The 527,020-nt window shown below is 38.8% G+C and overlaps 58 protein-coding genes, 1 long non-coding RNA gene, 283 other non-coding genes and 3 pseudogenes across 356 annotated transcripts; 86 read left to right on the top strand and 259 right to left on the bottom strand.

Moving 5' to 3' along the window:
• The first annotated feature begins 3,630 nt into the window (after positions 1-3,630).
• LOC145899859 (uncharacterized) lies at positions 3,631-4,144 on the top strand. Its single transcript, XM_082988785.1, has one exon. The coding sequence runs from the start codon at positions 3,678-3,680 to the stop codon at positions 3,972-3,974; it is 297 nt and encodes a 98-aa protein (XP_082844911.1). The 5' UTR covers positions 3,631-3,677; the 3' UTR covers positions 3,975-4,144.
• A 20-nt stretch (positions 4,145-4,164) lies between these two features.
• Positions 4,165-10,309, top strand: LOC145899858 (protein unc-45 homolog B-like). Its single transcript, XM_082988783.1, has 17 exons — positions 4,165-4,356; positions 4,418-4,454; positions 4,564-4,739; positions 4,869-5,126; positions 5,252-5,426; positions 5,529-5,702; positions 5,868-6,042; positions 6,443-6,605; positions 6,731-6,963; positions 7,212-7,497; positions 7,694-7,821; positions 7,975-8,155; positions 8,242-8,357; positions 8,583-8,700; positions 8,787-8,942; positions 9,180-9,310; positions 9,823-10,309. Exons 1-17 carry the CDS (start codon positions 4,180-4,182, stop codon positions 9,950-9,952), a joined length of 2,814 nt encoding a protein of 937 aa, XP_082844909.1. The 5' UTR covers positions 4,165-4,179; the 3' UTR covers positions 9,953-10,309.
• A 4,413-nt stretch (positions 10,310-14,722) lies between these two features.
• On the bottom strand, positions 14,723-30,138 carry LOC145897178 (nuclear receptor subfamily 2 group F member 1-B-like). The gene is made up of 5 exons (XM_082985364.1): positions 29,932-30,138; positions 29,265-29,687; positions 26,957-27,158; positions 23,074-23,601; positions 14,723-15,991 (listed from the first exon to the last, which is right to left on the bottom strand). The coding sequence occupies exons 2-5, from the start codon at positions 29,652-29,654 to the stop codon at positions 15,714-15,716; spliced, it is 1,398 nt and encodes a 465-aa protein (XP_082841490.1). The 5' UTR covers positions 29,655-29,687; positions 29,932-30,138; the 3' UTR covers positions 14,723-15,713.
• An 18,109-nt stretch (positions 30,139-48,247) lies between these two features.
• LOC145899058 (uncharacterized) lies at positions 48,248-51,012 on the bottom strand. The gene is made up of 4 exons (XM_082987770.1): positions 50,659-51,012; positions 49,720-50,366; positions 49,468-49,586; positions 48,248-49,271 (listed from the first exon to the last, which is right to left on the bottom strand). Exons 1-4 carry the CDS (start codon positions 50,889-50,891, stop codon positions 48,993-48,995), a joined length of 1,278 nt encoding a protein of 425 aa, XP_082843896.1. The 5' UTR covers positions 50,892-51,012; the 3' UTR covers positions 48,248-48,992.
• A 2,824-nt stretch (positions 51,013-53,836) lies between these two features.
• LOC145899492 (WD repeat-containing protein WRAP73-like) lies at positions 53,837-55,344 on the top strand. Its single transcript, XM_082988287.1, has 2 exons — positions 53,837-54,995; positions 55,125-55,344. Exons 1-2 carry the CDS (start codon positions 53,863-53,865, stop codon positions 55,330-55,332), a joined length of 1,341 nt encoding a protein of 446 aa, XP_082844413.1. The 5' UTR covers positions 53,837-53,862; the 3' UTR covers positions 55,333-55,344.
• Positions 55,345-55,514: 170 nt separating this feature from the next.
• Positions 55,515-56,269, bottom strand: LOC145899493 (EEF1A lysine methyltransferase 4-like). The gene is made up of 2 exons (XM_082988289.1): positions 56,106-56,269; positions 55,515-56,023 (listed from the first exon to the last, which is right to left on the bottom strand). The coding sequence occupies exons 1-2, from the start codon at positions 56,118-56,120 to the stop codon at positions 55,529-55,531; spliced, it is 510 nt and encodes a 169-aa protein (XP_082844415.1). The 5' UTR covers positions 56,121-56,269; the 3' UTR covers positions 55,515-55,528.
• Positions 56,270-56,286: 17 nt separating this feature from the next.
• LOC145899491 (arylsulfatase B-like) lies at positions 56,287-59,533 on the bottom strand. The gene is made up of 8 exons (XM_082988286.1): positions 59,258-59,533; positions 59,067-59,156; positions 58,808-58,994; positions 58,501-58,697; positions 57,976-58,183; positions 57,585-57,722; positions 57,064-57,348; positions 56,287-56,985 (listed from the first exon to the last, which is right to left on the bottom strand). The coding sequence occupies exons 1-8, from the start codon at positions 59,414-59,416 to the stop codon at positions 56,672-56,674; spliced, it is 1,578 nt and encodes a 525-aa protein (XP_082844412.1). The 5' UTR covers positions 59,417-59,533; the 3' UTR covers positions 56,287-56,671.
• Positions 59,534-64,026: 4,493 nt separating this feature from the next.
• LOC145897429 (rab GDP dissociation inhibitor alpha-like) lies at positions 64,027-65,928 on the top strand. Its single transcript, XM_082985720.1, has one exon. It carries the CDS (start codon positions 64,070-64,072, stop codon positions 65,393-65,395), a length of 1,326 nt encoding a protein of 441 aa, XP_082841846.1. The 5' UTR covers positions 64,027-64,069; the 3' UTR covers positions 65,396-65,928.
• A 909-nt stretch (positions 65,929-66,837) lies between these two features.
• Positions 66,838-68,538, bottom strand: LOC145898816 (calcium and integrin-binding family member 2-like). Its single transcript, XM_082987444.1, has 7 exons — positions 68,488-68,538; positions 68,389-68,423; positions 68,106-68,223; positions 67,889-68,036; positions 67,721-67,827; positions 67,039-67,127; positions 66,838-66,859 (listed from the first exon to the last, which is right to left on the bottom strand). Exons 1-7 carry the CDS (start codon positions 68,536-68,538, stop codon positions 66,838-66,840), a joined length of 570 nt encoding a protein of 189 aa, XP_082843570.1.
• A 1,973-nt stretch (positions 68,539-70,511) lies between these two features.
• Positions 70,512-84,828, bottom strand: LOC145898725 (uncharacterized). Its single transcript, XM_082987306.1, has 26 exons — positions 84,702-84,828; positions 84,450-84,551; positions 84,151-84,369; positions 83,422-83,574; positions 82,950-83,056; positions 81,642-81,799; positions 81,414-81,576; positions 81,098-81,295; positions 80,731-80,919; positions 80,446-80,580; positions 80,140-80,230; positions 77,725-80,025; positions 77,448-77,541; positions 77,016-77,145; positions 76,611-76,770; positions 76,358-76,420; positions 75,976-76,101; positions 75,406-75,663; positions 73,491-73,583; positions 73,399-73,430; positions 73,036-73,129; positions 72,756-72,941; positions 72,293-72,401; positions 72,000-72,173; positions 71,789-71,925; positions 70,512-71,528 (listed from the first exon to the last, which is right to left on the bottom strand). The coding sequence occupies exons 1-25, from the start codon at positions 84,808-84,810 to the stop codon at positions 71,814-71,816; spliced, it is 5,556 nt and encodes a 1,851-aa protein (XP_082843432.1). The 5' UTR covers positions 84,811-84,828; the 3' UTR covers positions 70,512-71,528; positions 71,789-71,813.
• Positions 84,829-90,865: 6,037 nt separating this feature from the next.
• LOC145898598 (uncharacterized) lies at positions 90,866-92,279 on the bottom strand. Its single transcript, XM_082987114.1, has one exon. The coding sequence runs from the start codon at positions 92,239-92,241 to the stop codon at positions 91,090-91,092; it is 1,152 nt and encodes a 383-aa protein (XP_082843240.1). The 5' UTR covers positions 92,242-92,279; the 3' UTR covers positions 90,866-91,089.
• Positions 92,280-93,223: 944 nt separating this feature from the next.
• Positions 93,224-99,522, bottom strand: LOC145898046 (short transient receptor potential channel 4-like). Its single transcript, XM_082986492.1, has 12 exons — positions 99,201-99,522; positions 98,518-98,835; positions 97,772-97,916; positions 97,389-97,590; positions 97,119-97,328; positions 96,648-96,758; positions 96,448-96,591; positions 95,791-95,979; positions 95,584-95,731; positions 94,657-94,770; positions 94,423-94,591; positions 93,224-94,286 (listed from the first exon to the last, which is right to left on the bottom strand). The coding sequence occupies exons 1-12, from the start codon at positions 99,520-99,522 to the stop codon at positions 93,224-93,226; spliced, it is 3,135 nt and encodes a 1,044-aa protein (XP_082842618.1).
• A 3,634-nt stretch (positions 99,523-103,156) lies between these two features.
• LOC145897431 (uncharacterized) lies at positions 103,157-127,429 on the bottom strand. 4 transcript variants are annotated; one of them, XM_082985722.1, is made up of 31 exons: positions 127,288-127,429; positions 118,977-119,221; positions 118,793-118,924; positions 118,311-118,466; positions 118,191-118,253; positions 115,385-115,619; positions 115,160-115,323; positions 114,996-115,067; positions 114,306-114,458; positions 114,116-114,202; positions 113,669-113,735; positions 111,839-111,915; positions 111,484-111,565; positions 110,954-111,040; positions 110,837-110,895; positions 110,476-110,575; positions 107,076-107,137; positions 106,798-107,004; positions 106,614-106,724; positions 106,460-106,560; positions 106,324-106,383; positions 106,111-106,139; positions 105,913-105,983; positions 105,712-105,855; positions 105,429-105,530; positions 105,274-105,371; positions 104,921-105,118; positions 104,620-104,813; positions 104,368-104,400; positions 104,105-104,281; positions 103,157-103,965 (listed from the first exon to the last, which is right to left on the bottom strand). In XM_082985722.1, the coding sequence occupies exons 1-31, from the start codon at positions 127,331-127,333 to the stop codon at positions 103,865-103,867; spliced, it is 3,513 nt and encodes a 1,170-aa protein (XP_082841848.1). In that variant the 5' UTR covers positions 127,334-127,429; the 3' UTR covers positions 103,157-103,864. The 4 variants fall into 4 exon arrangements, with proteins under 4 accessions (XP_082841848.1, XP_082841850.1, XP_082841849.1 ...); XM_082985724.1 differs by having other exon boundaries at positions 105,913-105,953; XM_082985723.1 differs by having other exon boundaries at positions 111,848-111,915.
• A 4,099-nt stretch (positions 127,430-131,528) lies between these two features.
• LOC145897311 (uncharacterized) lies at positions 131,529-133,749 on the top strand. The gene is made up of 7 exons (XM_082985544.1): positions 131,529-131,661; positions 132,039-132,174; positions 132,292-132,397; positions 132,485-132,581; positions 133,016-133,093; positions 133,240-133,399; positions 133,491-133,749. The coding sequence occupies exons 1-7, from the start codon at positions 131,592-131,594 to the stop codon at positions 133,618-133,620; spliced, it is 777 nt and encodes a 258-aa protein (XP_082841670.1). The 5' UTR covers positions 131,529-131,591; the 3' UTR covers positions 133,621-133,749.
• On the bottom strand, positions 133,675-138,176 carry LOC145897309 (short transient receptor potential channel 4-like). Of its 3 annotated transcripts, XM_082985543.1 has the most exons (12): positions 137,833-138,176; positions 137,534-137,660; positions 137,250-137,469; positions 136,845-137,054; positions 136,450-136,560; positions 136,185-136,331; positions 135,925-136,107; positions 135,594-135,738; positions 135,423-135,536; positions 135,136-135,304; positions 134,199-134,896; positions 133,675-134,155 (listed from the first exon to the last, which is right to left on the bottom strand). In XM_082985543.1, the coding sequence occupies exons 1-12, from the start codon at positions 138,038-138,040 to the stop codon at positions 134,094-134,096; spliced, it is 2,394 nt and encodes a 797-aa protein (XP_082841669.1). In that variant the 5' UTR covers positions 138,041-138,176; the 3' UTR covers positions 133,675-134,093. The 3 variants fall into 3 exon arrangements, with proteins under 3 accessions (XP_082841669.1, XP_082841667.1, XP_082841668.1); XM_082985541.1 differs by having other exon boundaries at positions 133,675-134,896; XM_082985542.1 differs by lacking the exon at positions 135,423-135,536 and having other exon boundaries at positions 133,675-134,896.
• A 456-nt stretch (positions 138,177-138,632) lies between these two features.
• LOC145899208 (cullin-9-like) lies at positions 138,633-156,035 on the bottom strand. The gene is made up of 33 exons (XM_082987943.1): positions 155,844-156,035; positions 155,571-155,696; positions 155,106-155,244; positions 154,829-154,920; positions 154,613-154,766; positions 154,207-154,376; positions 153,534-153,654; positions 153,277-153,387; positions 152,913-153,004; positions 152,163-152,284; positions 151,869-152,028; positions 151,503-151,650; positions 151,246-151,322; positions 151,071-151,169; positions 150,825-150,923; positions 150,487-150,655; positions 149,889-150,094; positions 149,296-149,441; positions 148,841-148,924; positions 148,392-148,575; positions 147,846-147,977; positions 147,696-147,781; positions 147,325-147,457; positions 147,081-147,213; positions 146,577-146,707; positions 146,011-146,238; positions 145,640-145,768; positions 145,306-145,492; positions 144,684-144,855; positions 144,052-144,253; positions 143,595-143,791; positions 143,040-143,158; positions 138,633-142,874 (listed from the first exon to the last, which is right to left on the bottom strand). The coding sequence occupies exons 1-33, from the start codon at positions 155,949-155,951 to the stop codon at positions 139,171-139,173; spliced, it is 8,160 nt and encodes a 2,719-aa protein (XP_082844069.1). The 5' UTR covers positions 155,952-156,035; the 3' UTR covers positions 138,633-139,170.
• A 1,870-nt stretch (positions 156,036-157,905) lies between these two features.
• Positions 157,906-169,446, bottom strand: LOC145899209 (non-lysosomal glucosylceramidase-like). The gene is made up of 20 exons (XM_082987944.1): positions 169,275-169,446; positions 168,989-169,121; positions 168,716-168,804; positions 168,533-168,648; positions 167,988-168,212; positions 167,674-167,773; positions 167,202-167,341; positions 166,856-166,958; positions 166,254-166,375; positions 163,979-164,139; positions 163,502-163,666; positions 163,048-163,122; positions 162,872-162,963; positions 162,082-162,189; positions 161,525-161,676; positions 161,179-161,285; positions 160,486-160,628; positions 160,118-160,224; positions 159,472-159,663; positions 157,906-159,258 (listed from the first exon to the last, which is right to left on the bottom strand). Exons 1-20 carry the CDS (start codon positions 169,369-169,371, stop codon positions 159,061-159,063), a joined length of 2,625 nt encoding a protein of 874 aa, XP_082844070.1. The 5' UTR covers positions 169,372-169,446; the 3' UTR covers positions 157,906-159,060.
• Positions 169,447-170,379: 933 nt separating this feature from the next.
• Positions 170,380-171,701, top strand: LOC145899528 (peptidyl-prolyl cis-trans isomerase B-like). Its single transcript, XM_082988370.1, has 5 exons — positions 170,380-170,533; positions 170,589-170,702; positions 170,769-170,862; positions 170,978-171,162; positions 171,235-171,701. Exons 1-5 carry the CDS (start codon positions 170,411-170,413, stop codon positions 171,370-171,372), a joined length of 654 nt encoding a protein of 217 aa, XP_082844496.1. The 5' UTR covers positions 170,380-170,410; the 3' UTR covers positions 171,373-171,701.
• An 11-nt stretch (positions 171,702-171,712) lies between these two features.
• On the bottom strand, positions 171,713-180,530 carry LOC145899527 (coiled-coil domain-containing protein 87-like). The gene is made up of 22 exons (XM_082988369.1): positions 180,222-180,530; positions 179,882-180,052; positions 179,704-179,814; positions 179,480-179,619; positions 179,308-179,422; positions 179,049-179,180; positions 178,857-178,984; positions 178,426-178,501; positions 178,108-178,231; positions 177,898-178,051; positions 177,609-177,753; positions 177,224-177,353; positions 176,902-177,032; positions 176,574-176,705; positions 175,927-176,109; positions 175,624-175,724; positions 175,122-175,237; positions 174,892-175,021; positions 173,439-173,649; positions 173,093-173,207; positions 172,603-172,780; positions 171,713-172,274 (listed from the first exon to the last, which is right to left on the bottom strand). Exons 1-22 carry the CDS (start codon positions 180,396-180,398, stop codon positions 172,103-172,105), a joined length of 3,072 nt encoding a protein of 1,023 aa, XP_082844495.1. The 5' UTR covers positions 180,399-180,530; the 3' UTR covers positions 171,713-172,102.
• Positions 173,863-174,569, bottom strand: LOC145899530 (uncharacterized). Its single transcript, XR_014402492.1, has 2 exons — positions 174,281-174,569; positions 173,863-174,066 (listed from the first exon to the last, which is right to left on the bottom strand). It is a non-coding gene; the product is annotated as an uncharacterized LOC145899530 (long non-coding RNA).
• Positions 180,531-181,081: 551 nt separating the features above from the next.
• Positions 181,082-182,522, top strand: LOC145898045 (calcium homeostasis modulator protein 4-like). Its single transcript, XM_082986491.1, has 4 exons — positions 181,082-181,410; positions 181,536-181,710; positions 182,005-182,211; positions 182,280-182,522. The coding sequence occupies exons 1-4, from the start codon at positions 181,082-181,084 to the stop codon at positions 182,520-182,522; spliced, it is 954 nt and encodes a 317-aa protein (XP_082842617.1).
• Positions 182,523-182,731: 209 nt separating this feature from the next.
• Positions 182,732-186,907, bottom strand: LOC145897341 (argininosuccinate lyase-like). 3 transcript variants are annotated; one of them, XM_082985591.1, is made up of 11 exons: positions 186,828-186,907; positions 186,688-186,767; positions 186,447-186,633; positions 185,886-186,040; positions 185,668-185,822; positions 185,104-185,318; positions 184,591-184,790; positions 184,318-184,431; positions 184,038-184,148; positions 183,620-183,726; positions 182,732-183,491 (listed from the first exon to the last, which is right to left on the bottom strand). In XM_082985591.1, exons 2-11 carry the CDS (start codon positions 186,700-186,702, stop codon positions 183,350-183,352), a joined length of 1,401 nt encoding a protein of 466 aa, XP_082841717.1. In that variant the 5' UTR covers positions 186,703-186,767; positions 186,828-186,907; the 3' UTR covers positions 182,732-183,349. The 3 variants fall into 3 exon arrangements, with proteins under 3 accessions (XP_082841717.1, XP_082841716.1, XP_082841718.1); XM_082985590.1 differs by lacking the exon at positions 186,828-186,907 and having other exon boundaries at positions 186,688-186,817; XM_082985592.1 differs by lacking the exon at positions 186,828-186,907 and having other exon boundaries at positions 186,447-186,630; positions 186,688-186,816.
• A 907-nt stretch (positions 186,908-187,814) lies between these two features.
• Positions 187,815-192,574, bottom strand: LOC145897598 (arrestin domain-containing protein 3-like). Its single transcript, XM_082985952.1, has 8 exons — positions 191,860-192,574; positions 191,535-191,657; positions 190,786-190,878; positions 190,580-190,716; positions 190,354-190,511; positions 189,388-189,640; positions 189,052-189,196; positions 187,815-188,937 (listed from the first exon to the last, which is right to left on the bottom strand). Exons 1-8 carry the CDS (start codon positions 191,975-191,977, stop codon positions 188,723-188,725), a joined length of 1,242 nt encoding a protein of 413 aa, XP_082842078.1. The 5' UTR covers positions 191,978-192,574; the 3' UTR covers positions 187,815-188,722.
• A 2,679-nt stretch (positions 192,575-195,253) lies between these two features.
• On the bottom strand, positions 195,254-200,868 carry LOC145898593 (NACHT, LRR and PYD domains-containing protein 3-like). Its single transcript, XM_082987108.1, has 10 exons — positions 200,376-200,868; positions 199,520-199,829; positions 197,756-199,410; positions 197,534-197,695; positions 197,302-197,463; positions 197,060-197,221; positions 196,828-196,989; positions 196,399-196,560; positions 196,132-196,293; positions 195,254-195,635 (listed from the first exon to the last, which is right to left on the bottom strand). The coding sequence occupies exons 1-10, from the start codon at positions 200,775-200,777 to the stop codon at positions 195,468-195,470; spliced, it is 3,507 nt and encodes a 1,168-aa protein (XP_082843234.1). The 5' UTR covers positions 200,778-200,868; the 3' UTR covers positions 195,254-195,467.
• Positions 200,869-202,996: 2,128 nt separating this feature from the next.
• Positions 202,997-204,148, top strand: LOC145897750 (uncharacterized). The gene is made up of 3 exons (XM_082986164.1): positions 202,997-203,694; positions 203,759-203,898; positions 203,958-204,148. The coding sequence occupies exons 1-3, from the start codon at positions 203,109-203,111 to the stop codon at positions 204,009-204,011; spliced, it is 780 nt and encodes a 259-aa protein (XP_082842290.1). The 5' UTR covers positions 202,997-203,108; the 3' UTR covers positions 204,012-204,148.
• Positions 204,149-204,780: 632 nt separating this feature from the next.
• On the bottom strand, positions 204,781-210,753 carry LOC145897749 (NACHT, LRR and PYD domains-containing protein 12-like). The gene is made up of 9 exons (XM_082986163.1): positions 210,100-210,753; positions 208,072-209,705; positions 207,847-208,008; positions 207,615-207,776; positions 207,346-207,507; positions 207,097-207,255; positions 206,761-206,922; positions 206,305-206,466; positions 204,781-205,586 (listed from the first exon to the last, which is right to left on the bottom strand). The coding sequence occupies exons 1-9, from the start codon at positions 210,710-210,712 to the stop codon at positions 205,416-205,418; spliced, it is 3,387 nt and encodes a 1,128-aa protein (XP_082842289.1). The 5' UTR covers positions 210,713-210,753; the 3' UTR covers positions 204,781-205,415.
• Positions 210,754-214,641: 3,888 nt separating this feature from the next.
• On the bottom strand, positions 214,642-235,181 carry LOC145899608 (C-myc promoter-binding protein-like). Of its 2 annotated transcripts, XM_082988467.1 has the most exons (40): positions 234,943-235,181; positions 234,714-234,866; positions 234,079-234,173; positions 233,133-233,293; positions 232,829-232,898; positions 232,303-232,472; positions 231,900-232,144; positions 231,623-231,689; positions 230,636-230,694; positions 230,143-230,287; positions 229,513-229,688; positions 228,939-229,110; positions 228,332-228,449; positions 227,852-228,089; positions 226,523-226,748; positions 225,752-226,110; positions 225,287-225,579; positions 224,996-225,130; positions 224,346-224,639; positions 223,614-223,712; positions 222,655-222,728; positions 222,043-222,373; positions 221,780-221,948; positions 221,471-221,580; positions 221,197-221,310; positions 220,916-221,089; positions 220,381-220,520; positions 220,044-220,141; positions 219,546-219,720; positions 219,113-219,293; positions 218,827-218,907; positions 218,488-218,609; positions 218,084-218,205; positions 217,939-217,990; positions 217,322-217,662; positions 217,081-217,132; positions 216,778-217,002; positions 216,330-216,519; positions 215,695-215,904; positions 214,642-215,442 (listed from the first exon to the last, which is right to left on the bottom strand). In XM_082988467.1, exons 1-40 carry the CDS (start codon positions 235,101-235,103, stop codon positions 215,300-215,302), a joined length of 6,540 nt encoding a protein of 2,179 aa, XP_082844593.1. In that variant the 5' UTR covers positions 235,104-235,181; the 3' UTR covers positions 214,642-215,299. The 2 variants fall into 2 exon arrangements, with proteins under 2 accessions (XP_082844593.1, XP_082844594.1); XM_082988468.1 differs by lacking the exon at positions 223,614-223,712.
• Positions 235,182-238,061: 2,880 nt separating this feature from the next.
• LOC145897630 (VWFA and cache domain-containing protein 1-like) lies at positions 238,062-244,905 on the top strand. Its single transcript, XM_082986007.1, has 24 exons — positions 238,062-238,241; positions 238,368-238,430; positions 238,707-238,865; positions 238,936-239,144; positions 239,503-239,665; positions 239,729-239,873; positions 240,025-240,096; positions 240,238-240,372; positions 240,547-240,608; positions 240,670-240,808; positions 240,879-241,028; positions 241,092-241,209; positions 241,818-241,929; positions 241,988-242,153; positions 242,233-242,369; positions 242,439-242,617; positions 242,679-242,789; positions 242,855-242,980; positions 243,099-243,288; positions 243,398-243,565; positions 243,650-243,747; positions 244,002-244,117; positions 244,307-244,428; positions 244,631-244,905. Exons 1-24 carry the CDS (start codon positions 238,098-238,100, stop codon positions 244,778-244,780), a joined length of 3,234 nt encoding a protein of 1,077 aa, XP_082842133.1. The 5' UTR covers positions 238,062-238,097; the 3' UTR covers positions 244,781-244,905.
• A 237-nt stretch (positions 244,906-245,142) lies between these two features.
• Positions 245,143-252,935, bottom strand: LOC145898640 (VWFA and cache domain-containing protein 1-like; annotated as a pseudogene). Its single transcript, XR_014402438.1, has 24 exons — positions 252,745-252,935; positions 252,603-252,665; positions 252,240-252,401; positions 251,826-252,034; positions 251,312-251,477; positions 251,106-251,253; positions 250,963-251,034; positions 250,693-250,827; positions 250,572-250,633; positions 250,030-250,177; positions 249,808-249,957; positions 249,628-249,740; positions 249,424-249,535; positions 249,028-249,193; positions 248,736-248,872; positions 247,571-247,750; positions 247,338-247,448; positions 247,014-247,142; positions 246,723-246,912; positions 246,488-246,667; positions 246,275-246,375; positions 246,004-246,137; positions 245,649-245,779; positions 245,143-245,410 (listed from the first exon to the last, which is right to left on the bottom strand). The product of XR_014402438.1 is annotated as a VWFA and cache domain-containing protein 1-like (transcript).
• A 2,188-nt stretch (positions 252,936-255,123) lies between these two features.
• On the top strand, positions 255,124-257,019 carry LOC145898044 (CDP-diacylglycerol--inositol 3-phosphatidyltransferase-like). Its single transcript, XM_082986490.1, has 6 exons — positions 255,124-255,178; positions 255,739-255,872; positions 256,114-256,226; positions 256,472-256,592; positions 256,647-256,728; positions 256,865-257,019. Exons 1-6 carry the CDS (start codon positions 255,124-255,126, stop codon positions 257,017-257,019), a joined length of 660 nt encoding a protein of 219 aa, XP_082842616.1.
• A 2,726-nt stretch (positions 257,020-259,745) lies between these two features.
• Positions 259,746-266,841, top strand: LOC145898367 (VWFA and cache domain-containing protein 1-like). Of its 3 annotated transcripts, none has more exons than XM_082986800.1 (24): positions 259,746-259,941; positions 260,030-260,092; positions 260,367-260,528; positions 260,753-260,961; positions 261,110-261,269; positions 261,339-261,486; positions 261,621-261,692; positions 261,875-262,009; positions 262,069-262,157; positions 262,277-262,415; positions 262,489-262,638; positions 262,706-262,823; positions 262,905-263,016; positions 263,198-263,363; positions 263,429-263,565; positions 263,884-264,062; positions 264,461-264,571; positions 264,838-264,966; positions 265,089-265,278; positions 265,394-265,576; positions 265,673-265,773; positions 265,920-266,053; positions 266,187-266,338; positions 266,432-266,841. In XM_082986800.1, exons 1-24 carry the CDS (start codon positions 259,795-259,797, stop codon positions 266,591-266,593), a joined length of 3,348 nt encoding a protein of 1,115 aa, XP_082842926.1. In that variant the 5' UTR covers positions 259,746-259,794; the 3' UTR covers positions 266,594-266,841. The 3 variants fall into 3 exon arrangements, with proteins under 3 accessions (XP_082842926.1, XP_082842927.1, XP_082842923.1); XM_082986801.1 differs by having other exon boundaries at positions 261,872-262,009; positions 265,920-266,044; XM_082986797.1 differs by having other exon boundaries at positions 261,872-262,009.
• A 1,485-nt stretch (positions 266,842-268,326) lies between these two features.
• LOC145898728 (ADP-ribosylation factor-like protein 2-binding protein) lies at positions 268,327-269,983 on the bottom strand. Its single transcript, XM_082987311.1, has one exon. The coding sequence runs from the start codon at positions 269,229-269,231 to the stop codon at positions 268,740-268,742; it is 492 nt and encodes a 163-aa protein (XP_082843437.1). The 5' UTR covers positions 269,232-269,983; the 3' UTR covers positions 268,327-268,739.
• A 277-nt stretch (positions 269,984-270,260) lies between these two features.
• On the top strand, positions 270,261-271,365 carry LOC145898368 (large ribosomal subunit protein mL42-like). The gene is made up of 4 exons (XM_082986802.1): positions 270,261-270,426; positions 270,583-270,637; positions 270,700-270,843; positions 270,906-271,365. Exons 1-4 carry the CDS (start codon positions 270,357-270,359, stop codon positions 271,084-271,086), a joined length of 450 nt encoding a protein of 149 aa, XP_082842928.1. The 5' UTR covers positions 270,261-270,356; the 3' UTR covers positions 271,087-271,365.
• Positions 271,366-274,307: 2,942 nt separating this feature from the next.
• Positions 274,308-276,626, bottom strand: LOC145899099 (microfibril-associated glycoprotein 4-like). 2 transcript variants are annotated; one of them, XM_082987816.1, is made up of 6 exons: positions 276,285-276,626; positions 275,868-276,022; positions 275,711-275,807; positions 275,339-275,441; positions 275,180-275,247; positions 274,308-274,582 (listed from the first exon to the last, which is right to left on the bottom strand). In XM_082987816.1, the coding sequence occupies exons 1-6, from the start codon at positions 276,535-276,537 to the stop codon at positions 274,344-274,346; spliced, it is 915 nt and encodes a 304-aa protein (XP_082843942.1). In that variant the 5' UTR covers positions 276,538-276,626; the 3' UTR covers positions 274,308-274,343. The 2 variants fall into 2 exon arrangements, with proteins under 2 accessions (XP_082843942.1, XP_082843943.1); XM_082987817.1 differs by having other exon boundaries at positions 276,378-276,626.
• Positions 276,627-281,625: 4,999 nt separating this feature from the next.
• On the bottom strand, positions 281,626-283,756 carry LOC145898833 (microfibril-associated glycoprotein 4-like). The gene is made up of 6 exons (XM_082987464.1): positions 283,478-283,756; positions 283,062-283,216; positions 282,905-283,001; positions 282,540-282,642; positions 282,381-282,448; positions 281,626-281,984 (listed from the first exon to the last, which is right to left on the bottom strand). The coding sequence occupies exons 1-6, from the start codon at positions 283,728-283,730 to the stop codon at positions 281,746-281,748; spliced, it is 915 nt and encodes a 304-aa protein (XP_082843590.1). The 5' UTR covers positions 283,731-283,756; the 3' UTR covers positions 281,626-281,745.
• Positions 283,757-285,686: 1,930 nt separating this feature from the next.
• On the top strand, positions 285,687-289,516 carry LOC145898043 (uncharacterized). Its single transcript, XM_082986489.1, has 14 exons — positions 285,687-285,744; positions 286,038-286,154; positions 286,376-286,500; positions 286,574-286,693; positions 286,750-286,882; positions 287,295-287,386; positions 287,442-287,604; positions 287,951-288,108; positions 288,496-288,528; positions 288,707-288,828; positions 288,879-288,964; positions 289,039-289,213; positions 289,277-289,365; positions 289,431-289,516. Exons 1-14 carry the CDS (start codon positions 285,687-285,689, stop codon positions 289,514-289,516), a joined length of 1,557 nt encoding a protein of 518 aa, XP_082842615.1.
• Positions 289,517-289,821: 305 nt separating this feature from the next.
• Positions 289,822-289,890, bottom strand: Trnav-uac (transfer RNA valine (anticodon UAC)). The gene has a single exon. It is a non-coding gene; the product is annotated as a tRNA-Val (tRNA).
• A 360-nt stretch (positions 289,891-290,250) lies between these two features.
• On the bottom strand, positions 290,251-290,323 carry Trnav-uac (transfer RNA valine (anticodon UAC)). The gene has a single exon. It is a non-coding gene; the product is annotated as a tRNA-Val (tRNA).
• A 603-nt stretch (positions 290,324-290,926) lies between these two features.
• Positions 290,927-290,999, bottom strand: Trnav-cac (transfer RNA valine (anticodon CAC)). The gene has a single exon. It is a non-coding gene; the product is annotated as a tRNA-Val (tRNA).
• Positions 291,000-291,095: 96 nt separating this feature from the next.
• Trnay-aua (transfer RNA tyrosine (anticodon AUA)) lies at positions 291,096-291,170 on the bottom strand. Its single transcript has one exon. It is a non-coding gene; the product is annotated as a tRNA-Tyr (tRNA).
• A 710-nt stretch (positions 291,171-291,880) lies between these two features.
• On the bottom strand, positions 291,881-292,405 carry LOC145898042 (uncharacterized). The gene has a single exon (XM_082986488.1). It carries the CDS (start codon positions 292,403-292,405, stop codon positions 291,881-291,883), a length of 525 nt encoding a protein of 174 aa, XP_082842614.1.
• Positions 292,406-292,506: 101 nt separating this feature from the next.
• Positions 292,507-293,913, bottom strand: LOC145898041 (uncharacterized). Its single transcript, XM_082986486.1, has one exon. The coding sequence runs from the start codon at positions 293,911-293,913 to the stop codon at positions 292,507-292,509; it is 1,407 nt and encodes a 468-aa protein (XP_082842612.1).
• Positions 293,914-294,252: 339 nt separating this feature from the next.
• LOC145898040 (uncharacterized) lies at positions 294,253-297,046 on the bottom strand (annotated as a pseudogene).
• Positions 297,047-297,784: 738 nt separating this feature from the next.
• Trnav-uac (transfer RNA valine (anticodon UAC)) lies at positions 297,785-297,857 on the bottom strand. The gene has a single exon. It is a non-coding gene; the product is annotated as a tRNA-Val (tRNA).
• A 634-nt stretch (positions 297,858-298,491) lies between these two features.
• On the bottom strand, positions 298,492-298,564 carry Trnav-cac (transfer RNA valine (anticodon CAC)). The gene has a single exon. It is a non-coding gene; the product is annotated as a tRNA-Val (tRNA).
• A 225-nt stretch (positions 298,565-298,789) lies between these two features.
• Trnav-uac (transfer RNA valine (anticodon UAC)) lies at positions 298,790-298,862 on the bottom strand. The gene has a single exon. It is a non-coding gene; the product is annotated as a tRNA-Val (tRNA).
• A 202-nt stretch (positions 298,863-299,064) lies between these two features.
• On the top strand, positions 299,065-299,138 carry Trnar-ucu (transfer RNA arginine (anticodon UCU)). Its single transcript has one exon. It is a non-coding gene; the product is annotated as a tRNA-Arg (tRNA).
• A 528-nt stretch (positions 299,139-299,666) lies between these two features.
• On the bottom strand, positions 299,667-299,745 carry Trnav-aac (transfer RNA valine (anticodon AAC)). The gene has a single exon. It is a non-coding gene; the product is annotated as a tRNA-Val (tRNA).
• A 214-nt stretch (positions 299,746-299,959) lies between these two features.
• Trnav-uac (transfer RNA valine (anticodon UAC)) lies at positions 299,960-300,032 on the bottom strand. The gene has a single exon. It is a non-coding gene; the product is annotated as a tRNA-Val (tRNA).
• A 202-nt stretch (positions 300,033-300,234) lies between these two features.
• Positions 300,235-300,308, top strand: Trnar-ucu (transfer RNA arginine (anticodon UCU)). Its single transcript has one exon. It is a non-coding gene; the product is annotated as a tRNA-Arg (tRNA).
• A 358-nt stretch (positions 300,309-300,666) lies between these two features.
• Trnav-cac (transfer RNA valine (anticodon CAC)) lies at positions 300,667-300,739 on the bottom strand. Its single transcript has one exon. It is a non-coding gene; the product is annotated as a tRNA-Val (tRNA).
• Positions 300,740-300,836: 97 nt separating this feature from the next.
• On the bottom strand, positions 300,837-300,909 carry Trnav-aac (transfer RNA valine (anticodon AAC)). Its single transcript has one exon. It is a non-coding gene; the product is annotated as a tRNA-Val (tRNA).
• Positions 300,910-301,135: 226 nt separating this feature from the next.
• Positions 301,136-301,208, bottom strand: Trnav-uac (transfer RNA valine (anticodon UAC)). The gene has a single exon. It is a non-coding gene; the product is annotated as a tRNA-Val (tRNA).
• Positions 301,209-301,410: 202 nt separating this feature from the next.
• On the top strand, positions 301,411-301,484 carry Trnar-ucu (transfer RNA arginine (anticodon UCU)). The gene has a single exon. It is a non-coding gene; the product is annotated as a tRNA-Arg (tRNA).
• A 358-nt stretch (positions 301,485-301,842) lies between these two features.
• On the bottom strand, positions 301,843-301,915 carry Trnav-cac (transfer RNA valine (anticodon CAC)). Its single transcript has one exon. It is a non-coding gene; the product is annotated as a tRNA-Val (tRNA).
• Positions 301,916-302,011: 96 nt separating this feature from the next.
• Positions 302,012-302,084, bottom strand: Trnav-aac (transfer RNA valine (anticodon AAC)). The gene has a single exon. It is a non-coding gene; the product is annotated as a tRNA-Val (tRNA).
• A 226-nt stretch (positions 302,085-302,310) lies between these two features.
• Positions 302,311-302,383, bottom strand: Trnav-uac (transfer RNA valine (anticodon UAC)). The gene has a single exon. It is a non-coding gene; the product is annotated as a tRNA-Val (tRNA).
• A 389-nt stretch (positions 302,384-302,772) lies between these two features.
• Positions 302,773-302,845, bottom strand: Trnav-cac (transfer RNA valine (anticodon CAC)). Its single transcript has one exon. It is a non-coding gene; the product is annotated as a tRNA-Val (tRNA).
• Positions 302,846-303,479: 634 nt separating this feature from the next.
• On the bottom strand, positions 303,480-303,552 carry Trnav-cac (transfer RNA valine (anticodon CAC)). Its single transcript has one exon. It is a non-coding gene; the product is annotated as a tRNA-Val (tRNA).
• A 96-nt stretch (positions 303,553-303,648) lies between these two features.
• On the bottom strand, positions 303,649-303,721 carry Trnav-aac (transfer RNA valine (anticodon AAC)). The gene has a single exon. It is a non-coding gene; the product is annotated as a tRNA-Val (tRNA).
• A 97-nt stretch (positions 303,722-303,818) lies between these two features.
• Positions 303,819-303,891, bottom strand: Trnav-aac (transfer RNA valine (anticodon AAC)). Its single transcript has one exon. It is a non-coding gene; the product is annotated as a tRNA-Val (tRNA).
• Positions 303,892-304,117: 226 nt separating this feature from the next.
• Positions 304,118-304,190, bottom strand: Trnav-cac (transfer RNA valine (anticodon CAC)). The gene has a single exon. It is a non-coding gene; the product is annotated as a tRNA-Val (tRNA).
• Positions 304,191-304,286: 96 nt separating this feature from the next.
• On the bottom strand, positions 304,287-304,359 carry Trnav-aac (transfer RNA valine (anticodon AAC)). Its single transcript has one exon. It is a non-coding gene; the product is annotated as a tRNA-Val (tRNA).
• A 202-nt stretch (positions 304,360-304,561) lies between these two features.
• Positions 304,562-304,635, top strand: Trnar-ucu (transfer RNA arginine (anticodon UCU)). Its single transcript has one exon. It is a non-coding gene; the product is annotated as a tRNA-Arg (tRNA).
• Positions 304,636-304,993: 358 nt separating this feature from the next.
• Trnav-gac (transfer RNA valine (anticodon GAC)) lies at positions 304,994-305,066 on the bottom strand. Its single transcript has one exon. It is a non-coding gene; the product is annotated as a tRNA-Val (tRNA).
• A 95-nt stretch (positions 305,067-305,161) lies between these two features.
• On the bottom strand, positions 305,162-305,234 carry Trnav-aac (transfer RNA valine (anticodon AAC)). Its single transcript has one exon. It is a non-coding gene; the product is annotated as a tRNA-Val (tRNA).
• A 98-nt stretch (positions 305,235-305,332) lies between these two features.
• Positions 305,333-305,405, bottom strand: Trnav-aac (transfer RNA valine (anticodon AAC)). The gene has a single exon. It is a non-coding gene; the product is annotated as a tRNA-Val (tRNA).
• Positions 305,406-305,631: 226 nt separating this feature from the next.
• Trnav-uac (transfer RNA valine (anticodon UAC)) lies at positions 305,632-305,704 on the bottom strand. Its single transcript has one exon. It is a non-coding gene; the product is annotated as a tRNA-Val (tRNA).
• A 633-nt stretch (positions 305,705-306,337) lies between these two features.
• Positions 306,338-306,410, bottom strand: Trnav-cac (transfer RNA valine (anticodon CAC)). The gene has a single exon. It is a non-coding gene; the product is annotated as a tRNA-Val (tRNA).
• A 97-nt stretch (positions 306,411-306,507) lies between these two features.
• On the bottom strand, positions 306,508-306,580 carry Trnav-aac (transfer RNA valine (anticodon AAC)). The gene has a single exon. It is a non-coding gene; the product is annotated as a tRNA-Val (tRNA).
• A 226-nt stretch (positions 306,581-306,806) lies between these two features.
• On the bottom strand, positions 306,807-306,879 carry Trnav-uac (transfer RNA valine (anticodon UAC)). Its single transcript has one exon. It is a non-coding gene; the product is annotated as a tRNA-Val (tRNA).
• A 202-nt stretch (positions 306,880-307,081) lies between these two features.
• Trnar-ucu (transfer RNA arginine (anticodon UCU)) lies at positions 307,082-307,155 on the top strand. Its single transcript has one exon. It is a non-coding gene; the product is annotated as a tRNA-Arg (tRNA).
• A 358-nt stretch (positions 307,156-307,513) lies between these two features.
• Trnav-cac (transfer RNA valine (anticodon CAC)) lies at positions 307,514-307,586 on the bottom strand. Its single transcript has one exon. It is a non-coding gene; the product is annotated as a tRNA-Val (tRNA).
• Positions 307,587-307,683: 97 nt separating this feature from the next.
• Positions 307,684-307,756, bottom strand: Trnav-aac (transfer RNA valine (anticodon AAC)). The gene has a single exon. It is a non-coding gene; the product is annotated as a tRNA-Val (tRNA).
• Positions 307,757-307,969: 213 nt separating this feature from the next.
• On the bottom strand, positions 307,970-308,042 carry Trnav-uac (transfer RNA valine (anticodon UAC)). Its single transcript has one exon. It is a non-coding gene; the product is annotated as a tRNA-Val (tRNA).
• Positions 308,043-308,244: 202 nt separating this feature from the next.
• Positions 308,245-308,318, top strand: Trnar-ucu (transfer RNA arginine (anticodon UCU)). Its single transcript has one exon. It is a non-coding gene; the product is annotated as a tRNA-Arg (tRNA).
• Positions 308,319-308,677: 359 nt separating this feature from the next.
• Trnav-aac (transfer RNA valine (anticodon AAC)) lies at positions 308,678-308,750 on the bottom strand. The gene has a single exon. It is a non-coding gene; the product is annotated as a tRNA-Val (tRNA).
• Positions 308,751-308,977: 227 nt separating this feature from the next.
• Positions 308,978-309,050, bottom strand: Trnav-uac (transfer RNA valine (anticodon UAC)). The gene has a single exon. It is a non-coding gene; the product is annotated as a tRNA-Val (tRNA).
• A 202-nt stretch (positions 309,051-309,252) lies between these two features.
• Trnar-ucu (transfer RNA arginine (anticodon UCU)) lies at positions 309,253-309,326 on the top strand. Its single transcript has one exon. It is a non-coding gene; the product is annotated as a tRNA-Arg (tRNA).
• Positions 309,327-309,687: 361 nt separating this feature from the next.
• On the bottom strand, positions 309,688-309,760 carry Trnav-cac (transfer RNA valine (anticodon CAC)). The gene has a single exon. It is a non-coding gene; the product is annotated as a tRNA-Val (tRNA).
• A 97-nt stretch (positions 309,761-309,857) lies between these two features.
• On the bottom strand, positions 309,858-309,930 carry Trnav-aac (transfer RNA valine (anticodon AAC)). Its single transcript has one exon. It is a non-coding gene; the product is annotated as a tRNA-Val (tRNA).
• A 226-nt stretch (positions 309,931-310,156) lies between these two features.
• Positions 310,157-310,229, bottom strand: Trnav-uac (transfer RNA valine (anticodon UAC)). The gene has a single exon. It is a non-coding gene; the product is annotated as a tRNA-Val (tRNA).
• Positions 310,230-310,431: 202 nt separating this feature from the next.
• Trnar-ucu (transfer RNA arginine (anticodon UCU)) lies at positions 310,432-310,505 on the top strand. Its single transcript has one exon. It is a non-coding gene; the product is annotated as a tRNA-Arg (tRNA).
• Positions 310,506-310,864: 359 nt separating this feature from the next.
• On the bottom strand, positions 310,865-310,937 carry Trnav-cac (transfer RNA valine (anticodon CAC)). Its single transcript has one exon. It is a non-coding gene; the product is annotated as a tRNA-Val (tRNA).
• Positions 310,938-311,139: 202 nt separating this feature from the next.
• Trnar-ucu (transfer RNA arginine (anticodon UCU)) lies at positions 311,140-311,213 on the top strand. Its single transcript has one exon. It is a non-coding gene; the product is annotated as a tRNA-Arg (tRNA).
• A 359-nt stretch (positions 311,214-311,572) lies between these two features.
• On the bottom strand, positions 311,573-311,645 carry Trnav-cac (transfer RNA valine (anticodon CAC)). The gene has a single exon. It is a non-coding gene; the product is annotated as a tRNA-Val (tRNA).
• Positions 311,646-311,743: 98 nt separating this feature from the next.
• On the bottom strand, positions 311,744-311,816 carry Trnav-aac (transfer RNA valine (anticodon AAC)). Its single transcript has one exon. It is a non-coding gene; the product is annotated as a tRNA-Val (tRNA).
• Positions 311,817-312,042: 226 nt separating this feature from the next.
• Trnav-uac (transfer RNA valine (anticodon UAC)) lies at positions 312,043-312,115 on the bottom strand. Its single transcript has one exon. It is a non-coding gene; the product is annotated as a tRNA-Val (tRNA).
• Positions 312,116-312,504: 389 nt separating this feature from the next.
• Positions 312,505-312,577, bottom strand: Trnav-cac (transfer RNA valine (anticodon CAC)). Its single transcript has one exon. It is a non-coding gene; the product is annotated as a tRNA-Val (tRNA).
• Positions 312,578-312,675: 98 nt separating this feature from the next.
• On the bottom strand, positions 312,676-312,748 carry Trnav-aac (transfer RNA valine (anticodon AAC)). The gene has a single exon. It is a non-coding gene; the product is annotated as a tRNA-Val (tRNA).
• Positions 312,749-312,974: 226 nt separating this feature from the next.
• Trnav-uac (transfer RNA valine (anticodon UAC)) lies at positions 312,975-313,047 on the bottom strand. The gene has a single exon. It is a non-coding gene; the product is annotated as a tRNA-Val (tRNA).
• Positions 313,048-313,249: 202 nt separating this feature from the next.
• Positions 313,250-313,322, top strand: Trnar-ucu (transfer RNA arginine (anticodon UCU)). The gene has a single exon. It is a non-coding gene; the product is annotated as a tRNA-Arg (tRNA).
• Positions 313,323-313,681: 359 nt separating this feature from the next.
• Trnav-cac (transfer RNA valine (anticodon CAC)) lies at positions 313,682-313,754 on the bottom strand. Its single transcript has one exon. It is a non-coding gene; the product is annotated as a tRNA-Val (tRNA).
• Positions 313,755-313,851: 97 nt separating this feature from the next.
• Trnav-aac (transfer RNA valine (anticodon AAC)) lies at positions 313,852-313,924 on the bottom strand. The gene has a single exon. It is a non-coding gene; the product is annotated as a tRNA-Val (tRNA).
• A 226-nt stretch (positions 313,925-314,150) lies between these two features.
• Trnav-uac (transfer RNA valine (anticodon UAC)) lies at positions 314,151-314,223 on the bottom strand. Its single transcript has one exon. It is a non-coding gene; the product is annotated as a tRNA-Val (tRNA).
• A 202-nt stretch (positions 314,224-314,425) lies between these two features.
• Positions 314,426-314,499, top strand: Trnar-ucu (transfer RNA arginine (anticodon UCU)). Its single transcript has one exon. It is a non-coding gene; the product is annotated as a tRNA-Arg (tRNA).
• Positions 314,500-314,861: 362 nt separating this feature from the next.
• Positions 314,862-314,934, bottom strand: Trnav-cac (transfer RNA valine (anticodon CAC)). The gene has a single exon. It is a non-coding gene; the product is annotated as a tRNA-Val (tRNA).
• A 171-nt stretch (positions 314,935-315,105) lies between these two features.
• Trnav-cac (transfer RNA valine (anticodon CAC)) lies at positions 315,106-315,178 on the bottom strand. The gene has a single exon. It is a non-coding gene; the product is annotated as a tRNA-Val (tRNA).
• A 98-nt stretch (positions 315,179-315,276) lies between these two features.
• Trnav-aac (transfer RNA valine (anticodon AAC)) lies at positions 315,277-315,349 on the bottom strand. The gene has a single exon. It is a non-coding gene; the product is annotated as a tRNA-Val (tRNA).
• A 226-nt stretch (positions 315,350-315,575) lies between these two features.
• Positions 315,576-315,648, bottom strand: Trnav-uac (transfer RNA valine (anticodon UAC)). The gene has a single exon. It is a non-coding gene; the product is annotated as a tRNA-Val (tRNA).
• Positions 315,649-315,850: 202 nt separating this feature from the next.
• Positions 315,851-315,924, top strand: Trnar-ucu (transfer RNA arginine (anticodon UCU)). Its single transcript has one exon. It is a non-coding gene; the product is annotated as a tRNA-Arg (tRNA).
• Positions 315,925-316,283: 359 nt separating this feature from the next.
• On the bottom strand, positions 316,284-316,356 carry Trnav-cac (transfer RNA valine (anticodon CAC)). The gene has a single exon. It is a non-coding gene; the product is annotated as a tRNA-Val (tRNA).
• A 98-nt stretch (positions 316,357-316,454) lies between these two features.
• On the bottom strand, positions 316,455-316,527 carry Trnav-aac (transfer RNA valine (anticodon AAC)). The gene has a single exon. It is a non-coding gene; the product is annotated as a tRNA-Val (tRNA).
• A 226-nt stretch (positions 316,528-316,753) lies between these two features.
• Positions 316,754-316,826, bottom strand: Trnav-uac (transfer RNA valine (anticodon UAC)). The gene has a single exon. It is a non-coding gene; the product is annotated as a tRNA-Val (tRNA).
• Positions 316,827-317,028: 202 nt separating this feature from the next.
• On the top strand, positions 317,029-317,102 carry Trnar-ucu (transfer RNA arginine (anticodon UCU)). The gene has a single exon. It is a non-coding gene; the product is annotated as a tRNA-Arg (tRNA).
• Positions 317,103-317,461: 359 nt separating this feature from the next.
• On the bottom strand, positions 317,462-317,534 carry Trnav-cac (transfer RNA valine (anticodon CAC)). Its single transcript has one exon. It is a non-coding gene; the product is annotated as a tRNA-Val (tRNA).
• A 96-nt stretch (positions 317,535-317,630) lies between these two features.
• Trnav-aac (transfer RNA valine (anticodon AAC)) lies at positions 317,631-317,703 on the bottom strand. The gene has a single exon. It is a non-coding gene; the product is annotated as a tRNA-Val (tRNA).
• Positions 317,704-317,929: 226 nt separating this feature from the next.
• Positions 317,930-318,002, bottom strand: Trnav-uac (transfer RNA valine (anticodon UAC)). Its single transcript has one exon. It is a non-coding gene; the product is annotated as a tRNA-Val (tRNA).
• A 202-nt stretch (positions 318,003-318,204) lies between these two features.
• Trnar-ucu (transfer RNA arginine (anticodon UCU)) lies at positions 318,205-318,278 on the top strand. Its single transcript has one exon. It is a non-coding gene; the product is annotated as a tRNA-Arg (tRNA).
• Positions 318,279-318,637: 359 nt separating this feature from the next.
• Trnav-cac (transfer RNA valine (anticodon CAC)) lies at positions 318,638-318,710 on the bottom strand. Its single transcript has one exon. It is a non-coding gene; the product is annotated as a tRNA-Val (tRNA).
• Positions 318,711-318,806: 96 nt separating this feature from the next.
• Positions 318,807-318,879, bottom strand: Trnav-aac (transfer RNA valine (anticodon AAC)). The gene has a single exon. It is a non-coding gene; the product is annotated as a tRNA-Val (tRNA).
• A 226-nt stretch (positions 318,880-319,105) lies between these two features.
• Positions 319,106-319,178, bottom strand: Trnav-uac (transfer RNA valine (anticodon UAC)). The gene has a single exon. It is a non-coding gene; the product is annotated as a tRNA-Val (tRNA).
• Positions 319,179-319,380: 202 nt separating this feature from the next.
• Positions 319,381-319,454, top strand: Trnar-ucu (transfer RNA arginine (anticodon UCU)). The gene has a single exon. It is a non-coding gene; the product is annotated as a tRNA-Arg (tRNA).
• A 357-nt stretch (positions 319,455-319,811) lies between these two features.
• Positions 319,812-319,884, bottom strand: Trnav-cac (transfer RNA valine (anticodon CAC)). Its single transcript has one exon. It is a non-coding gene; the product is annotated as a tRNA-Val (tRNA).
• Positions 319,885-320,256: 372 nt separating this feature from the next.
• On the bottom strand, positions 320,257-320,329 carry Trnav-cac (transfer RNA valine (anticodon CAC)). The gene has a single exon. It is a non-coding gene; the product is annotated as a tRNA-Val (tRNA).
• A 98-nt stretch (positions 320,330-320,427) lies between these two features.
• Positions 320,428-320,500, bottom strand: Trnav-aac (transfer RNA valine (anticodon AAC)). Its single transcript has one exon. It is a non-coding gene; the product is annotated as a tRNA-Val (tRNA).
• Positions 320,501-320,725: 225 nt separating this feature from the next.
• On the bottom strand, positions 320,726-320,798 carry Trnav-cac (transfer RNA valine (anticodon CAC)). The gene has a single exon. It is a non-coding gene; the product is annotated as a tRNA-Val (tRNA).
• A 97-nt stretch (positions 320,799-320,895) lies between these two features.
• On the bottom strand, positions 320,896-320,968 carry Trnav-aac (transfer RNA valine (anticodon AAC)). Its single transcript has one exon. It is a non-coding gene; the product is annotated as a tRNA-Val (tRNA).
• Positions 320,969-321,194: 226 nt separating this feature from the next.
• On the bottom strand, positions 321,195-321,267 carry Trnav-uac (transfer RNA valine (anticodon UAC)). The gene has a single exon. It is a non-coding gene; the product is annotated as a tRNA-Val (tRNA).
• A 202-nt stretch (positions 321,268-321,469) lies between these two features.
• Trnar-ucu (transfer RNA arginine (anticodon UCU)) lies at positions 321,470-321,543 on the top strand. Its single transcript has one exon. It is a non-coding gene; the product is annotated as a tRNA-Arg (tRNA).
• A 357-nt stretch (positions 321,544-321,900) lies between these two features.
• Positions 321,901-321,973, bottom strand: Trnav-uac (transfer RNA valine (anticodon UAC)). Its single transcript has one exon. It is a non-coding gene; the product is annotated as a tRNA-Val (tRNA).
• Positions 321,974-322,071: 98 nt separating this feature from the next.
• On the bottom strand, positions 322,072-322,144 carry Trnav-aac (transfer RNA valine (anticodon AAC)). Its single transcript has one exon. It is a non-coding gene; the product is annotated as a tRNA-Val (tRNA).
• A 226-nt stretch (positions 322,145-322,370) lies between these two features.
• On the bottom strand, positions 322,371-322,443 carry Trnav-cac (transfer RNA valine (anticodon CAC)). Its single transcript has one exon. It is a non-coding gene; the product is annotated as a tRNA-Val (tRNA).
• Positions 322,444-322,541: 98 nt separating this feature from the next.
• Trnav-aac (transfer RNA valine (anticodon AAC)) lies at positions 322,542-322,614 on the bottom strand. Its single transcript has one exon. It is a non-coding gene; the product is annotated as a tRNA-Val (tRNA).
• A 225-nt stretch (positions 322,615-322,839) lies between these two features.
• Positions 322,840-322,912, bottom strand: Trnav-uac (transfer RNA valine (anticodon UAC)). Its single transcript has one exon. It is a non-coding gene; the product is annotated as a tRNA-Val (tRNA).
• A 217-nt stretch (positions 322,913-323,129) lies between these two features.
• Trnav-uac (transfer RNA valine (anticodon UAC)) lies at positions 323,130-323,202 on the bottom strand. Its single transcript has one exon. It is a non-coding gene; the product is annotated as a tRNA-Val (tRNA).
• Positions 323,203-323,300: 98 nt separating this feature from the next.
• Positions 323,301-323,373, bottom strand: Trnav-aac (transfer RNA valine (anticodon AAC)). The gene has a single exon. It is a non-coding gene; the product is annotated as a tRNA-Val (tRNA).
• Positions 323,374-323,598: 225 nt separating this feature from the next.
• Positions 323,599-323,671, bottom strand: Trnav-cac (transfer RNA valine (anticodon CAC)). The gene has a single exon. It is a non-coding gene; the product is annotated as a tRNA-Val (tRNA).
• A 98-nt stretch (positions 323,672-323,769) lies between these two features.
• On the bottom strand, positions 323,770-323,842 carry Trnav-aac (transfer RNA valine (anticodon AAC)). The gene has a single exon. It is a non-coding gene; the product is annotated as a tRNA-Val (tRNA).
• Positions 323,843-324,068: 226 nt separating this feature from the next.
• Positions 324,069-324,141, bottom strand: Trnav-uac (transfer RNA valine (anticodon UAC)). Its single transcript has one exon. It is a non-coding gene; the product is annotated as a tRNA-Val (tRNA).
• A 202-nt stretch (positions 324,142-324,343) lies between these two features.
• Positions 324,344-324,417, top strand: Trnar-ucu (transfer RNA arginine (anticodon UCU)). Its single transcript has one exon. It is a non-coding gene; the product is annotated as a tRNA-Arg (tRNA).
• Positions 324,418-324,775: 358 nt separating this feature from the next.
• Trnav-cac (transfer RNA valine (anticodon CAC)) lies at positions 324,776-324,848 on the bottom strand. The gene has a single exon. It is a non-coding gene; the product is annotated as a tRNA-Val (tRNA).
• A 98-nt stretch (positions 324,849-324,946) lies between these two features.
• Trnav-aac (transfer RNA valine (anticodon AAC)) lies at positions 324,947-325,019 on the bottom strand. The gene has a single exon. It is a non-coding gene; the product is annotated as a tRNA-Val (tRNA).
• A 226-nt stretch (positions 325,020-325,245) lies between these two features.
• On the bottom strand, positions 325,246-325,318 carry Trnav-uac (transfer RNA valine (anticodon UAC)). The gene has a single exon. It is a non-coding gene; the product is annotated as a tRNA-Val (tRNA).
• A 202-nt stretch (positions 325,319-325,520) lies between these two features.
• Positions 325,521-325,594, top strand: Trnar-ucu (transfer RNA arginine (anticodon UCU)). Its single transcript has one exon. It is a non-coding gene; the product is annotated as a tRNA-Arg (tRNA).
• Positions 325,595-325,952: 358 nt separating this feature from the next.
• Trnav-cac (transfer RNA valine (anticodon CAC)) lies at positions 325,953-326,025 on the bottom strand. Its single transcript has one exon. It is a non-coding gene; the product is annotated as a tRNA-Val (tRNA).
• Positions 326,026-326,122: 97 nt separating this feature from the next.
• Positions 326,123-326,195, bottom strand: Trnav-aac (transfer RNA valine (anticodon AAC)). The gene has a single exon. It is a non-coding gene; the product is annotated as a tRNA-Val (tRNA).
• Positions 326,196-326,421: 226 nt separating this feature from the next.
• On the bottom strand, positions 326,422-326,494 carry Trnav-uac (transfer RNA valine (anticodon UAC)). Its single transcript has one exon. It is a non-coding gene; the product is annotated as a tRNA-Val (tRNA).
• A 202-nt stretch (positions 326,495-326,696) lies between these two features.
• Positions 326,697-326,770, top strand: Trnar-ucu (transfer RNA arginine (anticodon UCU)). The gene has a single exon. It is a non-coding gene; the product is annotated as a tRNA-Arg (tRNA).
• Positions 326,771-327,128: 358 nt separating this feature from the next.
• Trnav-cac (transfer RNA valine (anticodon CAC)) lies at positions 327,129-327,201 on the bottom strand. The gene has a single exon. It is a non-coding gene; the product is annotated as a tRNA-Val (tRNA).
• Positions 327,202-327,299: 98 nt separating this feature from the next.
• Positions 327,300-327,372, bottom strand: Trnav-aac (transfer RNA valine (anticodon AAC)). The gene has a single exon. It is a non-coding gene; the product is annotated as a tRNA-Val (tRNA).
• A 202-nt stretch (positions 327,373-327,574) lies between these two features.
• On the top strand, positions 327,575-327,648 carry Trnar-ucu (transfer RNA arginine (anticodon UCU)). The gene has a single exon. It is a non-coding gene; the product is annotated as a tRNA-Arg (tRNA).
• A 358-nt stretch (positions 327,649-328,006) lies between these two features.
• On the bottom strand, positions 328,007-328,079 carry Trnam-cau (transfer RNA methionine (anticodon CAU)). The gene has a single exon. It is a non-coding gene; the product is annotated as a tRNA-Met (tRNA).
• Positions 328,080-328,176: 97 nt separating this feature from the next.
• On the bottom strand, positions 328,177-328,249 carry Trnav-aac (transfer RNA valine (anticodon AAC)). Its single transcript has one exon. It is a non-coding gene; the product is annotated as a tRNA-Val (tRNA).
• Positions 328,250-328,475: 226 nt separating this feature from the next.
• On the bottom strand, positions 328,476-328,548 carry Trnav-cac (transfer RNA valine (anticodon CAC)). The gene has a single exon. It is a non-coding gene; the product is annotated as a tRNA-Val (tRNA).
• A 98-nt stretch (positions 328,549-328,646) lies between these two features.
• On the bottom strand, positions 328,647-328,719 carry Trnav-aac (transfer RNA valine (anticodon AAC)). The gene has a single exon. It is a non-coding gene; the product is annotated as a tRNA-Val (tRNA).
• A 226-nt stretch (positions 328,720-328,945) lies between these two features.
• On the bottom strand, positions 328,946-329,018 carry Trnav-uac (transfer RNA valine (anticodon UAC)). The gene has a single exon. It is a non-coding gene; the product is annotated as a tRNA-Val (tRNA).
• A 202-nt stretch (positions 329,019-329,220) lies between these two features.
• Positions 329,221-329,294, top strand: Trnar-ucu (transfer RNA arginine (anticodon UCU)). The gene has a single exon. It is a non-coding gene; the product is annotated as a tRNA-Arg (tRNA).
• A 358-nt stretch (positions 329,295-329,652) lies between these two features.
• On the bottom strand, positions 329,653-329,725 carry Trnav-cac (transfer RNA valine (anticodon CAC)). The gene has a single exon. It is a non-coding gene; the product is annotated as a tRNA-Val (tRNA).
• A 97-nt stretch (positions 329,726-329,822) lies between these two features.
• On the bottom strand, positions 329,823-329,895 carry Trnav-aac (transfer RNA valine (anticodon AAC)). Its single transcript has one exon. It is a non-coding gene; the product is annotated as a tRNA-Val (tRNA).
• A 226-nt stretch (positions 329,896-330,121) lies between these two features.
• Trnav-cac (transfer RNA valine (anticodon CAC)) lies at positions 330,122-330,194 on the bottom strand. Its single transcript has one exon. It is a non-coding gene; the product is annotated as a tRNA-Val (tRNA).
• Positions 330,195-330,292: 98 nt separating this feature from the next.
• Trnav-aac (transfer RNA valine (anticodon AAC)) lies at positions 330,293-330,365 on the bottom strand. Its single transcript has one exon. It is a non-coding gene; the product is annotated as a tRNA-Val (tRNA).
• Positions 330,366-330,591: 226 nt separating this feature from the next.
• Trnav-uac (transfer RNA valine (anticodon UAC)) lies at positions 330,592-330,664 on the bottom strand. Its single transcript has one exon. It is a non-coding gene; the product is annotated as a tRNA-Val (tRNA).
• Positions 330,665-330,866: 202 nt separating this feature from the next.
• Positions 330,867-330,940, top strand: Trnar-ucu (transfer RNA arginine (anticodon UCU)). Its single transcript has one exon. It is a non-coding gene; the product is annotated as a tRNA-Arg (tRNA).
• Positions 330,941-331,298: 358 nt separating this feature from the next.
• Trnav-cac (transfer RNA valine (anticodon CAC)) lies at positions 331,299-331,371 on the bottom strand. Its single transcript has one exon. It is a non-coding gene; the product is annotated as a tRNA-Val (tRNA).
• Positions 331,372-331,469: 98 nt separating this feature from the next.
• Trnav-aac (transfer RNA valine (anticodon AAC)) lies at positions 331,470-331,542 on the bottom strand. The gene has a single exon. It is a non-coding gene; the product is annotated as a tRNA-Val (tRNA).
• Positions 331,543-331,768: 226 nt separating this feature from the next.
• Positions 331,769-331,841, bottom strand: Trnav-uac (transfer RNA valine (anticodon UAC)). Its single transcript has one exon. It is a non-coding gene; the product is annotated as a tRNA-Val (tRNA).
• Positions 331,842-332,043: 202 nt separating this feature from the next.
• Positions 332,044-332,117, top strand: Trnar-ucu (transfer RNA arginine (anticodon UCU)). Its single transcript has one exon. It is a non-coding gene; the product is annotated as a tRNA-Arg (tRNA).
• Positions 332,118-332,475: 358 nt separating this feature from the next.
• Trnav-cac (transfer RNA valine (anticodon CAC)) lies at positions 332,476-332,548 on the bottom strand. Its single transcript has one exon. It is a non-coding gene; the product is annotated as a tRNA-Val (tRNA).
• A 98-nt stretch (positions 332,549-332,646) lies between these two features.
• Positions 332,647-332,719, bottom strand: Trnav-aac (transfer RNA valine (anticodon AAC)). Its single transcript has one exon. It is a non-coding gene; the product is annotated as a tRNA-Val (tRNA).
• Positions 332,720-332,945: 226 nt separating this feature from the next.
• Positions 332,946-333,018, bottom strand: Trnav-uac (transfer RNA valine (anticodon UAC)). The gene has a single exon. It is a non-coding gene; the product is annotated as a tRNA-Val (tRNA).
• A 202-nt stretch (positions 333,019-333,220) lies between these two features.
• On the top strand, positions 333,221-333,294 carry Trnar-ucu (transfer RNA arginine (anticodon UCU)). Its single transcript has one exon. It is a non-coding gene; the product is annotated as a tRNA-Arg (tRNA).
• A 358-nt stretch (positions 333,295-333,652) lies between these two features.
• On the bottom strand, positions 333,653-333,725 carry Trnav-cac (transfer RNA valine (anticodon CAC)). Its single transcript has one exon. It is a non-coding gene; the product is annotated as a tRNA-Val (tRNA).
• Positions 333,726-333,823: 98 nt separating this feature from the next.
• On the bottom strand, positions 333,824-333,896 carry Trnav-aac (transfer RNA valine (anticodon AAC)). Its single transcript has one exon. It is a non-coding gene; the product is annotated as a tRNA-Val (tRNA).
• Positions 333,897-334,122: 226 nt separating this feature from the next.
• Positions 334,123-334,195, bottom strand: Trnav-uac (transfer RNA valine (anticodon UAC)). The gene has a single exon. It is a non-coding gene; the product is annotated as a tRNA-Val (tRNA).
• A 202-nt stretch (positions 334,196-334,397) lies between these two features.
• On the top strand, positions 334,398-334,471 carry Trnar-ucu (transfer RNA arginine (anticodon UCU)). The gene has a single exon. It is a non-coding gene; the product is annotated as a tRNA-Arg (tRNA).
• A 358-nt stretch (positions 334,472-334,829) lies between these two features.
• Positions 334,830-334,902, bottom strand: Trnav-cac (transfer RNA valine (anticodon CAC)). Its single transcript has one exon. It is a non-coding gene; the product is annotated as a tRNA-Val (tRNA).
• A 98-nt stretch (positions 334,903-335,000) lies between these two features.
• Trnav-aac (transfer RNA valine (anticodon AAC)) lies at positions 335,001-335,073 on the bottom strand. The gene has a single exon. It is a non-coding gene; the product is annotated as a tRNA-Val (tRNA).
• A 226-nt stretch (positions 335,074-335,299) lies between these two features.
• Positions 335,300-335,372, bottom strand: Trnav-uac (transfer RNA valine (anticodon UAC)). Its single transcript has one exon. It is a non-coding gene; the product is annotated as a tRNA-Val (tRNA).
• Positions 335,373-335,574: 202 nt separating this feature from the next.
• Trnar-ucu (transfer RNA arginine (anticodon UCU)) lies at positions 335,575-335,648 on the top strand. The gene has a single exon. It is a non-coding gene; the product is annotated as a tRNA-Arg (tRNA).
• A 358-nt stretch (positions 335,649-336,006) lies between these two features.
• Trnav-cac (transfer RNA valine (anticodon CAC)) lies at positions 336,007-336,079 on the bottom strand. Its single transcript has one exon. It is a non-coding gene; the product is annotated as a tRNA-Val (tRNA).
• Positions 336,080-336,177: 98 nt separating this feature from the next.
• Positions 336,178-336,250, bottom strand: Trnav-aac (transfer RNA valine (anticodon AAC)). Its single transcript has one exon. It is a non-coding gene; the product is annotated as a tRNA-Val (tRNA).
• A 226-nt stretch (positions 336,251-336,476) lies between these two features.
• Trnav-uac (transfer RNA valine (anticodon UAC)) lies at positions 336,477-336,549 on the bottom strand. The gene has a single exon. It is a non-coding gene; the product is annotated as a tRNA-Val (tRNA).
• Positions 336,550-336,751: 202 nt separating this feature from the next.
• Positions 336,752-336,825, top strand: Trnar-ucu (transfer RNA arginine (anticodon UCU)). Its single transcript has one exon. It is a non-coding gene; the product is annotated as a tRNA-Arg (tRNA).
• Positions 336,826-337,183: 358 nt separating this feature from the next.
• On the bottom strand, positions 337,184-337,256 carry Trnav-cac (transfer RNA valine (anticodon CAC)). Its single transcript has one exon. It is a non-coding gene; the product is annotated as a tRNA-Val (tRNA).
• Positions 337,257-337,354: 98 nt separating this feature from the next.
• Trnav-aac (transfer RNA valine (anticodon AAC)) lies at positions 337,355-337,427 on the bottom strand. Its single transcript has one exon. It is a non-coding gene; the product is annotated as a tRNA-Val (tRNA).
• Positions 337,428-337,653: 226 nt separating this feature from the next.
• Trnav-uac (transfer RNA valine (anticodon UAC)) lies at positions 337,654-337,726 on the bottom strand. The gene has a single exon. It is a non-coding gene; the product is annotated as a tRNA-Val (tRNA).
• Positions 337,727-337,928: 202 nt separating this feature from the next.
• Trnar-ucu (transfer RNA arginine (anticodon UCU)) lies at positions 337,929-338,002 on the top strand. The gene has a single exon. It is a non-coding gene; the product is annotated as a tRNA-Arg (tRNA).
• A 358-nt stretch (positions 338,003-338,360) lies between these two features.
• Positions 338,361-338,433, bottom strand: Trnav-cac (transfer RNA valine (anticodon CAC)). The gene has a single exon. It is a non-coding gene; the product is annotated as a tRNA-Val (tRNA).
• Positions 338,434-338,532: 99 nt separating this feature from the next.
• On the bottom strand, positions 338,533-338,605 carry Trnav-aac (transfer RNA valine (anticodon AAC)). Its single transcript has one exon. It is a non-coding gene; the product is annotated as a tRNA-Val (tRNA).
• A 226-nt stretch (positions 338,606-338,831) lies between these two features.
• On the bottom strand, positions 338,832-338,904 carry Trnav-uac (transfer RNA valine (anticodon UAC)). The gene has a single exon. It is a non-coding gene; the product is annotated as a tRNA-Val (tRNA).
• A 202-nt stretch (positions 338,905-339,106) lies between these two features.
• Trnar-ucu (transfer RNA arginine (anticodon UCU)) lies at positions 339,107-339,180 on the top strand. The gene has a single exon. It is a non-coding gene; the product is annotated as a tRNA-Arg (tRNA).
• A 358-nt stretch (positions 339,181-339,538) lies between these two features.
• Positions 339,539-339,611, bottom strand: Trnav-cac (transfer RNA valine (anticodon CAC)). Its single transcript has one exon. It is a non-coding gene; the product is annotated as a tRNA-Val (tRNA).
• A 98-nt stretch (positions 339,612-339,709) lies between these two features.
• Positions 339,710-339,782, bottom strand: Trnav-aac (transfer RNA valine (anticodon AAC)). Its single transcript has one exon. It is a non-coding gene; the product is annotated as a tRNA-Val (tRNA).
• Positions 339,783-340,008: 226 nt separating this feature from the next.
• Positions 340,009-340,081, bottom strand: Trnav-uac (transfer RNA valine (anticodon UAC)). The gene has a single exon. It is a non-coding gene; the product is annotated as a tRNA-Val (tRNA).
• Positions 340,082-340,283: 202 nt separating this feature from the next.
• Trnar-ucu (transfer RNA arginine (anticodon UCU)) lies at positions 340,284-340,357 on the top strand. The gene has a single exon. It is a non-coding gene; the product is annotated as a tRNA-Arg (tRNA).
• A 358-nt stretch (positions 340,358-340,715) lies between these two features.
• On the bottom strand, positions 340,716-340,788 carry Trnav-cac (transfer RNA valine (anticodon CAC)). Its single transcript has one exon. It is a non-coding gene; the product is annotated as a tRNA-Val (tRNA).
• Positions 340,789-340,886: 98 nt separating this feature from the next.
• Positions 340,887-340,959, bottom strand: Trnav-aac (transfer RNA valine (anticodon AAC)). Its single transcript has one exon. It is a non-coding gene; the product is annotated as a tRNA-Val (tRNA).
• A 226-nt stretch (positions 340,960-341,185) lies between these two features.
• On the bottom strand, positions 341,186-341,258 carry Trnav-uac (transfer RNA valine (anticodon UAC)). The gene has a single exon. It is a non-coding gene; the product is annotated as a tRNA-Val (tRNA).
• Positions 341,259-341,460: 202 nt separating this feature from the next.
• Trnar-ucu (transfer RNA arginine (anticodon UCU)) lies at positions 341,461-341,534 on the top strand. Its single transcript has one exon. It is a non-coding gene; the product is annotated as a tRNA-Arg (tRNA).
• A 358-nt stretch (positions 341,535-341,892) lies between these two features.
• On the bottom strand, positions 341,893-341,965 carry Trnav-cac (transfer RNA valine (anticodon CAC)). Its single transcript has one exon. It is a non-coding gene; the product is annotated as a tRNA-Val (tRNA).
• Positions 341,966-342,062: 97 nt separating this feature from the next.
• Trnav-aac (transfer RNA valine (anticodon AAC)) lies at positions 342,063-342,135 on the bottom strand. The gene has a single exon. It is a non-coding gene; the product is annotated as a tRNA-Val (tRNA).
• A 226-nt stretch (positions 342,136-342,361) lies between these two features.
• On the bottom strand, positions 342,362-342,434 carry Trnav-uac (transfer RNA valine (anticodon UAC)). Its single transcript has one exon. It is a non-coding gene; the product is annotated as a tRNA-Val (tRNA).
• Positions 342,435-342,636: 202 nt separating this feature from the next.
• On the top strand, positions 342,637-342,710 carry Trnar-ucu (transfer RNA arginine (anticodon UCU)). Its single transcript has one exon. It is a non-coding gene; the product is annotated as a tRNA-Arg (tRNA).
• A 358-nt stretch (positions 342,711-343,068) lies between these two features.
• Trnav-cac (transfer RNA valine (anticodon CAC)) lies at positions 343,069-343,141 on the bottom strand. Its single transcript has one exon. It is a non-coding gene; the product is annotated as a tRNA-Val (tRNA).
• Positions 343,142-343,237: 96 nt separating this feature from the next.
• Positions 343,238-343,310, bottom strand: Trnav-aac (transfer RNA valine (anticodon AAC)). The gene has a single exon. It is a non-coding gene; the product is annotated as a tRNA-Val (tRNA).
• A 226-nt stretch (positions 343,311-343,536) lies between these two features.
• Positions 343,537-343,609, bottom strand: Trnav-uac (transfer RNA valine (anticodon UAC)). The gene has a single exon. It is a non-coding gene; the product is annotated as a tRNA-Val (tRNA).
• Positions 343,610-343,811: 202 nt separating this feature from the next.
• Trnar-ucu (transfer RNA arginine (anticodon UCU)) lies at positions 343,812-343,885 on the top strand. The gene has a single exon. It is a non-coding gene; the product is annotated as a tRNA-Arg (tRNA).
• A 358-nt stretch (positions 343,886-344,243) lies between these two features.
• Positions 344,244-344,316, bottom strand: Trnav-cac (transfer RNA valine (anticodon CAC)). Its single transcript has one exon. It is a non-coding gene; the product is annotated as a tRNA-Val (tRNA).
• Positions 344,317-344,413: 97 nt separating this feature from the next.
• Positions 344,414-344,486, bottom strand: Trnav-cac (transfer RNA valine (anticodon CAC)). The gene has a single exon. It is a non-coding gene; the product is annotated as a tRNA-Val (tRNA).
• A 97-nt stretch (positions 344,487-344,583) lies between these two features.
• On the bottom strand, positions 344,584-344,656 carry Trnav-aac (transfer RNA valine (anticodon AAC)). Its single transcript has one exon. It is a non-coding gene; the product is annotated as a tRNA-Val (tRNA).
• Positions 344,657-344,881: 225 nt separating this feature from the next.
• Trnav-uac (transfer RNA valine (anticodon UAC)) lies at positions 344,882-344,954 on the bottom strand. The gene has a single exon. It is a non-coding gene; the product is annotated as a tRNA-Val (tRNA).
• A 202-nt stretch (positions 344,955-345,156) lies between these two features.
• Trnar-ucu (transfer RNA arginine (anticodon UCU)) lies at positions 345,157-345,230 on the top strand. Its single transcript has one exon. It is a non-coding gene; the product is annotated as a tRNA-Arg (tRNA).
• Positions 345,231-345,588: 358 nt separating this feature from the next.
• Positions 345,589-345,661, bottom strand: Trnav-cac (transfer RNA valine (anticodon CAC)). The gene has a single exon. It is a non-coding gene; the product is annotated as a tRNA-Val (tRNA).
• Positions 345,662-345,758: 97 nt separating this feature from the next.
• Trnav-aac (transfer RNA valine (anticodon AAC)) lies at positions 345,759-345,831 on the bottom strand. Its single transcript has one exon. It is a non-coding gene; the product is annotated as a tRNA-Val (tRNA).
• Positions 345,832-346,057: 226 nt separating this feature from the next.
• Trnav-uac (transfer RNA valine (anticodon UAC)) lies at positions 346,058-346,130 on the bottom strand. Its single transcript has one exon. It is a non-coding gene; the product is annotated as a tRNA-Val (tRNA).
• A 202-nt stretch (positions 346,131-346,332) lies between these two features.
• On the top strand, positions 346,333-346,406 carry Trnar-ucu (transfer RNA arginine (anticodon UCU)). The gene has a single exon. It is a non-coding gene; the product is annotated as a tRNA-Arg (tRNA).
• A 358-nt stretch (positions 346,407-346,764) lies between these two features.
• Positions 346,765-346,837, bottom strand: Trnav-cac (transfer RNA valine (anticodon CAC)). The gene has a single exon. It is a non-coding gene; the product is annotated as a tRNA-Val (tRNA).
• A 97-nt stretch (positions 346,838-346,934) lies between these two features.
• Positions 346,935-347,007, bottom strand: Trnav-aac (transfer RNA valine (anticodon AAC)). The gene has a single exon. It is a non-coding gene; the product is annotated as a tRNA-Val (tRNA).
• A 224-nt stretch (positions 347,008-347,231) lies between these two features.
• On the bottom strand, positions 347,232-347,304 carry Trnav-uac (transfer RNA valine (anticodon UAC)). The gene has a single exon. It is a non-coding gene; the product is annotated as a tRNA-Val (tRNA).
• A 202-nt stretch (positions 347,305-347,506) lies between these two features.
• Positions 347,507-347,580, top strand: Trnar-ucu (transfer RNA arginine (anticodon UCU)). Its single transcript has one exon. It is a non-coding gene; the product is annotated as a tRNA-Arg (tRNA).
• A 358-nt stretch (positions 347,581-347,938) lies between these two features.
• On the bottom strand, positions 347,939-348,011 carry Trnav-cac (transfer RNA valine (anticodon CAC)). Its single transcript has one exon. It is a non-coding gene; the product is annotated as a tRNA-Val (tRNA).
• Positions 348,012-348,108: 97 nt separating this feature from the next.
• Trnav-cac (transfer RNA valine (anticodon CAC)) lies at positions 348,109-348,181 on the bottom strand. Its single transcript has one exon. It is a non-coding gene; the product is annotated as a tRNA-Val (tRNA).
• A 97-nt stretch (positions 348,182-348,278) lies between these two features.
• Positions 348,279-348,351, bottom strand: Trnav-aac (transfer RNA valine (anticodon AAC)). The gene has a single exon. It is a non-coding gene; the product is annotated as a tRNA-Val (tRNA).
• A 225-nt stretch (positions 348,352-348,576) lies between these two features.
• On the bottom strand, positions 348,577-348,649 carry Trnav-uac (transfer RNA valine (anticodon UAC)). Its single transcript has one exon. It is a non-coding gene; the product is annotated as a tRNA-Val (tRNA).
• A 202-nt stretch (positions 348,650-348,851) lies between these two features.
• Positions 348,852-348,925, top strand: Trnar-ucu (transfer RNA arginine (anticodon UCU)). The gene has a single exon. It is a non-coding gene; the product is annotated as a tRNA-Arg (tRNA).
• Positions 348,926-349,283: 358 nt separating this feature from the next.
• On the bottom strand, positions 349,284-349,356 carry Trnav-cac (transfer RNA valine (anticodon CAC)). Its single transcript has one exon. It is a non-coding gene; the product is annotated as a tRNA-Val (tRNA).
• A 98-nt stretch (positions 349,357-349,454) lies between these two features.
• On the bottom strand, positions 349,455-349,527 carry Trnav-cac (transfer RNA valine (anticodon CAC)). The gene has a single exon. It is a non-coding gene; the product is annotated as a tRNA-Val (tRNA).
• Positions 349,528-349,625: 98 nt separating this feature from the next.
• On the bottom strand, positions 349,626-349,698 carry Trnav-aac (transfer RNA valine (anticodon AAC)). The gene has a single exon. It is a non-coding gene; the product is annotated as a tRNA-Val (tRNA).
• A 220-nt stretch (positions 349,699-349,918) lies between these two features.
• Trnav-uac (transfer RNA valine (anticodon UAC)) lies at positions 349,919-349,991 on the bottom strand. Its single transcript has one exon. It is a non-coding gene; the product is annotated as a tRNA-Val (tRNA).
• A 201-nt stretch (positions 349,992-350,192) lies between these two features.
• Positions 350,193-350,266, top strand: Trnar-ucu (transfer RNA arginine (anticodon UCU)). The gene has a single exon. It is a non-coding gene; the product is annotated as a tRNA-Arg (tRNA).
• Positions 350,267-350,624: 358 nt separating this feature from the next.
• Positions 350,625-350,697, bottom strand: Trnav-cac (transfer RNA valine (anticodon CAC)). Its single transcript has one exon. It is a non-coding gene; the product is annotated as a tRNA-Val (tRNA).
• A 98-nt stretch (positions 350,698-350,795) lies between these two features.
• Positions 350,796-350,868, bottom strand: Trnav-aac (transfer RNA valine (anticodon AAC)). The gene has a single exon. It is a non-coding gene; the product is annotated as a tRNA-Val (tRNA).
• A 226-nt stretch (positions 350,869-351,094) lies between these two features.
• Trnav-uac (transfer RNA valine (anticodon UAC)) lies at positions 351,095-351,167 on the bottom strand. Its single transcript has one exon. It is a non-coding gene; the product is annotated as a tRNA-Val (tRNA).
• Positions 351,168-351,368: 201 nt separating this feature from the next.
• On the top strand, positions 351,369-351,442 carry Trnas-gcu (transfer RNA serine (anticodon GCU)). Its single transcript has one exon. It is a non-coding gene; the product is annotated as a tRNA-Ser (tRNA).
• A 358-nt stretch (positions 351,443-351,800) lies between these two features.
• On the bottom strand, positions 351,801-351,873 carry Trnav-cac (transfer RNA valine (anticodon CAC)). The gene has a single exon. It is a non-coding gene; the product is annotated as a tRNA-Val (tRNA).
• A 97-nt stretch (positions 351,874-351,970) lies between these two features.
• Trnav-cac (transfer RNA valine (anticodon CAC)) lies at positions 351,971-352,043 on the bottom strand. The gene has a single exon. It is a non-coding gene; the product is annotated as a tRNA-Val (tRNA).
• A 97-nt stretch (positions 352,044-352,140) lies between these two features.
• Trnav-aac (transfer RNA valine (anticodon AAC)) lies at positions 352,141-352,213 on the bottom strand. Its single transcript has one exon. It is a non-coding gene; the product is annotated as a tRNA-Val (tRNA).
• A 96-nt stretch (positions 352,214-352,309) lies between these two features.
• Positions 352,310-352,382, bottom strand: Trnav-aac (transfer RNA valine (anticodon AAC)). The gene has a single exon. It is a non-coding gene; the product is annotated as a tRNA-Val (tRNA).
• Positions 352,383-352,598: 216 nt separating this feature from the next.
• Positions 352,599-352,671, bottom strand: Trnav-uac (transfer RNA valine (anticodon UAC)). The gene has a single exon. It is a non-coding gene; the product is annotated as a tRNA-Val (tRNA).
• A 202-nt stretch (positions 352,672-352,873) lies between these two features.
• Trnar-ucu (transfer RNA arginine (anticodon UCU)) lies at positions 352,874-352,947 on the top strand. Its single transcript has one exon. It is a non-coding gene; the product is annotated as a tRNA-Arg (tRNA).
• A 358-nt stretch (positions 352,948-353,305) lies between these two features.
• On the bottom strand, positions 353,306-353,378 carry Trnam-cau (transfer RNA methionine (anticodon CAU)). Its single transcript has one exon. It is a non-coding gene; the product is annotated as a tRNA-Met (tRNA).
• Positions 353,379-353,476: 98 nt separating this feature from the next.
• Trnav-aac (transfer RNA valine (anticodon AAC)) lies at positions 353,477-353,549 on the bottom strand. Its single transcript has one exon. It is a non-coding gene; the product is annotated as a tRNA-Val (tRNA).
• Positions 353,550-353,776: 227 nt separating this feature from the next.
• Trnav-uac (transfer RNA valine (anticodon UAC)) lies at positions 353,777-353,849 on the bottom strand. Its single transcript has one exon. It is a non-coding gene; the product is annotated as a tRNA-Val (tRNA).
• Positions 353,850-354,051: 202 nt separating this feature from the next.
• On the top strand, positions 354,052-354,125 carry Trnar-ucu (transfer RNA arginine (anticodon UCU)). The gene has a single exon. It is a non-coding gene; the product is annotated as a tRNA-Arg (tRNA).
• Positions 354,126-354,483: 358 nt separating this feature from the next.
• Positions 354,484-354,556, bottom strand: Trnav-cac (transfer RNA valine (anticodon CAC)). Its single transcript has one exon. It is a non-coding gene; the product is annotated as a tRNA-Val (tRNA).
• A 98-nt stretch (positions 354,557-354,654) lies between these two features.
• Trnav-aac (transfer RNA valine (anticodon AAC)) lies at positions 354,655-354,727 on the bottom strand. The gene has a single exon. It is a non-coding gene; the product is annotated as a tRNA-Val (tRNA).
• A 220-nt stretch (positions 354,728-354,947) lies between these two features.
• Positions 354,948-355,020, bottom strand: Trnav-uac (transfer RNA valine (anticodon UAC)). Its single transcript has one exon. It is a non-coding gene; the product is annotated as a tRNA-Val (tRNA).
• Positions 355,021-355,221: 201 nt separating this feature from the next.
• Trnar-ucu (transfer RNA arginine (anticodon UCU)) lies at positions 355,222-355,295 on the top strand. The gene has a single exon. It is a non-coding gene; the product is annotated as a tRNA-Arg (tRNA).
• A 358-nt stretch (positions 355,296-355,653) lies between these two features.
• Trnav-cac (transfer RNA valine (anticodon CAC)) lies at positions 355,654-355,726 on the bottom strand. Its single transcript has one exon. It is a non-coding gene; the product is annotated as a tRNA-Val (tRNA).
• A 98-nt stretch (positions 355,727-355,824) lies between these two features.
• Positions 355,825-355,897, bottom strand: Trnav-aac (transfer RNA valine (anticodon AAC)). Its single transcript has one exon. It is a non-coding gene; the product is annotated as a tRNA-Val (tRNA).
• A 226-nt stretch (positions 355,898-356,123) lies between these two features.
• Positions 356,124-356,196, bottom strand: Trnav-uac (transfer RNA valine (anticodon UAC)). Its single transcript has one exon. It is a non-coding gene; the product is annotated as a tRNA-Val (tRNA).
• Positions 356,197-356,397: 201 nt separating this feature from the next.
• On the top strand, positions 356,398-356,471 carry Trnas-gcu (transfer RNA serine (anticodon GCU)). The gene has a single exon. It is a non-coding gene; the product is annotated as a tRNA-Ser (tRNA).
• A 358-nt stretch (positions 356,472-356,829) lies between these two features.
• Trnav-cac (transfer RNA valine (anticodon CAC)) lies at positions 356,830-356,902 on the bottom strand. Its single transcript has one exon. It is a non-coding gene; the product is annotated as a tRNA-Val (tRNA).
• Positions 356,903-356,999: 97 nt separating this feature from the next.
• Positions 357,000-357,072, bottom strand: Trnav-cac (transfer RNA valine (anticodon CAC)). Its single transcript has one exon. It is a non-coding gene; the product is annotated as a tRNA-Val (tRNA).
• A 97-nt stretch (positions 357,073-357,169) lies between these two features.
• Trnav-aac (transfer RNA valine (anticodon AAC)) lies at positions 357,170-357,242 on the bottom strand. Its single transcript has one exon. It is a non-coding gene; the product is annotated as a tRNA-Val (tRNA).
• Positions 357,243-357,338: 96 nt separating this feature from the next.
• Positions 357,339-357,411, bottom strand: Trnav-aac (transfer RNA valine (anticodon AAC)). Its single transcript has one exon. It is a non-coding gene; the product is annotated as a tRNA-Val (tRNA).
• Positions 357,412-357,627: 216 nt separating this feature from the next.
• Trnav-uac (transfer RNA valine (anticodon UAC)) lies at positions 357,628-357,700 on the bottom strand. Its single transcript has one exon. It is a non-coding gene; the product is annotated as a tRNA-Val (tRNA).
• Positions 357,701-357,902: 202 nt separating this feature from the next.
• Positions 357,903-357,976, top strand: Trnar-ucu (transfer RNA arginine (anticodon UCU)). The gene has a single exon. It is a non-coding gene; the product is annotated as a tRNA-Arg (tRNA).
• Positions 357,977-358,334: 358 nt separating this feature from the next.
• Trnam-cau (transfer RNA methionine (anticodon CAU)) lies at positions 358,335-358,407 on the bottom strand. The gene has a single exon. It is a non-coding gene; the product is annotated as a tRNA-Met (tRNA).
• Positions 358,408-358,505: 98 nt separating this feature from the next.
• Positions 358,506-358,578, bottom strand: Trnav-aac (transfer RNA valine (anticodon AAC)). Its single transcript has one exon. It is a non-coding gene; the product is annotated as a tRNA-Val (tRNA).
• Positions 358,579-358,805: 227 nt separating this feature from the next.
• Trnav-uac (transfer RNA valine (anticodon UAC)) lies at positions 358,806-358,878 on the bottom strand. The gene has a single exon. It is a non-coding gene; the product is annotated as a tRNA-Val (tRNA).
• Positions 358,879-359,080: 202 nt separating this feature from the next.
• Positions 359,081-359,154, top strand: Trnar-ucu (transfer RNA arginine (anticodon UCU)). Its single transcript has one exon. It is a non-coding gene; the product is annotated as a tRNA-Arg (tRNA).
• A 358-nt stretch (positions 359,155-359,512) lies between these two features.
• Positions 359,513-359,585, bottom strand: Trnav-cac (transfer RNA valine (anticodon CAC)). The gene has a single exon. It is a non-coding gene; the product is annotated as a tRNA-Val (tRNA).
• A 98-nt stretch (positions 359,586-359,683) lies between these two features.
• Trnav-aac (transfer RNA valine (anticodon AAC)) lies at positions 359,684-359,756 on the bottom strand. Its single transcript has one exon. It is a non-coding gene; the product is annotated as a tRNA-Val (tRNA).
• A 228-nt stretch (positions 359,757-359,984) lies between these two features.
• On the bottom strand, positions 359,985-360,057 carry Trnav-uac (transfer RNA valine (anticodon UAC)). Its single transcript has one exon. It is a non-coding gene; the product is annotated as a tRNA-Val (tRNA).
• Positions 360,058-360,259: 202 nt separating this feature from the next.
• On the top strand, positions 360,260-360,333 carry Trnar-ucu (transfer RNA arginine (anticodon UCU)). The gene has a single exon. It is a non-coding gene; the product is annotated as a tRNA-Arg (tRNA).
• Positions 360,334-360,691: 358 nt separating this feature from the next.
• On the bottom strand, positions 360,692-360,764 carry Trnav-cac (transfer RNA valine (anticodon CAC)). The gene has a single exon. It is a non-coding gene; the product is annotated as a tRNA-Val (tRNA).
• Positions 360,765-360,862: 98 nt separating this feature from the next.
• Trnav-aac (transfer RNA valine (anticodon AAC)) lies at positions 360,863-360,935 on the bottom strand. Its single transcript has one exon. It is a non-coding gene; the product is annotated as a tRNA-Val (tRNA).
• A 220-nt stretch (positions 360,936-361,155) lies between these two features.
• Trnav-uac (transfer RNA valine (anticodon UAC)) lies at positions 361,156-361,228 on the bottom strand. Its single transcript has one exon. It is a non-coding gene; the product is annotated as a tRNA-Val (tRNA).
• A 201-nt stretch (positions 361,229-361,429) lies between these two features.
• Trnar-ucu (transfer RNA arginine (anticodon UCU)) lies at positions 361,430-361,503 on the top strand. The gene has a single exon. It is a non-coding gene; the product is annotated as a tRNA-Arg (tRNA).
• A 358-nt stretch (positions 361,504-361,861) lies between these two features.
• Positions 361,862-361,934, bottom strand: Trnav-cac (transfer RNA valine (anticodon CAC)). Its single transcript has one exon. It is a non-coding gene; the product is annotated as a tRNA-Val (tRNA).
• A 98-nt stretch (positions 361,935-362,032) lies between these two features.
• Positions 362,033-362,105, bottom strand: Trnav-aac (transfer RNA valine (anticodon AAC)). Its single transcript has one exon. It is a non-coding gene; the product is annotated as a tRNA-Val (tRNA).
• A 226-nt stretch (positions 362,106-362,331) lies between these two features.
• Trnav-uac (transfer RNA valine (anticodon UAC)) lies at positions 362,332-362,404 on the bottom strand. The gene has a single exon. It is a non-coding gene; the product is annotated as a tRNA-Val (tRNA).
• A 201-nt stretch (positions 362,405-362,605) lies between these two features.
• On the top strand, positions 362,606-362,679 carry Trnas-gcu (transfer RNA serine (anticodon GCU)). Its single transcript has one exon. It is a non-coding gene; the product is annotated as a tRNA-Ser (tRNA).
• Positions 362,680-363,037: 358 nt separating this feature from the next.
• Trnav-cac (transfer RNA valine (anticodon CAC)) lies at positions 363,038-363,110 on the bottom strand. Its single transcript has one exon. It is a non-coding gene; the product is annotated as a tRNA-Val (tRNA).
• Positions 363,111-363,207: 97 nt separating this feature from the next.
• On the bottom strand, positions 363,208-363,280 carry Trnav-cac (transfer RNA valine (anticodon CAC)). The gene has a single exon. It is a non-coding gene; the product is annotated as a tRNA-Val (tRNA).
• Positions 363,281-363,377: 97 nt separating this feature from the next.
• Positions 363,378-363,450, bottom strand: Trnav-aac (transfer RNA valine (anticodon AAC)). The gene has a single exon. It is a non-coding gene; the product is annotated as a tRNA-Val (tRNA).
• A 96-nt stretch (positions 363,451-363,546) lies between these two features.
• Positions 363,547-363,619, bottom strand: Trnav-aac (transfer RNA valine (anticodon AAC)). Its single transcript has one exon. It is a non-coding gene; the product is annotated as a tRNA-Val (tRNA).
• A 216-nt stretch (positions 363,620-363,835) lies between these two features.
• Positions 363,836-363,908, bottom strand: Trnav-uac (transfer RNA valine (anticodon UAC)). Its single transcript has one exon. It is a non-coding gene; the product is annotated as a tRNA-Val (tRNA).
• Positions 363,909-364,110: 202 nt separating this feature from the next.
• Trnar-ucu (transfer RNA arginine (anticodon UCU)) lies at positions 364,111-364,184 on the top strand. Its single transcript has one exon. It is a non-coding gene; the product is annotated as a tRNA-Arg (tRNA).
• Positions 364,185-364,542: 358 nt separating this feature from the next.
• Positions 364,543-364,615, bottom strand: Trnam-cau (transfer RNA methionine (anticodon CAU)). The gene has a single exon. It is a non-coding gene; the product is annotated as a tRNA-Met (tRNA).
• A 98-nt stretch (positions 364,616-364,713) lies between these two features.
• On the bottom strand, positions 364,714-364,786 carry Trnav-aac (transfer RNA valine (anticodon AAC)). The gene has a single exon. It is a non-coding gene; the product is annotated as a tRNA-Val (tRNA).
• A 227-nt stretch (positions 364,787-365,013) lies between these two features.
• Trnav-uac (transfer RNA valine (anticodon UAC)) lies at positions 365,014-365,086 on the bottom strand. Its single transcript has one exon. It is a non-coding gene; the product is annotated as a tRNA-Val (tRNA).
• Positions 365,087-365,288: 202 nt separating this feature from the next.
• Positions 365,289-365,362, top strand: Trnar-ucu (transfer RNA arginine (anticodon UCU)). Its single transcript has one exon. It is a non-coding gene; the product is annotated as a tRNA-Arg (tRNA).
• Positions 365,363-365,720: 358 nt separating this feature from the next.
• Trnav-cac (transfer RNA valine (anticodon CAC)) lies at positions 365,721-365,793 on the bottom strand. Its single transcript has one exon. It is a non-coding gene; the product is annotated as a tRNA-Val (tRNA).
• Positions 365,794-365,891: 98 nt separating this feature from the next.
• Positions 365,892-365,964, bottom strand: Trnav-aac (transfer RNA valine (anticodon AAC)). The gene has a single exon. It is a non-coding gene; the product is annotated as a tRNA-Val (tRNA).
• A 228-nt stretch (positions 365,965-366,192) lies between these two features.
• Trnav-uac (transfer RNA valine (anticodon UAC)) lies at positions 366,193-366,265 on the bottom strand. The gene has a single exon. It is a non-coding gene; the product is annotated as a tRNA-Val (tRNA).
• Positions 366,266-366,467: 202 nt separating this feature from the next.
• On the top strand, positions 366,468-366,541 carry Trnar-ucu (transfer RNA arginine (anticodon UCU)). Its single transcript has one exon. It is a non-coding gene; the product is annotated as a tRNA-Arg (tRNA).
• A 358-nt stretch (positions 366,542-366,899) lies between these two features.
• Trnav-cac (transfer RNA valine (anticodon CAC)) lies at positions 366,900-366,972 on the bottom strand. The gene has a single exon. It is a non-coding gene; the product is annotated as a tRNA-Val (tRNA).
• A 96-nt stretch (positions 366,973-367,068) lies between these two features.
• Positions 367,069-367,141, bottom strand: Trnav-aac (transfer RNA valine (anticodon AAC)). The gene has a single exon. It is a non-coding gene; the product is annotated as a tRNA-Val (tRNA).
• Positions 367,142-367,367: 226 nt separating this feature from the next.
• Positions 367,368-367,440, bottom strand: Trnav-uac (transfer RNA valine (anticodon UAC)). Its single transcript has one exon. It is a non-coding gene; the product is annotated as a tRNA-Val (tRNA).
• Positions 367,441-367,642: 202 nt separating this feature from the next.
• Trnar-ucu (transfer RNA arginine (anticodon UCU)) lies at positions 367,643-367,716 on the top strand. Its single transcript has one exon. It is a non-coding gene; the product is annotated as a tRNA-Arg (tRNA).
• A 358-nt stretch (positions 367,717-368,074) lies between these two features.
• Positions 368,075-368,147, bottom strand: Trnav-cac (transfer RNA valine (anticodon CAC)). The gene has a single exon. It is a non-coding gene; the product is annotated as a tRNA-Val (tRNA).
• A 97-nt stretch (positions 368,148-368,244) lies between these two features.
• Trnav-cac (transfer RNA valine (anticodon CAC)) lies at positions 368,245-368,317 on the bottom strand. Its single transcript has one exon. It is a non-coding gene; the product is annotated as a tRNA-Val (tRNA).
• Positions 368,318-368,414: 97 nt separating this feature from the next.
• Positions 368,415-368,487, bottom strand: Trnav-aac (transfer RNA valine (anticodon AAC)). The gene has a single exon. It is a non-coding gene; the product is annotated as a tRNA-Val (tRNA).
• Positions 368,488-368,712: 225 nt separating this feature from the next.
• Trnav-uac (transfer RNA valine (anticodon UAC)) lies at positions 368,713-368,785 on the bottom strand. The gene has a single exon. It is a non-coding gene; the product is annotated as a tRNA-Val (tRNA).
• Positions 368,786-368,987: 202 nt separating this feature from the next.
• Positions 368,988-369,061, top strand: Trnar-ucu (transfer RNA arginine (anticodon UCU)). Its single transcript has one exon. It is a non-coding gene; the product is annotated as a tRNA-Arg (tRNA).
• A 358-nt stretch (positions 369,062-369,419) lies between these two features.
• Trnav-cac (transfer RNA valine (anticodon CAC)) lies at positions 369,420-369,492 on the bottom strand. Its single transcript has one exon. It is a non-coding gene; the product is annotated as a tRNA-Val (tRNA).
• A 98-nt stretch (positions 369,493-369,590) lies between these two features.
• Trnav-aac (transfer RNA valine (anticodon AAC)) lies at positions 369,591-369,663 on the bottom strand. Its single transcript has one exon. It is a non-coding gene; the product is annotated as a tRNA-Val (tRNA).
• A 226-nt stretch (positions 369,664-369,889) lies between these two features.
• On the bottom strand, positions 369,890-369,962 carry Trnav-uac (transfer RNA valine (anticodon UAC)). The gene has a single exon. It is a non-coding gene; the product is annotated as a tRNA-Val (tRNA).
• A 201-nt stretch (positions 369,963-370,163) lies between these two features.
• Positions 370,164-370,237, top strand: Trnar-ucu (transfer RNA arginine (anticodon UCU)). The gene has a single exon. It is a non-coding gene; the product is annotated as a tRNA-Arg (tRNA).
• Positions 370,238-370,595: 358 nt separating this feature from the next.
• Trnav-cac (transfer RNA valine (anticodon CAC)) lies at positions 370,596-370,668 on the bottom strand. The gene has a single exon. It is a non-coding gene; the product is annotated as a tRNA-Val (tRNA).
• A 97-nt stretch (positions 370,669-370,765) lies between these two features.
• Positions 370,766-370,838, bottom strand: Trnav-aac (transfer RNA valine (anticodon AAC)). Its single transcript has one exon. It is a non-coding gene; the product is annotated as a tRNA-Val (tRNA).
• Positions 370,839-371,064: 226 nt separating this feature from the next.
• On the bottom strand, positions 371,065-371,137 carry Trnav-uac (transfer RNA valine (anticodon UAC)). The gene has a single exon. It is a non-coding gene; the product is annotated as a tRNA-Val (tRNA).
• A 202-nt stretch (positions 371,138-371,339) lies between these two features.
• On the top strand, positions 371,340-371,413 carry Trnar-ucu (transfer RNA arginine (anticodon UCU)). Its single transcript has one exon. It is a non-coding gene; the product is annotated as a tRNA-Arg (tRNA).
• A 358-nt stretch (positions 371,414-371,771) lies between these two features.
• On the bottom strand, positions 371,772-371,844 carry Trnav-aac (transfer RNA valine (anticodon AAC)). The gene has a single exon. It is a non-coding gene; the product is annotated as a tRNA-Val (tRNA).
• A 96-nt stretch (positions 371,845-371,940) lies between these two features.
• Positions 371,941-372,013, bottom strand: Trnav-cac (transfer RNA valine (anticodon CAC)). Its single transcript has one exon. It is a non-coding gene; the product is annotated as a tRNA-Val (tRNA).
• A 97-nt stretch (positions 372,014-372,110) lies between these two features.
• On the bottom strand, positions 372,111-372,183 carry Trnav-aac (transfer RNA valine (anticodon AAC)). Its single transcript has one exon. It is a non-coding gene; the product is annotated as a tRNA-Val (tRNA).
• Positions 372,184-372,409: 226 nt separating this feature from the next.
• Trnav-uac (transfer RNA valine (anticodon UAC)) lies at positions 372,410-372,482 on the bottom strand. The gene has a single exon. It is a non-coding gene; the product is annotated as a tRNA-Val (tRNA).
• A 201-nt stretch (positions 372,483-372,683) lies between these two features.
• Trnas-gcu (transfer RNA serine (anticodon GCU)) lies at positions 372,684-372,757 on the top strand. The gene has a single exon. It is a non-coding gene; the product is annotated as a tRNA-Ser (tRNA).
• A 358-nt stretch (positions 372,758-373,115) lies between these two features.
• Trnav-cac (transfer RNA valine (anticodon CAC)) lies at positions 373,116-373,188 on the bottom strand. The gene has a single exon. It is a non-coding gene; the product is annotated as a tRNA-Val (tRNA).
• A 98-nt stretch (positions 373,189-373,286) lies between these two features.
• Trnav-aac (transfer RNA valine (anticodon AAC)) lies at positions 373,287-373,359 on the bottom strand. Its single transcript has one exon. It is a non-coding gene; the product is annotated as a tRNA-Val (tRNA).
• A 227-nt stretch (positions 373,360-373,586) lies between these two features.
• Trnav-uac (transfer RNA valine (anticodon UAC)) lies at positions 373,587-373,659 on the bottom strand. Its single transcript has one exon. It is a non-coding gene; the product is annotated as a tRNA-Val (tRNA).
• Positions 373,660-373,861: 202 nt separating this feature from the next.
• Positions 373,862-373,935, top strand: Trnar-ucu (transfer RNA arginine (anticodon UCU)). The gene has a single exon. It is a non-coding gene; the product is annotated as a tRNA-Arg (tRNA).
• Positions 373,936-374,293: 358 nt separating this feature from the next.
• Trnav-cac (transfer RNA valine (anticodon CAC)) lies at positions 374,294-374,366 on the bottom strand. The gene has a single exon. It is a non-coding gene; the product is annotated as a tRNA-Val (tRNA).
• A 98-nt stretch (positions 374,367-374,464) lies between these two features.
• Trnav-uac (transfer RNA valine (anticodon UAC)) lies at positions 374,465-374,537 on the bottom strand. The gene has a single exon. It is a non-coding gene; the product is annotated as a tRNA-Val (tRNA).
• A 225-nt stretch (positions 374,538-374,762) lies between these two features.
• On the bottom strand, positions 374,763-374,835 carry Trnav-uac (transfer RNA valine (anticodon UAC)). The gene has a single exon. It is a non-coding gene; the product is annotated as a tRNA-Val (tRNA).
• Positions 374,836-375,037: 202 nt separating this feature from the next.
• Trnar-ucu (transfer RNA arginine (anticodon UCU)) lies at positions 375,038-375,111 on the top strand. Its single transcript has one exon. It is a non-coding gene; the product is annotated as a tRNA-Arg (tRNA).
• A 358-nt stretch (positions 375,112-375,469) lies between these two features.
• On the bottom strand, positions 375,470-375,542 carry Trnav-cac (transfer RNA valine (anticodon CAC)). The gene has a single exon. It is a non-coding gene; the product is annotated as a tRNA-Val (tRNA).
• A 98-nt stretch (positions 375,543-375,640) lies between these two features.
• Positions 375,641-375,713, bottom strand: Trnav-uac (transfer RNA valine (anticodon UAC)). The gene has a single exon. It is a non-coding gene; the product is annotated as a tRNA-Val (tRNA).
• A 226-nt stretch (positions 375,714-375,939) lies between these two features.
• Trnav-uac (transfer RNA valine (anticodon UAC)) lies at positions 375,940-376,012 on the bottom strand. The gene has a single exon. It is a non-coding gene; the product is annotated as a tRNA-Val (tRNA).
• A 202-nt stretch (positions 376,013-376,214) lies between these two features.
• Positions 376,215-376,288, top strand: Trnar-ucu (transfer RNA arginine (anticodon UCU)). The gene has a single exon. It is a non-coding gene; the product is annotated as a tRNA-Arg (tRNA).
• Positions 376,289-376,646: 358 nt separating this feature from the next.
• Trnav-cac (transfer RNA valine (anticodon CAC)) lies at positions 376,647-376,719 on the bottom strand. The gene has a single exon. It is a non-coding gene; the product is annotated as a tRNA-Val (tRNA).
• A 98-nt stretch (positions 376,720-376,817) lies between these two features.
• Positions 376,818-376,890, bottom strand: Trnav-uac (transfer RNA valine (anticodon UAC)). The gene has a single exon. It is a non-coding gene; the product is annotated as a tRNA-Val (tRNA).
• A 226-nt stretch (positions 376,891-377,116) lies between these two features.
• Trnav-uac (transfer RNA valine (anticodon UAC)) lies at positions 377,117-377,191 on the bottom strand. The gene has a single exon. It is a non-coding gene; the product is annotated as a tRNA-Val (tRNA).
• A 202-nt stretch (positions 377,192-377,393) lies between these two features.
• Positions 377,394-377,467, top strand: Trnar-ucu (transfer RNA arginine (anticodon UCU)). The gene has a single exon. It is a non-coding gene; the product is annotated as a tRNA-Arg (tRNA).
• Positions 377,468-377,725: 258 nt separating this feature from the next.
• LOC145898039 (uncharacterized) lies at positions 377,726-378,850 on the bottom strand. Its single transcript, XM_082986485.1, has one exon. The coding sequence runs from the start codon at positions 378,848-378,850 to the stop codon at positions 377,726-377,728; it is 1,125 nt and encodes a 374-aa protein (XP_082842611.1).
• A 494-nt stretch (positions 378,851-379,344) lies between these two features.
• LOC145898037 (uncharacterized) lies at positions 379,345-383,389 on the bottom strand (annotated as a pseudogene).
• Positions 383,390-386,147: 2,758 nt separating this feature from the next.
• Trnav-cac (transfer RNA valine (anticodon CAC)) lies at positions 386,148-386,220 on the top strand. The gene has a single exon. It is a non-coding gene; the product is annotated as a tRNA-Val (tRNA).
• A 226-nt stretch (positions 386,221-386,446) lies between these two features.
• Trnav-aac (transfer RNA valine (anticodon AAC)) lies at positions 386,447-386,519 on the top strand. The gene has a single exon. It is a non-coding gene; the product is annotated as a tRNA-Val (tRNA).
• A 99-nt stretch (positions 386,520-386,618) lies between these two features.
• Positions 386,619-386,691, top strand: Trnav-cac (transfer RNA valine (anticodon CAC)). The gene has a single exon. It is a non-coding gene; the product is annotated as a tRNA-Val (tRNA).
• A 358-nt stretch (positions 386,692-387,049) lies between these two features.
• Trnar-ucu (transfer RNA arginine (anticodon UCU)) lies at positions 387,050-387,123 on the bottom strand. Its single transcript has one exon. It is a non-coding gene; the product is annotated as a tRNA-Arg (tRNA).
• A 202-nt stretch (positions 387,124-387,325) lies between these two features.
• Positions 387,326-387,398, top strand: Trnav-uac (transfer RNA valine (anticodon UAC)). The gene has a single exon. It is a non-coding gene; the product is annotated as a tRNA-Val (tRNA).
• A 5,736-nt stretch (positions 387,399-393,134) lies between these two features.
• Positions 393,135-399,801, top strand: LOC145898549 (kelch-like protein 12). The gene is made up of 12 exons (XM_082987053.1): positions 393,135-393,325; positions 393,381-393,504; positions 394,700-394,853; positions 395,150-395,367; positions 395,759-395,902; positions 396,092-396,197; positions 396,678-396,760; positions 396,988-397,177; positions 397,324-397,467; positions 398,565-398,726; positions 398,856-399,003; positions 399,205-399,801. The coding sequence occupies exons 1-12, from the start codon at positions 393,264-393,266 to the stop codon at positions 399,317-399,319; spliced, it is 1,650 nt and encodes a 549-aa protein (XP_082843179.1). The 5' UTR covers positions 393,135-393,263; the 3' UTR covers positions 399,320-399,801.
• Positions 399,802-401,388: 1,587 nt separating this feature from the next.
• LOC145898872 (uncharacterized) lies at positions 401,389-406,998 on the bottom strand. The gene is made up of 14 exons (XM_082987516.1): positions 406,899-406,998; positions 406,431-406,778; positions 406,077-406,277; positions 404,492-404,643; positions 404,207-404,336; positions 403,887-404,009; positions 403,653-403,732; positions 403,138-403,385; positions 403,050-403,069; positions 402,933-402,971; positions 402,596-402,642; positions 402,458-402,521; positions 402,099-402,139; positions 401,389-401,859 (listed from the first exon to the last, which is right to left on the bottom strand). Exons 1-14 carry the CDS (start codon positions 406,951-406,953, stop codon positions 401,776-401,778), a joined length of 1,632 nt encoding a protein of 543 aa, XP_082843642.1. The 5' UTR covers positions 406,954-406,998; the 3' UTR covers positions 401,389-401,775.
• Positions 406,999-410,397: 3,399 nt separating this feature from the next.
• Positions 410,398-416,867, bottom strand: LOC145899220 (dual specificity tyrosine-phosphorylation-regulated kinase 1B-like). Its single transcript, XM_082987953.1, has 14 exons — positions 415,605-416,867; positions 415,197-415,256; positions 414,972-415,084; positions 414,470-414,571; positions 413,922-414,107; positions 413,669-413,816; positions 413,464-413,603; positions 413,103-413,249; positions 412,652-412,798; positions 412,381-412,524; positions 412,053-412,170; positions 411,685-411,828; positions 411,240-411,356; positions 410,398-411,115 (listed from the first exon to the last, which is right to left on the bottom strand). The coding sequence occupies exons 1-14, from the start codon at positions 415,942-415,944 to the stop codon at positions 410,658-410,660; spliced, it is 2,364 nt and encodes a 787-aa protein (XP_082844079.1). The 5' UTR covers positions 415,945-416,867; the 3' UTR covers positions 410,398-410,657.
• A 4,169-nt stretch (positions 416,868-421,036) lies between these two features.
• LOC145897723 (N-acetylneuraminate lyase-like) lies at positions 421,037-425,823 on the bottom strand. Its single transcript, XM_082986130.1, has 8 exons — positions 424,192-425,823; positions 424,057-424,127; positions 423,766-423,853; positions 423,647-423,704; positions 423,221-423,389; positions 422,123-422,268; positions 421,572-421,743; positions 421,037-421,253 (listed from the first exon to the last, which is right to left on the bottom strand). The coding sequence occupies exons 1-8, from the start codon at positions 424,251-424,253 to the stop codon at positions 421,099-421,101; spliced, it is 921 nt and encodes a 306-aa protein (XP_082842256.1). The 5' UTR covers positions 424,254-425,823; the 3' UTR covers positions 421,037-421,098.
• A 1,446-nt stretch (positions 425,824-427,269) lies between these two features.
• Positions 427,270-429,156, bottom strand: LOC145898604 (large ribosomal subunit protein eL34-like). The gene is made up of 2 exons (XM_082987119.1): positions 429,016-429,156; positions 427,270-427,542 (listed from the first exon to the last, which is right to left on the bottom strand). Exons 1-2 carry the CDS (start codon positions 429,092-429,094, stop codon positions 427,286-427,288), a joined length of 336 nt encoding a protein of 111 aa, XP_082843245.1. The 5' UTR covers positions 429,095-429,156; the 3' UTR covers positions 427,270-427,285.
• A 728-nt stretch (positions 429,157-429,884) lies between these two features.
• Positions 429,885-434,405, top strand: LOC145898918 (clathrin heavy chain linker domain-containing protein 1-like). Its single transcript, XM_082987588.1, has 12 exons — positions 429,885-430,156; positions 430,254-430,457; positions 430,519-430,664; positions 430,887-431,014; positions 431,254-431,407; positions 431,474-431,556; positions 431,838-432,004; positions 432,190-432,318; positions 432,452-432,553; positions 432,828-432,985; positions 433,743-433,857; positions 434,025-434,405. Exons 1-12 carry the CDS (start codon positions 429,948-429,950, stop codon positions 434,371-434,373), a joined length of 1,944 nt encoding a protein of 647 aa, XP_082843714.1. The 5' UTR covers positions 429,885-429,947; the 3' UTR covers positions 434,374-434,405.
• Positions 434,406-435,341: 936 nt separating this feature from the next.
• LOC145897092 (WD repeat-containing protein 43-like) lies at positions 435,342-440,421 on the bottom strand. Its single transcript, XM_082985264.1, has 15 exons — positions 440,214-440,421; positions 439,948-440,082; positions 439,735-439,856; positions 439,505-439,625; positions 439,183-439,328; positions 438,900-439,067; positions 438,471-438,636; positions 438,167-438,256; positions 437,827-437,949; positions 437,209-437,349; positions 436,835-436,953; positions 436,580-436,643; positions 436,124-436,307; positions 435,937-435,995; positions 435,342-435,680 (listed from the first exon to the last, which is right to left on the bottom strand). Exons 1-15 carry the CDS (start codon positions 440,397-440,399, stop codon positions 435,597-435,599), a joined length of 1,908 nt encoding a protein of 635 aa, XP_082841390.1. The 5' UTR covers positions 440,400-440,421; the 3' UTR covers positions 435,342-435,596.
• Positions 440,422-441,113: 692 nt separating this feature from the next.
• Positions 441,114-442,622, top strand: LOC145897094 (mitochondrial import receptor subunit TOM20 homolog). The gene is made up of 4 exons (XM_082985267.1): positions 441,114-441,279; positions 441,389-441,438; positions 441,499-441,723; positions 442,483-442,622. Exons 1-4 carry the CDS (start codon positions 441,150-441,152, stop codon positions 442,573-442,575), a joined length of 498 nt encoding a protein of 165 aa, XP_082841393.1. The 5' UTR covers positions 441,114-441,149; the 3' UTR covers positions 442,576-442,622.
• Positions 442,623-442,750: 128 nt separating this feature from the next.
• On the bottom strand, positions 442,751-444,276 carry LOC145897093 (endoplasmic reticulum membrane protein complex subunit 7-like). Its single transcript, XM_082985266.1, has 3 exons — positions 444,053-444,276; positions 443,455-443,713; positions 442,751-443,304 (listed from the first exon to the last, which is right to left on the bottom strand). The coding sequence occupies exons 1-3, from the start codon at positions 444,244-444,246 to the stop codon at positions 443,077-443,079; spliced, it is 681 nt and encodes a 226-aa protein (XP_082841392.1). The 5' UTR covers positions 444,247-444,276; the 3' UTR covers positions 442,751-443,076.
• Positions 444,277-446,047: 1,771 nt separating this feature from the next.
• Positions 446,048-447,220, top strand: LOC145898797 (uncharacterized). The gene is made up of 4 exons (XM_082987416.1): positions 446,048-446,184; positions 446,651-446,761; positions 446,827-446,883; positions 446,941-447,220. The coding sequence occupies exons 1-4, from the start codon at positions 446,114-446,116 to the stop codon at positions 447,218-447,220; spliced, it is 519 nt and encodes a 172-aa protein (XP_082843542.1). The 5' UTR covers positions 446,048-446,113.
• A 44-nt stretch (positions 447,221-447,264) lies between these two features.
• LOC145898796 (uncharacterized) lies at positions 447,265-449,836 on the bottom strand. Of its 2 annotated transcripts, none has more exons than XM_082987414.1 (9): positions 449,661-449,836; positions 449,454-449,532; positions 449,234-449,338; positions 448,920-449,072; positions 448,705-448,812; positions 448,528-448,598; positions 447,743-447,875; positions 447,480-447,557; positions 447,265-447,402 (listed from the first exon to the last, which is right to left on the bottom strand). In XM_082987414.1, exons 1-9 carry the CDS (start codon positions 449,726-449,728, stop codon positions 447,292-447,294), a joined length of 906 nt encoding a protein of 301 aa, XP_082843540.1. In that variant the 5' UTR covers positions 449,729-449,836; the 3' UTR covers positions 447,265-447,291. The 2 variants fall into 2 exon arrangements, with proteins under 2 accessions (XP_082843540.1, XP_082843541.1); XM_082987415.1 differs by having other exon boundaries at positions 448,528-448,607; positions 448,708-448,812.
• Positions 449,837-454,378: 4,542 nt separating this feature from the next.
• LOC145897357 (uncharacterized) lies at positions 454,379-458,304 on the top strand. Its single transcript, XM_082985611.1, has 7 exons — positions 454,379-454,508; positions 455,521-455,625; positions 455,791-455,861; positions 456,028-456,115; positions 456,536-456,625; positions 457,336-457,409; positions 457,498-458,304. The coding sequence occupies exons 2-7, from the start codon at positions 455,535-455,537 to the stop codon at positions 458,293-458,295; spliced, it is 1,212 nt and encodes a 403-aa protein (XP_082841737.1). The 5' UTR covers positions 454,379-454,508; positions 455,521-455,534; the 3' UTR covers positions 458,296-458,304.
• A 392-nt stretch (positions 458,305-458,696) lies between these two features.
• Positions 458,697-459,964, bottom strand: LOC145897358 (28S rRNA (uridine-N(3))-methyltransferase-like). The gene is made up of 2 exons (XM_082985612.1): positions 459,636-459,964; positions 458,697-459,498 (listed from the first exon to the last, which is right to left on the bottom strand). The coding sequence occupies exons 1-2, from the start codon at positions 459,894-459,896 to the stop codon at positions 458,698-458,700; spliced, it is 1,062 nt and encodes a 353-aa protein (XP_082841738.1). The 5' UTR covers positions 459,897-459,964; the 3' UTR covers position 458,697.
• On the bottom strand, positions 459,937-462,136 carry LOC145897359 (uncharacterized). Its single transcript, XM_082985613.1, has 5 exons — positions 461,792-462,136; positions 461,282-461,467; positions 461,120-461,220; positions 460,683-460,817; positions 459,937-460,222 (listed from the first exon to the last, which is right to left on the bottom strand). Exons 1-5 carry the CDS (start codon positions 462,039-462,041, stop codon positions 460,025-460,027), a joined length of 870 nt encoding a protein of 289 aa, XP_082841739.1. The 5' UTR covers positions 462,042-462,136; the 3' UTR covers positions 459,937-460,024.
• A 4,565-nt stretch (positions 462,137-466,701) lies between these two features.
• Positions 466,702-478,129, top strand: LOC145899887 (structural maintenance of chromosomes protein 1A-like). The gene is made up of 26 exons (XM_082988820.1): positions 466,702-466,931; positions 467,278-467,455; positions 467,529-467,652; positions 468,591-468,750; positions 468,824-468,981; positions 469,192-469,362; positions 469,471-469,629; positions 469,757-469,914; positions 470,154-470,322; positions 470,536-470,691; positions 470,917-471,137; positions 471,439-471,592; positions 471,933-471,974; positions 472,526-472,676; positions 473,164-473,297; positions 473,702-473,818; positions 473,944-474,050; positions 474,272-474,428; positions 474,623-474,748; positions 475,012-475,161; positions 475,760-475,879; positions 476,168-476,362; positions 476,663-476,819; positions 477,391-477,549; positions 477,695-477,822; positions 477,901-478,129. Exons 1-26 carry the CDS (start codon positions 466,823-466,825, stop codon positions 477,976-477,978), a joined length of 3,738 nt encoding a protein of 1,245 aa, XP_082844946.1. The 5' UTR covers positions 466,702-466,822; the 3' UTR covers positions 477,979-478,129.
• Positions 478,130-478,429: 300 nt separating this feature from the next.
• On the bottom strand, positions 478,430-482,095 carry LOC145898458 (adenylate kinase 8-like). Of its 2 annotated transcripts, XM_082986915.1 has the most exons (13): positions 481,939-482,095; positions 481,768-481,852; positions 481,651-481,700; positions 481,317-481,451; positions 481,028-481,157; positions 480,578-480,750; positions 480,219-480,317; positions 479,953-480,085; positions 479,633-479,832; positions 479,312-479,424; positions 478,896-479,046; positions 478,520-478,641; positions 478,430-478,449 (listed from the first exon to the last, which is right to left on the bottom strand). In XM_082986915.1, the coding sequence occupies exons 1-12, from the start codon at positions 482,020-482,022 to the stop codon at positions 478,543-478,545; spliced, it is 1,452 nt and encodes a 483-aa protein (XP_082843041.1). In that variant the 5' UTR covers positions 482,023-482,095; the 3' UTR covers positions 478,430-478,449; positions 478,520-478,542. The 2 variants fall into 2 exon arrangements, with proteins under 2 accessions (XP_082843041.1, XP_082843040.1); XM_082986914.1 differs by lacking the exon at positions 478,430-478,449 and having other exon boundaries at positions 478,480-478,641.
• Positions 482,096-482,530: 435 nt separating this feature from the next.
• On the bottom strand, positions 482,531-486,381 carry LOC145897055 (speckle-type POZ protein-like). Its single transcript, XM_082985212.1, has 8 exons — positions 486,215-486,381; positions 485,877-485,998; positions 485,668-485,819; positions 485,119-485,246; positions 484,738-484,915; positions 484,140-484,318; positions 483,687-483,829; positions 482,531-483,483 (listed from the first exon to the last, which is right to left on the bottom strand). Exons 1-8 carry the CDS (start codon positions 486,326-486,328, stop codon positions 483,336-483,338), a joined length of 1,164 nt encoding a protein of 387 aa, XP_082841338.1. The 5' UTR covers positions 486,329-486,381; the 3' UTR covers positions 482,531-483,335.
• A 1,303-nt stretch (positions 486,382-487,684) lies between these two features.
• Positions 487,685-488,437, top strand: LOC145897130 (uncharacterized). The gene has a single exon (XM_082985308.1). It carries the CDS (start codon positions 487,700-487,702, stop codon positions 488,432-488,434), a length of 735 nt encoding a protein of 244 aa, XP_082841434.1. The 5' UTR covers positions 487,685-487,699; the 3' UTR covers positions 488,435-488,437.
• A 174-nt stretch (positions 488,438-488,611) lies between these two features.
• LOC145897127 (putative acyl-CoA dehydrogenase 6) lies at positions 488,612-492,067 on the top strand. Its single transcript, XM_082985306.1, has 11 exons — positions 488,612-488,745; positions 488,896-489,016; positions 489,113-489,233; positions 489,309-489,438; positions 489,669-489,775; positions 490,014-490,093; positions 490,257-490,403; positions 490,643-490,757; positions 491,214-491,375; positions 491,580-491,730; positions 491,927-492,067. The coding sequence occupies exons 1-11, from the start codon at positions 488,678-488,680 to the stop codon at positions 492,024-492,026; spliced, it is 1,302 nt and encodes a 433-aa protein (XP_082841432.1). The 5' UTR covers positions 488,612-488,677; the 3' UTR covers positions 492,027-492,067.
• Positions 492,068-492,124: 57 nt separating this feature from the next.
• Positions 492,125-494,696, bottom strand: LOC145897128 (tartrate-resistant acid phosphatase type 5-like). Its single transcript, XM_082985307.1, has 6 exons — positions 494,450-494,696; positions 493,879-494,075; positions 493,454-493,599; positions 493,099-493,275; positions 492,785-492,932; positions 492,125-492,569 (listed from the first exon to the last, which is right to left on the bottom strand). Exons 1-6 carry the CDS (start codon positions 494,553-494,555, stop codon positions 492,330-492,332), a joined length of 1,014 nt encoding a protein of 337 aa, XP_082841433.1. The 5' UTR covers positions 494,556-494,696; the 3' UTR covers positions 492,125-492,329.
• Positions 494,697-502,552: 7,856 nt separating this feature from the next.
• LOC145897596 (uncharacterized) lies at positions 502,553-507,531 on the top strand. Its single transcript, XM_082985950.1, has 2 exons — positions 502,553-503,339; positions 504,747-507,531. Exons 1-2 carry the CDS (start codon positions 502,877-502,879, stop codon positions 506,831-506,833), a joined length of 2,550 nt encoding a protein of 849 aa, XP_082842076.1. The 5' UTR covers positions 502,553-502,876; the 3' UTR covers positions 506,834-507,531.
• The last annotated feature ends 19,489 nt before the right edge of the window (positions 507,532-527,020 follow it).

Below are 527,020 nucleotides of genomic sequence, written 5' to 3'. Positions count from 1 at the left end.
CTCCGACTTGTCGGGAAAAGTGGCTGATCCAGCTTGGCTGCAAAGCCTGCGAACCGTATGATCAAAATACTTGAGCTAATGTCGCCAAATTTTTAAAAGGGCCTGCGCAGTGGGGCGATTCTGCCTTGCTATGCGAAAGCATGGTAATACTTCTACACCAATGATTTATCACATTTGATTTACGAAGAAATGTGTGTTGGTTTACCACACATACATATATATATATGTAACTTATAATAGCAATGCGAAATTTGAATAATTGTAAGTCCATTTAGAGTGCAACTTGTTTGTTCGTAAAAGCTTGATAGAACCAGTGATGTGCAGCCAATAAAACATTGTCTGGGCACTTCCACTTGACGTTAATTCATTGCATCCCCGCTTTTAAGACCAGCAAACGAATTGGCGCACTTGAAAATCGGACAAAAATCTTGTAAAAATTTTGTCGTAGCATCATTAATATGTTTATTGGGCATTTTTTTCAGTTGCCAATGGGCCACCTTTCATGTGTTATCTTCTGTGGTTCACAACATCATTACAAAGTTCACATAACAGGAATATTTCAACTGTGGGTCTATTTGCACATGCTTCGTTTCTTGTCATACAAATGACCACGACAATTTTTGAAGTTGATGCCCTAATTAGCAAACTGTGTGCAACATTTTTGATTGACATCGTCTGTGTTGTATTACCGTACGTTGTGCTCTTGTTTGTTTCCAATAATAATATTAGCACAAAAAAAGCCTGACCGGGATCGGTTTGTAACAAACTATTATTGTACAATAAACAAGTAAAGACAAAAGGAAAACCGTGTACTTTTGATAAATTCATACGAAACGGCATATTAGAATACCACAAAATCATTAAGGACTCCCTGCAATATTGCTATTTCAAAGAACTACAGAGTAGAGGGCTTGAAGGTTCGAACAAAAATTATACAGACTACCTTAAGTTAGTAAATGCCATTCCAAAATGAGAAACGAGTTTCGACATAGAACTCGATAGATCAACGATATTAACCCGCCCTAGGGACTATGTTAATGACAAGTTTTATACTATAAAACATGTTTACGATTATTATGCGTCAAAATTAGAAAACCCTCAAAAACAAAAATGGGCAATCTATATACAATCGACCCTATAACAGAAGACCAATCGCAGTAGTTCTTTCAAGTTAAATTATATTTGCGAGCTTTGATAAATGAATGACGTTCTATTTGACTTCGATCTGGGTAGATACGGGTGAATCTGTTTTTAGCGGATACGAAATGGAAACAATGCATCATGTATTTTGTGTGAGTGTCATAACGTTGCAATATTCTGGGAAGATGTCCATGGTTAGATACCAAATTAATGGAAAGAAATTGTACTCACTGACCAACTTAGGTACATTTCAACCCTGTTTGGGAATATTTTATAGACAAATTCAGAAGGTTAGGGCAGCAAAACAAAAAACTGCACTACGAACTAATAAAGGCAACGAATTGAAACAAAAATGGATTACGTTATAATTTAACCGCGGTTGTTGAAACGTTCTATATATTGACGCTAAATATGTAGTGTTTTGATTTGGAATGATTTGGAAATGAACCGAAGTTCAATGTTATCGTTCGTGTTGTATTAGCGTACGTTGTGCTATTGCTTGGTTCTGTTTTTTATCGTTGTGCTAATTGATAATCCTTACTTGAAAAAAAAGGCATAATCCAGGCCATCTAAATAACTTTGTGACAAAGATAATGTTGCTGTTGTTGCCAGGCATGTTATATTTTAATAGTCTGTTCTTCTGGCACATTACAACGTAACTTGTATTTACCGACGTTTCGCCCGACCAGCTAGGCTTATCAGTTTTGTGACAAAGGTTCACAACTAAAATGGTCAAACGGTCTGCATCGCATAAAAATATTCCCTCACAAGCTTGACTTCTAAGAATAGATTGGTTAGTTTGTCGCTGTGTTCCAGCAGTAAAGAGGCCCTTAAAGTGCATATGACACGTAAAAATAAACCATGTCAATAATTAAATTAAGAGATGTTCTTAACTTTAGAACATTTTGGCGAAAAAAGTATAGCTTGATACGGCGACTGGTTTCTGAGATACAGCTGATCAAAGTCGCACTTTTGCCGCTGCGAACGAAATCGTGCGAAAGCGAGATATTGTTGCGTGACGTCATGGAAGGCGCTTCGGTCGTGCGCGAGTGCTGGCAGCAAGCCTTGTGCGTAGAAATGGAAAACATTGTAAAACTGGTTTAAGCATAATATTGCATTAAACAGGGGACAAAAAGTGAACAAGTGCAATAAACGGATTTTGATGTTAATTTAAGCTGAAGACAGATGGCCGCTGTTCGACCTATTGTGTCTTATTTAGTTGTGTAATAATAAAACAGTTACTGGAAGAGGGTGTTTTTGTTGTTACAGCATTTAGGATCGCTAACGTGATACATGAACTTTCGAAAACACGACAGAGACAAATCTTTAGTTTAGCATTGTCGTTTTGTCCACTCACAGTTATGTCGTTTCTGCTATACCCTATGGTCTTCCGCTAATTAGGGACAAACAAGCCATTGATTCGTGACGTCACAATGACAATTTTTGTGTGATGCAAAAGCCTGTCCTGTAATCTGGGGATTCTCCTATGTTTGAAACTATTCGATATATGCAAAAAAAGACGCCTTTTTCTATCTAAACAATACATTTTTTCGACGCAAGCGCCTTATGTGATGTCCTTTTCTCCTCAGCGCAAAAGGTTTCGATTTTTGGTCGCCGTTACTTTTCGTGCAGTTTTCTACAGTTTTTAGTTGACGTAGAACCGTAAAACTTTGGATATATGTTTGTTGTAGATGTACCTTTAGTTTTACGCAAAGTTGTTATGGCCATGTCAAATGCACTTTAATCTAAACCTTTGATCGCCATGAGCGTTAATTTGGTTGAACCGGAACTGAATCCGTACCCCTTGCGTATAAATTTTACAATGCTAACCAGAACAGGACCGGATGAAAAAACTTTTGAAACCCGAACCGGAGTTAAAGGGGAAAACAAACAAATTAGAAACCCGAACCGGAACTGTATCCGTATGATGAGCGGTTCGACTCCCTGCGTTTTACTCGTATTCTTCGTGAGCGTGAAGGAACGCAGAGATTTAAGCGCAATATATGTGTATTTTCATGCCACTTAACATTTGCCTTTGGGAAAACGGAGCACTTGCAGCACTTGTTCCACCCCCGCACTCCAGGTTTCATACGTTTGTTCAACCATAACTGACCAACTCAAAGTTTTTCTTTGAAAAGTGTTTCTTTTTTATAACAAAAGACTGTTGGTGACATCTCATACATATGAAAATAACGATTGTCGTTACATTACAGTAATCACACAGTTGTAGAAAGAAGGTTGTACGCCTGCGGATAAAATACCCCTGTTTGACATTGCACGACTTCTGTCTCTGTGAATTCCCGCACGTAACCACCATCGCTGCAGCTGTTTGGAACAGTCCAGAAACTTTATCACCGTTTGTTGTCGCCCCTTGTTTTTTCCTCTGTGCTATAAAACTTCGTTTTCACATGTGCCGACATTCATTTCACTATGTCGATGAACCCTAATAGTTGTTTTGCCATATGAGCTCGGGCGTGGTGCAGATTATATTAAAGCCACGTTTTTATTTTTCAGTCCATATATAGGAAACTGCTGAAATGTTGCGTGCGTTTTCCAAATCTCTTTCAGTGGGTCGTTCGTTTACTGCACCATTGATGTCAAGGGCTATGGCTTACGATGGCTCCATTAAGGACGAAGGTGGCAAACTTGCAAAGAAGGCTGCAGCTGATGAGAGCCAGTACATCCGACAGATCGAGAGGGAGCAGTGGAAAGCTCTGAAACAGCATCATACTGATGAGATTGAAGAACATAAGGAGGACATTAAACGGTTACAGCAAAGAATCAAAGACCATGAGCAGAGATTGAAGAAAATAACACATCATGACGAAAAATAAGAACTGCTGAAAACATTCTTGTGTATTTCCTAAGTGGTGTCACAGATTTAAAAAAAAACTGTTTTGAAATATAAGTAATTAAAATTGTTAACTAATGTACCAACAAATATGAAACAGTCTATCTTTTAAGTTCATTGTGTTTAATGTACATGGTTCCTTTTTTGCATTAGGTCATAGACAACCGAACGACTTTAATTTAATTATAATGACAAATCAAAGTTTGATGTCACCTGGTGAGTTGAAGGAGGAAGGCAATAAACATTTCAAAGCTGGCGAGTTCATAGAAGCTGCAAAATGCTATACTGACGCCCTCTCACTAAGTGAAGACCGAAATGAGAAGTTGGTATATTATAAGAATCGAGCAGCTTGTTATCTCAAACTGGTAAGATTATGAAGTATTTCATATTTTTTTACAATCTGTTTGACCTATAGTTTGTTTCTAGGATCGATTTCAAGATGCTGCAGATGACTCCACAAAAGGTATGACTGACAATAGAAACTTTTACATTAGTGGTAGTTTAATTTTTGTAATACAGTGACTGGGTTATTTCTTAAATTTGTTTCTTTAAATAATTTCTATTTTATGTAGCTTTAGGCATTTCTGGCTCCGACACCAAAGCACTTTTCCGTCGTGTTCAGTCACTGGAGAAGCTTGGACAATTCAATGCAGCTTATGTTGATGCTAGGAGGTTATACCAGATGGAACCAAAAAACAAAGCAGTTCAGGAGACTTGCTTTAGACTTCGTAACATTATGGAAGTAAAGGTAATTCAAGATGTTGGACATTTTGATTTTATTTATATTGTAGTGTCAGAGAAAATTTATGATAATTGTAAAAGTTTGATGTGGATGAAGTATCATTTACAGATACTGTTAAATGCAAATTTTAATTAGATGTTCGAAGAGAATTCAACTGAAAACAGAGTAAACTCGATGCTGAAGATTCTGTTCGACAAAAGCAGTGATATGGACAAGTGTCATAAAGCAGCAGACAACTTGGTTGTTTTGTCACGAGATGAAGCTGGTGCTGAAAGGATATTTAGGGAAGGTGGTCCAACTGCTTTAACAGAGCTACTGGAACAACCAGATCCATACGTTCGGTTGTCTGCAGTTCGTACATTGTCTGCACTCTGCTCTGGCCATCAAGCGAGGGTAGGTTACAAATATTTTTCACCAAATCTCTTGTTGGCATTTTTACCATAGTTTTGATGTTTGTTTCTCATATTGTTTTGAAGTGTTGAACTTGGATGTAATGTTGAAACTTGTTACTTTGGCAGGCTACCGTCCTCCTTCGAGAGGTCACTGTAGAGCGAATGTGTTCTTGTATGGGGTCCAAGGAATCCACAGATGAGATGTCAATGGCAACCCTTCACTTATTTCAGTCAATTGTTGATTCATTGCAGGGTGAAGACAAAATTAACCTCCGAGGCAAAGAAACTGCAATGAAACCTGGTAAAAAGTCAAAACATAAAAATCTGTATAATGTTCATGACAAAGCATTTTGTTTGGAATTTTTCAGGGGACAATTTGTTTTCATCTTTAAACTTTTTTTAGACTACACAAAAGATTTAATGGGCATAATGATATGTCTGAAGAACATGCTTGCTGACAAAGAGGTTTCTGCCCAGGGAAGAGATAATGCTGTATCCCTTATTGCCAAAAATATTCCTCGTCATGATATAAGACGTGGAAGCAATTCACGTACAAAGGCATTCTTAGAAATAGGAGGTTTGCAAGTTGTTTGTTTTGCTAATAAAAAAAAGACGTTGTATAAATTAATGAGGTGATTACTGTTTTATCAGTAAGTAAGGTTTGTTAAATAATTCAAAACAACTCAATTTTTTGTTTATATGCATGTATATACTTACATACAATGTTGATTTGGTTGTTTAGGAGTACATTCTCTGCTTGAAATTGCAAGTTTTGGTTTTAAACCTGATGTTGCCCCTGTTGCCATCACTCCCAATACCAGACTTAACTGTGCTGTTGCACTGACAAAACTATATGATGATTTGGGTGGTGATGCTGCCCGTGGAGCTTGGGATGAGAAGATAAGACAGTACTTGCAGTAAGTGAAAATTATATCTTACTTTGATTCTTTTTAAAGTTTAGGCATTACATGAGCTGCAGATAATGCTCTGTTTCAAACTACCATGTCTATCAGTGCAGTTGAATTAGCAGCAACTTCAAAGTAGAATAAAGTAATATTCCCTGACTGGCCAGCTGATTGGACTTCCCTCAGATTTGCAACTGCACTAGTGCGGTCTGATAAGTCAAAACACTGTTCAGTGTTCACTCTCTGCAGATAATTGTGCACAAAATTTCCGTATTACAATTTGTTTGTACAATTGTACATTAATTGTCACAAAAATCGTTTTCCTCCCAATTAACAACCTCACAAGAAGAATATGCTGAAAACATCCCTGTAACAAGGGTTAGAAAAATCGTTTTTATTATTTCTTCTGTAGATCATTGTTTGCAAGTGGCTCAATGACTGGGAACATGCAGGCCATGTCTGTCATGACTTGTTTATTACAAGGGCCATTTGACAGTGGGCAAAAGGCATTGGGTATGAAAGGTGTTCTTGAAACAATGGTTGCCATGACAGGAGCTGAGGAAGAAATTGTTCAGGTAATTTTCCCTGAATTTCCTTTTTTAATGCAACCATGTTTAAAATATGTTTGCGACAACTTAAAATTGGGTAAATACTTATTTATAAAACAACGAGTCTAAACATTCTTATTCATGTATGTCAGATTGCAGCTATTGAGGCCATCATTACCTCAACATCGAAACAAAACAAAGCAACATTTGTTGTTGAAAATGGCGCAACGTTGTTGAAAGAACTGTATAAAAAAACACAGTCTGATGGTGTAAAAATCCGTGCCCTTGTTGGACTTTGTAAACTAGGATCCTCTCATGGCACAGATGTAAGCATGAGAGCTTTTGCTGATGGATCTTCATTGAAACTTGCAAAGCAGTGCAGAAAGTAAGTTTCTAACACCTATTTGCTGTACAGCTTTAGGTCAATATATATGCATACTCATCTCATATGCAGTCTAACCTGTGTTCTCAAACATGATACAATAGTATAATTATAACAACTGTGGAAATAACTTAGTTACTTAAGCATCCCTTGAGTAAACTTTTCTAATAACTTAGTTACTTAAGCATGAGTAAACTTTTCTTTTTTTTTAAAAAATGAAAAAAAATCACCATAGCTTGATATATCTACAGGTACCTTGCCAACCCTGCCAAAGATTTTGATTTGCGTAAGTGGGCAGCTGAGGGCCTCTCCTATCTTACCCTGGATGCAGATGTCAAGGAAGAACTTTGTCGTGACCAGGAAGCCCTGGATGCCCTTTTCCAACTTGCTAAGTCTTCGGACAAGACTGTGATGTATGGTGTGGTTAGCTGCTTGGTGAATTGCACCAACACCTACGACAAGAACGATGAGGCAGTTCCAGAAATGATTGAACTTGCGAAGTATGCCAAACATCACATACCAGAGGAACATGAAAAGGTGCATGCTTTACTCACTGCTTGAGACATGTCCATGAATAACTTATACACCAACCTGGGCTAGGCAACCTTGGCCATTAAGCAGTAATGAACACCAAAATTTCTCTGTGGCTAATTTCCAGTCACAGAAAAAAAATATGATATCAGATGCCCAGATAGTTCACCAAATATGTTTTAAACGTTTTATTTTTATACAGGACAAGCCAACGTACGTCAAGTACCGTGTAAAGCTACTTGTCGAGGCTGGAATGATTAACGCTGTTGTTGCCCTTGCCAACACCGACGCCGCACTCCTCACAGATACATCCAAGGAACTCCTTTGCAGGTTTGCCGTTATGAGAAACACTCCTCCCCTCTCCTCACATAATATTAAAAGTTTATTTATCCATCATAACACCACGTCCCTAAATAAAAGAGTTAGTGCTTTGTCTGTTAAATTGCTTCTTATATTTTGTCGTAATTATTAATTGTCTCGCAGAGTTTTTCTGGTTAGTGTCGAAAACGAAGAAAACCGGGGTTACGTTGTGGCGGCTGGAGGTGGAAAATGCCTCGTACCACTTTGTTCAAGTGGAACGCAGAAAGGGAAACGATGTGCCGCGCAAGCTGTTGCGAGGATCGCAATTACATCTAATCCAGCCATGGCCTTCCCTGGACAAAGAGTAGGTTTTGCCCTTGTCTAAGTCATAGTTTTTTTTGGCGTATTCACGTCAGATTTAATTCAAATGCTTCACTTTTCACTGTCTAGTCGCTGGAGTGCGTTCGTGTTTTGAAACAACTCCTTCATCCCGAGTGCGATGCACTCCAAAACTTTGAAGCCATTATGGCTCTTACCAACTTGGCCGGTATGGACGACACGCACAGGTGAGCTTACGAGTGAAAATGCTTGATCACTTTGGTAAATATATATTAATGGAGCTACACCAACCGCGTCATTCAAACTGATGATGGCATAAGTTCTTGCCGAAACGTATTTCGTACACGCATCATGACAATGTTGACAACAATATGGGCCAGTTTTTTTATCCTCATACTTTGGTAAAATTCTGTGATTTCTTCAGCCATAACAAAAATAAATAATACTCGTAGACGTCGAATCATCCGAGAGAAGATGTTGAGTGATGTTGAGAGCTACATGTTGGAAGAGCACGAGATGTTGAGGAGGGCTGCAACTGAACTCTTCTGCAACCTCTGCATGTGTCCAGAGGTTAATAAAATTTGCTTTCTTGAAATTCTTGCATTATCTGGGATGTTTGTTTTCCATTTGTGACGTGATTTTTGTCGACATTCTAGATGGTGGAAATCATGGAGCAGGATAGCCATGAGAGGGTGAAGATCTTTGTCCTCTTGTGTAGTGAAGATGATGATGCGACCAGGAGAGCTGCTGCTGGAGGACTCGCGATGCTTACTGCAAGAAGTGAGAAAATCTGCAGAAAAATCCGTGAAACTGTGAGTATTATGCTTGTTCTTCACATCTCTAGACAACTATTTCGATGAGGTTTCGAATTTGGATATCGCGATTGTCTTTATGGGCCACCGTAATTTCGACGTTAAGTGTTAAACTCGTATTTAAGGTGGTCAACGAGCGTATTGTGAAATTTCCCGTCACCAATTAGTTTGTATTAGAACTATTCGAAGACAAACGTCGCCTGTAAAACTTGTTAATGGTTGTTTGTGACATCACAGACGAAGTCGTGGTTGGAAAACCTTTCCATTATTTCGTTGGACGAAAACTTGGAGATTCAACACCGAGGGTTGGTTGTACTTTACAACATCGTCAGCAACTGCAAGTTTTCGGCTGAAGATATTGTTGCCAGGTATGCCAACATTTTACTGCGTTAACGTCTTAAGAGTGGTTGTAATGCAGTGCTAGTTTGTACCCCTTAAGCCAATACTCCAAAACCATCTGGCACTTTAAAATATATATTTCCACCTACTGTAATATCAGACTGGTCCTGTTTTTAATACTTTGTGTTATATTTTTTATTAAGCAGGGGTCCTCAACCTTTTAGCACTTGCGGGCTTATAAAATTTCAAATACTACTATAACGACCCACCGATTTTAAAAACCGAAAAATATTAATGAAAAAAATATTGAATCAGGCAGAATTACGCACTTTGCACCAGAAGAAATCCATTTCATGTAAAAAGAATATATAGCGGAGGGATTGGTTAAAAAGCTACACGTGAACGGGCTGCTGAGAAACAACTTTTTAATGGACCACGTGTCATGCTGATTTGTGGGGGTGTTTCACAATATTACTTGCACGTCAAGACTTTTTTTGTGAGAAATGTGTGTTTAAGTCCGTGTTTCTTTAACTTTTTGTAGTAACATCCTGGAAATTCTTATCGCAACTTCAAAAGACGCAACTCCAGCAAAGGCGAAAGCGCGCGAGACGGCCATCGCCACCTTGCGGAAGCTGGAAGACGACAACTTTATCCAAGCCACCGGGTTATGATGCGAAGTCTCATTTTCTCGTTCACGCATGACTACACGTCACCCAATCATACAACGTACAATGCTGCTCCAACCTCATCATACAGCCCCAATATTGCAATGTACCTTCTGACTCGTGCTATGTTGCCAAGCAAAGTGTGGCGTTACAAGTAAGGCCTGCAACTCACCAGTACTTCGATTCTATGTGAACGGGATTCATTTTTTCTTCACAAAATTCGGAATTTTTCTACTGTTATCGCGTCATTTTTGCGTGGGTTCGTGTGCCTTCAGTTAACAAGAATGCAGTATTACCTAATTATTTATTTGTACCACACGCTGTGCTGCATGTCTGTGCACTTCAAAATAAACGTGAAGATTATCCATCAAAAAAATCCATCAAGGAAATTAACGTTAAATATAATAGTGGGAGGTGGAAGATCTATTCCCTGGACATGCAGTGTTTAAAGGCATATAAATGCAAAATCTAGGCCGTCGATCTTTTGGTTTGGATCGCAGAAGTTTGAAAACGTAGTCGACGTTTTTTTGCTTTTGGGTTGCAACTTTTAAACATTAATTATTGCCAATTGGTTACTTTGTACAAACTGTGAATCGGAACGTTTGCCCACCCCTGGTTTAAAATCTGGCATATAAAAGAAAAACGTCTAAACGTACCAAGACCCAAGTGAACGTGATATGGGTACCTGTATCTTTTAAATAAGGAACCGATAACGAATCTCTCCCGCTCCCACTTGTGCGGGCTGATAGACTAAGGGCGAAAAGAGTTCAAGTTACCAAAAAAACATCACGGCCCAATTAGTTGTGTGGTCGCAACTCAGTGTCGGTTTACGAATGTAGATTACCTCGGGCGTGTTGAGGCAACATCGGCTTTTAACCGTCGCAAGAAGTTACCGCTTTGGTCTTTACCTCCACATCACGCATCGATGATTTTTTCCGCTTAAACCGATGCGCTACCTCAGACTGCAGTGACCCAACCCTTAGTTTGTGGTGGATTGAACTCCGTAACCAAAGAGCGATGTGTTTAAGCTCATGTTCGGTAAGTTCTGTTTTATAAACTCTAACGGTAAGAAACCCTGTTTTCAGCTAGCTGTAAACATTTACACGTCTGTCGCGCACTATCCTTCAAAACTTCAGGGTCAATCCAATAACCTTTTCTCGTTTATGTTCATTTTAACCAAACAACAGATTTAAAAAAAAACGATTTACGATTGCTTATTACTTCATCAGTTGATATCAACGCATGGTTATAGCGTTAACGCGGAGACAACAAATTTGTTTTCTCACTGATTTCAAAACATTAAAATGTTAGAATTTTGGCCGCAGAACCAAACTCAAACTGAACTTTAGCGCGATGGGGAATGTGTCAGATAGAAGGCTGTTATCGTGTGTTTGTTGTGCCCACACCCAGGCACCACTTCACAGCCACAAGGAGCATCCTCGCTTCACGGTTTTGCGAGATCTGTGCGACCCCATCGACATTTCGCCATCTTTAACTTGACCCCTCGCCTCTCGTCGCCCGGGGCTTAGCCCTTGTTAGTGGGGTCTTAACATCGAGAGGGCGACATTCCTCGACACCCAGTGCCAGGCGCTCAAGTTTGTTTTCTCGACCGTGACACTGCTGGGCCACAAGCGGGTCAAATTGCCGTCTGTGTTTGTTGAGGAACACTCGTTGAAACGCCGGTCGCCAGATTTCGCAGATCGGTAAATTAAAGTAGTTTCGCTCACAACGAGAAAACAGGTCATTGAGTTACGAATTAGAAGACATATTTGTAGAGTTTTATAAAATCTGTTTACGGATTGTATGGCATGGGCTCATCTCTAGAGCCCAACTTTGTTCTTGATTTTGACCGGAGGCAAAACAGTTGATAATTACATAGTTACAAATAGCAGTCATTTACATAGTTACGAAAAAAGAAGTTATGTAAATCCTGAATAACAGGAATTTCGATGCTGACCAAGTAAACCAAGCTGCCCGCAAATGGAAACACTCGTGATTTATTTAGCCCGAGTCTTGCGCGACCCGTCCGTTGATTGAAAGTGCTCGTTGACCTCGTATTTCTCGCAAGCTCTAAGCTCCGTCCTCAGTCCCTAAAGCGACCGTGACCCCCGACGAAAAGTCTTTCCACCCGTTCTCGACTTCCACCCTCGCACTTGAACCTCTCTCCAACCGAAGGTTAGCCGCGCCAAACTAAAGCTCTCGACTGCCGGGTCGAATTACAACCGCGAAGTTGCTTTTGCGTCTCCTTCGTCGGCCCAGGCACGGCCGTGCGTGCGAAGTGCAGCGTTCCGTTTGTTTCTTACTCCCATCAGTCATCGGAAGCACGTGACGTTCGCACGAGGCGCCCGGGCGTTGCTTTGCAAGGATCTATCGACGCCTCAAACTGGCCGCAACAAACCGTTTGGTGGCGCTATTGTAAAAGATAGAGGTTGGGTAAATTTTGCAGTGCGCAAACTTGATTTATGTATTGTGTAAGCTGCATACAGATTTATATAGTCTTTACATTCATGCAACAACGGCAAACCATCTAATTCTTTACAATTAGCCAACTGAACAGACCTAAACATGAACAAACTTTCCTCATGTGGTTTGCACCTGAAATGTTATTGGACTTTGTAGAAAATGGGCATCAAGATTCAAGAGGAACCAAGACGTGCACAAAATGTCGAACAAACTAATTAAACTACGACACTTCACAAAACGCTTGGTGGTCTTCGTATCTTTTGGCAGGGTTAACTGATATTTTGTTTCTCCGTGAACACTCATAATAACAGTGGCATATGGATGCCGAGTCAAACAACGCAACAGTGTAGCCTCAAGATAATTGGAAAGTCGAAAATACACTTTTTCCTGCCAAAGGTTATCGCTAAAGTCAAACAAAACTTCAGTAATCGAAACTAGAGTCGGTTTGGGAATAATTAAAATGGAAGGCAAAAAATACGGAAAAAAATAGCAGCCCGAAAACAATCTTCAGAATGGAGCCTGGTGTCACATCACGCTAATTTATTCGTGGATCTTCGCCCGGCGGAAAAGGCACATGCGCACATCTGTTATGACAAACAAAGGTCGGGGAGAAGGGTATACGGGGGCCTTTTGGGCATAGCAACGTTATGAGGTTAGTTAGTCCCTGTACTAATCCAGAGTCGCCGCGTGACCTTGCACCTGCTCACAGTCGTGCGAGATATTGCATTTGGGAATAGATGGGTGCGCAAATTAAATTGCCATTCGCAGCGAGGGCCTGGGCGTCAGTTTTGGTGCCTCCGACGCGCGACTCGCAAAAGCTTCACAGATCTCTGGTATACTTGGTTTTTAAAAAAAACATGTTTTTTTTCTTTTAAACATGGCAATGTTTTTATCTAAATAATATGGCACTTTTTGTTCCCATAAACCGCCGTTATTTTTTTATTACATAGAATATTTGTGCAGAATACAAAGATTATGAAAAAGCGTTCAGCGCCTGTTTCCTGTTTTAAAAATTAACCATAAAAGCATTTTTCCCACAGCAAAATAGTTGCACGAATACGCCAGAAGTTTCGGAGGCTATTACAGATATAATACCATGTATCGTGTGTGGTTTATTTAAGAACACTTAACTGGTCACCTGCACACTTCCAAACCTTGTGATTGTAATCTTTGTACGTTTTTTTTAAGAGACCTTATCACGACAGGCATTGTTAATCATTGTTTGCTTGACACTTGGCTGAAACATGAATATTTGATTACTTAAGTGTTGATGCTTAATTAAAACTATTGAAGTAATTAAACATTTGAAATTCGCGACACTTCTTCCTGTTAATTAATAAGACCTCCAGTGAGTTTCTGAAATAAAAGCGTCACATCGACCACCAAGTCAGTGTTTGCTGGCCAAACTTTGACCGTTCCGTAACAAAGCTGATATGATTGGGCAGCTGGAGGACGACCATTGTTTACAACGACCTTGTCTGCCCGACGGCGTGACCTTGACCAAGCACTGATCGGATTTGCCGACCGCGTATCCGGTGTCACCGGACTCCAAGGGTTTTTCACACGCCATGCCTTTGTTTGTCGCTTCTAATGGACCCCAGGCTTTACCGACTGCTGGTCAATGGTCGGGTCAGTTGTTGTGTGTCGGGCGATCGAATTTCCCCTCTTTAATTATCACATGCTGACGATGGTGGCCGTGTGGGTCCCATTAGGTAGCTTGCCTTTTTTGTGAACTATTTTTCTAATTTTATATTTGACATGTTTAAATTGCCTTATATGCTTGCAAACTTGTTGCTTAGATTGCTGCAGATTTCTACGCAAACGCCACCAAACTTTTTTTTACAATATATATTTTAAAAAAAATATTTTTGCTTTGGTTATTATGTAAATATCGGTAAAGTGTGGTGACAACTTGCAACGTAATCGAGCGATCAAATAACTATGTTTGAAGTCAACCCCATTCACCCGAAACAAAGCAGTATCATATTTTCCATTCCTGTTCTCGCCAGTGCTGCTCATCTGCAGTAAAAATATCTCCGCACGCTAATTGGTTGCCAAAAGTTTTCCTCGTTCGTTTTTGAGCCCACAAATATTTTACTTCACCACATTTTTGCCACCATTGGATTTTTCAATTATGTGCCTAACATATATAGGTTTAAACGTAACTCGGAGATTTGCTGTTCAAAATCTACAACCCGGCCTTCGTCATTAATCCCTACAAATCCGTTCAACGGCCAAGCAAAGTTAAATCAACACGCTAAATAAATAATTTTACCGTTAACTGAACATCAAACAAGTGGTAAGAGATGGGAGATTTTATTATGCAACATGTTTTGAGCGTCTTGGACACCTTTCCTATAAAAACTTCGCACTCATGTTGTATAAACATCGGGGGCAAAAAAGTAGAAACCGACATTCTGGCGCGAATCTCCAAATTCAACCCAAATTCTCGAATAACAAAATGTTTAAACAAACTTAGAAAATTGGCGCTGGACTGATCTTATCACACCAACATGCTCTTTTGCTTTACCAGGTGGAATTTAATTGTAGTTTTAAAACAGTAATGGTTTTGGTTTAAAGAATGGTACCAAGCATTGACATGCATGTAACGCCACAAAGTGCACTTCACATCTGCGATGGGCAATCATTAGAATAATTGACAAATAGAAACACACGCGCGGTACCACACTCAACACAACACCTGAAAATGGTGCAGTGATGGTGAAATCTGCACGTTTTTTAGCCAAGTCAACACTTACAGGAGAACAACGTAAAAACTACACGACGTATAGAAACAAAATCGCGCGGGGTAAAGCACACAGTAGAATAAATAGGCGTTTGCACAGGTCGGGCAGTGACCGTAAACGGGGGTTTGTTGACGTCGGGGCAATGTGACGCAAATATTAGAGAGATCTGATTGGGTTGCAGAGTGATAGGTACGATTGCGGAACAACGATGTTCGTCCAAAAAAATTTGCCAAAATGTATAGAGTCCACACCTTTTGACTATACGGGAACACTCGCACAGCAGTGCTGTATGCTGGGACTCACGAAGTAACTTCGTCCGGCAACACCCACACGCACACAGTTAACAGAACCGTTTCTTATTGCTGTCATCCCTTGGTATGATAAACTATAAATTCTTCGCGGAGACGTACAAATCTTACAGCGCGGGCAAGAAATTTGGTTTGTGCAAAGAAATGCCTTGAAAATAATCTGCGCCGCGTTACACGCTCGTTGTTACTCTGGGGATGACGTCGCCTTCATTTTGCGTCGAGTCGTGTGATTTCCGGACAGCGACGCGGTCATTGCAAAGCCATGGGGTAGGGCCAACCGTACGAACTCCCGGAAAGAAGCATGTCGCGAATAAGTGTCTCGATCGGAGTTTTTCCCACCAAGCGGACAAAGAAGAGTTGTTCGATGGCGCTCGCGCTCACCGTGCGCAAAGATGGAAGTCGGAGGAGGAGTTTGCCGAAGCGAGATGGTTGGTTCGGATACTGGTGGCGTACATACTCCTCCAGAGCACATTGTGACCTTTCCTGCACGCTTTCAATGTGACTGGAATCGCTGATTCCGTGCGAGTCTGGAAACAAAATTGTCACATGAAGTATCACTATCAACTTTACGGCATATTTAGTGCTATAAAGACCGTGTTAATGCAATGAGAACATCACTGTCAAACTTTTTTATTATTGGTATAAGAGTTACAACTCAAATTGAGTAAATTCAATTATAAACAGATTTTTGTGCAGGTTTAATTTATTGTGGTTAATTTATTGTGTATTGTATTGTGTTTAATGATTAGTGGTAAATCTCAACTAGCAACCTACTTAGGATCTACGCATTCTTTTGCTTTAAAAACGCAGCGTACCATTGCATAACAGCTTGTATAACGCTTGTTTACAACCCTGGAACTCGCGCGTTAGTTGTGACTTGCGCGCAAAGTGATCCACGCCGGCTAACGAGAATCGCGCAATTGCCAACGTGTCCGTGTCATGTTTACATCCCACTCCCCAAAGATATGCGACCAGTGGCTGGCCTGTTGCACGTTTGGTGCTTCCCCTTGACCTCAATTACATTTTGCTGTTTTAGTGAAATCAGATAATATACGCTTGTACATGGCTGTAGAATGTAGTGTGCGAAAACAAGGTTACGGCGCATTTAAGCGGACCTGTAAAAATGTACAATGACCTTTTTAATATGTTTTAATACAGTTTTGCCAAAACCTTCTTAACGAGGCCAGACGAGCAAAATCGACCAATATGAACTTTGAATTTGGACGAATTTGCATCAAAGCAAAACGGAACAAGGGTGGGATATGTGTACATGTCATTATCCCAGTATATTCGACTGTTAGCTTTAAAGGAGTACGAAAGTAATACACTACAATGGCGGTGATGCATGTGATTCACCGATTCTGGAAACAAAACGCATTCCGACCCTCCCACGTTTATTGCTGCGACGATGACGTCGCAACACAATAATCAAGTTCTTATTTCCATCTACTTGCGCGCGCGAGGTCGTGGCCAAATTCGCTTAGCGCTTAATCGCCGTCGGGCGGCCTAGCCGACAATCAAGTTAACGTCGATCGGGTACGCGCACACTTATTGACTCGCACCCGCTCGTGCGAACATGATTGCCAACTTTTATTAAACTTGTTGCTCTTGGCTGGGTCGCCTGGATTCGATTTCGGGGGAAAAGTCGACCCCACCTCATCAGCTGTCCGTCAGACGGTGGTTTTTATTAAAGCCAAGTTTATTGTTTCACCGAATGAAAACAGGTCTTGGGCATACGGATAAAATGAAAGTTACACGCCGCGCGCTGGCGCTAAAGGCTATCGTGTGGTAGTTTTTCATTTTGTCAGTCTGATGAATGAACATTTCTATCAGGGAAAAATCCGTGTGCTATTGGGCTATCCCATTAGATGCTGGACGTGAATAGTTTGATAAAAAGATCTCAAAAACCACTACAAAAGTTTGCTTTGACATCCGGATTGTTGTCAGTGAGGAATCGGAAAACCCACTTTCAACGAAGTTCCGGCAAAAGACCTCCTTAACGATTGCGACAAAGGTCTGCAAATGGCAAATCAGAGTTTGTTTGTAGTGGAAGGCGCACTCGGTCGACTGGTTTTAACTCACTGTCAGTGATTCGTGCTGTGGACCCAACAAAGCGCGCCGGTCACGTTCAATCGTGTGAACTGTAAACAGTAAACTTTGTGCCATTCGAGCAGCTTTAAAACGCTCCAACGAGCTCAACACAATCAAATAAAGTAAAAATTTTTTTTGCACAGTAAAAACAAGGCTAAAGGTAAGTGACGGCAATTTAACAGCGGCACCGCATGTCATAGGCACGTTGGTTTGCTTGGGCATGCTGTTCTCTCGCTACTTCACAAAGTGTCATAAGCAATTACCTTCACTGCTCTAGCTGACGCGGGGGAAGTCGAGTGCGCCTAAACAGAAGCTTGCATGTGCGCAGGAGCACGTAAAACGCGAAAACTAATAAGTCTGGCGGGCAATCAAAACACCCATGGCGTTGGACGGATCGAGGCAGTGTATTAAATCGCTCCGGCCCCGGGGGAGGCCTCTGGACGCCCCCGGGCTGGTCTCAGGCCCGCTTTAAGACGCGCGCGAACGAAGTAAGCAGGAACACGCGCAGATCAATCTCGTTCCCACGCGGGCTCACAGTGCCATGCCATCCCTGCGGTCAATTTGCAGGCTAAACTAATTTGCTCCACGAATGATATCTCTCTTCTCTCCCAACGCTGGCGTGAGTGACACTCGCAGGGCAAGCGAAGGCCCGGTGGTGATTTAATGACTGCAATAGCGATAAGAAAAGGGTCGTCGACCCTTGCAACCAGTTGTCCATACAGGGCGTCACAATATCCTTTTATGTTCCCCCTGCGCCACTGTCTGCGGCACAAAATGGCGTGTAGGGTCAGTGCGAGGTGTTAAACAGACGAAGCGGCAAGCAGGGGTGGCGAAAAATCTGGCGACAAAGGCACTCCAACCATCAAGTGATTCGATGCCAACTTGCGTGGGTTCGAAACCGCATCCGGCTAAACTATGACCCTATCAGAAGTTTCAATAGGTGTCGAATTGCCTTAAGCGATTTGGGGAGCATCTTTTTATAGGCAACCCTGTGTGGGATCATATAAGTCGATTTTTTCGCATGCATTAGTTTGGTGCAAAAACAAGATCAAATTTAAACTCAACATTTTTTGTCAAGCGTCCAAAACTGCTGCGGAAGCAAGTAGCTGACCCTTTCGAGTGCAGAGGGCAAATTTACTTTCAACCTGTCACAGATGTTAACTTATCGACCTAATTCTCCCAAGTTTTACTTAGGCTTTCCTCGGAGAGAAAACGAAAAGCATAGAAGCAAAATGGGCTTCGGGGACCCAGGCGTATTTTTTGTCACGATGAAAAATTAAAAGCGGACAGTTCGAGGCTGGCGCTCATGCGCATAATTTGGCGGATTATGAGTATTCGGTTTCGGGAAAAAAAATCAACCAGGCTTCTCATCGCCGCGAATCTGCCCGAAGCAATCAAGCACCGACGTAGACCCTTATCTTACCGGGCAATTTTGGCCACTTTTTAGGGGTTTAAAATCAACGCGGAGGCCAGATAACTTCAACGTGTTTTGGCTAATCAACATCGCTGATGGATGGATGTGGGTTGGAGGGGTGGATATATTCGCACCACTCGGAAGATGCCCCGCAACGATTAAACTTTCATTAATATTTAATCATTACTGTTAGGTGGGTTTAGTCCTGGCTCGCTCAATGCCCTCAGTCGTATCGGGTTTCACCTTAGCCTATGTTGCGCACGTACGCTGTGCTCCTAATTATACACTTTCTGAAAAAAGGTTAAAAGCAAAATCACTCAAAGCCACTCAGCCCATCTTTAAACGTTTTCTCGACGACGCAACGCAGCCTACACGTGGAAATTCCTCAAAAGGCTCCTCCACAAATATCCTGCGTCGCATTTCATATTTCTCTTCGCGGATAGGGGTGCATGAATTTTTAATAGTGTTATTACAGCATTGCATATGTACTTCTCAATTACGGGCATCGCGAGGTGGGCGCGACAACATGTTCGACCACAATTCAATCATAGCGCAAGTGTGCGTTTGCTTGAATAATTGATACCGACCGAAGGGCGACTCGTAGCCTCGTTTCATCCCGAATTAACGACCTAAAAGAACTTTTGCCTGGTGGCGACAAATGTTTGAAGCGGTAACGAATATAGCATGATCTACTTCAGACTCGGCGCACCGATTCATATAACGGTGAATATGCATCGTTCCTTTGATGTGATTCAAGAATAACGTTAATGTTCAAGGAATTTTTATGTCTACTTCGGTAAGTTCAACTCGGTAGAACTTGTTTGCGAATTCCCAGTGTTGCCACGACACTGTTAAAAACCAAAAACATGGTAAAGTTATTTGGCGGAATTCACACTTTTTTTTATGCTGTATATGACAGGTTTGTTGCAATGGTGTTTGTCCGAACAACCGAAACCGACCTTGTAACACATTCCAACCAAGCAAATGGTTTCGAGTATCTTGTTTCGTCAACAAAAGTGAGAATGGATTGTTTGTTCATAGTCAATTAAACACCTCACACACAGCGAGGTGCCTTTTTGTTACGTATAACAACAGCGATTCCCTGTGGGGTGTGAGAGTTAACAATTGAGATCGGAAAGACTCATATTTTATAGGAAATGGTTTAGTTATTACAAGTCTGGAAACATAGTGTTTTACTTGCTTAAAAAGGATTTGCCAGCAAAGCGTTTAATATTTTGTTTGGATCGTTGCATTTTGCATTTTATAAAACCAATAGCGTATGTGATAATTTCAATAGTTTAGATTCAGTTACGCTAAAATTACAAACTAAAAATACGTATTTAAAAAAGTGTTCATGGCAATTAAATCGCTGATTGTCCGTAAGCTAATGTGACGAGGGCCTCACCAACAAAACTTCATGGAAAATACAACGTTATAAAACGACAAAAAGTGGATTTTGCACAGAAGTGCATCAAGCACTTTGGCATCGTCTTTGAACTGTTATAATCTATTACTGCCCGCTTGCGCCAAGCTCAGTCCCAGCAAAATAAAATTTCTGCCTTTGATCGGGCGCGCGGGCAATTTTCAGACAGCATTAGAACAAAAGTGAGTCCTAAGAAGCTCCTTAGAGTCTGGCGGCAGCGCGCATAATGCCCACCATATCGCCACCCGCTGTCGAATAATCCCATTGTAGGGGCTTACGGCGGTACGTATGGGTACAGCAGGCCGCGTATGTTGTGGGAGAAGTCGGTTTCATCTCGGCTGGTGACATGGCATCAGCATTTTGCACCGCCCACTCTCGCGCAACGGGAAGTTTTATTTAGCGCAGGAGCAAGAATAAGAACGGGTGTCGCTGGATATTGGCACACCCGCGAGCTTTCTTCGGCGAAATTGTATTTATTTAAATTAAATGACAAATTTAAAGCACTTTAAGAAATATTAGTAAATCTAAAAATGGACGCCTGACATGCGTTTTTGCATCGCTACCACAGAAACAAAAGTATCGATAAACCTTTCCCGTAAATTGCGCATCAGTTAAGAAAATGCAATCTTTAGCATGAGAATATTACAAAGCTCGGAAAGTACCAAACTTTAATTGACTTTTATTCCGTCAGTCATTGCATAAACCTACTGACACAACATGTAACAAGCCCGGGCTTAACAGTTAACCTTTGTCGATCGAATCTCGCCGTGTGTTATGCGCCGCGCACACACAGTGATCCAAAGAAAGTTACATTATATTAAAAAAGAAGCATGATATATCGCGTCGCAACGCATTACAATCGCGCTCACCAAGCGTAAATCTCGGCGTATCACCCTCGAAATCCGAGCCAAACTGGTAAAACAAGAGATATCGACCCACAAACGCTCCAAGCAACGTGTTATTCCCACTTGACCGACGGCGGCTCGAGGTTTCTCCTCGTATTAGAGATGTTGATCGTGGTGACCCGCGGGTGAAGTCGACGGGCGCGCACTCCCGGCCTTCACGAATGCAAATGTGGCTTTGCGATTTAAACAAATTTGCATATTCCGCTTTTGATTGATTACTTTGCCATTATGTTTTGCGTTCACACCAATGGCCATTTTTGGGGGTTGTGTCACGTGGTGCGTGGAAATTTTTGTTATCAAAATTCCCACGAGATTTGGATCTGTAACTTGGAGGGAAAACGTTCAGGTTTATTTCAACAAAACGTGATGTTGCTGACTGATATCTGCTCAAATGTGCGAAGATGTATTCCAAGGGATTGAAATTAAATGTTATATAGAGCAGAAAGCGTACAGTTTGTTATTGCTACCAACTTTTACTGGTAAGAAGAAAGTCCCGATAGTCGTGCGAATTAACTGAATAAGGATCTGCGGACACGTAAAAATTTAAAAGTCATTGAAAACGTGTGCACGCCGCCACCTTCCCAAACGATAGCGGCAGCCCCGGCGTTTCCTATTATAGCGCTCGGTTGGCGAAACGTAGTCTTGTCGATCGGTATCAAGGTCGAAACTGGTTTGCCCGCGGCTCTGCAACTATGCCATGGGAGGAGTTTCTCTCCACTGAATCAAAATATCCACGGAACGTCGTGGCTTCGATTTTACAGGCAGCAAATATGCTGACGATTCGGCGAGTGACTGGAAAGAGAGCATATGGAGCAAAATTTTAGTGAAGATTGGTCAGGTGGTTTTTTGCATGACTATTTAAACATTGTAAAGCATACAAGCCTAACAATATTGTATTTTTTGCATATTTCATTAAGTAGCTCAACGCAACCAATTTTGGCAATATGCTCCAAAACCATTTTTTTGATTTCTCACTTCGCGGAAAAGCCAATATCCTGCAGTGTTGACAACCTATACCCAAATAGTTGCGTACATCTGCTCATTTGAATGTCACATGGCGCTGTATTTAGAAACACAGAGATCTTAGGGCTTCCATAGTGATGGCGCGATTCTAGCGGATCAGCGGATCAAATCCGCGAAAACGATCAACCGATAATCACGCTTGGTGCTTTTCCTTCGCTCTCGCGCCAAATGCCGGGAACGAAATCGAGCTGACGTGCATTGGTGACGTATTTGGAGCCCACGTCGGAATATTGAACGATGTTGACGTCATGATCTAGCTTTGGCACGTGATTGCGGAAAGGTCACGACGTCGCCGCTTAGTTACGGTGTATCACACCTGTTTAAGCGCCTTATTCTCGTGATGTCTATTCGGGGTGAGTCTATTTTAGTTTGCTGCCACTTAGTCTGTGTTAATGTTGGGTATTTCGTTGACACCCATGAACCTATAAATACCCCCGCAAAAAGGTGGTAATATAGGAAAAGCGTATTGGTCTAAAAGTGAATATATTTTTGGTTTGAATTATGTCCTTCATCAGTTCTGTTTACCGTTTCAAAAACTAATTGTTTCACGTTCGTTTACAATTATTGTGCAAATATACTATAATTTATACCCAATGGCAAGAAAATATACCAGTTGATCCTATTCTTTACATGGAAACATTTTCAAAGGCAGAGGTTTTTTTTGTCGCCTATTTTAATATATAACCGTATCCGAACGAACACGCATGGAATTTTTAAATAATTGCCAACAGACAACGACTCGTATTTTCTTACCCGAAGTGAAAAGCACGATCGCCTTGAGGCAGGAATACTCGGCTGAATCGACATGAAGCGCTTTGAGCCGCTCAACTTGATCCTGGAAGATGCGGATGTGGTCCATGAACGACATGACCCGGTCAGCTGACATGGACGTGTTCAGGCCGGCGGCGGCCAGTAGAGGAGCCACATGTAGTGGCATGTGACTCTGAGCCGCGTTAAGCACAAACAACTCGCTCCACACCCACTTGAGCATCGCGACTTGGTCGGTTACCTGAAGTTCGGGGAAGAAAGGAATGTTGCGCGCCCACTCGACGGCGGAAAAGAGCAGACGCGCCGCCAGCTCGCATATGTTTTCTATGCCCATTATTTGGTTGGGCACTGGGCACTGAAGGGCAAAGCGGGACGTGGGGTAGGGCTCGGCTCGCAAGAGCATGGAGATGTAGCCCGACGGGTAACCGGGTCCGAACCCCATGTCGATGCCGTTGGTGATCGCGTACTGTCCCGGATGTGGCTGCGTGGCAGGAACTCTTCCACGTTGCACAGCTGCATGTACAAAATACTGACATGTTACATTACGCTTTTCAAGTATGACTAATTTAATTTATGCTGCAAACCTACGTACATAAAAGGCCATTATGGGATGTTGGCAAAACTTTTAGAGGATTAATGAATGCCGCGCGCTGTTGAAAGTAATAATTTGGATAGAGATTGTAGGTCAAATAACATCAGCTAACGCATCTCCACAAATGGCTAATATGACACATGCCACATTGTAAAGCGTTTATGACGTTTGATTCCCCTTTTCCAACTGGTACCACCCATTTTGGCATCGACTTTCTGTCACAGGTATAAAAAATTCTCTCTGGCGACAGTTGGTGCAACAAAAAGGCCAAGGCAATGTTGTCGATGAATGGCTGACGTGCGTGCTTCATAATAGTGAACATATTAACTTGTATTTGTTCTTGTCAACGAGCGAAAATATCAATTAAATTCTGAATTCATCATTGGTCGTTTGTCTTGTGTTTGGTGCTACTTATTTGCTGCATCAAGCTTAATCGTTTTTAAAATATCAAATTTTTTGAAGGAATTTTCGCACGTCTGTATTTGTTCTGTTTGAGTTTTCTGGTCTTGATCGCTAAACAAATCGGAATATGGAATGAAGTGTTTTGCTATAAGTAAAACTTTCCGCTGAACCTTGAAAACAGAGCGAGACATTAAAACTATAAAGCGCACGCGCGAGACCCCCTTTGAATCCGCGATGGCCGCAATTCACAAAAATAACACCCAAGTTACAACATGACGTTGTCGGATCGATATGTCACGATAATAGCTTGTGTAGTGAAAGCACTTGCCAGCCCGCGTGGGCTTGAGCGCGTGGTTAAGAGCACTTGGCAAGTTGCGAATGAGCGGGATCTACCGACAATGAGCTATCGCCGGCTATTGGTTCATGACTCGATCTGCAATGAGGGCAAATGCTTGTGGTCAAAGGAAAGTGAGTTTGGAGATACGTGCACTATTAATAAGCGCTAACCACTTTTTCTCCAAACTTAGCCAACAAACATTCATCCTTGCGGTATTATAGATGAAGTAAATATGTTTTTGTTACTTTCACAATTACTTTTGTTTCTTATCACATTCTTAAAATTGGCAAATATCGCAATAAAAAAATATACCAAGATAAGACAGAAAATTTGCACAACAACTGAGCTACGTGCGTTAATCAAGCACCAACTTGCTTCTGGAAACGGTAGTGGCCAACAGTCCAATTGTGACGAATTAAACGCCGGATTTCACGTGACCCCGGGTTAATCTGATTGGCCGATCGATCTAGGCGACGTATCGCAATCGAAATCAAACCAGCATGGTGCATGCGCATCCAACTGCACTTAAACAAAGTGACTTCTCGGGCGTCGCATTGTGACGCAACAATGTGCATTGTTTCACGCTTCAGCGCGCCGGATTTCTTTAGTTGGTGTCGGTCGGGTGTTTGCAAAGACATGTCCACACTGGGAACATCAATCAACTTAAACTTAACACCAGGCGCCGCAGGGGTCACTCGGTGACTTGGGCCAAATTAATTGCACAAAAAACTAACCCGTAATTTTTTTCAAAGAATCCGCAAATAGCAGGCGATTTGTTGGAGCTTTTTGCATGATCTGATCACGAAATATTACAAAAATGCGCTCGTTTTTGTATATTTTCATTTAACATTAGCTATAGCAACTATGCAGCGCAGCAATACCCCTACTTCAAAAGACATAATCGTCTATGCTATTTTAATAATATTCAATCATAAGTTTACCATGTCAAAGTGCGCTTATTTGTTTGTGCCATCACACCAACTGTATGTAAGAAACAAAAGATATCGCCAACTCAAAGTGTGCGGGGTTGTTGTTGTATTTTGGGGTTGTTTTGCGAGCGTGGAATGCGCTGGTTTTTCTCCTTTCAGGTTTTGGGAGAAAGCTGCGAACTAATTTTCCACCTGGTCAATCTCGCAGGATGCCAGACGCCAGTGAGTGATTTTGCTCGTTCGAATGGGAAATGTTGTAGTGTCAGTTTCTTCCAACTGACCTTGTCGCGAGATCGGCAAAAAGATAAATTAGTTCGAAATCAAGAGTTCTTCAAACGATATTTCGGAGGAAACGAACTAAATCGCGCGTATGCTCGTTTAAGAAAACCCGATAAGTCATGTCATCTATACTGACGTCAGATGTCAAGAAAAGAGACAGAACGAGACAACGGCGGAATCGCCAGTCGCCGAATCCGAAAATTAGCGGATCACTTCTAAAACCGGCTTCGCCGAAACGTGCAGGGCATTTGTGACATCACAAGCGCTTCGCGCGACCTTGCGGCGCGCTAATATTGTGACCGCGGCCAAGTGCGTGTCCTGGAGGGCATGCCAGTTCACCGCAAGTCGCTTTGTTTAGAGTAAGATCGGTGCGCGGATGGCTAACGAGCTCACTGTGCGTTGGCGTCGCGCGGTTTTATGAAAATTGATAGTGGTCATTTTGCGCTGTCCAGTTGATGCAGTCGCCATTCGCGGAACGCGACGGAGCCGTAACCACCAAACAGAAGCCAGCGTTGACGTTTCTCTTGTGCGATCAAAGAAGATTCCGGTAATTTACATGGGATTGTCCCCAAACCAGTTTATTTTAGTTAGCGTTTTGTTTGCATCGCGGATACAAACGCATCAATTCTTTCACTAATATGTTTAAATTCAGTATCTGTTTTTTTAAACTGGTTTTAAGTAAAATTTTATACCCACGGTCATGGTGTCTCTTAAATAGAAAATGCACCATTTTCCAGGCTAGTTTTGCAAAAATTATCCGGTAGCAACGAAGTGAGTTATGTTTCATTCAACACGTTCTATCCACTTTGCACCTAACATTTCATTTACATTAGGGATGAATTTCTGAACAAATAAAAGGTAACACAAAAGTCAACATATTTTGCTAAAAAAGGTTGATCTAATAAATTAGAACAAAATTTTCCTGATTTAATGCGTCTAAAATACATTGCTTTTTTACATTTGTCCTCATATTTACGACCTCTGCATAACCAATAACATTTCCGAGTTTCCGCTTAAAATTCACTTGGTCGTCACGTTAATAGAGCAACAATAACAGTAAAGGGCAACTCATTGCACAAGACACGTTCCTCTCCTATGTGTATACACAAGAATTCCCTGAAACCTTGTTTACCGATGGTGCAGTGCAAGTGTTTACAGTTTCAAATATTTTAAGCACAACCCCTATGTGGACCAACAAATTTGTCATTGACTATAATAAGCAACAACAAATATCTATGCTTGTCGCTTAAACATGGCTTATGGTACAACAAGAAAACAACAACAAAATGGGCGATTTCAACCCGACGTTAAAAGCATCCACTTTCTCACCTTCTCGCCGCATCCCGATTTTCACACATTTGTTCAGGCGACAATATTGGCACTGATTTCTATGGTGCTGGTCAATTGGACAATTCCGATTTCCCCGGCAAGTATAGGAAAGATTACGACGCACGCTCCTCTTGAAGAAGCTCTTGCACCCTTCGCACGTGTACTGACCATAGTGTTTGCCGCTTGATTTGTCACCACACACCTAAAGATGGAATCATTTTATATATTGTCGAAATGTCATTGGAGTTAGTGTAATGTAGGGCTTCAGTTCAGCCGCTATGACCAAATTTGACGGGAAAGCTATAATAATGACAAATAATATATGAAGAACAGTAGTCTGTATATTTTAAGTTGTTGGAAACTTTAAAATCTCGTACTTTTAGCTACGTAATTCGAAATCTGTTTGATTCGGTGAGCAACTGATAAAAATCCTTGCCAGAATGATTTTACCCAAAAAACTAGTATCTAGGCAGTTCCGTCGTTGGGTAAACACTTCTTATATTTCTTTTAATTTCCCGGTTTTACCCGAATAATAGCTGATGAAACATAACACACGGAAATCACGTTTTGATAAACGTCGTTATCGAATCTCGGCGAATCGGACCGTAAGCGAGTCCGGGCCCTCACATCAGGGATCACCTTCCCGCCTTGACCCTAACACAAAACACCGCACTTAACCGTCGCTTGAAACACGTAACCTTATAGGTGGTTGCAGCGTCGATCGCTGGTTGTGCTGACTGCAAAAATGGCGCGTTTGATCGTCGTTAAATCGTTAGTGTGTATCGCGCGGTTGATGCGTAATCCGCGTAAGTCGTAACAAGATGAATTCCAAATCGTACCGAGTTACCGGATTAGTAGCGTCGTACATATGTTGCCGCTGCTAATTTCAACCGCTTGCGTTAATGGATGGAGGATTTGGGTGTCATGTGCTGCTGGTGAAACACTGCGTTTGATACAGGTATTGCATACGGTCAAGTGACGCGTTAGCTTGGGTGCGGATTCAAAAGCTGTTGCTTAACTACCGTTGAAACGTACAAAAAGGAAAAAAAATATATTTAGAAATTATAAATAAATTAACTCAGCACTTCTGCAGCGAAAAGATGCAAAAACTGGTTCTCTAATTTCAGGTTATTGTAAACGACATCCAAGACCACAATACGTTTTAACATTTGACAATGTCCAGCACCATGAGAAACAACGTTTATAACAACGCTTGCTAATACTATTTTTGCTTGACATATATACGTTTACAAGGTCTATTAACACAGGCAATAATGTCGAAAAATCGATTTGTCCTTGGTCAGTCCGATTAATTACCTATTAGTATAGTCATGGGTCAGCGAGGCGTTTGCATCGACGCTTTCCTTCATTCGATTCCTATATTTCTGCGACGTGTTGAAATTAGATATCGACCTGTCAGTGCGTTCCGCAAGTATCGCCGTAACTTTATTTATCTTAATATGACATGTAGGATCAAATAGATGGAAGTTTAAACGGTTTATACGCGCACTCATTTCGTTTAAAATGTCAATGATTTAGTCTTAAAACTGCAAAGTGTCCGCATATTGACAAATTATTAATTCTCAATTCGCGAAACCTTCAGATGCGCACCGTTGTGGAGCGAAGGTTTCTTACCATGCATCACACCAAACACCAGACCACATAGACCAAAATATTCCTTCTATAGTCAACACGCTTCAGCATGCGCATCGCTTTAAAGTTTATTGCCACTTCTTCATAAGAGTGACCGGATATTTAGCGCAGTTCAAGCGGCAATAATTCATCTCCCCATTAACACAAGTAGGTCCTGGTCCTTGTCGCGCGGAAACCGGCGAGTAACATTGCAAGGGTCATAAAGCAACCAGTTTTTAATAGACTTTAAGACGAGAATGCAAAACATCAAGTCGAACGCAGCAAGGGGCTTCGGTTCGCACGCCTTAGTTAGAGGAACACAACGCTGGTAAACGCGGGCTGTTGTGCGCGCGCTCCGTGAGGTCGGGACATTTGAGTCGAAAAAACCAAAAATGGCGACCGACGGAATCGTGCGCGTGCGAATAATTTCTTCCACAGTATAGTTGTTATAAGTTGCTTTTAGTCGTTATTAAAACAACGGATCCCATTCACAGGTAAATAGGAACACGATTATTTATAAATATGGGTTAATGAACATTGAAATCTGGAAAAATCTTTAACTTTGGCCAGCATCAAACAAAATACAAACTGAGAAAATGCGTTATTAAAAAAAACAACTGGATGTTGCTCAAGTTTATCAACAAGTGTTAATTATTTTTATACATAAACCACTTACCACACATTCAATATGTGGCTTCTCGTTGCTTGTACCGGAGCTACCGGAACTGTGGTGTTGCTGTTGTGACTGACTCGTTGGACAGGGATCGCTTCCACCAATTGTCGTAACATTGCTTCCATCGCTGACGGACCCAGTTCCGGGGGTCGTTGGGGTCTGAGGAGGAACTGAGAGTCCAGGTTCCGTTATCTGGGGCGGTGGTGGTCCCGTTGGGTGGGGCGTGGTGGGTAAATGCGAGTGGATTTGTGGCGGCAGGGAACCGGGCGGTTGGGTAAAACTGGATAGTTGCGTCGGACTTGTGACCGAGTCGTGGTTGGAGGGTAAAACCGTGACATCATCGGGGGTGTGGTGGGTGGGGTCCTGCCATGGAGTAGTTTCGACCATAGCCATAGTAGCCAGGGTACTTGCTTGGTTGGTTTTCTGCTGCGGCGAATCGGGCCGTTGACGAAACGTCGGCGGGAAATCGAAGTCGAAATGTCGGTGGATGACCGGAGATGAGAACAGGCGAAAGACAGCCGAAAAAAGATCAACAGGCAAATAAGCAAAAGCAAAATTACACAAACATTTGCACAAATTATCATGGTTTAATTTATGTACAAAAATACAATTAATTCAGTGCAATGTGGAAGATAAAAGGTAAATATTTAAGGTAAAGTTTGCAACATACCTTATACGAAAAAAATCAACTCCCATCAGACGATAAAGAAATATTCCAGCGTTACATCCGTCGGTATTCGTTTTCTTCAGCAAACAGTTGCTTTTTACACGCAGAAACTTACGCTATTTCCAACAGAAAGACTACAAATTCTGTCAAGTTGGCGCTTCGCAATATTGCCCAGTGGCCTGCGAAATTTGCGCTCCGACTCAACCTAAACCGTCTGCAAATCAAAACAGGTGCGATGTGACCGTCATGTTGCAGTTGCGGAGACCAGAGATCGTGGCCGTCAAGTTCGACCCGTAACACCGCTCTAACCAATCGCGAAGCTGTTGCCGCGACACGAAGCGCTTTCGCACGAAGAAGTGGCGGCCGAGGCGGGTGAGAGAATGCAAGAGAAAGGCAGTGGCAGCAGAAAGGGGAAAAAGCGAAAGGCGCCCTTACGGTAGAGAAACCCTCGCACACAGCGGTCAGTTTGGATGAACATAAACAAATCGCCGTGCATGGTGTGTACATGGATGCGAGGGAAGACAACGAGCGAGTAAGGGGTTGGTCGCGTCTGTAATCCCAACGCCTTTGTGCCGTGGGACCTTTAAAAAGTTACGCCGCGCCTATTAACAGAGCCTGATGACGGTTTAGAAGGGACTCCCGGTATCATAACGCACAGCGTTGACCGCTTCGACGCGCGATATCTGTCAAGTTGTTTGTATCGCAGACTTAAAGTGCCACCAAAGCCGCTTTGGCGTACAACTGTTTCATCCCAGCTTATAATTTGGTGGAAAGTCCTCTATAATTGTTTTCCGTAAACGACTCTAGTCCAAAAATACCAATAATTCACAAATAATGTTGTTAAAGGCTTCAGGTGGACGAATTACATCAGGGTATATTTTGCCGAAACATTTTGCTTCCATCACATGTTTTGTTTGGTTCCACTCGAGGTTTTGGTGTGTCGCATAACTTTCCAACACAGATAAAACGTGAGATAAACTTGCAATGCTCCGAGCCGTCTATGGTGGTTATCTCAAAAACTATTAATATCATGTCACATCGAAGCAATTTATCACCCCAGTCGTCCCTTTACGCCGAATCACGCAATTAACGAAACAAGGCAGGAGGACTGAAATGAGACGCCCTTGCCAATCATCGACCCTAAGGCAACCGCAACTTTTCATAATCTCGCGTTTAAAAGGTCGCGACTGCCTGGCTTTAACCATTGCGATATGGCGAGGTGGGAGAGCACAGCAATAACCGGCAAGCTCAGCCTTATTTGAATGCACCATACTGACCCGGGGGACAAGGCACAGCGATAGCAAAACATTATAACAGCCGCTGTGGTGGTTTAATTGGTCGGCGCGTCCACTGACAAAAGAGAGATCGCTACCGCTGCAGGGTTGCCCGATCCATAATCGCATCATTGGAAACTGGCGCATGGGAAAAGTCTGAAAAGTTTTAATACACATAGCATAATTCGCTGACAATCCACAACATTGCTCTTAGATGTTGCAATTACTAACTTTCATATCAACAGTTGTCGGGTGTTTTAATGACAGCTGTGATTTTTTTGTCAAGTGGTATACAAAATATGTTTGCTTATTTACTTTTAAGTTCTTACCCTAAAACCTTTGGCAGAATGCACTAATGCAGTAAAATGCATAATCTGACCGGGAAACCCCAGTTCAAAATACCCAATTCACGAGTCCCCGGTCTTCTGGCTACATAACACAAAAATTCTCATACTTCAAACCACAACAACACGTTGCGCATCTAAAACGAAACGGGGGTTTGTCCCATGATCGGATCACGGCGGTCGGTCCGTATTCAGCATCCAAAAAATCCGCAACAAAACAACGACAGATTTGGAAACAACAGGATGCCGATATTCCTCATAAGCATACAAATTTGATCGACATATACGGGAATGAACTGCGATGGGGTCATTGCGAATAGAAATGAATGTAACTCCCAGTGTGCACCATTCTAACAAGGGCGTTGACATTTGGCATGGCTCCTGAATGCAAATTCAATGCCACCTACACCAGCTGAATTTGTAATCCAACCATTAAGGTTTGTTCTTCAATAAGGTTACCCAACCTGGCTTTATGACAGTTCAGTAAGTGGAAAAATCTTCGTGTTATAGCCTATTATGTAACCGATATATTTAACTATATTGAGTCATAAAAAATATGATTCGTTGGGACTTGGAAAATAAAATTCAATTTCTATGGTTGTATTGATAACGTTCAATTGATGCTCCAAGTGGCAAAACTATGAATAAACACGTTGTCTATAAGCTCAGTACATTATAGCGGCATATATTACTTTTTCCTGGTGTGTAGCTTTCTGTAATGTTAACACCGGGTTTGTGAAACACAACTAATATTTTGATTACCTGGAAGCCTTCATCTGAGACTTTGGCTTTCCGACACCTTTGCTTTAGCGGGTGGTTACCTGTCGAGGTCTTTGCGAAACACACTCCTGGCTTACTTGGCGAAGTTTGGGGCTGTTTTAAGTGGGTCTCAGCGATCAAACTCGTTAATCCGACGGGGCTCAGTCCGGACGCGGCCTACATATGGATAAAAAGCTTCTTGGCGCATATGGCGAAAACTTCGCAGGTTAGGGGTTGCGGATTTGTTCGCACGTGCAGAAGAGATCGACGCGCAGATGGCGAAGATACAATAATTACTGAGTTGCTCGAGAAAATCACACGACGAATTTGACCGCCAATAACACAACAACAAATCAGACTATGAATTCTGTACACTTAAAACTGAAAATAGGTTTTGACCACCAGCTAACATAATGAATACTAATCTGTTCGTACTTCCACAACAAATATACATAGCCGTTCGTATAGACGATATGTCAGAAAAAGACAATCTTTTTAAATAAAACGTATATTTGTTGTTTCTTCACCGAAGGAACGAACAGTTTAGTATTCATTTTGTACACTTAACACAGTCGCGCCACATAGATGTCAAAAGTAGTTACTTTTTCGTAAGTCCAATTTGAAGTAAACGACCTTCTCGGACTCCGCACAAGCCCCAGGCTTTGTTATTGATTGGTCGAGTGACATTTTTTCGAGTACGATTCTTTGCGTCGCATCACAGTGAGTCACATTTTCGCGCGACGCCGATTTCTTGTTTACCGAATTCACGCTCGGCTTGGCAAAACTTGAGTCTGAATCTCCATTTTTCGGCTTTGTTTTGCAAAATTTCCGGCGCCATTTTTGCAAACCAACTTGCATCCGCATGAGGTTAAATGAAACAGTAGAACCAATTCCGAAGGGTTCAAAATGCTGCAGAGTCGTTACGCAGAATATAGTTGCAGTAAAATGTTGTGCGATATTTGTGGACAACCTTCAACAACAAACGGTGCTTAGCTACTAAATTTAATCACATTTATGCAAAAATTGACATTATTGCAAATTATGCCGACGGCCATTTTCTATTACAGTAAATTATCACACGGTGCATACGTGAAATATCTCCTGTATATCTCGACATATAGCAGTGTGTAGCTATGCAATCATTTGATGCTAATTTTATACACTCACTGCAAGATTGTTTGACAACCTCGAAATTGTAATCATCACAAAAAAGCTATCTAAGGCTATGACACAAAATATTTCAATTCTAAACACCTCGAAGTTTAGCCATCCACAAACCAAGGTCAGTAAAAAACTTTATCAAAACGATTAAACCACAAACACCGCCTTAAATGCCATACATTCCAGTTGGAAGAATTTGCCCATATGTACCAAAATAATTAGTGTAGTAGGAATGTGAGCCACGGGTGGTTTTCTATTCCCCAAGCTTGATTGAGCGCATGTGCGTTTATTCCGCTACAAGCGCTGCTGTTCCGCTGAGGCAAAAAGCAGCCGGTCAGCGGATCCGCCCGATTCCCAGCAGAGTCCATGAGAGATGTGCTAAGTGGCTGTTGTTGGATGCTGAGATTTTTTACCGATAATGAAAAATCGACAATTCTGCCTTGTTCTTCAGCCATGACTTAAATACTATTTATCGAGTGTTTATCAGACTGAAAATTTTTTACATGCTAGAGACTTTAAATGTATAAGTAATCCTTTGCAGCAGGAAAAATTATCACGTCATATTCTGTCAGAACAAATATACCATGTGCTTATATTATCTCAACAACCTAACATTGTCCGTTAAAAGCAGCAAATGAAATAAAAATGGTTGCCCAACGAAGTGCATTAGACAACACGCTGAACGGATGAAGTTAATATTTTATGGTACATTAGCAAAATTGCTTTTGTTTGCCTGATAAACACGGACGTAGTGTCTAAGTACCCAGCATAGTATCGTGATCACTGAACAAATGCGACAACCCGCCTTGTAACACCTGACCATATTTTTTAAAACCAGCCAGTTTCCGCCAACTCTTCTGACACAGATATCAATTTCATTTACTTTTACAACAATTCAATTTTTTCGAAGTTACCGCAATCTAAACTGCACGCAAAAAACTGCTTTGTCCGAGAAACCACCTTTGCGAACAGACCTTAGCAGACGGTCACGTACGACCCACGACCTATCCCCAGTCACGGTTCGCCTGGTCAGTCGGGGGTGGACGATGACGTGAGAGAATTCTGAACTTAAACCCTCCTCTAAATGGCCCCCACTTTGCGCCCCGGTCGCAGGGCGGCGAGACGTCACGCAACATTTGAAACGAGCCCGACCAATAGCGGCTGCGCTCTTATCTGTGATGCAACACTGGGTTATCTGTTGTTTCAGGCGCATCACAGAAACACAACACCCCTTACCAAGTTTATGGCGAATGGACTTATTTTTTCTGATAACTCACACATGTCCACTTACCCGTTTAGTAAACTGATTTGCTACAACAATGCGAGCATGTGCGCAAGTGTATAAACCATCGTTGACTGAATCAGAAATTACCTCTCGTCTATAACACTTCCAAATTTCCTCATTGAACACTTCACATTGCGATTTTGTGCGCAATAAGGAATAAACTGTCTTTGCGTGATCACTTTAAGCCTCAAAGTCAAGTATAATCCCGGAATTCGTGAAATATTTACCGTGACTTCGAGGCAACTAATCAGCATCAAGCTGCTTCACGCCTTGCAAACGTTCCCGCAGTTTTGACCCCCGAAAATGGGGCCTGAAATGGGGTTCGCTGCGCGTTGTTTCACAACGAGTCAAAGTCAAGGGACAAACAAGGACCGGTGCTGTACAAAACGGTGCATTGTCGTCGCCGGGTGGATTGTTTTGTAACTCAACAAGCCCTTGAACACGGCACGGCTCCTTGGGTGCGCGGAGCCTGGCCACAGGTAAAGTGACACCGCATGCCGAGGTGAAGATGCTCCTGTTTTCAACACAAGCGAACCAACGCTGTTTTGACAATGCGGCAAAGGCGCAGATTTTGCTGAATTTTCATAACACACAAAAATGGCACTAAACACACATCGCACCATGTTCAACCCCGTGGTTCGTCCATAAGCTACTCAAACTATGACGTTTCAAAATTTCATAATTCTCATGAGGCTGGAAACGAGGTGTAAAAATAGCAAAAAGCAATAATATTTAGGCAAAGTAATAAACAACAAGAGAATCTTTCTTTACAACATTACTTGTTTGACAAAACTGCAATCCAGTGCTTTCTACTAGCGCATTATAAAACGTATGGCAATGTCGACATCAACTTCCAAACAAGCCTCGTTGACAGCTTACTTTTCGCTACCTGCCTAAAAATACCGTAATTTACTCTGTGTCGCAGCGTAATCTGTTACTGATGTACACGACACATAAAATCGACAGGCAATCCGAAGGAGAGACTCGCTCGCTCTGTTCAAACAAGTTCAAAGGGCGAATGTATTTTTGCACGCCTTGTGCTTCCCGCCTTGATATGGCGAGCGGCGAATGCGCCGACAACGGTGTTGTTTTTGGAGTTGCGCCATTTACAAAATCCCTATCGACGGAAGCATTCACGATTCTGCCGTGGCCAATGACAAACAACTTTGGGGCTGTTGGTTTTTAAATCTATTTCCTGCTTTATAAGAAATAGACACAATTATTTGCATACCTTAAAAATCACACCAACTAATATCTCGGCACTTATCCAATTTCAAATCAATGTAGTGTTGGGCCACTACGGAATTTGAGAAAATGCTGCATCTCAAATACACAAACATCAAAAACCTGAAAATGAAACACTAAAAATGCGGAAAAAGTTTTCGCGATGCTTTACGCTCTGGGGGCGTACGCTGTATAGGTCGCAAGTTTCCGCATACCATGCCCTCCATCCACTGAAACCTGTCTTTTCAGGAATGACCCCGCCCGGCGAAATTCGGCGCATCTTCGACACCGTCGCTCTCTATGCGACCTATGCAGCGACACGACGACCGGACGAAAAACATCGCTTATTAATAACCGGGACAAGGGGAGTTATGACGGAACAATATACCTTCGGGTGAGCGAATTTCATCTGCCTACGACCCCCCCACCTAACGGCCACAAAGGATTCTGTCGTAGGCGCGACGAAATGCGTTTTTGGAGGCCACTCGGGTTACCGGTGGATCAGGTATCGGCCGATACAAGGGCGACAATGTTCGGGCTCGTGTCGCACAATGCCAGCAACACGACGTCGGCATCTCGGCGATTGTTCGAGGCCACGTGGGATTTCATCGCGCCCCAAAAACTTCGCGAGGGCGGGGAAAGGTTATTCATGTGTGATCTATTGATCTGAGAGGCTAAAAAACATCGGATGTTTCCGGTTTCACAAAATCAGTTTTTCATTGCGGTTCGCAACTAAGTTATTCTTCACGGTTATACGTTGTTATCTCAAATAATTTGATCTACAACACATTTAAAGTCACCAACAAATTCTACTTGTTTCAAATATTAGGACTGCAGCAAAACGCATGAACGATTCTGAAATAAGATGTGACAACGATACAAGCAAACGCTTTAAAAGTACAGCATGTACATCAGGCAACGAAACACCTGGTTCTAGAAAGGATTGCCGTGGTTAATAAAAATTACTTAATCCTAATTCCTTAAATCCAAAGCTTCCGAAAATGGTTATTTTTCCCATCAAGCGAAAGCCGCAGATCCGCCGCACGTTGTGTTTTGCTATCACCTAATATGTATTGATGAGCACGCGTGCGCTATACCGGCACATGATGTTTGTTTACAGTCCATTCAGTTGACTAGCGGAAAAAATCTGGCCTCGCCTAGGTGCGCAAAGTTGTGAAAAGGCGAAGATAAGCGCGCTAATCAGTTGCGTTCATTAACTTGGGCCGGAGCGCGAGTGCTCAGTGCCGGCAAGAGAACGTGTGAACGAAAGTCGTGTAGCAACAGGATTTTGTCGGCTTAGCGCGCGGTTAAATGTGCATGGCACTTGTGGCGCATATCGCTGGATGGAAAAACGCATTCCCATTCTTGGTCATGATGGAAATTGCCCTTCCGGAAGGGATTGGGATAGGTTGCGTTAAATCGCTTAAACATGGTCGTGTGATTGGTGGTAGCGGATAGAGAATCCAGCTGACCAAGCCTATACACACGGCATGCATATATACGTGACATTAAACTCCGCCATTTTTAGCACGCTGTGTTGAACAACCGGGTTGTTGGCATTTAATCGAAAACCATCATCGAAGGCACATGTGGTTTGTCACTACATTAACACCAAGACCCTTGGCATTCGAGGCATGCATGGATTAGCCAGATATCCATAACGGGTTAATCGTTAATTGGGATGCGGTGCACGGTTAAAATAAGCGACCGCGAGTCCTTATTGTTTGACTTTTGACGACCTTTGGACGTCCATTACTCTACAGTCATACATTGCCTTCTTACAACATCGGCGTATAATCGCACTGAAAATTCGAAAAAATCCTGGAAATCACAAAGAGTAACTATGCTATAACATCACATAGCTGAAGTTTAGCCACACAAGACTGTTAGTTAGTGCAACATTTGACACTCACTTTCTGGTGTAAAAAAACACCACAGATGAACATTTTGCCAAGTTGCACGTTGCTCTGATGTTTGTTTGTTCTGTACAAAGATCTTATAGCATTTATTCAGTGCGAGAAGAAGAGCGGTGTCTGCATACTCGAGTGAAAAAATTGCAAAGCCTGGCGCTTTCGATTGGACAGTCTGGTCACGTGACGCTGGGCAGTTTGTTGGTGTATTTTTCGAAATTTTCAAGTGTCATCAGCCAATTTGTCTATGCCTTATTGCACATTCAATTTTGTTGGAGAGTTTAGCCCTCACTAACGTGGAAAATTAAGTATCACCAAAACTCTAAAACGACGAATATACCACGAGAATTTATCGATCTGGAAATCACTCTATTTGTATCTATCTATGTATGGCAATGTTCGGTGATTAGCCTGCGTTAAACAGACGTTATTGCAATCGCAGAGCGCAGCAAGCAGAATAGGAGCGATAAGCATCTGATTGCAAGTTGCAAAAAATGTGAACAGGCGCCCACAAAGCCGCGGTTAAGTGGAGAAGGGGATATAAAAACCACGAGTCAAAAACCCGCACCAAATCCCAGACACAACGCACCAGACCGATGCAGTCTGACATTGGATGGACTGCTCCTGTTCTGGTTGCCGACCGTTTGCGGCCTATCGCCACGTTCAGTGGTATTGTGACGTAAAAGGAGCCCCGCAAACCAATAAAACGACGTGTTCTTGTTTTAAACCCACACAAAAACAATGTGTTCGGGAAAGGCTGCAAACCGACGACTGTTGCTGATCTAACAATGCCATGTGGTTTAACAAGAAAGAAGCGAGGCAGCTTATTGCACAACCACTGAGCATGACTTCGTCAGGTGCATTTATTTCTTGCTAATTCCATTCCTCATAGCACAACCTTTCAACAAGTTCAACTAAGTTTGCCAGGATGTCGTTCAAACTAGCATTTTAGCGAGGATATTGAAGACACAAGCTGGAACAAAGCCACTTTTTTTCGACAATTCGGTGCCAAATATAAAAAATCAACATCACACTCTGTTTAATTGTTGATAAACGTTTTATTTTGACAATTTAGAAACTGACAACTTCAGCTTACTTTCCTTTCGTTTGCAGAAAAAAAAATACTTTTTTTTCAAACAAACTTCCGAAAAAACAAAAGAGCGGTCTCCTAAACTTCTACATGCAAACGTCCTACGCTGCACCTGTTTTAAAGTAGTTATAGTAGGCCCGGCGACTTGAGAGGAAAGGTCAGCTACTCACTCCGCCGCTATCGGGTAAACGCTGAGAGCGCCGCGTTTGTGTGCGCACAGGCGTCTGGCCAGATTGACGACGCCTGGTCAGTTCCGTACGATTGCCGCTCAAGTGACAAGTGCAATCCTGACAACAGCGTGCGCCCCAAGTTTGTCTGGCCCGCCGTTTGGCCTCTTCTTCGGGCCGAAAGTCCCACGCGCCTGGCCTCTTACTTTTTTTTGCGCAGACGCACACCCTCGCGTGACAAGAGGTGCGCATTGGAGAGGTGGTTCGAGTAGCGCGAGACAGAACGGCTAAAGGGGGAATGCGCCCAGTGGCACTCAGTGCGCGAAGATTTTACTAATGACTGGATGGCATTCGGACACAACTCGCAACATATGGCTGCAACGAATAACTGTCCGGTCACTGTCACCTCATCGGTCTCTACCTTGGAAGAAGAATCGCGAGATAGAAATTGTTTCGGAAGTGACAAGAAAAGGACTGCTCGTTGTCCCATGAATCACTCTCAAAACAAATTGCGTTGACAGTGATTGCAAATCAAAAGGCGTTTAATATGACGAAATTTTTAAAGCATTGAACATTATCAAGCAAAAGTCAATGCGTCATTGCTATGAGCAATGTTTAAAGTCTTCCTGATGATATACATCCGATATAATCCAGAATATAACAAAAATACTCGACTGTTATATCAGGGGTTAACAGATTTACGCATGTAGCAAAGCTAATTGCTAAAGTAAACTACCCTCAGCAATCAACGTCGCACGGTCGTTAGCAAAGCTGGGCTCGCGTGCAATTTATCGCATGAGCAACTTTCCACTCTTATCAGATGAGTAGGACCAGCATCGCCCGTAAGTTCAGTGTGCGCAATAGATTCGTAACTGATCTCACTCGGTTTGGACTGATAGAAATTATAGCATTTGGTCAGTAAAACTGTTGTAAGCACCTCTCAAAACCGCAAGTGACTAATTCGGAACGAAGTTGGTTTGTTTTTTGTATAGTTCGGACCCAACTTACTAAATACATAAATTTAATTCTTTAAGCATGCCCTGGCAACAGTTACTTTAAAATCCATTATGTTTGCGCAGCTGCTTTGTTTGAGTAAACCTTCCCAGGTCATGCCTTAAAGAAGCTACCCTGAAATGGCTGAAATATTCAACAATTATTACACTGCTGTCATTAATCAAACAGCATTATCCAAATGAGCGAGGGACATACCGAAATCCCACCGTCATTGCCAAGTTACATTTGGGGTCTTTCAGCCATCATCAAAGCAGACATTTTATCGATTTATGTCGTGGTGTTTCGCCCATGGAACGTCTAATGTTTGTTTCAAAAAGGATTTTGGTCCGGTTTCGTTTTACAAGGTCGCAGTCACAAGGAAAATGGAAATGTGACGGAAAACGCAACGTCTCAAGTGCCCTGCTTGCGCGCCGAATGTCTTGCGAACACTTGGAGGATCATTAATCAACGTTCTGCGCTCCTGAATTATTAACCCAGGAGACACGTGTAGCGGGCAATGATCGTGACACTCGGGGTAGGGAGTGCGACGTGTTAATGCTGCCGGGTGATCGGGTGACGCGGAAGCCTAAAAATGAAAGTGAAACTGTCTCCCCGGCGTGATTCTAACACCATTATACATCACACAATCGTTGCTATAGCAAGTGCGAGTCGCACTTTATCGACGTAAAGAGTTTTCTTCCAATTCAACGTTTATTGTGGCTTTGCGCTAAGTGCGGATTGCCCATGAAACGTTAAATAGCAAGCCAACTGTTCGTGTTGCCACCCTTCACCCCAACGTCGATTTAAAAAGCATTACTTCTTTGTTCAGTCACCAATTTTTACTTACACAACCCCGATGATCTTTCGACAATTTAGTGTGTTTTGTAACAGCGAAAATCGTCGTTACCGTGCCACCGCGTTGATAAGTAAAAGAAAATACTAATCAGGGTTTAATTTCGTTTCGAAGAAACAATATTGGTTTTTTGTGCCTAGCTGTGCAACTATATTATTTTTTTTATTTATTGCCTTTTCTATAGTAAACATCTTAAAAATATAATAAACAGTTGTACTGGTAATCCAAAATTCTACCGGATTGATTCTTGTGATTTCATTTCACCCAGCAGCAACGAAGCTTTTGCCATGTCACTACTTCTGGGTAACTGTGCCAAGGGTCAGCCACATTATGTCATGTTCCAACACAAATATTTTGATAGTGTGCAACTCAAATGCAATTTTTTTCAATCCAATAAGGGACGTGAACCCTTCACTATTTTGTTGTGATTTATATTGGTGTAGTAACTGTTTTTGATTTGACAGCATATTTCAAGCATTCCAACAAGCGGTTGATATTTTTAAACCGCAGAATATTAAATCACCCGCAAATCTGTAGGCAAAATTAGGAGGTAAACATGTGACCTTTGCCTTTCGAAGCCCAAAGCGTCGCACCTCGACAATGTGCGTGAGAGGGCGGCGTTGTAGCGCAAGGTGAAAAGGTCGCCCAACGGCATGTTTGTAGGGTAACTTCCCGCTGATAAGCCGCAATCAAGTTTGGGCACGCGAGCGTGCACTTTTGTTTATTTGCACGGCACCTAATTTGCCCAACAATAGACGGAAGCGACCGCTCGCCTCTAAAAATACCCCCCTTTGCACGCGCGCAAAATTATGGGCCCTTACAGACAGCAAAATTGTCGCCTGGGAACGAAAGCGATCCGTCGCAAAAACAACCGACCGCCGCCTTGAAAGAACTTCTCTCCCAGGTGTTCTGAGCTTGTCTGCGATTGATCGACTGGACAAATGGTTTGTTGTGGGTTGATGTTTACAAGCAATTATTGCCAGTTAATATGCGCGCCGAAAATTGCGTCTATTTTTGGAGATAGCGAAGTGCCGGAAAAGTGTGCGGTGTTGAGCCATCCCATGAGTGGCGGCCTTGTATATTTGGACACAATTGATAAAATAACATTGAAACGATGTAACGAGCACATAGCATTATTCTAGATGGACACGCTTTTGCAAGTCAAGAAAACAAATTGTTAACTTTTAGAAGACCCAGCACAGAATAATAGCATGCAGTTTAGACGATCGTATATATTCATACAGCACTAAACAAGGTAGTTTCCCCGTGAAATGTAGTTGCTTGATTGTAATCTGAGGTTAATCAAGTTTTTTTACCCAACCATTTGTGCGGCTTGCAATAAAGTCAACATAGTATTCGAATAACTTCAAGGCCAAGTTAACTTTCACAAACCAAACCTTTTTAATGTAATTTGGGAAACAAGGATCTGTTCGTCTTTGCAACAGCGATTTACCAAGCACTTTGGGTAGAATGCCGTGATGTTTCCTGTGTGAAACCAACAATGTCTTTCGAGATTGCATCTAAACACTGTTGGTTACATAAAAAAGGGTAATCCAACCTTTTCTAAACACTGATATCACGAAGGCAATAACATTCATACATCACTGTAAATTTATAATGTATCACAGAACACCAATTCAATGCTATAAAAATAGGATTGCATATTGTAGCTATTATAGTGTCTAGATTATTTATGTTCCAGCATTTTAAGTGTCTTGAAAATCGACCAAAAACAAAAACAATTCTCTTATCGACAGCCTATACTACACAAACTCTGTTACTGAACTGGACAACATAAAAGTAGTCAACTTCTTGGAAATACTGGTACGATTGTTACGTCACACAAGTCTTTCGGGCCTAAAATTTGTGTGTGGCTGTTGCCGAACAAGGGCTAATCCAGTGAGTGGCACGAGCCACGAGTGCGACAGGGCACTCGAAAGGCCCCTCGAGTCAAGTTTCAAGTAGACCCAAGTTCAAAAATTTCATGTCTTCGGCTTGAAGAGACCCACAAGAGCACTGGATTCAACCTTAAAATGTCAAACATGAAAGTAATTTAGCGTGACTTGTGCCAATTTCGATAAATTTATTATACCTCAGTATTTTTCTTTTATGCCCAAAAGAATTTTTTGTGCAGCAAAAAAAATGTAATAAGTGTGCAGAATTTACAAACCTAGACATAGTATTTACTGAATAAGCAAACAAAAGTCGCGTATGTTCGGTGTGACCCAATTTTTAACATCTATGTAGTTAGCTTAACTTCTTCGGTTACCAGTGAATTCGTTTTGTTGTGGCGCCAACAGCGCCTGTTGATAAGGGTTTGGCCATCAGCTGGCCTATAGGATCGAATTGTGTTTCGCCATTGGCGATTTAAATACTTAGATTCAATTACACGGTGTGGTGTATACGGTTTACGCTTAGCGATAGCTGCGGTCGCAACGGTGAAGGAGAAACGCTTTTTCAAAATATCGCTTGTGATTTGTGAACAAATAATGTAGACCAGGATACACTAAGAACGTTACAATGTCGCAAACGAGTGGTGGTTTGAGAAAATTTGCTTTCAGTGCAAAGTGTTTTTCTTGTTTTTGTGAGTTATTAGTTCCGCCCTCTTACGTAAAATCCTATGACAACCAAACCATTTTTATGTATATACTTATTGAAAAAGTAATTCAGTTTATTATAAATTCTTGAAACATATAGGATTAGGGCATTTACCACAGAGTTCCACAGAATTATGTCGAAGAAAACTATGATGCTAAACCATCCGGGTTTCCCAAACTGTGTGCCGTGAGACGGTCTCAGGAGTGCCTCGAAAGTTTTACAATACAAAAATAGATTTTAGATTAGAAACAATATACAAGTAATTTATCCATGTAATTATTTAGGAACAAACAACGTTTTCAACTGAAAGCTGTGGATGAGATAGCGAGTAAAGACATTTTGATGACACCAACATGAATACTTCGCATTAGTTGCTAACGCTTATGTACAATGTAGCTCACTTACTTTAACGTGACTATTTTCTGTCGTGTAGTTTTAATGTAGCTTCATTTAAAACCGACTTAACAGCTTGGTGTGCCGCAAACGAATCCAAAGGATCCAAGTGTGCCGCGGCCCCAAAAAGTTTGCGAACCACAGTCCTAAACCTTAAACTAAAAGGAAATGTGGCATGACGGTTTCGTCCACTTAAACTTGTTGTATTGAAGGATTAAATTAGGGAACTGTTGGTCAAGCAACTACTACATGCCTTTATGCCCGTGGTAAGTACACAGTGTGATGTGCTCGAGACTCTTCGACATTCAACTGTAATTAAATATCTGTGTGTATGTTGTCATGACTTCAACGGTTGCAGGTAATTGGCACGCATTTCCGAAGCGCTGTTGTATAGCATTACAGACAAACGGTGATGTTTCCATGGCTACCTGGCGGTACTGTTGGGTAGACTTGACCTGCGTGCTGCCCCCTGTCACTGTCCAGTTCGTGCAAGAATGCGAAAATGTCCGTCTGGCCTTTAACCTCTTGCTTGTCTGCGACAGTTGTGGCCAGTTTTCTTCGATGGGTCAAAGTCTGGACATAAGTTTAGCAACAATATTTACGTTGGATAAATATACCAAACAACCTGATTTTTATTCCAGTGTCATAATTAAGAAACAAAAGGCGTAAACAAAATATTCCCAGGGAAAAATTGAAAACCGTTTGAATATTACAATTTCAACAGAAAAAACATACATGACACAGAAACTAACGATTGTTAATTCAAAATGCATCGAAATGAACGACCACTGTACCTAGCAGAAGGCGCGTATTTGAACTTGATCCCCTAGAGGCGATCTTGCGATAAATCTCCTGCAGCCACTTGCCACCCCGACCAAGATGACGGCCGCTTTTGTTTTTCCTAGTCCCGAGGTCAAAGGTGATTAGCTCTTCGGAATGCGAGGAGTCCGGTTACAAGTCGGCGCTCCCACCGCGTTTTCTCGAGAACTAGTTGTGCACTCAAACTGCATCTCTATCAGGAAAAGGCCACTGCATGCTTGACTTGTCGTCATAAGGGTTTCAACAAGGCCGAGCTGTAGACACGTCCACACTACAGGGAAGTTTTTGACGTTTTGCACCTACCGTATCCAAAAGTACATGTAGGATAGTTGGTTATGTTTAGCATTAATTAGTAGCCGCTAAGAGTCACATGTAACGAATGAGATGACAAATGGCGGGGTTGAAATCACAAGGTTTACGCTGATCACGGTTTAGCTCGTGTTTCACCCACACAGTAACCACTGCTAAAGTAGAGTTAATGTGGCGTCTCTTGAAGCCATTTACAATCTATAGTTATCACCCCTTGCTCTCATCTCTCTGTTGATTCAATGCCGCTTATTGCCTGCACCTGCGAGAAGGTCGCCTGACCGCTGGAACCTGACACCGATGTGGGCCACACACCGTCAGACCCAACGTCACAAGCGGGTAAGTTCTTGGCCAGCCTCACACGCAAACTTAGAATTCGTAAGATTGCGTTGACAGTTTCTCGAAAATGACCAGCTTATTAATACATTGTGTTTTGGCCTGTGTTATGATAGTTTGAGCAATGGCAGCAACAAAAATAAATATTATAATACGATTAACCATAGCGACTTTGTCAGATACACAAACATAGATGTTGTAGCATCAAAACAACCATTCTTAAAATCACATTACTAATTGCATGGAAAACGTCATGCCTTCTGCGGACGATATATCGGTGAACCCTTAAATGAACAGGACGTTGTTATTCATAAAATCACGTTCAGGAATGCAAAACAAAATGACACAGTTTGGATTTGTAGTAGCGACGTGGTTAGTTGACTCGCTTGTCACTTCCCACTCTTCTGCAAATAAATAATGAGCAGCAAACCCAATTTTAACGTATTTTCCTGATTTGCGTTGTGACATTCAATCTGAAGCTTTATTTTAACTCAGACAGGTGCTCTGACAGCAGAGAACTATTCGCGTGCGAACAATCCCTTTTCAAAGATGCTCCGCCATTTACAATGAAAACAAAACCGATCCAACTAATATAAACGTAAATTTATTCCGCCTTGCATCACCCAGGACCAGTGACGCACAAACGGGGTAGTGTTCGCATGTGCTGGCGCTGATTGGTTAAATCGTCTTCAGACTACTTGGCCGTGACATCAAACGGGATCACTTGTCGATCTAATTTAAGCTTGGAGTGGTTGTTTCCGATCTCTGTTGTTCCGATTAGGTTTGCCCTCGGTGCTCAGCTTCCAAAGTGCAGTGAGCTTTTGAAACAGGCGGCGATTAAAGGTTCGCTTCCGGCAAGGAAGAGAGATAGTTTCGACTTGCAAGTAAACGACCCTTTTAGATAGTATGAGGTCAAGATGACCCCAAACCTTGGTCTCTAGAGATACACCTGTCATCAATGAACTATAATGCAAACAGATACTTTATTTTAAACTCTGGGTGTGTTTATAGAAGCGCATTTGAAGATCTAAAACGCTCTGTGTTGCCGAAACGTGCAGGCATTTCTGCACGTTAGATTATAGCATGCTGATTTGTCTTAAGCGAAGCGTAAAGACACTGAGTTTCAAATTCAATATTTGAACTTCACTGTTTTGGAATCTGTATGTGCGTATCAGAATTGTGGGGCTTCAGGTGCTTTGATGATGCTCGGTTGAATGTTCCCATGGCCTCCTGGCTCAGCTCATTAGTCCTCGTGTCCCACTTTGGGAAGAGTTTTGTTAAAAAACTTACTTGTGTCCGGGTAAGGCGCGAGCGCAAACACCTCGCTATCTTCGGCACTTCTCATCCGACGTTGTTCACGTTTTTGGTGCCTCCCGTTTTTGAACTTGGCGATGAGAGGGACCGCGCGGGTCGCGCTTGGGTTCCACCGTCACGTTCTGGGAGCTTAGACGGCCACTGCGCGCTCACCGCCGCGGCGCTTCGAAATCAATTCCCATGAAAAGTTGATAAGTCATGCAAATAGTGGAGCGTCGGGCGAGGCCAGTGCCAAGGTTGATTGACGTGGTAGTGTTTCGCTTGGAGCTCCGGGACCCAGAACCGCTCCCGGTACAATTTTTTGTTGAGTCGGCACCGGCGGTATGTTGCCATTTTGCGGCTTATCTCCTGCGCTATTGTGTCACCGTCGGTGACCCTTTGCATTTAGAATAATCGCGCTTGTCATAAGCTGACCTATGAATCCGCAGAGAGCACCATTTACCAAAACATTATTTTTAGGCTTACTATTTACACAACGACAAATACACTTGTTTCGAACATTTTTCATTTGTTTGGAAAATGCGAATTAGTAAATGCCGGATATTATGTAACATTTTTAATTTCTCCCTTTTTTAATCTGTTTAAACTATATGTTACACATTATACACATACATGTATGAATTTTCCCAACGCCTTAAAAACTAATCAACGACTGTATGATTTTTTTCAAAATGGCCGATTTACGGCAGGAAACATTGCATGCCTGGAACTGTATCACCCGCACTAGGCGGCAGGGGCCGTCAATCCGGAACCGATCGAGGTATTGTGATGCGTCCAAGCGTTCTGTGATTGACGTCGGGCGCTTTGAATTCGGGACAGAAATCGCGCCCAACAACAGGCGACATGCGACAGTGGCGTTGCTGTCGGGCGTCTACCCTTAACAGCTACACGATGGGGGGCCATTAGTAGCTTGACGCGCCGGGAACTGTTTACTAAGCCATTGATCATAGGTGGATCGAATGTTTTCAGAGTCGCGCGTCCATGTGGAGCGAGGATAGTCGAACGACAGCTTTGTCGCGTTTTATTTTCAGTGCCATGAGCAACCACACCGACCTGTCAGCGCCGTCGCGAAACAGACGGGTCGTCTGCCATTGGAATCGAGCTCTTGTTTTTTTATCACAATAAAAACGCTTTGGAGTTTAGAATTTTGAGACGGCTTACAACACGAAGCCATTTGTTTTTACCTAATAGTGCCCGATTCATGACAACTAAAGCGGGTTGTTGTCATAGTGAAAAAGAAAACATCTGTGGGACGAAGTCAATTCACACAACGACCGTTTAGCGATGGATAGAAAAACAAAATGTTTTTGCTTTTATACTCGATAGTTGACACACCTGATTTACAAAAATGTCATCGTTTGCTCTTGTCGCCTTCCGTTTATTTAACTCTTACTGCAGAATATATACGGCTAATAGTGCAAACGCTTTCACAACAGTTATAACTACCAAGCAGTGAGGGATTCCAATAGCATTGAAGTACCCCAGATCTCGCATTAGAATTTTTCCCGGGAAACTTTTTAGCGATAATATGTATAAGGAAGTAAATTGTGTTGGTCAGCACTTCAAAGGTAGAGTTTGCAGGTGAGCCGAGATCACAAACAACAGTAAAAAGTGGCGTTTTGTTTCAATTAGCACATTTCTGCAGGATTTAGGCAAAGAGACAAGTTCAAGTGGGAAGGACTACCGGCGGTATAGTGTTCTAACCATAACAGCTCCGTAAGGTACTCCGTTTCGACAACGCAAAGCAACTAGTGTTACTAATTATGTTTCGCGTCCCGGGTAGGATACGGTATACCGGCAAAGTGCACAGTCTGCGTTTCTGTTTCGGGGTCACGGATTAGGCGGAACAAATGACACACGGGTTAATTCCGTCTTTCGCCGAAATATGGACTGCCGTTCGACCCTTCGTCACGCCCTTGCCTCTAACTACCCTGGAACGTCACAATATGGTTTAAGCCAAGTGTCCGCTCACGGTGAGCGTTGTTGAAACACTCGAGCATCCAAAGGAAATGCAAGCATGTTTTGGGGGACAACGGAACAATGCGAACATTTTGTTCTAATCAGCCCGTGTTTAAAATATGGTGTGCATGCAGTACAAAACGTCAAGCTAATGAAACGAACGAATTGCAACCTACCTAAAGGATATTAACATCGCAGAAAAGGTGCATTGCAACTTATAACTTTTAATTTATGTAACATCACAGAATCTCTTCAGAGGCGTTTCCGAAATGAACAATGTTATGTGCAGTATCTACGTTTCTGAAAAGGTGTGAGTGTTACTCTGTTCAACATGTTCGTTTTGTGTCTTGTCAAGTCATCAGGACCCAACGCTGAGTAGTCCTGTATTCCATGGTATGTATTTCTCTGGCGAGGAATCTGGGTCGCTGTAGCGGTGCGCGAGCTCCACCTAGCGGGTGGGTGATGTGATTGCAAGTTTCTACGAAACGGGGATAGTTGTCGGGCATCTTTATTCTCGTGAATTTCATACGAGCCATCGTCTTGGGATGCGATTGGTTCCTGTTGGTGCAAAATCTTATGTTACTAATATTCTTTTATTACCCTTTTGTATGAAAAAAATTCTTCATTTCTCACCCCTGGCTAGAAATTTATGTTTGTTGTATTTTTAATTATTAAATTAATTAAAATTTAAAATATATAAAAAAAATTGTTTATTAACAAGACGTAAACATTACGCAGTGTTTTACGCCAGTACCTGCTGGTTAGGGGCCATGAAGCCCTTGACCAGTCCGCGTCGTTTTACGAAAAAGTAAGAAAACTCTTTATCAAATCTGTTTTTGTCTTCCGTGCGATCGGTGGCGCCACTTTCTTCGCCTGAGAATATACAGCTGATTTAAAGAAAAACAATCTAAAAACATCTATTTCCTATAAGTCGCCTTTGATGCAATTAAATAAATAGTCAGAGAGGTGTTGGATGGGAAATCCTTACTTGTTTGTTTCAATATACCTTCATTTTGGCACGATGAATTAAGATTTAACTTTTCAGCAATTACTTCTGATACCAGTCTCTGCTTCGTTGTCTTCGACCCGCGACCGACCATATTTGACGGAACCGCAGGAGGAAAGTCGGAATGGGAAACATGCCAACATTCCTCCGTCGAGTTCGAAACCTTACGAGTTTGCTCGTCCTGCATCGGTCGTCCAGGAAACGTAAAAGTTTTCGTCTTCAGTTGCGTGCGATAACAACCAAGCCTGGTGAAGGGTGTGAGTGGGGGCTTTCCCTTAAAAAATCCAAGCTCGGGTCTGCCAGCATTTTGTAACAAACGACTGCTGTTGGAATTTCGTCGACAGGTAAAGCAATACAGGTTATCCGCGGCTCGACTTCGCTCCGAAAACGGCCGCAATACAACCTTGGATCGGTTCATGTTAGTCCTAGACTGTCGGGTTAATCCCCACACGTAGTTGGGCGGCCTCTTGCTTGATAAAATCCTTGTTTCCGTTTTGTCGGAGGTTTTGCCAAATGGGACTCTTGGTCCTGGAGGTGCGGATTTTGTGGTGACTGATGTCTTTGCGTCCTCTTCAGGTCGTCGATTTGCGACATGACGACAGTCGTTATCTTGCTTTTGGTTTTTAGATAGATCCTCTTTCTGCAATCTTAAACAATAACGCACGATTTTTGCTGTTTTAACTTGGAAACTACACGTTGCTTGTGTGTAAAAATATTCATTAACTTTCCCTTTAACTTTGTAGACGACAAATTCGAATATTTCTTTTTTTACTTTATTTGTGAGCTATAAAATCACTATTCCTATATATAGTGTCTGTTTCGTGCAATCCATCTTACTATTTTGCCGGATTCTAATATTCGTCACTCATAAACACAACTTTGCGGGTATTAAAAACAACTCATATATCGTAACAAGAAGGGTATGTAAAATGGTCTTACTCAGGTACTGGTGGCACTTTTTCGGATGGAGTGCTTGGAGGCGCTATGAGTCCGGGTTCTAACTCAAACGAGGCGCTGGGACATCGGATCACCATCTTGATGTTGATTCTCATTGTTTTTGCTTCTTTGTCATCGATATTTGTGCTGCGAGGTGTTTGGTCGCCCTCGGCTGATATAAGACATTGGTCGCTCTTGTAAACGACTCGACCGTCTTGTCGAAATGTATTTGACATTTGTCTTTCGCCAATGTCAACAGCAATATAAGATGCAATTGTTGGTGGTTCCTTACGGCGTGCGTTTGGAGGTGTAGAAGATGCAACTTCCCGTTACATTATATATTGTGTGTTTGTTAAATTGCCGATAACGGGGCTGGAATTCAATAAAAAAGAAAAAATGAAATTGTAATTAATTGCAAACTAAAAATAAGTTTTCAGGTTTTCCAGCTGTCTTCCAATCGAAATTTAATCAAGCTATCCTTGTCATCCACTCTATTTTGGCCCTGATAATAATAGAGTGCAATAACTTAAACTTCCTCTTAAGGTAAACCTGACCTTGGCCGCCAAGACGATCATTATTCTTTGCGGTGAACATCGACGAACCACTTATAAACTAGAGTAGATAACCACAAGTACCTCTCTTTACCGGACTTGGTAGAAAGATGTGGGTCGTGCTCAGAGATTTTTGGCTTGTTCACGTGTTTGCTCAGTTGCCGTAAGATCAGGGGCGGGCAATGTTGTTTGTTTGCTGATTCCAAAACAGATCAGCAAATTCATGCTAGATCGTGTTCGGCCCTTTTAAAGCTAATCTTTTGTCGTGGACATTGCTTTTTGGGGAGCCATTTATAATGAAATAAAAATTCATTAAGTTAAATATGGAAGTTAAAAATAACGCGTGCAAGTGACCATATAAACAAACAACACTGCCACAAATTCAAGTTGCGACGCCAAACATCTTTAGGAAATTTAGGTAAATACAGGTTAATCACTGATAATTAAACATATTATTTACATACAGTTGACGATGGTTTCTAATAATCGATTTAATCAGTGGCGTCATATTTAGCATACAGTATATACGTCATTCCAAATATGTTAGCCATTATATCCGTAATATTTGTTCCACCCAGTCAGTTAGCAGTTCTATCCAATATGTAATTTAAAAATAAACTTTCATTCGGTACAAACGACGCGCTCCGTTCTATTTACGCTTTGTATTGTAAAGCAAATATGCCCGTGGCCACCGTCTATGCTTCCATATGCGCGAGTCAACAGCAAATGGGCGGTGTCGCTTTGTCCCCAAACACATGAATCAAGGGGGTATGTGCTTTTCCACTTCCACAGTAACCTTGCTGGATATTCCAACAAACCGACAAACGAATAAAAAACTTCAATCACGACATTGTTGGTTGTCTGGTTAGGTTACATATTAACCTTCCTTTCACTGCCACAATAAAACTTCCACGTAAAAAGTCAGACGGGCCAACATATAATAAAAGGAGCCAAAGGCAACCACCGATATGTGTTCAAAATAGGGCAATCTTTGTGTGCAAACTATCCGCGATATCTACGATGAATAACAAACTGGCAAATAAATTTGATATGACTGGCACATCTATGCAGTCTGCACGTGTTACACAACAAATGATTTTCTTCCGTCTGTTGTAAAGGGATAACAAACGAGGTGCTATAGACTGTTGCGCGCCCTTGGATGATTTCGACCGCGTATCGTTTCATTTTCTCTCTCTTCTGGCAATAACTAACAATTTCATCTTTAATAGTACGTAACCTTTTTGCATAATTTACAATCTGGTGATGATCTTAGGCTATACTGCCACTGCGGTTAGTCTTATCTGTGTCTCGGCTTTCTAACAAGATATGCTATCTAGAAACGTACTGCAACTTGGTGCTGCTAAAATGTGGTTGCTAAACGATAAAAAATAGATCGCAAATAGGCTGCCAGGTGAGTTTGCCTCTCTGAACATACAACATTTTTTCTACAAACCGTTTTCTCTTTAGTGGTCACACTTAAGTAAAAGTTTCCCTGTGTGCGTCACCACGATCTGGTCAGAGTGATTCGCATAAGTACAGCGACACGTAACTTTCGCGATTAGTCTGCCCTTAAACAAACCACATAGATGTTGGTATTGCGACGGAGAAAGCCGCTGTTACTACAAATCCCTGTCGTGCAGAGTACAAGTGCCAGATGAGTATAGTGACAGCCAAGCTCGGTTCCCCACTTGAAACTAAATCATTATATCTTCGCGGACGGCAATAATAGAATATTTCAGCGACTCTGCGGGATTCGAGCACAAATGGCTACGGTCAAACTTTTATATTTATGAACACAATTATCTGTTATATGCGTTATTGTCACAGCTCGGGTTCCATTCAACAAGCTGAGAAGCGCACAATAGGCTCAGGTAAGCCACAATCTTCCTGCGCCACGGCCTTTTTTAAATAATAATAATTCGTGTTTATTGACATTAGATTATCTTTATATAAATGAAGTAAACCACACAAAAGTGCCTGCAGTATTAACCCGTTCAAAATACTTCAAAAAATACGCACCATAAACTTGACCATGTTTTGAAATATACTTATTAGGTTGGTGTTGATGTTAAGTTCAATCAAAAAAAAATTTTTTTTATAAAAAATAAAGAATAACAATTCAAATAATAAACGTTTACAAGGTTTGTTTAGTTTACTCGATACACGAGAATTTTTTTGACGAGCATCCCAATACAAGAAAAAAAAACTTTGTTTGGAAGTGAAATCGGCGACCCGTAACGAAGTCAACGGACGGAGGTACAAATATTTTGCTCGCGGGAAATTGACATGTTACAGAAACATGTAGGTTGATTGACATGTGCACAGTGGATTCATTTATGAAAAAGAAAACAATACTATCTGTATGATCGTGTAAATAATATATGTTGGCCGTTTTCAGTTTTCTTTTCATTTAAAATATGTACATAGTAGTATAAAATTTCCGGTGTGACTGTTATTTTCCATTTGTTAAAATAAATGATCGTATGCAATACAAGAACATTATCGTTGTGAAAGCTAATGCGCTACTCATGCAAATGCTTCAAACGCTAATGTGTTCATGATCAGTGCTAGAGAAGTTTATGTAGTTTGCTAGTTTCATAATTGTTTTTTGTTGTTAAGTAAAAAAGCTCACCTGTTTATATTTGAACTAGGCAAAATGAATTTCTCTGAACTGTTTAAGCAGTCGCAGGGCTTGTGCAAGTTTTCACCTGACGGCCAATATTTGGTTAACTGTGTGTCATACAAGGTAATTATTAGAGATGTGGAAACATTGCAGATCATTCGCCTCTACACATGCATTGATGCCATTCAGGCTGTGGAATGGTCCTCAGACTCCCAATTCTTACTGTGTGCAATGAACAAGCGTGGCATGTGTCAGGTATGGTCTATCGACCAACCGGATTGGACTTGTAAAATAGATGAAGGTTCTGTGGGCTTAATACATGCACTGTGGAGCCCTGACGGAAGACATGTTCTGACAGCTGCAAGTTTTAATCTCCGTGTAACTGTTTGGTCTCTGGTAAACAAGTCCATATCGTATATTCGATTTGTAAAAAATGCAAAAGAATGCCTCAGTTTCTCTGCAGATGGAAAGTATTTGGCACTTGCTGAATGCAGAAAGTGCAAAGACTTTATTAGTGTTTTTGCTGTGGATTCATGGCAGCTAATGAACCTTTTTGAGACAAATACAGAAGATTTAAGTGGTTTGAAATGGTCCCCAGATGGAAGAGTAATTTGCGTTTGGGATCACTGTCTGTGGTATAAGATCCTCGTTTACACTATGGATGGCCGCTGTTTAAGTACATACAAGGCCTACGATTGGGCCTTGGGAGTTAAGCGAGCAGTGTGGTCACCAACTAGCCAGTTTTTAGCTGTTGGGAGTTATGATCAGAAGGTCAGAATTTTAAACCACATTACATGGAAAAGTATTTCGGAATTTACTCACTCTTCTACAGTTCTAAGTCCTAATCATGTGGTTGTTTATGGAGAAAAAGAGTCAAAGCCTGAAGTACCTAGAAATGAAAACACAAACCTAACAGCAACACCTGCAATTTTTAGCACTCAAAGCAAATATGAGTTTTTATCGCTACCCGTTGAGTTAAAATATGTGCAACCAGACCCAGAAAAACCTAACCCTAAAATTGGGGTCAGTTGGATGGAATTTAGTCCTGATAATAAATACCTTGCAACCATTGATGACAGCATGCGAACAGCATTGCATATTTGGAGTATGCAGAAACTGACTTTGTTTGTGGTACTAAAGCAAGCTTCTCCCATAAAATGTGCAAGGTATGAGATTATATTGCTTTGTACATCACTGTTGTTTATGTGCTTATGGCTTTATAAGTCTACATTTCACTTCAAAAAAAAATAAATGGGATATACTTGACATGAATACATTTAAAATTATTTTCACAGATGGGATCCACGAAACAGCAGACTGGCACTTTGCACAGGGAATGACAAAATCTATCTCTGGTCACCATCTGGTTCCGTCTCAGTTCAAATTCCTATCAGTGCAACCTTCCACGTTCACTCACTTAAGTGGCATCCAACAGGAAAATCAATTTTGTTGCTTAGCAAAGATCAAACATGCGTTTGCTACCTTGAAAATGCTACTACCTGATTTCTGTGCTGTATATTATTAGAAAGTACTGTATTCTTTTGGTCTTCAAATTTTTTAATGTGGTAGATAATATACATACGCATATGTGTCATATCATTGTTGGAGTCCATGAACTCAAGGTGTAAGAAGGCATGAGATAAGCCAAATCAACTTGTTGTGAGGTTTACAATAAGAAAATACAACAATTTCAGTTATCCTAGGAAAATATTTCACAATTAATTTTGAAAATGTTATTTTCTTCCATACTACAAATTGTTTGTTGCGATTTGTTGGACTTTTCTCTGCGTTGTTTGGATACAAAACATTCAAAGTCTTTATCGTTTTTGGAAAGTGGTTCGCCTTTTACCATGCAATACAAGAAATATTCGAGACACCCAGCATCTCCTATTGCATGGTGAACAACACTCCAGTGAAGACAAGTCCTCGCATAAATGCGCTTTCGAAACAATGGTTGTTCAAAGGTGATGGAAATAAACTTGCCGCCTGATTTTAAGATTTTGCTACATTGAAGCAATATTTTTTCCATAGACATGTAGGCCTCTTCACCAAGTTGCCAGCGGTCATTTTCATCCACCAACAGTGCGTCAAGCGTACCTTTTTCAATAATAACATCAAATTCATCTTCACTAAATTGCAGGTTGTGGATGTCCATTATCTTCCATTCCATGTCTGGAAAGTGCTTGTACTTTTCCTGCATGTTATGTATACAAACTTCAGAATAGTCAATGTTAACAATATTATGGATTCCATCAGCATACATATCTGCACTCAACCTGCTGTTTCCACATCCAAGCATAAGTATTTTATTGCCCGGCTTTACATACTTTTGAAGGAAATGCCTGAATGAAGTGTAGTCTTTAAACCATTCGTAGAATTCTTCACTGGTGTATCGACAATCCCAATATTCCTTTTTCTTATACTTCACATTATTATCCATTCTAACTACTAATGCACCTGCAATGCATAGAATATTTATTGCTACGAAGTTCAATAATCACAAAGAAAATGATCAGACCACAAAATACAAGTGAAAAGTTGCAAGGGAAAAACCCCAAATGTTGATGCTTTAAATTTTAAACAGTGATGAATAAAATAACAAAAATACAAAAAGAAAAACATCATTCATTACTATGTATACCGATCTTGCCTTCTAGTAATTATACTCTAATGGATACATGTGATTCTTCAATTAGTTAAATAGTGGGTATGAGCTGATAACAAACAATTGCACATAAGCTGGTGCAGCAAATACCAGCCTGGTAAAGTTTGCTACAGAAAATGAAATGCAATTAACTTTATCATTTTGTTAGAATAGAACCTAAGTGTCCCTGTTTTTAAGCTATTTCCATGGACCCCAAACACCCCCTCTCAGTGCTGGGTTGCACTGCTCATCACCACCCGGCCACGAAACCGGCAGAGCAGTCTTGTTGTAAGCAGCAATTTTTTCTAGCATTTGATCGACTATCATTGGAAAGTATTTTGCAACATCCACAGTTTCTGTGGGATCTGCAGTTATGTCGTATAAGCGAACGCTCGGCACTGGTTCTTGAGCTCTGGCTGTACAGTTTGGAAGATGACCATTGGAAACCAGGCAAGCTGTTTCAACTGTTTGGCTTCTGTACAGGGTCGGGGGCGGATCCCGTGTGTCATGTCCTAAACAAACACATGTTACATAAACTTATGTAAGGGATTACTGATGACAACCCATACTTCAAAAGGACTTCTACTAACCCGGATCACCAGTGTACAGTTTCCAATTCAACCATCTTAAAGCTGCGTGCCCATGCAAAGTGTCAACACCATACTTATTGGGGTAAGGCGTCATAGGAGGGGTTGGACCATAAGGACGTGTGAACATTGGGTCAATGTTGTGCAACAGCTCAGTTCTTGGGGAAGTTCCACCTTCCTTAGACAAAGCATCCCATACATTGTGACTGTCCAGTGGTTTAGTTCCAGATGTGGTTGTACCAGCAATATGCAGTAGAGTTGGAAACCAGTCAGATACATGCATCAGCTCTGTTAAAATGGCTCATGTTGCATTGGTTCTAAATTTATGCTGAAACAATCTTGCAGTGTTGAGCACTAAGCATAAAATTATAAATACCATAATTTATATCCAATTATCACAGAACAATGAAATTACTTTTTAAATGTTGTATGTTCATAAATAAAATTGTGGCAAAGCTAAACTCCACTAAAACAATTTATTAAATTTTTTGAGATTTGTCTGATTTAAACCGGTAGAGAAATACCTTTGCTGATTCTGCCCTTATCTTCAATACCAGCTCCATGTACCAATCCCACACCCCTCACACCACCTTCCCACAAACTTGCCTTTCTTCCTCGCAATGGCCAGTTATTGCCACCATATAGAGTTTGTCCCCCATTATCTTCACACAAATTTATGTAATTTAGTGATTGTGGGACAAAGTTACTGAGGTTTTGGGACAAAATTATAAATGCCAGTTATTGTTCTTTAGTACTTACTAATATTATTTTTATGTTGCTGTTTAACAAAGAATGGGAAGAAGCACTTTGAATGAAGCAAATAAAAGTTTTTGTTTCACAACAAATTGCTTGTTTCTGTTTGCATTTGTTATTTACAGTGTAATAAAACAGACGCTGTACAATATGGTGCAATACCTGTGCTGAAGACTGTTAATGTGTTGTTCCACATGTTTTGCTTCTGCAACTCTTCAACAACTGCACCAACAACATCATCCATAGCTGTTACCATTGCCGAATAAATTTTACGATTGTGATCAGTAATGTTTTTGTACATATCAACATATTTCTGTGGTGCTTGCAGTGGAAAGTGAACTGATTGGAATGGCAGGTACAAGAATAGTGGCTACAAATGCATATGAACACTGTTAACTAAGAATTGTTTAACCATTTAACTAAAGTAAAAAAATACCCACATGAAAAATATTACTCGAAATCCTGATTATAGTAGATTTCAGTAAAAGACATAGTTTCTCAAAATAAATTGAAACAATGACAAGACCGGGATGAGCCCTTTATAGATTATAATATTCTCTTTGTTGTTTTAGAAACAGTAACAGTGCTGTTAAGTAACAAATATTTGTCTTTTAAGAAACCAGCTGATTGCAACTTTGGAATACCTTTCCATAAATGTAAACAATCAAGGAAAAAAATAAAAGTAACCTTGCTTTTGTCATGTTCTTGTATGATTTGGGTAGCCCTTTGTTGATACAAAAATGTGGAATATGTTCCATTTCCTTCCCACGCTGGTTTAATGTTGTCATGAAAATCATAACCCTTAAACTTTCCACTGTATTTCCAACCTGCCAAAAAGCCACCAACTTCCTTGGTGTAGTAGTCTTGATTTCCGCAATAGTAACCTGAATGAAACTTTACATAAGCCTAAGTTTGTAATAACACAATATGACAATCAACTGCACATGTTCAAAATGTAAAAGTGAAATAATTTCATGTAAATGGCTGGTCTCACCATAATGTGAATCAAAGCCTCTGGATGTAGGCAAGCATTCGTACTTGCAAAAACCTAGATGCCATTTTCCCACTATGTGTGTTGAGTAGCCTGCTTCCTGGAGCTTGGCTGGTAGGAGCGTTTCATCAAGTGGAAGACAATGTGGCTGAGGGGCAAATAAAACACTGTGCTGCAAGCCAAAGTGTATCTGAAATGAAAAATTATCTTTGTCAACTTTAATAACAAAAGTAATTTTGGAGTGACCGGTGCATGAACCTACTTGGTAACGGCCAGTCATTAATTGACTTCTGCTTGGAGTGCAAATTGGTTGCACATAATAGTTTTCCAGAATCACTCCACCTTTTGCCAACTAAAAAATAAACAACTTTCTTCTGGACGTCCATGCAATCATTGGTCCCCAAACAAATATCCACAGGAATTAAAAAAGTTTGTATATATTCAACTAAGTACCTTGTCAATATTTGGAGTAAAAATTTCAGCTCCATGATAACCAACATCATGGTACCCAAGATCATCTGCCACCATCAGTAAAATATGTGGCTGTTGATTTGCACCAACACATGCCTGTTGTAGCAGGACACTCAGAACACATACAAACATATACAACATTTTTAGCAAAAAATATTACAGAACTAAGCATCCACAAAATGAGAATGAGCAATATTAATTTGAAAAATTAACAATAGTGACTAACACAACACAAACTATTACGTAAATTGCAATACACCAGGCATCGGCCAAATAAAACAAAATAAAGGGATGTCAACAACCACAATGATCACGTGCGTCGTGCGTGTTTGCTCAAGCGAAACAAACACAATATAAAAAAGCGGAAAATACTACTACATCTGATCAGGGCGTCGATTTTTTATTGCGTGTCGAACATCTTGAGAAAAATTGTCGTGCGTGTCGAAAAGTATCTGGTAACTAACGCATGAGAACGACCATATTTCGATCGACATAAGTTTAAAATACACTTTGAAATAACCACAAAAGAGTTAAAAACATTGCATGTTGTTGAGGCTGCTATGTCTCTTTTAAGGTTTGATTAAACGAAAAATAGTACTTGTTTTGTAACAATGCCACGTGTTCGGTAACAATGCTGCATGTTTGGAAACAATTGGTTAGTTTAAAGCGCATATTATTCGCTGAACGTTAAAGCAAGTGCTGGCTGGTTTTTGCATGGATTTGTCCAAAAATTTACTTCAGTTGCGTTTATTTAGCCATGTAAACAGTCAAATTTATTGTGTAAGCTGCAGACAAATGGCCACTGTTTCGACCTAAAAGGTCTCATCTGTGCAACTGGTGTGACTATCAGACGACTTTGCTGACCAAACGGCCAAGCAAATTTATCTTATGGGAAGGGATCCCAAACGATGATGCCATTAAGTTTTCAATACTACGTAACCGTTCAGTTAAATGCTGTTGTTTAATAGTGACTCGAAATATAAATTTCTTTCCAAATATTTGTTTGCGGTTTAAAATTCATTAAACGACTTATATTGGTACCAACGTCTGTGAGCCACTTTTGCCACTAGCATCTACAGCAAAAAATTAACAACTGCATGTTAATAAGAAAATCGTTGGCGTCGAATCTCCGAAAAAAGAAAACTAGTAAGATCGATGTGAAAGTTGCCAGATTGGCGTGACCAATATGTTAGGCCCAAATGTCCTCTTTTTTCGCATTTCGAGTTAGTTGCTTATACTTTCAAGAAGACTTTTAGGCGAGACGTTGTATTTATTTCCAAAAAATTACTATAGCCATGAAACGTATGCTGAATTGCTGGTTTAAAAAATGCGTGGATCTGGCGCAAGTTCAAACTTAACAGATCGTAACGAAAGTACCGCTAGTCGTCTCGACAAGTTCGTGGTTTTTACAAGTAGTGTTACGTAACAAGTAGCATTTTTGGTTCAAACGCATCTTAAAAGAGACATAGCAGCCTACGACATGCAAGGTTTTTAGCTGTTTTGTCGTTATTTCAACTTGTGTTCTAAACTTATGTAAGTACAAGAAACCTGTAATCGAAATAAGCTTGGCCATTCTCATGCGTTATAGTTACCAGATACGACATTTTTGCAATTCGACACGCACGACAATTTTTCTCAAGATGTTCGACACGCAATAAAAAGTCGACGCCCTGTTCAAATGTAAAAAGGCTCATTACTAAAGCAATGGTGTGAGTTTTATAGGCCTAGCCAACTATTAGTGTTACTACATGGTAGGCTATGTTCTTATTTCTTACAGAAGCTTGTCTAGCTAGGCTATAGCATACAGGTAGTTCTCAGCAGATGCTTTCATTTTTCTTTGTTACTTTTTAAAGTTAGACAACCATAAAGCAAAATAAGCAATAAATTATAATGCCGAAGAGGAAAACTTAGTTTTAATGATGAGCTACGCCAGAAGTATCCTTGTTTCAGAAAAGGACGTAGTAATTTCGAAGCTGAATGCATTACTTGTGGATATGGCACGTTTATTTCCGTGGCAAACAAAGGTAGTGTTATCCTCGATGACCATATTAAAACAACGAAGCATAAGCAGGCTATTAGAGGTGAAAATGAAGCCTCATCTTCATCTAAAGCAGTGGTTCTCAAACTGTGGTACGCGTACCACTAGTGGTACGCGAGAGCTTTTGAAGTGGTACGCGATTTAGTCTACTCTATACAATTTGCCGCCCTTTGCAGAAGCCAAAACCGATGCAAATACATGATGTCGGTTTTCTTTATTGTGCATTTGTGACGCAATAGTATTAACGTGAAATTGTTGCACTGTTGAAGTAATTCTGACATAGTGTATTCAACTGTGCAACAATTCCACGTTGATACTATTGCGTCACTAATGCACAATAAAGAAATCCAAACAACTGGTGATATTGGCTAAATTGTTATTCATTGGTGTTATGTCATAACAGTTATGGTATAGTAATACGGTGGTACCATAGACAACTTATGGTGGTACGCAGTGTATTAAAAAACAAATAAGCGGTACGTGATTGGAAAAAGTTTGAGAAACACTGATCTAAAGTGACCGACTATTTTAGCAAAGTTGGCACAAAGTCAGGAGACGATGGACCAATTCATTTGCTGAATTCAAATGTTTTGATTGGATGCTTCTGTCCAACACCAAAGAATGGGCTAACGTTGAACCATGTGTAAATTATCTGGCAGAGAAAAACGTTGACATTGATGATGCTAACTGTTCGATCAGTACCAAGGCTAGTGCAAATTTGTAACTGATGCAACTGCATTTCCTAAAATGATGGCACATGAAAAATGGACAGAATATTTCCAGCATTGCAGAACCGAAGAAATGTTTAGTGAACTGTTAAAAATCGCGCAATTTTACTTTAGCATTATGGCCCATAATACAAATGTTGAACGCATTTTTTCTTTGATGCAGCCACAATGGTGCAAAGAAAGTCACAGCCCATTAGTTGGATCAGTTTCGAGCATCTTGACGGTTTGTATATAATTTCAATGATATTTCGTGTAAACAATTTCACGATCTCGTTAAAAATGATCATTCGTTATTGGCAAAAGTTAAGGGAACCGCAAAGTATTCATGGCCTGAATCTGAAAAATATATTTGATTTGTTGTTTTTTTGTCAGTTTTTGTAACTTTTGCCTGCAACTACCAAGTAAAAGTAGTGATGTGTTGCGCCGGATCCGGGTACCCGGACTCGGCCGGATATTGACCAATTTTCAATACCCGGACCCGGCCGGATAATACACTTAATTTTACCGGATAGTTGGGAAAGCATTTTTGTCCCAAAACGGACAAACATTTCGCAAATTACTCGTTTTTGGGACCCAGTCTGTGATACTTGCCGACTTTCGATTTTTCTGTAGTTTGTTATTAGGTTTTTCGTGACGTGTTATACTATATTTATAAATGCCCACGTTTATTTGTTCCATTAATGATAAGCATAGCATTCTGTTTGGCAATTAAACATTTTTGTCATGCCTATAAAATACACGAATCGGTGTTAACAAACTGCCGGATCCAAATTATCTGGCCGATTTGATTAATAACTATCCGGATCCGGCCGGGCCGGATAATTTGGAACTGGGAACATCACTAGGAAAAAGTAAAGCGAGGAATTCTTCGCAAATCAAATCGTGTGTGTTTTACCACAGAATACTAAAACAGTATTCTATGGTTTTACGCAAAATAGTACTACAATGCACAAAAGAAATGATAAAATGGCAAAACCATGCAGGTCATTAAGTCAGGCATCCATGTGAAGGACTGATCACTAACTAACAAAGTCGCGTAATTGTTAAATTGGTAAATATATTGACTCAAGTCAACAGAAAGTATGCTGCAAAAAATGCACAACATTGCAAATGTCCTTGTTTCTCTCATTGGATTTCAACTCCACCCAGTTTTTAATGCGTGTCAAGACAAGCTCAAATATTTGTGCGTTATCCGGTTTGTAAAATTATGTTGAAATGAAAATTAGTCTGGAATATTTTTTTGTATTGTTTACACGTTGAAGAAGTATTACTGCGTTAAGTACTTAGTATGGAGTTGATTTTGAATTAAAAACATTTTTTTTGGATTGTGTAAAAAAACCTTTACTTGTGCTTCCTTTGGCTGGTCCTCCTGGGTGGGTGGTTTGTGGTTATATGCATAGTTTTTATCAGCATAAAATTATAAAGAATGATATTGTGGCTTTGGTATACAATCCTTATTTACTATTGACTTTTGGCACTTGTCTCTTGATGTAATATAATACCAGACTGGAAAAAATGTCGTGCGAAAATTCGCTGATAATCCGCGCAATATTAATTAGCTAATGCATTAACATACAAAAAACGTTGCGATCGTCCGCGCAATTAACGATCATCGAAACGAAATCCTCCGCGCCAAAAACAAACTTTCCAATCTGGATATAATATGGGGATAACATCACTTGACAAATAATAACATATAGGATTCCTGTAAAGCAGTTGGTGCTTTAATGCGATTGTTGCGCAATGGTTGTCTGATGCAAAAACCAGTCATTGGGCAGTCCAAGTTTACACAAATGCAAATCACCACACATAATCTTTATTGGACGGATATACACTTTTACAGTCACAATATATATGTTATATTAAATTAAGTGACTAAAAAGATGGTCATTTCCAACATACCTACAATTAGGTTTTGAGTTATATTAGGTGTCGCACAAACACTCTTTGTATGAAGATGTATCTGCACTTATTTTTTTAGACTGCTTGTTTTTTATAAAATTAGTAGTTTAACCACAACATTACACCATGGATGAAGAATATGATGTCATTTTGTTGGGTACGGGCCTCACTGAATGTATTCTCAGTGGTCTACTTTCTGTAAAGGGCAAAAAGGTTTTGCACATGGACAGAAACGGCTATTATGGGGGTGAGTCTACTTCCATGTGTCCACTTGAGGAAATGTACAAGAAATTTGGCAAAGGATCAGCCCCTGAGTCGATGGGCCGAGGAAGAGATTGGAATGTGGATTTGATTCCAAAGTTTCTCATGGCAAATGGAAAGTTAGTTCAGCTTCTTCTTTACACCAATGTTACTCGTTACTTGGAGTTTAAGTCTGTGGTTGGATGTTATGCAATGCTGGATGGATCGTTGAGAAAGGTTCCTTCCGATTCGACTGAAGCTCTCAAAACCAATCTCCTTGGTTTGTTTGATAAGAATCGTGTGAAGAACTTATTGAAGTTTGCTATGGAATATGATGAGTGTGACCCTAGCAAGCAAAACAGTATTTCACCCAATTGTCCGATGAATCAAGTATTTGACAAATATGGGTGCAAAGGTAACATCAAAAATTTTGTTGGTCATGCAGTTGCTCTTTACTCTTCTGATGAATACTTGGATAAACCATGTGTTGAAACTGTGAAAAGAATTCGTCTTTACTTTGATTCAATTGCTCGTTATGGTGGTAGCCCTTTTCTTTACCCACTCTATGGCCTTGGTGAGCTTCCCCAAGGTTTCGCTCGTCTCAGTGCCATTTATGGAGGCACCTACATGCTCAACAAGCCAATTGATAATATTGAACAGAGACCAGATGGCAAAATTGAAGTTACTTCAGAAGGGGAAACTGTTGTGGGAAAAATGGTTATTGCTGATCCTTCTTACTTTCCAAAGAGGGTGCATAAAGTGGGCCAGGTTGTCAGAGCAATATGTATTTTGTCTCACCCTATTTCAAACACCGGGGATTCTCTGTCTTGTCAGGTCATTATTCCACAGACTGAAGCTGGACGACTTCATGACATCTATATTAGTTGTGTTTCCTACACCCACAATGTGGCTCCCAAGGGGAAGTACCTTGCTATTGTCAGCACAACTGTGGAAACAAATGACCCACATGCAGAAATTCAACGAGGCTTGAGTCTGTTACATCCCATTGAGGAAATGTTTATCAGTGTTTCAGATCTGTTGGAGCCAACTGATGATGGAAGAGAAAGCAAAATGTTTATTTCCAAGAGTTATGATGCTTCTTCTCACTTTGAAACAACCTGTGATGATATTTTAGATATATATGAAAGAGCAATGGGTGAAGCATTTGTGTTTGGCGAACCGCTTTCAGTAGAAACAATCCATGAAAGCTAATGGTTAGCAAATAGTGTTGAAGAAAAATTTAAACAAGAATCGTTATTTCAATTTTTTGTGCACAGCAAGCAAATATATTTCACCATTGATTAGTCTTTGGATTATCTTTTTTTCTGTACATAGTTGTTTTGTCATCTTCTCCATTTTCTATCAAAAGGTAAATCCAGCAAAATAAATTTCCTGCACTTTAGCTGCGAGTGGCAAGCCAATATGTGTGTCAACAACATTAGTTGTACATATGTCAGATAAAAGTTATGTTGAGTGTGTATTAATCACATGATATGTGTAGTAAGGTATGATGCAAGTTCATGGTGTTTGTAGCTATATTTGATAGGCTTGTGTTTGTACAGTTGCTTTTGTCAGTTATACTCATGTGTGTGTGTGCGTTGTTCAATGTGCCACTCAATTGCTAATGTTGCCAGTGCAATTTGTATCAAATTACATTTTCTTGTAACCTTCCACGTTCTAAAATGGCTGACCTAATGTCCTCATGTGCATCTGCTTTGTAATATGGAATAAACATGAAATTGTAGTGTGCACTTTTTAGTTGCAAATGCTACCCATGAGAAAGGCTTAGTTCGATTGTAAATTGGACCCATCACTTTCCTTGCCAGAAGGCAGACTGGGAGAAACGTCAGTATGATCTCGCTTATTAATTATTGATTGCGCGGTTAACACTGTGAGACAGTCCAGCTACTTGCGTCATGATATGGTGGAATAGGATTTTCGATCGATGGTAACCCACTTCACAATGTTCAAAGCCTGGTGGGACCATAAACGTACGAATTTTCGACTACGGCTGGATTGGTGTTGGGCTCCACAACCCGACTTTTCAAATGTTGCGAAAGCTGTCGTATCCAAGCACAGGTTTTTTATGCATTGTAAGTATGTTTGCCTGCAGCAAACACATAATGCAAAATCTGATTGTTCAACCAGTGCCTCCTTTTTTTAAGAACTTTTGCGCAGTAAAGAGTAAAAACAAAAGTTTCGTTGAATTGACTTTCAGGGCAAATTTTTCATTCTCACATTATGTTTATCTTGTTACGAGAATATTAGCGTGGAATCCTGAAAAAAGCCTAAATCTTCTAAATTTTAGAAGTAAAAAGCAAAGACAGGTTTTTCATACCGTGCTTTTTAAGATCTGTGGTTATTTTTGCGAGCAGTTTCCAGAAAATAGAAAAGTCGTGTAATTTGGACCACTTAAATTTGAAAAAATGTACGAGTTAATCAAAAGAGTTATTGACACGATTTCACAAGTTATCACCCAAAGTGTAGAGAATTTGTTTGCAAAAAGGGAATTTGATTTCCATCAATAGCTGTTTCTTCGACCTATTTCTCAAGCAAAATTAGATATAATTATTTTTCACATTGTTTTATTTCTCAAACAACCAAATGACGAAAATTTCTTTTTTCTCTTGTGGTGAATTTCTCACGTGATGTCTTTATAATCGAATGTGAAACGTGCTGTCAAACAACGTACAGTATTAAAAGGAATCCAATCTCTATAAATACCCTACTACCTATAGGTTGCAACTAGTTGTTGGCTATACAGTTCTTGTTCACACAATTTACCCTTTTTAAGGCAATTATTACGTAATTTAGATAGATTCCATATAACTTAGGCATGTCATGTTTGGGCCTACTTTAAAAAATCTGGTGCTCTTGACATGACATGTTCGAACTCCATGAAAGATATTTGCATGTCGTCGTCCATTTCTGCTTCTTCAAGCACCTTTAAATATGTTAATTGATGCTGATATTCATAAATATAACCAAATGTTCTGCACAATGGCCCGAAACTTGGTTTCTTTCCCGAAGTGTATTTAACTCACAAATTATTTCAATTACGAAATTTATAGGGTTATGCAAATATACGAAAAGAAGTAGGCATTTGCAGGAAGCAGTTTTTTAAAAAAATTTTGTCAATTAAATTACGATATCCCATAGCCGTGAAGTTGTTCACAGGGCACTGTTTTTGTTCTTTGTGACATGTTTAGGAGTAGGATAAATTAGCCTAGCCTATCTTAACCATCAGCTTGAAATATATGATAGTAAAAAAGATGCACTAATGTCATTTGTTGCATTAAACAATATAACAACATATTGCATAAATTAAAACAGCAGCGTAGGCTATATCTTAAATAGCGTTTAAACTCCTAGGGAGTCTATTGTACGACAGTCAATTTCTGCCCTGAAAAAACATCTGCAAAATGTTTGGTCACGCCACCTAGTCTTTTTCCAACACATAGCATGTGTATAGCCAAGTTGTACGTATTTGATATTCCGCATATAATTTATATATATTCCATAGGGATTGCCACATACCTTAGCAACCACCAAACAGACTTCGTCGTCATCTAGTTTTTCTCTGGTTAGTCTGCGTACTGTCCAATCTAAGTCATTAGCGTTGATATATTGATCGTCATCTGCATCTACAGGAATGCCACCAATCGTTCGTAACGTTTTCAACGTTGTCTGTTATGAAATTGTTACCGTATATCTTGAAGGCGTAGAATGCTTTTACATCCCGTGGCGCTTGTTCACTGAAGACACTAAACATGTTGAGGAAATTCTGGAAATTCATGAGTCCGCTGCTATTTTGGGAAAATACTTGGATAATACGGTCTGCAAACGGATTGTCCTGGGCAAAAAATACATCCTTAGAACACGCAGCTAACAGCAAAATTCTTTCGCTGTTTAGCAAACGCACCTTCAGTTCCGGCATTCTTTCAATGACTTGAGGCGGAAGCAAGATGTCAGTACTTTGGTTAGCCGTCATATCGTGTGGGACTAGAGGGGGGTTTAACTCACAGAAGCGTTTGTGTAATCTAATATTGACAAGAGAATTGATTGAATATGTGACATTGCCATATGGTGTGTCAAAAATGATGTTTGCTTTGTGTCGTTAATTGAAAAATGGTATGAAAAGTATTCTGTATTAATTGAGCTACTTTTATGGTTCGCACAAATTAAAATTCTATAAACACACTCACCGAAGTATCTCCTTAGTTGTAAAATACGTACAATCCTGAAATAATAAGTAAAACATAGCTCACATAATCTCATTTTTAGCTTTATAGTGCGTTCCGAACCTGGTATCGGTCTAATTGTTCTTGACTAAATGCAGCGGGTTTGTTGCCCATCTCACTTTCGTCATCTCCGACATATCAAAATAGTCAATAAGCTACCGTTCTAAACGGAACAAAACACTGTATAACTAGTTTACAAAACTATTTACTGTTTGAATAGTTGTCGCAACATAAACGGGCTATAATCTTATAGTTAGTAAACTAGGCCCACACAACTTATTTTATACCATTGATGCAATTGCCCGCTTACAATTCATTTGGCCTTGTTTACCTCAACAGTTACTTCTTTTGACTCACCTTTTGACAATACATGACTTTTCGACTGACAAGTCAGCTGTCTGTCTTACTACAAAACGGTGCAGGCAACAGAATTGGCAAGCAAACAATATTGATTTGATTAATTAAACAACCAACAAAATCAATATTAAGGTTGTTGTTGTTGTTCGATACGTTTATCAAAGTATTTGTGACCACATTCTATTTACTTAAAACGATGTTACTTTTGTAAAAACTAAGCTTTTACGGCGACCAAGTTGCATACTCACAGAATACCATTTTATTTCTGATGAATAATTTCGACACGATTTTACACATTCGGCAAAACGTGATTACATTGCTAAATTTAGTTATCCTGGTAATAAACTTCACCGCACCGATCACCTTCATAATTTGGATTATCACTGTTCCATAAAAAATGTATTTTCTCATATCTGTTGGCACTTCAGTTGTAAACAACAATTGTCAACTGTTGTTTCCAATAGTGTAACTATATGTTCTTTTTCTCCATGTGAAGCAGTTGAATAGCGATGTCACGTGAATAAGATTGCCAATCGCCGTCATAATTCATCCTATTGAAGGAGTACCTTAAATAATATACGTGTAGCCAACCTTATAAACGAGGCCTGGCGGATAATGTCATAATCCCCGGAAGAGCGACACCCTGTGGACTAAAAATGAACGGGCATGCTAATAAGTAACACATTCGCGATAGTATAAAATCAATAATCCCTTAATAACAGATCGTTTTATGGCAAGCAAATGTACGTGTGCCGAAATAATGTTATTAGCGAGCACGTAGGCTACGTAAAATTAGCCGATACTGTCAAATCTCTTAGCCATTATTTTAACCCCTCACCATATTAATAAAACTGGTGTTGCATGCCCAAATGTCCAGTTCTGCTTTGGTAACGTAACATTACTTCTATGTAGGCTACTTCTACAAAGCTGCGCAGAAGCTAAAAAACTTTTTTATGACATGTTACAGAGGCAGGAAATTGTATATGTCACAAATTACACATTAACATTGTATTGTGTAAGCGATTGTGACATCATTGTGAAATTGTACTGCGTGCATTGCCGCACTGTGAAAGAGTTTGAAGCCAACAGCGTTTTGTGGCACCAAACAGGGTTTTTAACGCTGATTAAACCAGCCTGACAGCGTCGCCCGAGAAATCACAGTTTAGACGCGACAGTAGTTGCCTTTAAGTGCGTTGACTGCATTATTTTGATGGATCTAATAGTGCAGGGACAGCTTTTGTTAACCAATCTGTAGTTTCATATATGCTATAATATTCTTTTTTTATTTTTTTATGTGTAAATTTTCGCACCCTAATTTCGTGTTGATAGATTGTTAAACATGCCAGTACACATAAACGCTATTACTGCTGAGTTCACCAATCGATTAACACATACTTTCTGGTTCATACAAATTTCTGTTCAAACACAGGGCAATGTGTATAGCGAAATCTTAACGAATAAATATCAAAGTTTGACACTTTATACCGCGATTCACCGGCTAATAACTATTTATGTGTCATGCTGCCTGCCCATGATTTCTGAGTGACATACAATTAGCCAACATCCATTTCTGAGACCCAACGTACAACATGATTTGTTGTGTGGAATGTGGTAGAATCGAACACAAGATTCACTCATTGAACCTAATATTTTGTTTTCGGATCTGACCAAATAGTGAAGGATCAGGCAGACCTGACTTAGCATTGCAAACACAAATCCCTTCGTGCATGTTTTCTTGTATTGGACATCGAGAACAACACGCAACGCATGACTTTTGAAAGGGAACAAAATGACTTGTGATTCTGCACAAAGAAGCAGGAACACAAGGTTACTTAGCGTCGTTTGGTATGGTTGAGCAGCTTCTATCAAAAAAGAGCCAAACAGCAGAACACAGCATCACATCGTCGTTCCAGCACCTCGCATTTTTCTAAATCACTTTTGCAAGCGGGTATCAGAGTCGGCAGACACAGAACCGCAAACCATCAAACAAGCACCTCACTGAATACAAAGCTGGGCAAAACGTCACGTAGGCAGAAATGTACAAGTATTTAAGCGAGCACGACTGCAAGTTGGGGGAAGCAACACTGAATAAACAGAACAAAGTACGACACTGCAAATCGACATAACGGCGTGGGGGAGGGTGCGGGTGATTTTGCATGCACAGTGGAATTCTACTGCAGCGTGTTGTACACGGCGACGACAAGAATATGAAGCGTAACACATTTGATCGGTGATGGGAAAAAAAGCAAGAGAATAGGTCGTTTGGTAAAAAAAAAATTTTAGGAAACACTGTGGTGCAAGTTAATGTGGTCATGGAGATTCTAGGTAAAGAACAGCTCGGGATACTTGATTTGGAAAATCAGTTCGTACGCAGGTATATGACTTAATTGGCGCAAAGATGTATATGAAAGCAGAGAAATGGCAGACATGCCTATTTGCAGAACAGATGATTGTGAAGAAATAGTAGAACTAAGTATGGCGGTCACAAAACAACTTCATCAACCGGCGTGTCTTTGTCGGTCGTTTAATTAATTAGAAACGAAAATTTTGTTGCTGATTGACGAACGGAAGCAGCCACATTTCAAAAGATGAACTACATAGAACTTAACACTTAAACGTCAACATAACGGGTTTATGAAGTGGACAGAAAAAAAACAGCTAAACGGCGATGTTGTTACACAAAGCACAACAACTACTTCCAAAATCTTCAGCGACGGATGAGCGAAACAGTAGTTTCACGGTTGCATCTGAACAAAAGGGATATAGTATGACCAGTCATGGGAAATAAAAAAACTGTGCACTTTTCTATTGACCCATTGCTATGAAAAATTCTATAAATAGTTTGTGAAACAGCTTCAACGATAGACAACGCATATCAACAGTTGAAAGCTATAGTATGACTTAAGCCCGAGGATGATAGGATTACATGCGCTTTAATACATACAAAAACTTCTAGGTGTTTTCAATCCAACTGTTTTATATGAAGTGTTTTTTCACCATGGCTTACCCTCTTACGTCATCATCCAACAACCTCAGAATTCAATCTTGCAAGCATCGACAGTTTCATCGTGCAGAAGCACTTTGTTGCTGCTCGATAACAGGTGGATGTTTTCCGCTTGCATCTCGCGATGTTGCTTGTCGTACCTGGACAAATACGGGATTAATTTGACAGCTACTCGTCACCAATCCGTCATGTTACTCAAGTCAAGTCGTTTTACCATTGAACAAGAGTCGATGAATTGTGGGTCGGAATTACGGTTACGTTCATTCCGTCCTGTCCGGGGGTCTGGGTGCTTGGAATCTCCCAAGTTTTTTTGGCATGCAAAAGTGCGTCCAGTACATCCAAACTCGGTTCATCTTGGCTGGCGTCCATTCCGCTGACAACGTAATATCTGATACAAGAAAACGATTTTTACGTAAACATAAATTTTACCTCTATCCCTGATTTTTCAACTGAATTAAGGACCAACCATGTGGTTCAGAAACTGCAACTGCGACAATATGAACTTACCTGGCTCTGACACGCTTAAAGAACTCGGCGTTGACGAAGTTCTTGTTGCAATGACGGGGAACGTAGGTTAGGTCAACGTAAAAAGGATGGGAGTCACTTTTCTTCGACCCTTAAACACAAAGGTTCATACTTTAAATTTCGAAAGTGACGTTGAAGCAAGAATAAAAAGGTTTTCTTCAAGAAATCAACCTTATTTTAGCGACATTCACAATTAACTTTATAATATTAAAATCCTTGTGTATGAACGAAAAAAAAAGATTTTATTAAAATAAGAATGAACTGCGTACAGACAAGAGATTGTTGATATTATAAAATCTATGTTAAAGCAAAAGCAACAATTGCAATTTGGCGACAAAAACTGGCGCTCAAATAAAATTCAAGCCTTTTCACTTCCAACAGAATTTTCATTATCGTCAGAATGTTGACAACAGCCCACATAACACCAGGTTACTTTAATTGTTACCAGTAGCAGACTTGTTTGGCTTTGCCTTCGTTGGCTTCACAGGGCGGCCCTTATCTTGTGCCATCATTGGTTCATTTTTTCGAACCGGAACAAATTCCTCGTCGAAATCCAACTGACCTTCTCGCACCTGATTGGCGGAGAATTCGCTCGCGAATGGGTTGCCATGGAAACTTGCCTGGTCCACTTCTGGCAACGAAACCAATCAGTTTATAATAGACCAAGTATTTGATAGTTTGACGGAAAATTCGAAGTTAAAAAACACGAAAAGTTTTTTTTTCACCTGGTCGGTCTGTAGAAGAGTGAAGATCGTCCATGCCATGATCTCCAACATCCACCAACAAACTTTCTTCGTCAAAAAGGTTTGGCGAACGATCCTGTGACGCAGGTTAGGTTGTTTATAAAATATGGCAAATTGCAGCCATATTTAAAAAAAACACATTTGCATTATTTTTAGTTTTTGATCCATTTTTTTATTGCCGACCCCTAACCAACACTGAGGCGTCTATTTTGGCAGTCAGACGATGATACTTTGTATCGATTCTTGGTGGCGTAATCTTATCTGTGACGTCGGTTTGTCTGCCCACGAGGGAGCAACCGTGATGAAAGATGACGTAATGCAAGTCGATATCACGTGACCACTTACTTTTGGTTCGGCGACTTGGGGAGATTTACCATCTGCAGTAAAGTAGCACTTTATTATGCTGGTGGTTTATTAAAGTGAAAATAATGACTTACGTTCCAAGAATCGGTCAAAAACCGAATCGGAAAGTGACATTATAGGAGCCCGGTCGAAGTCGGTGGTCAGCAAATCACTCTGGGATTGGGAAGCTGCAAAGTTTTAAAACACGGCGTTTGGTTAACCAAGCAACGGCCATTACAAACCATATAGTATTAGTATAACCATTATTGAGAATTTTAATACTTTTATTAATTGTTCATACGAGACAATGTAAATATATATCTGAAAATAAAACAACTTGTAATTCTATTTTGTGTTTTTTTTGTCGGGTCGTTTTAATTGTAAGGTCACGTGACTGCGAGCAGACTCGTTAAAGCACTCAAGTGCGTTTTGAGGCGCAGTGCCATTTAAAGCCGACCCTGCATTAAAGTTTAATCAGGGGCGTTCAGCGGAATATTCGATAGATAATTTATGAGCGGACGTCGGAGCAGATGTGTCGGAAAAGTTGTTTCGCTTAAAGTGGCGATGTGGCTTTTCGTCTAACAGCTGTGACGTGTGAGGATATTACATAGCTGTATACTGAAAAGTGAATGCGAATTTATAATTCAGCTTATTAGGAAATACCAACACACATCGCATCCTAAAGGATTTTGGTGAGGCATGTAACACTACGCTATTGATCTTTATTAAAAAGATTTTACAAACCAAATTAAATGTAAAAAATGGTCTCCTTACCTTTGTCGGAAAATTATACAAATGCGTTTTATTTGGAGCTTCGACCTTTTTAAACCGAAACTAGCCACAAACTTTTAATTGGAAACTTTACATTTTGTTTCTGACGGTCCTACTGGGTGCACAAATCGTTTTACAGGAAAATCATAATTACACCAAGCAAAATTAGTCAAAACTTTCTGGAAAGTCTGACATTATTCTTCACACTGGAATAAGTTGTTTTAATGATATTTATAAATAAAGTGGTATACTTTTAATGTAAAAGCCAATGATGCCATAACACAGTGCACATTGTTTTAACCTAAACTCTAACCGCTGTTAAAATAATGTGCACGAATATTTTGTTCTTGGACACTTCTGCTATTTAAAAGCTAAACGTGGAGATCGATAAGATGACCGGAGCACAGACAGCGATGTGGCGTATCGACCAGGAGTGAGAAGATATCACTTCGACACACACGTCCCTCACTGCTTATATATCTCACTGCTTATATATGAGTTTGTTGGTTGAGTGGCGGGGTAATGTTTTTTTGATGGCTTAGGATAAAACATAAAGTATGTCGAAGAGAACGAACCAAGTTGTATTATTAGGTAAACACTGTCTGGTGAGAAAGATGACTTGTTTTTTCGTGCAACCCCGGTTTTCCTAACACTTATTTGAGAAACTTATTCTTCATGGGAATATTTTCCAATGGCGATTTTTGCAATCTCACAATCCAAAAGTCACTGATTATTAGGGATGCACCGAAAGTTCGGTTTGCCGAATTTATTCGGCCGAAACTAAGGTTTTCGCAATTATTCGGTTTCGGCCGAATATTTCAGCAAAATTCGGCAGAAACCGAAACTTTTTTACTGCATCTAACGCTGATACGCAAAGTTTAGGAAAGGTTAAAATCATTGTTTAAACTGTACGAATCTGTTCGTTTCATTTGTTGACTTGCACAGAAATGATAAAAATCAACTTTAGGCAGTTGGTACAGAAGACGAGGTTATTCTTCAAGCGCCAAAAAAGGCTGTATGATAGGATAAGATCTAATCCAGTATATGTTTTGTTTAAATTTATTGCGTTTAAAGAGATGGATACCAAAATTAGTTTCGGTTTATTCGGCCGAATTAATCCGGCAACTTTTGCCGAATATTCGGTTTCGGCCGAATATAAAAATAGCTGTTTCGGTGCATCACTACTGATTATGTTCTAAAAATCAAACCATTTAGGAAATAAGAATCCAGAATCTGTACCTTCGGTTGGAGGGATGTTGTCACTGGCGTGAAGTGATCCCATCCCACCGTCAAACTGATCTACGCCAATTTCTGGAAGTTTCGAAGCCCATGTTTCTTGCGCAGGTGCCGAAGTAATTGCCTGAGGCGCTGGTGACTCATGACGTTCAGTTTCTTCCACTTTCTCTTCCGAATGGAAATTCTCTTCACAGTTTCCAACATCTTTGCCATCCGACCAAGCACTCGTCGGAGCCGTGTCTTGGTATTTTCCGGCTAAACCTACACAAAATTTGTTCATTGTTTTTCAAAGTTCAACTATTGAGTGTTTTCGGTATAATCAACAATCCAACAGAAAACGTGGATTTTACCACGCAAAAAACCAAAACACGATTTACATTAGATTCATGGAGCCAGGATCGACTTGTTAACACAACCCCTTAACTGAGCTCAACAGCCATTAAAAGCACTTGGGAGGGCTGAATACACGATGACGAGGCAAGGAATATTTCCACTCGAAGCAAGAAATAACGTGTATATTACGTCAAGAACATCGTCATACATCAAGCGTTACATTACCGCAAGTTACCGCACCTTGCATTTCTTTTTCCCACCCGTCCGTTTCATCAACGAGCTGTGATTGGTTGCCGTTGTCGTCCAACTCACCAATCACAGCGGGCAGTTGTTCTTGGTCGTCAGGCAGGATGATAGATTGGAAATCTAGTGAGAAAACCAATGTTCACTTGTCTAAAAGAACTTCCGTTGCAAATTTAACATTCTGATAAAATATTTATGAGAGAAGGCAGTAATTTTCCCATCAAGAAAGTTTCCTCCTTGAAAGTTTTCCACTGAGAATTAAAGCAAGCATAAAATGGAGGGAGAGTCATACCCAAGTAAATTGTACATGCACATACAACTTTCGGTGATAACGAAAAGGAAGCAATGGACTCTCATACCACATGTTAAAGTACCATACCTGGAATGCTGGACAGGGCGTGTGATTCTGGATGAAGATCTGACGTTTTCATATCATCGGTTTCTACAAATCGTATGAGAAAGAAATGACAAATGCACTTCAAAGAAGCATTTACATTGAAATAATCGTTTTCTGTGTTAGCATTAGTGCTCAAGCTCAACTCATTTTGATCAATTATACACAATTTGGAGTGTATTTCATTAATATTGTCAGTTTTGTAAACGGTTTTGTGGAATTAAGCACACTAATGAACCTGTGATAATTCCGGTGCTAATGCTTCCCCCCATACTGGGGATATTGTAGGCAGAATCAAGCTCAGCTGTACTTAAGGGTGATTCAATGACGGCCGGTTTCGAAGTGCTGGTAGGTGTAAGACTAATTCCAAAATCACTGTCACTTCCCCGAAGTTCATTCTAAATTAAAACACCATTTATACATTACGACTTTTCATATTACATAAACAGTACTTGTGGTATAAATTATACAAAACGTGGAAATTACAAAAGCTAATGCAACAGAATTGGGAATGATTCACAGAATCGAGTAATAACTATTTTAACCTTGTACACTTTTTCTATTTTTTTAACTTATTCACCAAATGTTTGTTTAACAATAACAATGCAATTTTGAAATAGTATAAAACAAACTTTGCACCAACCTCATCTGCAGGCTTTTGTTCAACAACTACATAGTTGGCATTATCCCCCATTGCCATGTTGTCACCACTGTCAATGACCAGGTCTGCATGCTCTGTGGGTGTGGATGGCCCACTTGAGATTGGAGTGTCACTAGAAGTCATTTATGTGCAATTATTTACAAGAAAAGTCAGTAATGTTACAGAAGAACAAGAAATTGAGTGAATCAATGTTTTAAAATCTACGAACACCTCATTGCCTTTACTTTTAATGTTGTGTTTTTAAAAAGTCATCATATGAGTCTGTGTTGTGTTGATGTAGGTGTTTTACAAAGTGTAAAGTCAGAGTCAGGCGAACTGTCTGACTATTTCCTGTGATCAATGATTTCCACAACGCAGGAAAAGGAATAGGAAGAACCACACACTGGCAATTGTAATGAACCATAATGGCCTTACCTCATAGCAATGTCTTCAACTGCCTTGTTTATATCATGTGCTTGTATATCCAGATGGTGGGCAGCATTATCCATGACATCTGACATACCAGCATCTATGACACCATACATATGTCATTTAAGTAAGGATTACTCGTTGGGCAAATAGCTTTGTACCAGCACAAAAAATAAATAACATTTATGCAAAAAATTTCATACAATTTTCAGAAAAAAAATATAAAAAACAGTGAGAAAAAACAATGTAAATTAAAATTATAAAAAAAATAAAAAAGCTTTACCTGTTCCTTGTGCATCATAGCTGCCAAGTTCAGATGTGGGTGAAGTGTCTGTAATCATTGACTGTGGGTCAGATGGATATGGAGTGGGATGCCATTCCTTGTTACCATACTTTCCATTCGACTCATCATCATCATCCGGGTAATAATCCTCATCATAAGCTTCATAATTTTCCTGCTTCATTTCAGGAATCACAACTGGAACATCAGCGTCAAACGTGACTTGGTTTTCGTAGTCACGGGCACACTCAACAGACGATAATGATGCATTTGCCAGGTTCTCACGTTCGTTGAGCTTAAGATCCGGGGAAGATAAACCATTCTGTTCCCCTGAGTCAAAATGCTGTGGTGATTCATCATCCACATTATCACTGTCTTCATCCAACTTTTCGTGGGGATCATCACCAATTTCTGCTTGATGGCTTGCTTTTAAATCTAAGTAACCCTCCAGCAAATCTGGTTGCCCTGGCACTTGTTCTTCCAATTGGAGTCCACTTTCTTCCAAAGCAGGCTGTTCATCATTTTTCTTCTTGATTTCAACATTAACTTGTTCCTCCATTGATTGGAGTATATCCGGCTGAATATCATCTTGCAAAATATCTTCATTATTTACTTTCTGAAAATATTCTCCATCATTCTTTTCACTCTGATCAACATCTTCATTAAATTCTTCTGGTCCGGTAACGTACAAATCATGCTTAGTTGCCAAGGTTTCTTCTTCCAACTGGGTTGCATCTTTCTCATCGTTGAGATCAATTTTTTGTGCATCTTCATTGGTCTCTTGATTTTTGTGTAAATGGTCATCTACTATATTATCCTCATTTTCAGCAACTTCCAGCTCCTTTTCCAATAGATTATCATTTTCACCAGAAAACTGATCCTCATCAGGTTTGTTAGTTTCATTGGCTTGTGTTGCTGCTAAAATGTCAAAACTTTCTGTTTTACTGGCAGTCTGAGGTTCATTTTCATCATTCACTTGGTGCTTAACAAGTAAAACTTCTTCATCTCCTTGACCTTTTATATCTTTTGTTTCCACTTCTTCTTTCAAATCTGGTGCATTTGGCTCCTGTTCATAGCTGACAATCTCAAAATCATCAACGACACTTCCATGCTTGGTTGGATCTTCAATAGGTGGACAAACTTCATCTTTTTCTTTTACAGGGGGAGTGGTTTGATTTTCATCTTGAATGTCTTCTATTAAAGCATATTCTGAGGAAACATCACCTGGCAACTCTGCATCAACAACTGGTATTTCTTGTGAAGGAAGAATATCCACTTTTGGCTCCTCGGTTTTCTTCTCTGATAGTGTTTCACTTTCTTCAGTAGCAATATAATCTGCAGGGTTGTCTGCAACAACATCCTCGTTCGACTTCTCTCCAAAGTGATTATCACGGACAGCCAGGTATTCAGCAACATTATCAGCTTTCTCTTCAGTTAGACTAGTTTCAGTTACTGGGTCCTGCTTGGCATACAGAACAGCTTGTTTCGGAGCATCGATTTCAGCAGAAACATGGGCCACATCAACAAACTGACCTTGGTCCCTTCCATCTTGACCTTCTGGTGATGGCCGCTTGGGTAGATCCTTGCTCTCAATAACACCTTCCACCTTTCCTTCCTCTTTGAGGCTGGTGAAAGCACCAGTCAGATCCTCTGGAGGAGTCAGTGGAGGCTTCTCTGATTCTTCTTCATTTTTCTTTGTATCTTCTTTCTTCTTCTCTTTTGTGGACTTGTCTTTGTTTGATGAAAAGCCACCTTTAATGGAAATTGGGCCAGCTGGCTTTTTGGTACCAGGCTGCTTGGATGCCAATGGTTTTGTGGGTTTGGTGGTATTCTTTGAGCCAGATTTCATCTTGGTGTCTGTAGTCTTTGTTGTGGTAACTTTGCTAGCAGCTTGTTTTGCATGAACACGGGCTTCAGCTTTGGCATGTACAGGACCAGTCTTTGGTTTGGATGTTGTTGGTTTTGGCTTCGCTGCAGCTGAACCAGCTTCAGTTGTCTTCTCCGGCTTTGTGCGCTTTCCAGCAGGTTTCACAAACCCAGTGGCAGCTTCCCGTTTTGCTCGAACAGAATCAGGAGAGGCAGTTTTCTTAGCACCTGGGGTCTTTTTGGGAACAGCAGCACTTGGTTTGGAAGTCTTTGAAGAACTTCCATTTGCAGTGCTTGTAGTTGCAGGTTTAGAGTGGATTGAAGAAGTTTTGTTTGAAGCTTGAGATGTTGATTTAGCTGAGTGACTGGGAGTTTTTGTGTGAACACCTGTTTTTGTTGCAGTAGCTGAACGTGGTGGCTTTACAGGGGAGGGGGCAGCTAAACAAAACAATTCAAAAACACCATAGTTGTAACTTTTTGTTAAGGAGGATAGTCATTAGCATTCTAACATGCAAAATTCTCAAGCACAAATGTCACATAGTAAACAGCCACCTTTTTGTTTATTCAACAAGGCTGGTGTGGGTGCAGGCATAGATAAAAATGAGCAATTCTTCATTTTTTCCAGACCTTGAAGGATTTTGTCCTAGTCACCAAAGAAAACATCGTATAAATGTCACAAAATTAAGGAGCATTGCAACAAACCAGGATGGCAATAATCTGAGTGTTTTACAAAACACATTCTTCTTTAAAATAAAGAGATAAGCAAAGCTTATACGAATACAAGATATATTTAGTGTGTTGCATTTGAATTTGTTGTACTCAATGGCATAACAGGAAAGGAATAAAATAAATAGAAACCTGAGAAGCATTTCCAGGAAAAAGTACACGAACAATTTTCTCATTGGGAGATGCTGGCTGCCACACAAACAAACAACAGATTGATGCAAGATCTGACATCAATGCCTTGCTTTCCTCTTGTGAGCCAACGGTCACCTAAAATGTAACGAATTATCACATAAAACAAAGGTGGCCAATACTTTGTGTTGTATGTATAAAGAGTAATACTACAAGCATTATTGATATTTCCAAAACGTTAAACTAGTGAATTGAGTTGGAGTATTTGGATGCTTGTTGTGAACTTACACCAGTTTTTGCAGTGTCAGAGATCTTCCCATTGTTTCCCCATTTCTCCCGAATGTATTTGATTTCAGGACAATTTTCATCCGGACTGAGCACATAAATATCAAGTTTTCCCAACCAAACTTTGAAATAAACTGTAATTGGTTCAGGAGTTTGGTTTCTTGTCAATGGTGTTATGTTGAGACCAAGTCGCTAAAAAAGTGAAGGAAGGGTCACCAACATATATGTAACATAATATAATAGTTTGGTTGTATTGTCACATGTGTGTCTGTAACAGTGTTAAGGCTTGTAACATCCCTTTTACTGAACATTTTTTAAATATCTTTTATTGCTACAAAAATATCTTTTTTGATAGATTTTCCTAAGATACCTTGCTAAGTCTCAGAGTGTCTTGAACTACGTTGACTGTCTTGATGCTGAGATGTTTGGCAGCATCCTGTTCAGTGTTTGCACCTTCGAGTTCCTCACCATCATTGGAGTGTTTGCGCAATGCAGTCTCTGAATATTTTTCTGGGATGTTCATGTAGAATGATCCCAAATTGGGAGACTCCAGGCAAGCTTCCAATATCTGCCGCACAACAACAACAGCTTGTCATTTTTGTAAGGATCAAGATGCTTTTGTAAGCAACTTTAAAGAATTTGACTTAAAAATAAAACTACAAAATACATGTAAGTGAAAACTACACCTTATGTTCATCTGATGTGTTGTCCATCGGCAGACGAATTTGCTTCTCTTGGAGTTTTCTCAAAAGAAAACTATTGATACCAGCCAAGCAATCAGTGCCAAGGTGTGTCGCGATCATACAGTCAACAGTTTCCAAATGTCGAGTTAAACTCCAAAACCATGGACTGAAATTCAAAGTTTGTTACAATGTATGACAACTAAACCATGTCCATAGTGGCAGATGTGTTACCTTGCTAATGAACCTCCATTAACAAGAACATTAAAGCCGTTTACAGCAAAGAACATGGAATCACCATTGCCAGCAGGGAATATGTATACAGAGGGTTTGCGAATCTTGACATAACCAACATGGGGAGGGGGTTGGAGTTGGGTAAAAATGTTGTCAACCTGCAATTAAACATTCATTTGTAACCAGCAGTAAACTTGAAAAACAGCACTAAGTTGTTTGTGACACACCTGAAAGAACTAAATGGCATTTAGAGACACACACTTTTGGACATTTATTCGTGAAAACTTTTTTTATGTAAGTTGTTAATTAACAACTTGACTTAAAAGTTATTAAAAATGAGTGTTAACAAGTTGGGTGTAATATATTGTCCTCATTTCAACAGAATGGAGATGTATTTCCATAATAGGTCAACTAATCTTCCAATAAATATCAACAAACTTTCTAAACAAAATTTATCTCAAAAGGTTGCCGTTGAAGAAAACCATGTGCTGGCATTTTAGAATAATTCTATAAAGATGAAACAACAGTCAGGGGAATTGGGGAATTCCAAACAGAAGGCACAGTGCACTGGTCCTTGGCAAGCCAACACAGCCCAGTGCCACTCACCATACTGTGGCAACTGTGTCAAAAGAGATGAGATGGGGCCTCCAGGGAGTATAATCATAAGGCCAACAGAAGGCTGTCAGGAGAAATTGATTTACACCATCCCAGCACTATGTAACACTTTGCTGGTGTACCAGTACATTGGCATGTAGTCAATATCAAATTAAGCTATACAAGCAACAGTGTGTGTTGAGATAATCTCAGTTAGGCAAAAACCTGTAATGTTACAAATGGACAAAGAATACCATTTTGCTTTTTACACAAAATAACAACAACAACAACTTTCCATTGTCTACAACAGATTCATTTGCAAGTCACATAAACTTATTACCCAAATAACCACAAAAAATGATGTTTTGGTTTACAGAACCAAAAAAGTACCACACTAAATTGAAATGTAAGTTGTAAATGTAGAAGAAAAAAAGTGAAGGTCAATATTTAATCATTAGTAACAAGCAGAAGATTGATTTATTGGGTCAGAAATAACATCACCATCTAAAGAGTTTAATTTAATCTCAATCAAGGACATGCATCAATAAATCAATGCCAAGTGGATTAATGGTTTGGAAACAGGGTCAGATCATTAGAAACAAAAGACAAACTAGATCGCCAGAAAGACAACAATTACATGATGCCACAATCCAAGAGTACATTGTTGTCTTCCCCTTTTACTGCCATTTTAACATAACATTAATGTTAACTAACCTGGTCATTAATAAAATCTTCGAGGTACTCCCCAAAATGTTGTAGACCTTTTCCAACTGTAGCAGTTTGGCTTGGAGTGGCCCCATTCAATTCCTGACTATGGGCATCTGTAAACATAAATGAATAAGTGCACAAATCGAAAATATAAGATAGCTAACCGATTTAACCTTTTCATAACCATGCTAAAAAACATTAAATTGGGTTTATAACAGGTTTGGGTGAGACCAATAAAATGTTTTTATTAAATGAAATCCACCTAACCAGCAACACTTCTTTCCCGTGACACAAGTTAACCTTCATTTTAGCTACTATGGCCTTTCTGTTTATTTTGTTTGTAGAACTGAAGATACTTAATAAAAAGCGAAACATGTTTTCTAAAACCACAAGAGTTGACACAAAGTTGTTATGGTGATGAGTTTTTTCAAGAACAACATACAACACATTGAGTACAAGTTTACCAAATCATAACTACCTGCCATGTTGGTTTCAAAAGGATCAAGTAATGTGAGATTGAGTGATGAACTTGCAGTTAGATCACTTTTACCTTTCCAGAGCTGTGCACTGACACAACTTATTGTCAAAGTAATGTGTTCAGGTTTGGGGACCCCTATTGATAACTTTTGGTCTGTACACAAAAAAACCATTAGTAATCAAAACAATCTTTAATGCACTTGAGATAACTGCACAAACTTCATACAGAGTAAAGAACAAAATTACTAGTTATAAATACTAAAGTGCCCACTTTAAAAGCCTTATCTTTCATTCTTACTGAGAGTTGCTAACTTGATATCTGCAGCCTGCAGGATATGTCTCCCTCACAGCAATAACCTTTATATATAATTTACTCTTTGCTTGAAACTAAGCAATGCATAAAAGCTTGCGTCATTTGGTCTTTCATAAAATACCACAATCAATTCCTAGTCTGGACCTTGGTGGAATAGTCACGTAGGTAGACAGACAGGCTGCCAGACTGCAATGGAGACAGCCCACATGGGTACATGGTGATTCATTTCGGAGGGCAGCCATAAAAGCACTAATGCATTATTTATTAGACAGAGCCAGCTGAACTGCGGCACACTGTTTGTGAGGCAAAGGCATGCACATAATCCCTTGACGTCATAAACATAACGCAAGGTGTTTGTATGTTCAAATACACGGTTAATAATATGAACAACTTGTTCCATAATGGTTAGGTGCGTACCATTCAAACCGAACTGAAAATCTTCCACAGCATAGATGCCATCTTGTAACCACCAGCCTGCATTAACATCAATAGAATGACCGCCAAAAACAACCAGGCGATTTTTTGCTGGCACCGACATTAATCGCACTACTTCACTTTTCACTGCGTTAAGTGTTGGGTTCACCATAAGAGTCATCTCAACATCAGGTATGCAGTAATAAGATTCATAAAAGGGTGCTAAAAAAAATAATACATTATAAATAAATTGAATTCATCATGAATAGACTCTTCAAGTGTTGAACATGTGAAATGCTTACCTAAACCATCTTTGTTTGGCGCATCAAATTGTAAATCTGCCACCTCAAAAAACTCATTTATTACTTGTGAACAGTCATGTTTGTCAGCCCATTGCTGTATACCTTCATATAAATACAAACACAATGTGTAATACATAATTTTTCTTTGATCAATTTTATGCAGGAAACAAGTACAGTCTACTGTCAGTTGTTCGAAATATAAACTGAAGCAAACATAATTACACATTTTAATCATAATTTTAATTCACATACCTTTTGTTACACACATGACAATATGTTTGACATACTCCACATCATCACATGCACCAACAATAGCAACAATACGAAGCGCTGTGTCTTTGACAAGCCCAGCAGATTCCATTATGTCTTAATGTGTGCTATTACGACATACAAATATTTTTGGAATTACAGAAATGAGATATTCAGCTCCAAAACCACAAATGATAAATGTACTAGTATAAAAAACCTTATGCCAAAATAACAGAAAATTGCTCAAATTTTGTTTTGCAAAAACATTGCATGCAAGCTTACGGCTGTTCATGGGGGGTGCCTCTAAAATACCATTGTAGGCATTTGAGCCCAGTCATTGTAGGCATCGAATCTAGGCATTGTACGCATAGAGTCTAGGCATTGAGCCTAGGCATTGTAGGCATTGTAGCCATCGTAGACATAGTAGGCATTGAGCCAAGGCCGTGTAGACATAATATGCCTTGTAGGCATTAAGTCAATGCCAAGACCCCATGCCTACATTGCCTACAATGCCTATATCAATGCCTACGAGCCTACAGACTCAATGCCTACAATGGGTTTTTAGAGGGACCGTTCATGGGCGCACGAGGAAAGATTTGGTCCTGCACGTCCGAGATCTTGTTGGGAACTGCCCTATTCTGCAGACTGGGCCATGTGTGCAGCGTAAAAACTTAATAATGTGGTTTCAAATTGCTAAATCATTTCCAGGTACACTTTTACTCAAACCACAATCAAAAACATACAATTGACACGATCTTTCAGTCGGCCACAAAGCCAACTGGAGATTCGGCTTAGTTAACAATTAACATAGCAAACATAATTCTTTTAGTGTGTCTTTCAATAATGCAACAGAATTATGCCTGATATTATGTAACAGGCCTTCCTCGAAAAATAGCAAATTTACCGCGAAAATTCATACAACAACATCTCGACACAATCCCTTCTCTTCTCCCCCAAACAATCAACAAGCTAAGCAAGCAAAAAACGAAGAGACCGCTTGGTTACGCATGACCTCACCGACCACCAATCACTAGTGGCCGCTATACTTTCTATCCGAACTGCGGAGATTTCCGAAGTTGTCACAGAGATATTATGACCGATAACCTATTTAAAGTTGATCAGATTGCGAAATTAAATAGGCCACTGAAACGCTGAAGTGGGCTACTTGAGGTATACCAACACGTATTTTTTTATGATTTGCAGATAAGTTTTTGCAGCGGTATGGGTACACTCAAATCTTAAGAATTAAACCAGATTTCTTTATTGAGCTGTAAAAATAATTTTTTCACAGTATAAATGATGTGTTTTCTTGCCCTGAATGATTTTAACGCCGTTGCCGGTTTTTATCTTCCCCGTGTTTTCCTCATCTTTGGTCCGTGTTTCTTAACTCTTCTACCGGTTGTACATTACAGGTTTCCTTTCGTGCAGGGCGTGTTTGAGGAAGTGGTTCACCTTTTCATTTGAATCCTCTTTGTGTTGCTTTATTATAGACACTGACGATGCTTTTCAAAACGAGTAGTCATGTCCTGTTTAAAGATTGAGATAGTACTGGAACAATTTTTGGACCAAAACGAAGACGCAGTGAAAATGCATGGGGGTTGTGCATACGTCTTTGAGCCGTAATGATAAGAATGAGGTGCAATCCCTTTACTATCGCGCCAAATTGCCAACATTGTACGAGAAACTAATTAATGGCGAACAAAGGTTGATGAATAGTTTTTTATCAAAAAATGATACATCGGAAAATAACTTAGTGAACATGTAAAAGTTTTATTGCAAAGCCTTCTCTCTCACAATCATAATGTTACTGCGAAATCTATAAAACTTAGTGCAGCCACAAAATGAATTGATGCAAAGTACTAAAATGTTACTTGTATTTTTTGCCCTGGTTGTCACAAACTGTATATTAGCTTATAAGCAAGATTATTGCAGTGCTGTTGAACCAAATTGTGAAATTCTGCATCATATACATCGTTTTGGTGGAGCTAGAGTAGAGCTTTTCAACCAGAGTTGCGCGTAACCCTAGGGATCCCGGAGCACTCTAATGGGTTCCACACAAGTCATTAGATCATGGCATTAGCAACATTATACTGCGTACTAAAATATCATGTTCAATTGTTTTATTTTGTGTGTGTGACAAAACAATGCGTTGTATTGAAAATCTTGTTTTTTCTTTCTGTGTGACAAAAAATGGATTCCGCAATATTTATTAAACTACGTCAAGGCTTCCATGGCGCCAAACTATCCGCCACACTGTTGCTTTTAAAAAAAGCTCATGTTATTCAAAATAGTCCTCCAGCTCCACTACAATGATGTTATTCAAAATAGTCCTCTAGCTCCACTACACTGATGTTATTCAAAATAGTCCTCTAGCTCCACTACACTGATGTTATTCAAAATAGTCCTCTAGCTCCACCACACTGATGTTATTCAAAATAGTCCTCTAGCTCCACCACACGGATGCTATTTAAAATAGTCCTCTAGCTCCACCACACTGATGTTATTTAAAATAGTCCTCTAGCTCCACCACACTGATGTTATTCAAAATAGTCCTCTAGCTCCACCACACTGATGTTATTTAAAATAGTCCTCTAGCTCCACCACACTGATGTTCTTTCAAATAGTCCTCTAGCTCCACCACACTGATGTTATTTAAAATAGTCCTCTAGCTCCACTACACTGATGTTATTCAAAATAGTCCTCTAGATCCACCACACTGATGTTATTTAAAATAGTCCTCTAGCTCCACCACACTGATGTTATTTAAAATAGTCCTCTAGCTCCACTACACTGATGTTATTTGAAATAGTCCTCTAGCTCCACCACACTGATGTTATTTAAAATAGTCCTCTAGCTCCACCACACTGATGTTATTCAAAATAGTCCTCTAGATCCACCACACTGATGTTATTTAAAATAGTCCTCTAGCTCCACCACACTGATGTTATTCAAAATAGTCCTCTAGATCCACCACACTGATGTTATTTAAAATAGTCCTCTAGCTCCACTACACTGATGTTATTCAAAATAGTCCTCTAGATCCACCACACTGATGATATTTAAAATAGTCCTCTAGCTCCACCACACTGATGTTATTTAAAATAGTCCTCTAGCTCCACTACACTGATGTTATTTAAAATAGTCCTCTAGCTCCACTACACTGATGTTATTCAAAATAGTCCTCTAGCTCCACTACACTGATGTTATTCAAAATAGTCCTCTAGATCCACCACACTGATGTTATTTAAAATAGTCCTCTAGCTCCACCACACTGATGTTATTTAAAATAGTCCTCTAGCTCCACTACACTGATGTTATTTAAAATAGTCCTCTAGCTCCACCACACTGATGTTATTCAAAATAGTCCTCTAGATCCACCACACTGATGTTATTCAAAATAGTCCTCTAGCTCCACTACAATGATGTTATTCAAAATAGTCCTCTAGCTCCACTACAATGATGTTATTCAAAATAGTCCTCTAGCTCCACTACACTGATGTTATTTAAAATAGTCCTCTAGCTCCACTACAATGATGTTATTCAAAATAGTCCTCTAGCTCCACTACAATGATGTTATTCAAAATAGTCCTCTAGCTCCACTACACTGATGTTATTCAAAATAGTCCTCTAGCTCCACCACACTGATGTTATTCAAAATAGTCCTCTAGATCCACCACACTGATGTTATTTTAAATGAATCTCTAGCTCCACCACACTGATGTTATTCAAAATAGTCCTCTAGATCCACCACACTGATGTTATTCAAAATAGTCCTCTAGCTCCACTACAATGATGTTATTCAAAATAGTCCTCTAGCTCCACTACACTGATGTTATTCAAAATAGTCCTCTAGCTCCACTACACTGATGTTATTCAAAATAGTCCTCTAGCTCCACCACACTGATGTTATTCAAAATAGTCCTCTAGCTCCACTACACTGATGTTATTCAAAATAGTCCTCTAGCTCCACCACACTGATGTTATTCAAAATAGTCCTCTAGCTCCACTACACTGATGTTATTCAAAATAGTCCTCTAGCTCCACTACACTGATGTTATTCAAAATAGTCCTCTAGCTCCACTACACTGATGTTATTCAAAATAGTCCTCTAGCTCCACCACACTGATGTTATTCAAAATAGTCCTCTAGCTCCACTACACTGATGTTATTCAAAATAGTCCTCTAGCTCCACTACACTGATGTTATTCAAAATAGTCCTCTAGCTCCACTACACTGATGTTATTCAAAATAGTCCTCTAGCTCCACCACACTGATGTTATTCAAAATAGTCCTCTAGCTCCACTACACTGATGTTATTCAAAATAGTCCTCTAGCTCCACCACACTGATGTTATTCAAAATAGTCCTCTAGCTCCACTACAATGATGTTATTCAAAATAGTCCTCTAGCTCCACTACACTGATGTTATTCAAAATAGTCCTCTAGCTCCACTACACTGATGTTATTCAAAATAGTCCTCTAGCTCCACTACACTGATGTTATTCAAAATAGTCCTCTAGCTCCACCACACTGATGTTATTCAAAATAGTCCTCTAGATCCACCACACTGATGTTATTCAAAATAGTCCTCTAGCTCCACCACACTGATGTTATTCAAAATAGTCCTCTAGCTCCACTACACTGATGTTATTCAAAATAGTCCTCTAGCTCCACTACACTGATGTTATTCAAAATAGTCCTCTAGCTCCACTACACTGATGTTATTCAAAATAGTCCTCTAGCTCCACCACACTGATGTTATTCAAAATAGTCCTCTAGCTCCACTACACTGATGTTATTCAAAATAGTCCTCTAGCTCCACCACACTGATGTTATTCAAAATAGTCCTCTAGCTCCACTACAATGATGTTATTCAAAATAGTCCTCTAGCTCCACTACACTGATGTTATTCAAAATAGTCCTCTAGCTCCACCACACTGATGTTATTCAAAATAGTCCTCTAGCTCCACCACACTGATGTTATTCAAAATAGTCCTCTAGATCCACCACACTGATGTTATTCAAAATAGTCCTCTAGATCCACCACACTGATGTTATTTTAAATGAATCTCTAGCTCCACCACACCGATGTTAAAACGTGATCGATTGTGGTGGTATTTATGTCTGTTTACATTTTACACCTATTTCCGTGTACAGTATGCAGGGTTCGAATTAGCGGAAAAAACGTTTCGCAAAATCGTTACAACTTAAATTCCAATACTTAAATTTTGCTTCGTACGCGATTTATGCTTAAACCTGCTTTTTTAAACTCGTCAACCCAATATTTGTTTCGTCATACATCGCCATCGTTTCATTGACTTGCGCAATAGAGACTTGAAAAAATACGATGATTGAAAGCAAATAGTCGTTGACATTACCAAGAAACGTTAACAACGTTGTTTGCATAAGGGCTTATTGCGTGTACGAACGAATAGATAAAGAAGAATGCGACGCCTTATAATCTGCTGCGTGTTGCATCGCAATAATCTCAAAAACAGGTCGCAACAACTCCAAAAACGGTTCGCATTTTGCGAACTGCTAATTTGAACCTTGGTATGTATTATCGTAAAAAGAACCAGCGGAATTTACACGTTTCTCACAACAGCAGAAACCAGTTGAAACCCATCCGCGTCGAGCGCGAGCGGTGTTCAGGCCTGTCATAGAGGGCGCTATATATCCACGTGATGAAGCTAAACGACTGTTTTAAAAACATTTGTAAAAAAAAATAATGGTTCACAGAACGAATATCAAGGATTAAAATCAAACATGCACATCTAGACAGTTGCAGGTAGAGGTAGGTACTTAATCTCCATCAATTTCTTCCTAAAGAATGGGCGAAAATCTGAAAAAAGACACCATAGTGTTTATGACAACTGTGTTGAGTAACAAATATAAAGGATATTAATATACTAAAATTTAACCAGTTATTCCATCGCATTAGAGAGTGCACAACAAATGCTTACATTTTCTCTCAGGTCACCGAAATATTTGTAAACTTATGTGTATACATATCCTTATACTATATATTAGCCTTCACTTGGGAACATAACTCACGTTTTACAAATCTTCAAAACAAACAGTAAAGTATTGGTAACTGCTGAGAAATTCATTTTTCAGATGTTTCGATTGTAACATTTATTTTCATGTTAAAATGTAAAATTGATGTTGTAAGTAAACCACAAAATACCAACAGCATTTAAATCAAAGCAGTGCACATCATTTCAAACATAAACACAAATAATTGCATGTTATAGGAAATTATGAGTTGGGTTGCAAACAATTTCTGCAATGAAACAGAGAAAAAACTATTATCACACAAATTTGTTTCTTTTTTTTACAAAAATTTCATTTTACAAGCTTTAGATCTTGGTGACCAACAGGTTTGATTACATTTAGAGAGGAGTTTCTTTCTGGACATTGTCTTTTGTTTCAGCCTTACTTGGATCTTCTCTTTCCTCTACTTTAGGACCTCCATCTTTCTTATTTTCATTTTGCTTGGTATTTACTTGTACAGGTTCAGAACTTGCATTTGGATCCTGTGGCTTTGTTTCTGGAAGATTGTTGTTCTGCTGGAAAGACTGCTCATTTTGAACGGAACTAGGTTTATCCACGTCCATGCTTTCAGAAGAATCCCTCTCTTCAGTGATATTGTCTTCTTGTTTTTCACCTATAGAACTGTTTGCTGCAGATGGGTAGGAAGCGGTGTTGTCAACTGATGCATCGGTTTCCATTGGCTCTGTGGTTTGACCAACACTTTCTGCACTTTTTGCTTGTTTGGAGATTTTACTTTGTTCAGATGTTTCTGCCGCACCTGTTGTATCTTTACCATCTTCAGCATGACTGCATTCATCTTGCTGCAATGGATCCTTAAGAGACATATCTTTTGTTTGTTGGGCATTAATGTCTGTGTCTGGTTTAACTTGTTTGTGCATCTTGTTTTGGACATTGGACTTTTTTTCTTCTTTCTTGCCACCCTTGATTCTTTCATCCAGTTTGCCATCTACAGATGATCCCATATAATCGCATCCGAAATGTTGCCTGTATAACTCATAATACAACTTTTCATCGATGTTCATAAACAAGCAAAAAATAACTTTATCAATATTTTTATAATTTTGTTCAACCCAGTCAATGACAGTTTTCATCGCCACTTCTGCTGCTTTTTCATTTGGATATCCATAAATCCCAGTTGATATACACGGAAAAGCAATCGATTTCAGTTTGTATTTTTTCAACAAATCCAAACTGTTTTTATAGCAGGTTTTCAGTAAATTAGGATTTTCTCCAATGGGTCCAACAGTATGGATAACATGTTTAGCTTTAAGCTTGTAACCTTTAGTAATTTTTGCCTCTCCAGTTTTGCAACCCTTCAATTTTCTACATTCTTTTAACAGATCTTTTCCTGCAGCCCTGTGAATGGCACCATCAACTCCACCACCACCAAGAAGACTTTCATTTGCTGCATTTACAATTGCATCCACAGCCAGCTGGGTAATGTCAACCTTTTGAAGGTGAATTATACTCTTTATATTAGGGTTTGACATCTCTATGCAGGAATGCAGCAATAAAGAAAGTTGCCTACAAAAATAAAACTTTAAAAATTTAGCACTTTTTAATGAAAGCAAGGTTGCAACGTTTTAGTCAAAAATATATGATCTTCGGTAATCAAGCCAATGCTCGGTCTATTAAAAAAAAATTATTGATAAAAATGAGACTACTTTCATTTATTCAAGAGTTTGTTGACCAAAACTGTCACTGCGGGGAAAACCCTATTTTATAGCAAATATGAGGGCGCCAGAGTAATTTACTTTTTATTCAAGCGATAGGTGTTTGACAATAAGCGACCAATTATTTGTAACTTCTTCCACCCACTACAATTAAATAGAACTGTCACGATAAATACAAAATTCCGAATAACCAAATACGTTTCAAGGAAAAAGTATTCGTTCGAAAGTTGGCATATGCCAACACTAATATGATTCAAATTGGGATGAATCCGAACGGAATCTAAATATTTCACGATAAATTCATAAATTAGTTTTGTGCACCAGCGTATTTATCGAGGTGCCGTGGGCTCCTTTAAGCCCAGACACAGAACGTCAGGATAAGTTGGATTACGACTTGTTTTGTAAATCTGCACGACTTGGCAAACCGCCAAACTATAACTTTATTCTCATGCAGTTCTAATGTGATGTTGTGGCATATTCCTGAAAAGATTCTCACGCCAGTTGTAACACAGATAATCCTCAATATCGGATTATCTAGTAACTCATAGGAATGCGTAGAAAGATTCTCGAAAGCGACTGAAGCAAACGGCAACTCATCAACCGACTACTGCTGATGATGAACTAAAAGAGACCAGTTCTTTTAACTATCTAATATGTAGGCTATGTTTATTGAACAAGCTGACTTTGTACAGACGTCGGGTTTACCGTTTATTTGTGCAACTATTTAGAAAGTCTCGGTGAAAACTGCATTCAACAAATAACAACGACACGTTTATCACAAAGTGCAATCGGGCGTTGGTCAAAAGTTTATGTCTGCATTGCTTGTTTTAAAGAAGACCTGGTGTTTGTAGCGCTGTACGAGCTTCTTCATCATTCTCTTTGACTTCTGCTTCTTCAAATCGTCGCTTATGACATCTTTAACTGTCGTGAGTACACTTGCGGGTCTCTTACGCACATGAACACCACTATCGTTGCGTTTAACACCCGCGTTAAGATTCGAACCAACACGTTTTAATCCTCTGTTAAACGATGGATTTTGAGCCACGGGCCTCAACCTGCGTATGGGCTCCGCAATTGGCTCTTTTTGTACCGGCTCAGGTACCGACTGGCAACGCTGAGTAACAAGTTCCCAAAAACGTCGCGTATAATGAATTATGCTGCGAGGGTTGGGGATGAGATTCATCGGCGGGGGTCGCACAACCTCGCGTCGAATGAAGCGAATCCACATACCAGTGCGGTGGAACTTCCATTCGTTGATCTCATTGTTACTTATTTCATCGTAGCTTCGAGACATCATAGCAATAAGCATGTTAATGAGGACAATGATTGCAGACACGCAATATACCATTACAAGTGATTTAGCTATGATCTCAGTGAACTCGTGCTTGCCAGCTAACGAGATTTTGTTTAAGTCTAAAGCGCCAAACAAAACCCAAAATAGGTCGTACAACGATTGTGGAATGGTCGTGAAAGAGACAGACAGGGGTTGACAAGATGGATCTACTACGGTAGTGGTGTTTGTAGCACCGGTTGTGGAATTGGTTACATTTGTTTTGCAATTAAGGAGCTTACCTTCTGGCGTACCGTAATACCAAAAAAGTTGGCTAAGACCTAGTGCAAAAGATATGATCAACAGACCAAAAATGATCAAGAACTGACTGATATTTGTCATCATGCGAGCAAGGGAGATCTGTAGAGGACCGAGAATCCGATCCACGCGGGTTAAGCTCAAAATACGAAGAAAAGTCAAGACGTAGGCCCAAGCGAGAAATCCTTCTGACAAGAGTCTTGGTTCAACAGTTGACCACTCGGAACGGGGAATTTGTTTCGTAGAGTTTCCGTAATAGGCGTAGTCAACCACTCTAAAAACATGTGAGTATATTGTATATACTTCGAAAAGAAAATACTTTAGAAAAATTGGCGCAGTTTGTTTCATAAAACTGCGACAAGTTGCGTTGCATACAAATAGCAAAGAATTTTTGGTTTCTTCGGGTTTACCTTAATACTATAGCAACGGTAAAAAGAATCAGTTGCAAGATGTCACTGAAGTTCCACAAGTCAGCGAGATACTTTCTAAAACCTCTTGTTACGCACTCCTCTACCTCTTGCCACCATTTGCCGAGAATCCATGCAAGCATCAGACATTCCGTAACATTCGGTGGAGCTCCTATGAGCAATACGCTTGAGATATTTGTTTTATGCAACACAGTTTACGGCATCTGTATTTCTTACCTAGGTATTCCCACGTCACACTCCTAAATATAACGTTCAGGAAAATGATGAGAACAAAGAGCAGATCGGACATCATGTGACATTGAAAGGAAACAGCCGGAAGAGTTAGTATACCTAAAAGGTTGTAAAGCTTGAGAAAGAAATGAGCTTTTTGTAGGGGGATTTACGTTGTTTTTACAGACATTGACGATACGTTTTAGCGAAAGATATTTGTCTTATGCGAAAGTTGACAGATGTTAACCTCAGAAACATAACTTTCCATAAATGTGGTCAATAACAAAGGGTGGAAGTCGTTGTAGCTAGTGATGCACCGAAACAGCATTTTTTTATTCGGCCGAATAAACCGAAACTAATTTTGGTATCTCTTTAAACGCAAAAAATTTAAACAAAACATGTGCTGGATTGAATCTATTCTTATCATACAGCCTTTATTGGCACTTAGAGAATAACCCCGACTGCCCTGCCAACTGCTTAAAGTTGATTTTCGTCATTTCGGTGACAATACACAAATACAACGAACACATTTGTACAGTTTGAGCAATGATTCTAATCTATACTAAACTTTGCGCATCAGCGTTGCATGCAGTAAAAAAGTTTCGGTTTCGGGCGAACTTTGCAAAAATATTCGGAATAAATTCGGCAAACCGAACTTTCGGTGCATCCCTAGTTGTAGCCTTAGGGCGAGAATGTGAAGTGATTCCCGGAATCGGTCGACAGGAATAATAGAATGTAGCTTAATTAAGAATATTTACTGGATATTTTACAAATTGTATTCGAAAATACTGTGAAAAACGCAAAGTTGATTAATAAATTCTATGGAAATCTAACATTCATTTAGGTTTGCAATTGCTTTCTATTCTGTCGTAAAATGTAAGACTTCTGTGTTTAGGCCTGTTACGTATATTTGCAATCAGTGACATTTCTTACTTCCAAGCTGAGTTTTCGGTGCAATAAGGTAGAGTATTGACAAGATGGGAAATAAAAGTCCGATCAAGCCACGAAGACAAGATCTTTTCCACGAGTTCATGTCGCGAAGAAGAGGAGCAAACCTGTACCTCAAGTACGTAAGCGAAAGCTGCAAACAGAAAACCCAAGGGTGAACAATTTTTTCAAAAGTTATTCTTTCAGTTATACCTGGGAATTGTAGTGAGTGACGAATTTGACCAACTTCTCCTGGCTGGCGATATCCAGCAATTCGAGTCGAGCTTCAATACTCTTTCGGTCGACTGAAGCATCGGCAAACGCTCTTATCGCCGAACGTCTGTTGCGGAAAGTCTGGTGGTCGTATTGAAACAACATGGCCAACTCTTCAGAAGAACGCACCTGTAGTAAAGGAGTGCAAAAACATGTATTCCTACATACATGCTGACTTCAAAAATTGAAATATTGGGATCTACCCAAAACTGCAGATGCAGGCCTAGCGATCACTGCAACTTATTTTATAACACTAAAAAAAGCAGTAGCTTTTTATACAGGGTCAGCCTGGCTTATAAATCAGGAATATATATTTCGCCCCAATGATATTAAAAACGTTTTTCAGACGTTTTTAATATCATTTAATGTGTTTACTGAAGGAACTGAAGATGCCCATGGGGCGAAATATATATTCCTGATTTATAAGCCAGGCTGATCCTGTATAAAAAGCTACTGCTTTTTTTAGTATTAGTTCCTACATACATGAAACAAAATTATGGATGGAATGTGAATATTTTCAAACTGCACATTAATATTCTTTGCCTTTCTTAAACATTATATATGTAGTTTTACCAGTATTAAAATTAGTTTATTTACCTGATCTAAAAGGGCACACATAAAGTTTTCAACCTGGCGCTCAAGCTCCTCATAAAACTCGCTGTATTCTTGTTCGAGCTGTGCATGTTTGCGAATTTCACGGATTCGATTTATGCAATATTCCATTGGGTCATCGCGGTAAACCTGATCATAATGAAAACAAATAGCAGCTTACCTATTTCTCCAACGAAACAACTTACCTCCACCCACATGACAATGTATGCCGGACTACATCTGGCTTTACACAACATTCGTCGCTCATTAGCTGATTCCCAAGCCGACTTTATGCCCTCCGACCAATCAATAGCTTTCTGATAAGAGAAACACAATAAAAACGTAGCTAAAATGTTTGTTTTGCGAAGTCCGAAGCTAAATGCTTTCTGGCAAAATAACACAACGCAGTATGACAGAGGTTCCCAAATGGTGCGTTGGTTTAATGTGGTTGGGGCGTCGCAAGCATACTTGGGAGGTTTTGGAAGAATTTTGTTTCCATAACAAACTGCATTTCAGCAGTTGCAGTGATAAAAAAAAACGAACTACCGTAATACGCAAGCAAATTCGTCCGGTCAACGTTTTTCGTCACAACATTTTGTTAGAGGTGACTGGGTCAACGATACATGAAACCCCAGGGAACCTCTGCAGTAAGACATATAACACTGTGAAACACCTACCGGTAGTTTGTGCCCTTTATTGTACAGCAATTTCAATATATCATAGTTGTTGCAGTAAGCTCCAAATATCATTGGTGTTATACCGACTGGGAAATAATAATTCTCTCCACGGATCTGAAGGTCAAGGCAACAATCCCTTTCAAGTATTGCCTCCAAGCCAGGAACGAAACTACGTTGGATTGCATGCATGATAGAATCCCTAATCAACACCTGAAAATTTTATACAAATTTGCAAAGTTCCGTCAATGTAAAAGAAGAGACACGGCTTACGTTGTGTTTTAATAAAACTTTGCACACTTCAACATTTCGGTTTTCAATCGCAATTCTAAGAGCTGAGCGCTCGTGTTCATCTTGGTAGTCAGGGTAAAATATAATGCTAGGGTTTACTTTGCATATACTGAAAAGTCCTTCCAGATCTTGAATTTCCCCTTTGTTTACCAATTCCATGTAAAAAGTGTTAACATTTTCTGGTCTGAAACACATTGGTTTGATGGTGAATGTTACACACCTTGCTGTTACACGTTAAGTATGCTATACATTGCTTCCAAACATTCAATGTTTACAATTTACATTAAATACAAACATTCAATGTTCCCAACTTATATTAAATATAGAAAAACGGAATGCATATGAAAAACCTAGAGTTAACTTACGGCTTTAAAGAAGCTAGTGCCTTCCTCACTCTCCATCCGCATTTAATGAGACTTTTGTTTAGTTGTCCCCGTTTCATGGACTTTTGCCTCTGTTCCCACATCACTGCTGGACTAGGGTGTATGACTTCGGCAATTCGCAGTGGAGCTATCACAACAAGTAGTTTTGCAAAGGTGTTAACTAACGACTCAACACTTTTACTTACTAGGAGGGCCATTATTTTTTAACTTGCTTAACTTTTGTCGCGGTTTGAAGGCCAAGTTTTGTCATTGGTTACACAGTGTTAAATGTAGTTAAATTTGTCAAAATTCGGTTGGGGAAATTTAGTAAAAGATCTTGTACGATAATTAAAATTAAGTGTAGCTTGCATACCTTGGCAGCATACCTGTGACGATCATTAGGTAATGATCCGTTAATACATAGGGATAGGAAATCGTTCGAAAAAAGTAATTTATGTATGGTGTGGCGGGGTAAAATTCAAAATATAACAGGCCAGGAGTCATATTGAATTAGCTGTAATATGTTGTACAGTAAAATAGAAAATTTTCTTTTGTAATTTCAGTTAGTTTTCCTTATTTCCAACTGTTTGCCATTTTTTTCCAAAATTACCAACGGTTCACGATAACAATACGTTTTGTTTGTAAAGTTTGGGTCAAAAAGTAATTGCCCTACTCATAAATTGTATTGAACATAAAAGAGTAAACACAGAAGTTAGGCGCATTAATAGTATGCATATAAACGCACTTACGACTCATTGACATTCTGTTAAAGGTTACGCTGTCTCCTACAACGCTTAAAGACGTTCGATCTCTTTTCTTCAGACTTGTTCGCACTTTTTCCATAACCTCTTCTCCCATAACTTCCGTTAATGCCGTCATCGAAAGATATTCTTCTTCTTCTTCTTCTTCCTCCGGCACCAACCACCCCGCATCATCGATTGGCTTAAAGTGGACTGAACGCCGCACATCTTCCATACTTCCGGAAGATGATGAACTTGATGATGATGAGGATGTATGTGATGAGCAGGCAGATGGGGTTGGTGTTCCTTTTTCGAAAACATCCAGGGCTGGGCAGAAACAGGTATTTGTTTGAAACAACGACTTTCACGTGACAAAAAATTAAAATTTTATCCAGAGTTAAAAATCCTTGTTAAAGTTAAACAAAACTAGCAAAATAAAGACAAAGACATCAAAGGGCATCCCTTTGAAATTTGTAACTGTCCTGTACAACTGTTGTTACGAACATATCAACACAACGTATTATGTGAGTCATGTTGTTTACTTCCACTCTGTGACTCCTAAAATTGCCGTAAGTTGCACTTAGGTTCAAATAGTGCTTGTAAACACGGTCAGCAACCCACCAATGTCGCGATGCTTTATTCAGGCTTACTGGGCGTTCTTGCATCTAAACTATCATTTATTCGAAACTTACCATCAGGGTTTTTGCCGTTTGGTCGTTCAAGATCAAGTAGCAACGGTTTAGATTCTCCATTATTCGAAGAAAATGCTTTGAAAGAACTTCGATGAAACAAACTGACACCAGCACTTAAAGTTAAATCCGTTTCAGTACCGTGGATGTTTACAACTTCAGGGTTAGATACAGAGTTACTGAACGAATGTGTCTCATCCATTAACGTAAAGGAACTGCTTGTTACATGAATTCCTTCCTCATTTCCATTTATCAACACAGTTTCCTTGTTCTCTTCAGTTTTTGAAACCACTTTCAGGTCAGTTAAATTTATTCCTCGATCCATGTTAGGTTTTAATCCATTAGCTCTTGCATCTGGTGCAGATCTCTAGTTGCACGGGTAAAGCTAGTAATAATGTTAACTGGGTTCGTAAGTTGAGCTCTATTTCAAGTTGCGGAAATCTGCGTTGACAAGTTGATTGGGTTATCTACGCAATAGATTTAATAAATGGCATGATTTTGTTGACAATAATATTTTGGAGGTCTCGGGCGCTTTACCCTGGACAATTTCGCAAAGTTACTCTCAAATATAACATAAATGGTATTTAGTCGATTCTCATATTTGAAGTAGAGGTTCGTACTAACATTGGTGCGAACCCGGTTGAATTCTAACATCACTGGCCGTAAACCCTATAACCTTAACTCTTCTAGATGAATATTCTACTTCAATCCCAACGTTACCGAGTATAAGTGCTCATAATATGCAATGTTTTTAATTTTACTATTTTAGTTGAGCATATTGTTAGTGATAGCTTCAAGTACATCGCATCCAAATATTCAAAGTTTACAGTTTATACTATTAACACACTTTTAATGTTTATAAGTTTTATTAAATATAGAAACACAAGTAACACCGTTTCGAGTAATATCGGTTTAGGTTACGCTGACCCTTAGGGGTTTAGTGCAAGTTTTGTTTCTTCAGAAAACAGCAGCATCCATGACAACGCACTTTCCTTGCACACTACGTGTTCAAAACGTATATGTATTGCCTGTATCGTTGAGACGACAACCCGATTCATGGCGTTACTCATCTAAAATTTTAGATAACGTGCAGGAAACTGCTGCCTTATGCTTCAATTAATAAAACTCTCGCTCCGCAAAGACACATCCTTTACCTCACCTCATTTAACACAACCTGGTTCGGTTGCCAAAACACATAAGTCACGACTTTGTGGCTGCTCGTCATTCGGTGTTTTGTTTACAGTATGATCACAAGCGGTGAGTTGTATCTTTCAGTATGATGCGCTTTTCCTAATAAATCATCTTCAGGAGAAAATAGCCGTAACTGCAAAACTCGCTTAACGCTGAAACACCGATTAATTTATTCAAGAATTGCCAAAACGAGCGACATGTCTTTGCCGATTGATGTAATGCGTCATTTCAAAAATAGCATCGTTCGTACCTTCTAATCTATGCGCCATGGGCGTTGTTATAACTTTTAACAGTTCAATGTTTGTTGCTTACAGTTTAATGTTTTGGTTGATGTGAGGCTGAAAAGTGTGGTTTCGTTTGTTTGTCGTGAAAAGCATTGCGTTGTATGCGTTCTGCGATGGAAAGGAAAAACTTACACCTGGCAAGTAGTGCGCTTGCGCACTAGCGTACCTTGACCACAATATACCCCACAAAACCGCTGACCTCTCGTAGTTCAGTCGTTAGAGCGTTGGGCCTGGTTACCCCAATAAACTCAGCGAAACGCCAAAAAACGCAACTGCATTGGTTCTCATTCTCTGAAATAGGAAAACTGCCAAAAATCATGCGCTTTAGCAATGTTGGAGCCTCTTTATAGTTAACTACTATTTTACCTTTGATTAACATTTAGATGCAGAATGTGTAGGAATCAACCGGACTTTTTAGTGTAGTTTTATACAATTTATCGTTGAACTGTTCGGGTTGGAACTACATGAATTCAAATAAACACTGAGAAAAACGACTGGTGTTTGAGTATAACAGACTTCATCCATCTGGCTGCAATGGAGCTTCAAACTCTGAGTCATATATAGTTCTCTTTGTTTGTACACCTTGATTTGGACTTCGATCTTTTTCTCTTCCTTGTCACTTTTGAAACTATCATCCAGTTTGCCATCTACAGATGATCCCAGATAATTGCATTTTGTTGTATTTTAGATCAACACAAAACTATAGAATTACAATCGGCCAAGTCAGTTCTGGCTTTCTAACAGGAAGCACAATTAACACTCCAGCTCAAGCATGTTGTGAACGTACCGCAGAATACGATAAACCAGTGGTTCTTAAACTGTGGTACGCGAGAGCTTTTCAAGTGGTACGCGATTTAGTCTGCTCTATACAATTTGCCGCACTTTGCAGCAGCCAAAACCGCTGCAAATACATGATGTCGGTTTTCTTTATTTGTGACGCAATTGTATCAACGTGAAATTGTTGCACTGTTGAAGTAATTCTGACATCGTGTATTCAACTGAGCAACAATTTCACGTTGATACTATTGCGTCACAAATGCACAATAATGAAAACCAAGCAACTGGTGATCTTGGCTAAATTGTTATTCATTGGTGTTATGTCATAACAGTTATGGTATAGTAATACGGTGGTACGAAGTGTATTAAAAAACAAATGAACGGTACGTGATTGGAAAAAGTTTGAGAAACACTGCGATAAACACATAGGGTGTAAAATTATTAATTTGTTTCTCGTTTTCTATAGGAGTGTTGTCATGTCTCGGGTCGTAATATATAGTGCCTGTAGCATGGAATCCACACTTCGTACGCACTCCGTGCACTGCGACAGTTTGTTGAGTTTGCTGCTGAAGTTCCCCGCAACAATTTTTCCTGAGCAATACGAGGGGGTGAAGGAATAAGCGCGGCAATCTTTGCACGATTCCTAGTCGGCGCCCTTAAATATTGCATTAAAAAGTCCACGATTGCTTGCTTTAATTGCAAATTCTCTTGCATTCTTCTTGGAAATCTTCATGCGATTAAATTCGAGATAGAGACTTTGTAGGCAACTTTCTTGATCCACACAAAAATGTTGTCCAAAGAAATTTAGTTCCCTAATAGAGACTCTTCCCAGAATAATCATGTTGTCAAGTCGTGTTACGCAAAACGTAAGAACGCTCGTGATATCAGTATTTGGAACGTGGTCCTTTGAACGACGGAAACCAATACTAATCAGGCTGCGACCGGAGGCAGATCGACAAGCAACGCCACTAGAGCTTCAAGCTTCGGCCGTCCAATGCTTTTCCAAACGTCGGTTGACAAAATATTAGCAGCGGTATTGAGTTCCACCTTGAATGATTTGGAGTCCACAACAAGAGGAATGACCAGCAGTTTTGGAAAATGACCAGTTTTCGTTTTGCAGTTAGCAGATGCCACCAACCTCACACTTGAAACGACGCACAGCTTGCATAGCCTACGTCCTTTGCAAATTTTGCAGAGGGCTGCCAAAGCAACTTTTCTTGGACACTTTTTGGCCATTGAGTAGAAAAGGGTTGGGTACAACATTGCGTCGCAAAATGGATGAAGTTTTTGTGATTAAAAAACTTCACCAAACACGCTGAAAGTCGCCCTGGCAACAGCACGTGCTCATTCCACCCCAAATTCAACCTTCCTGCACATATCACCGGTTGCTTAATTGTGGCAAAACGACTTTCTTTTTGACAGGAGCAAGACGGGCATTCCCCGCGAGCAAAACTTTTTTTAATAGAAATACTGATCTATGCGGTCTGTTACTAAGCGGTGAAACTAACACAAAATCAAGTATGGGGAAATATCCTGGTATTAATTTTTTCACAAAATCACCCTTAATATGTTGGAACTTTTTCAACAATACCCACCATGTGGACTGTCTGACAAAATACCCTGAAAATCATATTAAAACTGCCCAAAACACGCTGATAATTGCCCTGACAAAAGCGTGTGCATATGTACTCATTTAACCTTAATATTGGCACCCAGCATGCATAACCAATTGCATTGTTACTCGCAACATATTTTTTTTCAGTAAAATAACGTTTTCATTGTTACACATAACATAATTTTACGCACGATTAAACAGCTAAAAGGCCGCATAGTTCGGTATAAAAATAAATTCATAAAACTTCCTTAAAAATGAGGGCAATTAATCGGCGATTGCCATGAAATAAGTGTAATCTTGTTAAAACGACCCAACCAACATATTTATTTCATTAATTACTTTGTCGTAATGCACCGGAAAGTTCAGAGGTTATTGTTAAATTTGCTCAAACAACAGAGACGAATTTAAGGGGAATGTCGAACGTTCCAGTGGACAGCAAAAATTGTCTTTTTTTGTGCGGAGGCTAAGAGACATTTTGGTTGCATAAAACAAGTTCAAGTTGCATGTTATATTTATATGTCAGTGTCAGCCTCTCATTGGTTTTTCGTTTATCACAGCTACACAAAAGCAATTACGCACAAATTATTTAAAAGCTACAAAGTAGGCTACTTTACATGTTAACTCTACAGAAAAATGGTAAAACATATGCAAGGACATTAAAAATGAATGATTTTTAAGATTTTGTTTGAAAGTTATATAATTATTATTTAAAACAAAACCTTAACATTCGCCACATTTACAACCAAGAATTTACTCCCAAAACATTTCAATTTGAAATTATGTACAGTTCTATTGTGTCCCTAATTGTCAGTAATGGACTGGGGAGTTTGTTGGTTTTCTCTTTTCCAAGTTTCCAAGAACCTGGTGACACAATCTTGCAGTTTAGCTTCATTGTTTCCATCTAAACAAATATTTAGTGTTTCCATTTATACAAAAATTCAACAATATTTTTGGGGTGTTTTTGTGAAAGGTACTTCAGCAAAACAAGTATTACAGAAACTTTTTTGGTTTGTACAAACACATTGGTAGTAATTCCATACCTTGCTCCAACCAAATTAGAAGCACAACTTTTCTATATTCTTTGACTGTTCTCTGGTGTGCTGGATAGGAGGATTGCAATGTCCCTTCATCAACATCTAATGTTCTTCTCAGAAACTCATTAAAGTCAGCATTAGGAATTTTTTGGCAGATACCAAGTAATTTTTCTCCATTTGCATCTGTGGGCAAATATAAGTAAGTGCCTATATCTGTAAATGGTTTGTTACATTTTCAGCACACTTTCAAATTTTGTTTCTCCACTTACTGATTGGTGTAAGAGGTATGTTGGGGTTTATACCTGAAACAAAAACAAGTATGAACCAGAGAAAATGTCAAAAATAACTACAGGAATTGAACTGTGCAGGTTTCAATCAATATATTATATTCCTGTGACTCCAAAATATTAAAGGACAATCAGCGCCATCTTCACAGATCAATTGCAGTCACAGGAATAAACCGTATAAACCAGTTATTTGGTGAACATTAAAACAAAACATATATTTAATTGTTTGTTTACCAGGAATGGAAAAATTGCCTTGCAGAAGTTTACTTATGGTACAACAGTGCACTATGTATTCAACTGAAATTGGTTTTGGGCCATTGAGTATAAACTGTATGATGGTTCTTTCAACATCAAAGATGGATTTGCCTTCTGACAATTTAGGTGGACCACAATACAACACTTCCATTTTGACAGGATCTGCCCAATTTCTGATACATAATGACTGAATATTAGATTCAATATAGTACAAACGAAAGGTTTAGTTACACAAAAATTCAAAACATGAATAAAGAAAATACAACACAATAAATTTTACTTCATTTTGAAGTTATCCTCATACACAAACAGGTAGTCTTTGAATACATTTCCACAATTTAACAAGTGTAAACTTTTGCAAAATGCACAAGTCAAATGTACAAGATCTGGACTTTCGAAACTTGGCACAAAAAATGAAATTGTCATCATCTGCTCCAAATATTCTTCATCATGATCATCTACCAACGAACCCTTAAATCTGACATGAACAAAATGTATACAAACCCATGCATAATGAAACTTAAATTACACATAAATATTATCATAAGCAACACAAAGTAATAACACCAAAATTTCCACAAACGTAATTTATTAACAAAGTCATTTTTTGGGGGGCAATTTTCATAGATTTACCCAGTAAAATGATTCGTTGTAAAAATTAGTTTTGAATTTTTTAGTACTGGTTGTCCTGGCAATTTTTTCCATGTTGACCCTTCATTGCAGAATTTAACCTGCAACAAAACATGAAGCACATTAATTATGAATCTTTTTAATGTTACAAAACCCACTGTTAATGAAGTCTTTTCCATATGTTCAAGCAGAGGAAGACTGAATGTTACATCCTTGTGAAATGACAAACCAGCAGGACTACACTTTACTTCAGGAGTAATCTTAAAACCATAAGAAACATAACAGTTTACCAACCATTTCTGTCATTTAAGATATAAATCAAAAGTATACTATCAATAAAACTTAAAGTAAACAATTCATAATAATCGGTGAGCTGCCGCTCATTATAAGCTTTACAAAAAAATCTTATGCAAGCATTGCAGACCCCATAAGCACACTTACAGAATCATCTGCCAAAAGACTCATTGTGATCAATGTGTCAGATAACATAGCATTTTTGGGAATTGTCAGAGTACATCCACATATTTCCAGTTCTCCCCCAATGGAACCAATCATTTTTGAAACAGACTTTATATCAGGATAGGGCTTAATAAAGAAGAAGAAAATTGTGATTTAAGTAGGAAGAAAACTGCAGTTTCTCACCAATAAGTGTTGTTGGTTAAAAACATCTCTATGTTGGTTGTCTGCAATGATAACACGCATTATATCAATATCTTAAAAAAAACAGTTCTAATCAAAATCCTTTTTTAGTATATATTACACTTTTTGTCATATTAACATATTATTCAAGCAATGCTTTTGTTGCGAATTATTTGCATTTTATACTTGTCAAGATGTTACCTTGAGATTGTTGCAGTCCCGGTTTAAAACTGAATAAAAATGTCCACAGTTATTTTTTGAATTTTTTTTTTGAAAAACTTAAAAAATACAATCAATCTTTATGCCAAAAACAAAAATGTCACAACCAAACAAAAAAGCTTTCGATTGTGGTTTTTTTATGTGAAGGCCAAATCAGCAGCTGTAAACCATTGGCCCATGAGTAATTTGACTCACTTCACAAAATGTTTCTTTCCTGGAATATGTGATGAAGTGCTGGTCTTTCTTGTTCTGAAACTAAACATGTGTGGTGCATGAACAAAACTACCATCCAAAGGGGACATTTTGTAATGTTATATATTTTGAAAATTACCTTGAAAAATGGTCAGTTTCAAAAGTAATGTACTTTTGTTGACTGTGTGATAATTTTTGTAAGCAGTCCCATGTTGCTTCTTTGTCAGAACTCCATTGAACCTTTTAATATAATTACGTCAAAAATGGTTTATGAAAATGAATTGAACAGCAACCTGTAATGGTATAGATTTTTCACCAGTGTAGCATGTTTGAAGACTGATTTTAACAGGCTTTTCAAACTGTAAACCATCTGGTTCACAATCAAGTAGTGGAGTAAGCTCAATCTAAAAAAACGAAAAACATATTAATCTTTCAAAAAATGTTTCAAAATTCCTTGGTTGAATAAAAACTTTATACCTTCTTGGAGTTGCGTTTACCATATGAAGCAGTAAGTTTAATGTTAACTGTGTCTTTCAAGGCATTTTCAGGTATGTCAACAATACAACCTCCAACTTCAATGGTACCACCTTCCTTTCCCACTAATTGCTCTTTTTTTGCAACATATTTGTAAGATGACTTTGCATTTTTCTGTTGACATGTGTTTTCAGCTACAATCTTTGTGTTCTATTCAACAAGAACATTCAAAACAATTTGCAAAAATTGCTGATTGCTGAAGATAGATCCTAATGACTTACACCAACAACTTTCTGAGAAAGATTTGACAGTTGCTGTTGTGAATCTGTTTGGTCTTCCTTGTCTGTAACAAATGCAAAAATGGGTCCAAAATTGTAAAAAAGTACTTAAAAAAGGGTAAACATAAAGTATGTAATAACAAAGATGTTGTTGTAAGATATGTTTTAAGAAAAATATTGCAGGTGGGGTCGCTTCACCCCGACAGTATGAATCAGCATTCACCCAACAATCATTTTGTTCCGATCTTGCCATTGAGAAAACGTTTAATTTATGTGACAATGCTGTACCTACTGATTTGAGATAACAATTATCACAATACCGGCACAGGTAAAACTTTGAAGCCGCTACTCCCCAAGATCGTCAAAAGTTTTGTCAATTAGTTTCCCTCTGGTCAAATTTGGACCAAAAAACAGTATACAGAGGCGTATCCCGGATTTTGTTTCGGAGTGGGTCAAAAAATTTTGGAATTTTACCAATTTACCGCTGTAAATTAGGGTTAATTGTGGTTAAGCAATACAAAATATGAATGTCACATGAAGGACACATATTGGTATTTCTATGAAAATTAGTTTTGGTGCTGGGAAATGCCCACCGTGTAGACCTGTGTCACAATGGAAATTCATGCATCACCAAGCAAAGCAATTAAGTTAAATTTACGGCTGAATGAGCGCACATGTTCGTGCTGTTGTCATGGCGAATTTTAGGGTGTTTGGGGCAGTTTTAGTGGGGTTTTGGGCTATTCCAATTAGGTAGTAACTTGCTGGTGGGTGCTGCTGAAAATTATGTTGAAAATGGAGCAAAAAAATCAGGCTGTATTTGTGGAAAAATGAATCGTTTAAGTGTCCAATCATTTGTGATTTTGTGAAAGATCCATTTCATATCTACAAACTTTGACCAAACTTAGTCTCCGAAAAAATGGTTTAGTCACCCCCCTAGGGCCATTTGCCCCCCTGGTTACTCAGTATTTTGGTTAAAACAGCAACAAAAAATGGAACTGGATTTTGCTGAAAAATGAATCGTTCAACTACCCACTCATTTGCATTTTTTTGTAAGTTCCAACTCTTCTCTATGCAATGGCATCAAATTTAGTTGCTGAAAAAAGTGTCAAAGCCCTCCCCCAGGGCTGTTTATACCCCCCTGTTGGTCATATGATCTTCCAGGAGGCCCAACAAGTCCTTGCTCTGTACAGTCTCATCCAGGAGCAAATTTTTTTTTCAACTTTGTAGAATTTTAGGTCCCTATGTAAGTCACAAGACCCGTCAACGGGCATTGGGAAACAAGCGGAACAGTCGCTATGATGCATCACAACCGAGGGCCTTGAAAACAGGATTTCTCCAATTTAATGCCCATATAGGTCCTAAACGTTGCATTGCGCAATTGCGTGACGCAAAAATTATGAAACAATCGATGCAAGGTTTTGCAGCTTTGCTTGGTGGTTTTATTACTATTATTTTGAAAGAAAGGCCTAAATATATTTGTAACTAAAAAAAGGATTAAATGTGGGGTCAAGAAAACACAAAAATAAAATCTATTTTGCATGCGGTGGCCCCAGATTCTTTTTCACACATTTGCGTGCGCTTTTCTTGAAGAAAACTTTCAACATGCGTAATATTTGCAACTTATTATTGTAACGAAGTTGCACTGAAAAAATACATTTTGTTCTTTGATACACGAAAAATGGCACTTGTTTAGTAACAACGCAACATGTTGGGTAACACTGCTTTGTGTTTAGAAACAATTGTTAGTTTCAACACGATGCGGGTTTTTAGGTCAACGTCGAAGAAAGTTTCTGTTTTTTACAATTCTGTATAGTTAGCTAATAATATTGACAAAAATATTTCCGGACCCCCCGGATAATCCTATGGCTGTTTAACGTCCTACATGTGTTCAAAATAACATCAGACTTTGTATATTTTGCTATACAATATCATTAATTAGTAGTTGTAACATTTCCCTGTCTTTGTGCAGGAAAATGAGCCTTCTCATTGCCAGTGGTATACTTTCCAGGCATGCTAGACTTTGCATGAAAATATTATTATTGTACGAGCCTTAAGAACTCAAACCCAATGATAATGCCTTTTAGTACTGCATCAGGTCAATCATAAAATGGACCATTGTCTAAATCTTTTGTTCGAACATCACAAAATGATTAGTTTAAACTTTAAAGTAATAAAACTTCAAAACACATTTATCAATTCAAAGTCCTGAGTCAAAATGTGGAACAAGTAGGTTTACAGATCAAGTGATTGTCGACCTGTCTTTTTTACTATTTCTGACTTTGTAAAACTATTTTGATTTGTTTTTACAAGTCAAAAAATTTAGCCCCACTGAAAAGTCATGACCAATACTTAGCTTCAAACAAAGAATTGAACCTGCCTAATTTGTGAAACCATTTTTAGCTAGCACAATCTTTCTCAACCAGTACTTCGAGTACCACTAGTGGTATGCGACGGTACTCCGGGTGGTTCGCGAGCACCTTTCCGTAATTTTGAGATCAAGTTTGAATTAAAATAATCGTGATCTGTGATCTCAAAATGTTGGTTACTTTCCCTTAGGTTTCTTTAAAGGATCTTCCAAGGCGAACCCGAATATATTCGCCGAATATCAGCACAGATTTCAATGATACGCAAGATTCACATGCAAATATTTATTGTAGCGTGAGATGGTTGTGCGATACACTGTGGTTTTGTGCTTTTTCGCATGATCAACAATGGAGTACACCGCTCCTAGCGCCACAAGAAAAAGTGTTGCCGTTTTTGCTATTGGTTAATCACCACGAATGTACAAAACGACAAAAATAGCGTTTCTCTTGCAGCGAAATCTCTTTCGTCTAACATCGTATCATAGTTATGTGCGCAACAAAGTAAATCTATTTGTGGCAAAGTTTTGCACAACTAAAACACAGAAGCGCATTTGACAACAAAAATACTAAAGTCCTGTGTTGGCCATAGTTCGCCTGTGTAATAGTAGACTTGGTTGTTGGTTTCTGTAAGTTTATCATACTTTGCCGAAATCGACAATTATTTTGTCGTATGAAAACAAAACAATCGTTCGTCAAGGAACATACTTGCGCGGGTGATGCAACCGACTAACTATTGCTCACACTTACACACGAATATATTCGGGTTCATGCAAATAATGTTTCTCATTTATTCGTGTTTGCACGAACCCGAATCTTTGTCCATGTGGCACATCCCAAGTTACTTTTTGTAACACTTAACTAGGTGGTAAGCGTGGAAATTGTTTTCCAAGTGGCACGCAACCACAAAAGGTTGGTAATCAAAATAGGCAAGTTAGACCAAATGGATGAAATACTTACATTTTTAGAATGCATCCATTTCACAACAAGATCTACTAGCTGAATTAACTTTCTTTGTATTTGTAAACTACTAAATATTTTACCTGTTTCTAGTTCCACCATTTGTTGTTCATGGATTAGTGTACTACTCTCACATAGTGAAAATTTTCCATTTTCACTTAGGCTAGCTTGTTCTTTTGATTGCTATAAAGGTAATAAAAATAAAATAACTTATTTTTACACAAAATTTGCTTGATAAAAGAGGTGTATATTATACAACATAATAATATATGATTAGTCTTATGTAAGCAGTGTTTGTAGTTCTAGAGCATTCTAAGCAAATATGTCATGTTTTTTTAAAGAAAAATGCCACATACAGAACAGATAAAATAAAATAACAAAACTATTTTGTAGACAAAATAAAAACAAGAAATCTCAGCAGTTGTAAGTTTATCTTTTATTTACCTGCGTTGGAAGTTCAGATTGTATTTCATCATGTAATGATGTAAGTGAATCCATTTTTTCTGCAAATTATTACATAAAGTTCTTTATTTGTGTGTTGCAAATGTAATAAGTACTAACCATCCCCATCAAAAATAGTTTCAATCCTGGATAAGGTTTGTTGACTTTTTAATTCCTTTTTGGGCTTAAAAGTCTTTGTTTCTTGCCCTGTATAACAAAACAGAAGCAAGCATCAGAATTAGCTTTTGAAAAATGTTATATACACTTAATACCAAAGAAAAAATGTGCTACAAATTCCACTCATGCAAGATTGGAAAAAATGTCATGGGTTTTGTAAAAATTTAACGATAATCCATGCAAAAAATGACCCTTCAATGTATGATGAAAAAACCCTGAGCGCAAATTAAAAACTTTTCCAACTGATATTCATAGTTTACACACATACTATCTTCGCACACACCCAAATAGGTAAAATTGTTTGTTTGTTGGTTTGCTATGCCTTGTTTGGTTTCAAATATTTGAAAGTTATTTCTATTTAAAGTTGCTTGTAAGTTTATGGAGTCAAAGGAGTGTTCATAAATTGTGATGTTATAAGTCCTGTATAACTTCTTCTTTTCACATGTTGTCAGTTTTTAATGCCTCATACTTACAATCTTTTCCATTTGCTTTTTCAGATATCCCATCTTGTATCTTATGTAGATTTTCAGTCAATGCAGTCACTTCTTTAATTTGCTATGAAAAATATCAACTTTATTAAAAAAAAAATTAAAATAGTTTTTATATAACCAATCAATCTAGGGTTATAGCTTTCTGAATTCATACAATTTGTGTTTTTTTTTGGCGTAGCACTCAGGCACCTACAAATTTGTCACTGCATCCCTGAACACCCCATTTATAACAATGTGTAGCTGAACGGGGGCTGTGATAAACAAGGGACAATGCCAAAAAAGTAGTTTACAGCACTGCATGTATTTTAAATCTTACAATATTTATTCTTGTATTTACCAGGCCTACATTTATGAAGGTGTCTGTAGGCAGATTATATTTCTTCCATTTGTCGGTGAATTTGTCTTCATCGTAATCTAATTAAACAAGATAGTAAATTTTAAATGATCAAATTGATTAGCGTAAGACACACAAAACAAATTGACTGACTCAAAAAGAAACATCAGTACAATGGTTCAAACCAAGGTCAGAAAACTGAAAGTTGTCGTTTTGGCAAAATACATGTCAAGTTTATATTTAAACTTTGCATGAAGGTTGGAGGCATAGGCGTCGATTTAGGGGTGACATGTCACCCCTCACAAACAAACAGGGGTGACAACCATAGGCGCCTAGTTGTCATTTTTCCAGGGGGGCGGCTATATTATGACGTCATAATTTGTTACTATGACATCATCAAGTATCGAAAAACTGTGTTTGAATTTCAATGCATGAGGCGTATTAGCCAAAAGGGCGGCGTTAACGATGAACACACGAGATCGATCTACGACACAACCAATAAGAACCTGTTGGCATATTGTACTGCGAGACTGACGTTGCAACAACCGATGTCAGTTACGCAAGCGAAACTAGGTCAACATATTTTGTGTGCGTCGCGTAAGAAACACATTGTTTTTAGGTCTTTTTTCTTCGAACGTTACAAATGCGACGAGTTACATGGTGCGGACAGACGCGCGTAATAGCCAATGTTTTTTGTTTTTTTTGAAAACCCCCCCTGCCCCCCCGGACTAGGCGCCTATGGTGACAACGTGTACATTGTCACCCCTGGATTTCGTTTAAATTAAAAATTATTGCCAGAAAAAAAAACATACATTATACTATGTGTTACCGGTAAGCTCATTTCAAATGACCTGTATTATCACCGTCACAATCAGGACAAACACAAGTGTCTCAAGGATTGTTACGCAACGCAGCATTTGTTGTAGCATAATGGAAGAATCGGCATTGTTACGTAATAGGTTTGTACGTCATTTCATAATTACTAAATCTGCTATAGACCGAGTAAATAAAAAATGTGCCGCTTTCAGTAAAGGGGTCCGTAATCGAAGTGTTTAAAACTAAGTGCAACAACAACATGATTCGGTGTAAACGAAACGGAATTTGCGTCGTTTGCCTATGTTTAGGGCGATACGACCGACAAAATGTTTTTGTGTGTTTCTAAAACCTGAAAAAGTCACCCTTAATATTTTACAAAACGTTGAAAAATCGACGCCTATGGTTGGAGGAGTACGATGTAATATCCACGCTGTGTGAATGTTTTAGAACCATTTAGGTTAATAGCATTTTAAATTTGCTAAAATTAGCAAAATTTGTGCAGTGGATGCAGCAATGTTACATGCATTTAGGCAAGATCACCTCACTGTGTAGGTCCTTACTTGGCAATCATATCAAGATCACTAGGTTTACAGGCTTTGTAGTCCAGGCACTGCAGCCTAGCTTGATCAGACGCTTTTTCTGATTCAGCTAGGCTGCAATGCCTGGACTACAAAAGCTTGTAAACATAGTGATTTGTATAGATGGACGTAAAGTCATTGCATTAACACATTTGTATACATTGATAGTTGTATATAAATATGGACTATATGTTAATGTCACACAGCTACGGATTACTGCTTATGGAGTGTTTATACTTTATTCAGAAGGTAAATTTATATACAAAGTAGAAAAGATTAGAAATACCTAATACAAACAATAGTCACTAAAATACCTTTCTCTGTTTAGCAAAATAGATTTTTCTAATTTATAGACTTCAACTGTTTGTGAGATTTAAACCAAAATAGACCCAAACTGTTTTATACTTGCATGTGTTCATACAATGCATTAGGGTCATACCTTCAAGTTTGTGAATTTCATCGGCATACAATTTAGTCAAAGTTTCATTTCTTGATTTTTCTTTCACCTAAATTTAAAACTGCATTTTTTGGGGAAAATAAGACATAAACAAACATGAACAGGCAGCTAAGAGGATTTTTAATTGTTTTTGTTTACATGAACCTACTATGGAACAGTGTTTGGACAGAAAGCAAAACAATGTTTTGAAAATATTAAAATTAACATGTGACCAACAGGCCCGCAACACATGTTAGTTGAAGTTATGTGTGCCCAGAAAGGGTTTTATCCTGATAAAAGCAGCTCCAACAATGATACAAATATGACCTGCAGAATATGACATAACCTGATTAGAATAAACTGAAATACCCGTAGAATAATAATCACAAATACGAAAGTGCAACTTTTGCCCTGTGATTCCTGTGAAACACTAATATGTGAAATACTCACCTCATCCATTAGTTTAAAAAGTTTGTGTACTGCAGCTTCAAGTTTTTTAATTTCTGAAAGACAGCCAGATTTTTCCTGCACATCTTGCTGCAGACAGTGGACTTTTTTCATTATAACAACCAAAATATCAATTTAAGACTCACAATATTAAACACATTGCAATCTAATACTATCTTTGGTTATTGCTTACCTGAACGTTTTTCAGTGCATGCTTGATCCAGTACATAATTTGTTCTTGATATTCTTCCATAATCTTCAGAAGTTTTACTGTTTCATCTGGAAGATCAAAATGTTCCTGGCTATCATTTCCATTAATCGTCTTCAGGTATTCACCGATACTGCACTACAAAAATATAAACAATTGTAAAGGATGAGTCGGTCCAGAATTTTTGTATTCTAACACACATGAACTAAAATATATCATATACATCATTTTTATTGTCATAAACAATTCCTTGCTGGCTTCCAATGCAGCTTCTCTTGCTTCAAATTTAGCACATTCCTAAACAACGACTTATTTTGACACAATAAAATGTTTTTACTTCATGAAATCTACCTAACCAGCAACACTTCTTTCACATGACACAAGTTAACCTTCAATTCAATTTTAAATGTTACTAGAACAACTTTGTGTCCAAGCTTCTGATTTTATAAAACATGTTTCTATTTGAATAAGAACTGAAGATGCTTTAATAAAAAGCGAAACATGTTTCATAAAATTAGAAGCGTGGACACAAGTTGTTCTAGTAAGTTCATTTAAAATTTTATTTTGACACACCCCCAAATTGAAGTATTGTACAGTAACAGAAATGCATTAACATCAGAACAATGTAAATTAAAAAAAAAAATTGGTTAGAAAAATAACACTGCATAGATCTACCTTGTTTATTTTATCTTTATATGTAGCTTTGTACTCCTGGTGAGTTGTCAAGATGTCAGCTTTGGCCGTTGCCTTTGCAACACCACAAACGTTAGTTTACTTATCAAAGAAATATGAATGTTTAGGGTTATTTTTTAGCCTTATACAAGGTTTTGATAACTTACCTGTAAATTTGTGCCAACAAGCCCTTCAAAATGTGCAAGAGTGTAATTAACAAATTCTCTTCCGGTGACAGTTTTGTCGTCGATTCTTTTCAACACAATTTGATTGGGAGAGAAAAGTTTACGCGCCAAAATGTCAACAGTTCCCAAAAACTTTTCTCCGATGTCTGCAAGAGTAGTGATTGATACGTTTATAATTTTTGCATAAAAAGTACACGACACGCGTACCTTTTAAGCGAAGAAAGTTTTTTTGTTCTTTACTACTAAAAGCAACTTTCTCGCCAGGGTAAGGCATCAGACAGCACGAAACTCGTTGAAAAGATTCAAACAGATGTTTTTTAACTGACTCGGTGTCTTGGTGTTCAAGTTGTGTGTCCAGTACATATTGCAAGACTTTTTCACCGCCATTAAAGTCATATGTGTAAGAAGGTTCAGGCCAATCCCGAATTAGAAATATCAAATCCTTAAATGCAAACCAATTTACTTTTTAAAACAAGCGCAACAAAAACTGTTTTTTTCGTTCAGTATTGCCCAGAGATTTGTTGTGAAATCAGATGCCGCCGGAATTTAGGTAAGCTGCAATGTTTTTATCCACGAGTGTGCGCTTGTAAGAGCGGTGGGCGGGGTAAGTTTGGTTTCCGTTTAATATTCTACAGGACGCATATTGGTATTTCTATGAAAATTAGTTTTGGTGCTGGGAAATGCCCACCGTGTAGACCTGTGTCACAATGCAAAGTCATGCATCACCAAGCAAAGCAGTGACGCAATTAAGTTAAATTTACGGTTGAATGGGCGCACATGTGCGTGCTGTTGTCATGGCGAATTTTGAGGTGTTTGGGGCAGTTTTAGTGTGGTTTTGAGCTATTCCAATTAGGTAGTAACTTGCTGGTGGGTGCTGCTGAAATTTATGTTGAAAATGGAGCAAAAAAATCGGGCTGTGTTTGTGGCAAAATGAATCGTTTAAGTGTCCAATCATTTGTGATTTTATGAAAGATCCATTTCATATCTACAAATTTTGATCAAAATTAGTCTCCGAAAAAATGGTTTAGCCACCCCCCTAGGGCCATTTGGCCCCTGGTTACTCAATATTTTGGTTAAAAGAGCAACCAAAAATGGAACTGGATTTTGCAGAAAAATGAATCGTTCAACTACCCACTCATTTGCATTTTTTTGTAAGTTCCAACTCTTCTCTATGCGATGGCATCAAATTTAGTTGCTGAAAAAGTGTCAATGCCCTCCCCCAAGGGCTGGGTATACCCCCCTGTTGGTCATATGATCTTCCAGGAGGCCCAAAAAGTCCTTGCTCTGTACAGTCTCATCCAGGAGCAATTTTTTTTTTCAACTTTGTAGAATTCCAGGTCCCTATGTAAGTCACAAGACCCATCAACGGTCATTGGGAAACAAGCGGAACAGTCGCTATATGCATTACAGCCGAGGGCCTTGAACACAGGATTTCTCCTATCTAGTACCCATATAGGTCCTACAGCACCGCAGGATCAATGGGTTAAAATTTGATTTAACTCCATAGTAGGATGGTATGAGATTTTTTGTCCAAAAGAACAGATGTAGGGGTAAAATTCATAAACCCCGATCAGGATTGATCCTTGATCGGGGCTTATGAATTCCATCCCTAGTTTGCGCCAACTTTTTATCGTCGTAAGTTGTTATGTTTTATCATAGAATACTAAAACAAGGAACGGAAACTCTTTTCGTCACGCATGAGTAACACTTTACGCAAAAAGAAAAATTCAATGGCTTAAATACGATTTTGGAGTTTTACAGTTTGGGCAAAACTTAATGTGATGGTTTAAGTAAAATGCAAGTAGTTTCCTCCATAATCTTTTCAAATAAGGGGATGGTTTTAAATATAACGCGCTATAATATACTTTTAAACTTTGTTACAAGTTACCTTATGTGCTGAAAAATTGGGAAGATACTTTTACACCGGGTCACTAAGTTTTTTATTAACTTGATCCACATATAAGCCTATAAGCCTATGTAACACGGAAATCTGTGCGAATATTAACGCTACGATTTCGTGTAGTATTTCAACTCAAATTTACAAACAAAAATAACAGGCGGTGGCCCTGTTTACGCCTAATCATTAAAATTTGCACAGATTTCTGTTTTACACATACTTATATGTGGATCAAGTTAAGAAAAAACTTTGTGACCCCGTGTAGTAGTATTTTCCGAAAAATTGTCAATACGACATCGCGTCAACCTAAAAAATGACGTAAAACATGTTATTATTACGTCATTCAAGTGATGACGTATTTTTTTAGATCTGCACATCAGACCAAAATCAATCATTAGATTCAGAAACCTATTTAACAAAACGGAGCCCGCGAGGTCACATTTTTGCAGTCATTATTAAGTAGTTAAAAGTGTTACATGCTTTCTTTTAATCCTTTTTTTGTAAAGACGTGTGTTGGGCAGATTGTGCTTTCAGTTGTTTTTGGCCCAAAATGTCAGATTGTAGCTTCTGTGAGCCAGATAGAATAGGGCCAAATTTTGCCGCTTTTTTTTCAAAAATGTTATTTACTTGGTTGACCATATTTAGATTCGGCTTTTTTCATCTTTTTATGCAAAAATATATTAAATAGTACATAAATGTTGGTAATTATCTAAAAAAAAATGTCAGGTCGCTTATTTTGATTTGACAACTTGTTATGTTTACAACCGATATTATTATTTTTTTATAATTTTGATATCGTTGGAAAGCTCAGCTTATTACGAACCATGACAAGCGTCAATGTTCAGCGCAAAATGTATAGCTATTTTGTTGCATATAGGAAAGATATTGGATAGGTTGATTGCTGCGATTGCTCTTTTATATGTATATAGGCTTATAGGCCTAGCTAGATGAGTGATGTCGCATTAAACCTTGCCCGACAACAAATCTTCTCCTGCAAATGCAATGTCGTCATAGTCGAATTAAATGACGTAAAACGAATACAGGGCTGGTCAAAAACAATTCCGCAGTTGGTAGTTTGCGTAATAGTAAAAGTGTTACTTTACAAGGGGTACCAACCTGAAACGGTTTTTCAGCTTGTTTTTGCAATCTGTTGATTGCTTTTTCATAATTTATAACAAGCTGTAAAACAAACAACACATTGCTTTTCATGTGAGAAATTGTACGTTTTGGACTAACCTGGAGATGCTGTAAAGTGTCTTCATGTGACAGACTGGATATGTTGTAAATTTGAACAGAGCTTATTAGAGCACTGAGTCCAAAAACAACGGAGCAGTCAATCATATTGCACGTTGAATGAAATGACTCTTGTGTGTCCAATAGAAACAGGGCCACCTTAAAGTTTTCAATAACCAGAGGGCATTGAAAAATAGTGAAAAGGAAAACATTAAAAGTTTCATTTGCTGAAAATCTGAATATCGGGGAAACACATTTCCTTAAAATTTATCATCACACTTAACACTTCCTGCAAGATTATTGAATCCAATATAAGTTATCATTCATGTCAAGTGCGTATTGTTCTTCCCTATTTTCATTTGAGTGGTCATTCACATAAATTTTGCCTCACCAATGCCCTAAGAAATCAAGTCGATGACCTTTTTTTATCAAAATGTCATGAAAAACTGATTTAGCAATCCAGAATTTATGTTTAATATTTCCACCTTTCCATGTGGCGTGTCAATAAAAAACGGTTCGTCCCAAATCCATATTCCTTGAGTATGTTTATTTGCTCCTCCCCGCCAAACGAATCCTTTGTTGAGTTCTTCCTCTTTCGCATCCAGCCATTTATCAGTCTGTGAAATAAGTTAATCAGTTCTACTATGATCGGTGGTAGCAAATACGTACCGCTCCTTTTTTGTTGGCCCACAGAAATCGTAAGAAAAAGTTTAAAATAAAAGATTTTCCTTGTCGAAAAGCCCCGGCAACGGAATAAATTGCAACAGGTGTATTGACTACATCTCGATGTTCGAAGATGTTTTGGATTTCATGTTGGTTAATGCAATACCCTCTCCCCCCAATTTGTGGTGAAACAATTTGTACAGCTTTGTGGCGCATGGGTTGTTGTGAATCATCATCAAATCTCGGCGAACCTAAACACATGATCCAAAATTGACCGACAAACTTCTTAGAAAGCTAAGGTAACACCAAGAAAAGATAAACAAACATAATTTTAAAGAACTGTTCTTCTGGCATAAAGTTACGGTATTTTTATTACAACTGACGTTTCGCCTACCACCCGGTGAAACTTCTTTATGTTTATGTGGCAACAAGATCATGCACATAAACACCAAAAACGCAAGAAAACACAAGGAAAGGGGGGGGGGACCGCTTGTAGCGCCAAGTGGCCAGGTGTGCAACGGCGCACAACAAATACAACAAGTTGTTGGCTTCGACAAATAATCTAAAAAAGGAACGCGCACAAACTGGGATAATCGAAACAAACTAATAAAAGTGATCAGCATGTACATTTCTCTGTACAAAATCAAGGGCAGTTCATCATCGACCCCTTTAATATGTCCCAGCACTAAAAAACGCTGCCTGCAGTACGGAAAGTGTTGTCTTAAACTTTATTAACCTTTATCACACTACAGTGCTTTTGTCTGGCGCAGCTATTTCTCGTCTAACGCTAAAAATCGCCATTTGTCGTTTTTATTATTTGATTCGGTTGTGTAGCCTATACTCGGTTTAATGCGCGGGCACAAATAAAATGGTTTGTAGTGAACTGTTGTTAAACAAAAGTTGTTATCAATTGACAATCCCCAGATTGTTTCCTTTTGTATTTTGGAGTTAATTGCGTGAGCGCACAAGGGCGCAATTTTGTAACAGGGCACAGAGTTATCTTAATCAATACCATATCACCAAATCTAACTGTAACGTGCTTTTTCTGCGGATCGGCGGCGCTACACGCTACACAGCAGTTTTTTGGCCTTTAGCCCAAACGCGTCCCATCCAATCTTCTAGGTAGTCGAACCCGCGAAACACAACAGTCACTTGTATTCGATACAGGAACGACCGGCACAACAACGCGCCAGGAATGGAACGGTTTCTAGTTAAAGAAACACAATTGTACATTCAATATACAAACAAATTCACACTATGGCAAATTCAATCGCACTTACCGAACTGTTTTGCGACCGATCTTATTCGTAAATTATCAGTAGTGACAACATCCAGTAAACTTTTCAATTGTTGCAAAGCAGTCAACAAACTATTTCGCGTTTTGCAACTAACATCCTTATTCAAATAGAATGAGTATTACCATATGTACTACAATAACTGGCAACACAACCAGCCATGAAAAACATAACCATGCGGTCTGCACGCGCACGTCTACTGCGCAGCCTTTGTTACATAATAACGAGAGTTGTGCCAAACATAGAAAACATAACGAAAACAGTAACAAAAAGAAAGAAATTTTGGTTTGGGAATCTACATCCTCCCCCCAAATTGGGAAACCAATTTTTACAGCGAACAAAGATTCACAACTCAGTCTCATTCTCCTGCGCGGGGATCACCACGCAGAGTTTAGTGATGGGTCTCCTGAGGAAACCGCCGGCCGTCTTCACTTCAACGCTCCTCACCACCTGGTGTTTATCATGGAATAGTTCGGTGACTTTTCCAAGAGGCCATCGACATCGTGGAGCAGAATCATCGACGAGTAGCACAACATCACCTTTGGAAAAATTACTTCTCCTGGTGTGCCATTTTTGTCTGGAAATGATTGTCCGGGGGTACTCCCTCAGCCATCGTTGCCAAAACTCATCGGCAACATGCTGAACCAGGCGGTATCGGCGTCTGGCGTAGCAATCGCTCGGGTATGTCATCATCGGCGGCATTCCCACCGATGGGTTAATTCTTAATAGGTGGTTTGGCGTCAAGGGCATGTCTTCACCAACTTCCAGGGAAACTTCAGTTAGAGGTCGTGAATTTATGATGTTCTCCACCTCCAAAAGCAACGTGTGTAGGGCGTCATCGTCTAGTTTTCCCTCAGGATAAATCGCCATCATAATTCTTTGGACGGTTCTGATCATCCGTTCCCACACTCCACCCATGTGGCTTGCTCCTGGTGGGTTGAACGACCACTTCACCTTCCGCTGGCGCAAGTAATCACAGATCTAATTTTGGTTCCATTTTTCCAAGTCTTCCTTCATAACGCGGTTAGCACCGACGAAATTGGTACCGTTATCCGAGTAAATGTGTGATATTGGACCACGTCGTGCAAGAAATCGCCTCAAGACATTCAAAAAGGCGTCTGTAGTTAGGTCGGCAGCAACTTCTAAATGAACAGCACGTGTCGTCATACACGTAAACAGACATCCGTACCTTTTTATTTCGCATCTACGTTGTCTGATCAGCAAAGGTCCGAAATAGTCCACACCGACGTGTGAGAATGGTGGTTCGTCAACCTGCAATCTGGACGGAGGCAGGTCAGCCATCAGCTGCTGTCCTGGCTTGGCGTTTCTTCGTCGGCAAAACAAGCAATGGCGTATAACCCGGCGAACAGTCGCTCGGGCGTTCACTATCCAGTAACGCTGGCACAACAAACTCAATGTGTAGTTGATACCAGCATGCCCCGCACCTTGGGCGTGCACTTCTTGGGCAATTAATTCCGTTAGGCGACAATCATTTGGCAGAATCGCCGGATGCCTTGTTTCGTAGCTCAACGTCGCGTTGTCGAGTCTGCCGCCAACACGAAGTATGTCGTCCTTCAATATAGGGTCGAGTCTATAGAGCGCAGATTTTGGCAGCAGTTTACCCGTGGATAGCGATGCAAGCCAATCAGCAAAGTGCTGACGCTGCACAAATTTGACGAGTTCTGACTCAGCAATTTTTAATTCGTCAACGGATATAGGCGAGTGTGATACGGTCACCTCTTTGTTTTTAGCTTTACAGTACAAGTAGCGTTTAAACCTGAGCAACCATGCAGTTGCCAACTTCAAACGATGTAGTGATGAAAAATAGCCAATCAAACGATCAGTACCTTTTTCTTCGAGCGTTGTGAGGAAAACATCCGCTTTGATTCTTTCCAAGTCAAAGCTTTTGTAGACCTCAGCAGTAGTTGGTTTCTTAGTAAATCGATTTGGCCACTGGTCGGGTGTCTTTCGCAGGAACTCAGGTCCGGTTAACCACATTCCACTGCACAGTGCATTGGCAGTAACACCGCGAGACGCTGCATCAGCCGGGTTCTCGTCGGTTGGTACGTGCATCCAATCATGGACACACGAGTGATTCAAAATCTGTGTAATTCGATTTCGCGAAAATATAGGAAAGTTCTTACTGTCGGCGTGCAAACTCTGCAGCACGATAGATGAGTCAGTCCAAAACAGACAAGGACAGTCTTCTAAATCAAGTTCCTCCCTCACTGTTCGTGACATTTTTACTGCATCCAAAGCAGCCTCCAGTTCCAGTCGTGGTATGGTTTGCCTTCCTGAACCGGAAAGCAGTGATTTGCCCATCACCAGAGAGCACGTAACGTTCGAGCGGTCATCTACTGACCTCAGGTAACAAACACAACCTCGTGCTTCTGACGAAGCGTCAGCAAAAACATGTAACTGTACTTTGGACGCATTGGTGGTCATTCGATAAAAACGAGGTATTCTTACCTCACAAAGGTCACAGAGGCTTTCTCGCCATTTTCGCCACCTGGCTTGATCCGTGGTCGGCACGACATCGTCCCATCCAATCTTCTGTTGACATACGTCCCTGTAGATCAATCTGGCTTCTAGGACCACGGGTGCAACGAGTCCAAGGGGGTCAAACAGGGAGTTTGTCACGGAGAGCATTCCACGTCGCGTAATCGGTTTGTCCGGCAGGACGACATTAAATCCAAACTCGTCCTCCGGCAGGCGCCAGCTGATTCCCAGAACACGTTCCTGTACCTCTCCGCCAAGCGGAATGTCCTTTCTCCGTTAGGAACAGAGGTCATCACAGCATCACTCGATGACAACCATTTTGTCAGCCTGAAACCTCCCATGGACAGTAGACTTCTCAAATTTTCCACCATTTTAATTCCCATTGTTTCTGTGGGGATTGATAATAAACAATCGTCCACATAAAAGTTTTTTCTCACAACCTCGGCAACACGAGGATCAAAAAACTTCCCAAATTCACGTGCGGTTTCACGTAGGCAGAATGTGGTGCAGCTTGGGGACGACTTCGCGCCAAATAAATTAACAGTCATTCGGTGAGGCACAGGATCCTTCAGTGTGTCGCCTCCTGGCCACCACAAGAATCTGAAGGCGTCACGATCCTGCTGCGTGACGCGTACTTGATGGAACATGGCTTCTATGTCCGCAACCAAAGCCACGGCTTCTTTGCGGAATCTCAGAAGCACTCCAACTAACGAGTTCATTAAGTCTGGTCCTTTCATCAAGTGATCGTTGATAGAGTTACCGTCGCACTTTGCGGCACAGTCAAAAACGATTCGAAGCTTATCCGGCTTCTTTGGGTTTACCACGGGGTGGTGAGGAAGGTACCACTTCCGACCATCAGTACTAATTTCTTCTTCTGGTACCTGTTCGGCATAACCCTTTTCCAAAAGGATTTGCATCTGCTGAACATACTTTTGACTTAAACTTGCATCACGTGACAAACGCTTCCTAAGACCAGACAGTCGTTTCTGTGCTAATTTCAAAGTGTTGGGAAGAACATCTGCCGAATTTCGCCACAACAGCGGTAACTGGTAATGTCCATCTTTGTGTTCCACTTGCTTAACCATGGTGTCATATGCAATGACGTCTTCTGCTGAAAACTTCAATCCAAACTCCATTGCTTCTCTGTTGCTCCGGAGCCACTGGAGGAAGGATTCGGCATCCCCCAAATCACCACTTCGCATGGGGTAAGTTTCACCATCATCGGTCACCATGACGTCATCGATGTTATTAAAGGAATTGAAACGTTCAATTCCTTGCAACAGAAAACTACAGCCCCTGGAGGTTTTCTGTGGAGCATAACCTCTTAGCAACCAACCTAGAGGCGTTTTGACAGCGTCCGGGTACTCCGGATCAGGAGAGAACCGACTCTCCAAACATCGATGAACTAAGTAGTTGTCTGTACCAATAAGTAATGTGACAGACCCACCTTTGATTTGCGGTAAATGTACTCCCTTCAGATGCTTGGGACGAACAAGTGTTCCAAACTTTGGGACATGCTCAGGCGGGACAGGGATTTCGTCAAGTAACGTCACTTCCGGTAAATTGAACTCCTCTCCTCCCCTCAAGGGCAGTACTGACATGGAGATTTTCACGGTGTTCAGCTCCTTTGCACCATTGATCGAACCGAGCTGCATACGAACGGGTTCGCCTTCTACCTCAACATCCAACATGTTGATCAGCCGTTTCTCACAGAAGGTTTTGTCCGAACCAGTGTCCAGCAGAGCATATGTTTCAATTTCCTTGTCCCCGACGCGGACTCGAACAGGAACAATGTCTAACCAAGCGGACAATGAGTTGCTACCATGACAGCCCACGGTATTCAAGCAACTACCCTGCGTCAAAGACGCCGAGTCATTTCCATTTTTGTCCTCCGAAGATGCGTCCGTCGGCCGAGGTCTCGCCGGATTGTGCAGTAGCACATGATGGTATGCACTTCCACAACCTTCCTCATGGCAAACCGTCTTACTGCTACAATCGACAACCATGTGTCCCACTTCGAGACACCGGAAACACAGACCTTTCGCTCTCACAAATTGTCGTCGCTCACGATGCGATTTTCGTTTAAACGCATAGCAGACGTCGAGGTCATGCGGCTTTGCACAACAAGGACACGGTCTCTTTCGTTGTGTTGACCGTTGTTCGTTCTGCACCGATTTCTGTGCACTAGTAGTAGCAATGGCATTGTATGACGTCGCCTTTTGTCGTTTGATACCTTGATTCTTTTCAGGGCCTGAAGGAAAGAGACCTTTCCCATATATCGAGTTTGCTTCCTCACTCTGCTTTACAACGAAATTTGCAAAATCCACAAAACGCGCGACTCTACCCGTTTCCCTTTGCAATGCAACAGATACAGATACCCACTTACATTGCATCTCCACAGGTAGCTTGCTAGCAATAGCAACAATAAAACCGACGGAATCTACGGTAGACATACCAGTGATTTCCTCCAATGATACGCAGCATCTCTTAAGGAGGACGGCCAACTTTTCCAAACCGTCGGGGTCGTTTCGTCCAATCTTCGGACTTTCTTGCAACTTCCTCTCGCAGCAACGAGCGATGATATGTGGTTGACCATAGCGTTCGTACAATTCTTTCCAAGCAAGTTCGTAGCTGATTGCAGGGTTTGAGGATGACGTATGGTGCCTCAGCTTTTCATTGACACTCGGCGTGCAATGTTGCAGCAAGTATGTAAGTCTTAAATCATCACAGTCTAATCTGCTAGCAATATGGATTTTATATCGATTTGCAAATGACCAATAGTCCATAGGGTCGCCATCAAACTTTGTTATTTGTGGTTTTGGCAGAAAACGTTCACCAACCTCCGTATAATGAGGTCTAAACTGTGTCGTAGAGGTACGTCCGTTATGTGGCGAGTAAATGTTATCATGTGGTACCTTTTGGCGACTAGGACGTTCGAATTCCTTGAGCTTTATTTCATTTGGTTTAGGATCTTCGATCACTAATTCTTCAGGATTCTTAGGACACACTGTGTCTTTTCGGGGTTCGTGTTTTAACGAACAAACACTCCCAACTTCTTCCCATGCGTTCAGTTCGGCTTCTGCTAAATCTAACTTCCGTTGAGATTCGCGATCAGCGATTTCAGCTTCCAATTTTCTTTTATCTAGTTCTCGTTGAAGAGTGAACTCGGCTTGTTTTAATTCCTCTTCTTTTCGTTCTTCCTCTTGCTTGCGTGCTAAACGAGCAAGATTTAGCTTCACACGACTTTCCTTTAACTTAATACTGTATGTTGAGCTCCTAGAAGATCTTACGCTCCCAGTGTGAATAGTGGATTCACATCGTTTCGACGTTCTACTTGCGGGCGGTGAACGGCTACCAGCTTCAGAGACAGGTACCGGTGTTGAAATGTCTCGCAGCCACTGCCTGACACGTGTGTCAAATTCGTTCTTGCCTCGAACACAATCCCTTTTTCGAGACACACTTCCCGGCATCGTGGCCTCATCGGACATATCTTCACACAGGTTCATAACCTCGGTGTAGCTTGCTTCTACGGCAAGCAACGCTTCTTGCAGTTTTTCCTTTTCGCGGTTGAGCATCACCCTCTCGGCATCGAGGTAATCATCTTGTAACTGTTTTAATGCACAGCCAAGCCGTTTTCTCTTCTTCTTTGTCAGGACAGGCATGTTGTGACGTCACAAACGGTTGTAACAATGACAGTTCGAAACTTGTATGTAACGTGCTTTTTCTGCGGATCGGCGGCGATACACGCTACACAGCAGTTTTTTGGCCTTTAGCTCAAACGCGTCCCATCCAATCTTCTAGGTAGTCGAACCCGCGAAACACAACAGTCACTTGTATTCGATACAGGAACGACCGGCACAACAACGCGCCAGGAATGGAACGGTTTCTAGTTAAAGAAACACAATTGTTCATTCAATATACAAACAAATTCACACTATGGCAAATTCAATCGCACTTACCGAACTGTTTTGCGACCGATCTTATTCGTAAATTATCAGTAGTGACAACATCCAGTAAACTTTTCAATTGTTGCAAAGCAGTCAACAAACTATTTCGCGTTTTGCAACTAACATCCTTATTCAAATAGAATGAGTATTACCATATGTACTACAATAACTGGCAACACAACCAGCCATGAAAAACATAACCATGCGGTCTGCACGCGCACGTCTACCGCGCAGCCTTTGTTACATAATAACGAGAGTTGTGCCAAACATAGAAAAAATAACGAAAACAGTAACAAAAAGAAAGAAATTTTGGTTTGGGAATCTACACTAACAAAACCATGTGTGGGGAACCATTTACCTGACAGGTATCGTTAGGTTGATGAATTTCGGAGACAGGGCGTAAACAAACATATATAACGTTTCTACTTAAAATGTATCATAAAACTTAGCACTTCCTCTGAATTTATTGAATCCAATGTACTGTTCTTGTCAAGGGCGTATTGTTTTTCCATATTTTCATTTTCAGGGCATAGAGTTATCTCAAGTAATAACAAACACCAAATGCTAATTTTATACCACAGTTCTGAGCAGCTTTTCTTGTGTTGCGTTTTTCACAAACCATCTCCTCTAATTTGGTCAAATTGCTGTCGCTGTAGGAATTATCTTCGTCGCTGTTTCAAGGGGATTTTAAGACAAAACTAACACAAACGCTGTTGCCATGCCTAGCGAGAACGTAAAACACAAGTTTAAGTGATATCAGTAGCCCAAAAATATATGTAAGAGTTGCGTTGTGACTTTTCTTTGCCTAAAGCTAACAGCGTTTATGATTATTCTTTTAAGCACGAAAGTTACTGCCTCACAAATATCCTCCACTGTGCTGCGATTGTCTTCAACTGTGGTTAACTGCGCCATTAAAATGAAAATGTTCAGCACCAAAACGTCTGCTACCTATGCTGTGTCTGGCAACTAGTTCCTCTTTCTGGAGAACAAAGAAAAGTATGAGACCTTTTAGGTCGAAACAGTGGCCATCTGTCTGCAGCTTACACAAAGAAAAGTATGCTTGACCCTGCCTAATTTTGCCCTGACAAAACAAAAATTATTTACTCCTGATAAAATAAAATGAATTAAATTAAATATCAAAGTGACATCCATTTTGCATTACCCCAATCAAACAGTACTTGTACTGACACTTACACAACTAATAGTTTTTTCAAAGTAAAATTACAAACAATCACTGCTGGAGAGAATCAAGGAAATTTTGCCTGATTCAAAGTTGTGACGATCACCACTTAAACTGATAAATCTGCAGCTTTTAATTCACGAGGACTGCTGGTGTCTTTTGGTTTCAAGCAAGCTTTGTTGCTGCTAGTAGATACTTCTATTATATGTATCGTCGTCAGTCACGATTGAATTTCGGTATTCACTTCCGTTTTAACTGCTGCGATGTGAGACTTATAACCACTAAAATGCAAATGTTATTGAGCACTAAAATGTTCTGTTGCCTGGTGACTTTTGTCAGGTGACTAGTTCCTCTTTCTGAAGAATGTAACAAACAAAACGGTTGACTGAGTTTGTTACCAACCTACCTACCACGTTAACACGCCCAACAAAATCATACATCGTACCTACCACGTAGGCAAGTCATAATTAGGTTTAACATTTACGGTATGGCGTAAATTATTTACAGATGAAAAATCAGTAAGGGAAACTTTGCATTTAGCAGAAACTGATGATGCCCTTGACAGGGCGAAAATTGTTTTTCTGATTACAAAGATTTCGGGGCAACAAACTTGTCAGTGCAGAAAAACTGTAGTGGATGACTTACATGGTGTGGATTAAACGCAAACAAAACCGTGTGGAAACGCACAATTTTTGTGTTAATGTGGTACAACTTACAGATAGCTACCGTATTTTATGTGACTGCTTTGGAATATTTCTTATATATATGATGGTGTTAATTAAAAAAAAAATCAAAACGTTTATTTCGTTGAGAACATAATCCATTCAAGATAACGCAGAATTGTTGTAAGCTATCGCATGACAAGGTAACTATCAAAGATAACAAACTTTTTTGTTTGTATGTTGTTAAGTTTAAAGGGATACGCCCTATAGTGCAGTGTTTCCCAATCGGTGATACGCGTGTCACTATATAACCGTAAGTGATCCCAAAATGTTCGTTACTTCATCCCCTAGGTTACTTTTAACACTTAATTAGGTGGTACGCGTCGAAACTGTTTACCTCCAAGTGGTACGCAACCACCAAAAGATTGGGAATCACTGCCCTAGCGGATGCTACAAAGAAGTTTACTACCTGATTTTAACATGCGCTATCAAATCCATTTAGACACATATACCACATATCGCCGCGATTTCATTACTGTTCCAGTCATATTTGTTACCTTTTGCGGAACAGGCTTTCTGGCACGAAAACGTGTAGATTTTATTTTGCCGACGTTTAATTAGTGCCACAACATCATGCAGTTCCTTAGAAATTACAATATTCCTGCCAGCAACAGTAGATTTTGATTTTTATGATTTACCGATATTGTTTCATTGTTTAAATGTTTTTACTTTCCATCGCACAGCGCATAATACGCAATATTTTACGCAACAAACAGAAGAAACAACACTTTTCAGTCCGGGAAATACTAATACACTGGGACACAGAGCTTCGGCAAACTTGATCCAAATATAAGTGTATGTGGCATAGAAATCTGTGCAAAAATTGACTAGCTGTGTGTTTAGAAGGCCCTTTTCAGTGGCACACAGACAAGCACCCTATGTCTTCCAAAACGGAAAATGACAAGGTTACGATTCAAGAAAAAGCACTTCATGCGCTTTTGGCTCAATGCCGATGTTAAGTGAAATAAACAGAAGAAAAACTTACTGTCGGAGATAACCCCAGTCTGGGGAGATTTCGAACATTTGTGACCTGTTTAGAAACTTATTCGGCATTTGTAGTCACAAGAAAAACCTTTTGTTGGAACAGAACACCTTTTGTTTGTTTGGGCAATGCTACAACAAAATGAAATTTAGGAATGTGGTGCATAATTTTAACAAACATAAGTATAATTATCCAAAACCTTCCGAGCTACCCCGTTTTTTCTCTATAACTAAATTTTAAACATTGAAACCAACGTTACGGTGATCGAGATCCCTTCTATATGCTGGACCCGGCATGAAAACGCAAATTGTATGAATAAAACAATTCAGCCTTTTCTTGCAAATATTTAAAGGCATAAAAATTTGCTGGCACCCGTCAACGTTTTCAACAACAACAACTCCATGCAGGTCTCCATTTAGAGACAGCAAACAAGGCAACTTAGTGAGGTCAATTGGAGCGAGTTTAATTACTTTTTTTTATAGTCTACGTCATATTACATGAGAAATGTTAAAGAAACAAATCGTTTTATTGTGACACCAATTTGTGATATTTTGTTAAAACAACAGTAGTATTTCCGTCATCTCCCATTTTTCTGACTTTATATGAATCATAATCAATTTACAATGATAGCGTAAATGTACGCACGAGGTAATTTAATTTAATTTATTTATTTAAGTAAAACTGAAAAAATCAATCTGCCAGACAGCTCTTAAGATGTGTAAAGCTTCCTGTGTCAACTACGACATATAAAAATAAGCATGTAGGTATTTTATTATCCCGCACCAACAGAAATCGTTCAAACATTCTGATAAATGTAACCACGTAACGTGTACCGGCATACAAAGTTTAACTTTTTCAGAAAGTGGTGTATAAACACGGTTGAAACTATTTACCAGCTGCGATGCCACAAGCATGGCAAGAATGGCGGCAGCCTTCCGAAAAATTGCGGTGCTCTGAATCAGCTTTAAGCCAGCGCTGTGCGTCATCTGGAGATAATACTTCTGAATTCACACTGCACTATGCGATGCTGCCACTAATAAGCAACGTATTTGGTTTTGGCAACATCAATCAGAGCGAACCAAGTGAAAAACTTGATCAAAATACGTGCGCCTTTTGCAAGTAAGTTAACTTTTGAAATTCTCAAAACTAAAATTCTGCGAAAAGGCTCTTTGAAAAAGCACAATTGCTTCTTTCTCGTTCTCTGAAATAGGAAAACTGTCAAAAATTATGCGCGTTAGCAATGTCGGAGCCTCTGTATAGTTAACTACTATTTTACATTTGATTAGTATTTGGATGCAGAATGTAAAATGCATTGGAATTAACTGGACTTTTTCGTGTATTCTTGAACGAATTCATCGTCGAACTGTTCCAGTTGGAACCATATGAATTCATGGACAGTGCTTTAAAACCGTCGTTTGTTGACAGGAAGCGAGATCATTGTTTCAATGTTTTTCTTCACAGTTGGGTGTAAAGGGTTTAATTCTGAAGCCAGTCATGCCGTTTTTTAGAAACTCTGCTCTTAGTGTGGTTTGCAGTGCAGAAATTTAATATTGTTTATTCAGCCAGATGTTGAGAAATGTATCTTTGTTAACAACATAATATCAGACAAGTGCGTCTAAATGGCAAAGAAACTATTTCATACGTTTTCTACTTACTTTACTAATGCTCAACGCTTATTCCAAATAAACAGTGATACAGAAACTCTGAAATGTCCACTTAAAAGTTAATAAAAGTTCATATCGTACCACTGATGACTTAATCTGGATTAGAAAGCGCATGTGACATTTTAGGCAGAGAGAGCTTATCATTTCACCTTATCGGTGACCCCTAGCGTCGAGCTAAATCAACAATGCAAACGTGACATTTAATCACGTTTCGTAGGCAGAAGTAAAACCGCTGTTCACGTATTTAGCAACAAAAATTTACGTATGCGAAGGAAATATGGCCTAGATTGGATTAGTCCGTTAAATGATCAGTGGATAGTTGTCTCAAGAAAATGAAAAACCTCCTGCTGAGCTTCACTTTGCTAGCTGTGCTGTCAACCTTCTGCGGTGGTGGTGTTACAAGTAAGTGAAAGTATGCGGATTGTATTGGAACAATTACTTACCTTATTTTTGCAAACAAAAAAGTTACCTGGACCAGTGGGCCCCAACCTTGTTTGCACTATGCGGATCGGTTTAACGCAGATAATATTTGTAATACACAGACCACCCTGAAGGTGTAGCAGAAAAGCATAAGTTACAACTCTCAGTAACTCTATCAAATGGACTGCGTGCGTTTGAAACGTGTAGTATTTTCATACTATGGTTATCAATATTTCTTTTTGTACGGACTGATGCTGGTCCGTTGCCGGTGGTTGCGGACTCCTGGACCATCAAAATTGATAACGATTTTTAAATAACGTGATTATTAAAACTACATTTTAGTTTGTTTGTATTCCCAGACAGAAAGTGTTACGTTGGTGGACAAGCTTACGATGAAGGCGAGGAATTCAAATACAACTCAGATCGTACGGGATGCACGTACAACTGCACTTGCGTTATCCTTAACCGCCGCGCACTGGGAAATTGTACTTACAAGTTAGTTTGCATGAGTCAATGTTTAATACAGCATTTTGAACAGGAAAGTTGAGTAATTGATGAGATTTGGGTCATTATAGCAAGAAGGGTTATGAATTTGATTTGATTTTTGTGCAGATGTCAAACCCTGTCCTACCCCCCAGGTTGTGTACCAGTTTACAATCCGTGTGGATGCGCAATTAATTATACATGCATTGATGGCGAGAAATGCCAAGACCCAATAGTAAGTTGTTTCAGCACTTTTTACTTGCAACACATCGGCTACAAACATTGGCGAGTAGAATTTCTCTATGTTGTTTTCATTACGCAGACAAGATCGTTGTACGCTGTGGGTGAGAAGTGGAGCAACGCAACCTGCACTTGCAATTGCATAGGGCAGCAGCGTGGAGCGTACAGATGCGAATGTAGTAAGTCAACTAAAACATCATATCCTATCCTTCTTGGCGCGACATTTGGTCAATTATCATACCATTTTGTTTGGAATTTTGACTTGTAAATACAAAAACGCGAAATGGTCATTTTTAAAAAAGTTCAGTGCAATTTTTGTCCCGTGAGTCACAATTCCATGAAGTTTAAAATCGGCTTGTGGTGGTGGTGGTGGTGGTTTGGAGTCAGCATTCAACATTTCACGTTTGAGGGCGTGTCGACTTGACGCGTAAATATTCGTGGAAGTTCATGATTTGATGATAATCTGTAAATCTGACTGACTCTAGCCCACATGCACCTGCACTCCCTTTTGTGGTTAATTCGCGAGAAGCTTGTCTAATCGCTGACTGTGGTGAAGTCTGCGTCTGGTTATTTGCGTATACAACATATGCATATACCTATTTTGCGTTTACAGAAAAGCTCATCCCTGTCAAGTTTAATCCCAACCTGTGCATACCAGACAATGAAACAGTTTGCTACAGCTGCCCTTCTGGTAAGAATTGGATGATAATAACAACGTTAATCAGATACAAATTTGATCAATTATAACCCTATAGCGGTTTTAAATGCAAACTTTAAACTTAAAATTCACGAAGTTCGGTTGCAATGTTTCACTGCCCACTTTGTCTTATTATTTAGGCAGGTCACGTTTACGTGGAGATCCCAACTGCGGGAAACGCGGGAAATGTGAACAGTGGCCATACACGCATATTCGCAACGGTCGGGAAATCCCCATGACGTGTACATGCCACGGACCACGTGGTTTTACGCAGTGCGTTTGGAGGAAAGTAGACAAGCGGTAGGTAACAAAGTTTTACCACAGAGCTGTATTTGCCACATGCATACATACACATTTGTCGTTGGTATTTTAAATTCGTTTTTGTTTAAAGGTCAATACAGGAAACAGTTACTGTGGATATGAATGTTCAAGTTACTTCAGCAGAATCATCACAAATCAGCCAGAACCTTTCGGTCTACTTTGTAAAGCTGCTTCCAAGAAAGCAATCAACAGTCAATTAAAGTAGATATATTATAAAAACTTTGGCCTAGCACAGTTTCATTTCCTTTTGTGAACAAAGTTTACGTTGAGTTTATTAATATCGTAAACTGTTAGGTTGTGAAATAGTGAAAATTTTTATGACTTCTGAATATTTGTGTACAATGATCATCATAGACATGAGTAACACAAAAACAAGAAGAAAGGACGTTAATTTATAACAAGCAAAAGATTGCAAATGTAAGTCAAATAGAACTGTGTCCAGCAGTTATAAATCTGAGGGGGAAAGTGACAGGATGAGACCACGTTTATACGTATAACGAACGTTATTTTTAACCTTCGTGGCCCAAAAACATTTGTCCTTAGCACAACGGTAAAATCTCGTAAATTTGTCCTTATTTCCTTTGGCTTCTTCCGTCCCTGCCGAGCAACACCGTGTACTTGTAACGCTGAACCAACTTTCTCATAACTTCCAACGACCTACGTTCAGAAATGCTCAGAAATCGCAAAACGCACTTTCCCTCATCCAGAAGGTGCATCGGCTCCGTTGATCGGCGACTTCGCGGAGTTTCGCGAGTTTCCGATGACTCCAATGGACGACAGAAATCCTTAAGACGCGAAAGGTAAGATCGCACATGAGGGATGAGGTTCATGGGCGGTGGGCGGCCGATCTCGCGCCGAACGAATCGGATCCACATCGCGGTGCGGTGGAATTTCCACTCGATGACGCCGTTGCTGCTTATCTCATCGAAGCTTTTGGCCATCATGGCAATAAACATGTTGACAAGCACAACGATAGCGACCACGTGGTAAACCGCGACCAACGACCGTCCTGCTCCTTCTGTGACCGGGTGCGTGCCATGCAACGATACCTTGTCAATGTCAATAATGCCGTATATAGCGTAAAACAGGGAGTAAAGTGAAAGAGTGAGATTGGTGAAAAGCACAGCTGGCACTTTGCAGGAACTAGTTCCATTTGTCGGGGAAGATTTACAAATTAGTTTTCTGCCTGGTTCGGTGCCGTAGAACCAGTAAAGTTCGCTGAGGCCGAGTGCAAACGACAAAATTACAACAATAAAGATGCAGAAGAAGAGCATGATATCGTTCAACATCCTGGAGAGAGAAATTTGAAGAGGGCCGAGGGCTTTGATGGCACGGACTAAACTGAATACACGGAGAAATGCAAACACGTATGCCCAGGATATGAGCGCTTCGGATATTAGACGTGGTTCGTAGTTGTCCCATTTGTCCCTTTGTACACGCTCCGGAAGAGAGTGGTTGCGAAGGTAATCACAGATCCTGCGATAAAACGCAAAACATCGGAAACATAGAAACGTTTATAAAGGAAAATAGTTCTACAAGTACCGAATTTAATATTTCTGTGATATTTCAAAATGAAAGATTGCAATGGCGCTGATCGTTGGCTTCTTTTTAATTTATTGTTTTTTGAGAAATTTTGGAAATGTAAAACGCGAGTTTGCAAATTTTACTTTCGGAATGAAGAGTAGGAAAGCGAATAATCACAAACGAACAATTACCTTAAACCAAAACATACGGTAAACGTAGAAAGCTGCAAAATATCATTGTAATTCCACCAATCACATACGTAATTCATCAGGCCTCTACTCATGCACTCTTGTGCCTCCTGTCTCCATTTTCCAAGCACCCACAGCAATAAAAGCCATTCAAAAATGGTAGGCGGGGCACCTGGTGGTAAAATAAGTTTAAATATAGAATTTGTGACCATGTATGCCTGTAGAAAATGCCCTTTCAATTGTATGGTTTTTAAAATATGTAGTTAGTTGTGCTTGGTCCGCCAAATGACCTAAATAGTCTTGATCGAGCGTTTTTGACAAAACATTCGCAAGCAGAATGGCGATGAACATCAGGTCGGACACAGCGTGACATAAGAACGAGATAATCGGCAGACGCATGAGTCCTGCAAATGTACCAAACATCAAATCACAACACGTTTCAATCGAATATCGCACCATACCTCCAAGTCTGCTATCCGGTGAGATGAGATAGCAAATAGAAAGCAAAGGAAACATTAGACCAGTAAAAGCTGCAAGAATGGTGCGTTTAAAATTCAGTTCTCGCATGAAGTACATGTGCCGGTATCTCAGGTATGTAAGGGCAAGCTGTAAACATAAATGTTTTTATAGGTCGTTTGATGAAGCCATGTTTCCTTGAAATGCCTTGCTGCATAGAACAATGTTTTTGCAGGCTATGATTTTTGGGGTGTCAATTCGTTAAAGTTCAGATATTTTCGGAAGCAATTTGCAGAAAAAAATATTGTAAACAAAATATCGATATAGGCATGCTACCTGTGAGTTGCAGTGAGTTACAAACTTGACAAGTCGTTTGTCGCTCGCAGTGTCCAGTAGTTCCAGCATCCCCCCCATGTCCCTGCGCTTTTGCACTCCCTCTCGCAAATATGCGATGGCATTATTTTTGCCACGGTCGTATTCGTACTTAAACAAGTGGGCAAGCTCCTCAGAGGAACGCACCTGAAAAAAACGTTACACATCAAAACGGGATAATTATATATCTATTAGATTAATGAAGCACAGAGTTTTGCTTATACCTGATCTAAAAGGGCACACATGTAGTTTTCTACGTCATCTTCGAGTGGCTCATAGATCTCACTATATTCGTGCTCTAGGTTTGATTTTTGTCGAATGTCATCTATTCGTTCGATGCAATATTTCATGGGATCATGTTGCGGATTTAGCTGAAAGCCGCAGTGTTTTTTTGAAAAAAGTGAGACACACGACACAGATTTGTCCGTGATTTAAGTGTATAACAGACAACATTTTTGCTATTTCAAAACACAACAGTGTCAGAATTACCTCCGTCCAAAGCGTGATGTAGGCCGGGCTACTTTGAGCTCGACACAACATTCGTCGTTTGTTCGATGTTTCCCAAGTCATTCGACCAACTCCGCCCTCGATAAAATCATTCTACAAAACAACAATAAACGGTATGAGTGATTGCTTCCTGTCCGGTGCCTGGAGATCGAAAACGAAACACGAGTCAGATAGGAAAAGATCAAGGACTAGTATAAGCAACATAACAAAATTTGTTGCAAAACAGAAAAACATATTTTTTACAGTATATAGGCCTAACCGTCGTCTTTTTTTTTTAAATGCAAAATAAAAAGGAATCAAAACCTTACTGATTATATAGCTGCTGGACCAGGAATAACTTCATCACCACAGTAGGACAATAAATTATGTAAACTTACTTTAAGTTCGTGTCCGTATTTGCGAAGCAACTTGAGCATGGCGTAGTTGTTGCAGTGCGCCGCGTACATTATAGGCGTGATTCCAGCCGGAAAATAATAATTTTCTCCGCTTATGTCGCTCTTAAGAGAACTGTCGACTCGCAAAATTGCCTCTGCCCCCTCAACGAAGTTTTCCCTAATGGTGTGGTAGAGGCTGTCTCCTATCACAATCTGCATGCGTAGTTTTACTTGATTTTGTCACCAGAATACATAAAGTACGGGTAGTGCAGTATGTTTATATATAACATCGAAAAGTTAGACTAATATACGTTATGTTCACGAGCTATGTTCCGGATATTAGCCGAACAATGTACTGCATGCCAATTTCCAATCACGTAATCAACGTTAGAACAAAGGGCACCTTACCTTGAACTTAAGCAAGACTCTACACATCTCAGCGTCCCGGTTGTCAATGGCAACGCGTAGAGCAGACCTTTCGTGTTCATCGGTGTAGTTAAGGATTTCGTTAATTCTTGCATCAATATTTGTTGCCGTATCAATTTTGCTCACACGGAAAAACGTAACAACTTCTCGTGACTTCCCGTTTTTCACCAATTCCATGAAGTAAGTGTTGACGTTTTGTGGTCTGCATGCACGGGACAAGTTTACTGGAGCAAATTAAGTAAAGCAGTTTGTACAGAGCGACTTACGGAACCAATGAGGCCAATGCCTGCCGAACTTTCCACACGTCCCCAATTTCAGAAGCCATGTCTTCATCATTGTCCTCCGGATTTCGATTTGCCCGCAACTTGTTCACGAATCTGGATGCCAGGTCACCTGAACAAAAGTTACTTGTAAAAACTGCACGCTCTTTTTTTCGCGATGTATTTGCGGTACACAAAATTCACTGACTTTGTACAGCGACTATTGCGAAATAACCGAAATGAAATTGCAAACCCTCAAATTGTTTGAAGAAATTTAAAAACTTATAACATCAGTAACTGCTCACTAGCGAGTGAAGTTTGGCTGGTGGAGTTCAAGCTCGACATTAAAGAATGCATCACCAACGGGCTGACAGCTTGGGCGACTGAATCTATCGAAATCACCTCCTGGTCATCAATAGCAGTATTAGCTTTTTCAACGTCTGTTAACGAAGCTTGGAGATGCGAACGAGTGACGCAGTCATCAGGACTGCTACTATTTTTATGTTCCGCCATTGAACGATACAAATAGTTGATATGCGACGTATTTGAAACACAAGCGAAGTTAACAGAGAAAATGTTAAAAATGACTGCAGGAATCAGCCTGTGCAAATCGGATTTGTCCTTAATCAATATGATATTCCTGGAACTCCAAAGGTAACCTCTTTGTGAAGTTCCTGAAATATAACAAGCGAGGTTATTTCAGGCTGTTTCCGCAGAGGATTGGTGTTTTGGTAATCCGAGCAAAGGAAACGTTTAGTTTATTGTTTTAATTACGAACGGACGGGTAAGCTAATGAGTAGGTGATGAACACTACACCACGTCCTAGTCATAACATTAAACGAATAAACTTGTGGTACTTAGTAGGATATATAAACTACCTTAATTTCAACATAGCAACAAGCCTCGGTTTGATGTCAGTTGGCTTAAAACTATAAATTGGCCATCTTGTACCTACTGTTTATGTTCAACTTTATTCGCGGCAATTTTCCCGCTGGCAAAACACGTGCTTTCCACACAACCCCGTCCTATCTCACAGAGAAACTATTTATCCGAGTAGATTTCCATTTAAACAACAATACACCTTCCAAAACATACACACTGTGTCTCCAATCAATTGTTGTATTGCATACAAAGAGGCGGATACCCAACATTCAGCAAGCAGTGGTCGTGGTAACTAATCAGCTATATGGCAATACAGAGTATGAGCCAACGCAAGCTTGGTGCGTTTACAAACCCAAATGATGCCACGAGTAAAATGAAGAACGAAAACAATGCGAATAAATAAGTACAAAGACTACAGAACAAATGAACTTGTTAGGAAAGAAATTAGGATAAGGCAAGTGGCTGCAATTTACAATTTGCAGTAAAATACTGTAGGCTATATTGAACCATGGTTTCACAAAACAATATTGATTTTACTTTTTACTATTTTTCGATCTGCTGTACATAATTGGGTCGTTGGAATCTTTGTTAAACAGTCATTTTTGGAATAATCAGTAAAACTTGTGTTTCGCGAAAGAATGCTGAAAGCACCCTGCAATGTTATTGAAAGCAAAGTCGTACCTCAAAACATTAAAACGACAACACAATCGTATCACGAACACGATAAAAAATGATCTGATAATTTGGGTACTTCTCAAATATTACCACAACAGATCCCTCTCCTCATCTGTGCTAAAGAGGAGGTTGCCTTCCTCGTCCTCATCATCTTCCTCTTCATCGTCATCTTCGTCGTCGGTCGACGGCATGCTCATCACATTGTCGCTCGTGCCACTACTGTATGAGTAGGAATGTTCGTCGCTTGACTCATCGTCGTCCGACATACCGGCGGGTCTGGAGTTGTAAACCATGGACAGGTCCCTTTCTTGCTCCTTGCCGTCACTTTCAAGTGCCAAGCCGCCATCGGCTGCCGAGGTATTAAACGACGTCTTGGTGCTCGCAGCAACTTTCATATCCTGCTTCGAAAAGACCAGAATGTTATCAAGCATGACGTCACACTCGGCCATGACGCGTCGGCCCTCGAAGATGATCTGCTCGCTGATTGCACCGAGTGCGAACTGGATGTCAGCGGACTTTAGTAAAACGTCGCTCATAAGTGCCTGCAATGCAAGGGTTTTGTTTTCCAACGCGGAAGAATGTAAACCAATAGCGTTCATGCGCTCCGTGTCGGCGGAATAGTAGCTGAAGACATTGCAGTAAGCGAGTACTTTGCGGCACTGAGCCAGTTTTATGCAAAGGGCTACGGCGAACTGAACATGGGGCAGTGGTACGGTGGCTACGCGAGCGGCCATGATGCGTTCGTGCACGCGGTAGGCGAACTGCTTGGCTTGGTTGTGGTACTGACACCGTTTGCTATATTCGACGAACTTCTGACCGGAGTGCGCAAGCTTGCTCACTTTGCTGCTGCAGTTGTAGTAGTCGCGATGTGAAGGCCGCCATGATTGTAAGCAGCGCCAGCAGAAGTCGTAACCACACTTGGCGCACTTCATGTGCAAACACCCGTCGTTTTTCTCAATGTTCGCCTGACAGTTTGGACAGCGCTTAGCGATCAGCCTCGCCAGGTGCTTGCTCTGGGCATCTTCGTTCATCCCCTCGTAGTAACCGCCGTCGTCCACCCATTGTGACATATGCCCGCAGCTGGCGGGGTAGTGGGCCTCAACATAGGTGCACGTAAAGCAGGTTTGCCATCCACACGAAGAACACCAACCACTATCACACCCGTCAGCGTTATTGCGCAAAATGTGATCGCAGCCTTTCGGGTTGTGGCACCATGACAACGAGCGGTCCGACTGCACGTACGACCTCACTAACGCAATCTCATGTTTGTGTAGTTGCGCTTTGTCGCCGTCTAGCGCCGTCCTAAAAATTGAGGTCACTGCGCGAGCCGTGCAGTCGCTTACGGGGCACGTAGTGTTGGCAGATGTGTCTTGATGGAGTTGCAGCTCAAGGTAAGTCTTCCAGCAGTTCTTGCAGCATGTGTGGCCACATGGTGGCGTAATGGACTCGTTGACGTCAAGTGTGTTAAGACAGACCGGGCAGCTAGACTCCTCATCAAGAGTAGATGGTTTGGCATTGAGTGAAGATATACCAATATCAAGGAGAGTCTTAGCGGGGGAAACCATGTAACTCTCAATCAATTTGTCCACATTCCAGTCAAACTTAATCACCAGAGCCTCACTAATGTCTGCACTGACCGCCAAAATAGCCGTAACGCTCGCAAACGTTTCCTTCAGCTTGCCGAAAAGCTGATCTACGCTGAGGGTTGTAGTGGAAGGATCGGTGATCGTGAGGATCGGGGAATTGGCGGCTTTTTGTTTAATTTCTTCGCCGCTCTTGTTACATGAACGCGTATCAGTGGAAAACTTGACAGTGGTATCAACCTCAACTATCACACTCTCCTTCAGTATCACGCCGTCTTTGGGCGCGCTCAAATAATTGTTGGAAGTGTTAGCTTGATTCGAATCTGTGGCTGCATCGTTGACATCTTCGCTTCCTTCTGGCTCTGCTTTGGTGCTGTTGCCTTCCTTCTGGCTCTGTTGCGTCGAGTCTGGGTTGTACATCACGTTCTGTGGACTGAAGTCGTTTCGCAACAAATAGCCCAGGCGCGTGAGGTGTTCGCACCTGGCTCTTACTTCCCTTGCAAGAGGAAGGAATGGTTGGTGTTTGGCGCCCTCCTCTGGCGCGAAATTTGACGCAGATGGGTCGTGGCAGTATTTCAACACGTGCTCGATTAGCAAATCGCCAAGACATTCCTGTTTTTTCTTCATGACGCGAACTATGGCACAATCGATAATCGCGCGCCGGCGTTCTACGTGTCTTTCCACTTGATCTTGGCAACTCCACAACGCGAGAACTTCTTCCTCACCGCTCGAAACGCAGTCCGTGTTTTTGGTTGCGGCCCCAGTAACTGTGTAAGTGTTTTCGTTTTGTGTACAGATCACACCGGCGTCTATCAACCTCTGCAGAGAACCCGGGTCAAGTTTACCAAAACCCGGATACCATTCGTCAAAGGTGACCTCCTTAGCATGGTTAAAATGAAGAAGCAGTATCATTTGTACAGTGTTTACGCGTAGGTCTAAGCAGTTTGATGTGTCCAGGATAGTCGCGATTCCCTCGAAAGACCAATGAAGAGAAAATCCTGGATTGCTCGTCCCACAACCACTTTGAAGGGCATCGCGCCTTTCGAAAAGTGTAAATTCTCTCACGAAACACGATAAGCGTTTGTCGAGATTCGTGAGCAAAGACTCCAAAGCGCCTTTAGTGGCCGGCTTAATGTTCCAAGCGCTTGGACGCAGGGTTGCCACACGAAATTCGCCGCCACAGAGACGTTGATAATTTTCCAACATTTCGTCGGCTTCGGGTGAGTCAGCTTGGTTGGCGACATCCAATCTCTCTAGGTAATCATTCAAGAAGCCTTTCCACTGGTTGTTGGAATAAGACAAGTCCTGGAGCATTGAAATCGGCCGGCGCTCCGGAAAGCAAGGCTGCAGTTTCACCAAGACCTGTTGTTCGCCATTAAAATCAACTTCCTCGCGTGGACGTAACAAACGCAGGGAAAGTGACGAGGAGTAAACCTGCTCAAACACTCGACAAAAATCCGAACCAGCCACGGTTTGAAGCACCATGAGCAGTTGTTCAATAAACGCGTAACCGAACGACGACCGGTTGGTGACATGTGAGTGGATGACGTGGACACACGTCACAGACATGCGCATAGCATCGGCTGGGTTTAACGACATAAAAGTGTTCCAAACACCGATGGCGAAAGCACCTGCGAAGCGAGCTCGGGAGCCGAATACTTGACGTGTGCATTCTTGTAAGTAAATGAACTCGTCAACGAATTGGTGACAAATGTTCAAGCTTTCTTTGCTCGCAACGTTAACTCCGATGTTGGCAAACAGTTGCGTAACGTGCTCTCTGAAGCGTGACTGTACCACACGTGACCAGCACTTGCACACGTCGTTAACATGGCTGCTGGTTAAAAAGTTGTCATTCTCAGACTCGTTGGAGGAATCTCTGTCACTTTGACCGACGCCATCCGCTCTAGAGCTGACGGAATCGGCGGTTGAAATCTTGGAGCTTTCCACGTTGTTCAACTTGGCGGATTTCGAGTGAACTCGTTTGCTCCACATCGAGAAGTTACTCGCGCCCTGTGGCTTTTTATTGCTGCTATGGGCGGATGAGCGTTGCTCGTGTGAATCCAGGTCGACCAAGAGACGAATTAGCCGTCGAAACTTGGAAGAAAACGTACGTCGCTCACGTGACGAGTTCTGCTGATTTGCTGCGTCCACGTAAGCCACTAGGAGGCGTGTTAGAAGTGAGTCGCCGTCGTTTTTGCTGATAAGTGCTGTAAAGATAAACGATATCATTGATAAATAGAAAAATATGAAATACGAGCACACTGTGTACAGCAACGTTACAACAGCTATTTTAGAAAAAAATATATACTTTTTTGCAAAACGACATTAAATTAAACAGAGTAACTATCCTAAAAACAGAGTGACTATCCTACCTTTCAGTATCGGTGCAGATAAGGCAGTTCGACACGCTTGACCGAGCACAAGCGCAGATTCTGGATTTGGCAGAAAGTCGTTTGCGAATCCTTGTTCGAAACGAAGCGCCTGATTTATTCTGAAACGCAGAGAGTTAACAATCACAGACAGCTCTATTTTTATATGAAAGGTAAAGAATATTGGAAATTTATCAGTTTTGAGATATAAATTAAAAGAAAATTTCATATCAAGCAGTTGCACCACAATTGGAGAGTTATCACATTTGTAAAAAGAAAATATATTCTGTGATATTCGAGAGAAAAATCAGTGCCGAGTTTTGCCGTGAAACAAAGTTTATTGAAAATCTTTGCGAGTCTGATGTTTGCAATTTTAACTGATAGAAACCTAAATTTGGGGTCCTCGCCTTATAGACACAGAAAGATAAAACAAGGATTTCTTAAAACAGTTTTTTTTATGTGTAGTTTTACAGCAATGACAATTTTGGGCAGAAATTTTAAATGATTAGGCTGCAACTGGGAGATTAATGATAAAATTAAAATCGTAACTTAGCCTACTTGTTGGGTAGGTCCAGGATGGGATGGAAATGGATAGAAGAAGTTTGGAAGTTCTTTACAGCTTCCGCGGTCCAAGTTTGAGATTGGACGCTGTAAGTAAGGTTGGTTCTGATGTAGAGTTGACGTCTAAGAATGGGCCAGAACGATGGTTTGGGTCCAACCACCTCGATACCATGTATCCTCGTGTCTATACCTCCCTATGACAACGATCATGGAAATATTTTTTTCTTGATAAGTACAAGAATTCTGATGAACGTATTGTTAATTTTTTGTTGTTAGATTTTTTGATTTGCCACAGACCCCCTTTATAAGTTCTGCTGTGCTGAAAAAATGAAGCAACAGCATCAACTTTGACTTACAACGACAAATATTAGGTCACAAAAATAACAAGTTGAATTGAGTACAATTTTAAGCAACCAAAAAACAAAATACTTACTTAGCAAATATCGAGTATTACCTGATGGCAACGTCGAATCGATATTCGAACAATCGGCCAATATCTTCTGGCGTTCTCCAGCACCACTACGTCACGATCGGTTGACGACAGCGTGACGCAAGACAGTTGGGTTGTGACGTCAGATGACGAGGTACCGCCGAGCACTACGATACGTGAGGGCATATAACTCGAATCTTCCTGCGCCACCAGAACTGATAGTTTTCTGCAAAGGAAAGCATGCTACATTTTTTTTTATGCTACAGGCAAAGTTACCGTTGGCCGTAAAACCGAAAATAAGGCGACCTTCCGTGATGCTACATTTTACAGAAGTTTCAATATGATGACCCTTTTTAGTGGTGATGTAAAAATGGTAAACAAATGATGCTGGCAAAAACGGAAAAGGTGTGCATTTAACGTAGTTTGAGTCAAATCACACTAAAAATTAAGAGACCTCTGGCAAAAGAACGGCTCAAAAATGCCTGAGAAGGATGACGCCCAGTCACAACTAAGGATGGTACGGAAACCCTGGTTTTACGTTTCAAAGTGACCCTAAAACTAAAATAACTCCTTTGTAAACCAACTTCTCTTTCTTTTTACGTAATTAGGAAAACAATAACGTGTGTTTAGCACAAGATTGTTTTAGTTCGAAGTACCTGACAACGACGCCCTTTCTCATGTGAATGTTAATCCAGTGTGCACCGGAGCTTCCGTTGCTTTCCCAATATGTTGCGGAGTTACCATCGGTCAACTTTGCTACTTGACGTGGATTGGTAGAAACTTCGAGACGTTCGTAACACTTGTCCTCCTTCATCTCAACGTCGGCACCTGAGTAAAGTTTTTAACTCAGTTAAAAGCAAATAATCCACATGTTGTCTAATCTTCATTTTGAAACCCGGCATTTTTAATGTTCTGCAACATTGCGATAACTCAAGATAAAAACTGTGGTCGCAAAAATAATTTTCTGCAGATATTTAAGAGTGTATGTGAGCAGTTCTCAATTGGGTCTCGGTGTGCCTGGAGGTGCACTGAGCGTTGCCAGAGGATACGCGACAATTTTCGAGTGTGCGCGACATTTTTTTCGAAATTTATTTACGTTTGTAATGTTATAGGCTTGAAAACATGCCCAATTATCGAATCACAATACAGGTATGACATGTGAAACAGTGACCTGACACCTCGCGCTTAAATGTCAGCGGAATCACATTGTTATAAAAAAAATCCTGGGGATAATGATTAATTCGTTAAAATAATAGAAAATAATAAAAGTTGACACACCTCTACACAGATTATCAAGTAATTGATCAAACAGAGGAACATTAATGGGCTTTCTTCGCCTTCTTGCATCCTCCACACAACGCAGAGCAGTCGATATACATCCGCCTAACACAACCGCCAACAACTTGCTGTGCAAAGCACGATGACGCTCACATGACGTCACTAATTCTTTCAGCTCTGTCGCTTTCTGCAAAAGAAGGGTAGGATTGTTCCAACATTGCGATGTAATATCATAAAATATTTGTAATATAAAATTATGTTCTGTAGCTGCGGCTTCAAGATTGTTCTCTCCACGTATTTGCAGTTCTTTGTAATCACACAGATTCGAACTAACCGCAATAGTTCCATGTTTTTCAACAAGTCGGGTGATAGTTTGTTTTGCTTCCAAGCCGCACAACTCGACTGCAAAGTCGCGATCCATTTCCGCAAGTGTGAGAAGTATCGCGATACAATCACCCGATACCTGGTTGTAAACAAACAACATGTTCACCTTTGATGGACAAAACCTCTAATTACCACGTTGTACGAATTATCAGTCGGTCGGGCTTTATTGGATTATAATTGTTCCTATGTCTAATGCACACTACATTGTCGATAGTATTCTACAACCGTTTAAATTATATGCTTTGTAATTGTACTGGAAGACAGTTTAGCACTTGACAAAACATGAAAACAAAGAGCTTTCTCAATTTAACCTAAACAAACCTCGTGTAAAACTGATTTGACAACTTCGGTCCCAGATACACATTGCTCCAACACGCCATGTAGCGACGATACCAACTCAGACCAGTAGATGTCGAGCAGGAGCAGGTTTAGCTCTTGTGCCAATCCGCTTAATTCGGTGACAAAATCTTTCAGTTGACTTACGCACACTTGAAAGCCGCTGGCGACGGGGGAATTTTTTTGAAGCATCGGCAGCACTGTCTTCCGTATCTACATTGAACAGAGTACAAGGTGAATTAAAGATTTACATCGGCAGGAAATTCAAATACGGTATTGGCCATTACACTTTTTTTCGGCTTAAGAATTTAAAACAAATTAGGCAACGTATTTGGAGAATTTCAAACAAATATATACGAGTCAGTGTAGATACGTGCACCGTGTACTGTCCACAAATAACGTAAATAGCCGTATGCCAAGAATTTTTCCATCTTACTTTTAAACAAATGGCAAAAATTAACGGGAACAATCTAAAGGTAAAACTTCTATCTACAGATTGGTTGTAAGTCATGACACAAGTAGTTCTAGGTGTGGCTTAACACATAACGTACCAAGTTACTTGTGCTGTTCTTGGCTTCCGGCTGCTGCTTTTCTTTAATTTTCTGCAAACACTCCGAGAATTCTTGCTCAAGATTCTGGCTTGATGAGGGTGGGGTAAAATGTCCAATTATAAGTCCGTCCTCTGTTAATAAACAAACACCACAGTTGCCATCTCGTCCAAGTCAAGTGTAAACTAAATTCGATGTTAATTTGTGAAAGCCAGAAATTGGCGTAAAAGTTTTTTTAGCAGGTTGACACAAACCATTTTATATTTTTACAAAAACAGTCATACAGCAGGTATACACTTGCTCACCTAAGACTTTTAAGCACATAAGAATTTTTATATTAATAAACGCTAAGTGTAAGTAAACTGATTCGTTTTTAAATTTTATCGGGATTTGTGGAAGAAGTAAGAAAATGCATTTTTGTTAAAAACAGTTTCACTACCCTGTGGTTCAAAGATCGTTAAATAAACAATAAGTTCTTGTTTATTCATGATTTACATAAGACCTTACCGGAAAGATCCAGGAGCTTGTCGTCCTTCGAATCATCCTCGTCATCATCCAACACGTCACTCTTATACATGGAAACGAGCAAACCTTTAATCCGCATCAACATTTTGCGCAGCTGAGACATTTGCGTCACCGCCTGAAAACACAATGTTTCCAATATGACAAACTCCACTCCTGAAAATATTTTTACACCAAACGCCTTATATGGGCGTAATAAATATGTTTCAACCTTATCGACATGGTTCACCTTTAAGCCGGTGACAACGATTCGTTGCAAAGTTTCACGTTCTGTCAGAAGGGATTTGCTCTGATCTTTGCGTAATATTGTGCAAATAATACAGCAAGCATCGACCAGAACTTTTATGGTCTCGTTGGTGGATCTGTATTAAACAATTGTAAAGTTTTATACAAAATAGGTTTATATAAAGTTGAATGAAATTGCCTAAACTGTTGCATGTAAGTACAGCATCAAAAACAGGCAACTAATCCTTTATAAACGCAGAAACTTCGATTAAAGCCGCTTTTCAACACAAACACAATTGTTCCAGGCTTTTGTTTCAAAAGAAAAAGAATTATTCGAAAAAATCAAATATTCAAAAAAGAAGAAACGTATCTTACTCGGCGGGAACTTCACTTTTTCCAGCGTCGGCCGCCATCTTGTTCATGATGTCTTCGATCGCTTGCAGGAAACAACCGATAAGATTCTAACAACAAGATCAAGAAAATAATGTAACACTCAGCTCATACAATGCCTACAAATGGTCGCACCTTCTTGGGACCCACATCTCCGGCGACAGTTACCATTATTGACGAGATGATGGCAATGATGATGTTTGTGTAAGATGTGTTGGAATTTGGATTGGAGGAGAATTCACGCGCACCCACGACGGTACTGATAATCTGTAAAATCCAGCAGCGTAAGTTTTAGAGTAAAATCAAGGATTAAACCGGTAAGCGTAATAAAAAAAATATTCATAATGCTGTAGAACCACACATTTCCAGTTGTGTTCCCCGGCGTAAGCTGATTTTCAACTTTGTAACTCGAGGGGGCACAGAAATCACTCGAGCTTTATGTTGACCATGTTAATTAAAAATTTACCACTGAAATGCATATCTTCTAAATAGCATTTAAAACCATTAGTAATTAACCAAAATAAATTGCAAAGTAGATTAGGATCGGACAACGTCACACTTTTTCTTCTATCTACAATGTATTTTTGTCACGGTGCCGAACACACGGTTTCCCAAAATACTAATTAAAGTATTACTACCTATAACTTTGTTCAACGACAACCACTAAACACATTGACCTACATGCACAGCCTGCTCTACAATCTTTCTGTCGGCAGAAAATCTTGCAATAATATCGAAGGCAGCTTTGAGGTGTCCCGATGTTGCGAGCGCCAACTCTATGCTGTCCAACTCACGAGTTCGAGATTCACCAGTTTGTTCCTTACAGCAAGATGAAACCAGCGCCATGTAACACGTCACTACCGATCTACGCAAGGGATGCGTGAAGTTATGTTGTAGGTGGTAATAAAACATATAGACAATTGTGCCGTCACAAAATAGGGCGATAACTGAGTATTCATACTCAAGTGTAAAAAACTAATATATTTTAAAACTTATGTCTATGAATACTTTTCAAAATTTACATAAATATAACAAAGTATAATGCTATATTGGTAAAATTAGTCGCTGAGATTTCCCTGCACTAAAACATAGGTTCCTCACCAACAGATTTTCACGTATAGTAAACTTACGGGTCTGTAGATTCTGAAGACGGTAGGACGCTAGAAAACATCTTTTCCACTTCGGAGCGACGATCGACCACTCCTATGTCGGTTCTGTGACACATAAAGTAGCAGTTAAAAAGTTGTAAAATCTAAAGAATTAACTGCAGAATAAAATATTGTTGCAGCTTTCCACAGGGTTCACGAACTTTGAATTCTTACAAGACCATTTCATGTCGAATCACTTCCCTCAAACAACACCACTTACGTTCAAATTGGCCAAGCACTTTTTGACATACAAGGGTTCAAAATACGGCTATCCCAGGGTTAATATAACTTCATGTGCAAATGTGGGTTAGCAATTCGCTTTTTATCCAAATTTCACCCAAATCCAAGAGGTAAGAGTTATACTGCAAGTTTTTTGTGTGATTAGACATGAAATGACCCAATAATTGTTTTCCACAAAGGCGGTGTGGAGATTGTACCTTGACACGATGCTGTGAAGAACGGTGAGGACGATAATCTTAACTGGCTTTTCGCTTTTCTCCAACAAAGCTGAAATAGTTGACAACTTTTCACCATCTTGTTGCATCCCCCAAGCTCTCTCTGCCACTCTGTAATTCTCCTCCTCCTATAGTTAAAGGAGTTTTGTTGGAGTTTTTTTTACATACTTTATAAAAAATGATAAATAATTTTACTAAAACTAAGCAGTTGCAAAGAGAGTTTTATACTGAGACATAATTAAGCACGAGAATGCACAGAAAAACACTGTTTTGCTGAAGTTTCAAGTAAATTGTTGCTACATTAAAAAGAGTGACAATGTGGGCATTGTATTCAACATAAATGCAATGAAAAATGCCAGTGATGAAAGCATATGCAATCACATTACAGCCAAGCTGAATTCTAGCAACTTCTTATGCAAGATAAATCTTTTTATGTAACTTTAAATTCTAATCATTTTAAACCTATGATCCCCGGGCACTGCTATGCTGAAAGAGCTCTGGGAGCTTTTTATTTCATAAACACTATGCAATGTGAAACACTATGCAATGTGATTGACTCAAAAAAATATCTTTACCAGGAGCATTTTTCCAAACTTCTTTTCAGTTGCATCATCTTGGATAAGGGAAATCCGTAATCCCATTTCAACTGCTCTCGCATATTCTTCAACACTCCCATAAGTCTGCTTTTTCCCCTTGTTATCATCATCTTCCTGATTTTCCTCCTGTTTCTTCGGGTTAGGATCAGATGAAGATGTAGGAGTGAATGCAGAGCTGGTGCTTGCTAGAGATGTTGCAAATTTCATTATAACATAATGCAAAGAGTTTTCCCATATTATTAAATTATTAAATGTACCGCATCAGTCTTCTGTCTATGTACCTTAGAATACAAAAGTCAGTCTTCTTAAAAGAGTGCCAAACCAAGATAATTCAGTTCCTATATTATGTAAGGTTTATTTGAAACCACAAAACCAGGGGTGCACAACTGCAACAGAATGCAATTGTACACTTTATAGAATGTGGTAAACATTTGAGCAACCATTTTATATGGATGCTGTCTAACAACCTATTTGCGTGGCTGGCAAGGAAACTTCAAATTAAAAATTTTTTATTAATTGAGCACAACAAATAAAGTTTAGTTGTTCTGAGAGATATATTTACCAAACATTAACTTACGAATGTCTGCACTGACAGGCTGCTGCTTTATTTCTTCAGCATCTTCTTCACCATTTTCTTTTGATGTAGATGGCTTTTCATCCAACTCTTTTTCTTTCTTTTCAGCATCCTCTTCCTTATGAATGATGTCCATGAGATTTTTGCAAAAGACCGATTTGCTCATTCCAAGCTAAAAAGACACAACATTGGTATTTTGAAAAGCATGGGATTGATGGGTTCTATCTTTTGAATTAAGTGCAGTAATTTTGAAAGATTTTGTGCAGATCCAGCTTGTAGAGTTTATACAAAGTGCTATTTCCTAAGATGCTGTAACTTGTAAATAAAATAACAAATCCTACTTCGTCTTGTTCTGTTGTTTCTTGTAATAATTGCCTCATTAACTCAAGTGATATCTCATAACCAGGCTTTGCCAGGCACATGTGTTTGCATGCTGGAAACTGTAGGAGAAAGAAAATAATGCAGGGAAGTATTATCATGCAAACAGCATAAATTTAATTAAAAACATGTCTGTTTGTAACAGGGGTTAAAAACATTTTGCAAACAACATACAAAAGAGTTAAAAGACAAACATAAATGTTCTGGACCTTCTTCACGAATGTAGCGCGGATATTTTCTTTCGCAGGTTTGCTGAGTTTACTTATGTAGAACAGCATCAGCCACCATTCACATCGAGTTGGGTCATTCTGAATGTGAATTTCAAATAAACATTGTAAATACAATTTATTAGGAGTTTTTTACTCTAAGATAACAATTATGTACCTGTTTGGATGTTTCAGGACTTGTCTCACTGAGGTTTGACTGAAACCCATATATTTGTTTGGGTTTGCTTTTCATACCTGTATTTGTAAAATGTCATATGAATTACAAAGACAATATTCTTTCTATGGCAAAGGTGCATTGTTTAAGTATGCAGTCATCTTCATTACAGTTAATTAAATGAAGTTAATTGAAGTCAACAGAAGTAAATTGCTTTCTACTTGACATGCCTGTACAAATAGTAGTGGGATGACACTTACCACTCAGTAGGGGCCACAATAATGAAGAGTCAGGTTCAACAACAAACTTTGGAGGGCTCATGTTTGGTTTGCTTGATTCACCTGTGCTTGTAATCTGCACGTGATGCCAGTACACCCAATATACTCTGTTCAATCTGTGCCAGAAAACCTATAAAAATTGGCCACATGTGTGAACATAATATTTAAAATCCCCCAAAACATTCAGCAAGGCTGCACTAAGTTATTAAATGCACAGCTTAGATCTGATGGTTCAATCCAGTGTATACTGTTTGCAAAGCATTTTTGCTCATACAAAAAATATAAAATCACAATAAGAAATGCACTATCTGTAGCAAAATCAGATCAATAGGATTTTAAAACTATTACCTGCACAGGTGGGGTAGACTCGTTGTGTTGCCGATAAACTCCTTCGTCTCCTTCACTTACATCTTGATAAGTTTGGCACGCTCTCACACAGTAACCAGGTTTGATGACTGACTTCACATAGTTTGCATATTGTCTTCGTGTGGAGAATGCTGATGGTTGTCTATCAATATATTGCTGGTAAACACTTAACATTGACATAACTACTACATTACCCAATTTCTATAAAAAAAACACTTAATATGTAACATCAAAAAAGGGGAATAATTCTTTGCAGGGACTTTGTTTAGCCCATACTTGTAGGTGGTTGATGGCTGGTCAGATTTAATTAATGAGGTCAGAAGGGATGGATCCAATGTTGTATCCTGCAGTCTCTCAGCAAAGAGTGGTTTTGGAGTGCGATGATTAACACCACTTGACTGCACACAAAGGGGACTTTAAAAAACTGACAAGTAAAACAAATTAACACATAAAATAGACCAGAGGTTAGCAACCACTGACATGCAGAGAACCAGATACATTCGCTTTGCACTAAGCTAAAACATGTTTAAAAAATCTTAGTTGGTATGGCTTATTTTGACTCTTCAACCCACACAAAATATAATAAAATTCACTATACGTTTTTAGTGAACTTGCAAGTGCATCATTACTTGGAAATGATTCAATTTATTTTTTATTGTAGTTGTTTTCTAAATGTGCTTGTTGTCTCTATGGAGCCATAAAAGAGGGCGAAAGAGCCACATGTGACTGAGAAACAATATGTTGCCAACCTCTGAAACACATGTTACAATATTTAATATACAATGTAAAGTTTTTGACTATCATATTGTGTTCTCAACAATAATACACAACATGATAAATGTACAGGATGTATTTAATCTATTTAAAGCATCCATAAACTCCCACAATCCTAAAAGGAACCAAATCTTGTTGAATTTCATCAGGAAATATGTGGTATAACTAGTCAGGCACAGCAGTGCTCAACCAACCAGATATGTGATTAACCTCCATGGAAAGTAAAACATTCACACAGAAACTGAAACTTACATTATCACTACTTGATTGTGGGTTTGTCGGGGATTTCTTTGTGGGATCAGCTTTAGTAGTTCCTGCTCTGATTTTCTCTGCTTTGACTCGCACTTTTAATTAAAAACAAGATAACTTTACTGCATGTATACACAAATTGTACCAACTTATCTTTAAATTCAGCGACTGGTATAACACAGCTTGATAAATAACTTTACCTTGACGATTTACCAAATCATGATTATAATAAAAAAATGAATTGTTTTTTGGTTACTGAATAACTTGTAGCGTGTTTTCAAAATTAAACTTTATCATTGATCACTGACATATTTTAAGATTGAGTGAAGAAACAACAACCATTGAATCCAGGTGTTAAGCATCTTACTTGATTTGGATATTCCATTCCAGTCCATAATTCTGTTCAGTTCATAAATTAGATCAGATATTGCCATGGCAACTTCGAACTGGTTGACAGTCTCGTCTGCCACATCGTCACCTGAAAAACAATCAAATAAAAATATTCACTGTAGCTGGTAAGGAGTAAAGAACAATTAGGTCTGTACAGTTGCTCATGCATGCCACAAATTCACGCCAGTTCAGTTTAGGGTTGGGGTGGTCAGGACTTTAGAGCCTAACACTTACCTAATAACATCCAAGAGCATCGCTTTTTGTTTTGTTTCTGGTTTTTGCTTTCATCCATGTCAAGTAATGACATAACACGGAGGTAACACTTCATCAGAGTAAACAAGGCTTTCCCTGGCACCTGTAAAACAACAACATACCAATCAAAGGAGTGTTAAGGAGATTTTGTTCGACATGTAACTGGGATAGGGCTGGTTAATGAGATTCTGGGCAACAAAAATAAACGCAAATAGGTGTAAGGTGAATGTGTGATTAGGTAATTATAAAAGTCCTGACACAAGCCAAGTTAGTTTAAAGCCTTTTTTATGTTTATTTATGTTTAAAAATTTATAATAGTTTTTACACCAGTGGTTCCCAAAGTGGGCGCCAGCGCCCCCCTGGGGGCGTTTGCAATCTTGCGGGGGCGCTGGAGACCAAATGGGCGATTGGGGGGCGCTAGGAAATAAATGACCGATTGGTGGGCGCTTGGTGATAGAGCAAATTTTCTCTAATAGCGTAAGTCAGTGTTTCCCAACTGGTGGTACGTTTTGCCACTAGTTGTACGCAACCGCCTTCCAAGGAAACACTGGTTTACACTAAGAAGATAGCAAAATAATTGGATATTACAGCCACAGAACAAAGTGGGAAAACTTAAAATAAAAATTATAATATATAGAAAACCTTCTCCTCCCACCTGTGGAAGTTGTACAGAGTCCAAAGCAACTGCATGTGCTTCCTCTCCTGATGCAGTTTCAGCAAACATTTCCATTACCATCACACGATTCTCAAAATCAGCATACTGCTGCTTGTGGTTGTCTGTTGACTCATCTTGTGTAAGAGATAGAAGGACATAAGCCCTGGAACCTGTCAGTCAAAAAATGTTTTCACTTCTGAAATAAACAATTACAACAGATCACAAATGAGGTGACAAAGTGTAATTTTAAGGTTCAAAACAAATGACTTTCAAAAGACAACTTCTCTTTTCATGATGGCACAATATCTATAGCATTTGGGCGACACATAAGTGGTCCCAAAAAAATTCCAATTACATCAGAAGTTTGAGAAGCCCTGGGTTTGATTGCAAATCTATGTAACTTAACCTGCATCATGAAGTGCCAAAGCTCTAAGCATCCGCCCTGCAGCTCTGCGAGTGTCCACATCATTTGTCCACAAAAGTTCTAGGATTAAATCCAGAGCACCAGTTTCCCTGAACACACTGCACAAAGAACCCAGTCCTGCATAGGTACTTAGAACCTGAAAAGGAAAAAAAACATGGAGTTGTGACTCGGCATCATTGAATAGTGCACAAAATTAACCTTGATGGTATGTGAAAGACTTGCAAATGGCTTGGTAATGTTTTTCACACGGTGCATTTGTTTTCTTGCCCTGTTCACTAATTTGATGACATCTGTAAAATGATTAGTGTTCAGTAACATGACTCATAATTTCATAAATTAAATGAACAAAGCTACAGTAAATTATTAGTACTATTAACCAACCAGCACTTGTTTAATGTCTGTTAAAATTGCTATTTCATAATGCCAAAAAAATAAAAATTACAATAAGTCATTAAGTATAAATATTTATATCAACCATGTCGCATGTCATCCAGGTCCTCTACATCTGATGAGGCTTCAGTGGAATCAGACTGCCCATCATTCTGTTCATCTGTTTGTCTTGGTGGAGTGGTAGTTGTGTCTGTACAATATAAGCTGGGACAACACTCCATCACCTGAGAGTATAATGATGCAATATTAAAACATCATGCCATCTGGAACCGAGGTTGGGAAGTGCGCAAACTAAGAATTATTTAACAACACAACATTTCATTTTAAAGTATATATTTACCTATCTTTACAGTACCTAAAATTGAAAAATCTCTCTATGAAAGACAATTTTGATTTAATTTACACAACAAAGACACAAAAAGTAATTCCAACACTCTTTCATGCCTCAATCTTCAAGGTATAAAAAAATTACCGAACACTTGTCAGAAAATTAACCAGATATATTCAAATTCCACAGTCCTAAAAATATGTGGTGGTAAAATATGTATACCTCTTGGTTACTCATCCATAGAAAAACATATTTTGACTGTTTGCTGTCATCACTTGAGCTTGTGGAGGTTGACTCATTATCAGAAGAATTTGACTTTTTGCTTTGGCAGGTCAAACACCATCGCACCTTTAAACCAAAACATAATATAACACTTTTGTACACAATTTATGCAATATAATTCTGTACATAAAAAACATTTTTTGAAAGACAAGATGTATATTAATATATCTGACTAGTTGTTCATAAAACTTATTTGTAAATTTAACAAGTTACCAGATTTTCCAAATTCCCATCAGGAAGAAGTCTCTGTCGAAGCAACTCTTGTGCTATCAAACTTTCATGTTCTCCAACAGCTACAGTAAGTTCACGAGGAAAACTCATTGTTGTTGTTTGATACAAAATTAAGTTGTTTTTATCAATTGGCCTACATTGAGTTGTTCTTGTAAAAGTTCCTCAAGACTTTCAAAGTCCTAAATTCAAGAATGAAAACGTGAACAGATTTTATTAATCACCAGAAGTTAAATGTAAAACCCCTTGCAAGCCTTCTTTACACATGTGACTAACGACAGACCAGTAACCGTGAGTTCTTCCACGTTCCACCCCACGTCACATGCCATTGCCAAATTTGTAATAACAACACAAAAACAGGAACCGATTTGCTAAAGTTCACAACCAACCATGCATGTTGATAATGTTATAAACAAAAATCACAATACAAGGCAATAACATAATGCATGACTTAAACCATTCGACGACAAACTTTGCACAGCTCCGCAACAGGCGGCTTAGCGTTAATTTTAACTTTTCCACTGTATTCTGTGGTGGTTTCAGCCCATTGCCTACGGTTGAACTTTAACCTTTGCTTTACGGTTTGTAATAAACAACTAATTATATATTTATCTCTGTCATGAGTGCTATGCTGACTCCATTTCTAGGATATGTGCTTTTTTACAACGACTACGACTTTAACAACGACTTTAGGCCAGTGATTGTATTTATTATATATTGTTCTCATTTTTAACCGGCGGCCTTATTTTTATGTTGTTTCAGCTTTGACAATGCCAAAATACCCCAGTTATCGTTATATAGGGCCCCAGGTCGATTAGCCGTGATCACAGCCTTATCAGGACAATGATATCAGGACAAAGTCATGATACCAATAAAGCTGTACCTAACCGATTCTTGTCAAATGTTAGTAGGGGAGACCGCGGGACGTTTTTTTAAAAAACTGTTTGTACTTTTTGTTTTTTGTACCACATTCATAAGTTTTATTTTATTGTAAGAAGTATCTCCGACCACGATATGAAAGGGGCTAGTCAATCGATATATTTTAGTTGGTGGGAACATAATATGATTCCCCCCCCCCAAAATCCAGAATTATGAATTGTTGGTGTTTAAACTTCCTCAAATATTAAGGTTTTTTTATATCAAAGCTTTTGTCGGGTCAATGAATTATTTGAAAGAAACTCAGCTCGTCGTTTGGCTTTCTGTAAGGGTCCATGCATGCACTTAACGGTTCAAGTTGCCATTTTGGTGGTATGACCTCACAATCGGCTATTATTGTGACAAAGACAGTCGAATAAAGTTATTGCTTGTGAGGAGATGTGTTATTTTTATGTTGCAACAAAAAGTACAGTAGCAGAAAACATTGTCCCAAATCATGTTTGGAAAGCAAAAAAGCGAAAACGTATGTTGCGTATTTATTTTTATATCTTGACTTTTTCGCGCCACAATGCTTGGGACTCCAGAATGATATGGCGAATAATTTGATAATACCTGTTTGTTGACAATTACCGTATTTTACGGACCATAAAGCGCACCCGATTATAAGGCGCACTGTCAATAAATTGCTTTGATTAGTTTTTTGTTCATACATAAGGCGCACCGGGCTATAGAACGCAACGTGTTTTAGGAGTATGGGTTACCGCATAAAGCTCATTAAACAAAAACTTGTTACGTAATACATGTAAGCAAGTCGCAATAGTATGAATATCACAGTTGCTAGTTGCTTTTGCCGTAGTTTATTGCGTAAGACGGTGGTTTATTCATAATAGTATCGGTACTGGTTTTGAGTGTAGGCAATAAAGCACTACTTGATCCATACATTAGGCGCACCGGCTTATAAGGCGCACGATCAATTTATGAGGAAAAAAAAGGATTTAAGTTGCGCCTTATGGTCCGTAAAATACGGTAGACAAAACAAAAATTGTTTTCATTACTTCGTGATTGTTCCCAATAATTTATACGGATCTCTTCCACTGCATTCTGATCATTAGTCGACTTTAAAATACAGTACCTACTACAAAAACATTTCTTCAACAAACAGCAGCAAAAGTATTCTTGCTTGTGTATTGGTCGGCATGCTTCGAACCTGTATATATACTAGCAAGCGAAAAAGCGGTGCGAATTTGACTTGATAAATATACACGTGAAAAAGGAAGATGCTGATATAGGAGCATATTTAGCCAGTGAAATCAACAAATAAATTACATGAAACAAAGTACATATTACAAGTTGTATAATGTCATGCACGATATCACGCACCTCATTTCAGCTCTTGGATACATTACCCATGTAGGCCTATACTGATACTATTTACTTAATACTGTCAGCCATTAGTTAAAACGTAAAACCAGTCAACACGGAACTATTTAGTCAAAACAGGGCTAATTTTTTTGAAGTGTGCATTCGACGGCGGTACATCAGTTCAATTGCACGGAAATTAATAAAATACGATGCAAACATATTATTGGTGTTTAAAATCTAACAAGGACGTCCGGCGCCCATTGTAAGTGTCATCAGAAAATTTAACAATCATTGGAACGTCAGTGGGGTAATAAAAGAAATTGCTGTTCGCTACAACAAGGGATTGTGCTGGTACAGTTATGTGAAGCACAAGAGTAAAATGACGTAGCACCCAGTAGCACAAGTAAAACGTTGAAGAACGCTCGAAGCGCACTGATGAATTACAAAGCAGCTTTGTTACTCGTTATGGCGCTTTTAACACAGAAACAATATGCAGGGGAAGAGTTGTTGGTGAGGTTTAACACTGCGACGGAAGTGACGATGGCAGATTGCACACCGGCTTGATGAAATGCACAGGCTCAGATTAAAAGTGCACAAATGGTACGAAGGAACATAATGTAGAAATTTGTGCAGTCATCTTGGAAAATTTTGTAAAACGTATGGAAAGGCAGAAAAGAAATATCCTTACACAGAACAACAGGACTCGAACAACGACACATTTTTGAACGTGTGCGGACAAGAATTATTAATTTCAAATGTACTATTTACTACACAGATTTTTGCAAACATACACTTCACAATATTTTGGTCATTGTAGCCTCCAACGGCCTGCGAAAAACGGTTCACGCCCAAAATTGGTGTCACTAAAATCATTATCCATAAAATCAGCAATAACAGAATAAGCAAAGCCACCAATATAGTTATATGGGCAGATAGCACCTCAGCATTGGAAAAGCGAACGTTGTTACTTGTTGGTAGTTTGAGCATCCTCATACTCGAGCGCATGCTGCATTCCCCAGATGCTGAGTGGACGCATATAGGCCAGTGATCGAAATGTGTTGGTACGTCTGAACGCTTCTGGTGTCTGGTATGACATCCCGTTACGCTGCCAACATGTCCGGTAGATGCCGCTCGCGGTCTGAAACGCTTCTTTAATCATGCCCTGAGAGGAATAGAGTTGGATTTTGAACTCGAAATACTTGGAATCCCGGATTTGAAGTGTAAAACATCATTGTGGGACAAACCAGTTCCACCAATAGAGAGTGACCACCGCGTACTGTTTTGAACAATCTTTTACACATGTTTTTAACGTTTTTACCAACAAAAACCTTACACTTTATGTGTACATAAATGCACAGGATACAAAATTGCTTACTTTGTGCATCATAGTAGCGGCAAGTGCGTAAGTTACACCAGTCCACACTTCGTTTGATTGAACACTCGACTCGTCAACTTGACCATTTGGTCTCATTCCATTCACTGCCCCGTGCGTCCCGTTATCGTAAGACTTCACATTGAGTCTGTACACAGTGGATAAAGCAGACTTGACCTGTTCGTCTGGAAGAACCTGCGCATAAAAGTGAGGGTTGTGACTGTGAAACTACGGTCTTGCAAAAAAAGACAAACAGGAAATCTGTCTACTAAAAGAACCTGGTAGAAGTGAAGCAGGCAAATAATGGATCATTAAAAGTAATTTCTTCCAAAGATTCTGATATACCTTTTGCAGTTTTTATATGCAGCACTACTGGTTTTCAGCAAACACTTTTTGCAAACAATGTAATTTGTGGTAATCAATTCAAATTTAAAAACGACATGTGACATGACATGAGGTGTACACTGATGCAATTGTATTTCTCAATGGGAAACGCCCACTCACAACAACCAATACGAAGCTTATGAAACGGTTTATATAATGACCACGCCCACTATGACGAACTTGCTATGAGTAACTTGAAGCTGTTTTCCGACATGCAGTTGAACATATTTTGCAAATAGCAGCTAGTCGTGATGTAATTACTTACGTCATCGATACCACAGGAAAGAAGGATCCACTGTCCAGCACACTGGTCAGCCATCACGCTTGTGCTATGTCTGGGGTTTCGACTGCAGTCGTAGTTAAAGTACTCTCCTGTCAGTTTTAATAAAATAATATTAAAATTTTCGCTGAATACTACGAACAAGCAACAATAATTTATTCGTGCAAACTGGTGAAGAACAACCGAACTATATTTGTGTAAGTATTTCTATAAACGAACTGAGCCGTTTGAATCGAAAAAACCAAAATTTAACAGTGTTTTTTTGCTGAATGATCACTATCACCAAATATTTTTGTGTATTTTTCATGGCACAGAATACTTCTTTTGCAATTGGTCTCGTGGTAGCGACTCACCGTTCCACAGATGTTTCTGATAGGATGACGTGGCACGTTTCAGCAAGTCGTTGTATTTTTCTGCGTCGACCTCATGACCCAATTCGTTAGCAGCAAAAACCATACATCGAAGTGCAGCTATCCATAATCCGCCGCAGTAGGCGCTGTTGTAGTTTTAAAAACAAGCTAAGTTGCGACAACAAAACACTAACACTATGAGCACATTTATGGCTCTTCAAGCAGTACAATCAGTCTTAATTAAGTAAATGTAGAAACCTTCAAGTGAAGCTTGACAAAATGTAAGTATTATTTTTTCGCTGTAGATTGGAAAGAAATTTGCCCTCTAAGCCAGTTATGGTCCTTACATAAAGTGCTGGCATCGTTGTGACTTCATGCGACGGCAGACATGAGCATTCGCAGTTAAATGCAACTTTAGAAAAAGTTGGTTTGCTGTTCGGTTACAAACTTTTAACTTTGTAAATAAATTATTTCACAAAACGTATTGTAAACACTCCTTGTCTACTTCATACTCACATGACCAATTGTTCCGCTAGTAATTTTTTTCATAGTTTCTGACACCTAAGTTAAAAAGTATGCGCACCCCAGTTAAAGATCACATAACCTTAAATTTTAAACAAAGCATATTGCACGTCACACAGCCTATAACCGCACACAATAGACGTTTGAGAGCCAAGTTGTCTGCATGACACGTACCTCGGTCCAGTGACGAACCACCCATCAAAAGTTTGGTCAGCTCCTCCACTATTCTCGATCAAACCATCACCGTCTTTATCGTGTTTAAGACTTTCGTTCATAACAATCTGCAAGAACACACGTGTTTTGATAAAAATGTATATAACCAAAACAGGTATTTGTGGTGCAGCAACAATTCGCTGCTTATCACACATGAATTGTAAATTTCACCATTCAAATGTAAAACATAATTTTTATTGTATTTTTTGTTCCGTAAACAATACGGTTATTGTAAGATTCTCAAAAATCACAGCCATTTCTGATAGCACTTGTAATAAAAAAAGAGAGCAAAACATTTCAGCGATACCTTGAAGATTGGCCACACGGTTTGCAGAAAATCCCTGTCTTTGGTGAGACGAAAATCCCGGAACGATTGAAGAACGAACTTGGGGTTGAGATCCCGCCAGTCAGCCGTGTCGTGTACAAAGTATGTGTTAACTTCCAACCATGGTTCGTCATCTGTTTGGAAATGATTGCAAGTTGATTCATAATATTTTGGATTTTGGACGTCAGTAGTCTTTCGATTACATTAATATCTCCCCAACGGAAATGTACGCGTTCTGCAACATGCCACGCTGAAACTTATTTTTCAAAAGTCAAGTTTTACGTGGCAATGCTGATTTTACAGCAAATTCAAAAGTGCATAACTGCCTTTTTGAATATAACATTGGAACCACATGCGAAGTTGCCGTAAGTCAGTGGGTAGAAACGTTATAATAAGGTATTGAATTAAACACAATTTAGATTTGGATCGGATGCATCGTTGATCGATATAGCATTGGACATAGGATTGTATACAATAAATGCATTTACAACGTGGTACGTGTATTGGCCTTCATACATGTGTCGTTGTACAACATTCACCTGGGCATCCGATGTCGTGGGGGACCACGTTAGGTGTTTTTGCTGGAGCAAAATTCCCATCCATTAGATATTTTTTTGGTGCTGGGTTCGAATGTAATATGCTGGCGGCTGAAAACAAACAAATTCAACAGTGATCAAAACATCACGTGTTTAACCTTTTTGGATCAATTCCCACCATAACGATTTTATGCAAGAACACACGTTTGCCGAAATAATGTCGCCGTTTTCATAAGCACCAATGATGCTTGTTTATTGTTGAGACCAAAACGTTAAGTACCAGTAATAGTACTGTGGAAAACTATGGTTTTTGTTCTAGCAAACGCGCCAGGCTTTCGGTTTAGCCTGGCGGAAAAACAAATTGTGTGTGCAATTTATGACGCATTTGTTTTCGGTTTAGCCTGGCGCGTTTGTCTTTTTTATGAAACTATGGTTTTTGCTGGAACAAAAACCATAGTTTCATAAAAAAGACAAACGCGCCAGGCTAAACCGAAAACAAATGCGTCATACAAATGCACACACAATACAACGCATAGGAACCGGAATCACACTGAGACAATTGAGCACCGGGCTGACAACAATAAGTCTGCAAGATAGCAGCTTACGCATATGTACATATGGTTTCAACTTATGTGCCCCAAAGACCTGTAGGCAGCCGTGCAAAACATGTTTTAAAATTAAAAAGAAACACGTCAATGGTGAACTTCTCTGTAATGTGTAGGGCGCAGTCTAGTGTATCAATATTTCCTACAATAAATTATTTACCGTTGTTAAACGCTTGAATAGTTCTTACCGATATTGTATTGCACGGATAGTTCAAGCATTGGCCAAAGGTGGGCGAGTGCGATGGATGCATAGAAATGAACGTCGTAAGTGTTGTACATTCTGCACAAAAAAAACACCACAGTTTACGGTTTAAACTTCAAAAATGATTGTTTCCTAAAAATGGTTTTGAATCCTTTAACTTACTTGTACTCTTGGCCCTCCAAGTAAGCAAACTTTCCATACTCTTTGAAGAATGAAAGTTCATGAATTTCTTCCTCACTTTAAAGGAAATGTAAAGCTTGAGTGATTATTTGTGATATTGTAACACAATCAAACACTTCAACAGTCATATATTTTATGCCACTGCATACCAAAGTGTTGAAACAAACAGATTTTTTTCGCTGCAAAACCAACGAAGCAAAACCAAACTTGTGTGGAAATAAATTTTTCAATCCACACTTACACATGTTCATGCCAACAGGACTTCTATTCAAGTGTTAATGAGCTAACTAAGCTCCGAAGACTCGAAACGTAGTTGAGTTTGTGAGGAAATGGTATTTACATTAATAAAACGTTAACATGTTCTGAAGAAACGCAAGATTCAGGAAAGGTTTCAAAACATTGTTACTGGTAATGAATGAAGTTTATTTCAAGGCACCTTAAGTGTGTCGACCCCTCCGCGTGAGTCACTTCGCCGTTCGAAACCGTCGTCCCGTTCGTAGTGGACATGACATCATCATCAGCTTCAAGCCACACTGTTCCCCCGTCGGTGACGTAATAGAGTTCGTTAAAAAGCGCTGATTTGTACCACGCCGGTAGTTGGCTGGGGAAATGAAGTGTTTACAGTTATGACCAATAGACCTATACAAACAATGGATAGTTGCTTACAAACACGTCTTACCACCAGCAATTTCGCAACCACGTTATCGCAAATCGCAACCGTTTGCCATGATGTGCGTAAAATATCATAGAAACGTATGCATGCAATCAACACACGATTGGAGTTAAAACTGAAAACTGAGCTGCGGAGAACGAAACTCCCCGGTTGCGCAACTGCAGTTTTGATGAACGTTTCCGCACTGTCATTTGTTTGACCAAGCACGACTATAGAGTTTGTGACGATTGAACGATTTACCTGTTGTTAAGTACCGGCTCTTGCCATTGGTTTATTTTCATTTCCCATTCCTTGTAGTTAGTAAGTGCATAATCAGCCAAACTGGGGCCAGCCTCGCCAGTACTGCCGAAGTACCTCGTGTAACGTCTTTTGTAATGTCGCCGTTTGTCTCCAAAATGAATCTAAAAGTTACAGCAAGTTGGTTAAATGAGGCAAAAAGGATTGATAAACACAATATCCCTATCGTGATAAGCAACGTCCAAAAGCCATAGCTTGTTAAAAGCCAGGTTTCCGAGTTTTTTTTAACAGGATTCCGTCACTTGCGTAGGTTCACAAAATTCACTTGCGTAGGTTCACAAAAAGCAATTAATAAGATTCTAAAGTGATGGAAACTGCAATACATCCGCAACGCGACGACGTATCAACATGAACCCGTGGGTGAGGCATAATCTCCCATACATCATATATCACCAAAGACGTCACAGCAGTTCATTTAAAACAAAACGGATGCAAGTTTGTCTATATACAACGCGTCATATCATAATGAAACCGCGGTACGATAAATTCGCAACAAACGATTGCGTCAGCACACGAAAGCACAATAATAATAAGCATGCTTTTTCTTTAAATTGGAGCAACACGAAAAACCAGTAGTACAATAAGACGCCGACCTTTTTATCCAGCGAAATAATAGGATAACCCAACTGTCTCAATAATTATCATGTGTTTACCTTGCGATCATTGCTTTTGCAGTGAGTTTTTGCTAAGAGTAAAAACCAAAATGCGTGAACTCGAGATTTATTCCGAAACAACTGTAAATTATCTAGCGAAGATTGAATCCGTGTTGTTTTAACTTAGGACAAGCAAACACTTGATCCTTCCAGTAACCTGCGCGGACCGACCTATATTGCTGAACCATACACATTGTAAGGGGAGCCAAGTTTGTAGAAACCTTTACCAAACAAACAAACAGCGCAGGTTGACACAGGACACCGGTTGAGATGATTGGGCTCGTGGAATGTTTGCACAACAGGTTTGTGTCGTTTTGCGAAACGTTTATCCCAAGACGTGGACAGGTATAAAAAAAATTGCTCAATACTCTTAATACCTTCTTCCTACCTTGTTCAGGGAACTACATTTGAATTTGAGGTAATATTTACAAGAAATCAAGAACGCAAAAATACAGCCTCAAACACTGGTAAACAGCCCAAAGTTTGGTTACGGCTTGCCGGAAAGAATACTTCAATGGTTACTTGTACGGCAAAAGGTTAACGATTAACTAAGTTGAATTTCAAAAAAACTGTGCCTGTGACTTACATGCAGTGGCGGATCTAGGGGGGGGGGGGGTGTTTAGGTGTCAGAACACCCCCCTCAGCATTTTGGCACATTGTTTTGTGGGGTGTGAAAGTGCGGTTAATTTCGGTGAAGTGTTCGTCTCCGCTGTTTCTTTGTTTCTCGGTCGCGCGCGCTGCATTCACGCGGCGATGACTCTTATGAAACAATCGTTTGTTGTGCCGTTGGTCAATAACCCCTCAACAATACTGTTTCTAAAAGCGCGACCTTATAAGTTTATTCATTTCTGCTACAATTTTTATACAACGAGTATTTTGTATTTCGTCTGTTTTTTTTTATATCTATCGCAAATTATCTAGTGCTAAAACATCGATGTGTATTTGGTGGTGCAAGACCACGTCCTAGACCATTACAGATTTGTTATTAGAGTGGGGGGGGACCGAATTTGTTTGGGAATTCCCCAATTTTCCGCTGTAAACTAAGGTTATTTGTGGCCGAGCATTGCAAAATACGAACGCCAGTGTTGGTGCGAATCGTCACATAAATGGTGGCTTCCTGGCTTACGCAATTGCGTAACACTTGGAACACTCTATGCAAGTTTTTGCGGTAGTGCTTGCGCCGTAGTTTCATTACCACGACTTTGAAAGAAAGGTTTAAATATGCGTGTTATCTAAAAGGAATTAAATGTGGGCTTACGTTATCAAGAAAACATACAAATAAAAACTATGTTGCATGCGGTGGCCTTATATTTCTCTTTGTACCTATGAGAGCGCTAACAGTTGTTTTCAACATGCGTAATATTGGCAACGTGCTCAACAATAAAACTGGTTTCCACCGAGATTTTGACAAAAAATTACAGCATGATAAATGTCCGAAAAAAATTTTAATCGCATCTAACGGCTTCATTAATTAGGTACGGAAACCGAACACCCCCCTCATATTTTTTCTAGATCCGCCACTGCTTACATGCACATTTTTAACCGTACAACTAGGAATCTTTTACCTCGGGCATGTCCCACGCCAAACAGAACTCTAGACTGTCATTGGACGAACCAGCGCTCACTTGACAGGACGCAGAAACAGCACAGGCCGTCGTCTCCCCCCGCGTAGTGGGTTGGCTTTTACCTTCACAAAACAGAACAAAACTTAATAGGAATAACCCTGAAGAAGTCTCGCCGTATCGGGGATGAAACGTTGGTTTAAATAAACACTTTCGAAACTGAAGTGCGAAAAGAACAATTCCTATTAATTACTATGCCTGGCAGCATAATAGCACTATACAGAAAAAAGTGTCCCTGAAAACAGAATGTCCACAAACGACTAATCCGGAAATAAAATTTGTCGCTAAAACAAGTCAAACTATGCGCCTGCTACAAAAGTTATCGATATAGGTCATATTTTTCACAAATGCACTGGACAATAAAACTCTGATCAGGAGTTGTAAAACGCTATCATAGCGTAAAGGATTAAAAAATATTTTCAATAAGAAACAAATTTTTTGAATTTTAACATGCCCCGAATGGACATTGTAAAAATTGTGAGTTTGAAAGGACTTTCATATGGAGAACAACGATAAAAAACTGCGAGTAGAGCACAAGGGCCAACCTGATTTGGACTTCAAGGTTCCATCCTGCAACAAGGCATTCCACACTTCTTTTCCGTCGCCCATTGGATTAAAAGAATTACATTGGCTTACAGTGACTCCCTCCTAATACAAAATACATGAAAAATCGAATAGAGCAAAACGTAAACATGGCTTTTTCTGTGGGTTCGTAAGTGTTATTCAGTCGCCAAAACAACGCGGGACTGCTTTCGTCGTACAAAGGGTTTTGCTGGTAAAAAAATCTAATAAAATTCCACCGCCAGTGTTTGCATTTGAAGGGGATTTTGGCAGGTTTTTCATCCCAACCACGTATCGTAAAAGTTTAGTTTTTGAGATTTGAATACCAACCTTACGCGAGGCGGCCACGTTCATAGTGTAAGGCATGTCGGGGTAGGAGAAGTTGTGCATGGTTACACCAGCACTCGCTTTGCCGAAAGTGAAATTCTCGTGATATTGACCGGAAACGGATTTGCGCAATTCAGGGCAACCTGGCAACAAAATCATGCTGAAAACTTAATACAGGTTGGAGTTTTGTCAAGTTATGGGATGATGCTGCGCCACATAATTGCTGAAACATAAACCTTTTATCTGTAAACCGGGTTTAACGACCGCCAAGAATACACAAATAATGTCTGTTAATACCACGACGTATTTATAACAAATAGTATTTTAGCGTATACAGAGAGCTTAAAAGTCTTTCCTGGTATGTGTATAGGCGGAAATAAACACGATACATAACAACGCAATTTAGGAAGCGCTAATTTTCCACAACTGTTTTCGTTTCAAATATTGCATATTTCGTCCAACGGTCTAAACCTACCGGTACCGTTTTCCATCGAGAGAGTAATACACACTTCAACTTCTTCATTTCCATTGTTTTCAATATGCCATGCGAACACTGCTGTAGGAAGGCTGGTGTCCTGCGAACAATGGGATTCGAACTTTCAATACCCGAATTCTTTCAAATTCCGTAGAACAATGCAAATTAATTGGGTATTGGTAATAAGATTCACTTGTTAGCTGGAATTTTGCATGGTGTTAATATTTTTTATGTTCGGTCGTCAGCAGCCTTATTGTGCATCCATAAGATACGACTAGGTTTACAACCAAATCAGTAAGTGGGAATATATATACCTTATAATCGTGCGGGAATACCGGTGAAATCTGTCGACACGTGAGCACAACATGTTGGCCTTTCAGGTGATACACAGTCCAGGCCCGCGGGTAGAGGCCGCAGTAATAAGCATGATCCCCGCAGAAACGCCAGTTCCAGGTACCCAATATATTGGCTGGCGGCGAATGCACGCTCAAAACTTGTTGGTAAATGGTTTTATTGTTGCGCCGAAGAGCAACAATGAACTGTGCATACAAATAATGGTTTTATGGGGAATGTATGATTTGCTCAGGTGTTAGCTTTGACCCAATACAGATCAGGGGTGGCTTAAATACTGTCAGGAACTTAATTAGAGATGGATTTTTAATTTTCTTGGTAACAAGCTACTTTATAAAATAGGTGGGGGGGGGGGGGGGGGTGCAATTTGTTTTATTAACTAATAATAATAATAATAATAATATAATCTAATATTTTAAGGCTTTAAAAAGGTAAACTAAAGTAGCATACAAAAATTATACATTAATCCTTGTAGAAAACTATGCAATTAAATAATATGTTCACAAACTTGATCGGCCAATGGGTTGTGAAAGGTATATATTCCAGGTTTAAGTTGCCACTTGCAGAAATCACCCTTCCATCCACGATTGATTGTTCCACCACCAATCCCACCAAGAGGGACACCTGGTAATATACAGGAAGGGAGTGTAGTAGTCATTTATCAATGCCTGTTACATAGACAGCCTGTTACCATATATTTGTCGCAGTGGGTTTTGGTTGAAAAAGTCCATGCAGGGTTTCTTGTTTTGTGACTTCAGCTTTTTGTAGTACATCAAATATCTGACACAAAAAATCATGAAATGTTAACTGACAAAGCTAAAAACAGATTAAGGTATGAAAACCAAACAACTATCGGAAAAAAATAAGATGAAGGTAAAAGATTTTTGGGGACAAATAGTAAAAACTTAACTTTATATAAGAATTATCAAACTAAACATAATGGTGTAAGGCTGTGAACTGTTACCTTATACTGAGTCCTACAAGAGAAGGAATTTGGGAAAGAGGGGGATATGACCATACAGTTGGGTGATGTTCAAATTTGTGACTTAGGGCAATCTTGAATCCATACTGTGAAACATTGTGACCCGAAGCTTTACCTGAAACACAAATCTGGAAATTTAAGTCCATAGTCAAAAATTATTGTCAAAAACACATGTAATGTATAAATAAAACATAGATTTATCCTTATAAACATTCATAATCTAAGTGTATAATAACATTTCTAGTGAATTAACTGAGTAGATGCCCACCCTTGTATGATTTCAAAAGTTTGTCATCATATTCACATTGGTCGTTATTTATATTATGCTCTTTTAGTCTGTTCCACCATTCCGGTTTCGTAGCCATTGAAGCTTCGATTGTAAACAAACAACAACTTTGTTGCTAACAAAGATAATAAAACTAATGTTTCGAATTCCAAACTGTGCTAGCAAAATCAATAACTGTGCTGATAAATCTATAATACTAGAAGATATTTATCGCAAAAAAACACAACATTGCTAACTTCAACACTTCAAGCATGACGTCAAGTCGCGAAGATAGCACAGCTGATCGCCTTGAATATTTGTTTTTGTTCTTTTCTGTCACCTAGTGTCTAAAATAAAACCTACTACATTATCATGCGATTGGAAAATGTTGAAATATGCGTTTGTATTTTGGGAGTTATTTTGTCGTTTTTTAATGCAGACTAATGCAATCAACACGTTTATAAATTGCGTTTATTGAAAGTATGTTCCACGGCTTTGGGGCATACAAAACCTGCCCCAAAATAAATAAATAAATGTCGCGAGAAATTGTTAAGTTTAGGATCGTCACATTAACAAAGGGAACATTTTTTGTTGGCTATTGTTCGACAACCAAATTGTTAAAAAAATAATTTTTTATGCAGTTTACCTAAAGACACGGTTGAATAAACTTTAAACAAACGTGGCACAAATGAAATGCATCGATTCGACTCACGGTGCGGTACTCCACGGGCATGGCGTCACGTAGCAATTGCTGCAAACGTTGTTATTTGAACAAAGAGATGTTTGGGTCCGAAACGTTCAGACGAAAGAGCGTGGAAAAATTAGCAACAATTAGTAATTTTGTTTGTAGGCAAATGGCCAAGTGCCTCGTACAAACCATGTCAAAAATGCCCTATTTGAATTAAATTAACTTGATAATTAGCCTAAAGTATTACATTGCACGTTTTTATTGTATGTTATTTTCATTAGCATTTTGTCATACATGGTGTGTTAAATCAGCTGATAACAGAATTGGCAGTGTTTGTGGCAACTAACTACTAATGCTTTTAATTTGGTTTAGCCTATAGGCTATTTATTATTTACGATTTTTTGTGTCTATATACTTTAAACAGATTACATAGGTAATAAAATATTGTTATATGTCCATACGTTTGTCAACAATCATGAAAGGTTTGTTATTTTTGGTGGTTGTTGGGGCCACCATATTCTTTCTAATTCCTAATGGGACTGATGGAAAGAAGGGTCCATTAGTTACAGATGAGGCAGGTAAACGTTGACAAAAATACTCTCATTTTATTAAACATGCTATATTATTAGGTAACGTTTGAAATGTCAATTGGAGATGAAAGCATTGGAAAAATTGTAATTGGTGTACTGGGAAAAACTGTTCCAAAGACTGCTAAAAACTTTGTTCAACTGGCTGACCATGAGGTAAATTCTGTTTCAAATATTTTTTTTTTAAGATGGGATTTTTACCAGAAAAACAATAATTTTTAGAAAGGATTTGGTTATAAAGGAAGCAAGTTTCACCGTGTCATCAAGGATTTTATGATTCAAGGAGGTGACTTTACACGAGGAGATGGGACTGGAGGTATAAGCACTTGTTGAACTTATTTAAAAATATAATGCCCCAAGCAACAGTGCACCTGTATGTCTTTCAAACTTCCAACAGCATTTGCAAATATTCCGAAATATTTTCGTTTCAGGAAAAAGCATATACGGAGAAAAGTTTGCTGATGAAAACTTCAAGGAAAAGCATTTTGGCCCCGGTTGGTTAAGTATGGCAAATGCGGGCAAAGATACCAATGGCTCCCAGTTCTTTATCACAACTAAGACGACACCTTGGCTTGATGGCAGACATGTGGTGTTTGGCAAGATCATAGCAGGCATGGTAAGTGATAATGTATTTCCTTGTCATATAAAAACATGATGAAGTTGAAAAAAAAATAAACAAAATTTACAGGATGTTGTGAGAAAAATTGAAAACACTAAAACTGGCCAAAACGACCGCCCGCTAAAGGATGTTGTTATTACACATTGTGAGTCAAAGAAACTCGACGAACCATATCCAGTCAGCCGAGAAGCAGCCAAAGAAGCGTAGTGTTCCCAGGTCAAATTTTTAAAATGTTCCTAAGTGAAAGTGAAGCCCTCTGTTGCAGTATCATTTGACACTTGAAGCCATTATCCTGGTACACTGGTAAATAAATGGCCCAACATATAATTTTGGTTTTGTATTGCCGTTAAAGATATTGTGCTCAAATAAAGTGACAACATTTTCCAATGCCATCTGGTGTAAAGAAAAGACAATTCGTATTTCTCAACATTTTTTACATTGACTATGCACTAGGTTTTTGCGAATTTCGAATAGTATTTTCTGACATCGCAAGACGATTTTTTGGAGATATTCCGTGGATGAGTTTAGTGTTTATAGATTGAACCTCGGCTAAAATTCCGCAAAAGAAAGCTTACGGCCAGTCTCAAAAAAATTGTTTAAACTTCGCAGTTTTTTCGTTGACATAATTGGTTCGTAACGTGCGGTATGAAACTACATGATGCGGCGGATTTTCGAGGACCCAAAATATTCCGGCCCAAACCCCATTCTGCAGAATTTTAGCCGAGGTCCAACGTATAAATTGTGCCTTTGAAATGCACAGGAGTAGGGATATAACAGAAATTGGCAGGATCGGACTGAGAACTTGCTATACCTACCAACTATTTATACTGGCACAGGCGCATCTATTTCTCTGTGTTTGTATTAATTTTTCTGAAAGTAACAACAGAAACCTTTGACCATCAATTACACCAAAAAACATGCAACACGTAAATTTGTGTTAAGTGAGGGTGAGATGGTTAATCGGGACAGGAGCTGGGGCTCTAGTCGGTGGTTTGGCGGAGATTGTAGTATTGTTTTCCCGCACAAAATGACGAAGTTGTTTCGGGTGACCGTGATCCGAAAGCATCTGACATCGTCTTTCCTGTTGCAGCCAGTAGAGCATCTCAATTCTAAAAGAAGCAGTGTATTTATATGTTTTAATGTATCGTTGCAGATTGGTTTGTAGCTCCATATACGTTGGTTGAAATGTAATTATTTTTCAGCAAAAACTTGCTCATACATTTTTATGTTGCAACATACAATTGAGTGATACGGTTTCACGTTTGGGGCAATGAGCGACTTCAAAACCTTTTTTTGTGTAAAAATAGGCGAGTAAAACAATATGTATATAAACGTCATCATAACCCCACAAATCGCTCGATTGAAAAGTAAATGAACCTTATGAGTTAACATTAAATAGGCCTACTAAGACAGAAGTTTTGAAATTTTGAAACTTACTTGTCCCAAGACATTTTGTCTTGATAAGGGCGGCCACAAAATGTGATAATGTCGTTAAACTCTCTGTGAATGGATTCAAGCATTCCCGATATTATCTTCTCGTATCCTGCAAGACGCTGATAAAGTCGCGAGCGAACTTTTGCCTCGTGGAGTCGACTGGAGGACGAACCCCGTTGACCTGCATGGATTGATGGTGATTACTTTGCAAGTGTTGCCCAACAAAAACAAGGCATTTAACTCCAAATAGTGTCGTGCGGTTTGTTCATCGCAGTGGATAACAATTCCATCGCGGTTTCTGTCAAATTTATCTCCAAAACTAGTGTTTGGTTGTTTAGGTACAAGTAGTGAGCCAATAATGATCAATGTTTAGTTGTTGTTTCAAAGTATATATAGAAACAAGGTCCCTGGGAAATCCTGGTTGCAGTGAAAAGCAAAATGCCATGATCTGTTGACTTTATAAAATATTGCGTGAATTCAAGTTTAGCTTTACCCTTTTCAAAGAATCTTGTTGGATCTGATGCATTGCGTTCAAACGTTTCCAGATCGTGGAGTGTCTTCTCACGTTTAAGGATGAGGTCAGTAACTCGCTCCCAGGCGTTTACACTCTATTTAATCACGGAAACAAGTTTAACTGTGACAGGAAACATGCACTTTTTCTGTGCCATACTAACAACAAGGTCAAAGACGCGTAACTGTTAAAAAACAAAATGTACGTTTTTTACATTTCTTGCAAAACGACTGAACAGAACGGCTTTAGTTCTAGAACATTTTTATCCTACAAGACCAACATCAAACGCCTTACATTTTTGCACGTAATAATACTACTATAAGCATACCGCTTCCAACATAGGCAAATACTGGTCTGAACTGTATTTAAGGGCGGCGTCGAGCTTCTGACCCCCAGACAGCATCAACTTTTTCCACACGGTCTCCAACCTTGATTGCAGGGGTGGTTGCGACTGCTTTGGAGCTTCAGAAGTAATAACGGTGGACTTGTCTGGTTGAGATTTACTTCGGTTGGTGGGCGAAAATGCCTGGCTGGTCGACCTGGTATAATAAAGTTATAATTTCTTAACATAAGACCCAGTCGTTTTGACACAAAATAAGGTAAATTTTCTTTTCATTGACCAAACTGACCAACTGACCCAAAACACGTAGAGGCATAACTCACTTATAAAACCCTCTAAGTAAGTTAATCGGTTTCTTGACTGGCGTGCTTGAAACCCACTCTGCCTTGTAAACTGTGCTGGTGAGCGCTACCTTTCCTGGCATGAAGGCTACTGTAACACATAAACCTCCTGTATGCTAAACAAGGTTGCACAGAGCTAAATGTGGCATCAGATGACAAAAAACAAACAAAGCACTAACCTTGTCTGCTAGCTCGCCGGGGCGTGATGCTTTTACGGTGCTTTGTAATACGTATGTTTTTCCTGAACGCCGCCACGTCGTCTTTTGAAACATAACCTACCAAAATGTGCGCCGTTTTTACTGTAAACTGTCTACATGGTAGATAACTAAAGTGCAAACCTAACACTTGCTCTGATAAATAATAATTCACACTATAAAATCCACACGTCCGACATATGCACATAAAATTAAGGCAATCATTCTAATCGTAACAATACTGTGACCCAACATGGCCACATCGTTCTGTTTAAGTGTAGCGAACAAAAATTACCTGACGAATATTCATCCTGAGTAAATACCAGAGGAACTTCTTTCTTTACCCTCCCAACTTCACTATCCTCCGCATCGGTATCCAAGGCCCCGCTGCTCTGGCCACTATCCTTACAAAATTCTACGCTTTCTGCCATCTTATGCGCCCCGTAAACGGTCGGCGCTCTCGCCATGCTTCCTGACACTTCACTCCGTGGTGTCTCGCTGGAACTACTTGTACCCTGCTCTTCTGCTGAATCTGAGGAACTGCCGAGTATTTGTGGAAGGGGGCGATGTCGACGTCGGGGTGAAGCGGATTTGCGCCGTGGCGATGACTCAGTTTGAAAGCTTGACTCGCTACCGGCGCTAAAATGACGGTTTGTATTTTCGCGTGCTACTGCAGGTATGTTGCCTTTTTCAGGATATGCACTGAACTGCCACAGGTTATAATTATGTAACAGTACATATTGAACACCAAAATACTGTATGTTTTAAGGTTTAAAAAAAGTTGTCAAATCTCGTCCATTTTAGTTTTCAGGATGTTTATGATTACTTCAGTTACAGTTACAGAGTTACGATTTGCGTTTTTTTAAAATGCTTACGTTTTCTATAATTCTTAAACCAACAACCAACCTATCATCAGAAGCCGAAAAAGAATTTGTAACTGCTCTAGGTGAAAGAAGAATATGCTCCCTCGGTAAATCGTCCAAATCACCTTGTCCCAATTTCTCATCCTCTGCCGCTTTGTGGGCCGCCAAGTATTCTGAAGTTAGGTAAAAATTCACTACAAGAAGATTAATGGATGCCATGGCCAAACATAATTGAATAATGTCAAGCAGCACAAACGGCGCAGTGGTGCCTACCATCCAAATCAGGGTATTTTCCGAGGCCACCAAGGAATACCGAGTTAGCATTCCAAACACCTCGAACAAAATGTTCTTTTTTCGCTTTAATTTCGTCCAACAGCTCGTTTCTTTTTCTGTAAGTCACAATGAGTAAATTATTTAAAACATTGTACAAGCCAAACGTTTTTGATGGCTTTACAACGAATTCACACACATAAGTATTCAGCATTGATGTTGCAGAATAAACCGTCTACACATAAGCCTTTAAACACGTAATTTGAATCGGTCCCTATTAATGTATAAAGGTAAACGCAAAGTAAAAATCGGAGTAAAATGTTATTTTATATAAACAACTTTGCTCAATATTAGGTTGTGTGTAAACAAGATTGAAAACTTAAGTTTGTCACAGCTTGAAATGAAAATTGTACCAAAACCACGATTCTAGAATATAACAAATAGAGCATAAACTTTGAGAAGGCAGCTTCCAGAGAATCTCCACTATATGTACACATTCCAATACCTTTCCTCTTCGAGTTTAGCCAGTTTCGATTCCGAATCAGCCACTGATTCGCTTCCTTCGCTGTCGTAAAAGTGGAATATGACTCCGAGGAAGTCGGTTTCCTGCATACAGAAAGCACACGTATGTTGTGAGACAGTATTCTCGTGGAAAACAAAACAACACACACTGTTTGATTCTGTACTTATAACACTTAATCTATCGACTTGCAAAAAATTCAACCCATCAGTATACGATTATAAGTTGAGAAGATGGCGATGGGCAGTCAGAATTTTTTTCTCAAAATAAAATTGTACAGCTTCTCACCTGGGTGGAGAGGTATTTCATGTAGTCATCAGTCGTGAGTGTGGCTTTCCACCAAGCCAACCAAGATGCATAAGCTCTGGAAGGTTTTTCGGGTGATATGTGCGCATTGTAACGACTGTTGGTAGATGCTGATTCCCGAGCCGTCAAAGCAGGACGATCCTTTCTTTCCCAAGCAACTGGATCCTGCAATCGCAGACACTAGTTGATTTTAAATGCACATTTTACAGGAATAAGTCCATGCAGTTTATATTGGAAGCAATTGGCACATCACTTTTGGGGAACTCAATAAAAAACAGATATGCAGAGCTAAAATGTCACTATGAATACTACATGAAACATGGAACAGATTCCGCCCCTTCGGTCTTTGGTTTCTATGACCACTTTTTCTATATCTGTTAAATTATTATTTTGTTCTTCAACGCATGTCGCGTGTATGAACTTATGCACCAGCCGTTTTTTTTGCATGAGTGTCGTCTTCCACGTAAAAGTGGCGTCATTTCGGTTGCAGCGAAACAAAAAATAGTCAGGGTAGAGCATCGCTAGTAAAAAAATGATTATTCTTTTATTTTCATTTTGTGCCTTGATGTATCGATTCTGGTGTATAGTGTCTACTGTGATAACAAAACGATTTTTTTTAAATAACTTACTTCTTCACCCCAAGGAGGACAGAGTCCAAACTTAGTAAAGTCCGGATTGATAATTTGCTGAGAACGTGGACGGACAAGGGTACTTGATGCAAGCACTTTACTCAGGTTGACTTCCGCAGTTGGTTTTATCACCTAGAATATTGGAAATGCACATTTGTAAATGGATTACTACTGCAATTCGTCCTAATCCTGAACAAGTAATTGTTGTGAACAGCTCTAATACTAAAAGTTTTTTTAAAGATTTTAGTATTTTATCATTGTTTTGTGAAACACTGACATGTTATGGTTTAGCACACACAGCAGCAATAAGAAATGACTCCAACCATACCATTGGGTCGTTGTCAAATTGAAGATGGGTGTTAGAAACTGTTTTCATTATTTCATCATAAACTTCTTTGAGTTCTTCACCTTGGAAGAGATTTGCATCCAATTCTTTTACAGTAGCAGGTGATATTTCACCTAAATCAAAACAAAATAGAGAATAAATTAGCTAAAAAAAACTATACATGTTTTTATGGCCACAATAAAAAAACAATTTATTTAATTTCGTTTTGATATGATTTTATTCCTCTGTCCATCAACCACACAACCAACTTTGATCAACAAATATTTAAGTTTTATCTTTTTCTTCATATTGTAGTTTAACTTGCCTGTTAAGTCATTGTGCAATGGACCATACATTTCCAAGGCAACAGTTGGCAAATCCACTTTATCAGGAATGTGTATGTCAGAAGTTCTTATGGTTACTGAAGTATGATCCAATGGATTCACTTGACCAGGCTATGAGAGAAAAACAACAATTTGCTTTCTATGATTGTTTTCAAACAAATCTACTGAAATAAGGTCATTAGTATTTTGCACAAAAAAGTACTATGAAGATGAATAATAACCATGAGAAGTAAAATGGCATCGGACACTAAAATCACACCGGTTATTGAGGCAGGCACTTGAGTGCCTTGGTATCCATTTATATCTGTGCAAAATTATGATTCATGTAACGATTGTTACATAAATCTGGAAAAAATAAACACTTACTAATTTAACTTGAACAGTGGAAGGTTGTGGATAAATAGGTTCTGGAAGAGGTTCATTATTTTTCTCTTCAAACAATCGTTTCCTTTCATCCAAGTCTGCCTCCTGCTGTTTCAATTTCTTTGCCTTTTCTTCTTGTTCTTCACATCTTTTACAGAAGTTAAAGATATTTTTTTTTTATTATGGTTACATGTTTTTATAGGGTTTAAACAAATAAAAAGTAAGTTCAAAGAATTAATCAAACCAAAATGCATAAAAGAGATAGTAATTTTTATTATCATGCACAAAACACCTTGTAATTGCTTGGATTAATGGAGGAATATCCTTTTCATCATCATCACTACTACAACTTGCAAGAATTTTGCTTTGTTTTGCTACAAGATTGACAAGATCTTGCTTGGGATCTAAGATGTCCATGGACTTCGGAGCAAAAGAATCTTTGAAATCTGTATAATTGCACATTTTTAATACTTAGCTTGCAAGTAGACACCCAAAAAGTTACCTTTCACCAATAACCTTGGGGCACTGGAAATCAATCTGGCAGTTGGTGCATATTTTTTAACAGCTGATAGAGGAATATGCGGACTTGATTGAAGTCTGGATCTTGCAATAGGACTTTCCAGCTCCTATCAAGTATACATCAAGGCAACATTCAACTTTTTCTTATTGTTTATATTACTATAATTATTGCAATTTAATAATTAGCTCATCTGGCTCATTAAAAACGTAACTTTATTAACCGACGTTTCGCCTGTTATCCAACAAGGCTTCCTCAAGGTATAATTATTGCATTTTGTTTTTTAATGAGAAAAGTTCCCACCTCGTGTTCTTTTTTGGTCTCCAAAAGTAAACTTGGGATATCCAATGTTGGTTCAGAAGACCACTTTTTGTAAATGCTATTCAATACAATCATATATATGTTAAAAATACACACAACACATTACTATTTACCTTAATAGAAAAAACGTCAGAAATGTGACTGCAGGAATCGTCCACTTGCGGGACTACCATGACAAAAATCATTTTAATCGCTTTGTTTTTTTGTCGTGGTAGTCCCCAAGTGGACTTACTGTGGGGCTATTTTGTTGTTGTTGTTGTTTTTATTAATTAAGTTAATTTTTTATTGCTATTCTGTTTTCAGACAGAAACTCAGGATGCCATTAGGCGAAATTAATATTTCTCAAATAAAGATCTGATACTGGTGTGATCGTCTGTTACTCCTTTTGGAGCCCTAGGAATATTACTATTTACCTTTTAAGGTTTGCTTCCGACACATCAGTCCTGTATGTTGATATCTGGTCTGCAAAACCAGCAAGCAAGCTTTCATCTTCTTCTTCATCATCCTCATGTATTTTATGTGTGGGTAATAAACAAATGGCCTAAAAGCAGATATATTTTAAATTTTACTTAACAAGCGCAACATAAAAACTTATTGCAAAAGACCTGATGCATGTCTATAGATGGCATTTTGCTCTTCATGTCTTTTAACTCAACCCCCATCTTAAATTCATATCGTTTATGTTCCTTGGGACGACTACTTCGGAATAGGCTTCGGAATGAAAGGTGACTTGGAGACTAAAAACATTTTTTATTCACAATAATGCTGATCCTTTACCATGTAAAAAATATAGCTCATGGTATCAGCATTTTACTAGTTTTACTGAATTTAAAACCTAAGAACATATTACATTTCGGTCAATACCTTTGGTGGAACAGGTGTGACTGGATCTTTCTTCTTGGTCAACATCATGGAATCATGCCCTGATGTTTTTTTGAGGTCTGAGATAATATGTCTTCTCACAGACAACAGGTTCAAGCTGCAACATGAATATAAATGTAATTGCATTAAGGGGTCACAGAAAATAATAACATACTATTTATCTGCATCCAGTGCTAGTTGCCCACGGATTCTTGACAGGTTTGCGGCTTCACTAAATATACCTCTGTCATTAAGAACTCTAACTTGACCACAATAATAGAGAAAGAGTTGTTCACATACCGTCACCACATGGACCTGTACAGCAGGATAATCATTAACACAGTCTAAAAGACTTTAAGAAGGAAATATGTTGTTTAAAAAAATGAATTGTTTTGCTACCGTTATTCTTCTTTGTAATTCTTTGTTTTGTCGATCTGTAAGAAATGGATCTTCCACTTGTCTTCGAAATGTTGGCCACACAGCATTTACCTCCCCCAAAATAACAGCACCCTGGCAAGAAGTTAACAGCAATTAAGCTAATTCCAAAAAGCAGACAAGTAAGCAAACAATATTTTACCAAACTTCTCTGATCTTCTAAAGATATATGTTCCCATTGTGGCCTTGGATTTATTCTTCTGCGAATGTGTTTGCACAATGTTAAAACAGTTTTTGGTGCAGATCGGATCGTCTCATTTATTGGAGTAACAGGTCTCTCACCGACATCTTCCAGAACTGGTGCCTCAACATTCTGGTACAAAACCAATGTAAATTGGAAAATATTGAATTGTGCTTCAACTGCACAGTAAGACAAGCTGTGTTATTTCAAGTAAAAAATAGTAACATAGAAATGTATTTTTTATATAGTTATCGACAGAAGTTTTTATTATGCTTCTTACATTAGTAAAACATACACATACCCCTGCTTTAAAAAGTGACAAAGAGCTTAGGTCACTGAAGCATTTTCTTTGTTCTTCCATTTTGGTACTAGGCATATGGTCAAGTTCGTACATGCCTCTACTTCGTTTTCCATGATAGACGTGTTTTCTTTTGAGGTTGTATTCGGTTACGTTAATTGGATCCTGGGCGGTTGTCATATTTGCCGGTCATATGCCCTGTGGCTTGCTCTGCTTGTCATTAATAGTACATTTATGTTATTCGTGAATTGTGGTTATAAATCATTTTTTCACATCTGCCACTTCAGCACTTGTTCACCAACTTCATCAGCAGTTCCAGAAATGGAGTCGAATCTCCTTGGTGACCATTGTGTTGATAGCGCCCCTGGTGGTTTGTGTATAGGGGGACCACCGTATTTTTGACTTTTGTTGTGGTTTACACTTGAAAGATACAAAACCTTTTGATAATTATTGCCCTCAATGTCAGTTTTTATAAACGTCTTTTTATTAAATGACCCCCCCCCCCCCCCTTGCAGCGACAAAAAAGCAAAAAAACACGATTCACAATTTAGTAAAACGGCTTTGAAACTAGTGTTATTCTGGGTAATGGGTTCATGCAAATATTTGTCAATTATACCATCATTTTTTTTTCAAGCACGCCAGTAAATAGGCTAATGCACTTTCCTAATGTATAGACCGGCTAACAAAACACATATGCTACTGTGCAAACAATTTAATATCTGATTAAAATCTATTTTGAAAGATAAGTGGCTAACCATTACTGGAAACAATATCGATTTTCGAAAGGTCGCAATGTATACGTGAGCTGTTACATGGACGACATAACATCAATTATATATACGTCTCGTTCATGCAACATCGCAATGAAACCGAACATGGCAAAGATATACGACTTTAAACCGATGAAGGAAAGAATCATTTATTTTCAGGAAGTAATCTTGCATTCTGCAGTGATTTTTGGTATTGTTACTATTGAGTTTGTCGTTCATTATTACTTCAAATGTCCGTGTATAAATGAAGATTCAATTATTCGCAATTGCGGCACGAATAACGCCAACAACAATCAGTGCAAGTTTATCAAAAACAGTTATTATAGCTGGGCGTACATTTGTCTTCCGGCGATAGCACTTTTTATTTTGGGATTTGTGTGGAACCCTGAAATGTGGAAAGTACTCAGTGGGAAATGTTACAGGTAAATTATGCAGAAAAATTAGGTGATGATGGAAGTGCACGTAAAGGACATCAAAATCATATAAAAAACAATTTTCTCACATACAGTAAAAGTCTCAATAATTTACTAAAGTTGCTCAATGCCAGGGGAAGATGGAGGGGTTGGATAGGATTCACGTGTCGGTGCATCAGTGAAACCATTTTCAATTCCCTTGTATCGCCTTGTGCCTGGCTGGTTATTACCTTTTTGGAAGGTGACTACTTTGCTTGCGCTAATTCCATTCAGCCTTACAGAGGCGATTGCACCAATGAAAGTAGCGACGTAAGTGTAATAGTATTATTTAATTGACTTCCGTTAGTATCACTATAGAAGGTTAACTAATTATTTCTACACTCCAAAATCCATTGGGAAATAAACTTTTTAAGTGGTCGATTGTTAAATATGGCTATCTTTTGGTGCCATGATAATCAATAACTGATTTTCAAAGAATTCCCACCTTATATGATTTAATTACGCTACACACATTTTCCTCGTGTTGTTGTCTTCTGTGTAATTTTGCACTTGTTCCGGACATTTTTACCAATTGGTTCAAATCATTACATCAAAATTGTTTAGGATCCCTTGTTTTCGGACGAATACCAAAACAACAAAAATGTATCGAAATTGATCGGCTGGATAATGACAGTGGTTTTAAGCTTGGGCGGGATTTTAATCTTCGGAATAGTGCGTTGCTGCCTCACTAAATCCTATTACCAAGACAGGCATGACATCTTGTACCGCGAAATTGAGGAAAGAAAGCTGGAGGTGGCGATCAGAAACATGGTGGGCCTTATTTCTTACCGATATGTTTGCCCCAACTGCCTTTAAAGTTTAGCACGTTTTTTATTCAGGTGGATCTTGAAACACGTGACGTCATAGACAACTTCCCTAACCTGTTAATGGACGATGAAATGTGGCATAAAATTGCCGAAGAGAAATGCACTGGAAGACACCTTGTCGACATTATAAACCAAGGCGCTCCCTACGGCGATTTTCGAGACATGACAGCCAGTAACAGCCAATTCACGTTGGAAGAGCCAGTGGGAGATTACCTAGATTCACAACCTATTGAATCTGCAGGTTTTCCTCTGTAAATAACAACTTTTCTTGTTAGAATATCATTTGCACGATAAGAAAATTCGTTGAATTTGGTCTGACTAGTGGTGTTTAATTGTATGGTGTGTAGAACAGCTCACAGTTGCATTTAAAATGCAATTCCAGGGAAGCTGAATTGTCCTTTATTTTACACTATGGATGCCTCGTCGGATCAGCTTATATGACCGTTATTCAACGAGAGTTTAGTTGTCGGCAAATTTTATTCCTGTCGGATATGTACAATGCAACATAACGTCTAATGACTCTAATCTAACCTAAAACAACGCGAAAATAATTTGATTGGTAATGAAAGTTATAATCGCATATGAAGAAAAATTTTGTATGACAGTTAAGCAACACATATGGAAAGTTTGCATAGAATTAATTAATTAATTATTTAGTTAGATAATCATCACTGTTGAACACCAAGTTTTACAACTGAACAGGTAACATAATTTTTTCCATCAATAAACGCATGGAACTCAAAACAACCTGCCTGGCGAACAGGTATTTTCGTACTATGTTAAAACGTTGTTACATTAAAAAAGATGTGCAATTGTATATGATGATGGAATAACATGATGAACGAACATAAAGACTGCAACAAAGCCCAATTTACGGTTCTTGGTACACACAGATTATATACGATACATACAAACAGACTATAAACCAAACACCACATTTTTGTACAAATACCCAACCAACACTCACATGACATAAAAATGAAACTTGAATACACTTTTCTACTGAAGTGCAAATTCTTGAATGTGTAACAACCGATCAAGTAGTTTGAAAATACGTTTAAGTAAAGTACAGCAGAGTTACTTTATGATTTTGATTCAAACACTTCCCTTACGTTTTGAATTTGACGCGTTACGCTTGATTTACTGGTGCCGCCTATTGCCTGATATTGCTCCACCGAGTGTTCAAAGTCCCACACATTTTCGACGTCGGTATCAAAATGTTCACTAAAAATTTTGAAAAAATAATGCATTGTTTTAGTATTTTAAACAGAGTGGTGTAACTACATGCTGGCAGATAAAGTACAGTCGATAAACAAAGGCGAGTAAATTTAGGTAAAATAATAAAACATCACCTGATTGTTTTGAGTTCGCTTAATGGAACTTGATTGAGTTGACAATTTAGTGTTTCAGCTTTTTTCACCACCATCCCTGATAAAGTGTGAGCCTCCCGAAATGGTATCTGCGAAAAATTGTGCTTACTTTTTTGGGCGAAAAACATGACAGCTGTTGCGATTCAAAGCAAATCTAAAATTTGAGAGCCCAGCACGTGCGCACCGGAAAAATGTCAAAACGTGATTTACAAATGTGCTCGACTACAACAGACGTGCAGTGAAATAGCGCATTCGTTTCTTGTCGTTCATGATTTGCCGTCTCGTCTTTAAATGACATTATTGAACGTCACAGTGACCTTTTAAAGAAGTGATATGTTCACCAGTTTTAAGTCAGAAATTTCGTAAATCATTACAAACATCAGTTGATAAATGTGCTTACCCCTTTTCGGACAAGGTAATACGCCACATCAGTTGCCAGCATATCATAACTCAATGCATTTCGCATTCGTTCGCGGTCAATCAACAACGTCGAAACCACACCGCAAGAAATCTGAAACCTCCAGGTTGGTTATTGTGTCATGGCGCAACACATACATTAAAGTGATGTTTTTATCTATCGTGGCATGTGTTGTTGCCATCTGCCATCATTATTTGTTGACAGAGTATGGCACACATTTCTTTGTTAAAATAACAAATCTCAACTTAATTGTTTGGATTACCTGCAAAACGGCACTGATTGTGTCACAAACTTCGAACAACGCAAGTTTGTCCTCTTGCAAGTCTTTGTTATAAGTACTTGGAAGTCCCTTCATCGTCACCATGAAACCAGTGCACTTCACAAAAACAAATCAATTCTGTCAGCTTTGTATTTTTGTTTGACATTTTAAGGTTTAGATGGAAATTAGTAGAAATAACGGATGATAGGTCAGTTTGTTTACATTCTGAATGGGTTGACATACATTTCAGATCATAGTTGCAAGATATGGATTTACCTTCCCTAATATTGTTCCTGCTTTGCCACGTATTAACTCCAAACTGTCTGGATTCTTTTTCTGGGGCATTAAACTACTACCTGTGCTATAAGCATCGGATAATGTGACAAATGAAAACTCCTTTGTACTGTAAAGAATGAGATCTTCGGCAAATCTGCTTAGTGTACAACTCACATGGGAAGCCCAGAACAAAACTTCCGCTGTAAAATTATTAACATGGACGATATTAGATACAACAAGTACATTCAACCAGAAAACTTAAAAGAAAAACAAAATAACTTGGCTATAGCATTTTAAATCATATTATCAAATTAATAAACTCAAATATAGGAAATATGATATCAAATAAAATCATATTTTCTATTAAATAGTCCCCTTGAACATGTGCAGGCACAAAAATTTGAACCCATGCACCTAAATGATCATGTATTAGCAGTATGTTAAATGCGTAAACACCAGCACAGATATATTAGTTACTTTACAATTCAGGGTCATGTTTGTATACTATATTACCTATGTAGTCTCTCCCTCCAGTTGCATCAAGGCTGTTCCAACTAACATCTTCAAATTGAAGTTTTTCTGCCATAAATTGTCGATCCACCCCAAATGGGTTGCCTGCTAGGGCCCCACTTCCCAGAGGCAAAACATTGATACGTTTTCGAATATCTTGAAGGGTTTTGTGTTGCCGAGTCAATGCAACTCCATAGCTCATCAGCCAGTGACTCCACCTGTAAATAACCTTAATGTGAACAGTCCACCTTCACGTTTTGGTTACTACAGCAACAGCAGAGAAGTTGGGATGTGCCACAAAATCATTTGTTTTTTGTTTCGTTAGGCAACAAGAAAAAAACTACATCGTTTCTTTTTTATTTTTTCCCAAGTTATCTATTTAAAGTTGGTAAGATTCTTCTGAAATTGCACTGAAAAAACAACTATTAACCACAAACGCTAAATTATACTTTGATGAATGAATCTGGACAGGATATATTGATGAATTTAAATCTATTTTGACAGTTGGCTGTACTTTTATATTTTATCAATTAGGAACATGCAGAAGTGAAGTACCACCTGAGTTACCTAATTGGTTGTGCACGCTGCATGTGAGTATATCCTGGAAACAGTACATCAATCTCATTTTCAGCTCTATCAGCAATGGTCTTTACAAGATTTTCAACATGATTGAATATTTCGTTAATCTCATTTCTGAGCCACAAACGAGTGTCAACAGCAACCTATGAAATATTATGAAATGAGAGCAACATTATGTTTTCTTGTCAAAACACATTTTATAATACCTGATCATTGCGACTTCTTCCGGTGTGCAATTTTCCAGCAATGTTTGACCCTATTATCTCAGACAACCTACGCTCATTTGCAGTATGTATATCTTCATCACTTTCTTTAATACAAAAAATTCCTTCGCTCCATTCATCACCAACTTTATTCAGACCTACAGTCACAACATTACAATAAGGTCAATTTTGGAGGATGAACTATACTTATTACTATGTGCCTACATAACAATGCAAACATATAATCTGTCAACTTTTTTCCAATTTTTTACACAAAATCTACTTTAAGATAGAAACATAAAAGTTTGGCCTATTGCATCAAATCAATTATAACGAATTCGTCATGGCTCGTATAAGAAATACTTCATTTTAAAAGGGACTCTATTTTATTTATAAGCAGTACATGTGGAATGGACCAGGGCCTTTATCTGGGAGCTTTGTTCGTAGCATTTAAGTAACCAACAAATCTAACACAATGTTTTTCTATTACAGATCAAAAGGATAGGCAAAGTGAAGTAATTAAGTTATTTGCATTGCAAGACCTTTAATTATATCTACAGTTACCTTTCTGTATATGGCATTGTTCATCATCAGTCAATAGTCCACATTTTACAAGTGCTTGAGCATAAACTTGACTACCCAGGATATCCGATTTCCAAAGACGCTTATCATAAGTTATGGAAGCATTGAATTTTTCCATCAACTGATTGGTTGCTGCATCGAATCGACCTCCCCACAATTTGCTGTGCTGCTAAAAGTTTGCAACAATGTATATTAAAAAATGAAAAAAAATAATGTAACTTACCTTGTGTGAAGACATGTCAGTTTTCGTACGCAACAGTTCTGCGCCTAGTGCGAAATCATGCACAGAATGCGCCGGTCCTACTGCAACGTGCAACTGATGTGATTACCGTCGTTACGAAATAGAAATTTGTTTATACGTACAACTTTCGGGAATCCCCTACTGTAGTCACAATCATGGCGCCCTCTAGCCCTATGGTCGCAGAAAACATGAGAAAGCAAGAAGTTATGCAGAAATACGTCACTCTTACGCTTTTGACTGGGTACACACCGACTGAAATACAGGCTGCATATACAAATATGAAGAGACAAATTAATGGACACAACGTAAAATAATTCATTTTTGCGTGTCTTGGTTAACGATACCATCATAGTATACTCTAGAGTATACTATGATACCATGATCATGGTTCCTCGAGGAACCGCATCGCTATATACAAAGGTTCAGTAATAATCAACTTTTATAAAGATCGCCCATCACTTCTCCAGAACTCTTTCAAAACCCTGTTAAATTAAAATTGTGGGGCAGGTGCTAGAAACAGGGTTCCCAAGTGGAATAAATGTGCCAGTGTGAGGCCTTTTTGAGATCACAATAAATTGTAGTGGGAGAAAATAGCGCTAACGGAGTCTTAAATCCAGCACTGCATATGGGCCCCCTGTTAGCATGTAGCACTCCTGTGGGGGTAGTGTGCCGGACCATCTCTAGTGGGTCTGGCGGTCCAATTGAATTAATGGCGTGAGTACATTAATATGGACTACTCATCCAAGCAGTTGCAGTGCGTTGTGATAAATAAATTCAATTGCATTTCATGTTTGTGTTTCTTTCAGATAACTAAAATTCTAAACTGCTGGACATTATCACCTGAGAATGGCAATTACAAAGATAAAAATGCGATTACCTGTCCCATCATCCATGACCTTTCGGTTGTAAATGCCCTCGAGTCGTTTCAACAATCAATGCAATTATCTTCCCTGCTGCGTTTGAACATTTTCGTCGTCTCGTAGCGGTTTGTGGCTAACAAGTTTCACGTGACTAAAGGAACAAAATTCAAGGCTTAATGCATTATCGTCATACCATAATTCTCAACTGGCAAGCCTCGAATCAATCGTCTGGACAAGGTGTTTGTTGAATATTGTGTTATATTTGCCAAACCCACATCAACAACAATTTAAATGTTATCAGCGAATGTCACCAAACAAACATTTGTGTAGCACCGGCCAAGTGACATTTTTGCTTTGAACGAATAAGTGAAACTGTCAAAAACATGCAGAAGACAAACTATAGTACGGAGGTATGACACAAGTTTGCCAAGTTCAAAAGGCATTAATTATTACAACAACAAAAATAAAAACTGTTGTTGACACATGTAGTGGAAACAATATTGTCCACGAAAAATCAAGCAGCACATGGACATAGTTTGAACAGAAAAAAATCCATATGGTCAGTAACCACCAGAAGACATGACCACAAGACTTGTGTATAGCCTTCATTATTGCTTGGTTGTTATCAGGTGTGTATGAGTACAAAGGGCAACAAAATACAAAGAGTAAAAGCACAGGATCATTACAAAAAGAGCAATGTACATGGTTTGATTGACACAAGTGATGCATTCACCAAAAACAGAGAACCTGTTCTATTAACACTAACATATCTTTATTGTTTAAGCATGAAGACATCAAACAACTAAGTCATGGTATGCACAAATTTTTCAGTACAAGGCAAATAGCCTTACATTAAACAAAAAAAAAACTAATTAATGTGATAACACTTTGATTATATCAAACAGTTGATAAGACATGTTGGTGAAATTAGCAGGTAGTTTAACACCAAAGCTTCACATAAAAACATAAAATCAATAGTAACACACATTTCTACAAAAAGCACAACATGGCAAATGGTCTTTGAATTTTTTTTGCAATATATAAATGCAGACATTAAAACAGTAAAACATTACATGTCGATCAGAAGACTGAAATTATTTTTTGCATCATAATTGCAGTACAAAAATTACATACCAAGTACTTGGCTAAGTTGAGTTTTAGGAGTAGGTAAAAGCTGACTGGCTCCAGTCATAATAAGTTGTTTGTGAGGGTGCAGTGTTCCTGTCGATTTCTTGTGGAGGTGGCTGAGTGCTATTAAATCCAAGCGAATCTTCATAGCTTGGTGGAGCAGGCTGTGTGTCATCAATCTTCACATCCACAATGTCAACTGTTGGTGGAGCAGATGGGGCAATCATGTTGTAACTTGGCAAGCCTAAAGGTTATTTTTTTAGATACCATAATGTTGTATGTAAAAGCACCACCACAGAAGTTTGAATATTTAATAATTGTGTGCTGTCTGTAAAGTTCCAATAAATAAAAATGCTACCTCCAGTTGGATCTGGTGCTGGTGGAGCTGTTGCTGTGACAACATTGTTTACTTGCTCAAGATTTTGAACGCCACCAATTAATATGGTCACTTTTTTTAGTTCAAATGCTGAGTCACATACAGACCCAGGTAGAATTCCTTTTATCTGCAACATGTGAATAAGCGTATGATATAAAAAGTCTAATACATTAAAATATAAGTTAGCCACCAAACACCACATTAAAATTACCAGATTTCTAAATAAAACCATGTGTTTTAATTTCATATAGAAAGGTTAAAAATAAATTGCACCAACACTATGTCTGCAAAACTGATTAGTTTGTATGCAGCGCTTACTTTAAGGTAGTATCCTACATCGATTAGTCTGCAATTGCGAAGGTCAGATGCCACTACATTTGGTATTCTCATGGTTGATTCATTTTGAAAAGTTTTTCGAGATCTGGCTGGAACCGGGTCTCCATTCCATTTTTGCAGTTCAAATGTTTTCTCCTTGCTTTTAAGATTTCCAGATGAAAAAAAGCTATCAGATCTTTTGCCATAACAAATGACTTGCTGTTTCAGCACCATTGTGTATGGCATTGGTGATGGGCTAAAAACATTAGTTTGTTAAGTGCAAAAAATACTGTATTGATAAATGACATTCAAGAATAACATATTTTTTGACTGACAAGAGTGAGAACAAACATTCAAAAAATTAGAGATGCACAGAAAATTTGGTTTGAAAAATTTATTCGGCTGAAACTAAGGTTTTTATAGTTTATCGGTTTGGGAAGAATATTTTTACGAAGCGCTACTGAAACCAAAACATTTTACTGCATGCAACGCTAATACGCAAAGTTTAGTATAGATCAGAATCATTGTTTAAACTGTAGGAATGTGTTCGTTTTGTTTATTTATTGTCACCAAAATGATGAAAATCAACCTTAGGCAGTTGGTACAGCAGTAAAGGTTATTCTTTAAGGCTGTATGATAGGATGAAATCCAATCCAGCACATGCTTTGTTTAGTTTATTGTGTTTAAAAAGATGGATACCAAAATTAGTTTCGGTTTCAGTTTATTCGGCAAATTTTAACGATTTATTCATTTTCAGCCGAATAAAAGAATTGATGTTTCCATGGATCACCAAAAAACATTACATAATGACACAAATTTACCATCCAATGTGATTAGTAAATCAAATCTGGATCAAAAAAATGGAGAAACTGATGATGCCGTTTTAGGCGAAATATATTTTTCTCTAAATAAATCGATCTGAGCTGTCTGAAGATCGCTGTGTTTGGATTTTAATACATTATAATTTACCATCCATTTTCAATAAAGCCGTTGAGAATAACAAGTTCTCCAAGAGAATAGGCACTTTTGTTGAGAGTGACATCAATCTTGACTGACACAGGACCACAATCACAACAGCAAGTGTCTTCCTTAATTGAGTCTTGTATTTGCAGAGGTCTAAACACGAGCTAGACAATACAGTACTTTATAAGAATCATCATCCAATACAAGTGGCAATGAAAGTGGAAACACATACTTCAGCTGTTGCAGGGTTTGTTGAGAGGTCAATCATATCACGTACTATGATCTCGCGGGGAACTTCTATGTTGCTTGACATCAGACCAGGAAACTTGCAAATGACTACAAGGTTGTACCAAATATTTCCATGCTTGCCTGAGGACATACAAAGAGTTCATGGCCACAGGTTACGAAAAAGCTCATTTCATGTCAGCCAAAATTTACTGCTAAATGTTGATGGGCAGTTGTTTGGGAGTTGGAAGCGGAATTGCTTTCGAAGTTCACCTTCACCTAACTGTGTTTCCTGATTCGAGGAGCCTGACAAAAACACATAGTAATACCTTTTTACAACAAAGATGTTGAACAAATCATTCATACCACAATCACAGAAAAATTTGTTGCCAGGTTAAAACCAGTCAGCTTGGTGTTTAACATTTTAATATATTTCACTTTAAAAAATGCATTATCAACATTTTATACTGTTCTTTATACACACCAAGGAAGCTTTTTTTAAAGCAAAGTATATTAATATCTTAAGTACCAACTGATTTTAACCTGGGGAATAAATGTTTCTGTAATGGTGGTCAGAGCTATTACAACAGAATGGGGAATGATTCCCAGAATCACCTAATAACAAATCGTTGATGAACTATTTTACTTAATTTACATCAATAATTTAAAAAATGGCTCTAACTGCAATACAGATGATTTCTAAAAAAAACTTTTGTACGCAGTCATCCTTACTTTTTATACACTAAACATTATTAAAAAAGTTAAGTAAAGAAACTTCACTATATATTGATGTAACACAGTAATATTACATGCAATGGTTAGCCCAGGGTCGTGAGTTCAAACCTCACCAGGAGGTTGATTTTTCAAATCTTGGTCCGACTTGTCAGGAAAAAGTGGCTGATCAAGCTAGGCTGCCAAGCCTGAAAACCTAATTTGTATATTGATGTAACGAACTTTTATACCTCCACCCCATAGCACCATTTCCATTAAACAGTATTGCTCCTTTTCCTTGTATGTTTTCTCATTATCTCCTGAACCAACTTTCCACTTTGTTTTACAAAACCCACCAAGTGCAATCTTGATCACTACAAGAAATCAACAGACAAAACAAAGTTACTCAACCTGGGAATATTTAGGGGCTCCAAATATTGTTATAATATCCTTAAAAAATAGTAAAGAGAACGAGAAGGGTTGTGTGATAGTTGTTGAGAGGTCATGCACCACAAAAGAAGGGAAACGCTGAAGCAAAAGCTGCTTCCACCAAGTAAAAATCAACCACATATATACCTGTTATTTTTGCTGGTCTGGTGACCCTTAAAGAAACTTCTCCTTGCACAACATCACCAGGCTTGTAGGATTGATTTTGGCCAAACAATATTATTGCAACATTGGTTATTTTCACCATGCCTATGTTTCCACACCCTCCAGGTATACGTCAATTATCACAACATCATTTATACTTGTTATACTAAACTATAAAAGCACTACAAAACAACAAATTGTGTAAACATGGATCTTTCATTTTGAATACAACTGCATTTTTTTCAACATAGCATACATTTTTTACCTAACAAAGGAATAAAGTCACCTTACAGGGGTAACAATTTTTTACAACCTATGTTGCAACGTTTTCTTTGACCATTTTCGATAGTACATAACACTTATATTTCCAAGGCAAGTAAACTGAAAAATGCAATTCACTAGCAACAACATAAACAACACATATAAATAAAGTTAAAATAGCACATTTAGAGTTGCAGTGTTCATTTTGTTTAAGTTGAAGTTTAGATATACCATTCTATTTTACTCCTAACAGTGTATTCAGTTAGGTAAAACTAAAGTACTCTACAAACTAATTTTCAAGATTTTATTTCTGATCATTCAAATTTAACATACAAATGTTAGATATGGTTTTGCATTGTTCGAACACAGTGTATAGCACCATGATGTTTTTTCCTGGGATACAAGCACAATGGAAAAAAAGAATTTTTTCACATGCGTAAAAGTTAGCCCTTACAATTGTATTGCTCTTGAATTTTGTTTTGATGAAACTCGAATGCTTCCTCAAGTAATTTCTGCCCCACAGTGCTATACAGAATTAATGATTCCCTTACAACTTTTTTGCCTAAAAAACCCAGGTCCAATTGTGGAAACCTTACAAGTTCCAACAAGTCATCTAAGTGATCCTTTCTCTCATTTAGGTCATGCTTCACCCACTTCATAACAGCATCATATATCACCTCTTCACCCTTCACCACAAGTTCATTTGATTGCAAAAATACAACAATATCACCCTTGGGTAAAGCAACAAATTTTGGGTGTTGTATGGCTTCATCAAAATTGTTGATAATGTGCCGTTGGCAGTGCGCTTTGTCTAAACACTCCAACACATCCTGGTTAACAATACAGGCTTGTAACCATTCCCCCATTATCTTGTGTTTCAACCCAGTGTTTCTAGGACCAATGATTGACGTTTGATTGCTTCCCAATCCAGTCTTCTCACTTCCAGCTTTTGTAAAACCGTTGCCAAGAGGCTGCTTGTGCTTCTTTTTATTGCGTCCCATGTTATGGAAAACAAGTAAGTAAAACTACTATTTATCACATAAGCTTACTGTTCTAAGGTACAAAAACAAGAGTGTTCCTTAATGCATGTGTGGTACTACATTTGTATTGATACAATTCTTACATTTAGCACACTCAATGACGCAAATACCTTAACAGGTTTATGCTTGGTTCCACAATTGTACACAAATATTGCTTACTCACATGAGTTCACACAAAATAAAATCTCATCCATTTGGGTTGCACATTCGCTTACCTGAACAGGTGGCCCACGGTGATCCAGGAACGCACATATTTTCATTCATGAATGCTAGCTTAATATAAATTGAAACCATTTTTAATTTTCACTATGTCTTGCACTCTGCCACCATAAGTTGCTTTATTATTCCTGACTCGATAATCATTGTGGTTTTATTGGTGCCGTGCCATTTTAATATCTGCTTATTTTGTTGTTCATATATGCGTTCAAGTCGTTTTTGAACAAAATAAAATTGAACATTGCATTGAAACAGTGTCAGGGTTGCCAGAATATTTTTTTTGTTTAGAAGCAAACAGCACGACAAAAAACACCAAAAAGCGCCAAAACCAGTTTTGCAGGAACCAGAAAAGAGCCAATCGTTTAAATACTGTATGGTTTAATTTTCTGCTCCCCCTAACATAAACATATGTTAAACTGGATTTACAGGCAAATTACATTCATGTGGTAGAACAACATGTAATCTATCATTTGTTTATTTATGCTCTTGGATTATTTCCGCCTTTCTATGTGCATGTAGCAATGCCAGTGCTACGCAAAAACTCAACAAACAGTCTTTCAAAACTCAAATTATGACGTCACTATAGAAGTAATCGAGTTTACGCTACCCAGGCATACAGTTTGCAACGCTTCTGAACTAGCTTTGGCTGTAATGCGTGACGTTTTTACCGAAGAGAAGCATGCCGCAATTAACCTGCTTCGTCACGAACGAGTCCGGGCGACTTCCGAACGCAAACTAACAGGGAAAACGCCAGAAAGGGGCCAAATAAGACAAACCAAATTTTGGAAAATGGAAAAAAGCCAAGGCGCCGAAAGCGACAATCTGGCAACCCTGCACTGTACCCACGATAGGTTATTAACGCTTTTGAGAAGCAACCTATCGTAGACACAGTGCAAGGAACGGCGAAAAGGGAAAATGTTTAAATTATTTCATACATGGATAAAAGTATGTGCGCAGCCTGATCGTCGCGGCAACTGATGTTGGACCACAACTTTTAAATTTTTACTTCTGTGCTGTGGGCCTCCGTAAACACAATTGGGACTGTTAAAATGACATGTTCTCCAAACATGTTCTTTATTAGTTATACTGCAAGCAAAACAATATAAAAAGTATCAGGCTGGTCTTAGTCAATGGAAGCCTCCCCAACATCCATTTGCGACCCTTCAAATATAAAGTGGAAATTTTCAGTGACAGAGGGATTTCCAGAATCACTTAACGGGTCAGATGTTTGTAGTCTAATTTTTCCATGTGGCTTTAGAAGGGTTAAAGTGTTTATTACAAAAACAGCGACTCGCGGAGAGGTTTTCAGTGGCCCGAGCGACAATTTCAGACAGAAATTAAATTTTTGGCCAACGTTGTGTATATGAACTTGCATAGCTTGAATAACGTTAACCGTAACCGAAATGTTTAGTATTTGGGCAAACAGCAACATATTCTCCCAAAAATTATCCTTTGAAATGCACAAGCAACTGCTTGACAAAGATAGGGCAATCTATTCAAATAGGACTGTATGTGGCACATTGAAAATGTCTTCCACAGTTTGGGAACCATTCTGGAAGGGTGCAGCAGATGTAAGTTAGGGACACACTTTCTCAGAAAAGCTATAAGATGGATATCAAATGTAAATTTGTGATAATACGATCTGTGGGCCTACGCCTTTGCACGCGTTGTGTACTTGAGTGGGAATTCCCAAAAGATTTCAGATAAAATGGATAAAAAGAAAATCATTTTTACGCTATATATCCCGCGCAATTGTGGAGAGATAATTGCCCAACTTTCTGTATTGTAATTTATTTTGGTTTTCCGACGTCGAAAAGTAGCGATCGTAGCACGTTACGTTTTGACATAGGCTAGTTCTGGATTTGTTAAACGGAGTACTAGTTACATCGTTTCACAGTGAACATATTTAGCGGAAATTGAAAACCTTTTCGAGAAACTTGGACGCGACGAATTGTGTATTCGATACAGGGAATAACTTATTTTCACGAAGTTATGATTTGTAGCCTACATATATTGCAATGTTTGCAAAAACGTTTGTGAAATTTGCATACAGATGAGAATCTTTTCGTTGCTGTATTAATCGTAGATAATCCCCTCGGAGTTCGCCCTAATTTTGACTTTTCCATCGGCAGATAAACCGCACCAACTGATGTCCAACACTTTCAGTTTGTGCAAGCATTGGATTATGGCGTCGGTAACCTCATCTGTGATTCGGTTGTTTTGCGAGACGTCAAGCATTTCCACCTTAAAATATATAAACACGAACTTGCACTTGATCAAGTTTTTAGTGCTGGTAAACCAAGGAGTGGGAAGTTTTTGAACGCCGATCACAGTTTACAAATTATGTGAAATTGTTAATGACTTTTCCCGTTAACCTTTTTGTAAAAAATGTCGAATTGCTTTTAAATGGCCACTGCTTTGCGACTCCCCATTACCTAAATTGCTTAGTCATGCGGTATTTGAGCCGTTATAATGCAGTAGCAGTAATTAAGCCACAAAAATCTCTCTGGCACACTATACTAATAAATTGGATTGTGAAAATAATTTAACAGTAAATGCTTTTTTGATAGAAACATGAGCTTTGTTTAGAGCCGCTCTTTTCAATCCACGAGCAGTGAGTTTCTCTCAAGGGGCGCGAGAATTATATTACCATACGGATAAAAGTCACCAGTTTGTGCGAACGTCCGTGTAATTAGTTCAAAGAAATATAACGCTGATGATATAAAAGAACTATACTTACAGGTGCTTGCAATGTTTGTATGCTATTGCACAGGATCTTCAATCCTTTGGCACCAAAATCACATCTAGAGATGACGAGTTCTGCTATATTACCGATGCACGATGCAAGTGAGCTGCATCCTACGTCACCGACTGTGTTCCAAGAAAGATCAAGCTTCTTCATCTAAAGTTATGACACGACAGTTTTTTGACTAGCCTTTACACATTGCTTAGTGTAGCACGTGCAAAAAAGAAACCAAAACTCGTTTACACTTAATTGTTGCCCTACCGGCTGTTTGAGGTGTCTAATTCCAGCTGTGAGTGCTTTTATGCCAACACAGGTAATTCCACAATCCCATAGTTCCAAAATCAAAAGGTTGTAAATGCACGATGAAAGAAAATTTGCCCCGTTGTCTCCAAATTTGTTTTTGGATAGATTCAGGTTCATCATCTACGTATTTTCAAAATACATTCCTGACTTTCTACCGAAATAAACTTAGAAATACTGTGTTGTTGTTTGATTTACAAGTCGTTAATTATTTCAAATTGGCGTATAGAAGGGACACTATATTGTAGGAAAAACCCGACAAATAATCCTTACTGTTTTTGCAAGATCATATACGATGTGGCCATGGTTCAAAAAGTAGAAAATAAATTAAAAACATTCCAATGAAAGCAAAACAAAGTAAACAGTCAACGATCAGATGTGTACGCCTACCGGCTGTTTGAGTTCTGCTATGCCTTGTGCAAGTGGTTCCACCCCAGAACTTGTCAAATTACATTCACATACTTTTAGTTCTTGAATATTCCGAATGCAACGTGTCAAAGTAGAGACGTCCTTGTCGCTTATGAAATTCCGTGAAATATTGAGGTGTTTAAGCTGAAAAGTGACAATATTGCATGGCATCTCTGCAAAATGACCTGAGTATAATAATTTGATGTTTGCTTACCGGAACTTCAAGGTTTTGAATCTCGAAAGTGAGAGCATTTACTCCTTCAGTATCAATTTCACAATCACACAGCACTACGGTTTGTATGTTGCAAATACACCGGGCGAGGGCAGCCGCACCAAGGTCCCCAATTTTGTTCAACGACAGATTAAGGCTCCTTATCTGTGACGACAAAATCATATATATGAGCACACATTTTGTTGATAAGGTTTGTAGGTGTCAAATACCAACATCCAACTTACCTGTTTTTTTAACACCCTTATCTTATCGCAGAGTGCATTCATGCTAACATGTGTTATTTCACATCCTCGCAGTTCAAGTTCTTCAACATTGTGGATGCAACAAGCTAGATATTTCGCACCTGTGTCCATAATTTTGTTCTTAGAGAATCCAAGATTTTGCATCTGATCAAAAATATGGATAAGAAGTATAAATTGTAAGTTGGCTACATGCTCTTGGTGGTGTCAAACTTACAGGGTTTTTTAAAGCTTGTATTTCTTCAAAAATTAGCTTTGCCCCCTCAAACCCGATATTGCAATCGCACATTTCCAAATCTTTAACCAATGAAATGCAGGGAGCAAGTAGTTTTGCTCCATAATCCCCAATGTTATTTGTGGAAAGAATGAGTTTTTTAATCTGTATAAAAAAGTACAATATAAGACACTATAACAAAATGATAGTTATAGCACATTTTACCATTTTTCCTTTCCGGTGCAAAAGTACAGTTGAAAGGTTCTCCATATCGAATGGGAGCAGTGATAAATTAAAGAGACTCAATGATTCCGGAAGAGCTTCAGCCAGAGATTTGGCTATTTCGACGTCATACGTTTCGTGCGCCCAGCTACAAGCTTTTGGGATTTTCAATTTTCGTTTCTTTGTGAGGGACGAAATTAATTCACACAGCATAGCCTTTTTGGCATTCCAATTTTCACGTAAACAGCCAGGAATGTTGGATTCGATATCAGTGACAACCAAATTGTCACAAATTCCAAAGGCAAATAAGGCAACAATTTCGCATCTGTCATCAACCAGTCTTCTGTACTTTTCCTTAAATTCGTCGAGGGGCATGATCATCATCAAATAAATTGCAGCGAAAAATTCTTGCCAGATAAGATGAGAAAAATATATGCGTTTGTCACCGTCCATAATGGTCAAATTGAAATTGACTTTTTTGGTCACTGTCGTGTGTAGAAAAGCATCTGCAGTGCATACTCGGATCCCAGCATTAATTAGGTCACTGAGCTTGAAAAGCACCTGCTTATTTTCGAATCCGTCCCAAGCCAATTTAGATAGCTTGTCAATTTGGCATTCTCCCCCATTCAAATGAGCAGTTCTGGAATATTGATCACAAGTGAATGTGAGAACACGAGTCAGAGAAACAAACTTAGCATCACCATCGTAATTCATGAGGTAGTTGACAGTTAAAATAAAGTTGACAGGTACGTAGCAGTATGCAAACACATTCCTTTTTTCGTTTAACATCTCCCTGATCGGAGCATAATTTTCTCCGCACAACTGAAGTCCGAGTTCATCCTGGGATTGTGGCGACAGGCCTAAAATCTGAACAATAAATTTAGGTCTGTGCGAAGCGTGAAGTTTATAAAGCTGTGAAGGCCGAGATAAGAACATTTTTCGAGCGTTAGGTAAAAGATTTCCGCCACTGAGATTTTTCAAAAAAACTTCTGCTCTTTCTTTTGAATGGAGTCCCGGTAAATGTACAGGGCTTGAAAATCTCTCAAAATCCGACTCGTCGTAACCATCCACAATCACAAGCACATTAGGATCATTAAAGATTGCGTTGAGGACTTCTCTAGCCTCAAACAAGTTCAATGTGCTTGTCCAGTTTGGCAACAACGTTGAGAGGAGAAATGTAAGCAGGGTCATTGTCCCCTTAAAGTCCAGGAATCTGACTACAATAAAAAAAATAAAGGAAATTTTTCCACACAACTGCTCACGTAACGCTTGGAGGGCCCATTTTTTGGAAGAAACTGTTTTACCGATACCAGCGTGTCCAGCAACTCCAACCACGTTTCCGTGCTTGTTAATGTATTTTTCCTTCGCTTCCTTTTGCGCAGTGGAAAATTTATTTTCAGCCTCCTGTTCAGCTTTCTGTCTAGAACGTGCAAACATATCCTTGGCTGCAATATTTCCCTCTGGCCGCTCATACATTTTAACAAAGTCTCTTCTTCTCATATGGTGTCCAGCTTGGAATTCATCATCTAATTGCTGAGGCTGGCTCACTATGGATAATTTGACAGGTGTAAGTGGTCGTTGTGTGTATTCGGATAGGGAGGACTCTTCGTTGGCAATGGTGTTAACACTTTTTTTTAGTTCCGTTTGCAAATTTTCACCTACAAATAGTAAACATGAAATACATTAAGTCAGTGTTTCCTAATTATACATTTGAATTTGTAATTAAATTGGAAGTAACTATAACAAAACAACTTAACAAAAACGTACATATTTCTTTAACTCGGTCGTGTTCCAACTGAGATTTAGATGCACTTGTCGGTTGAAGTGGCTCATTTAGTGTTGGTAACTCTTGTACAACCGGCCTTTGCTGCTCGGTGGCGAATGGAGACGATGCAGACACAGATCCAACATCAATGTACGGAGCGGGGGATTGAATCAAGGTATTTTGACGAACCGACTGGGGTGAGCCCGCATCTTGGTTACAAATAAGGCTATACTTCATAACGACAGGTGCGGTGTACACTGGTCCATAGGTGTGTATGTGTGTGTCGCCAAAGTGAGGATCTCGCGCACATTCCTAAAATAAGGAAAACGTACATGTGACACCGTAAGATTGTAAGTACTGAAAACCACCTAGCCGTCAGAAATATCAAGTAAACACAAAAGGATGAAGATATTGACCCATATTGTTGAAAACATTGACATATGTTTAATTTATTTACAAGGCGCTTCGTTAAAATCTTATGCCATCATCAGTTAAAATAGCGTGGTTGGTCCAGTTCCACAGTTATATATAGAGCTGACGTCACAGATCGTAGTCAAAGACTCGCATTATTGACAGCAGTGGCACATTAAACGCCGTAGAAGCGGAAAAACAATTAACATAGTAAAAGGCACAAAACGCAAACAACAACATAATAAAGAGAAAATGTAAGGAAGTGATTTGTGCCTTTTGCTGTTTCACTACAAACAATTTTAAAAGGCGACGAATTCAAAGTAATCTACTCCACTTTACATAAAAGGCGTTTGTAGCATTTACGTAAAAGGAGGGCCTACGCAAAGTATCCAAATTATTTTTTTTGACGCTTTATTACAAATATATAAATCAGTTAAACTGGCTTACAATGTTTAAAGTTTGATTCATCTCCGGGGCTGAAATGGAACCACCTAAGCTGTTGTTAGCAGTTTGGAGTTCATGACTATGAGTGGCACCTGATTGATATACATCCGTTTGTTCAGGAAAGGGCCTGCTATGCATTACACCACGTGCTTCGTGAGGTACCACGGTGCTGGTATTAATGAACCTAGCTGAGGAACTGGGCAAAGCCACTGCTTCTTCAAATGCTGGTTGAAATCTCAAATCGGATGCGTGACTTGATTCCCCTGCTTGTGATGAAATGCCACTTGTGCTTCCCGGAGAATATTGGTTTGCTACACCGTCCAATCTTTGAGTTGGACCGGTGTTATGTGGTACAACTTCTAGTCTTCGTCGTTTCACATTGCTGTCGTTTCCGTTTTTTGACATTGTTTTAAGTTTTCTGGTCGAATGAAAGTTTACGGTTAGCTGCACCCGTTCTTTCCGAATAACCTTCGATCCTAAGTTTACCTAACAACGGACGAGATGTTACCAACTCTTTTATGAACGCTATTGTATTTTAAAAGTATAATGTTACACATACTTTGGTATAGCACTCACTTTATCCTTTCCAATGGTATCTATTACACGACAAAGCGTCTGGCAATTGGACGCTTTGTTCGCTTTGCCTGCGGTCACATACAAAGGCCAACCTCTATTCTGCTTTGCGGCTGCGAGAGGCCTCTTTTACTACCTTGCGCAAGCCAAACATGTGCAGCAGACCAAATCGTAGCATAGGAAACAGGATGATATAAAACCTTGGTGAATCGATATACTTAGCACGGCGCTATGCGCTGAAATTAATATACCGAAAACTCTTGTTAATAATGGAATGCACGTTACATTTGATGTAAAGCTGATTGCAGAACATTTAGTTCCACACAAAAAATAACAAAATGTGGGCCAAGCATTATGTTAGTTACATTAATACCCAGAAGTAACAACGAACAACTCCAATTCTTGGATGCGATTTTTTCTCTTTCCGTGGTTAACCGACAAAATAAACTCAACATATTCACCCACGAACAGTGTGCGACCATGTGACTCTGTCCGTGGGAGGTTGTTTAAGCAATCGATTTCCTATTTTGGGAAAACTGTTGCCCTTATTAATGGAGTTGTTTATATATCTTAAATTAATCTAGGTTCGTCGACCACGTCTCTCGAGTATTGCTTGCCGTTTGTATGTATTTTTTGTGTGAAAATGTTACCATTTTTAAAGGAAAAAGAATAAACTGAATGATAGTCATTCATCCACAATAAATTTCTGCTCCCTCATCCACACAATAGCTTTTCATTAGTTATGCAACGAATAACGCAGTAGAAGTTTCAAATCGATAGAAGTCTGACTTCCTTTGATTATGAATGATGTAGAGTAGAGTAAATGGCTAAGCACCAGAACGCAAACACATGCATGCAATTTACGCTGTAACATGGATCGACTTGCACTTGCCAGCTCGCACGGGAAAACAGGTTTTGCTTATAGGCACACATGTATTGAACATTTTACACTACTCAACGGCCGGCTCGGCTCGGCTCGGCTCCAGCGACGTGACAATGACCTTTTGCGCTGCTAATTTTTTTTTTCAACGAAACATCACGCAAGAGTGAAACACAACTTCAAAGGACTTATCAAAAACAAAACACAAGTATTTACACAAATGAGAACAAATTGACCATCCAAAAACATTAAATTCAACTTTAGCACTGTTCCGTTATCAATTCTGGCTATTTTTTTCATAAATGGTATATATTGAGGCAGCAATACTTTGGATGCGAACAAACACGAAGCAGATAGTGGTGTGGGCGCTTGATACAGGCGAACATTTGAAACCTTTTCGGGCCGTAGGATTTTTTAAATTTTGCACAGAGCTTGCCTGGAGCATTCAGATGAAATGCCAATATTTTCCCCACCCAACTAGTCTCTGACACTTAAATAACCAACTGGCACGCGATAGAAGTTACTCGCCAAGTGACTATAAACGCGCTTGGAACAATTTAGAGTTACACCACCTAATATTGCAACGTGTCTTTTAACCAATAAATAAGTCTGCTCACGGAGTCCAAATATAGTAGTCTACAGCAAGAACAGGCATAGCAGACTTAGTTTTAGTTATAGCAACCTGCCGAACCTATATGAACGCTGCAGGACTCAGGGATGTATTTAACTTGATATGTAAAGAGATCCATGGTGTGAACTGCGACAAATATATAATCCAGTAATGGAATCAGTGCAAAAAAGTTATTATTACGTCACTGAAGCCAAGTTGGCCGCTGAGCTCAATACGTGTGTGTTGTAGAGGGCGCTATATGCTCTGCACGAAAGTTTTTTGTTGGGAATTTCCCTTCAGTGCAATTTTATTTCAAAAAAATTGTACGTTTATCCAGAAAATTGTTCATTGAATTTTTTTAATACTTTCGCACTTCACTTTACAAAATAAGCATAACCTGTACAATGTATTTACCTTGGTTAATTAACAAAAGCGGTCATTGTGCTAATGTTGCTGCAGAGACGAAAATCATTATTCTTTGCATGTTATGATAGGAGATTACAGTTGCCACAGCAATAAATTCATATCTTTTGATATGAAAGGCCAGATTTAAATGGTGCAACTTGTTTATCAGGATAATGTTTAGCCGAAGCGCTGTTGATAGAATTTGGCTCAAACCTTTTTGCACAAGTGAAATAAAAAGTATTGTGTTATAGGAATTATGAAAGTGTGAATGGATGAAGAAGTGAATGAAGTAATTCAGCACAACAAAGATGAACAGTACCATTGTCTGAATTTGAGCCATAGGAATTTAACCATATTGCCTCTTTCGTCTGGTTCTCTTACTTGGCTAAAAACTGTCCTTTTAAATAACAACCAGTTGGTGTTACCACCTGTTGAGCTTACAATATTGTCACCAAACATAACTGATCTTGTGTTGGATGATAACAACCTGACAATAATCCCAGCAGATTTTGGCCTGCTGAAATCTCTAAAAGTGTTGAGTGCAAACAGAAACAGTATTTATGCACTTCCAGCAGAAATAGGAGATCTAACTTTCTTGGAACAGCTTTGGCTTAATGAGTGTCAACTTGTGGTTTTGCCCAAGGAACTTGGAAAGCTTAAACTTCTGCGATATATTGGACTGAGAAAAAATTTTCTGCATGAGTTGCCTCATAAACTTCTTTCGCTTAAACTTCTTTGCTGGCTTAACTGTTCATACAATCAACTTGTAGACTTTCCAAACATTGAAAACTTGCCCAAACTGGGATTTTTAAATCTGGACTACAATGAGATCGATAAGTTACCTGCAACCTTAGGTATCACATGATGTAATATGATGATATCAGCAATGGATGATTTAATTTCAAGTTAAATTCACAGGAGCTGACCAACTACGAGTGCTACTTCTACGTGGCAATAAGTTAAAGTCTTTAAGTGATGATCTACTCCTGGAATTATGCAAGGTTGTGAGACTTGATTTAAGAAACAACCTTATAGAACAACTACCAAGTCATTGGAAGGTTTGAACATTTTGCTGTGATGTGCTACCTAGGAAAGGTGGACATATTATTTTTTTTAGGGAATGAGCCAGATATGGATGGAAGATGATTCTGAAGGTGGGGATGCATTATGATTCAGTATTCACAACAAACTCTCCTCAAATAACATTTACATTTTTCTGATAGTTTATTGAAATATTTTAAACTGAATTTATGACAATTATTGGTTGTCAGAAAAGCTTACCGGTTAATAAACTGCAGTTTCTTGATAGCTTTAGAGACTGTTTAGCATATGGTAATCGCAAGGGTGAAAGGGGGTGGAATGATATTGGTGCAAAAGATTAAATCATGATTTGATGGACTTTAACTAACTAAAAACAAGTGTTTCAAGCCTGACACAGCTAAAAACATTTTCATATTTTGAAGATCTAAAAGTCTCTAGAAAACGTGCTTTTATTCTTACACACCGATTTGTCAAAAAGCATTGGGCGATATGTCAATTGACTGTTAACACCATAGGTAATTATACGAATCACTATTCCCAAGCTGTGAGTGCAAACTGCTGCTTAAGTGTTATACAGGTTTGGCCGTTCCCGAATGACGCTCCAAGCTGATAAGTCTCGTTAGTGCGTTCTGGCCCGATATGTTCTATCTCTTCTAATTGTCAAAAACTCAGGTGTCAAAAGGGTTTCTTACAGTTTCGGAACAAAAATCTTGTACTTTAAATGAAAAATCCGCTTGTGTAGTTAAGTTACTGTTACGTCAGAAAGCAACCATTGCGTCACAAAATACCTTTTGTGATGATTCATCTGTTTCGTCACAAACCGTTTCTTGGTCTCGTAATTTTTTAGTTAAATAAGCAAGCTTAAATTGATGCATATTATGTTTTTATCGTGTTGCAGTGTTTAGCTAGCTAGCTTATTTACGTAGATCGACAAAAACACAATTGCTTTTGGTATGAAACCTATGTACAGTTTGGGGGGGCGTAAGACACAAGTCCGTTACTAAAAGGAGGCGTGATAGAAAAAAGGTTAAGAACCACTGGTCTATATGGTTCGAATTGTAATACAGCATAACGGTACATAGCGTCGATTCCAATAGAATAACAGGCTATTTCAATATTGACTGCGAAAAAGAATAGAATTACAGGCACACACAGGACTAATTATACTTGCACTATCGAAAACTGATTGGTTGTTTTAGATGTTATGTACAACTTGGGATTATTTAATACAAGGAAAATGATGTAAAATATTATTAACAGCCTCGACTCGTCGTTGGAATCCGGTAAACATGATATTATTTGCTTCGCGAATAATTACGAACTTAATGCAGTGAGTTTCTCGCACTCACGATTAGTGCTTTATTCGAAGCAATTTCTAGAACCAAATGAAAAGTATACCCACACCAAAAATAAACTTCAATAGCACAATGCTGTGGCTTGGCGCGTGAGGTGAGCACAGCAGGATAAAGATATAACTTATAATTGACAATAAATAATATGCAAATAGTTCAAACTGTGTGAAAAATAAGGCGAACTAACATCTGACAATTATTGAGGAGTGTGATTGAAGAAGTCTTATTTCGTCTTCCGTGAAGCCACACGAACAAACAAATAAGTTTTGGAGTTTGTTTGAACATCGCGGCAGGGCATCTGACACATCATTATACGTAATTTGTTTATTGTAAGACAAATCGAGCTTTGTCATCTGCAAAATAAGGAATCAACGATAAAATAATTTGTAGCTGCAAGTGCATGTCGATTTATTGTAGGCCTAGATCAATTACCGTATTTTACGAACCATAAGGCGCAATTTAAATCCTTTTTTTCCCTCATAAATTGATCATGCGCCTTATTAGCCGGTGCGCCTAATGTATGGATCAATGTATGGATACTTTATTGCCTACACTTAAAACCAGTACCGATACTATTATTATATAAATAAACCACCGTCTTACACAATAAACTACGGTAAAAGCAACTGGCAACTGTGATATTCACTAGGCTTATTTTTTCTTTTGCTCATTGTACTATTGTGACTTGCTTACATTTATTACATAACAAGTAAACTTTTATTAATGAGCTTTATACGGTAACCCATACTCATTGAAATACGTTGCGTTCTATAGCCCGGTGCGCCTTATGTATGAACAAAAAACTAATCAAAGCAATTTATTGACAGTGCGCCTTATAATCGGGTGCGCTTTGTGGTCCGTAAAATACGGTACGCTATAACGGAAAAACTGTTGAAACACCTTGATCAATGGCTTCAACACGGTATTATGTATCTGGCCCATATATAATCCGGTAAATTGTAGAAACACACATTTACAACTATAATGTTACTTATGTAAAATATGGAAATCTTTCTTACAAAAAGCAGCATCGCCCTATTATAGGCTACCTCAATAAATTGTTTTACTTACAGGATTTTCCAGGTCTGATATCTCGTTGAAAAGTTGCTTTGCACCGTCGCCTGCGACACCGCAACTACAAAGGATCAGTTTTGCAATTCTGTTTACAGATTTGGATAAAGCAATAGCGCCCTTGTCTCCGACCTTGTTAAACGAGAGATCGAGTTTTTGCATCTGCAAAATGTTTCAAAGAATCACACTAGGAACTTGGAAAATATACCGATAATAGCCGGAGTAAAAAAGAAATGTTTGATGTAAGTTTTAAAGTCAAAATAGGTGTTATCTTCTGTTGTTTCAGCCAAAGAATGTTCGCGTTTTGTAGTTCCCGCTTTTTACGATCAGGAACGCCTAGTGCTTTTATGGCCATTTAATAAAGATTGAATAAATAATGCCGAACAAGTTTCCGAGTCATAAATTTTGTTGCCACATCTTTGTTGGTGTTTTATATCAAAAAGCAGTTTGACGTACTGCTGTTTCTAGATTTGCTGCTGCCTTGGATAGTATTTCAACTCCATCACACGTTATTCCACAGCCACAAAGGTCCAACTTCTGAAGGTTGTAGATGTAGTGTGAAAGGCAGGTGGCGCCAACATCTCCAAATTTGTTTCTGGTGAGGTTTAGTTTTACCATCTATGAAAAAATGTTATATTGTGAAGTGAATTTACAACAGTCGCAAATATCTCCAACACAAATACATAATTGCGACAGAACAACTCAAAACCACTATTTAATGTTTTTTTACCGAGGACATACTTTAAAGTCGTGGAAGAAAACGTGAAGTTAAGCAATTTGTGTGGAACTTACAGGTTTTTCTAAACCTTTTATTCCGTCACATAGTTCATCAACTCCGGAACTGTCAATTTCGCATTCACGTAACTCTAGTTTAAGGATTTTGCGAATGCACATAGCCAAGTGAGTTATTCCTTCCCCCAATGGTTGCCGGTTTAGTTTCAGAGTCAACATCTAAAAATTTGTAGAGCTTAAAAAGACTCGGGAAAGCACGACTAAAATAAAATAAAGTGTGAAGTGTATCAGCGAATTACTTAATTTTACCGGATTTGGCAGCTGTTCAATTGCCTCAGCCAAGTATCTCACGCCTTCTCCTCCGATATTGCACTTACAAAGCACCAACGTTTGAATGTTGTGGATGCAACGTACAAGGTATTGAATTCCAAGGCTCCCAAGTTCATTTTCAGAGAGTTTTAGGCTTTTGAGCTGAAAAATTAAAAGTTTTGTTTCGAAATAAAGTCAGGTGTGAGCAATGCAAGCGTTTTCAGTCAATGCCTTCAATTACTCAAAAGGCTGTTCAGTATAATCATTACCGGTTTTATTAGAATCCTCGTAAATTTAGCAAGTTCTTCCACACCCGCAGGTCCAATTCCGCAATTTCGTAGTTCCAGTTCCTCAATATTATGGATGCAGCCTGCCAGGAATGTCGCGCCACGGTTACCAAGCATGTTTTTTGATAAGGCAAGTGACTGCATCTAATAACGGTATTACTTTTTGCAAAATAAAAACAACGATGAAAGAAAATTATGTAATTAATAAACTTACTGGGGTGGTTAGGGTATGTATTCCCTTGCAAAGCTCTTCCACTCCATTCGGGCCAATATCGCAGTTGCACAATTCAAGTTTGATCGTAAGTTGAACAAATTTAGCAATTAGCTTCATTCCTTTGTCTCCGATGTCGTTTCCAGACAAATTAAGCATTTTTATCTGGAAACATGACGTTAACATCAATATTTCTATCTAAAATGTTGTAGCTAAAGGTGGTTATACCTTTTTGTCTTTAATGTGTGAAAATACATAGCACAGGCTGTAAATGTCATGTAGAAGTAGCGAAGATTCGTAAAGGCTAATAAACGCAGGTAGTGCCGATGCGAAGGATGAAGTTATATGCGTATCATTTGCCTCGTGCGCCAGGGCACTTACACGTGCCACATTTATCTGATGTTTTCTGGTTTTTTGGGCGATCAATTTACACAGCAGAATACGTTTGTCAGTCAAATCGTGAGGGCGATTTGGTATAAAGGAACGGATTTGGGAGGAAACTAAACCATCACAAATTCCAAACGCAAACTTGGCAACCATTTCATATCTTATTTTGGCCATTTTCTTATACTTTTTATTGAAGTCGTCGAGAGGCATGAGCATCATCAAGTAAACTGCAGCGAAATATTCTTGCCAGATAAGATGAGAAAAGTAGATGCGTTGGTCACCATCCAAAATCGTCAAGTTAAGATTGACGTTTTTGGTCACTGAGGTGTTTAAAAAGGCACTTGCTTTAGATGCTTCTATTCCAATATCTATCAAATCTTTTTGATAGAAAAGTACCTGCTTGTTTTCAAATCCGTTCCAGGCCAATTTAGACAACTTGTCTATTTGGCAATTTTTTCCTCTTAAATGTGTCGTTCTAGAATACTGATCGCACGTGAATGTGAGAACCCGAGTAAGTGTAACAAACTCGATATCACCATCGTAATTCATAAGAAAGTTGAGAGTTAAAATGAAGTTTGCCGGTATGTAACATTGTACAAACATGCTACTGTGGTCGCTCATTTTCTTTTTTATTTCGGCGTAATCTCTTCCACATATCTGTTGCCCAAGTTCATCTTGAGAGCGAGATGTTAAACCCAAAATTTGAACCATGTACTTTGGTCGGTGTGAGGTATGAAGCTTGTATATATGGGGGGGCCGTGAAAAAAATATCTTTCTAGACTTGGGAAGTAACTCGCCTCCGCTTAAATTTTTCAAAAACGTTTCTGGTGTATCTGTGCTATAAAGGCTGGATACGGGCGCTTCTGAAGAAAACGATTTAAAGTTGGATTCATCATAACCGTCAACGACAATTAAAACATGTGGGTCGTTGTCAATTGCCTTTAGAAGTTTCTTAACTTGTCGGCAACTTAAATTAAATGCCCGGTGGGGCAAAATGACAGAAAGTAGAAACTGCAAAAAGGTCATTGATTTTCGGAAATCAAGATCTCTAACGACAATGAGGAAAAAGAATGAAATTGTTCCAAATAACCCTGCCCGCAATCCTTGCAGTGACCACTTTTTTGCGCAAACGGTCTTACCAATCCCAGCGTGGCCAATTACTCCAACCACATTTCCATGTTTCTCCACATAGTTTTGTTTCGCTGCAACCTGTTCTGGGGTAAACTTGTGCTCTGCCTCTTCCTCGGCTTTTTTCTTTGCTCGCAAAAATAAGTCTTGTGGTGCAATACTTTGGTTGGGGCTATTGTTACAATCCTCAATATTTAGTTTGTAGCCTTGGAGCTCATCATCCAAATTTCGAGGTTTGTTAGCTATTGCCAGATCAACAGGAGTTATTGGCTGTGATGCAAAATCAGCCATTGAAGATGGCTTGTTACAGATAGCTTCAACTTTTTCTTTTAACTCCTCTTGAATACCTTAAATTTAACAAAATTTAGTCACTCAGCAAGTGTCATTATTAATTGCAGACAAACTGGAATGAAAAAATTGAAAGGCAGTGTTGGATTAGCCATTAGGCAAACAAAGCACGTGCCTTAGGGTCAGTCATTTAAGGCAAAAAACTTTGTGACGTAAGTTAAAAGTTTGATAGTCAGCCTTCTTCGCATCTAATGTAAATTCTTTCATAAACGTGATTTTAAAAAATTGATGGACGAATTTATTCTTTAGTCTTTTACCCATTGTTTTAGTAAACTCAATAGGCTATATATGTATTTTAGGCTACTTTTTGTTCCAATTAATCATATAGGGCCTCAGACCTTATATGTCAGCTTATATGACAATACTGCTATTATGATTTTAATTATCACTTACTCATAATTATCGATGTGCTACTTCGTCTCTGAATATTTTGTTTTAGTTGATAATGCTGTGATGGCTGCTGTTGTTGTTGCTGTGCAGTGGTTGTTAGCTGTTGTGTTTGCTGATTTTGAGGTGCAGCAATTGTTAGCTGTTGAAGTTCTTCTGATAATTGATCTTGTGTTGGCGCTTGTTCTGGTTCATTTTGTGCATAAGCAACATTCTGATTAAATGTGAATTGAACAGGTGCGTTGAACACGTATTTTCCATGTTGGTTTATATGTTTATCTCCGATTTGGGTCCCCTGCGATCCATGTGGTGCCAAAGTGTAGGTTTGTGACAACGAAACCTCGGTCTGATTTGGTAGAGTGCCCGGGTTTCTTACGTTTATTGATTGTTCAGTCACAGCAAGCTGTTGAGTATTAGCCTGACCCAGTAAATCAGAAGTTTCTCCATCTGAGATAGGAATTAACAGTTGTGTTGAGTCAGGCGTTTCCAAGGTAGATTGACCACTTGGGTTAGGTTCCGTGTGGCCAACTTCTCGCTTTGACGAACATGGCTGCTGGTCTTCATTTTCTTGCTTCCTTGTTTTTGGACTTTTGTATTCACAACCCGACATTGTATACATTAGTTCAAACAGGAACGTAATAATTATTCAGTGTTGCTACAGCGGTATTGAATCTGAAACCATAGTGCACAATTACAAAAGAGACTTTCAACAACATCAAAACCCATAACAAAATAACCACAAAAATATTTAACAAAAAGAATCAAGGGCACAAACCTTCCTTGTCTGGGCGGAACATTCCACGCGTAACCATATAAGGTTCACAATGTGAAACTAAAATCACCCTTTTGTCAGGTGTTGCGCAAGTTGCGACCGTAGTAACAAAGGTGAGCGTATAGGTAAACGCTTTTGTGATCAGTTGTCAAATGGGCCATAAATTTGAACAAACGAGATTCTTAAAAACAGTTCCTGGGAACGTGAATGGACATCCATTACCACATTTATTCTCAATTGTTTTGTTTGAGGTGACTGGATGGGCAAAAGCAACATCGGTAAAATAAATTTGGAAAAATTAGGCATTTATTATATCTATGATAGTTTACAAATCAAAAATTCCATATGGCAATTATTCAGCAATTAACTTTGGTGCCAATGCGGAGGGGAAAGATATGCCTTGCCTATAAGACCATAATAATAGATAAGATACTTTAACGATTCATTTTTCTGCAAAATCCAGTGGAATTTTTAGTTACTCCTTTATCCAAAACAATGACCAAGGTGGGTTCAAATGACCCCACGGGGGAATTGCACCTGTCCAGCAACCAAATTTGACCAGTATGCGTAGATGAGGGATTGATCTTTCGTAAATCACCAATGATTGGGCCCTTCAACGAATATTTTTTCTTTTAAATACAGCCTGAAGTTTGAGCTGACTTTTTAGTTCAATTTTTCGACACGCAGCACCATATGTACACATATTGTATGTATGGACTATGGTTGAACTACATATCAATCAGACAAACCGGCATCGTTTCAGGGATTTATTAAACCAACATAACTAGCAAATTTCAAAATAATTTACAAAAAACAACAATATGAGCAAAGATTAAAAGACTTTACGGGAATGGAAATTCCTATAATTTTGAACTGGGCTTGCCTAGATCATGATGGTCATCGTGATATAAGTTAAAATACCAATCGGTTCTACAATTTCATGCGAAATGGCTTTGTCCGCAGGTCATTGAGTGTGACGGCATAGAGCCTGTTTGTGAGCACAATGGCGGCGGAGACCTTGTTGCGGCCTATTATGCCAAATATGAGTCTCGAATCGGATCTTAACAATATTATTTATGATCGATGGGAATCCTATTTGATTAGCGCATTTGACATTAGATCGCACGTGAGTTCTAATTGTTGTGTTTTCCTAACCTGACTTAATTAACTCTCGATGCAAACACTACACCAATATTTATTTACCATGAACAATTTTGGATATGAGATTAACACACGCAATTATACCAACGCCAAACTGAGTGAATTTACGCCCAAACTGAGTTGAACAAAACCGAATCACAAAATAATAACTACTAACTAACACTGCAAGCCACGCACACCCATTAAATGAAGCGAAAATACAAAAACCAACGGTCGGCGGACAGTTTAACAAAGACAGGTCGTTTGAAAGACGATACAGGACGTCTCTCAGCTACCAAACCAAACACTTTCAACTAGCCAATGAAATCACTTGACAACGCAACAGTTGCTTGGAAACTACACATGTCTTAACATTAATATGACACCAAAACAGTTGAAAAACAATGGGAAAGGACACATAGGACACAAATCACGTGAATACACAACCGTTGCTATCGCTACACTTTGAAATGAACACGCCCGGCAAGACGACCTACTTATGACTTTACCCAAACCAAATGATGAGAAATTCCGAACAATGACATACTGACCATGCAACCTACGTCCATAAATGCAACGTTATGTAACGTAAAATTACGTTACAGACCTCATTGACATAAAAGCGAAAATTAAAAAACCTTTTGGGGATATTCGCAAAAATTGCATCGCAAAAATTATAGGTGTAACGACGAAGTCTTCGTTTACACAACATTCAAACTACACTGCAGAGTGTTTTCCTTATCATCGCTTGCACTAAGTTATTACACAATCATTCTTACGTCACAGCTAAATTGTGGTACGATTGTCACTAGCAGGAATGATTGGCCGTTTAATCACGTATACTCTTTATTTGGGTCGCGAGACATAACGTATATTTTTTGTGGGTGGCACTAAAATCCATGTCACCGGCGGTGACGGCATGTAGCCCTTTACCCGTGTACATTTCGAATGGGTGCTGAGGTCGGTTGATGTAAAGCAATATTTCATACCTCAACGGTCCGTAATTTCCAAAAAAAACTACACAGGGCATGCAGTTAAACAAGACAATAAGTTAAAATGCCAACTGTTTTCAGATTTCCCGGCGAAATATACTTAACCGCAGACCACCGGGTGCCATTGTAGCAACACGCATGTTTCCCTACTTAATTCTTTACACATTTGGAACACATACGGACCGAAGGCTGCAGACGGTGTTAAGCTTTCCTGCAGGAGCTCCCACAAGCTTTCTGGCATCCTGCTGGACAACACATTTTTTCTGACACTTCGTTATAAAACGCCCATTTCGTAATCCTTCAACAACCTAGTCTTGTCCAGTCTACTCTCTGAGTCGCTCGTACTCTCTCGGCATTGTTGTTATTCTCGCCATCGCGCTGTGATGTTCGCACGTTCTTTTGTTACTTAATTCGCTGCAGTTCAGTCACATGTTAAACTCTTGTTAAACGCGCTTGAAACAAATTAAACTTAAGCCACCTGGTATTGCAATCGTGTCTTTCAATTAATAAACAAGTCTGCCACGGAGTCGAACTTAGTAACCTATACAGCAAGAACACGCAAGCAGACTTAGCTTTAGCACAGCAGCAAGCCGAAGGAATCAAAAATCAAACAGATATCCGATCGGAATTACTTTCCTTGGTCACCGATGCTGCGTTACTTCCTAGCAGTACATGACCACAAAAAGGTTGGGAAACATTCAGGGTATAAAGTTAATAAAATTCCTCACCGGAACGATCGACTAAAGGACGCATATTGATATCTCAAAATAAAAAATAAAAAAGGTTTCGGTAGCGGGAAATACTTCTGTCTCAATGGAAAGAGTACGTCACAGCAAACCAGTGATGTATAGAGGTCAATTTTTCGATTGAATGAGCGCACATGCGTGTGCTGTTGCTAGGGCGAATTTGAGCCAGTTTCAGGCAGTTTTATTGGGATTTTGGGCAATTTGTTTCAGGTAGCTACTTGATGCTGGGTCCTGTAGAAAATTGAAATAAAAAAAACTGCTAAATCTTCAGGCTATATTCACAGAAAAATGAATCGATTAAAGGCCTGTTCATTTGTGGGTTCGCAAAAGATCCGTCCCTCAGCTACACATTCTAATCAAAATTGGTTGCCGGACTGGTGCATTTTGGGGTGAAAGTGCAACAAAATTGCAATTTGATTTTGACAAAAAATTAATCATTTAATTATAAGTTCTTTTGTGGTTTTATGCAGGGCCTATCTCTTCTCTTCACAATAGCATCAAAATTAGTTGCTGGAAAGTTGCCTAAGCAACCCCCTGGAGCTATTTATATCCCCATATACCCCCTGTATATCACAATATCTTTTGGGAGGCTCAACAAGTCCTTGCTGTGTACTGTCTCATCCAGGAGCAATATTTTATTTTGATCTGAAGAATATTAGGTCCCTATATAAGTCACAGGACCCAGCAACGGTTATTGGGAAAAAAGCGGAACAGTTGCCAGGTGCATTATTGCAGAGGGCTTTGAAAACAGGATTTCTCTTGTTTAATTTCCATTAGTGCAAAAGGTCCTTAATTCAAGTTTGGTACAACTTCATAGATGCCACTTTATCCCAAACTTACGTTTTTAGAGGTCATGTATTTCACTTCAGGTAATAAAACACAGCTTCTTGATCCGACCGTTCAAGTTTATTTTTGTTGATAAGAATGTAAGCAGCTTTCTTTTGCATAAGCAAACACAACAAGCAGTTAACAGCCAAAAGTGCCCCAGTTAACGCGAAGAGAAAAGTTAACTTACCAACTCACACTTTATACATAACATTAAATTTATTGATCAACTGCGAAACGAGACCGCCAAGCCAATTGGCAAAAAGATTAAATGATTTTCAGACATTGTTACTTGTTATATTTTGGCGCAGCCTGATGTTGATCAGGCAGTTTAAACAAAGTGCTTACGGCAGTGGATGCACTTGATCACAAGTTGGGGCATCCTAGAAGTTGGTGATGAGCACAAAAGTTGATCAATATAAGGTGAGTCAATGCATATTAGCGGGTGGCATAATAACGCGTCAACAAAGGGCGGGTTGATTGATGGCGATGAAAAAACGCACGCGAAATATTGACCTCCGAGCGCAAGCAACATTCAGGCAATTAAAAACATAAAAGCGTTTATCCAAGAACTACACAAAGAGAAAAGAGACTTCATCATTTGTACCATAGCACCACGCACGTCACAGTGACGAAGGGTTGGACTTGACCACTGTAGCAACCGTTTTGCAAATGAACTGTCGCGCCTCAAGCTAAAGCGGCGTATGAATCACAGCCGGCCAGGTCTACCCTCACTCGTAAAGGTCGAGCTCGCCGAAGATGTTGCGACAGCTCATCACGTGTTCGCTGGGAGGGCGGTCACATCTTTTAGCCAGGCTTCGTTCTAAGGGTGTGAGGGCTTCGTACGCGCGGATGTATTCCCGGTCGAAGGCGGCTGGCGGGTAAAAAATAATGAAGTTAAAGTGAATACAACAGCGTCCATTAGTTACATTCCTACCTACTCGCGTTAACACCCACCACAAAATATTTTCGCGATGAAACTTTATCAGTACATTGCGATAATTTTTTGTTTAGTATAGATACAGGTTAATTGGAAAAAAGTGAACAGGTCAAAGGCGTATATATAAATCAGTGTTGTTTACGCCCTGTTTGTCTGTACCCAATAACAAGAGTTTTAAACACGTACCAACGTCGATGGATTCCTTTCCAAGCGCAATAATCACCATGTACAGTATCTCGCGGTAAGCGCTTCTCCTGATTCCACTCTGTGCGTTAAGCTCGTTAAGAACGGCCACAAGAGGGCCGCGCACATCATCCTGCATAATACTGTCTCGGATGCTTGACAGGAAGGAGGCGGAGTAGGGTTGGTAATTCTCGTTCGGTCCTTGGGTGAGAACTGTCGAAATAAGATACAATTTACAACATGATTATCACGGACCGACATTGAAATTTACCAAATTGGTCTTTTGTTTACTATGCCAGTTGGTTGAACAAATATAAATATAACGCAACGATGGCAGACAATTAACCGACGCCAGCAGAAATTTGCACGAAATACTACTGTGGTGCAGGACAGTGCATCCGCAAAAAAAAACAACAAGAGATCAGAGGTGGCCGCAATATTCACTTTATCACAAGATGTGCATTAGAAGCTATATTAGCAAGAGCTTGATAAGCCCTATCACAGAATTTGTTCACTAAATGTAAGCCAGTGAGTGTATTTTAATTAGAGGCAGCTTATTTAGCTGCACCGGCGGATACATTTCAGGCCAGATTTTTGCCGAGAAAGGTTACAAAATAAAACGATGTTCGAAAACTTACGCTGATGCCAGACACAGTAGAGAGGTGGTTTCTCGGCGTCTCCGTGCAACTTCACGTTATCCCACATCAGGTGAAAGGTGACGACACCCTTAGTCTTGTTCGTCACCCTTGAATGCACACGTAGGAGTTGTGATTCGAGGAGAAGGTTGTACAGGTTTGTGTGCAAGTTGAGACGCCTGAAGTACCACACCTTGCAACGAGAAAAATGTTTAAGCAATGCTACAGTTTAATAGGCGTAACAAAGACTTGGGATTGAGAATTAGCCGCTGTGCAATTGTTTTATATGTAACTCGAAGGAATGCCAAGTTCTGCCCGGTAAACAAATTTGAAATAAAAACTCGTACAATAAAAAAGATCCCCCTGGTGGGTTCCTCCTGGTGCTACAAAATCAAAGACTAAATTTTGAATCCGTACACGTTGGGATTGTCAGGTCATAATACTGACTTACCAAGTTCCAGTATATGATGGGATGGTGGTCGACGAATGCGGAATCAATAAGAACTCGCGACCCTTCGTTTTCTAAAAGACTTTCCAGCTCTTTGCGAAGGACGAGGGAGCTTAGATAAGGAACCGTCACCGGGTCGAGTATTACTGGAGCCAACATGGCGGTTGGCGCAGAATGAATGGACGAAGGTGGATTCTCACTTAGACTGGATGCCGAACGTTGGAGATCCTGAAGCAAGAATATGTGTTAAAACACGACAACGATTAACTCCGAAACAAGCAAGTTGTGTTGTATTTGAAGACCTACCTCCGCGGCGAGTGGATGGGATATTTCGGATGCTTCAGTTTCTGTTGCTTCTCTGTGGAACGGATATCGTTTTTTTCAGAAACAAACGAAATAATATAAAATAACATAAATTAATGAAAAGGTAAACTAAATACTTTTTAACCAAAAGCATTCGAATGAAGAAAGATGCTAAATTTATTTAAAACACGTAAACGAATCAAGGTTATTGTTCAGTCAAACTAATACAAAACACTAAATTTACTCTGTATTTTGTGTTGTAGATTCAGTCGCATCTCCGGTCCCCGTAAATTGTGCTCCCGGGCTGTGAGGGGGTGTTAGGGGTTCGGGTGGGGGCTGCACCTCATCGGATTTTCCCCTTTCACTCCCATCGACACCGCTACGTTCGTTTTCTGACTGAGTTTGATCGGGTGTCATAGGTAACACGAAATCACCAGCAAACTGTTCTGTCACTGGCTTGAGTTTTTCTAATTGAGGGGGGTCCCCATGTTCCTGGGTGACGTCACGGTTTGATCGTTCTGAGACGGTCGACGTGGGGGACATGGGTCGGTGCGATGACGTCTTCGGTTCAGTTCCGCGATAATCCTAAATAAACAAGCGTGTAAAATAAGTGGTGGCTACCGGAAAACACTTGGACATGTTTATCGAGTAATGCTTTTTGAAACAAATTGTTAGAGTGCTGGGGTTGCAAAATTAACAACTGTGGATTTGAGTTGACGATTCTTGTTGTATTTCAATATGCAATTGCACTTTGCATGCACAAACAACGTGACAGAAATATGTTTTTTTCGTTAATAGATAGATCCAACATTTGAATAAAATGTAAAATAATTTTATTGAAGTTTGTTGATGTTTGTTTACCTTTATTTCTATGTTGAGGAACGGAACAAACAGAGAGTTGCAAAACGGACAACTGAAAAAAAGAAAGTGAATATTAGTTGAGCGGAAAATTTACCTCGATACATCATAAACAGCATATAGTTAGAATTTATGATTTAAGACTAACTGTGTGTTGAGATTAGATTCATCTGCCATCCACCCTGCCATGATCTCTTCATCATAGATGAGACTTCCACATCTGTGACACTTGGAACAACTACTGATGATCACCTCAACATCGCAATTTCCCTGAACGCAAATCACACGAACTTCAATTAAACGAAATTGACCTTTTTAAACAATTTGATTTCAACATTTCACCACGCTTTACCAAGCTAAAGGGCTCTTCAAGTTAAAAATACCGTTTCGCTTGTCAGACGGCCCCCTTACACGAGAAATTATCTTTTGAAATAGTATGTAACGTTGCTTTTAAACATTACAAGCAACGAGCTACCGACAAATCACCAACAGAATACAAACTCCGAACAATTAACCTGCGCAAATTTATCCTAAAAAGGTTAAAACAGGCACCTTAGTGTTGAGGGAGAGCATGGAAGCCGTGATGTTCGGATCTGGTGACGTAGTGCTGCTTTCTCCGGGAACGGAGAGATACGAACTTGCGAGTGGAGCACGAGCTGCGTAACCACCAATATCTAAACACAAGTGTGTTTCAACGATCTCTATACAGATTTCATTTACCAGGTTGTTGTTTGGCAGGTTTTAAACTGTATTCCAGTATTACATAAAATTTTAAACTGGCATCTATCTCTCTAATTCGACTTAAAACAGATTTTGAATTTGCAAGTGACAAAATAACGAGGACGGAAGCTGTCGAAATATTACATTTTTTCTTGGATATTTGTGACTTACCAACATGTGGCATGCTGAGCGGTCTCTCCAACTTCTTGTGATTTTTCTTTCCTCCTTTCCGCCTCTGCACTTTGTCGCTTCCTGGAAAATAATGGAAACCTTTTTTCAAAACAAATCCCAAACAGATTGAAAATATCGGGGTAGCAAATATTGTGTATTGATCGCAAGGAACACTAACTAAGAATATCGTATAAAGTTTAAATCGTTAATTCAATAAACAGTTAATGGCCTATTTTTTGGCTTCAGATTTGAAGATAACCTGTGTGAAATAGTGTTAATACAGCACCTGATTTTCCGTCCAGGGCGCTATGGATACTTTCGCTACTCCGCAAGCTCGTCTGGCTGCTGTAATAATCTGCATCTTTCACTCCAAGCAACTGTTTTCTTGCGGCTGTTGTTTCGAGACCTGCCTTCAACATATCTTCCTGCGAACTTCGGAAACTTAAATCCGAGAGGGAATCTTTCAACTGTTCAAAAAAATAATAAGAATAGTTGATCGTTTGCAGTAAGAAAACTATGGGTTAAAATAAGAACAACTAGGAATGTTCCAACGACATACACTTTAGACAACACAATAATACACAATTCTTAGTACAACCTAACCAAGCAGTTTAACAAGAACAGCTTATCAACAACAAAGGTAAGCAATAAAAACATTTATAGAATGCGAGTTTCCGTTGAAAACGAAACAAATATTTTATGTTAGGGTTTTCGGTCACCTTCTCCGGGGTGTAGTAAGCGATGCTTGCTTGCATCGTTTCGTTCAGATCCTTCGCGAGAGTGCTGGCAACTTTTTTCGCCTTCGTTGCCATGCCAACCGTAGTTGCCTTGAGCAAGCTGTTGAACTTTGATCCCGAGCTGAACCACGATGACGTGTTGTCAAGAGTGGAAGAACTGTAACAGTTTGAAATTGAGGAATTAAGTTTTCCATGATTTTTTGTTGATGACCACGTTGCAATTACTCAATAAAAGCTTCCAATACGCATATTTGATCAAACCACTACAAAAACTAAAGAGCCATAATATTCATTGAGGCCTGCAGACAGTTGTGCACACTTGGTTTAGATCTACAATCTGTTGCGCTAAACTAGCTGGTTAGCAAACTTTACAGGTCAAAACAGTATGTCCACAACTGTCTGCAGCTCAATAAATATTAACACATTTGCTGAGAAACTGAAAAGATTAAGAAAAGGTTAAAGGTCAGAATGATTTATTACCGCGTGAGAGGAACTGGAGATTTCTTCCGGGGCATTGTTGGACTGTTCGAGGGTAGACTCGTCTTACGATGCAAAGATCTATCGCTTCCAGAAAGACTCTGCGTGAAACAAGTATTAATGTGACGTATTTGCAATGTTACCAAATTTTGACGAATGGTTTATTTCTATGAGAGAAATCTAAATTCACAATAATTAAGGTTTATTTCCCTAAGATCAACCCTATTTTATTCCAACTCCACTTGTTGTGCGTGACGAAGGCGAAAAGTTCAAACTGTATTCAAATAAACTTTTAATCTCAACTCACGTCGCAGTGTAGTTAACGAACTTCATTATTTACCTCGTTACTGCGATTTGCAATCCTCTCCTGTTGTTGTTTGAGGTTGGTGGCATCGGACGAGCTCCTTATAAGGGCATCACGCTGCAAGTGATCTACAATTTCATCCACCAGGTGGCGGCTCTGGTTATTTCCTTGTAAATCTGTAAAGAAATATCAAAAGTTTGCTTAAATCCAATGGATTAAGACAGTGGTTCTCAAACGTTTTGTCGTGCGAGGCACTTTGAAAAAATTAACGAATCTTGAAAAAAAATTCACGGGACTCACCAGCTATAAATCTATTACTAAAAATTGTTACAATGTTTAAATCTTGCAGCCGCAGAAGGCTGACTTAACTCGTTATTTGAATTCTTTTTTATTAAAAAAAACTCAAAATTTCTTTGTTTAAGTTGTAACGCGACACCCTTGGAAACATAAAACGACCTTGCGACCACAGTTTGAGAACCTTGGGGTTAAGATATAGTTTCATGAAACTGCTTCGTACTCGTGTGTTAAGTATAACGAGAAAAGAAACCATGTATAATATACGCCCTTGTACCTTTCAAGGAAGTCGTATCAGCTTCAATAGCGACCTCAAGTGGATTCGTTTCTTTGTATGATGGTGAAAGTGGGTCTTCGTCTAGATGACTGATGTCTTTGCGTTCAACGTTCTGTTTAGCGACAGGTTTCGGAATATCCACATTCTTTGACACTGAAAGACTCGAGTCAGTTTCTGAAAATACCAAATGAGACACAAATTTCATTATGAGTTTACTCTTTTTATGAAATACCTAAAAAAAAATACCAACAACTTATAAAAGCAAACTAGAATCACCAAACCTTGTTGATCTTGCTCAAGTAGTGGGTGATGAAATTGATTTTCCGCGGCTACCGGTCTCATCGGTGTGCTGGTTAACATGACAACGCCGTCAACCAACACAAGGGAATTTGAACCTGAAAAGAAGGAATAAACTTAAAAACTCGACAGCAGCATGGTGACCAACTTGTCAGGGAATGGGAAGAAAACTATAGCCCAAATAAAGGGAGTGTTTAGGTAATTCCCCTTACACAGTTAATAACACTATACACATATCTGGTGTTTATTTTTGGTTACCGGCGATTTTGTTTTGCTGGTTGTTCCGTTTTCTGTATTTTGGAGAGTTTGGGGAGGCGATGTGACGAGCCGGCGACTGGAGACTTTTTAAAATACTTCCACTCGGAGATCTGAGAATAACATAGTTCGTAATAAAGCGATCACACCCGTATAGTCAACATAATCTCATTGAACATATTACTCGACTCTAAACACAAGACACCGCGACACCAACAACAGGCAAAAAAAGTTTTTATTTGTTTTTATATTCCCAAATACAAACTTGACATTTAACAGGATATTAAAAATATTTATTCATCTCACTCTTACCTTGGTCCAATGGCATGTCTTGGCGAACCAGAAGGGGAAACAATGTCGTCAGCAGTGAGATTATCGAAGTTATTGCGGGTTGTTGGAGAGACGAGTGGACTGTTACCTCCATAAGAACTAAACTCGGAGAAGGATTTCTGTCCTACGAGGGGACTGATGCCACCACCTCCTAACACAATATCTGTCAGTTAAACTCGCAAATCCCGAACAATTTGTAGCAAGCAATGCGCATAAACCCTGTTGGAAGTTCATGGCAAACTTACCGCCGTATAAAGCAGAGCTGGAACGGCCTCTAGCAAGCTTTTGCTGGAACATCAGCGAACCGTGACGCGTGCGCTTGCAATCCTGATGGTCCGGATCTAGACTAGCCGCACGGTGACAGCAGAGCTCCTGATATCGCTTCTGGTCCGAGTCGCTGAGACTGGAGATAAATTTGGAGTCGCCGCCAAAGAGGTTGGCGATCTCTGGAGTGCTCGGGGAAGCACCGGGAAGTTCGGGAACGACGTCGAGCAAACTTTCCTGGTTGGGGGTTTTGTTCTCATCTTCGGTCGGTTTGCTACTTGTACCTTCAGTGGTTGCAGAGATTTCCTCGTTCTGCAAATTCAAATCAAATGATTGGTTGATTGATGAAAAATGGCTGACCTTCACAGGTTGTATAAACACTCTAAACACTATTTCATAAGACCTATCAACTTACGTAGTGCACGATATATGTAATTTTTTTGCCATACATACGGATTTAACACAAAATATGCTGATATAGCCTACTGTTATTTCAAACCACCCAAAACGGACATTGGTTATTTTGTAGCAAACAGAACACGCATCAAACTAACGTTTTTCAGCAACACAACACAAGGTAACAACATTTTTACCTCGACATCGGGTTTTTCGTTGAAAACGTTGTCAATTGGCAATGAAGGCGACATAAGAGGACCAGGAGATATTCCTAAAAAAACATTTAAGAAAACTAATGTAACGTCAACACTACTATTGTAAGTCTATAAGTCCTCATGCAAAAACATTTTAAAAAAGAAAAGCACTGCAACTAAATGGTGTTAACGGCTAATATCGTATTTTGCATAGCCTAGTCATCGTTTGTAAGTAAATCCATCAACCCAATTCCCAAATAAGCACATGCGCTTGACTTTGAAAACCCTCGGGTTATTTTAGCGTCTCCCTGCCCATACATTCACAGCTTTGACTCCAGTATTTGCTCAAGTTTAATGTGTTTAAATTTGTGTTCGTGTGGCAAAATAAACGAATAAATGGACTTGGCTTTCTTAACACACAGGACTATTTAGATATAATCAAATAATACGATAATAACATTTTATACAGTCTACGCGAGTAAAGCACTTCAAACTTAGCGAGGATGGAATCATATGATAAAATGAAAATTCTAAAACACAAAACAGTGTACGAACGAATTGAGAGCGTCGATATAATTAAACCACAATTATGCATGCAAAATGAAGAATGGCAACGGCACATGCAAGCCGAATGCCAAAATCTTAAAGCCATGCGACTCTACCTTTAGCAGCAAGCAAATTTGCACCGGGGTTAGCGCAAACATCGGACGGTGCCTCATCGCAGGGAGTGATCTCAAGCAATGGAGGAGGTGCGTTAAAGCGATTAAACGGCTTTAGAGGCGAGACAAGCGTGCGTTTGTGAGGTGATGTTACAGCACCAGTGTTAGTGTTGAATGAAGGTACTAAAACCGAGCCGTTAGAAGCCGAAACGGACTCCACGAAGCCGTTAGGCGTGCGGACATCTACATCTACCACTGTCACAACATCACCAGAAGCGATGCAAGCATCTTCCGATAACCCACCACCACTGCTCGAAGACTTGACGATGGACCAAGAGCGGCCTGGCTTGCGATGTACGCCAGGTGATACTGGAGAGCTGCGAGGTCGGTGTGGAATACTTTCTGCACCGGCACAGGGTGAAGTTTTAGTGTTAGATGTTAATATGCAGGGGAGCGGTTATTGACGTGCGTATGGTTACCACCTTGTGGCCTTCTTGTGATTTGTGGTAAATGACTTATGCAATGCAAAGTGTGATACTGGCAATACAAAATCGGCGCAGCATACAAGTGATATCCACTGGCAATATGTATGTTTAAATATGAATAAGGTTATTGGTGAATGAAGTTACTTCCAAGCATACAGCTGGCGCGGATACGGAGTGATAGAGGCGAAGTCTTCTATATAGTATCATCATAAAGTTTAACGGAATAACGGAAGATATGTTGCCGCCCAATAACTGAGCACTGGTATGTTGCAATGCAGTTATCACCACATGGCAAACTTGTATTACAACCACCAATGTTTATCACCACAAGATATTACTGCCCTGAGCCCTTGAGTCAAAATTGAACACGCGGAAAAAATGCACCCGAAACTTAGCAAAGCATTGAAAACAGCATTTGCTTCGACTGCCATTGCATCAATCACGCTTATCACTATAATTAGCAGCAATTGATTTTTAAAAGCTTTAACATCAACCCAGTATCGCAGCCATAGCAATACAACAGCTCTAAAATGCGTAAACTATTCCCTACCTTTTTTGGCTTCCCCTTCATCGAGCACTGGAAAAAAAGCGTCTCCTGAATCCCCGTTTACCAACGTCTCATCACTCCTCAAACCGGGATCAGACGCTTGTTGTACTGTAAGGGTGTCACTATTCATCACTGGTATGTCCAGGGTGGTTGGAGGCTCGGCGAGTCGACCCGACAACGTCCTCTCTAGCGTCACCGCCTGGCGGACTTTCACTTGTTCGTGTGGAATTTTGGGATCAGGAGATTCGGGAAAACTCATCAGGTTTTCTGTCGCTCCGTTCACGTTGTTTTCCGAACCTTAAAGTGGATTGTTTATGATGTACTGGATTGCGTTTTGTATCAAATTGACTTATATAATAATTTTCAGCGTTAGTTAGGCATTATCAGTTCTCTGCTACGAATATTTGTGAAGTTGAAAAAGAGATATTTTAGTGCGTCTAACACAACAGCCAAAAGGTAAGAACAAGTATTGAACGACACTCAGTGTACCTGTGGCTTTACGACCGTTACATAATTTACAAATACTCAATTACAAAATTTACAGCTTTATTGAAACGGCTGGTCTGAAAAACACCCCAAGGGTAAACTGTAAAGTTTGTTATCAGCGACATCTGAAATATGGGAACAGTCTGCATCGATAAAAATGTTGTTACCCTGACCAGTTTTGTTTCGAGACTCTTCGCCTGCAGGATGTTCAGGCATTGTTGAAGTGCTCTTGTATTTATGCGGTGATCCACGTCTTATTAAATCTTTAGGCATTGAATTGTAACCGTGATCGCTCTGACCACCTGATGTAAAAAAAAGTTAAAAGAAATAGTATTTTTTGTGGAAAATGGCACAGTATTTTTTGACATGCGTAATAAGACATGCAGTTAGGCACACATGCAAACTAAAGGGCTAGTGTGGAAAAAACTACGCGACCTTCCCTGACTGACGTTATCTACCTGTACTTTTGCATTCTTCCTCATGCAGATCACCGAGCGTCAGTCTCGACTTGCCTTCAACGCTTCCGAAACCGCCGTCGACCACTTCAACATTCTCCACCTGTGCCACCTGCTTCTCCGGGGACGACTTTCCGTTGGACGAGGTCTGCGGGCTGCTTTCCATACTCGTGTGACTTGTGGTGTCGAAGTCGGAACTCACGTCAGAACTGACAACTGCGCTCAACCTCCGCAATCCATAGCGAAACTTCTGCGTTGCCAGGAACACGTTGCGAAGCTTCTGCCACAGCATATACCTGCAACATGACGCGGCGATTTGACAATGAACAATTCGAAAGTAAGGGTAATCACCTATTGGGTTATTACCTGAATACCTCAGTCTACAAATTACAGCAGTTTCCATTTGTATGAATTCACTTGTGTGAAAGTAATCAATTTTATTTTATTTATTTTTGCAAAAAAATATACCCGTCTCTGTTGGAAGTTGGCCATGTCCCTTCTAAAACAGCTTTGTTGTACAACCCGTAAGTGATGGCGCTCAGCTGTACACCTGTCTTCTTTACAAACTGGTAAACTCGCACCGCCAATGCCGGTTTGTTGTACAATGCACAAAGATGCAGCAGCACGCGGTAGAAAGTCTCGTCGGGCAACGGAAAACACTCCTTTTGCTTCAAGTCGAAGAGCGCGTCATGTGCGGTTCGCAGGGCAGCGGATTTATGTCTACATCCATGCACGAAAGCTGGAAGACAGGCGAACCAAGCTCCATACGTGTGACTGAGCAGGAGACGAGCCCACAACTGTGGGTCGCCATTGTGGAGTCGGGAGATCTGTAAGTTACATCGGGAAGTTAGGATACCGGCGATAGAAGAGTTGGATGGGAGACAATTGCCTTTCGAATAATGCGTAGTTTCCCCTGGGTTGGTAACTTTTTTATACATGGAAGTTAAGATATACATTCAAAACAAGTAATCGCATTTTGCAGGTTTAACGACATATGCATGTGAAAATGTTTGTTATTAACGGGTATTTGCCGATCAACGCAAAACATTTCACCAAAACGTAGAGGTCACAACATGATGCTAATAGTTGTCACATACTTCACAGTCACCGGCAACTTAAAAATGAGGTAGATATTATTAACCCTTGATCACGCAACATACGCCATCACATTTCGAATTACTCAGCACACGGTTTGGTTTTACCAACGTGACAAAAACGAATCAGGATAAAAATACCAACCTTATGCAAGGTCCTGACTTCCTGTTTGGTTCGACGACCGAACGTAAAGGTGTCGGATTTGCGTCGCGGTCGACTCATGCTCCCGTTGCGAGGATCACTGCTCTCTCCTTCGTCGTCTCCAAGAAAAAAGAGTTCATCCTGCAGTTCCGGAAATGTTGTGTACTGGTAACCAACTCCTTCCGGAAGGCCGTATTCGTCGGGTGGCATGATCATCACCGTATGTTCACTAAATACGAAGAAACACTGCTAAGTGGTTTTGAAACAATTTAGAACGACATGTCACTAAAGCAAACCCTTCACAAACCAGTGTTTTTCATGCTACGGTCAATTTCGTATTCTTTTGTATATATTCCTTTTTCATTTAAATGATTTTGTTCTTATGGTGCGAAGTGCATACCTTTGTCTCATTAAATTTTACTTTTCTATAACCACATTTTTCGGAGCGTAAGAGCTGGCCGAATTTTTAAATTTTACCGCTCCGCAAGTGCAAATGGGTGAGAACCACTTATCTAAACTACTTGGTACATTGTGCGTAAATATCCGACCGTAATACTTAAATTGATTTCGTTAAAAGGAAATCCATATTTAAAACAAAGGAGGTCTAAAATCAAAGCCCAATATCATTTATATCTATTAGTTCGAATGAGTGCTTATTGAGCTAAGGTCTGATACAGGTCTGTGAGGCATATGTTATCTGGCCACATAGAAACAATCCATTATGTAAATAGTTTCCGTTGTACTGAATAAAGTCTCATCGCATGACACACGAAACGTCGAATAAATACAGTACGTATATTTTATGCCAGAATAGCAGTACCTTTTTGAATTACAATATGCCTGGCAGCAACATGAATTTCATATTTCAGAATGAAGTTGCTGTTTAGAATAGATTAACTGATACTTCAGTGCGAGTCTAAACTAAGTAAAATCAGATTTCGATCTCCCGCTGGTTTAGGGTTGTATTTACCTTGTATTGCATTTACTTTTATTGAGAATTTTGTTGTGTTTATTTGTCACACTTTGAAATTCGCGTCGCAAAAATGAAGCCAACTCTTCCACAAATAACAAGAAAATCAAGGTAGATACTGAAGAACCGTCACCAGACTAGGTCGAGATATGCGATTCACATACAAGTCTATGTAACATAGAAATCTATGCGAATGTTAATGGTCAGGTGTGAACAAGGCAACTAACTGTTATTTGTGGAGATAAATTGAAATTAAAATACTACTCAGCAAGTCTTACAGTAGTAAGTTTTTATTTTTCTTGAGTACTAATAAAATTTCATCGAATGTATGAAGATTGTTACCATCTCAAACCCTTACATACCTCTTAAGGGAGTCGTCGGCCTCGATGAGTCGGTAGCTCTCAACTGCGTGTTCAGGCGTCAGGCGGTCGATGCATTCGTCGAAAAAGACGAGACTCGAAGATCGACCCGCCGCCAAATCCCCCTCACCTCCAGCGAATGACGTCAGAGATCTTTCCTCGATGAAAGATGAGAAGAGTTGAGTTCCACTCAGGGAGGAGAAAAAACGCTGACTCGCTCTCTCACGGCTCCGAATGAATTCTAAAAGTAAAGATTCCTTGCTGTGAATGCGGATTAAATCAACATCCCTTTTCACATCTCATTTTGGCTTTAAAGAGCGGTTGATGTCGGATGGTGAAATTTAAAACGTGTACGACTTTTAGGCAAATATATTTCTAATTAAAAATGATCAACATTGAATAAAATACGAAAGTTACAACAGTTTTACAAAACTTCGTCAAATATGTCTCATGTATCAACACTAAATAAACACTACAATAAACCTTGAATGCTAAAAAGTGAGCTTGGATCTGTTGTTCCGACGCTCGGTGCTTCGGTTATTGGGAGAAGAAATTGTCTATATCCCTTCATGAGCGAACACATCAACTTCAACACCGCTTCCTGTGAACAAATAAATCTTTCAGTAATTAAGTCATGTTATATGCGACAAGGTGGTGTTCCTGACAACACGCCAGGCTGTAATTGGGGAGATTTAAAAGGATTATGGATAGGTCCACGAAAGCGTTTTCTCGACGATTTCTCAATTCTACAGTGCAAAGCTGATTTGCGTTTACACCAACCTGTAATCTTCTCATTTACTTCTCACATACTCGGCCTTACTTACTTCAACGGAAAAAGGAAAGTGGTATCTAAAGGGGAATAATGAAAACTCCAGGGAGTCACGAAACATTGAATCAACACAAACGTTTCGCCAACAAAAGGAAGCCAGTGACATTTGGTGTAGACAATAACGAATTGTTTTTCGGCCAACAAATAACCTTAAACGTCAATTTCAGACACTAGTCCGTGCACAATTTCTTCAACAGGGACACATAATTTGTTTCCTCATAACAACAAACTTTTTCTCAAGAACAGGGGTTTCCAGTTTACCTGCACGGCTAAATCCAGCTGTCTGTGCCTTTCAGTTCTGGTCATGTCGGGATCAAGAATGGTTTCTTCCCGCGGGCATTCAGATACCTCCTTGAAGTATTTCTGCAACACTGAACGAAGATGTTTGGCCGGTTTCTTGGGAAGGACTTTCCAAGTTAATTTCTCCTCGATGCTAAAGAGTTGGAAAAAAGATTAGAAAAAATTAAATGCCGGGGCGCAACACACTGGTGCACATGAGTTCCAAAAAACTAGGATATTGTTGTGCTGTTGTTACTGCCAGGCATTGCAATTTCAGAAGAAAAAAAATCTGTAATTTCAGAAAAACTGTCCTTGACAAAGAACCCATAGATTGTATTGTATTTTGCCAACAAGTTATTTTTGCCCAAGAATGTCATTTTTTTCTGTAATAGAGATATTTAACTACTCCGATATTTTAGCATCGCTAGCCATGAAAGAGTTTGGCAAAATTTTTAAAATTAGCATTTATGCACCAGCCCATACTTCAGGTATAAGATTTTCAATTGCAATGTCATAAAATTTTTTACAAAAAAGACAGTTGAATTTTGTTACTTACACAGTGATGCTGTTGGTATCGAGGTTAACACAAACCACATCAGAAGGGGGTTCATAGAGATCAAAATAACGTGAATCAACACCAACAATAAAGGGGCATGGGGCCTCCAGCACATAAGCCATCTCTAGCGGGCATAGAGGGACATACGTACATTGCCATTTATATGGGAAAAGCAACTGTTAAAGAAAGTTACAATTGCAAATTCAAAACAAACTTTGATAGGTTAGGTTTTTGCAAGTTTGTTGCTTTGAATATTTTACTAAAGTAATAACACATGTTGACATGAAAACCAAAATGCTATTACTAATTTAAATTTATTTGAATACTCTACTGTTTCAGAGTTAACTCTAAAAAGCAACTGCATAAAAATATGTGAACACTGTTTTGTGCCCCACAACATTATGTAATCATGAACTGAATTTAAGCAGCAATGCAGAAGCAAAATCTAACACCTACACCACATGCACACATCAGTGAACATTACTCAGATGCAATTTTTGAACAGGATGTGACAAACATACTTTATTGATATTCAAACAGGCAAAACCTTGTAAACAGATCAAATTGTTTGCATTAAATGATTCATCAAACAACTTAACATGTGGATCGGGGATATTGAGTCCAACTTACTGTTATTAGAGCTTCTGCCACACATGTGATTTCAGCTGGCCGGAGAGAATGAATGACAATTTTATGTTCGGTCAAGGCCAGCACAAGGAGTGTCATCATATTTTCAGGACCCAAGTCATCCAAGAGGGCAAGAAAAGATCCACCACTGCATTGTCACAACAACAAAACATTAGTAATAGTTGGTTAACAGGTCTACTTGTAAATAAATATAAATGTTGTGTGTGTTTTTCCATAATGAAACAAGTGCAAAAAGTCAAATGGATAATAACATTTAATTTAGTATTTTCACCTGTCATATGCCTTTGTAACAATAAACGGATGAAAAAAAAAAAAACTGATTTCGCACATTGTGGCAGATGGGCACTGACATTACAAGTGACAATAACATCTTCTGCATGGGATTGTTAATAACCATTCAAGGAATTACAAATTCTTAATCAGATCAATGGCTTACAGGAATTTGGATTAACAGGCAATAGATTATTTATTTTACCTCAAAGGAATTGGCGTGATCTGTGGTCTGGTTAAGATTGTGGTATGCATTGGTGACATCTGAAACACTCAAATTTGTTAATCTAAAGAACTTTAATAATGTATTAAAATCCAAACACAGCGATCTTCAGACAGCTCAGATCGATTTATTTAGAGAAAAATATATTTCGCCTAAAACGGCATCATCAGTTTCTCCAAGAAACTGAGAAACTGATGATGCCGTTTTAGGCGAAATATATTTTTCTCTAAATAAATCGATCTGAGCTGTCTGAAGATCGCTGTGTTTGGATTTTAATACATTATTATTGATACGGTGTGCGATCGACAGCCTGCCAGGGGCCTTTGGTTTTTTTGATCCAGATTTGATTTACTAATCACATTCTAAAGAACTTTTAGTTTATATTTCTTTGTATGATCAATGTACAAAAAAATTACTAAAATCCTAATCCAATTAGTAAGTTACTCTTATTTTTTAACAATCAAAACTTGGCAATTATTGGACCACACCAGAACATTCTGCGAAAAACAGACCGTCAGCAGTTTATTGTCTTCTGAGAATAGTCTTTTATGGCCTATGCATCATAATATGGAGTGACATGTGGTTTGTGCAACAGACCCAAGCCAATTACACACAATACATAATGCCTACAACCCTTAGCAGTTTTACGATATTGCTGACTTGAAAAATCTGTTTGATTTTGTGCAAAGGGTGAGATATGCAAAGAACTGGCTACTGAAATGATGATTTGAAAAGTCGGGGTAGTTAGTGAAGGATGGACTATTTGTGTTTTCTGTCATAGTCTCTTTCATCATTCACACCAGTTAAAGAAAATCAACTCCAAGAAACATACGAAACAAAAAGCTGTTTCTTTACACAAAAAAAAACGAATTTAATGAAGTTTATTCTCTACAACCTTTGATAAAGAGTGTAAACAACAACAAATGAACAAGAATACTATTCATAGTAAAACAAATATGAAAAGGTCACCTGATATTGGACAAGAGGTCTTTGCGAGGTTGGAAAGGGAACATTATGCATGAAGTGAGCAATATGTCTGTACAGGAAGTAAATATTCACTCAATCAAGTGGCAGACGTTACACATGGTGTGTTTAGTATTTTAACATCTTGCCTAAACTTCCATAAGTGTTTGTAATCCAAACTTAACAAAAATAGAAAATTCCTGCCACAATCTGCTGTACCTGATTCATTATCCAGGAATATTTACACAGAAATTTTTTTTGATTGGTCATTTTCAGTACTTACCGTTCCACGGGGATTGGGTGTGCAATAGGAGAAACAGTCAAGCGATATAAATACATCAGAAAGTCCCGGAAGTTGTTGAACATGGGCCATCGAGATAACAGGCATATGGCTTTGTTTGTGTGCACAGTTTTAACTGTTCGTGACCTCTGGCCATCGCCGCGCAATAGGCCAAGCTTGTAACGTTGTTCGTCTGTAAGTTTTTCTTCCGGATAGCTTTCATAGAAGGAAACAACAGCACCAAAGACCTGAGTCATATATAAGTTTAAGTGGTCTATTTTATTCATTAATCTGAAAGCAACTATTGACATTTATGCAAATACTTGATTCTCTATGAGATAATCACAAGTAAATATATACAACCACTTTATCATAGCTGTAAGGATACATGAGAGATCAACCATACTTTTTCTGATGTTTCTGTAGTCAAAACAAATGAAGAAAATGTTGGCAGGGGATGTCTTGTTTTGCTTGACCAGCACTCGATGGTTGCACCCATAGGAAGACAGAAGAGTGGGACAGTGGAAGGCAGAGGAAAAGATCCAACATCTTCAGCTGGATATCTTCCCATTAAACCTGGCCAAAACATAAACTAATCCACTGGGACACAAATGATGTAGCAAAAAGCTACTTGCAAGCCAATGACTTTGGAGAAAATGACAAGGGATGTGGCATAAAACCAAATGCACTGCTTGAGATATTATTTCTTTACAGCTGTAGTTTATCAGCAGACTTTCATTTATCTTCATGCATAATTGATAGGAGGCAACAGACTGGGCACAACATTAACAAGTGCAAAAGTCTGGTGTCTTAAAAGCCAGCCAGCTGCACTTTGCATGCAAACATTCCATTCAATTGTGCATGAATTATAAATGCAATTTTAAAAAAACAGTCTTACGTAATTTTACCCTAGAAGGTGTCCAAAAACTTACCAGCTTTAAAAGGAATGGAGTCCACTTGTCTCATGGATTTCTTGTAACAGAGGTGAACACTTGACCCAATCTGAATGTTGGAAATATTTTCAAAAAATACTTTGTTGCATGCAATACCATCTCACTACGTTCCAGGTCAATATGTTAGTTCTCATACAGAACTTAGAGATTAACATGAATGTTTAGTGAAAACATATCAATCAAATCAAACATGCACATAAATGTGCAAAACTGTTGGCATCCACCATACTATACATGTTAATAAACTATTGCTTCCACAAAAAGACAAAGTTCACTGTCTTACCAGGCCTTTGTTAAGGTTTTTGGGAATTTGACAAAATGCATATGGGGCCTTTTCACCCTTGTTGGTGATAATAATACAAATGTCAGTAACAACTAATGAGTTTTGTGGAGCAGACTCCTTTGCTCGTCTGTAGGTCAAGTAAATTGGAAAGCTTCCCATTCCTGTGGAAATAAAAGCAACATAAAGTCTGGTATTATTACAGAAGATGAACTTTCAGAAATGGTCCATATTGACAAACTAGTTATTGGATAGTTGTTACTGCAAAATGATATATAGGTCAATGCAGGTATGTTTGGATACAGTAGCATTTGTTTTTTTAGTCATGTGTATTCTCAATGTATTAAGTACAGATCAATTGGAGTTAGCCAATGCAGTAGATCAAATTAAATTACAGCAGTGAGGTATAGTTCAACAAGAATCAAACACTACAGAATGTATTAAATGTAGTTTATACAGGATCTAATGTAGAACAACGAGTAAATTGTTTAATGGAAGGCATAAACATAGTCCCACATTAAACAACACCACACCACCCACACAGAATGAATTGCCACATTTTTGTGTCAAGTATTCGCAGCTTAATGTGGCAGACAGAGCACTCATGCCTGACGGCCCCAGGGCGAACAGGAACTATGCCAAGATAACAGGCCATAAAGACTACATCATTACCTGCCTTAAATAGTAAAAAATACCACAAATGTCATGCAACAGTGTACAGAACTTGGTGGGGGTTTGGGCTTATGGTTAAGCATTGTTGTCATTATATTGCCAGACAGGAAGTAAACAAATTATTGTTGCCATATTTTCTGATTTGTTTGTTTCCAATTTTATTTGTATGCCTTTAAGTGTATGCCTATTCCTATGAATAACAACGATACATCATGTCATGTTCAGTTATATTGACTGTTTTTTATCCTTCAGATATAAAGTGGTCATGCAAACCTACCACTCTTATTGTTGACATTTGCAGATTTTCCAGCTGGAGTGGTTTCCAATATTTCGATTCCTGGACGCACAGTCTCCAAGCCCTCATAGTAAACACTGCAAAAATATGTAACATCACCATGCATAATTTGAAATATTTAAGATAGGAACCATTGCTACATAGCAATATGTTAATGGTAAACTCATCTTCGTTGTCATAATTACTGGATATTTATAGGTAGTAAGAAAGCCATTTTTATTCTGTTGTATATATATTGAAACATGCTACGTTGAAGACATGTATATATATAATAATATTTGCCAGGCAATAGAGCCTAGCTGGATCAGCCACTTTTTCCTGACAAGTCGGAGCGAGATTTGAAAAATCAAGCTCCCGGTGAGGTTTGAACTCATGAACCTGGGCTAACCAGGCCCAATGCTCTACTAACTGAGCTACAGGAGCTCAGTGGTTTCACGGGATATACTGTGGCCAAGGTACACTGGTGCGCAAGATCGCGATACGATAGCTGTGATCGCCAAGCAAGGACCTGCACAGTGGGGCGATCCTGCCTATCATGCCATTGCATGTAATATTACTGCGTTATGTGTACTGTTATATTGAAATTGAATGCAGAAAACATGTGTTACATCCATTACCCAAGATCTATAAGTGGAGGTTTGTCCTTTCCCCTTCTGTAGCAAAGAAGTAGATTGTGGGCACTCAGACTACCATGGTTCAAATCAGCAAAAAGGCCTGTTGGTGTTTGCTCAATGCAAGTAAAACCTTGTGGGCAAGTCTCCTCCAGTGTTCTGCACACAAAATACACATTTACAGAAAGGCGCATATACATTTAGGTTTGGAAATGTGTCCGAATGTGAAGCATACTTGTCAATAACAGAAATATCTGTGATAGGATCCTTTCTTTGATCACTAAGTTTGTGCTGGGCATTTGGAAAGGCCAAATCCTCTTCTAATGGTTTGGATGATTCAGTAAGACCAGCAACCACAAAGTAGTCGGCAACTTTGGGATATTCCTCAGATGACATGTTGCCAAATAAAATTCACATCCATTTACAAATCGATAAACAAACACACTACAGGTCTACTATTTTAGCTAGAAAATCCTCAACTACAAAAATATTAACAAGAAAGTAGGGTAATATTGACCGAACAATAATTTTCAGATTAATTTAAAACACAACTTATACCAAGCCTATAAGAGCTGTCTGAAAGATTGACTAAAAAGTTTTGTTCAGCAACTACAGACACAGTTTTTACCAAGCTTAAATATACAATAATTACAGTGACATTTTTTTCCAAAATCATATTAACATTACAAAGCAACAAATCCTGATTTTTTCCAGAATGGTGAGAGTATCGATAAATCCACAAAATGCAGGCTACTACTGCAAACATTTTAAAATTAAGTCATCACAATACTTGCCAAAAAAAACAATACGTTAAAATGGCAAAAATGTTGGCAAGTCAACATTTGCCGAAAAAAATTCTTCACTTAAAACACAAACTCTCCAATATCGCATCAGCTTATTTTTTTGTTTGGTGTTCTTCATAACTTAAACCAGCAAATGATCACAATTTGCTTATTGTACAATTTACAATACCTAATGGTTCTCTATATCTTGACCATACAACAGGTACAACTGTCTTATTATAGAACAATCGAGTGGTTTACTTTTCACATACAGAATCACATAGAGTTCGGCTATACTGTAATTAAGCGGATGGCCTGGCTGTCATTAAACGACTGATTGTGACAATACGAGCACAACTATACGGCAAGCCAAACGACGTCGAAGTCATAAAATTAACTTCTTTCACAAGAAAAGCTAATCGTCACAAAACAAATCGCTCGCTTTTCTTCATTTTCCTGAGCTTTCACGCAAGAGTTCACTCAAGCGAAGGAAGAACTGCGAAAATTGTAAACACAAACGTACACACTTTTGTCGTTACACGGTGATTGAAACAAATTTCACAATTACGACTAGCAAAAACTTTGTTCTTTATTGAGTGAGGTTTTTGGATTAACTGACAACAAAAACATTTTTACGCAGTGCAAAAACAAATTGATCAATAAAAAAGCGTTTCAAAACTTCGAGTTGCCAAATGGAGAACACAAGTATTGTGGATGCAACGCAGTCGTTACGATAGAAATCCCTTAGTTTTGAAGCGAACAATGGTATTCGTTGGAGAAAAAACTGGTTTACAAAATGGGGGCCGCGGCCAAAAAAGTTTGGGAAACCCTGCACAGCTTCTTATGTTGACGTGGGTATAAATCTGCAACAAATATCGGTTTTGTGCGTGTTAACTTTATGGAAGATAAAGATAAGAACATTGAGAAAGGCACTTAGTCAAGGAATCGCAGTAATAATGAAATGTGACCAGAGTGAATGGAATCGCCATCTTTTGAGATGAATAATAGTTGCAGCCTAGACTTCTGAGCGATCAGTAATTATTTGTTTTCTTTTTCAACAAAGCAAGTTTATTTTGCTTTTTTAGGATCTTTTATTTAGTACAACTTGACATGTTTGCATTAGAATGAAATTGTTGATTACTATTGCTTCAGTCTGACGTAAATTTCCGATCTACATGTTCTAAGCCTATTCTACACCAATTTAAAAAAAATCCTATGCCCCGGAACATTATTAAATTGGCACTTGTATGCAGCGCCGAAAATACGCGATCGCTGGGATTCACACAGCGTGACCGCAGTCAAACCCATTTCGTTGCGATATACTTTATAGGTGTTCAAAAAACGCTATTGTAATGTGATCTAGATGTTCTAAGCCTATTCTACACCAATTTTTAAAAAATTCTGTGTCCCGGAACATTATTAAATTGGTACTTGTATGCAGCGCCGCAAATGCTCACTGCCTACTGTTTCAGTCAAAGCCTTTGACGAACAATGCGCATGCATGCTGGGATTCACACAGCGTGACCGCAGTCAAACCCATTTCGTTGCGATATACTTTATAGGTGTTCAAAAAACGCTATTGTAATGTGATCTACATGTTCTGAGCCTATTCTACACCAATTTTGAAAAAATCGTATGGCCCGGAACATTATTAAATTGGCACTTGTATGCAGCGCCGAAAATACGCGATCGCTGGGATTCACACAGCGTGACCGCAGTCAAACCCATTTCGTTGCGATATACTTTATAGGTGTTCAAAAAACGCTATTGTAATGTGATCTACATGTTCTGAGCCTATTGTACACCAATTTTAAAAAAATCCTATGGCCCGGAACATTATTAAATTGGCACTTGTATGCAGCGCCGAAAATACGCGAATACTGGGATTCACACAGCGTGACCGCAGTCAAACCCATTTCGTTGCGATATACTTTATAGGTGTTCAAAAAACGCTATTGTAATGTGATCTAGATGTTCTAAGCCTATTCTACACCAATTTTGAAAAAATCGTATGGCCCGGAACATTATTAAATTGGCACTTGTATGCAGCGCCGAAAATACGCGATCGCTGGGATTCACACAGCGACACCGCAGTCAAACCCATTTCGTTGCTATATACTTTATAGGTGTTCAAAAATTGCAATTTTAAAGTGTAGATATTGTTTTGCAAATATTGGACACCTTGCTGATTGAAATGTTTGTTATTTCAACTCATTTTTGTTTTTTTCGTGAGTTAATGCTTATTTTGTGTGAACACAATTGTTTGAAGCCGTGTTCATTCATGCGTGAAATAATTTCGGTTTTAACCAAATTCCATTTCGCCGAAATGACGGTGGTGACGCATCGATGTACACCCACCTCTTACCAACAATGGCAGCTGCATCGAATTACATTTTGGGGAAAATTCCTCAAACTTTTCCTTTGTCATAGGTTACAATACACTCGACTGTTGTTGGCGCTATGGTCCGAGGACACTTATCCCGTTTGTGGTTAATAACAGAACAAGAACTTAATTGTCAGGTGTTTTCGTGTTTAATCTAATTTGGAAAGATGTTATTGATATTTTAGTGTGTTCTAGCACATTTTTTGTAAGTTTACCAAAGAAATCATGGTGACTGTCGCAATAATCACAGTTTTTTTCGTTCTGACGGGCAAAGCCTTAAGTCAAGATGCAGCAATTGTCGATCAAAGCGCACTTGCAAGCAAGGTTGTGAATTTGGTCGAGGATTCGCTCAAACACGGCAATATGCAGGTTGCTAAATCGTAGATTAAACTATAGTAATCACTTTGTCGGTTACACTATAGTGGGCTAATTTAATTAGGCTGCTTTGATGCAAATTACCCCAGTGTTTATTTACAGAACAATATGTTTTTACAGAATCATTTGGATTCTCTCTCCTACTCAAGCCAATCTCTGCCAGGGGTGTCTCTGCTACAGGAGGTGTTGTATATAATATGTAAAGTCCTTTGTAGTATCGTGTCAATCTAATACATTCCCTTCATAAAAAATACGCGAGAAGCACTTGTCTTCACGTATCTATCTGCTTTTGCCCTAGAGCGGTACAACATGCTTGTTTAATACTCAAGAAATAAGTTTAAATATAGGAATTCTCCTGTTACAAACACACGCAGTACAAATTCAATCCTTTTAGAACAATACAGACTTCAATAGATTCGGTTCCATAGAAACTTCGAAAATAAATAAACAACTTTGTAGCTTAGCAGCATATTCAGTGCCAAATTTCAAAGTCGAATTTCTATTGTCACGGAGCTGCGGAGCACAGTGGAGTCAGCTTACTCTGGAACTACTTATTACCGCCAATGCTGTAATTTATTGTCGAGCGAACTGTTACAAGACTCTAGGTTCAAGCAACCGGTATGAATTCTTTTGTTTCTTCCCGAATATTTGCTATGCTGCAAATGTTTTTGCAACTATCACAATGCAGGTGTCCACCACATCTGTTTGCGAGCGAGTGTCTTCAAATGCACAAAGCAACGCAATTAAACTACAGTCCACATTTTTGTCAAAATGTATGGAAAACTTGCAAAACGCCCCAGCTCTAAAATGGCAATACTTCGGCAGCGAGCAAGGAATCACGACCCTTTTTCCCGCAGCTATTGCCAGCGATTGTGGATCATACGACAACAGATTTAGGTGTCTACCTCTTGTATCAATAATACCTACAGCTTAGGTCGGCTACCTTTGGAAGGAGTCAATTACATCTCAGGCACTAAACTGCAAACCTGAGCCACAGTCTAATTTGGTAGGGGTTATTTTGACCCACACGAAACAAAATAACTGTTTTCAGTAAAGACAAGTGGTTAAAAATGTCTAAATTGTGTTATGTTTATTTACATTCTTTTTATTTTACTTCATGAGCAGGAAGCCATATCAGGATAAATGCGGCCCTGGAACCATATGGTTTGCCGACCTCTCACCTGTCAGCGACGTTACCGTTTTTAATAACTTCGTAGGCAGTAATGATGACGAATATCCTGTTCTTTCTTTCCAGGCCCTGGTACGTCAAGGGCAACGTGCCTAAACCAAAAGAGGTTGTGATTGTTGTTGACACGAGCGGTTCGATGAGTCAGACCGACAGCAATGGAGTGACATACATATCTCTGGCCAGGGACGCTGCAAAGACAGTGATGAACACGCTTAACCCCAGTGACCAGGTTAAACAAAAAGTTGTGTTTGTTGCAATGCCAAAGTAATAACTTTCTGCTAAACAATTTCAGTTTGCTGTGGTAACGTTCTCATCCACTCCAGATGTATATTCGTCGAGTGTTCCAAATGGCGGCTGCTATGCGTCCAATTTAGCCTTGGCAACCCCACAAAACTTGGCCAGAGTTGAAGCATTTCTTGATAACATAAGTGCTTCGGGTACATGTAGAATTTATTTGTAGTTTTAAGCAGATAGAGTAATAGTAATATACCAATATACTGTTTTTATCAGATTTTTCTATCATTACAATAAACCTGCATGACGTGTTTTAATTCCTAAAAAACAAAAATGCAACATATTTATTTACAGGTGCCACAAATTATGGCTTGGCCTTGGAAAGAGCTTTTGGTTATTTTGCCGGCAATGGTTCTTCGGAAAAAGGTACAACATTTTATACCTGATGAAGCGAGATGTACTCGCGATAGCTTGTGTATTTTCGTAAATGATGACTGATAAATTTGAACATTTAATGAACAAGTGAGTGCTAAATATCAAAGAAATTAAATCATGCTTTATTTTTAGATCGAGTAATTTTGTTTATGTCTGATGGAGAGCCAACTGACAGCAGTTCTAGTATTTTGTCTACCTTGAGCAATGAAAATAGCGCTGTCGGAAATTCAGTGGTACTTCTCACCTACGGAATGGGTGGATCTGTTGGTAAGTTTTTTTCAACTCAACCGACTCACAGTGGCATCTGCACAGTTTTGTTGGAAAGCTGAAACCAACTTTATGACGTGCAACAATTTGTAAGATTTAATTCGTCGGAATTATTTTATAGTGATCACTATAATACAACAGTTTTACATATTTGTGGTAATCTTTTCTGCACAGAATTCACAGTGTTGCAGGAAATGGCCGCAGCCACCAGCGTTACAGTTGGGACTGAGACAAAAGTGAGCACTTGATTTTTGAAAGTAAACGTGTGTCCATATGACAAAATTGTCAAAATTACAGGTGGGAATTTTTACACAAATCACAACACCCTCCAACCTTCGAAACGAAATGGCTTCTTACTATAACTTTTTCTCAGTGAGTGATCTTGTGATCAACGATCCGATTTGGACAGTTCCGTATTTGGACGCTTTTGGATTAGGTATGGCAAATGCTACATACTGTGATCAACCAAACTAGTATAAATTTATTTTTGAACTTATTGTTATTAGGTTTGATGATAACAGCAAGTTTACCGGTTTACGTCAGCAACAGGCTTGTAGGTGTGGTGGGAGTAGATCTAACTATAGAGGAACTACTCGCCGACTCGAGTTTTTTTAAACCGACGGAGACTTCTTACTCGTTTGTGATAAATGAAGAAGGTTACATGCACTTTGTTAACTTTATTATTCATTGCCTTTTATTGCAACTGAGTTCGAATTTAGGTCTTGTCATCAATCATCCAAATTTGCCATACGTTAATGATAGCGAACCACTATTCGTGGAAGCGACATCCTTTGAGAGAGATGACGAGTTCTTATCTATTTTTGAATCTATGAAAAGGTAAAACGATGTAACAAGATTAAAGAAGTAATTTACACAGTGTATATTGTGACTGCCGTATTTTGTCTAAAACAGTCACTGTGTTTAACAGTATATTCACTGTCTTGGCGGCGAAAACTAATCAACTATAAGTATCTCAAACAACATGTACTATCATCAAGGATATATTGATCGACTTGAGAGCACAGATACATGTGTACATGCAAATGCGTACATGCGTTTTCTATAAGAAACAGAAAAAGAGTTACCAACTAAAACACACTGAAGTAATGAGACGCCATTGCAAACACTCACCGAATACTTGTGACTTTAAGAAACTTCACCGCGTGTTATAAATTGTTCGGTTAATTTAACTCCTAATTCCTTTAATTCAAATAGAAAATAATAAGGATTGTTGCTACTTGAAACAGATACAAATTGTTACTAGTTTGACACATACGAGGGGCCAAACGGATCGTTTAAATGTCGTGTTAACACGTGCAAGATTTCTATTGGCAAAAATATTAAATAAACGTTAAGGGGCAACTTTTCGCTGTTACATATATATATAAACATATATATGGGTTTAAATTGAAAACAAACAAACAAATTTCAACGCTTATCCGCAGCGGCGGTTCCGGCAACAAGAGCTTTGTTTCAACGAAAGTTTTGCCTCAGGGCGACAGTACAATGTACGGGGTCAGAGAAGTGAGTGTTCGGTCAACTTACTACTGGCAACAGGTAGGGGATGCAAGTTTTTTTGGAGTAATGTACAGAATGAAATACGTCTGTGTTTTAGATTTCCGGGACAAACTTTTCCTTGTGTTTGGTTCTCACTGAAGAGGATTCACAATCTGTATTGCAAACTCAAGGATCAGTTCCCACAAACAGTTTCCTATACCACCGTCTTGATCTTGTCCCGCCTCAAACAGCTTGTCAACATGCGGAAAACTATTGCTCGCAAGGCAAGATTTTTTCTTGTTTGCCACTCTAAAAAACGTAACCATTGTGTTCACGTTTTGTTCTTTATTTGCATCTGTTTAGATAAAAGTTCAATTGCACTTGCTGCCAGATCATTTGAAGACCCAGAACTTTATTTATCGAAAGATGAAATGGCATCCGATGTTCGCGCCATTTCTGACTACATGGAGGGACAAAGCTCCAATAACGTTAACATCAAAGTAAGCTATGTTGATTGTTAACGTGAAAATCAGCGTTTTCAATATTGTTTCCAAACATGCCCTTTCTAGCCTGGAGTGAAAGATATGGTTGTGGCTACACTGAAAGCTGATGAACTTTGGATCTCATCGACAAACACGGAACTAAATAAACAAGTATTTTGGAGATATGTCGGAACATCTGATGGGATTTTTCGTAATTTTCCGGGAACCCAGATGCCGAGCAATTATGACCCAGTAGTACGCGGATGGTCAGTGCTTCTAAGCTTAAAATTGTTCTGGTTTTGTTGAGTAGAATTTTTGTTTCAATAGGTATGAGCACGCCCAAGCCAATCGAGACAAATACGTCATTACTCCGCCGTACAGTGACGCTGCAAGTGGAATTGGCATAATTACTTTAACTAAAGCTCTCTATGAGGGAAAGTAAGTGTTTAGTTCCGTACGGTGATAAATGCATATGATTAACTACAAGTTAAATGATAATATAGACAAGGAGGCAATCACGATCCTCAAACAGATGTACTGGTTGGTGCGATGGGAGTGGATATCGTGACGTCATACTTTCACGTCATCCTGCAGGACACTTACACACAGTGCAAAGATGGAACACATAGGTTCACAAAGATTTGTTTTTGAATACCTTTTGTTATGTGTGAAGTCGTATCTTTGTGGCTGTATCCTGGTGTCCTGGTGGTTATAATGACAATATACTACTCAGATAATAAATTTTAGATGTTTGGTACTCGACCAAGGAGGATTTGTTATCATCGCTCAACAATTTGTGGACGACCCGTCACAATCGTTCAACAAACACGTTGCAGAACTCGAACCTACAGTTGCGAGCAGCTTAATGTCCAGCAACGTCCTGCAAAGAAAAAAGTGTTCTAACATCAAAAACGGGCTCGTGCAGAATACTTACTTGGTTAGCATACGCAACCAAAAAATAACGATAGGCGACATTAGTTTTACAGTGATAAAATGCTGCAACCATGTTGAGGTGAAACAATATGCATTCGATTTTGTTTTTTCAGATTTCCGAAAACCAGGGACTCTTTGCGGGAGTAACCTTTGGATCGCCATGCCACAAGTTTCAGTTAGTTCCAATCAGGGAAACAAACGCCTTTCTTGTTATAATCGAGCAGGCATCGGCTACCTGCGCATCCTCACGTTCAACCTGTCTTTGCGGATCTAGTGGAGTTGTAAGTAAAGTTTTTTAACAAAATTCAAGAAATCTCGTTCGTATAAAAGCTTATCAGAAAAATATCAGTTTCATTGTTTTGCAGTCTTCAACATGCGCCAGTGCAGCTTACCCATGTACCTGCCCATGTACCTCCTACAACTTCGATTACCACCCATGTTTCAACAACTACTCATTTACAAGGTAAGGTTATAAATTGACAACGCAGTGCTTGTTAACTTTAGTGTCGTAACCGATACACGTGTGCTTAATTATTCTTAGTTTTTTGATACAGGGGTGCTTATTTGTTCAAAAAATGCGTTTTGGGTTATATGGTGTGGTACTAAACGTCTTCTAATCAACTACCTTCACAAAACAAATTAGTAATATCCTCAAAATATTTCAGTTCCTGTCTACAGTAACCCTGGTTATTTGCTATGTAATAACTATGTTAACAGTACGAGTCCGCAGCCGTGCACGCCAGAAACTCCGGATTTGACGCAAGTTGGAACGCCGCCCGTCGACCTCTCTTCTCTTCCTGTCTGTTACGAAATTGACTTTAACGTTCCAACAGGTTAATGCATATCCTACTATGTTTCACAGTACTCAAAAATGATGTTAGGGTGTGCATTAAAACTTATATACACAGGAATAATAGATAGCTTGTCAGATATTATGAAATTAAAAATTTCTTCTCTGTTTGCGGTAAAACTTTCGATGTTGGCAGATTTGATATTACTACCATCAATCTTTACAACTACAGGTTCAAACGTTGGGCTAATAGTTGGATGTGTCATCGGATGCATTGGAATTATTGTGTTATCCTTTGTGGTGGTTAAATGTTTAAAGAGCAATCAAAAATCGGCACCGACGCAAACCACAACAGTAAGAACTGTTTGTCTTTTAAGTTTAATTGTACTTTCATACATTCTAGTTACAAATTTGTTGTGATCCAATGAATGTATTTAATATATGTTCTTTAGCGCTATATTTTTGAAATTTTGACTGAACTAAAACTATGTAATTAATAGTTAAGCAATCAATGGTTGTACATTACTTTTCATCAAATTTATCTTCTTCCACTCAGTCCGCACCTCCACCACCACCACCACCAGTTCAACCACAACAACAGACGTCGCCGTCAAGTGTACAGTACGGATATAGTGTTAATGCAGCTTACCAACATGATACCCACATCTATGCGACTCCGCCACCTGCTTACAGCATTTCAATATAATGTCGTATAACCTGTACAGAAACTAACATATATCAAATTGTTGCACATAAATTACTTTTTTATGCCATTTAAAATATCTGGTGAAAATTGTGTTGTTACCCAACTGTGAATACATGGTCATATAAATTTGTGTTAGGTCACCTTCAAATGACTTTTATCAGATTTGTAAGTTGAGGAATAGGATAAGTCCTACATTTGGCAAAAACATTTTCGTGCGCGAGATGGCGCTGTTGTTCGAAAACACAACAAGCAAAGTTTCGTATCCCATTGGGGGATTGACTTTTCAGTAGCAAGGATACCGCGATTTGATAAATATGAGGATTGCAATAAAGTATGGTTGCCACGCGGCAAAGATGGCTATTACAAAGCTTTTATTTTTTAAATGCAATCTAATTGGATAGAAAATATTGAAGTTACGAAGTATAAACAAGATAAGATATATACACGATGAATTAAATTGAAAATTACAAATTCTATAGCAAGGGAAAACTAATTTACGTTTCTACATCAAGACTGCAACTCAGCAAAATAAAGCTGGATAAGTCAAGAGAGCTACATAGCTGGCGAATTGTCCGGATGATATGGATAGTAGTAGTCGTGATCCAGATTAGCGGGCAGAGGCACTTGTACCTTAAACAACATTCTGGTATTTAGAGAATATGTGTTTTGAGTAGCAAACATGAAACTACAAAACTTCATGCAAACTTTAATAAATGTTGACATTTCTTTCAATAAATTATACGAACGAATTATGACGCAATCTAGTGTGACTACGTTTTAGCATAGAACTGCACTCACACATCTGTAATAGCGCTGTTTATATTTAAACCAAAAAATATTTTACACTCTAATGAACGTTACCAAGTACCTGTCCTGTTGAACCGATAGGGGGAGAAGGTTTTTTACCCTTGTAGTACATTGCATAAATTACAATGGAAATGAGAACCAAGCAACCAATCACGATGCCTGCTATTTCGCCGCCTGACCAGGTTGAACCTCCTTTACCAAAGCAAATTTTGAAAATTATTAATGCTATGTAATAGATTTAAAAAACCGGACAAACCAGCGCATACATAAATACAGAGATTACGTTGCTTAGTCTGCAAATGCAGTGCTCAAAAACTTTTTATTTGTTGGTTTAGTGGGAGATTGATGTATTTAAATAAAGGGATCCATTTTGAAATATTAGAATAACGTGATTCCATATAGAGTAGATAACGTACCATCCGTGTCGTTGTTGTCGACACGAACAGAAAAACTAATAGCATAACATTGTTCAAGACTGTTTAAATCCACATGCGGAGTTCCCACTTGTGTAAGATCTTGTATTTCTGGTGTGCAAGGCTTCGGACTGTTACTAAAATCATATGTGTGCATATTACAAACTCAAACTCTGTAATGCTGATTCATCATCGAATATAAAAATTATGTACAAACGTGTTACGCATTGACCTTAATAAACACAAATAACTTTAGCAACGGTTAATTTCTTACCTGGAGAAGTTGTATTGGTTGATACATGGATTGTAAGCGTTATTGTATGATGTACACGGGCAACTACAGCTGCCTGTTGTTATCGGATTGCACGTGGGTTTCTACAAATAAGACGGCAATTAAAACAGACTGATAGATCTACCTAAACTATTTATTTTAAACATCATATTGTAAGAAAAATAATTTTATCACATAAAAATATGTTTTACATACATTTTGCGATACTCCCACTGAGTTGCAGTAACATGTTGAGCTAGCTGCATTATCACATGTCCCTGTGTACAATTTCTTTGTCATAACGAGGTAAGCATTTGTACCAACAACTGGTTTTAGTTCAAGGTATTGACAGGACGGGTAAGCAGTATTTCCAACGAATGTTGTCTGTTGTCTGATCTGAATATTCACGTTGTGTGGTCATAAATGCCGTTAATAAAGTCATATTTATTACTTGGTATGTTTCATGAATCAACGCATTTTCTATATTTGAGCAGAGCTTTTTTTGTAACACCCCATTGACTTCCAACACACTGGCTATCGCCGGTTCCAAGTCGGCGATATGTCGGTTGAACGCGTTTTTGGGGTTTGTCGAAAACTCTTGGGCAATGATGACAAAGCCAGCGTTGTCAATGAGGAGGCATCTAAAAATTCAGTTGATTCTGTAGCCTATTTGGGATATTTTCCTTTATATAGCATAACGTTTATGAGCATAATCTTGCACCTGAAACTGATGTTCACTCACCCATACAGACTTGTCTGGTTGCAAATAGGATATAATTGCTTCAATAATTCTTCGAAATATGCCGTTATTATATCAGTTCCCATCGCCCCAATAGATTTGTCGAACTCGGCATTATGTGCACCACTAGACCTTGAAAAAGTGAACGAATAGCGATTATTTTTAATATGAAAAAACACACACAGGTTTTTCGGTATATGTTTGTCTTAATACGAGCTTCTGTCTATCCGATTACACGCAGAACAACTTGCAAAAGTTATTATCGATTAACTTTCTTCTTAGAAAGCTTTTTTTTCGGTTTTCTTAAACGACTAAAATGTTACTCACTTCCCCTCAAAGAGAGCTTTGGCAATCGTTACGACACTCACTGCACTTGATGCATCACGATAAGGCGGTGTGATGACGTATTTGTCACGGTTAGCTTGAGCGTGTTCGTACCTGTCATACATAGATTTGTGCTGTTTTTCTGCACCATCTCATCACACTTGTGGCACAATATTACTACAATAGTGCTTTTAATCTTTAATTTAGGTCTTTAGGGTTGTTTAAAATGAAATTACCAAGATCTTGTAACGGGGTCGTAACTATATGGCATTTGCGTGCCAGGAAAAATTCTGAACATTCCCTCCTTGGTCGCAACGTAACGCCAGAAGACATCCTTGTTAAGTCCGTCGCTCTCTGCTGCAAGCCACAACTCGTTGGCTTTGTACGTGGCAAACCACGACATCTTTCACGCCGCTCTGTCAATACAAGAAATAAAATGAGGTGAGTTTTTTTTCATTTAAACATACTCGTTCGCTAGTAATAAAGCACACAGTGCTTCTCAATGCTTAAGTATAATTATACCGCAGTCACAGAAATTATCCAGGCTGAAATCTGTCAATTTTGGTATATAACACAAATCTATTTCGCTTTCATGAAGAAGCAACCTTTGTGTTTAAAAAAAACACTAGCGGAAAATTGTTTTTTAATTTTAGCATTTATTTTATTTAACTATTTGTCTTTGGCCTCGTCCAAGTTTGCGGTGCGTGGTTCTTCAGTATGTGTCCACGTAGCATCGTTCAATATATACATGTTTTGAAACGGGTTTTAGAGTGTTGTAAAAGCGATGTTCCGTCGTTGTTGTCGCGCTGCAACGTTTCGAAGTTGGTCCATGTGGTTCAGTGACCGGACGAACGAGTGGCAAACTTATTTTACGTTTGGCCCAGCACATATTGTAAATGATGCGTTTGCTTGTCTCGATTTTTTTGACGTAGACACTTTTTTTTTATCTTTTCCGTTTTTTTATCTTTCCCGTGTTTCTCAACGCTTCCACCCGTTGTACGTGAAAGAATTTCAGTTGTGGTTCTTAAAAGCGAAATATATTTGTCTTCAAACTAAGACTGACATGTTTCAGTCAGGAAACTAACGCTCCTATGATTGTCGTGCTTCCCAAATCTTTTTGCGACTTGGTATTCCATCAAATATATTGTCCAACAAAAATTTAACATTTGTCCTAATGAAGGTCAGTTGAATAACGACCGAAACGTCGTCCGAACTAGTTTTTCTTTTTTGCCAGAAGAGCCTTACATTACCATTTTTTTTTAACATGGCGACAGAATAATTTCGTTCTTCTCTTTCATAAATATTGTTTTGCTTGTACCCTATTTCAAAATTATTTGTGCATTTTAATTTGAACTTTTTTAGTTTTTTTGACAAAGTATCTCTGAAAAGCTAATCACTTACTTTTAAATTGGCTGGCGCATGAGTGACCCCTTCAATATAATCGGTGAGTGTTTTTACGTAGGCAACCGAATTGTTTTTGAGGATATATAGATCTGGATCTTGAAATGATCTTGCTGCCAGCGCAACGGAGCTTTTATCTGTTCAAAGAAGGAATAACGTATTTCAACTTTATGATAAAGTAAATTTTAGTATGTAAAGTATACCAAAATGTATTCACCTTTGCATCCTGTGTAAAAAAAGAAACACACTCCTAAATCCTAATCACGGAACTAGGTTAACCAAGTCCACTTACCTTTGGCGCAAAAGTTTCTGACATGGCGGCATTGTTGCTTCGGTGGTACAAGATCAAATCTGTGGTAGAGAAAATCTCCAGGTTGAAGTGAACCTTGTGTGTGTAGAACGGCTTGTATGTCTTCCGCAGGGAGCACCAAGCACAGTGAGAACTTTGTCCCTGGTATCTGAACAAGCGAAACGTATATTTAAACCATTTTTACAAGTATTTATAAACCCAGCATATAGTTTCTGTAGGTCTCGTGTTACTGGCGAATGTATCATTGATGTTGTAAAAGAAATCAAGAATACTTTTAAACAAACACTCGTGCCACATTTGTTGTAATATTACTAAAATTTGTATTAAATGAAGATCAGTTTACCGATTAACTTTTTGTAACATTGGGTTTACTTTTACCTGTTTCCAATAGTAGGTTGATGCCACTTTCAATTCCCTTATTCCATACAATTTACTGTCGCCCGCTGGCAAAATACGAGTTGAAACAAAAGTCTTTCTTCCAGATTCCCCTCTACAAAGATACAAAAATAAACTTGGTATTTCTAAATATATTTAAATATTACAGTTGATCAAAATTGTCGTGGCAAGATTTTACTATGGTACCTTTTCATTGAATCAAATACTGAAACGAATTCGGAGTCCCGTTCAAATGCAGTTGCCTCAACAAACAGGGGGTCTTTGCCAATGACGTAAGGGAAGTTTGTTAATAATCAGACCTGAACGAGTGGTGATTATATCCATTTAGTATTGGTTTGCAACCACAAAACACTAATCTATGTTTACCTGCTTCATTTATTACAAACGAGTACGACAACTCTGTTGGCTGAAAGTAGCTTGATTCCGCCAATAATTCCTCAATGGTGATATCAACAGCCGACACACCTACAAGTTTTCCACCGATGTAAACAGGCAAACTCGCAGTAACCATTAAACCTGGAACATTCAAGTTTATACGTAAGCTGCTTTGTTTTGCCTAGTTTTGTAAATCAATAAACTCGTATTTACCAAGGCCCCAGGAGTCTTGGTAAGGCACAGTCCATATGGGTTCTATGGGTTCGGTGGGTTCATGACCTCGAATAGAGAAAAAGTTGTAATAGGAAGCCATTTCGTTTCGTAGATCAGACGGATTGGTGATTGCGATGTAGGTCCCAGTCTATGGAATGGTAGTCATAGTTGTTATTTTGTGTTTATAATCGACCAGAGGTTACAAACCTTTACACACCAATTCCCATATTTCTATGGCATGTTAAAACGAATGATATAATTGGTAGTTAACTTATTCATTATTCTGGAGCTTAGAATATAGTTAACCGCATTGTGCTAGACTTTTGCGCGCATAGTAACCGACACCAGAAGCCAGTACTAAGTTAACACAGAACCTTTAGAATTTTTAGATTTATAAACCATAATTCTTTCTGCAACATTCGAATATCAATGCACGATGATAAACATCGATGCACATAATTTTAAGTGCATGATGACTTAAATGTTGAAAACCAAGTCGCAAATACGATTGCAGGCATTATTCTTTGATAAGATAAATCCACCTTAGTGCTTGAACCAACTTCCACATGCGTGGCTTCAGCCATATTCCTTAAAATAGTTGCATCTGAATAAAAAGTGGCGGTTGAGACGTGGACATTTGTGTTGATTGTCAGCATTGCTTACCAGCATCTGGACCCATTCCATACGTCATGACCACCACAGAGTTGCCCAGTCTTTTGTTGCGGAAATTGAGAGTTTGTAAGATTTCTTCTTCAGATTCCTGAGGTCGTGCATCGGACATAAACAAAATTGCTCGATCTACATAAATACTCTTTAGATATATTAAGACCCCATGCAAAATGTACAGCCGAATTCCAGCATAAAATTCATTTTTATAGTGTCTGGGCACCAAACGTTGCGTCACTAACACACATACATAGAAAAAATCCTTACCCAATGCAAAATTGTTTATGTTGTCGAAGAAGGTAAATGAGGCGTTCAAAGCAATCGTAAAGCTTGTGCCACCTACATACACACAAATTGTATAAAAATAACCCAAAACTTTTGTATGTTGCATGTAATCTAACTAATTTTACCTTTGGCGGTTATACCATCGATAAATTTAGTTACTCTTTTCTTGTTCTGAGGTGTTGCTTGGGCAAATTTGTTTGAGAAGCACCCGCCGTTGGGAATGTTTCCGTCGGAGTAGACGATGATGACGTTTGAAAATGCAACTATTGCGAACTTCAGAATATCAAGCAGTTAAGGATAAGTGTGGGAGCCATATTAAGTCAGGTTATACCTCATCGTACGGATTCAGGGTGTCAACCACAGTCTTAGCAGCTTGGCGGGCCAAATCCATGTAAGTAACACCGTTGCTGTCGGTGTTAGTCGTCATCGAACCACTTTTGTCGATCACAAGCACAATTTGTTTCGGCTTAGGGACATTGCTTTGTACGTACCAAGGCCTAATTTAATAATAGGGTTTAGTGGTTTATTCGCGTGAACCTATTTGAAAGCGTTGTTTTCTTCTACACCATGAGTTCAAAATAACATCAACAGCTATGTGGTGTGTAAACATAAAAGTGGATTCGCTTGGCATTTTATGAATACCGCTTATTGGCAAAGCGTACTTACAGGTGAGGTCCCCGTCTGTTCTGTAGCATTGAAACTATAAGCATTACAATCCTCCCTTGCAAATAAGTTCAATCAAGTTGTTCGCCATCAATTTGAAGACGTTAACATATTTACGTAATGGTCGGTAACTCATGATATCAGCGAATACAATAAGTTAAAAACCTAAACATGGTAGAAACCTATATCTGTTGTCATATGATCCACAGTCAGTTGCTTTGGTGGCCGGGAATTGAGTTGTTACCCCTTTTTCGCTTCCGAAGTATTGCCATTTAAGAGATGGAACACTTCGTAGATTATCAACACAAGCGTCTCTGAAGGCATTTTGGAGACGAGCTGCGTTGAAAGCAGCGCTCGAAGAAACAAGATCACACACTTTTGTGGTGGAAACCTTTTACAATATTTGTTTGTAAGAGTACAAAGGCAAGGGAAACAAATATCAAAGCTAAAAAATGCAATTTGGGAGTCCACGTTTGTCGTGATATGTTGCGACTATACAGCATTTTCAACAAACCTTGCGGTTAATAGTTTTGAATGTTTCTAGCTGTTGTGTCGGTTGTTATATTTTCGCTTGCTTTAAATTTTGTAATGCTTACCGGTTGCTTAAACCTCGTGTCGTATTCCAGTTCAGCAGAAGTCAAATGACAACATTGCTGTGATCTGGGATTACTTCCAATGGAAGCAGTAATAACTGCGTCACGCAAGTGCTTTACTGCAGCAACACGAGATTGGAACTTGTTGCTGAAGGAGTTTCCGAGCTACAACAGGCGATGATACATTAAACATTAGGTATACACGGAACACCGAAGAGATCATTTCCAATCGGACATACTTTTGACAAAGATGCGAACAAAGCTATGATCCGCTATATGGCACATATATAATTTCATGTGAATTACGGTTGTTGTTAGTTAAATTATAAAAGCAGTAACTGATTGCTGATGTATTGTGTTTCTCACCGCGTCTAGAAGTGAGCTTCCTTCTAGTCGTTGTCTCACATAACTTAATGAGTCAAAGTGCTTCTGTCACAAAAATACGGTAATATGTTCGATTAGTCTTGGCATAATATTGCTTGGTCGAACGTTCGGCAACGTAATTTACCTGCATTTCATTGTACCCCAAGGACGATTCCGTCAGCTCTTTTACTTTGTCAGCAAGTACACGTGGATCGGAGTTGGATATTTCCTCATATCCCAAGCCGACAGTAAAAAGAAACGCAAGGTTAATGTACACTTTTAGTTTTCCAATCATTGTATGCCAACTTTTAAAAGATTGTTAACCTAAATGTCCAGACCAACTTGATGTTACAAATATAGCCAGTTAGTTTAATTAATGTTGGTCAATTAACAGGGTATTACTAATGGCTGAAGCACTCAACGTTGAAATTTGCAGCTCGGTTACATTTGGTGTGTCTCAATTCCAACAGGGTTTCCTGACGGCGTTTTCAAGAAAGATTATAACCTGAACTGACCTGTGTCAAATTTCACTAAACTGGTAACACATTATAAAACATACGGCATTTGGCCTAATTCCACTTGCGTCTATGAATACCTAAAACTTTCGCTTTACGAGAAAAAGTTACGCCCTATACGTCTGTAATAAAAGTCTTGAGTTCCGCTCATGCGTTTGGCTGGATGCGAATATGAGTTGGTTGTAGCATAAGGCTGCTGCTATGTAAAGATTAAGTAAACTAAATATAATGATTATTAAAGGTAGGTTGGAACATCAGACGAATTTTTAGTCGAGTCATGCTTTTCGGGTGGGTCTTTTATTGAAATCACAGTAATTTAGTCGTCCACTAGGTGGTGATATTCGTAACCACTATAAGGTGGAGATAAACAGATAAGTGAATCACTGAGAAATGAAAATTTGGAACCATGGCCCTGTCAATACCGAAATTGTGGACACGCCACGAATTTATTAAAAAATTGAGTGAAAAAAGGTCAAATTGCTGCCATACGTCATTATCACAAGGGCAACCGCTGAGTTGTAAATATTAATGCATGTGTTAAACAATTTCTATTTTCTCATGCGAACCGTTATGTGGTAGTCCATACTACAGCGTAAATTGTAGTGATGTTCCCAGTTCCAAATTAACCGGCACGGCCGGATCCGGATAGTTATTAATCAAATCCGGCCGGATAATTTGGATCCGGCAGTTTGTTAACACCGATTCGTGTATTATGGCAAAAATGTTTGATTGCCAAACAGAATGCTATGTTAAGGTTAGCCTGTCATGAGTGAAACAAATAAACGTGGGCATTTATTAATATGGTATAACACGTCACGAATAACCTTAATAACAAATCTTACGGAGGCGAGTATAACAGACTGGGTCCCAAAAACGAGTAATTTGCGAAATGTTTGTCCGCTATTAGGACAAAAATGGTTTCCCAACTATCCGTTAAAATTAAGTGTACTATCCGGCCGGGTCCGGGTATTGAAAATTGGTCAATATCCGGCCGGGTCCGGGTACACGGATCCGGCGCAACACATCACTAGTAAATTGTCCCCCCTTGCTCTGGGCTGCCTGAGTTTGCAGTCTGCATGGTGTTTAGTCATTTGATTCCATTCTATTCGTTTCCAAACATCAAAGAAATGCCCGAATTTTTATTAAGTTGCCTGCCTCGGTCCACTTGAGAATCGAGGTAAGGCACAATTTAAAAACAGATAGACCATAGTTTAATCAGTGACTCATTTCCATTTGCGATATCACTGTAGACCTAAATAAATTCATGGACCCCGCAGTTGATACATCCTGGATTGTACAAAGCTGTACAAGTTGCACGTTCTACATTCTAGGAGCATCCTGTCTTCGGCGCGGGAAGTTGGACCAAGATGGCAGCCGCGACTTATGGTTGGCTTCAAAAATCATGCATGCGTTACAGTGAAAGGCTTAAAGTATTTGCTTAAAGTTCTCATAACTTTGAATGGTTTCGTTATTATAGGACGGTTGCATTACACAAACGTCAACGGGCGGCCCGCAAAAGTATTTTTTGGTTGCCATAATGCTGTTTTTAGGCCGGATGCTCCGACTCAAATTAATTCGTGGAAACAGACGCTTTCCATGACAGCTGCATAAATAATGACGTATCCGGAATAACTACGTCTTGTATTTTTGGCACGCGGGTACATTTTTTAGCAGCCATTACATAGGAATGTTTAGCTTGTAAAAGATTTCGTGCAGCTTACGCAGGGCTTTAAGACAAAAGTATTTAGAGCAAAATTTTGTGGATTGTATAAATCTCACATCAGCACCATACCAAGCATACAATTATGACCGTCGTACAAGGGCTAATGTTACAGAAACATTGATATACCATTACAAAAATGTCGTGTGCAATTGACTTTTTATAAAACCGTGATTCCCGACTTACTTTATTTGCTTGTAAAATTGTTTAGCAAGTTAAGCATTGTGTTATTCTGCTGTGTTTTGTTTCATTTTTTTTTCTGTGCAATTGAAAAGCAGGATCCAAGGACATGAAAGGCAAAGTCACCGCGTCGGATGTTTTTCTGTTTTATCCAAACATAATAGGTGAATATTATTGTTTGATTTGATTTGTAACAAGCCAAAATGGTCATGAAACAAAGTTACATATAATGTACTTCTTTAAATGCTTTCACTCCAAAAATACATTCCAAATAGCATCTAAAAGCAAGGTGAAATAATCATTTATGGCAAGCCAAGTTCTAAAACTTTATTATTCTCAGCATGCCCAGACTGCGTTTTTGAAGTTATTTGCAAAGTGAATACAATTTACAACTTAAACCTTTATTTTAACACCGCATGTCTTAAAAGCATTGTATTTGTCTGCGCTGTAAATAAGCATTTTAACTTCGCCCTTGCTATACCCACTGCGCAGGCCCTTGCTTGGCGATCACAGCTAACGTATACGTTTGCGATATATCGCGATCATGAGGTTGGCAGGCTTGGTAGCCTAGCTGGGTCAGCCACTTTTTCCTGACAAGCCGGAGCAAGATTTGAAAAATCAAGCTAGGCTGCAATGCCTGGGCTGCCAAGCCTGCAAACCTCATGGTTGCTATAGTTCGGTTAAAGTGCCGGTCGTCGTATTAAAGTTTCACTTACTTTTTTAGGTTATGCTCGGCTGGTTCTAATGATTGGATCATTCGCTTGTATGAATCACTACCACGTCACTGCGATTTTACTTCACTTGTTAAGCGTGGCTCTGGATTTTATTGACGGCCCAGTAGCTCGACGTTACAATCAGGTAGGAATCTAAACACTATTTTTTGTAAATGCACGTATCTTTATAAATTTTTAGTCCGTCATTAACAAAAGTGCCAAGTTCCTTTGAAAAAAAAAACATACAAACGAACTATAAGTACGAATCGATAAGGTTTTCATCATATCAATAGGTTTTGGAACATCCCTGTAATACCTTTCAATACCTTGCGGTTTATATTGGTACCTATTTCATTTTTTTTTCCTTGCCAAATCTTTTTTAACAGTGCACAAAGTTTGGAGAAATGCTTGACCTGGGTACGGACACGGCTGCAATTGTTGGATTGTGCATCAAACTCTCTCAGTTTTATTCCAACCACACGTTTCTCATGCAGATTATGTGAGCTTTCAATCATTCGGAAATCATTTTTTCTGCTTTTCTGTAACGTTACTGGATGAAAAATGTACCAAACTCATTTTTTCGAGTCGTTTTTCGTACCTTGTGGCCAATACTTTATGAGGTCTAAAAGATTATGAAGGCAAATACTTAGAAGAAACAAACAAAATTAAATTGCTTTTTTGGTTACAACCTTTATTTTATCAGTTTGTTTCTTTTCTTTTCTCACGATCGCCTAATATTTACAGTGGAACACTGCTTTTCCTTGGCTCGTGGACCAACCTGCACGCAGCAACTGCTACTGGAGCGAAATATAAAGGAACGGGAAACGAGCAAACAAATCCGATTCTAGATCTGTTCTACACTGAGGTGATATTGAAATTGTGTAAATTAACTTAAAGTTTTATACATACTTTGTTTTAGCCATTAATGACGATATCAGTTTTGACGACGGAAACATTCTTTGTGTTGCTTTATGTTCTCCACTTTACAGAAGGTTTCGTAGGTACGTAGTAATTTTTTTAGCTGCCAAAGTGCAGAAAATAAATCTGTTCCTTTTTCTTGGAAAAACTTCGGTCGTTTGGCGGTAAACAAAGCTACTGAGAAAAACCACGAGTTTGTCAGTGATTTATTATTTGCAGTTCCCGGTGTCAACGTAGGGATTGTTCGCATTCTGCTGTTTTCCCACATACCCATCATCTCCTTTCGAGTGCTTGTTCTTCTCGCCCAATTGTTCACTGCATCGAAACGTCTTGCTTCGTTCGACGCACACGAGAAAACATCTAATGAAAATTAAACAACAGGAAATAAGACAGTCAATAAAGCAAATTTTGCAAAGTTAATATACGATACGATATATTCAATAACTTAATAACCTGTTCTTCTGGCAAAGATAAAACGTAACTTTATTCATGCGGTGTTAGCGTTATCCCCTTTTTCGTGTTGGCACGTTTTTTGGCGTTAGTTGTGTGCTGCACTGTACCATTACCTTGAGGAAGCCTTGTTGAATAACAGGCGAAACGTCGGTGAATAAAGTTACGTTTTATCTTTGCCAGAAGAACAGGTTATTAAGTTACAATATGCCTGGCAGCAACAAAAACATTATATTTGTGATATATTCAATTACTCTTTGTTTGCTTTGTATACACGATATATTCAATTACTCAAGAAATAGAGTTTAAACAAAGCGTTGTCCAACGATTTTGATTTATACTGTGTGCTCTGTCATATTCTGCTATCGATTATACAACCAAAACGCCTTAGCGGATGTGTCGTCATTTCTGGATACAGCGAGTTATGCAAACAACAATATGGAGGCAATTCAATACAACAGCAACAGCCAGACTTACAAATTACTATACACAGGCCCCATGCGAGGAGTTGAAGCCGGTTCGATGTACCAGGGTCTTTACCGGGTCAAATGAACATTAAAACGGGGCCCAAAAATATCATAGTTTGCTTTAAAAGTAAGAGATTACCACCACAAAGGCTTACAATGGTCACAATTTTCCTCTCATCTTCCCCGACCATACTCACCGAATTGTTACACCATAACCATTCTTGTCGTCCGATTATTTTTATCGGTTTTAATATGATTATTGTACAAAAATATTTTCACCGGAAAATATTGAAAACGTCAGGTATTGTATTGCTATATTTCAATATTTGACTGGAGAATAAATGTACGACTGCAAACACATATTAGCGTAAATCAGAAAGATATATATATACTTTGCAACAAGTCAATGTTATGAAACTATCAAGTTACAAATTGAAGTCAGCTGATTTATTTGCAATATTGAAAAATCGATTTTGCCTGCACACGGGCATCCTTAGTTTCTGCAAATATGAATTTGCAAGTAAACACAGAAAGCTATGCGGTAAAATAAATCAAAGAATGATATAAACAAATAAACCTACTGTAAAAAAGGAAGGAAAAAAGCGACCTGTACTGCTGCCTTCCCTATGCACTACACTGCAATGGACGTTGTTGTGACTTCAGTGGCACAAAAATAAGATTAGCCGAATGACTTGACACGCAACGCAACAATACCTGCAGGCCGAACATAACGTAAACACAGCACATGAGAACGTAAGAAGGGCGATGATAATAACCAATGAAAAGAAATACGTTGCAACCGAAGGACACGTCAATGAAACGTCAACATAATTTTATTTACCGAAATCTGGGAATGATCATTTTTTGGATGTTTATTGAAGTCTGCGTAAGGTTTAACCATTTGGCTTCGCAAACATCCAGTCTGTTAACCATCGGTTGTACAACGAAGTCACTACAAAACAGCTGTTAACAGGCTAGTGTTGCCCTGACGAGGAGTGCACGCTTAAATAATGGTGGCGCAGGGCCGTCTTGTCGGTACTCCCCGTTTTGCATATTGTCCTGTTCTACTCCAAACTATGTTGCGTCCATCGTTTTGAGAATTTATTTTTAATCTGACCAACGTACTGCTCATGACCGATTTGGCACGTTGCAATGTAAGTGCCACAACTTGCACAGGTAGATGTTGCGTTAGTTTGTTTTCTTTACCTGTTTTCGTCGTTAAATTGGTCGTTTCAATAACCATAGATTTATGGTTGCCATTGTGTCCGCACTATGTGCACCGTATGCCAGCGTAACTCCCCACAAGGCTGCTGCAGTCTGTTTGTAATACCAGTTGCCGGTAATTAGTCAGAATATTTCTCGAAGACGGTGCGGTCGTTTGTAAACAATTCTTGCTTGGCCAGTATATCATTTGCATGTTTTATTCATTAACTTTCCAGACAACAACCAACACAATTACAATTTCGAAAATAATTCCCATGTAAGTCAGTACGACTGCCTTATATTAACTACCAGTGTAAAATTACAACATCCGCGTCAATAACCCCGAAACCACCCATCCCTTCAAGCGGAACTCGGTCATTTATGTGTGACGTCATACAAAGCTGATTCATTTGACGCACTTCACTTGTGAGTAGACAGTTGCTACGTACAATAAAAGCAAATCTGTTTTCTAAGGAGTGAAATAGAAAATCCCGTAATGTTGTTTCCACTGTATGATGCAAGAAGTTACAGTGGTTAAACATTGTGTGTACAATTCGCATGAACATGATGCAAATACCTCTTTTAAGTTAATATCGGTTTAATTAACTTATTTGGTTGATTAAAAACAACACTAAAAAATATGCCATGACTTACATTGGAAATCTGCTATTCATTTAAACACTTGTTTTGAATTTGTTACAATAATATTGCATATTTAGTACATGCAAGTATTTCCCGGCACAAAAGTCGTGTCAATATGATTTACGCGTTCCTATCACATTAAAATATACAGCGGAAAACTACCGTTATCATTCCGTCACACAACACGTGATTCACGTCACAAAAACGCTTACGCGGGCCGAGGAAGAACGTTATGACGTCAGACAGAGGGTTGCTAGTAATAACACAACAGACTGTTTACTCAGTTTCATCAACCACCGTGTACTGTTGTTGTGTTTAGTTGTTTTAAATTAAGAGAATCTAATTACTTGAATTTCAGCTTGTGGTTAGCTATTAGTTTGTACAAAAATGTCGAAAGTTTCATTTTGTATTTTATTTGCGTTTTTATTCAACACTGGTTATGGATCTCAGGAAATAACGAATTCCAATCCGAATTTACTTGCTGACAAAGTGAAAGAGCTGACGGAATTGTCTTTGCGGTACAATGAAATGCAGGTATAAGAAGTTGTTTCAACAAAACCAATGACGTTTCTAAACCAACCAAGCAATAAACGCTATATCGAAGCAAGTATTTTTATTACAGAGACATCTCGATACATTAAGCTACCAACGACAATCATTAAAAGGAACATCACTTCTAGACGCAGTAAGAAATACAACTAAACTGTTTATGAAACACTGCTTTAGCACAACTATACTAATAATCTAAATAACTTTAAAACAACTGACATATATAGATTTAAACTTTAATACATTAAAGTGCAGTGAATTGTGTTTGTGTCGTTGCGTTAGAGTTGATTCGATGATGTTTCACCAAGCAATTACTGATGTGAAATCAGACTTTTATAGCCTTCGGCGCTGTACTGCTGAGGTAGACGGTATACCGTAACTCATGTTTAATGCACCAACGCTTGTCGTAGCTTGGAAACTCGTTCAGCAACAAGTTCCAGTCTCGTGTTGCTGCAGTAAAGCACTTGCGTGATGCAGTTATTACTGCTTCCACTGGAAGTAATCCCAGCTCACAGCAATGTTGTCATTTGACTTCTGCTGAACTGGAATACGACACGAGGTTTAAGCAACCGGTAAGCATTACAAAATTTGAAATATTGTGTACAGTACAATCTGAAATGTTTTGGATTTAAACTACTGATAATATTAGCAGGTTTGTGCTTTTTCAACGACTCATTAAATATTTATACTGGACTCTGATGTTTACGGTATAGAGTTAGACTGTTTGATGGTTGGTAGACCAGTTGTTCTCATTAACTTTAGTCGACAAAATATGTAAAATAATAAAATTTTAAAGGTCTCCACCACAAAAGTGTGTGATCTTGTTTCTTCGAGCGCTGCTTTCAACGCAGCTCGTCTCCAAAATGCCTTCAGAGACGCTTGTGTTGATAATCTACGAAGTGTTCCATCTCTTAAATGGCAATACTTCGGAAGTGAAAAAGGGGTAACAACTCAATTCCCGGCCACCAGAGCAACTGACTGTGGATCATATGACAACAGATATAGGTTAGTTATTGTTATTTGTACGATTCCTGTTGTGCTTACACTTTGCATCCTACAATGAGCAATTGAGGCAAATATTGCTGTGTCATGTGACGATTTGTCATAGTCCACCACGTAAGTGACAACGCCTATACACCTATCATGAATTTAGGCCTTGGTACGTGCAAAGCAATGTTCCAAAGCCGAAGCAAATTGTGCTCGTTATCGACAAGAGTGGTTCAATGACATCTACTAGCAACGGTGTAAGTTACATGGAACTTGCTCGCCAAGCTGCTAAAACTGTGGTGGATACAATGAACCCATATGACGAGGTAATTACAAAAAATATATAAAAAACTTCTAATACTTCGTGTGAACAAAAATACTCGTATATTGTGTAGTTTGCGATAGTTCCATTTTCGAACTTCGTCACCGTCTACACTGAAAGGAACATTCCGAACGGCGGGTGCTTCTCGAACACATTCGCACAGGCAACACCACAGAACAAGAAAAGAGTGAACGAGTTTATCAATGGAATAACGGCCAGCGGTAAATGAAGTTACAGTGCATACAGTTGAAAAAATGGATTGAATTCATGTTGTCTAACTCTGGTTGTTTCTATAAATGCCATTTGTGTAAAAAAGGGTTTAAACTTCTGGATATTAATCGGTTGGTGTTTGCAGGTGGGACAGGATTTGTCAATGCTTTAAATGCCGCTTTCACTTTCTTCGACAACTTAAACAATTCTACACTAGGTAACGATGCCTGACTTCATAACAAAAAGAAAATTTGTGTCGCGAAAAGGACTTGTATTTATACTCAATCGAAAGTAATTTTTTGTTTAAATTTATTTTTACGAATTAATGTACAATACAAACTATGTGAGTATCAGTGTGGAATTTTAACCAGCATTTTCACAATGCCGCCCCTTTAGCAGATCGAGCGATCTTGTTCATGTCCGATGGAGTGCCGTCAGATTCTGAGAATGTCATTTTAAACACTCTAAATTCACGTAACGCAAGACTGGGCAACTCTGTGGTGGTCATGACATATGGAATGGGTCCCAATGCTGGTAAACAATTATTACCAACACGAACACTTGCAGCTTGTGATAGCTGCTGTTATTTTTAGACGCAACAATTTTAGGAAAAATGGCCAAGGCCACGCATGGCGAAGTTGGATCAACTATCAAAGTGAAAAACATGACCAAGTTATTTTTTGTAAAATTTATTTTATTTATTATATCTCCAAAAGTATATCGTTGTTTACTGTTGATGTTTTACTTGTGCGTAGATAGACAGGGATTATCGATAAAAATTAAAACTGTACTTATTGTCAGGCTGGAACGTACATTGCAGTCACCGATCCGTCTAACCTTCGAAACGACATGGCTTCCTATTACAATTTTTTCTCAGTTCAAGGACAACTTACAACAGAACCCATATGGACTGTGCCTTATCAAGACTTATGGGGTCTTGGTGAGTATACATTTAATTACAATGCAAAACCGGACAAAACCAACTAACATGTATAAATTTTGATTTTTTACAGGTTTAATGGTTACTGCGAGTTTGCCTGTTTACATCGGTGGAAAACTTGTAGGTGTGTCGGCTGTTGATATCACCATTGAGGAATTATTGGCGGAATCAAGTTACTTTCAGCCAACAGAGTTGTCGTACTCGTTTGTAATAAATGAAGCAGGTACACATAGATTAGTGTTTTGTGGTTGCAAACCAATACTAAATGGATATATTCAACACTTGTTCAGGTCTGATTATTAATCACCCAAACTTCCCTTACGTCATTGGCAAAGACCCCCTGTTTGTTGAGGCAACCGCATTTGAACGGGACTCCGAATTCGTTTCAGTATTTGAATCAATGAAAAGGTAACATAGTGAATCATGCCACGGCAATTCGACCAACCATTCTAATCAGATTTTACCATGTTCATTTTCGTATCTTTGCAGAGGGGAGTCTGGAAACAAAACGTTTGTCTCCACTCGTATTTTGCCAGCGGGCGACAGCAAAATGTATGGGATAAGGGAGTTAAAAGTGAGATCAACCTACTTTTGGAAGCAGGTAAACATCACAATTTAAGCAAGGATCACTAATGGATATTTGGTAAAAGGGAAAAAAAAAAAAAAAAAAAAAGATATTTGCACTGAACAAAAGATTTAAAATGTAAAATACTGATTGAAAGTTTTACGCCCAGCATTAACATTACAGAAGAAACATTCACATACTCGTTTTGAATATTTAGATCCCAGGAACAAAGTTCTCACTTTGTCTAGTCCTGGCAGTTGAAGATGCACAAACTGTTCTTGGTCCACAAGGTTCACTTCAACCTGGAACTTTTCTCTACCACAGATTCGATCTTGTACCACCGAAGCAACAATGCCGCCATGTCAGAAACTTTTGCGCCAAAGGTAAATGGACTTGGTTAACCTAATTCCGTGATTAGGATTTAGGAGTGTGTTTCTTTTTTACACAGGAAAAAGCGCCGTTGCGCTCGCGGCGAGATCTTTTCAAGATCCAGATCTGTTTGTCCTCCAAAACAGTTCTAAAAGCTTCGTGAAAACGCTCACTGATTATATTGAAGGGACAAGCCCAAACCCAGCCAATTTAAAAGTAAGTGAATTCTGACAAACTATAAAATCTATGTCAGTGTTGTTCAACATCCCCTCAAGGTAAGCACAATAATAAAGGGCTCTTTTGATTTATTTCGATCCGGGTTCCATTTGGATTTCGCTTTTCTCTTTGAAATGCCGCTGATATAATCAATGGAAACTTACTATTCTAAGCGATACAACTTTTTTCAAATATAAAAATATTTGAAAGGACTATTCGATTCTTTTGGTGTTTCTAAATTATTTACTAATCACTGGTCCGACAACTTGGTCACGAAGCAAAATCTTACAAACACACAGTATCTTTATGATATGACAGAGTGGCGTAAAAGATGTCGTGGTTGCCACGTACAAAGCCAACGAGTTGTGGCTTGCAGCGGAGAGCGACGGACTTAACAAGGATGTCTTCTGGCGTTACGTTGCGACCAAGGAGGGAATGTTCAGAATTTTTCCTGGCACTCAAATGCCATATAACTTCGACCCCGTTACAAGATCGTGGTAAATACGCTTGTTCTTATATGCGACTTGATCAAATCGAAGTATGATTTTAGCTATCTGAACAGAACTGGTTTGGATAACATATAAGATCAAAAACTTGCTATAATTAAACAATTATAATTCAACTTAAAAAAGTGGCGAAAGTTAATAAAATTTTACCGCACCAACAAAGGTAGATTTTATTATAATTTCAAGCGTCTTTTTGTCGTTGTGTGTTTGCAGCGTCATAAAAATATACATTGAAAACACAACAAGACAATTGCTAATAGTTTATAGTCCGCACGTTTGTGTGTTGCAAATAGGCCTAAACATTCGGCAAAATGGCAAAATTATTTTTCAAAATCAGCTTTCCATGACAGTCACGCAATAGATACCAAATTGCACGTTTCTGTCTTCAGGTACGAACACGCACTCGCCAGCCGTGATAAATACGTCATCACTCCGCCATACCGTGACGCCGCAAGTGCAGTAAGTGTGATCACGCTTGCCAAAGCTCTATTTGAAGGAAAGTAAGTGGAATTCACTTAAACTGTGTTGATGTTTGCATGATAATATACATGATGGCATTCATCTATACGTGTAGGCTTTTTAAAAACAATTGTATATATCGGAACATTTCAACCATTTTATTGTTAAATAAGGTACATTTTTGTATTGACAAGTACTGTTATCTCCATAAACAGCACCCATGCAGAATAAAGCCGTTGTATTTCGTAAAGTAAACATGACATTAAATAAAATGTATGTTGCTATAACCGTTAGTATAACTTTTTAGATCTGGTGGTGTGCACGACCCCAAGTTAGACAAACCGATCGGAGCTATGGGAACTGATATAGTTACAGCATACTTCGAAACACTTTTGAAACAGTTGTATCCTATTTGCAATCAGACAAGTCAGTACAAGTAAGTTAACAATTCAATTCAATTTAATTGCACATAACAACAGCACAATTCTTGATTGTAGCTGCATGCATTTGAAATTAAATGTCAACAAATAAAACCAATTGACTTAAATGCAATTTTAGATGCCTCCTCATTGACAACGCTGGCTTTGTCATCATTGCCCAAGAGTTTTCGACAAACCCCGAAAACGCGTTCAACCGACATATCGCCGACTTGGAACCGGCGATAGCCAGTGTGTTGGAAGTCAATGGGGTGTTACAAAAAAAACTCTGCTCAAATATAGAAAATGCGTTGATTCATGAAACATACGAAGTATGAATATTTGTAGTATTGAATTTATACTGATAGTTACGCAAAAATTAGCAATAAACATTGTAAAACTTGTTAAAAGTAGATACGTTCATTCAATAAAATGAAAACTTTTCAGATTGGACAAGGACAAAGAACATTCGTTGGAAATACTGCTTTCCCGACCTGTCAATACTTTGAACTAAAACCAGTTGTTGGTACAAATGCTTACCTTGTCATGACAAAGAAATTGTACACAGGGACATGTGATAATGCAGCTAGCTCAACATGTTACTGCAGCTCAGTTGGAGCATCGCAAAATGTAAGAAAGACATATGTTTACATGATAAAATTATTTCAACTATGCAACAACCTTTGAAAAATTTCGCATTATTGTGCACTTTACCATTATTTGTAGAAACCCACGTGCAATCCGATAACAACAGGCAGCTGTAGTTGCCCGTGTACATCATACAACAACGTTTACAATCCATGTATCAACCAATACAACTTCTCCAGGTAAAGAAATTAAACCATCGTTACTAAAGTTATTTTGGTTTAATAAGGTACACATGCAACAAGTTGGTAACTAACTTTTTGTTTAATGATGAATGTACTTGGAATTAAAGAGGTTGAGTTTGTAATATGCACACATTTGATTTCAGTAACAGCCCGCAGCCTTGCACACCAGAAACACAAGATCTTACACAAGTGGGAACTCCGCATGTGGATTTAAACAGTCTTGAACAATGTTATGCTATTAGTTTTTCTGTTCCTGTCGACAACAATGGTGGGAATGGTACGTTATCTACTCTATATATCCCCGTTTTCAAATGGATCAATATCCCTCCAAATTGAAAAATAAAACTAACTTGTACAAATTATGATACACTGCGTTTAGTCTTATTAAATGAACTTCGTGTTTTTTGCAGGTAATAAAGGTGGTTCATCTTTGTCGAGCGGAGCTATCGCTGGAATTGTCGTTGGCTGTCTCGTTTTCATTGTGATTGTAATATTAGTGTTTACCCAGATGTGCAAAAACACAACGACTGTGCCAAGGCCTACACCTCCTCCGGCCAACAATGTAGGTCAATTACGCGACCAAAGCTATAACTAATGTTCATGTTTTTATTATCTATACGCACAACATCTACTAAACTGCACAATGTTGTTTAAGGTGCAATCGCTTCCCCCCGTCAACCCAAACTATGGATACAATTATCCGACGTCTCCACAAAGCATCCCATATCCAAGTGGTACTGAATATCCTTCCGGACCCGTACATGCAAATGCTCCACCAGCAAATGCACCACCTCCGTATCCATCATCGCTGTATTAATGTGTCCATAGGTTTTCGTGTTTATATTTTGTTTGCTCAGGCGGCAAAATTACTGGGCAGTAAAGTCGTTTTGAAACTTCGACTGTCCACAAATGCAAATAGTCTTTTGAAATGTTGTTTATAATTTATATCTTCTTTGTATTACTTCGAATTTTTGTTATGTTACTTATATGTCCAAGTGCAATTGCTGACTGAGATTTTATTTTACACTTAACAATGCACTAATGAGAATAAACTTTGGTTTTCTTTTAGTTCCGCAGACTTGCATATATTGAACTTTAATAGAAGTGAGTACAAATATAACACACTGTATATCTATAGTGCCCTGTACAACAAGTCTGTCATCGGTCGCGCTTGTTTCGAAACTGGAAGCGGATGATTTTAATTGGTTTCGGCGGCTGTGCGAGACCTGATGATGTAACCGAAATTAGCTTGTCTTCCTAACTTGGCTAACGCCTAGCTACTCTGCACTAACGGCCTATCGCAGAGGCCTGGAGTCACACGACCAAGGTGGCTATTTTTGAAAGAATAAAACGATAAAAGCGCGAATAAAACAGCGTATGTTCTAAGACTTGCACAAAATGCACATTCCACTACGACTAGCGTTCATCGACATTTACCACCTAAGATCTCCCACCAAAAACAGTGTTTACCACACGCCACCACCAGAGTCTGGCTTTTCGCTCATTATTTCTCTCGCCAGCGCTTGACCAATCATTTCTGCCCGCGTTTGCCACGCAAGCATGGTCGCTAGGGCATATTACAACGAGTGAAATTGCAAAATAATTACAAATATATTATAAAGGTGAGTGTGAAAACAAAGAAAAACATGTAAGTTAAAGTGAGGTGAAAATACAAAAAGAAATAAAGCGTGCGAAAACAAAACGAACAAAGACGTTTACAATGATAGCTTTTGGTGTATTAGTAAAAAGATAATACACAGGAGTGTTTACTAAGTTAACAGCCCCCAGTCCATCTATTGGACATATTTGAAGGTTCTTTATAATCAAGGCAAGAATCAACTTCAACCGCCTTATATTGCCTAATATAATGTAAGTGTTGTTTTTGCTGGCGCTTGTCGTAGAAGTCCTCACCCAGTGCGTTGCTATTCCAGCAATTTTTTCGCTATTGTAGGGAATATTTGCGACTCTTTCCACAAATAAACAGATCATGGTTCTCGGTCTAACCGATCACAATGTGATTTCACAGATCTTGGCTTTTGGTGTCATATAGACTAGCACAGATCTCGGTTTTGTTCTACCGGGACCTACAGGCAGCATGGTGTATTGACAGTGTTGATGTCGGGTCTTCGGCAATAGAAGTCTCTCAAAAACTTCCATTCTGGACCCTTCACTATTCTTTGCAGTTCGTTGCTTTCGCTTTTTTCTATTGATTTTATTCACCACAGCAGTTTTATCGAGTGTCTCCTAATATGTCAAAGTCGACACTTTAGTCTTACCTTGCTCAATCGTTGCATCTGATTGTGAGTCTGTAAGGTATTCTACATGTATATTCTTGTATTAATGTTGGTTTTAACTGCGTTGTTTGTGTGTTTTTAGCGATACTGGTGATGCCTGCGAACACAAGCGAAATATATTTATCGAAGAAAACCGGTAAACAGACGACTCAGGATTATTTACAACATTTCTGCTAAATCTGTAACTGAGTCTCCGTTAGCCATGAGACAACAGGCGATTTGAATGAAAACAAACTTTCAATTGTCAAAACATAAGAATTTTTCCAACACGTAAACGATTTATTGAGCGAAACGAACAACTCAAAACACTTTTGAACACATCAGCACCATTAAGTTACAAATAAGCCTATTCACAGTCACAATTAATTTTATCAGAAAAACAACTAAAACAAATGTGCTCCTTTTTCCTAGAAACAAATATGTTGGCACCAATTTTGTAATGCATAAATTTGCACATTTTTAGTGTTCATTTGAGCATGACATATATGAAGTACACAAAAATAAGCAGAAACTGTGTAATCATCAGACCAAGTTTACCGCCTGACTGTAATACTTTTGTAACAGAGGTATACTGTGCATATGTACACTGCAGTAACAAAAATGGAAACAAGGCACAAATGGAGTCATAGGTTAAATACATAGCAGCGCAATACATGTATATATATGCCACTAGCTGGACGTAACAGTGCAGGATGGTACTAAGGAGTGGATAACAAAATTTTCAGAAAGATCAATATTTCTTCCCTCTTTCTCTGAACGGTAGTCAAGGAACATTTCTTTGAAAGCAAGGAAGTCTGTGAAGGTCAAAAACATTTCAAAAATGTCTTCTGTAATTTCATCCTTGTGGGAATTAAGGGATGCAGAAAACTTGCTCATGGAGAACCACGGTATGCGTCGCTTTAACTCACACTCCAAATACTTTTCAATGATAGATGTATATTCTTTAAAAATGTCTGTGTATATAAACTTGTTTTCCTCTGTATCCTCAAACTCCAGGTAGTACTTTTCCATGAAATTGTGTTGTATTTCCAAAAACTCATCACTCATAATAATCTCTTCAATTGTACCAATAATATCATCGAAGCGCCGATGTTCTGTTGATAGGTTGCTGGAATCAGCTGTGAACTCCATTTCTTCAACAGACATATCAAGCGGATTCATATTGCACAGGTCAGATTGGGTAAAACCAAATGAACAGTTGGTTTGTTCTTAACTAAAAATACATCAGCTGCCATACAAATAAAAACATTTCACAAAAGTGCAACATATTTTCCAATCTGAAAAAAGTCCCAGAAGGAAACAGATTAAGCTATTGTCAGTACCAGATTGTGCACTATATCAATCAGTACTACAGTAAAAAGATTATTTGTATGATTAAAGTGAAGAAATGTTCTTTGTAGCAGTTGACAAATCGCCTGGATCATGAATCACATTTGGGTTTACCTAATATGCAAGATTTCTTGCAAATGTCACATTGCTATGTCATTATTCCTGGGGTCCTGATTGGAAAGAAAATCGAGCAAAAACAATTAGCTAATGCCTTAACACATGAAAGACGTCAGTTTGTCCTTGCAAAATCCGCCTGGGTTTTGTTCTTTCCGTATGGGGCAATGCAATGCTAACTCTGCAAAAACAACTATAAGCACTTTTCAAAACGTAAAGTAATGAACGACATAATTAAAGAAAACTGAGATAATTAAAATATCTGTCAGAGGAGGGGAGTGGGCATTCCAGCCCAAGGCGTGTCTTTTCCGCTTTTTAAATTCTTTAAAGTATAATAGAGACTGTAAATATAAGCTATTTAAAGATAACTTAGTTAAAATACAGGTCCACTTACTGCGTCTATCATTGTATTACCAACAAAATATATATACTAATGCAAAGGTAACATTCAAAAATACCAAACACAAACTTCGGTTTAAATCCACCACCTTTGAAAGTTGCTAACGATATCCAAAACAAACAATTGCACCTTGTATCTTCACTACGTTTCAATATCTCCACAATAAAAAAATTAAATGCAATAATACCTTATACATAAAGCTTAAGTCAATAAATTTAATAATGTGATATTAAAGAATTTGTTTCAAAAAAGATATTATTTAAAAAATGTTTGCACGTTTTAATTTTTCAGACAAAATACTTATTCTTCTGGCGGTTCCGTTATTAAATTCTCAAGTAACGTGCTGCGTGTGTATTTTTATTTTATCATTGTATTGCAAAAATATCTTCGAGCCTATAGGTTTTGTTTGGCAATTCCAATTCGTACTGTGCTTCAGCATTAAAATGCAAGGGTTAACCGTTTGGTCCTTTGCCAGAAGGACCCTGTTTATCTTCAGAAAAGGCAACATTAACAGTAAGTTGTACAAAGCTTAACTTTTGTAGCCTATTCTATTGTATTACCGTATAAATTAACCTACTATATTACTACTCTTATCCGTGACTTGTGTCGAAATCGTACCGTGGATTACAGTTTTAAAAAAATGTACGAAAATTATGCTTTTTTTAATAGAAGTCCAAATGGCATTCAAGTCTATTAACAGTGAAGAATATTTCCAGGACCCTGGGTAATGTTGTTTTCTCTATAAAGCATGTGTTGTGGCAATTTAGTAAAACTTCCATCCATTAGTTCACCAAGGGTTGCTGTGTGCAAAGATGGCCAGACTATTGCCATGTATCATCCTCCACCAACGGTTGACTATGAAAAGACAGTGCCAATACCAAGAGAAAATCCACAGTATTCAGAACAAAGAACTGTTTTTGATATTGCCAGGTACTTACTCTGTTATGTGCTTGTTTGTTGGAATTTTTTTACATATTTTGTTTGGACACAAGGAAAAGACTTCGGGAAACAGAGACATTTGACAAACCTGTTGAAAATGCAAGAATTGAGCATGGTTGGCCATTTTATGACCGTGAGGTTACACCAGCTGTTATGGAACTAGCTGAGATGTTTTACACTTCCAAGCACCGTTGGTTTGCCAAAGCAAGGCGGAGACCTAGACATAAAAAATAGTTTTGGGTTTTTAAATGTTTACACAATACATTTCAATATTCTACAACAGGGTGCATCGAATTACCCTTTTCAACTGATTACAATTTTTTGCAATCCTTTATGTTTGACAGTTATCTATTTTTTGATATTTTGTGAAAACAGTAGTTTTAATTCGGTGACTGACTTCACAGGCCTATATAGTGACCCACCTAACTAGATATTTTGTGTGTGGTTCAATTCATTGTGCAGTCCCCAGTTTGGAAAACATTGGTCTGTAATACAATTATGCAAGATATATTTAGTTCCTCAAAGGTCAAATATGGTTGAATGACTAGGATGTCATGTGCTGTTGCCAGAGCGATTTTCAGCGTGTTTGGTGCAGTTTTAGCGCATTTTTTGCCCTTCAGGCCGCATATCAGTATTAAATCCCAAAAATCTAGGTTTGAAGGCTATCACCATTAATACCCATACTGAGTGATTTGCTTTTTTGCCAACAACAATTCCTGTGATCAGTGACCCATGAAGATCTACTGGTACTATTCATAGAGAAAAAAAAATTGATTGCAGCTGCATCCGCCAAAACACAGCAAGGATCTGAGGGGCCTCCAGGAGGATCTTTTGTCCTATAGAATAGCAAAAACAGTCCCAGGGGGCAACCAAAACAACTTTCCTGTGACAATTTTTTTTGCCATTGCTTAGAAAAGGGTTAGGGCCAACATTAAATTGCAAATTGGATGAGGTTTTTGTGATTCATTTTTTCGCAAAACCATCTTACATTTTTTTGCAGCACATTTAGCTAAAATAATGACTGATCGGGGGCCGAAATGATCCCTAGGGGGTGCTTTAAGCAACTATCTTGCAACTAATTTTCACCTTACTGCGTAGCCAAGAAGATAGAATTACTGATATGCGGTCTTCAAGTCAGCTAGTCATTTGCTGCTGTGAAAAAGTTAGTTGAAAAAGAACCAAAATGTTCAAGTGTTCATAGCTCAAAATTGAATCACAGAAATCGACCTTAATTTGTGAATTTATATTAGGCCCGCCCCTTGTCTACGCATTCAGGTCAAAATTAGTTGCGGGATAGTTGCTTGAAGCGCCCCCAGGGGGCATTTCGCCCCCTGGTCGGACATTATTTTAGCTGAATAGGCTGCAAAAATGTAAGTTGGTTTTGCGAAAAAATGAATCACAAAAACCTCATCCAATTTGCAATTTGATGTTGGTCCCAACCTGTTTCTACGCAATGACAAAAAAAATTGTCACAGGAAAGTTGCTTTGGTTGCCCCCTGGGGCTGTTTTTGCTATCCTATAGGACATAAGATCCTCCTGGAGGCTCCTCAGATCCTTGCTGTGTCTTGTCCGATGCAGCTGCAGTCAATTTTTTTTTCTTTAAATAGTACCAGTAGATCTTCATGGATCACCGACCACAGTTATTGTTGTGGACAAACAAGCAAATCACTCGGTATAGGTATTAATGTTGATGGCCTTCAAAACTTGAATTTGGGGATTTCTTACAGAGATGAGGCCTTTAGAAGCACCAGCAATTTTTGGCCGGTAAGGTAAACAGCAATTGCGCATTATGTGAATGACCTCCAATCGGGAACTGGTAGTGTTCTGCTATTAGTCAAATTGTAAGCTTCTCAGTTTTAAACAGACAGGTATTAATGCCCGAATGTAAATTTACTTATTTCCACCATCCGCTCATAGGATCAATCCCAAATCCGCCAAAAACTTGGTATAGTCTTATAAACAGAAGTATATTGATGTACTTTAGCCTGTGAAATCACTTCGACTGGAAGGGAATACAAGAGAGTGGTGCTGTAGAATAGACACTGGCCCCCGTGCCAGTTGCAAATGCAATGCAAGATAAGCGGTCAATTACGTGGTTGAGCTAGGAGAAAACAGCCTTATGTGCGTTTATAAGTGAGGTAGGCTCTTCAATCCCTTCAAATCCCACACAAAATTGACGATTACGTCAATGTTCATTGCGGTTACAAACGATTTGGTCAAACACATATACATAGCAATAAATCACCTCCACATAGATACGATTGAAATCTATTGATACCCAGGCCGCATACTTGTATTTCTGTTGAGGCAAAGTTTCGCCAGTGGGAAATACCCACCTGGTATTTTCCGCTGTTACAATGTATCAGAACACGTAACAACGTGTAGCGAACACAGTTAATATTAATATGAAAAGTGTTGTGTTAGCATTGCTTACATTCGTGACTGGTTTCCAACGTACAAAAGGACAACACAAACGTGTGCAAAAGTAATTACAAGCGACTCTAACTCAATAACCTCGACTCTAAACTGTTGTAACTTGCTGGTCCGCCCTGACATGCCTCGCGGGCGCCTTTGACCAGTGCTACTTTATAATGAATTGCATTTGCTGTGTTGTTGGTGGGGGACGTGAAGGTGAATCCAACCATTCTGTGGTGATTCCACACGATTCCATTACTTGTGGTTTCACTTAGACTGCTGCCGTACGTTTCAGCCATCTTAATAAAAGATTGTTTACCTGATTGGTGTTGGATATACGGGGTCTATAGAAGAACACGCGTTAAACGTTACAACGCAATCAATAAAGCAGTGATTCCCAACCTTTTTGTGGTTACGTACCACTTGGAGGTAAACAATTTTGCCTCGTACCGCTTAGTTGAGTGTTACAAAGTAACCTAGAGGGGATGAAGTAACGAACATTTTGAGATCCTTTGCGATTTTTTAAATTCGAACTATATCCGCAAATTACGGAAAGGTGCTTGCGTACAACCTGGAATGCCGACGCGTACCACTGGGCTGGGAAACACTGCACAAAAGCGTGGACGTCATTCCTGGGATTGAATGACCACGTATGAATGTACTGTTGTTGGGGCGAATTTGAGCGTGTCTGGAAAAGCTTTAGTGGGGTTTTGGGTGTTTGAATTATATGGTCATGCAGAGTTGTTAAAAATTGAGTTTAAAAAGCAGCACGAAATTCTGGATGTATTTACAGAAAAATCAATCGTTAACGTGAACAATCATTTGTGAATTTATGATAGGTCCGTTCCAGTACACATGTGGGTCAAATTGTTTTATTGTTCCAAATGGATCCTTCGGAGGCACACCACTAATATGCAGTGCATTGTTTTTCTGTCATCGGACAGATGTTGGGTAAAGCACGATTATTACTGTACTGAGACTAGCGACAGACCACGCAAAGGTTATTATTTCATACAAAACACAAATTCTTTTTGCGTCGATTTTATTACACAATATGCTCCAATCCCTAGAGAACTTTATTTAGGTTTAATCTTCATTGAAATTGATTTCAATGAGTATTTGTGACCTCGGAAATGTTTCCAACTAGAAGCTGACCAGTTTTTCACTAATCCTTCCAAGTATTCTCCATTTAGATTTGAGTCGAAACAGTTCCTGTGCCACCATGGTCCATGTGAAGCACATGTACCAGAGTTTATATCATTATCCCTGTCTGTGGCGGAGAACATGCTGCCATTGTGGTATTTCAAGGAATCCCCTAAAACAAAATAAAACGTAAAGCATCCTTAAATGTGACAGATAGCCTTCTCTAACCTTTTCTATAAAAACGACGCGGCAAAAAAAACACCACTCAAAATAAATATCTTTCCCAAACTTCTTAGTTAATGACCGCTTTTAATAATTTTTCATGCAGCCTTATTGGACCCTCCCTTAGCTTAACGTGTGATTGAAAATTTTTCATTTGGTAATTCACATTTCCAACGGGCCTCGCATGACTGGGCAATCCATAGTGGCTATTCATCACTGATGCTGCCAAGCACAATCAACACGAAAAGGCTCTTTTGACAATAATATTTATATATATCAACGTTTCGGTTGCTATGCAGCGGCCATCATCAAATGTCGAGGCGCATAAGCTGAAAAAAAGCCGAATACAACCTGATGAAGGCTGCTGTATAGCAACCGAAACGTTGATATTCATAAATTTTATTGCCAGATGAGCCCTTGTATGTATATTGGCTATTTTATTACCAACTGAACACCTATTTGTAAAAATTATGGAAATCAACGCAACCACTTGTATATACGCGAACAAATGAATAGGTTGGCTTCCATTGTGAAAAAGTTTGCTTGCCTGCAGTTCCATTGTATTCCGAAATATGTAACAAGTAGTTGGTAGTTTCGTTTCCAATTGAAAACTCACTGTGTGTAGATACACAGATAACAAAATTTATTTAGTTTTGTTATACAGGCTCCATTCAAATATGATCGTTTTGTAATTTGCTACACCTACCCATACTGAGCATAGCCATGCTGGTTTTCAAAATCTTCTAGGTCTATCCGCAACATAAACTCAACTCCTTGTTTTGTGACAATTTGGTGAATATTCTCCAGCCCTAAAAAAAAATTGTATTTGCGGTTTTTGGGCTAGTATACTCTGTTTACCTACGATATCCATTATTATCTGGTCTTAATGTAAATATTGTTTTACGTGACCTGGTATGATCATAGGCCTACAGACTCTACGTGCACTCAGGAAGTTTTTGTTTTTCAGGAAGAGATTTGTCGAGGAATGGATTTAAATTGGGGTTAATGTTGATGTAGAGTCGCGTTAAACTTCGAACGACTAATAGACAAAGCATCAATAGAAACTCAGAATTTCTACCTAACCAGTATTCGCCAGAAACATCACCAAAACCGTTTCGGTAGTCGTTCCAATTTCGCAAAAAATTTACAGAACCGTTAAATCTTCGTTGAAATACCTGAAAATATTCAATACAAATTAAACAGTAACCGATAAGATTTTGAAACAACTATAGTACCATCCATCCCCCGTCTCCCGCATCATGATCGCAATAAACGTCAAGTTGTTTTGCGTAGTTCTTTGTAAATGGCTGCAGGGTATACACGCCGCTTGTGTTGCTTCGCCGCAGAATGTCAACACATGATCTTGGAGGCCGCAAGTTTTCGATTTTCTCTGTAGGAAGAGCAAACTTTAATTTAGATATGCTATATTTTGCTGCATTTTTTGGATATGTTATTTTCCTACACTACAAAACTTTTTTTTGACGTTTTCATTCGTCGTCACTTGACTGCAACGTATACTTAAGGTGTAATATTTTCTGTAATGCTATTACGCAGTGTAGGATTGAAAGCAGCAATTCACAATCCCACTGCATACAGTATAGGCCTGCTATTGGTTATATACAGTTGTCGCTATAGGTTATACTCTTTGTTACCTTCAGCAATTGTGAGCGCATCTTCAAGTTCTTCCACTTTACGTTCCAACTCCACACACGATTCTCCCACATCGCCTTTTAATCCTTGTTCACCTTTAACTCCTTTTAAGCCTTCTGGTCCTCGCTTCCCAGGAGGGCCTGGTAGTGATTCGGCAACTCCATGTTCCTCACCACATGTTAAGGTCACTTGACGATGAGCTTGTACGAATGCGCTGCAAAGTAGCAAGCTGGCTATCACCACAGTACCGTTCATTACGCAGGTTTTAAAGTTTATTTTCAGTTTCTGCCGAAGATCGTTGCATGATCATCCTGAAAGAAATTTAGCGTACTTTTTTCACAGGCGCAAATTTGGCTCTCCGTACATTGTGTCAAGGTGAATTACGCGTTGCATTCTTCCATCTATGCCCTCAAGCAAAATAAGACAAAGTTTGGAAAAAAGTAAAGGGTCTGAATTTAGGTTTGACTTGTTGCAAAACAAATCTACCCGTTTGCCTTCTTTCTGTACAACAGCAAACAAATGGTCGTATAAGTATTGAAAAGAGAATAATATTTTCAGCATGAATATTGCCCAGTGCTCCTCGTCTACTTGGAAATACTGTTAAACAAGAGTTTCCCATCACTGCGGTACATACAACTGAATGAAGATAGTTGTGTATCTTGTTTTACTAGCACTTCTAGTGTTAAACCCAGCAACCAAACACAATATTAGACCAGGACCTGTCAAGTATTCAAAACAGTTCAGTTAAAAATTTTGAAAATCACTTTGGTCCAGTCACTTTTAAAAATGCAGCCAAAACCGCGATATGCCCCAAAGAGTGCACCCTGATTGACTGGAAAAAGCGCAAAACGACATTCACTTTTTGGTATAAACAAGTTGATGGTTGGGTTATGGCAACTACTAACAATTTGGTGAAATGTGCCTTGCAGTTCCGTGTTGTTGCTCGTTTTTATTAGTTTGTTGAAACAAGTTTGTTTGTTCTGAAATTGTAACGTCTACTTCAGTGCTCCATTTGCTTCAAATTAGATTCAAAAACGCGCCTGTCAGGTCCCAACTACAGGCTTCTTTCCACTAACACTCCACACAAGGTTTCAATAGTTTATTTGTACAAACAAAAGCCCTTGCCGGCTTCAATTAGCAGGATGTATTTACTTCAACGGGATTAGATGGATAAACTGGCGGACGGTTTTCTAAAGGAAATATCAGGCCATAGGCACAATAGAAAAATGTCGGTTTCAACAATATAACACTCTTACTGAAACGTTTGGACCAGGACTTTAAAACAGTTATTTGTTGACGAGCAATCAAGTCAAACTGCAAGTAACAAAGTACACTTTATGCCAGGCATATTGTCACAACAAAAGGTTTAACAATGCAAGACAATGTTTATTGGCATAATGTTGACAAAAGATACACAAGTAAATAAAACAACACTTACCAAACTTGGTCACGAATTGCTGGCAGACTTTATGTGTACAGCAATAAGAAACAGGTAACGTATAATTTAACGAATAATTTACTTAATTTTCCTGAAAAACAAACGACAGTAGTTTCCTAGGAACACGAAAGACGAAACGAACTACCAGCAAACTTGTCGAACACGAGGCGCGAAATTATAGACAAAACAGTAATTTGCGATATAACAGAAATCATGGCCCAATGTTAGTCTTAGTTTTGTACCAAAAAAAAATCCCATCTGCCTTTGTGCAAATTTCGGAAACAAGATTGAGTCGTGTTATACTGCGTACTGATGAGCCCCTTCACCATACGTTAGACCGAGACCGAGCAGTGGCAGCGACAGCGCAAATGGGTTTACCGAAACAGATAATGGTTTGGCGTATGCTTACTCAGATCCTTGGCGCTCACATACTGACTTGTACAAATAAATCAAATCAATCTAAAATATTTTATTTACTATCAGATGACGGTTCTTGTAGATAATATTAAATTCAAATGAGCGTTTTATTTGACTAAACGATCGTCAAACTCTGTTTTGTTTTCGTTAGCACATCTGCTTCGAGGCTTGCCATATGGTTAACAAACAGATGCGTCATTTAGTTCTTTTTTCGTAGGTAGGCTGCACCAGAACGTAAAATCTAGAAGGGTTTACTCTACCCTTTATTACACAAGCAATAGAGGGGGCACTTGTGATAGGTGGGCACTTGTGATACTTTTCTGCATTCGCTGGATAACATCGCGAAAACGCTGCAGAACATAAAGGCAACAGTGTTGATAAATTGAGCCTGACAATGTTGGAGCCATTCGTACAGGGAAGCGAGATTAACCAAGATGAACTACAAACTAGAGGTAAATATTTTTTTGTTGCTAACGGCGCCTGACATAAATCCTAATTCAACTGAAAGATAAGCAATTTTCGAGTTGAGTTAATAAGAGAAGAACAATGCATGCGATTTAATTTTGATTTTATGACCTAATTATATTCGTTCAATTGACGAACTGTTAAAAGTTTATCACTACATAAAGGACGAAAAACAATACGGGAATTTGCAGACACTTCTTTTCAAGATGAGACCTTGCCAAAATTGCGTAATTTTTTTTATTCATTTCTATAAAATATAACTGATTGAATTCACCGGCAGCTGCTGCTGTGAAAAATCGTGAAAATAAATATTCAGCAACACCACTTTCTACAGAAGAAAATGAGTACATGGTTGTTGGCGAGTCTAATGCTTGCGGCGAATTCACCCAAAACCAAGGTTAGACCTGTCCCTTTTTGAGAATAGTTTATGAATAGACCGAAATGGTTATCCCATTTAAAAAAACTTTTTTGGCGTGGATTTGCCCTCTTAATTTTTGTGTCATATGTCATGGTTTCAGAAGGCACGACAGTGGGCCTTGTAACACACTGCAGTGATTTACATGTACAATAGAAGATTAATTTACTAGAACCATTGTTTTATTGTGTTTTTCAGAATCCAACCGACAGAAACTTGCAAAAGATGTTAATCGAATTTTTGTTAAAGTAATTACCCTCATAGTTGTGTTGGCATTGGTTGGAACGATATTTGGAATCATGAATTTTGCGATAAATATTACAGTATGTTCAATAATTTTGCCGTTTTATGTGTTTATTTTTTGATAAAACTTGTGTAATAATAAAAGTGCTTTAGAAAAATCTTGAAAACAGTCACCCAACATGTCCTAATTTGGCAAAATCATGCATACAACTAAGAGATATGGGACTAGATGATGGTGTGTACGTCATCAATATTTTGAATAACGTTTATGAAGTAAATTTTGTACCGGCTTTAAAGATAATATCTTGTTAATTGATTTTATTTGGTAGGTATTTTGTGATATGAATACAGCAGGTGGTGGTTGGATTTTGGTTGCAACAATTAATCAAAACTCATTTAATTCAGCCGTGCATTTGGACGACAATTGGTTTATATCGGAAGACAGCCGTGACCAGGTTCCAAGTGAGTCTTGATAAAAAATAACTATCCCAACACAAAAGTTTGTTTAATTTCCGATAATGCCATAATATATCGACATTAGGTCAGGCAACGCAGCCTAGCTGGATCTTACCCCGTAAAACCACTGAGCTCCTGTACCTCACTTGGTAGAGCGTTGGGCCTGGTTAGCCCAGGGTCGTGAGTTCAAACCTCACCGGGAGCTTGATTTTTCAAATCTTACTCCGACTTGTCAGGAAAAAATGGCTGATCCAGCTAGGTCGCATTGCCTGGGCTGGCAATCCTGCAAACTTATTGATCGCCATACAATAGTTGTGATCGCCAAGCAAGGACCTGCACAGTGGGGCGATCCTGCCAATCATGCTGTTGCATGAAATATTACTGGGTATATCGACACTACTCACAAATATATACAAATTCATTTCAGACTTACAAAATTGGGAAAACGTACACACTTTTGGGGCAATTTCGTCTTGTACAAGCCGGGATTACAAAAATGCAGCCTATTTTGAATATCAGGTGGTATTTTATCTGCGATAAAATTTTATAATTTTAACTAAATGTATATGAACAGGGAAAAGATATCATGTTACGCCATGTTCCAAACCACACGCCAGTAGAGTTAAGTCGAAAAGGAAGTTTCTTGCAATATCACACTGAAAATGAATTTTTGACCTACTATGGAGGGAATTTGTATGCGATATATAATAGTCATTATCCTTTGAAACCCAAAGATTGTGAGAAATTAGTGTTCTGCTATTAGTCAAACTGTAAGCTCCTCAGTTTTAAACAGACAGGTATTAATGCCCGAATGTAAATTTACTTATTTCCCCTATAATCTGCTCATAGGATCAATCCCAAATTCGGCAAAAACTTGGTAGTCTTATAAACAGAAGTATATTGATGTACTGTAGCCTGTGGAACCACTTCGACTGGGAGGGAATACAAGAGAGTGGTGCTGTAGAATAGACACTGGTGCAAGTTGCAAATGCAATGCAAGCGGTCAATTACGTGGTTGAGCTGGAAGAAAACAGCCTTATGTGCGTTTATAAGTGAGGAAGGCTCTTCAATCCCTTACACAAAATTGACGATCACGTCCCCCCTCGCGGGTGCTTTTGACCAGTGCCACTTTATCATGAATTGCATCTGCTGTTTTTGGCGGGTGACGTGCAGGTGAATCCAACCATTCTGTGGTGATTCCACACGATTCCATTGCTTGTGGTTTCACTTAGACTGCTACCGTACGTTTCAGCCATCTTAATAAAAGATTGTTTCCTGATTGGTGTTGGATATACGGGGTCTATAGAAGAACACGCGTTTAAACGTTACAACCCAATCAATAAAGCAGTGATTCCCAACCTTTTTGTGGTTGCGTACCACTTGGAAGTAAACAATTTCGCCTCGTACCACTTAGTTGAGTGTTACAAAGTAACCTAGGGGATGAAGTAACGAACATTTTGAGATCCTTTGCGATTTTTGCAATTCGAACTATATCCGCAAATTACGAAAAGGTGCTTGCGTACAACCTGGAATGCCGACGCGTACCACTGGGCTGGGAAACACTGCACAAAAGCGTGGAGGTCATTCCTGGGATTGAATGACCACGGATGTACTGTGGTTGGGGCGAATTTGAGCGTGTCTGGAAAAACTTCAGTGGGGTTTAGGGTGTTTGAATTAGATGGTCATGTGTAGCGTTGTTAAAAATTGAGTTTAAAAAGCAGCACAAATTTCTGACTGTATTTACAGAAAAATCAATCGTTAACGTGAACAATCATTTGTGAATTTATGATAGGTCTATTCCAGTACACATGTGGGTCAAATTGTTTTATTGTTCCAAATAGATCCTTCAGAGGCACACCACTAATATGCGGTGCATTGTTTTTCTGTCATCGGACAGATGTTGGGTAAAGCACGATTATTACTGTACTGAGACTAGCGACAGACCACGCAAAGGTTATTATTTCATACAAAACACAAATTCTTTTTACGTCGATTTTATTACACAATATGCTCCAATCCCTAGAGAACTTTATTTAGGTTTAATCTTCATTGAAATTGATTTCAATGAGTATTTGTGACCTCGGAAATGCTTCCAACTAGAAGCTGACCAGGATTTCACTAATCCTTCCAAGTATTCTCCATTCAGATTTGAGTTGTAACAGTTCCTGTGCCACCATGGTCCATGTGAAGCACATGTACCAGGGTTTATATCATTATCTCTGTCTGTGGTGGAGAACATGCTGCCATTGTGGTATTTCAAGGAATCCCCTAAAGCAAAATAAACGTAAAGCATCCTTAAATGTGACCCTTTCTGTCAAAAAAGTAAAAAACACCACTCAAAATAAATATGTACAATCAACACGAAAAGGCTCTTTTGACAATAATATTTATATATATCAACGTTTCGGTTGCTATGCAGCAGCCATCATCAAATGTCGAGGCACATAAGCTGAAAAAAAGCCGAGTACAACCTGATGAAAGCTGCTGTATAGCAACCGAAACGTTAATATTCATAAATTTTATTGGCGGATTGTATCAATATTGGCTATTTTATTACCAACTAAATACTTATTTGTAAAAATTATGGAAATCAACGCAACCACTTGTATATACGCGAAACAAATGAATAGGTTGCTGGTTTCCATTGTGAAAAAGTTTGCTTGCCTGCAGTTCCATTGTATTCCGAAATATGTAACAAGTAGTTGGTAGTTTCGTTTCCAATTGAAAACTCACTGTGTGTAGATACACATATAACAAAATTTATTTAGTTTTGCTATACAGGCTCCATTCAAGTATGATCGTATTATAATTTGCTACACCTACCCATAGTGAGCATAGCCATGCTGGTTTTCAAAATCTTCTAGGTCTATCCGCAACATAAACTCAACTCCTTGTTTTGTGACAATTTGGTGAATATTCTCCAGCCCTAAAAAAGGTTGTATTTGCGTTTTTGGGCTAGTATACTCTGTTTACCAACTATATCCATTATTATCTGATCTTAATGTAAATATTGTTTTACGTGACCTGGTATGATCATAGGCCTACAGACTCTACGTGCACTCAGGAACTTTTTGTTTTTCAGGAAGAGATTTGTTGAGGAATGAATTTAGAGTTAATGTTGATGTAGAGTCAGGTTAAACTTCGAACGACCAATAGACAAAGCATCAATAGAAACACAAAATTTGTACCTAACCAGTATTCGCCAGAAACATCACCAAAACCATTTCGGTAGTCGTTCCAATTTCGCAAAAAATTTACAGAACCGTTAAATCTTCGTTGAAATACCTGAAAATATTCAATACAAATTAAACAGTAACCGATAAGATTTTGAAACAACTATACTACCATCCATCCCCCGTCTCCCGCATCATGATCGCAATAAACGTCAAGTTGTTTTGCGTAGTTCTTTTTAAATGGCTGCAGGGTATACACACCACTTGTGTTGCTTCGCCGCAAAATGTCAACACATGATCTTGGAGGGCGCAAGTTTTCGATTTTCTCTGTAGGAAGAGCAACATTTAATTTAGATATGCTGTATTTTGCTGCATTATTTTGATATGTTATTTTCCTACACTACAAAACTTTTTTTTGACGTTTTCATTCGTCGTCACTTGACTGCAACGTATATTTAAAGTGTAATATTTTTGTAATTCTATTACGCAGTTTAGGATTGAAAGCAGCAATTCACAATCCCACTGCATACAGTATAGGCCTGCTATTGGTTATATACAGTTATCGCTATAGGTTATACTCTTTGTTACCTTCAGCAATTGTGAGCGCATCTTCAAGTTCTTCCACTTTACGTTCCAACTCCACACACGTTTCCCCCACATCGCCTTTTAATCCTTGTTCACCTTTAACTCCTTTTAAGCCTTCTGGTCCTCGCTTCCCTGGAGGGCCTGGTAGTGATTCGGCAACTCCATGTTCCTCACCACATGTTAAGGTCACTTGACGATGAGCTTGTACGAATGCGCTGCAAAGTAGCAAGCTGGCTATCACCACAGTACCGTTCATTACGCAGGTTTTAAAGTTTATTTTCTGTTTCTGCGGAAAATCGTTGCATGATAATCGTGAAAGAAATTTAGCGTATTTTTTCACTGGCGCAAATTTGGCTCTCCAAGCATCTTGTGTCAAGGTGAATTAAGCGTTGCTTTCTTCCATCTATGCCCTCAAGCAAAATAAGACAAGGTTTGGAAAAAAGTAAAGAGTCTGAATTTAGGTTTGACTTGTTGCAAAACAAATCTACCCGTTTGCCTTCTTTCTGTACAACAGCAGACAAATGGTCGTACAAGTATTGAAAAGAGATGAATATTGCCCAGTGCTCCTCGTCTACTTGGAAATACTGTTAAACAAGAGTTTCCCATCACTGCGGTACATACAACTGAATGAAGAGTGTTGTGTATCTTGTTTTACTAGCACTTCTAGTGTTAAACCCAGCAACCAAACACAATATTAGACCAGGACCTTTCAAGTATTCAAAACAGTTCAGTTAAAAATTTTGAAAATCACTTTGGTCCAGTCACTTTTAAAAATGCAGCCAAAACCGCGATATGCCCCAAAGAGTGCACCCCGATTGACCGGAAAAATCGCAAAACGACATTCACTTTTTGGTATAAACAAGTTGATGGTTGGATTATGGCAACTACTAACGTTTTGGTGAAATGTGCCTTGCAGTTCCGTGTTGTTGCTCGTTTTTATTAGTTTGTTGAAACAAGTTTGTTTGTTCTGAAATTGTAACGTCTGCTTCAGTGCTCCATTTGCTTCAAATTAGATTCAAAAACGCGCCTGCCAGGTCCCAACTACAGGCTTTTTCCCACTAACACTCCACACAAGGTTCCAACAGTTTATTTGTATAAACAAAGCCCTTGCTGGCTTCAATTAGCGGGATGTAGTTACTTCAACGGGATTAGATGGATAAACTGGCGGACGGTTTTCTAAAGGAAATATCAGGCCATAGGCACAATAGAAAAATGCCGGTTTCAACAATATAACACTCTTACTGAAACGTTTGGACCAGGACTTTAAAACAGTTATTTGTTGACGAGCAATCAAGTCAAACTGCAAGTAACAAAGTACGCTTTATGCCAGGCATATTGTCACAACAAAAGGTTTAACAATGCAAGACAATGCAAATAAAACAACACTTACCAAAACAACTTGGTCACGAATTACTGGCAGACTTTATGTGCACAGCAATAAGAAACAGGTTACATAAGAAACAAACGACAGTAGTTTCCTAGGCACACGAAAGGCGAAACGAACTACCAGCAAACTTGTCGAACACGAGGCGCGAAATTATCAACATGAAGGCGCTGGTTATACGGAAATTTACAATTTGGGCAGACGGTAGACAAAACAGTAATTTGCGATATAACAAAAATCATGCCCCAATGTTAGTCTTAGTTTTGTACCAAAGGAAATCCCATCTGCCTTTGTGCAAATTTCGGAAACAAGATTGAGTCGTCGTAGTAATGAGCCCCTTCACCATACGTTAGACCAAGACCGAGCAGCGACAGCGACAGCGCAAATGAGTTTACCGAAACAGATAATGGTTTGGCATATGCTAACTCAGATCCTTCGCGCTCACATACTGACTTGCACGAATAAATCACTAAATCATCTAATATGCTATTTACTATCAGATGACGGTTCTTGTAAATAATATTAAATTCAAATGAGCGTTTTATTTGACTAAACGATCGTCAAACTCTGTTTTGTTTTCGTTAGCACATCTGCTTCGAGGCTTGCCATATGGTTAACAAACAGATGCGTCAATTAGTTCTTTTTTCGTAGGTAGGCTGCACCAGAACGTAAAATCAAGAAGGGTTTACTCTGCCCTCTATTACACAAGCAATAGAGGGGGCACTTGTGATAGGTGGGCACTTGTGATACTTTTCTGCATTCGCTGGATAACATCGCGAAAACGCTGCAGAAAATAAAGCCAACTGTGTTGATAAATTGAGCCTGACAATGTTGGAGCCATTCGTACAGGGAAGCGAGATTAACCAAGATGAACTACTAACTAGAGGTAAATATTTTTTGGTTGCTAACGGTGCCTGATATAAATCCTAATTCAACTCTAAGATAAGCAATTTTCGAGTTGAGTTAATAGGAGAAGAACAATGCATGCGATTTAATTTTGATTTTATGACCTAATTTTATTCGTTCAATTGACGAACTGTAAAAAGTTTATCACTACATAAAGGACGAAAAACAATACGGGAATTTGCGGACACTTCTTTTCAAGATGAGACCTTGCCAAAATTGCGTAAGTTTTTTTATTCATTTCTATAAAATATAACTGATTGAATTCACCGGCAGCTGCTGCTGTGAAAAATCGTGAAAATAAATATTCAGCAACACCACTTTCTCCAAAGGAAAATGAGTACATGGTTGTTGGCGAGTCTAATGCTTGCGGCGAATTCACCCAAAACCAAGGTTAGACCTGTCCCTTTTTGAGAATAGTTCATAAATAGACCGAAATGGTTATCCCATTTAAAAAAAACGGAAAATTTTGGCGTGAATTTGCCCTCTTAATTTTTGTGTCATATGTCATGGTTTAAGAAGGCACGACAGTACGCCTTGTAACACACTGCAGTGATTTACATGTACAATAGAAATTTAATTTACTAGAACCATTGTTTTATTGTGTTTTTCAGAATCCAACCGACAGAAACTTACAAAAGATGTTAATCGAATTTTTTTTAAAGTAATTACCCTCATAGTTGTGTTGGCATTGGTTGGAACGATATTTGGAATCATGAATTTTGCGATAAATATTACAGTATGTTTAATAATTTTGCCGTTTTATGTGTTTATTTTTTGATAAAACTTGTGTAATAATAAAAGTGCTTTAGAAAAATCTTGAAAACAGTCACCCAACATGTCCTAATGTGGCAAAATCATGCATACAACTAAGAGATATGGGACTAGATGATGGTGTGTACGTCATCAATATTTTGAATAACGTTTATGAAGTAAATTTTGTACCGGCTTCAAAGATAATATCTTGTTAATTGATTTTATTTGGTAGGTATTTTGTGATATGAATACAGCAGGTGGTGGTTGGATTTTGGTTGCAACAATTAATCAAAACTCATTTAATTCAGCCGTGCATTTGGACGACAATTGGTTTATATCGGAAGACAGCCGTGACCAGGTTCCAAGTGAGTCTTGATAAAAAATAACTATCCCAACACAAAAGTTTGTTTAGTTTCCGATAATGCCATAATATATCGACATTAGGTCAGGCAACGCAGCCTAGCTGGATCTTACCCCGTAAAACCACTGAGCTCCTGTACCTCACTTGGTAGAGCGTTGGGCCTGGTTAGCCCAGGGTCGTGAGTTCAAACCTCACCGGGAGCTTGATTTTTCAAATCTTACTCCGACTTGTCAGGAAAAAATGGCTGATCCAGCTAGGTCGCATTGCCTGGGCTGCCAATCCTGCAAACTTATTGATCGCCATACAATAGTTGTGATCGCCAAGCAAGGACCTGCACATCCTGCCAATCATGCTGTTGCATGAAATATTACTGGGTATATCGACACTACTCACAAATATATACAAATTCATTTCAGACTTTCAAAATTGGGAAAACGTACACACTTTTGGGGCAATTTCGTCTTGTACAAGCCGGGATTACAAAAATGCAGCCTATTTTGAATATCAGGTGGTATTTTATCTGCGATAAAATTTTATAATTTTAACTAAATGTATATGAACAGGGAAAAGATATCATGTTACGCCATGTTCCAAACCACACGCCAGTAGAGTTAAGTCGAAAAGGAAGTTTCTTGCAATATCACACTGAAAATGAATTTTTGACCTACTATGGAGGGAATTTGTATGCGATATATAATAGTCATTATCCTTTGAAACCCAAAGATTGTGAGAAATTACTATAAACCTAAAATACGTTTTATTGCAGTACTGTTGTGCAGTAAATGTTTGTTCCAATTAATTACTGACACCTATATGATTAGTGTGAGTGAAACCTTTCAAACTATCTATTTAACCCTGCACGTTATATGATTTCTGTGTTTGAGTATTCACGAACAAAAGTCCAATTGTAGATGTGGTATTGATTTAATATTTGATTTATTTGCACTGTGCACTAGTTTAACACCAGGCCTTTTTGCTTACTAACGTTGGTTATCTGTGATTTGTCTGTTTAAACGGTTTTATGTTATTTTAAGTATTGTTTTTCAAATGACCATTGATATTTTTGTTTTAGATTTTTATCCTGATGTGGATTCGATGTTGCAGAGGCTGGCTTCACGATCCAAAGAAATTACAGACCAAATTTCGGATTTTTATTTTTACGATTACGGAACAGACACCGATGAAATACGAGATGGTGGTAATGGAATGTACGCGACGGCAGGGCCTCATGTATGGATTCTAATAGTTGCATATTTTAAATTACTTTATGTAGCCTAGTTGATGTGTTCAGATTAAATTGAAATTTACCCAATCTTGTTTTAAATCGAATGATTGTTTCAATTTCTACGTCCAGTACGACACTACATACACGTGAGTGATATACATACAGAATATGTAACTTGACCTTTCGGATTGTCTCATAGTTTGTTGCTTTTTTATTAGGTGCGGCAGTGGTAACACAATTTGGGCAAGCAGAAAGCTTCACCCCTTTTTCGGAATACTCGGCGTAGGAAATTTTGACAGTTGCTTTAATAACCTGTATTTAGCGGTAAAATGGATTTGTTTTTATTTGGTGTCAAAAATTATTGATTGTAAAGTGTTACTTTGTTGTTATAGGTCAGTGCTAATAGACCATCTTCGGATATCACGGTAACATATTCTGGAGGCCAAACAATAAATCAAATCAGCTTGTTTTATCTTGCGCACTGTCGTCACAATATGTCGTCACCTAGCATTTGTGATGTCATATTTAATATTTCAAGTACTGAGGTGCGATGTTGCAAATCTGACACTGTCATGAAAAACAATTAAAAAGCTGATGATGTAGGTTTGGAACTCATCTGGTGGCACTCACACAGTGCGCTCTGAAGGTTCCAAAAGTTACTACATTAAAACGTATTGCAGTGGCCCATTACGTAATATGTTAGTTGGGTACACCCTGTTGTCAAGGTACAATTGTTCTGTGCAGTGCGATTTTTTACAATCCAGACTATCTTTAGGAAACATGGATTGTTGATATCCCAATCAGAATTGGCCGCTGCTATGTCCAAAATTCTTGAAATTTTATCAGACAGCACCGATTTCTGTAAATACATCACATATAAACACTTAAGAACGGCAAACGCACAATATAACCAGTGACTATATATTACATTATAGGTCAGGATTGTTTTTATGATGACGTATTAACTGTGCCGGTTATTTTTTCGGTCGGAAGCAACTCATCCGTCCAACACATGTTGCCACCAAAAACACGACCCCTTTCAACTGGATTTGTTCAGTTAAGAGCGTTCGGAAGCTCTGGAAGCGTCTACGCCCTGTGTCCAGCTGTGAGGTAAATTAATGTGTGCTTGGGGATAAGTACAGAAATGTGTTTATATATTTCGGCCTGTGGTAGGGTAAATGATTGGAGAAGTGAATACGTGTGCATTGGTGGAAAAAAGAACCCAAACGATCCGTTTTGTTACGATTGTAATGACTTCACGCGTAAGTAAAAACTTAATGGACGAGACGAGTGCGATGTGAGGTTATGGACAGTATATCTATACAAGGTTGGAATGGTATGTCGGAAGTTGCAGACGGGTTTTCACATAAGCAGAGAGATCTTCACTCAACTATCATGATATACTACCGATGAAATGATGCATTCAAAACTTGATATGGCGTATCAACATGTTTAAATATCAAGAAAAATAAAATTGAATTTCATTTGAATACTACTTAGACATATAAATAATTAAACTAAGAGATGGTCATGAGTTTCAAACATTTTCGGAAAAAAGTAGCTCGATACGGCGACTGGTTTCAGAGATACAGCTGATTAAAGTTGCGTTTAACAGAAAAAGTATAATATGCAATAATATAAAACGACATTGTAAAGCAGAAGGTTTTTGAACGATTTTAAAAGATAACAAAACTTTTTCTTACGATATAGTTAAGAATTGTTTCTGCCCAGGTTCGAACTGTGGACCTTTCGCGTGTAAAGCGAACGTGATAACCACTACACTACACATTTATTTTTCGATTCAAAATGATTGGAATCATTGACGATGTAAGTAATTTTATACATAATGCAAAAAAAGACGAATGTTTCCGCCTAGACCTTTCGCGTGTTAGGCGAACGTGATAACTACTACACTACGGAAACAAGCGCATGTTTGAGAGGATTGCAATCAGTATCAATGTCTCCATTTTATGTGAGTTGCTTCAAGCGATTCCGACATGAAATCGGTTGTTGTCCTTGTATTGAGAAAACAAGACTTGCATTTAAACAGCAAAAGTATATGCGATGCTATACAAAACGACATTGTAAAGCAGAAGATATTGCACAATTTTAAAAGATAACAAAACTAGAAAGATAAAGTTAAGGATTGTTTTTGCCCAGGATCGAACTGGGGACCTTTCGCGTGTAAGGCGAACGTGATAACCACTACACTACAGAAACATCTGTTTTTCCTTTCAGAAGGCTTGGAATCATTGACGATATAGATTTGCAAAACATATTTTTGTATAATGAATAAAACGAGGGCAAAATGTGGCAAGCGCTCCTTTCGACAAAAGACCTGTACCAGGTTGTGGCATGTAAATAGTATCCTAAGGAGAAGTGGTTGTTATTTTATTGTGGCGCAATGGATTAGAGCGTTGGACTTCTAATCCAGAGGTTCCGGGTTCGAGTCCCGGCAGGGATGGACTTATCTTTTTGCGGTGTCATTTGCGATGAAGTGTAAAGGAAAAACATTTTCGCACAGGCTCCAACTGGGACCCTTTCGCGTGTTAGATGAACTTGACATCCACTACAATACGGAAACAAGTGCTTCACGCTGGAAGATTGCCATCAAATAATTTGACAAGTCTGATGAAAAATACGAAAACATTACTCTTTAGCAACCAATATTGAAATAGTAAAAAATTGTCATGTAACATTGAATTGCCAAACTTGCATTAAACATCAAAATCGCCTAGAACGAGACAGTTTAAAACAACAGCATCGGGCCGAGGTTTTGTGAGATGTTCAGCAGGTCAGAAAATAAATTAAAATTTGAAGAATTGTTTCTGCCCAGGTTCGAACTGAGGACCTTTCGCGTGTGAGGCGAACGTGATAACCACTACACTATAGAAACAACTGTTCTTACGCTTGGGAGCATCAATGTAATATCTTAAGGTGGCATAGAAAATTTTTACAAAGATATTTTACACATAATCCAAAAAAAGAAGAATGTTTCCGCCCAGGCTCGAACTGGGGACCTTTCGCGTGTTATAGGCGAACGTGATAACCACTACATTACGGAAACAAGCGCATGTTTGAGAGGATTGCAATCAGTATCAATGTCTCCATTTTATGTGAGTTGCTACAAGCGATTCCGACATGAAATCGGTTTGTTACGCTGCCCTTGGCAGTCAGACGGGCGTGACTGGTTGCGCCCGGACAGTGCCACAGACGGGATTTCTGCAATGGTTCTTAACACACAACACTTCTTCTTCAAAAGGAACGGGTCAACTTTATTCGGAAGGCGCTGCGGTTTCTACACAACACGCGTGGAATTAGCGACCAAAAACATTGAAATTAAATGCACAATTCTGCTTACCGAACTATTGTGGAACCAGTCACAAAAATATCGGCTTCTTTCCAATTAATCACACAGCAGGAAACAACGTTAGCAGATTCAACTTGCACTTAAATTGTCATATTCAAATAGAAATAATATTAGTTTCCTAAAGCAGTGCACGACAACTAACCAAAACTAAAACTCAGCCAACAACAGTTCAGGCATGCACTGGGGTTCTACGGGAACAACGGTATTTGTGACGTAACAACGGTACATTGTGCTGACCTCAAATTATCAATACATCACAAAACATAGTGGCGATGTAACACTCTCCGTAAATTGTGGGAATAACATTAAACATTTTACAAACACATCGCCAATATCGTGCGTATCGCGGCGAGAAATCAGTGTCCGAAGGAATCTTCAGAAGACCGAGCAGTTAACCCGGAGTTCATCTAGCAACCCGAGCTGACATCGCTCGGAAAGGTTGAGGAGGTCTCATCAGAATCAACGATGCAACACAGTTTTGTTATAGGGCGCCGAAAGACACCGCTGCTCGTCCGAACGAGTACAGTGCGAACTTTTCCATTTTCATCAGGGTACGTCGCAATGATTCGACCGATCGACCATTTAGAACGACACTCAGATTCGCACACAAGTAGGACGACATCATTTTTCTTGAAGTTGCGATGAGAATCATGCCACTTTGGACGAGCAGTGATAACCGGCAGATATTCTCGCATGAACCTCTTCCAGAAATGGTCAGCAAGAAACTGCACCTGACGCCAACGCCGTCTTGTGTAATAATCCTTTTTCTCTGCAATCGTCGGAGGCAGGTTGGGCGATCCTCTCATCAGCAGGAGATGGTTCGGGGTCAGCGGTTCTTCGTCCCTATGATCAAATGTCACCGGGACAAGGGGTCTTGAGTTGATTATAGATTCAGCTTCCACAAACAAGGTCTCCAGGACTTCATCAGACATCACCTGGGAACCAGCGCGAGCGAGGACATAATTCGACGAACAGAACGAATCATACGTTCCCAAACGCCACCCATTTGACTTGCAGCAGGAGGATTGAATGATCACGACGTCTGTTTCTGAAGCAGAAATTCAGAGATTTGAAATTGGTTCCGTGCTTGCAACGACTCTTTCAGAATTTTCTCGGCACCATCAAAATTTGTGCCATTGTCGCTGAAGATATGTTTTGGTGCTCCGCGTCTCCCAATGAAACGACGAAGGGCAGCTTTAAACGAATCAGTAGACAAACTGTGGGCAACCTCCAGATGAACAGCACGGATTGTAAGGCAGGTGAATATGCAACCGTAACGTTTCACTTCGCTGCGACCCTGCTTCACCAGAAAAGAAACGAAATGGTCAATTCCGACATTGGAGAACGGAGGGTCAGCGATTCCCAAGCGAGCCGACGGCAGATCGGCCATCATCTGCCGACCCAATTTAGCATTGCGGCGTCGACAAGACAGACATTTTCCAAGCACGCGCCGTACGGCAACACCGCCCTTGATGATCCAGTAGTCTTGTCGAACTGAAGTCCAAGTGTGTCCCATCCCGGAGTGTCCAACTCTTTCATGATGGGCCAGGATTAATAGGTCAGTCAAATGCGAAGAATGGGGCATGATTGCAGGATGTCTCGCGTTGAAACTAATCGTCGCTTTGTCTAAACGTCCACCAACACGGAGCACTTGATCAACCAGAACAGGGTTTAACTTGTACACGGAACGACTGCAGTCAGTCTTTTTCAATCTAGGCAAGTCTAGTTCCTTTCTCATGAGGCGATCCAACCTTGCAGCGAGCACAGCAGCGGTAAGCTCCAGTCGAGGGATCGTCTTCGTGTTCAACGGGGCAAGTCGGGATTTTCCAATCAGAAAAGAACACATCACTTTCCTGTGATCGTCTTTGATGCGAAGATATGACACGGCGCCATACGCATTCTTAGATGCGTCAGTGAAATGATGCAGTTGATACTTCAATGGAGGTTTTAGTTCCGAAGACCTGAAGCAACGTGGAACGACAACATTGCTTAAGTGAGGCAACTCAGCAAGCCACCTCTTCCAGTTATCGGATATCAAATCCGGAATGTCGTCATCCCAATTCAGTTCCAATCTGCACAAGTCCTGCAGCAATAAATTGGCCCTTAGAATCAAGGGAGATACGAAACCCAGAGGGTCGTAATGTGAACTGACAGCTGAAAGGATTCCTCTACGCGTGTGCGGCCTGCTCGGCAGTTTGACTTTGAACCGGAATGCATCCTCAGCAACAGACCAATGAACACCAAGGACTCTCTGTTGCGTAGCATCATCGAGGCAACGCGATTTCACAACCTTTGCTCGATCATTATCAGGAACTGACTCGAAAACGCGCTGTTTGTTAGAGAGCCACTTTGTCAAGCGAATCCTCCTCTGGCGAGCAGGTCTTTCAAACGAAGACGAACAGCAATAGCGGTTTCTATATCCTTGACAGATGCAAGGCATAGTCGTCGACATAAAAATTGCGCCGTAGAACGGATGCAAACTGTGGATCAAAATTTTTACCAAATAAATCTGCGGTCTGCCTCAGACAGAAGGTGGCCCAACTCGGAGAGGACGTTGCACCAGATAAGTGAACTTTCATCCGGTGAGGCGTCGGTGTACAGGTCAGATCTCCACCGGGCCACCAAAGAAATCGAAGTGCATCGCGATCACGAGGTTCCACATGAACCTGGTGGAACATTGCCTCGATGTCGGCAATCAAGGCAACCGGCTGACAGCGAAAACGGGTTAGCACGCCGACCAAACTGTTTACAAAATCAGGACCTTGCATCAGTGCGTCGTTCAGTGAGACGCTTCTGCTTCGGGCAGCACAATCAAAGACCACACGAAGCTTGTCAGGCTTGTGTGGGTTAAATACTGGATGATGCGGCAAGTACCAGATGCGTGTCTGCGTATCCCTTTCGCAGAACATCGTTGTTGGACAATCGTTTTTACAATCCGATCAGTCGCTTTTCCGCCATCTGGCGGCTGGTTGGCAACTTTTCGATTCCAGGTCTCCAGGGTAATGGGAGCTCGAAATGTCCATCTTAATGCTTCACCGATGTCATAAACAACTCGATCTTCCCTGGATGTGGGTATGTCGAATACTGATATCCCGTCGCCAAAGTCGCTCTTCCACAAACATTCTATCTCCCGTTGGAACATGACCTGCGCAACCTTTAGAAAAGGACATGTGCTTTGCCCCTTTCAGACGAACCAAGTGCGGGACCAAAGAGTGACCAGCCAAGAGTTGTCTTTACAGCACAAGGGGTCCCCTGCGGTCCAGAACGTGTACACTGTACGTGGAAGGCTGCGGGATTATCGGCTCCGATCAGTATCGTCACAGTTCCCCCTTCCAAACGACGCAGGGGCAACTTCTTAAGGTGATTGAACTCGGCAAGCTTCTTCGCATCAGGGATCCTATTCGGCGACACGAGAATTTTGTTTTTTTGTCGATGGATAGCACTTCCGGCAACAACAACGGCTCTCCGTCATCGAACGGCATGACGGTGAAAGATACAGTGGAGCCTCGGTACACTCGAGATTGATCTGTCAAAGTGTTCAGACAAATCTTTCGATCCTTGGATTGCAGACCAAGTTTATCAATCAGACCTTGTTCGCAAAATGTAGACGTAGAACCTTGATCAAGAAACGCGTACGTATTTACCTCGATGTCGTCGTGTCTGACCTTCACGGGAACGACGTTGAGGTAGACTCCGCAGTTGTCCGTTGTAGCTTTCATTATCGTTGCAGATTGTTCTACTGGCGGTGGTTTCGGGGCAGGGTTCTCAGTAATCTTGCTGGGCCGCCTTTTCTAAAAGGCGCCATGCAACTTTGTGTGGTGAAAAGTGCCAGTGCAACCTTCTACTGAGCATGGCTTGCGAATCGTGCATTTCCCGCAACGATGACCTGAACAAAGACATGAAAAACGCAAGCCATTTGTGACAACAAACTCGCGTCTTTCCTGGGGAGACATTCCGTCGAATTTCGGGCACTTGGCAAGTCGTGAGGCTTGTTACAGCACGCACATGAAACGGGAGTAGGTGGGGTTTGACTTCGCAGCTGACTGGTTGTCGACGACGAGACGTTGTACGCAGCAGCACGAGGACCCTTCTTTACCGAAACAGGGACGGGCCTTTCCGGCGCGCTTTCGACACCGAACAACAAATTGGCGATGCGCGCTCGCTCTACGACAAAATTTGTAAAGGCGAAATATCTGCTTGGGATCCAGTCTCGTCGAGCACTCGAACGGAACGTTTGATCCACTTTTCTTGAAGCCGGAACGGCAGTTTTCGAATTAGCTGTCTTAACGTATCCAAGGGGTTCAAGCTCGCGTACTCTTCGATATCTTCGAGTGAGCTGCGACACTTTTCTGACAGTTCAGAAAATTCCATCAGGTCTTTTGGTCGACTTTGCTTGACTGGCGGAAATTTTTTGAGTCGCGCTGGCAATAATTTGGGGTAGTCCGTAATCGTATTCAAGTCGGGAACGGGCTTTCAAGTATCCTGATGTCTTATCCTTGCTGTAGATCTTAAGTTTAGCAGCAATAAAGTCTTCGCAGAATTGCAGCAAACAAACTAGCCGTAAATCTTGGGACTTCGTTCGGTTATGAACATGGGACTCAATAGCACGAACAAATGGTTTCCAACAAACACTTTAGAAACTAAGTGCCAGAAGAGCAATTCCGATTAAATGACCAGTAGTTCAACGGATCTTCATAGAATTTTCTGACCGCAGGCTGGGGAAAAACAATTCGCTGTTGTATGAAGTCCTCTTCCGGGACGTATCTACGCGACGGAGAAACACCATTCTGCATGTTCGAAGGAAAGGGATCAGGACCTTGATATGCCACGACAGGGACAGCAGGTTGGTAAGCATTTACCGGCGCACTTTTAAACTCAGGTCGAATCCCCCCGACAGAGGAGCTTGTCACGGGAGGATGTCTTGTGTCACACAAATAGGGTTCTCCAGCAATGGATTCCTCCTCCTACGCTCGTACCTCAGCCTCGGCTATTTCAACCTCATCGTTGACCTGTTTCCTTCTTCGTTCAGCCTCAAGTTCAGCTTGACGCCTTGTCATATCAGCTTGCTGCCTTGCTATATCAGCTTGCTGCTTCGTAATCAAGGCATCTTCATTGACCTGACGCTGTGACACTCGAGCCAATTGAAGTTTAACACGAGCGGCTATTCTCTGACGGGTAATCGAGGAGGTAGTGGAAACAGAGCTATGTACGTCAACGCGTGAGCTCGACGATCGGCTTGATATAGTCTTCCGACGCCCGGTTGACTTCTTGGCGTTGGCAAACCACTCCTCCAAACGAGAGTCGAGTTCACATTTCGCGCGCTGACAATCCTGTCTTGCTAGAGCTAATTCTTCGCTGTTTTCAGCAAGCGGCGCGTAGGCATCAATCAGGTCGGAAAAACATTTCTCCAGCTGTGGCAGGTATTCCTTAAAAAGCACAGCGTTGTCAATTTTCAGCATAAACTCTTCAACACGCAAACAAGATTGTTGCCATGCGTGCGCGCAGCTGGACAGTAGCAAAACCGCCGGGTTCTCGACTGTGGAAGACGAAGACGGTGAAGCAGGATCACACATTCTGAATGGTAATAAATCCAAATGGTTCGAAACGGACTGATAATGAATCATATAGTTCGAAACGATGTTACGCTGCCCGGCAGTCAGACGGGCGTGCCTGGTTGCGCCCGGACTGTGCAACAGACGGGATTTCTGCAATGGTTCTTAACGCACAAACACTTCTTTTTCAAAAGGAACGGGTCAACTTTATTCGGAAGGCGCTGCGGTTTCTACACAACACGCGTTGAATTAGCGACCAAAAACATTGAAATTAAATGCACAATTCTGCTTACCGAACTATTGTGGAACCAGTCACAAAAATATCGGCTTCTTTCCAATTAATCACACAGCAGGAAACAACGTTAGCAGATTCAACTTGCACTTAAATTGTCATATTCAAATAGAAATAATATTAGTTTCCTAAAGCAGTGCACGACAACTAACCAAAACTAAAACTCAGCCAACAACAGTTCAGGCATGCACTGGGGTTCTACGGGAACAATGGTATTTGCGACGTAACAACGGTACAGTGTGCTGACATCAAATTATCAATACGTCACATAACATAGTGGCATCACTACATCGCATAACATAGTGGCGATGTAACAGGTTGTTGTCCAATGTATTAAGAAAACAATACTTGTATTTAAACAGAAAAAAAGTATATGCAATGCTATACAAAACGACATTGTAGAGCAGAAGATATTGCACGATTTTAAAAGATAACAAAACAAGAAAGAAAAAATGAAAGTTAAGAATTGTTTCTGCTCAGGATCGAACTGAGGACCTTTCGCGTGTAAAGCGAACGTGATAACCACTACACTACAGAAACATCTGTTTTTCCTTTCAAAAGGCTTGGAATCATTGACGATATAGATTTGCAAAACATATTTTTGAATAATGAATAAAACGAGGGCAAATTGTGGCAAGCGCTCCTTTCGACAAAAGACCTGTACCAGGTTGTGGCATGTAAATAGTATCCTAAGGAGAAGTGGTTGTTATTTTATTGATATTGTGATTCTAGGTAGTTGTAAGTCTCTGTGGCACGATGGATTAGCGCGCTGGACTTCTAATCCAGAGGTTCCGGGTTCGATCCCGGCAGGGATGGACTTATCTTTTTGCGGTGTCATTTCTGATAAAGTGTAAAGGAAAAACATTTTCGCACAAGCTCGAACTGGGACCCTTTCGCGTGTTAGGTGAACTTGACATCCACTAAATACGGAAACAAGTGCTTCACGCTTGAAGATTGTCATCAAATTATTTGACAAGTCTGAAGAAAAATACGAAAACATTCCTCTTTAGCAACCAATATTGAAATAGTTAAAAATTGTCATGTAACATTGAATTGACAAGCTTGCATTAAACATCGAAATCGCCTAGAACGAGACAGTTTAAAACAACAGCACCAGGGCCGAGGTTTTGTGAGATGTTCAGCAGGCCAGAAAATAAGTCAAAATATGAAGCATTGTTTCTGCCCAGGTTCGAACTGAGGACCTTTCGCGTGTGAGGCGAACGTGATAACCACTACACTACAGAAAAAAGAGCACGTTTGAGAGGATTGCAATCAGTATCAATGTCTCCATTTTGTGTGAGTTGCTGCAAGCGATTCCGACATGAAATCGGTTGTTATCCTTGTATTGAGAAAACAAGACATGCACTTAAACAGAAAAAATTATATGCAATGCTATACAAAATGACATTGCAAAGCAGAAGATATTGCACGATTTTGAAAGATAAGAAAACTAGAAAGATAAAGTTTAGAATTGTTTCTGCCCAGGATCGAACTGGGGACCTTTCGCGTGTAAAGCGAACGTGATAACCACTACACTACAGAAACATCTGTTTTTCCTTTCATAATGCTTGGAATCATTGACGATATAGATTTGCAAAACATATTTTTGTATAATGAATAAAACGAGGGCAAAATGTGGCAAGCGCTCCTTTCGACAAAAGACCTGTACCAGGTTGTGGCATGTAAATAGTATCCTAAGGAGAAATGGTTGTTATTTTATTGATATTGTGATTCTAGGTAGTTGTAAGCCTCTGTGGCGCAATGGATTAGCGCGCTGGACTTCTAATTTAGAGGTTCCGGGTTGGAGTCCCGGCAGGGATGGTCTTATCTTTTTGCGGTGTCATTTGTGATAAAGTGTAAAGGTAAAACATTTTCGCACAGGCTCGAACTGGGACACTTTCGCGTGTTTTGTGGACTTGACATCCACTAAAATACGGAAACAAGTGCTTCACGCTTCAAGATTGCCTTTAAATAATTTGACAAGAGTGATGAAAAATACGAAAACATTCCTCTTTAGCAACCAATATTGAAATAGTTAAAAATTGTCATGTAACATTGAATTGCCAAACTTGCATTAAACATCGAAATCGCGTAGAACGAGACAGTTTAAAACAACAGCATCGGGCCGAGGTTTTGTGAGATGTTCGAGTCAGAAAATAAATAAAAATATGAAGTATTGTTCCTGCCCAGGTTCGAACAGAGGACCTTTCGCGTGTCAGGCGAACGTGATAACCACTACAATACAGCAGAAACAACTGTTCTAACGCGTGGGAGCATCAACGTAATATCTTAATGTCGTATAGAAATTTTTTACAAAGATATTTTACACATCATCCAAAAAACGAAGAATGTTTCCGCCCAGGCTCGAACTGGGGACCTTTCGTGTGTTAGGCGAACGTGATAACCATCACAATTACACTACGGAAATGAGCGCATGTTTGAGAGGATTGCAAACAGTATCAATGGTCTCCATTTTGTGTGAGTTGCTGCAAGCGATTCCGACATGTCCTTGTATTGAGAAAACAAGACTTGTATTTAAACAAAAAAAAAGTATATGCGATGCTATACAAAACGACTTTGTAAAGCAGAAGATATTGCACGATTTCAAAAGATAACAAAACTAGAAAGATAAACTTAAGGATTGTTTCTGTCCAGGATCGAACTGGGGACCTTTCGCGTGTAAAGCGAACGTGATAACCACTACACTACAGAAACATCTGTTTTTCCTTTCATAATGCTTGGAATCATTGACGATATAGATGTGCAAAATTTATTTTTGTATAATGAATAAAACGAGGGCAAAATGTGGCAAGCGCTCCTTTCGACAAAAGACCTATACCAGGTTGTGGCATGTAAATAGTATCCTAAGGAGAAGTGGTTGTTATTTTATTGATATTGTGATTCTAGGTAGTTGTAAGTCTCTGTGGCGCAATGGATTAGCGCGCTGGACTTCTAATCCAGAGGTTCCGGGTTCGGGTTCCGGCAGGGATGGACTTATCTTTTTGCGGTGTCATTTGTGATAAAGTGTAAAGGAAAAACATTTTCGCACAGGCTCGAACTGGGAGCCTTTTGCGTGTTAGGTGAACTTGACATCCACTAAATACGGAAACAAGTGCTTCACGCTTGAAGATTGCCATCAAATGATTTGTCAAGTCTAATAAAAAACACGAAAACATTCCTCTTTAGCAACCAATATTGAAATAGTTAAAAATTGTCATGTAACATTGAATTGCCAAACTTGCATTAAACATCGAAATCGCGTAGAACGAGATAGTTTAAAACAACAGCATCGGGCCGAGGTTTTGTGAGATGTTCAGCAGGTCAGAAATTAAATTAAAATATGAAGCATTGTTTCTGCCCAGGTTCGAACTGAGGACCTTTCGCGTGTGAGGCGAACGTGATAACCTCTACACTACAGAAGCAACTGTTCTAACGCTTGGGGGCATCAACGTAATATCTTAATGTCGTACAGAATTTTTTTGCAAAGATATTTTACGTATAATCCAAAAATAAGAAGAATGTTTCCGCCCAGGCTCGAACTGGGGACCTTACGCGTGTTAGGCGAACGTGATAACCACTACACTACGGAAACAAGCGCATGTTTGAGAGGATTGCAATCAGTATCAATGTCTCCATTTTATGTGAGTTGCTACAAGCGATTCCGACATGAAATCGGTTGTTGTCCTTGTATTGAGAACACAAGACTTGTATTTGAACAGAAAAAAAGTATATGCGAGGCTATACAAAACGACTTTGTAAAGCAGAAGATATTGCACGATTTTAAAAGATAACAAAACTAGAAAGATAAAGTTAAGGATTGTTTCTGCCCAGGATCGAACCGGGGATCTTTCGCGTGTAAAGCGAACGTGATAACCACTACACTACAGAAACATCTGCTTTTCCTTTCATAATGCTTGAAATCATTGACGACATAGATTTGCAAAACATATTTTTGTATAATGAACAAAACGAGGGCAAAATGTGGCAAGCGCTCCTTTCGACAAAAGACCTGTACCAGGTTGTGGCATGTAAATAGTATCCTAAGGAGAAGTGGTTGTTATTTTATTGATATTGTGATTCTTGGTAGTTGTAAGTCTCTGTGGCGCAATGGATTAGCGCGCTGGACTTCTAATCCAGAGGTTCCGAGTTCGAGTCCCGGCAGGGATGGACTTATCTTTTTGCGGTGTCATTTGTGATAAAGTGAAAAGGAAAAACATTTTCGCACATGCTCGAACTGGGACCCTTTCGCGTGTTAGGTGAACTTGACATCCACTAAATACGGAAACAAGTGCTTCACGCTGGAAGATTGCCATCAAATAATTTGACAAGTCTAATGAAAAATACGAAAACATTCCTCTTCAGAAACCAATATTGAAATAGTTAAAAGTTTTCATGTGACATTGAATTGCCAAACTTGCATTAAACATCGAAATCGCGTAGAACGAGACAGTTTAAAACAACAGCATCGGGCCGAGGTTTTGTGAGATGTTCAGCAGGTCAGAAAATAAATTAAAATACGTTGTATTGTTTCTGCCCAGGTTCGAACTGAGGACCTTTCGCGTGTGAGGCGAACGTGATAACCACTACACTACAGAAACAACTGTTCTAACGCTTGGGAGCATCAACGTAATATCTTAATGTCGTACAGAAATTTTTTACAAAGATATTTTACACATAATCCAAAAAAAGACGAATGTTTCCGCCCAGGCTCGAACTGGGGACCTTTCGCGTGTTAGGCGAACGTGATAACCACTACACTACGGAAACAAGCGCATGTTTGAGAGGATTGCAATCAGTATCAATGTCTCCAATTAATGTGAGTTGCTACAAGCGATTCCGACATGAAATCGGTTGTTGTCCTTGAATTGAGAAAACAAAACTTGTATTTGAACAGAAAAAAAGTATATGCGATGCTATACAAAACGACATTGTAAAGCAGAAGATATTCCACGATTTTAAAAGATAACAAAACTAGAAAGATAAAGTTAAGGATTGTTTCTGCCCAGGATCGAACTGGGGACCTTTCGCGTGTAAAGCGAACGTTATAACCACTACACTACAGAAACATCTGTTTTTCCTTTCATAATGCTTGGAATCATCGACGATATAGATTTGCAAAACATATTTTTGAATAATGAATAAAACATTTTCGCACAAGCTCGAATTGGGACCCTTTCCCGTGTTAGGTGAACTTGACATCCACTAAATACGGAAACAAGTGCTTCACGCTTGAAGATTGTCATCAAATAATTTGACAAGTCTAATGAAAAATACGAAAACATTCCTCTTTAGCAACCAATATTGAAATAGTTAAAAGTTTTCATGTAACATTGAACTGCCAAACTTGCATTAAACATCGAAATCGCGTAGAACGAGACAGTTTAAAACAACAGCATCGGGCCGAGGTTTTGTGAGATGTTCAGCAGGTCAGAAAATAAATAAAAATATGAAGCATTGTTTCTGCTCAGGTTCGAACTGAGGACCTTTCGCGTGTGAGGCGAACGTGATAACCACTACACTACAGAAACAACTGTTTTCCCTTTCATAATGCTTGGAATCATTGACGATATAGATTTGCAAAACATATTTTTGTATAATGAATAAAACGAGGGCAAAATGTGGCAAGCGCTCCTTTCGACAAAAGACCTGTACCAGGTTGTGGCATGTAAATAGTATCCTAAGGAGAAGTGGTTGTTATTTTATTAATATTGTGATTCTAGTTAGTTGTAAGTCTCTGTGGCGCAATGTATCATCGCGCTGGACTTCTAATCCAGAGGTTCCGGATTCGAGTCCCGGCAGGGATGGACTTATCTTTTTGCGGTGTCATTTGTGATCAAGTGTAAAGAAAAAACAATGTCGCACAGGCTCGAACTGGGACCCTTTCGCGTGTTAGGTGAACTTAACATCCACTTAATACGGAAAGAAGTGCTTCACGCTTGAAGATTGCCATCAAATAATTTGACAAGTCTAATAAAAAATACGAAAACATTCCTCTTTAGCAACCAATATTGAAATAGTTAAAAGTTTTCATGTAACATTGAACTGCCAAACTTGCATTAAACATCGAAATCGCGTAGAACGAGACAGTTTAAAACAACAGCATCGGGCCGAGGTTTTGTGAGATGTTCAGCAGGTCAGAAAATAAATAAAAATATGAAGCATTGTTTCTACTCAGGTTCGAACTGGGGACCCTTCGCGCGTGAGGCGAACGTGACAACCACTACACTACAGAAACAACTGTTCTAACGCCTGGGAGCATCAACGTAATATCTTAATGTCGTATAGAAATTTTTTGCAAAGATATTTTACACATAATCAAAAAAAAGAAGAATGTTTCCGCCCAGGCTCGAACTGGGGACCTTTCGCGTGTTAGGCGAACGTGATAACCACTACACTACAGAAACAACTGTTCTAACGCTTGGGAGCATCAACGTAATATCTTAATGCCGTGTAGAAATTTTTTACAAATATATTTTACACATAATCCAAAAAAAAGAAGCATGTTTCCGCCCAGGCTCGAACTGGGGACCTTTCGCGTGTTAGCCGAACGTGATAACCACTACACTACGGAAACAAGCGCATTTTTGAGAAGATTGCAATCAGTGTCAATGTCTCCATTTTGTGTGAGTTGCTACAAGCGATTCCGACATAAAATCGGTTGTTGTCCTTGTATTGTGAAAACAAGACTTGTATTTGAACAGAAAGAAAGTATATGCGATGCTATACAAAACGACATGGTAAAGCAGAAGATATAACACAATTTCAAAAGATAACAAAACTAGAAAGATAAACTTAAGGATTGTTTCTGACCAGGTTCGAACAGAGGACCTTTCGCGTGTGAGGCGAACGTGATAACCACTACACTACAGAAACAACTGTTCTAACGCTTGGGAGCATCAACGTAATATCTTAATGACGTTTAGAAATTTTTTACAAAGATATTTTACACATAATCCAAAAAAAGAAGAATGTTTCCGCCCAGGCTCGAATTGGGGACCTTTCGCGTGTTAGGCGAACGTGATAACCACTACACTACAGAAACATCTCTTTTTCCTTTCATAATGCTTGGAATCATTGACGATATAGATTTGCAAAACATATTTTTGTATAATGAATAAAACGAGGGCAAAATGTGGCAAGCGCTCCTTTCGACAAAAGACCTGTACCAGGTTGTGGCATGTAAATAGTATCCTAAGGAGAAGTGGTTGTTATTTTATTAATATTGTGATTCTAGTTAGTTGTAAGTCTCTGTGGCGCAATGGATCATCGCGCTGGACTTCTGATCCAGAGGTTCCGGGTTCGAGTCCCGGCAGGGATGGACTTATCTTTTTGCGGTGTCATTTGTGAAAAAGTGCAAAGGAAAAACATTTTCGCACAGGCTCGATCTGGGACCCTTTCGCGTGTTAGGTGAACTTGACATCCACTAAATACGGAAACAAGTGCTTCACGCTGGAAGATTGCCATCAAATAATTTGAAAAGTCTAATGAAAAATACGAAAACATTCCTCTTTAGCAACCAATATTGAAATAGTTAAAAGTGTTCATGTAACATTGAACTGCCAAACTTGCATTAAACATCGAAATCGCGAAGAACGAGACAGTTTAAAACAACAGCATCGGGCCGAGGTTTTGTGAGATGTTCAGCAGGTCAGAAAATAAACAAAAATATGAAGCATTGTTACTGCTCAGGTTCGAACTGGGGACCTTTCGCGTGTCAGGCGAGCGTGATAACCACTACACTACAGAAACAACTGTTCTAACGCTTGGGAGCATCAACGTAATATCTTAATGTCGTACAGAAATTTTTCACAAAGATATTTTACACATAATCCAAAAAAGAAGAATGTTTCCGCCCAGGCTCGAACTGGGGACCTTTCGCGTGTTAGGCGAACGTGATAACCACTACACTACGGAAACAACGGTTCTAACGCTTGGGAGCATCAACGTAATATCTTAATGTGGTATAGAAGTATTTTTCAAAGATATTTTACACAAATTCCTAAAAAAAAGAAGAATGTTTCCGCCCAGGCTCGAACTGGGGACCTTTCGCGTGTTAGGCGAACGTGATAACCACTACACTACGGAAACAAGAGCATGATTGAGAGGATTGCAATCAGTGTCAATGTCTCCATTTTATGTGAGTTGCTACAAGCGATTCCGACATGAAATCGGTTGTTGTCCTTGTGTTGAGAAAACAAGACTTGTATTTGAACAGAAAAAAAGTATATGCGATACTATACAAAACGACTTTGTACAGCAGAAGATATTGCACGATTTTAAAAGATAACAAATCTAGAAAGATAAAGTTAAGGATTGTTTCTGCCCAGGATCGAACTGGGGACCTTTCGCGTGTAAAGCGAACGTGATAACCACTACACTACAGAAACATCTGTTTTTCCTTTCATAATGCTTGGAATCATTGACGATATAGATTTGCAAAACATATTTTTGTATAATGAATAAAACGAGGGCAAAATGTGGCAAGCGCTCCTTTCGACAAAAGACCTGTACCAGGTTGTGGCATGCAAATAGTATCCTAAGGAGAAGTGGTTGTTATTTTATTGATATTGTGATTCTAGGTAGTTGTAAGTCTCTGTGGCGCAATGGATTAGCGCGCCGGACTTCTAATCCAGAGGTTCCGGGTTCGATCCCGGCACGGATGGACTTATCTTTTTGCGGTGTCATTTGTGATCAAGTGCAAAGGAAAAACATTTTCGCGCAGGCTCGAACTGGGACCCTTTCGCGTGTTAGGTGAACTTGACATCCACTAAATACGGAAACAAGTGCTTCACGCTTGAAGATTGTCATCAAATAATTTGACAAGTCTAATGAAAAATACGAAAACATTCCTCTTTTGCAACCAATATTGAAATAGTCAAAAGTTTTTATGTAACATTGAATTGCCAAACTTGCATTAAACATCGAAATCGCGAAGAACGAGACAGTTTAAAACAACAGCATAGGGCCGAGGTTTTGTGAGATGTTCAGCAGGTCAGAAAATAAATTAAAATATGAAGCATTGTTTCTGCCCAGGTTCGAACTGAGGACCTTTCGCGTGTGAGGCGAACGTGATAACCACTACACTACAGAAACAACTGTTCTCACGCTTGGGAGCATCAACGTAATATCTTAATGTCGTATAGAAGTTTTTTACAAAGATATTTTACACATAATCCAAAAAAAAAAAGAATGTTTCCGCCCAGGCTCGAACTGGGGACCTTTCGCGTGTTAGGCGAACGTGATAACCACTACACTACGGAAACAAGCGCATGTTTGAGAGGATTGCAATCAGTATCAAGGTCTCCATTTTATGTGAGTTGCTTCAAGCGACTCCGACATGAAATCGGTTGTTGTCCTTGTATTGAGAAAACAAGACTTGTATTTGAACAGAAAAAAAGTATATGCGATACTATACAAAACGACTTTGTAAAGCAGAAAATATTGCACGATTTTGAAAGATAACAAATCTAGAAAGATAAAGTTAATGATTGTTTCTGCCCAGGATCGAACTGGGGACCTTTCGCGTGTAAAGCGAACGTGATAACCACTACACTACAAAAACATCTGTTTTTCCTTTCATAATGCTTGGAATCATTGACGATATAGATTTGCAAAACATATTTTTGTATAATGAATAAAACGAGGGCAAAATGTGGCAAGCGCTCCTTTCGACAAAAGACCTGTACCAGGTTGTGGCATGTAAATAGTATCCTAAGGAGTAGTGGTTGTTATTTTATTAATACTGTGATTCTAGGTTGTTGTAAGTCTCTGTGGCGCAATGGATTAGCGCGTTGGACTTCTAATCCAGAGGTTCCGGGTTCGAGTCCCGGCAGGCATGGACTTATCTTTTTGCGGTGTCATTTCTGATCAAGTGCAAAGGAAAAACATTTTCGCACAGGCTCGAACTGGGACCCTTTCGCGTGTTAGGTGAACTTGACATTCACTAAATACGGAAACAAGTGCTTCACGCTTGAAGATTGTCATCAAATAATTTGACAAGTCTAATGAAAAAAACGAAAACATTCCTCTTTAGCAACCAATATTGAAATAGTTAAAAGTTTTTATGTAACATTGAATTGCCAAACTTGCATTAAACATCGAAATCGCCTAGAACGAGACAGTTTAAAACAACAGCATCGGGCCGAGGTTTTGTGAGATGTTCAGCAGGTCAGAAAATAAATTAAAATATGAAGCATTGTTTCTGCCCAGGTTCGAACTGAGGACCTTTCGCGTGTGAGGCGAACGTGATAACCACTACACTACAGAAACAACTGTTCTAACCCTTGGGAGCATCAACGTAATATCTTAATGTCGTATAGAAGTTTTTTACAAAGATATTTTACACATAATCCAAAAAAAAGAAGAATGTTTCCGCCCAGGCTCGAACTGGGGACCTTTCGCGTGTTAGGCGAACGTGATAACCACTACACTACAGAAACAAGCGCATGCTTGCGAGGATTGCAATCGGTATCAATGTCTCCATTTTATGTGAGTTGCTACATGCGATTCCGACATGTCCTTGTATTGAGAAAACAAGACTTGTATTTGAACAGAAAAAAAGTATATGCGATACTATACAAAACGACTTTGTAAAGCAGAAGATATTGCACGATTTTGAAAGATAACAAATCTAGAAAGATAAAGTTTAGGATTGTTTCTGCCTAGGATCGAACTGGGGACCTTTCGCGTGTAAAGCGAACGTGATAACCACTACACTACAGAAACATCTGTTTTTCCTTTCATAATGCTTGGAATCATTGACGATATAGATTTGCAAAACATATTTTTGTTTTATGAATAAAACGAGGGCAAAATGTGGCAAGCGCTCCTTTCGACAAAAGACCTGTACCAGGTTGTGGCATGTAAATAGTATCCTAAGGAGAAGTGGTTGTTATTTTATTGATATTGTGATTCTAGGTAGTTGTAAGTCTCTGTGGCGCAATGGATTAGCGCGCTGGACTTCTAATCCAGAGGTTCCGGGTTCGAGTCCCGGCAGCGATGGACTTATCTTTTTGCGGTGTCATTTGTGATCAAGTGCAAAGGAAAAACATTTTCGCACAGGCTCGAACTGGGACCCTTTCGCGTGTTAGGTGAACTTGACATCCACTAAATAGGGAAACAAGTGCTTCACACTTGAAGATTGTCATCAAATAATTTGACAAGTCTAATGAAAAATACGAAAACATTCCTCTTTAGCAACCAATATTGAAATAGTAAAAAGTTTTTATGTAACATTGAATTGCCAAACTTGCATTAAACATCGAAATCGCCTAGAACGAGACAGTTTTGAAACAACTGCATCGGGCCGAGGTTTTGTGAGATGTTCAGCAGGTCAGAAAATAAATTAAAATATGAAGCATTGTTTCTGCCCAGGTTCGAACTGAGGACCTTTCGCGTGTTAGGCGAACGTGATAACCACTACACTACGGAAACAAGCGCATGTTTGCGAGGATTGCAATCAGTATCAATGGTCTCCATTTTATGTGAGTTGCTACAAGCGATTCCGACATGAAATCGGTTGTTGTCCTTGTATTGAGAAAACAAGACTTGTATTTGAACAGAAAAAAAGTATATGCGATACTATACAAAACGACTTTGTAAAGCAGAAGATATTGCACGATTTTAAAAGATAACAAATCTAGAAAGATAAAGTTAAGGATTGTTTCTGCCCAGGATCGAACTGGGGACCTTTCGCGTGTAAAGCGAACGTGATAACCACTACACTACAGAAACATCTGTTTTTCCTTTCATAATGCTTGGAATCAATGACGATATAGATTTGCAAAACATATTTTTGTATAATGAATAAAACGAGGGCAAAATGTGGCAAGCGCTCCTTTCGACAAAAGACCTGTACCAGGTTGTGGCATGTAAATAGTATCCTAAGGAGAAGTGGTTGTTATTTTATTGATATTGTGATTCTAGGTAGTTGTAAGTCTCTGTGGCGCAATGGATTAGCGCGCCGGACTTCTAATCCAGAGGTTCCGGGTTCGAGTCCCGGCAGGGATGGACTTATCTTTTTGCGGTGTCATTTGTGATCAAGTGCAAAGGAAAAACATTTTCGCACAGGCTCGAACTGGGACCCTTTCGCGTGTTAGGTGAACTTGACATCCACTAAATACGGAAACAAGTGCTTCACGCTTGAAGATTGTCATCAAATAATTTGACAAGTCTAATGAAAAATACGAAAACATTCCTCTTTAGCAACCAATATTGAAATAGTTAAAAGATTTTATGCAAAAAATTGAATTGCCAAACTTGCATTAAACATCGAAATCGCCTAGAACGAGACAGTTTTGAAACAACAGCATCGGGCCGAGGTTTTGTGAGATGTTCAGCAGGTCAGAAAATAAATTAAAATATGAAGCATTGTTTCTGCCCAGGTTCGAACTCAGGACCTTTCGCGTGTGAGGCGAACGTGATAACCACTACACTACAGAAACATCTGTTCTCACGCTTGGGAGCATCAACGTAATATCTTAATGTCGTGTAGAAGTTTTTTACAAAGATATTTTAAACATAATCCAAAAAAAAGAAGAATGTTTCCGCCCAGGCTCGAACTGGGGACCTTTCGCGTGTTAGGCGAACGTGATAACCACTACACTACGGAAACAAGCGCATGTTTACGAGGATTGCAATCAGTATCAATGTCTCCATTTTATGTGAGTTGCTACAAGCGATTCCGACATGAAATCGGTTGTTGTCCTTGTATTGAGAAAACAAGACTTGTATTTGAACAGAAAAAAAGTATATGCGATACTATACAAAACGACTTTGTAAAGCAGAAGATATTGCACGATTTTAAAAGATAACAAATCCAGAAAGATAAAGTTAAGGATTGTTTCTGCCCAGGATCGAACTGGGGACCTTTCGCGTGTAAAGCGAACGTGATAACCACTACACTACAGAAACATTTGTTTTTCCTTTCATAATGCTTGGAATCATTGACGATATAGATTTGCAAAACATATTTTTGTATAATGAATAAAACGAGGGCAAAATGTGGCAAGCGCTCCTTTCGACAAAAGACCTGTACCAGGTTGTGGCATGTAAATAGTATCCTAAGGAGAAGTGGTTGTTATTTTATTGATATTGTGATTCTAGGTAGTTGTAAGTCTCTGTGGCGCAATGGATTAGCGCGCTGGACTTCTAATTTAGAGGTTCCGGGTTCGAGTCCCGGCAGGGATGGACTTATCTTTTTGCGGTGTCATTTGTGATCAAGTGCAAAGGAAAAACATTTTCGCACAGGCTCGAACGGGGACCCTTTCGCGTGTTAGGTGAACTTGACATCCACTAAATACGGAAACAAGTGCTTCACGCTTGAAGATTGTCATCAAATAATTTGACAAGTCTAATGAAAAATACGAAAACATTACTCTTTAGCAACCAATATTGAAATAGTTAAAAGTTTTTATGTAACATTGAATTGCCAAACTTGCATTAAACATCGAAATCGCCTAGAACGAGACAGTTTTGAAACAACAGCATCGGGCCGAGGTTTTGTGAGATGTTCAGCAGGTCAGAAAATAAATTAAAATATGAAGCATTGTTTCTGCCCAGGTTCGAACTCAGGACCTTTCGCGTGTGAGGCGAACGTGATAACCACTACACTGCAGAAACATCTCTTTTTCCTTTCATAATGCTTGGAATCATTGACGATATAGATTTGCAAAACATATTTTTGTATAATGAATAAAACGTGGGCAAAATGTGGCAAGCGCTCCTTTCGACAAAAGACCTGTACCAGGTTGTGGCATGTAAATAGTATCCTAAGGAGAAGTGGTTGTTATTTTATTGATATTGTGATTCTGGGTAGTTGTAAGTCTCTGTGGCGCAATGGATTAGCGCGCTGGACTTCTAATCCAGAGGTTCCGGGTTCGAGTCCCGGAAGGGATGGACTTATCTTTTTGCGGTGTCATTTGTGATCAAGTGCAAAGGAAAAACATTTTCGAACAGGTTCGGACTGGGACCCTTTCGCGTGTTAGGTGAACTTGACATCCACTAAATACGGAAACAAGTGCTTCACGCTTGAAGATTGTCATCAAATAATTTGACAAGTTCAATGAAAAATACGAAAACATTCCTCTTTAGCAACCAATATTGAAATAGTTAAAAGTTTTTATGAAAAATTGAATTGCCAAACTTGCATTAAACATCGAAATCGCCTAGAACGAGACAGTTTTGAAACAACAGCATCGGGCCGAGGTTTTGTGAGATGTTCAGCAGGTCAGAAAATAAATTAAAATATGAAGCATTGTTTCTGCCCAGGTTCGAACTGAGGACCTTTCGCGTGTGAGGCGAACGTGATAACCACTACACTACAGAAACAACTGTTCTAACGCTTGGGAGCATCAACGTAATATCTTAATGTCGTATAGAAGTTTTTTACAAAGATATTTTACACATAATCCAAAAAAAAAGAAGAATGTTTCCGCCCAGGCTCGAACTGGGGACCTTTCGCGTGTTAGGCGAACGTGATAACCACTACACTACGGAAACAAGCGCATGTTTGAGAGGATTGCAATCAGTATCAATGTCTCCATTTTATGTGAGTTGCTTCAAGCGATTCCGACATGAAATCGGTTGTTGTCCTTGTATTGAAAAAACAAGACTTGTATTTGAACAGAAAAAAAGTATATGCGATACTATACAAAACGACTTTGTAAAGCAGAAAATATTGCACGATTTTATGAGATAACAAATCTAGAAAGATAAAGTTAATGATTGTTTCTGCCCAGGATCGAACTGGGGACCTTTCGCGTGTAAAGCGAACGTGATAACCACTACACTACAGAAACATCTGTTTTTCCTTTCATAATGCTTGGAATCATCGACGATATAGATTTGCAAAACATATTTTTGAATAATGAATAAAACATTTTCGCACAAGCTCGAATTGGGACCCTTTCCCGTGTTAGGTGAACTTGACATCCAATAAATACGGAAACAAGTGCTTCACGCTTGAAGATTGTCATCAAATAATTTGACAAGTTCAATGAAAATACGAAAACATTCCTCTTTAGCAACCAATATTGAAATAGTTAAAAGTTTTTATGAAAAATTGAATTGCCAAACTTGCATTAAACATCGAAATCGCCTAGAACGAGACAGTTTTGAAACAACAGCATCGGGCCGAGGTTTTGTGAGATGTTCAGCAGGTCAGAAAATAAATTAAAATATGAAGCATTGTTTCTGCCCAGGTTCGAACTGAGGACCTTTCGCGTGTGAGGCGAACGTGATAACCACTACACTACAGAAACAACTGTTCTAACGCTTGGGAGCATCAACGTAATATCTTAATGTCGTATAGAAGTTTTTTACAAAGATATTTTACACATAATCCAAAAAAAAAGAAGAATGTTTCCGCCCAGGCTCGAACTGGGGACCTTTCGCGTGTTAGGCGAACGTGATAACCACTACACTACGGAAACAAGCGCATGTTTGAGAGGATTGCAATCAGTATCAATGTCTCCATTTTATGTGAGTTGCTACAAGCGATTCCGACATGAAATCGGTTGTTGTCCTTGTATTGAGAAAACAAGACTTGTATTTGAACAGAAAAAAAGTATATGCGATACTATACAAAACGACTTTGTAAAGCAGAAGATATTGCACGATTTCAAAAGATAACAAATCTAGAAAGATAAAGTTAAGGATTGTTTCTGCCCAGGATCGAACTGGGGACCTTTCGCGTGTAAAGCGAACGTGATAACCACTACACTACAGAAACATCTGTTTTTCCTTTCATAATGCTTGGAATCATTGACGATATAGATTTGCAAAACATATTTTTGAATAATGAATAAAACGAGGGCAAAATGTGGCAAGCGCTCCTTTCGACAAAAGACCTGTACTAGGTTGTGGCATGTAAATAGTATCCTAAGGAGAAGTGGTTGTTATTTTATTGATATTGTGATTCTAGGTAGTTGTAAGTCTCTGTGGCGCAATGGATTAGCGCGCTGGACTTCTAATCCAGAGGTTCCGGGTTCGATCCCGGCACGGATGGACTTATCTTTTTGCGGTGTCATTTGTGATCAAGTGCAAAGGAAAAACATTTTCGCGCAGGCTCGAACTGGGACCCTTTCGCGTGTTAGGTGAACTTGACATCCACTAAATACGGAAACAAGTGCTTCACGCTTGAAGATTGTCATCAAATAATTTGACAAGTCTAATGAAAAATACGAAAACATTACTCTTTAGCAACCAATAATGAAATAGTTAAAAGTTTTTATGTAAAATTGAATTGCCAAACTTGCATTAAACATCGAAATCGCCTAGAACGAGACAGTTTTGAAACAACAGCATCGGGCCGAGGTTTTGTGAGATGTTCAGCAGGTCAGAAAATAAATTAAAATATGAAGCATTGTTTCTGCCCAGGTTCGAACTGAGGACCTTTCGCGTGTGAGGCGAACGTGATAACCACTACACTACAGAAACATCTGTTCTCACGCTTGGGAGCATCAACGTAATATCTTAATGTCGTATAGAAGTTTTTAACAAAGATATTTCAAACATAATCCAAAAAAAAGAAGAATGTTTCCGCCCAGGCTCGAACTGGGGACCTTTCGCGTGTTAGGCGAACGTGATAACCACTACACTACGGAAACAAGCGCATGTTTGCGAGGATTGCAATCAGTATCAATGTCTCCATTTTATGTGAGTTGCTACAAGCGATTCCGACATGAAATCGGTTGTTGTCCTTGTATTGAGAAAACAAGACTTGTATTTGAACAGAAAAAAAGTATATGCGATACTATACAAAACGACTTTGTAAAGCAGAAGATATTGCACGATTTAAAAAGATAACAAATCAAGAAAGATAAAGTTAAGGATTGTTTCTGCCCAGGATCGAACTGGGGACCTTTCGCGTGTAAAGCGAACGTGATAACCACTACACTACAGAAACATCTGTTTTTCCTTTCATAATGCTTGGAATCATTGACGATATAGATTTGCAAAACATATTTTTGTATAATGAATAAAACGAGGGCAAAATGTGGCAAGCGCTCCTTTCGACAAAAGACCTGTACCAGGTTGTGGCATGTAAATAGTATCCTAAGGAGAAGTGGTTGTTATTTTATTGATATTGTGATTCTAGGTAGTTGTAAGTCTCTGTGGCGCAATGGATTAGCGCGCTGGACTTCTAATTTAGAGGTTCCGGGTTCGAGTCCCGGCAGGGATGGACTTATCTTTTTGCGGTGTCATTTGTGATCAAGTGCAAAGGAAAAACATTTTCGCACAGGCTCGAACGGGGACCCTTTCGCGTGTTAGGTGAACTTGACATCCACTAAATACGGAAACAAGTGCTTCACGCTTGAAGATTGTCATCAAATAATTTGACAAATCTTCTAATGAAAAATACGAAAACATTACTCTTTAGCAACCAATATTGAAATAGTTAAAAGTTTTTATGTAACATTGAATTGCCAAACTTGCATTAAACATCGAAATCGCCTAGAACGAGACAGTTTTGAAACAACAGCATCGGGCCGAGGTTTTGTGAGATGTTCAGCAGGTCAGAAAATAAATTAAAATATGAAGCATTGTCTCTGCCCAGGTTCGAACTCAGGACCTTTCGCGTGTGAGGCGAACGTGATAACCACTACACTACAGAAACATCTGTTTTTCCTTTCATAATGCTTGGAATCATTGACGATATAGATTTGCAAAACATATTTTTGTATAATGAATAAAACGAGGGCAAAATGTGGCAAGCGCTCCTTTCGACAAAAGACCAGGTTTTGTGAGATGTTCAGCAGGTCAGAAAATAAATTAAAATATGAAGCATTGTTTCTGCCCAGGTTCGAACTGAGGACATTTCGCGTGTGAGGCGAACGTGATAACCACTACACTACAGAAACAACTGTTCTAACGCTTGGGAGCATCAACGTAATATCTTAATGTCGTATAGAAGTTTTTTACAAAGATATTTTACACATAATCCAAAAAAAAAGAAGAATGTTTCCGCCCAGGCTCGAACTGGGGACCTTTCGCGTGTTAGGCGAACGTGATAACCACTACACTACGGAAACAAGCGCATGTTTGAGAGGATTGCAATCAGTATCAATGTCTCCATTTTATGTGAGTTGCTTCAAGCGATTCCGACATGAAATCGGTGGTTGTCCTTGTATTGAGAAAACAAGACTTGTATTTGAACAGAAAAAAAGTATATGCGATACTATACAAAACGACTTTGTAAAGCAGAAAATATTGCACGATTTTATAAGATAACAAATCTAGAAAGATAAAGTGAAGGATTGTTTCTGCCCAGGATCGAACTGGGGACCTTTCGCGTGTAAAGCGAACGTGATAACCACTACACTACAGAAACATCTGTTTTTCCTTTCATAATGCTTGGAATCATTGACGATATAGATTTGCAAAACATATTTTTGTATAATGAATAAAACGAGGGCAAAATGTGGCAAGCGCTCCTTTCGACAAAAGACCTGTACCAGGTTGTGGCATGTAAATAGTATCCTAAGGAGAAGTGGTTGTTATTTTATTGATATTGTGATTCTAGGTAGTTGTAAGTCTCTGTGGCGCAATGGATTAGCGCGCTGGACTTCTAATCCAGAGGTTCCGGGTTCGAGTCCCGGCAGGGATGGATTTATCTTTTTGCGGTGTCATTTCTGATCAAGTGCAAAGGAAAAACATTTTCGCACAGGCTCGAACTGGGACCCTTTCGCGTGTTAGGTGAACTTGACATCCACTAAATACGGAAACAAGTGCTTCACGCTTGAAGATTGTCATCAAATAATTTGACAAGTCCAATGAAAAATACGAAAACATTCCTCTTTAGCAACCAATATTGAAATAGTTAAAAGTTTTTATGTAACATTGAATTGCCAAACTTGCATTAAACATCGAAATCGCCTAGAACGAGACAGTTTTGAAACAACAGCATCCGGCCGAGGTTTTGTGAGATGTTCAGCAGGTCAGAAAATAAATCAAAATATGAAGCATTGTTTCTGCCCAGGTTCGAACTGAGGACCTTTCGCGTGTGAGGCGAACGTGATAACCACTACACTACAGAAACAACTGTTCTCACGCTTGGGAGCATCAACGTAATATCTTAATGTCGTAAAGAAGTTTTTTACAAAGATATTTTACACATAATCCAAAAAAAAAGAAGAATGTTTCCGCCCAGGCTCGAACTGGGGAACTTTCGCGTGTTAGGCGAACGTGATAACCACTACACTACGGAAACAAGCGCATGTTTGAGAGGATTGCAATCAGCATCAATGTCTCCATTTTCTGTGAGTTGCTGCAAGCGATTCCGACATGAAATCGGTTGTTGTCCTTGTGTTGAGAAAACAAGACTTGTATTTGAACAGAAAAAAGTATATGCGATACTATACAAAGACGACTTTGTAAAGCAGAAGATATTGCACGATTTTAAAAGATAACAAATCTAGAAAGATAAAGTTAAGGATTGTTTCTGCCCAGGATCGAACTGGGGACCTTTCGCGTGTAAAGCGAACGTGATAACCACTACACTACAGAAACATCTGTTTTTCCTTTCATAATGCTTGGAATCATTGACGATATAGATTTGCAAAACATATTTTTGTATAATGAATAAAACGAGGGCAAAATGTGGCAAGCGCTCCTTTCGACAAAAGACCTGTACCAGGTTGTGGCATGTAAATAGTATCCTAAGGAGAAGTGGTTGTTATTTTATTGATATTGTGATTCTAGGTAGTTGTAAGTCTCTGTGGCGCAATGGATTAGCGCGCTGGACTTCTAATCCAGAGGTTCCGGGTTCGAGTCCCGGCAGGGATGGACTTATCTTTTTGCGGTGTCATTTGTGATAAAGTGCAAAGGAAAAACATTTTCGCACAGGCTCGAACTGGGACCCTTTCGCGTGTTAGGTGAACTTGACATCCACTAAATACGGAAACAAGTGCTTCACGCTTGAAGATTGTCATCAAATAATTTGACAAGTCTAATGAAAAATACGAAAACATTCCTCTTTAGCAACCAATATTGAAATAGTTAAAAGTTTTTATGTAACATTGAATTGCCAAACTTGCATTAAACATCGAAATCGCCTAGAACGAGACAGTTTTGAAACAACAGCATCGGGGCGAGGTTTTGTGAGATGTTCAGCAGGTCAGAAAATAAATTAAAATATGAAGCGTTGTTTCTGCCCAGGTTCGAACTGAGGACCTTTCGCGTGTGAGGCGAACGTGATAACCACTACACTACAGAAACAACTGTTCTCACGCTTGGGAGCATCAACGTAATATCTTAATGTCGTATAGAGGTTTTTTACAAAGATATTTTACACATAATCCAAAAAAATAAGAATGTTTCCGCCCAGGCTCGAACTGGGGACCTTTCGCGTGTTAGGCGAACGTGATAACCACTACACTACGGAAACAAGCGCATGTTTGAGAGGATTGCAATCAGCATCAATGTCTCCATTTTATGTGAGTTGCTGCAAGCGATTCCGACATGAAATCGGTTGTTGTCCTTGTGTTGAGAAAACAAGACTTGTATTTGAACAGAAAAAAGTATATGCGATACTATACAAAAACGACTTTGTAAAGCAGAAGATATTGCACGATTTCAAAAGATAACAAATCTAGAAAGATAAAGTTAAGGATTGTTTCTGCCCAGGATCGAACTGGGGACCTTTCGCGTGTAAAGCGAACGTGATAACCACTACACTACAGAAACATCTGTTTTTCCTTTCATAATGCTTGGAATCATTGACGATATAGATTTGCAAAACATATTTTTGTATAATGAATAAAACGAGGGCAAAATGTGGCAAGCGCTCCTTTCGACAAAAGACCTGTACCAGGTTGTGGCATGTAAATAGTATCCTAAGGAGAAGTGGTTGTTATTTTATTGATATTGTGATTCTAGGTAGTTGTAAGTCTCTGTGGCGCAATGGATTAGCGCGCTGGACTTCTAACCCAGAGGTTCCGGGTTCGAGTCCCGGCAGGGATGGACTTATCTTTTTGCGGTGTCATTTGTGATCAAGTGCAAAGGAAAAACATTTTCGCACAGGCTCGAACTGGGACCCTTTCGCGTGTTAGGTGAACTTGACATCCACTATATACGGAAACAAGTGCTTCACGCTTGAAGATTGTCATCAAATAATTTGACAAGTCTACTGAAAAATACGAAAACATTCCTCTTTAGCAACCAATATTGAAATAGTTAAAAGTTTTTATGTAACATTGAATTGCCAAACTTGCATTAAACATCGAAATCGCCTAGAACGAGACAGTTTTGAAACAACAGCATCAGGCCGAGGTTTTGTGAGATGTTCAGCAGGTCAGAAAATAAATTAAAATATGAAGCATTGTTTCTGCCCAGGTTCGAACTGAGGACCTTTCGCCTGTGAGGCGGACATGATAACCACTACACTACAGAAACAACTGTTCTCACGCTTGGGAGCATCAACGTAATATCTTAATGTCGTATAGAAGTTTTTTACAAAGATATTTACACATAATCCAAAAAAAAGAAGAATGTTTCCGCCCAGGCTCGAACTAGGGATCTTTCGCGTGTTAGGCGAACGTGATAACCACTACACTACGGAAACAAGCGCATGTTTGCGAGGATTGCAATCAGTATCAATGTCTCCATTTTATGTGAGTTGCTACAAGCGATTCCGACATGAAGTCGGTTGTTGTCCTTGTATTGAGAAAACAAGACTTGTATTTGAACAGAAAAAAAGTATATGCGATACTATACAAAACGACTTTGTAAAGCAGAAGATATTGCACGATTTTAAAAGATAACAAATCTAGAAAGATAAAGTTAAGGATTGTTTCTGCCCAGGATCGAACTGGGGACCTTTCGCGTGTAAAGCGAGCGTGATAACCACTACACTACAGAAACATCTGTTTTTCCTTTCATATTGCTTGGAATCATTGACGATATAGATTTGCAAAACATATTTTTGTATAATGAATAAAACGAGGGCAAAATGTGGGAAGCGCTCCTTTCGACAAAAGACCTGTACCAGGTTGTGGCATGTAAATAGTATCCTAAGGAGAAGTGGTTGTTATTTTATTGATATTGTGATTCTAGGTAGTTGTAAGTCTCTGTGGCGCAATGGATTAGCGCGCTGGACTTCTAATCCAGAGGTTCCGGGTTCGAGTCCCGGCAGGGATGGACTTATCTTTTTGCGGTGTCATTTGTGATCAAGTGCAAAGGAAAAACATTTTCGCACAGGCTCGAACTGGGACCCTTTCGCGTGTTAGGTGAACTTGACATCCACTAAATACGGAAACAAGTGCTTCACGCTTGAAGATTGTCATCAAATAATTTGACAAGTCTAATGAAAAATACGAAAACATTCTCTTTAGCAACCAATATTGAAATAGTTAAAAGTTTTTATGTAACATTGAATTGCCAAACTTGCATTAAACATCGAAATCGCCTAGAACGAGACGGTTTAAGACAACAGCATCGGGCCGAGGTTTTGTGAGATGTTCAGCATGTCAGAAAATAAATTAAAATATGAAGCATTGTTTCTGCCCAGGTTCGAACTGAGGACCTTTCGCGTGTGAGGCGAAAGTAATAACCACTACACTACAGAAACAACAGTTCTAACGCTTGGGAGCATTTTTACGGTGTCATTTGTGATGAAGTGCAAAGGAAAAACATTTTCGCACAGGCTCGAACTGGGACCCTTTCGCGTGTTAGGTGAACTTGACATCCACTAAATACGGAAACAAGTGCTTCACGCTTGAAGATTGTCATCAAATAATTTGACAAGTCTAATGAAAAATACGAAAACATTCTCTTTAGCAACCAATATTGAAATAGTTAAAAGTTTTTATGTAACATTGAATTGCCAAACTTGCATTAAACATCGAAATCGCCTAGAACGAGACAGTTTAAGACAATAGCATCGGGCCGAGGTTTTGTGAGATGTTCAGCATGTCAGAAAATAAATTAAAATATGAAGCATTGTTTCTGCCCAGGTTCGAACTGAGGACCTTTCGCGTGTGAGGCGAACGTGATAACCACTACATTACAGAAACAAATGTTCCAACGCTTGGGAGCATCAACGTAATATCTTAATGTCGTATAGAAGTTTTTCACAAAGATATTTTACACATAATCCAAAAAAAAAGAAAAATGTTTCCGCCCAGGCTCGAACTGGGGACCTTTCGCGTGTTAGGCGAACGTGATAACCACTACACTACGGAAACAAGGGCATGTTTGAGAGGATTGCAATCAATATCAATGTCTCCATTTTATGTCAGTTGCTACAAGCGATTCCGACATGAAATCGGTTGTTGTCCTTGTATTGAGAAAACAAGAGTTGTATTTGAACAGAAAAAAGTATATGCGATACTATACAAAACGACTTTGTAAAGCAGAAGATATTGCACGATTTTGAAAGATAACAAATCTAGAAAGATAAAGTTAAGGATTGTTTCTGCCCAGGTTCGAACTGAGGACCTTTCGCGTGTGAGGCGAACGTGATAACCACTACACTACAGAAACAACTGTTCTAACGCTGGGAGCATCAACGTAATATCTTAATGTCGTATAGAAGTTTTTTACAAAGATATTTTACACATAATCGAAAAAAAAAGAAGAATGTTTCCGCCCAGGCTCGAACTGGGGACCTTTCGCGTGTTAGGCGAACGTGATAACCACTACACTACGGAAACTAGCGCATGTTTGAGAGGATTGCAATCAGTATCAATGTCTCCATTTTATGTGAGTTGTTACAAGAGATTCCGACATGAAATCGGTGGTTGTCCTTGTATTGAGAAAACAAGACTTGTATTTGAACAGAAGAAAAGTATATGCGACACTATACAAAACGACTTTGTAAATCAGAAGATATTGCACGATTGTAAAAGATAACAAATCAAGAAAGATAAAGTTAAGGATTGTTTCTGCCCAGGATCGAACTGGGGACCTTTCGCGTGTAAAGCGGACGTGATAACCACTACACTACAGAAACACCTGTATTTCCTTTCATAATGCTTGGAATCATTGACGATATAGATTTGCAAAACATATTTTTGTATAATGATTAAAACGAAGGCAAAATGTGGCAAGCGCTCCTTTCGACAAAAGACCTGTACCAGGTTGTGGCATGTAAATAGTATCCTAAGGAGAAGTGGTTGTTATTTTATTGATATTGTGATTCTAGGCAGTTGTGAATGTCTGTGGCGCAATGGATTAGCGCGCTGGACTTCTAATCCAGAGGTTCCGGGTTCGAGTCCCGGCAGGGATGGACTTATCTTTTTGCGGTGTCATTTGTGATCAAGTGCAAAGGAAAAACATTTTCGCACAGGCTCGAACTGGGACCCTTTCGCGTGTTAGGTGAACTTGACATCCACTAAATACGGAAACAAATGCTTCACGCTTGAAGATTGTCATCAAATAATTTGACAAGTCTAATGAAAAATACGAAAACATTCTCTTTAGCAACCAATATTGAAATAGTTAAAAGTTTTTATGTAACATTGAATTGCCAAACTTGCATTAAACATCGAAATCGCCTAGAACGAGACAGTTTAAGACAATAGCATCGGGCCGAGGTTTTGTGAGATGTTCAGCATGTCAGAAAATAAATCAAAATATGAAGCATTGTTTCTGCCCAGGTTCGAACTGAGGACCTTTCGCGTGTAAGGCGAACGTGATAACCACTACATTACAGAAACATATGTTCCAACGCTTGGGAGCATCAACGTAATATCTTAATGTCGTATAGAAGTTTTTTACAAAGATATTTTACACATAATCCAAAAAAAAAGAAAAATGTTTCCGCCCAGGGTCGAACTGGGGACCTTTCGCGTGTTAGGCGAACGTGATAACCACTACACTACGGAAACAAGGGCATGTTTGAGAGGATTGCAATTAATATCAATGTCTCCATTTTTTGTCAGTTGCTACAAGCGATTCCGAAATGAAATCGGTTGTTGTCCTTGTATTGAGAAAACAAGACTTGTATTTGAACAGAAAAAAAGTATATGCGATACTATACAAAACGACTTTGTAAAGCAGAAGATATTGCACGATTTTAAAAGATAACAAATCTAGAAAGATAAAGTTAAGGATTGTTTCTGCCCAGGTTCGAACTGAGGACCTTTCGCGTGTGAGGCGAACGTGATAACCACTACACTACAGAAACAACTGTTCTAACGCTGGGAGCATCAACGTAATATCTTAATGTCGTATAGAAGTTTTTCACAAAGATATTTTACACATAATCGAAAAAAAAAAGAAAAATGTTTCCGCCCAGGCTCGAACTGGGGACCTTTCGCGTGTTAGGCGAACGTGATAACCACTAAACTACGGAAACAAGGGCATGTTTGAGAGGATTGCAATTAATATCAATGTCTCCATTTTATGTCAGTTGCTACAAGCGATTCCGACATGAAATCGGTTGTTGTCCTTGTATTGAGAAAACAAGACTTGTATTTGAACAGAAAAAAGTATATGCGATACTATACAAAACGACTTTGTAAAGCAGAAGATATTGCACGATTTTAAAAGATAACAAATCCAGAAAGATAAAGTTAAGGATTGTTTCTGCCCAGGTTCGAACTGAGGACCTTTCGCGTGTAAGGCGAACGTGATAACCACTACATTACAGAAACAAATGTTCCAACGCTTGGGAGCATCAATGAAAAATACGAAAACATTCTCTTTAGCAACCAATATTGAAATAGTTAAAAGTTTTTATGTAACATTGAATTGCCAAACTTGCATTAAACATCGAAATCGCCTAGAACGAGACAGTTTAAGACAATAGCATCGGGCCGAGGTTTTGTGAGATGTTCAGCATGTCAGAAAATAAATCAAAATATGAAGCATTGTTTCTGCCCAGGTTCGGACTGAGGACCTTTCGCGTGTAAGGCGAACGTGATAACCACTACATTACAGAAACAAATGTTCCAACGCTTGGGAGCATCAACGTAATATCTTAATGTCGTATAGAAGTTTTTTACAAAGATGTTTTACACATAATCCAAAAAAAAAGAAAAATGTTTCCGCCCAGGCTCGAACTGGGGACCTTTCGCGTGTTAGGCGAACGTGATAACCACTACACTACGGAAACAAGGGCATGTTTGAGAGGATTGCAATTAATATCAATGTCACCATTTTATGTCAGTTGCTACAAGCGATTCCGACATGAAATCGGTTGTTGTCCTTGTATTGAGAAAACAAGACTTGTATTTGAACAGAAAAAAGTATATGCGATACTATACAAAACGACTTTGTAAAGCAGAAGATATTGCACGATTTCAAAAGATAACAAATCTAGAAAGATAAAGTTAAGGATTGTTTCTGCCCAGGTTCGAACTGAGGACCTTTCGCGTGTGAGGCGAACGTGATAACCACTACACTACAGAAACAACTGTTCTAACGCTGGGAGCATCAACGTAATATCTTAATGTCGTATAGAAGTTTTTTACAAAGATATTTTACACATAATCGAAAAAAAAAAGAAGAATGTTTCCGCCTAGGCTCGAACTGGGGACCTTTCGCGTGTTAGGCGAACGTGATAACCACTACACTACGGAAACAAGGGCATGTTTGAGAGGATTGCAATTAATATCAATGTCTCCATTTTATGTCAGTTGTTACAAGAGATTCCGACATGAAATCGGTGGTTGTCCTTGTATTGAGAAAACAAGACTTGTATTTGAACATAAAAAAAGTATATGCGACACTATACAAAACGACTTTGTAAATCAGAAGATATTGCACGATTTTAAAAGATAACAAATCTAGAAAGATAAAGTTAAGGATTGTTTCTGCCCAGGATCGAACTGGGGACCTTTCGCGTGTAAAGCGAACGTGATAACCACTACACTACAGAAACACCTGTATTTCCTTTCATAATGCTTGGAATCATTGACGATATAGATTTGCAAAACATATTTTTGTATAATGATTAATACGAAGGCAAAATGTGGCAAGCGCTCCTTTCGACAAAAGACCTGTACCAGGTTGTGGCATGTAAATAGTATCCTAAGGAGAAGTGGTTGTTATTTTATTGATATTGTGATTCTAGGTAGTTGTAAGTCTCTGTGGCGCAATGGATTAGCGCGCTGGACTTCTAATCCAGAGGTTCCGGGTTCGAGTCCCGGCAGGGATGGACTTATCTTTTTGCGGTGTCATTTGTGATCAAGTGCAAAGGAAAAACATTTTCGCACAGGCTCGAACTGGGACCCTTTCGCGTGTTAGGTGAACTTGACATCCACTAAATACGGAAACAAGTGCTTCACGCATGAAGATTGTCATGAAATAATTTGACAAATCTAATGAAAAATACGAAAACATTCCTCTTTAGCAACCAATATTGAAATAGTTAAAAGTTTTTATGTAACATTGAATTGCCAAACTTGCATTAAACATCGAAATCGCCCAGAACGAGACAGTTTAAAACAACAGCATCGGGCCGAGGTTTTGTGAGATGTTCAGCAGGTCAGAAAATAAATTAAAATATGAAGCATTGTTTCTGCCCAGGTTCGAACTGAGGACCTTTCGCGTGTGAGGCGAACGTGATAACCACTACACTACAGAAACAACTGTTCTAACGCTTGGGAGCATCATCGTAATATCTTAATGTCGTATAGAAGTTTTTTACAAAGATATTTTACACATAATCCAAAGAAAAAGAAGAATGTTTCCGCCCAGGCTCGAACTGGGGACCTTTCGCGTGTTAGGCGAACGTAATAACCACTACACTACGGAAACAAGCGCACGTTTGAGAGGATTGCAATCAGTATCAATGTCTCCATTTTATGTGAGTTGCTACAAGCGATTCCGACATGAAATCGGTTGTTGTCCTTGTATTGAGAAAACAAGACTTGTATTTGAACAGAAAAAAAGTATATGCGATACTATAAAAAACGACTTTGTAAAGCAGAAGATATTGCACGATTTTAAAAGATAACAAATCTAGAAAGATAAAGTTAAGGATTGTTTCTGCCCAGGATCGAACTGGGGACCTTTCGCGTGTAAAGCGAACGTGATAACCACTACACTACAGAAACCTATGTTTTTCCTTTCATAATGCTTGGAATCATTGACGATAAAGTTTTGCAAAACATATTTTTGTATAATGAATAAAACGAGGGCAAAATGTGGCAAGCGTTCCTTTCGACAAAAGACCTGTACCAGGTTGTGGCATGTAAATAGTATCCTAAGGAGAAGTGGTTGTTATTTTATTGATATTGTGATTCTAGGTAGTTGTAAGTCTCTGTGGCGCAATGGATTAGCGCGCTGGACTTCTAATCCAGAGGTTCCGGGTTCGAGTCCCGGCAGGGATGGGCTTATCTTTTTGCGGTGTCATTTGTGATCAAGTGCAAAGGAAAAACATTTTCGCACAGGCTCGAACTGGGACCCTTTCGCGTGTTAGGTGAACTTGACATCCACTAAATACGGAAACAAGTGCTTCACGCTTGAAGATTGTCATCAAATAATTTGACAAGTCTAATGAAAAATACGAAAACATTCCTCTTTAGCAACCAATATTGAAATAGTTAAAAGTTTTTATGTAACATTGAATTGCCAAACTTGCACTAAACATCGAAATCGCCCAGAACGAGACAGTTTAAAACAACAGCATCGGGCCGAGGTTTTGTGAGATGTTCAGCAGGTCAGAAAATAAATCAAAATATGAAGCATTGTTTCTGCCCAGGTTCGAACTGAGGACCTTTCGCGTGTGAGGCGAACGTGATAACCACTACACTACAGAAACAACTGTTCTAACGCTTGGGAGCATCATCGTAATATCTTAATGTCGTATAGAAGATTTTACAAAGATATTTTACACATAATCCAAAAAAAAAGAAGAATGTTTCCGCCCAGGCTCGAACTGGGGACCTTTCGCGTGTTAGGCGAACGTAATAACCACTACACTACGGAAACAAGCGCACGTTTGAGAGGATTGCAATCAGTATCAATGTCTCCATTTTATGTGAGTTGCTACAAGCGATTCCGACATGAAATCGGTTGTTGTCCTTGTATTGAGAAAACAAGACTTGTATTTGAACAGAAAAAAAGTATATGCGATACTATACAAAACGACTTTGTAAAGCAGAAGATATTGCACGATTTTAAAAGATAACAAATCTAGAAAGATAAAGTTAAGGATTGTTTCTGCCCAGGATCGAACTGGGGACCTTTCGCGTGTAAAGCGAACGTGATAACCACTACACTACAGAAACCTATGTTTTTCCTTTCATAATGCTTGGAATCATTGACGATAAAGTTTTGCAAAACATATTTTTGTATAATGAATAAAACGAGGGCAAAATGTGGCAAGCGTTCCTTTCGACAAAAGACCTGTACCAGGTTGTGGCATGTAAATAGTATCCTAAGGAGAAGTGGTTGTTATTTTATTGATATTGTGATTCTAGGTAGTTGTAAGTCTCTGTGGCGCAATGGATTAGCGCGCTGGACTTCTAATCCAGAGGTTCCGGGTTCGAGTCCCGGCAGGGATGGGCTTATCTTTTTGCGGTGTCATTTGTGATCAAGTGCAAAGGAAAAACATTTTCGCACAGGCTCGAACTGGGACCCTTTCGCGTGTTAGGTGAACTTGACATCCACTAAATACGGAAACAAGTGCTTCACGCTTGAAGATTGTCATCAAATAATTTGACAAGTCTAATGAAAAATACGAAAACATTCCTCTTTAGCAACCAATATTGAAATAGTTAAAAGTTTTTATGTAACATTGAATTGCCAAACTTGCATTAAACATCGAAATCGCCTAGAACGAGACAGTTTAAAACAACAGCATCGGGCCGAGGTTTTGTGAGATGTTCAGCAGGTCAGAAAATAAATTAAAATATGAAGCATTGTTTCTGCCCAGGTTCGAACTGAGGACCTTTCGCGTGTGAGGCGAACGTGATAACCACTACACTACAGAAACAACTGTTCTAACGCTTGGGAGCATCATCGTAATATCTTAATGTCGTATAGAAGTTTTTTACAAAGATATTTTACACATAATCCAAAAAAAAAGAAGAATGTTTCCGCCCAGGCTCGAACTGGGGACCTTTCGCGTGTTAGGCGAACGTGATAACCACTACACTACAGAAACCTATGTTTTTCCTTTCATAATGCTTGGAATCATTGACGATAAAGTTTTGCAAAACATATTTTTGTATAATGAATAAAACGAGGGCAAAATGTGGCAAGCGTTCCTTTCGACAAAAGACCTGTACCAGGTTGTGGCATGTAAATAGTATCCTAAGGAGAAGTGGTTGTTATTTTATTGATATGGTGATTCTAGGTAGTTGTAAGTCTCTGTGGCGCAATGGATTAGCGCGCTGGACTTCTAATCCAGAGGTTCCGGGTTCGAGTCCCGGCAGGGATGGGCTTATCTTTTTGCGGTGTCATTTGTGATCAAGTGCAAAGGAAAAACATTTTCGCACAGGCTCGAACTGGGACCCTTTCGCGTGTTAGGTGAACTTGACATCCACTAAATACGGAAACAAGTGCTTCACGCATGAAGATTGTCATGAAATAATTTGACAAATCTAATGAAAAATACGAAAACATTCCTCTTTAGCAACCAATATTGAAATAGTTAAAAGTTTTTATGTAACATTGAATTGCCAAACTTGCATTAAACATCGAAATCGCCCAGAACGAGACAGTTTAAAACAACAGCATCGGGCCGAGGTTTTGTGAGATGTTCAGCAGGTCAGAAAATAAATTAAAATATGAAGCATTGTTTCTGCCCAGGTTCGAACTGAGGACCTTTCGCGTATGAGGCGAACGTGATAACCACTACACTACAGAAACAACTGTTCTAACGCTTGGGAGCATCATCGTAATATCTTAATGTCGTATAGAAGTTTTTTACAAAGATATTTTACACATAATCCAAAAAAAAGAAGAATGTTTCCGCCCAGGCTCGAACTGGGGACCTTTCGCGTGTTAGGCGAACGTGATAACCACTACACTACGGAAACAAGCGCAAGTTTGAGAGGATTGCTATCAGTATCAATGTCTCCATTTTATGTGAGTTGCTACAAGCGATTCCGACATGAAATCGGTTGTTGTCCTTGTATTGAGAAAACAAGACTTGTATTTGAACAGAAAAAAAGTATATGCGATACTATACAAAACGACTTTGTAAAGCAGAAGATATTGCACGATTTTAAAAGATAACAAATCTAGAAAGATAAAGTTAAGGATTGTTTCTGCCCAGGTTCGAACTGAGGACCTGTCGCGTGTGAGGCGAACGTGATAACCACTACACTACAGAAACAACTGTTCGAACGCTGGGAGCATCAACGTAATATCTTAATGTCGTATAGAAGTTTTTTACAAAGATATTTTACACATAATCGAAAAAAAAAAGAAGAATGTTTCCGCCCAGGCTCGAACTGGGGACCTTTCGCGTGTTAGGCGAACGTGATAACCACTACACTGCGGAAACAAGCGCATGTTTGAGAGGATTGCAATCAGTATCAATGTCCCCATTTTATGTGAGTTGTAACAAGAGATTCCGACATGAAATCGGTTGTTGCCCTTGTATTGAGAAAACAAGACTTGTATTTGAACAGAAAAAAAGTATATGCGATACTATACAAAACGACTTTGTACAGCAGAAGATATTGCACGATTTTAAAAGATAACAAATCTAGAAAGATAAAGTTAAGGATTGTTTCTGCCCAGGATCGAACTGGGGACCTTTCGCGTGTAAAGCGAACGTGATAACCACTACACTACAGAAACATCTGTTTTTCCTTTCATAATGCTTGGAATCATTGACGATATAGATTTGCAAAACATATTTTTGCATAATGAATAAAACGAGGGCAAAATGTGGCAAGCGCTCCTTTCGACAAAAGACCTGTACCAGGTTGTGGCATGTAAATAGTATCCTAAGGAGAAGTGGTTGTTATTTTATTGATATTGTGATTCTAGGTAGTTGTAAGTCTCTGTGGCGCAATGGATTAGCGCGCTGGACTTCTAATCCAGAGGTTCCGGGTTCGAGTCCCGGCAGGGATGGACTTATCTTTTTGCGGTGTCATTTGTGATCAAGTGCAAAGGAAAAACATTTTCGCACAGGCTCGAACTGGGACCCTTTCGCGTGTTAGGTGAACTTGACATCCACTAAATACGGAAACAAGTGCTTCACGCATGAAGATTGTCATCAAATAATTTGACAAATCTAATGAAAAATACGAAAACATTCCTCTTTAGCAACCAATATTGAAATAGTTAAAATTTTTTATGTAACATTGAATTGCCAAACTTGCATTAAACATCGAAATCGCCTAGAACGAGACAGTTTAAAACAACAGCATCGGGCCGAGGTTTTGTGAGATGTTCAGCAGGTCAGAAAATAAATTAGAATATGAAGCTTTGTTTCTGCCCAGGTTCGAACTGAGGACCTTTCGCGTGTGAGGCGAACGTGATAACCACTACACTACAGAAACAACTGTTCTAACGCTTGGGAGCATCATCGTAATATCTTAATGTCGTATAGAAGTTTTTTACAAAGATATTTTACACATAATCCAAAAAAAAGAAGAATGTTTCCGCCCAGGCTCGAACTGGGGACGTTTCGCGTGTTAGGGGAACGTGATAACCACTACACTACGGAAACAAGCGCAAGTTTGAGAGGATTGCTATCAGTATCAATGTCTCCATTTTATGTGAGTTGCTACAAGCGATTCCGACATGAAATCGGTTGTTGTCCTTGTATTGAGAAAACAAGACTTGTATTTGAACAGAAAAAAAGTATATGCGATACTATACAAAACGACTTTGTAAAGCAGAAGATATTGCACGATTTTAAAAGATAACAAATCTAGAAAGATAAAGTTAAGGATTGTTTCTGCCCAGGTTCGAACTGAGGACCTGTCGCGTGTGAGGCGAACGTGATAACCACTACACTACAGAAACAACTGTTCGAACGCTGGGAGCATCAACGTAATATCTTAATGTCGTATAGAAGTTTTTTACAAAGATATTTTACACATAATCGAAAAAAAAAAGAAGAATGTTTCCGCCCAGGCTCGAACTGCGGACCTTTCGCGTGTTAGGCGAACGTGATAACCACTACACTGCAGAAACAAGCGCATGTTTGAGAGGATTGCAATCAGTATCAATGTCCCCATTTTATGTGAGTTGTAACAAGAGATTCCGACATGAAATCGGTTGTTGCCCTTGTATTGAGAAAACAAGACTTGTATTTGAACAGAAAAAAAGTATATGCGATACTATACAAAACGACTTTGTACAGCAGAAGATATTGCACGATTTTAAAAGATAACAAATCTAGAAAGATAAAGTTAAGGATTGTTTCTGCTCAGGATCGAACTGGGGACCTTTCGCGTGTAAAGCGAACGTGATAACCACTACACTACAGAAACATCTGTTTTTCCTTTCATAATGCTTGGAATCATTGACGATATAGATTTGCAAAACATATTTTTGTATAATGAATAAAACGAGGGCAAAATGTGGCAAGCGTTCCTTTCGACAAAAGACCTGTACCAGGTTGTGGCATGTAAATAGTATCCTAAGGAGAAGTGGTTGTTATTTTATTGATATTGTGATTCTAGGTAGTTGTAAGTCTCTGTGGCGCAATGGATTAGCGCGCTGGACTTCTAATCCCGAGGTTCCGGGTTCGAGTCCCGGCAGGGATGGGCTTATCTTTTTGCGGTGTCATTTGTGATCAAGTGCAAAGGAAAAACATTTTCGCACAGGCTCGAACTGGGAACCTTTCGCGTGTTAGGTGAACTTGACATCCACTAAATACGGAAACAAGTGCTTCACGCTTGAAGATTGTCATCAAATAATTTGACAAGTCTAATGAAAAATACGAAAACATTCCTCTTTAGCAACCAATATTGAAATAGTTAAAAGTTTTTATGTAACATTGAATTGCCAAACTTGCATTAAACATCGAAATCGCCTAGAACGAGACAGTTTAAAACAACAGCATCGGGCCGAGGTTTTGTGAGATGTTCAGCAGGTCAGAAAATAAATTAAAATATGAAGCATTGTTTCTGCCCAGGTTCGAACTGAGGACCTTTCGCGTGTGAGGCGAACGTGATAACCACTACACTACAGAAACAACTGTTCTAATGCTTGGGAGCATCATCGTAATATCTTAATGTCGTATAGAAGTTTTTTACAAAGATATTTTACACATAATCCAAAAAAAAAGAAGAATGTTTCCGCCCAGGCTCGAACTGGGGACCTTTCGCGTGTTAGGCGAACGAGATAACCACTACACTACGGAAACAAGCGCATGTTTGAGAGGATTGCAATCAGTATCAATGTCTCCATTTTATGTGAGTTGCTACAAGCGATTCCGACATGAAATCGGTTGTTGTCCTTGTATTGAGAAAACAAGACTTGTATTTGAACAGAAAAAAAGTATATGCGATACTATACAAAACGACTTTGTAAAGCAGAAGATATTGCACGATTTTAAAAGATAACAAATCTAGAAAGATAAAGTTAAGGATTGTTTCTGCCCAGGATCGAACTGGGGACCTTTCGCGTGTAAAGCGAACGTGATAACCACTACACTACAGAAACATCTGTTTTTCCTTTCATAATGCTTGGAATCATTGACGATATAGATTTGCAAAACATATTTTTGTATAATGAATAAAACGAGGGCAAAATGTGGCAAGCGCTCCTTTCGACAAAAGACCTGTACCAGGTTGTGGCATGTAAATTGTATCCTAAGGAGAAGTGGTTATTATTTTATTGATATTGTGATTCTAGGTAGTTGTAAGTCTCTGTGGCGCAATGGATTAGCGCGCTGGACTTCTAATCCAGAGGTTCCGGGTTCGAGTCCCGGCAGGGATGGACTTATCTTTTTGCTGTGTCATTTGTGATCAAGTGCAAAGGAAAAACATTTTCGCACAGGCTCGAACTGGGACCCTTTCGCGTGTTAGGTGAACTTGACATCCACTAAATACGGAAACAAGTGCTTCACGCATGAAGATTGTTATCAAATAATTTGACAAATCTAATGAAAAATACGAAAACATTCCTCTTTAGCAACCAATATTGAAATAGTTAAAAGTTTTTATGTAACATTGAATTGCCAAACTTGCATTAAACATCGAAATCGCCCAGAACGAGACAGTTTAAAACAACAGCTTCGGGCCGAGGTTTTGTGAGATGTTCAGCAGGTCAGAAAATAAATTAAAATATGAAGCATTGTTTCTGCCCAGGTTCGAACTGAGGACCTTTCGCGTGTGAGGCGAACGTGATAACCACTACACTACAGAAACAACTGTTCTAACGCTTGGGAGCATCATCGTAATATCTTAATGTCGTATAGAAGTTTTTTACAAAGATATTTTACACATAATCCAAAAAAAAAGAAGAATGTTTCCGCCCAGGCTCGAACTGGGGACCTTTCGCGTGTTAGGCGAACGTGGTAACCACTACACTACGGAAACAAGCGCATGTTTGAGAGGATTGCAATCAGTATCAATGTCTCCATTTTATGTGAGTTGCTACAAGCGATTCCGACATGAAATCGGTTGTTGTCCTTGTATTGAGAAAACAAGACTTGTATTTGAACAGAAAAAAAGTATATGCGATACTATACAAAACGACTTTGTAAATCAGAAGATATTACACGATTTTAAAAGATAACAAATCTAGAAAGATAAAGTTAAGGATTGTTTCTGCCCAGGATCGAACTGGGGACCTTTCGCGTGTAAAGCGAACGTGATAACCACTACACTACAGAAACATCTGTTTTTCCTTTCATAATGCTTGGAATCATTGACGATATAGATTTGCAAAACATATTTTTGTATAATGAATAAAACGAGGGCAAAATGTGGCAAGCGTTCCTTTCGACAAAAGACCTGTACCAGGTTGTGGCATGTAAATAGTATCCTAAGGAGAAGTGGTTGTTATTTTATTGATATTGTGATTCTCGTTAGTTGCAAGTCTCTGTGGCGCAATGGATTAGCGCGCTGGACTTCTAATCCAGAGGTTCCGGGTTCGAGTCCCGGCAGGGATGGGCTTATCTTTTTGCGGTGTCATTTGTGATCAAGTGCAAAGGAAAAACATTTTCGCACAGGCTCGAACTGGGACCCTTTCGCGTGTTAGGTGAACTTGACATCCACTAAATACGGAAACAAGTGCTTCACGCTTGAAGATTGTCATCAAATAATTTGACAAGTCTAATGAAAAATACGAAAACATTCCTCTTTAGCAACCAATATTGAAATAGTTAAAAGTTTTTATGTAACATTGAATTGCCAAACTTGCATTAAACATCGAAATCGCCTAGAACGAGACAGTTTAAAACAACAGCATCGGGCCGAGGTTTTGTGAGATGTTCAGCAGGTCAGAAAATAAATTAAAATATGAAGCATTGTTTCTGCCCAGGTTCGAACTGAGGACCTGTCGCGTGTGAGGCGAACGTGATAACCACTACACTACAGAAACAACTGTTCTAACGCTTGGGAGCATCATCGTAATATCTTAATGTCGTATAGAAGTTTTTTACAAAGATATTTTACACGTAATCCAAAAAAAAAGAAGAATGTTTCCGCCCAGGCTCGAACTGGGGACCTTTCGCGTGTTAGGCGAACGTGATAACCACTACACTACGGAAACAAGCGCATGTTTGAGAGGATTGCAATCAGTATCAATGTCTCCATTTTATGTGAGTTGCTACAAGCGATTCCGACATGAAATCGGTTGTTGTCCTTGTATTGAGAAAACAAGACTTGTATTTGAACAGAAAAAAAGTATATGCGATACTATACAAAACGACTTTGTAAAGCAGAAGATATTGCACGATTTTAAAAGATAACAAATCTAGAAAGATAAAGTTAAGGATTGTTTCTGCCCAGGATCGAACTGGGGACCTTTCGCGTGTAAAGCGAACGTGATAACCACTACACTACAGAAACAAATGTTTTTCCTTTCATAATGCTTGGAATCATTGACGATAAAGATTTGCAAAACATATTTGTGTATAATGAATAAAACGAGGGCAAAATGTGGCAAGCGTTCCTTTCGACAAAAGACCTGTTCCAGGTTGTGGCATGTAAATAGTATCCTAAGGAGAAGTGGTTGTTATTTTATTGATATTGTGATTCTAGGTAGTTGTAAGTCTCTGTGGCGCAATGGATTAGCGCGCTGGACTTCTAATCCAGAGGTTCCGGGTTCGAGTCCCGGCAGGGATGGGCTTATCTTTTTGCGGTGTCATTTGTGATCAAGTGCAAAGGAAAAACATTTTCGCACAAGCTCGAACTGGGACCCTTTCGCGTGTTAGGTGAACTTGACATCCACTAAATACGGAAACAAGTGCTTCACGCTTGAAGATTGTCATCAAATAATTTGACAAGTCTAATGAAAAATACGAAAACATTCCTCTTTAGCAACCAATATTGAAATAGTTAAAAGTTTTTATGTAACATTGAATTGCCAAACTTGCATTAAACATCGAAATCGCCAAGAACGAGACAGTTTAAAACAACAGCATCGGGCCGAGGTTTTGTGAGATGTTCAGCAGGTCAGAAAATAAATTAAAATATGAAGCATTGTTTCTGCCCAGGTTCGAACTGAGGACCTTTCGCGTGTGAGGCGAACGTGATAACCACTACACTACAGAAACAACTGTTCTAACGCTTGGGAGCATCATCGTAATATCTTAATGTCGTATAGAAGTTTTTTACAAAGATATTTTACACATAATCCAAAAAAAAAGAAGAATGTTTCCGCCCAGGCTCGAACTGGGGACCTTTCGCGTGTTAGGCGAACGTGATAACCACTACACTACGGAAACAAGCGCATGTTTGAGAGGATTGCAATCAGTATCAATGTCTCCATTTTATGTGAGTTGCTACAAGCGATTCCGACATGAAATCGGTTGTTGTCCTTGTATTGAGAAAACAAGACTTGTATTTGAACAGAAAAAAAGTATATGCGATACTATACAAAACGACTTTGTAAATCAGAAGATATTGCACGATTTTAAAAGATAACAAATCTAGAAAGATAAAGTTAAGGATTGTTTCTGCCCAGGATCGAACTGGGGACCTTTCGCGTGTAAAGCGAACGTGATAACCACTACACTACAGAAACATCTGTTTTTCCTTTCATAATGCTTGGAATCATTGACGATATAGATTTGCAAAACATATTTTTGTATAATGAATAAAACGAGGGCAAAATGTGGCAAGCGTTCCTTTCGACAAAAGACCTGTACCAGGTTGTGGCATGTAAATAGTATCCTAAGGAGAAGTGGTTGTTATTTTATTGATATTGTGATTCTAGGTAGTTATAAGTCTCTGTGGCGCAATGGATTAGCGCGCTGGACTTCTAATCCAGAGGTTCCGGGTTCGAGTCCCGGCAGGGATGGGCTTATCTTTTTGCGGTGTCATTTGTGATCAAGTGCAAAGGAAAAACATTTTCGCACAGGCTCGAACTGGGACCCTTTCGCGTGTTAGGTGAACTTGACATCCACTAAATACGGAAACAAGTGCTTCACGCTTGAAGATTGTCATCAAATAATTTGACAAGTCTAATGAAAAATACGAAAACATTACTCTTTAGCAACCAATATTGAAATAGTTAAAAGTTTTTATGTAACATTGAATTGCCAAACTTGCATTAAACATCGAAATCGCCCAGAACGAGACAGTTTAAAACAACAGCATCGGGCCGAGGTTTTGTGAGATGTTCAGCAGGTCAGAAAATAAATTAAAATATGAAGCATTGTTTCTGCCCAGGTTCGAACTGAGGACCTGTCGCGTGTGAGGCGAACGTGATAACCACTACACTACAGAAACAACTGTTCTAACGCTTGGGAGCATCATCGTAATATCTTAATGTCGTATAGAAGTTTTTTACAAAGATATTTTACACATAATCCAAAAAAAAAGAAGAATGTTTCCGCCCAGGCTCGAACTGGGGACCTTTCGCGTGTTAGACGAACGTGATAACCACTACACTACGGAAACAAGCGCATGTTTGAGAGGATTGCAATCAGTATCAATGTCTCCATTTTATGTGAGTTGCTACAAGCGATTCCGACATGAAATCGGTTGTTGTCCTTGTATTGAGAAAACAAGACTTGTATTTGAACAGAAAAAAAGTATATGCGATACTATACAAAACGACTTTGTAAAGCAGAAGATATTGCACGATTTTAAAAGATAACAAATCTAGAAAGATAAAGTTAAAGATTGTTTCTGCCCAGGATCGAACTGGGGACCTTTCGCGTGTAAAGCGAACGTGATAACCACTACACTACAGAAACATATGTTTTTCCTTTCATAATGCTTGGAATCATTGACGATAAAGTTTTGCAAAACATATTTTTGTATAATGAATAAAACGAGGGCAAAATGTGGCAAGCGTTCCTTTCGACAAAAGACCTGTACCAGGTTGTGGCATGTAAATAGTATCCTAAGGAGAAGTGGTTGTTATTTTATTGATATTGTGATTCTAGGTAGTTGTAAGTCTCTGTGGCGCAATGGATTAGCGCGCTGGACTTCTAATCCAGAGGTTCCGGGTTCGAGTCCCGGCAGGGATGGGCTTATCTTTTTGCGGTGTCATTTGTGATCAAGTGCAAAGGAAAAACATTTTCGCACAGGCTCGAACTGGGACCCTTTCGCGTGTTAGGTGAACTTGACATCCACTAAATACGGAAACAAGTGCTTCACGCTTGAAGATTGTCATCAAATAATTTGACAAGTCTAATGAAAAATACGAAAACATTCCTCTTTAGCAACCAATATTGAAATAGTTAAAAGTTTTTATGTAACATTGAATTGCCAAACTTGCATTAAACATCGAAATCGCCTAGAACGAGACAGTTTAAAACAACAGCATCGGGCCGAGGTTTTGTGAGATGTTCAGCAGGTCAGAAAATAAATTAAAATATGAAGCATTGTTTCTGCCCAGGTTCGAACTGAGGACCTTTCGCGTGTGAGGCGAACGTGATAACCACTACACTACAGAAACAACTGTTCTAACGCTTGGGAGCATCATCGTAATATCTTAATGTCGTATAGAAGTTTTTTACAAAGATATTTTACACATAATCCAAAAAAAAAGAAGAATGTTTCCGCCCAGGCTCGAACTGGGGACCTTTCGCGTGTTAGGCGAACGTGATAACCACTACACTACGGAAACAAGCGCATGTTTGAGAGGATTGCAATCAGTATCAATGTCTCCATTTTATGTGAGTTGCTACAAGCAATTCCGACATGAAATCGGTTGTTGTCCTTGTATTGAGAAAACAAGACTTGTATTTGAACAGAAAAAAAGTATATGCGATACTGTACAAAACGACTTTGTAAAGCAGAAGATATTGCACGATTTTATAAGATAACAAATCTAGAAAGATAAAGTTAAGGATTGTTTCTGCCCAGGATCGAACTGGGGACCTTTCGCGTGTAAAGCGAACGTGATAACCACTACACTACAGAAACATATGTTTTTCCTTTCATAATGCTTGGAATCATTGACGATAAAGATTTGCAAAACATATTTGTGTATAATGAATAAAACGAGGGCAAAATGTGGCAAGCGTTCCTTTCGACAAAAGACCTGTACCAGGTTGTGGCATGTAAATAGTATCCTAAGGAGAAGTGGTTGTTATTTTATTGATATTGTGATTCTAGGTAGTTGTAAGTCTCTGTGGCGCAATGGATTAGCGCGCTGGACTTCTAATCCAGAGGTTCCGGATTCGAGTCCCGGCAGGGATGGGCTTATCTTTTTGCGGTGTCATTTGTGATCAAGTGCAAAGGAAAAACATTTTCGCACAGGCTCGAACTGGGACCCTTTCGCGTGTTAGGTGAACTTGACATCCACTAAATACGGAAACAAGTGCTTCACGCTTGAAGATTGTCATCAAATAATTTGACAAGTCTAATGAAAAATACGAAAACATTACTCTTTAGCAACCAATATTGAAATAGTTAAAAGTTTTTATGTAACATTGAATTGCCAAACTTGCATTAAACATCGAAATCGCCTAGAACGAGACAGTTTAAAACAACAGCATCGGGCCGAGGTTTTGTGAGATGTTCAGCAGGTCAGAAAATAAATTAAAATATGAAGCATTGTTTCTGCCCAGGTTCGAACTGAGGACCTTTCGCGTGTGAGGCGAACGTGATAACCACTACACTACAGAAACAACTGTTCTAACGCTTGGGAGCATCATCGTAATATCTTAATGCCGTATAGAAGTTTTTTACAAAGATATTTTACACATAATCCAAAAAAAAAAGAAGAATGTTTCCGCCCAGGCTCGAACTGGGGACCTTTCGCGTGTTAGGCGAACGTGATAACCACTACACTACGGAAACAAGCGCATGTTTGAGAGGATTGCAATCAGTATCAATGTCTCCATTTTATGTGAGTTGCTACAAGCGATTCCGACATGAAATCGGTTGTTGTCCTTGTATTGAGAAAACAAGACTTGTATTTGAACAGAAAAAAAGTATATGCGATACTATACAAAACGACTTTGTAAAGCAGAAGATATTGCACGATTTTAAAAGATAACAAATCTAGAAAGATAAAGTTAAGGTTTGTTTCTGCCCAGGATCGAACTGGGGACCTTTCGCGTGTAAAGCGAACGTGATAACCACTACACTACAGAAACATCTGTTTTTCCTTTCATAATGCTTGGAATCATTGACGATATAGATTTGCAAAACATATTTTTGTATAATGAATAAAACGAGGGCAAAATGTGGCAAGCGTTCCTTTCGACAAAAGACCTGTACCAGGTTGTGGCATGTAAATAGTATCCTAAGGAGAAGTGGTTGTTATTTTATTGATATTGTGATTCTAGGTAGTAATAAGTCTCTGTGGCGCAATGGATTAGCGCGCTGGACTTCTAATCCAGAGGTTCCGGGTTCGAGTCCCGGCAGGGATGGGCTTATCTTTTTGCGGTGTCATTTGTGATCAAGTGCAAAGGAAAAACATTTTCGCACAGGCTCGAACTGGGACCCTTTCGCGTGTTAGGTGAACTTGACATCCACTAAATACGGAAACAAGTGCTTCACGCTTGAAGATTGTCATCAAATAATTTGACAAGTCTAATGAAAAATACGAAAACATTCCTCTTTAGCAACCAATATTGAAATAGTTAAAAGTTTTTATGTAACATTGAATTGCCAAACTTGCATTAAACATCGAAATCGCCCAGAACGAGACAGTTTAAAACAACAGCATCGGGCCGAGGTTTTGTGAGATGTTCAGCAGGTCAGAAAATAAATTAAAATATGAAGCATTGTTTCTGCCCAGGTTCGAACTGAGGACCTGTCGCGTGTGAGGCGAACGTGATAACCACTACACTACAGAAACAACTGTTCTAACGCTTGGGAGCATCATCGTAATATCTTAATGTCGTATAGAAGTTTTTTACAAAGATATTTTACACATAATCCAAAAAAAAAGAAGAATGTTTCCGCCCAGGCTCGAACTGGGGACCTTTCGCGTGTTAGGCGAACGTGATAACCACTACACTACGGAAACAAGCGCATGTTTGAGAGGATTGCAATCAGTATCAATGTCTCCATTTTATGTGAGTTGCTACAAGCGATTCCGACATGAAATCGGTTGTTGTCCTTGTATTGAGAAAACAAGACTTGTATTTGAACAGAAAAAAAGTATATGCTATACTGTACAAAACGACTTTGTAAAGCAGAAGATATTGCACGATTTTAAAAGATAACAAATCTAGAAAGATAAAGTTAAGGATTGTTTCTGCCCAGGATCGAACTGGGGACCTTTCGCGTGTAAAGCGAACGTGATAACCACTACACTACAGAAACATATGTTTTTCCTTTCATAATGCTTGGAATCATTGACGATAAAGATTTGCAAAACATATTTGTGTATAATGAATAAAACGAGGGCAAAATGTGGCAAGCGTTCCTTTCGACAAAAGACCTGTACCAGGTTGTGGCATGTAAATAGTATCCTAAGGAGAAGTGGTTGTTATTTTATTGATATTGTGATTCTAGGTAGTTGTAAGTCTCTGTGGCGCAATGGATTAGCGCGCTGGACTTCTAATCCAGAGGTTCCGGGTTCGAGTCCCGGCAGGGATGGGCTTATCTTTTTGCGGTGTCATTTGTGATCAAGTGCAAAGGAAAAACATTTTCGCACAGGCTCGAACTGGGACCCTTTCGCGTGTTAGGTGAACTTGACATCCACTAAATACGGAAACAAGTGCTTCACGCTTGAAGATTGTCATCAAATAATTTGACAAGTCTAATGAAAAATACGAAAACATTACTCTTTAGCAACCAATATTGAAATAGTTAAAAGTTTTTATGTAACATTGAATTGCCAAACTTGCATTAAACATCGAAATCGCCTAGAACGAGACAGTTTAAAACAACAGCATCGGGCCGAGGTTTTGTGAGATGTTCAGCAGGTCAGAAAATAAATTAAAATATGAAGCATTGTTTCTGCCCAGGTTCGAACTGAGGACCTTTCGCGTGTGAGGCGAACGTGATAACCACTACACTACAGAAACAACTGTTCTAACGCTTGGGAGCATCATCGTAATATCTTAATGTCGTATAGAAGTTTTTTACAAAGATATTTTACACATAATCCAAAAAAAAGGAAGAATGTTTCCGCCCAGGCTCGAACTGGGGACCTTTCGCGTGTTAGGCGAACGTGATAACCACTACACTACGGAAACAAGCGCATGTTTGAGAGGATTGCAATCAGTATCAATGTCTCCATTTTATGTGAGTTGCTACAAGCGATTCCGACATGAAATCGGTTGTTGTCCTTGTATTGAGAAAACAAGACTTGTATTTGAACAGAAAAAAAGTATACGCGATACTATACAAAACGACTTTGTAAAGCAGAAGATATTGCACGATTTTAAAAGATAACAAATCTAGAAAGATAAAGTTAAGGATTGTTTCTGCCCAGGATCGAACTGGGGACCTTTCGCGTGTAAAGCGAACGTGATAACCACTACACTACAGAAACATCTGTTTTTCCTTTCATAATGCTAGGAATCATTGACGATATAGATTTGCAAAACATATTTTTGTATAATGAATAAAACGAGGGCAAAATGTGGCAAGCGTTCCATTCAACAAAAGACCTGTACCAGGTTGTGGCATGTAAATAGTATCCTAAGGAGAAGTGGTTGTTATTTTATTGATATTGTGATTCTAGGTAGTTGCAAGTCTCTGTGGCGCAATGGATTAGCGCGCTGGACTTCTAATCCAGAGGTTCCGGGTTCGAGTCCCGGCAGGGATGGACTTATCTTTTTGCGGTGTCATTTGTGATCAAGTGCAAAGGAAAAACATTTTCGCACAGGCTCGAACTGGGACCCTTTCGCGTGTTAGGTGAACTTGACATCCACTAAATACGGAAACAAGTGCTTCACGCTTGAAGATTGTCATCAAATAATTTGACAAGTCTAATGAAAATTACGAAAACATTCCTCTTTAGCAACCAATATTGAAATAGTTAAAAGTTTTTATGTAACATTGAATTGCCAAACTTGCATTAAACATCGAAATCGCCTAGAACGAAACAGTTTAAAACAACAGCATCGGGCCGAGGTTTTGTGAGATGTTCAGCAGGTCAGAAAATAAATTAAAATATGAAGCATTGTTTCTGCCCAGGTTCGAACTGAGGACCTTTCGCGTGTGAGGCGAACGTGATAACCACTACACTACAGAAACAACTGTTCTAACGCTTGGGAGCATCATCGTAATATCTTAATGTCGTATAGAAGTTTTTTACAAAGATATTTTACACTAATCCAAAAAAAAAGAAGAATGTTTCCGCCCAGGCTCGAACTGGGGACCTTTCGCGTGTTAGGCGAACGTGATAACCACTACACTACGGACACAAGCGCATGTTTGAGAGGATTGCAATCAGTATCAATGTCTCCATTTTATGTGAGTTGCTACAAGCGATTCCGACATGAAATCGGTTGTTTTCCTTGTATTGAGAAAACAAGACTTGTATTTGAACAGAAAAAAAGTATATGCGATACTATACAAAACGACTTTGTAAAGCAGAAGATATTGCACGATTTCAAAAGATAACAAATCTAGAAAGATAAAGTTAAGGATTGTTTCTGCCCAGGATCGAACTGGGGACCTTTCGCGTGTAAAGCGAACGTGATAACCACTACACTACAGAAACATCTGTTTTTCCTTTCATAATGCTTGGAATCATTGACGATATAGATTTGCAAAACATATTTTTGTATAATGAATAAAACGAGGGCAAAATGTGGCAAGCGCTCCTTTCGACAAAAGACCTGTATCAGGTTGTGGCATGTAAATAGTATCCTAAGGAGAAGTGGTTGTTATTTTATTGATATTGTGATTCTAGGTAGTTGCAAGTCTCTGTGGCGCAATGGATTAGCGCGCTGAACTTCTAATCCAGAGGTTCCGGGTTCGAGTCCCGGCAGGGATGGGCTTATCTTTTTGCGGTGTCATTTGTGATCAAGTGGAAAGGAAAAACATTTTCGCACAGGCTCGAACTGGGACCCTTTCGCGTGTTAGGTGAACTTGACATCCACTAAATACGGAAACAAGTGCTTCACGCTTGAAGATTGTCATCAAATAATTTGACAAGTCTAATGAAAAATACGAAAACATTCCTCTTTAGCAACCAATATTGAAATAGTTAAAAGTTTTTATGTAACATTGAATTGCCAAACTTGCATTAAACATCGAAATCGCCTAGAACGAGACAGTTTAAAACAACAGCATCGGGCCGAGGTTTTGTGAGATGTTCAGCAGGTCAGAAAATAAATTAAAATATGAAGCATTGTTTCTGCCCAGGTTCGAACTGAGGACCTTTCGCGTGTGAGGCGAACGTGATAACCACTACACTACAGAAACAACTGTTCTAACGCTTGGGAGCATCATCGTAATATCTTAATGTCGTATAGAAGTTTTTTACAAAGATATTTTACACATAATCCAAAAAAAAATGAGTGTTTCCGCCCAGGCTCGAACTGGGGACCTTTCGCGTGTTAGGCGAACGTGATAACCACTACACTACGGAAACAAGCGCATGTTTGAGAGGATTGCAATCAGTATCAATGTCTCCATTTTATGTGAGTTGCTACAAGCGATTCCGACATGAAATCGGTTGTTGTCCTTGTATTGAGAAAACAAGACTTGTATTTGAAAAGAAAAAAAGTATATGCGATACTATACAAAACGACTTTGTAAAGCAGAAGATATTGCACGATTTTAAAAGATAACAAATCTAGAAAGATAAAGTTAAGGATTGTTTCTGCCCAGGATCGAACTGGGGACCTTTCGCGTGTAAAGCGAACGTGATAACCACTACACTACAGAAACATCTGTTTTTCCTTTCATAATGCTTGGAATCATTGACGATATAGATTTGCAAAACATATTTTTGTATAATGAATAAAACGAGGGCAAAATGTGGCAAGCGCTCCTTTCGACAAAAGACCTGTATCAGGTTGTGGCATGTAAATAGTATCCTAAGGAGAAGTGGTTGTTATTTTATTGATATTGTGATTCTAGGTAGTTGCAAGTCTCTGTGGCGCAATGGATTAGCGCGCTGGACTTCTAATCCAGAGGTTCCGGGTTCGAGTCCTGGCAGGGATGGGCTTATCTTTTTGCGGTGTCATTTGTGATCAAGTGCAAAGGAAAAACATTTTCGCACAGGCTCGAACTGGGACCCTTTCGCGTGTTAGGTGAACTTGACATCCACTAAATACGGAAACAAGTGCTTCACGCTTGAAGATTGTCATCAAATAATTTGACAAGTCTAATGAAAAATACGAAAACATTCCTCTTTAGCAACCAATATTGAAATAGTTAAAAGTTTTTATGTAACATTGAATTGCCAAACTTGCATTAAACATCGAAATCGCCTAGAACGAGACAGTTTAAAACAACAGCATCGGGCCGAGGTTTTGTGAGATGTTCAGCAGGTCAGAAAATAAATTAAAATATGAAGCATTGTTTCTGCCCAGGTTCGAACTGAGGACCTTTCGCGTGTGAGGCGAACGTGATAACCACTACACTACAGAAACAACTGTTCTAACGCTTGGGAGCATCATCGTAATATCTTAATGTCGTATAGAAGTTTTTTACAAAGATATTTTACACTAATCCAAAAAAAAAGAAGAATGTTTCCGCCCAGGCTCGAACTGAGGACCTTTCGCGTGTGAGGCGAACGTGATAACCACTACACTACAGAAACAACTGTTCTAACGCTTGGGAGCATCAACATAATATCTTAATGTCGTATAGAAGTTTTTCACAAAGATATTTTACACTAATCCAAAAAAAAAGAAGAATGTTTCCGCCCAGCCTCGAACTGGGGACCTTTCGCGTGTTAGGCGAACGTGATAACCACTACACTACGGAAACAAGCGCATGTTTGAGAGGATTGCAATCAGTATTAATGTCTCCATTTTATGTGAGTTGTTACAAGCGATTCCGACATGAAATCGGTTGTTGTCCTTGTATTGAGAAAACAAGACTTGTATTTGAACAAAAAAAAGTATATGCGATACTATACAAAACGACTTTGTAAAACAGAATATATTGCACGATTTTAAAAGATAACAAATCCAGAAAGATAAAGTTAAGGATTGTTTCTGCCCAGGATCGAACTGGGGAACTTTCGCGTGTAAAGCGAACGTGATAACCACTACACTACAGAAACATCTGTTTTTCCTTTCATAATGCTTGGAATCATGGACGATATAGATTTGCAAAACATATTTTTGTATAATGAATAAAACGAGAACAAAATGTGGCAAGCGCTCCTTTCGGCAAAAGACCTGCACCAGGTTGTGGCATGTAAATAGTATCGTAAGGAGAAGTGGTAGTTATTTTATTGATATTGTGATTCTAGGTAGTTGTAAGTCTCTGTGGCGCAATGGATTAGCGCGCTGGACTTCTAATCCAGAGGTTCCGGGTTCGAGTCCCGGCAGAGATGGACTTATCTTTTTGCGGTGTCATTTGTGATCAAGTGCAAAGGAAAAACATTTTCGCACAGGCTCGAACTGGGACCCTTTCGCGTGTTAGGTGAACTTGACATCCACTAAATACGGAAACAAGTGCTTCAAGCTTGAAGGTTGTCATCAAATAATTTGACAAGTCTAATGAAAAATACGAAAACATTCCTCTTTAGCAACCAATATTGAAATAGGTAAAAGTTTTTATGTAACATTGAATTGCCAAACTTGCATTAAACATCGAAATCGCCTAGAACGAGACAGTTTAAAACAACAGCATCGGGCCGAGGTTTTGTGAGATGTTCAGCAGGTCAGAAAATAAATTAAAATATGAAGCATTGTTTCTGCCCAGGTTCGAACTGAGGACCTTTCGCGTGTGAGGCGAACGTGATAACCACTACACTACAGAAACAACTGTTCTAACGCTTGGGAGCATCATCGTAATATCTTAATGTCGTATAGAAGTTTTTTACAAAGATATTTTACACATAATCCAAAAAAAAGAAGAATGTTTCCGCCCAGGCTCGAACTGGGGACCTTTCGCGTGTTAGGCGAACGTGATAACCACTACACTACGGAAACAAGCGCATGTTTGAGAGGATTGCAATCAGTATCAATGTCTCCATTTGATGTGAGTTGCTACAAGCGATTCCGACATGAAATCGGTTGTTGTCCTTGTATTGAGAAAACAAGACTTGTATTTGAACAGAAAAAAAGTATATGCGATACTATACAAAACGACTTTGTAAAACAGAAGATATTGCACGATTTTAAAAGATAACAAATCTAGAAAGATAAAGTCAAGGATTGTTTCTGCCCAGGATCGAACTGGGGACCTTTCGCGTGTAAAGCGAACGTGATAACCACAACACTACAGAAACATCTGTTTTTCCTTTCATAATGCTTGGAATCATTGACGATATAGATTTGCAAAACTTATTTTTGTATAATGAATAAAACGAGGGCAAAATGTGGCAAGCGCTCCTTTCGACAAAAGACCTGTATCAGGTTGTGGCATGTAAATAGTATCCTAAGGAGAAGTGGTTGTTATTTTATTGATATTGTGATTCTAGGTAGTTGCAAGTCTCTGTGGCGCAATGGATTAGCGCGCTGAACTTCTAATCCAGAGGTTCCGGGTTCGAGTCCCGGCAGGGATGGGCTTATCTTTTTGCGGTGTCATTTGTGATCAAGTGGAAAGGAAAAACATTTTCGCACAGGCTCGAACTGGGACCCTTTCGCGTGTTAGGTGAACTTGACATCCACTAAATACGGAAACAAGTGCTTCACGCTTGAAGATTGTCATCAAATAATTTGACAAGTCTAATGAAAAATACGAAAACATTCCTCTTTAGCAACCAATATTGAAATAGTTAAAAGTTTTTATGTAACATTGAATTGCCAAACTTGCATTAAACATCGAAATCGCCTAGAACGAGACAGTTTAAAACAACAGCATCGGGCCGAGGTTTTGTGAGATGTTCAGCAGGTCAGAAAATAAATTAAAATATGAAGCATTGTTTCTGCCCAGGTTCGAACTGAGGACCTTTCGCGTGTGAGGCGAACGTGATAACCACTACACTACAGAAACAACTGTTCTAACGCTTGGGAGCATCATCGTAATATCTTAATGTCGTATAGAAGTTTTTCACAAAGATATTTTACACATAATCCAAAAAAAAAATGAGTGTTTCCGCCCAGGCTCGAACTGGGGACCTTTCGCGTGTTAGGCGAACGTGATAACCACTACACTACGGAAACAAGCGCATGTTTGAGAGGATTGCAATCAGTATCAATGTCTCCATTTTATGTGAGTTGCTACAAGCGATTCCGACATGAAATCGGTTGTTGTCCTTGTATTGAGAAAACAAGACTTGTATTTGAAAAGAAAATGTATATGCGATACTATACAAAACGACTTTGTAAAGCAGAAGATATTGCACGATTTTAAAAGATAACAAATCTAGAAAGATAAAGTTAAGGATTGTTTCTGCCCAGGATCGAACTGGGGACCTTTCGCGTGTAAAGCGAACGTGATAACCACTACACTACAGAAACATCTGTTTTTCCTTTCATAATGCTTGGAATCATTGACGATATAGATTTGCAAAACATATTTTTGTATAATGAATAAAACGAGGGCAAAATGTGGCAAGCGCTCCTTTCGACAAAAGACCTGTATCAGGTTGTGGCATGTAAATAGTATCCTAAGGAGAAGTGGTTGTTATTTTATTGATATTGTGATTCTAGGTAGTTGCAAGTCTCTGTGGCGCAATGGATTAGCGCGCTGGACTTCTAATCCAGAGGTTCCGGGTTCGAGTCCTGGCAGGGATGGGCTTATCTTTTTGCGGTGTCATTTGTGATCAAGTGCAAAGGAAAAACATTTTCGCACAGGCTCGAACTGGGACCCTTTCGCGTGTTAGGTGAACTTGACATCCACTAAATACGGAAACAAGTGCTTCACGCTTGAAGATTGTCATCAAATAATTTGACAAGTCTAATGAAAAATACGAAAACATTCCTCTTTAGCAACCAATATTGAAATAGTTAAAAGTTTTTATGTAACATTGAATTGCCAAACTTGCATTAAACATCGAAATCGCCTAGAACGAGACAGTTTAAAACAACAGCATCGGGCCGAGGTTTTGTGAGATGTTCAGCAGGTCAGAAAATAAATTAAAATATGAAGCATTGTTTCTGCCCAGGTTCGAACTGAGGACCTTTCGCGTGTGAGGCGAACGTGATAACCACTACACTACAGAAACAACTGTTCTAACGCTTGGGAGCATCATCGTAATATCTTAATGTCGTATAGAAGTTTTTTACAAAGATATTTTACACTAATCCAAAAAAAAAGAAGAATGTTTCCGCCCAGGCTCGAACTGAGGACCTTTCGCGTGTGAGGCGAACGTGATAACCACTACACTACAGAAACAACTGTTCTAACGCTTGGGAGCATCAACATAATATCTTAATGTCGTATAGAAGTTTTTCACAAAGATATTTTACACTAATCCAAAAAAAAAGAAGAATGTTTCCGCCCAGCCTCGAACTGGGGACCTTTCGCGTGTTAGGCGAACGTGATAACCACTACACTACGGAAACAAGCGCATGTTTGAGAGGATTGCAATCAGTATTAATGTCTCCATTTTATGTGAGTTGTTACAAGCGATTCCGACATGAAATCGGTTGTTGTCCTTGTATTGAGAAAACAAGACTTGTATTTGAACAAAAAAAAGTATATGCGATACTATACAAAACGACTTTGTAAAACAGAATATATTGCACGATTTTAAAAGATAACAAATCCAGAAAGATAAAGTTAAGGATTGTTTCTGCCCAGGATCGAACTGGGGAACTTTCGCGTGTAAAGCGAACGTGATAACCACTACACTACAGAAACATCTGTTTTTCCTTTCATAATGCTTGGAATCATGGACGATATAGATTTGCAAAACATATTTTTGTATAATGAATAAAACGAGGGCAAAATGTGGCAAGCGCTCCTTTCGGCAAAAGACCTGCACCAGGTTGTGGCATGTAAATAGTATCGTAAGGAGAAGTGGTAGTTATTTTATTGATATTGTGATTCTAGGTAGTTGTAAGTCTCTGTGGCGCAATGGATTAGCGCGCTGGACTTCTAATCCAGAGGTTCCGGGTTCGAGTCCCGGCAGAGATGGACTTATCTTTTTGCGGTGTCATTTGTGATCAAGTGCAAAGGAAAAACATTTTCGCACAGGCTCGAACTGGGACCCTTTCGCGTGTTAGGTGAACTTGACATCCACTAAATACGGAAACAAGTGCTTCAAGCTTGAAGGTTGTCATCAAATAATTTGACAAGTCTAATGAAAAATACGAAAACATTCCTCTTTAGCAACCAATATTGAAATAGGTAAAAGTTTTTATGTAACATTGAATTGCCAAACTTGCATTAAACATCGAAATCGCCTAGAACGAGACAGTTTAAAACAACAGCATCGGGCCGAGGTTTTGTGAGATGTTCAACAGGTCAGAAAATAAATTAAAATATAAAGCATTGTTTCTTCCCAGGTTCGAACTGAGGACATTTCGCGTGTGAGGCGAACGTGATAACCACTACACTACAGAAACAACTGTTCTCACGCTTGGGAGCATCAACGTAATATCTTAATGTCGTATAGAAGTTTTTTACAAAGATATTTTACACATAATCCAAAAAAAAAGAAGAATGTTTCCGCCCAGGCTCGAACTGAGGACCTTTCGCGTGTGAGGCGAACGTGATAACCACTACACTACAGAAACAACTGTTCTAACGCTTGGGAGCATCAACGTAATATCTTAATGTCGTATAGAAGTTTTTTACAAAGATATTTTGCACATAATCCAAAAAAAAAGAAGAATGTTTCCGCCCAGGCTCGAACTGGGGACCTTTCGCGTGTTAGGCGAACGTGATAACCACTACACTACGGAAACAAGCGCTTGTTTGAGAGGATTACAATCAATGTCTCCATTTTTTGTGAGTTCCCACAAGCGATTCCGACATGAAATCGGTTGTTGTCCTTGTATTGAGAAAACAAGACTTGTATTTGAACAGAAAAAAAGTATATGCGATACTATACAAAACGAGTTTGTAAAGCAGAAGATATTGCACGATTTTAAAAGATAACAAATCTAGAAAGATAAAGTTAAGGATTGTTTCTGCCCAGGATCGAACTGGGGACCTTTCGCGTGTAAAGCGAACGTGATAACCACTACACTACAGAAACATCTGTTTTCCTTTCATAATGCTTGGAATCATTGACGATATAGATTTGCAAAACATATTTTTGTATAATGAATAAAACGAAGGCAAAATGTGGCAAGCGCTCTTTTCGACAAAAGACCTGTACCAGGTTGTGGCATGTAAATAGTATCCTAAGGAGAAGTGGTTGTTATTTTATTGATATTGTGATTCTAGGTAGTTGTAAGTCTCTGTGGCGCAATGGATTAGCGCGCTGGACTTCTAATCCAGAGGTTCCGGGTTCGAGTCCCGGCAAAGATGGACTTATCTTTTTGCGGTGTCATTTGTGATCTAGTGCAAAGGAAAAACATTTTCGCACAGGCTCGAACTGGGACCCTTTCGCGTGTTAGGTGAACTTGACATCCACTAAATACGGAAACAAGTGCTTCACGCTTGAAGATGGTCATCAAATAATTTGACAAGTCTAATGAAAAATACGAAAACATTCCTCTTTAGCAACCAATATTGAAATAGTTAAAAGTTTTTATGTAACATTGAATTGCCAAACTTGCATCAAACATCGAAATCGCCTTGAACGAGACAGTTTAAAACAACAGCATCGGGCCGAGGTTTTGTGAGATGTTCAACAGGTCAGAAAATAAATTAAAATATGAAGCATTGTTTCTGCCCAGGTTCGAACTGAAGACCTTTCGCGTGTGAGGCGAACGTGATAACCACTACACTACAGAAACAACTGTTCTAACGCTTGGGAGCATCAACGTAATATCTTAATGTCGTATGGAAGTTTTTCACAAAGATATTTTACACATAATCCAAAAAAAAAGAAGAATGTTTCCGCCCAGGCTCGAACTGGGGACCTTTCGCGTGTTAGGCGAACGTGATAACCACAACACTACGGAAACAAGCGCATGTTTGAGAGGATTGCAATCAGTATCAATGTCTCCATTTTATGTGAGTTGCTACAAGCGATTCCGACATGAAATCGGTTGTTGTCCTTGTATTGAGAAAACAAGACTTGTATTTGAACAGAAAAAAAGTATATGCGATACTATACAAAACGAGTTTGTAAAGCAGAAGATATTGCACGATTTCAAAAGATAACAAATCTAGAAAGATAAAGTCAAGGATTGTTTCTGCCCAGGATCGAACTGGAGACCTTTCGCGTGTAAAGCGAACGTGATAACCACTAAACTACAGAAACATCTGTTTTTCCTTTCATAATGCTTGGAATCATTGACGATATAGATTTGCAAAACATATTTTTGTATAATGAATAAAACGAGGGCAAAATGTGGCAAGCGCTCCTTTCGACAAAAGACCTGTACCTTTTGTGGCATGTAAATAGTATCCTAAGGAGAAGTGGTTGTTATTTTACTGATATTGTGATTCTAGGTAGTTGTAAGTCTCTGTGGCGCAATGGATTAGCGCGCTGGACTGCTAATCCAGAGGTCCCGGGTTCGAGTCCCGACAGGGATGGACTTATCTTTTTGCGGTGTCATTTGTGATCAAGTGCAAAGGAAAAACATTTTCGCACAGGCTCGAACTGGGACCCTTTCGCGTGTTAGGTGAACTTGACATCCACTAAATACGGAAACAAGTGCTTCACGCTTGAAGATTGTCATCAAATAATTTGACAAGTCTAATGAAAAATACGAAAACATTCCTCTTCAGCAACCAATATTGAAATAGTTAAAAGTTTTTATGTAACATTGAATTGCCAAACTTGCATTAAACATCGAAATTGCCTAGAACGAGACAGTTTAAAACAACAGCATCGGGCCGAGGTTTTGTGAGATGTTCAGCAGGTCAGAAAATAAATTAAAATATGAAGCATTGTTTCTGCCCAGGTTCGAACTGAGGACCTTTCGCGTGTGAGGCGAACGTGATAACCACTACACTACAGAAACAACTGTTCTGACGCTTGGGAGCATCAACGTAATATCTTAATGTCGTATAGAAGTTTTTTACAAAGATATTTTACACATAATCCCCCCAAAAAAAGAATGTTTCCGCCCAGGCTCGAACTGGGGACCTTTCGCGTGTGAGGCAATCGTGATAACCACTACACTACAGAAACAACTGTTCTAACGCTTGGGAGCATCAAAGTAATATCTTAATGTCGTATAGAAGTTTTTTACAAAGATATTTTACACATAATCCCCCAAAAAAAAGAATGTTTCCGCCCAGGCTCGAACTGGGGACCTTTCGCGTGTTAGGCGAACGTGATAACCACTACACTACAGAAACAACTGTTCTAACGCTTTGGAGCATCAAAGTAATATCTTAATGTCGTATAGAAGTTTTTTACAAAGATATTTTACACATAATCCAAAAAAAGGAGATTGTTTCCGCCCAGGCTCGAACTGGGGACCTTTCGCGTGTTAGGCGAACGTGATAACCACTACACTACGGAAACAAGCGCATCTTTGAGAGGATTGCAATCAGTATCAATGTCTCCATTTTATGTGAGTTGCTACAAGCGATTCCGACATGAAATCGGTTGTTGTCCTTGTATTGAGAAAACAAGACTTGTATTTGAACAGAAATAAAGTATATACAAAACGACTTTGTAAAGCAGAAGATATTGCACGATTTTTAAAGATAACAAATCTAGAAATATAAAGTTAAGGATTGTTTCTGCCCAGGATCGAACTGGGGAGCTTTCGCGTGTAAAGCGAACGTGATAACCACTACACTACAGAAACATCTGTTTTTCCTTTCATGATGCTTGGAATCATTGACGATATAGATTTGCAAAACATATTTTTGCATAATGAATAAAACGAGGACAAAATGTGGCAAGCGCTCCTTTCGACAAAAGACCTGTACCAGGTTGTGGCATGTAAATAGTATCCTAAGGAGAAGTGGTTGTTATTTTATTGATATTGTGATTCTTGGTAGTTGTAAGTCTCTGTGGCGCAATGGAATAGCGCGCTGGGCTTCTAATCCAGAGGTTCCGGGTTCGAGTCCCGACAGGGATGGACTTATCTTTTTGCGGTGTCATTTGTGATCAAGTGGAAAGGAAAAACATTTTCGCACAGGCTCGAACTGGGACCCTTTCGCGTGTTAGGTGAACTTGACATCCACTAAATACGGAAACAAGTGCTTCAAGCTTGAAGATTGTCATCAAATAATTTGACAAGTCTAATGAAAAATACGAAAACATTCCTCTTTAGCAACCAATATTGAAATAGGTAAAAGTTTTTATGTAACATTGAATTGCCAAACTTGCATTAAACATCGAATTCGCCTAGAACGAGACAGTTTAAAACAACAGCATCGGGCCGTGGTTTTGTGAGATGTTCAACAGGTCAGAAAATAAATTAAAATATAAAGCATTGTTTCTGCCCAGGTTCGAACTGAGGACCTTTCGCGTATGAGGCGAACGTGATAACCACTACACTACAGAAACAACTGTTCTAACGCTTGGGAGCATCATCGTAATAACTTAATGTCGTATAGAAGTTTTTCACAAAGATATTTTACACATAATCCAAAAAAAAAAATGAGTGTTTCCGCCCAGGCTCGAACTGGGGACCTTTCGCGTGTTAGGCGAACGTGATAACCACTACACTACGGAAACAAGCGCATGTTTGAGAGGATTGCAATCAGTATCAATGTCTCCATTTTATGTGAGTTGCTACAAGCGATTCCGACATGAAATCGGTTGTTGTCCTTGTATTGAGAAAACTAGACTTGTATTTGAACAGAAAAAAAGTATATGCGATACTATACAAAACGAGTTTGTAAAGCAGAAGATATTGCACGATTTTTGAAAGATAACAAATCTAGAAAGATTAAGTTAAGGATTGTTTCTGCCCAGGATCGAACTGGGGGCCTTTCGCGTGTAAAGCGAACGTGATAACCACTACACTACAGAAACACCTGTATTTCCTTTCATAATGCTTGGAATCATTGACGATATAGATTTGCAAAACATATTTTTGTATAATGAATAAAACGAGGGCAAAATGTGGCAAGCGCTCCTTTCGACAAAAGACCTGTACCAGGTTGTGGCATGTAAATAGTATCCTAAGGAGAAGTGGATGTTATTTTATTGATATTGTGATTCTAGGTAGTTGTTAGTCTCTGTGGCGCAATGGATTAGCGAGCTGGACTTCTAATCCAGAGGTTCCGGGTTCGAGTCCCGGCAGGAATGGACTTATCTTTTTGCGGTGTCATTTGTGATCAAGTGCAAAGGGAAAACATTTTCGCACAGGCTCGAACTGGGACCCTTTCGCGTGTTACGTGAACTTGACATCCACTAAATACGGAAACAAGTGCTTCACGCTTGAAGATTGTCATCAAATAATTTGACAAGTCTAATGAAAAATACGAAAACATTCCTCTTTAGCAACCAATATTGAAATAGGTAAAAGTTTTTATGTAACATTGAATTGCCAAACTTGCATTAAACATCGAAATCGCCTAGAACGAGACAGTTTAAAACAACAGCATCGGGCCGAGGTTTTATGAGATGTTCAGCAGGTCAGAAAATAAATTAAAATATGAAGCATTGTTTCTGCCCAGGTTCGAACTGAGGACCTTTCGCGTGTGAGGCGAACGTGATAACCACTACACTACAGAAACAACTGTTCTAACGCTTGGGAGCATCAACGTAATATCTTAATGTCGTATAGAAGTTTTTTACAAAGATATTTTGCACATAATCCAAAAAAAAAGAAGAATGTTTCCGCCCAGGCTCGAACTGGGGACCTTTCGCGTGTTAGGCGAACGTGATAACCACTACACTACGGAAACAAGCGCTTGTTTGAGAGGATTACAATCAATGTCTCCATTTTTTGTGAGTTCCCACAAGCGATTCCGACATGAAATCGGTTGTTGTCCTTGTATTGAGAAAACAAGACTTGTATTTGAACAGAAAAAAAGTATATGCGATACTATACAAAACGAGTTTGTAAAGCAGAAGATATTGCACGATTTTAAAAGATAACAAATCTAGAAAGATAAAGTTAAGGATTGTTTCTGCCCAGGATCGAACTGGGGACCTTTCGCGTGTAAAGCGAACGTGATAACCACTACACTACAGAAACATCTGTTTTCCTTTCATAATGCTTGGAATCATTGACGATATAGATTTGCAAAACATATTTTTGTATAATGAATAAAACGAAGGCAAAATGTGGCAAGCGCTCTTTTCGACAAAAGACCTGTACCAGGTTGTGGCATGTAAATAGTATCCTAAGGAGAAGTGGTTGTTATTTTATTGATATTGTGATTCTAGGTAGTTGTAAGTCTCTGTGGCGCAATGGATTAGCGCGCTGGACTTCTAATCCAGAGGTTCCGGGTTCGAGTCCCGGCAGGGATGGACTTATCTTTTTGCGGTGTCATTTGTGATCTAGTGCAAAGGAAAAACATTTTCGCACAGGCTCGAACTGGGACCCTTTCGCGTGTTAGGTGAACTTGACATCCACTAAATACGGAAACAAGTGCTTCACGCTTGAAGATGGTCATCAAATAATTTGACAAGTCTAATGAAAAATACGAAAACATTCCTCTTTAGCAACCAATATTGAAATAGTTAAAAGTTTTTATGTAACATTGAATTGCCAAACTTGCATCAAACATCGAAATCGCCTTGAACGAGACAGTTTAAAACAACAGCATCGGGCCGAGGTTTTGTGAGATGTTCAACAGGTCAGAAAATAAATTAAAATATGAAGCATTGTTTCTGCCCAGGTTCGAACTGAAGACCTTTCGCGTGTGAGGCGAACGTGATAACCACTACACTACAGAAACAACTGTTCTAACGCTTGGGAGCATCAACGTAATATCTTAATGTCGTATGGAAGTTTTTCACAAAGATATTTTACACATAATCCAAAAAAAAAGAAGAATGTTTCCGCCCAGGCTCGAACTGGGGACCTTTCGCGTGTTAGGCGAACGTGATAACCACAACACTACGGAAACAAGCGCATGTTTGAGAGGATTGCAATCAGTATCAATGTCTCCATTTGATGTGAGTTGCTACAAGCGATTCCGACATGAAATCGGTTGTTGTCCTTGTATTGAGAAAACAAGACTTGTATTTGAACAGAAAAAAAGTATATGCGATACTATACAAAACGAGTTTGTAAAGCAGAAGATATTGCACGATTTCAAAAGATAACAAATCTAGAAAGATAAAGTCAAGGATTGTTTCTGCCCAGGATCGAACTGGAGACCTTTCGCGTGTAAAGCGAACGTGATAACCACTAAACTACAGAAACATCTGTTTTTCCTTTCATAATGCTTGGAATCATTGACGATATAGATTTGCAAAACATATTTTTGTATAATGAATAAAACGAGGGCAAAATGTGGCAAGCGCTCCTTTCGACAAAAGACCTGTACCTTTTGTGGCATGTAAATAGTATCCTAAGGAGAAGTGGTTGTTATTTTACTGATATTGTGATTCTAGGTAGTTGTAAGTCTCTGTGGCGCAATGGATTAGCGCGCTGGACTGCTAATCCAGAGGTCCCGGGTTCGAGTCCCGACAGGGATGGACTTATCTTTTTGCGGTGTCATTTGTGATCAAGTGCAAAGGAAAAACATTTTCGCACAGGCTCGAACTGGGACCCTTTCGCGTGTTAGGTGAACTTGACATCCACTAAATACGGAAACAAGTGCTTCACGCTTGAAGATTGTCATCAAATAATTTGACAAGTCTAATGAAAAATACGAAAACATTCCTCTTCAGCAACCAATATTGAAATAGTTAAAAGTTTTTATGTAACATTGAATTGCCAAACTTGCATTAAACATCGAAATTGCCTAGAACGAGACAGTTTAAAACAACAGCATCGGGCCGAGGTTTTGTGAGATGTTCAGCAGGTCAGAAAATAAATTAAAATATGAAGCATTGTTTCTGCCCAGGTTCGAACTGAGGACCTTTCGCGTGTGAGGCGAACGTGATAACCACTACACTACAGAAACAACTGTTCTGACGCTTGGGAGCATCAACGTAATATCTTAATGTCGTATAGAAGTTTTTTACAAAGATATTTTACACATAATCCCCCCAAAAAAAGAATGTTTCCGCCCAGGCTCGAACTGGGGACCTTTCGCGTGTGAGGCAATCGTGATAACCACTACACTACAGAAACAACTGTTCTAACGCTTGGGAGCATCAAAGTAATATCTTAATGTCGTATAGAAGTTTTTTACAAAGATATTTTACACATAATCCCCCAAAAAAAAGAATGTTTCCGCCCAGGCTCGAACTGGGGACCTTTCGCGTGTTAGGCGAACGTGATAACCACTACACTACAGAAACAACTGTTCTAACGCTTTGGAGCATCAAAGTAATATCTTAATGTCGTATAGAAGTTTTTTACAAAGATATTTTACACATAATCCAAAAAAAGGAGATTGTTTCCGCCCAGGCTCGAACTGGGGACCTTTCGCGTGTTAGGCGAACGTGATAACCACTACACTACGGAAACAAGCGCATCTTTGAGAGGATTGCAATCAGTATCAATGTCTCCATTTTATGTGAGTTGCTACAAGCGATTCCGACATGAAATCGGTTGTTGTCCTTGTATTGAGAAAACAAGACTTGTATTTGAACAGAAATAAAGTATATACAAAACGACTTTGTAAAGCAGAAGATATTGCACGATTTTTAAAGATAACAAATCTAGAAATATAAAGTTAAGGATTGTTTCTGCCCAGGATCGAACTGGGGAGCTTTCGCGTGTAAAGCGAACGTGATAACCACTACACTACAGAAACATCTGTTTTTCCTTTCATGATGCTTGGAATCATTGACGATATAGATTTGCAAAACATATTTTTGCATAATGAATAAAACGAGGACAAAATGTGGCAAGCGCTCCTTTCGACAAAAGACCTGTACCAGGTTGTGGCATGTAAATAGTATCCTAAGGAGAAGTGGTTGTTATTTTATTGATATTGTGATTCTTGGTAGTTGTAAGTCTCTGTGGCGCAATGGAATAGCGCGCTGGGCTTCTAATCCAGAGGTTCCGGGTTCGAGTCCCGACAGGGATGGACTTATCTTTTTGCGGTGTCATTTGTGATCAAGTGCAAAGGAAAAACATTTTCGCACAGGCTCGAACTGGGACCCTTTCGCGTGTTAGGTGAACTTGACATCCACTAAATACGGAAACAAGTGCTTCAAGCTTGAAGATTGTCATCAAATAATTTGACAAGTCTAATGAAAAATACGAAAACATTCCTCTTTAGCAACCAATATTGAAATAGGTAAAAGTTTTTATGTAACATTGAATTGCCAAACTTGCATTAAACATCGAATTCGCCTAGAACGAGACAGTTTAAAACAACAGCATCGGGCCGTGGTTTTGTGAGATGTTCAACAGGTCAGAAAATAAATTAAAATATAAAGCATTGTTTCTGCCCAGGTTCGAACTGAGGACCTTTCGCGTATGAGGCGAACGTGATAACCACTACACTACAGAAACAACTGTTCTAACGCTTGGGAGCATCATCGTAATAACTTAATGTCGTATAGAAGTTTTTCACAAAGATATTTTACACATAATCCAAAAAAAAAAATGAGTGTTTCCGCCCAGGCTCGAACTGGGGACCTTTCGCGTGTTAGGCGAACGTGATAACCACTACACTACGGAAACAAGCGCATGTTTGAGAGGATTGCAATCAGTATCAATGTCTCCATTTTATGTGAGTTGCTACAAGCGATTCCGACATGAAATCGGTTGTTGTCCTTGTATTGAGAAAACTAGACTTGTATTTGAACAGAAAAAAAGTATATGCGATACTATACAAAACGAGTTTGTAAAGCAGAAGATATTGCACGATTTTTGAAAGATAACAAATCTAGAAAGATTAAGTTAAGGATTGTTTCTGCCCAGGATCGAACTGGGGGCCTTTCGCGTGTAAAGCGAACGTGATAACCACTACACTACAGAAACACCTGTATTTCCTTTCATAATGCTTGGAATCATTGACGATATAGATTTGCAAAACATATTTTTGTATAATGAATAAAACGAGGGCAAAATGTGGCAAGCGCTCCTTTCGACAAAAGACCTGTACCAGGTTGTGGCATGTAAATAGTATCCTAAGGAGAAGTGGATGTTATTTTATTGATATTGTGATTCTAGGTAGTTGTTAGTCTCTGTGGCGCAATGGATTAGCGAGCTGGACTTCTAATCCAGAGGTTCCGGGTTCGAGTCCCGGCAGGAATGGACTTATCTTTTTGCGGTGTCATTTGTGATCAAGTGCAAAAGAAAAACATTTTCGCACAGGCTCGAACTGGGACCCTTTCGCGTGTTACGTGAACTTGACATCCACTAAATACGGAAACAAGTGCTTCACGCTTGAAGATTGTCATCAAATAATTTGACAAGTCTAATGAAAAATACGAAAACATTCCTCTTTAGCAACCAATATTGAAATAGTTAAAAGTTTTTATGTAACATTGAATTGCCAAACTTGCATTAAACATCGAATTCGCGTAGAACGAGACAGTTTAAAACAACAGCATCGGGCCGAGGTTTTGTGAGATGTTCAGCAGGTCAGAAAATAAATTAAAATATGAAGCATTGTTTCTGCCCAGGTTCGAACTGAGGACCTTTCGCGTGTGAGGCGAACGTGATAACCACTACACTACAGAAACAACTGTTCGGACGCTTGGGAGCATCATCGTAATATCTTTATGTCGTATAGAAATTTTTTACAAAGATATTTTACACATAATCCAAAAAAAATGAAGAATGTTTCCGCCCAGGCTCGAACTGGGGACCTTTCGGGTGTTTGGCGAACGTGATAACCACTACACTACGGAAACAAGCGCATGTTTGAGAGGATTGCAATCAGTATCAATGTCTCCCTTTTTGTGTGAGTTGCTACAAGCGATTCCGACATGAAATCGGTTGTTGTCCTTGTATTGAGAAAACAAGACTTGTATTTGAACAGAAAAAAAGTATATGCGATACTATACAAAACGAGTTTGTAAAGCAGAAGATATTGCACGATTTTTGAAAGATAACAAATCTAGAAAGATTAAGTTAAGGATTGTTTCTGCCCAGGATCGAACTGGGGGCCTTTCGCGTGTAAAGCGAACGTGATAACCACTACACTACAGAAACATCTGTTTTTCCTTTCATAATGCTTGGAATCATTGACGATATAGATTTGCAAAACATATTTTTGTATAATGAATAAAACGAGGGCAAAATGTGGCAAGCGCTCCTTTCGACAAAAGACCTGTACCAGGTTGTGGCATGTAAATAGTATCCTAAGGAGATTTGCTTGTTATTTTATTGATATTGTGATTCTAGGTAGTTGTAAGTCTCTGTGGCGCAGTGGATTAGCGCGCTGGACTTCTAATCCAGAGGTTCCTGGTTCGAGTCCCGACAGGGATGGACTTATCTTTTTGCGGTGTCATTTGTGATCAAGTGCAAAGGGAAAACATTTTCGCACAGGCTCGAACTGGGACCCTTTCGCGTGTTAGGTGAACTTGACATCCACTAAATACGGAAACAAGTGCTTCACGCTTGAAGATTGTCATCAAATAATTTGACAAGTCTAATGAAAAATACGAAAACATTCCTCTTTAGCAACCAATATTGAAATAGGTAAAAGTTTTTATGTAACATTGAATTGCCAAACTTGCATTAAACATCGAAATCGCCTAGAACGAGACAGTTTAAAACAACAGCATCGGGCCGAGGTTTTATGAGATGTTCAGCAGGTCAGAAAATAAATTAAAATATGAAGCATTGTTTCTGCCCAGGTTCGAACTGAGGACCTTTCGCGTGTGAGGCGAACGTGATAACCACTACACTACAGAAACAACTGTTCTAACGCTTGGGAGCATCAACGTAATATCTTAATGTCGTATAGAAGTTTTTTACAAAGATATTTTGCACATAATCCAAAAAAAAAGAAGAATGTTTCCGCCCAGGCTCGAACTGGGGACCTTTCGCGTGTTAGGCGAACGTGATAACCACTACACTACGGAAACAAGCGCTTGTTTGAGAGGATTACAATCAATGTCTCCATTTTTTGTGAGTTCCCACAAGCGATTCCGACATGAAATCGGTTGTTGTCCTTGTATTGAGAAAACAAGACTTGTATTTGAACAGAAAAAAAGTATATGCGATACTATACAAAACGAGTTTGTAAAGCAGAAGATATTGCACGATTTTAAAAGATAACAAATCTAGAAAGATAAAGTTAAGGATTGTTTCTGCCCAGGATCGAACTGGGGACCTTTCGCGTGTAAAGCGAACGTGATAACCACTACACTACAGAAACATCTGTTTTCCTTTCATAATGCTTGGAATCATTGACGATATAGATTTGCAAAACATATTTTTGTATAATGAATAAAACGAAGGCAAAATGTGGCAAGCGCTCTTTTCGACAAAAGACCTGTACCAGGTTGTGGCATGTAAATAGTATCCTAAGGAGAAGTGGTTGTTATTTTATTGATATTGTGATTCTAGGTAGTTGTAAGTCTCTGTGGCGCAATGGATTAGCGCGCTGGACTTCTAATCCAGAGGTTCCGGGTTCGAGTCCCGGCAGGGATGGACTTATCTTTTTGCGGTGTCATTTGTGATCTAGTGCAAAGGAAAAACATTTTCGCACAGGCTCGAACTGGGACCCTTTCGCGTGTTAGGTGAACTTGACATCCACTAAATACGGAAACAAGTGCTTCACGCTTGAAGATGGTCATCAAATAATTTGACAAGTCTAATGAAAAATACGAAAACATTCCTCTTTAGCAACCAATATTGAAATAGTTAAAAGTTTTTATGTAACATTGAATTGCCAAACTTGCATCAAACATCGAAATCGCCTTGAACGAGACAGTTTAAAACAACAGCATCGGGCCGAGGTTTTGTGAGATGTTCAACAGGTCAGAAAATAAATTAAAATATGAAGCATTGTTTCTGCCCAGGTTCGAACTGAAGACCTTTCGCGTGTGAGGCGAACGTGATAACCACTACACTACAGAAACAACTGTTCTAACGCTTGGGAGCATCAACGTAATATCTTAATGTCGTATGGAAGTTTTTCACAAAGATATTTTACACATAATCCAAAAAAAAAGAAGAATGTTTCCGCCCAGGCTCGAACTGGGGACCTTTCGCGTGTTAGGCGAACGTGATAACCACAACACTACGGAAACAAGCGCATGTTTGAGAGGATTGCAATCAGTATCAATGTCTCCATTTGATGTGAGTTGCTACAAGCGATTCCGACATGAAATCGGTTGTTGTCCTTGTATTGAGAAAACAAGACTTGTATTTGAACAGAAAAAAAGTATATGCGATACTATACAAAACGAGTTTGTAAAGCAGAAGATATTGCACGATTTCAAAAGATAACAAATCTAGAAAGATAAAGTCAAGGATTGTTTCTGCCCAGGATCGAACTGGAGACCTTTCGCGTGTAAAGCGAACGTGATAACCACTAAACTACAGAAACATCTGTTTTTCCTTTCATAATGCTTGGAATCATTGACGATATAGATTTGCAAAACATATTTTTGTATAATGAATAAAACGAGGGCAAAATGTGGCAAGCGCTCCTTTCGACAAAAGACCTGTACCTTTTGTGGCATGTAAATAGTATCCTAAGGAGAAGTGGTTGTTATTTTACTGATATTGTGATTCTAGGTAGTTGTAAGTCTCTGTGGCGCAATGGATTAGCGCGCTGGACTGCTAATCCAGAGGTCCCGGGTTCGAGTCCCGACAGGGATGGACTTATCTTTTTGCGGTGTCATTTGTGATCAAGTGCAAAGGAAAAACATTTTCGCACAGGCTCGAACTGGGACCCTTTCGCGTGTTAGGTGAACTTGACATCCACTAAATACGGAAACAAGTGCTTCACGCTTGAAGATTGTCATCAAATAATTTGACAAGTCTAATGAAAAATACGAAAACATTCCTCTTCAGCAACCAATATTGAAATAGTTAAAAGTTTTTATGTAACATTGAATTGCCAAACTTGCATTAAACATCGAAATTGCCTAGAACGAGACAGTTTAAAACAACAGCATCGGGCCGAGGTTTTGTGAGATGTTCAGCAGGTCAGAAAATAAATTAAAATATGAAGCATTGTTTCTGCCCAGGTTCGAACTGAGGACCTTTCGCGTGTGAGGCGAACGTGATAACCACTACACTACAGAAACAACTGTTCTGACGCTTGGGAGCATCAACGTAATATCTTAATGTCGTATAGAAGTTTTTTACAAAGATATTTTACACATAATCCCCCCAAAAAAAGAATGTTTCCGCCCAGGCTCGAACTGGGGACCTTTCGCGTGTGAGGCAATCGTGATAACCACTACACTACAGAAACAACTGTTCTAACGCTTGGGAGCATCAAAGTAATATCTTAATGTCGTATAGAAGTTTTTTACAAAGATATTTTACACATAATCCCCCAAAAAAAAGAATGTTTCCGCCCAGGCTCGAACTGGGGACCTTTCGCGTGTTAGGCGAACGTGATAACCACTACACTACAGAAACAACTGTTCTAACGCTTTGGAGCATCAAAGTAATATCTTAATGTCGTATAGAAGTTTTTTACAAAGATATTTTACACATAATCCAAAAAAAGGAGATTGTTTCCGCCCAGGCTCGAACTGGGGACCTTTCGCGTGTTAGGCGAACGTGATAACCACTACACTACGGAAACAAGCGCATCTTTGAGAGGATTGCAATCAGTATCAATGTCTCCATTTTATGTGAGTTGCTACAAGCGATTCCGACATGAAATCGGTTGTTGTCCTTGTATTGAGAAAACAAGACTTGTATTTGAACAGAAATAAAGTATATACAAAACGACTTTGTAAAGCAGAAGATATTGCACGATTTTTAAAGATAACAAATCTAGAAATATAAAGTTAAGGATTGTTTCTGCCCAGGATCGAACTGGGGAGCTTTCGCGTGTAAAGCGAACGTGATAACCACTACACTACAGAAACATCTGTTTTTCCTTTCATGATGCTTGGAATCATTGACGATATAGATTTGCAAAACATATTTTTGCATAATGAATAAAACGAGGACAAAATGTGGCAAGCGCTCCTTTCGACAAAAGACCTGTACCAGGTTGTGGCATGTAAATAGTATCCTAAGGAGAAGTGGTTGTTATTTTATTGATATTGTGATTCTTGGTAGTTGTAAGTCTCTGTGGCGCAATGGAATAGCGCGCTGGGCTTCTAATCCAGAGGTTCCGGGTTCGAGTCCCGACAGGGATGGACTTATCTTTTTGCGGTGTCATTTGTGATCAAGTGCAAAGGAAAAACATTTTCGCACAGGCTCGAACTGGGACCCTTTCGCGTGTTAGGTGAACTTGACATCCACTAAATACGGAAACAAGTGCTTCAAGCTTGAAGATTGTCATCAAATAATTTGACAAGTCTAATGAAAAATACGAAAACATTCCTCTTTAGCAACCAATATTGAAATAGGTAAAAGTTTTTATGTAACATTGAATTGCCAAACTTGCATTAAACATCGAATTCGCCTAGAACGAGACAGTTTAAAACAACAGCATCGGGCCGTGGTTTTGTGAGATGTTCAACAGGTCAGAAAATAAATTAAAATATAAAGCATTGTTTCTGCCCAGGTTCGAACTGAGGACCTTTCGCGTATGAGGCGAACGTGATAACCACTACACTACAGAAACAACTGTTCTAACGCTTGGGAGCATCATCGTAATAACTTAATGTCGTATAGAAGTTTTTCACAAAGATATTTTACACATAATCCAAAAAAAAAAATGAGTGTTTCCGCCCAGGCTCGAACTGGGGACCTTTCGCGTGTTAGGCGAACGTGATAACCACTACACTACGGAAACAAGCGCATGTTTGAGAGGATTGCAATCAGTATCAATGTCTCCATTTTATGTGAGTTGCTACAAGCGATTCCGACATGAAATCGGTTGTTGTCCTTGTATTGAGAAAACTAGACTTGTATTTGAACAGAAAAAAAGTATATGCGATACTATACAAAACGAGTTTGTAAAGCAGAAGATATTGCACGATTTTTGAAAGATAACAAATCTAGAAAGATTAAGTTAAGGATTGTTTCTGCCCAGGATCGAACTGGGGGCCTTTCGCGTGTAAAGCGAACGTGATAACCACTACACTACAGAAACACCTGTATTTCCTTTCATAATGCTTGGAATCATTGACGATATAGATTTGCAAAACATATTTTTGTATAATGAATAAAACGAGGGCAAAATGTGGCAAGCGCTCCTTTCGACAAAAGACCTGTACCAGGTTGTGGCATGTAAATAGTATCCTAAGGAGAAGTGGATGTTATTTTATTGATATTGTGATTCTAGGTAGTTGTTAGTCTCTGTGGCGCAATGGATTAGCGAGCTGGACTTCTAATCCAGAGGTTCCGGGTTCGAGTCCCGGCAGGAATGGACTTATCTTTTTGCGGTGTCATTTGTGATCAAGTGCAAAAGAAAAACATTTTCGCACAGGCTCGAACTGGGACCCTTTCGCGTGTTACGTGAACTTGACATCCACTAAATACGGAAACAAGTGCTTCACGCTTGAAGATTGTCATCAAATAATTTGACAAGTCTAATGAAAAATACGAAAACATTCCTCTTTAGCAACCAATATTGAAATAGTTAAAAGTTTTTATGTAACATTGAATTGCCAAACTTGCATTAAACATCGAATTCGCGTAGAACGAGACAGTTTAAAACAACAGCATCGGGCCGAGGTTTTGTGAGATGTTCAGCAGGTCAGAAAATAAATTAAAATATGAAGCATTGTTTCTGCCCAGGTTCGAACTGAGGACCTTTCGCGTGTGAGGCGAACGTGATAACCACTACACTACAGAAACAACTGTTCGGACGCTTGGGAGCATCATCGTAATATCTTTATGTCGTATAGAAATTTTTTACAAAGATATTTTACACATAATCCAAAAAAAATGAAGAATGTTTCCGCCCAGGCTCGAACTGGGGACCTTTCGGGTGTTTGGCGAACGTGATAACCACTACACTACGGAAACAAGCGCATGTTTGAGAGGATTGCAATCAGTATCAATGTCTCCCTTTTTGTGTGAGTTGCTACAAGCGATTCCGACATGAAATCGGTTGTTGTCCTTGTATTGAGAAAACAAGACTTGTATTTGAACAGAAAAAAAGTATATGCGATACTATACAAAACGAGTTTGTAAAGCAGAAGATATTGCACGATTTTTGAAAGATAACAAATCTAGAAAGATTAAGTTAAGGATTGTTTCTGCCCAGGATCGAACTGGGGGCCTTTCGCGTGTAAAGCGAACGTGATAACCACTACACTACAGAAACATCTGTTTTTCCTTTCATAATGCTTGGAATCATTGACGATATAGATTTGCAAAACATATTTTTGTATAATGAATAAAACGAGGGCAAAATGTGGCAAGCGCTCCTTTCGACAAAAGACCTGTACCAGGTTGTGGCATGTAAATAGTATCCTAAGGAGATTTGCTTGTTATTTTATTGATATTGTGATTCTAGGTAGTTGTAAGTCTCTGTGGCGCAGTGGATTAGCGCGCTGGACTTCTAATCCAGAGGTTCCTGGTTCGAGTCCCGACAGGGATGGACTTATCTTTTTGCGGTGTCATTTGTGATCAAGTGCAAAGGGAAAACATTTTCGCACAGGCTCGAACTGGGACCCTTTCGCGTGTTAGGTGAACTTGACATCCACTAAATACGGAAACAAGTGCTTCACGCTTGAAGATTGTCATCAAATAATTTGACAAGTCTAATGAAAAATACGAAAACATTCCTCTTTAGCAACCAATATTGAAATAGGTAAAAGTTTTTATGTAACATTGAATTGCCAAACTTGCATTAAACATCGAAATCGCCTAGAACGAGACAGTTTAAAACAACAGCATCGGGCCGAGGTTTTATGAGATGTTCAGCAGGTCAGAAAATAAATTAAAATATGAAGCATTGTTTCTGCCCAGGTTCGAACTGAGGACCTTTCGCGTGTGAGGCGAACGTGATAACCACTACACTACAGAAACAACTGTTCTAACGCTTGGGAGCATCATCGTAATATCTTAATGTCGTATAGAAGTTTTTTACAAAGATATTTTACACATAATCCAAAAAAAAATGAGTGTTTCCGCCCAGGCTCGAACTGGGGACCTTTCGCGTGTTAGGCGAACGTGATAACCACTACACTACGGAAACAAGCGCATGTTTGAGAGGATTGCAATCAGTATCAATGTCTCCATTTTATGTGAGTTGCTACAAGCGATTCCGACATGAAATCGGTTGTTGTCCTTGTATTGAGAAAACAAGACTTGTATTTGAAAAGAAAAAAAGTATATGCGATACTATACAAAACGACTTTGTAAAGCAGAAGATATTGCACGATTTTAAAAGATAACAAATCTAGAAAGATAAAGTTAAGGATTGTTTCTGCCCAGGATCGAACTGGGGACCTTTCGCGTGTAAAGCGAACGTGATAACCACTACACTACAGAAACATCTGTTTTTCCTTTCATAATGCTTGGAATCATTGACGATATAGATTTGCAAAACATATTTTTGTATAATGAATAAAACGAGGGCAAAATGTGGCAAGCGCTCCTTTCGACAAAAGACCTGTATCAGGTTGTGGCATGTAAATAGTATCCTAAGGAGAAGTGGTTGTTATTTTATTGATATTGTGATTCTAGGTAGTTGCAAGTCTCTGTGGCGCAATGGATTAGCGCGCTGGACTTCTAATCCAGAGGTTCCGGGTTCGAGTCCCGGCAGGGATGGGCTTATCTTTTTGCGGTGTCATTTGTGATCAAGTGCAAAGGAAAAACATTTTCGCACAGGCTCGAACTGGGACCCTTTCGCGTGTTAGGTGAACTTGACATCCACTAAATACGGAAACAAGTGCTTCACGCTTGAAGATTGTCATCAAATAATTTGACAAGTCTAATGAAAAATACGAAAACATTCCTCTTTAGCAACCAATATTGAAATAGTTAAAAGTTTTTATGTAACATTGAATTGCCAAACTTGCATTAAACATCGAAATCGCCTAGAACGAGACAGTTTAAAACAACAGCATCGGGCCGAGGTTTTGTGAGATGTTCAGCAGGTCAGAAAATAAATTAAAATATGAAGCATTGTTTCTGCCCAGGTTCGAACTGAGGACCTTTCGCGTGTGAGGCGAACGTGATAACCACTACACTACAGAAACAACTGTTCTAACGCTTGGGAGCATCATCGTAATATCTTAATGTCGTATAGAAGTTTTTTACAAAGATATTTTACACTAATCCAAAAAAAAAGAAGAATGTTTCCGCCCAGGCTCGAACTGAGGACCTTTCGCGTGTGAGGCGAACGTGATAACCACTACACTACAGAAACAACTGTTCTAACGCTTGGGAGCATCAACATAATATCTTAATGTCGTATAGAAGTTTTTCACAAAGATATTTTACACTAATCCAAAAAAAAAGAAGAATGTTTCCGCCCAGGCTCGAACTGGGGACCTTTCGCGTGTTAGGCGAACGTGATAACCACTACACTACGGAAACAAGCGCATGTTTGAGAGGATTGCAATCAGTATTAATGTCTCCATTTTATGTGAGTTGTTACAAGCGATTCCGACATGAAATCGGTTGTTGTCCTTGTATTGAGAAAACAAGACTTGTATTTGAACAAAAAAAAGTATATGCGATACTATACAAAACGACTTTGTAAAGCAGAAGATATTGCACGATTTTAAAAGATAACAAATCCAGAAAGATAAAGTTAAGGATTGTTTCTGCCCAGGATCGAACTGGGGAACTTTCGCGTGTAAAGCGAACGTGATAACCACTACACTACAGAAACATCTGTTTTTCCTTTCATAATGCTTGGAATCATGGACGATATAGATTTGCAAAACATATTTTTGTATAATGAATAAAACGAGGGCAAAATGTGGCAAGCGCTCCTTTCGGCAAAAGACCTGCACCAGGTTGTGGCATGTAAATAGTATCGTAAGGAGAAGTGGTAGTTATTTTATTGATATTGTGATTCTAGGTAGTTGTAAGTCTCTGTGGCGCAATGGATTAGCGCGCTGGACTTCTAATCCAGAGGTTCCGGGTTCGAGTCCCGGCAGGGATGGACTTATCTTTTTGCGGTGTCATTTGTGATCAAGTGCAAAGGAAAAACATTTTCGCACAGGCTCGAACTGGGACCCTTTCGCGTGTTAGGTGAACTTGACATCCACTAAATACGGAAACAAGTGCTTCAAGCTTGAAGGATGTCATCAAATAATTTGACAAGTCTAATGAAAAATACGAAAACATTCCTCTTTAGCAACCAATATTGAAATAGGTAAAAGTTTTTATGTAACATTGAATTGCCAAACTTGCATTAAACATCGAAATCGCCTAGAACGAGACAGTTTAAAACAACAGCATCGGGCCGAGGTTTTGTGAGATGTTCAACAGGTCAGAAAATAAATTAAAATATGAAGCATTGTTTCTGCCCAGGTTCGAACTGAAGACCTTTCGCGTGTGAGGCGAACGTGATAACCACTACACTACAGAAACAACTGTTCTAACGCTTGGGAGCATCAACGTAATATCTTAATGTCGTATGGAAGTTTTTCACAAAGATATTTTACACATAATCCAAAAAAAAAGAAGAATGTTTCCGCCCAGGCTCGAACTGGGGACCTTTCGCGTGTTAGGCGAACGTGATAACCACAACACTACGGAAACAAGCGCATGTTTGAGAGGATTGCAATCAGTATCAATGTCTCCATTTTATGTGAGTTGCTACAAGCGATTCCGACATGAAATCGGTTGTTGTCCTTGTATTGAGAAAACAAGACTTGTATTTGAACAGAAAAAAAGTATATGCGATACTATACAAAACGAGTTTGTAAAGCAGAAGATATTGCACGATTTCAAAAGATAACAAATCTAGAAAGATAAAGTTAAGGATTGTTTCTGCCCAGGATCGAACTGGAGACCTTTCGCGTGTAAAGCGAACGTGATAACCACTACACTACAGAAACATCTGTTTTACCTTTCATAATGCTTGGAATCATTGACGATATAGATTTGCAAAACATATTTTTGTATAATGAATAAAACGAGGGCAAAATGTGGCAAGCGCTCCTTTCGACAAAAGACCTGTACCTTTTGTGGCATGTAAATAGTATCCTAAGGAGAAGTGGTTGTTATTTTACTGATATTGTGATTCTAGGTAGTTGTAAGTCTCTGTGGCGCAATGGATTAGCGCGCTGGACTTCTAATCCAGAGGTTCCGGGTTCGAGTCCCGACAGGGATGGACTTATCTTTTTGCGGTGTCATTTGTGATCAAGTGCAAAGGAAAAACATTTTCGCACAGGCTCGAACTGGGACCCTTTCGCGTGTTAGATGAACTTGACATCCACTAAATACGGAAACAAGTGCTTCACGCTTGAAGATTGTCATCAAATAATTTGACAAGTCTAATGAAAAATACGAAAACATTCCTCTTTAGCAACCAATATTGAAATAGGTAAAAGTTTTTATGTAACATTGAATTGCCAAACTTGCATTAAACATCGAAATCGCCTAGAACGAGACAGTTTAAAACAACAGCATCGGGCCGAGGTTTTGTGAGATGTTCAGCAGGTCAGAAAATAAATTAAAATATGAAGCATTGTTTCTGCCCAGGTTCGAACTGAGGACCTTTCGCGTGTGAGGCGAACGTGATAACCACTACACTACAGAAACAACTGTTCTAACGCTTGGGAGCATCATCGTAATATCTTAATGTCGTATAGAAGTTTTTTACAAAGATATTTTACACATAATCCAAAAAAAAAATGAGTGTTTCCGCCCAGGCTCGAACTGGGGACCTTTCGCGTGTTAGGCGAACGTGATAACCACTACACTACGGAAACAAGCGCATGTTTGAGAGGATTGCAATCAGTATCAATGTCTCCATTTTATGTGAGTTGCTACAAGCGATTCCGACATGAAATCGGTTGTTGTCCTTGTATTGAGAAAACAAGACTTGTATTTGAAAAGAAAAAAAGTATATGCGATACTATACAAAACGACTTTGTAAAGCAGAAGATATTGCACGATTTTAAAAGATAACAAATCTAGAAAGATAAAGTCAAGGATTGTTTCTGCCCAGGATCGAACTGGGGACCTTTCGCGTGTAAAGCGAACGTGATAACCACTACACTACAGAAACATCTGTTTTTCCTTTCATAATGCTTGGAATCATTGACGATATAGATTTGCAAAACATATTTTTGTATAATGAATAAAACGAGGGCAAAATGTGGCAAGCGCTCCTTTCGACAAAAGACCTGTAGCAGGTTGTGGCATGTAAATAGTATCCTAAGGAGAAGTGGTTGTTATTTTATTGATATTGTGATTCTAGGTAGTTGCAAGTCTCTGTGGCGCAATGGATTAGCGCGCTGGACTTCTAATCCAGAGGTTCCGGGTTCGAGTCCCGGCAGGGATGGGCTTATCTTTTTGCGGTGTCATTTGTGATCAAGTGCAAAGGAAAAACATTTTCGCACAGGCTCGAACTGGGACCCTTTCGCGTGTTAGGTGAACTTGACATCCACTAAATACGGAAACAAGTGCTTCACGCTTGAAGATTGTCATCAAATAATTTGACAAGTCTAATGAAAAATACGAAAACATTCCTCTTTAGCAACCAATATTGAAATAGTTAAAAGTTTTTATGTAACATTGAATTGCCAAACTTGCATTAAACATCGAAATCGCCTAGAACGAGACAGTTTAAAACAACAGCATCGGGCCGAGGTTTTGTGAGATGTTCAGCAGGTCAGAAAATAAATTAAAATATGAAGCATTGTTTCTGCCCAGGCTCGAACTGAGGACCTTTCGCGTGTTCGGCGAACGTGATAACCACTACACTACAGAAACAACTGTTCTAACGCTTGGGAGCATCATCGTAATATCTTAATGTCGTATAGAAGTTTTTACAAAGATATTTTACACTAATCCAAAAAAAAAGAAGAATGTTTCCGCCCAGGCTCGAACTGAGGACCTTTCGCGTGTGAGGCGAACGTGATAACCACTACACTACAGAAACAACTGTTCTAACGCTTGGGAGCATCAACATAATATCTTAATGTCGTATAGAAGATTTTCACAAAGATATTTTACACTAATCCAAAAAAAAAGAAGAATGTTTCCGCCCAGGCTCGAACTGGGGACCTTTCGCGTGTTAGGCGAACGTGATAACCACTACACTACGGAAACAAGCGCATGTTTGAGAGGATTGCAAACAGTATTAATGTCTCCATTTTATGTGAGTTGCTACAAGCGATTCCGACATGAAATCGGTTGTTGTCCTTGTATTGAGAAAACAAGACTTGTATTTGAACAGAAAAAAAGTATATGCGATACTATACAAAACGAGTTTGTAAAGCAGAAGATATTGCACGATTTCAAAAGATAACAAATCTAGAAAGATAAAGTTAAGGATTGTTTCTGCCCAGGATCGAACTGGAGACCTTTCGCGTGTAAAGCGAACGTGATAACCACTACACTACAGAAACATCTGTTTTTCCTTTCATAATGCTTGGAATCATTGACGATATAGATTTGCAAAACATATTTTTGTATAATGAATAAAACGAGGGCAAAATGTGGCAAGCGCTCCTTTCGACAAAAGACCTGTACCTTTTGTGGCATGTAAATAGTATCCTAAGGAGAAGTGGTTGTTATTTTACTGATATTGTGATTCTAGGTAGTTGTAAGTCTCTGTGGCGCAATGGATTAGCGCGCTGGACTGCTAATCCAGAGGTCCCGGGTTCGAGTCCCGACAGGGATGGACTTATCTTTTTGCGGTGTCATTTGTGATCAAGTGCAAAGGAAAAACATTTTCGCACAGGCTCGAACTGGGACCCTTTCGCGTGTTAGGTGAACTTGACATCCACTAAATACGGAAACAAGTGCTTCACGCTTGAAGATTGTCATCAAATAATTTGACAAGTCTAATGAAAAATACGAAAACATTCCTCTTCAGCAACCAATATTGAAATAGTTAAAAGTTTTTATGTAACATTGAATTGCCAAACTTGCATTAAACATCGAAATTGCCTAGAACGAGACAGTTTAAAACAACAGCATCGGGCCGAGGTTTTGTGAGATGTTCAGCAGGTCAGAAAATAAATTAAAATATGAAGCATTGTTTCTGCCCAGGTTCGAACTGAGGACCTTTCGCGTGTGAGGCGAACGTGATAACCACTACACTACAGAAACAACTGTTCGGACGCTTGGGAGCATCATCGTAATATCTTTATGTCGTAAAGAAATTTTTTACAAAGATATTTTACACATAATCCAAAAAAAATGAAGAATGTTTCCGCCCAGGCTCGAACTGGGGACCTTTCGCGTGTTAGGCGAACGTGATAACCACTACACTACGGAAACAAGCGCATGTTTGAGAGGATTGCAATCAGTATCAATGTCTCCCTTTTTGTGTGAGTTGCTACAAGCGATTCCGACATGAAATCGGTTGTTGTCCTTGTATTGAGAAAACAAGACTTGTATTTGAACAGAAAAAAAGTATATGCGATACTGTACAAAACGACTTTGTAAAGCAGAAGATATTGCACGATTTTAAAAGATAACAAATCTAGAAAGATAAAGTTAAAGATTGTTTCTGCCCAGGATCGAACTGGGGACCTTTCGCGTGTAAAGCGAACGTGATAACCACTACACTACAGAAACATCTGTTTTTCCTTTCATAATGCTTGGAATCATTGACGATATAGATTTGCAAAACATATTTTTGTATAATGAATAAAACGAGGGCAAAATGTGGCAAGCGCTCCTTTCGACAAAAGACCTGTACCAGGTTGTGGCATGTAAATAGTATCCTAAGGAGATTTGCTTGTTATTTTATTGATATTGTGATTCTAGGTAGTTGTAAGTCTCTGTGGCGCAATGGATTAGCGCGCTGGACTTCTAATCCAGAGGTTCCTGGTTCGAGTCCCGACAGGGATGGACTTATCTTTTTGCGGTGTCATTTGTGATCAAGTGCAAAGGGAAAACATTTTCGCATAGGCTCGAACTGGGACCCTTTCGCGTGTTAGGTGAACTTGACATCCACTAAATACGGAAACAAGTGCTTCACGCTTGAAGATTGTCATCAAATAATTTGACAAGTCTAATGAAAAATACGAAAACATTCCTCTTTAGCAACCAATATTGAAATAGTTAAAAGTTTTTATGTAACATTTAATTGCCAAACTTGCATTAAACATCGAAATCGCCTAGAACGAGACAGTTTAAAACAACATCATCGGGCCGAGGTTTTGTGATATGTTCAGCAGGTCAGAAAATAAATTAAAATATGAAGCATTGTTTCTGCCCAGGTTCGAACTGAGGACCTTTCGCGTGTGAGGCGAACGTGATAACCACTACACTACAGAAACAACTGTTCGAACGCTTGGGAGCATCAACGTAATATCTTAATGTCGTATAGAAGTTTTTTTCAAAGATATTTTACACATAATCCAAAAAAAAAGAAGAATGTTTCCGCCCAGGCTCGAACTGGGGACCTTTCGCGTGTAAGGCGAACGTGATAACCACTACACTACGGAAACAAGCGCATGTTTGAGAGGATTGCAATCAGTATCAATGTCTCCATTTTATGTGAGTTGCTACAAGCGATTCCGACATGAAATCGGTTGTTGTCCTTGTATTGAGAAAACAAGACTTATATTTGAACAGAAAAAAGTATATGCGATACTATACAAAACGAGTTTGAAAAGCAGAAGATATTGCACGATTTTAAAAGATAACAAATCTAGAAAGATAAAGTTAAGGATTGTTTCTGCCCAGGATCGAACTGGGGACCTTTCGCGTGTAAAGCGAACGTGATAACCACTACACTACAGAAACATCTGTTTTTCCTTTCATAATGCTTGGAATCATTGACGATATAGATTTGCAAAACATATTTTTGTGTAATGAATAAAACGAGGGCAAAATGTGGCAAGCGCTCCTTTCGACAAAAGACCTGTACCAGGTTGTGGCATGTAAATAGTATCCTAAGGAGAAGTGGTTGTTATTTTATTGATATTGTGATTCTAGGTAGTTGCAAGTCTCTGTGGCGCAATGGATTAGCGCGCTGGACTTCTAATCCAAAGGTTCTGGGTTCGAGTCCCGGCAGGGATGGACTTATCTTTTTGCGGTGTCATTTGTGATCAAGTGCAAAGGAAAAACATTTTCGCACAGGCTCGAACTGGGACCCTTTCGCGTGTTAGGTGAACTTGACATCCACTAAATACGGAAACAAGTGCTTCACGCTTGAAGATTGTCATCAAATAATTTGACAAGTCTAGTGAAAAATACGAAAACATTCCTCTTTAGCAACCAATATTGAAATAGTTAAAAGTTTTTATGTAACATTGAATTGCCAAACTTGCATTAAACATCGAATTCGCCTAGAACGAGACAGTTTAAAACAACAGCATCGGGCCGAGGTTTTGTGAGATGTTCAGCAGGTCAGAAAATAAATTAAAATATGAAGCATTGTTTCTGCCCAGGTTCGAACTGAGGACCTTTCGCGTGTGAGGCGAACGTGATAACCACTACACTACAGAAACAACTGTTCTAACGCTTGGGAGCATCAACGTAATATCTTAATGTCGTATAGAAGTTTTTTACAAAGATATTTTACACATAATCCAAAAAAAAAGAAGAATGTTTCCGCCCAGGCTCGAACTGGGGACCTTTCGCGTGTAAGGCGAACGTGATAACCACTACACTACGGAAACAAGCGCATGTTTGAGAGGATTGCAATCAGTATCAATGTCTCCATTTTATGTGAGTTGCTACAAGCGATTCCGACATGAAATCGGTTGTTGTCCTTGTATTGAGAAAACAAGACTTGTATTTGAACAGAAAAAAAGTATATGCGATACTATACAAAACGACTTTGTAAAGCAGAAGATATTGCACGATTTTAAAAGATAACAAATCTAGAAAGATAAAGTTAAGGATTGTTTCTGCCCAGGATCGAACTGGGGACCTTTCGCGTGTAAAGCGAACGTGATAACCACTACACTACAGAAACATCTGTTTTTCCTTTCATAATGCTTGGAATCATTGACGATATAGATTTGCAAAACATATTTTTGTATAATGAATAAAACGAGGGCAAAATGTGGCAAGCGCTCCTTTCGACAAAAGACCTGTACCAGGTTGTGGCATGTAAATAGTATCCTAAGGAGAAGTGGTTGTTATTTTATTGATATTGTGATTCTAGGTAGTTGCAAGTCTCTGTGGCGCAATGGATTAGCGCGCTGGACTTCTAATCCAGAGGTTCCGGATTCGAGTCCCGGCAGGGATGGACTTATCTTTTTGCGGTGTCATTTGTGATCAAGTGCAAAGGAAAAACATTTTCGCACAGGCTCGAACTGGGACCCTTTCGCGTGTTAGGTGAACTTGACATCCACTAAATACGGAAACAAGTGCTTCACGCTTGAAGATTGTCATCAAATAATTTGACAAGTCTAATGAAAAATACGAAAACATTCCTCTTTAGCAACCAATATTGAAATAGTTAAAAGTTTTTATGTAACATTGAATTGCCAAACTTGCATTAAACATCGAAATCGCCTAGAACGAGACAGTTTAAAACAACAGCTTCGGGCCGAGGTTTTGTGATATGTTCAGCAGGTCAGAAAATAAATTAAAATATGAAGCATTGTTTCTGCCCAGGTTCGAACTGAGGACCTTTCGCGTGTGAGGCGAACGTGATAACCACTACATTACAGAAACAACTGTTCTAACGCTTGGGAGCATCAACGTAATATCTTAATCTCGTTTAGAAGTTTTTTACAATGATATTTTACACATAATCCAAAAAAAAAGAAGAATGTTTCCGCCCAGGCTCGAACTGGGGACCTTTCGCGTGTAAGGCGAACGTGATAACCACTACACTACGGAAACAAGCGCATGTTTGAGAGGATTGCAATCAGTATCAATGTCTCCATTTTATGTGAGTTGCTACAAGCGATTCCGACATGAAATCGGTTGTTGTCCTTGTATTGAGAAAACAAGACTTGTATTTGAACAGAAAAAAAGTATATGCGATACTGTACAAAACGACTTTGTAAAGCAGAAGATATTGCACGATTTTAAAAGATAACAAATCTAGAAAGATAAAGTTAAGGATTGTTTCTGCCCAGGATCGAACTGGGGACCTTTCGCGTGTAAAGCGAACGTGATAACCACTATACACTACAGAAACATCTGTTTTTCCTTTCATAATGCTTGGAATCATTGACGATATAGATTTGCAAAACATATTTTTGTATAATGAATAAAACGAGGGCAAAATGTGGCAAGCGCTCCTTTCGACAAAAGACCTGTACCAGGTTGTGGCATGTAAATAGTATCCTAAGGAGAAGTGGTTGTTATTTTATTGATATTGTGATTCTAGGTAGTTGCAAGTCTCTGTGGCGCAATGGATTAGCGCGCTGGACTTCTAATCCAGAGGTTCCGGGTTCGAGTCCCGGCAGGGATGGACTTATCTTTTTGCGGTGTCATTTGTGATCAAGTGCAAAGGAAAAACATTTTCGCACAGGCTCGAACTGGGACCCTTTCGCGTGTTAGGTGAACTTGACATCCACTAAATACGGTTGTGTCGCCTTTGCACGAGCACCGAGCGCACAGTTCCAGTTTTATCGAGGAACGTATCCGCAACTCGACCCATCAACCACTTAGACCGTGGCTGTGAATCATCCACAATGAGAACCACGTCATTGACCTGGAGGTCTCTCTTCTACTGGAACCACTTCTGTCTGGAGATGATGTTTGGTAAATATTCCCGTACCCAGCGAATCCAAAATTGGTTCGCCAAGTATTGGACCTGCGCCCAACGGCGCCGCACGTAGCAGTCCTTTTTATCGAACAAACCGGGAGGTAGGCTCGCATTCGATCTCATTAGCAATAGATGGTTGGGTGTGATAGGTTCGTCATCTCGAGGGTCAAACGTCACCGGAACAAGAGGACGCGAATTAATTGTGGACTCAACCTCGACAAATAGCGTAGCCAATGTCTCGTCAGAGACAACTTGCTGAGTCATCAAAGACGTCAGGATTCGCCGGAGGGACCGTACCATTCTTTCCCACGCACCACCCATATGACTGGCGGTCGGAGGATTGAACGACCAACGAATGTTTCTCTGCTTCGGGTACTCATCGATCTGTGAACAGTTCCACGACTGCAACGATTCCCTCAAAATCCGTTCCGCACCAACGAAATTTGTTCCGTTGTCGGAGTAAATGTGGACTGGATTTCCACGACGACCAACAAATCGACGAAGCGTGTCGATAAATGAGTCAGTTGAAAGGCTGTGAGCAACTTCAATATGAACAGCCCGTACTGTTAGACAGGTAAACACTGCCCCGTACCGTTTGACGATGCTTCGCCCCTGCTTAACTGAAAAGGGGCCAAAGTAGTCAACGCCGACATGTGCAAACGGCGGCTCGTCGGTATGCAGTCTTGCCGAAGGACGATCGGCCATTATTTGCACACCAACGGAAGCATTTCGTCTTATGCAGAACAAGCAATTTCCGATCACTCGGCGCACGGCAACGTCACCTATGATTATCCAAAACCTCTGGCGCAACGACGACCAGGTATGTCCCATTCCAGAATGGCGATGATGTCTTGCAATAATTAAATCAGAAAAATGAGGTGAATGTGGCAAAATTATCGGATGTTTGGCATCGTTCGGGATTGACGCCCTTTCCAACCGACCACCAACACGTAGTACAGAATCAACAACTACAGGGTTCAATTTGAACATGTGTCGTTTTAAAGAGGTCTTCGCATGTGAGCCCTTTTCCAAAGCGGCAAACTCGGCGACGTAGTGTCCTCGTTGTACGTGCTTAATCAACGCCATTTCGGCAGCATCCAATTCCTTAACCGATACGCCACATTTCTCCAAGGGCACTTTGTCACGCCGAATGCGCGACAGAAAAAACTGCTTATATCGAAGCAGCCATGCGACACTCTTTTTCAAACGATGTAGAGAAGAATATCGATTAATATAATCCGGTCAACAATGGATTGCTTTTCCACAATCAAATGAATGGACACCTCCTGCTTTTTTTCGGAAACGAACTCAGCAGGTAAGTCTGGTAGTACGATAGGGCTGACAGGCCAGTAATCCTCGGACTCCAACAAGAACTTGGGGTCGTGTAACCAGCGCCCTGACGTCACCAACGTTTCGACCGTCAACCCTCGGGAAGGTCCAATACTTGGCGAACCAATTTTGGATTCGCTGGGTACGGGAATATTTACCAAACATCATCTCCAGACAGAAGTGGTTCCAGTAGAAGAGAGACCTCCAGGTCAATGACGTGGTTCTCATTGTGGATGATTCACAGCCACGGTCTAAGTGGTTGATGGGTCGAGTTGCGGATACGTTCCTCGATAAAACTGGAACTGTGCGCTCGGTGCTCGTGCAAAGGCGACACAACCGTATTTAGTGGATGTCAAGTTCACCTGACACGCGAAAGGGTCCCAGTTCGAGCCTGTGCGAAAATGTTTTTCCTTTGCACTTGATCACAAATGACACCGGATTGAGCTTCGATAGAACGTGTCTCCAACCTGACAAATCACTTTGCCTTTCAATCTTCGCAATTCGATTGGCAACAAATGTAGGAAATCGCTTCTTCGAATTGATAATGCTCTGGAGCACAGCTGTGGAGTCGGTCCAAAACACAGACCGATATGTCCCAAGATCAAGTTCTCGCCGCATCATTACATCAAGCTTCACGGACAACACTGCGGCAGTAAGTTCTAGTCTAGGAATCAACACCGTTTTTAGCGGTGCCGAACGACACTTGCCAACAAGAAACACACAGTGAACACGCGAATCAACGTTGACTAACCTCAGGTAACACACGGCTCCGTAGGCAACGGATGAAGCATCCGCAAAGTGATGCAATTCCCAACATTTCACCTCACCGAAACCTAACGGCGTAAAACACCGAGGAATTCGCAGGTCATGAAGTTTTGTCAAACGACTTAGACAATTCTTCCACTGCGTGGCTTCTGATTCCAAGATTCAATCATCCCAGCCGAGTCCGCGTTTACATAAGCCTTGAAGTAATAGTTTTGCTCCTAATGTACAAGGCGCAACAAACCCAAGTGAGTCGTACAGTGAACCCAAGGCAGAAAGGATCCCTTGACGCGTCATCGGTGTTTCGGGAAGATTGACCTTAAATCCAAATGTATCCTCGTCCACGTCCCAGTGCACACCAAGCACTCTTTCCGTGACGTCATCGCCGAACCTTCTGTTCCGCACGACCTTTGACCTTTCCTCTTCGGGAATCTCAGACAGAATCGACGGGTTGTTACTGAGCCATTTAGTTAAATGAAACCCTCCGTGAGAAAGTAGATCCGAAAGCTGCTTCGTCAATCGAATTCCTTCCGCTGTTGACGCAACTGAAGTTAAACAGTCATCCACGTAAAAAATTATTCTTACCACCGACGATGCATGTGTATCGAAGTTGTGGCCAAAATCAATAGCCGTTTGCTTCAAGCAAAAACTCGCGCAACTTGGCGATGAAGTCGCCCCAAACAGATGCACAGTCATTTGGTGTTCCGTGGGTTCCTTGGCTAAATTACCATCAGGCCACAACAAAAATCTCAAAGCATTTCTATCCTTTCGTGTAACACGAATCTGGTGGAACATGCTGGACTCTATACCGGACACCAATGCGAACCGTTCTCTGCGAAATCGAGTTAAAACACCCACCAAATTATTAAAAAAAGGCCCTGCATTAGTACATCATTAAGAGAAACCCCCTTATATTTTGCAGCCCAATCAAAAACCACACGAACCTTGTCTGGTTTACGGGGATGAAGAACAGGGTGATGTGGTAAGTACCAACAAACACCATCACATGAATGAACTTCGTCTTTGGGTACTTCTCTTGCATACCCATTGTCAATATAGGATTGCATAGTAGCCACGTATACTTTTCCTTGAGTCGGTCATCTCTCCCCAAACGTTTCTTCAGGTATTCCAATCGCCTTCCAGCCATGGGCTTGTTATCCGGCAAACAGACAGAGCTCTCTCTCCAAAGTAACGGCAGCTCGTAGTGACCTTCCACGTTCTTCACGTTGCTTCGCATAATCTCGTACGCTTTCCTATCTTCCCGGGACGTGGGAAAATCCAGCACGGTAGTTTCGTTTCCGAAATCCGTCTCCCACAGGCTAGATATCTGCTTTTGTAAACAACTATCACGTGATTTAATAAACTTCACCGGACATTTCGATGAAGCAGACGGATACAGTGACGGACCAAACAGTGTCCATCCAAAGGGTGTTTTGACAGCAAACGGTTTTCCCTTTGGACCTCGACGCATTTCCTGGATAAACAGCGCATCTGGATTATCCAAACCAATTAAAAGTGTTACGGTACCTCCCTCGATCGATGGAAAATTTATGTTTCGTAAATGTGGTATGCCAAACAGATGTTTGGGAGTGAAAACAGGATTGGGTCGTACTGGAATCCCATTAACGGATATTACCTTCTGGAGAACTATCTCCTCTCCACCGCACACAGGGGAAACAGCGAAACTTACTGAAACACCCGCATGCTCTCTAGCGTCATCGGTGAGGGTTTGCAGAACAATCTCCTTTGCTTCACCTTCCATAACCAAAGTGTCGATCAACCTTTGGCAACAAAAGGTTTCAGTAGATCCGATATCCAAAAACGCTTCAGTCAAAACCTTTCGGCTCTTGTATTTCACTTGGACCGGAACTACGCACTGATACACGTCGCCCGAACAATCTTCATCAGTGGAAGGTGTTATCACTGAGCAGGTAGCAACCTTCTCTGGTAGTGACGATGCTGGAGTCTCCAGCTACACATTGGGGACGCACTTGTGCAACAAGGTATGATGGTAGTGACTCGAACAACTCTTTTCCTCGCAAGCGGTCTGTGCCTTGCATCTTCGAACGCGATGTCCCGGAGCAAGACATCTGAAGCACAATTTTTTCGGCTAGCGAATTCTATTCGTTCGGAGTACGTTTTGCGCCTGAAGTCAAAGCACTTTGCTAAGTCATTTAATTTTCCGCAGAACTGACAGGAATCGAAGGGCGATGACCTTTCCATTGGACGCTGCTGAACTTCTATCGGGTTAACAGCGTACGCAACTGCTTTGGTCTTTCTTAGAGGCTGAACGAACTCCTTGTCACGTTCCATCCACCGTTCCTGTAAGCGGTGAGGCAACTTATCAATCAGCTGCAACATCGTATCGAGTGAGTTCAAACCCGCATATTCATTGATGTCATCCAACGCAGAAAGGCACTTTTCAAGCAGGTCTGCAAATTGCATCAGCCTCTCGGGTTGATCACCCTTTAAGCGAGGACTCTTCTTGAGATGCCGCTCACAAGCATTTGCAATAATGTGGGGCTGTCCGTACTCCTGAAAAAGCTTTTGACGGGCCTGACGGTAACCCTCGACAGGTCTTTTTGTTAAGTGATCAATTTTTAATCGCACTTTATCATCACAATTTTGCAGTAGATAAACCAAACGCAACTCTTCTGAATGAACCTTAGTAGCAACATGTGCTTCGAAGTTACGAATGAACGTCCAATATTCCATGGGATCACCATTGAAGGTCATTATTTTCGGACGAGGCAGAAAACGTTCGTCCAAGCTGCAACGTGCTACATGTACACGGGCGGGAAATTCCGTACTTTTTAGGTCACATTGAAAATTATTGCCATCATCAGGCAAACGACTTACTTTTGAAGGGTCTTGCATTTCAAAATTCGGAGAATGGTTTGGACGCTCAACCGCTGTTTGCGAAACCTGCATCGGCGAGGGTGGCAAACGTCATCGTGCCCAAATCCATCTTCCCAGCAACGGGCTTCAATTTCAGCCAACTCGGCTTCATGTTGCGCTCACTAACTTCAGCGTCGTTTCTCAATTTTTTCTCCTTCTCCCGCATCTTCTGCTCCTCAGCGCGTCGTACTTCTTCTTCTTTCTGCCTTTCTTTCGTCTGGCGAAGCTTTGCGCGAGCTATCTCCGCCTTAATTCGAGCCTCGGTTCTCTTTACGCTCGAACTCTTACTCGCCGATGAAGGACAACTTGAAGCTCTACTTCCTGAGGATATGTTTGAAGTCCTGGCGAAAAGTAAAGGTGAAGCAGACCGGGTTTTCTCTGTCCAATCATCAACCCGGACGTCAAACTCCAGTTTTTCAGCAGCCAGTCGTCTAATTAATAATCCCGTGAAGATTCATCAATGTCATCCCCATTCAAATGATTCGCAAGAAGCTTGTATCTTTCGTTTGTAACTTGTACAGAGCTTAGGACTGCAGACAAGTTTTCTGGGCTAACCATTAAACGTTCTGTACGGATATACGATTCCTGTAAAGAACGCTGCAACGCTTGGAACTGTTCTTCCCTATTTTCTTCCATAATGATTTGCTGCTACAATATAGTCCAACCTTCTTCACTTAGAAACAGTCGAAATCTCTTTATGTAGACTCTGAACGCCCGGCCTGCGAGGGCCATGTCTCATAAAGGGTGTAGCCTGCTGTTTTTGAAACACGCCGTTTCCTTTTCCCGGTGTATTAAATTCACTGTGTAACGACGGTTTTCTATAAAAAGTTCATGATCACAACACACCAAAAAAAAAATAAATGCTATCAAGCACTCACCAACTGTTTTTTCAACAGGCCACGTTGTCTAATAACAGCTTATTCAAATGACATTACTATTTAAGCCAAAATTGTCTCCTGCAAGGGGTAAATAAACAATTTTACTAACACAAACTATTTCATCCTTCCAGCACGCAGCAAACAAGCAAACTAATCACTACCAAGAAACAATGTCATTTGAAACGAAGTGTTACGCATAGTAGTCATTGTTTCGTCACTATGAATGACGTGAAGATGTAACACTAATCGTGTCGCGGGGTTTGCGGAAGTGCGAAAACCTGACAAATCATCTCTGTCGAAAGTTTGATTCGAACTGTGTGGCAGTTGTTTTAGTGTCCTTTTGCACTTTTAATTAGTTTTTATTTCCAATTTTGTGCCCAGTACAATAACCATGGTTCAACCTTGAAAACAGATTGGCAAATTGCTTCCAAACAACACAAGAGGTATATTTAATTAGCCTTTATTACCAATAATGGATAAACAACCACTGTTAATCTTACAGATATTCGATAATCATTTTTCCGATGACCAAAGCCTTATGATTTGTATGTAGGGGAGACCGGGGAAAGCTCGGACAAAAAACAAAAGGTATTTCGTTCGTTTTAGCTCACTAAAAATGATCATTCAGCCCATTTTTTAAACAGATCTCAAATGTCTGAAGTCACCCCGGTACCGGGGTAACATCGGACATGACTGGGGATATCTCGGACAGCAAGTTTTAACAGACGTTTTTTTTGTTTATTTAACAAATAACTGAAATCAAACTTGGCGCAATATCAGCATTGGAGCATTAGCGCAGAAAATATCAATCAAGCTTTCAGAATCGGGGAGCGGCCACTTATCGTTTCGACCCTTTCACGCGTTCATGCTTTGGGTAACTCGTGTACTTTTAACTTTTCTTTATTCTTGCCATGATGTCCGAAGTATCCCCGATCACGTGACAACATATAAATTATTAAAATATGGCCGTATTTTTAAAGGTTACACAAAATCATCATTGGCCTATCCAAGAATACATATCTGAATATGCAATTAACCAAAAATTACTGCATTTTGATTAACTGTGAAAGATATATAGCCTTACACATACATTTTGAAAAACTTGGTTTCACTTATAAATTGACTTTTTCGATTATAATTTTTAAAGCAGACATTTACACAGTTCCTGTTAACGTTTGATGGAGACATAAAGCTATTGTAAAAGTGTCTTAACAATACCTAATTGTGACGTAAAATACCTGGTCCGAGGTATCCCCGTGTCCGAGGTATTCCCGGTCTCCCCTAATCTACGTTTGTTTTATGACATTTTTACCCGGTCAACACGCCTGAAAGTTAGTCGATATAATTGACCGCTGGGCCGGAAAGGCCGGACAGTTTCTGAAACATAAGATTGAACATTTGTACTGTCTAACCGCCATCATTGGATTTACTTGAACTGAATCATTGAATTGGCATCTTTTATTGTGAGTACTCGAATGTTTTACTAATTTTAATACAACCCAGTAATTACTAATTGCACAGTGTTGGAGTCCTTTTGGAGTCATAGTTAGGTTTTGTGTTATCTCTGAGTAAACATAACATAAATCCTACATGTTTGTGCATCTTCTCAAGGGTAACAATTTAAATGTACTTTGACTTCCAGAACCCTTTTTAAGTTCACCTTCTTGCATAAACTAATTAAATACATTTCCACAACAGTTCGTCATTGTGCTAGCTGTGGATCTGGGAAAATGACACAATAAATCATTGGATGTGTTTCATCTCCAAACCTATTAGTTGGTTTAATCTGATGCAGTTATCTACAATGTGGAAAAAGCTATTTGTACTACCATATATTGCATAAACATGCAAAAACTTTCATTTGGTTATCTATGCATCCATCTCTCTCTTGTCCACTTTCTAACTTTATGTACAAAACTTACTATTGAATAGTTACATTTCAAAAATGCAGTTCAACATAACATCCATGCATAAAAGGATGAGAAAGGCCTTGCTACTCATCAAAAAAGAAAAATTTACGGAGGCTGTGAGTAATTGAGGACATTCATTTAAACCAGTGTTTCTCAAACTTTTTCCAATCACGTACCGCTCATTTGTTTTTTAATACACTGCGTACCACCGTATTACTATACCATAACTGTTATGACATACCACCAATGAATAACAATTTAGCCAATATCACCAGTTGCTTGGATTTCTTTATTGTGCATTTGTGATGCAATAGTATCAACGTGAAATTGTTGCACAGTTGAATACACGATGTCAGAATTACTTCAACAGTGCAACAATTTCACATTGATACTATTGCGTCCCAAATGCACAATAAAGAAAACCGAAATCATGTATTTGCAGCGGTTTAGGCTTCGGCAAAGTGCGGCAAATTGTATAGACTAGACTATATCGCGTACCACATGAGCGCTTGCCACATTTTGCCCTCGTTTTATTCATTATACAAAAATATGTTTTGCAAATCTATATCGTCAATGATTCCAAGCATTTTGAAAGGAAAAACAGATGTTTCTGTAGTGTAGTGGTTATCACGTTCGCCACACACGCGAAAGGTCCTCAGTTCGAACCTGGGCAGAAACAATCCTTAACTTTATCTTTCTAGATTTGTTATCTTTTAAAATCGTGCAATATCTTCTGCTTTACAAAGTCGTTTTGTATAGTATCGCATATACTTTTTTTCTGTTCAAATACAAGTCTTGTTTTCTCAATACAAGGACAACAACCGATTTCATGTCGGAATCGCTTGTAGCAACTCACATAAAATGGAGACATTGATACTGATTGCAATCCTCTCAAACATGCGCTTGTTTCCGTAGTGTAGTGGTTATCACGTTCGCCTAACACGCGAAAGGTCCCCAGTTCGAGCCTGGGCGGAAACATTCTTCTTTTTTTTTCGGATTATGTGTAAAATATCTTTGAAAAAAACTTCTATACGACATTAAGATATTACGTTGATGATCCCAAGCGTTAGAACAGTTGTTTCTGTAGTGTAGTGGTTATCACGTTCGCCACACACGCGAAAGATCCTCAGTTCGAACCTGGGCAGAAACAATGCTTCTTATTTTAATTTATTTTCTGACATGCTGAACATCTCACAAAACCTCGGCCCGATGCTGTTGTTTTAAACTGTCTCGTTCTAGGCGATTTCGATGTTTAATGCAAGTTTGGCAATTCAATGTTACATAAAAACATTTAACTATTTCAATATTGGTTGCTAAAGAGGAATGTTTTCGTATTTTTCATTAGATTTGTCAAATTATTTGATGACAATCTTCAAGCGTGAAGCACTTGTTTCCGTATTTGGTGGATGTCAAGTTCACCTAACACGCGAAAGGGTCCCAGTTCGAGCCTGTGCGAAAATGTTTTTCCTTTGCACTTGATCACAAATGACACCGCAAAAAGATAAGTCCATCCCTGTCGGGACTCGAACCCGGAACCTCTGGATTAGAAGTCTAGCGCGCTAATCCATTGCGCCACAGAGACTTGCAACTACCTAGAATCACAATATCAATAAAATAACAACCACTTCTCCTTAGGATACTATTTACATGCCACAACCTGGTACAGGTCTTTTGTCGAAAGGAGCGCTTGCCACATTTTGCCCTCGTTTTATTCATTATACAAAAATATGTTTTGCAAATCTATATCGTCAATGATTCCAAGCATTGTGAAAGGAAAAACAGATGTTTCTGTAGTGTAGTGGTTATCACGTTCGCTTTACACGCGAAAGGTCCCCAGTTCGATCCTGGGCAGAAACAATCCTTAACTTTATCTTTCTAGTTTTGTTATCTTTTAAAATCGTGCAATATCTTCTGCTTTACAAAGTCGTTTTGTGTAGTATCGCATATACTTTTTTTCTGTTCAAATACAAGTCTTGTTTTCTCAATACAAGGACAACAACCGATTTCATGTCGGAATCGCTTGCAGCAACTCACATAAAATGGAGACATTGATACAGATTGCAATGAAGCGACTTACTCTTTTCACACAAAGATAGATCACAGGCTGAACTTTCCAACAATAGAAAAATTAAAAAAAAAATTACATTAATATTCGAATATGAATATGATATGTTTGCTATGCCATAACTATAAGTAAACATCGATTTCCGTTGAAATCCTTGAGGGTATAGATATTCTTTGGCGTCCATACTATCTAAAAATATCAAACTTTTTCGCGAGAAAAAACGGAAAGCTTCTCAAATGTGACGAATATTAACCATAACCCCCTTGTGCCCTTGAACGCTATAGACATTATTCATACAACTAATTCATTATATTTATTACAGAAAATATTATTATTTTGATGAGATTTTACGTTTTAGAGTTGCTTGCCACAAAGGAATGTTACTTATCAGTTGTTTTCGCAACATGTAACCAGTTTTCAACCTGTTCAACCAACCATTTCAAACAACCATTCAACCAACATTTAACCAGTTTCCTCCGCGCGACTTTGAGCCAAAGGTTTTTAACCTGTTAGGCGGGGGGTATCTGATAAGTCGGCGAGCCGAGTGATCAGAATCAGCCAGGCTCAAGGCCGCGCGGCGGGCAGAGAGATCGGGAGCTACGAGGCTCGGCGTGTTTTCTGATTGGCACAAATTGGGTAATTCTGGATTCTTCAATATAAGCAAACACAAACAGAAAGTCATTCATTCTCATTGAGAAACAAATTGCAAACGGCGAAGCTACGACATACATTGTTACGAAATAAGCTATAGAGAAGTCGATTATTCGAAACTGGTTGAATGTTTGTACCCAGCCAAAGGTAAGAACGCTTTTTCGAACACTGTCTGTTGTTAACATATATAAATTTAATTTCGTTTCCTTAATTGCAGCCTACAAGAGTGGAGAAGTATGGCGTTGGAGTATCCGGGAAGCAGACAATGTGGCGGGTTCCCGTCAAAAGCAGTCGGAAACGGTTGCTGTATATTTCCGACAGCAATGCTCGGAAATACGTTTCGCCTTATGAGGTAGGTGAAACCATCTAATTCTTTTGATTTTGCAGCTTTAAGCATGCCTGGTGGTACCATCTGGCATGCAATACAGGAACTTTCTTCATCTCCCATCTTGGAAGGCGTCGAAGTTGTGGTCATAGGGTTTGGCACCAATGATGTTCTCGCAATGAAAGGTGACAACCCTATGAATGGTGGCATTAGCGGAATTGTTGGCCGTATGAAAGCTCTTGTCCGATTGGTAAGGACACTATACCCATTCGCCAAGGTATGTAGAAATACCATACATTACTTCGTTAATGCTTTCGTCAAATACCGTGTGTTCTAAGTATTAAATCGCTATTTCATGTTGCAGATTTTTCACACTGGAATATTGCCTTTAACCAAGAAGTCACGTTTGGTTACAACGCTCAACAAAGAATTGAGTAAGTCAGCAGAAGAAGTGGAACTTCAGTTTATTGAGGGTGGCATCCCATCGCAGTTACTTAGTAACGATGGGATCCATCTATCAGATGAAGGGCTACGACTCCTGCTCACACATGTGGAAATGCCTGTCCAATCACCTGAGGTGGCGGTCAAGGCTATCCAGGATTTTCCCGAATTAAGTGCGGGAACAAAGATGGCGCCGAGTCCACTGTCGGTGAGTACAAATGTTTTTGCCAACAAAACTATTATGTCGGTGCCAACAAAACTAACAACAATATTTTGCACTAGAAATTCATTGAACAGATGGAACCGGTGAAAACAAAGCCAACATTTCTCGATGTTGTTCAGGAAAGGGCGCAGCAGGTAAAATATTAATCTATTATATTATAACTCGCTGTATCTCAGTATAACTTGTAGCTAAACAAACTGCATTTGTATTTGCTAGGTTGACAAACCGTCATATGTACGGTTAGCTCCATTACAGCGATCGGCTCCAGAGTACGATTGGCTTCAGAGACCTTCCCAGATATGGGGAGGAGGAGGAGTACTGGATTCCAACCAACAAGACCTGCGGTCGTCCACCAAACTGCGCACCAGACGACAACGGAAAGTGGCGGAAACATCGGAGTCCGGATGGAAGGTTGTAACAGGACGAGGAGGAATAACGTCGGGATACTCGAGCAGCGAGGTGTTTCAGCACAGCCCAAAATCTGAGGACACCGAGATGACCATCCAAACACCTGAGGACGCCGGGAATATCATCACCCCGCTGAAGAAGTGTACGAAGAGGAAGCGGAAGAAGAGTCCCAACGCCAAGAAGACCGCATCACCACCGATGAAGTTCACACGGAAGGAAACTCCCCATCCAAGTCGAGGAAGTGCGAGGGTTCGAGGAGGGAAAGCCTCAAAGATGGAAAGGTCGTGTCGCCGTCGAGAGAGTACGAGAGTTCGAGAAGATACCCCGCTCCACTTTCGAAGTGCGCAAAAGGACAAGCTCGAGGTAACCTTACGGTAGACATGTTTGTGTCAGCATTATCCACGTACACTTCATTTGATCCTCTCACCCCCTCTTCATGGCATGTATTGATAAAGCATTTTTTTTTCCGAAGCTATGTCTAAAAAAAAACGCGATAACACGATTCGAAAACTAAAATACTTCTGGGCAAAACATGAAGAACAAATAAAATATTGTCGCGATTTGTTCGGCGCCTGTAATGTTGATGGTAAAACCGAAAACAATATTAATGGCCAAGTAATGTCTGACGAAATCTTTGAACATCAATCCAATGTCGAGCGTAGTCTTATCGGCATAAAAACCGCCTGTGTAAGCGACGAGGGTGAAAGAGGTGAAGATAACGTGAGTAATACGGATGTTTGTGTTGCGAATCGCGAATGTTCGGAACCAGTGGAATCTGAGGGGGAACAGGTAACAGGTTTGACTGATGTGCGCGATGATAGCGGCGGATGAGATGTTGATGAGTTTTCTAGTTTAAAACGCGAAGCGCATTTGTCTCCAAGCACTTTCGCACAAAGTGCAAGTTTTACTTTAACTACAGACGAGTTCGATCATATTAGTAAAGGTATTAAAGGTAGATATTGTACAGGAAAGGAATGGCCGGAAATCATTCGACGCGCATTGAAGGACAGTAATCCGTACTGTTCTTTCGCGGCAAAGGAGCAAAGATGGTATGTCAAGCAAAACACGGGCCGCTTTTTTCACAGCAAATTTCGGTGCACATTTGGGACTTGTCACTGTGTGGCATCTATCGACTTGGTTTGTTTGGATAAAAACTATTTTACAGTAAACTATTCATCAATTCCTGTTCGTTCAACAGGAACAACAAAATCCACCCATTTAAAAGGATTAAGATTGGAAAAAGTTAAACAACTTGTAACGAATAAATGCCCCCGCTTAACGCACCTTGATATGCTCGAAAAAGTTGAACCTGACGTCTTAGAATCAGGAAATAGGGATGACGCGCCATCCAAGGAGGTGTTAAAAAAGGCTCGAAACGCGGCGATTAGGATAGGCGTTCCGTCCAAACAGGAATAAGAAGCGCTTGTGATTATGCAGAATGAACAAAAGGTCGACGGCGTTTCGGTGAAAGGAAAGTTGGGCGGAACGTTGCAGTATGTCACTTCGACTCCCAGTATCATGCTGTGGTCGCAAGAGACGTTAGAAATTTTCCACAAACGCACCAAATGTGATATAATGTACATAGACGCAACCGGCAGCGTGATTAAAAACCGAGGTAACGATGCGCATTTCTACGTTTACGAAATAGTTGTAAGAAACCCCAACAAAGGAGAAGCGCCGTTCGCTGTCGCAACGTATGTCACAAACCGCCATAATATCGCATCTATTTCACAATTTTTGAAACTCTATAAAAGCGACGAAAATAAATACATCGGTAAAACGAACGTTAAACTTATGATGTGCGATAGTTCAATGGCGCTTATTCGTTCAATTTTAGTCGAATATATGGTCGAGGACTTCCACGCTTATATAGAACGGTGTTACGCGGTCGTATCGGGAGAAGCAAGTAACAGGCAGTTAAATCAGAAGCCGTTCCTACATTTATGTAACAGTCATATGATGAAAAATTTAAAGCAATTATGCGGATTAGTAAAAAAGCGTCGCGCCGAATCGATGTTTATCGTTGGTTTGTTAGTAGCCGCAGAGGGTATGAAGGAAATTGAAGAAATTTTGTTCCACATGACTTTGCTTTATAATTCAAAAGAGGCAAATCAAGCTAAAACCAATTGGGATCTGTTAAATGATAGAATAAAGCGCAAAAATGTTGACCCAACAATTAATTTAACTGGAACTGTAGAAGACATTGACGATACCTTTTCCACAACCACCACCGATAATCTTTTTAAAGACCATTTTGGACAAGTGATTAACCGGGCTAATTTAAATGTCACCCATTCCTTTTCAATTAAAAATGATTTTTATTGTCCCGAATTTATGACCAAATTTTCCGAAAATTTCCTTCCGAAAATACCTCTGTGGAGCGCTTTACTGTTGGGAGATCTAGGTCGTCACGGAAGTCGTGAACCGTACCGCTCGTATTCTAAATACGTTCTGAAAGTCCAACAACGCGGAGTTGGACAAACGCGTTAGACAGGAAGCGGAGGTCGAGGAGAAATGGGGGAAGAAGGCAAAGGTTGTTGGGACGGACAAAAGTATAGGAAAATACTTTCAAACTCCCAACAAAACTTTGCGTGCTCCCAGCAAATCATCAGCAAAAACAGGAAGTCACGCGTGTAGAAGTGAGCTCGATCCAGATAGTTTGGCACGGCGGTGCTGCGCGCGCAAAATGGAAGCGGCGAATTATATGAATACTTCAGATTACGCGGAGCTTTCGACAGAAAATGTTTGGCTTAGTGACAAACATATAGATGCGGCGCAGTGCATATTACTTAACCAGTTCCCAGGGATCGACGGTTTGCAGAGCACGTTGGCGTACTCACGTGCAATGGATAGGGTACCGACGTACACCCCACAAAGAAGTTTATCCAAATAAGTACCCATTGGATAACAGTTTCAAATATTTTCTCTTTAAATAACCATACAGTTCAAGTATATGACAGTCAGCCGGACAAGTATAAATCGGATGAAAAATTCGCCATTTCTAAGTTGCTAAATTCATCTTGTGCCAAATACATAAGTCTGGAATTCCCAAATGTGCAAAAGCAATTTGGTTCAGGTGACTGTGGGGTGTACGCCATTGCGTTTGCGGTCGCTTTATGTTATAATCACCATCCAGAACATCTAAATTTTACTGAGCTTTTTTTTCACAGACAGAGATGAGCTTTTCGTTGCTATGTTTTTACTGTTTCTATTTTTTTCACAGACATATTTTAATCTCGGAAAAAAAAAACTTTCCATACATGTGGATGTTTGATGTTTACATGAAAAATTTGCAATTTTGCTTTGCAGATCACTCAAGCTTGGTGAGTCACCCGACTGGCTTGGGAAATTTGGAAATGGTGATTCCCCATCGGTATGATTCTAGTTTTATGGGCGGAAATGCTGCAAAACATTAAAGCAACATTTTGCAAACAAAAGAATGACTTTTTTATGTTTAAGATTTAATCAAAAACTTGAATGATGAAATAGATTTGTGTGTGTGTGTGTTTGTTGCCTTACTACACTTAAAAATTAGACAGAACTATGTGGTATCCTATTGCAAACACATTACAGATCTTTAAACTCACTGTTTAATTTTTTGTCTTCATCATGAGGCGAACACCGGAAGAAATAAACTTGCACCACCAGAAAGTCATGGATTTCTTAAACAAGTAACTCAAGTTCAATGTATCTACTTTTACTGAAGTTAAACTTTTGATGTTTTAGTGACAGAAAAGAAGCGAAACGATTTTGCAACAGAACACTTTGTTCCCAAGGAGAAAACTATTTAATTCATGATGCTGTTGTTTGTTCTATGTCAGACTATTTCAATGCTTTACTTGGTGTTGAGGTAATTTTTTGGCATGTTGAAGAAAAACTAAGCTGTTTGCTGTAACAGACAAAATTATAGTATATTTAGTTTCATACTAAAATATAACTAGTGATTAGTGAGAGCACATATTTGGTGATTAGTGTTTCTATAATTACAATAATGTCATGTATTTTGTATAACTGATGATATAGTAGGTTAATGACAAAATTCACAGGATAACAGTGAATAAATAAAATAAAGAAGAACTAGTCCCTGTTATTACAACAGTTACTTCATCCATGAAACGATTATTTGTTGTATGTTATGGTGGTAACCAGCATGTGTATACACTTTCCCTGACACATGTTGACACCTAATACATAGGAGAGGGGTGTGCTCACTGTGAAGTGCACCATGTTAAAGCCTGCAAACCTAATGATCTTCATATGATAGTTGTGATTGCCAAGTAAGGACCTGTGCAGTGAGGCAATCCTGTCAATCATAACATTGCATGAAACATTAGACTTTCTATCACACATGTCGACACCCATGGGCGTCGATTTGTCAACGTTTTGTAAAATATTAAGGGTGACATTTCCAGGTTTCAGAAACACGCAAAAAACATCGGTCGTATCACCCTAAATGTAGGCAAACCACGCAAATTCCGTTTCGTGTCACTTTGTTTTTACACTGAATCATGTTATTGTAAGACTAAGTTTTAAACACTTTAATTATGGACCCCCTTACCAAAAGCGGCACATTTGTTTCACTTGGTCTATTGCAGATTTAGTAATTATGAAATAACAAACAAATCTATGACGTAACAATGCCGATTCTTACCATTATGCTACAACAATTGCTGCACTGCGCAATAATCCACGAGGCACTTGTCGTGTTTGTCAAGATTGTGACAATGATAATACAGGAAAATAGCTTTATGCGTAGTATAATGTGTAGCAATAAATTGTATAATGTGTGTGTTTTTTTCTGGCAATAATTTTTAATTTGAACGAAATCCAGGTGTGACAATGCTTACGTTGTCACCTGTTTGTTTGTGAGGGGTGACATGTCACCCCTAAAATGACGCCTATATTGACACCTTGGGTGCTCTAAATGTGAAGTGTACCATGTTGAAGAAATTGTGGATGTTTTATCATTTTTATTCAACCTAAAAATACTTTTCTTGTAAATGCACATTGCGAGGTTGTGGTTTGTTAACTTAAGTTTCTTATAGATGCGTGAAAAATACTCAGATACCGTCAAGGTTGACAATATTCCACCAAAACGACTGGAAAGTGTATTGGATTATATTTACACTGGTGATATTGAAGTAACAGAGAAAAATGTGTTGGAAGTGTTGGAAGATGCTGATTATACACAAATGACAGGTATGTAAACTTTACATGGTTTTATTACCATTGGTGTTTAAGTGTTAAGCATGATTATGCCAACATAATTTTCTTCATGTATAATATTTAATTTGTGCTGACCATGACAATTTTAAATGTATTATTTGATTATTGTCACTTTTTTTTGGGGGGAGATATTATTACGTTTGTACAGTGTGCTATTTTTTTACTTACACCTGGACAAAGCAAACACATTATTATTAACTGTATTTAATGTGGATTTAAAAAAAAAAACTTGTTATCGGACTAGTTGTTGACTTTATCCATACTTTTAGAGTTAAAGTCATTTTGCTGTCAAGTCATCTTGAAAGTCATGTCCATTGACAACTGTTTGAAATTAAGAGCTTATGCTATTCGATACAATCTTGCTGATGTGGAAAAGAAAACAAACCAAATGATTGTTGAAAACATTGCAACAGTTGTACAACATGATGATTTCATGCAACTTGATTTTGGTGATATTGCTGCAATCATTAAACAGAAAAACAATGAGGTAATAATGATTGATTTCTGTTGTTTATACTTCTTATTGGTTCCAGTATCGTCCAGTCCAACACTAGGGAGTAATATTTGCAAGATTTAAGACCAAGTAATTAAATTTTGCCACTCATTGGATATAATGCCAACATATAAACAGAAAGATAAGTTCACTCTATGATCAGAATATTAGAGCTGTGATCGCCAAATATAAAGGGCCTGCGCAGTGGGGCGATCCCGCCTTGCTATGCGTAAGCATGGCATTACTTCTGTGTTCACTCTATCGGTGTGCTTTGTCACCTATCTGTATGGTAACTTGTTCCGTGGCCCACTGGTTGGGGAAGCATGGTTGTAATTTGTTTCAAACAATTATTTCCTTTGCTACCATATATTAGTTGTAAATGTAGATGGAAGAAGCTGTTTTTACTGGAATGGTTCGATGGGTCAACTTCAACCCTTCCGACAGAGAGGATTTGTTTGTGAATCTTTTTTCACAACTTGATCTTTCTTCTATTTCCACTCACTTTCTTACAACTACAGTTAGAAATGAAGTAAATTGGTTAAAATTTGTTTCGTTTGTTGTGTTTTAACAGTTTATAATGTATAGCATCTCATGAGAAGTATTTATGAATGTTGTCATGTCAAACTTGAAGTAAATTACAAAAGTTTTTTTGAATTAATCAGGCGGTATATTTTTTCACTTTGAGAAAAATGTGTTTCAATGTTTCATTGATTTTCAGTCTCTTGTGAGAAGAAATGTGGATTGTGCCAATGCAGTAATGGATGCTTTTGCAATGACATGTGACATGACAGAAACAAGTGGACAAACAAGTTCCATTGGAAAAGGTTTAAAACATATTTATGGAGTCACAACAATGTTACTGTTACATTCACCCTTAAAAACTAACCAAATTAAATTTCTGCTAAATCAATGTTTACTTTGGTGCAAAACAAATACTTGACTATAGTAAATATAGTAGTACCAAATACTGTAAATGGTAAGTATCAGATTTAGTTTGTCTGGAATACAAGGTTGGGCATTGCTAAGTGGGTCTTGAAAGTTGTCCGTGTAATTAAATAAGAGGACTTTTGCAATCATAATGGCCAAACCAAAGAGGTAATGTTTGTCAATTTGGCATTTTACGCATAAATATTTTGATCTTGTATGTTTTGGCAATTATGCAATTAGGCTTTATAATGTATATGATAATAATCTTATCACTTGAAATATGCTTCAGTGATTAAAATGAAACAGATTATTACCCCTAATATTAAATACTTTGTTGCATAATTTGTCCTTGAATTAAAATCCTAAACATTTATCAGAATTTCTTCTTATTGGAGGTTATGGTTCAAAAACAGATTGTTTGAAATGGAATGTTTACACAAAACAACATCAACATTACCCGGTATGTATTCAAATAAGTTACATCTTAATACTATTTTTTTATCATAATTTTTATGAAATAGTATGACACACCCAGCTATTTAAAAAAATTCAAATTTATGGCAAAGAAAATCAGTCTTGTTTAATTTCAGTATTTTTTATGTTTTGTATTGGAGACTTCAGTCATTTTTGCTGTAATATTTAGGCTATTTTGTTGCATGTCGTTTTGTCATCACTAAAATTTCTTAGAATCTAAACAAAGACAGAGTGTACTCAACTTCAATCAAATTTGGTAAAAATGTTTTTGTCATGGGAGGAGAGTCTGAAAATGGTCCGACAAAAAGTTGTGAAATGTTGAATTTGGAGGAATGTAGAAACTGGGTTGAAATTGCTGATTTGTTAGAAGGGCGAAGTTATACAGCATCATCTGTTGTTGGAGGTTTGACTTGTTAGTTAAAATTGTTCAGAACAATTTGGTTTGGTAAAGTAAAAAACATGCGGTCAATTATAGAATGCTTGTTTTTCATGTTTTCAACGCAATTGTTATTGACAAATCCATTTTTCACAAAATGCAAACAAATTTAGACCACGTCTACCTTACTGGGGGTCATGATGGAGAATATCAACCACTTTCATCTTGTTTTGTTTATTCTTTCCACGAAGACAAATGGAGAAAGGGTTATGACATGTTGCAACCAAGATATGGACATGGAATGTGTTCAATTGACAGTAAGAATATATTCCAAAATATTATGGTGTCACTCATGGGCGTATCCAGGGGGGGGGGTCCGAGGGGTCCGGACCCCCCCCCCCCTTTTGTGAAATATTTTGGTCTTTTTTGATAACTAAACAAACGCCACTGTATTTTTTTGTCAAAATCCGCATGAAAACCAGAAATTTTCTTTGACGTTGACCTAAAAACCGCATCGTGTTGCATTCGCCATTGTTTCCAAACAGGGAGCATTGTTACCGAAAACTTGGCATTGTTACCAAACATGTTGCATTGTTACGAAACAAGTGTCATTTTTCGTCAGTTTACGGACGAAACGTCGTTTTTCAGTGGCCGCGTTGTAATGACAAGCGGTTTATTTGCGTGAAAGTCAATTAGTTTAGTTGTTAAACTTTCCATAGCGTTGCACAATTGCGCAAGCCAGAAAGCCACCGTTTATGTGACGATTGGCGCAAACACCGGCGCTCGTATTTTGCGATTCTCGCCCACAATAGTTTACACTTAGTTTATACCTGAAAATCGGGGAATTCCCTAAAAAAATTGGACCCCCCCCTTTAAAAATTCCTGGATACGCCCCTGGTGTCACTGCACAACGGAAAAATAAAGACCTTAAAATAATGACTATGCTATGGCCGAGAGTTAAAAACCAAAAGTTTCACACCGACCATGTGTTCAACGTTGTGATGTACAACAAAGTTATTTCAGAGCAGTGCCGGTCTGTCTTGTGATTAACAGGTCCGGAGTCAAGTTGTTTGCCCCCGGCTCACGAGCTGTGCGCTGCATGCATTGCGGTAATGGCAACGAGTAATCGGCAAAATGCTAAAATTTTGTTTAACCTCTCACGGTACCTATTGGAGTTGCAAAAGTGATCATTTTTCTCTTTTTTTTTGAACACGCAAAATTATTTCTATATTGTGAAAACTTTAATAGTTGAATTGTGATACGAAAATAACAAGAAGCTGAAACCATTACTTAAAATTAATACTACGTGTTTTTTTCCACGAACTACGGCAAAGTTGTAAACATCGCTGGACAAACAGCGTGGCAAATCAACTTGCATGTTATTGTGTAGTCACATAACCATAAAGTGATTTAGATTCGCTTTACACTGTCGGGGGACAGGACAGTGGTACGCAACTCTTGCGTTCATGTGAATTCCACGATATCCGCTCAAAAACTCCTGTAAAACTCGCTTCTCTCAATGAAGCAAGAAGTCTTTTTGCATGTGAAGAAATTGGAGGGGTGATCTATGCAATTGGTTAGTGATAAAATTGTACCACGTGACAACTACCATCTACTAAAAATATTCCTAAAAACGAAACTGCTACATGTAACCATAAAACTTTAAACGTAAAGACAATAGAAAGATTTTACCTTAATTTGACAGGAGGTTGGAATTACGATGATGGTACGGAAACAGTTGAACAATACGAACCAAGAGCCAACAAATGGAAATATGTTTCTCCTCTTCAATATGGTCGTGGCGGTCACTCAGCTTGTGTTATTAATGGGAAGATTTATGCCATTGGCGGAGAGTAAATATGAACTGCTTGTTGTGTTAAATTTACTGCAAAAAGGAGCATTTAGGAACATAAAGTTGTAAATTTTAGTTTACAAGTTGGTGAAGTGGTTCGGTTTAATTATGTAGTGTAGGGGCTCAAATTAATACCCGGAAGAACTTGCCTGTATTTGTTGTATGTCTGGCTTCGTAAAACTCTATGATATTTGTTTAACAGGGACTTTGATGGAACACTCCCAACAGTAGATGTTTACGATCCAACCTCGGATGTCTGGACAGATGCTTTTGAGCTTTACCAGCCAGTTTGTAATGCTACTGTTGTTGCTATTTAATATGTTTCTATTGGTGTTTGTTGATTTTGAACTTAGGTTGGTGTACATGTGGTTCCCAATCTGGTGATTGTAGACACCCTTAATACGCTTGGGTTGGTTGTCCGTGAATAATAATCAACAGTAGCCTTGTTAGTTAGATTCGCGTATATTTTGTTCTTTTTGATCGTCCGCATACTTCTTTTTGATCGTCCGCATATGATGTGAGGAATGTACCAAATTGACATGATTTGGGTTCGTGCAAACACGAATAAGCAAGAAACGGATAATTTCGTACGGAAAGCCTAAATCGAAAAAAGTTGCACTCCAATTTAGCATTAAAAGGGTAATTTGCATCATTATTTTGTTTCCCACAAACTATCCTACATTTACTCTGCTATTTATTTTTAATAGTTTTTTTGCGCCTTGTATTATCTTGGACGAACTTATGTTCCTTGAGCTGACTTTACTATTGTTCCGACAATAAACCACAAAACGATTCCGGCCGAAAAATTTTAAGTCCGATGTTATTCGGGTTCGCACGAATATGAAAAGTTTTGCTGAATTTTGGGAATCTATTTTGGTTCACCATGGCAATTCCAAGTTGCATCCGTTGGTTTTTTTAAGGAAATGTACAAATTTCCCATACATTAGCTCGTCACATCAACCCTAGGTAAATTTTTGGGTAGGAGTCCGCAAACTTTAGTTAGGATTTCAGGAAACGGGTCCGTGTCTGCGAAAAGACTATTATTTTACTTGCCTACAGGACCTATATGGGTGTTAAATTGGAGAAATCCCGTTTTCAAGGCCCTCAACTGTAATGCATCTAGCGACTGTTCCGCTTGTTTCCTAATGACCGTTGATGGGTCTTGTGACTTACATAGGAAAAAAAATTTGCTCCTTGATGAGACAGAGCAAGGACTTGTTGGGCCTCCTGGAAGATCATATGACCAACAGGGGGGTATAACCAGCCCTGGGGGAAGGGCCTTGACACTTTTTCTGCAACTAAATTTGATGCCATTGCATAGAGAAGAGTTGGAACTTACAAAAAATGCAAATGAGTGGGTAGTGGAACGATTCATTTTTCTTGATTCAACCGTAAATTTAACTTGAATGCATCACTGCTTTGCTTGGTGATGCATGAATTTCCATTGTGACGCAGGTCTACACGATGGGCATTTCCCAGCACCAAAACTAATTTTAATAGAAATACCAATATGCGTCCTACAGTAAAATATTCAAATTTAAGCTTAACTATAGGTTTATATCTTTTAAATCTTTGTATACAACTTATTCAGTTTTTTTATTGTTTGGAAAGAATTTCTTTTCTAAATATAATATCACACAAAGATGCGAAGAACAGCTGATGAAAGGACAACGACTCCAATGGTCTCATGGAATTATCTGTGTCACTGCACGATAATGTAAGACATGCTTCCAGTGTTGATTATATGCATGTTAATAGGAAACTTTACACAGACCGCACAAATTAAGTGTGAAACTGGGAAAACAGCTACTTTTGCGAATCTTACGGAGCACCCAAACCAGGACGTTTGGTTCCTCATCCTGACAGTAAATGAACTGAAGACGGCTGAAACCGAGTTGGTAAATTATGTGCAACGAAGTCATTTCTTACAGTGATTGATAGTGATCACCCAATAATTAAAACTTCTGAACAAATCATCGTCAGTATTTTGTCTGGATCCTCGGGTTGGCGGTCGTTAGGAAATGCCGCCTGTTCCATTTGAAGCCTGACATCCTGCCATTTTGCCCCACAACTCGTAGAATACATGACTGAGTTGCTAATTGCCCACTTTCATGAAAAGTGTGGACATTCTTGCGTAAACCACACTTTGACCCAAATGAACCAACGCTATTTGATCGTTAAATGTGCCGTGGCGGTGAGTCGTGTGCCTCGTGGGCCTCGTGGGCCTCGTGCGCCTCTTGTGCTTCTTGTGCAATTTTTTCAAAGTAATTTTTCAAAAACCGTCCGAGCTATCCCCTGTCTCCCCTAAACCTTGCCTAAGCTTCGATGTCATATTGCAGTCACATGATAAAGTGGACAATTGACAGACTGCATTAACATGGTGCAATCTGTATTTACATGTGTGAAAGTGTGAAGTGATAATAGGTGCAAAATTTTGAGATAATAATTTCAGTTACTTATAATCACAGTAAGAAATAAAACTAATACAGTATTTATAGTGTCAGGAAATAAAAATAACTTTCAAATTGGTTCAGAGTATGCAGATATAATGGAAAACACTACTTCCACACAGAAAAGTGATAAAATAACATACAATTTTTTTTTATAAATTGGCACCCAAATATTTCCTCAATGTTCAATTTTGAAAAGTAGTTTCTTACAAAAAGAAAAAATATTTAAATAAAACTTTATGTTGCTATCATCATAGTATCACTGTGTTTGCAAAAGTATTTTATAGTAAAGACAAGTTTTTCCCGGAAAGTCTTTTTTCCAACTATTTGGGTATAGATTCGTACATGGGAATATTTGCTGAACCGTGAATGACTGGTTCATATTCTTGGCTTTGGGCAGAATGGATCTAAAAATGGAATGAGCAATACAGAGTTGAAAAGATATGACCCTGGGCAAAGTTTAGAAAATTTGTATTTGAAAGGTTGACTGGAAACTCTCATTATATTAAGTGATATCACTGTGTGAATTGTTAATAGGAAAATGAAAGGGAAAATATTAGTTATTTCAATGGAAACACGACATAAACATCCATTACAATATATTTTGGTACAAACAATATCAGTGTTTTAAACAGATAAAACTTACCTGAGGTTCCACAGGAGAAAGTTCAATGTAGGAGCTATCGTCTACAAATACAAATCAGGTATACAGAAAAATATTTCATTTAGGTTTGCAAAAAAATGTCCAAAAAAGCCACACACCACAAAGAAAGACACAACAACAATAGTTTGGTAAAAAAAAAATTATTTTAAACAGTGTCACATAATTAAAGATATAGTTTGTTTTCTCTAAAGATATAGTAAGGCCAGGACAACGTTCAAGGTATTTCTATTGTGTGTTAAAGTAAAAAATTTTACTAAGTCCCACAATAGTTTTTTTAAATGTCGTTTTGCAATTGCAACAGTTTCACAATTTTAATATTACTACAAATTAAATGTATTTACCAAATGAAACATTAACATTGTCATGTAAGTTGGCGTACTCCATTCGTACCATGGGAGGTCTGTGCTGTAATTTAAATTTTTTATATAGAACAGCAATGGTATTTTTAAAAGTTTCATAAGCCAGAAAATTTTATTTACCTTTGAATGAATAACAACATCATTTGGTTGTATGTAAAAGTCATCATCTAAAAACCAAAAAAATAAATCTTTTTACCACAGTAATTCACAAAGAGTTCAGCGTCAGTGCGATCTTTTATTTAAAATTTCACCAAAATATTAATTATGCTTGTTCAAATAGAAATCTAGCAAGGCTGATTCCTGTAGTAGTCTGGATGACATTTTTCTCTTATTTTTGCCATTTCATGAATACACAACCATTTAAATTGCAATTTGGAATTCATTACTGGGTTAAAAATTCTGTTGGATCTTTTTATAAAAACTGCTTTACATTGCACCATGCACGCTACATGCTTACCAAGAGCCATGTTTGTACTTCCACTGGGGCCAGAATGGACTAAATGATATAAAACAAATGTTACTAAAAAAGTTACGACCAATTTAAATATAAACTTTTAGTGTATCTGATTCTTACTTTTATCAAGTGCTGAGGAGCTTCCTGAAAAGCAAAAAAAAAATGATGATGCCTTAAAAATTAAACGTTCTTACCCAAATAAATAAACCTGCCTTTTGAAAAGTATATGTTATGGTTTCGATGACAATACAAGCCGACAGCAGCAAATACAAGTACAGCAAAAAATCCACCAATACACCCTCCGACAATTGCACCAATATTGCCTATTTTGGCTGGGTTTGATGTAGGCATGCTTGCATCCATAACATAGATCTCAATAGGAACCAATAAATGTGAGTTCAGGAAAGCATTTGAAGTTATGTTTAGTAAATAGCTTCCTGTGTCATTTCTTTCCACCTGCAGTTAAAATAAGATTGAAAACAGTTTTTTTTTATTTTATGGTAAGAGTGGCCATCAATGAATACAAAACAATATTACTGTACACATAATTTATCCTACACTTTTTTGTGGAAAATAAGTCCATAGTTTAGTGATGTACTTGCTTTTTAAATGCTTTTTTGTTAAATCTTTTATGTTTTAAATGAAGCATTATGGTGGCATGCTTGTGAACACAAGACTTCTATTGACTAATTCAAACACATTGTTTGCTTGCATTGTGCTTACCAGTAGTCTCACAAAGTGAAATGTTTGCTCAATACTTAGGCCTGAGATTGACTGTTTGGCTTCATTTGGGACTTTATGACCTACACAGATATCACAGTTTCAAATCGATACAAGTCGGTAAATATAAGGCTAAATATAATGTTTATTTCTACTTTTACAGCAAGGAAATTAGTTTCCATTGTTTTAAAACAGTATCCAAAAAATATAATAAATAATATAATGACAGGTTTTCACCATTTTTAGTAAGTATTGCTGTGCTATTTGGAGGATTGGCATAGAATGAAACATTGCATGATCCAAACTGGTTGACATTCCAAATACATGATATGTTGACGGCATTAGTTCTGTACGGTGGATCTGACAATAGCAAATAATGTTCTCTGTTAGATTCAAAAGTGCTTCATAAAAAAACAATAGCTATTGTTATTCTCAAAGTTGATCTCAGTTTGATTTGTAAGTTCCAAGACTGTTTATTTTGAAAACTATTGCCTACACAGTGTTTTGACAACAAACAAATCTGGTTACATATTGACTCTTTGGATTGTTGTACATACATGCCACAAATAGACTATGATAATTGGATTTTCCAGCATCAGTGTAAATCTTTGTGTAAGGTGTAACTGCTTGACATGATGTCCATTGGTTTGGAGGTTGTGGTGTGACATTGAATGAAAATAACTCTCCCTAAAACTTGTCAATATTAGAACCCAAAAAAGTTTTTACAATATTTGGAAAATTAAATGTCATTACTATTTAAAAATGAGTTTGCAAAAGAATAAAACATACAATTCATCTGTACACAAATGAAGTTAAACAGATAGTGAAACAGTTTACACTACCTTAGGTAGTGTGTATGTTCGGTTATTGAGGTAAAATTTGGTTTCATTTCCAATCGGTATGACATCACTGTAGGTGCAATTTAAGTTCATGGTGTGTCCAGCCATTGTTACAAACAATCCATTCATTGTGTTTAAATTTGTATCAACAGGGGCTGAAAAAGAGTAACATAACTAGGCTGTAAATGGTGTAAATAGGGTCTGGGATAAAAGTGTAGGGGAGACCGGGGATAGCTCGGACGGTTTTGGGAAAATTGCTCATATTTTTTTTAAATTATGAACCTCATTCTTAAATTTTATTTTGTTGTAAGTCGTCAAGCATTGCTCAAAAAACAAAAGGTTTTTCGTTCGTTTTAGCTCACTAAAAATGTTTATTCAGCCCATTTTTTAAACAGGTCTCAAATGTCCGAAGTCACCCCGGTACCGGGGTAACATCGGACGTGACTGGGGATATCTCGGACAGCCAGTTTTAACAGACATTTTTTTTTGTTTATTTAACAAATAACTGAAATCAAACTTGGCGCAATATCAGCTTTGGGGCATTAGCGCATAAAATATCATTCAAGCTTTCAGGAATCGGGGCGTGGCCACTTATCGTTTCGACCCTTCCACACGTTCATGCTTTGGGTAAATCGTATACGTTTAACGGCAGCACGGATATCATAGATTTTAGAGTCAACAAACGATTTTTTATCTTTGGGACTTTTTTTTACTGCCAAAATTCAATCATTTCATCCAGCCTCTGTATATTCTCTACTATGACCGATAATTTTCATGAAACTCAAAAATTGTTGCCTTCTCGCGATTTTTTGCCATAATGTCCGAAGTATCCCCGACCACGTGACGACATAGCAATTCCTAAACTATGGCCGTATTTTTAAAGGTTACACAAAATCATCATTGGCCTATCCAAGAATACATATTTGATTATGCAATCAACCCAAAATTACTGCATTTTGATTAACTGTGACAGATATATAACCTTCCACATACATATTGAAAAACTTGGTTTCACTGATAAATTGACTTTTTCGATTATAACTTTTTAAGCAGACATGATTTAATTCCAAAGTTCCTGTTAACGTTTGATGGAGACATAAAGCTTTTGTAAAAGTGTCTTAACAATACCTAACTGTGACGTAAAATACCTGGTCCGAGGTATCCCCGTGTCCGAGGTATCCCCGGTCTCCCCTATGCTAAAATACCTATTAATCCATTGAGTAACGTACATAGATAATTCTTTTTAAAGTATGCTTTTAATAGGAATCTGATTAATAATTTATAGACCTTGAGATTAAGCACCTATACAAAACCATCTGCTAACATGTGATTTTCAGATAATAACACCTGTTCCGATCCCATCTTATCAGTAAACAGGCAATTAGTGATAATATGTTTTGTGTATGCCAGGTGATTCTGAGTTAAATTTTAATTAAATTTTCTACACTGCCATTTTTTGACACTAAAATAACACTTTCTTACCAAGTTAGATATCCAAGCTTTTAAAGATTAACAAATATAGAGATAGAGTGCAGTATAGTGTCCCAGAAATGTTTTATACCACAAAAATTAAATCAAAATGTTTTACCTTGCCAACATTGAATCATTTCTTGTCCAACCCATGTTGCATTAGATTGACAAGATGTTACTTTTTGTTTCAAGAGTGTGGAATTCTTATAAAATAACATTGCAGACACTGACAGACAATCAAATGTTCCCACTGAATTATATGTTTTATTTGGTGACTGCACAAATAGTCCTGATAGGCCAGGAACTTGCCATGGACAATCTAAAATGTAAAAAAAAATTTTAAACTTGACAACGTTTTCGTGGCAGATTTTACAAGTGTACCAAAATAAAACAAAAAAAATTATAAGCAACCATTATATTGCAACACTTTTAACAAATTAAGCTAAAAGGAAAGAATAAAATTTCGCCTTACCTTTTATAGTTAAATGAACACTGTAACACAATTCGGAATCAATGGACAGTGAAATCTTCATGTTATTAAATTCAATTGTCAATGGAGTCGTGGTTACAATGGTTAAAATTAGATTTCCCAAATCCTTTTCACATTCCAAAGTCAAGTTAAAAGCGACTAAACTTTGGTTTGTGCATGGTAGTGCAGAATTAACAGTATGCGTTGTATTTTTTTGTAACTGAAGAAATTGTATTGATACAGATGATGAGTTTTGGTTTTTGATCAAAAATCGATATATTTGTCCACTGTACTGCCTTGCCCATGAGTTCTGATTACTTGGGATGACAGAAGTTAGAGATGGACATTTTCCTAAAAAAAAATTTATTCCAAAGCAGTTTGAATTTACACAACAACTTTACTATCAACAAAGTTTAATAAAAAACACAATGAAGTTTATTTACCAAAAATTTCAAAGAAAAATATGCTTACCTTGGGCAATTTTACTCAAAATACAGATGCAAAATAGAAACAAAATTATTTTCATATTTAGTTGGATGAAATACAGAAATTCTTTAGAAATATATAGGTTAAATCTATAGATGAAAAATTATGGCGTAATATGCATTGTCACAGATATCATATTTTAGCAAGATAATTGATGAAGTAATAACAATATAATTTAGGTTAATAATCACACTGGTAAAAAGTAAGTGACATAAAATTTGGGCTATCTGAATTATTACATAAACGTGCTCTAATTTTAAAATCACATGAAACTTTGCACTGACTTTTTCACTACAGGTAAATGCCAACCACATGAAAATGAAGCATATTTTAAATCTAAGTCACAAGACTGAACACTCAAACAGTGTTCTTAGCTTAAAGGTTGTGATACTTCAACCAGACTACACGGAAATGACACAAGACGTCCGCTTCTTCAACGTACTGAAGTAATTATTGAAGCAAACCGGTCGCCCACACAGATAAGTAACAACGTTTCAAAACACCAGTAGATCCTTGCTGAATCCAACTGGGCAACTGGGGCAAACAGATCACAAACGATAAATTTAAAGCCCAGTTATTCCGTTGGTGAACCCCCCTTTGACGTCATTGGTGGAAGCACGTGCTCTTTGTTTACCACACTATTTATGGACGCGAAAGAGCGCTTGAAACCTTGCGTGTTGTTCAGGGCAATTTTCGTGTTACTACGGCTAACTTATCAATTCGAAGTGGACAATGACTCCTTTGATACTTCAGTGGCTAGAACAAATCTGGCCAATTGGGTTTTTCAGTCTGGTCCACCAGGAGTTGGCATAAATAAGTGCCCCTTAAGAACACTCCCAGCAGACACACGACGTCATACCGACGTCGAATCGAAGTCGAAATGCGGTCACGACGTCGATTCGACCAATTTTGATTTTCGGTCCCCGCCTTTCCAAAATATCTACTTCATTCAGACGTCCAATATTAGTACATCTCAGACCAAAATTTAGGGTCCATGTTCATACGTCTTTTAGACATACATATTTGGTAGAAATACTGACCAAAGTAACATGTCCAATTTTCGGGCATTATTGTACGTCGTATGGCGGTCTAAATAGCAACAATTTTCCGTCGGTCAGAGAGTTTCATAATTTCGACGTCCAACGACGTAGATTTACTCGTCGAATATCGACGTTCGCATTTAGTCACTTACAGTACGTCCAAAAACAGTCTTAATTTGGTATATTTTTTAGTCAGTCATTTAAGAACTATTTATCGACGTATACATAATTGTTCATCTTCTGTACGTCGCGAAACAGTCCATTTTTGGTACATTTTCCGTCGGCCAAGTTAAAACTAGCTATCGACGTCCAAAGACGTAGAAACCTTAATTGATTATCGACATTAATTTTGTTCGTTTCCAGTTTCAACATTAAGTCATGTATTGATTTTTCAAACAACATTTTCTCACTTACAGCATGTTTAAAAAGGCTAGTGGCGCACAATGTTTATTTTTGCGAATTTAATAAATTTATCAAAACGCAGTCGCCGGCCCTTGTTACCGCTGTTACCCACTTTGTTATCGACGCAGTCATGATGAAAATCGTTAGATGCGTGATGTGGTATTCGCCATTTCCCACCGACTTGTCTCAAGTTTGAATTTATTTTTGTCGTGCCGCCGACTTCTTCCACCCGCGCACAAAATCGTTGACGTAAAATATTTCCCGCGCAAATCGCATGGAATGCGGAAAAGGGAGAGACGAGAGACAGAAACTTGGCAAGACGCATGTGAGTTTGAATCGACGTTTCTTGTTACTGTTATTCTTGCAGTTGAAGTTTCCTGCGCTTTCTGTACACTTAAACATGGCGTATTGGAAGCGATATAGAAGATTAAATAAAGCTGTCGATGCTATGTTTGCACCATCGTCAAGTGATAGTGACTGTTTGCCAGAAAAAGATACGTCTTATGAACGTGTTCGCGCTGTGGAATTACAGGAAAATACACATGATGATGGCAGTCAAGCTAGTTCAGATATGGATATGGATATGGATATTGATTTCTACTACAAGAGTGACTCCTTAACTAAGTGCACTGGAATAAAGTTAATAAAATTTTGAACAGGTAATCAGCACAATTTTAAATTTTTTTTGTGACAGGTTAAAAAGTTATTGAAATTATGTTGCTTGAAAAGTAACAGTAGTGTGTGTGGGGAGTAGACTTTTCACCATGGTAATCTTCTTTTTTAGGATGTTTACAACTGCTCTGATGACAAACATGAACATGCAAGGAGGGCATGGAAAAATAGCATTCACCAAATCTCCATTATTTAAAGTTGTACTCGGTGAGTTTTGTGTGCTTCTTGTGTCTTGTTATTTATCTGTCCCCTTCCTGAAGGATACATATAGTTTGTACTTGTTGTTTACCTGTTGCTGCCTTGGGGTTGCTTCAGGGGGGACAAATGATTACGAAAAAGATATTATGTTATCCTAAAGAACTGTTTGCTACTAAACATCTGGATAATTACTTTTTTAAATATTTTGTTACAGAAGCAGTGAGGGAATTGTATCCCGATCTAAAAGAAATTGATTATTCCATGTGGGAGATTACCTGAAGCGTGCGCCCGGGAGAAAAGGAGGTCGCCCGTCCTCCAGCCCAAGCACCTCTGCCTAAATTCTTCCAAACCTTTCTTTGCGTTCTTTTTTTTTATTAAACTTGTTTTCAGCTTTAACATCGTGGGCTATTTGACGCCTTGTACAGGCTAAAAATGTACGTCGTCAGGCAGGAACAGGCGTATTTTAGATGCGAATTTACAACCAAATATCGACGCACTTTCTACCAAAAATTGCACCAGATTTCGACCACTGATAAAAAAGGAACATATTTGGACGTAAATACGACGTCCAGCTAACCACGTCTGATTAGAGTCCGGTTTCGACGTCTTTTGAATTTGCACTTTCTACCAAAAACTGTACCAGATTTCGACCACTGGTCGGGACTACAATTTGACGTCTATACGACGTACTTTTGTCTGCTGGGAGCTGTTCATAGTGCAATTAGAAATTATTTTAGTGCAAGTTTTTGCTTTTCGGTTACATCTTTTAAACATAGATTATTGTAAATAGTTGGTTTATAAACAACAGAAAAACATTCCAATGTGGTGGTAAATATTTGATAATTTATGGCCGGTTAAAAAGTTTTCCAACCCCTAGCTACACCGACGAACAAAAAAGGGCGTTTTTTGGTGGAAGTTGCAATGGACTGCCGTTATTGTTCTCCTGCTGAACATAACCAGAGAACCAGCAAATAGTAATGCTGAAATAGTATGTTTTTCCTCTATGTAAACGTACAACTTTAAATAACACAATAATATTGCGATTTCTGCCGATACCGTTGCAACACTAGCTGGGTATCATAAAAGGACTGCGCGTTGTGACTGCAAACTCTCTGCTGCAACGTAAAATACCTTTGCGTGTTTTCTGGCAAAGACTGCACCGAAGAAAAACGCACAATTTGGGTTTTTGTATTTTTGCGTGAATTGCAAAAACAGGTAAAAAAGAGAGAAAAAAAGACAAAGGTATTTACAACACACTTCCGCAACGCCTCACAAATGTGCCTGTGCGTCCCTAGCACCGAAAATTCGCTGCCCCTCGGCGAATCGATTCCACTTCGTCGAGCCGTCACGCCCGACTGCCGCACCCCGTTCGGTTATTGGCAACTCCAGCAGGATTTTCCTCCATGGGGATTTCCCCTGGAGATTAGTGACGTCACGACGACGGTACGGGTGACTGTTGCACCTGGACCCCGGCCATGGGAGAGTCCTGTTGTGTCCTAGTTTGATGTCCACTGGAAGGATTGCGACCGAGCGGCTGTTGTGTAAAGTCCATGGGCACCACAGGCTGGGTGAGGAAGGGTTGATGATGGGGACCAAGTATCACCGCAGCTACATCACCTGATCCGTTAGGAGGGTAGTAATTGGTGGGAGATGTGCTCCCATAGAAGGACATGGCCCCAGGTATTGTAGGAAATGGCGGTTGTCCGGCCCCTGACGTGCTGTTAAGGATATATTGTTCGACCCTCGGTTTTGTCGGTGATTGGGGAGGAAACATGGTTCCGGATGAGTGGGCATACTGTGGATATGCGGCCGCACTGTTGGTTGTGGTGGGGGCTGTAGGTGATTTGACCTTTGACCCGGACGGTGAGATATAAGCACCACTACCATAACCTAGAAGAAAAGTGAATGCTTTTAGAGGGCCTAACAAACGCAACCTACACATAGTGGAACTTTCTATGAGAAACATAGAATTCAGGTTGAATCCCTATGGTAAATTAAATCATAAGTATATTACCTGGTGATGCATAGGTGGCAGAAGATTCTCGTGCATATATTTCTGTGGTGGTTGAATGGGAAGCCTGCTGACTTCCTGGATCCGACCGAGCTCTGCCACATGATGAACCACTGCCCGCTAAAAAGCATTGTTTTTTATTAGACAGGAGATTCCAATGTAATAAAACATGCAACATGCGTTAACTTTAAGGCATAACTCAGTAACTTGAACTTATGTTGAATAAAAGGAGTGCCATAGAGTTAGGACAATTTTTTGTATGCAATCAGCTATCAGAAAAATTAGGACATTTACACGCAATAAGCTTGCATTTAACACTGATGTAAGGAGAACATAAAAATAAGGAGGCCATCTAAAAAAATGACATTTCCCAGAAATATTGATGGTATAGCACTCCTGTTTATAAAAGTCCCATCAAAGTAACTCAACAATTAATCCATTTCATTACCAGAGGAACTGCTGAGATCTTGTGCAGGACTTGAACTGGTGTTTGTCGAACCGTCAGCAGTTTTCTTGAAAAAGCTGTGTTGTAGTGCATAGAATGGCGTCAGTCGATCTTTGGGATCATATGTCAACATTCGGAGAATCAAGTCTGCAATAATTTAGTTGTTAAAGGTGCTTCTGCCTTGCTGGAAACTAATACCAAAAAGCCATTTTTAGTTCCATTTAAAATTGTCATACATCAAGCATATACTCCACATGTACTTACCATGGTAAAAAAAAACAGTACTAAATGTTCGTTTAATTAAAGTTTAGAAAGTGGAGGTGTAATCAAGACAACAACCATAAACTATTGTACAGCTCGAGACAACCTACCTTTAAACTTAAGATAATCTTGCTCAGTGTGTCCTGCCTCCGCTGCCCTTCTTCCTCCTGGACCTCCACTTTCAACACCAAGGATGTCATGAATTTTTCGGCTTCCAGGTTCCTTGTACTAAAAACAGAAATTTATCTTCAGTCCGTTGTCATCTTGTGTTTTGGGGACAGGTGAGAAGCACAACAAATAATTTACATCAAATCTAAATCACTGCCAGAAGCATAATATTGCCAAGCAGTCATCTGTTTTTCACTTACAGGCTGCCATATTGTGTACCAAAACCACTACCACTACCACTATTGCTTATTGCACCACCTGGGAATTTACCTGTTTTTTCATTTGCTTTTTCATTTTCCATGTTCCATCTGTTTGGCGCTCAAACATTTTTCGAACTTTTTGTGATGAGGCATTGTCAAGCATATGTTGAGGAGGCATACCAAGAACCTCCACAATCTTGTTCATCTGGTCTTCCTACAAAAAAAAATAAAAGCAAATTGTTAATAAATATAGTATTTTTAATGTAATTATATACAGTTTGATTGTAGATTCGTTGACAATCTTTCAAAATAGGCATTTTACAACATTTTCAGTTTCTTACCTCATTGGATCCAGCAAAAATGGGTTCCCCAGTGTGCATTTCAACAAGAATACAGCCCAGTGACCACATGTCAATTGCTGTGTCATAAGGGATCCCAAGAAGGACTTCAGGAGACCGATAAAACCGAGATTGGATGTATTGGTATATCTGCACAAAAACTTGGTTTGATAAAGTTGTCAAATGTTTTAGTTCCTGTTAAGGAATATCCAGACAGGAAATAAATCAAGTTGGTGGCCGGTCATGTTACAATAATGTAATTTTAATTGTTCATCATTAATTATAATGGTACTAGCACACCTTACACATCTATTTGTAATAAAAATTTCCATTTTACTTAGTTTAAGTAAACATTTTTACTACAAACAGGAAAAGTAATAATTTGGGAATGTTTTAGCTGAATAACTTTATTATTGAACCAAGATTTCATCAAAAAAGTGATGGTAAAACTTACCCTTTCACCAAGGCGACAAGAGCTACCAAAATCTATGATTTTGATGGCACTCCGTTTTGGGTTGCAAAGTAGGATGTTTTCTGGCTTTAGGTCGCAGTGAATGATGTTTATTTCAGGAGTGGAGAGGAATAGAAGGGCCGTGCATAACTAAAATTAAACATGCATAACTGAAATTAGGACCTTAAGTACATAATGCTTTTCACACCAATACCTTTTTAAAGTTTAAAAGGAAAGTTACAAAACTAATTGCATCAGACTTATGGAAAAATGAGTGCCAAAAACAAAAGATTTTCTTTTTGCCTGATATATGTTGAAACATAAAAAATTAGCAACAACAGGAATTTCATAAAAAATTAATTACTTGTTGTGCAAATTTCCTAGTTAGGTTAAGCGACACTCCACGGAAGTTGGTGTTCCTCAGTAAGTCATAGAGGTTGTACGAGAGCAATTCAAAAACAAGACACAGATGGTTGCGGAAGTGGAAATGTCGTTTTAAACGAACTGCAAATCATAACAAAAGATTAGAACATTGTTGAAAAACGCTGGAAAAAAGCTGCTGGACTTACCAACATAATATCGGTTTTCAGAGTCATAACGGTTCATAAGTTCAAGCAAACGAACTTCAATTAAAGCTTGTTTATAAAAAGCTTTTTTGTTTTTGATGATTTTTATGGCAACAAATTCCTGTTCTTCATGATCAAATGCTTTTGCCACCTGCAAAAGTGTAACAAAAGTTGCATTAGAGCATAAAACAAAACATACAGTGACAGGTATCCTAACACAGATAAATCAGTGTTGTTAATTTTGAAACATACTCACTTGGCCAAATGAACCTTTCCCAATTAAAGAGTCAATTTCGTAACGATCATTCCACTTTTCACCATTCTTTATTATGTAATCATAGTTACTGTCATCATAACCATCATTAAACACTTTCCGCTCTTTTTGGGGCCTTGCATCTTCCTGAGCAGCTTGTTGTTTTCTCTTCTTCTTTGCATAATAAACCTGTTCAAAAATTTGTTTAGAAACATCAAAATCTATTGCAACATGAAGGATCACAATAATATCTAACAGCTGAAAACAATGCACAGATTTTAAGTAGTGATCCAAAAAGCAACCACAAAAGTACATGCCCATATAAATGTATAATTTCAACATCCGACAAAATTCTTCTATGTTATTCTCAATTTTAGTTGTTGTCAAAGTGACTTACCCCTATCTTATTGTATAAAATATATCTGAGACACATCTTGAAGAGCACCTCACACCTTACTGGATTTGGCAGTCTCTATACACCATACCACCACACAACCACCATCAATATTAAATGAAGAACAGCCCTAAAGGGGCTTTAAAAATTCACTAACCTCATTAATATGCTTGTAGGTTTTAATTAAATCCACTGACAGTTTTCTTGTGGGGGCTTTATGTGCATCACGAAACTGTCCAGGAATCCGGGCCATTTGCTCCTACAAAATATCAATAAATAGTTTTACATAAATTACCAAACAAAAAAGTTTCTTGACAGCACACAAAGTACAGCACAGCACATTTATTGTTTAACAACACCTTGGTTGGAGCAAAAAGTTGTGACAGCTATGAATACGTTAGTATACAAGATGGCTTAATACACCCTACAGTCTTAGCCAAAAAGGGTTTTAATTCCTGCAGTTAAACACAAGGTCAGCATTGTTAGGATACATGATAACTGCATTATACACCAACCACGAAACACACAATTTGTTGTCTGTATATTGAAGGTTCCAATATACAAAATCAACGTAATCATCAAGTTTTGGAGTTCCTTTTTTATAGTAATAACCTGTCATCTGGACAGTTTTATAATTGCCATTATTTTGTGATTTTTACCTTCTGTTGTTGGGCATAGATCTGTTGGTCCATGTCCTGAGACATCTTGATGTTGTTCCGTCGATTGGAACGGTGAACAATGCACTCCTTATTTTCCCCACCTTCCCCTAAAGCTGAAAGAAACAATTCATTTCACAAAGTGTGGTTTACATTTGTGCTACAGCTCTCAGAATATTTATTCAGCTGTGCTTAAATTCAACTAGGCCATGTTACATGTACACTTACCTATGGACCCAAGTGGGGCCAGTAATGATGTGAAGGGGTTTTTACTGTTGCCAGGAACACCTAAACAAAAAGTAAATTGTAACAAATATATCCGCAACAAAAAGGCTACATATGTTCTGTACCAATATCATGACATATTCACAGATAGTTCTGAAAAATTTTCGAATAAATAAATAAATAGAATGATTAACTCCTTACATATTATGATTTAGTTTTTGCAAAAAATACCAAATTTTAAATAATCCTACATTGAAGGTTAAAAAAAACCCAAGTAGAAACAATGCAACAAGGTAAAAAATGCTATGTTGTTGTCCTGCTTGTGTTAATACCAAAGGTGTAAAATTTGCTGAGAACAACTGTGATTTGTAATCGAGAATACTCTTCGCCATAATACAGAAAGTCTTCTACCTCTGACAGCACTGCACAGTGAATCTGCATCGAAGTTGTTTACATCACTGCTCGATGCAGTGGCAAGTCTCATACCAGGTTGCAGAATATTCCCATTTACTGTCTGTTTGTCATACTTGCTTGGGTGCAAGTCAGATTGGGACTTGCTCGACTTATTATTAAACCAGTCTATCCGACATGAAGACAGTTCATTCCAAGTGGCACGGGTTTGTCCACTATCCCCACAAGTGATGGTTGAGCCCCACATGTTGCTACTGCTGTTCTTAACACACTCACATACAAGGTTGTCACATATGTGGCATGCTTTTGGATGCAGTAGTCCTTTTTGCCTAACAACCATGAAGGCATTTAAGAAACCAGCAGCTTGGTTCAACTGGTACGCTACTCACTATTTACTCTTCATTACATGTAAAATTGCCTGCACACAAAAACCAAATGAAAAAAACTCATGAAACTTTTTATGTTTAGAAAGTCAGTATATCAAGAAAACCATGTTATAATACTTGGATGTCACTGCTGTTTTAGTTTTCGAATGTTTCCCTAAGGCATTGACACAGTTACACCTATTGATTTATCCGACCTGCACTAAACACAGCAGTAAGTGTCTGGCATCACACATGCGTCTTTCTGTGATTCGCAATCCGCACAACACACTTCCGTGATCATCTCGGTACTTTGTTTACGTCAGAGGAAACAAAAACATCCGCGCGCGGTGAACCATAACGGCGACACGTCACAAAGCGACAGAGACAATTAGCGAGCTTGTGTGAGGAAAGGCGCCCGGGGCCATCTGCCGCTGGTCGGAAACCGATCGTGAATCAGAAGTAGCTTGCTGTGATATGCTCACGCTGTGCGACCTTGCCCGCAAACCTTGTCCAGCAAACAGCGATAATCCAGCAGCTGACCGCACGATGGCATCTTGAAGGGCACATGCAGTTGTCAGGGTGGATGCCGATAACAGCTGATCGAAGACTTGCGTCACAATTACCCTTTCCTCGCAAGTGACGTCACGACGGCATGACAGTTACTCGTGTGATACACAGAGGTTGCAGTTGCGCGGCGATGGCGGAAATATTCAGTCTCCGTTCTGCCGCCTCGCCAGCAAGCTTGAACACTTCCGCGTTAAAAACGGGCGACCTATTAACCTCCTACCTGCCTTTATTATCTGTTGTATCCTGATCAGAATTTCAGGCCCTCAGCTCAAGTCAACGTAAGATCCAGACACAAAAGAAACGACGCACTTAGGCGACCAGCACTGTCTCGCCAACGCGGGTGTTCAGTCAAATGCAACGAGATTGAAAGTTGCCCGAGCGCATGCGCGCACGCCCACGCGCGTCAAGCACAAGCCTTCTCTTTCGCACATACGTGCGCGCGGGCGACCCAATTAAAAGAGACAAAGACCCGCTCGCGCCCAGAAAAAATGTGGAACGGCAGAAAAAAGGGCGGGACGACTCTACGTGACGAGTCATATGACGTAACAGTTAAAGATTATTACGAAACAATTCATGCTTCTTTGTTTTCCTCTCACATTATATGCAAACAACAAAGGCGAGCGCGATTGAGGTGACAAAGCATCACTATTACGTAAACAATCACTACTGACACCTCTATCTTTAGTGGAAAAGTGGCGAAGTCTGTGGAGATACTGCTGGACCAGAGAAACATTAATTCACAAAAAAACTAATTGTAACTTAAAATTCGCTCGTGTCCAAATAAAAATAAGGCTGAGGGTTTTGCATCAGATAAGTGGACTTCAAAGGGCATTCTTATATGCCACATTGTTCACCTAAACTAAAATCAATATTTCTGTCTGGCTTGATGCTAGAAGTAGCAAGAGAAACAATTTAACCATATGACTGTTAACAATCCGAAGGAACTCTCTCATTTAAATTAAAAAAAACTTCACAACAAACTAATGCATATGACACATGAAGGAAAAATAGCTGTTACTGACTCAAGCTCCCAAATCTTTGAACCTCAGCAAAGTTTGTCAGTACAATATGCAAAACCACTGAACAGAAAGTAATTAAGTGCACTACACCATATGCAAATACAACAATTGGCCTGTGTATTTAACTGCAGCAGAAAGCTTTAGGAATGTTGATCCAAGTTAACAAACATTCACAGGTGTAGTGGGACAACAAAAAGAGATAAAATGCAATGACACACAGTCCAAAGGTCAGGCAGTACTGATGATGTAAAAGTTTTGAACAAGGGCATTTATGTTATTTATTGGACCGAATCTTGCTGCAGCAGTGTGTTATGTATTTGTTTTGCATTTTGCTAAGATTAATAGGATTTGTTTACATGAACTTGGTTTATGTGTAAATATAGTGTTGTTTTAAACAATAGTTTACAATAACGGACATGTCTGGAGAGTCATTGCATGTTAAGTAAAAACCTTAAAGACAGAAACTGATTTAGTTGTTGTTCGTATGTTGCATTTCTATAGGAAAATAATCTGAAAAGTGCAAAAAGTGTTTGCGAGGGGAATAAAAGATTATAAGACAGGTAACGGTTTAGCAATCTGACAAACAATATAAACTTGTTTGTCTTTCCCATCCATGTGAACACAGATAAGGTTATTCCCCTTTTCACATGTTTTTGTGGGGGAGTTGAAAAAGTGAATCAGCTTGTAAAAAATGTGGCTTTTTCTTATGGTGCAACACTAACCAATAATTTGTAGGCATTGTTGCCATGAATCATCAATAAAAATCATGATTCTAATTTATTTTAGCAGTAGGCATGATACTCCACATGACCCCAAATCATGTTTACAAAAGTAAAGGCATATACATAATATATTAGGTTAAGATTTGCTCATGAATGATAGTAGAATCTGGCCCTTCGTCAGGCTTTGTCTTTACATCGGCGACAACACAAGTGTTTTTACAAGTTTCACATAAAAGTGATAATGCACACTGTATGTAAGCGCAATAAATTTTTATTGTAATAAATCAGATGACGACGTTGTCAATAAAAGCTTGTTGTTTTGTATTGACATATATATATATATATATACATTAAACTAAGCTTTACAAAAATCATGTCAGGCTGTTATTCTTATATCAGCAAAAGGTATAAATTAGAGGTTCCCAAATGGTGTGCTGCGACATACCAGTATGTAAAAAAGGTCAACACTATATCTCTGAAAGTGGTGAATAATTTTTGGTTGTGTCATTATTACAACATTTGTTAGGAATGAGTGTGTCACTGGTTCATAAAAATTTTGAATCACTGGTAAGAATGATCATTTCAGTTCGTGCTCCACAAATCATAAAATCTATAAAGAATTATCTTGCAGCAAATTAAGCAAAACCATGCAGCTTACCTTTTTTGAAATTAAGAGGATGGATTTAACAGCAGTTAAGCGAGTCTGCAACAAAAACCTTTATTAATTAGAGATAAATAACATGACACCTTTTATCATCACAAATTAAAGTTAAAATAAAACTATTACATACCCTGAATGCTAAAATGTAAACTAAATAGTTCTATTACTGTAGATTTTTCATTTTATATATATATAGTTTCAGTAGTTTAAAGTTAGTTTTTATGCTCGGGAGGATTTTCTTTGGCGATAGTTAATTGTGTGGACAATCGCAACATTTTTTTTCCCGTATTTTGTTGCATTAGCTATTTAAATCCTCCACACACGGCATTTTTCCAATCTGGATAGTGAAAGGAATATGAGTGTTTATCACATTTAAGTATTGTCGATAAAGGTAGGATTGCTAGCCTTTTGGATTTTACACTTAAGATCAAATGAATTTTTTGCAAAGCTTTGAAGAAGAGACTTCAACCATCATCGAAAGAGACTAATCTAGTCATTGTTGTTAGCCATAAAAAAACATCTTTGGTGGTAATTTACAATGCTACTGATTTAAAACTTACCAATCAGTTGCAGTAGGCTAATGCATATTATTGAGCAGGTGCATGAACTTGTTTCTCATCTTGCCGCATTTTTGCATTAATATCCAACGTTGTGCAACTCCAATTCAGTATATCCAAAAATAGTAAACAACCAAATCAAATGTTTGGCAATATAGCAGATGTGACACCTTGTACTACAACAGCAACACATGGCAATATAATGTCCATTAAATGAGTATTATGTAGTAATAACAATAGAATATACCCAACAATAAAACATGAAATGGCTTAAAAGTGTTTGACAATAAAATTCAATCAAAACAGTTTTTCATGTTCTTAACTCTTCGACCCAAAATCTTGCAAACATCACGGTTTTGCAAAAAAAATAAACTAAAAACCAACTTTGTGTGAACAAATCTTAACTGCATCTTTCTTGTAATTAAGTTTTTGCCCAAAACATAAAAATCCTGCGCGGGAAAGTGACAGGCTTTTTGAATTGTAACCTTATATCACAACTTATGTCAACAAAACCGCGTCGTACCAATGCCAGCGATACACGGACGTTTTGAAGAATTTAATGCCCCGCCATGTTGTGCTCGAATTAATCCACAGATAGCTGGTACATGTACCTGCACGTGCAAGCAACGACAGGTCCAAACCTGCACAACATAATGTTCAATTTTATTGCACACTTGAACGATTTACAAACGCTAATCAAACAAACAAAATGGCGGCGAAAGGAAAGCTACTGTTATTTCGAACAGCAGACCTAGCTAGTCGATGGTGTCGCCATTGGAGATTTATCGATAAATTCAATACAAAGACTGTGTTGGATAGAAATCACAAATGGCGCGAAAATATAAAAGTGCAGACTTGACTCATACAAAACTATTTCCAATATACCATTAATTTCGAAAGTTAATATAAATATGGGGATGTATAAGATTTAGTCACATAATTGTATTCCTGCTTGCATGAAAAAAAAGGTTAATCAACACAGCTTTTGCTGGGTTACACGCAGTTACTGTATGCTTTATTTCCAAAACCGCTCAAAAACGCCAGGTCCATCTACAACAGGCCTTCCCAACCTTGCGATACATCCCCTTTGAAAAGTACGATAGTCATAATAGCATTTTGCAACAGAAACGCAAGCAGCAATTCTACAGCCAGTTTAAGGTACATCCCCTCGATACTTCCTACAAACATTTTTTTATTCAACAGCCGCGGTGGTATTTGATTTTTATTTAATTGATGCGTTAGTTCGATTCTTTGATAGAATATTTTTTGTTAGTGACATTGTACAAAATGTATTACCAGTCAACTACGTTTCAAAAATTTGGTGGGTTTCTGTGGAATTTAAAATTAATTGGATAAGGCCTGGTCCACACTCACGCTTTGCGCCGGCGGATTCTTTGTCCCGAGCGTACGCCCGTACGCCGGCGTACAATGAAACAAAGAATCCGCCGGCGCAAAGCGTGAGTGTGGACCCGGCCTAACATTTTGCAGAAAACATGCTGTGATTTGTAAACTTCTCTAAAATGGAATAGTAAGTGCTTCAATATTATTACTGAAATCAACAGACATCTGTGAGGGAAAGAACACTGTCTAAAGCAGATAGTTTTTATTTAAGGAACTCGAAAAATCCCATCGACTCGAGATCTTTAAACAAAGCATTCTTCTTTTCTTCAGAGCAGGGTAGCATTGGCAAGCGCGGGGGACCAAGGGGTATTCCCGATACCTTTTCCATGACAGCTTTATGAAGACCCATACTAAACCCTGAAAAATAAAACAGATGGAACGAAATTCCTTGTCGGTCTTAACCGGATACTTTCAACTCGAATCTGGTATATTTCCAATTTGTGGTAGTGCTGGTGTCCGCACAGGTTATGTAGGTTAAAAACATATCCAACGCCTACACCTGACGTGCTCATGTGTCACATGTTGCACGCAGAAGGCATATAAAAGTAGAGGGTTGCATACCCTCCGTTACATTTTTAGACTCCAAATTCGCATGCGTGAATTTTTATGGTTACAAAGGTAATAGGCTACATCGCTAGCAGCTAAGCAGCTCGGTTGCTGGTGGTCATTTTGTACCGTGACGTCGCATGCAGTGTATGTATCGTTGCGATTGAAACTGGTGTATTTTGGCCTGCCTCAGATCCCCTTTCTTAAATGCTTCCATCATTCTCCAGTAAATTCTCCCACCGTAGTTGTAGGTACTTCCAACTCCACCAACTGCGCCCATGGCCAGAGCACCGAGAAGTTGCTGAAAAACACGCACTTTTTTGTTCAACACGTGTAGATTCACTGAAATCTAAATCTTCAAAGTAAGATAAATTGTCTCAAAATATTGCACGAATATAAAAGTTCGTTTTCTGCGTTGCTTATGTGTTGTCCGATGGATTTGTTTTTGTATTGCAGTATTCTCAAAGTGGAAACAGGGTCGGTTTAAACAGTACCGACCCTGTCTTCAATGTAGTCTAATGAGCCAAGTTATTTTTAAACTTTTGACGAAAAATACTGTAGTGGCAAAACATATTAGGATGGAATCTATGCTACATGTTTTCTTTGAGGTTGTTTTACACAAAAGTGAAACTATTTAAATTGTATTAGAAAATATCATATAGTGGAATTCAAACGAAAACCTCATCTTTTCCGTAAAGCAAAGTCAAATCTTCACCGAACTTGTCACAGCAGAGGCCCAAATCGTCCAAGTGAAAGCAAGTGAACTTCAACCCAGCAAAGTTCGGGATTTTTTCTTTTGCCGCCTCCACAAAAGTTATCATCGGGACTAAAAACTCAACCATTGTGTAAAAGAAGTAAAACAAAGATTTAAGCATTGAAATAGGGTCGGGTTATGCAAATAGAGAGTATTTTTTCTTCTTTATATTGACGTTTGTGCCATGCTTAAGATCTGAAAGTTTCCCCATGACAAACAACGAAATACAAAAAATAGTTTAGATAGAGGCAATATGTAGAATTCAAGAACTTTGCTAAACCATTCAGTACTCCAACTGCTAGAATGTGGTCGGTCGGAAATTAACACGCACTTTATTTACTATCAGCCAAAGCAGTTTCAAAATTGTGATCTACGTGATTTAAAACCGATTCCTCATTTAAAAAGAAAATTCTTACGGTTCCAAAAGTTGACCAACATTATATTGCATTGACTTATTTCTGGTTCGACTTCGACTGCAATAAAAAGCTTAACAGTCGCAGCGACTTAACACCTACATTTTACTGTCCTACAACAAACTGCGACAATCGTTCACTTTTACTACATTTTGGGAGAGATGAAACCTAAACCACAATTCACAACACGAGGAAAGAATATTAGGAGGTTGTTACGTCATAATGCGCGTTTGGCGGGGCGATCGTGGTGGCGGGAAAGAATATTATATACTGGTGAGGGTTATTGTCCTTATTGTATGTTATACCGAACGACAACACGCCATGTGTAAGGTATAGTTACGATACACAAATAACTTAATCTTGCGAACACACGCGATTGAGGATTTGCTGACGATTGTCTTGAATGATAATGGCACTACGTAGGACTCCCAACGCCCCAGAAGTGATAGGCTATTCCATGCCTAGCCACATTACAGAACAAAATATGCCGCTGCAACCATCACAACATACACGAAGGGCGATTATAGATTTGACTAAAGGCTAAATCCCCAAAACCATGCTGCAGATCTGTTTGTCATAATCCCATGAGCAGAAATTGTTGTTGCACTTACAAGCCACGCCGGTCATCTCTGGAATGTGGTAGTAAAATACCGGTAAGTTCGGGACTTCCTCGGAGACCTTGGCCAAGTATTTCACCAACGAATCCACAGTTGATGGTTTGTAGTAGAATGGAGGGAGCAACGCGATTGCGTCAGCACCGTTTGCGGCTGCGTGCCGAGCCTGAATTGGAGGGGAAGAATGTAAAGTTTTATGAGTTTTATAGATTCTGTATAACCTTATTTAAACAACCAATGGTATATTACATTACGACCTTGTAGTTTCGAGGGCCATAGTTTTTGCTGAAAGACTCGCCAAAAAGAATTGTTGGTAATACTTTTTGTATAGGCCTACGTATAATAGAAGACAAAATTGAATAACTGAAATGAAATTTATCGCAAACAATTATGAAAAATCTAGAATCGTGACGATCCACGCACCAAATCCTGAGTTTCCTTCAGGTTGGTTGTTCCAACATGAATGACGACGTTGTTCAACCTTGTTGAAGTGATAAATTTAGCTTGATGTTTTTTTTACATTAAGTGAAGAGAATGCGTACTTTCCTTTCCCCACACTGATCCATTTCTCGGCCATAGTCTTTCTTTCATCCAAAGTCAGGCTGGGTCCTTCGCCCGTAGACCCGTTCACTGAAATTGTGAGAAATACTAAATATGGCATTTAAGTTAAAACACAATGGTAAATTATACCAAAACAACATTTCCGAAGTGCATGCTCTGGGGATAAAGACAGTTTAACTTTAAAACGCACCACATATTTATACTTATAGATTTCCCCTGAATATTCCGTACGTTGAACAAGCTAATAATAATTTAGGAAAACTTTTGCTCACCGAATACATTCATCACATTTTGCTCGACAAGCACGTCCACATAGCGATCCAACATGTCTGGATTGATCGAGCTGCATAGAGATGATAATATTTATGCTCAATGGCCCAATTAACGCCGACACCATGACAACTTACCCGTCTTCCTTCATAGGGGTAAAAGGGGCGGCCATCAGACCTTTGATGGGGTTCATTTTCATTTTTTTTATATTTTGTGGGGGATATCTGAAAAGCAAAACTGGTCCACGTCGGTATATTACATACAAAGCTTAGTTACAGTCAAGACATGGAGAAATTGCGGCCCGCGGGCCACATATGCTGGCCTGTTGCTGGGTTTTCATTCTGGCTCGCCTGTGAAATATCTGACCAGTGAGTCGAAATGTTTGTTCACTCTTGCTAAAGTCAAACCTGCCATTGTGTTCTGTATTCGACGTAGGCTGCACCCATACACAAGTTGTCTACATAGTAACATACGTAAGAGAAACCAGTACTAACATTGCGTAATGTTTTGTGTGCAGCATTGCACTAGTATTGCATAACCCATTTCGTTTGCAGCATTGCACAAGCATTTGCAAGCCCCCGTTACCAGAAGAATTATTTCGCAAACTTCCGACCCAAATGTAAACATAGCCCCATAATGTGACCCAAATAATTTTTCCATCGAATGTTTTCGAGTAAAGTGATTCATTCAACATCCTGTTTACCGCATAAAATGTTCTCCTATGCTTATGTTACACCACACCTTTGTTCTTGTATTATATTAACCCAAGTGATGTATAACGGCAAGTGACTAAACCAACCAATAAGTTTCCGACAGTCCAAGTATAGATAGTCGTGTGCGCCTGTTAATTGGGCTCTTTGCATTCGGCTCGATTCTACTCTATTCGGAATCATCGTTCTATCTTTAATCTTCTATTCGGTGACAAGACACTGCTATTATTATTGAGACTCTACAAGCTATTCGCCGGCTTGGGATTTATTCCCACAGTCTGATAATAAACTGTTTTTTCGGGTTCAACCGCTGAGACTCGCGCGTTAGCGCCATCGAGGCCACAGTTAAGAGTTACAGTCTACCGCAATACAGTGTAGGTAAACACTTACAACATCAACTAACAATCAAAGGAAGTTTACCGAACGACAGAACATGGTGAAAAGCGTAAGTTTCGTTAATCCCTACAAAAAAAAACAGCACTAATACATAGGACCCTTTACGAAAAAGCAACAATTGCTGAAACAAACAACGATCCTTCTTCTACTAAACCTGCGTTTAAGTGACATCACACAGGCGTAATAAACCAGCATCTTACAAACAGACGACCATGCATTCTGCACACTGATCATGAAATGAGCATACAATAAACTGCCTGCAACCTTGGGCAATATGCTGTTGTTGCCCACACATTGTTGAGCGGAGTTAATATTTAACGTAGTAAAAACTAATGTTGGTTTCATTGCTACAACTGCAACGACTGTTTGTTCCTCGCTGCGCAGCAAACTTCACTCATATCTTTGTTTGCTCTGATATAAGTTTGACCCGATCAACATTAAAGTAATTGTTTTTCTCAACATCAGTTCTCCAAGAATTTGACATATGTAACACATTTTCATCAGATTTCACGATGTTTTCTCAACCAAATATCAATCAAACACTATATGTAAGAAATTATTGTTCATAGTTAAAGTTTAATGTATGATGAATACACTCGACCTGTTTTTTTCATTCGCACCAAAAACAGGTCGGTTGCTAGATCTTTAACCAAAAACTCGTCTGACAAAAGTAAACACAAAGAAAACCAAACGAAATAAGACGTTAAAAAAGCAAAAACAACGGTTTTGTATGAGCAGCAGAAGGGGCCACCATTTCGACATGTCTCGTCAGTGCAGCTTTGGCGACTATAACGACAATCTTGCTAGCTAAATAGCCAAACGGTAGATATTTAAGTTGGTTGCCGTTTTCACCTTGGCAAGTTCATCCAACTAAATTTCGTTGTTTGCAGCCCACGGTTACGGTCTAACAAGACTACGCAAAAGGCATCATATAGCTAATTCTGTAGGTTATCTATATCAGCATGGGTCATCTAGTGATACAACTAGCAAAAAATAATCTGACCATTTAACGTTTATTTGTTTGCTTGAGGCTTAAGCATTTTAACCACAATTTTCTGTTTCTTTACAAGAAACGCTCTGATGATTCTGCTTCTTACAGCTCCTGAGGAAAGACAACCTCCATATGCCCTTGTAACATGCTTCTGTCACATCGACATCAGCTCATTGGGTCTGGCTGGTTTTATTCCAAACATCTACCGACTATTTTTCTTGCCTTGTAACTCAGAAAAGATTACGGATCGTTGCTTCAAACCAACTCATGCGATCGACGGAATGACGTCACCCTACTTGCGCAACTAACCCAAACTATTTACCGGTATTGTACTCCCCGAACTCCAGCCGATGTAAAAGCTCGTGATATTCTTAACATAAGGCACTAGATATTCGTTAACAGAAAACATTTATTGTGGTTGCATTAGACAGTGGAGAGTTGAAGTTTTCTGGAAAACTGGCTGCTAAAGTTATATAGCAACAAATGTTGGTGTCATTATGCATGGGAGCGACCGATGTAACATAAAATGCCCCAGACGGGTAGATAGCTAAATTAGTTATCCACCAACTATAAACGGAATGTGAAGCCCTGAGACTGCGTGCCAACATGAAATAAAAAAATTCCGCACCTTCTGCCCAAATCCTAGATTTTTGCTGCAATTCCAGGACTTCAGTATAAATGCAATGGTGCGGTCTACACGACGTTACAATAACCATGGTGCTAAAGCTTTCGATTCCCGTTGTTTTAGCACGAAAATTTTTCATGTCAAAATCCATGAGTCCCATAAAGTACCTTTCAAAGTGTTTCTCAATTCATTTAGTCAGGACAGCCAGACCTATTTAGCACATATGTTGATTCCGTGTACCCCCGGATGTCAACATATATACTGAAAATGAAAATTAGTCAAAAGTCATTGTATTTTGCCCTCATCTAGCGGATACTACTTCATACGGGATTTGGTTTGCCATATGGCAGCAAAATATTGATACAAATATCTACCACTCAGGCAGGTCACTGTAGATCCCTGAAGCTTAACCTGCCCGCAAAATCTGGAAAATCTATTTCTAAAAAACATGATCCACTAACAGTATATCTCAAAACAAAGTAGCAAACAACAATCTGACCATTTAACGTTTATTTCTTTGCTTGAGCCTTAAGCACTTTAACCACAATTTTCTGTTCCTCTACAAGAAAAGCTCTGATGATTCTGCTTCTTACAGCTCCTGAGGAAAGACAACCTCCATATGCCCTTGTAACATGCTTCTGTCTCTTAGACATCGACATCAGCTCCTTGGGTCTGGCTGGTTTTATTCCAAACAACTTTCGTTTGGTGTCCCCACATTTTGGGATGGAGCCAACTTTCTTGGTGTGCAAGTAGACAAGTCGGCCACCTAAAACAAAACAGTTACACATTAAAACCAAATTGGAGGTTTTTATAATTTAATATCACAAATAAAGAGAGTACATGATGGAGGATTAGTAGAAAAAGACATCAAATCGGTGGGAAATCATTTTGTGGTTGGTGTCATTATTTTATGCGAATTTCTCTAGTTTTCATTGAAATCATGGTAATACAAAATAAAAAAGACAAAGAATTGTATATATTATTAATACTAATGGGGCGTTTGGTTGTTCCTGTATACATACATTTTGGTTGCAAACTGTAATGACCAATTTTAATAAAAAACTGAATAAGCACCATCAGGGATATAAATGCAATCCATATTTTGCGATTATCATAAATCAGAGACCCTTTTTTGTTAGAGGGATAAGAACGTTTTGTGCTTAGCAACCAGATTGGAAAGTTTGTAATTTCTGCGGCAAAATTTATATAGCTAACATTAATTGTGCGGATTATCTAGGGATGGGCAATATAGAATAACACACTATTCTAGAACATTCTAGAATAGTTAAATCGAATCCAGAATACCGATTCCTATTCTGTTTTTGTTTTAGCTTGTACACTGAAGCACAACATGCTGAGTTTTAATGAAATTCACCTTTAACTCGCTCTGTCGTATCAATACGTTTTTTGTCAAACACAGTTATCAGTTTACCTGACAATTTTAAATGACAGATTTGTTGACAATTATAGTAGAGCATCAAAGTTTGCCTTTAACATTTACGGACGGCTTACATTAATTTTTTAACACCGTCGCATGCGCAAATACATAAAGTTACCGTACTTAGAAGGTAAATAACGTAACCAATTACTCGGTTTGAAGGCAATTTGGATTCGGATAGTTTAAGATTCAAATTCTTCGAATTCGCTATTCTGAATTGCCCATCCCTTTTTTTTAAAGGTAGGCTTAATGCATTAGCTAATTGTTTTTGCACATCTTATGAATAAATTTTTCACGCAAGTGAGTGAGTGAAAGAAATATCATGACATTTTATTCTAATCTGGGTTAGCAATACAAAAACAAGTGATTCTTTTTGGGGCAAAGTTTGGGGATCACTGTACCATTAAGCCCAATTCCAGAAAATTCCATCAAGTAACGCAAGGATTGCAGGTCAAGGATTATAGTAAAACTAATAATATCTTACACCACATCGAAACAATATTAGATCAGACAGGTAAAAATAATTATTTATATAGGCTATAGGTTAAAAGTGGATTTAAAAAATTGTGAAATTATTAGTATTAAAGTGTTATTTACCAAAAGGTGTCAAAAACAGAAATTTGGAGTGACACCTTCTGCTTTTATTTTACATTTTTTCCGTGCTCATTTTAAAATAACCGATGCATTTCTTTAACAGTTTTTCTCTCTAGCAACATATCTTGAAAAACTGCATAAGATAACAATATTTATCACAGTTACACATACCGAGATGCTATGTATTGGAAGCCTAAAGCATCTAACCTGGAGTTTTAGAAATTCGCCGCCGGTTCGATGGCGTGTTGTAGGATAATCTCCTTCTGTAAGTTAAACGTTGAACCATCGTGCTTTCACCTCGACTCCTCGCTACGAAAAGGAATGGTCTCTATTACATCCCATCAGACGTGCACTACGCAGCGTTTTATTTCATGCGAGGGATAATGATTAAAATTATTTCTTTTGCAAAATTCTATGAACAAATTTAGTTTGTATAAAATGTGCTTTAATATACTTTTTTAACACACTATATTAAAAGCAATTTTTATGTTTATTTTGCGAAAAAAGCAACTACGCAAAGAATAATATACAAGGAAATAAAATGGCATGGGCACCGATAAAACCATAAAGGTTATCGAGTCAGGCGCCCATGTAAAGGTGATTTTCTCACGGAGAATCACCGTCTGTAGTAGAATCGCAGCCAGTCGCACTGGGAGGTGATGGGTTGCGACAAGCTGCATGTGACGAAAAAGTGGCCACGCGGCCGTGCTGGCCAAAGCAAAACCCATCGAAACGCAAACGCCAACTCGGTTCTCAGAACGTTTCCTTTGATCCACATCGACAGACCTTAACGTCCCGAGTACAGTCCAAACGTGGTGGTTTTGGTTGGAGATGGTCGGGATCGTATGGAGGTTGCGCTTGTTGAATCAACGTAGGTCTTGCTGATGGTCAATCGCACGTTGTGATGTTGGTGTGTAGCGCTCCTAGGTCTAAACAAAAATATAAAAAAAATTATAAATTAAACGTTAGGCATAACATCCTGTAAAACTAGTTGTTTTTGCTGATTTTTTTTTGACTATTCTTTTGATGAGTTGTATATTTTTCATACGTGTAGATGTCGCTAATGAGCAAAGTATCGTAGCAACATGTGAAGCCCGAAAAAATTAACTCAAATTTTGGTCGATTTTAACTTACCTAAAATGGAGGAAACCGTTGAGAGCATGCTGGAAAAAATTACTCCAGAAGCTTTAACAAGTCGGACTCACACCAATAGGCGCAAACTTCCTCCAATATTATCTGACAAAGACAAGACCATCCTCAGAGAAATCCGGGAGTTCATTGATGACGAAAACAAGAAAGTTTGTTGTTCTAGTGATGAAGTTTCACCACAAAAGTTTTTCGTATACAGGTTAGGACACTAGATACATTTGGGTTAACTTTCCTTTTGATCCGAGTAACTAAAACTTAATACCATGCAGGCTTTTTAAAATTGGAACTTTTTTCAGGGAAGCATTTGACATGATTGTAAACCATGTGACTGTGTACAAAGACATAATGTCAGACATAAAGAGAGAATATGAAGATTGCATAACAGCTCTAACCAATGGGCAAAATGAATCCACATTTTTGCAAAGAAAGATTAAATCGCTCTCTTGCCTACCTGTTACTATTGCTGGTTACAGAAGGAGAAAAGAAGAGCTTGAATACAAGTAAAATAAAAACCACATTTTGTCTGTTTGAACAATTTTAAAATTTATGCATTTTGTAAAGGTTGTTCATGTTAAAAGAAAGAAGCAAAGAACTGGAAAAACAACTTGAAGATTTAAAAAAATCTGAGGAAGAAAATGATGAAGTTGAGGAAGAGCAACAAACATTAGAAAGCCCAAAAATACGTGAAGAAAAGCGACCCATTCCTGGTGAGTTTTGAAATCATGTAGTGGATGAATGAGAGTTGTATTATATTTTATTATTTGTACATTAACAATATTATTTAAACCACTTTACTTACTTTCAATAGTAACCCAACTGCATATAGACACAGTTACAGACTGTAAAAATTTATTGCCCAAACTCTTTTCAATTGTGTTTATAAGTTAAGTACTTATTAAATGATTTCTCCATTTTAATTGCATGTTTAGGCTTATCAGTGCAACAGTGGACCGACGAAAAAACATTAACACAGGCTGTGTCTCAGCTTAAAAAGGGAATCCAAGATTTAAAACACCAGCAAAAAACTGTATATGTTCCAATGAGCAAAAAAATAGAAGTTAGTCAATTTGGATAAATTTGTAGACAAATTTTAAATAAATATGTGCAAACATCTTTGCTTCGTTCTAATATATAGCTGGGTATTGGCATTTGATTCCACTTGATAAATTTGTATTTTTCTATTACAACAAACATAAGATTGTTGTCAATATCATGCATCATCTGACAAAAAATAGTTAAAATATAAACTAAAACAAGACATGAATATTACAATCACTATTGACTCACTTTTTATAGACAGAAACATTGTTAAAAGAAAGAATGGAAGCAAAACAACTAGGAATGGATATGGGAAGGTTTCTCAGACGCAAAAACTTAAGATTACGACATGCAATAGATGCAATGAACACTTACAAGAAAAAGTGTAGGCTTGACCCTGACTTCAAACAAGGTATTTATTTTAAATGTTTTTGTTGTGTCTATGCCACCTAGAAAGTTATATTTTTTAAACTGGCAGATATCACAGAGTTCATGGCTGGGGCATTTTCACAGAATACACATTTACAGCGACAATCTTCTTGGCTCAGTGAAAATGGCCAGGTAATCAACACAATGATGTTACTGTGAGCAAAAGTTTCATATCCTTTGATGTTTGAAACTTAAACTATTCTTCTTGTGTAGTAGAATAACAAAAAATAACCTCCATAAATGTAACAGGTTCAAAAATGCATTAGAATTGTATCATCTGCCTTGAATTGTTGCAATATCATTTTTTGTTTGGGCGCCGCGATATGGTTTTCTGTGTATTTTTGCATGGACAACATTTAGATAAAAATGTAATGAAATAGTAGAATGTAAACCATCATCAGAAAATATTTTAGTTTTCAGCAGAAGAAGATGACCCTTCAAAGGAAAAGGAAGCTGAAATGATTTTAGAGTACATGGATAAATTTAATGAACTTTTTAATGAACAAGATTACCCAAAAGCTGCTATCCATGCAGCAAATAGTCCAAAAGGTGTTTTGCGAAACTCTGAGACTTTGCAAAGGTGCTTTCTTGGTATTTTGTAGCAGGTCTTATATATATATTTATATACCATTTTATGGTTCTCCCTGTTGCCTAATTCAGAATAAATACAAACTTCAGAATTTTAACAAGTGCAAATACTAAATATGTGCAAGAATGATGTCATACAAGCTAAGTAACTTTTTACCTGTGTTATTTTTCCAACAGATTTGCAGAGGTCTCAGAACACTTTTCAGGCACCCCCAGTCCTTTATTGCTATATTCAGAGGCCCTTATGCATTCTTCTACTGACAAAGACAGAAAATCTGATAAAGAAACATCAGCTATCTGCTGCAGGTAACACATAATATTTGTGTGCACATTATGTAAGTTACACTTACTGGCCAGTATGGGATGTATTGAGAAAAATGAGACTACAAATGCATTTTTGTTCATCATGATTTTGTTGATGTGTTTGTGCATACTTAAGGTGTGCCCTCAAGGGGAATAGACCAGATCTTGTCGAACATTGGATTTCCAAAGATTGTCTTACACAATCCGAAGCAATGGGTGACATGCTTGTTGCTTACAGGTATTGAATCATTATTACACAGCACTTGATATGTCAATAGCTTTACTTTTGCCAACATGGTTCAAGGTGTTGGGGTGCAAATTATGAGAATAGCTTTATGCATTAATTTATTTCCAATTTCAATATTGGTTGTAATGTCAACATAAATAAGTAAAATCACCACAATACAAAGAGCATAAAAATTTAACCGTAAGCCATATTGAAAAAAATGGTTATTACAGAAGATAAAGGGAAGAATTTCATGGAATTTCCTTGTTTTATGCTTATTTTACAGCAAAAGAAATCCACAACACAGGTCGTTATGCTTGAAAATGGCCCTCAAGTTGTACACTGAGCTTTCTTGTCATCAAGAAGTTTGTAAAACCTACTACAGACTTTTTCATTTTGGCTCTCTTCTCGATTACGCAAAGAACACCGCCATGTTTGTCAAAAGTAGGTCAACAACCTAGCAATCAAACCCTTGACTTTGTCATAAAACAAACAAGCTTTACCAGTGATTCTCAACCTGGGGTCACCAAAGTCTTCTAAAGGGGCCACAGAAATGTTTGTAATAATTGTCAACAAAAGAACTAGTTTTGTTCTGAATTAAAAGAGTTTGACAGATTTCGCTGCGATCTGTTGGTAGTGATGTTCTAATGAGTATGATCATAAGAAAACCAATAGGAATGTACGTTTGCATTACCAGCAGGAAACCACAGTTTGTTTTTCGAAAGATACATTCAACCAAAGTCAAATGATACCTTCAACGTATGTTAGAACCAAATGTTTTCACATGTATGCTAAATTGTCAACTCTTATGGATGAAAAAAGAGGACTGTTAGAAAGTCGTTAAATCGGGTCGCGAACCAAACAAGGTTGGGATGAATCACTGAGCTATACCATGTACATAGATATAAAAGTTGCATAACATCCCAGTTTTATATGTGCAAAAAAGGCCATATTATTGCAAAGCTGCAGACAGGGTGTGTACACGCACTGTTTCGACCTGTAAGGTCTCATCAGTGCAGCTGTTGAGTGGCACTGTGCTAGCTTTTACACTAGCAGGCACACTAGTCTCCACTTTGTGGTATTCCAGTTTTACTATTATCAATGCGTGCGTGTTGGTTTCTGCAGATCACATAACTTCACTAACTAAATACACGATATACTTTTAACGTTGTTGTTTCTGGGTGAAAACCCACTTGTGCAGACGACTACATTTGGCTTATCTCCACGTGCCCTGACACCAATCTTGTTGAATCGCTTTGCCGCCAACAACAGATAACCGATGAGCGAGAACAAACGAAAACCGGTTTACCACTGAGGTTAGGATATTGCATGTTTACTTTATGGTTGGATTTTTTGTTTAAATTTTGCTGAGAAAAAATAGCCGGATACCTCAGCAGAATTAGGTCGGAACATGTTCGTGGAAATTGTAACGTTTGATGTCCTATACTGGCCACTTTCACGCGAATTATTGTTTGCTTCCTAGATTTGACGAAGCCATTTCCGCACTTCTGAAAAACAAGAAAGGTCAAAGGGTGGCATATGACCTCCTTGACGACCTTTACACACGCGGACTAGTAGCGCCGAAGGACAAGGCTATCCCGAGTGTTGATGCAAACGAAACCTTACACAAAATTGTATTTGATGAGGTTGACGGTGCGCTTACTGACGCAGATGATTGCAAGTGGTCGAGGGTGGCTGACTTCTGTCTTAATCAGAACCTCGGCGAAGTCGCCGTTGAAATCAAGGCCGCTATTATTGTGAAAATGTCAGTTTGGCGCGCCTTGGAGCTAATTGCACAGCATGAAAAAGAACAATTCGACTATTACACGTGATGTGATTACGAACTTTGAATTTAAAATAAAAATCAAACGCGTTTTTAAGTTAAGTGTATTTTTACATCTGCACTGTAACAAATTCAGGTTTCGTCGCGTCTTGGTAAAGGCCGCATATCAGTATTAAATCCCAAAAATCTAGTTTTGAAGGCTATCACCATTAATACCCATACTGAGTGATTTGCTTTTTTGCCAACAACAATTCCTGTGGTCAGTGACCCATGAAGATCTACTGGTACTATTCATAGAGAAAAAAAATTGATTGCAGCTGCATCCGCCAAAACACAGCAAGGATCTGAGGAGCCTCCAGGAGGATCTTTTGTCCTATAGGATAGCAAAAACAGTCCCAGGGGGCAACCAAAGCAACTTTCCTGTGACAATTTTTTTTGCCTTTGCGTAGAAAAGGGTTAGGCATTTTTTGCAGCCCATTTAGCTAAAATAATGACTGATCGGGGGCCGAAATGACCCCTAGGGGGTGCTTTAAGCAACTATCTTGCAACTAATTTTCACCTTACTGCGTAGCCAAGAGGCGGGCCTAACATAAAATCACAAATTAAGGTATACTTCTGTGATTCAATTTTGAGCTACATCCCCTTGAACATTTTGATGGTTTTTCAACTTTTCACAGCACCCTGCACCAAACGTCTGACTGACTGAGAAGAGCAAAAAATGCACTAAAACTGCACCAAACACGCTGAAAATCGCCCTGGCTACACCACGTGACTTATTGCTCATTCAACCAGAAAACTGACCCCAATGCATCACCGGTTGCCTTGTGACGAAACTGAGACTCTCTATGACGCAGGACAAGACGGGCATTCCCCGCGGGCAAAACTATTTTAATAGAATTACTGATATGCGGTCTAAACTAGTATGACGAGGATCTAGGAATTGATCAGCAACACCTCATAACTTGTTTGTCATTTTCAAAAACATTCCTTCACCTTCAAGTTTATTTCCAAGGTCAAACAATTCAGTTTGCGCCACAAAAATTCCACTCTTAATTAAAGCACCAACAACGTTGTGGCGCAGTTAAGGCTTGCGCTGGTGTGGAGTGAACACATTGCAGTTAACCTTTCATTAATTTGAAATGAATAGGTTTGTTTGTGAAATAAAACCGAAGGGAAAACTAATTTTGTGTTTCCCTGGGCGGACGATTAAAAAACGAACGTCCCAGAACTTGGAAATCGTAGGTGAAAAAATGCGTTGGGCAGGACAAGACGTCACCCGTCTTCATTGGTTAAAACCTCGAAGTGGTCGTCATGGCGACCAGGTTTCTTTTCGTCATCGCTAAATTCTTCCCAGTCCTTCACGAAATAGACAGTATAAGCAATTTGAAAGAAAATAAAAAGATTTACAATTGTTTCATAACACAAAATACCAACAAATATGTGCTGAATTTTATGAACAGTAACAGAAAATAAATATTAATCAAATCATGATACATATTGCTGTAAATAAATAAAAAAAATAATGCAAATTATTATTTTGCTTTACAGCTAGAACTGCAGGTAAATTATGTTAAGACAAAACACAAAAACATGAATAGGAAGATTGGCTCACATCAAGATCATCACTCATCATTCCTTCCATCATGTGGTCATCTTGTTCATCGGAAGAATCTGAAACAAAACTTTCAAAGTAATTCGGGCCTAGACCTTATTTGCCACCGACGGCTAATGGCATCAATGTACAATTTTGGGGCTTGCTGTCAGTCACACAATTGGATCATGATTAGGATTAAACTAACCTTCTTCGAAAACATAAAGAGCCTTTTCATCCGAACTCGCTTTTATTTGTTCAGCTTTTCTGGATACAACCTGATTCATGATTAGTTCCAGTTTTCCCTCAAGTTTGGAAAGTCTGGTATGGGTTTGTGTTCTTACACTCATTAGCTGGTACAAGTCATTCAGTAATGGAGAAATTCCAGGATACTGTAATAAAACAACATAGTTTCATAATTTGTAGACAAAATATAAATTCAACATATCTTTGTTACACGTGCATGCTGCCTTCTGATTTGTGTTTGAAAAAGCATGACAATGGAAGCATTGGTAAGTGGTGGCAATAATGGTATTGCCAAGTTGCAGGAATGGATTTTTCATGATGAACATGTATATTTAAAAAAAGTATGCCCAATGCAACAACTTTTAAGTAGTAAATGAAGGTAAAAGACATCCATAATCAATACATATCATCAACTTACATTCATAAGGTAAGATGCATGTTGAGCTAATGTTGCTCGAAGCCACTTCACAAAAATTAAACATCTAAAAACAACGGTTATTTTTTGAATTATTGCAAATACCATTTAGCACAGGGCTGGGCAAACCTTTTGACTTATAATATTGAAAGATTAAACAAGACAGAGTTGCCTATGTTCGATTTTAAACAACAAATTAAATCAAACACTGTTACTAGTAGCAACTGAAAAGCCTTAGAATAAATAAATTGAACTAACTTGTCTGGACTCCCATGAAGTCTTTCAGTGAGCTCTTTGAGCAGGGGAATGATGTAGGAAATTGGCAGTTGTTCGACTGTGTTTTTAATCAACAAATCTCCACCATGCTGTAGGACTTGCTGAGACCACATATTTAAGAATTAAGTTCCATTACGGTAGGAAATAATAACAAACATAATTCAACTAATTAATATAAGAAAAAATGGTAAGTTTTCACTATTTACTTTTTACTTTCATTCGCCCAATTTAACACAAGACTTTTACTTCAGCAACATACTTCAACATTAAGACACTTGGAATATATACAACAAAAAACACATTTAGATCCATAAGTTTAAACATTAGACTGAACAAACTAAAAAATCTTAGCTTACATTGATGACATCTCTATCATTGCTTTGTAACCCTTGTGACAATAAGACAGCAAAGGAATCAATGCCAGATGATGCTGTGGAGTCATCAACTTTGTCAGATCTGTCCATACTCAATGCATTCATTCTTTCTTCCATTGTCAACTAAGTAAAATATTTGTTTTGTGCTTTTACATTTGTCTGATTTTCATAAAGCAGGTGTGCCTTACTGGCAGATTTTGTTGTGACCAAATGATTTTAAAAATATTGACTTAATGTTAGGTCATTTTGTTTTGAAATAATCAGCAATCCAGAAGTGTATAAATAAACCATCCTTATTTTGGGCCCAAAGGCCTGAAATCAAACAAAGTCTTCTGAATTCACAAACTTTATGGGCTAAAAATTTTTTTATGTCGCAATGCATTTTTGTTGGTCATTTTGGAACAAAAATAATGCGATATTTGTGCGTTTCAAAAGCACTACACCTTGTGGAAAATAGGACTTCAATGACAAAAAATTTTCTTCTAATAAACTATTTCTTGACACACTCCAGCTCAGGATTGGACTTTTTTCATGTATTTGTGTTCTTTTGACAAACAATGGCATAAAAGTTGGGATAACTGAACAGCAACACTAACAAACCTGTGATTCCCCAATGGATGGAAGTTTCTTTCGTTTTCGCTTTAGCTCCTTGCCTATTCCGACATGGTCAGCAGCACCAGGAACAATTGAAGACACTTCTTTGCTTTGAGCGGGAACTTTTAACTAAAACCATAGATGATATCAGAAACCATGTATAAATATCAGCAGCCTCTAAGATTCTTACAGGTGCATTTTTTAGAAACACAACCACAAACATTACTAAAATCCACAGCATTGCATAAGAACTCGCCCACACTGAATGCTAAAAGTTCTGTTGTTTTGAAGCTATTTAAACCTGCAATTAAATTATACATTTAAAGGATAAATTTTATTTCTTTACCTTAAGTTTATCTTCCTCAACTGATACCATAATTTTTGTAGGATCTTTTCTTATCAAAACTACATCAGATGATGAGTGTTCAGATAATTTCTGAAAGAATTTTAGTGCATCAGTTTCCTGAATCCCCATATCGATATATTTCTCTTTTATGGTTATAATAGTTATTGCAACATGGTTACATCATAAGAACAATGACATATTGTTTGAATATATACCTTATTTTTTTGAACAAAATGAAAATTGTTTGACATTGAATATCAAAGAAAAAAAACGTCTTTTAGAAAAAAAGATTACCGGTACTTACAATTTTTTCGAACGCAATTTTAAAAGCCGACCCATATGCAAGGTTTATCACCAATCCCTCTCTATGCGATGCATCATCAAATGATGCACTAATGACATCTAGTGGCTCAGCATCTTCAGTGCAAATTCGTATTGTGGCATTTGGCTGTAATGGCTTTTCAACTGGTCTGAAAGGGAAGCATATTGATCAAGAATGTACACTTCATCCAGCAAACATAACCAACAATATTTTCACCATAAAAAAACAAAAATCACAACAAAAGTAAAATACATTTACATTTTGGGTCAGAAGGTCAGTCATTAAAAAATAAAGTATGCCTGCCAGCAATTTTAGCAGAAAATGAGAACATACATTTTTACAAGCAAGTTACATTTCAGAACTTTTCATTATTCACATAAGAATACAAAAAAACAAAGCAACCTCACTTACCCATTAAGAGAATGTGAAAATATGACCACTGATCTGTCTTGAGTCAAGCCCAAAATATGAACAGCATCATCACGAGTTTGAGGATGCAAAACTGAAACTTGTCTTGGTTCCGATGCAAGATAAAAGGAACAAAGAGCTGTCCTTTTTTGCTTGGTTTTCTTAATTTGCCTTTCGTAAACAAACAAAAAAACTGTTAAAACATTACATATACATTTTTTTATGTTTTTAACACCAAGATTGCTAGCATATTAACATAATTTTACCAAATACAAATATTTCTTACCAAGCACTTAGAGACCGGTCATCCATTGCAGCTGATAAAAAATAAATACCATCGATGTCATCAAGTGGGGACTCCGAATCACCAACAATTTTAGGGAAATCCAAAAACGCTAAAGATGTTACCGGACTGGCATGACCCGAAAATTTCTGCATAGATGCACGTTTTACTTACACAACAAAATGAACACATGCTATCTGACATTGATTTTGTTGTACTACAAAAATTTACAACAAACAGTAAACATAATCAGTATACAGCAAAACATAATCACAAGCAGCTTTAGCAGGAGCTAACACAAACAATAGCAATATTAAAAACCAACCTTGAGCAACAGTTTGGTTTTCAAATCCCACAGTTTAATTATTCTCCCAGCAGAAATTAGAGTTTTTGCATTCGGGCCCACTTTTACGCTGTATACCTCCCGCTTGTCAGCTTTCCATTTCCTGAAAGAAAACAAACCCTGATATAAACCTATTGAGTACTAGTGTAGAAAACTTGTTGCTCTTATGGTTCAGTGATCAAAAAGTATTGTTGTGATTTTTGAGAACGTACGATTTATGGGAAGTACAATTCAACTCCCATTCAGAAATGTGTTGGTCACTGGAACATGTGTAGATCATCGAGCCATCAGAATTCCAACAAATATCATTAACCCGATCAACATGGGCCCCACTCTTCAAGAAAAAGTTACATACATGATGAAACAAGTAAGCCCACCTTTCTCATAAACGTAATGAAAAATATGTAAAAAAAAGTTAAACAAACCTTATGTGATGTAACTTGCCCGGAAATGCTGTCAAATATAAGAACATCACCAACTGCAGTTCCGAGCGCAACATACTCAAAAGTCTCAATCTCAGAGACAGTTTTCAGTTTTTTTCGTTTTCTCTTGGCTTCATTCTATGCGATCAAAATAAAAGTGACAGTAGTCATTAATTTTTTTTCATAGACATTACAAGAGTTCACTTTTCTGTTAGAAACTCACTTAATTAACAAAAAAAGCAAACAGTTAGCAGTTAAAGCAGATTTACCTGCTTTTGGTGTTGACGGATTTTCCACGACAAACAAGTGAAGGTTGCAGTAAGGTGGCTTGCAGGGGTAAATTGTTGTTTTTCCAAACCATCTTTTGCATCCCAAACATGGATAACGCCATCCAGTGAACACACAGCTAGTTTGTCATTCAAAGAAAATGACGCACAATTTCTTTCAACAGTCATTGTTACATGTTGAGAATGACAATGTCCTAACATGGATAAGTACAGCGAGCATTAGTCTTCGTAGCATGGATTAGTCTCCGTATTTATTTAATTTAGCGGTAAGATTAGCAAAGAATTAATTCACAAATTAACGCTTGTTGCAGTTAAACAGCGTATTGTACATAGATGTGCATTTCATCACAGTAAATATATTAATAACTAATCAGCACGAAAATAAATAAAAACATTATACACATAAAAACCTAACCAATTCGTGTTCGTGAAATCTTGTCTCTGACTTTCTCTCAAATATACGCACGTGTATTGAAAAGCGAAAAACAAATTATTTTATCCGTACCTCCAGAATAATTTTTCTTATTTTTTATGGAAATCTGTTACGCCATGAAATAAAAGTAGAACAATCAATTATATGTGTATTTGAATCAAACTGCAAAATTTCTAGAATAAAATGCAGCTTAGTGATTCTGAAGATATATAAATTGTTGAAGATGTGTTAACAGCAAATGCACATCTACATGCGGTTGAAGTTTAGGCGTTCTCATACCCATGTTGTTTCTAATCGCGCTGCTGAAATACTAACTGTTCGCGTGAGCAAGTGTCATCGATTAACGAATTGGGAATGTTTGTTCCTTGCTTTTTGCGAATAGCGATATTTTTTTAACCTATTTACGCACATGTTGTGGTTTAGCAAATAGAGCACATTTAATCCAAACTAACCTTGAATTGCTGTCGACTTCATAGTTGTAAAACATGATAGACATGAATAAAAATACAGTGTTAGCAATAGCGGGTGTATGTGGGACAGCTTTTATCAGCTACTGCATTTACTTTGACCGAAAACGACGAAATGATCCAGACTTTCGAAGAAAACTAAAAGAAAGTGAGTGTTCTTAATTGTTATATTAGTATAGACACTTGTAAAAATGCATGTCACTAAATTCAGACTTATTGGTTTTTTCAACAACAAAAAAAAATCTTTTTTACTTCAGGGCGACAGAAACAGCAAAGTGAAACAACTACCTCAGGATCAAGTTCAACAGTATTACATTTCATCCCAAATTGTTTGCACTAATTTACAAATTATCTTGTATTCTTTCAGCTTCCAGACTTACGAGATGTTGAAGCTGTCCAAAAGTTTTTTATCGAAGAGGTTCAAAGGGGAGAAGAGTTGCTTGGACAAGGAAATTACCAGGAGGCAGTTGAACATCTCACAAATGCAGTAGCAGTATGTGGTCAACCTCAACAATTGTTGCAGATCCTTCAACAAACTTTACCCCAGCCAGTTTTTGCCATGCTATTGGAGAGACTTCCATCCATCAGCCAGGTATACCTAACAGCCATTGCCTATCATTCCATGCTTATTGATAAGATATACATATGCTGATTTTCAGCAGGTGAATAATAATATATATGTTTTAATTTGAAAAAAACTTAATTTTTATGGCAGACCGTGACAGTTGTTTTAACACAAAAACTTTACTAGAACATATAATGTTGCAAATTTGCAATAATGATTTGTAACACATGTAAACCTACTGAATAGCGGTGAGCTTATTTTGTAGTCCTGGCAGATAGCTTGCAGTTATAATTTATTAGTTCCCCAAACCAGTATTTCCTAAATGGGTGAATGGTTCACACCAGTGTAAAGTAAAAACGTTATATTTGGTAATATCTATTTTGTATCCAACTGCTATTGGCTCATATCCGGCTGGTAATTATACTGCCTGTATTGTCCTCCTGACATAAATTTTCTCTGATAAAGTTTTGCATAATTTTCAATATGAGATACATTGTTCAAACTTGGGGTGGACAAAACTAAAAAAGGTTTTGAAGCACCGTTCTAAACAATATCTAGTGCCAGAATATGTTAAATTGCAGTGAGACAATTGTGTATATTTATTTAAACAAAGTATCTTATTCAGTTATTTGTGGTTTTCATTGTCACCTCTAGACTCTATTACATAACCTAAACATTTGTATATATTTAGCTGTGACCTGGAAAATTAACTAAACTTTCGAATGTTGTAAATGTCTGGTGCTTATAAGCCCGCAAATCAAATTTACATGTTTCTCTTTGATGCAGAAACTGTCTGCTGCTAATCCGAACATGCCAGAAAAAAAGGCAGGTGATGCACCTAGTTCCGCCACAATCACTGATGTTGATGATTTAGAATGATTCAACACTTTTTCTGTTGTCAGAAATAATATTTTATGAAGACTGCATTGTGGCAGTCAAACAGGTCCACAACGTCACATATGCATTTAAATGCATTATTACCCCTTTTTGACAACGTAGCATGAAAATTGTGTTTGCCTATTCTTTTTCCCTGATAACTGCAAATAATTTGTAATAAACTGTAAAAAACAATTGTGGTTTTCGAGAAATAGCACAAACCAGATTGATATAACAGCAATAGACTGAAGGTTTATATAAAAACTGGAACTTGACTATAATAAAAACTGGAACTTGACTGTTTCATTTACTTTGGTTGGAAATGGCACAAAAATGACAATGTTTTGATGTGATACTTCAGGTGATTTAAATTTTTTGGTGGAGTACCAAGATGTGAGACAGCTATTTAACATATTAGATTTACAAACAAACACAAAAAATCACTATTTAGACTTCGCAGTTAAGCAGCTTTATGACACACACAAAAATAAACATCATCTGAAGCTATCTTTGCTTTTTGGATTTGATAGCTTTTGTACTGCTGGTTGTCTTTTTACTTGGACCACTTTTAAAAAAGTTTGCAAATGTTTCTGAGAGGTCTGGCATCTGACTTTGGCCCGGGTTAAACATTTTCATTGACTCTTCCATCTCTTTCCTGACCTCTGGGTCTGATGTGTTCATCATTTTAGGTAAGACAACCAATATCAGCATGGGCAACACCATCATTAACACCTAAAAAGTATACATGAGTGTATCTTTAAAACTAAACATCCTATGAAATGACAGTGGTAGTTAAATTTGGAGAGGATTGGTGTAAAAAACTGATGTTTACAAAGCCACTTGGTATTCCCAAAAGACTAGGTTTAGGCATTTATTATTTACCATGGGGTTTTTGAGCATGTCAAAAATGCTAAATTTCTCCCGCTCCTGGAAGTATTTGGTCAGGCCAATGGGTTTCGCATCAATTGGATATTTTAGCAACGAAACAGCACTTGGCTTTATGTTGTTCAACTTTCTGGCACGAACATTTCCCTTGGATGAGAGTTCAACTCGTATAGGCTCGAAAAAGTATGCAGGAGATACAATGTCCAGAACATATGAACCCGTTGGCACATTATGAACAATGAAGGAACCATCACTCCTGACAAAGAATAGGTACTGATATGTTATGGAGATCATGCAGATGCAGTAACGTATGAAAAATGCTCGTTAGTCCAAAGAATCAGTGGTTGCCAAATATATCTGCGCAAATTATCAACTTTCCAATCTGGCCATTGTCTACAGTTATGGAGCACATTTAGTGTCAGTGAACTACTTACTTTAGTTTTGGGGTATTTCTGCTCATAATGCCGAAAAATTAAAAATGTTACACATTTCCGGTATTTATTTGCCTAAACAGGAATCATTATCGTGGTGATGAATTATTCAAACAAGACACATATATTTAAAAACTTACAGTTTAGGTTCACACCAAACCTACCTAATGAAGCCCTTGTACAATCCATCGTCAACCAAAACGTGTGTATCTTCTAAGGATTTTCTACTTGGAAGGGATACTCTTCCTTCTATTTTAAATCCTGAGCACACAGACGCAAATACCAACAAAAATCCAAAAGTAACGTTGCTGTTCATTGTCGTTTGTCGTTGTCCAAAATCCAAATGTCGATTTAACATTAAATTGTCACAAATGAATGAAAAAGGATTTGTGCTACAATGAAACCATCAGAGCGTAAACAAATAAATTATGTTGTTTTTGAGGGTGATGACTTTTTGATAATTTTATAAAATAAATAGATTTATGGCATCAACTCTCTAACAAACGCCTAAATTTCGAAACAGTTGTATTGTCTAACTTAATAAATTCGGGTTAGTATTCCGAGGTGGCCTTTGAACCAAGAAACCGATCAAATTTACGAAGGGTAGTTTAATTGGCTGTGACGCAACAATCTTTCACAAACATCTTTGTGATACATTAATCTGTGTGACTTCGTATATTCATAAATTTAAGCCAGTGATTCCCAACCTTTTTGTGGTTGCGTACCATATTGGAGGTAAACAATTTCGACGCGTACCACCTAGTTGAGTGTTACTAAGTTACCTAGGGGATGAAGTAACAAACATTTTGGGATCACTTACGGTTTTTCCAATTCGAACTAGGCCTATATCCGTAAATTACGGAAAGGTGCTCGCGTACCACCCAGAATGCAGTCGCGTACCATTAGTGGTGCGTGTACCACCGGTTGGAAAACACTGATCTATTTCTCTTGGACATCTTTTTTAAAATTATTTTTTGCGCGACCTTCTGGTAAACTACTGAATTCGTGTAGTTCGGTATTTGAGACCAAAAAATTAGATCGAGAAGCCCTGCTTTAACCAGATGCACGTAAATGAAATCGTACAAAAGCAAACATTAGCGAATTTAGCGCACCAATAACGATCTTAGAACAGATTTATTATGTCGCTTAATTTGCAGTGAAAGTGCGTTTTTTTTTCAGTCAATTTATAACGTCAATAAATTTTCGAGCCAAAATCGTAAAAAACGCTAATAGTGGGCCAGCACAGAAAAGCGTTGCCGTCGTAAAACCTTTTATTCGGATTCGAGCTTGAACTCACACATTTATGTCTTAATTTCACTTTCTTCGTTCACACAAATGGTTGCTATCTGTGATCTGCGAATAAATTTACATGCTTCAATAAGACTAGGAGACAAAATTGTAGAATTTGTGATTACTATATTTGCATTGTTGTAACAAAAACACTTTCATTCAGGCTCATACGTCTGTGGCGTAACAATCACGTTCCGTGTTCCGTATACCTTTTATCTTACAGAAGGTCGGCATATTAACAATCAACTAATATTACGTAACCAACTAACCAAACTGTCACTACTATCATTTACATGGTCACGTAATGAAGAGAACACTAAGCAATGTCGCAAGCACGCACGAAACAATAATAATGATTCACAATGTGACCCCCGTCAAGTTTTGTGCATGTTTAATTCCAATACTTGCAAAGTTGTGTTAAATACTGTACCTCATAATGCCACATGGCCCAACCATGTTGTTGTTGTTGCTGGCGATATGCTTTCGAAAATATGTGACAATGTGTAACAAAGACGTACTGAACCTACAGAATCTTACAAGATTGATTTTGTTATACGTCACAAGCCAATCAGACCACGCAAAAATATATTTTCGCAATCAGTCATTACGTCACAATATTGTCATTACGGTAATCAGGTTATAATATTAGCATCTCTATTGCCAGCATACAAAGTTTATTTCTACTCACACTAAATACGTTATACGTCGTTGTATGTACCTTGCAAAGTTTAAATAGAATACAACGCCAAATCAGGCACTTCGCGGCAACAGTCGAGCGTGGGTCGAGAGGTTAGCGTGAGTAATTACAATGACACCACGTATATGACTGTGTTAGCATCAGAAGGCACAGTGACGCAAATATAGTGACAATCAGTATTTATTCGCAAGCGGCGGCTCGTATGAATGCGAGTAGATTTGTATGATCAACTGCGACAATGTCGGCACCGTTGTCAAATGTAGCAAGACGCTTCTCATCAACAGTCAGCTGGCAGAGAAGTAAATACAGGTATATATTGCGACTCACGAAAAAGTAAAGATCCGGATCGAGCTTGTGGACAAATCACGGGTGATTTAAGTTGTCAGGGCGTAGCCAGCCCGAAGTTTTGGTGGGGTCCAGCTGCTTTGTAGGTTTCAGCGAGTAAAAGTTTTTGACTTAAACATCGCCTCACGCATCAGAAAATGATAAAGCGTGCTTGTTTTTACAAACATTTAGTCAAGCGTACTGTTTGAAAAACCTAAATTTACAAGTTCCTATTGTAGAAATTTGGGAGGGGTTGACCCTGTTGGCCACTCCCTGACTACGCCTATGTTTGTACTGTCCAAATAATCAATGTTAGCTCCCTTGCTTGTTTTTAAAAATAACTTTGTTCGGTTCGCGCATTTTCCACAGACAAACAAACCTTGCGAGCATGCGGTGGTACTTTATTTGCGAATTTAACCGAATCTAACACAGCTTACGTTGATTTTTAAAGGCATTTTCGACCAGTGCAGTTGAGATGGCGCGACAACAACCTTCAAGGGCAGGTGGATGGTTCTGTTTTCTTTAACGTCATGGCATCATTTACGCACCGGTTTTTAGCAAAGTAAGTGAGTTTTGACGACGATTGTTCGCTCCTAGCACAACAAGAACAACTTATCTTTTTAACAGACACGTAAGAGATGACACAATTTTGCCACAGCTGACAGCAAGTGATCTCAAATACAAGTAGGTATATCGGCTAGTGTAATAAGCTGCATTTATGTATCATCACGTACGTTGCAGGAGACCTCTGTCTTACCCCGAACCAGTGATGGCTGGATTCGCAACGAGCGATGTGACACCAACGAGTTTGAAAATACATGTTGCGTTTTTTGGCATTGAAACCTTTGACGTAACCAAAGACGACAACGACGAAGTGCAGTTGGATTTAGACAGATTTGAGTCGGAGGCTTCTGTTGTTGGGACTCAAAAAGTTGGATTTAAGCGTTTTCAAGGAAAGTCCGAGGTTATGGTTCCTGATGTCACACGACTTGTGTTCGAGAATTATAATTGTACGGCTTGAAAGTGGAGAATGGCGTATAATCAGTCATTTTGCATTTGTTTTTGCTTACAACAATAAAATTTTGTTCATTGTTATCTGGTTCTGTTTGCTTTAAACTTAGAAACTTTCCGGTTGACATTTTGTTGATGGGAAGATGTTGCTGTCGATTTGTGTTCAACAACTCTTTCCAACAACGCTGTGTTCTGACAGAAATAAAGCACATATTTAGTTTGTCTGCATACCTTTAGAAACACTTTCGGATAATAGGTATCATATTTACCATTTGATTTATGTTTGATTTATTTGTTTCTGTCTTGTTCTTGCCAATGTCACCTGGTGTTGTATCATCAATGGGTTTCTACACAACAACTTTTGTTAACTGTTTTAAATCATAAAATAACAACTTTACCGCTTATCACATTTGGTGTGCTGTAACAACAGCACAGACACACATCATAATCAACAAAATGTTCTATTTTCTATTTAAATAGCTTCTTTATAACTCAGCAAGCTATAACTAACTAGAAAAGAACATAGTTGTACCGAAGTGTTTACTGGTGATGTGTGCTTGAATCTGATGCAAAGGGGTTTTGTTTGACTTTCAGAGTTTGTGGGTTCCATTTTCCAAGAAACCCTTTTTTTCGCCTTTTCTTCTGGTTGCGCAGAAGTATAGTTTCTGATGAACACAAAATAATGTATTTGCACATATTGACAGTGTTCTAAGAATAAAAAGACTGGCCCATACTGTTATTAACACGCAAATAAAAACACATTAAACATTGAATAAAAATAGTGGCGCAGAAGTGCCGTTCACATTGAGTTGTGGTTGTTGCTGTTGTATGGACAGCCATTCCATCAGCAGGAGACGATACCTGTCTCCCGCTAACGCAAGGATTTGTCGCTCACTAAACATAACCTTGTGAGTCGGGTGGTGAAGTAGGTGTTACCACACTTCCGATTTTGGCGATCGTTGGTGCTCAGCGATGCGCGTTTACAAGTTTCGAGATGTTTGTCTGATGTAGGTTTTCTGCGTTTTGCGTTGCGTTGTCCGCCTCTGGTGGTGTGCGGCCGATAACAAAATGACGACACCACCCCCGCGAACCTTATCTGTGACGTCGGTCAGGTCAGCTCCTTATAATAATAATAGAGCTACACCAACCCCGTCATTCAAACTGATAATGGCATAAGTTCTTGCCGAAACGTTTTTCAAACATGACAATGTTAATAACAGTATGGGCTAGACTTTTTATTCTCAAAATAATGAGTAAATCCGTGATTTGTTTTCTTTGACAGTGTTTGTCCAACAAAATTTATAAAGGAAACCTTACCCAGGTTCAGCCTCATTCACTTCTAGTTTTTCAAGCTCTTTTAATTGTGTCATGAGGTTTTCATTTCCATGCTGGAGCAAAAAATACCAACAATGTTTTTAACCTAAACTTCAATAATTTCCTAACAATTAGAAAAATAAAAAAATGTTTGACTCTTTGCATGTTGTCAGGATTTACCTGCTGTGGTTGTATGCTAACTGAGGGTGGTTTCATTCTTCTGTCTCCTTCTTTCATTTTACTAATTCTTTTACACCTACTCGGGTGGAGGTAGTTTTCGGGCACCTTCTACATGCATTAAAGTTGTGTTTTTTTATTGTTATGAAGGTATTTGGGAAGTTTTGAACAAAAAAATGTGTTACATTCAGTTTAATTAAAAAGATCATGTAACAAACCTCTTTAATTTCAACTGTCTTGTGAGAATTTTCTCCTTCTGATAAAACCTCATGAGAAAATTCAGTCTTCTTTTCAAGGTTCCTTAATGTTTTGTTTAAATCTTCCAAATTTTGGTTAACCATTTGCAAGCGATGGTGAATAATTTTTTGACCCTAGGCAAAGATATCTGCGGTTATATATTTTCAGAACACTAAAAAGCACAGTTAGCAGATTGCACATCTGGCAATTTAACCCAACATAAGGGCCATATCTTTAATAAAAATGATACTTGTTGACGAGAATAGAGAAATACAATCATTTTTTTACATAATACCTGAGAACATGTTGCTTCTGCAAACCAAGAATCACCAAGATGAACAAGTAGTTCATTTGTATGTACCAGTTTGCCTGGCATAAATGCAATTGGTCCAAAAGGTACCTATTACAAATATTTGAATTAAAAAAAATGAAATTATATCCAGTAAGATTCTGTGACAGAAAAATGCCTCATGTAAAAGTAAACTATTTCATGGTGTCTTCATTTAATGTCATACCATGACATCATGTGTCATCTTTTGTGGAAGTGTTGTAAGGTGGTCACTGAGACTCTTGTAACCATTTGCAACATTTTTCCTGTCAAATTTAATTAAATGTTGAATAATGCAGAGAATAGCAAAATACCAACCAACATACACAAAAAAGTCAAAGTTATGGTCTTTGTATCAAAAGTACAAAATTTTTAACATTTTTTAACAACTTACCAGTGTTGTATTTGTTTTTTTACTTCGAACTGGGCCTGCGTATGTGCAGAGTTTAAACGATCAGCCATATCATAAGATTACTGTAGCTAAACAGCATTCAAGGGAAAAACGTGGAAAAAATAATGTGTTGCAAGAATAAAACTACAGATCGCAAAGCAGTCTCTTGTTAGATTTTACGATACAAACGAAAGAAAAGCACAACGCATGTTATCACTGTAGGGACCACCCTCATTCTGGCAGAATTCTGGCAGAATAATTTTGAGAATTTGCCACATTTTGCAAGGTACAACAGGCATTTACTCAAAAATTGGTTTCTTTTGGATTAGAATCAAATTACAGAGATGAGCAAGCATTTCAAACCTCAAAAAACATTTAAACAAATTTTTTCGCAGCTGTATCAATCAAAAAAATCGCGAATTAAAAAGATCGCCTGGTTTTGCGATTCAGCATAATGGCGGCATGCAAAAAACTTCCCTAATACAAAGAATTCTGCTCGGCGTTCTTGCAATAGGTGCCAATATTGACCAACATCACGAGAACGGAAATTTAATGCTCTACCACATGCAATTAACAAATTTGAAATTAAGGTGCCGGATGACCTTCAAATCGCCCATCGAAGACGACCCGCTTTTTGCGAATCAGCAGCATAATGGCGTAATGTCGGCATGCGAAAAACTTCCCTATTGAAACAATTCTGCTCGGCGTTCTTGCAATAGGTGCCAATATTGACCAACATCACGAGAACGGAAATTTAATGCTCTACCACATGCAATTAACAAATTTGAAATTAAGGTGCCGGATGACCTTCAAATCGCCCATCGAAGACGACCCGCTTTTTGCGAATCAGCAGCATAATGGCGTAATGTCGGCATGCGAAAAACTTCCCTATTGAAACAATTCTGCTCGCCGTTCTTGCAAAAGGTGCCAATATTGACCAATATCACGAGAACGGAAATTTAATGCTCTACCACATGCAATTAACAAATTTGAAATTAACGTGCCGGATGACCTTCAAATCGCCCATCGAAGACGACCCGCTTTTTGCGAATCAGCAGCATAATGGCGTAATGTCGGCATGCGAAAAACTTCCCTATTGAAACAATTCTGCTCGGCGTTCTTGCAAAAGGTGCCAATATTGACCAACATCACGAGAACGGAAATTTAATGCTCTACCACATGCAATTAACAAATTTGAAATTAAGGTGCCGGATGACCTTCAAATCGCCCATCGAAAACGACCCGCTTTTTGCGAATCAGCATATCATAATGGCGTAATGTCGGCATGCGAAAAACTTCCCTATTGAAACAATTCTGCTCGGCGTTCTTGCAAAAGGTGCCAATAAAAGATTCAATTTTGTGCTTCATCCCCTTGAACATTTTGATGGTTTTTCAACTAAACTTTTCACAGCACCCTGCACCAAACGTCTGACTGACTGAGAAGAGCAAAAAAATGCACTAAAACTGCACCAAACACGCTGAAAATCGCCCTGGCTACACCACGTGACTTCTTGCTCATTAAACAGAAAATTGACCCCAATGCATCACCGGTTGTCTTGTGACGAAACTGAGACTCAATATGACGCAGGAGTACAAGACGGGCATTCCCCGCGGGCAAAACTATTTTAATAGAATTGCTGATATGCGGTCTTTAGTCCTATTTTGATAAAATAAAGTTTGGTCCTGGCATTGAAATTCGTTTTGGTCGAAGATTGCCTTTCTTTCTGTTTGTCACTTATGACGCAATGACTTTGATGTGGACATATTTCACGCGTTATCGTTTGACTGTACTGTTGCATTCTATTAGGATTTGATCTCAGATACCAAAGGGTTTATCAACTCGTATGGATTCGTGGTACCTAACATGAAAATTTTATTAACCCCTCTCCTATTATCTCCTGACTCCCATACCAATGACACATTTGCAGGAATTTGTCAGGTGTAGTATGAACTACACTACATTTTCAATTTTCTTTTCCCTCAAAAGTAACCATCACAATTCAACTTTTCCTTTTTTTTCGAACTGAATACGACCTGCACAGAAAACAGAGCATATTTTTTTCACAGTATTTTGTCACAGAAATCAATTATGCAACACATGTCACAGGATAGACAGTAAATACATATGTTTGTGTGTATTGGAAAAAATAGTATTTAGCGTTATATATGTCACATATCTCTAAAATTTGTTGCCATTTTATCCAAAGAGCACATGAAAAAGAAATGTAGAAAGCAATCCATCATCTAAAAATGTAGCAAAAATGTTTTGTATTTGTTTACACCAAGGGTGTACAAACTGCAGTCCGCGAATCAACATTTTGTAGCATGTCGAAGGCTGCTACGTGGCCCGGCCCCGGAAGTCAACAAACACAATTTTTTTACAAATAAAGTTGTGTATTATTGCTAAGTTTGCTGATATGTGCAAATGTACATGATTGAACACATGTTGTACTTGCATACTGCCAAAGTTATAAATTTAGAAGGCTTATTGGTCAATATGGTCAAATTTGGTCAATATTGGCACCTATTGCAAGAACGCCGAGCAGAATTGTTTCAATAGGGAAGTTTTTTGCATGCCGACATTACGCCATTATGCTGCTGATTCGCAAAAAGCGGGTCGTCTTCGATGGGCGATTTGAAGGTCATCCGGCACCTTAATTTCAAATTTGTTAATTGCATGTGGTAGAGCATTAAATTTCCGTTCTCGTGATATTGGTCAATATTGGCACCTATTGCAAGAACGCCGAGCAGAATTGTTTTAATAGGGAAGTTTTTCGCATGCCGACATTCCGCCATTATGCTGCTGATTCGCAAAAAGCGGGTCGTCTTCGATGGGCGATTTGAAGGTCATCCGGCACCTTAATTTCAAATTTGTTAATTGCATGTGGTAGAGCATTAAATTTCCGTTCTCGTGATATTGGTCAATATTGGCACCTATTGCAAGAACGCCGAGCAGAATTGTTTTAATAGAGAAGTTTTTCGCATGCCGACATTACGCCATTATGCTGCTGATTCGCAAAAAGCGGGTCGTCTTCGATGGGCGATTTGAAGGTCATCCGGCACCTTAATTTCAAATTTGTTAATTGCATGTGGTAGAGCATTAAATTTCCGTTCTCGTGATATTGGTCAATATTGGCACCTATTGCAAGAACGCCGAGCAGAATTGTTTTAATAGGGAAGTTTTTCGCATGCCGACATTACGCCATTATGCTGCTGATTCGCAAAAAGCGGGTCGTCTTCGATGGGCGATTTGAAGGTCATCCGGCACCTTAATTTCAAATTTGTTAATTGCATGTGGTAGAGCATTAAATTTCCGTTCTCGTGATGTTGGTCAATATTGGCACCTATTGCAAGAACGCCGAGCAGAATTGTTTTAATAGGTAAGTTTTTCGCATGCCGACATTACGCCATTATGCTGCTGATTCGCAAAAAGCGGGTCGTCTTCGATGGGCGATTTGAAGGTCATCCGGCACCTTAATTTCAAATTTGTTAATTGCATGTGGTAGAGCATTAAATTTCCGTTCTCGTGATGTTGGTCAATATTGGCACCTATTGCAAGAACGCCGAGCAGAATTGTTTTAATAGGGAAGTTTTTCGCATGCCGACATTACGCCATTATGCTGCTGATTCGCAAAAAGCGGGTCGTCTTCGATGGGCGATTTGAAGGTCATCCGGCACCTTAATTTCAAATTTGTTAATTGCATGTGGTAGAGCATTAAATTTCCGTTCTCGTGATATTGGCCAATATTGGCACCTATTGCAAGAACGCCGAGCAGAATTGTTTTAATAGGGAAGTTTTTCGCATGCCGACATTACGCCATTATGCTGCTGATTCGCAAAAAGCGGGTCGTCTTCGATGGGCGATTTGAAGGTCATCCGGCACCTTAATTTCAAATTTGTTAATTGCATGTGGTAGAGCATTAAATTTCCGTTCTCGTGATATTGGCCAATATTGGCACCTATTGCAAGAACGCCGAGCAGAATTGTTTTAATAGGGAAGTTTTTCGCATGCCGACATTACGCCATTATGCTGCTGATTCGCAAAAAGCGGGTCGTCTTCGATGGGCGATTTGAAGGTCATCCGGCACCTTAATTTCAAATTTGTTAATTGCATGTGGTAGAGCATTAAATTTCCGTTCTCGTGATGTTGGTCAATATTGGCACCTATTGCAAGAACGCCGAGCAGAATTGTTTTAATAGGGAAGTTTTTCGCATGCCGACATTACGCCATTATGCTGCTGATTCGCAAAAAGCGGGTCGTCTTCGATGGGCGATTTGAAGGTCATCCGGCACCTTAATTTCAAATTTGTTAATTGCATGTGGTAGAGCATTAAATTTCCGTTCTCGTGATATTGGTCAATATTGGCACCTATTGCAAGAACGCCGAGCAGAATTCTTTGTATTAGGGAAGTTTTTTGCATGCCGCCATTATGCTGAATCGCAAAACCAGGCGATTTTTTTAATTCGCGATTTTTTTGATTGATACAGTGGCGAAAAAATTTGTTTTAGTGATTTTGAGGTTTGAAATGCTTGCTCATCTCTGTAATTTGATTCTAATCCAAAAGAAACCAATTTTTGAGTTTATGCCTGTTGTACCTTGTAAAATGTGGCAAATTTGCAAAATTATTCTGCCAGAATTCTGCCAGAATGAGGGTGGTCTGTAGGGAAAGTACACAATAATGGTAATCACTCAACCGTATCGCAAGGATAACCCGGGAGTTACTGAAGCGCGAATTTTTGAACACGATTGTTTTGAGTTTTGATTTTCGAGCATGTTTAGGAATAAGATGTGGTTTAAAAAGTCATTTGAATGGTAGGAATCCTGCCACAAAGCCAAAAAACAAGTATTTGGTGAGTATTCATTGTTTTGATTTCGCGTCACATTTTCGCGTTACAATGATAATGATGCAGCAGTTAAAGATTTGCTCAAATGCATTCGTTTGTTTCGATGCGAGTTCTTCGATAAAACGCGTGTAGCGTAGATTGGTAACTTTTTTTTGGAAATTTTTTTAAATTTAGTTAAATGCTCTTTAACTGAGTAGAGAAAATCATGGCATATATTACAAAAGACACTAAATCCAATGCAAATGTCTTCTCCTATTTCTCTAGGTCAGTATAGAAGTCCTGCAAAAGATATCAACATTGAAAGTTTTCATTTTTTTAGTTGTACACTCTAACAAAGAAACATAGCAGATAAACTTTAGTGTCCGTCTACTGTTATTTTCCGTGCTCAATCAAGACTTCATCACTGTAGTACAAGTGCACACCAAGGCCAACTGGCTGCCAGACATGCTAGTTATCATTATTTCCAAGCCTTTCTTTTTTCTAATTGAAAATTTTCTTTTTTTTGGTGCTTGGTGCTTACATTCTTTGCCAATTTCTGCTTTGCCTAAACATAAAATTTTTCTACAAAAGGATTTTTCGCTGCACTACATGTGTTTTATTAAAGAACTCCTATCGAAACCAATGCATTTTCTGGCAATCTTTACCTGCAGCGTTGTGATGTCAGACCTATTGAAGTCGAAACCAAGTGTAAAAAATGCACTGCAGTTACATTGTATGCATCCATCATAATCAATGTACATAGTCATGGTTGCTACTTCATGTAAACAATGGTCTTTTGATTGGCTGAAAATGCATTGGTTTTGATCAGGAAAATATTTGGTTTGGCCAAAGCATATAATTGTCAAGAAAAGTACCAGCACCAAAAATGCTAAGGTGCACACACTTAAATTCTATACTATACAACTTCTGTACTATAACAATCACCAGCACTATCATACGCTTTTGAACAAAGAGGAATGCTGATGCTATCAATTTCACCTAGAATGCTTACAGTATTGACCACATTTGTTTTCCTCAGCATAATAATCCAGAATGGAAGATATATCATCACAATCAATGTCAGAAGCAGAAGTATACTGGAACTGTGACTCACCTACTCCAACTGCATGGCAAAGACATCAAAGTATATTTGTTAATCAGTTTTCCCTTGGAACTACATTAGAAAAGTATTGTTGTTCAATATGCTGTTTTGCACCTATTAATTTATGGCCCCAATGGACACATGAGTCATGTTACATGACTACAATGTCTTAACTACCAATTGCCTCAAGTTGTGTGTTTAATTTAGTTCCATGGTCAAATGAATCACGGAGACAAGAAAATAGAGAAGATGTGAGAATTAAGCCATTAGTTCACAAGGTAAGAATTTTGTTAGCTAAAACGGATTCTCTGAAGTGGAGTGGAAATTTTCCCACTTTAATTCTATTAAGGTATTGTTTTAGTAAGAAAAAATAAGTTCTGTATAACTTGCGAAAGAAAATTCATAAATGTAAGTATTTCACAAAAGGTTTACACATGTTTTCAGAAAGTAAAAACTACATTATTTGAGGTGGATATGAAAAGTTTCGATACAGCAAGAAAGTTAATTAGAGAATTGGGAAAACAAAACTATGGTTTGTATTAGTTTTTCTAGGTGTAATATACAAGTTTGCTTGTGATAATATTGTTTCAACTATAGTAAAATTGAAACTTGTGCCAAAATACCTTATTGCTATTCATGGCCATAATGAAAAAAAAACCTTATGCTGTGCCAGCAATAATATGAACCGTATTTAAAACTATGCAACAATGTTTCATGCAATCGTATGATTGGCAGGATCGCCGCACTGTGCAGGTCTTTACTTGGTGATCACAGGTATCATATCGAGACATTCAAAAATTACACTGACATTCACCATGGGTGTCCAGGTCCAGAGTCACTTTTATAATGTCTTATTGTGCACATGCAAATTATTTCAATTTGCTACCAAATGTAATGTATACATATGATCCCAATATATACTGTGTTGTCATATATCACTTAACTTTTGCAGATGTGAACAATTCTTTAGATTCAATATTTGAAAGATCAGGAAATGGGGAACAACTTGCATCTGTTGAAACCAATGAGGCCAAACAGTCATGTATGTATTTTGGTATTTTATACCGTGGACTTCTGTGTCCATTTACCTAGCATTTAATTGTTCTGTAAAAGTGTTGTCTGGCATGGATACTTTGCAAGTGAAAATGATCTTTGTGAACTAAATTATCATTTTTGGGGGGTTGCATTTACGAAAACATGTATTTTCAAAATTAATAATCTGTTGGCTTCCACATAGGACAAATATATTCCGCTAACAAGCAGTGTCAGTGTAAAAAAAAACAATATAAAGTGAATAATGCACAAATGGAAAAAGCTGGCCTGTCTCAAGCATGTTCTGCTTGCTACAGAAAACCTTTCGTGCAACTGACCACCAGCTGTGTTGAGACATGCGCAATAAAAGAGAAAACAACTTTGACACAACCAACATGTGAAGAAAAATAAAAAAAAACTCATTATATATTTGTTACACAAGAAAGCCAAAAGATTTTAACCTTGGAAATACATGTATACACGAATGTGGCCACAAGGAAGATGGGAAATTGTTGTCATCATAGGGCTATAAGGGGAGTGATTCCCATAATTGTGTAATATAAATTTTGGGGTTGCGTCAATAAAATGGAAACAGTTAGTCTTACTTACATAATTTTTTTTTAAATGTTGAGTGGAGTATGTTTTTTGAAAGCATGTGTTTACACTCACTAGCAAACGTATGATCTCCATTATTGTCAAACAGTAACAATTGTGACTTAGGTGAAGATGACATTTGGGCAGATGACTATATTTCCGATGAATGTTTATTACAAAATATGAGTGATGTGTATAAGGTGAGATACCTGTTATTAAAGTAGTCAAACCACTTAAATCTATTTGAAGTTTTATTGAAAATTCAATAGCCTGTTGTTTTGGACTTAGACAAAACCATCCGTTTCTACAAGTACACCACTGCGGCCACCAACCAAACCAAAAGAAAAACTTCAGTCCAGCAAACAAATTACAAAAAGCCATGAAGAATTGGACTTCAGTACACCTGAAGACTGTATAGAGTTTTTTATGTCAGGAGAAACCCAAAAGAAAAGGGGCTCACCAGTTTTAATCTGCAAAACCCCAAAACGCAAACTCGAGGTCACCAATGTAAGCATACCTGAAGAAATACTGTCGCAGCTGATAATGGAAGATAGTTGGACGGAGGCTTGCTCCAAACCATCAAACTCGACCAAGAGTGCAGCAGAAATTAAAAAAACAGAATGTGGAAACTGCATTTTTAAACCAAAAGCCACAAAGACTTTTAAACCAGTTTCAGTTTGTGTGAATCCTTCCACAAACAAAAGACCTGAAAATGTGCCTCGTCATAACATCCAAACAGTGGCTGGTGTAAAAAAACATAAACAATACCAGTTTGTATCCAAACCCTCAAATGTTTTAAAAGTATCTAACATGCCTAAACCATTTCAAAAAAGCATGGTACCAGACAGTCATTCAGAAATAAGCAATAACAAACTACCTTCAAATGCAAACAATGAGAATCTGTTTTCTGATGACGATGAAGAGCTTCTGCTGCAGGCTGTTATGCTGACAGAATCACAAAAGTCACAACAAACTTTACCTCCACAGATTCAAACCAAACAGTTCGTCAAAAAATGTTCAGCCTCAGAAATTGAGCGGAAAAAACAAGAAGCCCTGAAACGTCGATTCCAAAGATCAAAGAAGTAATTTATGAAGAATGTCTTTTACTGAATTTCTCCCATTGACCTTCGTTGTAATATTTTCTATTTTTGTTTGTGTGGTATTCTGTGTTAACACAACAAAATCCAACAAGTTTCTCACCATAAAAAATAATCTCCTAATCTGGCATCTAGAATTGGATTCTTTGATTCGTTTACTTGATTAGTTTTATGTGTGATTATGTTCACAATTTCAATTGTATTGCCATTTGTTCAGGTTTTGTGCATGACAGTCACTGTGCGTGGAATTTTTACAATGACACAAATTTTGCCAGACTAGTCAAAGACAGCTTTTTTTCTTATAAGGGAAATTTTTAATCGAGTTACATTCAAGCAGATTCAAATAACAATTCCCCAAACACAAATAAAGTTTTGGTGGTGTTTCAATCTGTTATTTGAATATAAGAGGCCTCAAGGCTGACAGTGAAACAAGAATGGCCTCCTCAGTGCGTATAGTTCTACTGCCCTGCATCGGGCATGTGTTAACATAATGATCAAACAAGTGACATGGATCATCAATTCCTGCGAGATTTTCGTCAGAGTCCAAACCAGCCTCGAGACCTTTCACCCCTCCGAAAATAATCAGCAAATGCTTAAAACTGTCCAAAGAAAATTTGTCCACAGGATCTCCTCTTTCTGATGTTCCAATAGTGACATCATATTTACCTGTGTCTTTGTAAGGACACTGGGTTAAAACATTGCCCAGACTGCTTGCAAGTCTTATTGTATATCCCCAATACAAACCCTCATGTGTTCGAGGTTCTTCTGGAGGTACAACGAAGCCCTCAAGATACTTTGTGTGCTTCTCAGCTTGTGGGGTCATTCTTACGGTTACTCTCACATTGGGCTGCAGAACCTTATTAATTTGCACAAGTTTACTGGTCCCACAGTTAACAAAAGACCCTTTTCCAGACTTGATTGGGCGATCAAGGACTACACCCTCCCTGTACGGTACGTCATCATCCTCTCGCATATGATGGGGACAGTCGAGAGGGTTCAGGATGCCAGCATACTGCAAATCCGGGTGTTTGGGAAAAAAGGATTTGCGAAGGTATTGTGGGCATTCAAGATACTGGAGAATTCTTGCAAGTTGAATGTTTGGATTTCCTTTCTTCCCAACTCCATTAAATTCTCCATCAGTGCTTTTATCTGAGCTGCTTGCAGACTCATCAAATATGACCACCTCGTCAGCCTGGAGAAATATGATGCTATTTTACAACAAAAAATAGTGTTTCATAAAAAAAGGTAAGCTTTTTTAGGATTAGCAATCAGTCCTAACAGGAAATCATTAGCAAATTTTATCATAGTGGTATATGTACAAAAATTTACCTGAAATATAACACAAGCTCTGGCAATTTGTCCAGCTAAATATGTGCGTAGTTCTGGTGATTGAGCATTGTCCAAAATCGAGCCAGGTAGAGCCACACTGATTGTAAAATCCCTTCCATCCTTATTATCTTCATTCACCATTGATTGGAGCTGTTTTTCTGCTAGCATGGATTTTTCCAGTTTTTTTAATTTTTGCTTTTCTTTGAAGAGCTTTTTCTCAGTCTTTCTTTTACGCTTTTGTTCCTTACTGCCTTTTTCCATTTTTCAAAATGAGTTTATTGCATCAAAACAGATTGGTCAGGCAGTTTTAAACAGCTCTACATGTTACATAACCTGAAAACACAAACAAATAAAAATTTATAGAAACAAAATTTAAAGAAAAAAAGTTTTTATTTTTCAGCATTATGAAAATATTTTGGCAGAATTGATAGTTTCAATGTTGACCATAAAGCTTCCCCTGCTTGTTCTTGAACAGTTTTGTCTGATATGACTTGTGTGGTTATTCGTCGACCCAACTCACTTCCTTGGGTAGTGACTGCTTCAGATGCAAGTATATTGCGAAAAAACTCTGACAGCATATTTTGCACCTGAAATGTACAAACAAAATTTAAAATGTTTTCATAAAAAGATGTGACGTGTTTAATGCTGCAAGTACATTTAAAAGTTTGTTTGTAAGTTTACAACATCTAGAAGCTAACAGGTGATATTGTAGTAGACAGAGGGTGGGCAAAATAAAAAAAAATTGACAGACAGGCCACTAGTCCATGAGAGTAAAAATGACAAAATTGTTTACACTCCAGATTATTACATTAACAATGATTAATGTTTAAAAGTTTTGAAGTTTAAAAAAAATGTGCAATAAAAATTCATTAAAACTACAGTATGAATACTAAAATTTTCTCAAGTGACACTAATTGATACCAACATTTGGCATGCCAGATTAAATAGCTCAACATGTCAGATTTGTTCTGCAGGACAGAGTTCCCCATGTCTGTTCTAGGCCTAATTGGTATAAAATGCACAAAAAAAATTATTGTAAGACAATACTTCTGGTGTGTGGGTTATATCACTTATCAAATGTTGTAATGAAGATTTGACACTTGGGTCATGCAAAATTTTTTCAATTTGTTCTTGTACAACACTTCGTGTTTCTTCAGCATGTAATATTCCCACAAGTATTGACTGCAACAAAAAACATATTAATGAAAAGACTTCTAGTTTGGAAAACAGGGATCTTAACCATAGTCAGCAGATGCTGACTTGGCAATTGCTTTTCTTACCATAATAATACACGAACCATCAGTTCCTAAGTTTAATAAAACACTTATGGTAGCTTAACTTTAAAACCTTTGAGGCATTGAAACAGCATTCGTGTCTATTAAAAGTAGCTATTGCTCACCACCTGTGGATGTGGTCACACAGTGACCAAAACATGCCTATTCGCCCTATTACAAATTTTAGGTTGAACAAAATCAATTGAATACTTTTAGTTTGCCTGCAACTTCGTCTGCCACTTTTTGATCTTTGACAATGGACAAAAGTAGGTTTGAGGCAGCTTGCTTTGTTTCGGTGCTTGATAAAATGTCTAAACATAATGTGCACTATTGAAATTCTTTAACAATCACCAAAATTGCAGTAAATTATACCCAAAACAAATTTGCTGGATTGTTCCTTAAGTGTTGGATCATGTAGCAAGTTGTGAACTAAGTCTTTTGAAAGTTGTTCTGTTTTGTTCAGTAAGTTTTCATCTTCAAGTGATCGCTTGGCAACTGTTGAAACCTCTTCAACCATGATGTCACGCATTTCATCTTTAAAGAAGTACACATATGCCCCTAAAAAGGCACAAAGAGAAGAGGAGACATCAAAAATATTGTAACATTAGTTTTTTTTGATACCATCTTTTGTTTTAAATCCTAAAAACATATGCAAATTCCACATACTGCTTGTAAAATACTACAGAACTTGGTTATCATACAGCAGAGACACAAATGATGTAAAATCTCATTCTTAACAAATTACTTTAAATAATCTGGAATGTTTAATCTGGATCTTTGCCTGTTCCAGATAAAGGGTCTTTTTACATCTTGTAATCATACTGTATAAATCCCATTGCTTGTTCCAAAAAAATAAAACACTCGCTACTGTAACTTTAATACCTGCAATAAGAATGCATCCAAATGAAGCGATTATAACTTTTCCTCTCCATGTGTACATTCGCCTCATTTCATCCAGTTTTCGCAGTGCAACCTCAAAAATCTTTGTTTCCTCCACTAACTTTCTTTTGTTGGAATTATTAGACTTCATATCTTGTGAAAGGCACCTTCTTCTACCGCCATCAAAGTATGGGTGTGACTTTACCCTTCTTGAAAGCAAAAGTAAGGAGAACCTATGTATATTCTTGAGCATGTTCTTTTTGCAATTGATGTAGTTTCTGTGTCATTTATGATTTATCAAATTGTATTAATCTAAGCATAGAAACAATGTCTAATGCTGTTTGAAGCAAGAACCTGCAATGATTGTTGTCAGACTAAGTATATAACCAAAACACAACCTTCAACATAACAAACCTTGCAAAACCACGCTGCCCCGCAGGGAGTTCCCCTTCAACACGCGATTTACCCATGTGTGGAAATTAAAAATTAAAATACCAATTGTGTAACGGCATGAAACTGAAGTAAAGTTTAGACATCAACATATTTGTGAAAGTATGTTTGCTATGAAAACTAAACAATTATGACCTAATAATCGATGCATTGAAATATACATCTAAATTGGGCTACTATAAAAATATTCGGTTTTGGAACTTTTCTACAAAAAAAACACTATTTTTGGACAAACATGTCGGAAAATTAGATGTAGTTGTCAACTAAGTCTTTTTCAAAAAGTAAACCCCTGTCATACTTTTTAACATCAGAGGGAAATTATCTATTTACAAAACGCATTGGCCAATCAGCGCATCCATCACATTTCCACACGTATTTAATTGAATAAAAGCTGCGCTGCGGAAACTGCAGTGTTTTTGCTTTGCCTTGTTTCCTGTTGATCACGATTTAAGTTTTCTTAGTTTTGTTTATTATGGAGGGTAAAATCTTGTAAGTATATACTTATGGCTCTGCTGACAACAGCGGTTGTCATGTGCGAAACTTGTGGTTGTGTTTTGTAACATTGTTTGCTTTCAGGTGTTCGTTGATTTATTTGTTGGCTTTTTTTGGAAAGGGTAACAATGGCATATGTTAGTAAACTTCCCATTGAAAGCGTTGTTGTTTTGACAGGGTCTGCACTCAACGTGGTTGATGCCGATGCTGTTGCAGACGAGGATACGTCGCTGACTCTATCTTTGATACTAGATAATATCATTGGTAAAACCAAACGTTAATCGTATAAATTCATGCGTGCATGAACTACTAACTATTCTTTAATGCACTGTATAAGCACGAATTGATGTCTACAGAGTCTTCTGGCAATGCAGCGGGGGAAGATTCTGGCATTTCAACAAGGACTAGTTTGGGTTGCCCTCCATCCAAGATCTGTGGGCCCGGAGAACTTTGCGCGATATACAGGTGGATAATAATTACGTCGGCATAGCATTTTTATTCTATCTATTTGTGCCAACAGTGGTAATCCAACGTGTTTCGATCCCTCCACTCCCTGTCTTTACATGCCTTGCCGAAACGGAGGCACTTGCTCGCTTAATAACAAGTATGTTAAGTTGAAACAAAAACTCCAGCATCGTACTTATATTAATGTTCATGCCAGTACGTTTTGTTCAGATGCATTTGCTTGCCAGGCTACACTGGTCATCACTGCACGGACTCCATATGCCTTCCTGGAACTTGCCTAAACGGTGGAGTTTGTCGAGTTGCATCTATTTATCCCGGATTTACGTGAGAATTTTGAAAATAACTTGCACCAATATTGTATTGCTGTTGACATTGTAATATCAAAGAAACTGTTCTTTCGACAAAATTAATCTCACAATGTAAACAGATGCGAATGTCCTCCCGGGTATTCCGGTTTCATGTGTGATGAGAGCGCTTGTTATGCGGGATATTGCGAACACGGAGGCTTGTGCGTCCCATCCATATCCGGAGACCTATCGTTAGTATTTTCGATTGCTACAAAAGGCACCCTTGGTGACCAGTAATCTTGTGTTCAAAGGTGCATCAATTGCAACCCCGGTTACACTGGAAAGAGATGCGAGACTTCCCCATGTGACAGAGTTTTGTGTAGGAATGGCGGAACGTGTTTGCAAAGTGGTGTAACTTTTCTGTAAGTTATTTGTTTGGCAAGAGAAGGAGCCTAAATGGACAAAACCTTCATAGAATATGGATGGAAAAGATGACTTTTATAACTATGCATTTTGCGTTGACAGGTGTAACTGCTTAATTGGTTTCGGTGGCTCCTATTGCGAAGAAATAATATACACCGCAACCACGCAAACAAATGTAGACAACCCAGTGGCTTGCTCGTCCGAACCATGCTCTGGTGACTGTGCCTGTGTAGAATCGTGTCAACACGAGATGGGCTACATTTGCCTTTCAACGGCTGGATATTTGGGAAGACATTGTGATATAGGTGTGATTTACTTATGTACCAAGAGTACAGCATTGGATGGAAAATAAGTTGACCGCATTCATTGCATTGTAGAAATTCCAACACTGATCTGCAACGAAAACGCAATCATTGTGGAAGTTTCGAGACAATTTTACGAAGAGTTCGACGAAAATCAGAAGAACAGTTACTTGTATGTATCCCCAACTGTGGACGGCGACGGAAGTGCAGCTTCACAATGCAGGGGTTAGCTATACATATAGTGCTTATATTGCACAAGGTAACAACATCATACTGTACATACAGCCGAGATAATAGATGGAGTTTACAAAATCACAATACCACATCCCTACACCCAGTGCGGGGGGTCAGCCGCTACTGAAGTTGGAGTTGATGGAGCCGAACGTGTGGTTTTCCAGAACAAAGTTTGGATCAATAAAAAATTTGGTGTTCAACCGGACTTCTATGACATGCCAATGGGTGTCATCGGAATCCAATGCATTTACTCCAACCTGTACAGTGTTTACACTTCCATACAACCATTGTACGCATATATAGACGTATACTAGTGATCCTAGCGAACTACATTAGCTTAACAAACCTGTTACTCATGGCAGAGTGGATGAGCAGAACATATTTCTTATGGACGAGCTGGAATACAGCGTAACTTCAACCTTGTGCAAAGTTTCCACATGCGTCGAAGAATGCCCGGCAGATCTATCCATTCGCCAATCTGCCCTCTACACGGTTGGCCAAATCGTGCATCTAGGATTTCAAATCACACCCTTGGTAAGTTTCTATTTTGATATTATGTGCGACTACATTTCCTACGAAGGTTTTTATACCAGCTGGACACCGCTTTGGACCAAATGCCTCCGAAGAGCTCTGTAATAGAATATTTGGTGTTGTCGTGTTCCTCTACATTACCAGTTCCAGGAGACCCACAAACTGTCCCACTTTTTACTGAAGGGTACATACATGGAGTTTCTAAACAAAGTACTCGATCAATAAGGCGTACATTTTAGATGCCCAACGGAATATGGATCATCCCTAACATCTGCCAGTGGTTCATCAACGTTGGCCTCATCTGCCGTTCAAAACCTATGCGCATCGTTTAGACTTCCCAGAAGCAAGACATGCACAGAACTCTTTGTCCATGTTTTGATCAGAGTATGCGTTGACCAGACAGCCACGGTGGTAAGTACAGCGAAATACAAGCAGTTGGTTGTATGCGCCAGTGGAACTTTCGGTAGCCTTTCGGACTTCCTTACGCAGACTTGTCCTGATGGATCGAGTGTGGAGAGGTGCCTGGTGTCGAGGAAGAGGTCCGTGACGAAAAACAGCCAAAAATCTGTTGTCGTCGGTCCGATTTTCCTTCTCGGTGAACTGGATAAAGGCAAAGGCCACGTCACCATGATGGTGGATGGAAGATCTTACGAGATGCATTCCGAACCAAAGAACGGAACCCACATGGTCGGAAATAAACCGGAGTTGGAAAAGTTTTCTTTGCAAACTGCCAGTAAGCAATTCGGCATTTTGAGTATTACTGTTGCAATTAGCATTTTGCGCAGCTTACCTTTGTCTATTTCAGGTGTTCAGTTACTGGCGGTCATGTGTGGAATCATCCTAACATTCGTTGTGTTTGCAGTTATTGGTATAATTTTCATCAAACGCAAACTCTGCGTCGAGTACCAACACAAGATTAATGCATGACCACACAGCACTTCAAATCCTCGATATGTTTTATGTAATCCAACTGTGGTGGTTTATTTGTATTGTGTTATTATTTTTGTTTACATTTTCCGTTAAGTTCACTTGTAAATAAAATTGTTTCTGTTAGTCTGTCTTTAAAATTTGTGACTTCGGACATGTAGGGAGCATATTCGGAATTTACTGTTCTGATTCCAAGGATATTACTTGCACAAATTTAAACCACATTCCGAATAGAAGGCTGTTTCCGACAAGGTAGAAGTTAAAAAAATTCCTGGTCTTAACCGCCCATTTTTTGTGCCTTTCTAGTATAGCGTTATGGTTTTGAGCGAAAATTAATAGACTAGTGTGTAGAGTAGCATACAAATATTCATTCAAGAAATCTATTAACTATAGTCGATAGCGGTTGCGACCTTAATTCCACACGAATAGATGAAACGAATCTCAGCGAAATTGAACCCAAGGGCCAGATTAGATTACAATCGTTTCAGCAAGACGCAGTAAAATAAAACATTTGCCGAATGAAACCACGACTTAAAATGCAACAAAAGGTAAAGGTGATTTAATAATACTCAATTGCGGTGTAAAGGTATCCGCTTGTCTCATTTATACATCGACGATGTTGATATACCTACTAAAATCCTGAAAAATTAATCCATACCATTACAGTTCAGAATAATTTTGCCGCCCTCCGTGCTTCGTTGAGCAGCTTGAGCAATGAGCATTGTTATGATTTTTGTTATTTTTCCTTTTAACAGAAGTTAACAAAAGATTTATGTTATATGGTTTAAGAACAAACCAGGATTAAACAAATTGCATTTCTAGTTCGCTTGTCAGTGGAAATTCAGATAATGAGGTAACGGTATTTCGGTGAGTGACGTAATTTGAACGTGTTTGTGAAATTTTGTTGTCAAAAAACTGTTGAAATGAGTGGATATCTTGAAAGTATCGAAGTGGAAAACTTCAAATCATACCGTGGAAAGATTTTGATACCTTTTAAAAGATTTACTGCCATTATTGGACCCAATGGCTCCGGTAAGTAACATTCTTAAATCAATGTAAAGTGTTTAGTCGTTTGTTTTATTTCAATGGAATGAATTTTAAAACCATTTTGAAGCTAGGCCTACATATTATAAAGCAATTAACTGGACACTAAATTGGTAAACATAAAAAAAAACATATCCTCCGACATCCGCATACTTATATAAAAATAATCTGTGCAAAACAATTAGCTAATGCATTAACAAATGAAAAACGTTTTGATAATTCGTGCATTATCTGCCAAATAAGTGTTTGCCAAAAAAAACAAATTACATACTTTCCAATCCGGCCTGTGCACCTCTCTAACGGATATTTTTAGTTGGGCATTGCTTATTCCCAGGCAAATCAAATCTTATGGATGCAATCAGTTTCGTACTCGGTGAAAAAACGAGCAGTCTGAGAGTGAAGAAGTTGTCTGATTTAATTCATGGAGCACCGATTGGTCGACCTGTTGCAAACCGGGCAAAGGTGTCAGCTCTTTACTGCAATGAAAATGGAGAAAGGACAGAATTTTCCAGGTACATACTAAACTCCAATTGTGAAAACAGCTATATAGGGGACTTTTTGCAGCACTATTTTTTTTCTGTGTAGAATTATCAAAGGATCATCAGCTGAACACAGGATTAATGACAAAGTTGTTTCCCATGCTGATTACAACAAGGAGATGGAAAAAATTAACATTTTTATTAAAGTGAAGAATTTCCTTGTATTCCAGGTATGTACTTTGATGGAAGGAACCGTTCCGCAGTTTGGTCATATATCATGCACATAGGCCTATTCAGGATTTTTTAAAGGAGGGGGTCCAATTTTTTTAAGAAATTCCCCGTTTTCCGGTGTAAACTAAGGTTAATTGTGGTCGAGCATTGCAAAATACGAACGCCAGTGTTGGTGCAAATCGTAGCATAAATGGTGGCTTCCTGGCTTGCGCAATTGCGTAACACTATGGGACACTTGATGTGAGTTTTTGCAGTAGTGTTTGCACCGTAGTTTTATTGCTACCACTGTGAAAGAAAGGCCTAAATATATTTGTTACCAAAAGGGATCAACTAATTGACTTAACACATTTTGTAACAATGCTCCCTGTTTGGAAACAATGGCAATTGCAAGATGCGGTTTTTAGGTCAACGTTGAAGAAAATTTCTGGTTTTCACAGGGATTTTTACAAAAAAAATTACAGTTGCTTTTTTTAGCTATAAAAACAGAACAAAATTTTCACAAATGGGGGGCCCGGGCCCCTCTGATCCCCCTGGATACGCCCATGATCATGCACATGATAATATGAATTTTGTCCTTTTATTGCTGAAATTTTCTATCTAAACAAATATATTTTCAAGTAATTGTACAAGAAAGAAACATTCTACATAACCAAACATGTGAAAAATGTCAGACCAACTTAAGTGCACTTAAATATAACCCATCATAAATTATCTTGGCGAGCCTTGTCTATGAATAGTGTCAAGTTTATGCAGGGTTTGTGTACTGGGGTTCCAAAATCTTGAATTAGAGTTTAAGTATGTATTTACAACAACTGCCTGACATAAAGTATGCCTAAAGTAGGCACCTGTTTTTTTTAGCTGATTTTGCCAACTAGTTTTTTTTTTCTAAATTGAGACTGAATTGTTGTGCTCAAAAAAGGTATTCAATATTTTTTAGGGTCAAGTTGAGTCGATAGCAATGAAAAACCCAAAAGAGCGAACCCAACTTTTTGAGGAGATAAGTGGTTCTGGTGAATTCAAGGAGGAATATGACAAAGCAAAGGTTGAAATGACAAAAGCTGAGCAAGACACAGAATATTCGTTTCACAGAAAAAAGGGTAAATCTTGTTTTAAAGCCTGTTTAGAAAAAATAAGTGGTACATGTTCAAACAAGATTCTTGTGATTTTTAGGAATTGCAGCAGAACGAAAAGAAGCGAAGCAAGAAAAAGATGAGGCCGAAAAATATCGCAAGCTTCATGATGATCACTTACTTGCAAAACTCCAAATAATGCTGTTCAAACTATTTTACAATGAAAGGGAGATGGAAGCTATCCGGGATGAGTCTGATGTAAGAATTTTTTTTCCTTCGCATTTTCAACTTATTTTCATTAGATTTAAACTTGCCTAATTGTAATGTAAATTTTTTAGATACACTTTGGTTGTCCTTGCTATGTAATTTAATGCCAAATTTATATACATATAAAAACTGCTTATGTTGGCAGTATAAAAACTAAGTACTTTTCTGTACTTTTCAATAACCTTTACTATTTGTGTATAGACAAAGAACCGTGATATTAAACATCACTTGAAAAAGCGTGAAAAGATTGATGAAGAGATCAAAAAACGAAAACAAGAACAGGGAAAAATGCTCAGAGAGCTTTCATCACTCGATAAAAAAATTCAGGAAAAAGAGACTGAATTAAATAAAAAGCGCCCACTGTATATCAAGGTATGTTTTTGTTCTCCGTTATTGTCATTGTTTTCTTTATTATTTCATGTGTGTTGTCCAGCATTGAATTGCAAATTCTAACTGTTTTATTATTCACACATAATGCAGGCAAAGGAAAACACAAACTTTGTGATGAAAAAGCTGGAATCTGCAAAGAAATCTTTGCGGACTGCTGAAAATCGCCATGAAAGTCACATGCATGTAATCAAAGATTTGGAAAATCAACTTGCTGACATTGAGCAGAAACGAAAAGACTTTGATGGACAGGTGTTAACAATAAAACAATTTTCTTTGTTAAATCATTCACTGCTTCAATAAAACTTTTTCTGTTAGATTTTATCTGTAACATAACTATATTGCATATAGTTAAAGTAATTGGTTTTGTAATCACCAGGTGGAGTTAGAGAGTCAAGGTGAGGGTCGTGATCTTGAACTTGAGGAGTCACAGATTCGTGAATATGATCACTTGAAAGAAGAAGCAGCAAAACGATCAACTGCTATCAATACAGAAATAGAAAAATTGCAAAGAGAGCAACAGACTGACCAGGAAAAGTACGATCATGTCACACTTGCTGTTACTGCACCATGTCCACATTAGTTAAATAACATACTTTTCACTTTTTTGTCATTTGGTTTCTAAACATGATTACCATTGTTGATTTGTCATTTGAAAAAAATAAATAAATCAGTTTGTTGACAGTTTGACAAACACGTGTTTGTTTGGGACTCTTTAATTTTCTAACCATTTTCTGTTACATCATTAAAAGTTTGGCCGATCATGTTTTGTACAGGCTGGATGCCGAGCGCCGCAAGAAAAGTGAGTTGTGGGCTCAACAAAGACAAAAACAGAAAGAACTGGAGGAGGCTTCTGCTCGTGCAGAGAAGTTGCGTGATTATATCGAAACAAGCCGCAAAACTTTGCAGGAACATAAACTGTTAAAGCAGCAACTTGAGAATCAGGTTTGTTAAATTGTTACGCTTGGATGAAATAGCCTTAGTTTGCTGATTTAGTCACGATTAATGACAAGTTTCAATATAGTCAATTTCAATACATCTAAAACCATCATAAAACTGCAAGATTTTTAGCAATGTTCATAAATCTTTTTATTTTTTATGTGACCATCTTATTGTTGTGGCAAATATCTGTTCATTAAAATCTTTTTACTGAGTTAGGTCCAAAGTTCCTTTGAACGAATCCGGGAGATCAACATTGAACTGGAAGATGTGATGAGAAAGCAAGGAGATGCCAAAGTGGATCGAACTGAGAGTTCCAGGCAGAAGAGAAGACTCGAACTGCTTGAAACCCTGAGAAGACTGTTTCCGGGAGTGGTATGTCTAACAACAAGCTTCATTTCAGAAAAAAAGTTCTGCCACTGTGTAGAGTATCACCAAGCTACACACACACGAATTCTTGAAGCCATTTAGACATTTTTGCATATGACTAGATTTATTTCATAATTAAAACATTGATACAATATTAAATTTCCGCTCGTTCCATTTTTCATTGTTGTAAACCCAACAAAAATTATTTTACACATTACTTGTATTGTACAGTATGGTCGCGTGCTTGACCTATGTGAACCAGTACACAATCGATACAAAATTGCCATCACCAAAGTTTTGGGCAAGTACATGTATGCGATTGTGTGTGACACGGAGAAAACAGCTCGTGACTGCATCCAATACATGAAGGAGCAGTGCGCTGAACCGGAAACTTTTCTTCCTCTGGACTACATTGATGCAAAGCCGATTAATGACCAACTTCGTGAGATCAGGTCGGTGTAAACCATTTTTTTGTAGTGAATTTTTTACACAAAACAATACAGTATTTATCATAGCCATATTGCAGCTGATAATGTAGGGCTATGATCATTGAACTGTATGTCAAGTTTGTTCAATGTAAATAGCACTATAAAGTGCTTGGCATTTGTTTATAGTGAGCTATAATGCACAAAAGGGTATTACAGTGCAATGAACAATTTTCTTTTGATTGTACTATACATGTTTATACGTGTTTGTTTAATATAGTGTACAGATGGAAGTGTCATTGCATGACAATTGTGTGTATTTCCACAGGGAGCCCCGTGGTGTAAAACTTGTTATTGATGTTATCAAGTATGAACTACCTGCAATTAAACGGGCATTACAATTTACATGCGGCAACTCCTTAGTCTGCGAAAATGCTGATGATGCTCGTAAAGTGGCGTTTGGTCAAGTGCAGCGACATAAGGTTTGTAGCATTTTTTTGTCCTGTGTGGTTATGTGCCTTTAGAAAGGACCAAAGGAGACCTCAAAATAGTTTATGTTTTACTGTTTAAAGGTTGAATGAAAAATAAATTATGTATTTCCCAGATTTATATTCTTTTGTTACTGAACATTTTTAAACTGAAAAGTTGCCTAAAAGTATGGTATTTTTTTTAAAATTTGCATTAAAATAAATTAAACTATAACAAAAACTTGGTTGTTCATTGAGTATTATTGTGGTAAAAGATTCTGACAAAGTGCTCATAGGTTGTAGAAATGCCATTGGTAAGTATTCAAAAAATAACATAAATTACATCTACCTCCAGGATGGGTTTGGGCGACAGGATGGTGCAGGAAAAAGAAACCAGGTTATTGTTGCTATGGTGATAGCGTGCTTGTTGCATGACAACTAATTGTGTGCACCAATATTAATCAAATTCACTAAATCTGCATGTTGTGTCACCACTAGCAGACATTTTGCATGTGATCTGTTTCACTTGTGCCAATGATAAACAAATTTTCAATTGTCTTTTGTTTTTATTAATATTTTTTCTGGTTTCGACAATGTTTGTTATGTACGGTAACCATAAGATCTTTTTTGCAGTGGTTAAAAATTTATGATTTGATATTGATCAAAAACAATTTGTACAAACATTTTACAGGTGTTTTTATTTCATCATGAGTATTGCATGACAATAAAGCTCATGTGTAAATGTGTAAAAGCACATGTGTAAATGTGTAAAGCAAATACTTTGATGATTTGCTTAAGAGTATTGATTGTAGCAAGCATGATTTAAAAAAATACTACTAACAAATTATTTACAAGAATTATTTGTGTTTGAGCAATCTGTTTAATACTTCTTTGCCAGATATATAAACAAGTGGTAAAAATAACAAAATGCCTTTTTTTATGTTATAGGCTGTTGCACTCGATGGAACACTTTTCCAAAAGTCTGGTGTAATATCAGGTGGTGCCACAGATTTAAAGAAAAAGGCTCAGAAATGGGATGAGAAGGTTTTGGATCACTTGCAATCACGCAAAGAAAAACTCACTGAGGAACTAAAACAAGGTTTGCAGGAAATAGAAGCTGCTTCGATAAGTTTAAATTGCATGTGAAAAGTGGCAAGGGAGTATTCTCCAGCCTTGGAGTGTTACAACACCATTATGTCTTTTTCTGTTTTTTCGATTGTAAAAAGCGTTTAAGTGCATTCTGTAGCATGATCGAACACACATTTATAATAGCATGACATAATAATAACTTCAATGGTAGTTCAATATATGATGACATATTTAGTTTGGCATTTAACACATATTGTATTTATTGTTTGACAAAACAGTTGATTGTTTGGTTATGGAAAATTTACTGCCAAGTCAAGTGTGTAGCAAAAACATCAATTTGAACAAAAAACGGGTTAAAATTTGCAAAACTCTATGTCTATGAACGTGATAGAGAGTAAAAGTCCTTGCTTACAGATGTTGTTAATTTTTCTTTTACAAAGTTATTTGTAGATTAACAGCTATGCTATATAAAATATTAAATATTAACATCAATGCAGAAATGAAAAAGAAACGCAAGGAGGCTGATTTGAAGAATGTCATCAGTCAGATCACAGGTCTGGAAAGTCGAATCAAGTACACCCAGAATGACTTGGATAACACTGAAAAGAGAAGCATGAAAGATCACGATGAGGTAAACATTTACTTTAATGTTAACTTATCACGTAATTATGAAACAGTTCAATGTTCTGTTTTTTCGAAGGTTTTGCTTTCTGGTTACAACGTTTTAACTTTTGTTAATGCAAATAAAATAGGCGTATTTATTACTGCAAGGCGGCTCTCCTGTCAAAAATGTATTTCAGATGTGTACTTTCCTTGTTGTTTTTTGTTTCTTTATTTCTGCCCTTGCATTTTTTTCTCTGTTTATGCGCCCTGACAATTGACTACGATGTGCTTTTGCACGTTTACACCATTAAATCCTGATAAAGGCTGTTGCATAGCAACCAAAACTTTAATACTCACAACTACTGTTGGTTAATGTACTAGAAATTGGCCTCATTTGTTTAGAGTGTTGAAGTGTGAAATTTTTCTGTGCAGAGGATTGGTGAACTGGAACAAGTTTTGCAAAACTTTGAACCACGCTTTATGGAAATTGAGGAGAGAATTCGTGCAAGGGAAGAGGACATCGGCCATTACAGGCTTTCTATGAACGAGGTAGTCATAATGACACAGCATTAGACTTTCCCTAATCTTTAAAGGAAAAACAATAAAAGCCTCCTAATTAATTTTATACCAGTCCCTATTTTTATACCACTTTTGTCATATGTCACTTTCTTTAGGTGGAAGATGATGTGTTTAGAACATTTTGTGTTCAAATCGGAGTCCCAAACATTCGGGTTTATGAAGAGCGGGAGTTGAGGAGGCAGCAGGAGACTCTTAAAAAAAGGTAAAGAAATTATTGATAACTCTTAATAATTGCCGTCAAATTTTTATCTTTCTGAAACCATATTTATGGCTTTAGCAGAAGGTCACTGTAAATTTGGCAAAGTTATGCGACATGTTATGAAAATGTTGTCTTGCAATGATTTTAAAAAAATACGGTAACAGTTGCTAAATTATAAAATGCAGTCGTATTTTTTCAACCCAAACACTGTGATATTGTGAAAGGTTGGAATTTGACAACCAGAAATCTCGTTTGACCAATCAGCTTGAGTATGAAAACTCACTCGACACTTTCCAGAATGTGATGAAGTGGAGAGAAATGATTGGAAACGATGAGAAAAACATTGAAAACCACAAGAGGGAGGAAAAGAGAACAATGAAGGTGCTTTTTTATTAATATTTGTAAAACTCAGAACAAACTGTTACTTAGATTTAGCAATAGCCTTGATAAGAAGTTCAAAATGTGGTTTTTGTATGAAAAATGAGATTATTGATTCTAAGACCAAGTAAAATACACAAACAAGTGGTGTTTGGCTTGTAAATTATGAGGTCATTGTTGGATTGATAATTTTACAGTTAATCCAAGAAACTGAGGACCAGCTGCAGGATTTAAAGACACAAAAGATTGAGAAGAAACATGAAAATGACAAAAAGTCCTCAGAAGTTGAGGATTTTCGAAAAGATATGGGCAAAGTTGCAAAGGTTTGTTATTCTCATGAACTGTCTGCTCAAACTTGAAACTGTTAAAATCATTTTTACACTGATGTGTTTTACTCCACTGCCAAATATGCTTCCTTTTTTTCGGCAATCAATATTCATAAAATTTGTTCTTGACACAGTAATATTATTATTACAATAATTTCCCACTTTGTGGTTGTGAGTTTTGACATTACAATAAAAATGTGTATTCGAGGTGCAGACACTGTTTTGACCAACCAGGTTTAAAAATACTGGGTGTTTTGCAGGAATTAAGCCAGTATCAGAAGCTGATCACTGCACAGGAGCTAAAGTTGGAGCAGAAAAAGGAAACTCGACATTCTCTACTTCAACAATGCAAGATGGATGACATCCCCCTGCCTCTGAAGAAAGGATCACTTACAGAAGTGGATCAATCTGTAAGTAAACACGATTGCCTGTAAGTAAACACAAAATGTCAGAAATGTGACTGCAAGAATCAGCCTTTGCAGGTCGGTAACTGACGGATCTGCCTTTTACAAATCAATGTAATATTCCTAGGGCTCCGAAAGGAGTAACAGGTGATCACACCAGCATAAGATCTTTATTTAAGAAATATTAATTTCGCCTAATGGCATCTTCAGTTTCTGTCTGAAAACAGAATAGCAATAAAAAATTAAATTAATTAATTAAAACCACAACAAAAACAACAACAAAATAACTCCACAGTAAGTCCACTTGCGGGGCTACCACTACAAAAAAACACAAAGCAATTAAAACGATAAAAAACTGCATGTAGGAAACAATCACAAATTCAAAAAATGTGAGTTTCCGTGCTTATTTCAGCAGTTTCAACCAACATGCTTACATATTCCTTCAAGATGTAAACGTTTGTTTTAATGTACGCAATTCACAATGATATTTCTATGACCATGTAAAAGGTTGCAAGGATTAGTTTATATAAGTTCATGACACAGCCAAAAACTTTTAGGCTAGTTGATGCCGGTTGATTTTCAACCTGTGCAATGTACATTTTAGGACTTGGCCTCTGAACAATCAACTTTGGGGATGGCAAGCAGCTCGCAACACACCTCTGCTATCTACGAAAAGGAAGCCCAACTTGAAATTGACTACAAGAAACTTCCACATGACCTGAAGGTGAGATTGACGTAAACTCTGTAAAATCAAACTTATTGTTGCTAACATCTTCTACCCCTTTTCTAGAGTACTGCTTAGTCTTTTTGGTGGATTTCATTGCCGATTTCCATGAAACATTTTCCACCCTGATTGTCCCGTGTTGTAGCAATAACTTTTATGTTGAATATCTTAGCTATTTATTTTTGCAGTACTAGCATTTCTCATATAGCGTACACTACTCTGTTACCTTTGCATTTTTAAACATACATTTGTATTAAACCATCACAACATTTTCTCCGATCTTTGCAGCATTTAGACCTGGATGAGGTAAAACGCGAAGGAGACCGCTTGCAGTCACGCTTGAACGATTTGTACTCCACTATCCAACATCACAGCGCTCCCAACATGAAAGCGATGATGCATTTGGACGAGGTGAAGTCCCGCTACCACGAATCCAAAGATCAATTTGATAATGTGCGAAAACGGGCCAAGAAAGCTAAGCAGGTAAAAATTTGGCGACAATACTTGGTCTATTGGACTTATTTGAGTGTTTGTTAATGGAAGGTATATTGTTCTACAATACGTGAAATATGTTGGCTATACCCAGTTGTTCGACCTACATTTGTATCGTCGCTAAAGCACAACAATGTGTCAATTGTTTCGCAAGACTTTTAAAAGAGCTTGACTCTTTTATCTATTTTCCATTACTTTAAATTTCAATGAGCAGCAAGGAAATGCATTGAATGCTTGCCTTATGAATCCCACCGTTGACATGCATTTTGTTTTTAATATCTTACCACACAGGACTACGAGGCTGTACGAAAGAAGCGTTTAGAGCACTTCAACCAGTGTTTCGATTACGTGTCCACCAAAATCGACGATATCTACAAGGATTTGTCGCGTAACAACAGCGCCCAGGCGTTTCTTGGGCCGGAAAACCCTGAGGAACCTTATTTGGACGGTAGGTGTTGTTATTGTAATATGTGCTAAAATTCGTTATCATGGCTCGGGATGCAATTTCGAATCGTTTGATTTTTTGTTGTAGTTATAACACATTTTATGTAAGCAGTTTTAAACAAAATAATATGTGTTCCGTTTGATTTTACGAGTAAAAAACCTTCATACATTTTGTGTGTAGATAATTTGGGTCACCTTGAGGCATTTCATATTAGCGTGTTATTCTCAATCGATTCGGTTTCTAGTCGAATGTTTTTGGAGTCGACTTAAGTCGATACCAACTGTTTCGGTCACATCCAGCCATGCTATGTACAATAAAATACAATGAAATGTATGGATTTAAAACAATCAAGTTTATTTATTTGAAATGGAAATCCCATTCTTTTAGACAATACTTGATATAAATGTGTATTTTTTTGAAGATATTCAAAAAGTAAACGGGTGCCTATGTAAGCAGTAGCGTTGGATCAGCTAGACTGAATGTTTGACTACAAACCGAATTGTGACCAATATTTATAAAACTCCACGTGTAATATAGTATGGAACCCATTATACACACTCTGTCGGTCCAACAGGTACTACATACAACTGTGTGGCACCGGGAAAACGTTTCAGACCCATGGACAACTTATCGGGTGGCGAGAAGACAGTGGCAGCTTTGGCCCTAATTTTTGCAATACACGATTACCAACCATCGCCTTTCTTTGTGCTCGACGAGATCGACGCCGCCCTGGGTAAGTTGTATCAATGATTATATTTAGTCCATTTGAGAGATGTTCAACTTCATAAGTACAGATTGGAATAAAACCAAAAGAAAAGAGGGACACATGGACTGTGTATACAATATATTTCGCTAAAACTGTAGTTTTGTGTTCGTAGACAACACGAACATCGGGAAGGTGGCCGAATACATCAAGCAAATGTCTCACAAAGTGCAGTGCATTGTCATTTCCCTCAAAGAAGAATTCTACAACAAAGTCGACGCGCTTGTGGGGATTTACCCTGAGGTGAGAAGCTCTTTTAGGATCTGAAACTCCCACTGGAAATTGTTAATTCCCTTTTCTGATCATCTGTTATGTTTTTAGCAAGGAGATGGTTGCATCGCAAGCAAGGTCATGACCCTTGACCTTTCTTGCTACCCCGATGTGCAGCCAAGCGAATAAATATCATCACGTCGGTCTGTAGTTTTCCAGTTGAGCCAAAAAAATGCTGCAGACGCTTTCACTGCCCTTGTGTACAGAGTTATGTCCTGTTTGTTGGTTATACGTTGTGAATAAAGCTGTTGTTCGCAAGCCTAAATAGCTTGTTTTTCATCTGGCTGATTGACTGATTTAGTTTGTGGGCTCAAACACACCTTAACGTTATATGGTCTCTGACAATTGGCGACGTGCGACCGCTTTTCAAAACATGTTTTTAAAACACCTATGTTACTTGAATCACTTCGATCACCCACCATTACTAATGAGATCTGATGCCGTGAAGAGGATTAATGGTTATGTAGTTTGTGATAATGTTCGATGAATAAGCCAAGCCTTCTAAACCAATTTCGCAAACCAGTCACCGAGTAAATACATCGAAGCACAAGCAATTTCACGTGAAAATCCCATATAGTTTCCGCGAAGTAATTTTTCTCGCTTAAACATAAAAAAATCATTGATGTGAAAAACGTACTTTATTATAATTCGATGAAAATAACGTTTTTACAATGTGTAGATTGCTGGTCGGGTCTAGTCTCGTCCGAGGCTTTTAGGAAGTGGATTTACAAGAATGCTCTCCACGTATTCGAATACTGTTTGTGGATCCTGGTCGGCGTTGATGCGTGACGCCTAAAACAAATCCCGCCAAGTTTATAAAATTAGGTTTACTTTGCAAACAGATTGTAAGCATGCATGGTGGGAGTAACAACGGGATTAATCACAGGCAGAGTTAAAATACCTGCTGGTCAAAAACTGCACACACAGATACGACCCTATTACATTACATTACATTAGAATATAGAAACGTTATTTGAAGTGACATTTATATTGTTACGATGGTTATCATTCCATGCAAACGGGGTAAAAATAAAAGATATCCTTACTCCGTCCTCTGAATAATATTCGGACAACTCCTCCATATAAAGGTGATATTCATCCAGTCTCTTGCGAACTGCCTCCTCGCTGTCTTCCGGGTTTTGTCGGCATCTCTGCTTCACTTCATTAGAATGGGGCGGGTTGTAGATGGTGTGGAACCTGGAGATGAAGAGGTAGTGGTTTGACAGATTTTGTGCCAAAAATGAGGGCAACCGTCGCTGAAGAAGGACACTTTATTGGGCCGGGCGTTCTTTAGTCGTACCAACTTTTAGAGGCGGGGTTAACTTAACTCCAAGTGTATAACTTTGCTGCATTTTTGTACTAATTTAGCGTTGATAGTAGACTGCTGCTTCAAGTTACTAACTCGGGTAAAAAAAAAAAAATGCAAGGCTAGAGAACATTTGGGTAAAAATAAGTAAGTCACCTCTCTCCGCTGATTGGATCTGTAAGTCGGTAGCACAACCTTTCTATGACGCAATCGTCGGGAATATCCAGAAAATAAACTCGGTTTGGGCGAAGTCCCCCGTCTGCTAAACTCTGTCAAGAGAATTGTAATTAAAAACCCACGCAACGGCGGCTTATAACACGCACAGTCAATACTCTGTTTCTAATATTATTGACTTACCCAGCTATGATAGATGGAAAAGGGGTGTTTATGACGTCATAAGTGACGTGATAAATGGATCAACAATAAACTGCTCTGGTTTCGAACGTATACCAAGCAAAAAAAATAAACATGACGAACCTCGGCTTGTTCTCTGGTAAGCGGGAATCCGTGCAAGACCCAACCCTGTGACGAAGCGTCCAAGTTTGTCAATCGGTCGAGAATGATCTTGGACACCAGGGGGTTTGGAATGCGTTGTTTTTCCTTCACGAACTCTTTAACTGCCTCGCCCAGTTTTGTCTCGTTTGCGATTTGCTCCCTGATGACCGTTCCACACGACACTGTGATGTTGATCAATTTTTACAGCATGTTTACTTATTAAATGTTCCGACGACTGATGAACATTGAAAAACTTCTACGCAAACTCTTCATATTCAAACTAAATATACAAAACAGATTACCGTTAACCAGCTTGTATTTCTCAGCAAGTTTTTCGGCCATTGTGCTTTTTCCGCTTCCTGTTGGACCGATAAGAACGATACGTGGTGTGTGGGGTGCTTCGGTACGAAGTTGAGTGTTCACAAATGTTACAGTCTGGAATCAAATCAGATCGTCATATTGCGCGAGTAGAACTAACTAAAAATTATGGGAATCAAACCACATTGGTGCCGGATACTGATCAAGTCAGCGAGATACAGAACGCATACAACTAGAAGCTTAATATCACCTGTGCAAGAGCATCCGCTTTCGGTTGATCGGCGTTGATCAACTTGTGAATATTAGGAAAAGTCTGTTGGAGGCCGGAAACGTGGCGGGAATATTCCAACTATGAAACGTGAAGATTTGGTTGCATACGTTGAAAGTATGTACTTCAATGAAATTAAGTGTTTGTCACCCAAGTGGACAAAACAACTAAAACTGCCTACACATTTTCTTGCATATACTATTTACTGTGCCTATTGCACGGTGTCCAACCTATGATTATTAGCATCTGCTGTACACACACCATCATGTAAATATGGCAATATTTCCACATGCAAATTGGTCTGGTTACTATTATTTAACGCCAGTTTCCAAAACACGTACTAGTTTTTGTTTCATGTCCTTCTCTGAGATCCCATCTGGTTCCAATAGTCTTGCCTGCACAGAGGGATCCTGAGGCCAGTCAAATGTAGTATGATATACATCTCCTGTAATCGGGTCCACACGCTTTCCAGCTTGCCTTTCAATAAGTACTGTGTCAGGGGCATCTAACATCACTGAAAAAACATAAATATAATTTGGTGAATGACAAAATTACACAATATAAATAAACAATATTGATAAGTTCCAGTTTTAAGATATAAGTGAACTGTTGTTTTGTAAACAACAGATTCATATTGACAAAAAGTAATAACACCTCCAATTTGCAGCATTAATTTCAAAAGGGTTTATATTGAAATGCTGTCTTAAACATACTCTTGAGAAAGGTAAGCCGGGTGTAATTTTAGGCATGACAAAGTAATGCTTTAAGTAACTGTCAGCATACTAACATACCGACATGCTTAAGCAAAATTCCATTAGCTTGCAGGTCAATGGCTTGATGGCGATTTTGTGGAAAACCTTCAAGGATAAAACCACGTCGCAGGCAGTCTTTCCGTTTCAAGCGTTCCACAATTAGCTTTACCTGTTTACACATAGATTTCATAGTCTCTGTTAGCTTTTAAACACGGATTTTCTTGCAGTTGAATTGAATAAAATTGCTTTAGTAAGGTGTGTTGTCATTTTAATCATACAACAGATAAATTAAAAAAGGTATATCGTGTTTCCTATACTACATACTGACCCACAAGTCATCAGATACTGATTTGGAAGCAGCTAACAAAGATTTTGCTTCTTGGGCATCATCAGAGAGCTCGTCGTCAAGTAAAGTTTCTTGGTTAATGTGAACAGAGTTTATCCTTTTGCTCAAAGCAGAAGTCTGTGGTACAGGACTGCTAGTGAAATGTTTCTAATGTTTGAGCATTAAACACAACAAAATGGTAACAAGATAAGCTAGTATGATAATGTATTTCTGGTTGCAATAATGCATTAGGCCTACCACAATATATTTTTTACCAAATCCAAATGTAACACCCTTTTAATATTTTTTTATCATAAGCTTATAATTTATAACTTACAATGCCACTTTTTCCACTGGCAGGGGGTCCTAGTACTGCAATCTTTGACACTGTAAATAGTTTTAGTAAAAATGTTACAGTATATGTCTTTGGACCTGAAAATATCACAGCAAATACCGTCGTTATTGTCTCTTCTCAGCCAGTCAATCACGAATTGAATTGGTTCATCTGGTTTATCAATAATCAGTTGACTTAACAATCTCTGCAAATAAGAAATATTACAAATATCTTGTTTATACATAAAACATTAACAACAAAAATATTTATAAAAAACGCAAAACTCTTTACCTTGTACATGTCAAATATTCCATGCTCTTCTGCGTAAACTCCAAATTCAGGAGGAATTCGTAACGGTTTCTTTGTTGCATCCATAATGCGAAACAATTAAAGTTCTGATGCAGCAAAAGAGACGTTTTCAAATAATTCAAAACTACAAAATTGTTCAGATTCTGTTGTCATTGGAAACGTCAATAATGGATGACCGAATTTAATTTTTTAATGGATGACCGAAACGTTTTATGTAGATCGTTTAATTGCAATTCTACATGCAGACGATATCACAAAAACTTATCGCAAACGAAAAAATAACAATGCAATTAATTCTTCTGATTTTAAAATTCTTCAAAACAATTTCAAAACTTGAAAACTATAGTACTGACAACTGAATTTAAAGGCTTCAAATTCATCCGGAAGCACTCGCATATTTTGGCTCCTAAAAAATTGTAGTTGTCATTTGTTTTAATTATGTCGAGAAGGGGTTTTAGTTTTCAGGTAATGGAAAAGTTTCAACTACTTTTCCTGATGGGAATTCCAAACTTTTCTTTGTACTTCAAGCATAATATTCCTTTTGCCTAGTGTGAAGGGACAAATATGCTTTTGTTTTACGTCATCTGTATTTGTGAAATTCAATTTTTCGCCGGTCAGAGTTCAAGTAATCACAAACAACAAAAATCAACTGCCAAATTCCATTTTACGCATTTATATTTGTCTAGGAAAGTGTCTCAACACAAAGGAGACAAAAGTGCATTTCAAACAAAGCAACACACTCAATTAATGCTGGTGTGAAACAAATTTCATCTGAAATTCCCAAGAGTTCGAAACCGCAAAAATAAACAAATATATCACCTAATTTCATCATCTGAAAGCGAAAACTTGTAAATACCCTGGCTTGTTCATTAAAACAACACTCTATAACTGGAGATTAGTTGATGAGGAGCAACTTCAAAACGGCCACAGCAAGACCGTGTTGTCAACATCTGAGCACCAAACATTTGTAACCTTGTTTCCTTTTTTTATACAGTGTTGCTCAAAAGTGTATGGACTTTGCAGAAGAATGGTGATATTATCGATTATTATATATGCAGTGTGACGCCAAACAGCTTCTGCGAGACGTTTGCCTTTGTAAATAAGTCGCCTAATGATTACATTCGCTTTTGGTGCATTTTAACAAAACGGTTAACCTTAGTCCTACCACTGAGGAAAAACTAACGACAAAAATCGATAACGTGTCTATGCGGAGAGTGACAAAGCATACCAACACAAACCCACTGCAGACTTGGCAAGTTAGGCACAGTACAAACGAACGACGAATTTGATGCTGGGCGCCTTCTTCCACATGCTCTGAAACCGCCGTAAACCCTTGTCACAAGCCAGAATATCGCAGATAAAAGTAGCGACTGTGAGGGTTAATTTGAAGACTTCAGGCGCTTTCTGGGTGGTCCAGAAGGAGGAGATTGGATGGCTGCAAGGGCCCGAAAAGCGTCCGCCACCAAGTGAGGGTGTGAGCGCACCATCAAATTAAAACCGCCCGTTTCCATAACGTCAAGGGCATGACTAAACAAAGCAAAAATTCAGGTTAAAATTTAGTCCTGCGCAAAGTTGGGACAATGGTTAAATTACAACAATCTTTAAACTTTACTCCTCAACGTTATGTTACCTAATGCAGACATTTGCACCTAAACCCTTTTACACTAAACATAATGCATTGATTGTATCATTATTATTCACCCATAAATTTATATAAAAGTTTGACTTACTTGTTAATAAAATCAATTGCCATCTCTTTTAACTGGGAAGCATTATGTAAATCGGCTAGAATTAGAATTTCAGCAACGTTTTCAACAGATAAGTTTGAACAGAGAGATTCTTCACACATAACTTTGAGTCGTTCCAGGGCATACTGGTTAAACAAATGGATTTTAAAACAAATAATGTATCAGTGTATCTCATTAGACACACTTTGTTTTTTTATTTAATGTGGACAATTTTTTTATAGAATTGCCATACAAAATGTGTCTGTAAAGCAACCTTTCAAATTTAACACACACACAAGATTAAGCATATAGTGAAACAGTCCGAACAAATCAAGACTGAAAGTCACATTTCAAGATTGTAGTAACTAGATTAAATACAACAATACACATGGGAGTAAAACCAATGAAATTGTGTTTGACCTGTACAAAACACCAGAAAATATTATGAAATATAACCTTGTCAGCTGCGGCAAGCAAATCAGCTGCCATATCGTCCAAGTTGGGGGATGTCCCAGTATAAAGGAAGCTGAGCATTTCTTTGAAAACCTCATGAGAAATGTCAGAAATTTCTACTCGATTAAACTTGCTTTCTTCCATCTCATGTTCAAACATGGCTCGAAACACTGGTGAGCGAGCTGTTAAACAATTTTTTAATTCATGTTATGTTTCAAAAAGTAACATTGGAAACAACAAAAAGTTATGCAATCTTATTGAAAACATAATTTTCATAAAAAATTCATGTGTTCGCCCAATAAAGTTTAATGATCTACATAAAACATATTGGAGAATATTTTGTACATTTGAAAGCTGATGGAATATTATGCAAGAGACATTTATTTTACCCCACATGTGGAGGTGTATATTGTTTTGTGACAGCAAATCATTATTTAATCAAACGGCAGTAAAGCATATTGCAGAAAAATACAATTTGCAACTAACCAGATAATGCATGGATAAGTTGGTAGCATATATGTGGAAAAACATATGGTATTGTACAATGTGCAAAAGCTCCATCTTTAGAACATCAGGTTTTGCTAAAAACTAAAAAACTTACCAGCAACAACTGCTTTGTGTGCTTTGTATTCATTTCCATCGACGAAGAAGATACAATCAGTAAAATGAGATTGTTCAAGCAATGACTGCAGGTCCGTTGCCAAACGGCATTCAGGCACTTTCAACTGCATCATAGTTGATTGCCCAGAAATGTTAACAGAATCTTGGACAACACTAACCTAAACAACAAAAATAAATTAAGTTTATTGGGATAATATCCATCAATAAATGAATACACTATTTTGCAGGACCAGATGCATTTACAATAAAACTATTACTTTTGTTCACAAAACCTATTTTACAAAAAGCAGTCGTTAACATTTATAACTTAAATCTCGTTAATATACGTAAACATGCCTCCAGAGAAAGAAACAGCACATACCTCACAAAATAAAGTCAGTTTGTCATCTGGCAACAAACCATTAGTTTCATCCATCAAGAAATCACGGCGGATAAACTTTTTAAAGCCCCAATCTTTTCCTTGCACAAAACGGTAAGCACGCTGACTCTCTGCAAATTGAATGAAGCTTTACAAATCAAAGATGTAAAAAACATAACATTTAATGAGCAAAACGCAATACTGTTTTATTAATTTTTCCGACAATAGTTTAGCTAAACAGAAGTTTTTGGTTTTGTGTTTAGCTGTCATTTCACCAGACTGTGCACATTTTCAAAAGAATCACAACCGAAAAAAGATAGAGGAGTCAATGGCGAAGAAAATCGAGTTTGAAGCAATTTTTGCAAATTGAGATACTATTTTGCATGAATAAAGTGTTACTTGCTATGTAGTAAACTAATCAACATCAATACTTGAAGTAACACACAACGCAATACCATTGCAGGGCATGTGAAATGGCTACCAATGTGACTATTGATGGAGGCATTTCAAAACTATGCATATAGTGAAAGTATAGCTATGCTTTGTGTTTACCCATAGCTTTGGTTTCTTCTCGTTTGCTATTCAGAATAGAGAACTTAAACTTTGCACGAACTTCACTTTTGTGGCATGACACAAGTAGAAGATAAAGAGATAGGTAGTCTTTAGACTCTTCATCCAGTCCCTTTGGGTTAACCCGCAGACACCTAAAAGTTTAATTCGATTGACAACGCAGCTAAAACAAACAAATATGCAGATTTTACCATTTCATTTTATCATTTGCCCCAGAGGAAAATGTGGAACTGCGCAGCACCTCGCCCATTTCTTCACGACAAAAACTAAAATTGTTGATTGTCCACATATATGAAAACTTGACAACTTTAACCTGTAGAAAATACAATTGGATTAAGCAACGGCAGCATTTCTTCGTCGCTAGAAAGGAAATCGATATATCAATTTATCTAATACCATTTATTGTGTACGTAATAGGTGTAATAATCTTTTTTATATATCCGTAATAAAACAATATAAGGTTAAACAACGTGATACTTAATTTTTATGGGACATAGCACATTCAAAATAATTAAATGGGAAAGTTTACCTGTGTGTAACACCAATTCTCAGCAACTGGAGTGCCAAGCATGTCTGTTGGAGGTGCAGGACTGTTTGATCGCGATGAGGAGGCAGGCGCCGTGACTCTCTGTGTTGGTAACATTTCTGCAAAAGGTGAACCCTATACCACTACTATCTCCAAAACATTTTTGGCATAAATCTGTGTATATGCAAGGAAGTATTAGATGTTATCATAACGTGAAATTGTGTAAAACATGACGTAATCATTCTGGTATTAGACCAGGGATAATCAGCATTATTCTTGCTTTGACTGCTGCATTATGCAGATTCCATGCAAGCTACATCTTCTGGAAAATCAGGCAGTTGGTTAATGGTATCTGAAGGGCAATGTTTTGTATCAAATGTAATAATATAACATCATTTAATGATTCACACAGCCAACAATGTCAAATTTCAATACCTTATCATCATTTTGTTTGCAACCTAAATTGCTTTATGAAAGCAATTGTTTTATATCTTAAATTTGAAAATGCTTACTTCGATCAAAAGTATATCACATTTTTATAATACAAGCTCGTAGGCGGTATAGGCGTAGGACCTACAAAATCACAACAAAAAATTACAGGCAAAATTTATGTACTTGATACAAACGAGAAAAAGGTTTGCAAAAAATCGAACACGTTTGCAACAGCTCAAATCCACTTAAATACCACAGTTCGGGAAAAACATTTTCCTTTATTTTGATTCTTTATTTTCCCATGTGCCATAGACATCATACTAAACTCATTTGTTAAAATCATACAGATCAAACTATAGACGTCATACCAAATATAGCACATAACGTTTAAACAATTTCAAAGCAACACACCAATATTATTTTAAACAGCTTTTCGTTTTAATTGTTTGTATTTCAAACAAATTATTAAGTTTAACTTTTCTTGTAAATTACCGCATGCCTCGATTTGAAATAAGGCACAACAAACAAATACTGTTTTCAACGCCATAAAATGATAATCCGCTAAAATATGCATTGAATGTTACTTTTAAAATATATAAAATATACGCTTTTTTATTGTCGAATTAGTTTTGTTTGTTTAATAAAATACATGTAATAATTGGTCAAGATAATTTAATGTCTGTTGTTACTATTATTACGTGGAAAACATTGCCGCTGAGCTCCTAAACCGCGCTTGCTACGAGTCGATTAAATGAAAAGCGACAAAGTGTGCATCGGTGGTTGTGGAAGGGTGCATGTGTTTTAAAAAGTGTTGCCATTTTTTTGCAAAACGTGTTTAAACTTGAAATGTAATTATCATTTCTAGTTGCTAATAATGTTAATTTATTGAAATGAGTCCTGTGGTAATAACTTTATAGGCCATACTTGATTTTGTTATTTTCATTGCATTTTGAATTAGATTAAACTTTTTATTACAGTAAAAAGATGCTGGTATTTGTCCCAACAATTAATAAAACAAATATTTTTGTGCATTACAGGAAAGTCAAAGTGGTAAAAATGGGTGTAAAACCAGAGGAAGTCCGAGCAAAAGCAAGACAGCATGAGGACCAATCCTCTTCTGACTCTGACAGTAGTGATTCATCTGGAAGCTCATCAGGTAGTGATAGCAGCTCTTCCAGCAGTGAGGATTCAGCTCCACAAAGAAGCAGAGCAAGAGAAGCGAGAGAGCGAAGTCCTGCTAGAGTCAAAAGAAGAACTTCAGCTGGTGGTGCTCGCAGGTCAAGATCCCCACACAGGTCGGGTGTTCGGCGAGAGCACAGAAGTCCATCACCAAAACCTACCAAGCTACATATTGGAAACCTGACAAAAAACATTAACAAAGATCATATCATGGAGATATTTTCTTATTATGGGAAAGTAAAAAGTGTTGATTTTCCAACTGAAAGAAATGGTTTTCCAAAAGGTTTGGCTTATGTGGAGTATGATGATCATGCTGAAGCAGAAAAAGCTGTAAAGTACATGGATGGTGGTCAAATTGATGGTCAAGTTGTTGCAATTCGATCTGTTTTGCCAATTCGTCGTCGTGCTCCACGTAGGCCATCACCGCCAATGATGAATCGAGGCGGTCCGAGAGGTTATCTTCCACCACCTCCTCCGATGTGGCGAAGATCACCACCAAGGCGCCGTAGGCCTCCCCCACCAAGATCTCCCCCAAGAAGGCGACGTTCCCCATCACCACCACCAAGGCGTCGCCGTGCACGTTCCCGTAGCAGCTCCAGCGATTCAAGCTAATGTGAACCACAAATGAAAAAGTCAACAATCATAATTGTGAAGTTGTTTAAAGTGGAATTGTACCTTTTGGCACCGGTCATTCTACAAACTACTTGTGGACTAGATACATTTAGGGTTAACTGCTCCATTTTTAGTAGTGTTGCTATCATGAAATTTGTGACTGTTGGTGTAAATATTGACTTTTTTAATGGCAAACACTTCAAATAAACCAACTGCTTGTGTTTTTAGGTTACTTTTAATAAAATGTTGCCCTTGAAGTTATTTCGTTTTTTTCCAAAAAGTGTTTCCGCTGCAACTGCACAGTTTGCGCTGTAAGTATTTTTGGCCATGATATATATAACCTCTTGTGAAAAACATAACAGACTGTAAAAGAACAACAGTGATCTGTAACTTTTGTATTTAACCTCAATATGTTTTGTGCAAAACTTTGAAAATAGTGGACAGCTTGTTGTTGATTTTAGGCGAAGCCCTTTGTTAAACCAATCACAAAAGTCTGTTCATACTACTACTGGGTCATGGGATTTGGAAGAAGAAAGCATTTTTACTGGGGATCATGAACAACTAAGAAATTCACTTAAAAAAGTAAATGCAGTTTGATAATTTTGCATTTGTACAGAGCATCAGTTGCTTACTTCTTGTGTGTTCTCAACAAACTGTAACTACAAAGTTTTTGCATAGATAATTGACACAGAAATTAACCCATTTGTTGATGCTTGGGAAGATGAGAACATATTTCCAGCTCACACAGTATTTAAAACGCTGGGAAAATCAGGGTTTCTCGGTGTAACTAAGCCAACAGGTACAAATCAGCATTGCATTTACCAGATTAAATGTTAGCAAAAAATAACATTTTCTCTACTTATTATTCAATTAGAATATGGTGGTCTTGGGTTGGACTACAGCTATAGCGTTGCGGTTGCTGAAGAACTTGGCACTATCAGATGTGGAGCAATACCAATGGCTGTTGGAGTGCAGACCGATATGGCAACGCCTGCACTAGCAAGGTGAAATTTTTTGGTCAAATTTTGATAAAACCTGATAGTTATTTTTAAATTGACACTGTGTGATCTATACTTGGTTTTATGAATTTTGCCTTAATTTGAAAACTAAACTGTTGTGAAAACAGTTATCAGTTAAACAAAGATCATCATTTGCATTTGCATCTGTCAAAAGCATTCTGATTCTTTTTGAAAGTTGTTAGCTTTTACACAGTGACAAGGGGTAACTTCTTTAGATTCGGAAGCCATGAGCTGAAAGAGCGCTTTCTTGAACCATCAATTTCTGGAGACATGGTTGCTTGTTTGGGTGTAAGTGAAACAGGAGCTGGATCGGACGTTGCAAGTGAGTTTAACTAAAGAAACTTAAGTATGGAAATTTATTACACAATGTTTTTTGTTTGTCCTTGCAATTTAACTTGGGGCATAGGTTTTTGTGAAGACTGTGCCTTTTAAAAAAAATCTTCTATGCTTGCGGCTGTTTAGATCCTGATATTTCTGTGCACTTTTGATGTTACACTGTCTTATGTGCTTTTAATAAAGTATTGTTGTTTGCACAAAATGATTTACTAGTTTTGCTGCAGGCATACAAACAACGGCAAAAGAAGATGGTGATGATTTAATTATTAACGGAGGGAAAATGTGGACCACCAATGGAATGCAGGTAAATTAATCTGCACCCCTTCAAATAACTAGGATGTTTTTCCAAGACTTATATAATATAATAATTCATTATGCCGAAACAAGATATTTAAAAATGTTGATACAAAATGCCAGGCATGTCTTAATAAACAATCCATGCATAAATGTTTTTGTGCAAATCATAGGCTGATTGGATGTGTTGTCTTGCCATAACTGGTGATGGAGCTGTACATAGCAACAAGTCACTTGTCTGTATACCTATGGACACACCAGGTGTTGTTCGCTTGAAAAAGATTGAAAAACTAGGAATGAACTGCTCAGACACAGCACAGGTTGGTGCCATTTGTAAACAAATCTATAAATATGTACTCACTATCTACTCATAATTCTGAGAATAAAGAGACTGACCCTTACTGTTGTAAATAAATATTCTCAAAATTATGAGTAGATCTGAAAGTTGTTCCGAAGTTTGTGGGCAACCATTTCGCAACATGTACTCAGTATGTTTGTTATTTAAAGCCCTATCCAGTTTCATATTGTTATGTTTTTTTATCTTATGTTTCGTTTCTAGATATTTTTTGAGGATGTTCGTGTGCCCAAATCGTTTGTCATTGGTGAAATCGGAAAAGGCTTTACTTACCAAATGCTGCAATTTCAGGAGGAGAGATTATTTGGCACAGCTGGAAGTAAGAATTTCTCAAACAAATGAGTACCGCATTTACTCGAATGTATAAGCCGCCCTCGATTGTAAGCCGCATTGATAAAAAATTAATGTAAGCCGTGCATAAATGTTATGGGCAAAGTCAGGTGCCCTACAATGATATTTATCAACAAATCTGTCGTTTGAACTTGTCAGATATGCTGATATCTGTGTGTGATAAAACGTATTGGAACAGCGGAGAGAGTTAATTAAAAATATAGACATAATGTCGGCACCTCACTAAAAATTGTAAGCCATCCCGATTGTAAGCCGCACAAATAGTAGGTTAAAAAAGTTCGGCTTACAATCAAATAAATAGGGTAATTGTGTTTGTGGTGTGATATTATTTTCTGGCTATATGTCTTGTATGTTGAGCGACATTGTGCATGAATCATCAAGATTTTAGATATGGTAGTTGGTGTTAATCACTGGTTATTTGTAGCTTTAAAGCCATTGGAGATTGCAATTAGCGAAACAATTGAATACACGAAACAGCGAAAAATATTTGGACGATCAGTTCTTGACAACCAGGTGGTTCATTACAAATTGGCCGAACTCCAAACAGAGATTGAAGCGCTCCGTTCTCTGTTGTACAGAGCTACAGGTAAGGTCGAATTTTTTTTCAATGCCCAATAATGAAGGAGTTTAATTTTTCTGCGTGTCTTGTTTTTAACAATGTTACGTTTTATCGTTGCGAAACCAGTAAACAACTTTGATAGCATTGCAAATGCACAATTTATAAATTATTACGTCTTTTAAAATCTGATTGATTTAATGTTTAGAATTTAAACAATTATCACTTTTGCAGGGTTATACATAAAAGGCCATGATGTGACGAACCTTGCGTCGATGTGCAAACTAAAAGCAGGTCGCCTGGGTCGCGAGGTTTGTGACTCCTGCTTGCAATACTGGGGAGGCATGGGATACACCAAGGAGGCAATTATATCAAGATATTTTCGGTATGTCTAAAATTTTGGATTGATTCAACATTTTTTTAGATTTTGCACCGATGGTCTAATCACTTTAAATTACTTTACTTGAAATCCAGCTAAAACCCAAAACATGGTTTTGTTTCTTTGCATTTAATGTTATAAATGATTCAAGGTCTGCAAGTGGTTCAACTATATTTTATGTAACTCTAATTTTGTTTTAAAGGGATTTCCGACTTCTCTCTATTGGAGGTGGAGCAGATGAGGTCATGTTATCAATTATTGCCAAGTACATGGGCACATTACCCAGACACCATCCAAAATAGAAGCGGTTATTTTCTTTAATTACTTGTTTCCATGACAACATTTTTTTTTAATTATGCAAAGTATTTATTGTCATGCGCTCACACAGTGATCAGCAATAAACATGAAATATATGATATGGATGTAATACTGGCATGATGTTATTTGGCATTTAATCATCCTACTTTGCTTACAAGTAAAAACAAACACTTACAATAAGGTTAGGTTTCAGTGATTGCAGAAAAACGATACCTGAAATTGGTTAGTTTACATATGATCACAGGATATTTACTTCACAATCTGAGTATTTGTAAGTTAAATGAAAATTACTTGCGCGGCTTCATTGCATATTTATACAATCCTGAACCAGTAGCACTGTAAAACTTTAAGGTCATATGCATGGAGTCTGCATCCAGCGTGGCAAAACCACCAAGGCCTAAAATATTAGCCCAATGATATTGCAATGATCCGGTTGGTATGTTTCCCATGTGGGTTGTACTGGGATCAACGACATCCACCGCTCCAGAAACAAAGTATTCAACTGTTGAGTTGACCTCTCTTATGTGCTGTTGATTGTGAAAACCATAATATTATTCATGCAACAAGGTTTATTATTGAAACAAATAAATCTTAGTTCAGCACAGGTTGCTATCGAGACTCTGTGCACAAATTACTTAAATGTAACAGGTAAACAGAAAACAGGGCTTGGTTTGATTTGCATAAATGTGTGGTTTGTTAGAAGTCATCACTGGGTTGTTGTATTGTTTAAATCATTACACACCTGCAAACTATGGTCATGTCCACTGAAGTAGGCATTCACAGCATACTTTTCCAACAAAGGTTTAAGTTTGTCAACAAGACATTGAGTAGGGCCATGCTCAGCAACTGACCACACAGGGAAGTGGCCTGCTACCAACAAATAACTGCTTCTGCAAATATCACAAGATGCAAGGTTAAAGGTCGTGCCCAACCAAGACCAGGAAATGGGAAAGGCATATCTTGTGACTTCAAGTAATGGCATGTGATGTGACCCATGTAGTGGTGGTCACCAGAACCTTTTTGAAACTGTGTTGACAATTACAAACAGTTTCTTACTTGCTGTTTTTAAGCTTATCTTCAATAAACTCTAACTGGGACTCTACATGGTGGTCGACAACATTGCCGTCAGGTTGGCTTCCCCATTTGTCATGCTCAGTATTGCCGCACAGTGTGACCGTGTCGATCATGACCATTGTCATGTTGACAGTTGGGTATACTATATCAATGCTATACCTGTGAACAAAAAACTAACTGACTTCTTTTTTATAAGCATGTTTAAAATATGTCTTTTAAATAAAACCATATGCAAGACATATAATATTCACATGAATATCACTATTCATATGAAGAAAGAAAGAATTAGCCTCTTTTATTAATACTACAGACAACAAAATGCTGAGATGGAAATTACCACAAATCAGGAAAATTCCATCTTTGCGAATGTTTGGAATAAGCAAGTTGCCCCGTCACATTTCCATAATGGTCGTGATTACCGGCAAGTACAAACCATGGTACTTTGTTGAAGTCTGCATCATTGAAAACATTCTCGAAGGTTTTCTGCATGGATATTAAGTTATTGATTGACAAAAACTGCAGTGAAATGTTTGCACAAAGATCGTAACATTGTTGATTTTGCAATGAAAATCAGAGGCTTACAACACAGAAAACAATACATATGTACCTTTGTCAGTAACAATACTCATATGGGAATACAATTAACATCAATAATTTTAAATCTTCACATAGTATTGACTTAAAAATTTAAGCAAGTTAAACCAAGAATAAACAGTGGGTTATCAGCGAATGTGAATACAATGTTATCTGGCAATTATGTACCTGAAAGCGTTGATCATATTCATCTGTAACACCATTGTAGTAAAAGTTGTCCCCCAAGGCAAATAGCATTTGTGACTTTTCCTCGTTTGCAACTTTAATGATCCTGCCTGCTGTGACTTTCTCAAACGGTGAATAATATGGCCAGATTGGCAGCCCTCCCCAGTCTCCCATAACTATCGTCCTGATCACATTGTCGTCTGTAAAATAAAGTGTGAAAAATAATTTGTTTCTGTATAACAAGACATGCATAAAAAACTGTGTACATGTCTCTAACATGATGACTCTTATTGGCATATTTATTGCAAAAAAAAAAAAAACAAACATTATTATTTGGGTTTTCGTTTATTTCAGTGTTTGAGGAAAGCAAACAAAAAAAAATTGACCATATAACAAAATTAATTTCTGTCTACTATCTGCAGCCCAAATTGGAATGAGTAATTCATGCCATAAAAACTAATACATTACATATCATACAAAAAACGTTCACCAGTCTATGCAATTGCCCCAAAACACAAACTTTTCAGTTTTGTCTGTAATTTTTACACAAAACTTGTTATATCATTAGCTTTACCAGCTGTTACTGTAAGAGTTCTTGTTGATGTGTCGTAACGTTGTGTCAGTTCACAAAGTGAAACATCAACCAGAAAAACAAGGAATGTCAAAGCAAACAATCTCATAATTAGCACAACCTTCTGTTTTCACCCCTGAAAAAGAAAATATGTGTATGGTGCAGTAACGTACGAGTTGCCCAAAAAATGCCATTGTAGGCATGGAGTCTAGGCATTGTAGACATCGTAATCATTGACGGCTTCTTAGGAATGGTAGGCATCCACTCAATGCCTATATTACCTAGACTAAATGCCTATAATGCCAACGATGCCTGGACTCAATGCCTACAATGCCTAGACTCAATGCCTACAATGCCTATAGGCATTTATACTATTGTCATTCTGGCAGAATCCAAATTTAATTTTTCGAAAAATCAGTTCCGCATCATTAGGCAGCATTTCAGGATAAGGTTAAACCTACACAAATGAGTTTCTTCTGGGTTTATGTCATAGTATGAAACATAATTTTGAAAAATAATCAACTAGGCAACTATATCGCATCAATACCACAGCAAAAGTTCCAGATTTTCTATCACAATGACCTCAAACACGGGCCTTTTTACGATTTTCGCTTTACCGGTGACGTCACTTTCAATCAAGTGCCAAACCACTTTCCGCTTCCTAGAATTTATTTTAAATTTCAGTATCTGTCAAGAATTGCGTGCTGAACAGCGTGAAAGTAATAAAAATCGGTAGAGATATCACGTATTCCATCAGAATGACCTCAAACACGGGCCTTTTTACGATTTTCGCTTTACCGGTGACGTCACTTTCAATCAAGTGCCAAACCACTTTCCGCTTCCTAGAATTTATTTTAAATTTCAGTATCTGTCAAGAATTGCGTGCTGAACAGCGTGAAAGTAATAAAAATTGGTAGAGATATCACGTATTCCATCAGAATGACCTCAAACAGGGCCTTTTTACGATTTTCGCTTTACCGGTGACGTCACTTTCAATCAAGTGCGAAACCACTTTCCGCTTCCTAGAATTTATTTTAAATCTCAGTATCTGTGAAGAATTGCGTGCTGAACAGCGTGAAAGTAATAAAAATCGGTAGAGATATCACGTATTCCATCAGAATGACCTCAAACACGGGCCTTTTTACGATTTTCGCTTTACCGGTGACGTCACTTTCAATCAAGTGCCAAACCACTTTCCGCTCCCTAGAATTTTTTTTAAATCTCAGTATCTGTCAAGAATTGCGTGCTGAACAGCGTGAAAGTAATAAAAATCGGTAGAGATATCACGTATTCCATCAGAATGACCTCAAACACGGGCCTTTTTACGATTTTCGCTTTACCGGTGACGTCACTTTCAATCAAGTGCGAAACCACTTTCCGCTTCCTAGAATTTATTTTAAATCTCAGTATCTGTCAAGAATTGCGTGCTGAACAGCGTGAAAGTAATAAAAATCGGTAGAGATATCACGTATTCCATCAGAATGACCTCAAACAGGGCCTTTTTACGATTTTCGCTTTACCGGTGACGTCACTTTCAATCAAGTGCCAAACCACTTTCCGCTTCCTAGAATTTATTTTAAATCTCAGTATCTGTCAAGAATTGCGTGCTGAACAGCGTGAAAGTAATAAAAATCGGTAGAGATATCACGTATTCCATCAGAAAATCGTTTTGAAATCACAGCCACCGCTCCACCAGATAAGCTATACTTGATCACATCGATTAGATAATACAGATTTTGGCCTAGATGCACTGTTTCGCAAGTGCACAAATTGCCTGGCAAAATGTACAATTACGATATCTACTAGAAAATGCAGCAGCAGTAACTTTTTATTATAGGATCAGCCCGGCTTATAATCAGGAATATATATTTCGCCCCTTGGGCATCTTCAGTTCCTGCAGTAAACATAATAAATGATTTTAAAAATGTCTGAAAAACAATAACAGTTTACGATATCTACCATTGTAATCAGACAACTCGATAATGTTTCCAGTTCATGCTTTAAATACCATAGCTACCAATTTTTTTTTTTTTTTTTTTTGCAGTGTGGCGATCCTGTCTTGTCGTGCGATAGGAAACATTTCTGCTTAACATCTTATCATGAAGGTGAGTTTCCCATGTTTATCAACCATCGATATAGCCTGTGAGGTACTTAATATTATCCGATTGGAAGTTTGTATTGACGAATGTTAGTGTCAAAATCGTCTGATTCTTAACTTATTTCTATGCCGGCATTAACTTCCGTTGCAAAACCTCTTGATTAATTGTGCTAATTGCCCATGGTGGTTGACTTGATCCGGTATTGTGTATGCTTGAATTCAATTTTTAAATCGCAGTATTAAGTATGTTGATACACATGCCAAACACGTTTGCTTGTCTTTTTATGAACACGCCTATCCCTAAGCGAATATGTCCATGCAATCATATTTATTTTCACTTCCTTTTAATACGAAGGTTGTTTAGATTTATATTTCGCCTTGTTAAGGCGTCAGCAGCGTAAAAAACTGAGCTCAAACACAGGTCCAGCAAGTGTGGCGACTTACAACTCAGAAACTATAGATACGGTAATCGATGGACAGCCTACCAGGGTAGCTTGGTTTCATGATCCAGGAAGGTTTGAAACACTGATTTTACCTCTCGTTTGTTTTTCTTTTTTTAGGCCTATTATTAGCATTATGCACACCTTTATCGTCATTTTGGAGTGTAAAACCTCCTGTAAACATACATTATTTCTTCGAGTAAAAATTGTGAAACTGACGTTCTGTTTACATGCCCTTTATCGATTTAATTCTTCTCATTTACGCCTATATGTTGTTTTTGTCATGACATATTTTATGTGGTAATCCTTTGTCACATGACACATCCCATATATAAAAATATATCCTAATATCTGGGATTGAGTACTTTGTAGCTTCATTCGGTTAAATTGCAGTCGTGTGATGTAAGCCGCCTTTGACATATGGGTAATTGTTTTGAGGGTGAAATAGGGGACGCAATCGCGTTGACAAGAATTTGCATTGACACCTACCAAGCCGCATGCGGGACAATGCCAAAGCTGGAACCTGCATTAATAAAAATTTGTAGCACATTCCATCGTTCGGGGAGTTTGTTTGTGACAGGCCTTGTAAAGGGCGTCATCAGTTTTTCGGAATGCAAAACACAGAAGCAGCGTAAAAAACTGAGCTCAAACACAGGTCTAGCACGTGTGGAAACGTATTTACTTAGCAGCTATACATACGGTAGTGATGAAAATTTTTTTCATATCACGAGACTATAATGTTTAATCGGTAACGCTTTTGCCCTTTCTGACCACTTCATTTGATTCTAAATCGATTCCATTCTATTTTAATCCATTATTATTCTATGCTGTTTGGTTGCATTATGTTAATAAACAATTATACGCATCTGTCTGCATCTCAGCCTAGTGCATTGGCGAACGGACAATTTAGAGGCAAATAGCCAGCAGAGCAGTCGACCTTTTTAATTGAGACCCATCGGCCCAAGATCATCGAGACAAATTGTAATTTCACGTGTAAATCCTAAACGTAGATTATGTTTGGGACAAGACCACTACTTTTTGGCCAAACCTTTTGGTCCATTGTTGTTTGTTATTATACAATACAGTTTGTTCCAATTTGATGTTGCTTGTTCAAGTAGCATCAGTGATAGAAGTGGAACGATAAACAACCTTAAATAAAAATGCGCTGTTTTATTCTGACATAGGGTTGAGGGTTTAAGTTAGGAATCCCACAAATCAGTCCTCGGTAAAATGATATACTTGTGAAAATGGGTGTAAAAATATCAATCAAACATCTGGTTCAAAATTAACGAATAAAAACCAAACCAGTTTAAAAAGCCAAAAATGAGGGACGCCCAGTCACAAATAGGGAGCAAATTAAAAATATGGACGGTATAATGGCAACCCCTGGATATTGACGAAGTTCGTATGTAAAACTACAGTACATGACATTTTTCAAGCAAAGGAACCCGGACAAGATACTGTTGCACAACAACAACTTATAATTTGTAAGTATACATTAACTTCAATTGGCCAAACGTGTTTAAAGTTATGTTTGCTCCATCCTTTCTCTTCATTGGCGCTTTCCTCCTCTTGCTGAAAGTCACGCCACGCAGAATAAGCCAATCACAAGGTGATGCATTCCAATATCATAGTTCCAATTGTTACGAAACAACCAGCTAAGTTGACTTGATGATTTAAAAAAATATTTGCATTATTTCACATTGCTTAGTGGATGTTTTGGAAAGGGGTCGTATGAATACCTCAAGTTTTGCTACATTTTGTTTGTACATGGTAAACTTTTGTGACAGTGAATATAGGGGCGTTCAGAAATAACGCATTCAGCGCATATCATTTTGTTGTTTAGTTAAAAATTCTTCCTATTTTCCAAGAAAACTGATATAACAAAGCATCAGCTACTAAGTCTGCAATATCTACTGCTGAATATTTACACTGAAGAAAAGGGTCCAAGTACGCATTAACAGACGAAGATCAACTCGGCATTTCATAAGAATTGATCCAGGCTACACATCATGGGAAGAAGAACGCCACCTGTTCACTACAGCACAGGGATCTGCGGAAAGCAGACCTGTTACCTCCGTGCTAAAGGTTCACAACTTCCCTCCGTGTTGTTGGTGACCGATAGCAACGGGAGGAACATTGTCTGCCCCCAGGTAGTATCGTCTCGCAGTGAGCATTTTGCTTTAAATGCGATTTCCATTCCAGGGGGGAAAATCGGACACGGCGCTGAGGAGATTGTGTACGGGAATAGATTCGAGCCAGTCGATGTGATCATCCTGGCTCTTGGCACCAACGACGTGGCTTCCCGTCGCGCTGATCACCACCACAACAGCATCGGGGCCGAGTATCAACAGTTGATTGAGGTTTGTCAACAGAAGTACCCGCAATGTCAGGTTGGTAGAAAGAATACTGTAATTGGCCTCTGCAGCATTACAATTTGTGGATTTTTCATTTTCAACAGATTGTTGTAGCTGGTATTCTACCGCAAACAGGCTTCCATCTACGTTGCGTTTATTGCGTCAACCAGGTACTTCAAAACCTCGCTGTGGAAAATGGATTGACCTTCCTTGATTTTAATATTACTGACGACCGGGAGAACTGGAGCGACAACCTTCATCTCTCGGACGTCGGGCTGCGCCATTATATGGACAGCCTGGAAGCTCATGTCCATACCATTTTTGCTGTTTCCGATGCCAAAGGTTTGAAAATGATAAATGAGTATATTCAGGATTGACCTTACCGTGCTTAATGCTGGAATTTGTGCTATCCTGTTTAGGCCTAAATATATACATAATTAATCAATGCAAAATTAAAACGACATGCAACAAAATGCAAATTGCATGCAGTTTATGTTATCCTCTATGATGGTTTCATTAGGATTCCGTTAATTGCAGAACCTTCAACATCAACATCCACTACTGCTACTACAAAGGAAAAAAAAAGCGGTTTCGCACCATCGAATGTTTTGGATGTGTCACCAACTGTTATTTCCATGCCACAAAAAGACAACGTACAACCACGGCGGGCCCCAATCTACATGCCAAAGAGGAAGGGCTGCCACCCAAGTCCACGGCGGGCCCCAAGCTACATGCCAGAGATGTACGGGTGCCACCCAAGTCCACCCCGGGCCCCAAGGTACATGCCAGAGATAAAGAGGTGCCACCCAAGTCCACGGCGGGCCCCAAGCTACATGCCAGAGATGTACGGGTGCCACCCAAGTCCACGCCGGACCCCAAGCTACATGCCAGAGATGTACGGGTGCCACCCAAGTCCACCCCGGGCCCCAAGGTACATGCCAGAGATAAAGAGGTGCCACCCAAGTCCACGCCGGGCCTCAAGCAACATGCCAGAGATAAAGGGGTGCCACCCAAGTCCACGCCGGGCCCCAAGCTACATGCCAGAGATATACGGTTGCCACCCAAGTTCACGCCGGGCCCCAATCTACATGCCAGAGATGAAGGGGTGCCACCCAAGTCCACCCCCGGCCCCAAGCTACATGCCAGAGATGTACGGGTGCCACCCAAGTCCACCCCGGGCCCCAAGGTACATGCCAGAGATAAAGAGGTGCCACCCAAGTCCACGCCGGGCCTCAAGCAACATGCCAGAGATAAAGGGGTGCCACCCAAGTCCACGCCGGGCCCCAAGCTACATGCCAGAGATATACGGTTGCCACCCAAGTTCACGCCGGGCCCCAATCTACATGCCAGAGATGAAGGGGTGCCACCCAAGTCCACCCCCGGCCCCAAGCTACATGCCAAAGATAAAGGGGTGCCACCCAAGTCCACCCCGGGCCCCAAGGTACATGCCAGAGATAAAGAGGTGCCACCCAAGTCCACGCCGGGCCTCAAGCAACATGCCAGAGATAAAGGGGTGCCACCCAAGTCCACACCGAGCCACAAACTACCACGGAAACGCGTTCCTTGTTTGAGCCACAAAAAAGGTGATGTAGAAGTTTTTGGTGGTAATTACAATTCAAGTCAGTCATTTTTTTATCATGGTTTGGCCAGCGCGTTTGGGCTGCTCACGAGTTTGTGGCTAGTATTACGGTTTTGCAAACTTGTGTTTCGCTGTCTTATATTGCTGGCTTTGTTTTATGCATTTTTTTTGTATTTTTTGGTTTGTTCCTCTGGATTGCTGCAGGTTTTGGATTGTTTGAAATTGTTTTTGAACCACCTGTTGGCCTTGTTTCCTATAAATTGCGCCAAACCGACAGCCATTGACAGAAAACGTTTGTTTCGTCGGTCTAGTTTTTTCAACATTCTGCGCTATCCTGCTCGTTTGGTAATGACAGGCGGTGGACATTTTGCTACGTCAGGAGACAAGATTAACGCTGTTGCCCAGTATTTTGTTACACATAACCTCAACCACTTTGATGTCAAAACAGGAAAGGAGTTTTTGCAAAGCAACACTTTTTGGCAAGATAAGCATATAACGCAACGCCTAATACTTCTTTTAAAGTTTTGCAAATTAAATCGGACAAAAATAGATTCGATTGTTATAAATCACTCCGGTACTAACAAAAATGGCAACAATACGCAGTCAAAGTTGCTTTGCCCAAACTTCATTTCCAAATTGGCAAAATGCTTTAAGAACTACCCTAATACGACAAACTTACCGTCAGTTGTTGCAAGAACAATGCTAACACACATGAAAAAGAAATTTACCAAACAAAATTACTTCAAAATGAACCAGGTTTGGGTAAAAAGCGACAAATTTAGGAGAATGGTTCAAAACCAATGCAAGCTTGCTCTTGACAATAACTGTGAATCGTCAAAGGAACTGTCAGTTTGTTTTCAACCATGTCAATCATCTAATGTAATTAAGTTGTACTGCGTTTGTAATACTCCGTATGATGGCAGGTTGATGGTCGAGTGCGAAACTTGTAGCAAATGGTTTCACCCGAGCTGTGTTTTTGATCCTCTATGTGTTGCCGCGACTTTGTCAGCTAATGAATGGAATCGGTCTCATTTGGTTTGTCCTGGTGCTGGAACGTTTTTAAACCCGCGTTTTGAGCACAAATCGACCATTGACAAAACAACTGAGTGCATTGCAGACGAAAATCAAACTGGAAATACAGACGCGCTAGTTGGGACCAATTCGCATGTGGGTAGCACTATTTCTGGCAGTGACGATGACGTGTCGACTGTTTTTTACGGAAGCAACAATAGCTTAAATGACACTGTAGCTAACAGCCCAAATTCTTTTAGTTCGGATGACGAGAAATCAACAATTTTGTATGCTTCGCCCATTTATGCTCCTGTTGAAACATTTGGTAAGGAACAAAAGCACAATGAACTGTTTGACAGTAAATCTCGTACGCCTGTTTGCGCTACCGTTCGTGATGAGGATTGTATTGTTTTTGAGGGCGAGAATGTTGTTGTTGTTGATGATGATAATGATGATGATGATGATGATGATGATGATGATGATGATGATAATGTAATTTTCGATGTGAGTGAAATTGGTGCAGACATTCGTTCCAAATTTAGGCGTTCCGTTGAAGTTGATGTTAGTGGTGTATTTATGATTTCAGTTCAGAAATGGGAAAACATGATAAAAAATAGAACGGCCAATCATTTTGGAAACAACTTGTATGTGGATTTAACAGTTAAAAATGTGCATCAAATTTATAATGGTTGCGTGCCAAACGTCTTAAACAATTATTTACGAAGTGAAGAAAGTGTTGCGAACATTACACGGAATGATGATTGCTATAGAGAGGGATGGGTGAACCTGTATTGTGCGCATAGGAAGTGTAAGAATTGCAAGTGTGAAGTTGTTTTTGTGGTGACGTTTTGGTCGTTTGTTGACAAAGTTGAGGGGCGCGTTAAAGTGTCTGGTAACCGAAGCCATTGTCCTGGCTGCAAAAAATGTAGGCGGGTAACAGGAGTAATGAGGAAGAAGCTTTGCAAATCATTAGAAAATAAAACCGCTGTTAAACGATTTCGGAAAATTTACAACGAATTATTACCAGAAGAACGCTGGCTTGGGGCTCACACTTTTTTGCCATCGCAATCTGTTTTAAACAATATCAAAAGTGAACGTAAAAAAATTAGTAACTTTTGGTTTATTAATTTAAATGAAATCCGTCTGGAAATGCTAAAGAAAGGAGAACATTATATTCGAACAATAGCCATTCATCCCCCAGAAGTTGCATTGTATTGTAATAGTCAGATCAAAATATTTAATCATTTATGCTGTCGGGACATTGTCTATTTTGATGCCACGGGAAGTGTCCTCCGACGTATTGATAGGTATTCAGATTTTCAAATTTACACTTTGCTTGTCAGAAATCCAAAACAGGGTGGTGCTCCACTTCCTGTGGCAACTTTTTTGACAACGCACCATGATTCAAGTACGATTAGTCATTTTTTGGAAAAATTTATGTTTGATTGCTTAAAATTGTGTAGCGTGGCAAAAAAGCCCAGCCTGCTCATCATTGATGGCTCCATGGCAATGTGGAATGCAGTTTTGAAGGCATATTGTCAAGAATTGCGCTTAGACTTTTACAATCGTTGTTATCGTATTGTAACTGGTATTCCTAATGAGAAAGATTTGAGCAAGACTGTATTGCACAATTGCTACAGCCATGCAATGAGGGCTGCCAAAATTTTTTGTCATAAACATAGCAAAAGTAAGAAAATTGTTGAAACATATCTGTATTGGAATAACATAATGTTTTCTTGTGACACATTGGCTGGACTAGATAAAGTAATGGAAAGTTTTTTTATTCTAACTAATTGTGAAGCTTCTTCCTCAATTGTTGAATTTCATTTTAATCATATCAAAGAAAGGATTACTCAAACTCAAACTGACCATGACATTGATGGTGACAATGCCATAGACAGAACTGATTATTTTTTTACTGCAAAAGCAACAGATAGATTACAGGAAAAACGCTCACCATTTTATCAAAGATATAAGCAAAAGCTTGATGATTTTTTTATCTCTGATATTTATAAGCAACATATTGACCCAGAAATTTCAAAGAACATTTATCACAACCCTGATTTTTGTACAAAAGTTTTGGAGGTAATTGTTTCAAGAATATGTTCAACTTCCAAATTAATGCTGGGAGATTTGTCCCGACATGTTAACGGTGACACAACGAGTAATGCACAAGCACAAATGTATCATCCACAGAAAGTCCATTGTAATGCATTAAAAAATAAGGATCACCAAACAATAATGCGCGACAATCACACTCAAGGTATAATAGAAGAACATTTTCGTGATTTAAAGACTAACATTTTAGATGGCAAGCGAATGTCAAAAATTGATGACTTTGTTGTTAAATATTACACTTCTCTAAAGATTTTGATTAAGATATTCTGTGATACATTTATGCAATTTAAAACATTTCGGGACAAATCTTGTAGTTCGAATATCTCAAATTTACAACGAAATGGGGCCCATGTTTTTGAATCGAAGTTTAAAAAACGTAAGAACAATCCTAGTAGCTATTATTCATCCAGTACTGCTTCAAAACGAATTAAGTACAAAAATGAAACAGTTCAACATTTGTACAATAACAACATGAAACCTTCTCCCTTTGCCTCACCATATATTTTCTGCCCCCCTGAAGAAGTAGTTCACCGGATTTGTAAACCCATAGCTGATAAAATATGGACCCACGAGCAGTTAAACAAAACTTCAATATTTGAAACTGCTTTGATTATGCATTGTCACCAGTCATTGTCATGGTTGGATTTGTGTTCACTCTGTTTGAAACCATGCAATAAAACTTACATCGCTTTGACAGAAAATGCTGCTAAGTCACATTCGGACTCCACTTTAGGTTGGCTAACTGATAAGGTAGTTGATGTTTACATAGCCAGAACAGTTACATTGTGTAATGCTGTATCGCCTGAAACATTTGCATGTTTGTCAACTGCTTTGACTATGGAAGTGTTAAGTGGTAAATGTTTTAAGAATGCGCCTAAGGCTTTCGCTAGTATTTTTTGTGATGATAAAACAATGTGTGAAAATGTTTTCATTCCTGTTTTGTTTAAGAGTCACTTCGTTGTCTTGTGGTTTAACAAATCTGGTAATAAACTGGTATTATACAACTCATTCTTGAGGTTTGATGAAGAATTGACAGCATTGATCAAGCATAACCTAATTCCCACTTTGCAAATGTTTACTGGCCATGCAGTCATGTTTGAAAATGGTTCAATTGTGAAACAATGTGATGATGCTAGTTGTGGTCTGTGTGTTTGTTACGCAGTGGATTGTATTGCATGTAAGATCTTAAAAGTGCAAATTTCACCTTTTAATGCTTTGATGTTTCGAATGTGGATGGTGTTTAGTTTAGTGTGTAATTCACATAGTTGTGAGGAAGCAATTTACAGGTGTGGTTTAAAGAGTTTTGAATTTGTTTTTATTGGACTTCCAAATAAATATAACAATTGTTGGTTAAACTCTGTTGTACAGGGTATTAGATGTCTTTGCGAAGAAGTCCCTATGAGTTTGGAATGCAAAGGTGGTGTTGCTGGTAGACTAGCTTTCATGATTAGTGAAGTTGCATGTGGCAGATTAGACAGGGTCATGTATCTTCAATTAATTAAAGATATATGCAAGCACCTACACTGGGTTTTGAATGAGCAACAAGATCCCAATGAGTTCATTTTTGTTTTTGACTTAGGTACTGTTTTTCAGAAGTGTGGGTTAGATGTCACATTTCAATTGGTCACAATAAAAAAATGTCACTCCTGCAGTAAAATTGAAAGATTTGTCAGAAACCAATCAGCACTCACTTTGCCTATGTTTGAAAATATGTTGGATGGTTGTTTTCTTAGTAGTTATTGTAAAACTGAATTTAATACTACTTCAGTCAGTCTTTGCCAAGCTTGTAAATCTAAAGGTAAAATGGCTTTTGAAATGACATTTGAAAAGATGTCTCAAGTTGTTTGCATAGTTTTAAATAGAAACATTGGTGGTAAAAAATGTATGAAGAAAGTAATCCCAGACAAAACCTTGACTTTTCAGTCCCCTTCCCATAAATTTATGCTTAAGTTGGTTTCTGTAATTGTTCATGTTGGGTCAAATGTTAATTGTGGACATTATGTTACTTATAAGTTAATTGATGAGGAATGGGTGCTTGAATTTAATGATGAAGTGGTTAGGTGTGTGCCTTTAGGAGTAGTGAATGAGGCTCTGTATACTGGTGGATGTATAATTTATTACCGTGTTGTAGAGGAATTTGTTAAAATGCCAATTAAAGTGATCCCCAGAAAGCGTCGCCACTGCAACTTGGATGCAGTCAAAACATGTGAAAAACTGATTTTAAAAGATGTCAAGTTAACCCAGCATATTGATGGCAAGTTAATTGATAGTGCAACCCCAGCGATGTTAAGTAATAATGTAAATTTTACTTACCAACAAATACTCAAAACATTATCTATAATAATGCGCCAAACTGTTTGTGAAGCAAATCTATTTCCAGAATTTTACAGGGTTCATTTGTTTTTCAGTGACCAGAGAAAAAAACTAATTGAGTTCAACTCTTTATTATCATTAACCAACACGAACCTAACAAATCTTGATTTTGAAAACCTTATTCGATTTCTAAATTATTCCATTTGTCAACATCAGTGGCGACAGCGCTTTGTTGGGGATCAACTTTTTCGTGAATCTTTTGTTGGTAAAGTTATAAAACCTGAATTTGTTGTCTATGGAAGTAGTTTGCAGAAAAAACTTGAGAGTAACTTGCTGAATGTTGATACGTATTTATCACAAGTTTTGTATATAGAAGGTATAACTTTGTTAGTGATGTTTACAGAAAAACTGTCATATAACAAGGCATCATTATCTTTAGGTTTTATTGCCACATATTTAAGTAAACATTAAAATGGTATCATTGTGTTTTGTAATTGTTCGTACAAAAAATGTGCCAAGGTAACTTGTTAAAAAATAAAGGAAAAATATTTTTCAATAATTTTAAAATCATCATTGATATTACCACCTTATCTCTGCATTTATAGAATATTTCTAGCTTTTGCCCTTGTATGCATAGTACAATTATACTGAACAAGGGTGACTGACAATAATATTGCCAGAAATGTTATATTTCCTTATTTCAAGAGTAGTTTTCTGCTGGGGTATATTTATTTTTTCAGATTCATAAAACTACAGCAATGCTTTATCCTGTCACCAGAAGCGACCACCTATGGCACAGAAGTTTTTCATGCCATCTTTGATCCAAATATGACAAATTTGGCAGTTTTTTAAAGTCTGTGTTGATCAATTAAAACTGCCAGAAAAAAAAACCTGCATGCTTGTTTTATTGTGCCACTATCAAAACTGTCATTGGAGTTTTCTCGAATTTTTTACATCAAACATTGTGATTAACTTTTACCAATCATGCATGCATTAATATCATGCATAAATTTGTGTTTTACATACTTTCATATACATCGTGTAATTTTGTTCATTTCATTTCAAACTTCTTTTTTATTATACTTGTGTTAACTTAATGGTCATTTTTACACATTCAAAAAATCGGGAAATTTTTTAAATGCTTATCAGCCAATAAAATGGTCATGCAGGTCTAATTAGTGTTCCACCATATGGTGAGGGGAAGCCGATTTTTACCTTCCAAATTGTGAAGCTTCGGATTTGCAAAGATTTTCGTGTCATTAACCAAAAAACGGTAAAAAGACTCGTGTTTGAGGTCATTCTGATGGAATACGTGATATCTCTACCAATTTTTATTACTTTCACGCTGTTCAGCACGCAATTCTTGACAGATACAGAGATTTAAAAAAAATTCTAGGGAGCGGAAAGTGGTTTGGCACTTGATTGAAAGTGACGTCACCGGCAAAGACGAAAAACGTTATAAGGCCCTGTTTGAGGTCATTCTGATGGAATACGTGATATCTCTACAAATTTTTATTACTTTCACGCTGTTCAGCACGCAATTCTTGACAGATACAGAGATTTAAAAAAAATTCTAGGGAGCGGAAAGTGGTTTGGCACTTGATTGAAAGTGACGTCACCGGTAAAGACGAAAAACGTTAAAAGGCCCTGTTTGAGGTTATTCTGATGGAATACGTGATATCTCTACCGATTTTTATTACTTTCACGCTGTTCAGCACGCAATTCTTGACAGATACTGAGATTTAAAAAAAATTCTAGGGAGCGGAAAGTGGTTTGGCACTTGATTGAAAGTGACGTCACCGGTAAAGCGAAAATCGGAAAAAGGCCCGTGTTTGAGGTCATTCTGATGGAATACGTGATATCTCTACCGATTTTTATTACTTTCACGCTGTTCAGCACGCAATTCTTGACAGATACTGAGATTTAAAAAAAATTCTAGGGAGCGGAAAGTGGTTTGGCACTTGATTGAAAGTGACGTCACCGGTAAAGCGAAAATCGGAAAAAGGCCCGTGTTTGAGGTCATTCTGATGGAATACGTGATATCTCTACCGATTTTTATTACTTTCACGCTGTTCAGCACGCAATTATTGACAAATACTGAGATTTAAAAAAATTCTAGGAAGCGGAAAGTGGTTTCGCACTTGATTGAAAGTGACGTCACCGGTAAAGCGCAAAACGTTAAAAGGCCCTGTTTGAAGGTCATTCTGATGGAATACGTGATATCTCTACCAATTTTCATTACTTTCACGCTGTTCAGCACGCAATTCTTGACAGATACAGAGATTTAAAAAAAATTCTAGGGAGCGGAAAGTGGTTTGGCACTTGATTGAAAGTGACGTCACCGGCAAAGACGAAAAACGTTAAAAGGCCCTGTTTGAGGTCATTCTGATAGAATACGTGATATCTCTACCAATTTTTATTACTTTCCCGCTGTTCAGCACGCAATTCTTGACAGATACTGAGATTTAAAAAAAATTCTAGGAAGCGGAAAGTGGTTTGGCACTTGATTGAAAGTGACGTCACCGGTAAAGCGCAAAACGTTAAAAGGCCCTGTTTGAAGGTCATTCTGATGGAATACGTGATATCTCTACCAATTTTTATTACTTTCACGCTGTTCAGCACGCAATTCTTGACAGATACAGAGATTTAAAAAAATTTCTAGGGAGCGGAAAGTGGTTTGGCACTTGATTGAAAGTGACTTCACCGGTAAAGACGAAAAACGTTAAAAGGCCCTGTTTGAAGGTCATTCTGATGGAATACGTGATATCTCTACCAATTTTTATTACTTTCCCGCTGTTCAGCACGCAATTCTTGACAGATACAGAGATTTAAAAAAAATTCTAGGGAGCGGAAAGTGGTTTGGCACTTGATTGAAAGTGACGTCACCGGCAAAGACGAAAAACGTTAAAAGGCCCGTGTTTGAGGTCATTCTGATGGAATACGTGATATCTCTACCAATTTTTATTACTTTCACGCTGTTCAGCACGCAATTATTGACAAATACTGAGATTTAAAAAAAATTCTAGGAAGCGGAAAGTGGTTTCGCACTTGATTGAAAGTGACGTCACCGGTAAAGCGCAAAACGTTAAAAGGCCCTGTTTGAGGTCATTCTGATGGAATACGTGATATCTCTACCAATTTTTATTACTTTCACGCTGTTCAGCACGCAATTCTTGACAAATACTGAGATTTAAAAAAAATTCTAGGGAACGGAAAGTGGTTTGGCACTTGATTGAAAGTGACGTCACCGGTAAAAAAATAAATAGTAATAAAGGTCCGTGTTTGAGTTCATTCTGATGAAAGACTTAGATTTATGTGGTAATAATTATGCGAAATAATTGTCAAATGAATTATTTTTCAATTTTGTAACATTTTCTGTTATACACCCAGTAGAAACTCAGTTGTGGAAGTTAAACCTTGTTGTGAAACGCTGCTCATTGAAGCGGAACGTTTTTGGTACAAATTTAATTTAGGATTCTGCCAGAATGACAATAGTGCATTTATGTATAAATGGGTTTTTAGACGAGACGAGGGACCGGTAACGTTCAAATATAGGGGAAACCCCAAACAAAGATTTTGCAAAAACAATTCAAAACATTTTGCAAATCTAAAACTCTTCTAACCACGAAGGAGACATCACACAAAGTTTAAAATAGGTACAGACAAGACAATAAGAAGGGCCTTGGAACAAACACACAAAAACAGTCTGTGCGACTCACTACTCTATACTCCTCATTAACCTCATTAAACAATGACCGAATTTCGTTTGAGACGTATTAAGTTGATAATGGATGAATTGTAACAAATCGGGCAAAAGCTGAACAAACTTAATGTTCGTACCCATTTTTAGATTAATCGGCTCGGACCAGTTCTTTATCTATAGACCACGAAACATCAAAGAGACGAACAGCGGATCGACAAACCTGTTTTCCAGTCTACGCACATAACTCTGCCGTTACCGGTCGGATTTCCATAGTTATATAAATATACACATAATGCGAAAACTAGAGTTGGTGGACTATAACTTTTCTCATACGTCGACAGGAAAGACAAATTCTAGCATTGTCGAACATTAATCATAATTAACCGTCAGAAAAAAAATAAGTCTTTCACTTTCAACTTTTGCAACAGCTCAACAGAAAAGACAATCATATTGAAAGGTCGCATGAGCGACGACCCGACATCAAGCTTCTGACACCATGTTGGCAGCAGCTCCCGACAACGATGGTCTGTTCTTGAAGCGAAGCTCGGTCTGAAACAAAACCGAGATCTGGGACCAAACGCCGTGACCAGAGAGATCACATTGTGATCTGTTAGACCGAAAATCATGATCTGTGAGATCGAAAATCATGATCTGTTTATTTGTGGAAAGAGTCGCAAATATATAAGGATACACCAAAGACGAGACAGAAACAAGGATATAATTGCTGCGAATACGCGACAAAAGAGACGTATAGAAGAAGTAGCACAAGTTGAAAGACGTAGCGCAAGCGAGATAACTATAGCGAAGGCGCCAGAAAGACTGGTGTAAATGTAAAACATTATGACAAGCCGAATTCTCTACACTATAATTGGCTCGTAGGCTACTAAACGAATAGACGTTTCAATTCGGTGTTGCTAAAAATGTATATTGGGCCTAAACGTAGGCCTATACGGTACGCGTTTCAGTCCGCCGTTTCCGGTCCTGACCTGTATCGTGATGCGACCGTCTATTTTGAGTTGGATTGTGAAGACTGTTTTCTTTTAAATACTTTGACTTTTAAGTGCTAAATAAACAGTTGTTTTAATGCGTCGAGTCCCGCTGGTCATGGCCAGTTCGCAAGAGGTTATCAGGCTATCATTTGCTTTTTTTAAAACATCAATTTTAACAAAATTCAGCTACGTTATACTACCGTTTCTTTGAATTGTACATCAGCGAAAACCGGTTATTTACATGGCGTTTCGATAGTCATGACTTGTTCGCAAAGAGGTTGACAGGTTATTACTTGAAAGCAGATAATATTTCCTTCTTTATTTCGTCCAACAGCGAATTGTTTCCAGCGTTTAAAACCACTTTTAAAAATCAGATTCTTTTGTGAGGTCGTGCAAGAACATTGACGTCACTGAAACATGGGTGTTTGGGTGTTTTTTAAAGGTCAGTTTTTAATCATATAAAACATGTCACACACGTTTTGTCGAATATTTGTAGCATGTTTCGGTATCAATCAAGACATTCTTTTATCTGTGGAATAGCGACACTAATTTACAGACAAATTATTTGAGGCAACGCAGGCTTTGGTTTAATGTGACAGGTTTATTGGAAAAAAAATATATTTCGCAAAACAAAATCGCTTGCATAAGTTATCTGGAACAGAAGTTCTGGGTTTACTTGTACCCTTCACGATGAAGTTCTTAATTGACCAAATGTTTGCAGACATGCACAATATTGTTTGATTGGCCTACAGACATACAGCAGCCTACAACATGCAAGGTTTTTAATTGTTTTGTCGTTATTTTAACGTGTATTCTAAACTTATGTAAGTACAAGAATCCTGTAATCGAAATGAGCTTGGCCATTCTCATGCGTTAGTTACCAGATACGACATTTTTACTATTCGACACACACGACAATTTTTCTCAAGATGTTCGACACGCAATAAAATATCGACGTCCTGGTTGTGTTGCTGTTGTCGGCTGTGTTGCTGTAATTGTTTGTTGTGTTGCTGTTGTCGGCTGTGTTGCTGTAATTGTTTCTGGCGTTGTTGTGTCTGCCTAATTGAAAAAGATTGGCTGCGTTGACCACGTTCCTTTGCCAGTACACGATATGTTCTCGAGTCCTACGAGTTCACCAACCGAACACGAGAAGGTGATCACCTCCCAAAGATCGTAGTAGACTTTAGGGTTGAGGTTAACGATCCCTGGATTCAGAGGAACGAAACAACCGGTGGAAAAGTACTTCGAGCTACAACAGAAAGTCAAAAGAAATAGATTTTTACAAATCACGATAACAATAAACACAGTTTTTCAAAATAAACGAATTGTGATGCTAAATCGCCCTGGCAGGTAACCTCTGTGCGTCCTTGTGTATCATGAAGTGGACAGTAGTAGTTTCCTGTCGAAACCAAAGACACAGACATCAAAGCAAGCAGGATTCCTGAAATTATGGTTTTACAAAATATTTGATCTCAACCTTTAACGTTACCGCCTTCATACTTTATAACACTAAGACAGGGGGAATGCATGTGTTCTTGTTGAAAACCTTTCATCATTATTAAAGATTTTTCGGCGTTAATGGCATTCCAAACTTAGTGTTTATCGTTTATTTCGTGTTTACCGTTTCTATTTGCATAAATTCAAGTTCTTGTAAAATTTATCTGTAAAAACTCTTCCACCTTCTCTTCCACATAAAAATTCTTCACAAATAAGTAAACAAACCTGTTGCCATGTTACTAATTTTAGGCCTTTTCTCTTCAATCAACTTTCAACATGCAACTACACTTACACGGAGTGCTAACTGGAATGAATAACAAGGTAGCAGATCAATGTGCATAAGATTTATTAATAAGATCCGGATAAATACGTTTGAACACAAAACACACATAAGATCGCAAGATTTGACTGTTTTTTGTTGGTTGTAATTCAAAACACAAAAGTTCTGCCAATGTCAGTTTTTTGCCACTACACAGAACATCACAATCTAGTTGAAATTGAAATTGGTGATTATTTCAATGATTTCTGTGTCAGTGAAACCAGCAACAGAACCTAGGAACCGGTCACATGACATCATGCCTATACCGCAGGCAACTTGAGAGAGGTCTGTAAAAAAATTCAACATAATCTTTTACGTGGAGGTCTCAGACCAGGCTGTATGCACAGGGCGACGTATCAATATGATACATTTGTTCCTAACCTAAGGATAGCTAGAGCTCAGTACAATTAAGACTTAAAGGTAGGTTGGTCTTTTGTGGTGTCAATTTTGCGATTGTTACGTCACTGTGAGCCATTATAATTTGTAAGTTGGCCTTCGAAGATGGCGGCCATTATCAGGATGATTACAAATCGTTTCGATTTCTACTCAATTGTGTTTGTTGACCTTCTTGGCCCTTAAGTCGATTTGCAAAATGATATTTAGCCTTCGAGACCATTGCAATGAAGCGCTTCATGACATTTTCTCCCTGGTTTGGAAAAAACAAGACCCAAGGATTTAAAAAAAGAGTTAATATTGTTTATGCAGATTGGAGTTATTACTGCTTGTGATCTCTGCGGAATTCAACTTACAATCGCTGTTGGTGGCGAATCTGCTATCTGTGGAAGGTACCAAAGTCATGGTAAAGAATTCAGCGTTCCATGATGGTCTTTGCATATCAGTCGTCTGATAGGCAATCACTTAACAAAGGAAAAAAAGTAAAATAGTCAATAATAAGTAGCATTAGGTCAACAATGTAATGAAATTGTGCTTTCAGAAATACAAAATTAATTTACAACAACGACACTGTTTTTTTAGGAACCTTAGTTTTGGGAAAATGACGTTGCTTACTTCTAAAAAGACCACTAAGTATGGAAACATCTTCAGCTATGAGGAGAATCACATTCACGTCACTATTAGTTGTACCAAGAGCATAGTGGTATGTGACGGCACAGTTCAACATCATCGGAAGGTTAAAGGTTTGACATTGATATTGCGCCGCGGCAACCTGAGCATGGAGTTTACGTTAAATCAAAAACCCTATTTCACGAACACTTGGCAATGCCACCGCAATATCCTGTAACCCAAATTTTATGAACAATGTACAATATGTCGTAACGAATTTACAAAGCAGTGTATTGGAAACAAACTAAAATCACCAAAAAAAGTTCAACCTGTTTGTGTTGCAAACAACTATAATTAAAATGTAAAAGCCTACAGCAGATGCGTAGTCCATCATTCCGAATTCTAACTCAATATAAACCGGGCCAAGAATGGCATTCGTGGGGCAACCTCCTGAATGTTGGTGAATGGCGTATTGAGAATTTGCAGCTGAAGAAAGCCAATCTCCGAGGCTGTTTCAAAACAAGGATGAAAAACACTCAAAAGGATAATATAATATATTGTTGCAATTTAGTTTGGTTTTGCAACTGAACAAATGTTGATACAACGCAAATTATATTCATTGTACTGTCCTGCAATCCGCATTAGAAAAATCAACTAGGTTTAAAATGTTCTAATATTTTATTAGGTAACCTTTTGTATGTAATATACCTAGAGGCCAAGTCCAGTTCGCGAAAGAAGTTGGGAAAATTGATTTCATTCACAACTCCACCCTGTGAGAAAGGCGCTCTTAGAGAAAATTCTTGCTCCTTATCTTTACAATCGTCCACGTTCGCGTTTCCGTCAAATATGTACAGGAATTTAGCTAAAAAGAAAATGTGGTTTCAATTTTCGTTGGTAAAAGGCTGAAAAATGTACACAGAACATTTGACTTTCAGCCAATAAGTGTGTAGTTATCTTAAACAAACAGTGACGTTATATATAAGGATAACATATTGAGACGCAAGAAAAACTACAATAAATCAATTTTGACACAGACATATGTTTTGCTCTATATATACCACTTCACACTGACCAGACATACAGCTGACCAGCGTGACAGTTTGATGTTCCCACGTGCCCGCAGCCGTGCACGTGCTAGAGTCTTCTGTACCGTATTTCAAGAAGCCATTGTTGCAGTTGTATGTGACAGTAGCATTGACCTTGAAATCGGGGTCGTTTGTGACTGTGTAGTCTCCGTTTGTTAAACCCGGTGGTGTCCCACACCCTGAAAAATGGATGGGAAATTAGCATGGCAACAGATCAAGGAAAAAACATATCTATTTAATTATATACTCCACCTGTAAGACAAGTTGGAAGGTTGTTGTCTAAATCCCACACCTCGCTGGCGCAAGTCGAAGTTACAGAACCCGATATCACACTAGTTGGATTACTGCAGGTGTAATTAACTTGCTCGCCGTCCAAATATCGGGGTTTTGTTGGAGTAAAAACCAGGTACCCTCCGTCTGGTGGTTGTCCACAGGCTGGAAAAAAATGTTTGTTTGAATATTTATGTTCGACAGAAAAATAAATATGATTTTACTTTTGATCAGTTAAGTGTATGATGTAGATCAAAGCACCAAATAATTTCCCTACTACACGGACCGGTATGGTCGGCATTTTCAAGGACCGGTTAAAAGCAGCTAGGTTTTTCGCAGACCGATTTATCGCACCTGTTGGTTGTGTGGTTGTTGTTGCACCGGCTGCTGTCGTTGGTTTTACACCGCCTGCAGTGATTGTTTCTCTACCTCCAGCTGTCGCTGTTTCTGCACCGACTTCTTTAGTTATTTCTTCACTGCCTGCTGTCGTTGTTTTTGTACCGCCTTTTGTCGTTGTTTCCTTACCGCCAAAGCAGCAACAACGACAGCAGTCACAACAACGACAACGCCTCTCTTTGGTTGTTTCTTCACGGTCTGCGGCCGTTGTTTCTAAACCGCCCTCTGTCGTTGTTTCTGCTCCGCCATCTGTCGATGTTGATGCACCGCCTGCTGTTGTTGTTGCTGCACCACCTGCTGTGGTTGTTTGTGCTTCTGTTGTTGTAGCACTGCCTGCTGTCATTATTGCTGCACTGCCTGCTGTCGTTGTTTCTTCACCGCCTGCTGTTGTTGTTGCGTCTGCTGTCGTTTTCGGTGCTGTTGTTGTTGCGGCAACGCCTTCTGTCGTTGTTTCGTCACCGCTTGCTGTCGTTGTTTCTGCTCCGCCATCTGTCGATGTTGATGCACCGCCTGCTGTTGTTGTTGTTGCTGCACCACCTGCTGTGGTTGTTTGTGCTTCTGTTGTTGTAGCACTGCCTGCTGTCGTTGTTGCTGCACCGTCTGCTGTCGTTGTTTCTTCACCGCCTGCTGTTGTTGTTGCGTCTACTGTCGTTTTCGGTGCTGTGGTTGCTGCTGCACTGTCTGCTGTCGTTGTTGGTGCTTCTGTTGTTGTAGCACTGCCTGCTGTTGTTGTTGCGGCAACCCCTTCTGTCGTTGTTTCTTCACCGCCTGCTGTCATTGTTGCTGCACCGTCTGCTGTCGATGTTTCTTCACCGCCTGCTGTTGTTGTTGCGTCTACTGTCGTTTTCGGTGCTGTTGTTGTTGCGGCAACGCCTTCTGTCGTTGTTTCGTCACCGCTTGCTGTCGTTGTTGCTGCACCGTCTGCTGTCGTTGTTTCTTCACCGCCTGCTGTTGTTGTTGCGTCTGCTGTCGTTTTTGGTGCTGTGGTTGCTGCTGCACTGTCTGCTGTCGTTGTTGGTGCTTCTGTTGTTGTAGCACTGCCTGCTGTTGTTGTTGCGGCAACCCCTTCTGTCGTTGTTTCTTCACCGCCTGCTGTCATTGTTGCTGCACCGTCTGCTGTCGATGTTTCTTCACCGCCTGCTGTTGTTGTTGCGTCTACTGTCGTTTTCGGTGCTGTTGTTGTTGCGGCAACGCCTTCTGTCGTTGTTTCGTCACCGCTTGCTGTCGTTGTTGCTGCACCGTCTGCTGTCGTTGTTTCTTCACCGCCTGCTGTTGTTGTTGCGTCTGCTGTCGTCTTTGGTGCTGTTGTTGCTGCTGCACTGTCTGCTGTCGTTTTTGGTGCTTCTGTTGTTGTAGCACTGCCTGCTGTTGTTGTTGCGGCAACCCCTTCTGTCGTTGTTTCTTCACCGCCTGCTGTCATTGTTGCTGCACCGTCTGCTGTCGATGTTTCTTCACCGCCTGCTGTTGTTGTTGCGTCTGCTGTCGTTTTCGGTGCTGTTGTTGTTGTGACAACGCCTTCTGTCGTTGTTTCGTCACCACCTGCTGTTGTTGCTGCTGCACCGTCTCCTGTCGTTGTTGGTGCTTCTGTTGTTGTAGCACTGCCTGCTGTCATTATTGCTGCACTGCCTGCTGTTGTTGTTGCAGCAACGCCTTCTGTCGTTGTTTCTTCACCGCCTGCTGTCATTGTTGCTGCACCGTCTGCTGTCGTTGTTGCGTCTGCAGTCGTTTTCGGTGCTGTTGTTGTTGTGACAACGCCTTCTGTCGTTGTTTCGTCACCGTCTGCTGTTGTTGTTGCGTCTGCAGTCGTTTTCGGTGCTGTTGTTGTTGTGACAACGCCTTCTGTCGTTGTTTCTTCACCGCCTGCTGTTGTTGTTGCGTCTGCAGTCGTTTTCGGTGCTGTTGTTGTTGTGACAACGCCTTCTGTCGTTGTTTCGTCACCGTCTGCTATCGTTGTTTCTTCACCCCCTGCTGTCGTTGTGGCATCTGCTGTCGGTTTTGGTGCTGTTGTTGTTGCGGCAACGCCTTCTGTTGTTGTTGCTGCACCGCCTGCTGTCGTGGTTGCTGCATCGTCTGCTGTCGTTGTTTCTTCACCGCCTGCTGTTGTTGTGGCATCTGCTGTCGGTTTTGGTGCTGTTGTTGTTGCGGCAACGCCTTCTGTTGTGGTTGCTGCACCACCTTCTGTTGTTGCTGCTGCACCATCTGCTGTCGTTGTTGGTGCTTCTGTTGTTGTAGCACTGCCTGCTGTCATTATTGCTGCACTGCCTGCTGTCATTATTGCTGCACTGCCTGCTGTTGTTGTTGCGGCAACGCCTTCTGTCGTTGTTTCTTCACCGCCTGTTGTCATTATTGCTGCACTGCCTGCTGTTGTTGTTTCTTCTCCGCCTGCTGTTGTTGTTGCGTCTGCTGTCGTTTTAGGTGCTGTTGTCGTTGCGGCAACGCCTTCTGTCGTTGTTTCTTCACCGCCTGCTGTCGTTGTTTCTGCACCGCCTTCTATCGTTGTTTCTGCACCGCCTGTTGTCGTTGTTGCGTCTGCTGTCGTTTTCGGTGCTGTGGTTGCTGCTGCACTGTCTGCTGTCGTTGTTGGTGCTTCTGTTGTTGTAGCACTGCCTGCTGTTGTTGTTGCGGCACCGCCTTCTGCCGTTGTTGTTGCAGCACCGCCTGCTGTCATTGTTGCTGCACCGTCTGCTGTCGTTGTTTCTTCACCGCCTGCTGTTGTTGCGCCTGTTGTCGTTTTAGGTGCTGTTGTCGTTGCGGCAACGCCTTCTGTCGTTGTTTCTTCACCGCCTGCTGTCGTTGTTTCTGTTCCGCTCTTTGTCGTTATTTCTGTACCGCCTTCTTCCGTTCTTTCTTCTCCGGCTGCTACCGTTGTTTCTGCACCGCCTTCTATCGTTGTTTCTGCACCGCCTGTTGTCGTTGTTGCGACTGCTGTCATTGTTGCTTCTTGTGTTGTTGCTGCACCACCTGCTGTTGTTGTTGCGGTACCGCCTGCTGTTGTTGTTGCGGCACCGCCTTCTGCCGTTGTTGTTGCGGCACCGCCTTTGGCCGTTGTTGTTTCGGCACCGCCTGCTGTCATTGTTGCTGCACCGCCTTCTGTCGTTGTTTCTTTACCGCCTGCTGTCGTTGTTTCTGTATCGCCTGCTGTCGTTGTTTCTTTTCCGCTCTTTGCCGTTATTTCTGTACCGCCTTCTTCCGTTCTTTCTTCAGCGACTGCTACCGTTGTTTCTGCACCGCCTTCTATCGTTGTTGCGACTGCTGTCGTTGTTGCTGTTTGTGTTGTTGCTGCACCACCTGCTGTTGTTGTTGCTGCACCGTCTGCTGTCGTTGTTGCTACTGTTGTGGTTGCGGAACCTCCTGCTCTTGTTGTTGCTGCACCTCCTGCTGTTGTTGTTGCTGCACCGTTTGCTGTCGTTGTTGCACCTGTTGTCGTTTTTGGTGCTGTTGTTGTTGCGGCAACGCCTTCTGTCGTTGTTGCGCCTGCTGTCGTTTTTGCTGCTGTTGTTGTTACTGCACCTCCTGGTGTTGTTGTTTCTGCACTGTCTGCTCTCTTTGTTGCTGCTCTTGTTGTTGCTGCTCCTCCTGCTGTTGTTGTTGCTGCACTGCCTGCTGTCGTTGTTGTTGCTGCACCTTCTGCGATTGTTGTTGCTGCGCCGTTTGCTGTCGTTGTTGCTGATGTTGTTGCTGCTGTTGTTGTTGCTGCACCTCCTGCTGTTGTTGTTGTTGTTAAAAAAATGCTTTTTTTCAGAAAGTCAAAATCTTACATTAAAATTGGTTTTTCTGCAACTTTTTGCCGAGTTATGTTATCACCCGCAGTAGGAATCGAACCCAGTATATATAGCGGACCGTCTATAGTCGCAGTATATGTAGCGGACCGTCTATGGTCGGGGTTTCATTGTACAACAAGTCATGGCCGTTCAAAATATGCAACGTGGGTCAGGACATCTAGTGGTGACGGGTAGATTCCTTAGTTGTTGTCTAATTTTTCAAATAATTTGGCCCGGTGTTTTGAAACAGCGAAAAAGTTGTTTTGCTTCAATTATGTTAGTTAATGTTCAGCATCTTACCTCTGTCGCATAGAGGGGCTGGGTGGACCCAAACATTATCTCCAGCACACACGTTGTGCTGCCAACCAACCAAAGTACCCATCTGACACGAATATGTTACATTGTCGCCTTGTACATAGGGACCGCTTCCTTCAACCTGCATAAACTCACCGGTAGGTGGCGCATTGGTGCAATCTAAATAAAGTTATGAGTCAGTTGCTTTGAGACCTTGTTGCAGCCGAAAGATCTGTTTTTCTCTGACAAATTCTAAATTTCCGTTATTTTGTTTGGAAAACAATCGTCGAATTGTAGAACTCGTAAAGGCAGCTTTAGTTGGCAACTGGCCAAGCATAAAACGAAGGCGAAGCATGAGATCGCCATGTTAACAAAACGAAAATTTACTTACTTGTGCAGAAGTTGCAGGTTTTCCGGCATTCCCTTTGGGCGTCAGACTTGTGGCTCGGTTCGTTGCAACGGGAACGCTCAACGTACAAATCACATGAACCTCGTGACACCAAGTCACGACAAACTGATAAGAAAGATAAAATAGTTTTGTGTTACAGCAGATAATATGGGCAATGCAAAACACGAACATCTTGCAACTTCCACAAAAGTTGACCAACAAGAGCATTAAACTTCTGTTAGTACTTTGAAAGTACCTATTACACAATACGGTGCATTGTGAATCCATCGGCCGTTGTTGAACACGTTAGTTGCTTCTCCTACAAGTTTAAGATGCAGATTGCACTGGTAAGTTGCCTGCTCGCCATTGCGGTACATCCGGGACTCGGGGTTGGTTCCGCTTCCTCTTACTGCAGGTGGGGCAGAACATGCTCGCGCTAAATATAACATTAAAAACTCATGTAATGGTAACTGATTCCAAAAAAATAATCAGTGAACTCATTTTCATGCACTTGCTGATCTAGTAAAAGCCGGAAAGTCGATAGAAATGCCCGCTTACGTGAAAACGCCTTCTGGTAATTTTACCCAATAACTTACAAGCATTGCATTTCGGCAGTGTAGCCAGACTCCAGTTAAGCAATCCTCCCATATCTTGACAAGTGCTGGTATCTTCCCCCACTGTCTCAGCCACAGGATCGTTGCATCTGTACGTTATAGAAGTGCCGTCGATCAGAGGAGGCGTCGAATCGATGGAGAGGATGCTTAAGGTGGGTGGCGCCGAGCAAGCTACATAGAGAACACATTAACAACACATGAATTTGCATAAATTATTTCTAAGTGATGACAAATTTAAGAATGTTTTAAGCGTTCCTCTACGTCCTATTAACTAAGATATAGCTACAAGCCAATATACAACGAGAACTAAGCAATATTACGACAAACTTCTTACATCTGACGCAGGATGGAGCTCTGTCTGATGACCAGGTGTGGGTAAATTGACAGGTATTTTCCTGCGGACCAACGAGCCCGAAGCCCATATTACACTCATATCTGACTTTCACACCAACGGTTGGCGGTACATTTAGTACGACGATACCGTTCGCCACAATAACTGGAGGGGGAGGACACAGAGTCTCTGCGGATTTACATTTAGCATCAATCAAAAACATATTAAAAAAGTCCCATTAAAATTAAAAGCACATTTCACATATTTGGGTGAAAAAAATTAACAAAAATTTTATATTTATAGTTTTGACTTGGATTTAGTGGAAGACAATGAAAACTATTGGGCATTTTATCTGCATGTTCATTCACAGAATGTATATGTATGACCGAAATATTAGTTATGATCATGCGTAAAATTAAAAAAGTTTGCTTACGGTCGCAATATATCGGGTTGCAAGTTCCGAAACAGACATTAACATAGACGGGGTGTGCACACAATCCCTTACCAGAGATTACGCCACACACCGCTGCATGGAGAGGATTAACAACGCATTCTGGGAAGCAAGGAAACAAATTAGCATTTTTTAAAATAGTTTGTTCACATTAAACTTGTCAATATTTACTCGCAAATCAGCTAATTTTTGTTAAAACTATAAATTAACATGTCGCCTTGGTTAGTAAAATTTAATTACTGGATGCGCATGCGGAAGTTCTGCAAGCTAATGGACAGCTGGCTTGTTGTATTGGGTCGCCGCAAAGTTGGTTCTCGTACGATTCAAGACAAGTTGCTGCACTCGCCGCCGGTTCGTTGCAAACTAAAACAAAAATGCCTTTAGTGAATGTCCTTTCACAGATTTTCAATTTCGACTGTAAAAGATTTGATCAAACCTTGGCAAGATGCCATTCCAAACACAGCGAAGAAGCAAAAAGTCAAAACCATCTTCATGTTCAACACAAACAGCGAAAGTCGAAATTCTTGGGGAAACGACTTCCAACAATCTACAGCTACAGCAAATCTACAGAAATCTACAGAAATCTACAGAATTCGCACGAACAGCGATTTTTTGGTATAACGTATTCTTTTTTGACAAAAATTATTATTTCATGTCCTTAGTGTTGATACAAAAAAGGTTCGGTTTCGGATAATTGCAGTTGAAAGATTTATGTTCGTAAGTACACAATAGTGCCATCGATTGCAATTAACAAAACAAAATAACTTAATTGTTAGGACCCCGCATGTAGCAGTTACTAATTTCATTAGCGAAACACCTAATCGTGTAAACAAGTAACATGCCTCACAAATAAAGGTTTTCTAACAGCTATTCTTGCTGCTCCAAATTCTACCAACCTATAGTCACTACCCAGTTGCACAACAAAATCAAGCCACTCAAGCCTTTGCCATTCTATAGGTTGCTTTATCAGCTGACATGGCCCGTTCTGATTGGTTGAAACCCTACCGGTGCGTAGTTTTTCATGATGCAGATAAGCTTGGGGGAAGGTCGTCGGTCGGTGAGCACTCTGTCCCGTTCCAGGTAGCGGAAATATACAGAGGTTCATGTATACAGTATGTCTAAGCCAACTATGACTAAAATGACAATGACTCATACGAAGGGCGTTATTAAATGCTTGGCAGGATTAACACCAACAAACAAAAGCTCAATTCACGTAACTTACATTAATCAGCGTATTCGATGTATCGTTAAATACACAGCAATGGATTTATAACCGAACCTGTCCATTGCTTGTGGTGTCAACAAACAAAACATTTTAAAATTGTGTTGTTTCTATTAAAAAATAAACAAGTTATTCATCACATGTCACGGAAGTTTGGAAATAAAGCTTTAATTAATCAGACTTGACAACGGCTTTCAGAGGACAGAGTGATTAGTTGATTCCATGCAGGTATCCCCACTTTTAAAAATGATATTTTCAATGCGAACCCACCGCCTAAAATTCGAATTACGAATAGAAGAAATTGTTACATTCGTGGACCAGTTTGACCCGAAGCGGTTTATTGTTCGCGATAGGTTCCAGTTCTGAAGTGACATGCAAACGAAACCAAGCGAAACCATACAAGAATTAGCCGCTAGAATTTGCGAAGTTGCTGCTTCCTGTGGTTTTGCTTCTACCAAGATGAAAGGGAGTCGCCAATAAGCCTAAAGGAGGCAAGACCCCAAAGAACTTGATTTTTCGGGATACCCCAAAGTAATCTTTTAAGTGCCACAGGTGAGGTAAACCTGGTCATTTTGTATCAACCTGTCGTTTGTAAGACGCTGGGTGTAATTTCTGCAAACGAAAAGGTCCTCTGCAAGCAAGAAAACTTGCTTTCTGCGCCAAGTAACCCACTTAAATTTTTGTTGTTTCTTTGCCATTTGCCAGTTGGAGAAACTGATGATGCTTGATTTAGGCGAATATATTTTTCTCAAAAAACAATCACCACCTGAGTTGTCTACAGATCGCTTTGCTAATTTTAACATATTCTTTCAGCATATCTTTCATGTGTATTCGCTTGCAATATAGATTGTCAACATTTGCGCGTTTTTTTCAATAGTTGTTTTATTTGTGCAAACTTCAGAAATCTCCATGCAAGTGTGTCATAACGCACCCACTGTTTTTTTTCTGAACTCTCCAACACCAATATTCCATACAGTGGTAAGATACAGCGAACGAAAACCTGGTGGTCTAAGACAGGGTTTCCAAAACTTTTTTGGCCGCGGACCCCATTTTGTAAACCTGTTTTTTCTCGGACCCCCTGTCTTACGTCACATCATTTTCAACCTACTTAGCGTTGAAAATACTAGAGATAATATAAACAAAAACGAATATCAAAATAGCGGTAATAAGTGTGAATTCTTCATACGCGTAGTAAAAAAAAACGAGAGAAAATCTTTGAAACAACTTTGAAATCGTAAGATACAACGATAGTGTAAGAACCATTCAAAAGTAGAGTAATTGTACAATGAACGTATTGTAAAGCTTACGAAACCAATCCAATTATAAATAGTGCTAATACGCACCTGTATAAAACGTACTAATTGTTTACTTGAGGTATCATTACGGACCCCCTTGCAGTCGTTGCGGACCCCAGTTTGGGAACCCCTGGTCTAAGAAACCGCACGCAAGTTTAAGGAAACGCGATGTGATTAAAATAAAAAAAAATGCAACGAAAACTATGCTGGGCAATTCGATCGTGATAAAGTTCACGATGCATAATTAACCTCGCCGAAATGTTGTTTATTAAGCTACATGTTGGTAAGCTGCAGACAGGGTGTGTACACGCACTGTTTCGACCTGTGAGGGCACAAGCAGATCCGTTTGGCCATAGTGCTCTCCACAGTGGTTCGTCTCTGTTGTTTGGTACTCAGTATAGGGTACCCAACAGATCGACGTTGACCGGACAGGTACCACAATGTGGAATCTAGTGTGCCTGCTAGTGTAAAAGCTAGCACAGTGCCACTGCAACAGCTGCACTGATGAGACCTCACAGGTCGAAACAGTGCGTGTACACACCATGTCTGCAGCTTACCAATATTATTATGGCTTTTTTTGCACACATAGGCAACATGTTATTTCAGACAAATTATTTGACGCTTTTGGTCGCCCTTGGTTCCCATACCCGACGTCCAAGAGACCCGGAAGTCTGTTTATTTGTGAGATGTACTTGCAATATATAAAGTATTGGTCTGTGCCATGAACGGCACGGGGCGTTATAAAAAAAAACTGGTGAAGCAGGAAAAAAAGTGTTTGGATACAAGCGACGATAGTGGATCTTGGGATGTTAGCAATAGTGGTAGGATTGTTATGCAGGTTTTCAATGCGGGTTTAAACAAGTGTATTTTGCATTTGGTGTTCGGGAGACCGGCACATGCCAAAAAACTGGATTGTTAGCAATTCTGAGTTGGATAAAAGGAAGAGAAACCTTAAATTTGAAGATTACATTTCCAAAAAACATACCTCACATAGAAATCTCAAGCCAACAAAAGACACAGCAAGTTTTAAAAATTGATCACATTTCCTTATGTGTTACATGACAGTTGGTGAAAAAATATAAACGACAATATCTACACCAAACAAACGAAGATATAATACAAGCTTCGGATATAATGCAAATGTTAGAATTTGGTGTTTCATTTTTTTTAAGCGTAAAGAAAGCGGTAAAATCCACAATTTGTTTTAAGGGCCTTGAAAAATTCACATTAAATAATAAAAGAAGCTTCATTTAAGCCCAATTGGGGCCCAAGTCGCGTGGGACAAAGCACGTGGCGTACGTGTTAAGAAAAAAGCGTGTGCAGGAAAACTACTGATGCGAAAAAGCAAACGATAGCAAAATTGGAAAACTACCGTTGCGACAAGCGAAATTTAGCAGAAATGTACCCCGAAGCCAAACTTCGGATGATAACTATCATCAGAAGTGTTTGTCCAAGTGGGCATGTGGTTTTGTCAACCACATTGTTGACTACATGCTTTGCATCATCAAGTCCCACATGGATACCGTTCTCAATGGAATCAATTTCAGTGCCAATTCCTGAGAAAATGTCTTAAATGTTACTATTGAACAAATCTGTCCCTTCAATGGATATGAGTAGTAGCAAAGTGAAACCAGGGTTGCACGGTAATAGTGTTGATAGCAGCTACGTTGTGTGCCAGAGATGTGGTTGTGGAGACCACTTGGTGGCGTAGATGGACTTAAAATAGTGTGATATTAATTGGTTTGGTTTTGTTGGCTTCCAATAAGATACTTTATTTTCTTTAGCGAATGTAAGGGAAAACAAGGGACATGTTTTCTCGGGTAAGGTTGCCCAATGTATATCGAGCCTAAAAACAGTCTCAAAGTCAACCAATTTTCTCTTGTGTTGTTGCTGAGCAGATTCTTGTGAGCTCCAATTGATTGCGTTAGTTTTCAAGGAACAGCATCATCGAGTAAAAAAAAATGTTCGCTTTAACTCGTGTACAGGGAAAAACCGCTACATACGGTATGAAAGTTAATACAAAGACGAAAGGGAAGAGCAGATAAAGCAAGAAAATGTGAAAACATATTTGTTGGACAGACATCTCACTAACCCCGTTTACATGACGGTTTAAGACGGCTTCTAAGCTGACTCGCCGATCCGACTCTCTCGTTTTCGGCGAAGAGAAAAAGGCAAGCGTCTTAAGCCGTCTCGCCCTTCGATCTAACGCGGAGAGTGGTTTACGGGACAGCTTAAGCGATTAAGTCAGCTTAAACCCAGTTGCGACAAGTGCCGCGAAGAAATTAGGATTAGGTAATTTGTTTATGAGGTTGTGCGTTGAGGGTTTGCTGTTTACAATAAACCTTAAAAGTAATAAACTAGTTCTAGTACAACTACGTGAGTATGCTCTATGCTGCAGGGGCGAGAAGGATGTGCTTACTGGAGTTAATTTTGATAAATACTGCGCAAGTGTTAAATGAATTGTACAAGCATCAAGATACAAAAAAGCAACATTCGTTTTGAGGACCTAAGTTGCATTTTGGAGACCTGAAGGAAACAAATGCATTGCAGGAATGCTGACACTTGCTTGAAAGAAGAATGCACTTGTGTTAACTGTTTTCATTTGCTGCTGGATGTGCTATAATATAACAAGTCAATGCAAACTGGTTGTTTATTCATATTTATGCTACTGCATCTTATTTATGCAAGGATTATGTGAACAACAATCAACCATAAAATACAAAAGCAGACTTATGTAAACCTTTTCTGTTCGTCAAAAAAAATAAAAATATGACATGAATGCCATGACACAAGTTTATGTTATGTAACTATCACATCTTCTGTATATTTGTTTCAAATTAATTAACATTGGGCTGGTATGAAACATTCCATTCAGTCTTTTCTGACACTCAATTGTACATGGGATTACGGGATTAGGCAGCTTCTGAAAAGGATCCTGTGAAGAAGGACAGAGATAATTAATACTACTAAACATGAAATTTTCACTTGAATACTCTTACCATGGTGTTGTTGTGAACACATTCCAGGAAATGCAGCCTTTT

Source organism: Ascidia mentula, chromosome 4 (assembly GCF_947561715.1).
Source record: "Ascidia mentula chromosome 4, kaAscMent1.1, whole genome shotgun sequence".
Classification (NCBI taxonomy): domain Eukaryota; kingdom Metazoa; phylum Chordata; class Ascidiacea; order Phlebobranchia; family Ascidiidae; genus Ascidia; species Ascidia mentula.
The sequence above is the reverse complement of the archived record's forward strand: the minus strand, read 5'-3'. Positions and strand labels throughout refer to the sequence as shown.

Coding starts and splice junctions, on each gene's coding strand:
- LOC145899859 (XM_082988785.1), top strand. CDS start 3,678: ATGTTGCGTGCGTTTTCCAAATCTCTTTCAGTGGGTCGTTCGTTTACT.
- LOC145899858 (XM_082988783.1), top strand. CDS start 4,180: ATGACAAATCAAAGTTTGATGTCACCTGGTGAGTTGAAGGAGGAAGGC. Junction 6,606..6,730: donor CTGAGGAAGAAATTGTTCAG/GTAATTTTCCCT, acceptor CATGTATGTCAG/ATTGCAGCTATTGAGGCCAT. Junction 8,943..9,179: donor GCAGAAAAATCCGTGAAACT/GTGAGTATTATG, acceptor GTGACATCACAG/ACGAAGTCGTGGTTGGAAAA.
- LOC145897178 (XM_082985364.1), bottom strand. CDS start 29,654: ATGGCTATGGTCGAAACTACTCCATGGCAGGACCCCACCCACCACACC. Junction 27,159..29,264: donor AGCCACATATTGAATGTGTG/GTAAGTGGTTTA, acceptor TTCCATCTTTAG/GTGTGTGGTGACAAATCAAG. Junction 23,602..26,956: donor AATCGGGATGCGGCGAGAAG/GTGAGAAAGTGG, acceptor TTGTACATGCAG/CTGTGCAACGTGGAAGAGTT.
- LOC145899058 (XM_082987770.1), bottom strand. CDS start 50,891: ATGTCAAATACATTTCGACAAGACGGTCGAGTCGTTTACAAGAGCGAC. Junction 50,367..50,658: donor AAAGTGCCACCAGTACCTGA/GTAAGACCATTT, acceptor TTATTGTTTAAG/ATTGCAGAAAGAGGATCTAT. Junction 49,587..49,719: donor TTCATCGTGCCAAAATGAAG/GTATATTGAAAC, acceptor GTATATTCTCAG/GCGAAGAAAGTGGCGCCACC.
- LOC145899492 (XM_082988287.1), top strand. CDS start 53,863: ATGAATTTCTCTGAACTGTTTAAGCAGTCGCAGGGCTTGTGCAAGTTT. Junction 54,996..55,124: donor TCTCCCATAAAATGTGCAAG/GTATGAGATTAT, acceptor TTATTTTCACAG/ATGGGATCCACGAAACAGCA.
- LOC145899491 (XM_082988286.1), bottom strand. CDS start 59,416: ATGTTGTATATGTTTGTATGTGTTCTGAGTGTCCTGCTACAACAGGCA. Junction 57,723..57,975: donor ATTAACAGTCTTCAGCACAG/GTATTGCACCAT, acceptor ATTTGTGTGAAG/ATAATGGGGGACAAACTCTA. Junction 57,349..57,584: donor TAAGGGCAGAATCAGCAAAG/GTATTTCTCTAC, acceptor CCATTTTAACAG/AGCTGATGCATGTATCTGAC.
- LOC145897429 (XM_082985720.1), top strand. CDS start 64,070: ATGGATGAAGAATATGATGTCATTTTGTTGGGTACGGGCCTCACTGAA.
- LOC145898816 (XM_082987444.1), bottom strand. CDS start 68,538: ATGGGCAACAAACCCGCTGCATTTAGTCAAGAACAATTAGACCGATAC. Junction 68,037..68,105: donor AAAGAATGCCGGAACTGAAG/GTGCGTTTGCTA, acceptor TTTTTTGCCCAG/GACAATCCGTTTGCAGACCG. Junction 67,828..67,888: donor CTACGCCTTCAAGATATACG/GTAACAATTTCA, acceptor GCATTCCTGTAG/ATGCAGATGACGATCAATAT.
- LOC145898725 (XM_082987306.1), bottom strand. CDS start 84,810: ATGGAATCTGCTGGGCTTGTCAAAGACACAGCGCTTCGTATTGTTGCT. Junction 80,920..81,097: donor ACACTCTGAGACTTAGCAAG/GTATCTTAGGAA, acceptor TCACTTTTTTAG/CGACTTGGTCTCAACATAAC. Junction 73,584..75,405: donor CAACATCCCTCCAACCGAAG/GTACAGATTCTG, acceptor AAAACTTTGCAG/CTTCCCAATCCCAGAGTGAT.
- LOC145898598 (XM_082987114.1), bottom strand. CDS start 92,241: ATGTCAAACCCTAATATAAAGAGTATAATTCACCTTCAAAAGGTTGAC.
- LOC145898046 (XM_082986492.1), bottom strand. CDS start 99,522: ATGGATCGAGGAATAAATTTAACTGACCTGAAAGTGGTTTCAAAAACT. Junction 98,836..99,200: donor AAACGGCAAAAACCCTGATG/GTAAGTTTCGAA, acceptor GTTTCTGCCCAG/CCCTGGATGTTTTCGAAAAA. Junction 94,771..95,583: donor ACCGAAAACTCAGCTTGGAA/GTAAGAAATGTC, acceptor ACAACCTTTTAG/GTATACTAACTCTTCCGGCT.
- LOC145897431 (XM_082985722.1), bottom strand. CDS start 127,333: ATGGTTTGTGAAAAACGCAACACAAGAAAAGCTGCTCAGAACTGTG. Junction 115,620..118,190: donor AAGCTGAAAAACCGTTTCAG/GTTGGTACCCCT, acceptor TTTGCATTTAAG/GATTTGATATTTCTAATTCG. Junction 106,725..106,797: donor GTAAACGCAACTCCAAGAAG/GTATAAAGTTTT, acceptor TCGTTTTTTTAG/ATTGAGCTTACTCCACTACT.
- LOC145897311 (XM_082985544.1), top strand. CDS start 131,592: ATGAAAAACCTCCTGCTGAGCTTCACTTTGCTAGCTGTGCTGTCAACC. Junction 132,398..132,484: donor AGAAATGCCAAGACCCAATA/GTAAGTTGTTTC, acceptor TTCATTACGCAG/ACAAGATCGTTGTACGCTGT. Junction 133,400..133,490: donor TGGAGGAAAGTAGACAAGCG/GTAGGTAACAAA, acceptor TTTTGTTTAAAG/GTCAATACAGGAAACAGTTA.
- LOC145897309 (XM_082985541.1), bottom strand. CDS start 138,040: ATGGCGGAACATAAAAATAGTAGCAGTCCTGATGACTGCGTCACTCGT. Junction 136,332..136,449: donor ACATCACGCTTTGGACGGAG/GTAATTCTGACA, acceptor TGCGGCTTTCAG/CTAAATCCGCAACATGATCC. Junction 134,897..135,135: donor ACCGTATGTTTTGGTTTAAG/GTAATTGTTCGT, acceptor GTTTTATCGCAG/GATCTGTGATTACCTTCGCA.
- LOC145899208 (XM_082987943.1), bottom strand. CDS start 155,951: ATGAGTTTTCCTCGTGAACTTACTGTAGCTGTTGGAGAACATGAAAGT. Junction 154,377..154,612: donor TTTGGCACTTCATGATGCAG/GTTAAGTTACAT, acceptor TTTGACTGACAG/GTTCCAGGGCTTATGTCCTT. Junction 153,388..153,533: donor ATGCTCTTGGATGTTATTAG/GTAAGTGTTAGG, acceptor ATTGTTTTTCAG/GTGACGATGTGGCAGACGAG.
- LOC145899209 (XM_082987944.1), bottom strand. CDS start 169,371: ATGGCTACGAAACCGGAATGGTGGAACAGACTAAAAGAGCATAATATA. Junction 164,140..166,253: donor TGGCGTGGGACATGCCCGAG/GTAAAAGATTCC, acceptor TGTAACTTTTAG/ATTCATTTTGGAGACAAACG. Junction 163,123..163,501: donor GAGGGGTCGACACACTTAAG/GTGCCTTGAAAT, acceptor TTTCCTTTAAAG/TGAGGAAGAAATTCATGAAC.
- LOC145899528 (XM_082988370.1), top strand. CDS start 170,411: ATGTCCATACGTTTGTCAACAATCATGAAAGGTTTGTTATTTTTGGTG. Junction 170,534..170,588: donor GTCCATTAGTTACAGATGAG/GCAGGTAAACGT, acceptor CTATATTATTAG/GTAACGTTTGAAATGTCAAT. Junction 170,863..170,977: donor ACGAGGAGATGGGACTGGAG/GTATAAGCACTT, acceptor TTTTCGTTTCAG/GAAAAAGCATATACGGAGAA.
- LOC145899527 (XM_082988369.1), bottom strand. CDS start 180,398: ATGACAACCGCCCAGGATCCAATTAACGTAACCGAATACAACCTCAAA. Junction 178,985..179,048: donor CATCTATAGACATGCATCAG/GTCTTTTGCAAT, acceptor ATCTGCTTTTAG/GCCATTTGTTTATTACCCAC. Junction 173,650..174,891: donor TTTTCGGCTTCTGATGATAG/GTTGGTTGTTGG, acceptor TTATTATACCAG/GTCGACCAGCCAGGCATTTT.
- LOC145898045 (XM_082986491.1), top strand. CDS start 181,082: ATGAAACCGAACATGGCAAAGATATACGACTTTAAACCGATGAAGGAA. Junction 181,411..181,535: donor CTCAGTGGGAAATGTTACAG/GTAAATTATGCA, acceptor GCTCAATGCCAG/GGGAAGATGGAGGGGTTGGA. Junction 181,711..182,004: donor GCACCAATGAAAGTAGCGAC/GTAAGTGTAATA, acceptor AAAATTGTTTAG/GATCCCTTGTTTTCGGACGA.
- LOC145897341 (XM_082985591.1), bottom strand. Junction 186,041..186,446: donor ACAATGCCATATACAGAAAG/GTAACTGTAGAT, acceptor TTGTGACTGTAG/GTCTGAATAAAGTTGGTGAT. Junction 184,791..185,103: donor TGGAGGGAGAGACTACATAG/GTAATATAGTAT, acceptor ATAATTTTACAG/CGGAAGTTTTGTTCTGGGCT.
- LOC145897598 (XM_082985952.1), bottom strand. CDS start 191,977: ATGGTGAAAATAACCAATGTTGCAATAATATTGTTTGGCCAAAATCAA. Junction 189,641..190,353: donor GGCTTTATTGAAAATGGATG/GTAAATTATAAT, acceptor TAATGTTTTTAG/CCCATCACCAATGCCATACA. Junction 189,197..189,387: donor ATGTAGGATACTACCTTAAA/GTAAGCGCTGCA, acceptor CACATGTTGCAG/ATAAAAGGAATTCTACCTGG.
- LOC145898593 (XM_082987108.1), bottom strand. CDS start 200,777: ATGTCAAAAAACGGAAACGACAGCAATGTGAAACGACGAAGACTAGAA. Junction 199,830..200,375: donor TGAATCAAACTTTAAACATT/GTAAGCCAGTTT, acceptor TCCTTATTTTAG/GAATGTGCGCGAGATCCTCA. Junction 196,990..197,059: donor TTCAAAACCTTGAAGTTCCG/GTAAGCAAACAT, acceptor GTCACTTTTCAG/CTTAAACACCTCAATATTTC.
- LOC145897750 (XM_082986164.1), top strand. CDS start 203,109: ATGGATGAAGAAGTGAATGAAGTAATTCAGCACAACAAAGATGAACAG. Junction 203,695..203,758: donor TAAGTTACCTGCAACCTTAG/GTATCACATGAT, acceptor TTAAATTCACAG/GAGCTGACCAACTACGAGTG. Junction 203,899..203,957: donor AACTACCAAGTCATTGGAAG/GTTTGAACATTT, acceptor TATTTTTTTTAG/GGAATGAGCCAGATATGGAT.
- LOC145897749 (XM_082986163.1), bottom strand. CDS start 210,712: ATGTATACAATGTCGGGTTGTGAATACAAAAGTCCAAAAACAAGGAAG. Junction 209,706..210,099: donor TAGCACATCGATAATTATGA/GTAAGTGATAAT, acceptor GTTAAATTTAAG/GTATTCAAGAGGAGTTAAAA. Junction 207,777..207,846: donor TACATACCCTAACCACCCCA/GTAAGTTTATTA, acceptor TACCGTTATTAG/ATGCAGTCACTTGCCTTATC.
- LOC145899608 (XM_082988467.1), bottom strand. CDS start 235,103: ATGTCATCTGAGGAATATCCCAAAGTTGCCGACTACTTTGTGGTTGCT. Junction 228,450..228,938: donor AGCTGGATTTAGCCGTGCAG/GTAAACTGGAAA, acceptor ATTTGTTCACAG/GAAGCGGTGTTGAAGTTGAT. Junction 217,991..218,083: donor GAATCTAATCTCAACACACA/GTTAGTCTTAAA, acceptor TCTTTTTTTCAG/TTGTCCGTTTTGCAACTCTC.
- LOC145897630 (XM_082986007.1), top strand. CDS start 238,098: ATGGTGACTGTCGCAATAATCACAGTTTTTTTCGTTCTGACGGGCAAA. Junction 241,029..241,091: donor GTTTGTGATAAATGAAGAAG/GTTACATGCACT, acceptor GTTCGAATTTAG/GTCTTGTCATCAATCATCCA. Junction 241,930..241,987: donor CAACTTACTACTGGCAACAG/GTAGGGGATGCA, acceptor TCTGTGTTTTAG/ATTTCCGGGACAAACTTTTC.
- LOC145898044 (XM_082986490.1), top strand. CDS start 255,124: ATGAAAGGCAAAGTCACCGCGTCGGATGTTTTTCTGTTTTATCCAAAC. Junction 255,873..256,113: donor TAGCTCGACGTTACAATCAG/GTAGGAATCTAA, acceptor CTTTTTTAACAG/TGCACAAAGTTTGGAGAAAT. Junction 256,227..256,471: donor ACGTTTCTCATGCAGATTAT/GTGAGCTTTCAA, acceptor TAATATTTACAG/TGGAACACTGCTTTTCCTTG.
- LOC145898367 (XM_082986797.1), top strand. CDS start 259,795: ATGTCGAAAGTTTCATTTTGTATTTTATTTGCGTTTTTATTCAACACT. Junction 260,529..260,752: donor ACACGAGGTTTAAGCAACCG/GTAAGCATTACA, acceptor AAAATTTTAAAG/GTCTCCACCACAAAAGTGTG. Junction 263,364..263,428: donor CAGAAACTTTTGCGCCAAAG/GTAAATGGACTT, acceptor TTTTTTACACAG/GAAAAAGCGCCGTTGCGCTC.
- LOC145898728 (XM_082987311.1), bottom strand. CDS start 269,231: ATGAATCCGCTTGATATGTCTGTTGAAGAAATGGAGTTCACAGCTGAT.
- LOC145898368 (XM_082986802.1), top strand. CDS start 270,357: ATGCAAGGGTTAACCGTTTGGTCCTTTGCCAGAAGGACCCTGTTTATC. Junction 270,427..270,582: donor CAGAAAAGGCAACATTAACA/GTAAGTTGTACA, acceptor TTTTTTTAATAG/AAGTCCAAATGGCATTCAAG. Junction 270,844..270,905: donor ACTGTTTTTGATATTGCCAG/GTACTTACTCTG, acceptor TTTGGACACAAG/GAAAAGACTTCGGGAAACAG.
- LOC145899099 (XM_082987816.1), bottom strand. CDS start 276,537: ATGAACGGTACTGTGGTGATAGCCAGCTTGCTACTTTGCAGCGCATTC. Junction 275,808..275,867: donor CGGGAGACGGGGGATGGATG/GTACTATAGTTG, acceptor GAATATTTTCAG/GTATTTCAACGAAGATTTAA. Junction 274,583..275,179: donor GGAATACAATGGAACTGCAG/GCAAGCAAACTT, acceptor ATTTTGTTTTAG/GGGATTCCTTGAAATACCAC.
- LOC145898833 (XM_082987464.1), bottom strand. CDS start 283,730: ATGAACGGTACTGTGGTGATAGCCAGCTTGCTACTTTGCAGCGCATTC. Junction 282,643..282,904: donor TTCTGGCGAATACTGGTTAG/GTACAAATTTTG, acceptor AACCTTTTTTAG/GGCTGGAGAATATTCACCAA. Junction 282,449..282,539: donor CATGGCTATGCTCACTATGG/GTAGGTGTAGCA, acceptor ATCTACACACAG/TGAGTTTTCAATTGGAAACG.
- LOC145898043 (XM_082986489.1), top strand. CDS start 285,687: ATGTTGGAGCCATTCGTACAGGGAAGCGAGATTAACCAAGATGAACTA. Junction 286,694..286,749: donor TTTTGAATAACGTTTATGAA/GTAAATTTTGTA, acceptor TTTATTTGGTAG/GTATTTTGTGATATGAATAC. Junction 288,965..289,038: donor ATCAGACAGCACCGATTTCT/GTAAATACATCA, acceptor ATTACATTATAG/GTCAGGATTGTTTTTATGAT.
- LOC145898042 (XM_082986488.1), bottom strand. CDS start 292,405: ATGTCTGATGAAGTCCTGGAGACCTTGTTTGTGGAAGCTGAATCTATA.
- LOC145898041 (XM_082986486.1), bottom strand. CDS start 293,913: ATGCCTTGCATCTGTCAAGGATATAGAAACCGCTATTGCTGTTCGTCT.
- LOC145898039 (XM_082986485.1), bottom strand. CDS start 378,850: ATGGCGTTGATTAAGCACGTACAACGAGGACACTACGTCGCCGAGTTT.
- LOC145898549 (XM_082987053.1), top strand. CDS start 393,264: ATGAGGCGAACACCGGAAGAAATAAACTTGCACCACCAGAAAGTCATG. Junction 394,854..395,149: donor TGATTATACACAAATGACAG/GTATGTAAACTT, acceptor CCATACTTTTAG/AGTTAAAGTCATTTTGCTGT. Junction 397,468..398,564: donor TGGAATGTGTTCAATTGACA/GTAAGAATATAT, acceptor AAAGTGATTTAG/ATTCGCTTTACACTGTCGGG.
- LOC145898872 (XM_082987516.1), bottom strand. CDS start 406,953: ATGAAAATAATTTTGTTTCTATTTTGCATCTGTATTTTGAGTAAAATT. Junction 404,644..406,076: donor AATGATTCAATGTTGGCAAG/GTAAAACATTTT, acceptor ACTCTTTTTCAG/CCCCTGTTGATACAAATTTA. Junction 403,386..403,652: donor TTCACTTTGTGAGACTACTG/GTAAGCACAATG, acceptor TTTTAACTGCAG/GTGGAAAGAAATGACACAGG.
- LOC145899220 (XM_082987953.1), bottom strand. CDS start 415,944: ATGGTTGTTAGGCAAAAAGGACTACTGCATCCAAAAGCATGCCACATA. Junction 413,817..413,921: donor GGAAAGGTTCATTTGGCCAA/GTGAGTATGTTT, acceptor ACACTTTTGCAG/GTGGCAAAAGCATTTGATCA. Junction 413,250..413,463: donor CTAGGAAATTTGCACAACAA/GTAATTAATTTT, acceptor GTTTAATTTTAG/TTATGCACGGCCCTTCTATT.
- LOC145897723 (XM_082986130.1), bottom strand. CDS start 424,253: ATGAAAATGAACCCCATCAAAGGTCTGATGGCCGCCCCTTTTACCCCT. Junction 423,854..424,056: donor AAATGTGATGAATGTATTCG/GTGAGCAAAAGT, acceptor TCACAATTTCAG/TGAACGGGTCTACGGGCGAA. Junction 422,269..423,220: donor AGAGATGACCGGCGTGGCTT/GTAAGTGCAACA, acceptor TTGAGTTTTTAG/TCCCGATGATAACTTTTGTG.
- LOC145898604 (XM_082987119.1), bottom strand. CDS start 429,094: ATGGTTCAACGTTTAACTTACAGAAGGAGATTATCCTACAACACGCCA. Junction 427,543..429,015: donor GCGAATTTCTAAAACTCCAG/GTTAGATGCTTT, acceptor GTTTTGTTTTAG/GTGGCCGACTTGTCTACTTG.
- LOC145898918 (XM_082987588.1), top strand. CDS start 429,948: ATGGAGGAAACCGTTGAGAGCATGCTGGAAAAAATTACTCCAGAAGCT. Junction 432,005..432,189: donor AACTCTGAGACTTTGCAAAG/GTGCTTTCTTGG, acceptor TTTTTCCAACAG/ATTTGCAGAGGTCTCAGAAC. Junction 433,858..434,024: donor AAAACCGGTTTACCACTGAG/GTTAGGATATTG, acceptor TTTGCTTCCTAG/ATTTGACGAAGCCATTTCCG.
- LOC145897092 (XM_082985264.1), bottom strand. CDS start 440,399: ATGACTGTTGAAAGAAATTGTGCGTCATTTTCTTTGAATGACAAACTA. Junction 439,857..439,947: donor GGCAAGTTACATCACATAAG/GTTTGTTTAACT, acceptor TTTTTCTTGAAG/AGTGGGGCCCATGTTGATCG. Junction 436,954..437,208: donor ATGATAGAGATGTCATCAAT/GTAAGCTAAGAT, acceptor ATGTGGTCTCAG/CAAGTCCTACAGCATGGTGG.
- LOC145897094 (XM_082985267.1), top strand. CDS start 441,150: ATGATAGACATGAATAAAAATACAGTGTTAGCAATAGCGGGTGTATGT. Junction 441,280..441,388: donor TCGAAGAAAACTAAAAGAAA/GTGAGTGTTCTT, acceptor TTTTTACTTCAG/GGCGACAGAAACAGCAAAGT. Junction 441,724..442,482: donor GACTTCCATCCATCAGCCAG/GTATACCTAACA, acceptor TCTTTGATGCAG/AAACTGTCTGCTGCTAATCC.
- LOC145897093 (XM_082985266.1), bottom strand. CDS start 444,246: ATGTTAAATCGACATTTGGATTTTGGACAACGACAAACGACAATGAAC. Junction 443,714..444,052: donor TTGTACAAGGGCTTCATTAG/GTAGGTTTGGTG, acceptor ATTCTTTGTCAG/GAGTGATGGTTCCTTCATTG. Junction 443,305..443,454: donor ACATGCTCAAAAACCCCATG/GTAAATAATAAA, acceptor TATACTTTTTAG/GTGTTAATGATGGTGTTGCC.
- LOC145898797 (XM_082987416.1), top strand. CDS start 446,114: ATGTCGGCACCGTTGTCAAATGTAGCAAGACGCTTCTCATCAACAGTC. Junction 446,185..446,650: donor TGGCAGAGAAGTAAATACAG/GTATATATTGCG, acceptor TGATTTTTAAAG/GCATTTTCGACCAGTGCAGT. Junction 446,762..446,826: donor ACGCACCGGTTTTTAGCAAA/GTAAGTGAGTTT, acceptor TCTTTTTAACAG/ACACGTAAGAGATGACACAA.
- LOC145898796 (XM_082987415.1), bottom strand. CDS start 449,728: ATGGCTGATCGTTTAAACTCTGCACATACGCAGGCCCAGTTCGAAGTA. Junction 449,073..449,233: donor CAGAAGCAACATGTTCTCAG/GTATTATGTAAA, acceptor ATCTTTGCCTAG/GGTCAAAAAATTATTCACCA. Junction 447,558..447,742: donor CATCACCAGTAAACACTTCG/GTACAACTATGT, acceptor GTTGTTGTGTAG/AAACCCATTGATGATACAAC.
- LOC145897357 (XM_082985611.1), top strand. CDS start 455,535: ATGGAAGATATATCATCACAATCAATGTCAGAAGCAGAAGTATACTGG. Junction 455,626..455,790: donor TGCATGGCAAAGACATCAAA/GTATATTTGTTA, acceptor TGTTTAATTTAG/TTCCATGGTCAAATGAATCA. Junction 456,626..457,335: donor CAATGAGGCCAAACAGTCAT/GTATGTATTTTG, acceptor ATTGTGACTTAG/GTGAAGATGACATTTGGGCA.
- LOC145897358 (XM_082985612.1), bottom strand. CDS start 459,896: ATGGAAAAAGGCAGTAAGGAACAAAAGCGTAAAAGAAAGACTGAGAAA. Junction 459,499..459,635: donor GAGCTTGTGTTATATTTCAG/GTAAATTTTTGT, acceptor ATATTTCTCCAG/GCTGACGAGGTGGTCATATT.
- LOC145897359 (XM_082985613.1), bottom strand. CDS start 462,041: ATGCTCAAGAATATACATAGGTTCTCCTTACTTTTGCTTTCAAGAAGG. Junction 461,221..461,281: donor ATCCAGCAAATTTGTTTTGG/GTATAATTTACT, acceptor CATTATGTTTAG/ACATTTTATCAAGCACCGAA. Junction 460,818..461,119: donor AAGTTGCAGGCAAACTAAAA/GTATTCAATTGA, acceptor TTTTTGTTGCAG/TCAATACTTGTGGGAATATT.
- LOC145899887 (XM_082988820.1), top strand. CDS start 466,823: ATGAGTGGATATCTTGAAAGTATCGAAGTGGAAAACTTCAAATCATAC. Junction 475,162..475,759: donor TTACAGAAGTGGATCAATCT/GTAAGTAAACAC, acceptor TGTACATTTTAG/GACTTGGCCTCTGAACAATC. Junction 477,823..477,900: donor TTGTGGGGATTTACCCTGAG/GTGAGAAGCTCT, acceptor TTATGTTTTTAG/CAAGGAGATGGTTGCATCGC.
- LOC145898458 (XM_082986915.1), bottom strand. CDS start 482,022: ATGGATGCAACAAAGAAACCGTTACGAATTCCTCCTGAATTTGGAGTT. Junction 479,833..479,952: donor GAAATACAAGCTGGTTAACG/GTAATCTGTTTT, acceptor TCAACATCACAG/TGTCGTGTGGAACGGTCATC. Junction 479,047..479,311: donor GATCCAATCAGCGGAGAGAG/GTGACTTACTTA, acceptor CTTCATCTCCAG/GTTCCACACCATCTACAACC.
- LOC145897055 (XM_082985212.1), bottom strand. CDS start 486,328: ATGTTACCAACACAGAGAGTCACGGCGCCTGCCTCCTCATCGCGATCA. Junction 484,916..485,118: donor AACTGACTTTATTTTGTGAG/GTATGTGCTGTT, acceptor TTTGTTGTTTAG/GTTAGTGTTGTCCAAGATTC. Junction 483,830..484,139: donor TGCTTGCCGCAGCTGACAAG/GTTATATTTCAT, acceptor TTGTTTAACCAG/TATGCCCTGGAACGACTCAA.
- LOC145897130 (XM_082985308.1), top strand. CDS start 487,700: ATGGGTGTAAAACCAGAGGAAGTCCGAGCAAAAGCAAGACAGCATGAG.
- LOC145897127 (XM_082985306.1), top strand. CDS start 488,678: ATGTTGCCCTTGAAGTTATTTCGTTTTTTTCCAAAAAGTGTTTCCGCT. Junction 489,439..489,668: donor GCAACGCCTGCACTAGCAAG/GTGAAATTTTTT, acceptor TAACTTCTTTAG/ATTCGGAAGCCATGAGCTGA. Junction 490,758..491,213: donor ATTATTTGGCACAGCTGGAA/GTAAGAATTTCT, acceptor GGTTATTTGTAG/CTTTAAAGCCATTGGAGATT.
- LOC145897128 (XM_082985307.1), bottom strand. CDS start 494,555: ATGAGATTGTTTGCTTTGACATTCCTTGTTTTTCTGGTTGATGTTTCA. Junction 494,076..494,449: donor AACTCTTACAGTAACAGCTG/GTAAAGCTAATG, acceptor TTTATTTTACAG/ACGACAATGTGATCAGGACG. Junction 492,933..493,098: donor GATAAGCTTAAAAACAGCAA/GTAAGAAACTGT, acceptor TGATATTTGCAG/AAGCAGTTATTTGTTGGTAG.
- LOC145897596 (XM_082985950.1), top strand. CDS start 502,877: ATGAGGAAGAAGCTTTGCAAATCATTAGAAAATAAAACCGCTGTTAAA. Junction 503,340..504,746: donor GACAACGCACCATGATTCAA/GTACGATTAGTC, acceptor TCGCTTTGACAG/AAAATGCTGCTAAGTCACAT.